Below are 576,716 nucleotides of genomic sequence, written 5' to 3' on the forward strand. Positions count from 1 at the left end.
GTTGTTTTCCTTGGTTTTCAAAAAAACAAGCTCTCAGGTAATCACTTCAGTGTGTTGGTGTGTTTTTATTTCATTTGCGTGACACGAAAAGCAGCTTTAATCAATACAGACATACAGGATGGAACTGATATCTTCCATTAATGTGCTAGAGCATCCAAAGACACAACAATACTGCAGTGTTTGTGATCTCGATGAGTGTGTGTGTGTGTTTGTGCGTGTTTGGGCACATGTGCGTGCATGCATGCATGCCACCCTGTTTTCCTCTCATCGGCCCTCTAGCTGGTAATCCGAGCATCGAGATTAGAAAGAAAAACAGCAGAGAAGAATGTCTTTGGTTGAGCCAGCGAGGAATTTACAATGGCCTTCAGGCTGCTTTGACCTCTCCCTCCCACTCTCTCTCCCACTCTCTCTCTCTGTCACACACAAACACACACGTATACCTAAAGAAAAAAATAATTTCTTTATAATTTGGGTCCTATTAGTTCTGATCATCACTTTTATCAGTTACGATAACATTTGACTCACCAACTTGAGTTAAGATCTGAGGATACATTGAAATCACCAGGAAGGAGTCCAACTGGCCGAGCAGCACCATATGATCACACTGCTTGTAAACAAACCTCCAGTTTACATTTTGAACATATAATTTACTTTGTTTGTTTGGACATTTACCAAAAGTTATCCCACCTGCCATGTTATAATTATCTTCCACCATCATCATAAGAATGTGAGCCATAACTTCATGAATAAGTTATATTATTACAGAGATAAAGTACTACACAGACTTCATGTGAATTTTCACAGCATAATTTCTATGTGTTTCTGACTTTTTGACCTTTTTAACTGGTAAGTACTTTGAAAAAACTGCTGTAATGAGATGTACTGAAATTTGTTTATAAGTGTGTTACAGACTCTTCTTTTTTCTACAAAATCTATAGCTATTATTAATGTCAGTACAACTGCTGATCACATTGTTACCGGGATATATTTTGTGAAATCTGAACATTTGTGTTGTTTGCCCTGATGTTATTGCATCAACATTGAAATTAATGAGTAAAATCCTCATCGTAACCCCTAAGAATGATATCCAAAACTTAAAGTATCAGAAAAAAAACTGTTGCTGTTGAGAGAAGATATGTTTTGATACGTTCCCATCTGTTGCCACAGGGACATAATGGTCTGAAGCGACTGTCCGACAGCTTGCAGCGATGTCACCGCGTGGGCAGAGATGATACCACATTGTCGAGCAGACAGGGAGTTTGAGCCGGACGCTTCGATGGAGTTCTAGTTTCAGAGGGACAGCTGTGTGGATACTCAAGACAAACTGGTCACCAGACCGCCTGATCCCCCCTTGCTCCGTCACAGCCCAGCAACCTGCCTTCCTCCCAGACAAACCACAGCCAGTGTGTGTGTATGTGAGAGAGAGAGAGAGGAGGGGTATACAGGTCTCTGCACAGACGAAGGGGACAGGTGTTAGGGACAGGAGGTGCCGTGTGGCCTGGGGGTGTGGTCAGGTGGTGACACACCTGTCCCTACTTGCACAAGAGGGTCTAGTTACACACACACACAGACACACACACACACACACACACAAACCAAGCATGCACATCAGCCTGACCATGTGTTCTGACATGCAACGTTAGACCAGCTAGCCTCTCATGCAATGTGAATCTGTTCGCATGACAAACTCGGGCCAATTCTTTTTATGCCAAGCAAAACATGGCAAGTTCAACTTTGTAGCAAAGTAGAAATGGAGTATTTAAACTTGTATCATTTGAGTTTGCTGCACTTTTTTTTGATAATTATTTATTTACTTTTTGGGGGGGTGGGCATGTGTTTGTACGTGTTTTTGTATGTTTATCACTTTTAAAAAAAAGCAACAATAAACAAAGTTTTTAAAAAAAAAACTTTATAGCAAAGTAATGTCATCATGATGTGAGAAGTGAGGGGGAACATGAATTGAGCAGATGCAATACAAGCGTGTAACTCAGAATGAGGCACTCTGTGGAGATTTTTTTTACCACAAAAAAGTGTGTGTGAAAGAGAAAAAGGAGCAGCGGGTAGAAAATGTCTCTGGATGTGATTAATTATTGTTTTCCATGCACAGTGGCTTAGGTTTCCTCATACTCTGTGTGGAACATGTGGCTTGCTATTCTGATAAAAAGAATGTAAAAGGTTCCACAAAAAGTCAACTTTTAGCTGATTTCGCAGATTAATTTAGAAGGACTGTCCAAGGACTGACTGAGACTTAATTAATCCCACCTGAACTCATTCTGCTGATTTTAAACTCAAATTTCTGAGATGTAGTGTACAATATAACTGAGGTGTTTTGTTGGAGAGAGTGTAAGTGGACACCGGTGTGTGTGCCACATGCAGTGTTTCTGTAAAACCTTGGAGATGGGGGAGATAGGCGTCTGGCTCTGGGGTGTGGATTTCAGGCAGGTGCATTCGCTTGCCCTGCGGCTCCTCAAGGGACAGGATAGGACGGGACAAGGCGGGAGGAGAAGAGGGGAGGCAATCTGTGCTCTCTGCAGTCACACCACGCACGCAACTTCTTGTTCTCTCAAATCAAAGGCTGATCTCCTCCCGTCTTGACCCCCCTTACCCAACACCCTTCCCTCGCTCCCTACCATATCCCTCATTGACTGGAATGCGTCGGGACAATAGAACTGTCCTGGTTCCTCGGCTGGTGCCCCCCTGGGCCCACACAGGCCCTGACAGGAGGACAAAAGTGCACCTTGCACCTCTCAGCACCACCAGCAGCACCCTGGGGGCAAATACCTGAATACCTGTGGTAAATAAGAGGGGAGAGAGGGAGAGAAAGAATGACAGAATGACACAACACAAAGTGAGAAAAAAGAGAGGGATGAATGAAAGAAAAGAAAGATTTTCTGCACTCAGCTGCCAAGTGTAACACAGACTCGTCCAGAGGTCCAAGCAAAACACAACAGCAGGCTCAGCCTTCCTATTTTGATACCCTCTCCTTTCTTTTTATTATAATCCACAACGTTGTGAATTCATATATCTATTCTGACACCTGCTTTCTTTGCAGCATCCCCCTCAGTTTGTACTCTCTGCATATTTTTTTCTCTGCTCTCTGATAGTACTCTCTTACTCTCTCATGTCATGACTCGTTGGCCTCTGCCTTGCTTACTGTGTGTGGTTTCGTGCACATTTGGCTCTGACACTCCTTTTATTGCACCACATCTAAGCCTGGTTTGCTCGCTGTTGAAATACATCACTGTATATGCTACTAACATTTCTGTTTTATCAACTGAATGTACATGACATCATCTGTTTAAAGACCTCCTCCACATTTGTATTAAGAAATATATTAAAAAAAAAAAAGATCTAATTTAAACAATGATGTGTGTCTAATATAATTTATTATTATATATAATTTAAAAGTTGAATCACCAGATGAAAAATCATAAAACAAGTTCTTCTAATTGAACGACCAAATAGGTCATTGGACCATGTGCACTCCAGAACGACGGGAGCGTTTTCTAATCTGATGCCTCTATCAGTAGTAATCAGCAGGACAACATCATTTATCTGTGATTTCCAAAACTGTTATAAATCACTGTTAAAAAATAATGATGTTTTGTTATGTGACAATGTAGTGGTTGGGGTCTGGTTAGGTTTAGGCACAAAAAACACTTGGTAAGGTTGTGGGAACAATTATGGTTTGAGTTAAAACGATCACTTTGTTAAGGTTAGAGAAACATGGTGTGGGTTAAAGTTACTTCTACCTTAAAGTTAGACAACCTTTGTCATCATGGCTACAATAATAACCACAGGGTTAAGGTTAGGGGATAAGCATAGTAATTTTTTTTTTTTTTTTTTTTAACTGTCCCAAACTCAAGGTTGAAAAATGAACATATGATCTACTGTGGCAAAGTCCACCGTCATGTCATCTGAAATTTGCCACTGCTCCAGGTCATAACGCCAGGTGGCATCTGTCACTCAAACGTAGCAATAGGTCGTGTTTGGCGACTGACATTACAACCTATTGTGTCGTTTTTGTCAGAAGACAGTCTCTTAAAATCAAACCTACTATTCACGCTCCATGAAGAATTCAGAATCTACAGAATATGCAAATATTTTTTCATTTCAGATGTTTGCCTGCTGGACACAAGATGTCTCTTACTTTAATGAAAAGTTAATTCTCTGTGTATGTGCACTGGAAGCTTCAAGTTTCCACATCACACTTATGTAAGCTACATATTGGACCATGATTGACTTAGTTGTGATGTTACAAAATCCCTCAGATTTAGGGTGAGCACTGAGAAACTTGTGCCCTTAAGCAGATGAATGTGAAAACAGCCTTTGAGTGTCAAACTCTGCACATACATCATTCTGCAGAGTGAAGCTCAAACATCCAAAGTGAAGTAACAATAACCAAAACACATTTTTAAGCAGAGGAGGACCTCTAAAATGTTTTTCTCAGCAAATCAAAGCCTAAAGTCATGCAGGATTTCCTTCCAAGCAATCCCTGTAATTCACTGTCTCGCCCCCCTTCTCTGGGTGAAGGTGTGCTAATCAGTGAAATGAAGTGTGTTAAGCCACGGTCACATTACCCCTGATGCAACTGCAATCACTTCGTTCCATGCAATAATGTGGGCGTAGTGTGGGCGTAGTGAGGCTGTGAGGTCATGCTACTGGAACAAGGGCTCTGGAAAGTAGAATAACTTTTAATAAAAGATACTTCAACCTTCAACATATTTTATCAGTACTTATATTTTTGAGTAAAGTTGTAAAAACCTAACGGCAGGGAAACTATCTTTACTGTCACTATAACTGCTGTACATTGTGCTGAATACTTCGGTTTTTATAGCTATATACACATTAGCTTTTATCTATGACAGCTAGCAACTTAGCTGTAAAGGTTCTCATATTGTGATACTGATAAAATAACAACTTCACATGTGTAAACCATCTTCTTAAAATAATGAATCACACTGTCTCCTTTTTCATTTGCATTACATAACATTGACCAGATAATGTGTAATGGTGCCAGATGGTAAGAGCAACAACAGATTCAGAGATGTGTGATATTCAACCCCGGGGGTCACTATGACATGGAGCACGCTGTGTATGGTTTAAGTGCAGTGGTGGAAGAAGTATTAAGGTCCTTTTTAAGTAGAAGTGATGACACCTCCATGTAAAAATAATCCAAAATCATGCATTCAAACTCATGTTTTAGTAATCAAAGTAACTATTGCTGTCAGATGCTTCATTTATTTATTTGACAGGGACTATGCTCATTAATAAACAGAAAGAAAGAACTGTAAATAAGCCAGAGTTAGTCCAAAACGTACATTTTCATCTGTTGTCCATGGCCAGATGTTAAAAAGGCAACTTAAAATTAGAATAATATAATGCAATAATATACCACAAGACAATATACATTTTTCAGTCATTTGAGATTCTTCTATAACGTTTATAACAAGATAACTACCTGGTCACTTTAGGCTACTGTGGCCCTTTTCCCTCAAACATCTTTGAACAAGGTATAAACTGCAGAATGTGACAAAAACCCCTTCCTTTTTCCTTACTTTTCCGAAATTATTGATCATTATCGTTGACATATACAAAAAATAAATGAAAGAAACAAAAATACCTCAAATCTCTCACCTCTTGTAAGATACAGTATACCATGACGTTCATATTGAAGCATGACCTGGTTCTTTATTCATGAGAAAACTCTAAACATCACCGTATCTTGAATAAAGATTAAATCATTTCAAGATTTCTTCATAAACCCTCTGCAAGTTTGCTTTATAGGAATTTTTGACTTCTTTGATGTTGATTTTTCAAAGTACTTCACTCGAATTAGCCAAAAACACTACTGTGTGCTTATCTGATGTATAAACTGTTTCTCAATTACATTTCCAGAAGATCACAATATATGTGATTTTTTTCCATAGTGCCCTCATCTATTTTCCCACTGCATGCCTTTGAACTGAAGTCAGCAGAAGATAACAGTATAGTGTGACTTTAGTTTTTGATTGCAATGGAAACTTGCTTGTTTGCAGCTCTGGATGGCACAGGATTGGAAAACTGGTTGTTACACACAATGTTTCTCATCTGTTTACCCTCCTGTCCCTTTATGGCTCATCCTCTACCCTCTGACCCTGTGGGACAGAGAGGGCCTGTGTTTAGGAGGAAACACAGCACCAGCCACACAACACACACACACACACACACACACAGCATTGACGGGGACAGCAGGAGTGCGGAGGTGGGCAGGAAATGGCGTGTACCCCCTCCTAGAGGCCATATCCTGTCCTTGGGTAAAACTGGTTTATTTGTCCAGAGATCTGAGTTCTTTGTGCGTGCATATGTGTGTGTGTGTGTGTCCAAGCATTACACAGTCCAAGCATGCTAAGACTTCACGAAGACCTGAAACCATCCAGACTTTTACAAAAGCATCCACAGTGAGTGCATCTCTCTGCCCTCACAGCACATGTCATTGATCAAGTCTACATTGCAACATGTGGCATTCCTCTGCAAATTCTACTCCCCACTGATTTGATAAACGGCCGACAAACAGAACTGCTCATTCTTCACCAGACACCCACCCACCTCCCTCCTCCCCCAATGTCCAATCTCTTCTCCCTCGTTGCTTCGTTTTCTCCTCCTCCCGTTATTATCTTCTTATCCCCAGTTCACCCTCTCCTTCAAACTTCAGGCCATTACTTTCCCCATCCCACGTGCCCCTTGGAGAAACATTTTCAGCCTGTGAAAGTTACAATGAGCAGAAGATTTTTTTAAAAATATATCTTTAAAAGGACAAAGGCGGATGAGAAAGTCCGCTGGGACAGAGCAGAGGAGGTTGGCACTGAAGCTTTGAGCAGTGACATTGTGTAAGGGCGCTGCAGCTTTGTAAGAGGGTTTGAAACTTTAACCCAGTGACTTAACCCTCCTGGCTTGAATCTGATCCTCCAGTGAATCAGTGCCGCAACCCCTGCCAGCTCTGGCTCCAGCAATATACTGTACACTCTCTCCTCCTCCATACAGACCACTATGAACCCCTGGCAGAAAAATCTTCACTTCAAACATACCCACAAACACACACACAAACAGCTGTAGCCGCACTCAGATGCTTTATATCAGCACTTTTTTTTGGAAGGGTTGTGTTTATACAAGACTGACAGACCACTTCCTGTGTCCCAAACATTACCACAAACACGTACATTGGGAGCAAAGCAGTCGATGGGGAAAACAGCAATTTCAGCTTTCAAAAATGTCAGTAGCCCTATGTGTTAGGAAAGGTTTGTTTCATTGTTGACATGCAGCGCTGCTTCCCATTACTCAAATCAAGAGAGTAGAGTTTATGCTGCTCTGTAATCTGTTCCATTGCACACATGCGAAGGATGATTGTTTAGAGAGAGGTATATATTTCCAAGATGACGGCACTCTATAACAAAGTAAAACTCATCCGGCTGCAAATTGTCAAGCATCAGCTTTTGTGTACACGAAACCAAAGTAGAATTCATTGCTCATGAAGCAATTTCCAGGCTTCTGCTTCACCAGGGCATCTGCAAAAAACCCCATCCATTTAATTTTTACTGTTTTCAGTTATTAGAGCGAGGCAATGATGCTTAGACAGTCTTTCCATGGGAATAACACATGTGAGGCATTAAAATGGCAATCCCCTTTTTTTCATAATTAGGTCAGCATAACATTATTTCCTGTTACAGGAAAACCTAATTATTACTTTGACTCAAGGACAGTAGACAGAGCAGCTCTCTCTCTCTCTCTCTCTCTTTCTGTTAGATGGCTGTATTATATGTCTGTCACTAATGGCTCAGGAATGTCACATTAGTCAGGGGCCGCATGCGTGACGCTGCAAACACTAAAACACTTTGAGGAGACCAATATGATATTACACACACACACACACACGCTCTGGAAAAGAAAGGTGACAGGTCCAGTGATCTCATTGCCTCAAAGCAACAGGGTGATATAGACTGCCTCCTACGCACTGCAAACCAGAAAAATGTCCCACAAGCAAGATGTCAGAGTTAAATTTCAAAACGGCCGAAACATATAGAAATGACACTCTGTTTATTGGCATGTTTTTGTGTCCAATTGTGGAGGAAAAGTTTAGATATCCCAAGGGGGAAAAATAGAATATCACCTAACTCTACGGCATTATTCAACACATTATGTCTTGTTCTTCTTGTTAAATCATCCACCCCTGCCTTGCCCCTTCTCTGTGGCCATCAAATGTGACACCGTATCGGCAGTTCAAGTGCAGTTCAGAACCCTGCGGCCTACCTCTGTGACTCACTGCCTGTGTAGGTGTGCAGCAGCTAAATGACTCTTGCCTCCCACTTCACAGCAGCCCAGAGAGGTAGGCAGGCAAATGAAAAATCCCCCTTGATCAAAGTAAAGCTCTTTTCTCAATAGAGGTGTATGCTTGCATGTGTGTGTGCGCGCCTATGCGTGTATGCATGTGTGTAATCTTTCAGGTGCTGTTTACATTGGGCAAGCCAAGTCATGCAATCGGATCCCAAGTTTTTTGAGAGCCTCCTCAAACCCCCCTGACACACACACACACACATGCATCCACCTCTCAACGCTGAGAGCTATTGGGGGAAACGCGTTGTTACCTCACTAAGACATGCTGGCGTCAGTGTGTGTGGGTCAGGAGGGCAGCAGGGATTGCAGACACATTGCTGCCATATGTGCACCCTGTGTGTTCACCTTCAGCTGGTCTCATAAGCACAGACTTCCTGCAAAAGTTCCTACAAGGTAACAGGAGTTTACTGAGCAGATGGCTGCACAGACTGAGTGGATCTGTGTCAGTCCTGAGGTTCTGCCAGCAGCCTCCAGCGCCTGCCTCTCTGGGGTTTATTTGTTGGTCTTGAGCCTGTTTCCTGCTTCCATCTGTGGCCGCTCCTACAGCAGGAAGTGGGTCAGTGGGATTCCCACACTCAGCTAATTTCACACTGACTTTCTTCTGCTGAACTCGCCCGCTCTTGCCTTCTTGCTCAGCATCTTCCTCCCGCTTATGCCACGATTTTTTTTTTTTTTGCTCACCTCCTCCCTTTCTCCCACCTGCAGCCACCCTCTCACCTCTTAAGCATGTGTTCTCCATTTGTGCTGACAGCCTGGCAGGTGTGTGCAGGTGTTCCCCTTATCACTCAACATCTCACAAACCTGACCCCGCTCCTCCTAACACACACACGCACAGCTCTATCTTCCCATTCAGAAACTGTCATGTCTGTCCTGATGAACTCATTTAGGGTTGTAACTTAATACAATGCCTGTTGAAATGTTAATTAATATTGGAGCATATTGAAACAAGGAGGTCCACAGAAGGATTTTTTTAAACAAAGCTTTTATTTACATGTGGCAGAAAAAAATGCACAACCTTAAAAAAGGCACATTCAACAAAATGGTTCATAAAAACTGTACGTCAAAACTTGTAAAAACATGTCAATGAAGACACCAATGATTCAGACAATATTGGTAAGGACAGGCTGTGTTTTTTTGGTCAAGCTTAAGTGGTTCTTTCATGTCCAGCGACACACTGTGTGTTTGTGGAGTTCGCCGCGAGGAGGAGAGCGGAGGGTCACCTGTCGTCGAGGTCACAGCTAACACATCTCTCAGCACCCTGCCTCCACAGTACACAATACACAGACAGCTGTCTCAACACACACACACACACACACACACACACACATATGCCACGTATGTATAGTATGGTGAGGAATGACATCCCCGCATACACACAGACACACAAACACACCCAAGCAGCTGCAACATGGCCAGAGTCCCGGACCGGCCGGCACCAATGGAGTTTCCTGGGAATTAACTGCATGTCCAGCTGCCCTCAAATCACACACGTACACACAGTTGACAGGACGCTGCAAAAATGTGCTGCGGTTACCAATATAACCTTAAAAATTTGAGCCCTGAAAAATTAAAAAGGCACTTAAGAAGCCATTTTATAAAAAGCAACAGAACTCCAGTTTCCTCTTTCAGTCCTGTCATGGCTTTGAGCTGGCAACCATCTCCCCAAATGTCCTCTGGGTGTTTTGGCACTAATCAGGTGGGGGGAACAGAACCAGCAAGCAGCTTCAGTCCAGGGAATGTGAGTCTATGAGGCAGGGCAGCATCCAGAGGCATTGTGTTTGTGCAGCAGGGACATGCGGCTGAAGGTCCGTGAGCAGGAACCACACTGGTACTTCTTCACTTCAGAGTGCGTCTGCAGGTGTGCGCGCAGGTTGGAGCGATCAGCAAAGGCCCGGTTACAGTGCTGACAAGCGAAGGGACGTTCACCTGGTTCAAAGAAAGAAAACTGTTAGCTTCGGGAAAACACTTCATTAGCAGGCTAAAAGCTCTGTCTTCTGGTCATTGTTTTTCAAATGAGCTACAGATAACCTACAAAAGAGCAGGAACACTACCATATCTCACTTAATGCAGATTGCCTGTTTTCATGCATAACCACTGCGAGGCTGAGATAACACACATTTGCTCACACATCAATGAATATCAATGAGCACAGGGTGCAACCAGCTGTTACATTTACAAGCCAATGGAGCTTGCTGATCAATATGAAAAGTTACTTTTGCTGCATACCTGTGTGTGTGCGTATGTGTCCTCGAAGCAGCCATGGTCTGGAGAAGGCCTTGCCGCAGGTGGGGCACACACAGGGGAGGGTGTGTGAGCGGATGTGCATCTTAAGGGCACCCAGGCTGGTGTACTCCTTGGGGCAGTGTTTGCAGTGGAAGGCCGGGCGTGCCGAGGCCTCTGTGGGCAGAGACGGTGTCTGCTGCAGTGGAGCGCCTTGGGAGAACTGGTGGTGGGACATCTGATGGTGAGACAGCGCTGAGAGACTGGTGTAGCTCTTACTGCAGTGCAGACAGTGGTAGATGTGCTGGATGACGTCTGGGCTGGGGGGATCTGAAGTACGCCCACCATCCTCCTCTTCTTCGCCACTGCTGCTGAAGGGAGAGCTACTGAGGTCCAGAGGGCCCAGTGGAGAAGGAGGTAGAGACATGGGGGTGATTGGGGAGAGAGGTGCAGGCAGGGGGTCCGTGCTGCAGAAGAGTGGGCTGGTGGGGTAACAGGTCAACGCAGAGCTGTTGTTCTGTGTTGGAAGTTCAGCTCGGGGAAAGCTTTCTGGGACAAAAGCTGACAAGACAGAAGAAAGGAAGTCAGGTGGATTTTCTTAAATGGACAGATAATCTAATAACACACTAAACTTATTTTCATTCTTGGTGTCTTGTTACAGCCTGAATTCAGCACAAATCTGCGTCCTCTAGCTTTTCCATTAGCAAATTTTCCAGTTGACCAACAACACTTGATTGTCTGTTTTGCACCCAAAAAGCTACATGCAAGATACAGTAAATGTCCACTCTTATCTGCCATATGGGTCTGTTCTACATCTGGAGGTAACTTGATGAGAAGCTCATGGCTGACTGTGATTCACTCACACCTGAGTTCAAACATGTCAGACTTAATCAAAAATCCATCTAATTCAGTAAATGACAAAAAAACTTACCGGTTTGACTCTCAAGTTGGCTCTCCCTGTAGTATGGCTTCTTGTTGGAGAAATACTTCTTGACAAGGAATGACCGAGGCATGTTGAAGTCTGGCTTTTCAGGAATTAATTTTTAAAAATTATTCCAGCGGAGGAGCGCGCTCAGATCCAAGCAGCTCCTCTTCAAAAAGCCGCAGCAATCAGTCGGACCGAAAGAAAACGCTTGGAGAGATGTACAAGACAGCTACCAAGGTTGAAAGTATCTTGATGAGGGGAAGGCAAAGTTGCCTCCTCATATAGTAACCAGAGGGGGAGAAGCAGCAGGGTGGGTGGGCAGATCTCCGCCCAAAGACACACCCCGTGTGTGTGTCAGGGCGCCACCAGCCCCATTCACCACAGGTGCCCAAATGTGCCAAACGCTGCAGCAAATCGCAAATCTAATTGTGCATTTCACGCCTCTAATGGCTCACTCTTTCCCTGCAGGCATGTACTTATTGTCATTAAATGTGAAAAGATGAATGTGCGATTCAAAGTGCAATAAAGCCAAAATGTGTTTTTTGTATTTGAGAAAATGTGCACATGAATGCTTTAAGAACAAGGACAAGATAGTTAGATGCAAAACAGATAGAGTTAAAACCAACAGAATTTTAATGAAAAGCTTTTTTACACCTTATATCTTCCTACATGTCCACTCATTTACAAAACGTAACATGACTAACTGAAGCTGGAGCGTCCTCTGTCGGCTCATAATTTATCAGTCTGTGTGGTGGTCGACTACATAGTACTTGTATACACACACATTTCTAGAATGATCATGAAGATGTGCAGATATTTGTGTTTAAAAGTAGGAAACCGATTCTTTCATCGTTCTCTTGAAAAAACCTGAAGTGAGATCATTTCCCCTGTCAACTTTACAGCTGCGTTGGTAATGTTCTTTACAACTATCAACGAGCATTATTTGAACAGCTTATTTTTTCTTTTATCACAAAGTATCTAGCATTCTGCATTTTGCAATCATTTAAGAGCGTTTAGACTCCTTCCCTGCCAAATAAGTGACATTTTATGAAGGCTCTTTTGTGTGTGTGTGCCTGTTGCTCGGGGCTTTTACGCACCCCGGTGAGAAGGAGACATTTTTGAGAAGGTACAAGAGACGAACGCTCTGTTCTCTGTTCTCCCTTCAGTACAAAACACCAGGCACTCAGTTCATCCTGACCGCATCTCTCTCTCTCTCTCTCTCTCTCTCTCTCTCTCTCTCTCTCTCTCTCTCTCTCTCTCTCTTTCTCTGCAGGGGGAAATGACCGTTTAAATCAAAGAGGCACTGTTCTCCAGCAGGCTCACAGCACGATCTGGAGTAAAATTAACCGAGCTGACAGGAACAATATGATGATGTAAACCCATGCAGGGCTCTAAATCTTGTGCCTTTAGGTGGCATGAAATGTGGCGACCCATGATAATGCCCCGAAGGGAAATGGGCTTCACAGAGTGGTGGTTTATATTTTTTTTCTTCGTGTGCGTAAACGTGCGTCAACGTGTGTGCGTAATCCTCGTTATGTTTATGATTGTGATGAACAAGGTTTACCAGATTTGAGAACAATTCAATAAAAGAAAAAAGAAACACGATGTGTGATTAGTTTGGACTTTCATTGCTGTATTTAGCCTGTCTACAGATATTCTGATCTGGCTCTCTAAGTGCACACAACCGATGTGAGTCCTAAAATCAGGTGCCAGCCATCACACTGGGATGTCGCGGTCTTCAGTGCTGCTGTTTAGCATTGCAAAGGGAGTCAAAAGCTCCTCGGTGGCAGGGGTGAGTGGTGGGTGATGGGGGTGTGCACCTGTCTAGAGGCGCCATTGTCACGGCATGCCCAAAAGTTCACACGTCGTTAGAGCGCTTGTTGACGCCGACGCCACGTAGACTGGGGGTCACGAGGGCAGGACAGCAGTAAAAACAAAAAGCAAATAGCAAAGACACACGTGAAAGTAATCTAAGTTGCAAGTCTGCTGTTTGGGATAAGTCTGACGGTGCAAATGGTATTTGAGACCTTTCAACTCATTGTTAAAAAAGCAGATTAGTAGTGCTACATTAGATACGTGTCTATATGTGTGTATATCTGTGAGTGTCTTTCTTTTGCCTTTTTCTCACACACACAAACACAGAAATAATGACAGAATGAAACATCCACCTGACACACAGAAGGCTGTAAGTGAAAACAGCTGATTACACACTGTTGAATTTGCTCCTTGGATGGGGAACAGTTTGAGTGCAGGGCTGACTGCAGACAATTTGTGTTACAACAGAGTTTAGAGTGACCTCATGACACACAGAGGACGTGAAGACATGAAAAGTTTGCTGCTGAGAACAGATGTTTTCCTTTCTGGCCTCGGGGATAAATCAGTCGGTGTTCTCAAACTGTCCTGCTGAAACCCCTTAAAACTAAAAATAATGTGGAGGACAAATCATTCATTCTAATCTAAGGGAGGTTTTATTTGCTAATGCCAAAAAATGTTGTTGCCAAAAGGAATGTAGTTCTCTTAAATTAATAATGGATGTTTTTTAAAGGTTGTATTAGCTGGTTACTGTCTGAGAAACATGATTAAAGTTTTTGTAAGAACAAAAAAATATTGGCAACAGTTTATTGATTGCATGGAAAACCTTTGCTCGCACCTGTAACACTTGTTCAGCCTTTTTTTTTTATTTTTCATGCGGAAACACAAACGTGTGACCCTGTAGCTCATGAGATAAAATACATCTTCTCTACCATGACCTTGCTGTGCTTTTTGTCATGTAAAGTAAAAAAAAAAAACTTTAAAAAGACAAAAAATTAGGTTAGTCAGGGTGTCACACAGAAAAACACAAAACATGTAATACAATCAAAGGTCATCGTATAGAGCAGGTTACAGAAACTATTCAACTGAGCAGAATAATTTAGCATGATTTATCAGAGAATCCCTGAATAAGATTATTTAAAAAGAAAAACTGAAGAGATTTCTAATAGATCACAGACAGATTTAAGGTTATTCTAACAGATAAATGATTTATACAGTTTACCATGACAAGAACAGCACAGAAGCATCACAATGTGGATGCTGCAGTACTGCTAATTATGTTATAGACTAGTTCTGTACCTTATGTAAGTAGTCATGTGCAAATGTATATACTGTACATATGTATGGGATATTATTTCCACTTTTGTTTGATTATCATAAAAACATGAAATTGCTTCAGTCTTAATAGCTGTTGCGTCGATGACTGCCATTAAATGAACAAATAATAAGTTGATATGACAGAGGAGAAACTGGAGCTTAAACACAATCAGGAGAAACATTGTGAGCTGCTGAGTCTGTGACATCACTGATACATCATGTCATTATAGAATATTACAAAAATCAAATATTTAATCGACTGTTTAAAATACTGCAGCTCCAATAAGACAGATGTAGGTCAAACAGGATGAAATTATCAAAAACTAGTTTCAGAGAAATCTTTTTTACTTTAATTATGTTTTGTTTGTTACTTTAATCTTCTTCTTTGCTGTCATACTCTTTACCTTCTTGGATTTCTTCCAAACTGACGAGCCTGGCACCTGAAGAAAAACATGTTCTTCAAAAGATAAGATAAGATAAGATAAGATAAGATAAGATAAGATAAGATAAGATAAGATAAGATAAGATAAGATAAGATAAGATAAGGTTGTCTGTCACAAAGTAACAGACATTTTCCTTTGTCAAAGCTCAACAATACACCTTTAAACACATTTAAAAACACAGACATAGAGTTAAAACTACAACTGACAAGGACAATATTGAACAGTACAGAGCCTATTTTAGTTTGTTCAGGGTGATGATTGCAGAAGGAACAAAAGATTTTTTGTAGATGTTTTTCCAGGCCAGTGGGACTTTGTAGTGTCAACCTGACGGCAGTAACTGGGAGGATTGGTGCGGGGCCTGATTACATATACAGGAGAATTTCATTTTATGTTTGGTAGGGAGGGAGTTGTAAAACTGAACATCATATTGAAATTCATAATTTCTCTGACAGGATGATTGTGGATGAAGAAATGAGACACAGTTAGGAGAAACACTTTAAGGCGCTGTAGTCATGGCAACACTGATGGGTCATGTCATAAAATCTTGCAAAACAAATTTCAGTTTTTTCAGGAATTGACTGTGAAGTTGACATTTGATATTCAACATGTCTTGATTTAAAAAAAATGTTTTCTGTATTTTCATCATCTGAATACATTTTATATCATGTCTGAGCCGATGGGTGGTGGCCATTTTGCATCCCATTGTCCTTAAAAGTGTTTTGAAAAGAAGCCAACTCCCGTGATCTGTTGTGATTGTACAAATGTGTTTTGATCAAGTGACAAAGCACACAAAGTGAGTTCAACAGAGCAGCTTAAAGTCGTGTTTTTTAAAACAAGTGCTGATGGCTCTTGAACCATCAGGTGCTTTGTTACCTTTCAGCGCATTCAGACAACAGGTAATGGCCACTCAAGCGCATTTACATTTGATGTTTATGCAGGTTGTTTGTCAGGTTCACCCTGCATAGTCTTCTTTGTACATGTGACGATTCAAGGGATGCATTAGATCTCCCGAGACGTCAGCCAATGGGTGGATGTAACGAGACAGTGATTCTCTGGTTGAATCTGAAAGAAAAGGATGAGTCTGTGATTAGCGCTATCAATGCGCTCTGATGTGTCTTCACAAACAGCCAGTTCACTTCTTGCTTGGTTTAGGAGTGTTTTTGGCCTCAAAGATTTCCACTAGCTGGTCTGAAGACTTTCTGTCTGAGGAGTGTTCAGACTCATAGATCAAAAATGTCTTCATAAGCAATTATTCATGAAATTAAAGGTTGTTGCAATTGCATGTGTTATGTCTGATTATGACTTTATCTTCAACCCCCCCACATAACACACTTGTACAGATATTAGCATGTCAGCTGATTCATTAAGAGTATTAATAATGTGCATGAATTATGTCTACTACTACTACTACTTTTTCACCACTGTGTGTTTGTTTGTTTACACATGTAGTCTGGAGTGTGTGTGAGTGTTGCCCTACAGTTCAGAGGTCCATAAGACCAGCAGGAGGGAGATAAGATTATCCAAGAGGAATGCAGAGCTGGCTGTACGGACACACACTCCCACACACATGCTCTGCACAGCCTCTCTGTTCAAATCTATCCGTTAGATACTCACATGTTTCAGTGACAATCCAGCTTGCTACTCTGCAACACAACATTCAGCTTGCTGGTTTACACAACACACTGCAGATGGGAGGTTGTGTATAAGGTGACCAGAGCAAAGTTTGTCCTAAAATGCAAAAAAAAAAAAAAAAACTCTCATCCCATCCCACGCAACATATATTGCATGTCTGTCCCTCTTCTGCTGCTCTACCTGAGCTTTTTTCCCTTTTTTTCCCTGTTTAATTGTTTTTTTCTTTATTCACATTGAGGGTGTAAGGACAGAGGGTGTTGTATTTTGTATACATTGTAAAGCCCATCGAGGCAAATGTGTGTTTTTTGTGATATTGGGCTATACAAATAAAATTTGACTTGATTTGACTTATGAAAATATATTGTTTATAACGTGCTCACACCTCCCAACATTCACTGGTTCCAAGACAGTTCAAATAATCTGTGCTTAAAGAATGAAACATACATTTATGATAAAACAAATGTTCCTGTATTAACTCAAAACAAGTAAAAAAACATCATGTTTAATCATAATGAGTATATGAAACCTTTATTTTACCCAGTTGTACACAGCAGCCAAGTACAATTACTCAAGTAGTGTACTTAAGTACAAAGTTGAGGTACCTGTACTTAAGTATTTCCATTTTCTGCTGCTTTATACCTCTACTCCACTACATTTCAGAGATAAATATTGTACTTTTTACTATTGTCACTAGTTTTTACATACTAAGGCTTCATTTTTATGTATTAAACTAGTCTTAGAAGTTGCTATTAGCTTGACCACAAGGAGCTACAACATTAAAATGCTCAGTGATAATCTTAGAAATATCTAATATTAGAAATCAAAACACTGATAGGGGTCATTCTCCTGCGTAATACTTTTACTTTTTCTTGTAATGAGGTACTTTTACATTGTCGTATTACTGCTTTTTTATACTTTATTGAAACATTATTTGAGTGCATTGACAGTGTTCATAATGTGTTCACAACCCTAAATTAATCATGTTTCAAGTGTTTTAGGTGCTCTTATCATCAAAAATATTACATATTTGTGATTCAAGAGGGGAACTCTGAGTCCACTACCACCACACAGAGACTGCAACCCTCTTCAGCCTTTCAGCTGCCAAAATTATCCTAGTGCTCGCTCTCCTGCTGTCTGCCTCAGCGACAGCTCTGTTTATAAAGTACTTTGTGTTACATGGTGTCACTTCTTCTTCTTTGCCCTCTAAATAGTTAAGAGGTGCATCAGGTTAAGAAGTTCTCCCAACAATTCAAGGCATGGTTAGCAGTTTCCTGAATTTTTGAGGCTCATCTTCTTTCTCTTACTGACACCTGATAGACGAGAACTACAATATAAATCTGAAGAAAAGTCACATACCCATGTATTAAGTTGAATTTGTATTTATCCATGACGTCTGAGGGGCCAAATCATGGGTGCCCACAGTGCAGGTGTGTCAGCTTAATGAACAGTAAAATTATATAATATTTTCAAGAGTAACTTTCTCATAAATCATGATAATATAATGCAAAGTGTCAACACAGCTACAAGAAACTGAAGCTAACCAACACAGTCCATCTTTTCTAATTTTGTTCCCTCAAAGTTAGTGCACATCGTAAATGCATATATACATATGTACATAAATACATACATGTATAATTAAACAGGTAGCTAGATAGACAGAAAGAAGTACAACTACAAGGCCAAATTAAATATAATAAGTAAAATAGACTAAATGAAGTAATAAATATAAAATAGAGTAAAATAAAGAGAATATGTGAATAGAGACTAAAGATATGACTATAACATTAATTATAGTTATTTTATTATAAACTGTACAGTTATAGTGATATATTGTAATGTAATGTGCAGTAGTACAAGTCAATATTGCTAAAATCTGAACAGTGAGGTGCAGAATTGTCATTTTGTTTACATTATTTTATATAGTGTCAGTAATAATTACAATATTTGAGGATGAAAATTGACTCATAATATTTATATAAAGTTTTAAATTGTTGAAATAAAACAAATAATTCAACATAATATGATTATTTATTCTTCTGTTTGGACGTAAGCACTGACTCTCTTTTTTTAGATAGTCACTGAGGCTGTGACATTTCACGTTCTGACAGACTGTAATGGGAGGAAGATGAAGTTCATATTTTCATTTCTTCTTGCTGTCTCTTTCACTCATTGCTGTTTCCCAGTTTGAAAACAGAGGAGCGACTACTTTATGCACTCTACTGTTTACTGTAAGTGTAACGAATTGTTGATCAAGTGCACCTGCAGTTTTATACATCTATCACCACCAGATAATAACACAATAACAATAATGTTAGTTATACTGTTGCATGATGCCCTAAACAAACGTTTGACAGCACAACTGATAGAGTTAAATATTAGCAAACACTGTTTAATATCTATCTCAGATGGAAACTTTTCCTATTTTTATATGATGTGATGACAGTTGATTTTTGCTCTGACTACGTTGTGGAAACTTGAGATGTAAAACATACAAAAATATATATAAAGAGCTTTTCTGTATTCCTTATCTTTCAAACTTTCTGGTACAATTTTCTAACATCTTAAGTAGTTGTGTATACATGTGTGTCGATGTGTCCACTGACAGACACACACAAACAGCCTTCTGTACTGATACTAACAGAGATGAAATTGGGCCAGATGTGTGTGTTTGTGTGTCTCTGCTCTAAGCTTATCTGGACAGCAGGCAGACACAGTGCAGTCCAACCACAGGCCCCCTTTGATGTAATATATGGCACCATTAAAGGTCATCTAATGGTCAGCTGTTTATGCTCTGAGGAAAATGAACGCTCTGAGAGAAACCACACGAAGAGTCAGAAAACTTCCCACAGTTAAACATTCTAAAAATCACATATCAGAAATATTAATAATATTTCTATCTTCTATTTTCCAGTTTTGTTTGTGTCTTTTTTATATCACTTTGTGTCTCCTAAATGTCTTTTTATGTTATATGAGCGACATATGACTTAAAAATTACTTTTGTTTAATACATCTTGGTTTGCAGAATATTCTGCAGTGTAGTTGTTTTTAATATTAAAAACTTATTTTCAACAACCACCTTTTATTGATATACCAGCTATTGATTTTATCAAAATTAAATTAAAAACCTTCTATTTTGAACTTTTTTAACCTTAATTTTCTAAATTAAGAAGTTATGGTATAAAAAAATATAAAAAATATTAGAATAGAAATATTACCAGATCACAAAACAGAAATACAGATATTAATAAAATACCAGAAAATAAAATCTTACAGTAATAGAACAACATATTATTATTGTAAAAAATCACATAATTCAAGCAAAACTGAAATAGGTTGAAGAGAATTGTAGAAAGCCAAAAAATTACATATATTTTGGGATGAAACCCATCACTTTATCATTGCTGTAATAATGTTTAACTTCAGTGATTTTTTTTTCCAACTGGCCTGACAAGAATCTAATTTGTCCATTTTTTAAATAATGAACCTGTCATCACTGATCTGCTGGTACCTGCAGAGTTCAACACTCCTGAATCATTTGATGTTTTCTGTTCTCTGTCAGGATCAATTTGGGTGAGGAAAGGATCAAACAAGTGGTGCCACCCACTGTTCACACGGTGAACTGATGCGCAGAGGCACTATTCTGAGTTGGACCACAAGAGGGCAGCCAAAGACCAATAATGATCAAATGATTGGGGTTTCCAGGTCAGTGGTTAAATAAGAATCAGATATTGTATCATCTTGATTGTATACTGTATATAAACAGCAGGTTAGTTAGTAAAGGGTGCAAAGATCACAATCATGTATAAGACATTAATATCACTTTGCAGTTGTCACATAGAAAATAGCCACAGTGACTGAGCAGTATAAAACCCTTCAACCTGATAATACCAATCACACAGACAAATGTTGAGACTAGACACTGAGGAATGTGTGTGTTGTGCCAAACCCTGATGCTGGAGACGGTCAACAATGTTTGTTGTGGTTCAGGCTGAAGCAACAGATACACATCTACCTGTTGTGTCTGATGACTCAGCAGCAGAGCTTTCAGATTGGACAATACGATGTACTAATGACTTGATGATGCACTTGGTGATGAAGAATTTTATCTGACAAGGGAGCCTTATTTAGAAAAGCTTAAATTTAACAGAACACTGTAATACATCTACAGCTTTGACATCTCTTAAAAAGGTACATACTGTATATAACAAAACTGACTACACCCCTGGTCAGTATAACTGACATGTTAATTACATTCCATTTAATACAATTTTATTTGGTTTTAGACTAAACCCAAGATGAATGAAGTCAATTCATTTGAAAAACAGAATGTTTGACAGAATAAAGTATAAGGAAAGGTCCATATTTAAGGACGAGCTGCACCAAAAGTCAGCACACTTTGCATTTTGTGTATGTCTGTCTTCAGTTTTGACAGATTGGATCCTCCTTGGCAGGGATGATAAAAGTCTTGCATCAATCTGTGAAGAGATGTTCTGTCATTCTTCACAGATGATTCTTTTCAGCTGCTCTTTGCTCTTTGCTCTTTGCTCTACCTTCCTGTTTAAAATACTCTAGAGATGTTCGATTGGATTCAAGTCAGGGGACATACTTGGCCAGGTCATAGTTTTCACTTTTTCTTCTTTAAAAACTCTTATGTGATATTTACAGTGTGTTTGGGATCATTGTCATGTTGGAAAATTCCTCTCCTGCCAACCGTAAGACTGAGAGTCATTTTTTCATCCAGTATTTGTGTATACAAACTTGCATTCATAGTGCCATCTGTAAATGTCATCTCCACTACACCTCTTGCACTCATGCAGGCCCATATCAGCACACTCCCACCTCCATGTTTCACAGTCACTGTGGTAGTCCTGGCCAGGTCTACACCAAAACAAGCTGGACCCCATCTGATCCAAACTAATATATTTTGGTTTCATCTGACCAAAGAATGTGCAGCCAGTATTCATCAGGCTTCTTTCCATGTTGTTTGGCAAAGCTTAATCTTGCAGTTTTGTGCTGTTTTGTGAGCGATGGTTTTCTTCTTGGACATCGTTTGTAGAGGTTGTAGACTTCATGCAGTGTCTGAGTAGTCAATAAAACATCAATTTCCACAGATAATCCTTGTGCCAAGTCAGAAGCACTTATCCGTCTGTTTTTCAGTGCAAGGTTGCGTAAAAAGTTAATTGTGCATACTGTCATATTCCATGGACAGCCACTACACCTTCTGTTATTGGTAGTATGGTTTCTCCTGTAACTCCTAGCAACTGTGTTCTGGCTTATTAGCCCACTGATGATCTTGTACTCGATCCCATCTTCACAATCCGGTTCAGGGAATTCCTTACGATGTAGAGCCATGTAGCATTAGACACAACGCAGGCCAAAACTGAGAAAGTTGTGGTGTTCACAGGTTCTTTTGTAACCTTGTTCAGGCGATTAGTCTTTTTTTTGGAAATCAGAAGTGTAATCATATTTGTTTCACTGGTCACAACTCACTTTTGTTGCATTGAGGTTTTATTTTGAGGCCTGTATTTTCAATGTAGTCTATCTAATGTGTTTTGTTTTAATTATAAATAAGACCAAATACCCTACACTTCACCCTAAAAATACAACAATTATTGTAAGATGATGCAATTTTGAATCTTTTATAACATTTTATTGATATTACACAGGGGTTGTACTCAGTTTTGTTATATGTTGCGTACATTCTGCCTGTGACCTGCAGTTGAAGTACAGTAGTCTGTGGGAGCTTCAGACAGGAATGATGGATCTGTCTCCTCCTTTTGCATCTTCAGGAATGCTTGCTTGACACCTGGGGAATGAATCTGTGACAATTATGTAAAGGTGGTTCTTAAAAGGCATTTTTAGGTCATAATGTACGGACACATAGTATGTGGGTTAAGTAGTTATGTGCACCTGAATAGTACATGTGAGGGCTTGACCTTCAGAGTGGTCCTGTTTCATGGCAGATAGTGTGTCCTGCTGGAGAACCAGCCTCGACCAACTTGCTAAAAGCAGATGACATGAATCTGTGTCAGCTTTATTTTTTCTGGGTTAGGGGTCTATCCGAGTGTGTGTGTGTGTGTGTGTGTGTGTGTGTGTGTGTGTGTGTGTGTGTGTGTGTGTGTGTGTGTGTGTGTGTGTGTGTGTGTGTGTGCATGTTTGTGTGTGTGTGCGTGTGTGCGTGCGTGCGTGCGTGTGTGTGTGTTGCTCTTTATAACTTTTTGACCAAATCCAAAACGAGCGTTGCCCCCAGGGTTTCTGTCAGTCTTCTCATTCCTTCCTCTGGCTGCAGGCTGAGTGAGCAAACTGCTGATTTAAACTCCTTCACTGAAGACTGAGTTTCTCTGGCAGCCAGCGGTTAACAAAAACTGGAAGTATAATATATTTATGTTTAAGAAAACTTAATTTGAAAGAAAAGCAGTTACATTTTAAACTATAGGTTCATAGTATTGACGTTTTTTCATGATCAGCCATTGTGCACAGTATCATTCAACACATCATATACGTACATTCAATTCACGATAAAACAATGAATTAAAAAATTGGAGAAAACTTTATTAGTAAACTGTTTGTCTGTCCATCAGGTATAATAACATGCTCATTAATGGTGAGACTCATGGACAGATCTTGAGACAACAGGCCCCTAAACAGGGATATCCAAACGTATTGAACTGTGCTTCATCAAACTTGTAAGCACATGTGAAATCCATGTTTTCACATGTGAAATATAAGGGAAGTCACATTAATCACGCATGAAATGTACATGATTCACATGTTTGTTTGTTTTTTGTTGTTGTTTTTTGTAAGGGATTACATTAGCTCACACGTTTGCAAGGGTTGGGTCTAAATCAGAATAGTTATATGCTGTGAAAAGAATTTCATTTGTTCCAATTAATGCTTGAGCACTAAAATATAAATGAGCAGGTGACACACCACACCACAAAGCAGTTTATCCAGTTTGGATAATATTTCAGTGTATAAACACAAACAGTAGCTTTCTTCCTTGCGTACATTGCTCCATGAAAATCAACCGGTTGACCACACAGATGTAGATATTTCTTTAAAAGAGAGAAATGTTCAGTAAGGAGCAATAAATATCCCACTGAAAACCTGAAGGGATAAAAAGTTAAATGTGTTGGCTATCCCTTCTGTTTTTCACCTTTATGAAGGTCTGTTATTGACATGACTGACTGAGTCCTTTCACTCTACAACCAGAAATATTATTAACAGTCAAATAGAGATTGTGTTTAGGTCTACCATAACCCGTTAGGCCCCTCGACCTGTAACATGTACATCCACTCTCTATGGTGACTGATTAATGACACCATCAAAACAAAAAGCAATAGGAAAAAAGAGATAACTAAATTTTAACAAAAACAAATGTACCCAAAACATATAGTGTATAGCCATACATACCTGTACAAACATCTTAGCACACTCTATCTAAACACTGAGCTTGGACGTTCATCTTTGACCAGTATAATAAACCTATTAAGTGGAGATTATTTTGTTACATGTTACATATATCCACACAAATTCATTGAACTGTACAGTATACAGTTCTCGTATAATATACTTACATAAATATTCACATTACATTACATTTTACACTCTACCTTTTATATTTTATCCTTTACAGCATCAATATTCACACTCTGTCCCATGAGGCTCAATTTTTTTCATACCCCATGTTCCATTTTCACTTTTTAATTAAATACATGTATTCTATTTCTTACTAGCTTTATGTTTTGCTTTGTGGAAGTGTCCTCTCCCACAATCCTGTTTTCTAAAAGTGTTTAAATTAAAATCATATAATCACAGTCTATTTAGAGCTCAAGCTAAGTATTTCACTAAGTTTTTATCTATAACTACTAAATGCTATCTTACCAAATCTAACTGAATATGGCAAATAATAAATAAATGCAATAAGATTTTTTAAAATATGTTTTTATATCAATCAATTATATTCATTTTAAAAAAAGATGATAGGACTTTCTGGATTCAGAGCAGTTCAAATCAATTCAATTCAATTCAATTCAATTCAGACTTGACCAAGGACACAACTCACGGGGCTCATTAGAATAACAAAATACAATATATACAAAAAAAACAACACAATATCTTAGAGGAAACAGTTCACTGAGCTGAAAGTTATACAATGAGAATAATCGTCAAAGTTAACTTTAAAGTTTACGCCGTAACAGCGTCATGAATTCCTTGTTATGTAACGAAACCGAGATACTAGGTTGAGTATATTTCCTTTACGATCGCACTTCACCACTCATCACACGATAAACAAAATAACCGCACGACTGCATGTTGAAAAAAGAGTGGAGATGCCGGGGATTGAACCCGGGGCCTCATACATGCAAAGCATGCGCTCTACCACTGAGCTACATCCCCTACTAGAAACGTCAAGCGTGATGACGTGTATATAAATGTTAGCATCCGGGTATGTCTCTGGACCTGTAACAGGAGATGATAGATGAACGGAATATTTTTGTTCTGACCGCGGCCAAGTTATGTAATCCGAGGTCATAACTTTAGCTTGGTTTCAACCTTTTGAACCAGCAACCTGTAGTCAGACTATTTTTTGTTTGTTTATGTTAGCTCAAGCTAAGTAGGGACGTTTTGTTGAATGGGTAAAAAAAAAAATTAAACTAAGTGCTAGAATTGAAGAGGATCCAAACTGTTTTAGTGGTGGTTTTTAAACATGATTTGAACTGACGTCAGAATGAATGAGTGGAAAAAAAACAAACTTTTGAATTTGAAGCTTTCTTTTATTTAATCCTTGCTCTGTGCTATTTTTAGCCTACAGGTCTTGTTTTGGTTTCAGCGTTAGGGGACGCGTCCTGGCAGGGGGGGCCCTCTTCTTCCCACACTATCTGAAAGAAAAACTGGTGGAGATGAAGACAAATGTCCTGACAGACAGCCAGAACACTTACAGCACAATGTTTCTCAGATAAACTGACCCTATAGAGGCTGAAGTACAGTGCTTTTTCATCATTCAAGGTACCCTAATCCTTTGGGGAATTTAAAATAGCTCCCTCGTTAAGTTTCATAATACCCTCCAGAGGAGCAGGAATAGGGGGGCTGACATCCCCCTCTGGAGAGCACAGCCTGTCCTCACTCGTGCTGTGTTTATCAGCACATCCTTGCCAAGGACACCACTTCCAGGCCCTGTTTGCTCTAGCCTTGTAGGGACAGACCCATGGGATGCACGCATGGCATGAGGGCTTTAGGAGAGCTCAAGAAGGGACTAATGGAAAGACAGAGAGAAAGGGTGAGAGACTGATACCTCCCCAGCCTTCTCTCCCTCTCCGTCTGCAGTATGAAATGCACTGGCCTGCTGAGGGGTCTCCCAGCAAGAGGGGGGGGGGGGGGAGAGGCACGCTGGCTTATATCAGCTCTGTTGTTGTTGTGGTGGTGTGATTTTGGATGGGTGACAGGAACCTGCCATGTTGAGTCTGTGCTGAGTAAGGAATAGTAGAAGTGTTATGTGTGTTCAGGGGGTTATCTTGGGACTGTGGGGTGCTGTTGAGGGCAGCATGTACAGACACACTGTATGCAATATGAGACACAGAGAGAATTCTTTATCTAAGACCACAGACCTCCAGACGTTACAGTGGACAGTGCAAGAAGTAAATTACACTTTTTTTAACTTAATGTAGGCTATACTGTCATCCTTGTTTCATATTTCAGATTAGCTTTGGTTTGGAGTTTAAATACTGCCTGTGACAGGTTTGTACTTGCATTGCTTTTGTATTTGTCTCCACACCTGTGCTCCTGTGATCCTGTGATATACACAAACACAGTGCAGTGGGCCTGGAAACAGATTTACCTCACGAGTGGTGGAAAAAATATTCAGATCATTTACCTAGTATTCTTATACTTCCACTTCCAAGTAAAAGTCCTTTGTTCATCCTAAAGCACAGAAGCACAAAATGGCCTGCATGAGTTATTATTATAAATTACATTAGTTGATAGTTATGCATGAACATGTAAGTAGCATTTTACTGTTGTAGCTCATTGAGATGGTGCTAGTTTTAACAACTTTATACCTCTAGGGAGTTTAAGTTATTGTATTTTATACATGTTTTATGTAACAACCATCTCATAAATAAAATGATGTAAGAAGTATAATATTTCCTTCTGAAATGCAGTGGAATAGAAAGTAACATCAAACAAATATTCAAGTTAAGTACAAGTACCTCAAAACTGTACTCAAGTAGTTTACTTGAGTAAATGTACTTTGGACCAAACATCAAGGGATGCATTAAAGGCTCAGATTTGGCCACGAATCAGCTATTGGACACACATGTTTTTTTTGTGTATTTCCCCATGAGATTTATAAATCTTGATATTTTGAATCTCCCTGTTCATGGTTTGTCAGTGTCTTTTACACAACACCTATCAAAGTGTGGATTTTGGAGATGTTGATGCGGATGCAAATGGAGATGTTTTAACTAGTGTTTTAAAGGAATAGTGTGACACTATTGAAAAATACTCATATTCACTTTGTTTAGATGATACCACTGTCATCATGTGCATGAGCATGACCTACAGACCTTGAGCAGTAAATCAATGAGATCAAGTTAGCATTAAAACTGGAAACAGCTAGTGAACAGCTAGTCTAGCTCTCTCCAAAGTTCAAAAACCTGCCTACCAGCACCTCTAAAAGCTCACTAAATTACATGTTATATCTTGTTTGTTTCTTCTGTACATCTAACAGAAACATAAAAACAACTAGTGGTTGCTTTACAGGAAGTTGCATGCTAATCTTGGTGACCACCTGCAGTGTCCACTGGTTGCCTGCCAACCTGAGGCTGACACAGGATTCCAGGAGGTCCCTCCCCATAAAACTACAACTTGTCGCCACTTTAGTCAAGACTGAAATATCCCAGCAACTATTTGATGGATTGCCATGAAATTTTGTAGAAGCATTCATGGTCCTCAGAGGATGAATCCTACTGACTTTGGTGATCCCCTGATTTTTCCTCTAAAACCACCACAAGGTAGATATATTTTGTTTTTAGTGAAATTTGATATAAACATAAATGTCCCCCTGAGGATAAATTGTAATACTTTTCTGATCCTTTAACTTCATCTAGCGCCATTATCAGGTAAAAATTCTAACTTCAAATACACAATATATAATACAATGCAAACAGCTTTATTAATCCTACGAGGAGCAATTTGTTTGGAGCTGCTGGTTGTACATAAAACACAATAACATACAAGCAAACAAATAAATAATACAATACACAGCACAGAAAATGAGTGAAAAACACCAGGGAGCTGTATGTGGAATAAAAATCCAAAAATAAGATCATTAAATAAGCTTGATAAACACTAAAAAGATCAGATAAAGCATTCACCAACAATGGTAAGACCTATGGAGCATTTAGTAGTCGAATTACAAACTACTAAATGTTCTGTACATCTGACTATCTAAAACAACACTCACATTCCCATCTGCCTAAGCTGTACTTTAGTGCTAATTAGCAAATGTTAGCTAAATAATGATGGTGAATATTACTCCTGTCAAACATCAGCATTTGAGCATTGTTATTGTGAGCATGATAGCTTGCTGACTTCAACATTTAACTGAAACACCAATGTGTAGCCTCACAGGTCCACAAGTGCAGCTGTAGACTTTACGTCTTGTTACATTTTGCTTTGTGAATTAATTAAATAAACAAGATACAGCGTGTTCATTGGTGAGTTGTGAAACCAACACATTTTGGCTTGTGGCCTTCACCAGGATAAGCCAAACAGCTGAGCTGGTTTGCTCCAAGTTCTTGTTGCTGCAAGAAACCCTTACTGGCTCCATTCTCAATGCATCAACATGAGAGTGGTTTAGATCCAGTCTAACTCTTAAAGGACCACTGTGTAGAATTAAGTGGCATCTAGTGGAACAGACTTCAACAGAAATTGAATATAATATTCATAAGTATGTTTTAATTAGTGTAAAATCACCTGAAAATAAGAATCTTATGTTTTTCGTTACCTTAGAATGAGCCTTTTATATCTACACAGGGAGCGGATCCTCTTCTACGGAGCCCGCCATGTTGCACCACCACGTTTCTACAGTAGCCCAGAACTAACAAACCAAACACTGGCTCTAGAGAGGACCTTTTGCGTTTTTTGCAAGTTTCATGGCCACTGTATGTTCTCCTACACGCTTGAAAGGGGAGGGGGTTGGTTGCAATCTGCAAGCTAACCACTAGATGCCACTAAATCCTACACACTGCACCTTTAACAAAAAAGAACAAAAAATCCCTAAATGTCATAGTATTCATTTCAATTACCTTAAATATGGCAGCCTTACTCTTTGTAATGTACACAGATCTGCAACCTGAACAGCCCCACTGTGTCATATGTAGGTCATTATAGTGCTGCTGGCACAGTAAGGTACACAGGGAGCAGGTCCGACCTATCTCCTGGGGCTGCTGGTCTTATCATCCGCCTGCAGCCACTTATGCTGGGGCAGAGAGGCCTGAGAGAAGAGGTGAGAGAGAGGCACCGAAAATAAAATCTGCAGAGGAAGCTGGAGTCAAAACACATGAAAAGAAGTTCAGTAAGGTCATACAGCAAGTCAACTAAAACATTTTGTCATTACATTTCACTTCATCAACTAAATAATCTCTGTTCACTGACATGACATGATTTCCAAAGAAGGGATATGACTGGATACACCTTTTACCATTTAACATATTTTTTCCCATTTCTCTTTTGAATAAACACAGCTACAAACAGTTATTTTTTCCTGACAGTCAATTAAGTCAACAGAATATTGTAAAAAATAAAAAAATAAATAAAATAGAAGATGCTTCTGTGAACTTTGAGTGTTAGTACTGTCTCCTACACACACCACGACGCATCAAGATCTTTTTTGTTCCTGCTCAGGGAAGGGATGAGTTGTCAAACAGCCTCTCACAAACAAGTTACCTTACTGTCTGTTTCAAGCGTCATCACGCAGGAAGTTTTCTGAGTCAACCTGTCCATTGCCACACCTTGGTCTTTAACTGCAAACAAAATAGCAGTGTTTACAACGTAGGGTTTGGCTGGTAAGAAGCCCTCTGAAGTTACGCACATGCCTCAGTCAGCTGTGTCAGCCGGGGCAAGGACTCGCATGCTGTTAAACAAGAGCCTCATGTCACATTCATGAATATGAACACACGCAGGGAGAGAACAGAGGGAGAGAGATACAGCGAGACTGCACTGCTGTGACCTTTCACCCATTTCTCCAACCAGCTTGGGAAACTGTGGGAATCCTGTGAAGTCAGGCAGCTTCAGTTAAAGCTCTGGCTCAACAATGTAGGGGAGGTAAAAAAAAGAAGCAGACAATCTAAAACCATAACTTCTTCTCTGACTGTGTCCTTGAGAAACCTATTCAAACCTCAGTTATTTATAATTAATCATCAAAAGTATCTTGAATAATATCTATCATGAATCATCAGTTACTGGCATTGCAAGACGTGCCACAAGAACATGGTGTAACATGTTCCACCAGGCCTGTGACTTGATTAGTTTTAGAACACAAACACAAGCACAGATGCACAAACTGTTCTCGCTAAATGTTTGTGTTCACTGTGTTGCTGGGTTTTGGATATCATCATCACTGCTAGGTGAATGTGGGTGCTTTTGTACATGTGTGTCTGCGAGAGTTGCCTAGCACCTGGTAACCGTATAGGCCGAAACCTTATCATCCTGCATTTCGAGAGCTCACACTGTGCTGGACTCCTGCTATCGGCTCTCGCCAGTGAGGTAATAACATGACAAAGTCTAGCAGAAAAAAAGTATAACTTGCTAAGAAGTCTGTGTGAGACACAGGCTTCTGGGGACACAACCCTGTAAGGTGCGGTTTGTTTGTTTTCATTTGCTTTCATTTGCATTCAGGACGTCCACCCACACAGGTCTGATCAAACATAACATGACATAACCTGAGTGCAATGCCGAAACAAAAAATTGTAATTACATGTTCTAATGCTAAAGTATGCTGTACACCCAGAATCCCCCTCTGTTAATCCCTATTAGCTACACTTTAATGAAAGTGTACAGTAGACTTTCCTCAATATAATATAGTCAGATCACAGGTAGATCTACAACTACAGTATCTCCTTGACCACTGGCTGAGTAAGTTAACTGTTCCTGGGCCACAAACAATTGGCATGTCACACAAGAATATCACTAAAGCTTTTTTTTGGTATATAAGGCAAATATACAAAAACTTAATTTTTGAACATGTACATATAAAAGAATCAGGAAAAAAATGTCCAAGAGGAGACGCACCAGGACTTTTACCCAACATTAATAAACACACTACATGCACATTTCTGTCATTACCCAGGTCAAACTATAAGATTGGCCTCAAGTTTGACCTGGTTCCAGTTGGATCATCATGATGTCTCCCACTGGGCTGAGTTGTAGTTGGAAAGGACATAGGAATCCAAAACCCTCACACACTACAGAGTAATGTGCAAAGACTGTCCGATTCTGTGCATATCATAAACATCTTGGAAACCAACCTGTAATTCTAGTTTTGTGTTAGTTGTTACTTTTTACTCAGTAAGACTTAAGGACTTCACCTTTCTGACCAGTAGTAGTCTTTCTTTTATATGTTTGTTTGTTCTCTTGTTCATGGATTAATAATTTTTTTTTTTTTTAAAAAGATCTTTTAAACCAGTGGTCATGGTCAGACTTTGGCGATATTAAAGCTATAAATAGTGTGCTGTCTTTACTGAAGCTATTATCCACTCTACAATAAGGCCTGTCAGCATCCAGGTGCATACATGTAACACATGCATATGTGGACATAAACACTCACTCATACATGTATGCATGAACACAAACAAGCTGTGAGGTTTGGCTACTAAATCAATAACGTACACTTGCGGATTATGCATAAATACTCTGTAGACTTCATACGAACACAACAAAAGATGATTTTTCACCTAGAGCGCATGCATAAACACACGCACACACAGTTATGTCAATATGTCACCAGTTTACACAATCTGCAATCATAAAAGGCATTGAGTATCCTCAAAGCTTCACAGACTGCAGAGTGTAAAAGTGACCACAAGGGGCTTCCACAAAAACCTCTGCACAGTTCATTGGTTACTCAAATACTGCATTCAGAAAAAGCGCATCTGATTGGCTGGTAAGTGTTGAGTGGCACATGGAGGTCCTCCCCACCAAGGCAAGTGAAAAGAAGGATGTTGAGGGGGAGGGGAAAGAGGTCTATTTACAAATGAAATTTAAAGTAACATCACCAGCATCACTGGATAGGGAAAGTTAACCTTGTTTATGGACTGGGACTGTTTAATAATTTGCATATTCAAGGTTTGCATGAGCATTTGCTCCTGTAAATGATCAATTTTATAACTGTATAACACAAGAGGTTGCTCTGTGTCTTTCGTGCTGGACACCATCCAGGGCCTGACTGAGATTAAAAAGTATAGTGAAAATGATGCAAACATTTAAAAATAAATATCCACAGAGTAATAAATGCGGGGAGGTGATACAACAGGTTAGCTGCAACAGCTTCAGCTTTGTGCTCTTTTTTCTGCAGGTGAATTTACCAAGTTGACAATTTAATCACTTTGCTTTCAACAGATCCTCATCTTTCCTTGTTTAGAAAGGCCTTGAATTTGGAGCTGTGTGAGCACGGACTCAGGATCAGTTTACCATCCCCCAGCCGTGACTTAAGCCAGCTGTGACGAGTGTAAGCAGTCGCTGATCACGGATCAGTCTCTGAGTTGAAGTCACCATTTCCATCTGGGTGCAGGTTGACAGCTCCTCTCTCCCAGCCCCCCTACCCTGTTACCTAGAGGCCCGGCTTGTGGCTTGTGTAATATTCTGATTGGCTGGTTTGACTGGTGTAGGCGGGGAAAGGGGCGTGTCCGAGAGTATTGTGATCTCACAATCAGCTGTTTTGTACGCTCTACATTCTGATCCGAGGATCAGCTGGAGGCAGCAATAAACAGAAGGAAAATCTGCAGCGGAAAAAAAATAGAGGAGAGGAAGGGAAAAAAAGCTGCAGATGTTATGATCTGAAACATTAGTGTAACATTTTTACACGAAGCCCTTCTTCTAAGAAGAAAGCCTTTTATTTTTATATCATGGTGTTTTAACTACCTCACTTTAAAGGCTATCTAAAGCTATGCTTTAAGAATTGTTGTCGTTTCTACTGTGTGTGATCTCGTTTACAACTTCAATAATATTGCAAAGGCAGGTAAGCTATTCTTTACTTTGCTTTCAAAATTTTGATTCTTGGTGTGTTTTTTGTGTCTCAACTATGTGCTCTCAAGAGATATCAAACTGCATCTGTCTCTGCCAGAGAAGCTGCTGCATTCCTCACAGGCTTATCTACAGAAAATATCCATCAGATAGCAGCCATCATAAAAATCATAGTACATGTATTGTTACGGAATTACATCGCTTTGTGTGTCACCGGCTTAATACATGGGTTATCTTTGTTTGTTATAATTGGTAATGACCTATTATTAGGTCATGAATAGATGGTGAAAGCAGAAATAGCAGGCCGATCCAAAGAGCTTAATTAGGTCGATTCGACGTCCTATATTCCGAAAAATGACACCAGCCTGCATACGTATACATATATTTATCCTACAGGCGGCCAGCAGCCGTTGTTGTGCAAATTGCACCAAATGCTGATGTGGAGTCAAGTCGATGGCGGATGTTGATGTTTTTCTGGGAGGCGGACCTTAATAGCCTAGTCGTTTTCTGCAAATATAGCCATGTATGTTGTTCTGTTAAATAACAGTTTTATTGTATTGTCAGTAGCCAATCCAGTCGATGTGTTTCGTGCCGAGTCGCTTCAGCCACAACTGTCATTGCTTTGACCCTTCAGCTGTAGGGCTTATACGGATAATTCATGTTTAACCTGGATATCCTGCAGAAAGTCTTGTGCTATCTCCGCTGTCGACACTCTGAGGTCGACTTTGATGCTTTATTTCCCTACACAATCTCAGGATGTCTTTGCGTATCTGAAATGTAAACATTGTTGCTGTGAGCTTTTTTTTTCATGTTAGGGGATTCAACGACGATAACCGTCGACCATAGCAACCAGTCACATAGACCTTTTTTTCGGCAAAGTGTCTTAAAATGCAGAATAGACATAACAACCTATATAGACCTCATATACATAATAATATCCTACATTTTCGCTGTTTTTTTTTTGCTATTCAAACCCTTTTTTTTCCTCCGGTCGCCAATTAGACTGGAGCCTCTCCGCCAGCGTCAATGACGAAGGCGTGACGTCACAGGCGTCTTGTTTTTATTTCGCGAGTCTCCTCCTCCCCCATCCCTCCCTGCTCCTCCTACTTTTTTTTTTCTTTTTTTTTTGGCCCAGTGTCAAAAGAAAGATCCATATTTCAAGGTCCTTTTTAAAAACATATATTTTAGGACGTGCATTTATGCGTACAAAATATTATTTATCATGTGACATTTGAATTAAAACACGAAATAAGGACTGTCATGCTCATGACCTTGTAAGGATACAGCAATCTCTCCCTGCTGTAGTGTGTAGCCTATACTATGTATTGTGTTGTAGTTTAGGTTTAGTATTGCTAAGATATTGGGAACTCTGCTTATTTATTACATCTCAGTATATTAGTTTGTTTACACTTGTTTACAGGGGCAATGCTCAATAATCAACAGAAAAAAACTGTTAAATCAATCAAAGTTAGAGCTGCTAATTTACACCTGTTGTCCTGGGCTAGATGTTAAAAAGGCACCCTAAAATAGAATAAAACTATATGTCTTATAAAATCAATGTATACAACATAATTAATATGCACAAGATAGTTTAATACATATCCACAAATAATTAATGCCACTGCATAACAGGTGGTAGTTAGTAACAATCCATTAAGTAAGGACAAATAGGGGGAAAAAACATGCAACAAAATGAGTAGCAGAGATTGAGAAAGCCAAAACAAGACAGGCCAGACTTATATTATTATAACAACATTGTCTTGGCTACAGTTTTTCAGGTAAATTCCGTATATTTATCCATCTCTTGTGTAATAGATTGAACTTACATCCATAAAAATGTTTCAGTGATAATGGCTGATGAGTTCACAGGTAATACTTCTATACAACTTGGAGCTGCTCTCCTCCTGATATAAGCCATATCAGCTACAGTTATTTGCACTCTATTGGCAGTAACAATAGCTATATTTACACCACTCAGATAGCCCTGAATTAGTTTGCACAGCTACCAAACTGATACAATGATTATATCAGGGAAATGTTACTTGCATTACATGTTCAGTGTGTGTATTTTGCGGACGTCTGCTGCACCTTATGCAAAGCACCACCTTGGCCTTCTTGCTAAAATTTTGTTTATCTGCATTTATATGTCACATAGTCTCATGACTAGAGTTTCTATTAGCCCAGGAATGCACTAAAAACAATCCCAGTGTTGAGGATAAATACTGCAGCACCTCAGTTCAGACCTAGTTCATAGTTTTTTCTTGGATTTCCTCTGCAAAATCCCCGCAATATAACAACCATGGACCTTTTTATTTAATTGACTGGATAGAAATTTTAACACATGACCTAGAAACTGTCAAAATTAATCTATACAGCCTCAAGTCTTTAAAAAAAATACAGATGAGATTCTGCTGTCCAGTTCTCATAATGATTTTTAGGAAATGGCTCATATTTGTTTAAAATGATCATTATTCCATCTTACATAAGGACAATGCACTGTATGGTTTTGGTTATGCTCCTGGTCACAATGGTGATTCTCCAAATAAGGGAAGAAAGTGTCAGCTTCCTAACAAGCATCCATGCATATCTCCTTTCAAGCCACATAGTCAGAGACAGATATTGCCCCCAGGAGCTTGTGTGGAGACCAAAACAGAGCTTAAAGGAGAGTAAATATTGACTTACACACATCAAGTGGCCAGAAACATGATTGAAAAATTAATGCTATGTTGTTTTGTGCTGGGTGTGTAAATATGCAAGTGAGTGCTAACACATTCGCCATATCGTTATAAGACAACATGTCAATGTTGTCTTTGCAGGATTTTGCACCGCCCCCAGGTGGTCAAAAAAATCTATTAATACAGGTTTTTTAAAAATGACATTTTTGTTTTTCCAGCCAAGATTTAAATTTTGAGATACAAAGTGTTTGTTCATCTATAATATGTAAATTGGTAAAACATGTACCCACTTAGCACATCATCAGTGCTATTGAATCATTTAAATTATAACTGGGAAATGTGTTGCTTCATCTAAATTGACCTTAAGATTCCCAGCTAGTCTAATCAGCAAGCTGTCCAGCAATGTTAGTGTAGAAACTCATGAAATAAACAGAAAACAGAAAAAAGCAGTTTCTGTTTTAGTGACACATTGTTTGTATTAACCTGTCATTACAACACAGGCCAAGATGCTTTGAGGGTTTTCGTTCAGTCCAAAGAATAGTTCCAGCTTCTTGTAATGTGTCTCAGAATAACCCAGAGAAAGCTCTTACCACACACATTGCTTACTCACCGTGCTTATCTAATGCTCCCTGACTAAGCAATAGGAAATTACCCACTCCATTCTCTTTTTTTAGATGTCTTTAAGAAAAAATGTGTTGACAGTGAATCCCATTATCTTATAAATTTCCTCTCTCTCCCTATCTCTGCAGGCCTTTGCTCCAAACCAAGTGAAACCTTACATTTGCACTACAGAAGCCCGCCCACTCCTGTTTGTCAAAACCGAGATCCAGCAAAGGGCTTCAAGTGAAAAAAAAGAGACTTCCGAAAAATCAGACAAAGAATTGCATAAAACAGCAACAAGCGAAACATAAATAAAAATTTCAAAGGCAGCTAAAGCTTTTTTTTTTTTTGTGAACGACAAAAAACACCCCAGTTTTCAACACCTGACAATACAAGCAGTCATGTTTCAACGTCTGAGCAACTTGTTGTTTGGGGAGGTAGAAGAGGTGGCAGCTGAGCTGAAGGGACCCAACCCCTGTGTGACGGAGGCCGATGAGGAGGGATGGATGCTCGTCAACTTGCCTGGTGAGTCACATCCGAGGGAGTGCAGGGTTGGATTGGAGGGGTTGATGTGGCGTTTAGGAACCACACCAAATGGGAAAACTATCAAGTTGTGTTTAATGTTGAAAGATTTAGGTAGCTGAGAAATATCTCTGTCCTCTCTTGCATGATACTGTGATGACTAATGTTTGAAGTGTAGAGGTAATGATGGGGGATGATGGGGTGGGGTGAAGAATCAGTCAGGGCGTGGCGCAACTACACTGGTGCTTACCCATATGGCTGCCATACCATAGGTGTTGTCTGTCAGAGGATGGAAACACATAATTCTCTGTCAACATACATCTCCTTCCTCTTTGTTTATGATCTCAATCATGACAAAGGTGATTACTGAGTATGAAAATTTGCTTTGGTGCGTGTTCATAAGCCAACCAAACAACAAGAGCAACATGAAAATACCTCTCAGAAGAGTCAAGAGAAACATTATGTCACTGACATAATCATAACCTTAGAGGGTCAACACAACTAATGATGTGACTCTTTTATGTTTTGTGTTTCCTTACCCCCTCTTCTTCCCCTCCTCTAATTATTTTAAACACCCCCTACATTCCCCACGCTGGTATGTGTGCGCGTGCGTATGTGATCCCTTCAAAAATCCCCCCCTCAACCCGCATGGCTTTTTGAAAATCTACCACATTTGCATCATTTTTGCAACATCCCCCTCCCACCTTAAACATATGTCTTTATTGGCTATCCCATCCCTGATCTCATTGCTGCCATGTGCTCAGAAGAATCTGAGTGCATGATGCAAGCTGAGGATGAGACGGGAGCCCCACTTATTGCACATTCATTCCCAGACAGTAACCAATCAAACCATCAAGACACACTAACACGGACTGAATGCCCGGCTCCAGTTCCCCACCCGCCTCACAAGCGCCGTAGGACACATAAAGGTCGGGCACGAGGTGCGGTTGTATCATCAGACCCCATGTCTTGTCCCAGCGCTAGCCCATCAGACTTGGGTGCCACTACACCCGTGACCCTGCCGAGACGGGCCAGACTGTCCACGCCCTCCTCCATGCTGTCAATGTCCCCTGGCTCTGGGAGTGAGTGTGGGGGCAGTGGGGGTAGCAGTAGGGCAGGCTCAGAGAGAGGCTGCATGGATGAGAGCTGGTTTGTCACCCCTCCCCCCTGTTTCACTGCAGAGGGAGCCACAGCAGAGGCCAGCCCGATGGAGGACCTGCTCATCGAGCACCCCAGCATGTCCGTGTACGTCTCCCCGAACAACCTGTCCATGGTCTCCAACAGCAACCTTTCTGTGGTGGGAGAGGAAAGTATCGTGAGCCTGGCAAGCAGTGTGAGGTAAGAATCAGCAATATTTATTCAAGCCACACTTCACCTTCACTTCCTGTTTTCAGCATCAGCATAACCGTCGTTTTTCTTTTCTCTCTTGCTGCAGCAGAGTGGCTGAACCAGCTGCTGCTCCCGCTACCCGCAGCACTATGCCCACCAGGGTGAGCCGTGGAGCAGCTGCCCAGGCCGGAGCTCTGGCCAAGGTCACCCAAGTGGCCAGGGTCCAGCGTGGCAAAGCCCGCATCGAGAGGCGCCATCTGGGCCGCAACCGCATCCAACGCCAAAACCGCACCAGGGAGCAGGTTCCTCGCCACGCAGCCCATGCCAGAAACACCTTCCTCCACCAGCCCAGCAAGCGTAACTTCTGCCACTAAACTCCCAAGCAACCAGGGGCCATCGTTTACTCTGAGGGCATTAGTAGTGCATAGTCAACTCCAAGACACACACGATTACATGTATTCACCTGCAGCATATTTGCTTTCATTTCTGCACAGTATATCATATTACACTCAGATACCAGTAGCCTGAGCTTTTCTGTTTTGGTTTATACACAAACTGATTCCACCTGGTAGTTTTATGCCCCATTCTGCTGTTATGAACCAAGCCTCCACCTCCAAGTAGATCTGAGTAGAACCTTACATACTTATTGTCCATTGCAGTATCCAAACAACTAAAAAAAAAAAGTCTTCAGAATATTTATACAGGTTATACTTAGTAACAATAATATCTGAAAAACAACAAAAATGTTTAGCTCTATTAATTTTTCTCCTATAGTAGTAAAATATTCTCCTTTCTTTCACTCTTCCTTGAGGCATGTTTTGTATTAATTCAACCATTAAATCCATTGAAATATTTTAATATTTAAAATACTCAAAATTGGAGATAATAATTTGAAATTTAAATAACAAAGTGGACTTTAGTCTAATTGGAGAAACAGACTTTTGTTTGGTGGAAACCATGCTAGGCAGAGACATGTTAGCATCTTTACAGAGAAAACAACTCATCTCTCCTATGATTTATATTAAAGAGGATTGTATCCAAATGTAACTTTATTTTTGTTCGGAAAAGGTGGAAGGATATACCGTGTGTGATAACATTGAGAAAAAAATCACTAGACATTGTTTTCTCCAGTTTTGTTCACCTGAGTCAAAAAGAGGAAGGTAACGAAATGTGGGGCAGCCCATTTCATCACAGGAAACACATGTTGTCACTTTGTGAAGGATAAGAGCAAGTAGACGATGGTGAGAGGATGAGCAAAACAGACTAAAGAGTAAAATAACTGAATTAGAACTAGATAGTATTAAAAGAAATGTGATTAACACGAAATGCTGGTAGGAAAGTGTAATGTAACCCTCTGAGCAGCCTGTGAGTGAGCTTTAAACATTTATTAACTTTATTAAAGAGCATTTAGACTGTGCCCTTTTGCATATCTCAAATGTTTTTCTCTGGACAGTGAAATAAGGTAGCCTCTTTTTGTTAACATGAATATAGTTGTTATTGATATTAACAAGGATTATGAATGTAGTTAAAGGATAAAGGTGCCTTTGGGTTACAGGGTATGGCAGGATATAGTAAGTGTAGAGCGGTATTGATGGTAACTCTTTATTTTGTTTTGTTACATTGTTTTCTGCTATATATTGTAACATTATTTTACAGTCTTTCACTCTGCATGGTTCCACCAGAAAGCCTGTTTCTGATTGACGAAAAGAAAGTACACGTTTGGCTTTTAAAGCCAATAAAGTAGAAGATAAAAAATCACTCCCCGTGGATCAAACACAGCATGATGATCATTAAATGTGTGGTCTGAAAACTGAAGTGATGTGCCCAGCACACATCAGCCATCCACATGGTGTGTGCTGTGATCTTATCCATGTGAACACCAAAAAAGAACGATCAATATACACGTCAGTCCCTTTCATTAAAAAAGTCACTGACTGAGGAGGCAACTGTCAGGAGAAAAGGGGAAGAAACGTCTCCTTAAAGTTCCAGCAACAAACATCTTCCCCCTACAACACATTCAAAAACTATCATCTTGCTTATGGATGTGCAACCAGTTGCTTTTTTTTAACTTCCTCATAACATGTACTCCATCACCGTCTCTTTCTCATTAGCACATCTAACAGTGTCCACTTAAAGATCTAGCTAACTGATATGTATTCAAAAACAATAGTAAACAATGGTGCTGAAGTGTATACTAATGTTTGTAAATTATTTGAGACATGGATGTAAGTTTGCACTGTCATACATTTTGTGAGTCCAAGTTTTAGCGGTGTGCTGTGTGCTTGTTTTTCTTTTTCTTTTGTGATTTTTTTTTTCTTTTTGTTTTGAATCAAACTGTGTGTGAGAAAGTGTACTGACACGTTAATGCTAGAAACTCTTAAAAAAAAAAAACATGAATAATAGTCATTTATTTCTCTTGTAAATAATTACAAAACAATTTATAACGCTCCATTAGATGTCAAAGCCTCTCAGGACTTGAGTCCACAATGTTGTGTCCAATGGGACTGATGAGAATCCTCTCTCTGCCTCACCTCTGTGCTCATTATTAAACCAAGAGGGCATTTCAGTGGCCAAAAGTGGTGTCTTTGCCCCAACTTCAGTCTCGTGTCATTGAGATGCACCATAAAGTCAGCACTAGACTCAGAGTTGATGTGCCATAGGCAAACACTGCCCTCCAGAGGGTCCACTTAGCACAGCACTTGCTGTATGGATACTGGTGAGGATACAGTACATTGACATAGTTTTAATACAGTCTGTACTGGTGTATTCAAAGGACAGATTGAGAGTCTCGGAGTTCATTTTTTTGGAAAATGGAAAATGTGTTGTCTTGCTCAGATCATCCAGATACGTAAGATGAATTATCTTCCCTTGAATCACATACCACAATTGTCTAATTTCTGCCAATAATCCTATAAATGACTTTGTTTTCTTCAAACTTTCTGTTAATTTATGAAATAATTATAAATATTATCTTTTTTTCTGTTTTAAAGATGACTATTATGTATTCCGTTGATTCCTCCAAACAGTGCAGGGGTTAGCTCCAAGGTGATGAGTTTAATAGACACACACTGTCACACACACACATAAACACGTTGTGATCTCACTTCCCAGGGGCGTCCAAACTGATATTGCCTCTGAGGTTAAATTTACTTTGCCTGTTGTATTAACATACTTAAGTAGTGAAAACAGGATAATACTGAGATCACAGGTGTGCACATGTGTGTGTGTACATAAGTGGGTGTGTATGCAAAATGTAAAAATCACCACAGATAGCTCCTGCCGCTGCAAACCTGTCCTGTTTTCCTTCATTTTATTATCTTTCCTTTCTCACCAGTGTCATGTAAAAAAGGAAATGTGTTCTCAGTATGTTGTGTGTCATTAATGAAAGGTGTGGTTTCAGAGTGGAAATCATCAAACGACAAGGAGAGAGAGTGGTCACCCAATGTGTCACACCTGAATGACGTGAGGGATGTGGACAGGGAAATGGATGAGGCAGGAGACAGATAGTTTATATTTAAAAAAAAAATAAATTAATAAATGAAATGTAATGTATCATAAAATACAATAGAATATGCTTGTATTTTCCCATTTAGTTATTAGAACAGTCATTCACCAATAGGATGTTTAAATGAAAGGCATTGAATGTCTGGGGAGTTTCATATATTTATGTTGTGCCCTGAAATGATGGCAGCTTAAAAACACATGGGGTTTCGTCCATGTTACGTCTCAATTAGTACACCTCTCCCCCAATAAAAATGAAATATATAAAATTTGGTGTATCTGATATCTATGGTGATTGTGCCTTTCACTATTTCTGCATGGTTTTTGTGATGTACTGATTTTTCCATCCCCAAAGTGGATGGTTGTCCACTGACAGGCAAGACCTATGCAAAAATCAACTGATGGGTTTTCCAGCATTCATTCAGAAAAAAGAGGTACCCGCCAAAAACAACAACAACAATAAATACTCAGGTTAACACCTGAATCTTGTGTCATTATTTTCATGTGGGAGGGAATTGGATCAGAGCAATGAGTGTGATTAAAATACAGGGTGATGTACTTTACCTTTCAGAGCAATGGTATGAATTGAGTGTAGGTGGAAGTTTAAAGCATGCAAAAAAGAGGTGAGAAGAAGGGTGTGGTAATGCAGTGTAATGAGGACTGAATTTGGGTGGGGTGCTGTAATGAACAATGTAGACTATTATTAGCTTAGACTGGAGGCTTAAAAGGGGAGAAATTAAAAGTAGGCAAACAATGGGAAGATAAAGTACTGTGCAAAGGTTTCAGGCACTTAAAGTTAAATGAGAATGCTATCAAAAAAATGCCATGAATAGTTTTTTTATTTATCATTTAACTTCATACAGAATAAACCTAAACGAAATCAATACTTGGTGTGACCACAGTTTGCCTTTAAAATAGGGCTTGATACACTTGTGCACAGTTTTTCAAGGTACTTGTTCCAAGTATCTATTTGGCACAGTTCCTCTGTGGATTCAGGCTGTCCCAGTGTCTTCTGTCTCTTCATGTAATCCCAGACTGACTCGATGATGTTGAGATCAGGGCCCTGTGGGGGGGGCCATACCATCTGTTGCAGGACTCCTTGCTCTTCTTGTCACTGAAGATAGTTCTTTATGACTCTGGCTGTATGTTTAGGGTCATTGTCGTGCTGCAGAATGAATCTAGGACGGATCAGACGCCTCCCAGATGGTATTGCATTATGGATAAGAATCTTAACATCTAAAGTGCCTTAATGTGATGTTTGTACAGAAGGGTGATATGCAGGTGTGAAAGAGCCAAAACAGAGATAAGAAAACCATCCACTTTGGTGGCAGAGTGGTTACACATTTGTGGTGAGACAGATGCTGAGTTGCCTGTACCTGACCTCTGACGTTTCTGTGGATTGAAACAATTTTTAAAAAATCCCTTAGAGGGATCACATGAACAATGTACTCTGGCATGTAGGATTCTTCTGTCACCTGTTAAGCAAGTTCAGAAACAGAAAGAAAAAGGGGTGTCATGGGAGGGACAGAAGAGGTAACTGGAGCAGGTATTCTACAGATCTGCTATAACCTGTTTATCTACTTCACCAGTCTCCAGTTACAATACTGGACTTGGGCGGCCTGTGTACTATGGGAGTTTTCCCATTGGCCATTAACATAACACAAGATGGGAAATGGCCTGAAGCACCTGTGCTGAACCCTTAAACTGACAAAAATTAGACCACAGACCCCCATTTGATAAAATTTTGTCCCAGGGTCCCCCATCTGATTTGCTTTTAGATGTTTTATTACAGAAAGTGTATGAAACCCATGACTAAAATAGTCATACATTCTGTTATTGTTAGTTATGGATGGAATTATAATGAAAATAAATGATTACTCTTCTGGGGTAATACTTCTATGGGGACCATAAGGAGCTTTGGGGGTCCTTGAGGGTGTCCCCACTCTGAGAACCACTGATTTAGTGGATGGCTGCCAAGTATAAAGTTAGTCTGACATTGGTACATACACGACAACACAATCAATACCCATAATTTTCTTGATGGATATGTGTAGCCGACCGATATTTAATCATACATTTCACATGAAAAATAATTTAAATTACTCTTAGGCTTCAGGTCAAAGTAAAATACGTATTCCGATAAAAAAAAGTCTAAATTTCAGCTATTTCCACGACAAGTTACACCGGTTGGGTTAAGGCTGTAATATGAAACTGACTTCCCTGCGCTGTGCTCTCGCCGCTCAGTCCTGTAGTCTTGGTGACGGAGAGCTCCGCTCAGATCACTGCACCTGCTCTCATTAAAATACAAAATATCACCGTAACAGAAGGATTTTTATTTGACTACACGTATTTTCCCCGATAATGGTAAGTAACACCAACCTAGCTTGAGCTATTGGTAGCTGCTCATTTAGCACAGAATGAACAGAAAGATGTGTTTGCTAGCTTGTGTCAGCGCGGTTAACATACAAACAGACACGGGACAGGCAGGATAGCAGCCTTTCTTTGTTTTAAATGGCTATAATGGTGGTAAAGCTGTCTTTTTGAAATATATATATCAGCTTAACGCTAGTTTGCCGCTTCTCTGCGCCACAGAGGCGGACATTATCGTCTTTATTTGCTGCAAGTTAAGCGGTTCGCCTGGTGTAATGGCCATGCATGCAGCCTCAAAGGTTACACAAACACCTCTCGAAGGAAATGCATTGTCAAAAACTAGTTAGCTGACATGGTTTGTTGTCTTTTGCAGGTGGCTTCCTACATGACAAATGGAAAAATGCATCATCATCGGAGCAACACACCCGTGTCCTGGCCTAACGAAAATATTTGCTAAGAAGCAGCTGCAGTGATAGCAAAGGTGTCCAATATAACGCAAGAAAACTACAAATCCCCCCTGCAGAATTGTGATATATACTGGGATCCCATAAGATAACTAGATGAAGCAATTCTTCAGCAGCACAGCAACACTAGTGGTCCATAAGGATATATTACAGTGATTTCTTATCTGGATGACAGGTGTGTGGCTGATCATCCCAGACAAAATACAGATGTGACAGGAAGCATGGATATCCTGCTCTAACTCCCTTATACCCCGAAGATAAATATAGGATAAGTTACGTGTGTGACTGCACGATCGAGAGTAGTCATGCACAGCCCTGCCCCTGAAATTGTGGCAGGGTACTCTAGTGGATGTGTGGTGGATAAAGATGCTAATCCGGAGACAACCTTGGGGAGTGCCTACTCTCCGGTGGACTACATGAGCATCACCAGCTTCCCCAGGCTGCCAGAGGACGATGTGATGTCCGGAGAAAACACCCTAAAATCTCGTAAGGATGATGACAACGTCTTGAGTGAGCAAGATACAGGTCAGTCAGCCAGATCAGACACAATACGCTAAAATATACTGGAGTGTGTGTTTTTAGGTTGCTGTTCAGAAGAGGTCATTTGGCCTGGAATCATCAAGCTGCATTGTTTCTCTGTGAGATCATTTTTGAAGGTTGAATTTGAAGTCAAATAGGTGCTATTTTGTGCATAGCATGCATGCAGAATTCAGAAATCTGTTTTTGCCTCTTAGTAAGAATGGCAACATTAAACTGACAGTTTTGTGAATGGGATTTGGTGGAGAAAACAGCACATATTGGGTGTCTACTCATTCCTGTTCAATCTAAGCCTTTTGGTTTGTGTTGCACGTCTCAGACCCGGATCTGTTTTTGAAATCGGCTCGACTCCAGCGCCTCCCCTCCTCAGCCTCTGACCTGGCCAGCCATGACATCGCATCCCTGCAGGAGACCACCAGAGACCCCTTTACAGAAGAGTGTGCCTGCCAGCGAGATGGGCTGACGGTCATCATCACAGCCTGTCTCACCTTCGCCACTGGAGTCACTGTAGCACTCATCATGCAGATCTACTTTGGCGACCCACAGGTAGCGTTATATGCATGTAATTTGCCGTTGTACTTTTGCAGCCATGACAATTGATTATAGGATTACATGCAATTTCACATGCTTGATCCCTCCCACAAAACACCAAGTCAGTTCAAAGACATCAGCAGCTTCTCCCTTCCTTCATGCTTGTCCTGTCTCTTGCAAGGTCTTCAACCAAGGAGCGGTGGTGACGGATGTGGCTCAGTGTACATCTCTTGGGTTTGATGTTTTGGGGAAGCAGGGGTCCAGTGTTGATGCTGCTATCACTGCTGCCCTCTGTTTGGGGATTGTCCACCCTCACACCTCTGGTTTAGGAGGGTGAGTTGTAAGAACATATTCATCTCTTCTAAACACTGATTTTCTTAGGCTTGGTTGAATATGATTAACAAGCTGGCTTTGTGTTCTGTTGATGTTTAGTGGTGGAGTTATGTTGGTGCATGACATCCGAAAGAATGAGACGAGAGTCATTGACTTCAGAGAGACCGCACCGTCTGGCATCCTTGAGGAGATGCTGCAGACAAATCTTGATCTCAGTGTAAGGCATCTCCTTCTACCTGTTAGATGTTCACTAAGAGAACAGAAGACCATTTTATTGTTATTGTTTGGTGCTGCAATTAATCTGTGCAACCTGCTCTTCTTGCTGCATTTCAGCCTGGTCGTCTGGTGGGAGTACCAGGCATGCTCAGTGGGATGCATCAAGCACACCAGCTGTATGGCAGGTATGGTATCTATCATGTAATGCTACTTTTATTAATTAAATCTTTCCTCATGCAATCATGAATAGTTTCAAATGCCCTTCATAAATGAAATTTAATTGATATACAATATTATTTCCCCCCATTTTATCCAATTCTTTTTAGACAAGAATAGTAAAAGCTGATAATTACGTAAGCTATGATAAAGCCCGTGCTTTTCTCAGAGTGAAGGGAGTAAGATCTCATAGTGAAAGTATCACCAGCTGTGTTCAAAGAAAAGACAATGTTGTTGCTTTTTTTAGCCAGTGTCGGGCTGCAATTACACCGATGCTGTGTAATTATCACTGATGCTTCATCTGGTAAGAGGATGATGTTAAAGCCTGAAGATCAAGTGTAATGCTAGGCTGTTGTGCCAGAGCGATGGACAGTTATTTGCAAAATATTCTCTTTGAAAATCAGTTCAGAGTGTATGTATAAGTTTTAAGCATTTGTAAACCAAAAACCAATCTTTCATGACTTTTGAATTCCCCAGAATACCGTGGAAGGATGTTGTTACCATGGCAGCAGATGTGGCCAGAAATGGATTTAATGTTACGCATGACTTGGGTAAGTATAATGTAATGTAGTGCAAATCACTGGGTGAAGCCTCTGTCACTAATGTCACTTCTACTGTGATTAAAAACGCTGCATGGTCACCCAGCCCCATTTAAAGATTAGGTGTGATGTCATCTGCCTTTCTTGTCTCCTCTAGCTGAAGCCCTGGCTAAAGTTAAGGACCAAAACATTTCGGATGGATTTCGGGATTTGTTCCTCCCCAACGGCCATGCTCCCCTCCCTGGGCTCTTCAGCAGACGTCTTGATTTGGCGGCCATCTTGGATGCTGTCGCAGTTAAGGGGATATCCGAGTTCTACAGTGGAAACCTGACGCAGGAAATGGCTGCTGCAGTAAGGAAGAATTTTTTTCTTTTCCCCATCTCCAAGAATGATTATATAAGTCATTAATTCTGCATCAGCTCCATTGGAAGTCACTTTCACCCCTCAAACACTAAGTCCCAGTTGTGCTTTCTTCTTGGCTATTTACATTTTGGCTAGAGTGGGGTAATGATTCAGTACTGTACTCTTATCATGTTTCATGATCATATCATGATGAAATAATGATGTCAGGTTCATTAGTCTGTGGTCTAAATGAATGATTTAAAAAGACCATATTTTTTAGTCTCACAGAAAAATCCCACAAAATGAGATGTGAAACCAAATTAGGAATATTATCATTAGAAAATGAGTTGTAGTTAACATGCAGTTTGACACAAACAAATTTATCTTATTTAATAATTTGTTCTTTGCATATTCAAGCAGAAATTGTCATATACAAATAACTTATATTATTAATTATTTCAGATGTTACTGCAGCATGGTGACAAAACATAAATACACTATAAATAATAGTGTTCTTCCTCACTATGTGTGTAGGTGCACAGCAGGTTTTTTACTGAAAGCAATCGTGAAACCGAAAACTTTACTGTGCAACACATTCAAAGGTGGTGATTGTAAATTAGAAAATGATCAGATTCCGTAAACAAGAGTTTGACTAATGTCACTGTAATAATGAATTCACACAGGAATTGGGCTGCAACTAATGATTATTGTCTTTACCAGTGAATCTGTCAGTTCACTGATTCTTTCTTGATGAATCACTTTGTTGTTTGGTCCATAAAATGTCAGTAAAAGGTGAAAAATGTTGAACACTGTTTCCAAAAGCCCAAGGTGATGTCCTCAAATGTCCAAAACCCAAAACAGTCCAAAACCCAAAAATATTCAGTTTACTGTCATAGTGGACTAAAGAAACTAGAAAATATTCACTTTTGCAAAGCTGGAATCAGAGAATTTGATTAGCATGGCACACCACACTGTGACCTTTGCACTCTTTCTGCACTTTCCATTGTGTGCAATGCAAATGATTCAGTCTCTCAAATTGCAGTCACTTCCCTTTACTCTTAGGGACCTGGGCTTTGTCCTTTAATTTCAAAAGAGAGTGACTCAAACTTAAGTACATGTATCTAGCTACAAACCAGAGGTCAAAACAACTTACAATGTCATGTCAGGCTTTCTTTGACTATCAATACATTTGTGAGTATAGTAAATTAGAAGACTTTGCTGTGTTTTTAAAGGTGCAAGCAAGAGGTGGGGTGCTCACAGAGGATGACTTCGGAAACTACAGCACAGTTCTACAGAAACCAGTAGAGATCACCTACCAGGGTAAATACTATCAGTTACTATTTATAGTACATCAGAGCTGTTAGAGGAGGATCCCATACTATTTACTATTGAATCTGTATACATCAAGTGTACAATTTCTTCTAGTGCTTACCACAAATACATTATGTCCTTGAAATCTGTACTTGATAATGACAGACTTGCACTTTGACAAGGGAAAGTGTGTTAACAATGTACACCTGCACACCTAAGTATTTGTTTGCATAAGCATGGGTTGTTGTTGACGCAGCAGTGCAAATACAATGGTCATGACACCCATCTTGATATGCTGTTATTTTTAAATTTTCTGTTTCCTCGTGTGTTTCCTCTGTTATATATTGCACATATTGTATTTTTTTAAATAATTATTCATGTAGATTGTTCATATCAATTTTGTGTCATAGACATTTGTTTTATTTGTGTATTGTATGACTGTAGAGCAGCAAGCTGTAGTTTTATTGTTACAGTTATAAGTTTAAATTTTCCATTCATAATTTGTTGTTTCTGAAGGACACCACGTGATGGCGGCCCCAGCCCCACATGCAGGTGTCGCCCTGATCACTGCCCTCAGTATCCTGGAGGGCTATAACATTACCAGCCAGATGCCTAGGAACAGCACCTACCACTGGATTGCAGAGGTAGTATATTAACTGTTTTACCCCTACACAGCATAAACAGTGAGCAAAGTGCAGCAATTCATGTAATATGTACCGTTGTGTTAATTTTGTATTACTCTCCCAGTCTGTGAAGATAGCTCTGGGCCTGGCGAGTGGGCTCGGAGACCCCATGTTTGACACTTCTGTCTCAGAGACTGTCGCCAAGATGCTGAGGTAGAGATCCTCCCCGATGTCTTTTAAATATATAATGTACTATATAAACCCATCCTAATTCAGTGAGGCATTCTCACTGAACCCTGCCCTTTGTTGTTCCCATCTCCAAGTAAATCGCAGGCTTCCCTACTCCGCCAGATGATCAGTGACTCTCAAGCCTTCCCTGTCAGCCATTACACTCCATCATATACCTTGGAGGAGGGTGCAGCAGCTGCACAGGTCATGGTCATGGGCCCAGACGACCACATCGTGTCAGTCGTGAGGTATGCCATGCTTTAACTGAATTACTATTACACATTGTCTATTCAAGTAAAATTCCAGTGACAGTTAAGAGAGGATTGAAATTACTGGAAAACTTAAACTGAGACTTTTTTATTACTATTTTTGGCTCTTGTAGCTCTCTAAACAAACCATTTGGCAGCGGGATACTGACTCCTTCAGGAATCCTTTTGAATAGCCAGATCCTGGACTTCTCCTGGCCTAATAAAACACAGAACTCATCACCTAACCCAGTAAGTGTGCCGTTTTTTGTTTAATTGATTACAGTATTGATTGTTTTCTTATTGAAAGAATCGTTGTAGTTTCTCTTGGTCCATGTTTTTTGTTCTCATTGGCTATAGCATAACAACCTCCAGCCTGGGAAGAGGCCCATGTCCTTCCTGATGCCCACAGCAGTGAGGCCAGCGGTGGGGTTATGTGGCACATATGTAGCAGTTGGATCCTCCAATGGAGAGAAAGCTCTTAGTGGCATCACACAGGTTATTTACTCACTAGAATAATACATTAATTTCATGATTGATTGTTGAGTTTATATTCATGTGGAAATACATTTTTCTAGAGGTGCATTTTGACCCATGTTATTCATAACAATTAATTTACTAATGCGCAAATATTCAGTATATCTTATTCTGTTTTCTGATTCTTCACAGGTGTTGATGAATGTTCTGTCTTCACGTAAAAACATGAGTGACAGTTTAGCATATGGTAGACTGCACCCTCAGCTGCAGCCCAACACTCTACTGGTGGACTGTGAGTTTTTCCTATTGACTATTCTATTGTGTAGTTTGGTCCAAATATAAGAGTCCCTTCAAAAACTCAGTGCTTTAAGTAGATTAGCTTTTTAATTTCCAATTACAGTTGTAATTTCCTGCTATTAACATGCAATATGCATCTGGATATACAAACTAGACAAAGAACAATCCAATTGTGCCCTTGTAGCAGTATTTACATTGTCATCAGATTACATGTTTGTGTACACTATGGAAAACAGATGAATAGGTGGGACGGCAGCAAGTCATTTTATTGTCAATGAAAATTAAGTTGACAGGTGTAGGGTTACCATGGTTCAGTATAGACTTCCTGTGCTGTGAAAAGACAAATCCTCTGCAATGCTAAGTGGGAGGCAGTGGAATTCATGATGACAGGTGTTAATACTGTGAACCCCAAATTTCAAAATTAACTTCTTGCTGGTTTGAGGAATGAGAAATGAGTTTTTGGTATATTACATTATAATGCAGTACAGAGCAAAGATCTGGATGTTTCTGCATCTGAAGTTTTGGATCTGGCTGAGATCTATAAATGTAATCTGATTGTGGTTCCCTTTCAGTCATTTCACTTGGTACAGCACATTTAGAATGGGATATCATGCCACCGCATGGCCTGACTGAAGACACCTCTATTCATGCTATTTAATGCAGATGATCTATGGTGATGTATGTGGGGCCCTGCCTGCACATATATACATCCATCACCATGGTCATCCTCGGTTCTTACAGTCTTCTGTCTGCCCCTGTCCTCAGGAGTGCGGCTTCTCTTTGCATGACAAGGACCATCATGAGACATGTCTCATTTGCGGCGAGGAGCTTTTGGTTTAAGTCCCCGCTGGTAACTGGGCTGACCACATGGAGTGCTAGCCAGCTGCAGCTTGGGCTGGTCGCTTGGACATCGGCTTGGACATATATGGTTTATTGGAGGGTATACAGGGGGCTTTATCGTCAGGCCAGTATACTGCCATTACTTTGTTGTTTGGCCAGTACAATACATCCTTCTTATCAACTTACCACCGTGCAGCCGAGAGACTGTAGGTGGAGTGGCCCTCTCCTCCACTGGCTCAGAAACCATTGCGGTTTGCAGGATTTTTCCTTCCTCCCAAACTGACAATGGTCAAAAACTGCCTGCCCAAGTTCCTGGACTTTGTCTCGGAGTTAACTTTGACATGGAACAAACTGCTGTCTACCCATGTCACATGGTGGCTGGACAGTATTTGGATCTGGATGGAGCCAAAAAAGTTTGGTCAATCCTCTGCCTATGGAGTTGTCCCTGGCATCTTATCTGGCTGTGTCCCACAATCATGGTGTGGGCAACTGGAGAAGATTTACTGAGCGCAGACAGGCACCGTTCGTGGGCTGAACTCCATCACCATGCTTCAGACATATCAAGCCATGTGTCTGGCGGAGCACTGATGCACTGATGCCCCCCGACGGTCCGCTGGACCTCAACGAGGTCAGAATTGTCATGGATTGCATTCTCCGTATATCCTGCTGTGCAGCGCTCTCCCTGGGCAGAGTGATGGCATCTACAGTGGTGGCACAATACACCTGTGGCTGACTATCTCTGACATTCTGGATAGGGACAGGGCCGTTTACTTGGATGAACCAGTACCTGCTCAGGGTTTGTTTGGCCAGTCACTTGATGCCATCCAGGCAAAGTTTGAGCTTAGAGAGAAGCAAACAGAAGCTCTGCACAGCATCATTCCTAGTCATGACGTGATACCCAAGCCGCCCGTGACCTTTTGTGAGAGAGTAGATGTTGCACCCATTGGTGTTGGCTCAAATATGGAAACGTTTCAGCAGGGCAGAAGTGGACCTCTTTGCCCCCGGAGCAAATACCCACTGCCCTCTGTTCTTTTCCATAACGGACCACGACACACCTCTTGGAATGGATGTGCTAGCGCCCCCATGGTCCAACATGTGCCTGTATGCATTTCCCCCAGTAGAAATGATACTGCCTGTTCTGGAGAGGGTGTGCCAACAGGATCTGACCCCGATCCCGATGGCCCCTCGGGGGCCAGAAAGTCATGGTACGCTGAGATAATCAGTCTGCTGGCAGCGAGGCCCTGGCAGCTTCCTTTCCGCAGAGACCTCCTCTCTCAAGCGGGAGGAGAGGTGATTCATTCAGTTCACCCAGAACTGTGGCGGCTGCATGCCTACCTGTTGAGAAGTCCATTTTAATAGCTAAGGGTCTACCCCCAAGTGTGGTGGCAAAGATCTAATGTGCAAGGGTATCATCCACTAGATGGTAAATGGTAAATGGACTGCACTTATATAGCACCTTTCTAGTCTTCCAACCTCTCAAAGCACTTTTACACTACAAGCCACGTTCACCCATTCACACACACACTCGGCAAGCTAACATGCAGGATGCTGGCACAGCCATTGGGAGCAATTTGGGGTTCGGTATCTTGGCCAAGCACACTTCGACATGCGGACTGGAGGAATCAGGAACTGAACTGCCAATCTTCTGATTAGTGGATAACTCACTCTACTTCCTGTGCCACAGCTGCCTAGTAGGTCTCTAGGCAGGCCCTAGAGGCCTATATGCCTATAAATGGTGGGTGTTTGAGCAGTGGTGTCAGGACCGAAATTTAATCCCATTCAAGTGCTCTATTGTTTGATGTTTCTTCAGGAGCTCACCTTCTTGCCATGCATTTCTTAAAGGGAGTCCACCAGCTGGGGCCTATGGTTAAATCCAGTGTCCCCTCATGGGATTTGGCTTTGGTGCTTGAGGCTCTTTATGGTCCCCCATTTGAACCCATTGAGTCTGCAGATATGAATTTTCTTTCATACAAGACAGCACTGCTTCTTGCTTTGACCTCCGCAAAGTGGGTGGGCTTTATCTGTGTATCCCTCTTGTTACCCCAGTTCACTTTGGATGGCTCCAAGGTTACATTGTGCCCAAATATGGTGTACTTGCCCAAAATAATCCCTGCAGCCTATAGCTTTATGGCTTTTGAGCTCTTGAGCTTTTGTTCCTGTCCTTTTGCATCCAAGGAGCAGAGGAGGTTTCATTCCCTGTGTTCTGTCTATGTAAGTGCGTGTGCATTTATGTGACTTGTCTGTCTGTTTTGCTAATCCAGCCAGGGGCAAAGCCCTGTCTAAACAGCAGCTTTCTCACTGGATTGTAGAGGCTATTTCTCATGGGCTTTGTTTAAAGGGGTATCTATGAGTGAAATCTGTGCTGCAGCCAGTTGGTCATCACCGCACACTTTTGTTCGGTTTTACCATTTGGATGTGACAGCCCCTTCAGTGGCTCATTCTTTCCTTTCTGCTGGGTCTATGATGCACTAGAGCGCAGGAGGTTTGACTCCAGCTTGGTGGCTGCTCTGCGGGGTTTGAGTACATGTCCTATACTATGTGTTGTACCGGGTGAATCGACTGAAAGGGAATGAAATGTTATGAATATAACTTCTGTTCCCCAAAGGAGAGGAATGAGGTACAACACTAGGTTGCCCCACTGCACAGTTGGGCTCGGTGGGATGACCGTGGTGATGGATGTATATATGTGCAGGCGGGGCCTCACATACATCACCACAGATCTGTCTCAAATGCGTAAATAGAAGTGTCTTCAGTCAGGCCACATGGGGGCGTGATATCCCATACTATATGTGTTGTACCTCGTTCCTCTCCTTCAGGGAACAGAAATTATAGGTATAATGTTTCATTTCAAGTACTAAGTCAAAGGCCACTGGATCTGTGTTTGGTTTTAAACATAATACTATGTCCTTCATGACTGAAAATCCTCAGACATGCATTCTGAGCATACTGTGATTGCTACACTTTCAGTATGTAACTCCTTTACCGGAAAAAAATATTTGAATACCAGGTGTAAATGCAGTTTTATTCAGTTTGACATTTATTATTCATCATTCATTCTTCCCACTAACCTCAGATCATTGTCCCTCTCTCCCACTGTCTCATCCTCTCCTACAGCTGAGTTTCTAGATGAAGACGTGGAGCTGCTGCAGGCCAAAGGTCACAAGGTTGAAAGGATAGATGTTCTGTCATTGGTGGAGGGCACCCGGAGAACTAATGACCTCATCATTGGGGTGAAAGACCCCCGTAGTGCTGATGCCTCAGCCCTCACCATGTCCAACATGCCCTAGTGCACCCCCCCCCCCCCCCCCCCCTATATTCAAACAATGAAACTTTGAGTAGCAGCTAGTTTTTGGCCTGTGGGGTACTGAAGAGTGTTACACTCTGAACATATATATCAGGTGTCCTGGTGTAAATAAATGGATTCTTTGCACGAATGAGCAGATATAAAATAAGCAATGATGCCACACCGTGAAGCCACCATTTAAAACACGTGCATGGTCCTCTGCGCATTCACTCCACCTTTCTGCTTTACAATTCTTCCACTACATTTAACCATTCCTCCTAATAACATGTAAGATCACATAGAAAAGGGAAGAAGGTAATAATATTTAAACCAGTGATAAAGCCAGGCATTGTCACACGTGGAACAGACTATCCTAAACTGAACAGAGGCTCAACCATTTACCCTCCTGCTTTTTATATGGTGTTTAGCAGTGGTTAGATGTTGTTTGGTACAGTGACTGGAGTTTTAACTGTTGCGAACAATCAATAGCTCCTTGGGACCATTTGGTGCGTGTTAAGACTAACACATTAAAAATATGCCACAGAAATATGATAAGAGCTTCACATCTAAATTGATTCCTTTAAACATGAGGATTTGCTTCAGTTCAACAGGTGTTAAATATTAGTAATGGTAAAATATGTGTATTTAGATATTTAATTTAAGATATTTTAGTTGTTGCACGATTTTGTTCCTATTTAAAGCTTGTCGCTTAAAGCATTTTTTTAGAGTGGGGATACTTGTTTTTAGAATGGGAACAATCAGGATCTTTAAAGATAAACTGAATGTAATCTGTCTATTTTTATATGAACGTTTGATTTCTACTGTTGTATCACAATGCATACAAACAGACATTTTAGAAAAGGCTGTTATGTTTATTTTTTGTGTATTTGTGAAATTATTTTAGGTAGTGTATTTGAAGTAAGAACAAATAGCTTTTGTAAAGCATTGCATTCTAAAAATGGTTTCGATTTGAGTCCAGAATGGCCAATGCTGACTGATCAAACTTTACTGTCTGTGTTGTTGGGTACTAGTGCAATATGGCTATTGATGCTTGTTTTCTGTACTGTAGAGTACCAGCACACATTTGCACAACACCTGATGTTTTATTCCATGTGCATTTGTTTTTAATAAAAATAAGCACCGTCCAAACCCAAGAAATAAAATGTTTGCACACATCCTAAGAATGAAAAATGTTTTCCCCTTTGTTCCTCCTTACACGGGCATTTTGAGCATCTGACCTACTGTAGAATGATTAAGTAGCTTGCTGCATTCAGACACTAGCAGTTGAGGGTGGGTGACTGATAGGAGTTTTGAAAGTGATGTATTTTATAAATCCCACAGTCTATTGCTTATTGTTATTAATTATAAATGCCAGGTATCGATGAAAGGACACACTGATCAAGAGTCTGCTGTATACATTTATATGTAAGCTTTGAACAGTAAGTGTGTATTTAAGTGGGATCAGAGTCATCTTTATTAGCCAAGTATGTTACCATACAGGGAATATGACTCCAGTTTAGTGACTAAATGTACAAGATAACACTTTATAGTTTAAACACAAATGTGTGGGATGATATAATGCTAGGAGCCCGTATTTTATATTTACATTGACAAATACCTGGTTTAAAGGGTGAAGTACTCAAAAAAAAAATTTAAATTAAAAAAAATAAAAAGTTTCAAACTCTTCCTCATGTAAGGCTTTATTTTGAAAAGCAAAACCGGAAGTATTCTTCATTCTGGTTAGCTCAACGCCGTTTTGACTTGTGATTCATGTTTTGTTAGCTAATCTGGCTAGCAGATGTCGTCTGGTTGAATTTATTTTCTGATGAATATATGTGGTAAGGCTTTTGCCCATTTCATGCGTAATATACTGTTGATTATATATAGTAAGTTCAAGCTAGCAAAAGTGAAAGTTAATAAGTTATTTTCCAATGCATTCATGATGAATTACCTGCAGTGCTAACCAGCTAACTTTGCTAACGTTTGCTAATTGGAGCTTGCGAAGAAGCCAGCAGGACCCGCCTTGACATGGCTTTTATCCTCTTTCATAGCAGCATGTGCTTAAAACGCATTAATTTGAGTTGTAAATAATGTTCATATCGGCATATAAATGCACGGTGACATGGGTAACGGACTATTTGTGCTCTCCCTGCCGATCGCTTCACATTAGCTTACGTTTGCGCTAAGGCCCGAGCTAAGTTACTGCTGGGCCGATCATGTTAACCAAGCTGCCCACTGTTTATGGTAGTGAATTTATTCAGTGTATTTGACATTAATGCACATCACACAACAGCTAAGAGACCCTTGACCACCCATAGTCCCTTTAATAATTGTTTGACATGTCTCTACTGTACGTGCTGCACCACCGGTCATCGAGATGTCACTAACAAACAGGGTACTATGTTTTTAACGTTAGCTATCCGGTGATAACGTCATCTATTCACTGGAATTGAAGAACTAATTAACACATTTTATGTTAGACTTTGTCTCACCTGAGGCTTGAATGGGACAACCTGTAACAAAAATGTTGTAGCTGTCTATTTATTCAGTATACGAGCAACTATACAAGTTAGTTTTTATTGCTCAAATCCTGCTTGTATCCACTTTACTTAAACATCTCTGTCATTTCTTTACCGTGACAATGGTGGCTTATATGATTGAGTTGTGATCTATGTCTCTCTTATGTGGAATTTCAGCATAAAACGGTTAAAACGCCACTCCTAGTAAGAGAGGAGGATGGCGCATCGACGCACCCCACCTCAGCTGTCCCAGAGGACGGAGTACCTGGAAGCTGATAATGACTCCGACAGGGACTCTGGTGTTGGCGATGATGCAGGAGAGGATGTTGACAGTTGCCATGGAAGCGCAGTAACAGAGGAAGAGAGAGTCAACAAGCAAGATGGCACAGAAGAAAACAGCAAGGAGGGAGACGATTTTACAGTGTTTGTTGCCTTTCAAGGGAATATGGAAGATGAGGACTTCACACAAAAACTTGACACTGTCCTCAGTGGTATACCTAACATGCTTGATATGGGTTAGTTTAATTTTGTTTAATTTTCTCTTAGTGTTGGAATAAGTCAGTACAGTTGGTGTTTGAAGACACCCTGCGTCCATACAAACAAACAAAGTGCAGTTGTCTACCAATGGCGATTGTATAGCTCTCACTGTCAATCTGGGAGACTTAATTTGCTGTTGAGAAAGCATTCATCCCCTTGGACATTTCAATGTTTTATTGTTTGCAACATTTAATCACAGTAGATGCAATTAGTTCTTTGACACTGGTTAATAAAAGATGATTTACCTTACTGCACACCAAGAGATATTCAGATCCTAAGAAACATTCTTATTTCCTTACACTGTAAGGTTCTTTTGACTAAATTAGTCAGAAAGTTGTTTCTTAATTCCATGGTCGTCATTATGTTGATTTCCCAGGAAAGTGACTCATCGTTGGGCTTTCCAGATACAGCAATGTCCCACTCTAAAAACAACAGCCTGCACAAGTGGTTATGTAGGCATGTCATAATTAACATGATGAATACCTCTATCACTTATTTTGTATTTACATTTGTATCTAATCAAGATCAATTTATGGAGATTTGTTTTCACTTTGACATCGAAGAATCTCTTTTTCTCTTAGAGCCATTGTGATTCAGTATTGTGAAACAATAACAAGGGGGTGCACGAGTTCTACAGGAACTGTAAATGTACATTTGAAACATGACCCATTTCCATTGGATATTCCAGCAACAGTCTTCTATTTCTATCCATTTCTAATTAATAATGTCTAGAATTTTTCACACTATAATTCCAACTTGTATCCATTCATATTCTCTCTCTTAGGCTCAGAGAGGCTGCAGCCACATCATGTAGAGCCATGGAACAGTGTGCGGGTTACCTTCAACATTCCTCGGGACGCTGCAGAGCGACTCAGACTGTTGGCCCAGAACAACCAGCAGCAGCTCCGAGAACTGGGGATTCTCTCCGTGCAGATAGAAGGTAACAGCACAGCCTTCAAAATGGGATGCAAGAGAAAATTGGCCACATGCAAGAATGTTTTCCTATTCTTATCCTTAATCTACCTTACTTTTTTCCATGAGGCTTGCTTGTATGAGTGTTTCAAGTCAGATTCACGAAACTCTCAACTGTTGAGTGCTGATATTCCCTCTGTTGATGTTCAGGGGAAGGGGCCATTAACGTGGCTGTGGGACCAAATAGAGGACAAGAAGTTAGAGTGAATGGACCAATTGGAGCACCTGGCCAGATGAGAATGGATGTTGGTTTTCCAGGTCAACCTGGTCCAGGTATAAGTTAACTGAATTGATTTCACAAGTTCACTATAAAAAAAACTAAACTGAAACTGTGCTTTAATTTTGGTTAGTTGTTCCTTTAATAGTAGTTGTTACGATCACAATTTTTGTGCTAATTATGTGATATAGATAGTGGTAGTTAATATGCAAACATTCATTGTTTTTCTCTGCTTAATTTATGACAAATGTGCATCCATAAAAACATGAAATGAAAATTTGTAAAGGCAAACATTAGTTGAATGTATGCTTGTTTGTTTTTATTTCTTCTTTTCATTAGTTTGTCATAGCCATTCAGTAGTTATTTTTTTATCCAGTCTTATGCCATTTTATCACCTGACAATAATCACTCACTTGGTAAATATTAGTTATTGTTTACACAAAATGCTTTAATATGCACATATTTCCATAAGGAGGGGTGAGGATGGCTAATCCATCAATGGTTCCCCCTGGACCTGGCATGGCAGGTCAGGCTATGGTACCAGGCAGCAGTGGACAGATGCATCCTCGTGTTTCAAGACCGTCTTCACAGACAGGTTCAGGTCTTAATTTTTTTTTTAAAAATGATGCATGTTGTAATTTTGAATATGGTGTGTCTTGGTCAGTGCAATAATGGAAACACTCTCTCACAGATGTGATGGATCCAATGATGCCAGGTATGTCAGTTCAGCAGCAACAGCAACTCCAGCACCAACAGACTGGTCCCCATGGCTCAGGCCCTATGCCTCCTCAGGCCACCCATCACATGCAGGCTATGCAGGCTGGAAGACCACTCAACCCTGCTGCACTGCAGCAGCTACAACAACAGCATCACCAACAGCAACAAGCCCAACAGCAAGCACAGCTCTCTCAGCTTGGACCTAGACCTCCATTCAACCCATCAGGCCAGATGGCTGTGCCTCCTGGCTGGAACCAGTTGCCCTCTGGAGTCCTCCAGACACCAGCCGCCCAAGGAGGCCCTGCCTGGAGGAAGCCCCCACCCCAGGCCCAGATGGTTCAGCGCCCTCCTTCCCTTGCTACAGTTCAGACTCCCAGCCACCCTCCGCCCCCTTATCCATTTGGCAGCCAGCAGGCAGGACAGGTATTCAATGCAATGGGACAGGGACAATTACAGCAGCAACAGCAGGCAGGAATGGGTCAGTTTGCTGCTCCCCAGCCTAAAGGCCCACAGGCTGGCCCTGGAGGTGTTGCAGGACAGCCCAGACCCCCTCCACCACTTCCACCAACTTCTGGACCGCAGGGCAACCTCACTGCCAAGTCTCCAGGTTCCTCCTCGTCTCCTTTTCAGCAGGGTTCACCTGGGACTCCACCCATGATGGCTCAGAGACCTACAACTCCACAGGGTTTTCCCCAGGGTGTTGGTTCACCAGGAAGAGCAGCCCTCGGCCAACAGGGTAACATGCAACAAGGATTCATGGGAATGCCCCAGCATGGACAGCCTGGGGCCCAAGTTCATCCAGGTCAGTAACTGCTGGTAACAGTTTCTTGTTAGACTGATTGCACACAGAAGAAAAGTACATTTTTTGCCAACATGAGTATTTTATCTTGAAGTAACTATAAAATTAACACTCTGATGTTGAGATAACAAAATCAATGAACACTGATTACAGGCATGCCTAAGCGTCCCATGGGCTTTCCAAATCCAAACTTTGTCCAAGGTCAGGTGAGTGCCAGTGCTCCAGGAACCCCTGGTGGAGGATCCGGTCAGCAGCTACAGAGCAGCCAAGCGATGACTCATACAGGTAAAATGTCCTCAGCACAGAAGTGATGTAGATCTGAGGGGAAACTAAAGTTTTGGCTGAGTCATGGAAATTGAAACAGTGTGAAATGAGAAGAGGCCAGTGCTAGATCAAGAGGCTTAATCAATATTTAACATTTTAACAGATTTGCTGTTTACACAAATGCAAACATTTTGGCAAAGATCCATTAAAGTTGGTTATTACATGGTTGTCTTAATTTAAGATTTCACTATAATATTTTAAAACTGGAATTGAACAAGTTTTGTGTTAATGGGACACTTTGTTGTTGCTCAGTTAAACAAAGAAAACTTTTTTTGGCCATTTAGGGAGCCAACATGTTGCTTTAAAACTAGAGGCCCTAATATTTTAACACTCAACTCATCTAGTCCCAGTTATACAGACTGTTGGTAGTTCACGTTTAGACTTACTGTGTTGCATTAATGTTTTGACAGCCACATTTGACACCCTGTCGCTTAACAGTAAGCAGAAGGCATAACAGCTTATTACCTGTTGTGATCCCCATATAAGTAAATTCCATATTTTTTCCCTCTCCGTTTTGCATCAGGAGCTCAGCCATCAGCTTCCACGCCAAACTCAATGCAGGGCCCACTCCATGCCCAACCCAATGCTATGGGTGTACAAAGTAGCATGGCAGGTCTGCCCCCTGGTACAACTGCTGGGCCTAGTATGGGCCAGCAACAGCCTGGCCTCCAGACCCAGATGATGGGCCTCCAGCATCAGGCCCAACCCGTGTCTTCCTCCCCCAGCCAGATGGTTCAAGGCCAGGGTGGAGGTCAGACTGTCCTCTCAAGGCCCCTCAGTCAAGGGCAGAGAGGTGGGATGACCCCACCCAAGCAGATGATGCCTCAGCAAGGCCAGGGGGTGATGCATGGGCAGGGTCAGATGGTTGGAGGCCAAGGGCACCAGGCCATGCTCCTACAGCAGCAACAGCAACAAAACTCCATGATGGAACAAATGGTTGCCAACCAGATGCAAGGCAACAAGCAGGCATTTGGAGGCAAGATTCCGGCTGGGGTCATGCCTGGCCCGATGATGCGTGGCCCTTCTCCGAATGTTCCAGGTAACATGGCTCAGTTCCAGGGCCAGGTTGGCCCACAGCAGATGACTCCACAACAGCAGCAGCAAATGGCTCAGCTCCAACAACAGCAGTTACAACAGCAGCAACAGCACCAGTTACAACAGCAACAGCTACAGCAGCAGCAACAACACCAACAGATGAGCCAGCAACAGCCACAACAGGTTCCCATTGCTGGCAATCCTAATCAAGTGATGGGCATGCACGGGCAACAGATGAGGCTACCTGCTGGTCATCCTCTTATCCAACAACAGTTGCAACAGCAGCAGCAGTTACAGCAACAGCAGAAACAACAGCAACAGGCCATGTTGCAACAGCAACAACAACAGGCAGCTCAACAACACCAACATCCTTTGGGAGATCCTAATAGTGGGACAGGGGAATTGGGGGTTCAACAGATGGTCCCTGATATGCAGGCACAGCAGCAGCAAGGCATGATGCCTGGCCCTCAGCACATGCAGATGGGAAATGGTCACTTTGCAGGTCATGGCATGAACTTCAACTCACAATTCCCAGGTCAGATGCCAATTGGGGGACCTTGTGGACAGGCAGGTGGTTTTCCTGTCAGCAAGGACGTAACACTGACAAGTCCACTGCTGGTCAATCTGCTGCAGAGTGATATCTCAGCCAGCCAGTTCGGGCCAGGAGGAAAACAAGGAGCAGGTGGGGGCAATCAAGCCAAACCCAAAAAGAAGAAACCAGCACGCAAGAAGAAGCCCAAAGATGGAGAGGGACAACAACAAGTAGAGGGACTTGGGTAACAATTTGTATTTAATACAGTTTTGTTTTTTCCATTTTGGCAGCAAGAGTTGAAATAAGTTGTATCACTGTTACATTCATATTTTGATTTAACTTTATCTTTTTATTCTCTCTTTCCTAGTGGTCTTGATGTGGCTGGTGGTATGGAAGATTCTGAACTGCCAAATCTGAGTGGTGAACAGAGTTTGGGACTAGACAACACGGGCCCGAAACTCCCTGATTTTCCCAACCGGCCTGCAGGTAAATGACATTGAAATAATCAGTTTTGGGGGGGGGCAGCAATGGAGACGGCTGTGTCTTTGATCATTTCTGCTGAAATTTGGTTTAAAATTTTATTTAGGCGCTCTACACAGGATGCAAAATTAAGTTTTTTGTCCACCGACCAAATGGCTAGTGAATGTTCAAATTTTACCAGCCACTCAATAGATTACCATTGTTTTTTGGCTGATGAGTGAAGCAAATCTACCAGCCACTTGCATATTTTACCAGTATTTGGCTGGCAGCTGGTGCTAATTTTGTGCCCCGGCTCTGCACCCCAAAAAAGGCTACAAAATACTGCTCTAAGTTTGTTATTTCCACATTTCCTTAGTTTAGTTTTGGTATTGTCATGCCAATGACCAACAATTTGAGAAAGTATAAATTCACTGGAAGAACCTCCACTGCAAAGTCTAAAGCCATAAGTTCGAGTGTTTCATCTACCGGGAGCAGCAGCGATTCCCACCCACCAGATAACCAAATGGGAGCAGCAGATCTGAAAGTCGAAATCCTCATCTCGTTGAAAAAAGACATCACTATACTGTTAAGGTTGGAGCTAAAGACTGCTGGCTAAGGAATTTGAGGCTGTCAAATCCAAACTATACGCAGTAAAAACAGAAGTAGCAAATAATGCTGCAACAATTCGCTTCAATGTGGAGACGATGAAAATAACCATATCAGCAAGGGAGTGTGGGTTAGTATCATTCTCAGACAACGTGACTTCACTACAAACCAAGACAGGTAAGCTCGAGACAGAGATAACCAGTCCATGGGGAAAATGCCTTGACATGGAGGGAAGGATGAGGTGTTCCAACATTCGAATACTGAATGTCCCAGAGACACTCCAATCGCAGCCTCCAAACTACTAAAAGAAATTTTGAACATGGACAAAGACGTTCTGATCGACAAATCACACAGGGATCTCAAGGCAAGGAAACCAGCCCCATGTCACTGTGGCGAAAGTACATTATTACCAAGGCTGTGTCGAGGTCCTTCGCTGTGCCAGGGAGTCCGCTCCTCTCCTCCCCAGGAACTGCCATCTCCATATTCCGGTATCCCCCCCCCACCACCACCACCACCACCACCACACCCAAGTGTTGCACAAGCTAGATCTGCATTCAGTGAAGTCAAGCGACAGCTCCGTGGATGAGAAGACATTTGGTATGGCCTTTCCTATCCAGCACAACTCCGCATCACACATGGTGGAACAGACAGTTTCAAAGCCCAGAGGACGCCATTGTTTATGTGAAAACCAAAATCCTACAAGAAACACCAAAGGACTGACCATGATTCAAGTAAGAGTGATTCAGTGTCACATCAGAGTTCTGTTGATGCTGACCTCTCTGGTGAGTAAACAATGTACACTGTGACTACAAAAGTTATAATTTTCACCCATTTGATTTGTTGATTGTGTTGAATGTGGACAACACATATAATCTATCTATCTATATAATTTTTTTTTTCCTCCCTTTTTCATATGTTTACAGTTGTTAAGACATATCACTATAGCTGGTCATGGATAACATATGGTGTAATTAGGCATCTTATTTTTTTAACCATTACTTTTTGTTTGACTTTCATATTGAGATATCACAGACGTTACGAACATTGCCAATTCAGCAGTAAATTATGTCAAAGGAAGGAAAATGAATGTCAGCAACACTTATTACTGGCCACCCTTTGTTTTTCATCATTGTTCTCTTATGACACTTACATTTACTTAGCCATGCAACTCTGGCTGGTGGATATGTAATACTTTTCATTCCTGTAAGTTGTACAGCAACGTCACTAGGCCAATTTTTTCTTTTCTTTGATTAGACCTTAATATTAAGGAGATGGTAAACTGCTGATTTATGTTTGACATGCTTATCCATTACCAAGTGTTCAGTAAATTGATACTGGTATGGGGGTGTTATCACTGGACCGAGTCCAATATATCTAAAGACATCTGGAGACCAGTAAACCAAACTGAGCCTAAATACAAATGTATTATTATTATCACTGCTATTATTGCTGTTCAATGTGCCTTACATTAAACAACATTCTGTATATAGTAGGGTACTCTGTATTAGGGCTAGTGCATCCCTTCACAAGCATTTAAAAGTGTGGATACTTTTGCAAGGGGTTTGGGAGTCACCTTGTTCTGGTAGGTGATGGGGGTTGGACATATTGAGGGGTCCTTTCAGCCTTCTAGAAAACTCAAGTTTGTTAAATCTCAATAAGCCTTTAATTTTTTCTTCTATTAAATAAGATCATGGTTAATTTACATTTTCCAAGCAGATCAGCCAGTTGCGATGTGACCTTTGTCAGCTGGAATGTCAAATCTTTAAATCACCCTGTTAAACGTAAAATGGTACTATCTTATCTGGAAAAAACTTAATGTAGGGATAGTCTACCTTCAGGAAATGCATCTGCATTGGAAATGGAAATGCACCGCTTCACTACAAGAGGGTGTGCTCAGAAATTTTATGCTATATGGCATTTTTAACTTTATATGCAAAAAAATGAATGCCACTGATATTGCAGTTTTGTAATACTTTTTTGTGTTTCTTACCACTCATTATTATTACTTATTTTTGTTTTTTATCGTTTATTGTATCTTTTAATTTTATTTATTTATTATTATTTGTGTCTCACCTATGATTTTTGTCACATTGACTTTATTTATATGTACATGTAATTGTGAAATCTATTCTGTTTGATTACTAAATGATACAATAATGGCACAATAATACTGTAGTAGGGATGCAGCTCTGTTGAAGCAGAAAGATGGTGTTTATCCAACTGTATCTGTAATTTATTGTATTTTGTGTGACTTTAAATACCAAGAAAAAGACCTTGAGCAAAAAGAAATAATCAGTTTTGGGCAATTATTTTGTACCTCCATTCAAGTGCCAATTCTTAAGTTGTATAAACCTTCCAGTATTCTTTACTTTATCTGTCTTGTATTTATGTACCCCTGCACTATCCCTAGGCTTTCCTGGCCAACCTGGAGACCAGAGAGTATTGCAGCAGGTACCCATGCAGTTTATGCAGCAGCAGCAACAACAGCAGCAACAACAGCAGCAACAGCAACAACAACAGCAGCAGCAGCAGCAGCAGCAGCAGCAGCAGCAGCAACAACAGCAACAGCAGCAGCAGCAACAACAGCAGCAGCAGCAGCAGCAACAACAACAACAACAACAACAACAAATTCAGCACATGCAACAGCAACAAATACAGCAACAACAAATTCAACAACAACAAATGCAGCAACAAATGCAACAGCAGCAAATACAACAACAACAGCAGCAACAATTACAACAAATGCAGCAACAAATGCAACAGCAGCAAATACAACAACAACAGCAGCAACAATTACAACAACAGCAGCAGGGAATGACGGGGCCGCAGACTTCAGGTCAAGGCCAGCCACAGATACACCCTCATCAGCTGCAACAACAGCAACAGCAGCAACCTCAACAACCACACCTGCAGCAACAGGTAATATTGATGAATGGCAGTATTTAAAATCAATACATTGGTTATTCATTTATCTATTCATACTCAACATTGATCCCCATTTCATATTTTAGCAACAACAGCAAATGATGATGATGCTGAAGATGCAGCAGGAGCAGGCTAAGAATCGCATGTCCATCCCTCCAGGAGGGCAGCTCCCTCCTCGGGGCATGGGCAATCCACCTGAGGTGCAAAGGCTGCCTGTCTCACAGCAAGGCAATATGCCTGTAATGATCAGCCTTCAAGGACATGGAGGAGTACCACCATCACCTGACAAACCCCGAGGGATGCCCCTGATGGTGAACCCTCAGGTGAGGTCCAAGTACTGAGGCATAAATACATTTCTTTAACACTCGGAGGAATAGGAGCCCCCTTTACATCATAAAAACAAACAATAAAGAAATAAACAAGTAGCAAACATTACGGTAATAGGTAAAAAGCTAAGATAACCAGTAATAAAAGAAAATAGCCATGCACATAATTGTAATAAGAGTAGAAACATAAATTGTAAATATTAGTCAAAAACATTAATGTGATGACAATATATAACACTATATTTACATTCACATCTCATGATCCGAACTGTGCACTGTTTATTTTCTTGTGACTAAATTGTTGTATCTGTCCTCCTTTGTAGCTTGCAGGCGCTGCACGAAGAATGTCTCTTCCTGATGCAGGGCAGGGTCCCCAAGGCACTGGATCTGAAGAGGCCCCTGCAGGGGCCCACCCAAAGCAGGACAGGCCTGGAGGTCCAGAAATGGGGGTACAGCCTGGAAATGGGACCCAACAGATGATGGCCAACCAGGGCTCCAACACTCACATGATGAAGCAAGGCCCTGGTCCCTCACCAGTGCCCCAGCACACTGGAGCCAGTCCCCAGCAACAGTTACCTGCTCAGCCTCAACAAGGAGGCCCTGTGCCTGGCCTTCATTTCCCCAATGTCCCCACAACCTCACAGAGCTCTAGGCCCAAAACCCCCAACAGAGCCAGCCCCAGACCGTACCACCATCCCCTTACCCCAACTAATCGCCCACCCAGCACTGAGCCCTCCGAAATCAACCTTTCACCTGAAAGGCTAAATGCGTCTATTGCAGGGCTGTTTCCTCCCAAAATCAACATTCCTCTGCCTCCCAGGCAGCCTAACCTAAACAGGGGATTTGACCAGCAAGGTCTCAACCCAACAACTCTGAAAGCCATTGGGCAGGCCCCTCCTAGCTTATCTCTACCAGGCAACAACAACAATGGTAGTGTGGGTGGAAATAACACTAACAACAGTCAACAACCTTTCTCCACTGGCACTGGAGCAGGAGGTGCAGGTGCTAAACAGGACAAGCAGTCTGGAGGACAGGGTAAGAGGGCAAGTCCTAGCAATAGTCGGAGGTCAAGTCCAGCCTCTAGTCGCAAGTCAGCCACCCCAAGCCCCGGAAGACAAAAGGGGACAAAGATGGCCATCACCTGCCCTCCCCATCAGCAGCAGTTGGTCAACCCTCAGGGGCAAACCATGATGCTCAGCCCTACCTCAGTACCTCCAAGTCCAATGTCTATGCCCGCACAACTGGGTGGGAGCATGGAGGCACAACAGACCCAGAGTCCCTTCCATGGGATGCAAGGTAACCCTGCTGAGGGAGTAAGGGAAAGTCAGGCAATGATGACAGCAGAGCAGCGACAGATGCCTCAGCCTCAGCCTCAACCCCAGCCGCAGCCTCTGAGGGAGTTATCAGCTCCTAGAATGGCAAGTCCTCGTTTCCCCACGCAGCCTAAACCTGACTTGGAACTGCAGGCAGGGACAGTTGATAGGCAGCCAACACACACAGCACCTTTGCAGGACTCTGAGGTTTCACCTGCTCTCAGGGCAGCTCCAACCTCCCTCAACCAGTTACTGGATAACACGGGTATCCCAAACATGCCTCTTCGGCCTATACAGAGTAATACTGTTAGGGATGTTATGGGAAAGGACAGCCCCAAGTCTGCTTTGGATCCAGAGAAACCACCCCACAGTAATTCCCAGAGCACAGACATGTCAGCTCCTGTTGCTACTACTGCCACTATAAATGAATCAGAAGCTAAACCCAAACCTGCTGTCCCTGTCCCTACCAGCAGTCCTAACTTGCAGCCTGCTGCGATGCCCAGCTTGCACCCTAGCACTAACGTAAACTCCAATACTACTCCCAGTCTTAACCAAACCCCCATCTCGAGTCTTGGTGTCAATCCCAGTCTGAATGTAAACACGACCTCTACCCTTTGCCCCACTCTCAGTACTAACACTAATGCTGCCCCGAGTGTAAGTCCCAACCCTGTCACTTCCAGTCAGAGCAGTACCGCCCCAGCTGTTAGTACCAGTTCTAACTCCAGCACTGCCCTAAACCCAGCTAGTTCGGCTCCAAAACCAAGCCCTAATCCTAAACCTGTGACAAGTGTTCACTCAGTCATACAGATCCCTGCCTCTTCTAGCACCATTTCCCCAAACCAAATCACTGTGTTTGTAACGTCTAACCCCATTACCTCTGCCCCCGCTCCTCAAGTACCCACATCTATGGTCTCCACCATGGTGGCTGTCCCTAACAAGAACATTCGACCTCAAGATATTCGGCAGCAGACCCCTGTGTCCCGACCTCAGTTCATCACCACCACCCCTGTATTTATCAATCCAATTTTCCAGGTCCCGAATGCATCTGTGGCTCCCAATACCACAGTGGTATCACAGTCAGTCACCATGATGGGTCCTATCCAAGTGTCCACTACAAACATCCAACTTCCTCCTGCCCCAAGCTCCACCCAATCAACAGGGGCTACCATGGCCAGCACTCAGCTTGCCAGAAGTGCTGTTGGACAGGTTCAGACTGCCACTAGTGTGTCCTCATCATCCTCAGTTGGTACTCTCCCAGCTCCTCAGCAAATTAACCCTGGGGCTCTCAAAACAGAAAATCTAGGTGAGGCAGGTTCTGGTCAGAAATCTAGTCCCCCAGTCCAGCAGCCATCTCCCCATCCAAGCCCTTCAGCATCATCTCCCTTTCAGCCACCCCTGGCTTCTCCTCCTCCCTGCTCTAGTCCTGGAGCTGTGAACACTCTCCGAAAGGGCCCCATGTCTCCATCTTCCACTGCCCAGGTGAAAAGTAAGTCTGCACAGGCCGCTGCACCTGTTTCTGGTACAGCTGAATCCCAGCAGAATCCTGTAGAAAGACCTGCACAGGGGCCCACTGGGGCTGTTCCACCCCAGGTCTTTCATCCTCCTGCTAGTCCTGCCATTCAGATTGAAGCACTAGTGCCCCATACTACTACTGCTGGTTCAAACATCATTACTTCGCCTACAGTCTCCTCTCCTATCCCAGTTCCTAGCCAAGTTGCTGTTCCTACTCAGATTGTTACCCAGGCTCCGTTGCCTGTACCAGCTTCAGTCTCAAGCCCAGCCCAGGCTGTAACTTCTCAAACTCCTACTGTCACTGTAGTTGGTACTGCTACTGTTGTCTCCTCTGCTACCGTGCTCTCCACGGTCACACCTGCACAAAGTCCAGTACCGTCCATTGTTCCCATTGTTACTGTGCCTGGACCTGTTCAGGAGGTTCCTCCCACCATACCCTCTCCAGTTGGTAACCCCAGCGTAGTTCCACCAGCCCAGTCTGATGCCCCAGCTGTGGAGCCTCCCATGCCATCAGCTGCAGGACCTGCCGAAACAACTCAGACCACCCCAGGTAAACACACAATTGAGAGCTAAAAGAATCATTAGGAATGTATACATGCATCAAGTAAACAAAATGATGGCCACATTCTGGCCATGATCCTTGGTCAGGTCAAGCTGATGACTAAGAGTATCTTTTATATACCTTGTGTTACTGCTGCAGTACATGCCATAGTAACATATAACAATACATGTAATGCAACCTCAAGTATCATGCAACTTTAAGTATAAAGCTTTCTTGGGTTTTAACATTTACAAAGAGTATTTGGTATTCCTGTGTTTCTTTGTTTAAAGAGAACAACGGTTGCTATGTGCAAAACCATTGGTGATTGGTGGCCATGGTGGAGGAGAGACTTATGCTCAGCACCCTGAATACATGGACATAGCCATTCTGTTCAGTCACTAATTTGTTTAATGTAGTCAAATGTGTCAGTTGAACTACTTCATCCTTTTTCCCCAGCACCTATTCAACAAGAAGTTTCACAGTCACAGGAGCCTGTTGCTAGTGAGAAGACAGGTAAGCATGGTCATCCTTGTTACAGACATTTTGAACAATGCTTGTCTTTGAAAGAGAAAGGAGCAATTCCATAATAATCTCATATGAGTCATTTGGAACTAGGTGGAAAATAAATATCTCCTTTTTTGTCCTATTTAGGTGAAGAGGTCTCAACAGGTCCTGAGCAGGGGTAAGATTCCCGATAACATTTATATTCTTTTATTTGCTGTATTGCTAATTGACTATGTATTGCTTCATGTGCTGGGGTTTATTAAGGTATCCCTTACTATTGATCTCGGAAAAGTTGGCCTAGTCTTAAGACTCATGCTCTTGAAGGAGAAATGCTTAGACATTTCTAACTCTACTGAAACTCAGGGAGGTCATGTGGTTGGCCAAGGGGGTACATGGTGAAATCAATGAGCCACGTGGCCTCAGCACTTGGTATGTATGATTAGCATGCATCAATATAAATATACCAATGCATGTCCGAAGTTTAATCAAAACAAAGCCTATCACAACGCAAATTGTACCACCCCACTGACCTTTATGGCCATATCTCTTTTCCTGGGGATTGTCATAATATCGTGGGGAAGTGAAGCCATGTTTGTTCAGCACAGTTTATAGTTTACCGCTGTTTTTCCACTTCTATCACAGATGGGCAAAGAAAAGAAAGACGCCCATCAACTTAGTCCCAAGGTATGTATTTTAACATGTTTGCGCTGCAAAGACACAAGCAGTGATCATGTCGACGTAGTGGATGCTGTCGGGATGAAGACGCACAGTATCTGTGGTAGACGAGGAAAAACAGCAGAGTCCTGAGTGGTATTATATCTTTCTCTGAGTAGAGCAGAGTTAACTCATGCCTTTGCATCTTTACTAACACATCGCTGTGTTATCTTCCCTTCCTTGTCGTTTGTTGTTTTTCTATCTGGTCCTCCCAGAGTTGCTGTGGAGAAGCCCAAGGGACCGAGCAGACGCAGCTCCCGGGCAGACAAGGAGGTGGAGGAGGAGCCGGTAGCGGACAGTGGCATTAGGAAAAGATCAGCCAGGCCTGGAACCAGTGCTGCTGTAAAAGGTAACATAAACACACAAGCAGCTCCAAAATAAACTTCAGGCATAATGTCCACAACTACACCCAAGCTATACACAGGGCATTGCTAACTTGTATTATCTTTTTAACAGAAACTGGAGCAAGCCCCACCCAGGCCAAACGAAGGAAGTCTAAATAGGTGCAACTGCAGTTGCGACAACCTGTGAACTGTACTGTAAATGTTTTTGTTTCCCGCTGTGAATCAGTTGATGTCGGTTTCCCTGTCCCAGATTATGAATTTTCATCAGAGGAAGAAACCGTGTACAGATTGTTTTAAAAAAAAAAAAAAAAGAATTATGGTATTGTTTTGTCCATGCTTTTTTTGTGAGATTGTAGTTAGAATGTGTGCATACAGTATGTGTTTGTGTGAATGTGCTTTTTATATTAAATGCTGGATTAATCATGTGAAGACTGATAATGGAGCTTGTCATGATTGTATAATTATGTTGTAAACTGAATTAAATTTTCTACTGCTTTTGTTCTGTGAAACTGTGTAATATGATTAATCTATTTTTCTTAGATTGATGATCATTTTTTGTTCATATGAATCTCAGTTTGCTAATTTACCAGAGCTGCATTAAACTCCTAGATTATTGATAAACACTAAGCAGAATATGATGTAAACACAGGACTCAATTTAGGTGAGGGAAAATTTGAGGCAAACACATTATATGCTCTAGGAGATGGGTATATTTGAACTCTAGCATAACTGGATCAGAAACACGTATCCTCTATGAATTAGCTTAAATATTGATTAGTATAGTTTGAACAGATAAAGACATATCTGACTCAATCGATGATATTTTGATGCTCAGTCAGGCAGAGACCACGCAGCAGAGTATATTCTCTGCGTTCAGGTCGGTGCGAGCATGCGCAGTCAGTAAACGTTGGGACTCCATTCCAGTGAAGGCTCCCTGAGCCTCGCATCCGCACCACTCGCATCCTGAACAGCTGTCTCCTGTGACAACTTCACCTGCTTTACAAACAAAAACAACTTGACCATGAGCGGGGATCATGGGCACGGAGACTCTCAGGTACCTCTTGATCAATAATTAATGTTTTGTCCTTTTTTTGCGGTAGGGGATCTATTTGTATCAATTCATTGGCCATAACTGACGAGTATTTATTGTTATGATATGAAATAATGGTTAAGAAACGTTAGCTGATGTTATAAGTTAGCCACGACGTTTTCTTTGTTATTTCAGTGAGAACTTTGAAATTATGTGCGTTATTTGAATTTTTACTGTAACAATATATGTGTAGGGTACATTTGTATGCCAATTGAAACTTGAATAACCGAGCTACCGGCATTTTCAAAATTGAAATATTAAAACTCTCTTTTTTCACAATTTTCAGGTCAATTGTGGATCTAAAGGAAGCGGTAGGTCCTCTGATGTTTGATTTTATTTATAATGACTTTGGTTTCCATTCGGAATCGTGACCTGTCTACTGTTAGTTTTTAAAGGACAGAAATGGCGTCCCAGAGACTAAGTCCCTTCTCCTCCACTCTGTTGCGGCTATTGTTCAAAAAGAGGGTCTGAATTGTGCATTTGCGCCCCTCGGTTTTTTAATCTGAAGGGAGATTCCGAAAGCCCCTGGCATCGTGTTTATTATGCATGCTTTAGTTGGATAGTATTTACGTGCAATTATAACGAATTTTGGAGCCGAAAGTGGCAGAATTGGGGCTGAGGACTTAGTCTCTGCGCCATTTTCTTTTTCTGTATGTAGCAGCCAGGGCGCCGATCAGTGAGCCAACTGTCTGCCGTGATATGGAGGCGAGAGCGGGGAGCTTATCGCCTCTCCCTGCCCGTATCTCACCACCAGCTGCACTGTGCCTGCTGCATCTCTGTGCTAGAGACTTTTATCTGCACTGTCAATAGGGAATCCTCACACACACACACAAAAACTTTAAGTCACAGAAAAGAAAGTTGCACTGCATTATTTTAAAAAGCATGTGCCCTGAGGAATCTTTTTTTTTTTTTTTTTTTTTTTTTTTTGCACAATTTATAGCCTCTACACAGGAGTATCAATCACTCCTGCGAAGTTCAGAGCACTTTTCTTCTTGGAGGCTTAATTTGCTGCCGGTTGTGATGGAAAGAAAACCAGTGTGTGGGAATAGTTTTGGTTTAAAAATAACTGGGATGTGTGTTACTGTTTCATAAGACAATAGCAGGTAATAGCCGATATTAAACTGCCATAACAACAGGGCGCCAGGAGGTGATGATCAGGTCTACTTCCAGGAGGGATAACTCAGCAGGAAACATTTTAATATGAAGACTCTTGTAAAATCATATTCATATCCTAATCATTTGAGACTATGAAAACTAATCATATTTTTCCATTAAAGAAAATCAGGTCACTACATCAAAAGTTGAATCATAACCTGCGACAAAAAGCTATTGTTATGTTAAATATTGGAGACAATACACAAACATTGTTGGATACAATTTGAATATTGCAGTAGAAATTCTGGCAAAGTATGACAAGGTCACTGTCAAGTCTGCATAGATATATTTAGTTTTCTTAGTTTCTTGCCATCTCCAACATCACCATATACTATAGATGTGACCTAGAAGATAAAGTTACCTCAGGGGGATTGTGGGTCAGCTGCAGCAAATGTATGTCGGGCACTGAGTGCATCTATTATTATTATTATATTATGCTCGATGCTAGATAATATAGACCTAATTTAGCCTAAATCCACTGCCTGCCCTTTTGGTCTCACTAAACACCTAGTTTGTTTAGTCCCACTTTCTGATAACAAACCTTGTGTAATATATTATAGTAGGGCTGAATATAGAATAAATATAGATTATGCTTTTTTTCTCTCTGTCAGCTCGTGTTTATATATATTTCCTAGCACAGATAAACTCAACAGACATTTAAATATACATGTGTAGACAACCAGATGTAAAAGATTGATCTCAGATTCCACAAAGTTATTTTTTGTTCTGATTTTTAAAATGCTGATGATCAAATTGATCTCTCCTTTGTATCGTAGACACTCACAAACATAAGGACAAGCACAAAGACAAGGAACACAGACACAAAGACCACAAAAAAGACAAAGAGCGAGAGAAATTCAAGTACAGCAACAGGTAGGATACCATGTCTGCACCTTCCTCTCACTTTTTTGATTAAGATAATACTCTATACTCGACTTAAGCCTTTTGCATGTGAACTTACAAATAAACTTTTAAGCCCTACACTAATATTTACAGTATTTGTAACATGTACATATCCTCATAATACTTTATTTTACCAGTATGAAGTCTGTTATGAATCTGTTATAACAGAATCTGTAATGAGGAGAATAATGGCAAAGTCAATTAACTTGGATACAGATTCTGCCAGTATGAGCACAAAAAATAACAAGTTTTTCAGTAAGAACATGAAAGAATCACACAGAGTGCTGCTGATTTAATTGAAGCTAATAAAGCACCCTGCTGCGTTGAATCAGCAAACATACATCACAAGGACTTCCTGAAATCCACTTTTATGAATGGCATCTGCAGTGCATTTGTAATTTGAACCGTTTTGGAACATTTGTTAGATTTTCTTGTTGTCTGGTTGAAATACTTGTGGGCTGCTGTGTGGTACTAGAGTCACAACTTTGGCCATTTTTTTTAATCAGCAGTCATCCATGATGCTGTCAATGTTTGTCAAAAATTTACAAGTTCACATTACTGGTGGTTGGTGCTTTGTTGATGACATCTTTTGTGTCTGTGCATCTGGACCATGTCTGACCTCTCGAACTTGATCTCTGACCTCTGTGGCTTCTGTGTCCCAGTGAACATAAGGACCACTCTGAAAAGAAACACAGAGACAAAGACAAAGAGAAGCTGAAGCACAGCGACGGCAGCTCAGACAAGCACAGGGAAAAACACAAAGAGAAGAGGAGAGAAGAAAAGGTTTGTGCACAGATAGATAAGAGACCAAGTCTGCCTTTTTATGAGAAGCCATACAGACCTTTGGCATAAATATTATATGTAGTTTTCTCACCATGACAGAATAATTATTGTGTGGTATTAACTTAAAAACTTTGTTTTGTCATGATCACCAAATAATTATTGTGTGGTTTTGACATAACGCAAACTGTCTTCTCATGTTTATTCATGTCTTCCAATGTCAACGTTTAAAGGTGTGAAAGAGTTTGAAATACATTTTAATTATTTGCTAATATATTCCGTGTTTCTCACAGATCAAATCATCCCACATAGACAAGCCTAAAAAGGAGAAAGAAAATGGATATGTAAGGTAGACAGTATCACTTTGTTGAGTTTACTTTGAGCTTAGTTATTTCTTGGTTATGATTAATGGGATATTGCTTTACTAATATGCAGTTCAATGCTTTCAATGTGTGAATTAGAGACATGAGCCCTGCTGCCATTAAGAGCGAGCCTGAAGAAGGCAATGGCTTCTACTCCTCTCCACAACACAACAAGACCAAACAAGAATATGATGATGAAGAGTGGGTATCTTGCAAATTCACATTTAAGCTTCACATGTCACTGTAGTTACATTTAAGATATGGTTGTCTACATTTCTGTATTCTGAGATAAAGTTTGATTAACAATGTTATGTTGTTGTTTTTTTTCCTTAGATTCGATTACAAGCCCAAAAAAGTCAAGACAGAACATGACAAAAAGGCCAAAAAGAGGAAACATGAGTACGAAGAAGACGAGGAGGATGAGGTTCATTAATTTTTTCAACATTATTTTGATGAATACATTCTCCAGGCTGGAGTGGCCACTCTTTGTATTCTCCAGATTTATTCTGTTCACTCTTGTATAGGACATAAAGCCCAAAAAGAAGACAAAAGACAAAAAGGTGACAGAGGGAAAGAAAGCCAAAAAAGAAGAAGAGGAGAAATGGAAATGGTAAGATAATTTTGGGGGACAAATAGATCTTTTCCTCAGGAAATTACAAACCAAGGACAGTTTGCTACTGAGAAGCAGATACCATGTTTTTTCTTCTCTATCATGGGTTGTACTTTGTTGTTGTTTGTGGTAATTAGGTGGGAGGAGGAAAGATATACTGATGGCTCCAAATGGCGCTTCCTTGAACATAAAGGTCCGGTGTTTGCGCCTCCGTATGAACCCTTGCCTGATAAAGTCAAATTTTACTATGATGGTAAGTTTGTCTGTGTAAAAAGTAACTTGTAATATATTTGTGTCGGATTTTTGTAAAGACTATAATGTAGTTTGTCTGTGTTTGTAGGTAAACCAATGAAACTTAGTGCCCCTGCTGAAGAAGTAGCCACATTCTTTGCCAAGATGTTGGATCACGAGTACACTACTAAGGACATCTTCAGGAAAAACTTCTTTAAGGACTGGAGGAAGGTGAGGACACGAAAAATAGAGTCTCAAGTTGCACACACGAGTTGGAGTCTACGGAGGGTATGAAGTTCAAGTATTTACGTCGGGCATACTTCAGATGTCGTGTCTTTTATTTTAGGAAATGACTTCAGAGGAGAAGTCAAAGATCACTGACCTGAATAAGTGCAACTTCAGTGAAATGAGTGAGTACTTCAAGGCCCAATCAGAAGCTCGGAAACAGATGTCAAAGGAGGAGAAACAGGTATGCCTGCGTTCACGCAGACTTTCCCCTGTCCGAAAACATCATGGATTCTCTCATTGTATTTACATATTTTAATACTCTTTGTAGAAAATCAAAGAGGAGAATGAGAGGACCCTCCAGGAGTACGGTTTCTGCATCATGGACAACCACAAGGAGAGGATCGGAAACTTCCGCATTGAGCCGCCAGGCCTCTTCCGAGGCCGAGGTGACCACCCAAAGATGGGCATGCTGAAACGCCGCATCAGACCTGAAGACATCATTATCAACTGCAGCAAGTGAGTAATCTCACCACCACCAGCATGAGCACCCTCACTGCCTCACTTTTTCTATTTTAGTTTAGTTTTTGGATGCTTAAAAAAAAAAACATAAAACCCGTCAAGAAGCTGATATTAATATTATGTCTAGTTCTGAGTAGTACTGTAAGGGTAATGTATAAACGTGTGTGCTTGTGTAAACAGAATATATTATGTGGATGCATGTGGAAGCTATTAGTCTGCCAAAAGGTCAAATAAAGGCATATACTGTAGGTCGACTTCATTGTTGTGTTTGTCACTCCCTATCTTCTGATCCAGCCTGATTTTTCCTCTTTTTTTCACTTTAACTGCCACCTTGTGATTGCTGAATTTATATAAAGACAGTTGGAATAGTTTTCTTGTTATCGCTGTTTTTCCATATCTCAGGGGCAATGAGTGTGACAGGGTTTATGGGAAAGCTTATTTCTAGCATTCTGTTGCCATCAAAGCGACACCAGCAAAACAATGTACGTGCTTCATGTGGCATGTACAGTATGTCGGATTTACTGTTGCACACATGCCGGCACTGTGTCAAAGGTGGTCTTCCTGTCAGAATACACTGTGTGTTCCAAGAATAACATGACTCCAGGAGGACAGGTTGACCTCGGCACACTGGTCATCAAGAGGGTTTATTTTTCAATGACATTTCTCTGTACACTATTGTCTCATAGTTGTAGTAGTGTTTACCATATAAAGTCTCTCTTGGACTGGTCCCTTAAGTTAAAAAAAACAAACAAAAAACGCCCAATTAATCTTTTGTCGTAGATTGATTTCAGGTCTGTGATGGATTCAGTTGGTATTTAAACTGTATATCTATTATTAACATAAATAAACATAGCTGTCAAAGGTTGTCAATATGTTTCGCTCCTATTTAAACCCATTTCTTTTTCTTTAGGGACTCCAAGCACCCTAAACCTCCCCCAGGGACAAAGTGGAAGGAAGTTCGCCATGACAACAAAGTGACCTGGCTGGTGTCTTGGACAGAGAACATCCAGGGATCCATCAAGTACATCATGCTTAACCCTAGCTCCAGGATCAAGGTTCTCTCATAACTTAAGCCCCCAACGTCACATTCAATCATATCTTGATCCTAAAGCATATCTGAGTTTCGATATTTCACCTTTAATCCCTTGACAAAAACAATCTATCTCTCTACTGAATAAATTGTGTGTGTGTGTGCATGTGTGTGTATGCAGGGGGAGAAGGACTGGCAGAAATATGAAACTGCCCGACGGTTGAAGAAGTGTGTGGATCGCATCCGTAGCCAGTATAGAGACGACTGGAAGTCAAAAGAGATGAGGATCAGGCAGAGAGCTGTGGCACTTTATTTCATAGATAAGGTGAGGAGAAATATAGGAAAATTATAATTAATTTTTACTACGGACGCCATTTTATCATTTCACAAACCACAAGGGCACCTTTCATCCCGCTTGGAGAAATACTGACGATACTGATGATGACGACGTGTTGTGTTTTCCCCCCTGTAGCTTGCACTGAGGGCGGGTAATGAAAAGGAGGAAGGTGAGACTGCAGACACAGTCGGCTGCTGCTCGCTGCGGGTGGAGCACATCAAACTGTACCCCAAGATGGACGACCAGGAGTACGTGGTGGAGTTTGACTTCTTGGGAAAGGACTCTATCCGCTACTATAACAAGATCCCTGTGGAGAAGAGGGTAAGAGAGGGAAGGGGAGGAGAGAGGAGAGAAATATGTGACTGGAGGCAGAGAAGATGGTGAAACTAAATACTCTGGCTGACACATTGAGGCACAAAACTGTGATATCTTTTATGAGGGCAGAGTTGTTTGTATATCTGTCTGATATGTGAATTCAGTGTAAACAAGATAAGAAGTTGTTGCGCTGAGAAGGATGTTTGCACAGACAGGTGATCAGGCACTAAAAGCTTTCCGTCAGCTCTGCCTCAGAGGGTGGTCTGTTTCCTGCTATTACCGGAGTGAACTCGCACGCATAACACACAAAAACATATACACAGACATGAACATGCTTGACATGTTCAGCTTTCCTTCACAAATTCTTAAACACGTCTGGGCACTGTCTTTTCAGCTACACTTCCTCTCTGCATCCCCAATGACACATCACAACGTATGTACACAAGTACATACAAATAATACACTAAGGTGTAATAAACCAGCTGCACTTGTCATTATGAACAGAAGCAAGATAACGCCCCCATCTGACAGAAATGTGATGGTGCATTCATGAATGCTGTTACTCCGAAGTGTTAAATGTGAGTGATTTCACACTAAATAAATGATATCTTTGCTGATTTCTCATCAGGTATTTAAAAACCTGCAGTTGTTCCTGGAGAACAAGCAGCCTGAAGACGACCTCTTTGACAGACTGAACGTAAGAAACAGACATGAATATTTGTATCTAGAGCTTTTTGTTTAAATTCAAGAAAAATAGGTTGATGTTAATCTAATTGAAATACTTTGTATCACTCTTTTTCTATGCTCTGCCCGACTGTACCCTCTTTCCCTCCTCCTCACTCTCTCTTTCTCTCTGTCTCCCCCAGACTTCTATTCTGAACAAGCACTTACAAGAGTTGATGGACGGCCTGACAGCCAAGGTCTTCCGTACCTACAACGCCTCAATCACGCTTCAACAGCAGCTCAAGGAACTTACCAGCCGTGAGTGACAGCAGCTTCAGCCAGTCACACGCACCTCACTTTAATCACAGCCACGTAGTTTCTGAGCACAGATGAAACTCATAATCACTCTACCCAGTTTCTGACAATTTCCCTGCTCCCTCCCTGTGTTACCCTAATAATGAAGCAGAACCTCCTTGTTAATAAAACTGCCCGCTCCAGCTCCTCTCCCACAAGAGAATAGTACAAAGTGTACAAAGTGCCTCGTAATAAAATATCCAACATGGAACATAAATTATTGTACAAAAAAATACCTGGCAGGGGCAAATAATAAAGTAGAATGTATGTAAGGGCACACACTTACACTAACTTCAGAGGCCTTCCCAGTCAGGTAATAACTATATTTTCACAGATTTTGTGTAATTATATTAACAGTGGGTTACTGTACAGACGGCCTGGTTACCAATATGATTTACTGTATGTGACTAATACTTATTGTACCTTTAAATACATAAACACTGCAAAATGTGGTTCAGTGATTTTAAACTTCTCCTCCTTCATTGCTGCGTTGTATTTGGATCTCCAGCTGATGACAGCATCCCAGCTAAGATTCTGTCATACAACCGGGCCAACCGCGCAGTGGCCATCCTCTGTAACCACCAGAGAGCTCCACCCAAAACATTCGAGAAGTCCATGCAAAACCTTCAGACCAAGGTAAACCCCTGTGCTCTTTTTTGTTTTTCATTTTGTTCAGTCATTATCAACTGTTTTGTTGTCCCACCACAAGCAATGGTGTCTTGCGGTCATCTTGTTTGTTTGTGAAGAATATTTGTATTTTATTTATCATTATCATTGTGAATGGTAAAGTTATTCCCTCTCAATGTGATGTACTGTAGATGGCTCACTCGGTTTGTTTTGATTGCAGATCGACGAGAAACAGAATCAACTATCCGCCGCCAGGAAGCAGCTGAAGGCTGCCAAGAGTGATCACAAGGCTTCCCATGATGACAAGAGCAAAAAGTAAGGACGTTTGTAAGGACTGCTGTTGACTGATGCAAGACATTCTCACAGTTAGTCACCATATGTCTTTGTCTTTGTATGGATCTCTTCCTGTATCTATCTTTCTTTCTTCCTCCCTCTGTGTGTCCGTGTCTCCTGTCTCTGTCAGGGCTGTGGAGGTGAAGCGTAAAGCTGTACAGAGGATAGAGGAGCAGCTGATGAAGCTCCAGGTGCAGGCCACAGACAGAGAGGAGAATAAGCAGATCGCTCTGGGCACCTCCAAGCTCAACTACCTGGATCCACGCATCTCTGTTGCATGGTATTGCAGTTGATTATCTCTGTTAATTAACTATATTGTTTGATCGCAGGTGTCACCACAGTAAAAAAAAACAAACAAAAAAAACAGTGACATTAAATAGTAGACCACCTACTGTTTAATATGCCAACTTTCTCTGGGTGGGTGCGCGGGGTGCATAATATCTACCTCTGTGACAGAAAGGCAGGAAATTCTCTTGCATTGTAGGAAAAGGAGCAGCACAAGCAAAAAAGCTAACGGCTGCAGAAGGAAAATAAGAGGAAGAAAAGCGTGTGAGCGCGAGGAACAATGGGGTTTGTTTCTGAAAGCCAGGGAGCGTCCCCAAACAGCACTCCTTCCTCCATGTGGGAAGTCAATGAGGAGCTGTCTGTAGCTGAATGGAGAGCCATGCCACAGAGAAGGGGAACAGTGGGCCGCCCTCCCTAACCCATGCCCCACAGCTATTTATGGAGAGCCTCCTTCTCAAGCACAATGGATACAGGAATGCTCCGTGTTTTGCCTGGTTGTAAGGCATAAGGGATGGGGGTCCCCCCTTTCAGGGTGGTGCATGGGAACCTGTTGTACAATGTAGTTGTATGTGTGTGATAAGTGTAACAGAGATGAAGACACATTGGCTGGATTACTAGACGGGCTGCTGCGTTATTTTGTCATACAGTAGTAGTGGGTTCAAACTGTAAAGAGATTCACTAAAACCATTTGTAATCCTTGCTAGCACAGTTAAGAAACCAAAGTAAGTAGCGTTAAGAACCCCTTTCAAATTAGGTAAAGATTTCTGAACAACAGCTACAACCTTTACCTCAATTCATTATGGAGGTTATGTGGTTTTTAGTGAGCTATTAACTAGCTACTTAGATTTGATTCATATAGGCCAAATATGTTGAGTGATTTTAAAGTCCATAATATTATATCTACTAATACTTAAAAGTATATGCCAGAGAGCTATGTGCGATAATTTTACAAAGTTAACAGTAAGTCCGTTTAATAAGAAACAGTAAAATGTAGCTAGATGCAAAAAATAATATTATGTTTTGTTTTTGTTTTTTCAGAAAACATGACTTTGGTTTACATGTTGTATCGCCTCTTATATCAGTAGCTCCTTATTGCTAGACATTATGTTGTGGAACAGTGCTCTCTTATTAATGCTGCACTCAACAGTCAAGTGATTACGTCTAGTGTGTTTTGTTAGCATTTTAAGGCATTCTTCTTTCTAGTGTGATTTCATTACATAATCAAAAAACAGTTAATATTTGTGTTTAGTCTGAAATTAGAACCTTAAAATGTGACCATTATCACACTGGATTCATGTGATCCCTTGTTTTCTAATGCATTTCTCTACTTAAGATTTATTAAATTAAATGTTAATATTTATATGATGTGCTTAACATTAGAGTGATATACAGCAGCTACGATGTACCTGTACTTGTAGTGTTCCCCTAGAATGGGTTGATCTGCGGGACAGTGTAGAGAGAATGATGAATGGTTCTGGTCTGTCCAGTCAGACCCTGTGTGGGGTCAATGTTGGTCCTGCAGACTGATGCGCTAACTGATACATGCTAAAGCTAAGGGCTTCACATTCAGAGTGTGGCAAAAGTTCACAATGACCACCTTTGGCTTGACTGAACCCAAGCTCTCCGGAGACATTTTGATCGGTCATAGTGGACTGTTTTTCCCCAGTTCAACCTAAAAAGCAGTAAACAAGCGATGGTCACTAATCAAGTCCCAACAACATTAACGCAATGGGCATGAGCCAAATAGTTTTAGATTTTGTGCTGACAACTGACTCACTGTCTAGTCTTCTACTTGGAATTTTCTATCAAGTGAATAGTGAGCAGTAATGCAGTCGGTGAACGTTGCTGTTTTTCACCATTAAATAATCAATCTTCCCTTCTCTCCAGGTGCAAGAAATGGGGTGTTCCCATTGAGAAGATCTACAACAAAACCCAGAGAGAGAAGTTTGCCTGGGCAATCGACATGGCTGAAAAGGACTATGAGTTTTAAACACACTTAGTGTTTTTACCTTTTCTACCCATGCCTTTGATAATACAGATGGTTTTTAGCTGATGTCAAATGATTCCACTGTGTGGTTACTGCAGGGCTGTGAAGGAGAAAGCAAATACTTTGTTTGAGCCATGACCCAGGTTAATTATTGTGTTGTATATAACGATTGGTTGTGAATATAGTAAAATAAACCAAGCTGTCAAACGGCATCTCTCTCTTTTAAAAAAAATTACAGTAGTGTGTATGTAGCTGCAGCTATCTGCCCATGATCAAACACCTGTGAACATGTTAGTATTATCTTTTGTCAGATACAACTGTGCTGAAATTTTTAAGCCATCAGATTTATTGAGAAATTCTATATTCTCATAGAATAATGAATTGCTAAATGTTTGTATGGGAGACTGTGAGAAACAACACGAGAGAGGTAATAAAAGGATGAATTTCAATTTGTGAAATTTTTATGTGAAAGATAGATACAATAAAATGAGCCTGACAGACTGATGACAGTGTGAAGAGTAGAAACACTAACACTATGCTCATATAATTATTAGCACACAGAATGTCATCTTTTTTTTCCCATTTAGTTTGATTTTGCTGTTTATTTCAGGGATGTACATATTTTTGTCATTTTTCAGTCATCATGATTCAGTGTTTTTATAAAATATTTGCTGTATGCATTGTCGACAAAAAGCTCTTCATTGCTCATATGCAACCAGTGTGTGTCTGTGTCCACAGTTTTTTCCTCTTGGTTACTTGAAACAGCTGAAGTACAGAGTGCGCCATGTGTGTTCAGCGCTAAGAGAGACTGTTCTTTCAGACTTTCTAAGAGGGATGTGGATTTTGCCAAAAAAAAAAAAAGATCACATAAGTCTATCATTGTAGTGTGCTGTTTTTTGTATTGCTGTGATTAAGCTGAAAGTGTCTTCTTTGAATAAATTTCCAAATGTGAATGGATATTCTAACTTTTGTCATTGATATTTCTTGCTATTTGATCATTTATCACACAAGTCCTGATTGGTTGGATGCTTATTGTTTTAAGCTTTGTAGTTTTCGGAATAAAACATCAATCTTGTCTTTTTTGTGGATATTTTCTTTGTGTGCATGCGTGAAATAGGGATTGAAATGTGAGTTGATTCCTTGAGTATTCAAAGAGAAACATTAATCATGTCAGAAGGAGCCTAATCAACAGCGATCAGTGACATCACGGGTCATAGTCCAATTCCTAGTGATGTGTCTCAAAAACAAACACTTAATTTATCACTATTTTCTATTTTTACTCATATTGCATCTTCATTTAGATCAATTGTTTTCATATAGAGAAGAAAAGCAAATTAGCTTAGTAAGGATTAGAACAAAAGTATCAGCTTAGGTTTTGATTGTTAATTTGGAAATATATACGTAATGAAGTACAGACAATATTAGTTACAGATGCAAAATTACCAAGTTATTTATTGCTTGATAACTCTGACACAGGTTGCTTTGAGAGACTGCTAATTGAGATGTACTCTGGTACAGTATGAGCAGGGTTTCTGTGTCTTTAAGAAGCCAATAACCAGCTCCAACAGGGGAGGGATGAGCTGTGTCAAGCAACCGGGACACACACAGATTCTACAGGAGGTGGGGTATTAATCTCCAAAATAACTGTATAAAAGTGTTTGCTACTACATGTCTTCTTCGAGAGGGCAGTAGATGTAGGATATCAAACACACACCACATGAAAAATGCTTTAACTTTGAAGTAGCTCACAGTCACAGGGGCAAATTATGTAGAGACCAATTGATAAATGCCAAAAACATGCAGCTATTTGACATGATAGTATGCTGAACAAATGAATCAAGGTTCCTGTGCTGTGGTTTTGATAATGCTCGTATTAGTGGAGTAAATTACTTGTACACAAGCCTGACGCAGAAACAGCTTCCCACACAGCTTCATGTACAAAGCAGGAAACGTGAGTGGTGGAAAAAAGTGATGTGGTCTGACAAATCATCTTTCACTTTTTTATTATCTACTGAAGTTACATCTGAATTGGTTTATTTGGCTGAAGCTTGAGGACACCAACATCTGGGGCTAAGATGAACACCAAATGGCCAAAAGGTAAAAAAAAAAAAAAAAAAAAAAAAAAAAAAAACAAAGAAAAGAAGAAGAAGAAGAAATCTGAAAAGCCCTGTTGTCTCATTAAGTCTGATTATAGTTCCTGCATAGGAATATGAATCCATTTTACAGCACTGAGTGCATCTGTGGTGGCAAAACAGTTCCTTCATGATGTTACCACAGTTCAGTTGAAAAAAATGTAATAATGTAACCAATAATCACCTTTATTTGCATGCATATTTTTAAAATAATAATGTAAATGACTGCTGTCTATAGTACAGTTTGTGTTAGATTAAGATGCACCTTTTGAAACAGGTTGGCATTCTGGCATTGTACATTGGAGGGACATTTTGTAGCAGTACCTGATGACTGTGGACAAGAATTCAAAAACACAATAATTGATGTCAAGTGATGCTCCAGGATTTTCAAAGTTTGTCTGCTATTTATTTTTGAGGAAAACAGCAGAATTATTTTTGTGTGACTCATATATAATCCTCAGTGTATAATATATCTGCAAGATAAAAACTAATCCTTGTTAAAACCCTTTAGCCCCAAAAACCTGCCTTTTACAAATCAGTGCAACAAGTTCCTCGATGCGTGTTTTTATTATGAAAAGCTGCAGCGGAAGCCTAGTTTTTGACTCCAGCCCGGCTGCGATTTTTTTTTTTTACTAGGATGGCGACGTCATGACCCGCCCTAATCTACCTGTGATTGGCTTATCGTGATATTCTTAGCCTAAATCTAACCAACCCAATCAACGAAGGTAGCGGGGATTAGCCAATCAAAGACAGAGTAGGGCGGGTCATGACTTCGCCATCCTAGGAAATGGCACCCCGCGAGACGCCGCTGGTGCTCGGCTGCGGGGGGAAGGGCCTGTGCTGGCCGGATCCTAGAGCAGACAAACTTGCGTAGTCTTACCACGGTTCTAGCTTGTCTTGCCTGTGCCTCTCTATGGACGGCCGGAGGGGAGAAGAGGAAACGGGGATCGTTGTTGTCGGGACCGTAGCGCCTTTTTCCCAGGGCCTAGCGATGATTTAATCACGGAAAACCGGGGAGCGGGGGGAAGACACGGAGAAGGAGAAAAACGACGGGAGAGGAGAGAGGAGCAGCCTCGCAGCCGTTGGAGATGTGCGGTCGGGGCCGAGATTGCGGCGGTAGGTACAACACAGCAGCCCCTGCGACGTGTTGTTTTGCAGTTGATTTTCCCAAAAACAGAGCGGGCAGGAAAGGGTAGAATAACTGCTGCTACCTGGGCTTTTTTTCCCCAAGGGGCTGAAACTAATCACGGTTCTTCCTTTGGCCCAGCGGAATGCTAGCACACACCGGCCCCGTTTCCACGCTGTGAAAATAACCAGACGTTTCTTGTTACAGTGTTATCCCACTCTGCTGCCATTCGCCACCAGTTGTATACCCCCCTCCCCACCTCCAAAAAAAAATTGTGATGCCTTCTTGCTTCTTGTATCCAAAGGAAACTTTGTTTTCCACCGGGACGGACAGCAGCAGGTTACAGGCCTGTTGGTAGTTTGAGAAATCAGTCCAAATTAGATTAAACCTCCCCGTTGATGGATTAAAGCTAAAAATCATTCTCGGAGTGAAAGTTATCCGGTGTGATTAACTTAATCAACACGTTTGCCAGACTGCAGCTGTCATTTATTTACATCACTGTTAATGGTAAATCACAGTACTGCTTCTGTTACTCAATACTGAGAGTAACCTTATCCATATAGAAAAATCAATACATCCACATATGTCATGAAATGTTCAAATTGAATGCTTTTCTCACCAACATATACTGTGTCTTTTTACATGAATATGGCCACTTTTCTTTTCTTTTACAGATTTAATACAGTATATACATATTGTATGTGTGTGCTGTTTTAGTATCATATGATATGTTTATTCTGTAGGTTTGGGACATGTATTTTCAGTACATGTACAAAACGTAAAATTAGGCCATAATTATGTAAGATAAAATAAACATTGTATGTTAATAAACAAAGCTTTCAAATTCTACATTATGCAATATATAGTTTATATATGTTTTTGTTTGTTTTGAGTGTCTTTAATGTCTGTATTTTATCTCTGAAAGTTTCCATGAATTTGTTTAAAATCTCACGACTATTTACTATTTGTGCATGTTATGTAATTTTATAAAAGGCCATATTTCATACTTTTTAAAAACACACTCATAATACTCATGTTTATATTTCACATATATGTAAAAAATAGAGGTTGGAGAACCTTTAAATTAAATATTGTATTTATACATAAACATGAGAGTAGTTTAAACATATTTTCGATACCGGAAAATCCATTTTTCTCTCTTACAGTGTTGACAGTATATCTGCAGGTGTATAAATATGTAGAGTTCTCAGTATTTTTAAAACATGTCTCCTGCTGACAGCATCAGCTTCTTACTGCAGTATAATGTGTGTACAGGACAGACACACTAGAAGTCCTCTGAGAATTGTTTCATGGGTTTCCCCGCCGCCCCCCCTCCCCTCTTCTCCTGCTGTAGGTATCCCTGTCTAGGCCTGGACTGAGCAGATTGTTCTGAGAGGAAACGGATAACAAACAGGGGAAGTGAACATGGCTGGGACTTCGGGCTTCTTTTCCAACGGACCTGGCCCGTGGATGGACAACGACACGGAGATGAACAACCTGTACCGAGACCTGGAGCTGGGGACAGTACTGACACTGTTTTATGCTAAGAAGTCCCAACGGCCAGAGAGAAGGACATTTCAAGTCAAGCTCGAGACCAGGACAATTATCTGGACTCGTGGCACGGATAAAATAGAGGGAGAGAGTGAGTAGCATTGCAAACACAAACACACACACACGCACACACACACACACACACACACAAACAGATAGTTCTGCTCCTGAGTGCTGACTTGAAAGACGACGATGTCCTTGCTGGAACTGGTTTGTTTACATACATTCAGAAATATGAAAAGTACAAAGAATGTCTCACAAAAGACTTGATGTGTGAACATGATGTGACATGATGGCAGCAGCTGGTGGATGATGTAAGTTCGGACTGAACAAGTCAATTCCAAAATGTTTTAGATCCCAAAAAATGTAAGTTGAGGGCCTGAGTGAAATTAAATATATTAAATATAAGTTTTAAGGTGAGTAGGGGTGCTTTCACAACATATTTACATGCAAGAAATTTTGGAGAAACAAGGATTAGTGATGTTAAGATGAAAGTGAAACAGGTAGAGGGATTCATTGTTCATTTTACTCAGATAGAACAATCTAATGACCCAATTTTTAACTGCGATGCAGCCTTCAAGACCAAGAAAAGACAGCACTCAAGCTAAATAACAATATTACTAGATAAAATACGATTTGCATCTGTCGATATCAATAATACAAATTTATATTTCAGCTCTGATTAGTCCGTGAAGTTTATTTAGTTTTGCTCAAATGAGTTGGATTCGGTTTGTTACTCGAGTTGCCTAAAGTCCCTCAGTTGTGCCCGCGTTGAAAAAGGTGATTGGACCACTCGTTCATTCTTGAAAGCCTCTTATTTTAATGCAGCATTAAAATAATTTCTTTTGGAACAATTGGTTGTTTTCTATAAGTAGTTGAATCGTATCTCAGGTACAAAGCCCGGGTTGATTGAGGAAACCATAAAAGAAGGAAGAGTCATTACGTCACTGTTTAGTGCGTGATTGCAAATTGGTGCCACACTTTGAAAGCTCTCGGTGCAGTTAGTGTAGCGGCGAATGGGCAGACCTTCATCTCTCCCCTCTCAGTTTCACAGGTTATCAGTCTGGCTGATGGAGGCACTGGTATTTTGGTGTGTTGTTATTTAGCTAATGTGTCATGTTTTCAAGGTACATTTTGTTTGATTTTTGTATGATAATTCAATCATTTACTTGCATGCAAGTTACATTAAAGTTTTGCTAGATTTATAACGGACTGGAGCTTCTTATGCAGATGTGATTGAGGTTAATAACAGACTACATTAGTAAGTTAGCTAAACTGTGATAATACCCTAACTAAACTAACCGTGAGCCCATTAGCTAGCGTTGTGTAACGTAATCTACAGTTTTTGGTATGGTGACCAGGCTTTAGGTAGATTAGCCACAGCAGGTCACCAGACGACAGGGATTACGGCCCAGATGTTGATTTTATCACAGCAGAGATTGCTTCATTCATAATTATGATGCATTATTTTCTGATGATCAAGTTCATTGTTAAACGTTTCTGATAGCCATGAAATGTATGCCTTTGTTGTTTTATAGCTAAGGGTTAGTTTATATCCTGATGTATAGAGGAGGTTTTAAATATTTCATTTGAATACATGATATTCCCATAACATTAGCTATTATTAGCCCTGTCAATCATCGTAAAGCAGCCTCTGGATCGAAATAAAAGGAAGAGAGAAGGAATGAAGGATACAGATGTTGTTAACAATATTTATTTATCCTAAGCTCAATATTTTCAAGGGACACTTCACTTGCAACTTTTTTTTTTTTAATTGCCAGGGTAAGCATTTTAATTTGACTCACCATGAGCCCTGTAAAATATGCCTAATAATCATCTTTGGATACTATTTGTAGACAACAAATGAATGACGCACATTTTGGAAAAATCAGTCAGTATTCTCTGAAGTGTGTTCCTTCTTTTGGTTTAGGCATTTCTTCATCAAAGGTCATACGCCATAGATATGTTGGGTTTTAGTTCATCTCCCAAAGGTTTCAGTAGAACTGGCACCAAGCAGAGCATTACAACGTTAGTATCATGACGTAATGACCCTTTCCTTCTTTTATACGTTCTTTGGGGTTGACAACAAGAAGAGGGAACCATACCTGGAACTGTTTATTAATAGGAATATACTGTAATTTACCAGGAAGGCTGGTATTTTAGCTTCATGTTCAACAAAACACTGTATCTAACTGAGGCCACGCAGGCCTTCAGTGAATCGTTTAGTCGTCTGTCTCTCGGGTAGCAGGATGCCTTGTGCACAGCTGCACTCTGCTCCGGATGCAGCAAAAAGAGCACACACACACACACACACACACACAAAAGATGATAGGCTTAGGGGTTTTTTTTTTTTTCTTTTTCTTTTTTTTACACAATAGTATCATCTTCTCTGCAATGAAGGGCTTCATACACACATGAGCTCATAGCTGCAATTTGATACACTTGGAGAAGTGAAACCGGCCTAGACGTCTCATTAATGCACAGAAATAGAATATGAGGGTTTTTACTGGAAGTGTGTGATCATTTGGGAACAATTTGGCTGGCTGTATTCACCCCCTTATCAATGGCATTAAGAGAATTATGTCCATTAACTGTGGAAACGACACTTGAGCTTGTTGCTAAATATAAAGTGCCGAGAAGCGTACCTGTTTGGCTCGTTCCCTCTCTCTCCGATCGATTTCGTCTTTTAGTGATCTTGTTTGACTGAATAATTTCTATAAAGATGCTTGTTGTATGCATATGTTGCCTGTCCAGTGTCCTGCCAACCTCATAACACAAGTCACTCACTATACGATGCAGTAAAATGTAGACATGGCCTGACAAAGCAGGATGTGGTAGCAGACTGGTGAGACCTATAGGGAGAGAATGACGTGAATATTGTATTATGTTTACTGGTGTGGTGTTTTTCACGTGCAAACTCTTATTTAGATTTTTACATTAGCGTGTAGTTTGTTTCGGACACCGGAGTCTGTTGCGAAACATCATTTATAGTGCGCTCAGTAAATCGCACGAATCATCTTTGCAGCTTCTGGTTTCTGAGAATGTGACTGATAACAAAGCAAGTTAGACGTGAATCAGAATCATGTTTGAATGTGACACATCATTTTGCTACTTTTATCATCCTCGTGTCAGTTTTTAGATATTTATGAATGAGCTTCCACGTGTGTTTTTTACACTTTCGAGCGATGATTTAATGTCTCGTTTTGAAAGCAGTGAAGCAGGGGTCCTGAGGATGAAGGTTTTCGTTTCAAACTAAGGCTATATTTCAGTCACTAGCGTTATTAGGTTTGACGATATGACAGCGGATACTGTGAGATGATAGAAATGTGATAACCAGCAGCGCTTTTTCTATTGTATGCTGCTGTATGTCCACAGAGGTATCTATCCCTTTATACAGTACAATATTTCTCAGAAAATGAAGCGTATCACAATGTATTTTGATATCACAATAATAAATTACCAATACCGTGCTGGAAGATTTTATTTGTTTTGCCATAGAACATGTAGCACTGCTCAAAATAAGCAAGACAGAGCGTCACCACTTCTTAAGTATTTTCTTCAGTTCCTTATTAAGATACATGACAAGCATATGAACTCCTTAACAGGTTTAAATGTAACAGATACACATGATGACCCGTGGTGAGTAATGATTTACACACCATGAGTTTGTGTTGTTATGTATGTTGTTCTATCTTTACCACAAAGGCTTTCATGCTGAACAGTAAATCAGTTCCCAGTCACACTTACTGCGTTGTCAGCCGTCTCACAGAGCTCTCCCTGCAAGACTAACTGAACCAGTTAGTTAACACACAACTGTGACGCCCGACACCAAATTAACTTGGACAGACAAGACGCCAGATTGTTCACACGGCAGAATAGATCTGCTGATGTCACAGGACGACGATGCACATATATGTACTAACTTGTAGTTAGTAGATAGTTGTGGTTATCTGTGGCATCCGTTATTGTTCGAATTAGAGCTGAAACAATTAGGCAGATACATTTTTCAAACCAAAACATCCAAACAATCCTTAGTTATAGCTTCTCAATTGTGAATATTTGCTGCTTTTTTTCTGTTTTATATCATTGTAAACTGAATATCTTTTGGGATTCAGATTGTTGGTTGGACAAAACTAGACATTTGAAGAAGAAGAAACCTTGTTTTTAATCTGCAAAACTGGGTTGACATTTTATGCTGCGGCCTGACATTTTCTAGACTAAACGATGAATGAAGACGATACTCAGCAGATGAGTCTGTAATGAAAATAATCGTTAGTTGCAGCTGTAATTTGAATGTTGCACTCAGCCCAGAAAGAGTCGGGTGATTCAAGTGTAGAGAGGAGTTTGGTAAACTTTGTGGTGTTGCATGTACTTCAGTGTGAATGAGCAAGTCTCACACATTTTTGTGTCTTCGTGTAAATCAAAGTCATGATACTGGATGAGCCCACGATGACCTGCGTTCCACGGCAGTTGACATGAATGTCGTCGGTTGCGTCTGGGGAATTTCTTTTGGGAATGAACCTTGTAAATAATAGTTGTTGTTTTGTTTTGTTTCAGTAATGTGACTGGAATCACCTGCACACGTCTGTGGAAACTGTCATCACTCTGACCTGCTTTTTCCATACCTCCCGCAAAGGACACGCACATGCTTTCTTTGCCCCAGACGTGTGATGTCATTTCTAGTTGACACTGCTACGTTTTTGTTTTTTTTCAGTTACACACTTGGCTGTCAGCCCGGTTTATTTATGAGAGAAATATCAACAAATTAGTTGGACCTTAAACTACGGGCAGCAACAGGGTTACACAATCAGTATCTGCTTTTAGATCGTTTATGTCCGTATGAAAACACCGCTGTAGAAAATCAGGTTGTTGTCGGAAAACAGCCTCCACAGTTGACTCGCTCCTTTTTACAATGTGTTGAAAAGAGGAAAGAGAATTCATGGAGCTGCATGACAGTTATTTGTCAGGGGGAAAGTCCTCTGCTTAACTTTATCCGATGTGATATTAAAGGAACTGTTGTGGGTCAGCTGAGGTGGGAGTGCGCACTGAAACAGGCTGCACAGTCAGTCTGAAAATCTGAAAATAGGAATCTGGAAATGGACCGCTTTAGTTTTTATATTGATTGTTTGTTATTTATTCTGTGCTCAAATATGTTAAATATTGATCTAATTTGTAATTTACTGTATATCACAATTGCAAAATTCTATAAAAAAAATTGGAAGATAATTATTTTTTCAGCATTTTGCTTCCACTGCAACAGACAACTAATGGCTTCTGTTGTAATGCATCTAACTAATGGAATATGTGATGAGGGTTATTAAATTGAATTGAACGAAGCTAAGGGCTGAGTATCGATCGAACCACTTTCTGGCTGCACTGCAACAGCGGGGCCAGCCCAATAAGCACGAATGTCTCTGACTGACTGACTGACTGACTGACTGACGGAGTGATTAAGTTACACCATTGGTCAGCCGAATGCCGGTCAACCAATGTTGGGTGGTTTATGGTTTAAATCTGTCATTTTAATAGTTTAAGTCAAATCCTTCGTATTTGATTGGACCGCTAAATGTGGGCAGGGCTTAGCCAGTTTAGCGTCATACGCAGCTAAAGAGAGAAACAGAGCTACAGAGGACTGTTGGCTCCACACAAACTCAAACCTGTTGTTAGATCAGGAGGACGAGGGAGAGATGAATGACTTAGACCTCAGCCACGTTGTTCTGGAAAGTTTTTGCTCACTGATATCCAAACACCCATCTCTTCCCATCTCTCTCCATATTGCTCTGTTAGCTGCTACAACCCACAAGCAGTCAAATGTGGTTTTATATGATGGATGCGGTTAGCTAGTCGCCCCAAAGTCACATGGGATTGGATGAATTTTTGTAAACGCCGCTGAGTTCAAGATGAATCATCAAACATTTGAAACCATTTTACAGGAACTGGAAAGACAAGGATTTTGAAAAATGATTTTCTTAAATATATAATTGCATATAACAAGAGATAACTGAACAGTTAACACAGGGACACAGGATCAGAAGTGGGGAAATGTTTTTTCATTTCACTGGGTCTTTAGAAGCCCTCCAGCGTTTCATACACGGTCCATCCATATACTAGGTTTGACCTAGTCTTGTTTTGTTGCTGACTGAAACGTGTCTGTAGCCAGGGATGGGAATTGTTTAGATTTTATTGATACCAATGCCATTATCAATTCTGCTTATTCGTCTGATTCTTTATCGATTCCTGATCAGTTTTCTGTGTGGGAAAAAAAAGTAGGCCTATGCAGGGTTTCAGTGTCAACATAAATGTTTTATTATCTCCTCTGTTTATCTATGACCTTGCGTGCTGATGAATATATGAAACATAACTGGTAGATAAGATAAACGGTCTGAAACAAAAAGTTAACTGCATTAATTGATTTGAAATCATCTTATAATCTCCTGTCTGTATGAGAATAACAAAATGAAGGGGAAGCAGACTGCTCTGCTGTGTTATTAATATCATGCCTCCAGCAGTGGAGAGCAGCCTCTCTGCTGCTTCGTTAGCTCCGGGTTAAGTTGTCTAAGACACTGAGCGGGCGCAGGGTTTTTGAGGTGAGACAGATTGAGCACAGAGTTATTTTCTTCCTTTTTTCTGTTCTCTTTTCTTTTTCTCACGTCAGAGTTGATTTTGGTTGTTTAAATGCCGCAGTGTGTGTGAGTCTCGTTTGTTACTGCTGATGGCTGCTCCGCTCTGCTAACGTTAGTCTCTGAGTGAAGGCGTAGAAAATTCACAGTATAATTCACGTTTGTCTTACAAAGGTAATTATTTACTAATTAAATCAAAAAATACTTGCAACTGCTGCCTTTTTTAAGGATGAATTACAGGATAGCTGAAGATAAATCTAGTGTGTGTGCAGTGTAGACAGTCCAGAGGCCTCACTGCCCTCACAGTTGATAAGACGAATTGATAAACTCGGAGGCATACGATTCTGATGGATTGGACAATTTGGAACCAGTTCCAAACTGGTTCTTGATTCCCATCCCTCTCTGTAGCACTGAGTATCAAAAGCTGGCAATGAATGTCTGCTCAGATTTGTAATGTTGTTTAGTTACTGATTTAAATCAACATTTTCACAATTTTCGTCTGTATAAGGGTTTAAGCTGACAATTACTTTCATTATCAATGAATCATTTCACAATTAATCATCTCTAAAAAATTTTGTTCAGTTTCACAAAACCCAAAGGTGACATTTAGTTCTCTCTGATCAAAGGTCCAAAACCCAAAGATACTCAATTTAATGTTTTGTATAATGATATACAACAGAGAAAAGCAGCAAATTCTCACATTTCAGAAACTGAAACCAGCAAATGTTTGACTTTGGTTCTTGAGAAGCAACTTAGATGAGTAATTGATTACAAGAAAAATTGTTTCACTGTACTGTGACTGTACTCCTCAGGGTAAAGTTCATGTATGGCTGCTTGTGTTTAGACATTTAACATAAAACTTAATGTTCTCTTGTTAAATGAACAAGAGAATCAAAGTATGACATTGAGAACATATTTAGTACTGAAACTCTGTTAGTATCGAAAAAATGTAAAGTGCAGCTGAGCCCTGGTGAGGAGTGTTGGAAATAGTGTGGAAGGCAGAGCGGAGTGCTGGAGGAAGTGTGGGAGTGTGTTGCAGGATACCTCCTCTCATCTCCTTTGGTAAGGTTACACCTCTGGCTATCTCTTTATTTCCTGCATCTGTCTGAGGCAGGCTCCAAATATTTTGACTAAAATAAAAGTGTTGTCTAACAAATCAGCCCGTCGAAGCCGCCTTGCTTTCAGCGGAAGTCTGCTGGCCTGCGTAGCGGATAAAGTAAACTGAGATATGATGTGCGATCAGAGAGCTCAGCTTGGTGAAATTCTACGTGAGAAGAGAAGAAGACATACTTTTTTTTTTTTTTTTTTTTTTTTTTTTTTTTTAATGCTTGAGAAAAGAACATGCACATGCTCACCTATACGCAAGCACAGATGTGGTGTGTAGGCGACAAAAGCACAGGATGTGTGGTTCAGGGGCAGGAAGAGGAGCAGGAGCTGAAAGAAGTGTGTGTGTCTGAGTGTGTGTGTGTTTAGCAGGAGAGTCCCTAGCTCTTAAACTGCTGCTAATACAATGCTGATAGGAACCTGTTGAGCTATTTCACAGCCTACACACTCGTAAAGTTTCAGTCTGCTTGTTAATGCAGTCAAGACAAAATTGTACCAGGCCTTTTTTTTTTTTTTTTTTCAGATGTTCATTCCTAAAGATGAAACAATCATATAGCAGGGCTTTTTTGATCAGTCCGGTGTTAGGATATTAGGAGATATATATTATATAGACTATATTTGAGCTTTGAATAGTCTATATTGAGTTTTTAAGTGGTGAATCAGTTTTATAGTCCCCATCTTATGGGGACAAGTTCTGCACTTGCCAGCACAGCAAAATACAATTTCTGCAATGTATGAAATCACTGTTTTACTGTTACTCACAGACCGACTTGTCCCTTCACAAGCAGTCTTGTGAAGGGACAAGCCGACTGTGCGACTGGCTCAAAATTCCTGTTTTGAAGATTAGTAATTGGTGGTTTTGGTGGAGTTCAGTGGTGAAAGACAAACCAAGGTTAATTTTGGGTTGTAAGCTTCATCACAACTCTAATCTATATCTAAGAATACCTTTCTACTGTATTTTTTCACTGCATGTATATGTGGTTTAGCTCGCAGCCTCAGCTTCGCTCGTTTTATGTGGTCGCGGGGCTTGAAATTCTCATATATATAGTGTGTAGTCTAGGTCTAGCCTGTGTTTTGGTCGAGCTGGAGATCATTTAATATGATTATTCATGGAATTTGTGATGATATGATCATATTGTGTTATTATTTGACAGACTTCTTTTGTCTAAATTAATATTTCCAAGCAAATCGTGACTAAAAATTAGGCATTGGAGCATTTTTTTTTTACACATATCAAAGTTTTGCCTAATGTGAAGTTTAACAGTTAGAGCCACAACGAGTAGTCAATTAATCGATCAACAGAAAATTAATTTGCAACTATTTGGATAATTGATTTATCATTTTAGTGTTGTTGTTTTTTTTTATGCTAAATGTTTGCTGCCTCCAACGTCTTGTGTTTGAGAATCGAATGGTTTTCTTCATCTTCCGTGACTGAATATCTTTGAGTTTTGAACTGTTGGTCGGACAAAACGAGACATTTGAAGCCATGAACATTGGTTGTGGGGAAATTATAACATTTTTCACTATTTATACATTTTATAGACAAAACAACTAATGGATTAATTGAGGAAACATTTAAATAGATAAATCACAAATTAAAAAAAACATGAGTTGCAGCTCATTATTTTACATGGGATTTGCTGTATATTGGATATCTGTATTATTGTATATCTATACTGCTGTCATGATTTCAATTCCATCTGCATTGTCTGGCTCAACTAAGCACAACTTTATATGTGTGTGGACACGATGGTTCTGTGTTAATCTAACTGTTGTTTGTATGTCTGTTTCGCCAGTCGACATTCGAGAAATCAAGGAGATCCGTACTGGACAGAAGTCACGGGACTTTGAGCGCTATGTGGAGGACTCGTCGGTGCGGCTGGACCAGACTTACTGCTTTGTCATTCTGTATGGCACCGAGTTTCGCCTTAAATCCCTCAGCCTGTCAGGTACGCACACACAGAGAATGTCTTACGTACATTCAAACACCGCCAGCAATTTTTAATTTGTGTTTTGTGTCTTGTTTTTATCAGTAAATGTATCACGGTACCAAAAGAAGCTGATGGAGTTTGACATTATCTGACAATATGTGTATTTAGTCATGTGTTGCTTTGTCCTCAGCAACGTCCGATGAGGAGATGACCATGTGGGTGAAGGGGTTAAACTGGCTGGTGGCTGACACACTGAAGTCCCCGACACCGCTCCAGATAGAGAGGTAAACAACACACATGTAGATACACACCATATCTAAAGCTGGAGCTACTGAAGGGTGTACTGAAGCATTCTTCTGCTTTGTAACGCATTCAATGTCTTAATTTTCTTTTTTTAGGTGGTTACGCAAGCAGTTCTACGCCGTTGATCGCAACAGAGAAGACAGGTAAGTCATCTCAGTTTCAAAATGTATCCTCACAGGAAAAAGGCGTCATTAAATCTAAAGAAATACCACCAGTTGTGTGCCCTTTCACCAGTGTAACACCTAGGGCAGGCAGACTAGCTATCAGGCTGTTAGGTGTCTTTGAGAGAGCTACGGTGAGGTGTAGTGAAGGAACTAACCTCTCAGCCACACACCAGCACCTCTTCCTGCAGCAGGAAACAGACTGCAGAGGATGGAGGAGATGCACAGAGATGTTTGTCTGTTACATCCTAGACGAAAGAGCAAGCCTTTGTAGCTCTAGTAGGGGTATTGTCTTCCCTGGCCAAAATTCCAGGCTGTGTAGTAAAAGTGAAGCCAAAATGTCTAACCAGATGACGGAGGACGTGCGTTTGCAAGTTATCAGGGTGCCTTTAAATTATTTTTAAAAAAAAAGTGACACAAAAACAGTGTCTACGTGTGCAAGTTGGTAGAAGTCTTGCGTTAGTCTACGTGCGTATCCATGTTTGTGTTTCATTTTTCAACAAAACCTGTGTATGTGTTTAGGATATCCTGTAAGGATCTGAAGAGCATGCTGAGCCAGGTCAACTACAGGGTGCCCAACATGAGGTTCCTCCGAGAGAAACTTCCGGTAACCTCCTTCTACTTATCACAGTCCCGCTTCCACTCCAGCTCCCTGCCCACTTCCCTTTCAGTACGATGTTGTTAGAGGCTTAAAGATTTATGATTTGTCGTTTTTACAGTTTTGCTTTTCCATCTCTACTCGTTTTTACAGGACTCAGAGATGAGGAACGGAGACGTGTCCTTCAGCCAGTTTGCCCAGCTCTATCGCAGTCTCATGTTTGATGCTCAGAAAAACGTAAGCTTACATTATGCAATCATGTTTTGCTCTGTCCCAGCACTTTCATCTCTCAGCACCTCATCTGATGCCAAAGCACCCTTCCTCCCCCCCTTCTGTCTGTTCTCAAATGGCTTCAAGATCAATATGGACCAGTTAAAAACCCACCAAACCCCTCTGGTGGAGGCCATTAGGACACACACACACACACACTTACACTCACACTCACACAGATGAGGAGGCAGGCTGGGGTCAGATTAAATGGATGAATGACCTCAGTGCCCCCCCATGACAAACCACTCAGCCCCCTACAGGATGTCTGTGTCCATCTTCATGGTTAGTACTATAAACACTGAAAGGACAGCACTTTGATTAATTAACTGAAATGTTTCTTTTTCTTTCAGATGGAGATCCCGTTTCTACAGAGGTAAGCCAAAATTAAACACTGTGCACATGCTCAGTGAGTGTCTCTGCAGCGTCACAGTAAAGTGAACCATTACTTTCTCTGCCAGGTTCATTGACAGACCAGAACAGAGAATCTCCCTAGAGGACTTCAAGAGCTTCCTTCTGGAGTCTCAAAAGGTAATCTCTCTGGGCTATGCGGGCATCTAGCTTATTGCAGATTAGTTTCATTTGCACGCTCTAATGCATCTGTGTTTCTACGTGCTGTATGTGAATCCAGGAAATGTGGGCCACAGACAAGAACAAGGTTCAGGAGTTTATGTTCGGCTACCTGAAAGACCCTCTGAGAGAAGTGGAGCAGCCTTATTTCCACCAGGACGAGGTACACGCACACTCACCATCTCATCTCATCAGTTTTTTGCTCACTAATCAAAAAATGTAAACGTGTTTTTGTTAGTTATGTTTTCCGATGCACCCCCTGTGTTGTCGGTGTGGGTGGGAGACACACAGAAATTGACATGGATGGCCACGATCTCGGCCTAAAACACCTCCTCCCACACAGACAGAAAAGGTCATTGACTGTGGTGCTGCGTGACAGTTCTGCAAAAAGCGAGGGATGCTTTTTGTGGTCACCATAAAGCTATGGTTGACTAAAGAGAAGAGGAAACTGGTGCAAACCAGCCTGCAGGAGCTGGTATTGTCTCTCTGTGTGTCTCAGGTCATGTTATGTTACATAGCAGGGGTACATGCTAAGAATAACACCTTAAGGAGAAAAATAGTTGTTTTTGACCCACACTGGGAAGTCTATTGAAGGTCAGAGTGCAGGGCGAGTCCAGTGCTGCTGGCGCTGCTGGGGATTCAGAATTTTTGCATCCTGACAGGACAGAAAATGCCATCGCTACTGTTCTGACACAGGCTGAATCTAAATACTCTCTCTCTGGACTTGCCAACTTCGGTCATACAGACTGTAACATGCCTAAAATGCTCATTGTCATCACATTACATCTGCAAGAACAGATAAAACTGCTCTATGAGACTTGACTTCACTTGTTTCCATGATATGAATGAAAGTTGTTAACCCATCTTAAGCTTGTTTGTTTCTGAATGGTTCCTACTGATATTGATATTATATGTATTTATGTACGGTCTGCTGCTTCTTTACATAGAAAAACGGATATAAATAATAGTGGAAATGCATGAGCATTAACACAACAATTCTAATGTTGTTTTAACTTTTTGATTTGATTTGTTTATACATGCAAAAGATACAAGTCAGTATACACAGAAACAACAAATAATGTGATGGAGAGGTGCAAATAACCCTTAAAGGGGCTTGATCAGGACACTCTCCAGTGCATGCCTTACTCAGTAAAAAAAAAAAAGAAGGAAAAAACATTTAAAGGATGAGAAAGTTGCACAGCACAACAGACATCCATATATATATATATATATATATATATATATATATATATATATATATATATATATATATATATATATATATATATATATATATATATATATATATATATATATATATATATATATATATATATATATATATATATATATATATATATAAATATACAAAGTAGTTAAAATGACTAGTTACTAGTGGGCAGTAATGAGTCATTTTAGTTTTACGTCTTTGCATCCATATTGCTACGAATTAGTGGTTAACTCTGCAGAAAGTGTGTCTGCAAGTGCGGGAAAGTCTGTACTTTTGGATTCAGCCTCATGCTTTCTTCTCCTCTTTGTAGCTCCTGACATACTTGTTCTCCAAAGAGAACACCATCTGGGATTGCACCCTGGACCAAGTGTGTCCTGAAAACATGAAAAACCCCCTGTCCCACTACTGGATCTCCTCTTCGCACAACACGTAAGGATGGAGTCCGAAGCTTTTCATGCATACATTTCAAAATGTCAAGCTTCAACCACTTGTTGTTAGGCCTTTGGGAACACTGAAGTCTGGCATCTCCTCTTGAAAATACCCCTTACAGCCAGAGGGCCTTTTGAACTGACCTCATACATCAGATAAAAGTGTATTATTTGACAAACAGGCTGGTATTTTGCAGGAAAATGTAGTTTTACGCCTATTGAAAAGTGTGTGAAAGGCAGCTGAAATGATAACCTTCTGTACTAGATGTGAAACAATACTCATTGGAGCAGCAGAATGAAAACTTCCCATGTCGCTTTGATAAAGTTTGAATTGACCGACTGAATGAGTAAGAAGTGTTTACCCCAGTCAACAAAAGAGAAAGCCCTTTTGATACATATCAACGTTTTTGTGCTGCCACCAAAGAAAGTGTGTGTGTGTGTGGTGCAGTCCCTTGTGTGTGAATCCTATTTGAAAGACTATTTGAGATATGAGTGTGGGTTTTTTTTGTTGTTGTTGTTTTTTGTGTGTGTGTGTGTGTGTGTGTGTATGTGCGTACTTTGACGTTGCATGCTTATTTTTAGTTACCTGACGGGAGACCAGTTTTCCAGCGAGTCGTCCCTGGAGGCATACGCTCGATGTCTGAGGATGGGCTGCCGCTGTATTGAATGTGGGTAAAAACACACACACACATACACACACACATAATGTTTTATCCACATACAGTTAATCACCACCACACTTGACTTTCGACCTCGTAATACACTATTTTACCCCCTCCTCTTATCCTTTTCTGTTCTACTTTTAATGCAGCCACCACACCCTCACACACACACACACACACACACACACACACACACTCTGTTACACAACACTGCTGTATATTGCCTTTAAACCACCGCCTCGTCAAGCAGGTTTCTATGAATAGAACAGGTCGAGAATGGGTTAAAGTGTCACTTTACGTCATAAAAAAGTAAACAGACATGACTTAATCTTGGGTGTCTTCAAGGTTTAAAGGTCAAATTCTTCTGTAATTGTAATACATCTGCATTCATGCATTCTTTTCTAGGCAGTACAGTACATGACATGACGTCGTGTGTTTTGTTTATTTTCAGTGGACTGTTGGGACGGTCCAGATGGAATGCCAGTCATCTACCACGGACACACCCTCACAACAAAGATCAAGTTCTGCGATGTCTTGAACACCATCAAAGAACACGCTTTCGTCACATCCGAGTGAGTCTCTCCACGAGTGCTGCCTACTCAATTTCTTTTTAAAGCCATCAGTGGTAGCGAGATGATAAAGGGATAAGAAATGACATAGATAAAGAGACATCACACACACAGAAATATCAGACGAAACAATGTCGACTGGCTGCAGTGGCATTACTCATCAATCTAGCATGAGAAAATAAGATAAGAAAATCACATCTAAGCGGAGACATAGACGGAATTTCTGTGAGGTTGCATCTCTTACGTTCTAATCCTTCCGCAGGTATCCCATCATCCTGTCCATTGAGGATCACTGTAGTATTGTCCAGCAGAGGAATATGGCCACTCACTTTAAGAAGGTGTTTGGAGATATGCTGCTGACCAAGGCGGTGGATATTGCAGCAGATGGCCTGCCCTCACCCACCCAGCTCAAGAGGAAGATCCTCATCAAGGTCAGGAGCCACCTGGATGTTTTTTTTTTGGGGGGGGGGGGGGTTTTCAGACAAAAATGTGACTAGATATTTTATATGCAGCGTTCTGATAGTGTAATGTTTCTGACCGCGTTCCCCCTCTTCTCCCTTCATGTGCTGCAGCATAAGAAGCTCGCAGAAGGCAGTGCCTATGAGGAAGTGTCCACCTCCACTCCCTACTCAGAGAACGATATCAGCAACTCCCTTAAAAACGGCATCCTGTACCTGGAGGACCCCATCAACCATGTAAGCACGCTAACTGGATTCTGGATGCTGCCTGAGGAAGAACACTCAGCTTGAAATATGATGCAATGAAGTAGCTTTTGTGTCTGTTCTCCAGTGCCTGGTTTTTTTTTTCTGTTCTCTTCTGTTAAACATTCAACAACTTAAAACTGGGTCCTGCTTCTTTTTAGAACCAGGCCTTTATTCATGAAGTGCTTTTCTTAGTGTTTTAGGTGATGGAATATTTTGAAAGAGGACACATTCTTGCTATCTTGGGCCACTTTTCAGTGTGACACATGGATCCTCTAAATATTTCAACAAACTCTCTCTCTCTCTCTCTCTCTCTCTCTCTCTCTCTCTCTCTCTCTTTCTTCCCCCTCAGGAGTGGTACCCTCATTTCTTTGTCCTGACCAGCAGTAAGATCTATTACTCAGAAGAGACCTCCAATAACCAGTTGAATGATGATGAGGAGGAGCACAGAGAGGTTAGTAGGCCTGATGACACTCCTGGTGCTCAAAACAAGACAGACATTAATAACAGACATTATTAACCCTTAATTCACATATATCATGAAAAATAAATGATTTCCTGTAGGGATCCGGGAGTGTTTTTTCCAGGATTTTTTAAACTGTGAAATCAGTGGTTTGTGCATATGAGGTAATGTGATAATTGTGATTGCTGAGTTGAATAGCATCTCCCTCTTCCTGCTTATCTTCCAGGTGTCCAATGGCATGGACCAGCACGTGACAGAGAAATGGTTCCATGGGAAGCTGGGCGCAGGGCGGGACGGGCGGCAGATAGCCGAAAGGCTCCTGTCTGAGTACTGCCTGGAGACTGGAGCTCCTGATGGCTCCTTCCTAGTCCGAGAGAGCGAGACCTTTGTGGGAGACTACACACTGTCTTTCTGGTAAATCTTTAAACATTTTACACAGACTTCAATTGAATTTGTTGATAATTTTATTAAATACAACACCAAAAGCACAATTATATTAAATTACACCCACGTAATAAACACTAGATTTATGGTAATGAAGGAGGTGGACGTTGAATGCAGTTTAACTGTATGGTAATTCACAGTAAACACTGAAATTGATTGGGAATGTTATTCATATATTTACAGTTAGTGTTTAATTAGTATTTTCTTTTTGTAACTAACAGTGTGGTATATCATATTAACTAGAGCTGAAACAATTCGACAGAAAATGATACAGCAGCTATTTTGATAATTGAATAATCGTTTCAGTCATTTTTCCAGCTGAAGTTTCACTGTGAAATGTGATTAATTGATGCTTTTTTTTCTTGTATATGAAAATAAACTCAATATTTTGGGGTTTTGGACTTCTGGTTGAGTGAAACAACACTTTTGAATGTGTTAACTTGCATGTGGTAGTGGCGGACTCTGTTGCCTGTCAGTGGACTTTACTCACGCTGGGTGTTGTGTGAGGTTACATGCAAATCACAGAGTGACACACTTGCAGATCAATCAATGTCAATATCTCTATCATTGATTGAATGTAGTTGTTGTCACGGTCTGAAGTGTGATCATTCACCTTCTCTCCGTTAACCCCTGAGCTCTGCATGACTGATGTCACTTAAAGGCTTATCAATTTGTGTGTATGTGATTTACACACAGGAAACAATGTATAAATGCTCTCAAGTGCAGTAAGAAGGGTCTCAATGTTTTCAGAAAGACAAAGCTTACACTTGGTAGTCATAATGACCCCTAAACAATATAATAAAAATGTTCTTAAATTGTTGATCTCTCACCTTCCCTTTTTCTGCATCTTCTCCATCTCTGCGCCAGGCGTTCAGGGCGCGTGCAGCACTGTCGTATTCACTCCCGTCAAGAGGCAGGCAGCCCAAAGTTCTACCTGACTGACAACCTGGTGTTCGACACCCTCTTTGCCCTAATCAACCACTACCAGCAGGTGGCGCTGCGCTGCAACGAGTTTGAGATGAAGCTCACTGAGCCCGTGCCTCAGACCAATGCCCACGAGAGCAAAGAGTGAGTCTCAAGCAGCATTCACACAGATTAGAAAGCATTTAAGATTGTAAAGCCATGATGACCCTCAGTGATGTGCTTTTTTTTTTAGGTAATTGGCAGCTTTACAACCTCATTCATTAAGTATGGAGATTGACTGCTTGCATTTTTGCTTCATTTCTAAATAACCTTTTATAACTGCAGTTTACATTACAGACCTGCAGCTCACATCCTCATTTAGAGTGAATTAAATTTTCAATTCAGAGTGAAATGCGAGGTGAAAAAGTCAAGAATGTGTCCCTGCAATTATCCGCTATTATTCTATGTTTTGTTTGTTTGTTTCAGGTGGTACCATGCCAACCTCTCTCGGAGCCATGCAGAGAACATGCTGATGAGGGTTCCTCGTGACGGGGCTTTCCTTGTCAGGAAGAGGGCAGAACCCAACTCGTTCGCCATTTCCTTCAGGTAATTCGGTCCTATTACCTGACTAAATTAAAGTTGTTTATCTTCTCAGCCAGCTGCAACAATTAGTCAATCAGTAGATTGGTTGATCGACAGAAAATTTACCACCAACTAGTTTGATAATCGATTAATCCTTTTGCGTCATTTTTTTAAGAAAAAATACTAAAATTCTCTGCTTCAGCTTCTTAAATGTGAATATTTTCTGGTTTCTTTAGTCTTTTATAATACTAAATATATTTGGGTTGTGGACTGTTGGACAGGATAAAACAAGACATTTCAGTTGCATCTTGCACTTTGGTACAGAATAATAATTGGCAATGAAAATCATTAGTTGGAGCCTTGGTGTAGAGAAAGACAAATTATCATTTTAATCGTAGAAAAATACTTCTAGTGATTTATATCATGTCTGTGGTCTCTTCACAGGGCCGAGGGTAAAATTAAGCACTGTCGTGTGCAGCAGGAGGGTCAGAACGTGGTGCTGGGCACCTCAGAGTTTGAAAGTCTTGTAGATCTCATCAGCTACTATGAGAAGCACCCTCTGTACCGCAAAATGAAGCTGCGCTATCCCATCAATGAGGACACACTGGAGAAAATAGGCACTGCTGTGAGTACCAGTCTGAAAAAAAATTTGACACAATGTTTCGTGCAAAGACTTATTAACACACAATCTGTCGTCCAACAGGAGCCAGACTACGGGTCACTGTATGAGGGCAGGAATCCAGGCTTTTACGTGGAGGCCAATCAAATGCCTACATTTAAGGTGAGTGTCCAGTGTGGAGACGTGTAGTTTAGGACAGTTTGGGCCTGCATATAGTGGAGATGGTGAACATGCATGTCTGTAACCTTTCTGTCTTTTTAGTGCACGGTGAAAGCCATGTACGAGTATAAAGCCCAAAGGGACGATGAGCTCTCCTTCACAAAGAACGCCATCATCTCTAATGTGGACAAACAGGAAGGAGGATGGTGAGTGACCTGCAAAACATTAATTCATTCAGGAGCTGATAAGTATCCTTTTAGACAATCATATTTGTGAAGTGAGAGAATTAAGGCTCATATAAAAAAAACAACATTGTTATACTATCGACTTAATGTCGGCTCATTTTAAGGCCACGCTCCTTCTGAACACGTTTTCACATCTCTCTCTCAGGTGGAAGGGTGACTGTGGCGGGAAGAAGCAATTTTGGTTTCCTGCTAACTACGTGGAAGAGATCAGTCCATCAACAGCGGAGCCCGACAGAACTGTGAGCATCACACCCACAAAACTGAGAGAGCTACAACCACACATTTGTATATTTAAAGCGAAATGAGTGCACCTGCCTCCTCCGCAGGGAGGTCGGACCTCAGCATCAGCCTCATCACTCATCTGTCTATTATTCACTGTCACACAGATGCATTTGCAGTGTGGATTATAGCTTATCTTATTTCCTGATCGCCCTCTTCTCTGTAAAGCAGGAGATGACAGAGAACAGCCCTCTGGGAGATCTGCTGAGAGGAAGTGTGGATGTCTCTTCCTGTCAGATTGGTGAGTGGCCCCTCCGCTTCCTGTTCTACTCTGCGCTGCAGGGCTGCAGAGCTGGCAGTCACCTTGCCAGAGGGCAACCTCTTTCTCTGGCTCTGTTGTACATATGCACATCTTCTCTGCACTCTTTGTTTTTTAATTTCAAAAGGACACAGGCAACACTTGCTTTGCTGTCTTTATTTGTCCATTATCAGTCTTATATTAATAATTCTTCCTCGTTTATTATAATTCGCTTTTCTCGCAGCTCTGTATCTGGTATTTCATTGACATCCTACAGTGCAGTCAATACACACCCATTAGTGTTGGCACATGCTGTCATGCATTGTTGTTGCCTCTGCTAACCACAGTTAATACCTGAGCCCGTTTCTGTGCCTTTGGCTGGTTCTTTGGCTCCATCTAGTGGTAGCTTGGGAAAGGTCTAATTATATCTTCTTGTACACTTTGTTCCAAAGGTGACCTGCACATGATCACTGGCAGGATTGCAAAGGTTTAAGTGCTTGTTTCCCTGTGGAGAAAGTGATGGCAGTAATGCTGTGTACTTGGATTTTACACCTCATTGCTGTGCTCGGAGTTTAGATTATTTTAACTTTAACGCTGTTTGCTTCTGACCTTTTTTGTAAAGCGCGTCCAATCAGATTATAGTGGATCAAGAGGCTGAAACACGGAGAAAGCGATTATGAGGTTTTAGTGATAAATTCTTAGTTTGATTCAAAAAAATACGGGCATATTGGCTTTTATTCAGCATAAATTTAACAGTTGTTGCACTGACGGCCAAACCCAGCTGTGATTGAAACTCATCTGCCACTTTTCCTATTTGTTTTTTTTTTTGTGATTATGTTTTCTTACTATTTTATTGCAGCCTCAAGTCATCTACATAGATGCAAGCAAATTCAAATCATATCACTTTTCAAAATTTTGAGCGCTGTTACACTTGAAAAGTTCAGTTCAAGTTGAAATAAGAAAGGATACCTATGTTTGTCCTCCACATCCCTGTTTTTCCAACCCTTTTTCTCTGTGTTTTCTCTGCAGTCCAGCGCCCCGACGGGAAAGGCACCAGGCCTCACGTCTTCTCTCTGGTGCCGACTACCTCTCTACGGACGGGCATGGTGCTGGACGTCGCTGCCAGCAGTGCAGAAGAACTTAAGGAGTGGGTGCTCAAGATCCGTGAGGTCACTGTGACCTCAGAGGCCAAGGTATGTATATCACTCGGCTGACAGGAAACGCAGGCAAAGACTCATACCGTGCTCATGCCACATTGCAGGCTCAACGGGCCAGTCATGACTTGTGTTTGCTCTGTCATACCTATAACCTGTGTTTAGGAAACAGTGGCTTTCTCGTGTTGCTTAGCACAACCACCTGTAGCAGTAGCTGTCGTGGGAAGGAAAAAGCTTCAGCATCGTACTTAATTTTGTGAAAATACAAACTGAGACGTGCTTCACTGTCGGTGCGTTTATATTAAAGTTGTGTGTCTCTGTGGGCAGCTGGAGGAGGGGAAGATGATGGAGAGGAGGAAGAAGATTGCACTGGAGTTATCCGAACTGGTCATCTACTGTAGGCCTGTGCCGTTTGATGAAGACAGTAAGGATTATGCACATTCACTACACTGTGAACATGTAGCTTAATACACAGCAGAGAGGTGACTGATTTCATACCTATGATGTAATATAAGTAGCCAAAACAAATACAGGTAGGTCAGGTCTGTCCTCTCTCCCTGCCTTCTGCAGAAATTGGCACAGAACGAGCCTGTTTCCGGGACATGTCATCCTTTCCCGAGACCAAGGCAGAGAAGTACGTCAATAAGATCAAGGGAAAAAAGTTCCTGCAGTACAATCGACTACAGCTGTCCAGGATCTACCCCAGAGGCCAGAGACTAGACTCCTCTAATTACGACCCTCTGCCCATGTGGCTCTGTGGGTCCCAGCTGGTAGCACTCAACTTCCAGACAGCAGGTATCTACCTTCGATGAAAGCAGATAAACGGTGTAGACAGTAGAACTTTTTTTTTTTTTTTTAACCTTCTTCTCCCGTCACTCACGTGCAGACAAGCCCATGCAGATGAACCAGGCCCTGTTCATGCTGAACGGAAAGAGCGGCTACGTCCTTCAGCCGCCCATCATGAGGGACGATAACTTTGATCCCTTTGACCGTCACACGCTCCGAGGCCTCGAACAAGTCACTCTAGAGATAGAGGTACAGTGAGAGTGAGAATCATTCGTATTTGTGTGCAGAAACAAACGAGTGAGACGACTTAAAGGAGTTTCCTTATATTCTTCCTCTTCTCTTCTGAAGGTTTTGGGCGCCCGGCACCTGCCCAAGCACGGACGAGGCATCGTTTGTCCTCTGATCGAGATTGAGGTGTGTGGGGCGGACTATGACAGTGCCAAGCAAAAAACTGACTCAGAAGGTGAGAGCCGCTCTGTTTTTGTTTTTTTGTTTTTTTTTTTTCAAACGCATAGGGAGAAATATGCCAAAACTGAAGGAATGAGTCGTCGTTGTTTACTGGATACATCACCCTCGTGTAATTTTCCGTCTGGTCCTAGAAAAACAGGAAGTTGTACAAACAACTTAGCAATGTGTGGGAATACAATGGGGAAACATTCCATAGTATGAAGATAGTTCTGGCACAGCTCTCATCAGGTTTTATGGTCTAGTTTTAGCCAAAAAATAAACATTAAGTAATTGTTTTGTAGCTTTATTTGACAGATTTTGGACGATGTTTACACGGAAAAAATAACCCATAATTTACTCTCTTAAAATTGTAAAATCAGGGATCAGTGAGGAAAGCACTCACTTTACTAATTACTGGTATTTTAGCTTTATATCTTTTTCAATTTGTCTGCATTTCCTCCACTATGTTGTTTCTATTGTGTTATTTGCAAACCTCAGAGCACCCCCAAAGTAATAAAGTGAATCCTGTTAAGCAGAGGTTGCTGCGTTCTCACCATTAAACACAGTGGAACAAGGTTCTTTTACCACCAGTTTGACGTGGCCGTGTTTTCATAACTGGGTCAGCAGATTGCTTTGGGAATTTCCTGCTCCAAACAGCTGATTCTGACCTGAACACATCTCATATTTTACAGTGATGTGCATAACTTTTTATGTGACATAAATTAAAAATAGTGTGTTTACAGTTTCCTTTTCTATTTTGTACTTTTATTTATGTTTCTCCCTCCTGCACTCTGGTTCTTCCAGCAGAAAGAGGAATGAGCCGTGCCAAAACAATTGTCTTTGATATATTTTGACACAGGTTTGGATTCAGTTTGTTGTAGTGTAATCATGCTGAAATTCATGGGGTAACACTGTGATCGTGAAGTTCGTGACTGTAATGTAAATACTGAACATTTTAACTTTTTTCACATATCGAACATTTCTCATCTTTCTCTCTACATCTCGTTTTTTTTCCCCGCTGCAGCTGATAACGGTTTGAACCCCACATGGCCCCGAAAGCCGTTCCAGTTCACAGTGTGCAACTCTGCCTTTGCCTTCCTGCGTTTTGTGGTTTATGAGATAGACATGTTCAACGACCAAAACTTCCTGGCTCAGGCCACATTCCCCATCCACAGCCTGAAGACAGGTACGCACAGCAGCTATGTGGTTTCTGAATGAGTTTCAAGCATCGCTACACAAGCACGTTGTAATGAATTAGGACCACGAAATTACCTAAAATCCCGTTGAGGATCTGCACTGCATTAACAGTTCCTACGTGTTCTGCCTCTTTCTGTTGTATGACACCAGGTTACCGGTCAGTACCTCTGAAGAACAGCTACAATGAGGATCTGGAGTTGGCTTCGTTGTTAGTCCACATGGACATAAGCAGAGGAAGGGTAAACTGCTGCACTTTACTGAGCCTTTTTGAAACTGCTGCACTTGACCATTAGATCCCTTCATAATGCACTTCCAGTGTAAGTGATGGGGTTTAAAGGAAAAATGTATTTAAAAGTTTATCTGAAGATAATATGAGGCTTCAGCCGTCTGAATTAGCCAAAAAAAGTTAATCTCATCCACAGTTAGTCTTTTTAGTATTAAATTCTCTCTGTGTGTTTCTTTGTTCAGCTGCAGTTGAAGGATTGTAACAAAAAGAGGGAATTTGGCACTAAAAAGACTTTAACTTTGAAAGATACTGACTTGATTTGACTAATTCAGATGGCTGAAGCTGCTTCATATTAGCTTCAAATAAATGTTTGCAGGGAAGGAGGACTGTAGTCCCCCATCACTTGCATTGTAAGTGTGTTATGAAGGAATCTTCCAGTATGAACAGGAGGAATGATTACAGCAAGAAAAACAATGTTATTTTGGGCACCAGACTATTATTTTAGGACAGACTTGGAAAAATAGTGAACCTGTCCTTTAAATACTCACTATAATGCTCACGTTATGAAACAGTTATTGTTGGTTGCTGTAATTGTTCCTCCAGTTCTTACTGGCCATGAAGAGATCCTTCTCCAATGTGATTCCAGTGTGTTGGTGAACAAAAAGAGGGAATTTTGTACTATAAAGACTAACTTTGGTAGATACCCACTTGATTTTTGACTAAGTGACAGCTGAAGCCTCATATTAGCTTCAGCTGAACTTGAGTGCATTTTTGCACCGAACAAGGACTGTGGATTTTGTCTGTTTACATTTCATGACCAGTATGGGCAGCACAAGTAATAATACTGACTGATCTCTCTCTCTCTCCTCCTTGTTTTTATCCTCTCCTCTCTCTCACTCTCAGGATGAAAATGGAGAGGTTCTGAGCCCGTTCCTCGCAGTCGGGGCCACATCAGTGGCGGCATCGGCCCAAGCTGGGCGGGAACGTTTGGGGGATATGAGCTCAGTGTCGTCGACTTCCTCCAACATGTCTCCTCTGCCCCAGTCGCCAGCCCAGGCCATGGCCTACAGAGGGAGAGAGGGCTCCTTTGAATCCCGCTACCAGTCGCCTCTAGAGGACTTCAGGGTGTCCCAGGAAGCCCTGTTGGACCACATGGACCCACAGAACAGAAGGTATGTGTGTGTGCGTGGCATGTTGGTTTGGGGTTTTTGCATGCCTATGCAGCAAGTTTGGTAGCCGTAGAAGATTCCAGACATCGTGCTGTCTTTGTCTTTACCTCAGGATGTTGCGGAGGACCAGAGTGGGCGGAGAGAACCGTGTCTAAGTCCAAGCCAATCAGGACGCATTTCTGTTGCACCCCTAGCCGCCCCCACCCTCTCTCCCCCCACCCACCCCCACCCCTCTCCCTCCTCACCCAGTCGCCTCTCCCCGTACTGATGATGTCACTGACTGCTGTGAACACTGTTTCCATGGAAACGCCCACCACCGCTTTGGCCTACATTTCAGGCAGCTCTCCCTCCCTCCGTTCTCCAACCGCCCCCACCCCGTCTCTCTCTCCCTGCACCCCTCCCTGTCGCCCAGCCTCCTCACCGCTGATGAGAAGGAGGCACTCGGACATAAGAGGAGGGGGAGTGGTGGGGGGGGGGGGAGCTGAGAGGAAGCTGACCGCTGCGGACAGGAAGAAGAAACAGACATTCACAGGAGAACAAACACAAGGCTGAAAAAGTTCCAGCTCTGGACTGGTCATTTGCGGGGCGGTTTGTCCTCTCTTGTGTTTTTAGGTGTGAACAACAGCTGCTTAGAGGAGGGAAAGAGAGAGCTATAAAAGGTATCAGTTTGAAACTGTTTCCCGGTTAAGTTTCTTTGCTCTTCTCTATTTGGCGTATATGAATATATATATTTATTCCTGCTGTGCTGTTGGCCAGAGAACAGCAGCAGCTGACCTGCTCTCAAAGAGCTCCTGTCTCCATGTTTTTAATTATTATAATTATTTAAACCTTTAAATATTCATAATGTGACCTTTCAATTTTTTTATGTATATGTGTAAAACACGAGGGCTCTCTACGGCTATTTTTAATGTCTCTCTCTTCTCTGCTTTGTGGAGGAAATTATACGCCTCCAGTCTAACTCACACCCTAATCCTGGAGCGATATTTAATGTTTTTTTTTTTTTTTTTTGTGAAGGCATCAGGAAGAAGTCATAGCCTGTTTGTGTTGGAAGCAGTGAGAGGGCAGGCGGCATCATACGTTATGTCTGCACACACGCACGCACACACACACACACTCACACAGCCAGGATTTTTTTTTTTTATTTCTAACTTACATTCCTAAAAACTGCACATCATTCCATTTTCCTGCATCGCAGGCGCCTTTATAAGCCAGTCCGACACATCCAAAACTCTTTGTCTCCCTCGCTGATAGTCTCACCCCTCAGTGATCATGTCTGTAGGGTATCTGACACCACACTGTGTGATAAAGCAGGACCAGGGATAAATGTGAGAGATGATAATTGTGTTTAAAAGTTGTTGATTTTTGCTCGTACCATCTCATGTGTTTAAGGGTGTTTCAGTGACAACAAAGAGTTGTATTGATGTTCATAGGGCTGCAAGGTTGTGGCTACAATTTGACATTTTATAGATAACATTATACATATATTAAATGTGTCAGAATACCATAATTGATTATAGAAATTGGTATTGCAATACGATTAAACCATTAACTGTGCAGCCCTGTGTTACCAGGATTTCTGTTGGAAATGATTTCGATATTTTTACAAGACATTTCAAGTCTTAATAGAATTTATGGGCCCTTTTTTTTTAATTCTGTGTTTTTAATTCGATCACCATAACTATTCCCTTAACTGACACAGCTCTCTGATAATGGTGATTATAAAGAAAGACCTCCACTATTTTAATTCAGTGACTTTTAGTGTGTTTTAGTTCCAACAGATGTCTCTTAAAAGTGGTTTTGAGTTCCTCAACAAATGTGTCAGACTTCTTATTTGTCTGTACGATAGGAGTCTTCAGTGTTTTGAAATAGAAATGAAATTTCAGTGTGGTTGACCAAACAGAAAGTTTGCATTACCGGTGTAAGGCGTAAAGAAAACATGCCATATTTTTACATCTTTCTGGTGTGTCTTGCTGCACCACAAAGACATAAGGGACCTTTTGTGTTTTGTGCTGCCATGATGCCCTGGGGCGTTTTGTTACAGCACCAAGCTGCTTTCCAGAAACCTGCAAGCATTTTAAGTTACACTGCCATGATATATAGTTAAATTGCCACTGCCCATGATTTTATTTGTCTTGAAACATGCAAAAAAAAAGGAGAACCGGCTGACGGCTCAAAGTGAATGTCAAACGCTACACATCACGATTCATCATTCCCAACTTTAGACTCTTATTCTGGCTTCTACTCATAAATGTTTGTCTGACTTGGTAATTAAGACCTTACTTGAGGTAAATGTTGGTGCCCTTAAATGTGCAGGGAGTTCTCATTTCCTGTGTTTGTGGTGTGAGAGCGTGTTTGGGGAGGAGCGAGCTGAATCTGAGCTGGTGCCTCAGGCTTTGTTGTAGCTGTGTTTCTGTGGCTGATGGATGACAAAGGTGCCTGGGGGTGGGGTGGGGGGGGGTGGGGGTAAGAGGTCTGTGGTCTGGGCCTTCAGTGAGCCCAGACAGAGCTCGTGTATAACCAATGGTGTTTTCTTTCCAGGTTTGTATCAGAAACAGTGTTTTCTCTACTCGTATGTGACGACTATATGATGTAAACTCAGTATTCTCACTCAGTGTTTGACCACTGAGACACACCTAAGCCATATGGTATGATTAAGTTGAGGTAAAAGCAGGGACGGGAGTGAATACTTGAGGTCTCACCGAAAATTGTTAGCATCTCGTTGTGTTTGCAGCCCCAGTATTAATCCCAAAGCTCCCCCATATTACATTTTTTCCTCCCGTTGTCTCATAAATGGTCTTTGTGGAGAGCCTCTCCTTTCCGATGCTGCATTATTCTTATTGCTGACCTGTCTGCTAAATGTCTCCGTGCCTCCGTCTGCGTACACATCACATTAAAGCCACATCATTCACCTGCCCTGCTGGGCTTAAAGCCCCCGCACAGCCACAGTACACCCACACAGGTGTTCTCAGTTATTTTGACTGATCGGATCTCTCAGCACTGTGCAAACATGTATGGACCATACTTGATTGACAGATCCCTGACTCTCCTGTCTGGTTTGTTGTAGCTGGATAACTCACCTTTGATTGTTTGGTGTACATGTAGTTTGGGGACTTTAGGAAACTCCCACCAACCTGTACAGAGGTCGAATCAACCAGAATGACAAAGAACACCTGTGTGGGTGTGCAGGGCCCCTAAATGTCATATATCTTTTCTTCTTCTTTTTTTTTTTTTCTCCAATCTTGTCTGTTTTGTTACTGATGGTCTCATTTACAAACGCCTTTCTGTAATGTGCCTAAAACTATGGAGAGGAAAAGTATTCATTTTATTTTTGCCTTTCATATGAAACATATTCAAGCCTGAAAAGTAAATAAAATACTTACTACTTTATACTACTGTCTTATTTCCTCTGCATCAAAATGTGGTTCGATAAGGTGCATTTATTCTCAAGTTAAATGTTGACTGCAGATTGTGACAAGATATCTGGTTTCATTAACTTGTGATAGTGTACCACAGGAAGAGTACTTTAGTTTCAGTCTGAGATGTGTAAGAAGCAGCTGCACAGTAGGTTGACTAAACTTAAACCATCCCAGCTCCTCAGTTGATGTTTTTCTGTCTTATAATAAGTGAAATTAATTTCTTTGGGACAAAACAAGTTATTTTAACCCTTACATATTGTTCATATTCTGACCCTTCTCAGCATCTCCTCATAAAAAGTCTACGTTTCATTCATAAACAGCATTTTTGATGAGTGATTTTTTTTAAATTGGAATAAATATGGATCAAATTATATGTATAAAATGTGCATTACCTACAGAAAAACAACAAAAAACAGTTGAAATATTTCCATTTTGTATATTTTGGTTCACTTTAGGAAAAGTCATAAAATTTCAGGTTTAAAAAAGAAAGTGTTTGGGTCAAATTTGACCTGAACAATATGTATGACATCACCTTTGGCTTTAGGAAAGTGTAATAACCATTATTCACTTTTTAATAAGTATTTTTGGGGCATCTTATGCATCATTAGAGACTTGACAGGAGAGAGAAACGGGAAGTGACATGCAACAAAGATCCAAATGTGCTGCTAATCATTGTCATCACCCCGTTTCTGACATTTCACTGAACACTTAAGAATCAGCAGATCGACGATAAATAATCATTAGTTGCAGCCTTTAATTGCAGGTTATGAGGCTTTTGTGTTGGCTCCCACATGAGCATTATTTTAGTTTATAGTCAAGGTCAAGCAGAAGTGATAATGTTTTTAGTACCTTCCTACAGTATATTTTACACCATGTGGAAGACTTTACTAAGAGGACTCAGGCCAATGACACTCGAAGCCACAAGTTTATTACATTCTGTTTATTCTGCAAATACCATCTGTAAAAATTATACATCAAGCCTAAGTATGGAACTCTGGTAAAAGTTCACAGTTCTTTTACAGTCAAATTTATTTCATAAGAAAGTTCCATAAAAACAAATGTACGTACACGTCAGTGACGTAAAGAAGCACTTGATGCTACAACACACACAAGATTCCGTAATCTAATATATTGTGTCACTTTTTTTTTTTTTTGTTTAGACACAACAGGGTGCTTGCCTTCTTTGGATGACTGAATTCCAGACGCTTTCCCGCACTGAGCGAATTCATGTCCTATTTTAACCAAAAGTTATGTACAGATAAGAAATTGAAAGCAAGTACAAAGAGATGTCAGGAAATAACATCAAGACAAGATTCAAATGAACATCAGTGCTGTGGTTCACATAAGACGCTATGAACAGCCTAGCTAGCACATTTTAAAAGGTAAGCTGCAAGCATGAATTCAAAGTGTATGAGTGCATGTTGGTGGAAAAAAGGAGTATGAAGATGACACAAATGAGAAAGAAGGATTATTTGTTTTACATTAAGGCCTAGGCAAACACCCTGTAGCAAAGAGCTGTGCAGTTTTTCATACCCCAAAAAAACAAACAAGTCTTTCAACACTCCGCCGATCCTCGTCTGAAGGGTTGGCTTTGTCGATAAGTGTTCAAACCCAACCCCCACCCCTGATCAACATCTGCTGAGTGTTCAATCTCAACCACGTTCTCCCTTTTTTTTTTTTTTTTCCTCCCCTCCTCTTCTTCCTCCTCTTTTTTTCTTCTTTTCTCCCATCCCAGCAGGCAGAACCCTCCCTCCACCTCCACTCCTGCACTTATGTCTTTACTGGAACTTCCTTCTAAAAAAAAAAAGGGAAAATGGCGGACGGGAGGATATTGGAGAGGGCGTGAGTGTGTAGCGGAGGAGTAGACTAAACAGAAGGAGGAAGGTAGGGGGTGGGTGGATGGATGGATTGGAGGGGTGGGGTGGGGGAGCTAGTGGCTTTATCGTCCATCTCACGTAGCGGGGGAGGTCATGCCTACCTCTAGGGATGTGAGCGAGAAGGAGAGAGAGGGATGGGTGGGGATGGTTTCAAGGCCCATTTCCATCCAGTGATCCTGTTACAACCGCATCTGCCGTCTTCCAGCACAAAGACCACCTGCGTTGTGAACTCCATCCTCAGACAAAAGGCCTCTTCAATCTGTTCCTGTAGTAATTAAACAAAAAAAAAAAAAGAAATTAAAAATCCATCACCCAGACAACGCGCTCCTGCTTATGAGCAGCATATACTTCCTTCATGATTATAAACAGTGTGCTGGTGTCAGACACTCATTTGTTTAAGACAAATACCTGTCACAGCATGCCTCATTACTTATAATTATGAGCATTATGTGTGCCTGTATGTTCCAAATTAACATTTCTAGGCTACCCTGAGAGACAATTACACATTATGGTTATTATTCACTCCCATTTATCATCATTTAATGACCAGTTTTCCACCTGAGAAGAAAACTGAAAAACTCATTCTAAAGCTAAATATAGTCATTCATATTTTATTTTACTTTATTTACAACAGGTTTATTTACCCTCCTTGTGCAATATTAGGGAGACTTTATCATTTCTCACGCTATAGACGACTCCAGACATGAAGACTACCTTTAGTAGGATTCACAGTTTTTTCAGCATTGGCCTCCTCTTCTTCTTCTGCGACACCAAACTCTGACTCCTCCATTTTCTCCTCCTTTCCTCCCTCTGTCTGTGGCTCCAAAGGGGAGGATCCTGTTGTGCATGGCTCGGTCGCTGCGCCCGGTGCAACTGGTCTTGGTCCTGTCGTATGAGCAGCACCTGTTTGTTCCATCTGAGGCAAAGACGCCTTGGTGGAGAACCAATGTCGCACCAAGTCTGCTGTCAAACCGCTAGCCTGAGCCAGTTCCTGCAACTGTACAGAAAGAAAAACCTGCGTTAGCTCAAGAGAAGAACACTAATTATAATATTGTTAATTAGAACAATGGAAATAATTGGACTAAAATGCACAATAGCACCTACAACAACCAGAACACTCCACTGCTGGTATCTCAAGTCTCAAGTCTCAAGTATCATATCTCCCACATACTGAACCCTGTTATGGATGTAAATATTTACACACACATATTTAAACCTTTCCATATTTATACCTTTTAAAACTCCCAATTTATATTTCAGACCAGTGTAATATTTATTTTCTACCACTGACATCTGTAATAGTACAAATAGTAAAGAGAAAACATTTAACATGTCGCAAAAAAAGATTAAATTTCTATCTTCAAGACTCATCCAACTCACTTGTGTGTTAGTGAATTCTTGCCTGATAGACTGATATCCTTTTTATTTGCTGTTAACAGTCATTTAACACAGTTTAACAGGTGTAATCCAGGACAGTTACATCATTGTTGGGTGTGGTACAACCAGGAACGTTCAACCAGAGAAGACAGCAAAGCAATCTCTATATTTTAAGTTTGTTTTTGTTTAATATGAACTAACCACCTAGATGAATTTCAAGTATGTGCAAATTTACTTAGCAATAACTACATTTAGTAATAATCTAATCATCTAAACCCAAAGAGAGACACTTGGATGCATTAGGCAAAGTCAATAATGATCATACTAATAAGATAAATAGTGTGAATCCATCAAACATAAGGAGATTATATCCCTGCATCCAAAACTATCACTCATTTCTTTGTTGTCACTCTGCAACTTTTCTTTTTCACAGCTTGTTGAACATCATGACCTCCAGTTGCACATAGACATTTACCTACTTTAATGAGCATGTGTTCATTTCTCAACAGTGTATTTAGTGTCTCTTTCTACTTTGATACTTCACATTATCTATAATAAAGGCTCACACTGTATGACTATAGTATTCTAATTTTAGTTGACTTCTCTTATCTATACCATCTATCTATACCTCCTTTGCTGCTTTGACACTTTAATTTCCCCTTGAACTAAGTTTAACTTCTCTTACCGAGATCCCCATGTCAAATACAGTGTTCTCACTGGGCCACACTGGAAGTCTATTTCCCCCCACCCAAACAAATACAACTGGAAAGCTCCTTAGTTGCAAAAAAATAAAAGTAAAAATATATTTCCATTCTTCTGATGCACACACATCAGTAGGATGGCCAAATGAACATAAGAGTAGATATAATAGAACAGGCATGTTTGGGCTCAGTGCTTCTCCTCAGGCAGCATATCAGAAGCTAGAATAAATATTGTCACTCAAAAAAAAAAAAAAAAAAAAAAAAGCTTAAGTGCATCTTTACTTTATTCACAGAAAGTAAATGTGTTTTTTAATGAACAAAGCGCTCTTGGACACCAGTGCGTTTCAGCTGAAAGCCTGACCAACACTCTCTCTTTTCATTCTTTGCAAACAAGGAGCTTCCAGGTGTCTTTAAGACCCGGCACACAGTCTTCTAAGTGGAAAAGTGTAAAGGAGCCTTAGTCCAGCTCAAAGTGGATGAAGTTTTGTTTAAAACTGTGTGTCTTGAAAATTATGCAATTTAAGGATGAATTTTCATGTGATACTCAGGTGACTTGAGCTGGTTAAAACTGAAGGAACTGTTTTATTTACTTTAAGTGAAACACAAACATCCACAAATCATAGCCACCAAAACTGGTAAATAATAGGTCTCAAACTGTACAAAATATACATAATTTATCAAAATCAAATCAAATAAAAAAGCTGTGAGTTTATTTACTGTGCTGAACATGCTGCTGCCCCTGATAATGCACTTTCAATTAGGAAGTGAAATTCAATGTTTTGTTTTTTTTTCTCTCATTTATGTAGTTACAAAGTAATTTGCATGTCAGCTTCAAAATATCTTCTACATTACACACAGAAAAACAGCTGAAGTGGTTTTGAAGCAGTTAAGAAAGTGCATTTCTCAAAGCCTAAAAAAGGTACAGTGTCAGTGTGTCAACAAGAGGCGCTTTCCGGAGCGACTCGTTTCCTTGGATACGAGTACATTTTCTCCTTCAGAGCAGTTAGCTAGAATCAACATAACTGAGTGTTGAGACTAAAAAACATCCCCGTATATCTTTAATCTCACAGCCGCACAGATTAATCCTGTGTTTCTCGGGTTTCAGTTTGTTTGGAGGAATTGATTTTTTCAATGTGTAGACAATGTGTAAACTCTATTCAGAGTAGATTTTTATGGTGCTATTATAATAAACAGTACTTGTTGTCAATACCTGTGACTCCTCCTGGCTGCCACGGACATCGAGGTGAGCCTGGAGGATCTGCGTGTTCCCCTTCTGAAGGTCCTCCTCCAGAGCCATGTTCTGGTAAGCCTCCAGCCACTTCAGCTGGCCGTTCTTCTGCACATATCGACAGTCCCCAAACCAGCGCACTACTTCAGGTCTGGGCAGTCCAGTAGCTGAGATCAGTTCATCATACTGAGAGGCGCTGGGCCACTGGGTCCGGGCGTAGACTTGTTTGAGCAGGTGCAGCTGCTCCGCTGTCTTCTTACCTCGGACGGATGTGGGTTTGGGGGAGTGCGATGGTTTGGGTGTTAGGGCGGAGGACTGGGATGGTTTGGGGGTGGAGGACGGGGTGGGGCCTGGTGAGGAGGCCGGTGTGCTGCTAGATTGAAGGGGTATAGAAGGACTATCCAACCCTTCGCCCTCTGGTTTGCCATTAGCCTCAGTCACCTTCAGCATCTTCAGATTTATTTTTATAGGGTTGACTTTCAGTTCTCCTGAACCGTCCTCTTTCTGTCGCTCCTCTCCATCAACGTCCATCTCCTCCTCCTCCTCCTCTCTCAATGCCCGCTTCGCCTCCTCTTTCTTTTTCTCAGCGGCCATTCTCTTCCTCCTCTCAGCGAACCAGCCATGGATCTCCCTTCTGGTCATCTTGGTCTCAGATCGCAGCCTGTCCACTTCCTCTCCTGAGGGGTCAGAGTCCTGGGCAAAGCTGGCCTCTAGCGCCTTTACCTAAACATAAGACAGTAATAGCAGTCAATAAATAAACTGGAGGAATGAGTGATCACATCAAAAACATTTTGTCGAGTAATGTCCATGTCTCACCTGGTGAGGTTCTCTCTCCTTGTAGCGGATAGCTGTGAAATCAGGAGAAGGTTGTCTGGGGAGTCGGCGGGAAGGTGTGGTGGGAGAGGTGGGAGTCAATGTTGCAGTCGGGCTCAGAGGTGCGGAGCTGTGCTGGGGTGTTTTTGCACCAGAGTTGCTGCTACTTTCTGACAGATCAACAGGGTTGGCACTGCCAGCGGCGCCGCTCCCTGGTGTAACTGAACCGCTTCCTGCTCCCGCTGCAGACTTTTGTCCGCCTGTGCTGGAGCGCGTACCTTTAAGGTTACGAAAGTGGTAGCGTCTGTCGCTGAACCACTTGCGGACTTCTCGTACTGTGAGCCCAGTCAGAGCAATGAGGCGGTCCACCTCCTCCTGGTCGGGAAACTGGCTGACCTGAAAACTGTCCTTCAGAGCGTTGAGCTGCTCCTGAGACTTCTTCCCCTTATAAAAACTAGGGTCCAGGAATGCGTTAACAGGTGTCCGGGAGCCAGGTGTGCAGCTTGAAGCAGGTGCAGGAGAGGGAGAAGAAGATTTGGAGGCAGGGGAGGAAGCATCCTCCATTTTGATGTTTGGGGAGTCACTTGTGGCCGAGTAGACATCGTCTGTGCTTGTGCTAGTTATGTTATTTTTGTTGCTGCTACCATTACTGTCTTTGCTCTTCAGTCCATCACTGCCCGCTTTGCTGCTGCTGTTAGGTTTGTTGTCTGTGGTCTTTTTGCTATCTGTGGTTACTTTGTTGTCACCATGCACGATGCTGGTGTTGCTGGCTTTGATGATATCAGAGTTCTTACTGTCACTGCTGCCTTTAGCAGCATTCAAATGGCTGGTAACATAACTATTGCTCTTGTCACTGGAATCTGCATAAGCACTGCTGTGTTTACCACTGACACTGCTCACCTTAGCATTACTATGATTACTGCTTCCTAGACTGAGGTTGATGACACTGGCTTGACTGCTACTAATAATACTGCTAGTGCCCCCTCCCCCACTCCTACTACTGTTACTGCTGCTAATGATGTTGCTCCCTGTACTGCTACTGCCCACTGTCCCCACCACCATGCTGATTCCTTTGTCTGCCACCAGGGCTGCCGCAGGTCGGGCCTGCATCATGGGGCGAGCTGCTGCCTGGGGCTTAGGTGTGACGGCCAGTGCCACCGGAGCACTGCTGACCTGAATACCGTTGGCCATTACAGGCTGTGTGACGATTACACCTCCCTGACCGACAAGAGAGCCCTGCAGGATGTGAGGGATCCCAGCGGCCCCCAGCGAGGCAGGCAGAACTGTGATTGTGTGTTGCGCTGGGTTGTGGTGACTCTGGGTCTGGCTCTGCGAGCTGGAGGGTGCAGTCTGGATGATGGTGTTGAACATCTTCCTCCTGGCCTCCTCGATCTCCTCAGGAGACCAGCTGATGCCTTGTTTAAGTCTCTGGGCGGTGAACCAGATCTTGATCTGCTCTTCAGGGTACTTTGTGACCACAGTCAGGTAGCAGAGTTCAGCCTTGGTGGGATACGGGAACTTACTGAAGGAGGTCTTCAAGAAGGAAGAGGAGTCCATGGAGGCACTGTAGGTGGGGATGCTGCTCAAAGGAATCATCACCTGGGAGGGAAAATTGAGGGAATACAAAAAGGAACAATTAATGTATTAATTGTTATCCAATTATGTTGAACCTTTCAAAACACTGAGATAATGTATAAACATTATAAAACAAATTACCTTGGGGAGATTCTTGGAAGAAGAGTGAGATGAAGACATATTTGAGGAGGCTGTGATGGGAGCAGACTGATGAAGGCCTCTGTTCTGAACAACGGAGACCACCTAAATTTGAAAAAGTAGATTTAAAATAATCTGCATGAAAGATATGAATTAAACAATTCAAGTAAAATCATAAAACTATTCCAACATTTCCAAACTAAGAGACAGAAAGAAGAGCAATCTACCTGTGTGATGGGGGTCTTGAGCATCGGTAACGCTCCAGAGCCGTTGACTATCTGGATCGCTGAGGGCACAGTGACCTTGGTCGTTCCATTGTGGACAATTGTGGGGACATGGGTGACTGTCACTGCAGCAGTCTCTTTTCTCTCAGTCTCTCTGGAGGCAGAGCTAGAGTGTGGGTCTGATGAGGGCTCGTCAGAGACTGGGTGAGACACCACTATCCTTTTGGGCTCCGATTTACCCTTCAGCATCCTCATGATTGGAGTTTTGGTGATGGAAATCTCGTTATCTTTCCCCGTCTCTGTCCCTGTCACCAGATTCTGCTCCACCACCACCCTCCTGTCCCTCTTCCTCAGCTGCAGAGTGGTGTTTAACGTGCTGGGGTGAACTCTGGCATTATGCAGGGCCAGCCCCTCAAATTTAGGTGCCGAAACCCCACAGTTCACACAAAAGAAGCTGGGGTCTGCACGAAAGTCCGGGTGCCCAGTGTACACATGATCCAAGAACAAGTTAAGGTCATGGGTTTCAAAGTTACAAGGCTTACAGGTGTAAGTGCCAGCACCTTCTTTAACAGCGTCCCCCGCCTGTGGTTTGGAAGACTCTCCTGGCTCTAGGGGGCTATGTCTGCCCCCTCCAGAAATCCTGGACTGACGGAGAACAGGCGAGTCCTGTTCGACTTCCTCCGAGGAGCGTATGATCTTGCTGGGGATCATACAAGGAGTTGTAGACTTCCTCTTGCTGGCCATGGTGTGACCGCAGGGTGGGGAGGGTTGGTCAAATGGCTAAGAGAGGGGTGTGACTGAGAATATGGGTTGTTTCTGGTGGACTATAGACCAGGCATGGGGTAAGGAAGATGGCAGGACATGTCCATAGGTCCACTTGTAGTTCTCGCTGAGGGAAAAACCTGAAAAAGAGAAAGGAGAACATGTTTAAATTCAAGTCATCAGTCACCATACAAGACGATACATCTGCAATTTGTTTGGTTGGTTGGATAAAATTTTTAGTTTCATGTACAAATGAGGAAAGAAATGGGGAGGAGAGAACAGACTGTGCCAAGAAGAAATGAGACAGGATATCTTACTCAACGTAGTACAAGCCAGTTTCTCCTCAGCTGGATGAAAATGGTGCAGAGCTGGATGTCTCCAGGTAAAATATCAACAGTGCAGGTAATGATAAAGTCTGGTGAAAAGATCTAGCTGAAGCTCTTAAAATGCAGAGTTGCCCGCATATCTTCAATCTAAAAAAAAAGCAAGCCTGCTCTTCAACTCTCCTACCCCATGAAACTCAAGGCTATCTCTTTTATGAGGGTATTCAAACATGCTCAGTCTGCTTCTTCACTGAAGGCTTTTGGGGAGAGCTCCTGTCCTACCCCCTTCTTTCCCCTCCCCCACACAACTCTGTCTCACTTCCCCTCGTTCAGACACACCCCCACAGAGAGAGCACATTCTGTATTTTTTTTTTTTTTTTTTTTTAAATCCAGAGCCTCTATAGCTTCACTGAACACCTTTTTCCAAAGATTGCTATAGAAATACTCACTTGTGAATGGTTTGCTTAAGACAGGGTCTACCTGACAATTGTACAAGTGGGTGGTTCAACAGATGCTCTTCGGGGAGATGGAGTTCTCGCCCGACAAGGGTCCAGATAGTACAGATAGAAACACACAGACTTGCATAAGAATGTGAATCTTTGTGAATGTGAACGTTCACACCACCTCTAGATCCCTTGTCTCCATATAAAATGGCGAAGCTTCCTGTGGAGGAGTTCTCCCCTCCCTCCCTCCTTCCTCTGCTCCCTCCCTCTAACAAGAGAGGTAGTGATGCAGTATTGAGAGGACAGCTCTAGGGCAATTACTCTCCCAATCACTCTGCACCGACATGACACCTCACGCACAGAGTAGCTAAAGCTCACAAAAGTTCAACGGCTCACGTAAATTCAACAGGAAAACCCTAAAGCCTCTCTAAGTTCAGCCCCTTCCTATTCAAAGACAGTTCTGCAAACCAAATGCAGCTTTCTGGTAGGCAGCCCGAATCTAAAATAATCGGACCCTTCTTAAGCACAAACAGAGCAGATTCATGCAAATTTCTGAGATTCTGAGACTAGTTTCAGACTAAATCATAACCTCTTTGTGCACAATGCTGCTACAGAACCACTATTTCTGTCAGGTGAGCGGTATACGGAGAGTCAGTGTCATCATACAATAAACCCGCTCTTCTCCAATCAAGTATAACTTACTCAACCGCAAATGCTCTTTCTCTTGTACCCATAGACACACACACACACACACACACACAGAGGTCATGGTACATTAGCTAAAAGCCCAGTTAACCCCTCACAGGACTTGGGTGTGACAGATACCCTTTCACACACTAACTGAGCAAAGATATACAGAGGTCACTTTTCTGCATTCTGCAAAGCTTGCAAACTCTAGTTCTAGTTTGAGTCAAGACTTTCAGTAATTTCATGTGCAGTTCCTCTGAAAGTTCAGCATCAAACAATAGTGAGATACTCCACTAAGCCTGTGATGAAAACTTAATTGGCTTCATTGCAAAGTGGCGTTGTTATATTTGCCTGTTTCTTTAGAAGTACAAGTAGGCTGGAGTGGAGTGTGAGGGGTTAACAGGCAAATGAAGTTTGCTACTGTGGAGGGAACGTGATGCCCCTTGTTCCCTCATGCACCCCCCAGAGAGAGTAACTGCCCTTGGCTTGGGCTGTTGTGCACCCCTCCTACTCCCCTGCCATTCAGTTCTGCATCAGGGGGCACCGCTCTGCCAAGGCAGGCTGGTCACATGACCAACACAAAGGCTTATGGGTGGGCAGTCTCAGCCATCCATCACGTGGTTCTGTTGGGTGTGGGTGGGCAGGCGAGAGTAGAGAAGAGGAGAGGAGAGGGAGAGCGAACGGGAGAGGATGGTGGGGGATGGGCAGCTGGTTTGGGGTGAGGAGGCAAGGGAAGGAGGGGTGTTAACTGTCGTGGAGGAAGCACTGAGGTGTTTCAGTGAGGAATTTTTCCTCCCTGATACCCCCTCCAATCACCCCACCCCACCCTGCCAACCCCCGCTCTTCAACGCCCCCCTCTTGCTCCAAACTACAATCACACAGTCCTTTCCCTCCCTCCCTCCTTCCCTCCTCGCTGCACTGCAAAGACTGGAATGTTCCAACCCGAGCTCTTCAGCCAGTGGACATAACCTGAAGTTCAGCTTCAGTGTCCGTGTGTGTGTGTGTGTGTGTGTGTGTGTGTGTGTGTGTGTGTGTGTGCGCGTGTGTGTGTGTGTGTGTGCACGCATACGTGCGTTTTACTGCTTCATGCAGAATAAGTACTCAGACTAAAATACATGGTGAACACATTGCATGTCACAAAGTGTAAAATCCCCTCATTTGCAAGTGTAGACAGTCAATGCTACAAAGGCGACTCACTTCACACCACACACTATACAAAAAAAAAAAAAAAAAGACATCAAAAAACCACAACTGTGAGAGCACATCTGCAGACAAAAGTTGTGCCTCAGTAAGGAAAGTAACCAGCTGAGTCCCACAGGCCTCATACAGGTGACGACCGAAACAATACACAATGCAAGCTGAGCTATTAACGGTGAGTCGAACTGAGCTGCTCATGTCTTGGCAATGCCAGGCTCAGACAAGCTGTTGACTCATCGCTATGAGCGCATCGGCCAATAACTTTAATTTGAATGTTGCACATAGGTTGACTGACCATGTGGTGATGGTGGGTTTGTGTCTGTTATATGTTTCAGCATTTGCATGTGTGGGTTTCCTGTGAGATTTAGAGTGGAGAGAGGGAGGTGGGGTGGGGTGGGCGGGGGCGCATGTGTGCTCGCGTTTGTGTGTGTGTGTGTGTGTGTGTGTGTGTGTGTGTATGTGGCGTGCGGGGGTGGATGCCTGCATGCCTGTGTGTGAGGCTTGTTTACTGAGGTATTGAGGCTGCCATTTTTCTGTGTGTGAGAGTCAGAGATCTCCCTGTGACACACAAAGACAATGTTTTTGTCCTCACGGTTCATAACTTATATTATCCACGCCACGTCAATGGCTCAGCACAGCATGACCTCCTTTCATCCCCTGGCTTGACTCTTGTCTAGGCCTCGGCTATATCCTCTGAGTACAGGCCAATAATAGCGCTCACACACATTACAATCCCTACTGCTCAGCTGCATAGCGTAGCTACATGCTAACTAAACTACTCCTCTCATCACTTAGCTGAGAGTACAGGTGTAAACTGATATCACAGTGTGTAACAAATGTTCTCTTTAGTAGGACAGAGAGTAGGTGTACAGCGCAGGCAGCCCTTTCCTTGTTTGCTCAGTTTCTTGCTTCCCCACTCGTCTTTTTTCCTCCCTCTTCCCCCTTGTCTCTTCACCCTCACTCCCCCTCCCTCTCCAACCCTTCACTGCACCTTCTGCTTCCCCTCCCTCTGTTCCTTCTTCTCCTCCCTCTCTGAGCAAGTTTGGCCCAGGGAGACAGGTCGGCAGCGCCACTGGTGTGTTACTGTCCCCATGGCAACCACCTCCTACCCCCTCTCTCTCCCTCTCCCACCAGCTCATTTCTCTAGAGCACATGCGTGTGGGTAAACACGCACACACATGGTTACTCAGACCTACACACACACACACACACACACACACACACGTCCTATGCCATCCAGTTCCTGGCTCTAGTGGGGCTTGTTTGTTCCACACACCCCTGTGAGTGGTATTTGGAGAGTCCCTGCCCTGCTCCTATTTCAGTGCCTCCCTCAAGCGGTGTTGATGTCTCCCAGCTAGGTGTGGTCGCCATCGCCAAGGCATGCTATTGGCCAGAGCTGATGAAGTCTCTTCCTGTTAACTCAGTGCCCGAGTCCCTGTCCAGACATCTGCCTGGGCTACTGCCCTGTTCCCTGCTTCTCTGTGGCTCTTGTGTTTGGCCTGCAGCGGCCTGAGGTATGCAGGGCTCCTAAATTCACTGCAGGCAACGCAGGCATGGGTTCATAAACAGGGCCGGACCCCTGGCAGATGTTATCTCTTTCAAAAACACCTTTATCTCCAACTGTATTCAAGATAATTATCATGTCTGCATCAAGACTCAAACCCCTTCGCCATCTACTAGTCTCTTCATCAGAACACAAACCAATTTGCTTCTTCTCTGTGCCAAAACAGAAATCCATCGCCATGTTTTCTTCTGTCCCAAAACACGAATCTTTCGCCAGTTATTTAATTCACTCCCACCTTACACAAACATCACTCCAGCTAACCTCCTCCTGTCAGTCAACTCCAGGGATTCGCTCACTCATACCACCACTGACAACCACAGCTCGCCAAACTAAACGCTTTAGATGTTTTGTGCGTCTGAACTTCCACTTGTTCTCTCATTGCCATTTCGATTTCTCACACAATAGCGGCAACAATAAGAAAACCTCCATGACCATGTTCCTACAGTGTCATTCCATCTGCTCCTGAGTCCCATTTGGGTTTCTCTCAGGTCAGGGAGCGGATGGCTGCGTGGGTTGCGAGTGGCTGCATTGCTGTGGCCACTGCCAGGGCATGCGTTAAAACTGGGTTGCTGAGTAGGGGAGGGAGAGAAAAATGGCGGAGCACCATGCTCTGTGCTGTCCAACCTAAAATGGCTGACATCACAAGCTGTTAACCAGCCAAGCAGAGCAGAGGCTGCTACTGCTGCTGACCCAAACCTGCTAGCTCCGGATGTGTGTGTGGATCGCTCTGCTCTCCCCCCAAGATTGTGAAAAGGCTCTTGACAAGCAGCTGACTCTGAGGTGGTTTTTGTGGTCATACTTGGTAGAGATCTGCAAGTGAAATGTCATTACATGGGTCAACACAGGGAGAGGAGACCAAACTCACTGCTTAGATGACATTATTTTTTTGCATTAAGGACTGACACACACACACACACACACACACAGCTCAGTTTCTTCAAGTCATCAACTGATCATTACATGCTTAAAAACAAAAAGGAAACTAGCAAAGCAAAACAAAACAGATTCTCAAGGTGTGAAATGAACAAAAGTACAAATGTGATTACAAAAGCAATAGAAGAACTTGTGTCAGGTGAAAATCTAAAACTGAGGGAAAGACGAGGAGAGAAGGAGAAAGAGGGGTGGGTGGTGACTGTGATGGGGGGGCGGGGGCTATTCAGTGAGATGTACAGCCATTGAGCTCACACATCAGCACTGCATACAGCAAGATGAGGCATAATAACAACAATAACAATAATAATGTGTACAGCTGTCAGAGACATCCAAAACTGACAGTTCCTCATCATACTCAAGAATAACTCCCACATGGCCAAACTGAGTGTTTTTGATCATCAACATGTAAACAGGCTTGTTTTAAGAGTAAACAGAGTACCACAGGTGATAAATAGATGGCTGGATTAAGCTGCATGTCTATGCCTGGGACTCACGTGGACATCAGACACAAATTAGCTGTCTGGGAAAGCTTTGCTCTAATCCCTGGATAGATAACCAAGGCAACAACAGCGTGCAAACTCACAACTGGCTGTTGGGCAACATGGAATAATAAAACCTCAACTCTGCTTTCAGTTTATGAAAATCCTGATTTCATTTACGACCAAAAGAAAAACATGACACAAACATGTCCTAACAAAATTAAAAAATGTTACATAACCCGTAGTAGGCTATTACTTGTACAACTTTCAATATAATAAGGTCAAAGTGATTTTTAACTTCTTCATTCATAGCACAGACTGGAAAAATTGGGGGGAAATCTGCCGGTTGCGTACAAGAAAATCTTACAGGTTTTACTTTAATATGTACAACATCTAATTAGCACCAATATATAAACAATGTTTCTATAAATATGAGCAAATAGCGGTGATTTGTGACACAAAGCCAGAGCGGCTGGACTGTAACGTCCCTGAGCGCAGCAGCGTCAAACATTTCCGAAAATGATGCGTGTTCACCTTCCGCTCAAGTTAGGCGGAGTGAGCCTCAACTTAATGGGCTTGTCTACATTATAGCTATGTTTGAAACGCCGTAAGCAGCTGAGAGTCAAGGAAAAGACAAGCCCCCTGCCCAAAAAACTACTCTCTCTCTCTCCCCCCCTCCCCGGTTGGCTGTCGCCATTTTAAGCAGGCGACATGCAGCTGGCCAGCGCCGCTGAGCCAGCGCGCAGCCCGCAGAGGTAAACCTCCACAACGGTTCACACAAGTTTGGGAAAGGTGAAACACATAACCCCCCCTCCCCAGACTCACCTCGCTATTGTCGGAGCTCAGTGTATGCAGCGCAGGATTTAAAAAGTTTACAGTGATATGTGCTCAGTGGAGCCAGTGAGTGACGGGAGGTCTGGGTTTCACTGATGGTAACTTCTAGGTGTGAGCCCCCTCTGTCCATCCGCCGGTGATAAACGTGACACCGGAGCCAGACCGGTCCCTACAACGGCCCCCCTTGTTTTGCGCTTGTTTATTTCGAGTGGCTCCAGTGTTGAAAAAGCAGGCAGCGGAGGGGAGGAAAATACGACGGACGTACCGAGGGAAGAGACGGACACGTGACGCAGACGTCACTGACGGTGGAGTTGGCGTGAGAGCTCGAGCTCCGCCGCGCAGAGAGCAGAGAAGTGAGTCAGACATCCCGTCCTGACTTTGAGCCAGCAACACAACAAGGGGGTGGGGAGGGGGTGAAGGGAGGTCGTGGTCAAGTTTTGTGGAGGTACAACACCGATCACTGTCCCGGTTCAACGTGATGGTGGTACAAGCGACTCACACCTGTCCCCCCCTCCTCCCAGGTGACCTCTCTTAAAGAGATAGTACACACAGGCACTCAAAAGTTACTCTGCATGAAAACCATCAAACTTCACAAAACAACCACCGTGCACATAGGCTGCTAATACACACACACACACACACACTCACACACACAGAGAAAAAATACAACTGGCTGGATGAACTTGTTTGGGGGACCGAGGCAAAAAAATGTATATATTGCTGTTTGGTCCCAGTTTTTACCAACTTCCCATCAAATACAAGTGATGGGAGATTCAGTATATTTTGCATAGAGACACAGAAACAAACCAGTGCTCCTATACTGGAATACCACACTACACACTACCAGAACCAGAATTTGACACAGCATTCCACTAAAATATGTGTAATAATACAGGGACCATTTTATATTTTTCTTAGAGCTGCATAATCCCACACAAATTTGCAAGTAAACACAGTGAACCTGGAGCCCTTTTGGGGCCCCTGGAAGTCTAGGACCCCAGGGCAGTTGCCTGCTTCACTCCGCTGGTAATCCAGCCTCACACAGACACACTTAAATTCATCATACATAGGAGTAGAAAATATTTATGAATTACTGTAACTTAGTAGTGTACAAATAATATTACTTTTGTGACAGCTGCTAAACTAAATTTAAAAAAAGCTATTTAAGCTATTTCAATCTAAAACTTGACAGTTCAACAGCACCACAAAATAAAGCCTCCAAAATGACTATAAAATTGAATCAATGCCTTTCTTAAAGTGTTCATATTATAACCTTCATGAAGGTAGGATTTATTGCATTTGTTCCAGCTGTGTGTAGCTAACAAACTGAAAATATTCCCAAGTCAGCGATGCTCTTGTGACAGTAGTGTACTTAGGATTCTAGCTTTTTCCAAAAATAGAGCACAATATTTTACAAAAATCTACAAAAATGCAAGTAATACTACACATCTTTGAATAAACTGTGGGCCCCCGTTTAAGCTGAAAACCTGCTCAGTACAGCAGCAAAATCACATGTGGTTACTTTTCACCACTTCTCATGAGAATACTGTATCACAAAAGATGTATCACGTAGTAAAACAGGGTCACTGTAACTGTAAACATACAACTGATTACTGCAGCCACATCATGTTTAAGATATATAGATGTAGATGTAGACTCAAATTACGGACGATGACACATCGCCCACATCTTCCTGAATGAGTCAGTGCTTGGTGGGTCAAGTTTAGGACTCAAAAGAGAAACTGAAATGGATTTACTTTTATTTCATATATACTGTAGAAGAAAATGTGAAGCTACGTTGTTTATAACTACACAGATTTGACAGCATATTACATGTGATATCACAACAAAATACATACAATAATGTCCTTGTACAGAAAAATGTATTGAAATATAATTTATGGTCTTAACATTAACACACAAAAAATGACAAATCAGTTGTTATTTTCATTCCCAAATGAAATCTTTAATTTCAGGTTCATTTTGCACATGTGTGATCAGATTAAGTATCCACTATCATGTATCAAAGCTATTTTTGACGGTTTTGAACACTAATTACATCTGCTCTCTTTCCCGCCATCAAAGCTGATTACTCAAAAATCAATAATTCTGTCAATCATTAATTTTTATCCAGCTTTTAGGACCGAGGCTATATGTGAAAGTGATCCACATAAATATTCCAGTCGATTACTGGCCAAATCATCCAATTTCCACTACTTAAGTTGTACATCAATTAAGTTTAGGTTAAATAATGATGATTGGCTCAAATGACAGTGTTGATTAGAAGAAGCTCATAAGACTTTAAGTGGAGTGAAGCTCATCATCGATAAGGACGCCCTCTGCTGGACAGCGGAGATCAGGACAGAAGGAAAGATCTCAATTACTGTCAAAACACTAGATGTTAGAGTAAAAAAGGACAGTAATAAAATTCATATTGTTTAACGTGATTATTTCATATATTTGTTCATTCATCATTTGTTTGAATAAAACATCAAATCTGCAGCTTGATCTGATTATTCTATAAAAAAAAACAAAATACAAAGACAAACCCAATTATTGTGTCTGCTACTATATCAGGAAAACTGCATGTCAGAATATCAAATACAGCTGCAATGATTAGTCGATCGAAAGCTATTTTGATAATCGATTAATCATTTTGAGTAATTTTTTAAGAAAAAAAAAGTCCCAATTCTCTGATTCCAGCTTCACAAATGTGAATATTTTATGGTTTATTTAGTCTTCAGTGACAGTAAATTAAATATCTTTGGGTTGTGGACTGTTGTTCAGGACAAAAGAAAACATCTGAGGATGTCACTTTGGGAAACAGCGATCAATATTTTTCACCATTTTCAGACCTTTTTAGAAACAAAATGATTAATTGTAATGGAGGAAATAGTTGACAGATTAATTGATAATGGAAAAAATTGTTAGTTGCAGCCCTAATATAAACATTCTCTAATTGCAGTAAGATTTTGTGCATATTTGTAGGCTCTAAGACAGTGATTCCCATCCTTTTTGTCTGGTGACCGATTTGTGTGACCCCTCCTCACAGGTTGGGTTCTCTACCTGTGAGACATACAGTACATGAGCTGTGAGCAGTTTGACGAAAGAGTGATTTTCTCCTCTAAACTCTCAGTTTGTTTCATTTGAATAACTGTTAGAGGCCTGAAGATGTGAACCCCCCCCCCCCCCCCCCCCCCATGTACAAATATTAAAGAAAAGTCAGAAAAATGGATCTAAATATATGCAGCAGGACAAGAGTGAAGGGTCTTGACTCCCAGGTTGGGAACAACTTCTCTTTTTACTCCACGAAACATGAAGGACATGTTCAGATTTATGATGTCTGATGAAATACTTGAACATGTGAAGCAAACACTGTAGCAATGATCAAAAACCTGACATGGGTGCAGTAAACTGTGTCAGAGTATGTCAGGCTGAGAAAAAACCAGTTCAACAACATATTATGTCATTTTTTTTTCATGCTCAGGATTTGTTTATTATTTATTTTCCTTTCTCACTTTTTTCTTCGTTTCGTTTTTCTTTTTTTAAAATCATATTGGGGTTTTAACTGACTTTCTAATGTTGTTACCTGTAGCTGACGATCATAGTCCCATTAAAATCAAAACTCACTATAATTGTTTTGGGTTGTAGCTAGACACCTGTTGCTTGTTGTCATCCTTTTGAGATATCTGTGATAAAAATAATAATAATGTAGAGCTGAAATGATTTATTAGTCAATTGACAGAAAATTGATCTGCAACAATATTGCCAACCAATTGTTTTTAGTTATTTTCCAGAAAACATGACAAAAATCTGTTTTCTTAGTTACTCAAATTAAGTATATTGTGCTCCAATATAATGTGGTGTTTGTGGAAATAAATATTTTGTGGAGATGTATGACTATTCAAATATTGCACCAATACAATAAAAAATAAATTAAAAAATATTGTGGGGGATAAAAATAAATAAATAAAATGTGAATACTCTTTTTTTGGTGATTATTTCTTTATTTAGTTTTTACATGATTATATCAACAGGTGGATGTATAACAAATCACTTCAGTACATCATATACAGTAAGACTGTAGTTCATCGTGCTGTAACCACAACTGCAGACTGTTTCTCTCACCCCCCCCCCCCCCCCCCCCCATCCTTTGCACCACCAATAACCCTCCCACCATCCACACTGATGGGCCAAAATAATACTTAATATACAAAATTACATTAAAAAACGGAAACAAAAACAATACCTGTAGAATAAAGTCTATACATACATAATATACATGACAAAAGATAGACAGATAAAATTGAATAAATGCATAAACAAAACACACAGCAAAACCAAAACAAAACAGCAAAGACAAAGTGTGTGTGTGTGTGTGTGTGTGTGTGTGTGTGTGTGTGTGTGTGTGTGTGTACACTTCGACTATTTCTTGCTATTACAATCAGAATCAGATTCATCTCTATTGGCCAAGTATGTTCAAACATACAAGGAGTTTGACTCTGGTTTAGTGGCTCTCAATGTACTCACAGACAACACAACAATCTTCTGAAACACACACAAGGAATGACTGTATACATGTGAAACCGTTTCTGTGAACAGGATACAAATTGTACAAAGAAGTGAAGATCGCACAGAATGCTGAGATAAATATTAAATGGGAAAAAAAAAAATACAAGTGTTACTTTATATACATATAGTAGGTGGTAATGTACATTATATACAACCTGTTCAGATATACAGTAGTAACTGAAATGTATCACACATTTTGTATTTTAGACTAAAATAAATATATATAAGATGATGGAATTTTCTTTTATGTGGCTCACAATAAAAACATTTTCATGATAAAGTATTCAAGATTCAAGATGTTCACCCTGGTTATAAAAATACAACTGTGTGAAATACTTTGTCTGGGAGACTCTTTTACATCCATTATCCATTAAACAGTAAATAACTATATATAAAAAGGCATATAAAGTATAATAACAAAATATAAAATATATATTTTGAAAAACGTATACATACATACAAACGCGCACACACACGCACACACACACACACACTCACACACACACACACACATACACACACACACACACACACACATACACACACACACACACACATTTAAAGACAGAATCAAAGCACAAAAAATACAATAATCATTAATACATATTATATCGTAATGTGAAAAACATTTGATGTTATTTTTCGTCACATTCTGAATTATGAAGCCTCTTGTAAACTCAGTACAACCTGTTTTGTCAACACTGTTGTTGATTGTGGTTGAATTGAAGGCGTTTACAGACTTCGACCACTGGGTGTCGCTGTACATTTCATAGAGTTTCTGGCAGTTGCGGCGCAGAAACGTCGCACTCTCTGATTGGCTGCTAGGGGCCGGGGTCAAACAGTGTTGCGCATGCTCAGATGCCCTTTTAACGTTAGCGACTGAAATCTGTCAGATCAGCGGAGCGTACATTTCACCTACCTTCAAATATCTCACAGTATTTTCTTCCCCTAGTCAGCGCTAGATACTTTAATCTAACTCGAGCTGTCAACAGATTTGGATTTTTACTTTTTCGACGTCTGTAGCAGAAAGAAACAGCAAAGAATGACGAGCAGTTCAAAGCGGAAAGAAGAAAGTCATCTGCTGAATGGGGGTGTAAAACAATCCACATGGAGCAAAGCGTTCAACAGTAATGCTGTTTGGGAGGAGAAGGTCAGTCAGTTGCCCTTTGAAATTTTAGCCTGATACATTATTGCAGCCACTATAATTGCCCTGAAGTTCTCCGTGCAGCTAATTTGTGGGCAGGTGTTAATAAAGACGGTTATGAGAAGCGAGCTGCCTTGCTAAGGATTAATCTGGCTCTGTTGGACTAACTAGCTGTCAAATCTAGAAATGAAGAAAGGAATAGCGTTAATTTTCTCGGTTGTTTGAAATACTGACGACAGTTAAATAGTGCTAGAGTTTTTGACTGTCTGCCACACGAAAGTAAAGGAAATAAGTCAAGAAATGACTTTTAAAACCCACACAATAGTGTTTAATCTTCAATTTCTTTTGCATTTAAAACGTCCAAGGCTGCAACTTAAGTTATACACAAAGATAATCATAGTATATTAAACTGTATATTATATTAAACTCGTTTAGTTGGTAACATATTTTTTTAAAAAGTGGAAAATGCCCATTAGTGTCCTAGAGACAAAAGTGACATCTTTTAAATCGCTTGTTTTGTACAACCAACAGTTCAAAGATATTGATAGTAGTTATACAAAAGAGAAAAGCAGCAAATCATCACATTTATATGTCTGGAGCCAGAGAATCAAGTAAAGTCTAGTCCAGTTCTTTATTGTTACATCTCAGTACACAAATATAAGAGAGTAAAAATCTTAAGTTTCAGCTCCTTGACAATGCAATAAGGAAAATAAAAATTAAAATAGTAAAAGCAATAGTAATAAATATAAACAACCAGAAGGATATAAAACATATGAGTGCATGTATGAAAAGTGTGGTGTGCATGTTTCCTACCTAGAATATATTATAGATTTGACTGTTTGACATTTCTGCTTGAAAAATAACTTCCAACAATTGTTTCAATTGACATTTTTTGACAATTAATTATGTGTTGATTGGCCAATTGATTAATTGTGTGAAATAGTCACATTCAACATTAATCCAAACCCCAGCCAGTCATCTCTGCAACACTTAACCTAAATGAAGTCCTCACCTTGAAGCAGAGGGCTGAGCTGCAGGAAACACTATTGGAAAGAGAAACAGAACTTGAAACAAAACTGGCAACACATCTCACTCTTTAGTCAAAACATTAGATCATGTGTTCTTCCTGTTATGAACAGCTTATCTGTTTTTTTTGTTGTTTTTTTTTTCTGTTGAAGGAACTAGAGCTGAACAAGCCCTGATGTGTTTGTGTTTTTCCATCACACACATTCCTAAAATTATTTTCCTTTGTAAGAAACTTTAGAATAACATGAAATGAAATGAAATGAAACATGTAATGCTTTCAAGTGTGGTGTTGTTCTCATTTCAGTATTATCATCACACCATTTCCAATTTATACAGTTCATTTTCTTTGGATCAATCAATCTGTATTATCTTTACAGGACGAGTTCTTAGATGTGATTTACTGGCTCCGGCAAATTATTGCAGTAATCCTTGGTGTGATATGGGGTGTTGCACCGTTGAAAGGATTTCTGGGAATAGCCATGTAAGTATTCTTTACATCTTTCATTAAACCTCTGCAGCTCCTCATATCTGATTGTATTAAAGAATTCACTTAAAATCTAACATCTTCCTGTGTTTGCCTCGTTAGATTCTGCATCATCAACGCTGGCGTCCTGTATGTATACTTCAGCAGCTTTCAGCAGATCGATGAGGAAGAGTATGGTGGCACGTGGGAACTCACCAAAGAAGGCTTCATGACATCTTTTGCTCTGTTTCTGGTGGGAATATACTCAGTATATTTATGGAAGCATTGACTTTCTGAAAAAACGCGATAAATTCAGTGAGACTTTCTTTAGAAATAGTTTGCAAATGGCCTGTTTATTTCTGTTGAGTGGAGACAGAAAAGAATACGGTTCATGTTGCATATCAGATTCAGTTGAGAAGCCATTTGAGCACCACTGGTTTGGGTGGGAGATTATTTACACTGGCACTGGCAACTAACTACTAAGTAAATAGGAGTATATTGTCATTTTAAGATGAGATTCTTGTGTTTGAGGTTTCTTAGTTTGGTGCCAGTAAGTGTTTTTATTTTAGTTTATCATTAGTCAGTTTGTAATGAGTTTACTGTGTTTATTGCTATGAAATTACTAATTCAGCCATTTTTAAATTTTAAAAAAAAGTGATTTAAACCATTAGGCCCCATTTACTCCTGGTATCAACATGTGATCTTTATCTGGATACATTTATGTGGATAATGACATCCAGTCAACAGGTCTTTGCATTTACACCTGTTATTACAATGCTTCTTTTTTTCTCAGCTTTGCTTGCATTGTGATTTGATCTCAATATGCAAATTAGCTAGACAGAGCTGGCAGACTCATATAGACTTAAGGCATGTCCCAGGTCAAAGAAACTGCTGCCATGAACAGATGTCATCCACTTTTTTTGTAAGGGAAGACTTCTAGCTTCTCCTACTTGTAGTTTTTTTTGCTGGGCTCGCCTTAGCTGGCAGGAAGAGGCAGAGCTTAGTGACTTAGTGACTTACTAAGATTTTTTTCTAATGAATGTGGTCACAATGAGAGCTTAACTATCTCCAAATGTGTTGTGGCTGATCCGATCGCATCTCTGATTACAATGTGTTCTGTGTGCATTTACTCCTTAATGTCTAATCAGTCGTTCTCTGTCTTTTCCAGGTGGTGTGGATAATCTTTTACACAGCTCTACATTTTGACTGAGAGGAATCCGTAGGACAGTAAATACGAACATTTCTGTTTGAAGTAAATTGTCAAGACACAGGAACTCCACGGCTCGAGGGAGTGTTGATGCTCCTACATACAGTATGACTCTTCAGTGTGCAGTGCGTCATGGAAATCCTAGATTGAATAACAAGTTCCTGCAAGACCACCGTGATGAACATGTTCAAATACATCCCCCTTATGTCAGGGTTCCTTTTTAAGGTGCCCTCCATTACATTTCCCATATGTTATATTTCCTTCCTTATGTCATTTATCATCATCGCTGACAAAACACTAAAGAATACAGAGAGCAAACAGTTAAGATGAGATCGGTTGAAGTTCTATAAATGCTGGAACAGTCCCTTGATATAAAACAGAATAAGGATGATTTCTATTGGTCGGCTTACTACAAGGCCTTTCTTCTGTTTTAGAGGAGTGACATGAACACAGATTTTAGACTAAAAAGATTAACAACCTGTGTGTGTATTCACTGATCATGAGCTGGTCACTTGAGTTACAGGAACTGGGCAATAAAAACAACATCTTGTCATATAGTCATTAGAGTTCAGTCCATGAGTGTGATATGTTAGCTTTAATTTCAGGACAAAACACTCCAATCAGATGCATAAAACTTTAATATAATTGTGTGGCTTCACTGTTAAATCTGCAGTTTCACTCCAAAATATATTTTTTTCCATTAAAAAAAACTTAATCTGAGCCTGGCAAAATAATTGGTTAAAAAATGACAGCAGTAAAGCAAGTTATCAGTTACTGTTAAATGGTTACGTGTTAAAGGTTAGCAGCTACATTATGTGTCTGTGGTTTTAGCAGTGGAGTCATCAGGTGCTTTTCTTTTTGCCTACTGGATATAAACAGCATTTTTCAATTAAATCTGTCAATTGTTATTTCTTTTAAATCCTCCGGTGTTCAACAAATGTGGAAAACTAACAAGCTAACTACGGCTGAAATCTCACATCTGCTAATTTTAACATCAAAACAAATGCTGGTGGTAAGAAACACATATCAGCCGATATCCAATCCCAATGCCAGTATCTGCCACTAGTATCGATGCGCTGTTACTTCAGTCAGGAACTAAAAACCATCAAAGTTATCTGTCCATCCAAATGAATTTTCTCAAAAGCAAAGAGCGAGGAAACATGCATGCCGTTTTCAGATGCAAATGTTCACAGATTTAAGCTAAACCTGGTCTGTGCACTGCCATGACTTGCTGTCTGTATATCTAGATGTCATTTATGAATGACATTAGTTATTAGTGTAGAAATAATTTAATTTTTTTTTCTCACATGTAGCTTCCAGATCAAAGTCTTACCTGTTGTTCTGAAATTAATTTAAACTTGTCTGTAAATTCTGTACAATGTCCCTTTTGTCAAATCCACCTTGTATTACACAGATTTATTTGTACTTATGTTATATCTTGTTTGATGTAACATATTTCTCAGTATTTTATAGTGAAGAACTTTTAAAAACAGTTCTTGCAAAGTTATTGTAATGATACTGTTATATTAGATACGCAGCTGGTGTTTGAAAGGATTGTATTTTCTGATCAAATCTTTTAGGAATCATTAAACATGGGCTTTATTTGGCCTCCATTTTCAAAGAGATGGTACATGGTTTTTTTTTCCTTTTTTAATTGAACTGCTTTAGTGCTCCCGTTTAACAAGTGCACTCACGTTGGACTGTATGCTAGTGTTTTAAAGACACAGAGTTTCCTTCTACTGAAATTCAAGATTCATTTATTATCATTTTACAACACAGGATTGTACAGCGAAATGTAGTTTGTAGTCCCTTAATGCCACTCACAAAAACAGAAATTATATAAATGTATTAATAAATAATAAGTCATAAAAATAAAACTACTTTTATATTGGGGTGCACAGGATGAATTGAGGAGTCTCAGCCTGAGGAAAGAAGCTGCTCTGTAGTCTGGTGGTACAACAGCGGATACTTCTGTATCTCCTGCCAGATGGCAGCAGGGTGAACACGCTGTGGTCGGGGTGGGTATTGTCTTTTAGTATCCTTTGGGCTCTGTGCAGGCTCCTCACCTCACCAACCTATACCCTAGTTTGATTTTTGCTAATCTCTGTCATGTAAAACCATTTCCACCAGGAAAAAACAAAAATAGATCAACTGATAGAAATGACAAAATACTGATGGTAAATCAAAATCATGAGGTGTAGAATCAATGTTATGACAAGTGGTGGAAAACTAATGAGATCTTTTACTTTTAAGTAGCAATACCACACTATGAAAGTATCCCATTGCAGGTTTAAGAGCAGAATATGAAAATTTACTGAAGAAATACAAAAGAATTAGCAGCAAAATGTACTTTAAGTATAAAAATTAAAAGTACTCATTGGATTGCAGAATCCCTCTATCAAGAGTACATTACTGTATAAGCAGCTTTTGAATTTTGTAGCTAGTTGAACTAATTTGAAAGTCCTCCTCCACTCAATAATGTGTTTTTCTTATTCAGTTGGATGTTTCGAGCTTCACTGTGCAGAGTCTGACACTAGAAGGCTGTTTTCACATTAATCTGCTGCAAGAGGAAAGTTTCTCTGTGCTCATTGAAAATCTGAGTTTAAGGGTCGGGTCTACATGGTCCAATATGCAATTTAAACAAGGGATTAGCCGGAGGGATGAATTCTTGTGAGTGCAGTTAGGCTTATGGTTGAGGTTAAGGTTACTGTTAGTGTCACATGCACAGTGAAGAAACACAACACCTACAAATCTTGTGAGAGTTTCGTAAATCGCCTGTCTTGGCTGATCCAATCTCGGGCAAACCCCTTACACAAGTTAGATGTGGAAACTTGAAGCCTCCAGTGCTCAAACACTGAGAGTGGACTTTACAGTGAAGTAGGAGACATCTTGTGACCAGCAGTTCAACTTTAGAAATGAAAATATTTACATAGATTCTGGATTTTTCAATGAGGGACAATGAGTTGTAATTTTAAGGATTTTAATGAGGTAATCTGACTTTTTTTGTGGAAAAAAACACACAAGACAAATTTTATTCCAAGCAGACTTTTTTTTTCATACATCTTACAACATGTCTGAAGGGGATCTTTAACAATTTAATGTACTGTTAGTAGATTCATATTTTTTAAGATGATCTTAAAGTGGAAAGTTTCTCTGAGCTCACTGAAAAACCAATTTTAAGGGGTGGGCGTACGAGCATAATCTGTGACATCACAACTAGTTTGAAGGCCAATCCTGGTCCAATACTCAATTTACATAAGTGTGATGAGGAAGCTTGAAACATCCAGCGCACAAATACTGAGTATGAACTTTACAGTGAAGTAGGAGACATCTTGTGTCCAGTAGTGAAACTTCTGAAATGAACATTGTTTACATATTTATAGATCCTGGAATTTTTAATGAGGGAGAAAAAGAAGATATCATTTTAAGGAGATAATTTAACTTTCTTTGTGGAAAAACCATATTAGACAAATTATTATTCAAAGCAGAGTGTTTTTATACATCTTAAAACATGTCTGGAGGGGATCTTTGATTTTTTTTGTCATGTTTTGCTTCTACATGTATATTTCCTCATAGTAGTCAGTTGATTTGCACATATTCCTTTTATTTATTTGCACTTTGTGTGAACCTGCTGTAGAAGAATGAAATTCACCCAGCCTGAACTTGCTGTTGCAGCTGTTTTCTAAAAACGCGTTGACATCATTCATAAAAAAAACCCCAACGAGAGGCAGGATTATGACGTCATCCTCACAGAAGCGAGAGAGAGAAAAAAAATCACATGTGACGTAGAAGCCAAGATGGCGGCTCCCCTCTCCACGATGAAATTTTGGAAGCCGGGTAAGTAATAGCGTGAATAAGGTGTTTGATGCAAACATTTCCAGGTTTATACAGATTAATTAGCAGCTGTTGATGTAAGTGAGACAGTTTGGATGCGGCCGTGAACGCAGCAGCTACGTGATTATCTGCAGCCTGTTCAGCTCAGCTCGGCTCTGCTCTGCGGAACCAAAGTATAACCTGCCAGCATTAAACATTCAGGCTGTAAGGCACAAAGTACAATGAATAGCAATTAATTAATAAATCGCACTACGGTGAACGGCTTTCTTCACCTATAAGTCCTTCGTTTTATGTCATGGCTTTGCACTAATCCTCTTACATCCTCAACCTGCTTACATTTCAATAACATCATCCGTTCCCCTCCAGGGTCTGAGGCACCGGGGATCTCAGAGGAGCGGGAGCTCAACACAGAGACCACCGGCTCCCCCATCATCTTCAACCCGCACACCGCCCTCTCCATCGAGAAGCAGCGACAGAAACTCCCCGTTTTCAAGGTTTTACCCCCCAATCCTCCTCCCAAACATCCCACACTTGGGTGATTTTAGTAAAGTAGTTTATGACTGATGTTTGATGTGTGTTTGAACTGTTTTGTATTTTTCCTCCCTATCCAGCACAGAAACAACATCTTGTACTTGTTGGAAAGCTACCAGACTGTCGTCATAGTTGGTGAAACCGGGTGCGGGAAGACAACACAGATACCTCAGGTTAGTGGCATCATTAAAAACAGTTTAAAATGAATGATTAGATTCAGCCTTCTCTGTAAAGGACAAAAAAAAACACACCCTCAAAGTCACACATGCACCAAATCTAACAGCTAAAAAGGCACACAGCATTGCGGCAGTGGACTGATACCCTTCATGAGGCTTAACTCCCATAGTGGTCTTTACACGACCTTGTCTTGATGCTTATTATTAGCCTCTTTCAGCAAGGTTTGGACCACATCAGCCAGGGCTTAATTTATGCAGACTCTGCTGTTCTGCAACATCAATGTCTCTACCTCCTTTGTGCTCTTCTCTTATTTATGTCCACCTTCTCTTTTCATCTCTCTGCTCTCAGTACCTGCTGGAGGCTGGCTGGGCAGCAGAGGGGAAGGTGATTGGAGTGACACAGCCTCGCCGCGTGGCCGCTATCTCTGTAAGAGCTCTGCTGATGTCCCGCTATTTCACCGCGCCAATGTCATCTTGCTTCAAGATAAAGCTGTTAATTTTGAAGGACATGCCCGGCCTCAAATGCTGTAATTTTCCCCCTCTTTACCCCTGATGCTAGGTAGCCAACCGTGTCGCAGAGGAGCGGGGGGCCCTGCTAGGACATGAGGTGGGCTACACCATCAGATTTGATGACTGCTCTGATCCCCACGCTACGAGGATCAAGGTATTCTCCCGCCACATGCGTGCAGTATTCATGACGAGCTTTCCTGTGTTTGACTCCTTTCTGTGCTCATCTGTGCCTGTGTGCTTCAGTTTCTTACAGATGGCATGTTGGTGCGAGAGATGATGGCGGATCCTCTTTTGAAAAAATACAGGTACTTAAACTGCAAAAATTGGCCTCTATTGCTGAAACGTGTTGGGTGTCTCTCTTTGTAACTCTAATGTTCTGTATTGTCATCCTCAGTGTGTTGATGCTAGATGAAGCACATGAGAGAACCTTGTATACAGACATAGCCATCGGTCTACTAAAGAAGGTAATGCCAGCGCAATCTTTCACTGGGACAAATTATAGGATAGATTCACAACTTTTCAAGTTTGTCCTAAAACAATTGTCAAGTGCTCAAGTGAACATTGAAACAGGTTTTTCTCGTTGTAATCATTCCTCCTGTTCATAATGACCATTAGAAGATCTCCTCCAAAGGCGTTTATGATGGAAGTGATGAGGGAAAATATATTTAAAAGTTTATGGCCAGTATGAACAGGAGGAATGATTGCAGCAAGAAAAACATGTGTCTGTGTTCGTTAGGGCACCTGACTATCATTTTAGGACAGACTTCAGATTTAACTTCAATTCTATAATCATCCTAGAAAGTTGTGACTTGTTTTCCATTCCTATGCTGACTCTCCCTCTCTGTTCCCACTGTTACGTGTTCCCCGTCTCCTTTCTGTAGATTCAGAAGAAACGGCGAGACCTGCGGCTGATCGTGGCCTCTGCCACTCTGGATGCCAAGGTGACTGCATCATTAAGATGAACAGATATGCTTGAGTAGTGAGAAACAAGGGGAAACAAAGACGGGTAGAGGGAAAAGTTGATGTCAGGTCAGATCACATTGTACCGACATCTGCAATACAGCGATGAAAGAAAGAAGGAAAGACACAATCAGGCCACGGCTCCGCTCAGCGTTAAGCAAGTCAGCTGAAATGCCATATCGGGCATCTACTTTCTGTTTAAAAAGTCTTTTATCGACACATGCAAATTATTTAGGCGTACCACAGTAATACACTGCACACTTTTTAAATGTCAGGTTGAGGGCAACAAGAGTATTTCATTACTTTACTGGAAAATACCAGCTGATAAAAAGATATTAACTTCCACTGCAAATGTTCACTTTATTTACCAGTAAATGTTACTTTTCACGATGACTTTGCAAGAAGCTGTGTGATCTGTTTTTATATAGTAAATGTATGCTCATTACTAATTATAATATCACTATCATCTGAAGAAATTCCATGAGTTCTTCAACCTGAACGAGTCCGGGGATCCAAACAAGGACACGTGTGGGATTCTGACAGTGGAGGGACGCACGTTTCCAGTGGACGTCTTCTACACTGTCAGGTAGTCAAACGACATGATCCAGTCTGAGGAAATGGTGCGTAATTTGCTTTTTAACTCAGAAGTATCTCTGGTTTGTTCTCAGTCCTGTCCCAGACTACGTGAAGGCCACAGTGGAGACAGTGTTGAAGATACATGAGACGGAAGATGACGGAGATGTCCTGGCTTTTCTGACAGGGCAGGTTGGTGGACATATTTTTAAAATTACTCAACCTTTATTTGTTGGCTTGGCCTGTATATAAATGCAACAGCATCGCATGTGTTCGTTTTATGACTATATTGTAGCAAAGTCGAGCTTTTTTGTCTTAATCGTCTTCTAATTGTTGTAACCTGTAAATGTCCCCCTGTTAGGAAGAGGTGGAGAAGGTGGTGTCCCTTCTGCAGGAACAGGCCAGGTCTCTGTCACGATACGGCATGAAGAAACACCTGCGAATTTTGCCGATGTATTCTGGACTACCGTACGCTGAGCAGATGAAGGTTTTTGAGCGGACGCCCTCCTCTGTTCGCAAGGTCAATATTCTGCCTTTGTGTTTGTGTATTCATAGAGGAGAAATTTTATCTTATTTACATTTCTATGATTTGGTATATATTCCAAAATCCCTGTGGGGAATATGAGTGGAATTTGAAAGCAATATCAAAAATGAAGGGAGGGGATACTGATAGTCTTGTTTTGAGTATCGTTCCTCACTAGGATCAATATCAAAAAACAAATGGATCCGTCTCATGTTAGATGTGTTTTAACATGCATGTAATTAATTGAGAATAGTGAAAACAAGAAAAATAAATTGGTAATTCATTCAGCTGTAATTAAAACGTAGCTAGAAGTAGCCTAACAATGAGGAAGTCACTTTGTAAATCATGACACACGTATTGATAGAGGTGATTCTGGCCCTTGTATCACTTTGTATAAAATCAGAAGCCAATTTTGTTGTAGCGTTGCTGCTAGTGGATCTATTTTAATGGCTGGAACAAACCATGACACAGTATTTATTTTTGTCTTTTTTTTTTTTTTTGAAAAGCCCACTTATATTTCATATGGTAATTTTTGGACTATATAACCAAATGCTTAAGATGCTAATTTATAGCTTGCAAAATAAAGCAAAATCATGGCTTCCATTTATCCATTTATTACCTCTGTTGCAGGCCAGTCAAAGATTTAGTGAAAAACAGGGAAGTGAAGGCACCGTTCTTACAGAGATTTTCCAGAGTGAACACACAACACAAACAGTGCAGGTGTTGACAGTAGCTGGGAAAACAGTTTAAAAGGCCTTTTTCATAGCAGACATTTTGTCAGAGTAGGAAAAGCACAGCTCTAAATATCAAAATGAATGATGACTGAATTCCATTTAGCTGCTCCGGTGTCAGGGTCCTGGCATTGTGCACGTTGGCTCTCTGTCACTATGATAAGTCAAACTGTCTGCTGTGAAAAAAGGCCTATTTACCAAGAACTTGACTTATTCCTGTCTAATGTTTCTTCCAGGTGGTGGTGGCCACTAACATAGCTGAGACATCCATCACCATAAATGGAGTTGTATTTGTCATCGACTGTGCATTTGTGAAGCTGCGAGCCTATAATCCTCGCACTGCTATTGAATCACTGGTGGTGACTCCCATCTCCAAGGCTTCAGCCAGCCAGAGGGCCGGGAGAGCCGGACGAAACCGGCCTGGGAAATGCTTTAGACTGTACACAGGTATGTGTGGGTTTACAAGAAATAGAAGTATGATAAGTGTCGTAGAGTGTTGTCAGTGAGAGGAATTGTTCATTGTAAACCTTTATGGCAAAGTGCTGTACTTGGTTATCCTCCTCCCTCTGCACTCTTTGCCTGTTTTTTTTCTGTCACTCTTTGTCTTTCTCTCGCTGCGTTTCTTATTACCTCTGTTCCTTTCTTCAGAGGAGGACTTTGAGAAACTGCCTGCCTCCACTGTGCCAGAGATGCAGCGCACCAATTTGGCCCCTGTCATCCTGCAGCTCAAAGCATTAGGCATTGACAACGTGCTGCGCTTCTCCTTCCTTTCAGTAAGTAGCTCACTTTGCATCCACAGGGTGGCTGTGCTGTGTTCATCCACTGTGAAAGAAAGTGTACTTTTACATTTTAATTAGAAAGAATAGCCTCTGGCCTCTGGGATAAAAATGCATAGAAACCATAAAATGAATGCAGTCATTTTCTGCTTGTGCTTTTAAAGATGTAATGACAAGACTTAGTACACCAGATTGTCACTTTATTCTGTCTTTTAGAGTAAATATTGTTGTTATTATTAGACTTAAAATGAGTTTTCATGTTTTATAATTTCACAGCCTCCTCCAGCTCAGACCATGGTTCAAGCTCTGGAACTGCTTTATGCTCTGGGAGGTAAGAAACAAGGGGGTCAGCAGGGTGGCAAAGTAAGCAAGGAAACTGTCCTTCAACTGCCAGACTAGCATTCAAAATTATGTATCCGCAAGCATCTACAAGCTAAGGTGACACAGAAATCTCAATCAGCTGCGTGTCTGTTGGCAGGTCTGGACCATTACGGCCGTCTGACTGATCCCATGGGTGTGCGGATGGCAGAGTTTCCTCTCAGCCCCATGTTTGCCAAGATGCTCCTAGAGTCTGGAAACTTTGGCTGCTCCAAAGAGATTGTTACCATAGCAGCAATGATGCAGATTCAGAATATATTTGTCGTGCCACCCAATCAGAAGAAAGCTGCCGTAAGTGAAAAGAGGCTTTCAAAAGGAACGTGTTGTATATTTGCTAGAAATGCTTTGTCAGCGTAACAATTATCCCGTTTTTGCTATCTCACCCTGCAGGTCCGTGAGCACAGGAAATTTGCAGTTGCTGAGGGAGACCACCTCACAATGCTGAATGTGTATGAAGCATTCATTAAGGTATACTGTGCGTGTACATATGTATATAGCTCAGTCTGCGACAGTGAACACATCACCGGGGAGGGCTTGTGAACGCAGCAAAAGTCGGGGAGGTCAGGGAAATCTGCTGCTTATCAAGACTGTGAAACATTTTTTTCTTTCTAATCTGCAGCACCAGAAGAGCTCCCAGTGGTGTCAGGAACATTTTCTCAATTACAAGGGTCTGCTGCGCACTGTGACCGTACGAGAGCAGCTCCGACGTCTCATGAACAAGTTTAAGGTGCCGCGTACTTCCAGCGAAGGTATGTGTAACTGAATGATTCTGTGCTTATGTAATATGTCGGGTCATCTTTTTGTTTTGTGCTACTTTAAAGAAATTTAGTTAAACAGATGGAAAAGCCATCTGCCACTAACATGCATCGCTGTCTTAAATATAACTAAAGTACATATTCATTGTAACTTTCTTTTGCACAGGTGACCCTGATGTGATCTTGAAGTGCATTGTTTCTGGGTTTTTTGCTAATGCAGCCCGTATTCACCATTCTGGCTCCTACAGGTGAGAGAGAGCTCTTTGCTGTTTATCACTCCTCTATTATATGTCTAATATTCCCAGCAAATGACTTCTGTCTTCATACACTTTCAAATCACATGTAACACTGTCTAATGTTTTTCATCCTGCCAGGACTTTAAGAGACGACCGCGAGCTTCACATCCACCCCAACTCGGTGCTGTTTGGAGAGAAGCCTCCAAAATGGTCAGTACAAACATGCAGATAATTCACAAACATTTTAGTTTTCTCCTGTTTGAGAATTGTTTCCGAGAATTATATTTATCTTACAGGGTTGTCTTCAATGAAGTGGTGCAGACATCGAAATACTACATGCGTGATGTGACTGCTGTGGAGTCGTCCTGGCTGGTTGAGTTGGCCCCTCACTTTTACAAGCAGGCGAAGGTAGGCCAAAGAAAGAAATCCCCACACTCCAGCTTGTTATTCTTTGGCTCTAACTGTTGTGAATGTTCTGAAAAGCTCCAGTCATATTGTTAAAGATCCCCTCCAGACATGTTTAAAGACATATAATTCACTTTGGATTATAATTTTTATCTGATATGTTTTTCCCATTAAAAAGTTCAATTACCATATTAAAACGTCTTAAAATTACACCAACTTCTTTTTCCCTCTTTGAAAAATCCATAATATCTACATTAAAGATTAACTGCTACACAAAAGATGCCTCCTACTTCACTGAAAAGTCCATTCTCAGTGTTTGTGCACTGGAGGCTTCAAGTATAAACATCACAATTCTGTAAGTTTCATACTGGACTCAGATTTAAGCACAGAGGAACTTTGAAAACAGCATTCTAGCGTCAAACTGGATTGAAGGAACAAGAAGAAAAACACATTTTTGAGGTGGAGAGGGAGTTTTTGTGTCTCTGTGTTTTGTTCATAATGTTCTCTGAGCTCCTGACATCACCATTTATTTGGTTGCTTTAATAGCCTGCAAACAGGATCACTTTGACTTTAACTATGTCTTTTCTCTTTTCTCTCTCAGCACGGTTCACTTGCCAGCAAGAGATCCCGAGTCCTCTAAATCTTACCAGCTTTTCACCACTGTAAGACAAGAAGACTCATTGAATTAACAGGAGGAAACCCCTCTCAATTAGCCACTGTGCCCCTCTCCATTTCATTGTATATAAAGATGTAATATATATTTATTCTCCATGTCCACCTGTACAACCCCTCCGCACTATGTGGCCATGCTAGAATGGGATTTAGAGGTATATTTTTAGTGTTGATGTTAACATGTTAACAGAGATCTAGTTTATATTTGACCTGTGAGAGTGAATGGTGATGAATGTGAGACGAGCGCAGGCTGTGCCTGACTTGTGCCCATTCAAACGTGGTCATGTAGTTCATCTGTACTTGTACATAGTGAGAGCAGGCTCAGGTCCAGGGAGCGGCTCCTGTGCTACAGGCCCGTTCTTACCTGGTTCAAGGCTTCATTATTTTTTTAATTGCTGTATTTTTTTTTTTTTTTCCTTTTGCATGATGAATAATGGAAGACAATGGTATTGTATACGAGGATGTTTCCCTTTGAGAGATTTATGGTTTGGGTTTTTTGATTATTCCCCCATAACCTGGGTGCCTTTATGTTTATAATTAGTTTAACTTTACTTCCAATTTATTTTTGATTTCTTTCCGTACCTTCACACAGAATGCTGTAGTACATATTTTCAGGACTTTGCTGCCCATGGAAATACATCACTTTATTTTTTCAGTCAACTTGCATCGAAATAACGATACTGTGAAAAGACTGCTTTACTTTTAGATCCTTGTTTTCCACTCTGTATCGCCACTTAACGACAGTCTAGATCAGACATAGTGGCCTTTTCACCACTCTGTGCCAATTCACTTCATCAGCCTATATATCACATTTCACTTTCAAATGGAATGTGCAAATACACCCAAGCATTGTAAATGAAAAGCTGTGAAATCCAAAAAAAAGTGCCATGTGTTCCTGTGACAACATAAAGTGCATTCAGACATGCATCCGAAGCCTCAAACAGTAGCATTTATCTATTTCCTACCATCTGTTTCATCATAATATGCTTTTCCTCCGAAGGTTTGTCTCAGTATTGAAGCCTTATTGTACTTTTTGTTCCCTGTTTACCATCAACATCATCTACCAGGTGTTCAGTAAAATGGCCAGTTACAGTATTTGTGATTTCCATTCCATATTGCGTTCCACATTTCTTATTTTTTTGTCTTAAAATTTGTACTTTACTGTTTTATTTCTTTCAGAGGTGTTTGGCCCTGAAAGTGTCAGTGAGCAGTATATTAAAGGTTTGTCATTTTACTCTGGGACTTACTTTCAAACCAGTATGATCACCAAATTTTACTTATGCCTGCATGTTTTTTTTCATACAGTGTGTTCTTGAGGTTACTACTGTAGATTCAGTGAAACTAATTAAACCACAAAACAGCACACCATCCAGTAGCTAGATAAACCAACACAAAATTAGATATATAAAAGTGAAGTACCCTTGCATGTTAGATGGTACTCTGACATAGACCTATACACTTAAGATTACCTCCTAGACTTATTGCAAACAAAAACTTTTTGCGAAATGACTTGTTTATTATCAATTGTGATGACACTCTGAATATGTATGCAGCCAAAGCAGTAATCTGTAGACCTGTGTAGTTGCTCACCTCTGAGATAAAAAACTGTCACCTGCCATTTCCTCCTCACATCCTCAAATAAAGCCTTATTGTCATGCAGTGCCTTTTAGCCTTTATTCACTGTACCACTACTTTTTATGCAGCGTATAGTTTTGCCAGAGGGTGTCACTGTTGCACCACAAACAACGCTTAGCCCCAACTATTCAGAAAATCACAAAGTACAAAGCCATTTATGAGAGTTTGTATGTATTAGTTCTCCCTTTGGTAAGTGTGTAACCTTAAAATATTTTTTTCTATTCATACATGGGCAGGAGGAGTGACTTATTTTTAGCAATCTACCCATTTAAAGAGCTGGTATGATACACATATGGGCTGAACTGCAGTGAATATACCAACTTGACACTGCATGAGTATTGCAGTCAAAATTTAAGAATATTTTGCATTCATGTGAGAATAAGTACCACACAGTGCAAACCAATCAAGAAAATGTAATGCAAAAAAATCTGAATGGTGGATAAATGGAAGATTCACTTGTTGACCCCTAGTCGTGTGTATCCATGTATCATGGTCTGCTATGGCCATGAGAGTGTAGCACCCCATTACAGGCATAGTTTTTGATAATAAAACTACTTATCTGACTACTATAAAACAAACAAACAAAGAAAAGGACCACTGGCAATGCTGGATTACCTGTCAAGTTAAGTGAGCAACCTACCTTCTTATGAGCTCCAGGCTTGCAGTGTGTAAACCGTGTTTGATTTATTTGTTGTGTAAATATGTAACACTAAAGCACAATATCAGCTAACATGATAAGGATCTGAAAAGTGGGTCCTGCTTTATATTAGCTAATCTTGAGGCCCCGAATGTTTCTGTGTCACAACATAGTTTTAAGACCTAACTTATTTCAGTTTGGTACGGGCCCCCAGTACAGACCATGTGGGCCTTAATGACCTTTGTATTCAGGAAGGCTTTTTCATCTTAACTCTTATTTTCTTTATGCTGTGTGTTGTATGTTTTAATTCTGTAGCACTTTGAGATTCATGAAAAGTGTGGTACAAATGAAATGTATTATTATGTTATTGTTATTTATATATAACTATATGCGTGTAGTATACTTGCTAGGATTAAATGACAGTACTGAGGGGTCAATAATAGGGGCCAAGCAGCTCCAAATTCTCAAGTTATTCCGGCCATGTCCACTGGATGGCAGGTGAAGCTCTCAGAGAAGGTTCTTTAAGTACAGACTATGGATGTATTATAAGAAGTTGAAGTAGTTCTTATTAAACATCCATGTTGCAGACTGCTGCAGTACAGCCTTCAGCCATCCCTGGAAGCACTGAACACATGGTTGCTAAGCAACACTGGATTACGCGCCAATTTTCCAGAGTGTGACATCTGTAGTGATGTGATTTCATATTTCCAATGTTTACTGTTTGTTAAGTGACCTTGTAGCTACCAAACGCTGAATATGTTAGTCTGAACACAGTGTTACATGAGTTCTTTATGGTAAGTTATGCAAGTTTGTAAATGTTTTTAACTGACAGCAAAGTTAGCCAGCTAGCTAGCTCCCTTCTACCTGGTAAACACTAATTAAGTTGATACCGAGCCATAATTTTATGCTTAATGTTAGCCAAACTGGTAATGCTGCTGCTTGTTTTATTTATTTATCTCTAGGTTACATATAACAAGACTGTTCGGTGTGATAAAGTTAAACCCTGAAGCATAAATCTTTAGGTTAAAGTTACTTGCCTTAACACTTGACTGTACAGCACTGTGTCAGATTTCATGGGAAATACAGTGTGTCCAAACTTTTGACTGGTGCTGTACATATAAATGGAAAGTACTATATTTGCTCTATGGCTCAAAACAGGAAGAGGGCTGCTGTTCTTCACACATAAAATGAAGTGAAACCTTCCCCAGAAACTAGGAGGTGTAATGAAAATGATTAATGGAAAATCACTCTTATTGTGTTTAGCCTCTTTTGAGCCCAAAAAAGTTGATTTAATAGTTGATGGCTCTCTGTGAGCAAACTTTGAGGCCTAAAATGGTCTCCTCCAGGTATCTGTTGATTCCACTGTGTCAACCAATTATTTTTTGGTTTGTGAACAGATAATCTTTCAAGAAGCACTTGAGATCATGCCATCAGTTACAACACAACAGAGTATTCCCAGCTGTTTCATCTGACTGCACGAAGGGCTTTTTTTTTCCCCAGCTGGCTTTGGGACTTCCAATTTCTGCCAAGTGTGTACTTGACATTTTAAGATTGGCAAATAACCTTTATCCATCATCTGTCCTTGACATTGTTTTGTTGTAGAATTTCACTTCATTTGTTGGTCAGTGCAGCACCTTCTTTTCAGATAACAAAATGGATTAGTGAGCTTACTGAGAAAGAGTTTGAATAGTATAATTGGTGGAAGAAATAAATGCACGGGTACATTCTGCATGGCTTGCAGTAGCAGTCCTGACTGGCCACAGCTGTTGTCATTCTCAGAGGCAAGATTTTACAGACACACATTTTAATATGCGTCATGAAATTCACATGGATAACTCACTGACAAGACAGCACTACCATTTAAACATGAGACCATTAGCGGTAGAGTATTGGTTACTTCTGCCAGGTGAAAGATTTTCACAGCAGGTTTAAAAAAAACAAAACAACTTTTTTGCCTTTACTCGGTAGTCAAAAATGCAGAGAGAGGGGTAGAAATTGCAACACAGGTCTGCGGCTGAACTATTAGGGCTGGGCGATATAGCTCAGCCCTATAGTCATAGTCGATGGTGCAACCGAACAACACACCTGTTAAATGATTGGCTGTTTGCATGTCACTCGTAACACTCTCCATTATTAAGGAATATTATAGGCTGTTTATGAGCCAGGGAAGGAGCACGGTTTGTTCATGCAACCAAACTTTACGTATTTGTTACGTGCTTTCATGGTGGTTTGCATTTAATGTATGCAATGAAACTATCAAACATTCTATCGAACAACTGTCATATTGCTATTTATAGAATGTCTATCGCCAGTATATATGGCCCAGGCCTACGAAATATACCTTTCTCACAACAGTCATTTTAACATGCCAAAGCAGGGAAACCACAAGTGTAATCAATGATATTAATAACAACTGTATTCCATTTAGATTAGCCCTGCTGTTGGGCATGCTGGTTCACCAGTATGGCTTACTTGGACACTTAATGGAAAAGAGTCATCATTCATGTTAATAGTTTCACTTGTGCTTTTTCTGCTATGACAAGTCAAAATGTCTGCTGTGAAAATGATCCATGCAGCTATATGGTATGTGTCCTAAACAGCAAGTGCACCAACAGCAGAAATTTTTACTTGTCATAGCAAGAAAAGCACAGGTGGAATTGATAACATTAATGACGACCATACTGGTGAACCACTATACCAGCATCATGAATTTGGAAGAACTAAATGGGAATCAGCCATCACTGATGTTATTAATTGCACCTGTGCTTTTATGCGTATCAAAATGTCTGCTCTGAAAAATGTTTACAGACGGTCTGTCTCTCCCTGGTCTTCTGCCAAAGGGTAACATTAAAGGACAGGTTCACAGTTTTTCCAGTCTGTCTTAAAACAGCAGTTAGGTGCCCATATGAACACTGAAAGAGGTTTTCCTCACTGTAATAATTCCTCATACTGGCTATTAAAAGATCCATTTCAAATGTGCTTTCAATGTAAAAGATGGGGGCTAAAGCTTATATGAGGCTTCCGCAGTCTGAGTTAGTCATATTAAGTGAATATCTGCCACATTTACAGTCTTTTTTGCATCACATTCCCTCTTTGCATTTCTTTGGACAGTGTTTCCCTGTTGAGCTGCAGTGGAGGTACAGTAACAACTTTGGCACCAAAAAGACTGTGATGTTGAAAGATATCTACTTGATTTGACTGATTTGGATGGCTGAAGCTTCACATTAGCTTCAGATAAACGTTTAAATAATTTTTTGCACAGAGAAAGGCTTGTGAATTTTGGCTCCCATCAAGTGCATTATGAAAGGATCTTCTAATGGTCAGTATGAACAGGAGGAATGATTACAGCAAGCCTGACTGTTGTTTAAGAAAGACTTGAAAAATTGTGAACCTGTCCTTTAATGGGTTGACATAAGTGGGCATCTCAGGAGATATGTAGCCTTGCTCCCCCAGTTTAAGGTTACTCATCTCAAGGGCAGAGTTACCTACTTTGGTGTTGTGGGCATGCCCATTTCTACCCCTCTAACCAACACACTGAACAGACATTGATATGAAGCTGTTGTGGCTTTGCTCCCCTGAAGGTGGTGATAAGCATTCAGAGAAAGAAGAGAGAAGAAAAAAAACACTTACCTAAATTTTACAGAAAGTAAAAAGAAAGAAAAGTATTATTATATGTGATTATCATCACAGTGCAGCAATTTTTTTTTTCACTAGGCAACATGACGCAAGTGTGCAATGGTGTGTAGAGGGTCTAGGAAGGTAATAGAGGACAGCATCACAAGACTTAGTCTTGACTAAAAAAAAAGAAGGGTGATTTATTTACATTGTGCAACTAAAAGTGGACATAGCTAAAAAACAAACAAACAAACAATAAACAATTAAACCAAACTAAGCTTAATTTAAGAATACTCTGCAAATTTAAAACATGCTCATGTGCACACAGCTACACAAACATCTTTCTCTACTCCTGTCATGACAAGGCAACAAACAAAAACTCAACCCTTATATGGGTCCTCTAATCTACTGCACAACTAGTTCAGGCAGAACTGTATTTCTCTCAGGGTGTCAGTCTCACAAACCTACATGTGCAAAGTGTAAATGTGCAGTTGTATCTAGTAACTTGAGTCACCTGTTAATCAATAAAGCTGTGGTTATTTAAGTTAAAATCTGCCTAAATTTAAGCATGACCACGACATGGCATCTTTAATCCTCTACTGTCAACTAAGCCTGTAGTTCTGGGTCTGAAAAGTGAAGCCAATGCGGAAGTGCCTTAAACCTGCATTCACTCTAATGGCCATCAGGGGGCGACTCCACTGGCTCCAAAAAGAAGTCAGTTTGTATGGAAGTCTATGAGAAAATGACCCTACTTCTCACTTGATTTATTACCTCAGTAAATAGTTTCCTAATGAGTTTATGGTCTCAATCGTTAGTTTCAAGTCTTCTACAATACAGCATGATGTTCATTTTGTAAATTATGGTCCCATTTAATTTAAATTTGACGATAAAGTCACTACTATGGCGACTACGTTGGTTAGGTTACGTAAACATGGCGGAACCCCATATTGACCGATTACAGGCATAAGCATAGCTGCTGCTTCGGTGTGTTTTCAGTCCATGAAAGTTAATTGTAACATTTTGGTCGCCTAAAAAGTCTTGTTCGGCGTTTGGTTTTACTCAAAGACCTAAGGAGTCGGATGTTACGTTTTTCCGGTTAGTTCATTTTGTTTTGATGGTTTTAAGCCTGTTTTTCGCTAGCCAAAATTAGCAATAGCATTAGCATTATCACAGTTAACCATAGACTGTAAATGCACCGCGCTAACCAAGCTAGCAGCTAGCGTAAGGGTTAGCTCCATCTTCTCGTTCAAATATGATCACTTCTCATCACTTCTGGCTCCAAAAATCCAAGATGGCGACGGTCAAAATGCCAAACTCGAGGCTTCATAACACAAGTTCATAAACCAGTGGGTGACGTTACGGTGGGTACGTCCATTATTTTATCAGCTAAAGTTACGTCAATGCTGTCCCACATACCTACATATGATGACTGTAGTTGTCTGAGATATACACATTAGAGCCACTGTCTACACTTCATTGTTGTCAGAAAAACAAGCTTCTGCTTATGTGAATGACCGTGCCCCTGTCACACTGATTCATTCTGTCTGAAATAAATTCATTTTGTGTGGACCAAAAAATGTAGCTAAAACCCATCAACCTTACAGAATGACCTACAAGACTGCAGTATCCTTCGTGAGTTTTCTGGTTTAAAGAGGCACATTGTTTAGAGCCACAGAACTGGATAAATATGAGCCACCGACTAAAAATGACTCTTACTTCATACCATACCTTTTTAGTACATTTACTCTGTCTTTGATTTTTTTTTTTTACATTATTTATGAAGCTGAACCACATTCTTTGTGACATTCATTTTATGCGTACTGGTTTTTCTCTGACAATAAGACAATCACCAAAGATATTTGTGTTTTGACAATTTGGTGAACCATTCTTGATATAACATTTTTATTTATATATGGGGTCAAATTGCACATGATCCTTGTCACTACAAATTTAAACAGGTAAAATATAACAACCATGCTGTAAGCAACCAAAAGCTGTAAATCCTGTTGACACTGTCTGTTAATTAGTTAAGCAATTAATTTTTATTATATGATCCAAATTGGGTCTCTTATCAGACACTGATTCACTGTTTATTAAACAAAGCACCTTGATTATAGCTGCAACTATTAATCAGTTAATAATTAGTTGAATTAAAATGAATTGCCAGTTATTTTTAAAAATCATTTTGAGTCTTTCCTCTTAGTCTTCTGTGATAGACATCTTTGGTTGGTCAGGACAAAAGATGTTTGAGGAAGTCACCTTGGGCTTTTGGAAACAGTGAATTATATTTTTTTCACCATTTTTGCAACGATTTGCTTCATTGCTATGTCTCACAGTGGAGTTTATGTTGTGTGTTTTGCCTTTTAGGGATCCTTTGAAGTACAGTGACTGAAGCCACGGTGCATTTGTGTCATGTCATCTGACGGGAAGGAGGCTTTTCTCTGCCCAACTTGTTAAAGGAAGACACAAACAAGTAAGAGAAGAAAGGTTAAATTTCTCCATGTGTTTTTCAGTTCCACTCAGTTGCCCATTAGTGTTGTGTAACCACATAAATGTGAGGTGACAGCCGGAGGTATCAGTGATTAATCGTGTGCATGTGACTCAGACAAGGCAGCAGTTTGAACAGGTTGCGTGTATGTGGTTGAGTGTTCCTCGCCATATTTCAGTTTGTCAAAAAAATCATTGACATGTTCCATCCAATTCAAAGAATGTTTAACTGTTTTAAAGGGTTTGATGGGAAAGCAAGTCATGTGTGAATTGTAATTACCCCCTGTTCAAAGTTTGTACATGTTTTGAAAGAAAACAATATGGTTAATATTTCTCCCCTCAATGAACAACCAGTGGTAAGTGCTTGCTCCCAGTTTTTGGATGGTCCTGTTTGTTGAAAGGCTCACGTTTTATCTTAGATTTCTATTTCTAGTAGCACACGGATGGTAAAAATTTCAGATGTTAGTGTCGGATTGCGTGATATTATTCTGTGAGACGATATAAATTTGTCAGCCAATTTGTATTCTTTATATATTTAGTTGTATTGAGCCATTGTGAGCAATGTTGCAAACCAATGAGCAACAGCAATATAGAATTTGTTTTTTACGTAGATTATTCTCAATTGATTTTCTAGAAAATTAACCATATCACAATACTTACCCATATCAACCACTTCTATGTTAGTGTGATAATGACATGAGATTTGATGTTAATGTTAACACATTAACATTAGGAGTCACTGCTTGAACTCACTGACAGTTAAGCACATCTTTCTTGGCTTGTAAACTGGAAAAGTGACCTTGTGATAGGCAAGTTTTATGCATGAGAGTCATTATATTTAATAACATATCAACTTATACTTAGGAATTCCTTATTAGTAAGTGAAAAAATAAGCAAAAAATTGTAGTTATTTAGTGTCCTTGATACATATGTGTTTAGCAAGAGGGAGAGAGATTTTTATTTTAGCATTCACCTGCAATTAATGTAATGAGAAATCTTTTTTTTCTTTACACATCCACATATTGCCTGACTACATTCATCAATAGAACACATTATGATGTGGAAAAAGTGAATGAATGTGAGTGGTTATTGTGTCTTAGAACATGTGTTATAGCTTGAATTAGAGGCTTTTTTTTCCAAGTAGCTGTATGCATTGAAAAAAAAAAAAAAGATTTCAAGCATGGAAGTGGAATTTTTACATGTGGGAGGGAGGATGCAATCAGTAGCATGGGACTCGCAGAGGCCTCCTCGGGTGACAAATTGAAAGTGTCTCGGTCTAGTTTATAGCCCTGATCAGGTCAAACGAAAAATATTGGAGGTCTGGGTGAGGAGACAGGCCCGCCTGGTGCAGATAAATGGACTGATCATTTCTTATTGAGAAACAATTCCTAAAAGGTAGTTTACTGTGTGACTGGGGAAGCGGCGAGCGGAGAGCAGAACACGCACCCACTGCTCCCTCCCTGACCCTTCCTCCACTGCCGGAATTAAATGGATAGAGAGAACGCGCGTTTCTGATGGCACTCCTCCGCCAGAGAGACACTCCATTTGTTATGAAGTAGGGGTTCTGATGAAGTGTAGGGAGCTCCTCTTTCTTTTTTCCCCCCTTTTTTCATCCTTCCTTTCTCAGGCACTACAAGGCCGGCCTTCAGTCTGCTTCACATGAAATGGATGGAAGGAGCCGATTGAATTTTACACTCCCCTGGTCATGATTAATGTGTTTGGTGTGGGGCGTCTTGGCAGTGAAACCCCACTACCACTAGCTGGTGCTCAAACTCCTCCGTGGCTGTAGCTTGATAACTTTGCAGAGGGGTGTTGTGGTGGTGGTGGAGGGGGGTGCCTCTTAAAACGGGGCAGTTTTGTTCAAGAAACCAGTACTCTCATAGCCCACAACCCCTTTAACTCCTCTCCCCTCGTGTTAATAGAAAATCTCTGCTCTTGCCCACTCGCTCGTTATTACTTCTCGGTCAGTTTCTCAGTATGCGCTGTACATAGTGTTACTTGGCAGGCTGTGCTGTAAATGTCAATTTATCACTTAACCCATTGTTAAAGGTTGAGAGGCCTAATAAAAGATGCCAGGTCATGTTAGTGGATTCTTTAACAGATGCTCATAGCGGCGGCTTACTTATTCAGACTTGACGTGTGATAACACCAGATTTACAAGAGTGGATTATTTGTTTTTTATTCATCTGTTTACAACAGGTAAAAAATGTTAACGGCAAAGTTGTGAGAAATGTGTGCAATTTAAGTACGAAACAACACAGAGAATTTCAATAGCTAATGTTTTTACAGGACGTAAACTTCAAATAGACGCAGGAGTTTCACAGTGATAAGATAATTGTGTTGTCCTGTGGATTAGAAAATTAAGACTGTATCATGACCTCAGCCACAGCTGATCCAGACATCTTCAAAGTATCTGGTGATAAGGGACCCACATTTTAATGGCATTAATGGCAGTAAGGCTGGGAGGAACAGACTGGATTTACAGAAGTGCCTTAGATGAGAGATCAATAAAGGGGTAACTGAGTGGATGAGCCAGACTAAGCAGGAATAGGAGCAGGTTTAATTTTGTATAAATAACATGCCGTCTGAGAAGAGAAAGGGAGATAGAGGTAGTGCAGAAACAGTTCGATCCTCCTTTTTAATAATTTGTTTTCTCTGATATCCATTTGCAGTTCATTTAATTTTATCTCAAATGTCCACAACATAATTTTCCCCCATTTTGTTTCAGCCGTAGTCTTGTATCTTAATCACTGCTGTTCATCTATTTCCACATTCATTTCACAATCTACTGTGCTCATATCAAACGTGTTTACGCAGTTATAGTTCAATAGAGGCCCCTTAAGTGGATTGTGTGTTGCCCTGTTGGAACTCCCAGTGCATCCTCCTCCGTAGTCCAAACGCAGCTTCGATCATCAGGACTACAACGGATGATGGATGGAGCTGTCTCCCTCCAGGTTGTCATAGCATCTGTTGCATGGTGCTCACTGTATCCTGCTCTGTCGATGCTTGCGTGCACACAGATAGGTCTCCACCACTGTTTGTGTCCGGGCCGTTTGGTGGGTAATGATGGAAAATGAGAAACACAAACCTACCTTTCAGCACAAACCTCCCATGGTTTGAAATTAGGTATGTGTTACATATTACAGGTAACAAGGTGAACTGATAGGGTTTTTTTGGATAATATTTCCTTAAAAGATGATGATCCAGCAGAATGGCCCCCTTTTAGTCTGACTTAAGCTTACTCTTAACAGAATGGGTGTCTGTGGTTGAACGAGTTAAAGGTGGCAGGTCCATCCTCTACTTAAGTTGGGGGGGGGGGGGGGGGGGGGGGGGGGGGGGGGGGTGAACGTGTTGAGGGAGGTGAGAGGAGATAACTGGAGATAAAAACAATGGGAGAGTGACGAAGGGAGGGATGGCTGAATGAGGGAGAAATCAATAGGAAATCAGTGTTTGGGCAGGGCCTGTCGTTTATCAGGTGACACGGTTAAACAGCGTTAAGGCACTAAAAGTGAGAAAAATACGGGCCATCCCCATGCTGGTATTGATCACAGCGGAATGGGGCGGCAGAAGGCCGAAGCCACTAATAAAATAAGACGTATCTGAGTGGGAATCAGCCAGGGATCGATGTGCACGGTGATCAAGGCCAAAAACATCTTCACTGGGATTTAAGCTTGTTCTGCTGTCCTGTGCCCCCCGAACACACCTCAGTGTGAGCAAAGGTTGGCGTGATGGAAGTGGCGGGGTCACTTAAAGGCCCTTTAGGCTGGACTTGTGGAAGAGAGAGTGTAGGAGATGTATGAATTGGATGAGAGAACTGGAGGAACGAGACCAGGGGGAGAAAACGTGGTCTTTAATTCACACATGCTTTAATTAATTTAAAATGTAACTACTTTTTTCCTGATCTATATTGTAATTTTTATCTGTCTGGTGCAGTGGCGAAATATAATTTAAACTGGTATTCAGATCTTTTATTCATCATGTATTTATTGGGTGTGCCTGTACCACCTTTTTGCACACCTGGATTTATATTATTTGTCAGATTTTTCCCTTTGGTTGCTCTTAATGTGTCAGATTGGATGGGTAGAGTGTGTTCTTCAGGGATTATTATATTTTCAGTTGGTTTCAGATCTGGCTTTGGTTTAATGGACATTCAGAGACTTCTCCCCAAGCATCTCATGGATGTGTCCGCTGTGTGTTTTGGGTCACTGACATTTGAGCAATAGCACCAGTTTGCATGTGCACTCAAGCAGCATTTCGTCAATGACCTCTTTGTGAGTCTTTCCCTCAGTCCTGACCCAGTCCCTGCTCCTGAAACCATGTCCAAACCGAGGTGGCTAAGTTTGCAGACATCTTTTATTTGGACTACCAAATCACACTAAGCTGACTTAAACCTAAAAACCTAAAACTGTGCTTTTCAAATCTGCTCTCAGAGTAGATAAATCTGAAAACACTGGTGTCATGTTTGTAGATAAGGAAAAAATGATGACGTGTAAAAATGCAGTGTTAAGATGGCAACTTTGTCTCTCCTCTTTGACTGGCAGTCAAAATAAATTATTAGTGATGAGGCCTGTCACTAATAATTTAGACTGCCAGTCACACAATACAGGTGTTGTTGTTAACTGTATTTATGTTAGTGATTTGATAGACGGTCTCAGTACAGTAGCAGTTGTTAATGAGAACAACTAAATTGTTTGTTTGGCTATAATGAATGATATCAACCAGCTGATGGTACTTGGTTTTAACCAGAAACTGTACTTTACATTCAGGCCAATGAATCCAAATTTAGGCTCAGACAAGAGAATCGTTTACTCTGAGCCATTTAATTGCGGTTTGTCTAAGTGGGCTGGACTCCTACTTAAGAGGTCTCCTGGAAGTGTAATGCAGGCTGTAATCTGAAGTGTAACTGTTGTTCCAACATTGATTCATTTCCAGTGACAGGGCCCACTATGCTCCTTTACGTGTTAGCAGTCTTTATGACCGCCTTCTGTTCTGACATGCACTGTAAACTCTAACTTTATATAGATAGATGTGGGACTTTCTAAATTATTACCCTAGTTTAACTTGCAACAAGTGTGTTACAATCAATACCTCATGCGTCATCAAACAGGATGCACCTCGGCTCAGTCTGGAGTGACTAGTGTATGAATTCAACTGCAAAACAAAGCATTTCTTTCAGTTTTTATATATTTGAAGTCCCCCTCCAGTCAAAAATGTTTTGTTTATTGTTACCTCAGTTGGATGTTTGAGCGTTTCTGTGCAGAATGATGCATACGCAGTTTGACACTAGAAGGCTGTTTGCACAATCATCTTCTATGAGGGGAAAGTTTCTTTGTGCTCACCTTTTTAAATCTTAGTTTAAGGTGTGTACCTTTGAGCACAATTTGTGACATCACAACTTGTTTGGAGCCAGTCATGGTCCGATATGTAAATTACAAAAGTGTGATGTGGAAACTCGGAGCCTCCAGTGCACAAACACTGAGAATGGACTTTACAGCGAAGTAGTGACAGTAAGACATTTTGCATCTAGTAGTTAAACTTTTGAAATGAAAAATATTTGCATAATAATAGATTCTGGACTTTTTATTGAGGGAGTAGATGTCATTTTAATGATTTTTAACAAGATAATTGAACTTTTTTTGTGGAAAAACTATTAGACACATCATTATTTAAAGTACAGTGTTTTATATACATCTCAAAACATGTCTGGAGGGGATATTTAATTTATATACATTTATAAAATAACCCACATTAATACATGTGTTTAAAATAATATGAACATTAAAACATATTTTCAGTTTTTCATTATGGGATTTTGTGTTAATAGCAGAATTGTTTTGAATTTGAAACAACAAAGATGTGAAAAGTGAAGGGGTCTGTATAGCTACTTCACAACAATTGCTTTTTGAAGTTTTTAGGTATGCCTCATCAACTGTTACTGGTGCTCTGCTGTCAGTGATTGTCAATAACATTGAGGATCCTGCGACATCTCTCACTTTCCATTCCTCTTTATATTCATCTGCCCTCATTTAAAAGCTGCTGTGTTGGTGTCGTCGTGCCAGAGGTTTTGTCTCAAAATGGGCCATAACAGAGTGAAAAAAACTGGAAAATCAGTTGTTGCAGCTGTTAAACATCTGGCAGTAGGCCTTTAATGAGTGTAGCAAGGCATAGGAAAGGAGGGTTTTTAGTGCTATTCCTGTTTCTTACTTCTGTTTTAGCATTAGAGCAGTGGTGTAAATAGGCAGGATATCTCTGTATAGACCAGTTTTCTAACTCCTTCCTAGCTTCTCTCCTGTTTTCTCCTCATTTACTGCACACCAGATGGTGCAAGAAGGAATCTCTGGAACAGATATGATAGCAGAGGTGCTAACAGAGTAGTTGAGGCCCACAGTCCTGAGGGACAGTCATTCCAGTAATTTGAAAATCTCCTCCATTGTTTTGGTATGCTATTAGTACTTTATAAACAGATGTCAGCGGGCTAACTGTCCCCAAGTGTGAATGAGGGCATTGGATGTTCTTTGTCTTTGAACCCCCTCTAGACCGTGTTTGCTGTCTGTACTCAGTATATCTCTCAACATCACACACATAACACTACAAAAACATTCTAGCGGGTAATAGCCACTGGCCAGCTGCTGTAGTTCTTGGAAAGTTCTGGTCGCTGCTGGATGTTCAATCTTTCAGCATGTTGATGTGGGCGCAGCAATGCAATTCACAGGATTTAGAAAGAAGTTTCCTGGCTAGTGTAGTTCAGAAGCGGTGTCAAATGGACAGTGAAGGGCATAAAGAAAAAAAACCTGAATAGTTGAAGAGTTTTTGTTCAGCACACGGAGGTTACATGGGCCATGGGAGACTTACGAGAAACGAAAGGAAACACTGACCACCCAATGACCGCAATTAGCATCAGCTGAGGACAGTGTTTTCTCTTTTATCTTCACATTTCTCTGCGCCCTCCTCATCCTGCAGTATGTTTAACAAGTGCTACAAGTGAGAGGCAACTGAGGAGAGAGCAGAAGTGTGACAAATAGCAGCAGATCATGCAGAAAATGTGCAATGCTAAACATCAGTTAGTGCACATGGGGGAAATGGTGTGTTTGTGCAGTGTTTGCTGTCCAAGGAGTTCTGGTGGGGAAGTTTAAAAAAAACAAAAAACAAAACAGGGTCGCTCTCACAGCTGGGGACTTGCAATTGAATACATGGCTTCATTTTCACAGTTTAAAAAAATTATGTTGAGGAGGGCAGAAAATCTTGCTGGGGTTTTGAGTTTCTTTTGATGTGTCCTGATGACGATTATGAAATCCAATAAAAACTAATTAGGAAATTAGGAGGCAGATCAATAAGGTTTGCTCTGGTGGAGCATGCCGTTTGTGTGTGTGTGTGTGTGTGTGTGTGTGTGTGTGTGTGTGTGTGTGTGTGTGTGTGTGGCGGTCAGTTTCTTGTCGACCCCCTTCTGCTCAGGGAGTGTGTTGCAGCACTGACCTGGCCAAAGCAATTGTTACTGATACTCCTCTGTGGATTCAGTCTGCTCTACCCTCATATGGCTGTAATTTATATTTTGTTGACTGCCGGTTTCTTCGTCCGTGTGTAATCTGATTCTATGGGTTCTCATTTTTGCTAATTCCATCTTTCTAATGTTACACCTAATGTACCCTGAAACCTCTTTATTGCTCTTTATTGCTCCAGCTTTGCTTTACTGACTTAATTTATTTATTTAGAGTTGGTTTGATCACCACAAAAACAAGTGACGTAGTGGTGTTGCATTGACAGGAATGTGATGGAGAGTTGTATGAGGTTTCTGTCTCGCCCTTGCCTTGAAAAATGAATGACTGTGTTCAGATTCTGTATAGAAAACTAGACTAGTTATCATTTTACACTTTCAGCACTTTGACAGTGTGTAAAAAGTTAAATATTCATGAAATTAATATCTGTTTATGACAGCCTTCCAATCTCAGCTACACCAAGTGTATCATAGACCTTTTCATTTCAAACCATAGTGCGAGAAAGATGAGTAACTACAGTAAGACTAGTCTGGACATGAATACAACCATGTTCCAACTGGGAATGGGGTTGAGGGGTATGCTGGTGTTGGAGTAGGGGTTTAGTTTGGGGGTTTATGGGTGAGAGGGTTCAAGCTATGGGCCTGTAGGATAATAAATGAGTTGCCAGGCCAGGCCAGGCCAGGCCAGGCCAGGCCAAGAGGATCGCAGGGTGTATTGGACAGTACCAACCCCTCCCCACTTCTCTCTCCCACACCCCAGTCCTCTCCTTGGCCCTACTCACCGCCCACCGGTCGGTATGGAAACGGGGCCTTATTTAGCGGCCGGACTCGTCCGTGTCCATGGCTGGCGATTTGTCCTTGTCTAATTACGGCTGCTGGCTGCTGCCCGCGCGCACATGACTAATGGAAGGGCCGGGGACGGGGAGGGGCGAGGTTGGGTGCAGGGGGGAGGCAGCGGGGGAGGAGGAAGCAGTGGACGTGTAGACCGGCCGCTGGTGATTTGTGGACCAGGCACTCTGTCATTGCCCTGGACCCATTTGTCTTAAAGAGGAGTCGGGAAGAAGAGGGGTGGAGATGGAGGGGATGGTGGTGGCGGCGGTGGGGGCTCCAGGGCAGAAAATGGTTTACAATGACTCCCATTTTCCAGCACTTTCATCCTTGGCCACAACGGCGTGCATGGTTTGCCAGCGATGGGATGGAATGGGCGGCTGACGTGATGTAGGATATGACAGAAACCTTGACAGCTCGCTGCTGCTATTTCTTTTTAGGGGGTTGGCTTGATGGCCACCCTCCCGTTCCCCTGAGAGCAAGCCTTATCTGTTTTCTCCCTGTCATGTGGTGAGAGCAGAGGCTCTGTAGATTCAATGCTCCACTGTCTGGACTCTAACTTGGAGACCAATTTTATCTCACATGTCTCCGACTATGCACATACATCACCCACAGCTTAGACGTTGGCTGTTGTGTTTTCATTTTTATGTCACCATTCAACGCTCAGCATGTGTAACTTATTCAGAGATGGTTGTGATTATAGATGGTCAATATAATTAAGTAGTAGTAAAGTCCTGTTTGGTAGTAATTGATTAGATGTGTATCAAAGTACATGTTAGGTGCATTTTGTACCAACTCTTCATTCTCTGCTGGCCTTTTTTCCGCATTTCCCTCCAGTTATGTGCAGCTTGCTGAAGCCACCTGCGTCCCTTTTCCACCTGGGGTCCTTATTAGACCCAAGCTTAGGTTTCTTCAGCCGCACAGACAGGAAAGAGCAGTAGTGGGGCAAGAACTACTAACTCTGTATTGATTTTACACAGTTTTTTATCTGCCCCCCTTTGCTCTTTCTCCAGGTCTTTTTAAGTAAATAAACACCAGATTTGTCATGTTTGTCCAGGGAGAGGAGGGGGTCGATGAAGGGGTGGTGGAGACAGGCCAGGCCCAGGCCTTGCGCTGGGTCAGCCATGATTCATTCTGCCATCTCATGGATGGAGGGATTCGGGTAGGATTGTTGAAGGGTGCCTGTGGAGCCTCTCTCTGACCTCCCTCACTCCTGTCCCTCCCCTAACGCTCCTGGGCAGCCCCGGTCCTAAATCACCGGCTGTCATCGTGTTGGCAGAACAATGGTGCAGGGTCTTCTGCTCCATCTCAGTCTCCAGCCGACTGGACACGGTTTCCTCCATCGTTAGTGTGAGCTCGTACCCTCGCTGGTCCTTCCTGGCCCCTGAGCCCCACAGGGCCCAAAGGAGGCTTGAGGTTAGGCTTAGCCTGACGGTCTGATGAGTTGTTGGGCTTTGGGAAGTATTGGTGTGGGGGCAGGGATGAAGACTGGCTCAGTGGTTTTGCCTCATGGATTTTAGTTTGCCTTTTTTCTTGTTCCATATGCAAATAATTTTATTTTGGCATGAGATGAGACTGAGGTTGTGACAGAAGTCTGTTTTGTACAAAGAGAAAATCATATGCATAACTTGAGGGGTCAAGGAAAAGAAAAATCCTAGGAGAGGGCCACATTTACTAAATGAAACTAAGGCTGGAAGGACTTCTTGATTAGTTGATTGACAGAAAATGTATCGTCAACAATTATAATGATTGTTTAATTTATCTAGGAAAAATTAACAGTTGCTGTTTTCTGTTTCTCAAAATGTGAGGATGTGGTGCTTTTCACTCTTTGTAAAGTGAATATCTTTGTGTTGTTGGACTGTTGGTTAGAAAAAACAAATTATTTGAAGATGTCACCTTGGGCTCTTGGAAAATGTGATGGTCATTTTTTGCTATTTTCAATTTTCCTCTTAATGGGCAGATTAATTAACAAGGGAAGCCTTAAATGAAACATAGGTCACTGGGCTACTCTCTGTTATTAGTACCTCTACCCTTTCCCCTTTTGCCTCAATTGTTTTCCCTGACTTCCCGATTTTCCCTCCTCCTTTTCCTGTTTAAAATCAAGACTCCGAGGTCAATCTATCAAATCTCCTAACTGAGGGTCGATCAATATGTCAGCAGTCCAACCCTCCCTCAGCAGTTATGATGATGTTCGTGGTCCTGCGCCTGCCTCTGCTGCTGTTACTGCTGCTACAGCGCGCTGAACAGGGGATCGAACCCAGCCTGTCAGGGGGCCTGACGGAAAGCATGAATCACTATTACTGGAGCTGCTGTTTGTTCCTCAGTACTTGGCAGACATGCGCAAACTCTGATTCACCGTAAACAATGTACTGGTCTAGACCACACACAACATAGTGTGTAAAACAAGTCTTGCTCATATACAGGAATGTAAAGATAAGTCACACACATAAACACACCCGCCCGCCATCACACAAACAAATACACACACACAGACACACCTAAATGTGCACACTTTATCATTCAATTAAGTGTCAGTTGGTATTTGACCCATTAGCTCCTGGAACCTGATCCAGCCTGCCCACCACCTTTGGACTTGTTAGCCCAGTGTGAGCTCAGTTCATTGGGCCTGGAGGGGCTCCGGTTACCCCTCTAATCTCATTGGAACGCTTTAGCCGCGGCTAGCGGATGCCTGCATGTCCGACAAACAGCCCACACACTAATAGCTCCATGCTTTGTGTTTATGGTTTATGTGTGTGTGTGTGTTTATGCACATGCACAAAACAATACATGTACGGGTCCGTTACTGAATAGTGAGCACAGGGCAAGGGAATATGATGTTGAAAAATGGTTTGTGTGTGTGTGCGCAAGCAGTGTGTTTCTGTGTGGAAATAATATTCTAGTTTACAGGATGCAATTTCCCCTTAATATGCCCATCCTAATGTAATTTGGCGTCTATGGAGTGTCTGTGCGCTGGGCCGGGCTGGTGTGTGTTTCTGCTGACTGCTCCTGTTTTGTGTTTATATGGATGAGTGGCTCTCTGGGAGAGCATTATGCATCCTTTTCAGCATTTAAAGATTATGTGCACGGTGGCGGCAGAAGCATTAGACAAACAAGGAAATATGTCTTTGATTAAAATATCTTTTATCTCTTTATTGATTAAAAGGCTTAGTTTGGTAATAGAATGTCTCTGCCCCTCCCCTTTGGGCCTTTCTTTGCTTTCTGTTTTTTCAGTTCCCTCTCTATAGCTGAGATATTTCAACTGTACAGCTAAACTAAAAACTGAAGATAGTCAGTGTATGCAAGGAGCTGTAGTTATGTGGAGTTACAAATAATTACAGACAATCACACAATTTAGTTTTTGCATTTGAATCGTGAAGTTGACTGACAGCACCCTGCGTCACTTCCAAACTGTTTGTTTGGTTTTTCACTGTTGGCTGTGGAGCAGTAATGCTTTACTGTAAGTGCTTTGGAATAAACAAATCAGATGTGGTTATTGAAGGAAGGTAGAGGCAATAAGTTATACTTTTCAACATTAATTCATCATTTTAGCTCTTTATCAAGTAGAGATGCTTTTTTGAGAGATGATTTTCTGTTTCACATCACTATATATATGTAAAAAAAAAACAAAAACTGTTTGTCACATCAAGTAAACAATTTTAAGACAGGATTTTGGGCTCTGGTAAATTATAATGGCTTTTATTTTTGACAATGTATACCTTTTTATAGATTTAAAAATGGTCAATAGTGAAAATAACTTAGTTGCTGATATTCTAGACATTAGACTTCTGTCAGCTACAAAACATTTTCTACTACTTGCACTGGTACGAACAGTAATACATGAATTATTTACTAATGAATTGAGCTGCTGGAATTCCCTCCTTTTTCCACTGTCGTGTGTGCTGTGTGAGTGGAAAAAGTTGGGCATAACTACTTTTTGAACCTTGACTTCCCTGAAGGGTCACATGTGACAGCAAGCTGACAGACGCCTTTACACAAACACAGTGAGCGTCTTGCATGGCAATGACTTGATATTCTCTGGTGGCTTCTAGACATCAGGGTCAAGACCCGCCTGTACCTCATTAGTCAGGTCATGAGACAAACTGGGTGAGAGGCCAGATCATGTCCTCAAGTCAGAGCATGTTTATCTTTGTGAACACTACACTGTCAAGGTTTTTGTCCCACCGCTGATGACAAAGAGCGACAGAGGAGGAAGAGTAAGTGTGAATCTGTGTGTGTGTGTGTGTCTTGTGTGCTTGATGGGGAGAGACTGAGCTGAGGCTGAATGAGAACAGATGGAGATGTGCTCTTTAATTAACCCTGCAGAATCACAGTGCTGAAAACAGGCCTCGGTCCGTGAATAACATCCAGCACATCCAGGGTGTGTGTAAGGTACAATGTTAGTGTATATGACTTATGTGCGCGTGTGTGTGTATGGAGTCTACTGTGGACTAGCCGGAGCATCGACCCGTTCCCCCATCCCCCTTCCCTAGAGCGGGGCGTTTTATTTCTCATTAGCGGGCAGCAAACTGCTGGGGGATGAAATTTGCTAACAGGAATTAAAAGTGCATTAACACATCTGAGAGATTCATTTCTGCTAATAGTTTTATTAGTGCTCTGACCTTTCAGTTCATTAGAGGACTGCGGGAGAAGGGAGGGGCGGAGAGAGGGAGAAAAGGGTGAATAAGAGGGTCTTAGGGCTCACTTATACTTGCAGAGACCTTTTTGGAAGAAGATGCAATCATAAAAAGGACATAATGGCGGGAAATGATTACACTTGTAAAGCTTTTTTGATTTGTTGGCTGTGATTGTCTATTCAAAGACTCAGATACAGTCCTTCAAAGGAGTCCGCTCTCATATTCCATGAGATGATGATGCAAAAGTATCAACCACCTGATCTTCCACCAACTGCTGAAACGCTGCTTTAAGATGGTGCCTACTCAGTCTTAGTGGCCTGATGTTCACCTCCCTTGACTCAATTACCAGAATTTATAACACAATGTTTTTCAGGTCTGTTAGCGCTTGAGTGTATCACTTATCCAGCCGGTTAATTGTTTATGAACTGTGCCCTCCCCCTCTCTCAAATGAAGTGAGGGAACCAAGGAAAGAGCATCGAGTGTGACAAGAATGGCATTTGGTGTGGGGGAATGGGTCAGAATAGTCAATAGTGTTTTAAATGTAAAGTCCACCAATCAAACACAAGCAGTCGTTAATGGGAGCTGTGTTTCCATCAACATATTTTTATGCGCATTTTGAAGTATTGCATTAGAGAGTGGAAATGGCAAAACCTTCCTCAATTTTGCAAAAATGTTTTTATGCTCACTTGAGGGTTTTTTTTTTTGCCTTTTTCAAAAAAGAGTTAAGCGCTAAAAGGGAAATGGAAACACCTTTGCTGAATAAGTTCTGACAGTGAACATTTAACTCACATGACTGATCAGCTGTTTCTGCTGTTGGCGTCTTCCCTGATATTCCCATAATGTGCAAAAACATGGCTGGTAATAGCAACTAGGCAACCAATACTAGTTGACATGAAAGAACAATTACAACTTGCCCAATTGAAACTAATCCCTGAAGACCTCTCTTCATTTTTCTCTAGTAGGTGACCATGACGACTGATTTTGTTTCCGGTTCACAGTCTCTGCTTCTTCTACTCTGTTTATTACAGCCATGCGAAAGTAGCCTATACCGCCAACTTCTGATGAAACTACCCTTTGCATAGCCTAGTTTATTCGCTCCAAACCAGTTGATGGAAACGTGCCTAATTTGCATTTTCTTTTTTGCTACATTTCAAAAGTTTGCTTAAAATTCGCCTGACATTTAGATGGAAACCTGGCTAATGTCCCTTGTAGATGCCATAGATGGACAGTGAGATAGTGCGAATTTACCTTACCAGGGAGGGCAGCTAAAGGGGAATTAATGTTGTTTTCTTTCTGTTTTATTGGAAAGCAAGTGGGGCAAGTTACAGTGCAATTTGCTTTCCCCTGTTCCCTATAATTAGCACCTTACAGAAATGAAATAACATTGACGAGAAGGTCAATAATCCTGATCTATAGTGAAATTAATCCTGCTATCGACACAACAAGCAAACAATACAATTAAGAGCAGAGGGAGGAGAGAGTGGGAAAAAAAGAAAACAGAAGGAAAGGAGCAGGTCTGAGGAATAGGATGTGTTTTATCTCCTGGGTTCACTGTGCAGAAATCCTATGAAGGCTTCTAATTAATTCATCCATTGTTAATGAAGGCAAAGCGAGGAACCAGGGATTATACATAAGGAGAGGAAGGAACACAATTAGAGATACCAGGCTAATGATTGCTTTTTTAACTTGCTGTTGTTTCTCCCTTGTACTTAGTTGACTTGCTCTGGTACATTTATTGGACATTTTAAAATGAGATTAACCTCTTCAGTGTGCCGTCACACAGCCATCTGTCTATAAAGGTGGTTAAGTTAAAGTTAATTTTAAGTAACTTTTTACAAGATTTGACCTTGGACCAGCATTCATTGCAATGCTGTTGCACTGAACTTCCCCATTGTTGGAAAAGTGTAAATATAATCTTTATTCATTCATTAGCTTATATTTATCATGATCTCCATTCAAAAAATAAATTTGAAGTTGCAAATCATACAGTAAAACATTTCTTATCTGGTTCAGATATAATGACCTTCTAGGAATCCTGCCAGCTCCTCTTGAAGACATTACTGGGCAGTCTGGCATATTTAGTCCTTCCAGTCTGTCATGGATTTACCTCATAGTCTCTCTCAAGTTAGTTGTGCTTACTGTATCTCCAGTGGGAGTTATCTGGGTGGTACTTACACCTTATCTTACAAGATATCGAAACCACTTCAGTTGGCTTTTTTGAAGCCCAGTTGCAAAGAAAGCGATGCTTAACTCCTCCAGGATTTCTAATGTGTATGCCTTATGAACGGCCAGCCAATCTGCAGACCTAATTTTTGCCCAAATGTTTCCATGCTGTCATGTTGTTTACCATCTATCCTGAATTCCTCAGGTCAAGGTTTGAATGAAGACCAACTAGTAAAATGAGACCTTAACTTGTCTCATCTTTTTTATGACCTGTCTCCATACTTGGACATCAGACTTTTAACACCGGAGACAGCTGTTCGTTCCTGTTTCCAACCACATGAAAATGTTTTTTTATTTAAAAACCATGACCGTGATTTTCCCTTAACCTTAAAGGGGACGTATCACATGCACATTTCCAGATTTAGATTTATATTCTGGGGCTCAACTGGAATATATTTGATGGTTATTTGCATGATTAAAAACTCCTTACTTATCTTATACTGGCTCTTTATGCAGCCCCTCAGTTCAGTCTCTGTCTGAAACAAACTGTTTTAGCCCCTGTCTCTTTAAGCCCCCCCTCATGATGAGCCCACTCTATTCTGATTGGTTAGCTCCCGGAAGCTGCGTCTCGACCGACTTCCGGTGGCTAGTAGGATTTCAATTCTTTTTTTCGTTCTTTACTTGAAATTGAAACAAATCTGTACATGTTCACGCCTGATAAGAGTCTGAAATATGCGTGTGGACAACGCGAACAGCCTCAGCAGCAAAGGCTATGGAACAGACGGCTGTTTGTCGGCATGTGCGAACAATCTCATGTCATCACAAGGAGGAAGTAAAGGTAACATTTCAAACGAAGCATTCTGAGCAGGCTGAAACCTGGGCTCTTGACTTTGAGGGAACATTTTTACATATGTTCTCAAGTTTTGGACCTTTAACCATGTTTAACATTGTACCTAAACCTAACCATAGCGTTGTCACCTCATAAAACTTTTAATTTATTTTTCAGCAGTGTTTTGTAACAGGCTTGGACAGCAAATGACAAATGATGTCATACTGCCGATTTGGGCATCTGATCAGAAAATGCTCATATGTGTCATTCTGGAGTGCATGGAACAACAATTTTGTTGTTTAATTTGGGGGACTTGTTGGGCCAAAGATATGTGGATTGATATCTTTCTCATCAATATTACAAATAAAAGAAGATACAAGTATCCTTAGAACATGCTGTACATCTCCAAATAATATCTTCCTGTTGGCACTGATCCTGGAACTCTCCTAAAAGCAAACCTGGGTCTTATTACCACTACTTACAAACGTACAAAAATCTTTCAATATGTTTAAAATCTGTCCTGTCAGCCCACTGCAGAGAGCCCAGTGCCAGTGACAAAAGGGACGTGGTGCTGTTTCCAACTGAGTAGTTTTAACTGGCGTTTGGACTGGCCTGGGGATCCAGAGGGGAGCAGAGGCCGAGCGTGGTGGGCTGCCGGAAGGATGGTGCATCTGAGCGTCGCAGGGTGAAGAAGGATTGCCTTTCAAGAATTACGAGCCATTAAATCAGAGCCTGGAAATCTCAAGGTTCCCCAAGACTGCTGCACAAGGAATCTGGGCTGGAGAAATATTGTTTATGGTTTAAAAGGCCTGGCGATGGATTTATAAAAGAAACATTCATCATTGCAGGAAAACGGAACAAAACATTCCGGAAATAAATACTCACTCTATAGGTATACTTGTCACCCAGACAGCACAATAACAAGTGAATTGGGAGGGAGATCCTTCATTTGCTGGCAGCTGGCCCCCAAACATGCTTTGTGTGAGCCTGCGTGTGTGTGGGCACACAGTGGTTTGAGTGAGAACTTCTTATTTTAGTGTTTGTAAAAAATATCTTATTGCATTATGAATCTGATCTGTATTTTGATCTATATATTTATGCCCCCGTGTTTATTTTAATGTGCATATTAAAAACTACTTTTGTAAATTGATGTTTCTCATAACAAAGTTTATCTCGAATGGTTTGGCAAGCTGTTTTACTTAACATGTTAACATTTATTTTTACATCACTTCCCTCTTGAAGTGCCAATATAAGTGAGTCCTCCGGTAAACACAATTAACAGTATTGATTATCTCTGGCTGCCCCGTCCCTGGAAAAGAAAAATATGGCTTTAGTGAAGTAGCATTTTACAGGAAGGTGATGGGGTTTTGGTCAGTGATGTGACCTTGAGACAGTGTGAAAAATCTATGCTGTGGTCTGAGTGTTGTCTGGTACAAGAGGTGCACTGAACAGGTAAACCCACCATTGTCATGGCCAGTGGTCCGTCAGATTATTTGGTGTTAGCGTTGTTGCTGGTGTCGGTTTTTGTAATAGTCCGTATGATCTTGTTGCATGACGCATCATACGGTGTAGTACAGATTATTCGCTCTGCCCAGTCCTCATTCTGGTTAAACCTTCCACACTGAAATGCTTGAAAATACAGCAACTAAACCCTGATGTACTGTATGTGCTGGATATTCTCTGCTTATTTGCAGATAAACATTTCCCCAAAACTGCTTTCAATTTTAGATTGAAAATTATGGATTTTAAAGCTTCCACACTGAGTGAATGTAGGATTTACATATTTGAAAATTAATCTTTAATTTACAGCTTAAACTCTTCACATGTGATGTCTGTGTCCTTTAAAACAATTGACTTTGCCAGAACAATGACTACACCTATGCATTGTATCATTACAATGTGGGTAGTACATGCAAATAAACCATTTTTAACCTCCCTCCATGTTGCCTGCACCCAGAGCTCCCTGCTCGTTTTCTGTCTGTTTTCAAATGTCTGCCGGGTGACGCAAAATGTCAATCGATAATGAAAATCATTGTTAGTTGCAGCCCTAATGGATTTTAAAACTTATTTTGCTGTTGAAGCTGTTCGTCACAGTGACACATTTTCTCATCAGTTTAATCATTTAACGTTATTAGAGAGCAAATTCTGCTGCTTATTTTATAAAGTCAGCCTTTCACATTCATTGAATGACAGGACGTTAAGTTGCCGCTCTCTTACTGATCTGATATGAGAAGATCAGCAACAGTGTTTCCAAGTTTATTAAACAGATTTTGTGCATAAGAATTGAGATATTAAATTTATTAGTGATGGTAGAAAGGGAAACAAGTTGCGCATTTCTCTCTCCATGTTTTTTATTGTGCTGCTGCAGCCTTTATGTTAATCTGACGGTATTCAGTTATGTGGTGCTGTGTTGAAAGTGTTACGGAAATGTTACCAAGTCTGACCCACCTACAGTAGTAACATAGCAATTGTGACTTTAATGTAAAAGTGACCGGGGTGCTTATTCGGACACGAGACTGACCTGTTAAATTGGCATCAGATTAACGTAAAGGGGTTAATGTGAAATAAAGGTGTTTCTTCTGTGATAAGTTTTTCTATATTTACACACTCTTCTCTTTTGCTCTGTAGCGTGTGTTCACAACCTCCCTGAGGAATAGCACGGGCTGTGGCCAGTCATTTGTTAAAGTATCGATTGATGAATCTATCAGATTATGCATATTGACTGATATTGATGAAAGAGGATTTGATCAATGCCACCCTCTTATACACACGTGTCCTCTTGGGGATTTGTGAGTGGGCGAAGTGTCTACAGAATGAAAATAAGAGTACAGGAAGAAATGGAGCCAAAGAACAGACGACAATGATGGAGTGGTCTGACAGGAAAAAAGAAGTGTGGGAGAATTCACCATTTGAACTACATGTGTTAGTGTGTGTTGTTAGGGCAGCATATGTGGGTGTAGAGATAAGTGTGTGAAGGTTTACGCAAACGTGAAAGCAGTATGTAAGTATGTGTGTCTCAATGTCCAGGAAGGCAAGGTGCTGACAGTCAGCGGGCAGACGTGTGTGTGTGTGTGTGTGTGTGTGTGTGTGTGTGTGTATATGTGAGCCTGAGTGTGTCTGTGTGTGTTTGATGGATGGGCTGGCAGGGCAAGGCCGTGGATAAGAGTGCAAACAAACTGGGTAATAAATGAGAGCGACAGTGGAGCAGTGATGGAGCCCACTCCCGAGCTCCTGATGCATGCCGACCAGCACCGACAGCCATTTGTATTAGAGAAATGAGGAAGCTGTCACTGAGATGAAGAGACAATGTTCATCCTAAAGAGGAGTGAGGTATCTCTCTCTCTTTTTCCACCGCCTCTGTCTCTCTTTCTCGCTCTCCCTGTCTCAAACGCACACACACACACACACACACACACACACATAAACACACTTGCACTGTGGATTCGAGCTCAGTGGGGGACTAATCAGGGCGAGGTAGGGTGCTAATGTAGGCCATAATGAGTGGAGCTCTCAGTGACACATCACACACCACCAGCTCTAGGGGGAAGCGCAGTGGTGGAGCTGCTGCTTGTACCACACACACGCAGATACAAACACAAGTGTAACTCCCAGCCTGGTGTCACCTGGGGACACAGGTAACGTCACAGCAAAAACAAAAAGGAAAGGAGGAAAGGAAGCGGGGAGGAGAAGGTGAAAGATGAATTTGGCGCATTCAGTTTAATTTGGGAGCAGAAGTGGGGAGTCAAAATGTAAATTTAATTGTGTACTGCACTTTATAATTTTACTCTAGTACATTTCAGAGAGGAATACCCCAGTTTTTATTCCAGTCTAACTATCAGACAGCTACAGTTGCTGCTTACATTTAAGATAAGATGAAGATTTTACACTCATGAGATAAAAAGAAGGGTCCTTAAATACTTTTGGTCCTTAAAACCCAGTTTAATGCTCTAGAACATGTTAACTTCTACTTAATTAAATATTTAAATAGAGTAAAGGACAATAGAATATTCCTCCATTGTGGTATGGCAGGACAAACTGTATGTGTGTATTTGTGTTTGCTATCGGTTTGTTGTTTGCGTTTGTGCTAAATCGGGGTGCGCAATCCTTCACCGCCGTGACAGCCGGTGTTCTCTGTGCCACCCAGACACTGTAAGTACAGCCTGGCAAGGCAACGGGGGCAGGCTGCATGTGCGTTCTTTATTTATTTATTTGTGTGTACGCATGTGTGTATTTGTGTGTATCACAGCACATGGCTACAGCTGGGGGAAGAGGAATTTGGGCCTGCACCTGCATGGGGATAATTAATGTGGACAGAGTGGTACCTAAATAAATCAGTGCCTCTCACAGTCTCAACAGGACTTTTCTGTTTAGGGTCAAAATCTTCCCACTCCGCTCAGGATTAATCATGCCTGCAAGCGGCAGGGACACAAACTGTATTTGTGTGTGTATGTGTGTGTGTGTGTGTGTGTGTGTGTGCCCGCACCTTCATGTGCCCCCTCACAGAGAAGCTGCGAGGCTATTTTTTTCCCCTCTTCACCTCCATCCTCAGCGTTGTAATCTCTTGGAGGACAAACAAAACAACAGAAAGTCATAATTTTCACAGTTGTATAATTAGCCCCACCTTCTTCGCTACAGTGATGAATAGGTGAACCTTTTGTTTGCATTTGTCATGCTGCGGTGGCATTGTCACAGATGTGAGTACGTGTGAAGCAGAGGTGCAGGGGGTCAATGCATGCAGGGATGTGTGTGGATGCAAGCCTATGATGAGATGGTTCTTCATGTGTTTGTGGGCTTCTAGTAGGTTCCAATAATTTTCAATCTTCTTTGTACATAAACTGTATTTTCACTATGACCTCTCTAGTCCAGCTGTCCCTGGTCTATAGAGCAATGCTTATCTCCATCTCTCGCTGCTATCTCTGACAGCAGGTCTGCTGTTCTAGTCCAGTGCAGATCTACGTCCTACTCTGTCCACTCCTATCTCCCAGACTGATAGCCTCTGATTGATCTCATCACCTCCCTCATCTATTATTCATGCTACCTTTCATGTCCTGATGGCGGAAGGGCAAAGTGTAAGTGTAAAGGAGACACTACCTGTTTGCTGGGACCTCTGTTTAGCCTGTAGAGAGAATCCCACTCACAATTAGGAAGTTGTTGGGTTTTTTTTTTTTTGCCTTCTGATTCATCCAGCCCCAAACATGTGTTCATAGATCTCCCCAACCTGATTGATCTGTATAATGGAATGGAATAGCTTTGGAATTGCCGCCCCATGGGGGTACACAGAGATGGGCACAGGGACAGAGAGACATGTACTTCGGCTGTTTGGGGAGGAAATTAATGGTGCATTTTTTGTTTTTATAATGTGATTTAATGATGCAATTCGTCTAATAAAAAGAACATTTTTTAACATTTACACGTTCATTTACACATTCCCTCCTTCACAGAGGGAAACCCAGTGGGCCAATACAAACATCTCACTCCTCTCACCCACTCAGAGCGCTGCAGGCCCTTTTATTGCATTGTGATGGATGATTTCAGTTTGGCATTTTTCACCACCGTGCAACATCCAAATACAACCCCCCTCCCCATTTGAGTGCATAAGGAGGCCATCCTATATTCACAAAGCCGACATCTAATGCATATTGAGTGTGTTTTGTAAAGGATCATTTGATTGTCTTGTAAATGAAGCTTTGCCTCTCAGCTGCTAATTTAGCCACATTCCATCTCATTAGAGAGGAGAACGAGAGAACGAACGACAAAGGCATTCTCTGAGAAATGAACCCTTCTCTTGATTTCAAACCGCCATCACTGCTGCTGTAGCTCCAACAGTTTGAATAATCTCAGATTATAGGGAGGTATAGGAGCGCTATGGTAATACAACAAAGTCAGACTCCTAAAAAAACCCAGTAAGTGTGTCTGGCTCTTCCTCTACCTTACTCTTGCTCTTTTACTTCCACCCCTCATGTTTCCCCCACCTTCCCGCCCTATTGCTCTATCTCTTTAGAGGATGTGCAAGTGTATCTGGTTTCCTGAAGCGTTTAGCACCTTAGCCACAAAACCCGGACAGGAAGCCCACTCTATTTGCAATGTATCAATTGCTCCGAACAACAATCCCCTTACCTCCACCTCCCTCAAACTGCCGCTGGCTCAGCACACACTTCTCACATACCTTCACATGCGAGCACTCACGGTCAAATTTGCAAATGCACAGAGGGATTTTTCCTGTAATGTTCAGTAGCGTGAATATACTGTAACCAAGCATGCAGACTTCATCAGCACTAACACCTTGAACTAAATGGACAAATGCATCCCTGTGTGTCTACACACACACACACACACATACACACACTTACAGGGAATCTGACCTTGGCTCCAGTTAGTCCCGGGGTTCATCCTCCGGCCAAGCTGGCAAGTCAAATGGGTCCGGCAGCCAAGACAGCGGCCCCAGCCACTGCAAGGCTGCTGTCATCTGTTAAGAAGAAAGACACACAGAGGGACACAAGCAGACACGGTGTAGAGAACAAGAGAAATAAAGCTTTAAATATATAAGAACACACAGAGGTAATGGAGTTAGGCTTCGTACGTGTCTGTGCAGGTTTGTGGGCACTGGCATTTTTTTGCATGTTTGCATCTGTGTGCATGCCAGTGTGTGTACGACTTAACGCACATGTGTACATGCAGATGTGTATGTGAGAGCAGGAGTAAGCGCCTGAGGTGATGCCTTTTGAAAGGCACTTTAGAAATTAAAGCATTGCCACTGTTCTGTAATGGGGCTTAAATGATCCAGAAAACACAAGATATATTGAGCATTTAATGAAACATACAGCACACTCCTCAATTCTGCTCTCAGCTTCACCAAAGTGTCTGCCAAACCTGCTTTATGCCCGGTGAACACATGCACAGACAAATGCTTACTTTTCACACATTTGTTTTTTTAAATTTAATTCCAAAAATCACTTTATCTTTTGATAAATAGTGGAATTATTTGTCCATCAAAATATGTACATCTTTTGATGAATAGATTAGTAGTGTTATTAATAATATATTATTAGTACCTCCTTAACTACTTTGTCACATTTTGTACACATTTTCTACAATGGTATGATTATAATAATAACAGGGCTGAATATCATTTGAAAATTTACAGTAGCAGTGCCAATACCATCATGATACTTTTTCCCATTACATTGACAAATAGAGACATATTTTCCTGTGAACCCTTTTTTTATGTTACAATTAAGCCAAACTTCTCAAATATTGTCTAAACACAAGTAGTCAAACAAGAACTTTGCCAAAATAAAATTGGCTAAAATTGGCTAAATTGTTATTTAAATCCGAAAGATAACAAATCTGACCAAACAATCAATGCCAGCTTTTGGTATTTGGAAATCTTTATGGGCACATTTTGGTCCAAAAAAAGGGATTGCAGTTATTATTTTATGAGGTTAAGATGAACTGAGTATTCACTGAAACATTTAGCCCTGAATGCTCTGTCCAGCGGTGGTCTTATGTGGTCAGTTGTTGTCTTATGTGCACACCACATAGTTTCACTATAGAGAGCAGAGAAGCAGTCACTTTTTCCTCATTGCCTGTGAATGTCCTTTGTGGTTTGGCCGTACATTAATAATGTAAAGGTAATGATCTCTAGACTAAAGGCCCTGTCCTGTCTTGTGTCCCCCCCCCCCACCCCACCCTTCCCTCCCCTCTCTCTGTTCCCCGTCTGTCTGTAGACCAGCCAAAGGAAGAATAGACAAGAGGGTCAGGCAGAAAAGAGGATGAATGTTGGTTGAAGAGGGTGAGTCAAAGAAACGGAGGAATTCCTGGCCACGCTGTAGAAACAACGCAGGCACCGTCTTGCTTCATTGATTACTTGAGGAAAAGGGGAAGGAAGCAAAGAATCATTCTGAGAAAACATCTCTTCCCTGCCTTTCCCTCTCTCCCTTTCCTTTGCCTCTGAAGTTTGGTCTCAGAGAATGATGGATGAGGAACTTGCACTGTGGCCTCCAATGTCCTCTCTTCTTCCTCTTCCATCCTTATCCTCCTCCTCTTCCTCCTCCATACACACATGAAGACACACACACACTCTCAGATGCACAGTGTTAGCGAGTGATGGATGGGGAGCTGGCAGTGTGGCAGTAATAGCAGACACCCAGAACTACACTGCCACTTATTAATTTGTCTCCTTATGCGCATCTACATTTATGTCTGTCGCCACACTAACATCTAAATATAGATGTTTATAATGAAAAATATACCTTTTCTTACAAAAAGTGTGAAACTTAAACGTTTTAAAATGGGTTTATGGGTCTTATTGTGCATGATATACACAAATACAAAATTATTTACATTGTTAATGTCTTCAGAGATGTGTATATGTCAGAAGTTAATATTTTACTGTGTGGTTATGTGATTTATATATATCCTGATTACATTTATATCAAGTGTGTGTCCTGAGTCCGACATGTTACCTGAAACTGAGCACTCGGAGTGCACATCTCTGTCCTCCGAGTTCACGTTTTGAAGAATGTCTGACGAGGCAGGAATGATGGACAGCAGGCCGCTTACACAACATTACACATTATTAATCATATTCACATTGTCTGAGAGGGGGAGAAGGGGAGCAACAGCACAAAGATGAGAGGGAGGAGTGGAGGAGGAAGACGAAGAAAGAGGAGGAAGAGGGGGGAGTGGAGGCAAAGGAGGAGGGTTAGAAAGCCACAAATAACTACCATCAATCATCAAGCAGTCAACATTTTCACATGTTAGGATTGCCTGTTATTGGCAGCAGCCAGGGAACCTTAGTCTGTGTGTGTGTGCGTGTGTGTGTGTGTGTGTGTGTTTGCTTTGTCTTGCCCAGCCCGGACTTCTCTCCCTTTACTGTCTTCGCCTCTCCTTAAACTGACGGCGCAAACAACAACAGTTGAGAAATCACCCTCGTCAGCAGGAAGCTGGCAGGTGTGTTAACTCCCCCAGTACCAAATTAGGATGTGCAAGATTGCAGAAACGCTTCGGCTCTCATATCTCCCCTTTTTAATCACAAACATTTACATGAGCCTGGATGGAAAGAGACATTAGGCTTCAGCCAAGGGTTTGCTTTGGACAGGCAAGGCCTCGGATCGCTCTCAACACTCCAAAACCTAACTGGGAACTTTGCCCGGTAGCCTGAGAGAAAGACCTCAGGTCAGCCTTTGTTTGGGGTGCTGTAACTCACTGATTTATAGAAATATTACTTCCCAAAAAATAATTAAACATGTTGAAATGCATCTTAAATCATCCCAATCTGATCTCCCAGGATTGGACCACGGACATATTTTGAATGATGGCCTGTGGGAAGCTGCATAAAAAGCATAAACTTCTCCTGCAGTTTCTGATAATTTAAAAACGTTCTCGTTGCTTAGTTGGAACAAAAATCCAAAATATTAAAGTTGTTTGGGAAATCTGTTCCTCTGTGCTGCATAGAGGAGACATGTAGTTATCCAGTTTTATTTTTATTTTTATAGTTTTTATTTATGATAGCAATAATATGTTCCTTCTGTTGCAGCACTTTGACCTGCAGCATTTTGATGCGCGTGTGTGTGTTATTGTCAAAAACACATTTTTCTATGTTGATCATTGTGGTGCTGTAGATTATGGAAAAACAACACTAGGGGGTGCTCTAGGTTTGTCTAGCCAACTGTTGAGATTGAACTGCTCACAGCTCCAGGTGTGTGTGCGTGTGTGCGTGTGCATGTGTGTGTGTGTGTGTGTGTGTGTGTGTGTGTGTGTTTAAGTGTGTTTGTGTGCATGCACATGTGAAGCATTGTGCATCCTGTGCACTTGCTGTCCAGAGGGCGATCCAATTTGAAGCCAAGAGTCATTCTTCCTTTTCTCCCATTACAATCACACCACATCCTGCCACAAGACCTCTTTATCATTAACTCTCTGTCTCTGTTTATGACACTGAACGGTCAGAGGTTAAGTTTCTTAGTTACAAAGTATTGCATGATAATAGAGTTAATAGATGAGGGTTTTTCAGGAGTTGGGTCCATCACTTTATAGTCAGTTACTTAATGCTGCTGAATATGAACAAACCTGCTGTGTGGACGTAAGTGAATGCACTAATTGGATATTTGAGAGACATCATTTTAGTCTTGTTGAGGCTATTTCAGAATTAGCAAGTTGCACTAATTCAGTCTTTATTGATGCACCTTTTGCCCTTTTTGTCCCTTGTGCACACACACACGACACACTAATTCAGAAGGTTTGAGATGCGTCTTCTCAGTTTCAACACACTAAAAGCAGAGTGGAAAAAAATTAAAAAAAAATCCTGGTTTCAGACCTATTAACTCTCTGTGCCGGCCGTGTTGGTTTCAATATCAAGATTAGATTACAGACAGTCATTCAATCATGCAGCCTTTAGCAGAAATGCAGTGCGATGTAGCTGCTCACAGTTCTCATTGAAGCACAACATTCGTGTGGAAGTTCACGGGCACACTGTTTAGTCACGTCGTTTCTTTTTGTGGAATTTTCCATCTTCGTGGCATCTGATGCATTTACTTGCATTTATATTGACACAGCACAAACCCTCTCATTGACCTTCAGCTCTATTGTTGTGGGACTCTCTTTTGCCTACGGCTGAAACAATATCATATCAGTATGATCGTAAATTATTTTTGAAAAGAGCTACAAAATGGCAACATATTGAAATCAGCCTGCGTTGTGAAGTCTTGGTGAACTGCAGTTTCATGTTTGTCTGTGTGTTTGTGGCCAGACAGTGTGGCTAGAAGAAACAGCGCCCAGGGCACTATGGGGGGAAAGGACACTGGCATGTTATGGTGAAGCAGTTCCACCCCTCTACCACTCAAAATATTTGTGTCACACTCTCAATTGTGGTTCTTTGAAGAAGAAGAAGAAAAAAATCCACAATATATTTAGCTTGTTTTTTTTTTGCCATGGAATATTTCCCCTATATTATTAAAGACAAATTCTTCCATAAATGATATTCCACTATAAATCATTTGCCTTGTTTTCCACATTTTTGGTTTTGTGAGGAAACACTGGAAATACTCCCAGAACCAGAATTCTAAACTATGGAAAATAAGATGTCTTTATGTGTGTTTCTTATTTAGATTTTTCCTGTTAATACATCCATTTTTTATTTCCTACAACTCCTCAAGAATAGAAAATTAGAGAAAGGGGGGAAATAATACCTATAAAAGACCTCCTTTACGATATATACAAATATTTAATCAATACCCTGCATGTTCCACATTTTCCCTGAACTTGATAATTTCCTACCTCTCAGTATCTATTAAGAAATTGTTTAATCATTGAAGAAGTCGTCCCCGGCCCCCCCCAGATGTTTGGTTGTGAGAGCGCTGGGGAAAGACAGCACCGATGTTCCAGCTCCAGATGAGAGAGACGAGTAATCCTAAACAGGGATGTGAAGTAGAAGTGCATGCATCTGTCCATTGTCAACCTGTAGGGATGTTGACTGATGATGCACCTGACTCCTCTCCTCCTCCTCCTGCTCCACAGTCACTTTCAGCTCTCCGACAGACCCCCCCACCCCCACCCCCACCCCCTACCCCACCACAGAACATAGGGGGAAATCACGGAAACACACAGCCAGATTATTCACCGCGCTCTGTTATTGAATATGTGACTAACACACTGAGAATCGCTCTGGGAAATCAGATTAAAAAATGAATTATTTATAAGGACATGGAATACTGGTCCGATAGGGTGGAGAGAGTGGAAGAATACACCTACAATATACCCCAAACAACATTACAAGTTTGATCATGACACTTCCCACCCACTAGTTATTCATTTTTATAATGCTCACAAATGTTTCCCCTTTATATTCTGATATTGAAATATGACTCATGGTAAAATTACATGGTAAAAGTGTTTTATTATTTTTGTTTAAATGATATTACCTTTATTTTCTCTGCTTTCCCCCCACACACAGCCTAAAAGACAGTTTGATATATTTTCATGGAAGCTATAAAGCCTGATATCAAATCACTTAAACCACTTTTATTGCTATTTCTGTGTAAACTCTCTACGGTGCGTGAGTCACACTTGAATGAAATTGAAATACAGTGCATAAAAAGTAAATGGGAAAAAAAAAAGATACTCGGATTAAAAAAGACAATTCAAATCCTTTATTAATATGCTGTATGAAGTTGGAGTTGGAATTACATGTATATATCAATTATTCTAATTTAATTTACTCCTATTATATTTCACAAGATAAATGTATATATGAGTCAGGACTTGTGATTTTCTTTGGAAATGTTTTAATGAACACATTGTATTTAAAAAGATACAAGTGATGTTGCGCACTTACGAGAAGGATGACAGTCTTGCTTTTTTGCTCTGTTATAGTGATAGAAAAGCAGTTAAAAGAAGCAAATATGTTCTATCTCTCAACATTAACGCTGCACTGGCATTTACTGGGTATGAGTTCTCAGATACCTAGGCCAGGATGTGCATCGTCAATCTTGTGCACACACACAGCTCGCCTCTCTCTCTTTGTCTTTAATATTTCACCAGGATTCTTCTCATTTTTAATTGATGTAAATGCCAGACTTTTTTGCTTTTTTCCCCTCTAAAACTTAAAATTTTCCTTTGTCTGCCGGTCGTGTCACTCACCTGTGTCACCGTCTTCCGCTCGAGACGTAGCGGGTGGATGAGCAGTTATGCCGTCAACTTCGGTCAGCGTTGCGACCGAACTCCCTCTCTTCTTTTCCTGACAGTTTTTTTGTTTCTCCGCAGATGTAAATCCTTCTTTATTGGTTGGTCTTTCAGTCTCAGTCTCTCTCCGCCGCTCTCTCTTTCTGTTCTTTGACAAGCAGCCAATGTGCTGACACGGGGAAGTGTTTAGGCGTGCAGAGATGTGCCAGAGTAGTCCCTGCCTAAGTGATCACTTTTATCTGATCCTTTACTCTAATGCTACAGTCAAACATTTTTCCATTCATTTGCCTCTCTCTTTCCCTTTTCTCTTGTTGTTTTTTTTTTCTCTCTCCCTCCTCCTTTTCATTCTGTTCCACGAATTTTTTTGTCCACCTCAAATTCATACATATCCAGTCATACACAGTCCTGGCCTCCAGTGACAGGTGTGGTACCTGAGTCATGCAGGCCATCGCAGGTAAATGTGGTAAAAGGAGGTTATGTCAACACCTCTTGCCCCTTTGACACCCTTCTCCCACTGTGTCATGGGCCAAACCACACATTTGGCAGCCCCCAGGGGAATGCCGGGGAGTTTCCACTATGAACACATAGAGGTGAGGTATAGAAATAATTCACATCTGGAAAGAACCCTCTACTCTTTTTATTTTTTATTTTTACTCTCACCAGTGAATGCTTTTTCTAATTCTCAAATTGCTATTTTTAGGTGTCATCATGTTAGCAGTTTCACATTTACAAATCCCTGAAACTGAGATGTGGTCAGCAGGACATAAGTGTCTGCAAAGTGTGGGAACTATTCTATTTTCAAAATGATGATTTTTCCCCAGTTCCTCAATGTTTTAGTCTAGTTATTCATCAATGCAAATATACTTGTTGTACAGTAAATTGTATCCTTTACAGAAACTTTCTTGATTCTTTTTCATGCAGCCGTACTCTTGTGCATCATGCGTTATTACTTTGAACCGATGGACAATCCGGATGCCGTTGGTTTTAAATTATACACTTATGGGAGCATGTTTGCCTTGTGGACTTTTTTTTTCCCGCAGGGGGCATCAGGAGCACACTTGAGCCCACTCAGATATAATGTCTGTATCAGAGCTCAGGGCTCATATTCAGCCGTGCTCTCCGTAACCATAGGTGTATGATGGGAGTGGGAGGAAGAGGGGAAAGATGGGAAGGATGAAGGAGTAGTCGCATCAGCAGAAAGTTGTTTTTCTGTGGCCTGGAGATTCTATTTAAAGTGGGGTGGGGGGGTGAGGAGGGGAAATGGGGAGGTAGACTTGGAGTGGTCCACAGCCTGGAGAAACGGAGGCAGGATGAAGGAGGGTGTATGGGTGGTGGGAGGGTAGGATGCGCCAATTCCCTCTGTTTTTGGGTTTGATAGAGGTTGGAGTATGTGTGTATGTGTGTGCGTGAGAGGATCCAAGAGGGTATCTTCTTGCGTGGGTGCAAACATATGAGAGTATGCCCATGCTTGTGTGTGTGTGTGTGTGTGTGTGTGTGTGGCTGAGGTATTAATCTTCTTTGTCAGTGGAGCCCAGATGCAGGGCCCTTCCAGCAGCACAAGCCCGGACTCAGCAGTCTGCATTGGGCTCTGGGAAGTAGGCATGTGGTGTAAGAGGGGGTTTTTAGGGGGGGGTGGATGCCGCTGGTTGTGCTACTAAAGCGGGGCGCTCTGATGGAGAGGGCAAGGGGGACAACACACAGCAGATTAGCTAATGATATTAGCCAGAGAAGACCCTCAGGTAAAACCCAGTGGTCGCAATTAGTGGAGTTTCTCCAAGGTTGCCCTGTGGCCCCTACACACACACAGACACACAGACTCACACACACACACACACACACACTCATATACCCAATTCTGCTTTTATATGACACACATAAATACCCGCAGCCACCTGCATCAAGCACTGATGCAAGTCTTGCTCCACATTAAAGTCTAACCCTCAACCCCTCTCTCACCTCCTGTGTTGCCTCCACGATCTTGGGGCGGCCGTGGCTCAGGAGGTAGAGTGGGTGGGTCGTTCACTAATCAGAGGGTCGGTGGTTCAATCCCCTCCAGTCTAAGTGTCTTTGGGCAAGATACTAAATCCCCAATTGGGGTATGTGTGTATGGGTGAGTGACCATTAGGAACATTTGTAAATGTATATCGCTCCTGATGAGCAGGTTGGCACCTTGCATGGCAGCCTTTGCCATCAGTGTGTGAACGGGTGAACGTTGGCATGCGTTGTAAAGCGCCTTGAGTGGTTGGTAGACTAGAAAAGCGCTATATAAATGCAGTCCATTTACCCTTTTACTCTGCTCCTTCTTCTACCCATTAACACCGCTCACGAGCCCCCCTTCGCTGTTTGCCCACTGTGAGAACAGACGAACTAACATGTTTGCTCTGCGGGAAACGCACACACAATCACTCAATGGGAGCGAAACTGGAGAGAGACTGCGAGAGAGCCGACAGACTCTATTCAAGAGTATGCTGATACGCACAAGTGCTCAGACAAACACACACACACACACACACACACACACACACACACACACACACACACACACAGAGGCTAAAAACTTCAAAGCAGGGGGTAGCAGAGATTGACATAACAAGCTGATAAACCTCTTTCTCCAGTTAAGTTGCCAGGACAGCACTGAGAGGAAAGGTGTTGTTATCTGTTGGTGATGAAAGATATTAATGTATTAACAAAACAGAGTTGATTTCAAGCATATTTAGTAATGATGATGCTGAGCAGAGCACATACTGATATGAAGGCTTGTAATCGATCACAAAGCCGTCTGTAAAACAACTGACTTGACTGATTTGTCGTAATCCGATTGGAAGTTATTTTTAAGCCAGTAATGCATAATGATTGTATGAAATTATACTTTTTTGTCATAGTGTATAAAAAACTATTGATTCAAATAGACATAGTCAAACATTCGCTGGATCCAGCTTCTGCAAAAAAGCAAACAAACAAAGAAAAAACAACAAAAAATGTCAACTTTAAGACATCACAGCGAGTTCAGAAAAATGATGGGAAATTTTCACTTTTTTCTGCCACTTAATAATTAGAATTAATCAAGAAAATACCCAATAATGGAAGTTAGTTAATGTAACACTTAATGTGCTGTGTTTTACACATCGTAAAACTGTTTTGTTTTGTTTTCTGTCGACACCACAGAGAGTAATACCTGCACCGAACGTTCGCTGTAGTTGATTGTTGTCTTGTCCCCTGCGCAGCTCTTCTCTGGCAGTTTATGGTATCTAAAGTAAATCTTCCACAAAGTTGACAAACACACTGTTCCTCAGCAGTGTGAAGTGTTACTTTATCTCCCTGTACACCTCCCTCGTGAAGTTGTGATCACCACTTAGAATTACGTACACAACCTGGCTTTTGCTGTGACAACGTGATGAATTACAAGAGCTTTCAAAAACATCTCTTTTGATCTGTCTCCGGCTTCAGGAAGTCTGTCTTTGTTGTCTTCTGCCTGTAATTCTTTCACAGCGTCTGCGTCCCTTCACACGCATTAACTGTCCTACGATGAGGAAAAATGACTTCACTTGAATAATAAAGAAGGTTAAATGACCAATCTTTACAGTGTATGTGTGTATGAAAGAGAGAGAGAGACTATTTGAATAGCCTCCGTTGGCTTGTCAGCTCCGTCTGGTCTTTTATATGGCCTTCCTTATTATAATGCTACTTATCTTATCCAAAAGGCCATCAGGCCGGACGATTAATTTAGGTACTGTATCCCTGGAAACGATGGCTTCCCTTCTCTCGCTGCTGTCCCTCCCTCACTCCCTCCATCTGCAGGAGATTAAACCGAGACCAGCTCTACTTTTCTCTCTCCTTCTGTCCATCATAGTGAAAAATTACCTTTTAGTCTTCTTCCTTAATCGCGCTGGCCGCAGAGCAATCAGACAGGAAATAATGGCTTGGCGTCTGGCTGTGCAGGCTCTCCACTACAATGCCTCAAGAGCGGATTGAGGTGAGAATGGGGAAACCTCACATTAATGATTCCTTGTAAGTGTCATCTTTCTAGAAATACAGATAGCGTAAAACTATCACGGTGTCAAATCTTTACGGAAATACATTTATAAATGTTCAGCCGCTTCACAGGACGCTCTCACAAGTCATTTTTCCCTCGCTTTTGCGCTCCAGGTCCCCGTCCTGCCTTCCCTCATTCGTCATTTATTCTCTTCTCTGTGAGCTTTTGTAGAAAGTTTATCCCAGTTAAAAACAAGATTGAATTCTAAGAGTGACTCTTAAAGCCGGAGCATTTATTTTTCACTACGTTTTGATCCCAGTGAAAAAGCACGAAACTACGGACAAACTTCTCCCTCCTTCTTCACAAACCTCCACAAACTCTTCTTTCTTCTCCGCCGCTCAATCCTCCTCTTCTTCTTCTCTCCACTCGTCACTCTGTTCTTTTGCAGTTTGATTCGGTGTGAATTAATTGCTCCTCATATGGGAGACGGCACACGATTAGTCTCAATCCTGATAATGGTGTGTGGCTTGGCCGCGGGGAATACACTGCCAATTTGCTCACAGCGCATCTGCCAAATGATTGGTGTTTACACGCCACATCCCCCGAGGAGCGTTTGTCACAACGCCACTTCTTACATCTCAATAACACACCGGATCCCAAGCCAGACGTCACCAAAGACACACACGTACGGGCTTTGATACAAACTCCTGCTGTATTATTGTATGTATTGCAGTCTAGATGGCACCGATTGTGTATTCAGAGTACAAACTGAAGCAACTGGTTTCATACGTACATTTTTTTTAATCTTAATTTTTACACGATCACATATTTCTCCCCCTCTCCCAAACAGTTTACCTCCTCCCTCCACACCCCCACCTGCCTTCTCCCCTCAACCCCTCCCACCTCCCTTCATCTCTCCTCCCTAACACAGTACTCCTTCTCTGCTGTCCCATTAATCACCCCTCTCTAATTAACAGGCCCACTGTTCCCAGTCTTCCCACTGCTCCCACTCCACACCTGGCCCAGCCCTGCTGCCCAGCAGGCACGCAGCGCACGCCAACACACACGCATATATGCACACAGCGCAAACTGGAGGGCAGCTGGCAACTGACCACTGCAAAATCGCGCTCGGAGGAGCAAAATTGTAAGAATGAAAGAAAATGAGTTTGTTATTAACAAAAGTTTTGTTTTTAATATTTTATTGGAGTGTGTGGGAGGATGAGTTGGGCAACAGTGTGGAGAGTTGATGTTGCTTGGCATGACTACTTCCTCCCTGTCCTCTAGTTGTCATCCTTATACATTCATCCATCAACTCATCAACCCTATTTTCCTTGTAATAACTCATGTGTTCAACCCTTTCCTCACCCACTGCTTACTCCCCATTCTAATTTCATTTTTTACTACCATCCTCACTCATCCCTCTCTTTGACTCACATCCTCCTCCTTTCCCACCTTCTCCCTGTCCTCCCCCCTGTTAGCCAGGGTGGCCCGGCAATGCAGTAATGCCATCTGCCAGCGCAGCATGCCCACAGTCATGTCCACACACACTCGCCCACAGACTCACTCAAACACACACACAGCTTGGCAAGGACACCTTCCAGCGCAGGATATACCGATATCCACGCTTCCGCCACCAGATCACCATAGTCCCACGCATTGTGTTAACATGCACACACATACACACAGCCCTGTTGAGTCACACGCTTCATCTGTCTCCCAACAGGGGGAGCCGGGGAGCATCTGCCGGAGCCGAGACCAGAGTCAGACGAGAGGCTGCGCTTACAGTAAGAGATCATTACAGCAGTCACATAGTGCCTAATCATAGACAAACAGAGGAAAGATGACCACATGGGTGTGTGTTCCACACTGACTACAAATGAAGTAAAATAAGGGAAAGCAACCCAGCAATTACATGCAAATGCACATTCTTGAGGGAACAATCTCAGCAATCTCGGCCTCTTGAAACATTACAGTACCATACTCTGTAAAATTGTTTCAGATGTTTGCACTGCAATAACTTTAGTGGCTTGAAATAAGATATATTGATACAGAAGTATGAGAGCAAAAACAACGCAACGGGACGCGTGATGCAGAAAGTACGGATAGATGCAGACGTGTTTCTAAGCAAAAAGTGGAGCAGCTGGGACACTGTGCATTAAACAACAGTCCATTAAGCGTTTGTAGAAAAAAAAAGTAGTTTTTGTGCGTGCGTTTGTTTTTCTTTTGTATTCACACTTGTGCTCACAATTAAAATCGGGGAAGATATATCATGTCATAGCATGTCAGTAAAAATTAGAGGGCAGGAAGATATGTAGGGAAGTAATGTAACATGTCCCCCCCCCCCCCCCCCCCCCCCCCCATTGGTTATTTATATAATTCTTTAATTTATTTGAATCCTCTCGCTCCTGTTGACATTGAACAAGACAGAAACAGAATTGATGGGAAATGCAGCAATTAGCAAATGAGCTCTAGGATGTGTTGCTGTTCGAGCCGTGTTTGGTGCTGCATCGGGGTGCTGGGGGTGGCAGTATGAATGTGTGCGTATGACGGTGAGGGGAGGATATGGTGTGTGTGTGTGTGTGTGTGTGTGTGTGTGTGTGTGTGTGAATGTGGTGCGCTGCCAGGTGCGAGTGGGGGTCTGTGGCAGTATATTTATTAGCAGCTGTCAGGGAGGTGACACTTTGATGAATGGTGCAGAGTAATCAGGGCTGGGCTGTGACAGGCTGCACTCACAGCCTTCTACCTGCCAAGCAGCCCAATCACACACACACACACACACACATGCATGCACACACGCATATACATACACACATAAACGAGTGCGTTTATATATATACACACAAATGCGACTGTATATGCACATGTACAAATACAGCCTCCTGTAAATACCCCCCCCCCCCCCGCTACCAGATGAACTACGTCATCAAACTTCACCTCATCCTCTCCTCCTTTAACCTCTCTCCCTCTCCTCCAAGTCCTTTTTATACGCATCTCTCACCTCCCACACTCCATCACCATGCCTTTGTGATTTTCATAACCCTTAATGACATAAAAATGATGGAACACATTTTTTTCTGGAGATGAATGAAAAGGATAAATTGGGTTGAGATAGAGGAAAAGACAAAGAGACCGAGACATTTGGGGTGAAAATTTGCAGAGCGTTGTTGTTTTTTAATTGCTGGTGAGAGACAAGGTAGCCTTAATTAGTCCTCATCTCTCTCCTGTTGTTCTGCACGGTCATATTTCTGTGACTTTTGACTAATTAGTCAACTGCAGCCGACTAACTCATAGTTTCCCCATAGGATCAGAATTACGCTGGGTTTGGTGAGCGGGAGGATGTAGGCAGTTTGGTAAATAATTACAAAAGTTTTCCATTTTGTGTAACAGTGCCTTGACTGGATCTTTTTTTTTTTTTTCTTTCACTCATTCAGTTCTATCTGTATTTCCATGCAGATAATGTCAATTTAGAAATGTCCAAACAACCCGAAAAATCAAGCAACTGTTATATGCTGTCCTTGGAAAGAAACCGCAGCAAATATTGTATTACAACTCAAACACAAAATGGAAATCATTACTTCTTAGCGAGCTTCTAATGCCTCCAAACCAGCAAGTAATGAGGTTGTAATCAAATAATTTCACTGAGGTTTGGGTTTCCAAACAGTTTTCCACTGATTCTATCGACAGACCACAGTCAGGCTCTTAAGAGAGGAGACAGGAGGGGGGACAGAAGAGAAGAGAAGAGAGGGAAACTGAGAGGGAAAGAAAAAGACTAGAAGAGAAAGTTGGAGAGCAGAGATATGACAGAGGAATGGAGGAGAGGAGTGGCGGCGAGTGTGTGGTAGTATTTTATTTTTTAGCAGCCTTGGCTGAGGTGGTGTATGTGGGACCTGCTCACACTCACTCTCTTTATGATAGCCTGTCTGAGTACCTTCTGTAAAACCTCATAGAAAGCGTCAGCCAGGCTTGATAGCACCATCTCTCCCCTCCATCTTCCAAGTATTCCTCTTTTCCTCTCACTGCAGAAAAAAAAAAAAAAACCCAGCTTCATCCAGCCAAGTCCTTAAACTCGCATTTTGCCAGTGCCAATAGGGTGAGATCATTTTACCCGTTTCCAATACAAGTCCACTTTTCTAGAATCAAATGTAATTTTCTTAGTCATACAATGATCTGCTTTATTCTGTCTGGTTTCAAGATATTTACACTAATTTCACAAAAAGAAATTCTGAAACACAGGAAATTGCACAGGGTAAAAGTGTAATTATCTCAACCCATTAACAGATTTAAGAAAATTCTTAAATGAGACTAAATGACATGTTAGGACGGACAGTTTTTGCAGTGGTTTTAGGATTCCTGCACAGTTTGCACAGCTGAGAAAATGCCCAACTGAAGCGAATAGTGCATCCAAATTGCTAAAAGAATAGATATGTCGGAAGATATTTTAGTCTTATTATTATTTGAACCGTTACAGATCATCAAGCGATTGAATGAATGAATAAACATTTGAAAGAAATTAAATTAACATCCTAATTAATGACCGATTGAATGGACTATTAGAAGCCTTCTCTCTTTCTCCCTCCTTCTCTCTCTCTCAGAGGAGGATTCCCTGCCAGGATGAGTGAACATTGACGGAGTAACACTTATTCTCTCCGTCGCACCAATGGAAATCAATTGGGTGGTAATTGCAGTATTTGACCCCTTCTCGTGTCTCCACCACATCCCATCTCCTCTCTGTCCATACATCCTCCACACTCTGACCATAAAGATGAGCCAGAGACAGTCAATTCATTTTAGACACCAGAAATTTTCCCCTGTTTTGGCATTTCTGCTTTTATTTGACAGTCAGTGGAGGGGGGAGGCGGGAGCACACAGAGAGAGAGGAGGATGGGGCACGCAGCGAGGGTCCCGCGGCGATTATGTGGTATGCGCCTTAACCATTAGGCCACCAGGGCGCCCCAATTTTCCTCTAAACTTAACGAGACTATAGTAATACATTTCATCAGGCCTGATAAAATCCGAAAGGCAGACGAAAGACAAACAGGAAAAGGAAGAGAGGAGAGTGCGGACAAAGTTAACAAAAGCAGGAAAAGGGGATGGCGAATTAAGACGGAGAACAGTTTACAGAAGCTTCTTATTGCAACAGCCATCTGCGTGTGTATTTGTGTGTGCGTTTTCTTTCATGTGTTTGGGTTGGAGATGGCTGGTCAGATGGGTAATGAGTGACCCTTCCTCCCTGGCATGGTTATACCGTCACACCAATATTAATCTTCCAACATCAGCCCGTCTCTGAACCGACAGTAGGCCTCTTGAGGGGGGGAGGACACAAAAACACACTTAAATACACACACACTCGCACACACACAGAGGCATTGATGCATGAGCGAGGTGGCAATGATGAATGGAGATGTTCTTAAGATCTGTTTAATAAGTGTTAGGCGAGGCCCCTGTGAGAGCAATGAGGAAGAAGGAAGCATATACATATCTGCAAATGGAGCCTAACTCACTGGGGCCTGAATTACAGCCCATTTGACCACATTTACACTGCTCACTGAGAGACCAGAGCATAGAGGAAGCAGAGAGAGGAGTGCTGAAGTGAGATGTGGTAGAGAGTGAGGGAAATTCCTTTAAATAAAAAAATAAAAAAAATTGCAATCATACATTTCTAACCTCAGTGTGTATGCACGTACCATGTGAGAGGCTTTAGTGCCGCCCCACCTGTTGAATCTGTGTGTGTGTGTGTGTGTGTGTGTGTGTGTGTGTGTGTGTGTGTGTGTGTGTGCATGATTTAGCCGGGAGGGGTTGAAGGTGTCAGAGGTGTGAACATTAGGAGTCAACTTAACAGTCTGTCAAGATTACAGAGACAGAGGTGACGTCTCAAACAACCTGCTAATATCTACGTACTGTACATATGGCATTAACACATTCATGCCACTGCATTTATATACACACTAATAATTCGATTGTAACCAGATTAATGCAGACGTCATGTCTTTATCTCATGCTTATTGATATTATAATTGGAGTAAGCACAACTCAATTGATTACTCTTCAGTTTTTGAACTACTGTGTTTTGCTCTTGTGCTTGAGAAACAAAGGTGATAAATTCAAATGGATGCAAAGTGATGTTTGAGTGATGGGAGAAAAAACTGGGTAGTAACAACAGATTTTATGTTACATGGCATTTAGAATCAGATGTGTTGCAGTGCTGTTATTTTTTGTGCTTTTTTGTCACCTTATACACAACCGTCTAGACATTGACCAGATCAAACAGAAGTTAGGAAGTATTGATTAACTGCTGGTTAATATTAATCTATTTTATAACTACAGTAATCAGGCAGCCACACAGCACACTGGTTGTAGAGAAATGTTGCCCCCCCCCCACACCCCCCTCCTCCCCCTCTGTCATGAACTCTCTGTAATCTAATCTCTTCATCTGCAGTTTGTATTTGCATATATTTATCTTCCATTTGAGTCCTGTCTTACTTGCATACCTGTCAGCTTAGGCCTCACCTCTCAAAAGCCCCTTTCCTCTTTCCCTCCTTGTTCCTCTCTCTCTGTTAAGAGCCTGGTCATGGAAGCTTGGGTTCTGTGTTGTCTGACAGCTGCTGCTGCTGCTGCTGCTGCGTACCTTTTTTCTCTCTCCCTCCCTCTCTTCCCCCTCTCCTCTCCTCTCTTTTAAACACGCGTCCTCATTTCTAAACTATCTATCATGCTGGCAGGGCCAGTGGGGCCTTTAAACTGTGGGATTGGCACTTTCTCAGCTGCTGAGCTGGAAAAGGGGGCTGCTTGCAGACGGAGACACAAGCGGTGGGCCAGCCTGCTGCAGGCAGGAGGAACAGGAGGTAGCCTGTCTGAACGCAGGTGGACTGACGATACTTCTGCACCCTGCTAGTGTGTGTATGTGTGTGTGTGTGTGTGTGTTTCTTTTGCAAAGCTTTTGTGCTTATAGTGCTCCTGCGGTGCAAGGCGCTCCTCTTTTTAAGGTTGTTGAGATTGTGCCACCGCTGAATGCAAACCCTCACTCTCAAACAAGAAAAGTTTAAGAAGGCGACGAGTCGTTTTAAGAAATTAATTGGAAAGAAAGTCGATGGTTTTGCGATTGGACTGTGAAACAGAGTGTGTGGATTCCAGGGGGGTTGTCTGCTACGAGTTGACAAACTCTGTCTCGCTTGGGAGTGAGAGGTGTCTGAAAAGATGGGAACTGCTGACAACATCTGTCTATGTGTGTGTGTGTGTGTGTGTGTGTGTGTATGTGTGCGTGTGCATCGAGACGCCACATTTGACAAACATGAAGAAATAACAATGCGGGGCTGTCAGCAGGTCTTGTCCCTGGCAGGGGGTTGGAAGCGAGCACGAAGTGTGATTTTCTCAGACGAGCAGAGAACCTGCGATGACGCCTCATATCGATGTGCACACACAAACACGCTTAAACATTACACATGCATGCCTGCGCATACACACACACACACACACACACCCACCAGGGCCCTGGTATCGAATCTGTGCATTTACCAAGTGTAAACAAAACAAAAAAAGTGCAGCCAGAAGTTCTCTTACACACACTAACATACTAATGCTAAAGGCCTATGTGTCAGTATTAACTTATCAGATGAGCTCTGTTTCTCACCCTCACATCATCCTCCCTTGCCTCGCTCAACATGGCCTCCCTCTCCAGACCCCACCCCACTCTAAAGCAACCCGTTCCACCATCACACAAAACACTCCCAATGCTCTCTGCATCTTCTGGCACCCGAGCGGTCACACCATCGCCTCATCATCACAAGCAGAGGTGTGAAGGGATGCAGCAATATGTCCAGGAAGAACACATACATCCATCCTGCCAGTCTCACTCTCACAGTCAACAGTTGGCAGTCTGTGTCACTTGGCCGTCCCCGCCGTGTCCCACAATGAGGTTATTTGACATTATAAATAAGAGACACAGGTACTCTGTGCATGGTAAATAGGAACTGACCAACAAGAGAGTTATTAGAGACCGTGTAATGTGCCCACTGTGGAAAAAATGATACGATAAATCAATCAACTGGTTCGCCTGATCATTTAATTATTTGATACTCAAATGATTTCACCGTCTCACAAGACTTACTACAATGTTTAGAAGAAATATTTAGATCAAAAGTAAAATAAAGCAACATTTCTGCCTCAACCAGAATCCAGAGTGAAATGACTAAAAATCACTTTCAGGTCAAGAGTTTCTATTCATCCCCTGCCCAGATTTTGTATTTGCAAAAGTCTAAGAAAAATCATTTTTGTTACTAAGACAGTTACCTTTTCTTTATTATCTTATCCATTTGTTGCAAGCTTCATATGTATTTTTGGCCTAGAAAAGAGTTGAAGGTTGAGCAGACGTGCTGCTGACCTTTTCTGGTCCGTCAGTAGAGGGCGGTCTATCCTCAGTGGTCCAACTACTGTGTGTGTGTGTGTGGGTGTGTGAGTGTGTTTGTGTCTGTGTGTTTAGTTAATTTCCCAGCACAGTGGTTGTTTTCTTGTGCTCTAATTACACCAATGCACACAGACTACCTCTTTCTCTCTCTGTTATTCTCTCTGTTCCTTCTGTTCTCTTTATTTTCATTTCACTCTCTCGCAATTACATACCTAAGAGACTGAAATGATCAGTTGGGATAAACCATTATTTGGGCATGATTGTGGCCTATCTGCGTGTAACCCTTCCTTTACCTTCACTTAGTAATTACAGCTTTAATTAAATAACTGAAACGAAAACGAAGGATATAAATAATTGACAAGAAAACAACAATCCTTTGTTTTGTGACAGAATTCCAATGTTTTCTGTGATGTGACCAAGTTTTTCCTCTATAGATGGTTACTGCCAACGTGTTATTAGATGAGCTGACTAAAGCGTTCATTTTATCTGCAATATCCTCAGTAGCTCGCTCGTAAAGAGAAAGGGATTCAGCATGTCTAGCATCTACTGTAGTTTTCAGCTTGAGCTGAACATCTGACTAAGGCTATGTATCCAGGACATATGCATGGATGCAAGACCTTATGTGGGAGTCATTTTTTTTGTCAGAAAACTTAAGATGCATGATCCTTACAACTGTTATTCACATATTTTGCTCCCGGTTGTTGTAGTAGTACAATTACATTTCCATATTAAGTGCATTAAACCTAGAAACCTAGAAACATTTAAATATATACAGGTACTGTAAGTTTCACCAAGGTGTACTACTTATTCTGTTTGGTGTGATAAATAAATAATTACTAATTACTCAGTACGATTCAATAAATTGAATTGTACTGAGTAATTAGCTCCACTGCAGAACCTGTGTACACATTACATGCTGTGAACTGAATCTAAAATGAATTAGCCCATTTAAAAGGGATGTGATATCTCTTTTCATATTAGAATAGTTTGACCTTGACCCCCAAAACTGATAGGCCACACCATAATTACACAGGCATGTCATCCATAACATGAATCTCAAAGATAATTTCATCGAATTAATAGAAAAAAAACAGTTAATTGTCTTAGAAACTATAACTTTATCTTGAGAATTAGTGTTTAATCCCATGTTTCCATAAAGCTGTAGCAACTACAGAACACTTGAAGTGAAAGTTATATTCATTGTCTTTTCATCTTTTTATTAATGCCTTGTTTCCAAGTATTCACCCACAGAGTTACGCCTCTAATTAATTTTCTATTGTTGCCATGTATTTAGCTGTGAGACACTTTGTACTCAGTTTGATGATAAAAGGAAAGGTTTTGTTTGCTGGTGTGTGTGCCACACAGCGTGTATGTTTGTTGATATTGAGTTGCCAGAGTACCAGGTTTTACATTGTTATGCATTGTGTTATTGTCAGACTTTGATAATATTACCCTTATTGTGATCACACCACACCTCTGTTATGCCTTGATGAGAGTGTATTAACTAACCCTCATTGGACCCCAGACACTGGTGTTTATATTAAATATAGTAAACTGATATATCTCCATAAGAAGCGGGTCTTCAACTATAGAATTTAGTATCTCTTATATCTACATATAGCCTTATATTGTACATATGGGGACAGGTATTTTAAGTCTTATGTTTTCAGGTGTATTTTTATGACGACAAAGCTGTGAAATTGTCATCTCCTACAGAACAAGGACACTTTCCCAGTATCTCTGTCACTGACAGTGTTTTTTTTTTTAATTGGTGGTCAACATTTTATTTCTGTGAGCATAATGGTTGCATATATTATACACTCTACAGTGTTGGAGCAGACTGCAGCTGTGTGTGTGTGTGTTTGCACAGGTGCTCTGGTGTGTCTGTGTGGATACATGCTCAGGATGAGGGAGAGGTGAGATAAGAGTCTGTTAGAAGCATGTTGGGATTGCCTTCAATTAGCGTGGTCCAGGAGAGACGAGGGGGAACAATGGGATGGAGATTGGCACTCCACCGGCCAAGAGAGACTGCACAAGATGGAGAGTGTGTGAGGGGAGGGAAAGTGAGGTTAATGACAGTCTACTCACAGGCAGGTAATCTCTCTCTCACCCTCTCTCTTTGGGTATAATCAGTTTCCTCTCTCTCCCAGTAGTCATGGTAATTATTTTAACAATTAGCGTTCTCTCTGCCACAGTGAACTGTCCCACTGCTGCTTGGACTACACTGGTCATCCATCCTCTCCTCTCCTCAGCCAGGTGTTTTTATCTATTATCTCAACCTATCAGAGTCACCACTTTAATGGGCGTTCAATCTGAAAATAGTTTTGCATAAAAAAGGTGCCAGGAGCTGCATTGTTGGAGGCTTGTTGTTTTAGTGACCAGTGAGACAATGAAATCAATGATAGAGGAAGGCCAGTTTGAGTAATAGGCTAGATATAAAAGCTTCAATCATAAAAGGCTTATCAAAACCAAACATGGTAATCATTAGTAAACTTTAGCAATAAACCAATCATGTTGCCCTGTTATCTACCAGGAAAGTGTTTGCACATATCTGATTGGCGAATGCAGTGCCTTGGCGCATGGTGTTGCATTGTGTTACAGCAAAAGTTGAGCCAGCTTCAACTTTTTTGGAACCCTCTGCGTCAGCAACCCACTGCATCGACGCAGTGGCCCTTTTGAAATGAATGACTGTGATTTTTCATGCAGTGCCAGTGCTAATGTCAGTTTGAAAATGGCCTGAGTACAGTTACTAGCTGTGTTAGGGTTAGAGGGTTAGTAGTTGTTCTTGTTCTGAAGCATCTCAGATAAAGGCTTACACTAAATGCCCTCTTTTTGTCCTGAATGTCTGTATTAGTTTGTGGAGGGACATTATTTTTCTTTTCTTTCATTTTACTGTCTATTCACCGGTAGAGAAGCATCCGATTCAAACCTCAATCTGTCAGGTTTATTTTTTGCAGTTTTTTTTTATAGCTATGTCGAAATATACACAGCAACGTTGGATAACAGCATAGCAGGCTATACACCTTTACAAACTTTTGTCAAAATGACATAACTATAGACTAATGGAAAGGATCATGGAAACGGAAGGAGTTCTGCTGAGCATCGCAATGCAGTGCAGAATGACTCAGTCCTGTTCTTTCAATGCACTCAGCAACAGTGGCGTGAGTAATATATTTCTCATAATCGTAGGTAAGGTGTATTGAAGAAGAAAACATGGGTAATGTTGAGTGTGTAAAAAAAAAAAAAAAATTACAAATATTAATTACGCTTATTTTGGCTGCAGTTTAACTCCACCTCAGAAAAACGGATACTGTTAATTAAAGTATAACTCATAAAATTAAAATATTATAATCTTCAGCATTTACAAAAGTATTACCAAATTGAGAGAGAGAGAGAGAGCAGCAGCTCAGAGCGGAGCAGTTGTAGGTGGAGATGATGTTGATATTGATGTTAATAATGAGATAAAAACATCCAAACGCACACTTAAATGTCTTAACAAAAGAAAGACACATAGTTGATTTTAAAGTTCATTGATAAGTGGTAAAATTCAAGTTTGAGGAACAGAAAGCACAACTGTGTCCACTGTTCATTAGTGTTATGGTAATCAGATATTGTGTTCATTAATTGTAGCTTAATTGACTGAGTACAAACTTCCTTGTGGCGCTCTTGTAAATCCCATCTGCGATATCTTTACACCTGGTCTTCAGAGGCAGAACATTTTCCTTGCAATACTGACAGTCACAGATTGTGTGACCTTAGTAAAAAAACGTAATACATAATCAACATCTGTTAACATGTCTCCTATTATTTGCACAGGCCCCTGTTAAATGCATATCCAATGTGGAGAGAGGCACACTTTGCAAATACTCGCACAAATGACACGCATCTGGTGCATCTGTATGATAAATCCACTTCATGTGTTTGAGGCAGAATGCGTCATCTGTGCTTGAAAAACATGTGCAAATTCCAGTAAATCTGTCCCTAAGAGTCTACAGTCATGCAGCTCTGTGAGGCTGTAATAACATGTTGATTTTGCTGTGAACATGTAGTTCAACTTAGTTAGCATGTTAGCATGCTAACTCAAAGTACAGCTGAGGCTGATGGGAATATCATTAATTTTGCAGGTGTTTGATCATAAACCAGATTTTTTTTGGAAAAGCGTACATTTTGACCGGATGATTGACCCAGATGAAAGGTTAGAGGATCAAAGTTCATTCATCCTCTAGGTACTACATTTTTAATCTATCCATTATGTGTTTAGATATTTCACTGAATAAGTCAAAACTTTGACCTGCTGGTGCCTCTAGAGGGAAAGTCAGAGGTTCACTAAGTTGTGAGAATTTATCCTCTAGGGACCTTGATTATCTGTAGCAAATTTCATGGCAATCCATTCAATAGTTATCAAGATATTTCACTGAACCATGGATGTTTATCTCATGGTCGCGCTAAAGTAAAGGTCAAGGGATCACCCAAAGTCAGTAGGATTCATCCTATGGGGAATTTGCACAAAATTTAATTCCAATCCACTCAGTGTTTGTTGAAATATTTCAGTCTGGACAAAAGCGGTAGACCGATTGACTAACAGAGTGACATTACCGTCACTAGAACTGTGCTGTTAGTATGGCTAAATCGAGGCTGAGTGGAGTGCTTGGTTATGCGTTTCAGCAAATACAATTGCCATATTAAAAAAATTCTACAATACAAAATGCTGCTTCCTTTTGTATGTGTATGTATGTTGAAGGGTTAACAGCACAGCTAGATGACAGCCACGGTTGTGGGAGCGTAGTGTTTTTCTCACAGAATGAATGTGTCTGAATTTTACAAATGCTCAGTTGTGGAAATGACTTATTATGATTACAGAAACTGGGTTCCTGAAATACATGATGTTTGAGAAATCAGATTACTGTAAAAAGCCAACTGTAACCCAGTTTCTTAAGCGCTTGGACTGCTGTGCAGAGCGCATGGGGAGAAAATTTGGAGGAAAGGAGGAAAGAAAGTTTTTTTGGTGTAATTGCAAAATAGCAATCCTTGGCCATGCTAGCAACGTTTGCCCAATAATTCATATTTCTACTGTTTACCTCGCAATTGTTGTGACGAAGATAAAGTAGTTGCCACCATGATAACTTTCCAAATGTGTAAAATCTTGTCTCTGAATATTATAAGTGGCTGCGCAGTATCTTAGCGCCTTTAAATTCATAAATCTGTTACTCATATTGGACTTCCTGGATTTCAGGTCTCGCCAGTACCTGAAGCAACACGCCTGCACCAATGCAGCACTCTGTGTTGTTTAGATGCAGGGCTGATTTTGGTTTGAATACTCAGTCATGGCAATTGATAGAGCTTGTTCGTCATCACTTCTGGACATTATCTCAAATATCAACAACTAAAAATTTGCAAAAATGTGTTATTGGGACAGTCAGCCCTCTGTGTAATTCAATGGTTAGAATTGATAATGATCTTATTCTGGATATTCAGTCAATACAGTTAACTGAATGCATACAGGCCTAAACGTTTTATCTTTACCTCTCTCGCTGTGTTTTTTTCTGCCATCAAATACTGTTCACCATCCAAAACGTAAAAATAAATTTTAAAAAATCTAATAGTGACAATCTGAGGTAATGATGTTCCTTGACTGTGAAAATTTAAAAACATGAATAAGTAGACACATTTTACTTTGTCATCCAGTTGAAGTCAATCAGAGGTGAAGGGAGTTTTACTATTGCAAACTGAGTGTTTGACTCAGTGGTGCCTGGAAGGAAGAGGAAGAATGACTAGCTCAGTAAACTGAATCACAGAATATTGGCAGTAAGTAGAAATCTCAGGTTCTGTGTGTGCGTGTTTGTGTTCATGCGTGTGTGCTCGAGTGTCCGGCGCTGAGGTGTGTAACCAGGCCTGTTAGGTTGAAGCCCAGTGCCGTCAATCACACAGGGTGGTGGGGGAGGGGGTGAGGCGGTGGTATGCAGATACTACTAGCTGTCAACAGACCACAGGAAAATGGATGCCTGAGAAAGCCATAACTATGATAAATTTACTCCTTCAATTCTCCGAGTAGCCCCCTCCTCTCTCTGTCTCTCTCTCTTGCTAACACATTGTGATAGACATGCATGCAGTTCACACACAATGCCCCCTCCTCTCTCCAAACCCCCATACACTATCTCTCCTAGGCCCCCTCTCTTCCACCAGCAGTCTGCGAGCGTGTGACTAATGTATGCGGTAAAGCTGCTCGCTACCACGCCGCTCACCAGCCCACCACCACCCCGATCGGCCCATCCATCTCTGCGTCCGCGCCGGAGACCGCATTCAAATAAATTTGTCACTGTACGTTTATGAAATATTGATGGTGGGAGAGAGGGAGATGGGGAGCGAAAGGGTTGGTTAGGGACAGATCAAAAGGTTTGGACGGTGAAGGAAGGAAGGGCCAAGTGTGAATAGGGGGGGTGTGATTTTTTGAGCGGAGGCCAGGTAAGGCTTAAATAAAGACATGAAGTCTCAGGGCTGCCGGGAGACAGAGGGAGTTCAGATATTAGCGAGGTTCACATACATCAAAACTTCAGACAGCCACAAAGATGCAAGCCAAACCACAGGTCACTGGAAAAGTGAAGCGTAAGAGGGGGACGCAAAAATTCCTGCAATTGTTAAAACTGTCATTATAAATCTTTCAGTAGTACCTTTCTAATCCTCTTTAGAGTACTTTCCTTGAGATGCGATACGCTTGTCCCAGCGCTTCTCCCATTCCTGGAAACATTTTCTGTATTATTTTTTGTCACTTTGTCCAGAGCCTCCAGCCATTCTTTCTGGATTTCGTCCACCGTAGTGAATCTTCTCCCTTTCAGTCCCAATGTCAGTTTCACCAAGCTGTGGCATATGCTACCTACACTCTACTCCTGTGCTATTGATGGCTTCCCAGGATTTTTTGGGTCCTCCCTGATAAATACTCAGAACTGTCTCCTCTAAACACGTACTAATGAGCGTATACTGTGCCACAGTAGTAATGTCTCCCTGAAGTGTAATTTTCATTATTCAGTTTGCTTTTGCTTTATTATTTAGCTTTGTTATAGCTAAATAGGTATATTAACCTTTATATTATAGCCTACCTTTTTCTAGGCGCAATTCCAATATGTGCATAAAAATACATAAATAGTTGGCATATTAAAAAAGAGCAGATGTGATAAAGCCTGATGGATAATAATAATAATAACTTAATTTGTATAGCACCTATTACAAACAAATGCAGCTCATAGTGCTCGCACACACACAGAAAACTTTTTTTTTTAAAAATACACCTTGATGTTGCGGTACTCCATGCCTTCACTCCAACACAAAACCTCCAAGAAATAAAGAATAAAAAGAGCAGAAGTGTTGGCGATGTTGTCCACGACCCACAGATCCAGAGGATGACCCACTTTCTATCACTCTACTGGCAGATAAAAACACATCAGGGTACAAGATGATCAGGAGGGACAAATTCATTCATAAAAAAGCACAAATGTCATCTCATCTGGAAAGAAGTAATTAAATGTTGTGATGTATCAGCTACTTTTGAACATATTTCCATAAACTAAGAAAAGCACTGATTCACATTTTATTTTGCCAAAATGTCAGAAATCTGCTTAAAATTTCAAACCACAGTTTCATGGAAACATAACTGATATGTATGACAGAGAGAGGGAGGGAGAAAGACACAAACCTCCTTTATCAACGAGAATGGACTGTACTTTCTGAGCAACACAAACCTTGACATTGTACCAATTAAAAGTACAATTATTGGACCGGTCAGGCTCAAGACATTTCATTCCACAGAGGGAGCAGACACGAGGACAAGCTGAATGTGACTCATACTAGCACAAAACAACCGGAGTCATGTCTACTGTGTGTACGGTTTTGTGCGTTGGCAGGTTTGTGGGTGTTTTTGTGGTACATACCAGAACACAAAGGTCACAAACATCTCATATGGGCAGAGGAATGATAGGAATTCTTGGACAGTGAACTAATGCACTTTCGTAACGGTAATCTTTGCGCAACCTCTCCTTCAGATACAACTTACCAAAACAGTACAGCAGAGTACAACCTGTATTATGCCAAAACCCCAAATATTGACTCCAATAATCTGTTTGCCAAGGTAAGAGACAGTTTACTGCTCGCAGACTTATTGACTATTCTGATTATGTGTGATTACCGTGTAGTGCCAATATGAGAAACTGTTCATTGTCTGTTGTTCAGTCATGATGGAAAGAAGAGAATGAGGAGGCTGTCAACAATATTGACTCATCTCGAGAGATGCATTCCTTCTTTCTCTGGCCTCTCTGGTAAACACATGATCCTTGTTTTCTCTTCCTCCCTCCCTCCAAAACCTACAGTATCTATCGCACCCCCCCTCCCCCTCCTCCCGCCTTGCTGTTTTCCATCCATCTGTCTTTCCCTCTGTCCCTGGGCCTATCAACAAGATGAGTCACAGGCCTGCCCGTGTCAGGGGCTAAATGTTTAGTGCTCTGCTTTTAACCCTCCGAGCACAAATACACAACAAAAAGCACTCCAAACTGGCCAAACATGATGATGCTGGAACTTTCCACCCGCACCGTGAGCAGTCCCATGCTGTATTTGGTCAGAGATAAACACGGTGTCAACAACACACTGGAGACATTTTGTGCTTATTGTGGATGTGATCATCCTCAAGGCCACATGTAGCGATAAGAGCAACGAAGTGACGTTCAGCAGGAAATAGGGATGGAGTTATCTTGTCGACCATGTGGTTGACGATTTCAAAGATTAGTTTGGCTAAAAAACAGCACGTTTTGATGATTAGACTCCCACTAGCATTGCTTTATTGTTCCAATCAAATAAGCTTTTATCTTGGGAGACATAAATATATTTGTTTTTTTAAATATTGTCACACTTATGATGAATAACAAGGCACGTTTGGGCCAAAAATTCCAAAATCTGTAATATTATTTAGAAATCAGCATACTTTCCCCATTACTACTAATTTTGAGACGCTGTCCAGGCCAGCTCGAACAGCGCTGAGCGGACGTGAGTTCTGGCAGCGAACTAGGTCACGTTTGTCAACAAGACATGTTGTCATCCTGTGAAGAAATTCTGACTTATGAGTGAAGCCTCAACGAAAAGACTCACTGGAGAATTGGTTCAATTTTAGTTCTTGTACTCATTCATCATTAACTGGTTTCTTCAGATGGTTGACTGTTGAGTGCTTGTGCCTCTGATCTGTCTCCAGCCCACACACACACACACACACACACACACTGAGGCCATCTGAGAATCAAATAGATCATAGACGTTAACACTGCATTTCAAAAGACCAAAGTATTAGACCAGAGATATCTACTCATAGAATATTTTTGTGTAGTATTTATAAAGTCTTTCCTTATTTTTTTAAAATTCCTTGTATTTACATATTTGGCTGTCTGGATTGGCTGTTTATGCTTTGCTCTTTCAAGTGATGTCATTCTGGGCGTGCTCACTGTCGAATTGATCGGTGTCAAAGGGTGACAGATCGAGGTGTCTGGCTGGCTAATGTATTCTCTGTACATATTTCATATGTGTGTGAGCTTGTGTGTGCTTTCTGAATATGCAATGCATTTTATCCCGTGTTTTGTTGAAAACTATGCGTATTACAGAGAGGTTTGACCCTGAGTTGCAGGTATGAGTGTCTGTGTGTGTGTGAGTGAGTTTCTGGTCCGCTTGAGAGACAGATGTAGCGATAGCGTGGACACTCGCGGGTCACACGACTCTCTATTATCTAGACAAGGACTCTGTCACAACCTCGGTCTCACTCTTTCTTCCCACTTCTTTATTTATCCATTCTTCCCTTCTTATTTATCCATCTCTCCCTCCTCCCCCAGCTGACGCACACGCAGACGTCCCCGAGTCCTCCCTAAATCACTCTTTGACAGAAAGAGGGAAAGAAAGGCAGATAGAGAGAGAGATAAAGGGGGTTGAGAGATAGAGAGGGGAAAAAGAGAGGGATGAGGGTTTGAGCGTACATGGAATGAACCTATCAATCCACGGTGCCTATTATCCCGTGTGAAATGCCTCTCGCTAGCAGACGCCTAGTTAGTGTGCCTGTTCAAAATTAATAAAACGCCAGCCGAGTCTGGGCTGAGACTGCGACAGGCCTGGTTATTGATTAAGTCATGTCACAGGAATGGAAGGCTCTGCCATTAAAAGTACAAATTATGCAGCACGTTTAGCCATGCCTCTTATTCATGTAGGAGACAGGCAAGAGTCACTGGAAGAATGGAAGCCTGCTCCATTTTCTTACACTGTCCAATGTGTCTCTCTCTATTGTATGGGCCTTTTGTTGTATTTAGGATCCTAATAATGTGAGCCTGTGTGAAAGGAGAAGGTTAGACTGCCAGTGTCTGAAAATGGCCTTAGACAAGACAAGTCGGAACAATACAAAGAAGAGCGAGACAAAGAGCGATCATTTTGTCGTGTACGGCAGGACAAAGAAAACTCCTGGTATGGTGTGGAAAACACAGCGAGAGAGAGAGAGAGAGAGAGAGACATAGTTAAACAGAGCCTGGAAGTACATTTTTGGGAGTCAGATCTTCCCAGTGAAAAGAAGCCATTTAATCACGTAACAAATTAAATGATATTATTTTGACACGCAGCCAGATGGCACGGCTACTCTCGTCTTCAAGCGTGAAGAGTGATGGAGAGTGGGGGTGAAAGAGGGAGAGGGTTGATGGAGACGACGGAGGCTTGCAAGAGAGGTAAAATTAATTTGTTGGGAGTACGTATGTTGCAAGCTTCCGACGTTAGGTGCTTGGAGTCAGCGCTGTGATGTGCGGGAAGAGTAACAAGACAGGAGTAAAGTGTAAGGCTTCAATCAGCAGGCCTCTCGCCTCCTGTTTCTCTGCTATCACACATGGCTCTGTGGAAGGGAACATAGGTTGATTTCCCCTTTTAAGTGTTTGTGTGTCGGCGTGTGGAGAGCGGGGGGCAGAGAGAGATAGATAGGAGGGAAATGAGAAGATAGGTGGGGAGTGTCAATAATTTATAGCGAGTGCCTTGTGTCAGAAAGGGCAAAAACAACCCTGGGATCCTCAGGCCACTGCGACGCTTGGAGCACAGGCTCTCGTTAACACAAAAATGCACACTCCATACACACACACACACACACACACAAACAGATGCAGACATAGACAACCAAAGGCATATGTAAATGAGCGTTTGCGCATGCACGTGTACACATTCACAGATACTCACCCGTGTGCACAGCTATCCAGACACACAGTCACAAACATGCACACCACCACCAAAAAAAAAAACAGCCTCACTTCAGTCAACTGGCAGGTCATTAATTTCATGATGCAAAACCAGAACTCTGGAGATGAAGATGGAAAGAAAAAAAAAATAGCGGTGTGTGTAACCGTGTGTATCCTGATCCATCCAAGAGGCATCCAGCAAGCCCCTTAAGAACCCGCGTTTATGCATTCTAAAGTCTTTTTGTTGTCGTGGTTGTTATTGTTGTTTCCGAAGCGCTGAAACCGTTGCGACGACCTCTCAGATCTCAGATGGAAGAGAGATTTCTGAGTGGCAGCTTCTTTGTTGTATGATTTATTACCGATCAAAAGTCAGAAGTGAGGCCTCGGTCTTCTCTGGCTCTCAGATGGACAAATGCCGTCATTTTTCTGTCAGAGAGGTTGCCATCTGAATGTGACAGGTCTGTATGTCTAGGCGCCTTAAACAGCTGTCACAAGGATCCAAATCACTGCTGGGCCAGAAGAATCAATTGCAACATGATACACCCTAATTTTTTTTTTAGCTCTTCGTAAACATTTGTACAATGAGGGAGGGAGAAGGCAGGGGGAAGGGATAACAGAGGAATGTGAGTCCAATTAATCTGTTAATTGGGGCTATTATAGAACAGATGCTAGGGAATAAAAGACAATCTCCTTCGCCTGTCTGTCTCTTTGTTTATTTCTGCTTTCCCCTCTCCCTTTTCTAAAGTACCTTTTGGCAATCAGTGCCTGTTTTCCCTTTTCCTCTTGGCTAAAGAGCCAGCCGTGGCTAATGGCACAGTGTACGGCAGGCAGACTGCCCCCTTGGCACTGCCCTGCTGGAGGAGCAGAGGGCTTTAAGATGGCACAGAGCTGTAAAAATTGTTAGCTGAATAAAGAGGCACTGCAGGGTGGGATATACTGGCTTTATGGCCCTCTGTGCATACCCAGGCGTTTAACGTATTGTGGCTTGAGTGGCAAACTATGCAGTGTCTTGTTAAAATCCTAGTTGTCCGTTATTTTTTGCATGATGTTTTTATCACGTGTGCAAGTTTATGTGTGCACGCATGTACATCATGTTTCTCTGGGTGTATGTGTGTGTGAGTCCTTGTGACTTTAGGCTGAATGGTCTTACAGCCCCCCAGACGTGAGATGGTGGTGGTGGAAGAGGAGGAGGAGTGTTGGAACGAGGTAGTGACAGAGCGACAGAGGGGTAGAGAAGAGGGGGGGGAGGGAGGGGGGGGGTGAGAGCTGAATCAGCGGGAAGCTTCGCTAATCGCCGCGGCTCATCTGTTAATGGAGTTAATGAAGAATGGGAGCAAACCAAATGCGCTGAGATGAGAGAAGTTCCACCACACTGCATAGGCCGTTGCTCTCTGTGTGTGTGTGTGTGTCTCCTCCATACAGTCACATAGACACAAACAGTCACGCACACACACCAGCTTTCCTTTCTTTCACATGTACACTTGCTATTCCACTCTGTTAGCCACATTTTTCAGCACCTATTGACACAAAACACTTTATTTTGGCACCCCCTCGCACCTATATGCACATTCTGCTACTTTAGCGCTCACCCTTCCACACTCCCACCCTCACATCCGTACACATACACACACACTTTCCTCGCCTGTCCTCTTTCCATATGTTTCTTTCTTTCGCCTCATAAAGTGTGCAGCCCCCTCTTTAGCCCCTCCGCGTTCCCCTGGGGAGGAGATATGCTGTGACACCACTGTGTTTGCGCAGGAGGTGAAGAGATATTCAGCGACGCTATGCAGACCTCTCACCCAGCTGATAAGGCTGATGGGTTGACAGGTCCCTGCGGAGACACACACACACAGCCACTGCTCACTTGTTACAGGCTCAGTAGCACTTATTAGCAATCTATCAAACACTTGTTATTGACACAGCAGTTATCGCTCAATCATGATGGAATTTTGGAGCCCACTCCCATCAATCAAACATTCAATGCATTATTCAGATATTGCCAGAGAGCCATTAGGCCTGATTGTTTACACTGTGCTCTGAAGAAAGTTATTAATGGCTAAGTGGACGGAGAAAAAGTCTAATATATCTATTAAAAACATTAGTTTTGGAGAATTTTCTCTGAGGTGTGTTAAATGTCACATTTATAAAGATTTCTGTGCTTAAGGCCATATTTGGTTTAGAGACATTATTCCTTCTTGTAAGGCTGTGGACAAGTACCCTGTGCAATAAACACATACTGTTGTAGGTGCAACAGCTAAAAAGGTTATCAGAAATAATCAATGCGTATATTAAATAATAGGATTTAACTTGCATTAAATTCACATCGGGGCACCACCCTTCAAAAAGGGAAAATTGATAGTCAATTGATTAATTTAGTGTCTACTATGACAAAACATCATAACAGTAAAACTCAGTCAATAATGGTAAACCAAATCAATACATGTACATTGACAAAAGTTAAGCAGTCCTGTGCTTAGGCGTGCACATCTTTACGCCATGCTATGCCCAGTTAACATTATGAGGCCATGAAGGGAGAGGGTTTGTGCTTTGTTAGCCATGCTGTTTTGTTAGCTGTGCTGTTTTGCTAGCTGGCGATTCCATTGGTTGTGGATGGGCCTGTTTGCGAAGAATTCTGGTTCCGATGTCAAATGTAGTCTTAGCTGTGCAGTGTCCTGATGGTGCAGGTCAGAAGAAACCGGTCACTTTGTTCTTCTTGCAGAGTTAGCAGCTTGACGCTGACTTGCTTTAGCTGGCAGACTTTGTGTTGTAGCTGCTGGATAAATAAACTTGTTTACTATCAGTTACTGATGCGTACTTAGCTAACCAGGAATCTGTCTTAGGCAGGCTCTCGTGTCGTTCCCGTAAAGAAAGAGTTTGGTGCATCCGCTCCGAGCAGGCTACACGGTGGAGGTCAGAGAGCTTTCAGAAGAGAAGAGCGTAATAGAGAAGAGAGACAACAAAAAGGGAGCTGGGGTTTTGGTGGCCTGGTCGGGGCGTACTCCAGGGGACATCAGATTAGTTACATCAAGTTTCCTGGTAAAAGTTCAGTTTAAGTCAAACAATGAACAAATTCATCTGTGAATTTCCAGTTGCATCTACACTGTACATGCAGAGAAATGGAACAACTTCGCCAACATGCACACAGTGAAATCTCATTTTCAGGCAGAGATATCAAATGCTTTTCTGTGGATTAATGTTAAGCTGCTTTTCAGTGGGATTCTACAAGTGGCATTGTAAAATTTTATTCGGCATGCAAGGGTCCAGCAGTTTTTTTGGGCAGATTCAACAACAGTTCCAATATTGATTTCTGTGAGTTTAAAAATCAGATAACACTATATTATGTCAACCAATAATTTTGGCTCCTATTTGTCTTGTAAAATAAATTGTACTAACAGGTTTTTGAAAAGTATCCCTTAAACTGAGTTATTTAATAATTGTGATCGAGATACATGCTGAGTGGGACATATAACAGTTTAAGATTAAACTTGTAAGTGCTCTCTGGTGGGCAAACTATGTAATGGCCACTCTGTTTTAAGATTATTACAATCATATCTTTAGCATCTCTGCCAAGTAATTTTTTTGTTACTTATCAGCTGACATCAGGCTCTAGAATCATCCGTGCAGAAGCACAGCGACAAACCGTTTCACAGTGATAGTGCTACATTACCAATGTACATTTGGCACTAACGCATGCTGACAATATGCACAGCCCAATGTGTTTATGAGCACAAGAATTAGCTTAATGAGCTTGTAGTAAAAGATTCTTACAATCTTGCATACACACACACACACACACACACACATACATACACACACACACACACGTGCACACACACACGTGCACACACACAAGTTTGCACAGCTATCCTTGTTAGGACATTGCATTGACTTCCATTCATTGTGGATAGCCTAACCCAAACACTAACTAACCTCAATTCACACCTTACCCCTAACCATAACCAGGACCTCAGAAATGACATTTTGCCTCATTAGGACTGGGCTTTGATGCGCGCATGCACACACACACACACACACACACACACACACACACACACACACACACACACACACACAGAATCTTCTGGTTAATCAGCTGTGTAAAGTACCATATCTATCTTTCAATTTCCCCCTATTAGGGCAGACGCTGGCTTGATTAGGCCCTTAATCTCCTGAGATTGAGACATTAAAGCACGGGAGTGATGAATTCACACATGCTCACACACTATCACACCTAGCCAGAGAAAAGTCATCTGCTGCAGCGGTGCTATGTTTGTTGCGAAACAGCCAAAACGTATTCACTATGTATGAAGGTGGTTGTTTTTTATTGCTCATATCCTCTTTCTTATTCTGTAGCACATTTCAACTGTAAACCAGGTCTTATAGTGCAGATGTGTTTACCACAATTCCTGCTCACATATGGTAAGGGTCATTAAGTAGAAGCTGGTTGGAGCGCTGGAACTGGGCAGCAGAGGAAGCCAGGGATGGGCCTTCCTGTAATTTCTATGCACACTCACGCACACACAGATGGGTGACAGTGGTCTGTGTTGGGGGTGAAATCCATCCTAGCTATCCATTCAGCCAGTGTAGACCCTCTTCCTCTCCTGTCTGTTTTCATTTATTATCGGCCGAACTTGGCAAACGTGTCAGCTTCTAAAAGTAGTTTCTCTTCTCTAGTTTCTGTATCCCATTAAGTTTCCCCACAGAAGTCTCAGAAAGATCTCAGAAAGTGTCAAAAATATGTTCCCTTTTTGTGGTTTTAAAAAAAGAGCGCCATCTTTGTGTCACAGCAAAGTTTGGACAGGAGGAAGTGTGGTTCAGGAGGAGAAGGTGTATCGAACAGAAGTGGAAAAATGTCTTGAGTTCTGGGCCATTTCCTCCAAGGACAATAACCCCCATCTTGTTTAACAACTCACCCGGCAGGGACTATTACACTCATTTTAATTGGCTCCCACTTTAATTGCCCAGGTGGAAGGAGGGGGTCTTTTCCTTCTCCTTATGCTCTTAAAGTTACTCCTGCCAAAATGAGTTTAAGATGGGATGCTTGGTAGGATGGGTGTTTAAAAAGACTGCAGTATTAAAATAAAATCTTGGTTATTACATAAATATCTCCCTTCGCACAAATAAAACTTAAATTGGTTTACATTTATTTTTTCTGTATTTCTTACCTCTTAGTATATGTGCAAACCTTGACTGCTGTCTCAGGTGGAGTCAGGAAGCAGCAGGGGAAACCGAGCTGTCCTGTTGGATTTTAAAGCGACGGACATTACGGCCTGAGACAATTACCCTCCTGCTATTAGTGCATTGCTTACCAATGGCCTACACACTGTCCTGAACAGCTGGTGGAGACAAAGAAATTGAGATGGAGATGGGACAGTGAGTTGGTTAATGACTGAAACAGGAGGAGGAGAGGAAAAAACAGCACACTGACAAGTGTCCTCAGTAGTGACAGAAGAGAAAATGAGGAATATAGTGGAGAAAAGGGTAAAAAGAGATGTGAAAGAGGAGTAAAGTGCAGCAATGTGTTCAGTTAAATGTGATCACGATGCTCAGCTTCACTCTCATGTACCTCTGCTAGTGATTTTGCTAAATGAACAGCGATTGTACCAATTAATGGTATTGAGTGTTATTCATTACAGCTGTCAAGGAGCAACCTCCTGCCTTCATTAAGCCTCTACATCTCTCTCTCTCTCTCTCTCTCTCTCTCTCTCTCTCTCTCTCTCTCTTTCTCTCTTTCTCTCTGTCTCTCTCTCTCTCTGTCTCTCTCTCTTTACACCTCTGTCTTTCTTTAGCTTTTTTATGCCTCCGTGTGGCAACAGTGGTGGTCGGAGGCATTATGTTTTCGTGTCGTCCGACTGTCCCCGTTCTTGTGAACGTGATATCTCAGGAACGCCTTGAGAGAATTTCTTTAATTTTGGCACAAACGTCCACTTGGACTAAAGGATGAACTGATTAGATTTTGGTGGTCAAAGATCAAAGGTCAAGGGCACCGTGACCTCACGTCCGCCCCAATCTCGTGAACACGATATCTCAGGAACCCCTGGAGGGAATGTCATTACATCTGGCACAAACATCCACTTGGACTCAAGGATGAACTGATTAGAATTTGGTGGTCAAAGGTCAAGGTCACTAACCTCACAAAACATGTTTTTGGCCATAACTCAAGAATTGATGCGCTAATTTTGACAAAGTTTCACACAAATATCTAATAGGACAGAAATGATGAAGTAATGACATTTTATATCCAAAAGGTCAGAGGTCAGCTTCACAGTGACATCATTATGTTCTGCAAAAAATACTTTTCTGGCCGTTATTCAACACCATAACTCAGGAACAGAGGGGGAGATTGTGACCGTATTTCACATTTGGTCGGATACTGAATTGCTGACACCGATCTTGGGTTGCCCACCTTGAAACTGTGGTGATTGTATAGATCTTCTGTGCTGTCAGGTTGAAGATGTATGTGAAGCGTCCACATTTTAGAATTTGTTGCCTCTTTGCAGCAACATCCATATCTGAAGCTTTGTCTTCTGTAATGTAGACAACTTTGTGCTCTGCTCTGATCAGAATCAGCTTTATTGGCCAAGCATGTGAACATATACAAAGAAAATACACTTAATACCTTTAATTAAATTCCTTCAAAGTTTTCACTACAAATATAATGAGTCTGGACAGACATGGAAGTAAACTGCAACTTAACTGGTTGGCGGACTCATACAGCCGTGAAGCGGTATTTCTAGTTTCTCTCTGAAACTCTTGAATTCCTTTGGGATTGAAGCAGAAAAGGATTTTTTTGTGTGGCCCTGATACTATTTTGTTTGTACTTCTCCCCCCTTCCTTGCTCTTAACTTTTATTTCTCTGAGTCTCCTATTTTCTCTGTCGTCTTCCACCTATACTCACAGATTAACATCCATTAAGCGTCTGTGTGTGATCATGCATATGTGTGTGTGCATGCGCCATTAAATTTAGTGTCTAACAGGGGCAGGAAAGCGTGTCCTGTCCTTCACCTGCAGGCTCCTTAGCTGTATGAATGTCGGACAGGGTGAGGACATCAGAGATCACCGGGATTCAGAGGGCCTCATATCCGAGTGCAGGGATTCCCCCAGCTTTCTCTGACAATAGGACAGGAAGGAAGGAGTGTGCAGGCTGCAGGATTGGGCCAGGCGGTAACGGGAGACAGGACAGAGTTACATGGGAGATATACGTGGGCTTGGGAGGGGGGGGGGGGTTCGTAGGGAGAGAAAAGGAAGAGCAGCACCTCATGTAATAAAGCTTCCAAAATGCAGGGTGTGTGTACTGCTGATGTTGGAACAAACACTGCACACATCCTTTGTAAACATACATACAAAATAATTGTATTTTTTACATTTTAAACAAGTAAATACAAAAACACAAACAACATGGGGCACAACCCACTAACCCCTCAACACCCACATACATTGTTAACACCAGGCATAATATGAAATAACACCTACACACACAAAAAAGGAGCTACAGCATGCAAAGAGCAAAATGTCCATTCATGCCAGAAAGCACTGCATCTCACAAACCACTTTTACAAAACGTCCATATGGGCTGAAGCGGTCTGGAGATGTCCAGCAAGTTTACATTAGTAAAGGTCAGAGCTGCAATGATTAGTCGATCAACAGAAAATTAGTTAACTATTTTGATAATCAATTAATCGTTAAGATGATTTTTTTTAAGCAAAAATACCAACGGTTCCAGGTTCTTGAATGTGCTGCTTTTCTTGGTCTTGCATTAAAGTAAATTAAATATGTTTGGGGTTTTGGACTGTTTGCTGGACGAAACAAGATATTTAATGACAGCACCTAGGATAAGGTGACGGACATTTTTCACAGTTTTCTGATGTTTTATAGACCAAACGATTAATCAATTAAAGGAAAAATTAATTTTCAGATTAGTTGATTATGAAAATAATCGTTACTGGCAGCCCAAGTTAAGATCACAGTCTCTGGATTGTAGACTAACATCAAATTAAAATGTGTAAGATGGACAAATATGAGCTTAACACTAAAAGAGAAAGAAAAAGATTTTCCCACCATGTGGTGACACATGACTAGAAACGGAGACCAACAGTAGTTTCACATTGAAATAGTGCAGTGGAAAATCAGTTGGCCCCTACTAGTCCATATATGTGGGACAGATGTGTCATGATGCCGCCTATTCAGTGGCCTGATAACAGTCAAATCGGGTGGGAGGTGGATGACGCATTTGACTTCAACTCTTGTGACCTTGGATTAGCTCCCGATTTATGCAAGAATTTTATTTATTTATTTTTCTCTGTTCAACTATTGCTAAAACTCAAACAAGTTGTTTCAATCCCTCTAACTCTAACCAAATCTTTAACTGTGGTCGTTTGCCTAAACTCAAGATTTTTACTTGACAAACAAACCTGTCTGTTTCTGCTATTGAAAAGTGAGTTTTAATTTAGAAGTGTAGTCTGACATTTTGAATAACCAGGATGGGTGACGTGTTTTAGTGTTCGTGAGCAGTTACCAAAAGTTTTTTTGACTGTTTTGTTTGATAATATGTGTCGTCCTGCATGTCTTGGACTAAAACTATAGAAGAGAGACAAACTGTAATTTCCCAGAACTGGTGTTTTTCCCAGAAATTGAATCTTATTAGTCAGTTTCTGGTTTGACCTTGAACTTTTCTCCAAGATCATTGGTGGAACTCTTAGCTTTATTTCATTATGCACCACAAAGCTTTTACTTTCTCTTTGGAGACAGATGGATGCTAACTCATGTTTCTATCCATCACGTCTTACCATAACATGACTCATTGTGCAGAATAAGACTGTCAACAACAGTCCGACCTTGAGGAGGACGAGCTGCTCGAGCTTCCAGAGGAATCAACCAATTCTACTTTTGTCTGTTCATAAACTAAAACCTGATGGAGGTTAAGTGTTATATATATCATTATATATATTAACATAAAGAAAACTACAATTTAACATAACATTTAAAATCATTCTTAGTTAAAAACACAATTCTTGACATGCCTTGCCCAAAAGCAGCGGTTGAGAACAGGAAGTTTCTTTAATGGCTTTTACTTTCTAACCTTTGACTCCACCTTCCGTGCTTGAAAAGAGACAGAAAGGAGGAAAGAAAGGAAGGAAAGGGACACAGATAAAGAGGTCTTATCTAAATTGTCTTGGCCCTCACCCTTACATTTCATGACTGTAGATACTAAATCACTACTGTATCCTGACCTCTGACCCCTGCTATCTGACCTTCAAACCTGCCAGCGATCAGCCTCCGCTGGTAAATGCACATGGATGGACGTTCTACAGAATGTGTAACATCATATTAGACTGCAGAGATTTAGACAGTGTTTTGACATGTTAAAAGTAACCACAGCTATCATCAGCCTCTTAATGGCGGCTGGGTATTGAATTGGTGCAAAGGATGACGAAACAATGCATGCAGAGTGTGTGTTTATTTCAGAGTGAAAGACCTTTTAGAGGATGAGGGGGATCAAGAACTTCCTTGCAGCTGGATCCTGTCTACAGTGCTTTGCAGAAGTATTCTCCCCTCTTGACCTTTGGCACATTTTGTTGTGCTATCAAGTTATTTCATAACACATTTATTCAGGATTCTCAGAGTTCAGTGCAAAACAAGTTGTTCTATCAAAGATAATAATGAAAAAAAGAAGTATTAAATGACAGAATAAGATATTGAACACATTTGCTTAATTACCACACAAGATTTATGATGATCAGATGTTGAAAGTCTCACATTAAAATATGTTGCTCAATAGGATAAATGTAGGATGCTGTATGTTGTTAGATTGGGAAGCAAAGGGGTTGCACACTTGTACAGGGATGCACTGATGCAACATTTTTCTCTCCTGATACCAATATCCTAACCGCAAATACCGAGTACATATCTGATACCAGTGCTTCTGTTTTCAAATTCAAAATAGAACTGATAAAGATTATTATTTTATGTGTAAAGCAACATTAGTCTTTTTAGGCTTGTGCATATTTTTCTAATGTTTTTTTTGGGGGGGGGGTTTATAAACTTGTGTCACTCACCACTTCTGGTTTCACAGTTAAAGTCCACCACTGTGTCCATATTGTGAAACACATGCGGAATAGTACTCAAGCACAGAAAATGAACTGTATACTGTATATTGTGGATCTGTGACGTCTGGCTTATAATCGATTAGTTGTATAGTGTCAGTATTGGCACTGCGTCCCTACTTATACCAACATAACATGCTGAATAATAAGAATACCGTACATTTTTCCACATTGATAAACTTGTGTGCTGCGCCTAAATTTCTTTTGAAATAACACAAAGGGTATTAAAGCACCCTGAAAACATTTTCTAGGCCCCTCTGTGTGTACTATAGGTGTTGGTGTGTGTGTGTATACAGACGTCTGCTTGTTTTAAGACATAAAAAAACTTAATCCAGCCTTATTTGTATTGCAAATATGCCCATTAATAATTTGTGGTAATACAGGGAAAAGGACAGGGTCCTATCACAGTGCTGCCAGCCTGGGCCCAGCCAGTAGATGGACACTTCACTTGTGCGCTGGTGGCATACAGACAGCTGGCTTCAGCCTCCAGGACAGCACATAAACTACTGACCAACCTGGACTTGTCTGCAGTGTGAGACAGAGATTTACACCACGTTAGTATAACCCTGCCATACCTCACACTCTGAGGCCTTGACGAGAAAGTAGGAGAGAGAGAGAGAGAGAGAGAGAGAGAGAGAGAGAGAGAGAGCAAGAGGGAGACAAAGATGTGCGCCGACACACAAACACACACAGACATGGAGGCAGACACCATGACTTACAGCCCCGTTCCTTACCTTCTCTCCACTGTAGGAAGGCTTTTATTATGAAGACCTTCAATCCTTTTCTTCTTTGTCCCCTCTCTCACGGACTTACTGCAGCCCTGTAACTCATACTGATGTCAAAACAAACACACAGATAAACAGGCAAAAGCAAACACACACAAGCACACTCACACACATGATAAACAGAGACATGAGCACCCCCCCCCCTCTCTGTCCTCCTCCCCCAAAGTCTGGCGTCCCCCACATTGCCACCAATATTTCTCATGAGCTCTCGGCCACCAGCCCTTCATGAATTTTTATTAAACAAAACTCTAAGCAGATTGATTTCACACCGGCTGCTTTATTGCATTTTTATTTAATTCTTTCTCTCTCTCAGAAGCTCACTTGCTCCTCTTTGCCTGTACCTCAGTTTCACCACTCCATCCTTTCACCTCTTCTTTCCTTCCTGATGCTTATCCTACTTCCTCTCTGTATTTCCTGCCTGTCCCCCACCCCATCTCTCTCTTTTTAAAGTGTCCTCCCCTCCTTCCCATTCTCTCTTCTCTGTCTTTCATTCTCTCCATTTCCTCAAGCCTCATTTTCCTGCCAGTGCTGATTTATGTTCCTGGATTTGTGGCCCTGAGTAGAGCTGTTGTTGGTGGGCTGATGAGCTTTGTTTTGGCTTTGTGTGTGTGCGCCTCTGTGTGTCTGCATGCGCACACTTACGTGTGGCCATGTGCGAGTTTGTTAAAATGCATTTGTTTCATTTATCACCTGAGCTATTAGTCAGTAGCTCTCAATTCATTAAGTTATCTCTCCCAATCTCTCGCTCTTTAGCAAGCTCTTCCTTCCTGTGTGGGGATGTGTTGAACAGCATCAGTTTCATTAGAGCATCATCAGTTTAAGCAAATGTCATTGGCTAATTTATATTAGAGTGTTGCTTTACAGTAGCTTACACAACTTACTACAGCTTGTTCTATTACAAAAATATCTTCCACTACCTGAGCAGATATAGATGGATGACAAATTAAAGAAGAAGAAAAAAAAACACCATTAAGTGTCTTTAAACTGGATGTATATGCTGTACATGTGTGGCCTCTGAGGTTACGCTGTAGCATACTGTATGTGTGCATCCTCAAAAATGTAACCACACATTGACAAAGACACCATGTAGGGACTGCAAGAACTGTGAGTGGACAGCTTGTGTTTTCGTCTACAAGTTTCGGTGGAGATTGTGGTTGGGGTTGAAGAAACTGTAGTTTTCTCCTTTTCAGTAACACACATCTAGCAAAGCTACGCTGCAGATCTTCTGTTCATTATGATGTCCACTCTGTATAAATGAATGAATGAATGTAAGCACTGCGATTGCACGGTGGTAGTTATTATTAGTTATTATTCAGTAACGAGACAAGGCCAAATAACGATATGTTACCTAGATGTGACTCCAGTTCAGTAATTGTGTGTATCCCTGTCTCTGTATCGCAAATGAAAGAACGTTAACACCAGTGTTTCCCCTAGGTTGACTGCTTTGGGGTAATGGCAGCAGGGGCCAGAATAAATAAGAGTAGGTGGTCCTCAAGTGAGCATGGTCAGGTTAGGCTAACCTATTGTCGCTAACTTCGGGGCTAACCCCCTTCACTTTTCCAGCAGTTGAGGCAACAACAGACAAGGCTTTTCTTGGTCTTGAGAAGCTGCAGCATTTATTAACTGACACACTGTAACCTCTACTGTACATTTACTGCCAGATTGACAACTTACTGCTAACCTTTTCCTCTACTCCGCTCACATTCACCGTCACTTTTCTGCCGCTCACTTTCTCACACTCACTCAACCACACACTCGCTACACACACACACACACAATACGCACTGCTCTATTCCTTAAAGGAGCTACGCTAAGAGTTTCCCATGCAATGACACAGAGGTTGACTCATGTTTTGGAATAGTGCCGCACAGAGGCTCCTAAAAGCTATTGATTTCCAAATGAATGCATATTTGGTATTATTTTTGGCATTAAAAAAAGATTTTTTTGGCCTGGCGGGGGTTCTTGTTGGCCTGGTGGCGCGCCAGGCCTGTACAATTATAGGGGAAACACTGAACACAGTTATTGTGGTGAATATAATGAAAGCATGCTACAACCTGGTCATGTACAATACACGCGTCTAGCATTGCGCTCACCTATAAATCAAAACCATAGGTATCTGCGAAAGGACTCACATTAACTCCTTGTATCAACTATAAATCCAGTTTTAAGGAGTTGTCCAAACTAGAGATGCACTGATATGGAATAACAATAGCGAATTGTTAAGAACAAACTAAAAACAGCAAAGAAATAGTCTGGCACACAACCTCCAGCATTAAACAGCAGTTTGGAGTGGTTAGGGAACTGCAACTTCCCTAGTTTGTGTCCAGCTGGGGACCTTTGCTTTGCAATAGTCATAAAAATGCTCTGCAATAGTAATAACAATAATAAAAAAGCTTCTTATTGTTTATAATATTTGCTTTTGTACAGATTAAGCAAACAAGATATAATGTGTTAATTACTGAGCTTCAGAGGTGCTGGTGGGTGGATTTCTTTATCTTAGGACAGAGCCGTGCTAGCTGTTTTCCCCTGTTTCTAATCTTAATGCTAAGCTAAGCTAACAGGCTGCTGACTGTGGTTTAATATTTCACAAAGAGAGAGTGCTGTCAATATTTGCTCACTCTCTGCAAGAAAGTGTAGTTTTCAAAAACTTTTCCTTTAAATGACCCCTCATGCCCTGTATGGAGGCATCTGCATTTGTTATGTTTCCAGAACAAATCATTCATGTTTTTTATCTAATTTGCCACCAATCTGTAGCTCAGTATGGTACAAAAAAAAGTCTTGGAATATGTTTTCCTTCACATTTCATATTTTTAAGGATATGAATGATGATTATTCATCCAGAATGTGAGTTTTAAGTGTCTTTGTCTGTCACATAAGCAGTTTGGGTAACAAATGCTCAACTGCGACATGGTCATCTTCCTTGTGCTCATTGTGTCTGGTGCTGTGGTGTGTGTGTGTGTGTGTGTATAGTAGTAAGCAGTGGCTGTTCCCCCAATACAGCCTGAAGTGATGAGGCAGAGTGCAGCTCCTGCTGGGTGTAATGAGGCTCCCTGCAGCTCTACACTGCCTCACCAAGTCTCCCTCTGTCTCTCTGCCCAGCAGGCTTGTGTTTGCAAAGCACCATGCCTCGCCACTAAACCACACATACACACACACACACACACACACACAAGTAGAATCTACCCTTACCTTCCTTTAAAATGTTTATTGTATTTCTCTTTCTTTTTTCTTGACATCGTCTCATACACTGTCTTAGCATCCGCCTTCTTTTTTTGTTCTCCATTCGCCTTCTCTTTGCTCCTCATTGCTCCTACCCTCCGTCCTCAGCCCCTCCTTCCCCTCCTCTCTCCTCTCTCAGCTGGAGTCCTGTGTAATTGGGCTGTTGTCAACAGCACATTAGCCTGGATTAGCAGCGTAGCGACTTCTGGCTGGCACCGCTGACCCTACCAAACACAGGCCAAATAAGGTCATAAACAGTAAAAAAGACAAACAGTGACGGCTCAGCCAAACCCTGAAGTTGTATGTGTGTGTGTGTGTGTGTGTGTGTGTGTGTGTGTGTGTGTGTGTGGGTGTGGGTGTGGGTATGAATGGCAATGTTCTCACATAGGAATAGATAGGCAGATAGAAAAACATTTTTTTGAGGAATGAATATTTTGTCATTACTTGTCAATAGTCTGAAAATTACATGTGTGTGTTTGTGGTGTCATGTGAGTGACACAGGGTGCGATAGTTAAGATATCAGACATTCACACATCACACACATCAGGCTGGCTACGGTGCAAAGGTTGATGTATGTACATGTGTCGACCATGTGTTACGTGTAAAGACCCTGTGGAGTGACAGGTTATCTCTCCGCACCCCCACACCCCGTCTACGCCTCCACCATGTGTGTTTGGTCTGTCCCGTCACAGCATTCAGGTGGGGGAGGTGAGGGGGAGCGGCGCTGTTGGCGTTGGGCGTACCGTAACTGAAGTGTTGAATGTCTAATAGATCAGACAAGACAGCCCCGTGGTGACTGTCAGTCAGTCGTTCTCTCATTGTGAGGCCTTATCTCTGTTGTGTCTCTGTTGTTGTATCTGTCTGTTTCTTGTACTCAGAAGAGCTGTTTCTCCTTAAACTCATAGCCTTGAACTATACGACTGTTATGGACTAACTGTCCATGACATACATACTGGCAACTCCGTGTTTTGGTAACGGACGCCGAGTTGAGGTCTGTTCACTGTGTGAATGGAAAAATAACATTTTTTTTTTCTGTTTGGTGTAAGGAAATATCTGTGGTCAAGGGCATTGCTTCTAATTTTGTCTGTCTCCGCTTCTCTCGCCGTCTTCCTTTCTCTCTCTCGTCTCGCTCTCTGTGTCTCTGTAGGCCTCGCAAAGCTCCAGATGCACCATCCCGTCCTTGTCCACCCACCTTTGTTTCTAAAACAGAGCCACTTTTATTGCTGCCCCGAGGCAGATAGAGCTAAGCTAAGGAAACAGAGAATCCTAGTGTAAGGCTAGGTATGGAAATGAGCCCTCTGTCACAATACTCAACAATATCTCATGCACTCCCTCTTATTCTCCTGGAAATAGAGAGAGGGGAGAGGAGAGGAGACGCTGGACGGCATTGTTCTTCCTGCCCAGTTTTGTGAGAAATTAATTAATTATGAATGAGTGAGTAAGTTAAGAAAAGGGGTTTTGGATTCTATTGGTGTTAACATAATTACAATTCTCCTTTTTTAAATGAAGGGACTGGGGCCATTTCTCCTGCCTCTCAAATGGGTTTTTATCGTCTTCAATTTGGAAAAGAAAAGCTGATAAAAGCCTTTATAATGCTTTAATTTGGCATCGATTTGCATGAATCTCCCTCAGTAATTATCAACTTACCCCTCCCCTCACGGATGACAGAAACAGTAGATTCTGATAAGAGAGTGAGTGTGTGTGTGTGTGTGTGTGTGTGTGTGTGTGTGTGTGTGTATAAGGGTGGGGGGTATCTCCTAGTCTCCATCTCCCATTTTTCTATTTCCATATCTCATCCCTCTGTCTTTCATTGGGAGAGGCGTGGAGCGAGTGATGGCAGTGGCAGGGGAGAGGGAACAGAAAAATCCTAAATCAAAGCACTCAATTATAGGGCTGCAGTAATTATGGGAGCCCTTGAATTGAAGTGCTCTCGGAGGAGAGATGGATAGATATATGGATGATGCATGAGGGGCGGGACAGATAGGTAAATAAATGAATATGCCACACAGAAATACAATGTAGCCTCTGGGCCTGAGACGACATAAATACACGTATTAATCGATAGGTCGCAAACCATCCCAATGCAATTAAAAGGGTATTGAGTGGAGTGGGCTGCACTTGGGCTTGGGGAGTGGGCTCTGGCAGGCTGTAGTGGGTCAGGGCCCTGACCTGTAGGAGGGTTAATGCCCCCCTGGCCCTCACTAGCCTCTGGCCTGTGCATGGTGAAATGCTGAGGGTCAGTCCATAAAGGGACTCCAGTCTCTGTGGGGCCCTTTACTGGTCAATAAGACTGAATGAGTTCCATCAACTACCACTGTGAAACCGCTCCAAACACTGATAATACTCCTAACACTGCCTAGAGAGCAATGTACTAAATACACTTTGCTTTTTCTCTGTAGGTGTTTATCTGTGTCAGTGTGTGAATAGTTTTATTAAAGAAAAATGTTGCTTTCATATTCCTCTTCTCTCTATCCATTTACAAATTAAATTCACGTTTATTTAACATATTCTTTTGAGACTTGCCTAGCATAAGAGTTATATTTGTCAAACATAAGTGCATGCAGTTGGGTGTTTTTCCTTGCATGTGTGTTTAGGCGTATAGATGCTTATGTGTGAGTGCCAGCTTGCGATTGACTGGCTCCAAATCCATCCTCATATTAGCACATGCAGGAAGTTTGTCATGGGCCCTCTGCTGTGCCAGAGCTCATTTGGTTCAATGTGAAATTTATCACAGATGTTCCTCTTCCCTAACCAGGCCTGGCTGCCAGAGACTACAAACAAAAGACTCTGCACACAGATAAAAACCAAAAAGCAGAAACTAACAGATTGCAGTGCTCTGTTTGCTGAGATAATACACCATTAGCGAGACATTTAGATTAAAATCAGAGTACTGTACATGTTGTAAAAGTGAAAAATAGAATAAAAAACAAAAAGAAAACAGATGAAAGTACCTAAAAACATTTTTTGTTAATGAAGTATGGTTTATGAGACATTTGTTTCTCCTTCATGTGTGAGATTGTGTATGTGATTTTTGGACATCCATGAACACTTTTCTGCGCATGTACATCTCATCATTTGTATATACCTTGTCTGTGTTAAAGTCAGTGCTAAATGGATGAATGGATGGGACACTGCTGAACCTACCGCACAGTGTTGGGGCCTATGTTTGTGATTAATGTGATCCTGTCCCAGCTGACAGTGTCAGAGGGAGTGATGCGTTGGGATGAGCGCCACAGCAGCCTGCTGATTTACTGGCTTCCATTTCCAGTGGTGTAAAGTCAATCTCTGTGGAAGGTCAGCGGCCCCCGCATGCACATTAGCGTCTTTTAATCCCCATCCGTCAGGGCAGGCCAGCACCAAACAGGAAGGTGGAGGAATACACGGAGGAGGAGACTTTGTGGAGAGTGGAGGGATATGAATACACACAGCTCCTGTGATTCCTGTACGCTCATCACGTCCTCTGTTGCAACTGTGCTCATAACTGTCTGCGGTCAGAACATACACACAGAACTCATACAGTTTACACACCACAGCAGCACCCGAGGACTGAAACAATCAGCACACTCACATCGTTACTCCGTTTTCACAGTTTGTCTTTCTTCACAAATTGAACATTAAAGCTAACATCTGTAACTTTATGCGCATTGTCACCCTCTGCAGATGTGATGCCAAATACGTAATGTTTCAACTTCAGTAAGAATGATGTAATTGTTATGGAAGCCTGATTTTTAAAGAGCCTCCACAGAACTTATAAACCATAGAGTGTAATACTGCTGGGAAGTGGTGGCTGAAAAAAATCGATTCACATAAGAATCGCAATTTTCTTCTATGATTCTAAATTGATTCAGAAATGCCAAAAATCAAATTTCTAAATTAACGTGATGTTGACAGAATGAAAAAGGCGCGAGGGCAGTGCAGCACCTGGACAGTCTACATCGCACACACGCTAGAGTTATCTAGTTGTTCATCTTCAAAAAGGCAAGCGTTTTGCCACATTTTTTTAATTAATCAGTAAATAATTACCTTTCCGAGACAAATATGAAGTAGGTAAGTATATTGTGAATACGCCATCTCCCAGAGACTAATGTTGGCAGAAAGTTAATGTTTTTAAAGCAACATTCATTTATTTTTTTGGCCACTTGGCAGCAGTAAACACAACATTGACATATTATCATCTTTGTAAAGTCATTGTGGCAAAAGTGTGAGCAAACAGTTGCTTATTCAAGCATCCAGCAGACATGGAGCAAAATTAGCTTTGTTTTTGTGTTTCTGGCGACCTGGCATATGTACTGTAAATCCAATATTCAATTTTGTTTCAGCTTTATTTTGGTCTCCATTAACTCCTGAGGGAAATATCTGGCTCTCAAGCTGCTAAATGCTCCACAGAAGGTGCTTTTCCATCAGCCTGTTTTTATTCACAATTATAATTTGTGCATTAAAAAACCTGAGTGGATCCATTGAAAATTCCTGAAATAAAGTTTTTATTCTTCACTGAGTGTATCGATAAAAGCACAAAGTGCAGTGGAAACAGAGGCAAATAAATCATTATGTACTTCATGTACATAATAATGAGACAAAACATACCAGATCTGAGCATCAGATCTGTGTGTGGTGATGATGAGGCTGTAACACTGCTCAAATTAACACAACAAACATAAATAACACATTTCCATCATGTTTTCTCCATTGTTTTTCACTGTTTGAGGTTTGACTGGTGCTCTTGTAATTACATCATCTTCTTCTGTCCTCTTCTTCTGCAATGGTTTAATGGCCCCTGACTGGAAATTAGCACCACCACCTGTTTATCTCAACGACCCATCTACAAATATTTACATCAGTGGATGGAAACGCATTCATTTGAATTTTCTTTTGCCGATTTTCAGGATATTCAGTTAACGTTTGTGCTACATTTTGATGGAAACCTAGCTAATCTTCTCTAGCCAGTCGCTAATTTTGTCTGTCTGGGTGGCGTACAGTCGATTTATCAAAACCTGAAAACAGCGGTCTGTTGTAGCTGGAAATGAGGTTGATGAGAGCAGTCATTAGTCAAGTTGCAGACAGTAAAACCAAAACAATGAGCTGAAAGATGCTAAAGTGGTCCATTGAGCTAAAGGGAGCTCCAGAGATGGTTGATAATTCTCTGTGGATTCGTCACTACTAGTGATCCCTTTCACATTACAGTAATTACAGTTAATTTAAGAGATATCGCTCGTTGCCGCTTTAAAAAGACTTCCAGTGTGTCTGCTTTTTTTCTTAACTCTTGAGTTTACTATCATTGGCTGCTGCCTCTGATTGTTGTCAATGTCATGGTGAGTCCTCACAGACTGATTGATTGTCTGACCAGTTGATTGATTTGCATCTAAAAAGCCTCTTTTTCATTGCGAACTTTAATGATTAGCTTCTCATTCTCATTCCATCTCTATGACCACCTACCTTTTACAGAATCATCTATATTTCTCTCCTTGTGTCTTTTTCTGTCTATTTCTCATCTACACAAACACCCACTTTCTCCCTCCTCTTGGTCTGTTACTGATTGTCTTCTCCTGGCAGGGGGCTCTCAGTCTCCCACACAGTCACTTGGCTCCTGAAGGATGTGAACAGTAGACAGGTAATATTTTAATCTCCCCTCCATCTCCCTGCCTTTTTACTCTATTCTCTGCTAAAACATTTCATATTCTAATCGGCTCCTATGTGCGTCACATTCCCCTGCAGCAGCCCTTACTGCCTTTAAATAGATCCATCAAACTCACCAACAATCTTGCTAAGTTTATTTAATTTTTTCCCCCTTCTCTTTAGCTTTTTTGACTTTTCTTGGAATTCAAATGCAGCTTTTTACATTCTCTTCTTCATACCTCAATCTCCCCCCTTCTTACCTTCTTTCCCCACAACCCATTTTTTTTCTCCCTCCCTCCCCCCACATCACCTCTTTTCTTTCCTTCATTCTTTGCCTGGAGGTTAGCGCTAAACGTGCATCATTCAGCGAAAAACAAAAGGAGTGAATTGATTGGGTTATCAGCTGCTGCTCTGGTGGACCCTTTGATCAGAACTGAAAAGCAGCGCTACATGTCAGAATTCTGCTTCAGCAGCTCTTTCTGAGTTTTACAATTACTACACGCCACGGTCACATCCAAAGTTTCCCCTCCCTCTCTCCCCACAGTCTTAGGGTTAGGGCCTGCGGCGATGAGCATTATTACGGCTCATTCTGCTGTCTCCCCGCTGAGCGCAGAGCGGGCAGATTGTGTTTGGGAGATACGCTGCTGTGGTAAGCTGGCTGCTGTAGCGCTCGTCCTTCTTCATTCAGTGCTGGACTGTGCTCCTTTGACCAGAGTGTCACACCGTCGCCCACACACGACTCCCATAGTGTCCTGTCAGCGTCTTATTGTTGAGATTCCTGCTCTGCTAGATATGGACAACAGAACAAACAAGTTGATCTGTGGATGAGTTAACCTTGAACCAAGATAAAGGAAGTGGTGAAACCTGCCAGTTCATTAATAACTAAACAGTGCAACAAGAGGTCAACAGGTCAACGCGGAGCAGCACTGTTTGCTCCGCTCTACTTTTCTCATGGTCTGACATAACCTGTAAGGTCAACGACAACAATAGAGAGGGAGAATGGCTCTATTTTGACCTGATGAGAGGCAGGAGTTCACACATCAGATTAATGTGCGCTGTATTACTGTAAGTGTACATTTGAGGAAACCACTTTGGTAGAACAATGAAACAGAGCCTCACAAAAAATAGAGGAAGTTCACTGAAAAAATAAACTCTCAGGGTTTCAGATGAAACACACACACACGAGCACATACACATGAGCACATACAGAGAGGCACACGCACACTAAAACAATAGAGTACTTCATTTCTTTTCTCTACAGAGAGCCTAAGGGGGTCTAGGCTCCTAAACAGTCACCTCGCTTCCTTAGTAATTGGCTGGCTGGTACTTAAGACCAACAGCTTTTAATAAGCAATAGAGGCAGGAGCCAAACTGACAATAACTGCTGCCCTACATCAATTATTGGATACATATCCATCACTTGCTGACTTATATGTGACCCCAGGCACCTGCCAGCTGAGGTATTGACTGGCCAGCTCTCCCCAGTGCAAGTGACAAGTTCCATTTGCAATCACATTTATTAAACGGCTGTTAGAATGAAGGTCTGGGCCAGCCCATGTTGCGCCACCGGCTTCGGCTCTTATTAATCTGAAAGCCGCCAAAGAATGGATAAATGTCTGAAGGAGATAGATAAGAAGAAGTATGTGATGGAGTGATTGAATGTGGTTTCTCACTTTCTGTCCCACTTAGATCTTCACTGTTGCATTTTAACCGATAGTTTATCCACTGGTTCCTCTAAATTGAGGAACCAGTTCCTCTAACTACTTTTGTTGTTGTTATTCTCTCACTGTTCTCAATTGTCTTTCTGCAGTAACTTCAAGTTGACATATGATGCATTGCACGTTTATATAAGTGCACTTATCCACTCATAACTGTATTGCTGACTATACACCAGCAGTGTTAGTATAAATAGTGTTACATAATAACTTTTTGGCTGTAACAGAGGTTCATTTTATTAGGATATAGGCTCGTGTGTAAGCGTGTGAGTTAGCGTGATGTATAACTGATGGCTCGTTAACATGAGCAATGCCATTATTTTTACAGGCGTTTGTAAAGCTTTGTTGTTTGTGCAAGTCCAGCAGGTCTTCTCCTGTAAGCGCCTTGACAGGAAAAACAAGGGCTAGGTTCACTGGCTAAGTATTCATCCCAACATTAAAAGAGAGGAAGACCAGAGTGGTAGACTAATCCATGTAAATGAAAAACCAGGGTACGAATACAGTATTAGAAACTGAGATTAAAGCAGTTAGAATATCCAGGCTATAGCTTATAGATTTTGCAGTTCACTGAACATCAAGTTTGATTTCAGTTTCCATAAGCACAAAACCAAGACTCCTTATCCCCTTCTCCCACTATAATCTGTATTTAGTCATGTATTATTATTGTATCAGTTACATAAGTTAGTTAAGTAAAATCGGTGTATCTCCCTAGATAGATTTCTTAGATGTCTATTTGGTGGCATATTTGGTGGGCTCCTTCTTGCTCTACTGTCATGAGTTTTCACTGAGTTTACAAACTAAAAGACAATTTAAGTTTCTCTCCTTCACCATTACAGTCCTCTCCAAAAAAACTAACCCTATAACCAACCCAAATACCTTTAGGATTTACTAAGGATCATGCAATTTACATTAGTCTTAGTAGATTTAGTAGAATGCGCAGTCACACTTATCTCTCTTTGCACAATTATCCATCAAATCCATGAAGGAGAGAGGCACATCTCACTGTTAACACCAGAGTCCACTTCAGATGGCAGACAAACTGCACTTTAGACTGTTACACCTATTTGATAAATAAGACACATGACTCTAGCCACAGAGTCCATCAAGGTGCTAAAGGTCTAGTAAATCTGGCTATCTGAGTGAAAGAGCAAAAGAGGACAGAGAAGGAAAAATGATGAAGGGCCTGCTGAAAAGCTCTCTCCTTTCCGCTACCCTCCTCCTTCCCCAAGCCCTCCTACACTCTTCATTCCCTGCCCCATTGAATTATGCCTCCCCTAATTGTCTTCAGTGGCGCTTAAAGCAAACAGTTTAAATAAGTAAAAGGCACTTGGATGAGGAAGCAGGGCCTTGCAATTATTGGAACTACATCAGTCAGGGTGCTGCTCTGCACTGGGGTTGTTCTCTCTTTCTTGCCGTCTCTCTCCCTCTCTTCTCACTCTTACTTATTTTCTCTTGCATGTGTATTTTTTTTTTGGTAGGGAGATGCCAGGATAAGAGAAGACACAGTGAAGTCATATGTGTGTGTGTGTGTTTCCGTCTGAGCCAAGGTAGCGCTGAGCCGCCCTGACGTTGAAGTGATAGGCAGCCCAGAGGGACAGGATCCATTATCTAATGACCATGCCGTTTAATCACGCGTCTCGCTGACATGTTTATAAGGCTGAACTTTGCGGCGCTATAAGAGATGGAGACGAGAGAGGGCCGCAGCTCCAGCCTCGGGGCCCGCAGGGCAGGCCTGGCCCTTTACCTTCTCTCCCACACCTATTATATGCTAATTACAGCCATTCCTAAACCACGCTTACAAGGAGTTAATTTAGTGGGCCATTACGCCAGTCTATATTTCAGGGTGCTGTGTGTAGAGCCCTCGTGGGGCTTTGGGAGAAGTGAGAATGTGAAGATGAGAGGCTGGAGGAAATGGGTGATGGGTGCTTTATGTCCCGCAAGGGAGAAGGGAACAGTGGAGGGAAAGGGTGGCAAGTCTACTGGCGGTACTATTTGTCTGACTGGAATGAAATAGCTGGCACAGGCACTTTGGGGGGATTGTGGACTTGACGCTTTAGCTGACACAGTTCTGGTTTATCTGTACTCAGAGTGGGCAGTTTCCTTTAAAAGGTTTTGCATTACCGTTGCTAGATATTAAAATAAAATTGTAGTCATAAGCAGGGTTGGTCAATAATTCAATATTATTGTATACCAACTTTTAATTATGACAAAATGATCATAGCATGTCATCATTTTAGAAAAAGATGGATTCTAAGCAAATTGTCATTAAAAAGTAGCAGATTAGTAGCAGACTAGTTTTTGTTTGTTTTCTGTGAAGAGTTATGTCTGATATAGTACAATCATTCCAATTATTATATATATATATATTTTTTTGCATACATTATAAATGTATTGGGCAAAATATATTGGAAGAATATTCATATTGATATTGTGATATTTATCTCTGCCATATCGGCTAGCTCTAGTCAGTAGCATATTAACATTTTTTTACGTATGTATTCTGAGTACTTAAAGTTACTTTTAGATTACTTTGTCACATCTAAGACAAAATGTTTTGAGGATTTGCCGCTAGCTGATTCTGTGAGAGGAGGAGAGGTAAAAACAGGTACGGGGGGATATGCAGTATATGAGAACTGGGAAGATATGAAGCAATGGGGACATGAAATCAAAAGGGGAAAGTGGTAGTTAAGAAATCTAAGGGGACAGGGGGCCCTGTGGAGCGGCAGAGAGGAGCAATGGGAGTGCAGGGGAAAAAAGATGGAAAGATGTGGAGACAGGGGAAGAGGGAGTCAGATAAATGCGATAGCTGAGACGGAGTGGTGATAGAAAAGCAGGTCCCTGCTCTGGGGGGTAATTAAAAGTGTTTCTTCTTATCTCCGTTAGTGACACTCTGGCACAGCATCCCCATGTACAAAGGACACACGTACATGTGTACATCCTACACACTGAAAGCTTGTGTCGGTATCTGTCCATATGTCTGTGGGCATGAGAAGATAGCTGTGTGTGTGTGTGTATGTGTTGTCTTTCTATTTGAGGCTATGGCTCTACTGTGCCTCTACCTCCAGGAGGCAGGAGGCTATAACTCCATCACCTCCCCGCCTATCGACTCCCTCTAAGGGGGATCGATACTGGAATGATGGCCCTCCTATGTCTTCCCCATCCATCCGCTGGGCCATTGAGTGTATGTTAATGTTATGAATTATCGAGAGAACAGTTACTATTGATTGGCTGAGGATTATTGGTGGGCTGCATAGCGGGATGGGGAGGGTGAGGCAAGGCTGGGGAATGGCGGGCCGGGAGGGAAGGACAGGTCAAAATCCTGCAGAAAGGTTTAAGTATCTACTAAGACTCCTGACCCCTAAAGGGCCCAGGTCAGAGGTGGCCTGGAGGGCAAGGCTGACTGTTTGATGTTTCCAACCCCCACCCTCCCACACCCAACCAACATACAACACTGACCCTGTTCACAGCACTCTGTCGTCCCAATTTTTTGCTCAGACACACATTTTTTCAGTCTCCTTCGCTCCCCCTGTTCAACACTTGCAGTTTCCAGAGCCTTTCGTGGCCCACTGTGTGATTGTTTACAATAGCATGCATTAGTCAGATAACAGACACAGATACCTGAGACAGATTATTTATGTTAAGGGCAGGGTCCTTGAGCCTTGGAAACGGACAGGTCGTCCTGTATTATTCAGAAATGTTTTTCTCTCTCTTTTTCTGTCTCTGTGTTTCTGCTCCTTTTTCATATGAACGATGCATGACTTGGAGAGAGAGTTGAAGAGGGGGGAGATTAAAGCCTGTACACCTGATACTGTCAAAACACAGACCTCCGCCCCTCTGGGAGGCATATAAACACTCAGACATACATTGGTACGCACACACACACACACACATACACACACACAATCACACAATCATGCTTGCATACACTCACAATCTCCAGTATGGTTTGGAATGGCTCTGAGTTCTCACTGAGCCCAGGGGAGAAGAAAAAAAGACTTTCCCAGGCAAATGCAAAGCTTATTCAGCTCAAGGAAGTTCTGCAGACTGAGAGGGGTAGTGCCACTGAGGTCTGGGAAGAGAGAAACATTGTTATTCTACAGGTGACCATCATACAAGCTCTAAGAGTGTTGCAAAAAATGACAAACACACTACGATAGAAGGTCCCTAGAGTTTGGTTGATTCACTGATTCATTTACCACAGCTCTACAATGATATGTGTTTCTTTTTTATGTGTGCAGCCAACACTACAACTGCCCCTTTGTGATATATTATATTCAACAGAGCTGGAAGAAACATCATGCTTGCCAAGAGTTTTTTATTGTTCCACAAAATTCTTAATGTCTTCAAATGAGCTGCTAAGCAGTCAAATCTCACAAGCAAGGGTCAACCAGCTGAACCTCACTGATGATGTAAATAACAGTATTTTAAATATTACTTTAGAATATGACATATTTGTGTTCACTTAACAGTACAAGTATCTCCTGCAATTAGATGTGCATTTATCACATGTTCCTCTGTTGAGTAGCAGATTGTAATAGTTTTAGCCTTTATTTGACAGATTGAAAGTACATAGAGACAGGACATAGCAGTAGACAGAGAGGAATAACATGTAACAAAGGTCCATGGCTGAAATCATGTCAATGTGCAATGCATCTGAGCTGGGGCACCCCAAATTGTAATAGCTTCAGTTGTCTACAGGGGGTGGACAAACTAATGTGAATACCACAGAGGAGGGTCAAGGAACTTCAAAGTAGGGTCATATTTGGTCGAGCGCCAGTGAGCACCATTTGTCAGCTACATAAAGTACGAGTCCTTTGTTGTGTAAGTTTTCAACACAGCATGAGACAACTTAACAGTGCTTGAAATAATCTGTGTCCAAACAGGTGTGTTAGTCAAAAAGATTGAGTCAGTTATTTCAAGGGGGGCAGTTTTGAGAACAGCAGGGATGTGACGGTATGTAATGGTGTGAGGAGTAAAGCTATAATAGGAATACAACATAATACATCCTTCTTTGGCATCACAGTGGTTATTTAGTAAAATCCTTGATCCAGTTATCTATCTATCTCCTTTAGGAGATCAGTGCAACAATGACACTATTCCCACTTGTATTTAAATTATGGGACAAAATACTGTTGCAATGATTATTACTAAACAATAAGATGTTATTTTACCATATCTTCTACTGTAACTACTGTTATTGCGATTGCTATCTGAACCTACTTCAGGTGCTCCAGTTGTACATGTAAGTGTATGTAAGTGTCCCAAGCATGGTTTGAATTGATGATGAAGATAATGAAGGCTGATAGAAAGTCTTGATGAGGCACTTATTGCCTGCTCCTTTGCTGGATAATGTTTCAAACCCAGATTCCCAAAGGTTTCAGTGAGAGTCAACAATCTGCACACTGAAGTGTGTTTCATCACAGCAAGGAGATCAAGACTGTGCATTCACAGTGACGGATAACCAAGCAAAAGCCTGAGGTTATAAAACTGGCATTTACCTTTGTAAATGTTTTAAGATCAGCAATAGGAAGGCCATGAGGCAGGTGGGATAGTAAACAAACGTAAAGTAAAACATTTTTTGTACATTTTTATAACACTAATTTAATTTTTTCATTCTTTTAAAAACTGTAAAATTAAGATACAGTAATATAAAAGGGAAATGAAAACCAAAATGAACAATAAAAATGCATTGTGCATGATGGCAGAGATAGGACACGGAGATAGTCAAAGTGTCTCTATGGCGTTTATGTCTAAAGCATTCCCTACTTTAAAGTGTTCTCCACTCTGAGCCTATGGACATTTACTGGCAATTGATCCTGTGTCTAAGTGTTAGTCATAAATTAACACCCCTCTGCTCTCCACCTACGCCTGACTGTATTCTCATCTGGCTCATCCAATCACTAGACTGCACACACACACACACACACACACACATACACACACACACACATACACACACACACACACACACACTACACTAGTGCTTGACCTGAGCTATGACTCATTCGGCTTCAGTTATACTATGCTCTTTTTGACTCAGTAAGGAAAGTGTATGTAATAAAGTAGTTCAAAGAGAAACCTATGAGTGTATGCAGTTGGAACCAGGCTTGATGTTGGCAATGGAGATGATGCTGATGATGATTTTGGCAACTACTACATCTATGAGCAGTTGAAAAAGAATAGAAAAAGTAGAGGCTAGAATATGATGAAAGGATTGAAGTAGGCCTATAACAACTGCAGGGAAATAGTTCTGACCCCAGCTGTCCACTGAGCCATCGGAGTTGATCAGAGAATCTACAGTCATTAAAACAATAGGTTCAGAGTGGACCAGAGCCTGGGGGGCTGCATTGAAGGCTGCTGAAATGAATAAATAAAACAGCATTGATCTCTGCTAATAGGAAAGTCCCAGTCTTGGCCATGTGTTGGGGCCGGGGGCAGTGTGTAAAGGCCCTGCCCAGGCACGGTTAACTGTCTCCAGGGTCAGAGGATGGGAGGAGTGTGGCCCTCCTACCCCACCTGTTCCTGGAAAGAGATCACTGCACAGCACCACCAGTATTTACAATGAATATTTAAAGAGGCCTCCTGATTACTGTCGGCGTAATAAGACAGGCAATAGTAAATCGGTGCCTGTTAGGAGCCCATATTTGATAGGTATGATGGTTTTTACTTACATGTAAGACTTTGTGATATGCTTGAAATCATTATTATAATATTAAATTAGTATTTCCTCAATATCAATATATTCCACAATGAAGAAAATGCATGCAAAATCATATTTTTATTTATTTATTTTTATTGTAATGCAAAGCAGTTATGCATTACATTATGGGAGACAAATCTGTTCACACATATGTAAAACAAGGATTTAAGTAACATTTTCCTAGTTTATAATTACAATTTGCTCACAACCATGAATTTGGACAACAGAATTTTGACGATAACCTGATATATTTATATCATCACCATGCGATTGCGCTGAAAGTTGATCAGTTACACTATTGAAACCCTGCTTACATGTCCGCGTGTGTGATTTTCATGAGAACAAATATTGTACCTGTTAGGTTAAACAAAACAAAACAGTCATACAGAGAATAGGGTTCAAAAGAGATTCATGTCTTCTTTAGTGTTTCATCTTAAAATCAACTACCAGTGAAAACAAAATAAGAACATCAGGGCTTAGAGTCTAAGAAAAAGGGCTAGAAAACAAGAGAAATGTAGGAACAGGTCAAATTTAGTTAGTTCATTACATTTCCAATAAAATGTAACTAACCAGTGAATAACACCAAACCGGTCCTTTAATAAGTTCATAAATAGTGAGCCAGAAGAGACGGGGGTTCAACACGGGGCTCCTAAATAAAAGGTGCTGCGTGCAAGGGCATATATCAGGATGTGGCTATAAAGCCTGCCCTTTAGGGTGGGGAGTAGTGGGAGTAGTTGACTCCTGTCTGCTGATAGGGAGCCTTATATCACTCAGTCCCCGGCCCTGCCAGTCTCGCACACACGCTCCCATACTCACACCCTCGTAAATGTCACCTGTTAATCTGGCCTCAAGTGCTGCTCAGTGCACTCTCCCATCAACAACCTGAGCTTTCCAGAGTGATGCTCTGAGGCATCAAGAGCTTCAGCTAAATGAGAGAAAATGTGTGAAAAAAACACTAACTGTACATACCCACACATATGCTATATAACACTGAAAGTACTATATTAGCATAAAGCTTCTCTCAGTTAAGGTCATAGGTCAGACAACGAGGCTAGAAGTGACGGCCGAGATAGAATAGAGTCTTAGAGGCATCTGTGCACTTAATAGATACACAGTCCACAATAAGATACAAAAAGGATACATTACTAACGACTTAATAATATAGGTTTGGCTAAAATAAATAATTCCCTCATATTTTATTTCAAGTACTGAATCGGAAATATTACAAAAAATTACGTCCTCTCAGCCAGTCCCTAGGAAGTATTCACTAAATTGCTTCTGACAGGGTATTGTTTACCTCACTTCCCAGATCAGCGTCATCCTTAATTTGGTATTTTTATTGTCCGTGTAAATAAAACAGCACATGGCTTCAGTAAAAGTTTTGCCTTCAACCGGGAGCAGCTAGGGGCTAGTTCGGTAATAGCAGCTGCTAAAGCTAGAGTTACTTGGCCGGTGTTAAATGCTGCTCCTCTCAGTAACTTAACTGTCAGCACACATGTTGCCTTCCTTAACACTGCTAGTTGAGTGTAAATGTCAGATAGCATACACAATATTCCAACATTTCTTTCAGTGTTTGGTTTCGGAAAGCTACAGAAATGGCCAAACACAGGCCCCATAATCTGTTGTTGAAAAGTTGAGGGTGAAGGGGGTTTCCAAAGTTATTCGACCATCTGCCTCTTTACATAGAAAGACAGTTTTTTGACAGATGTTTTTTTCCAAATTTCGTGCAGAATTTGGGTCGTTTCTGTACAGAGCACTAACCCAGTTGGTGAGTGATATTGGCCAGCTCAAGTCACCATGAAAACCCAAATATTTGCTTTGCCTCTCACCTCCTTCACTTGGACTTCCTTCATTGGGGAAAAAAACAGTTTCAAACCAATTTTAGCCTTTTACTATAAAGTTCACATGTGAAACGAGTTACTAACCAAGAGTTACACTGGACTGCCATCTTTGTCTTGTTATTACTTGAACAGTTCATTATTATTGAGAGTGAATATAGTGATAACTTTGATGCCATTTTTTTGTGGATTGATGTCAGACAGGCAATGTACTCAGTGAACTACAATAAATACAGTAATCGTGTAATGTAATCCTTGAACAAATATTATAGTTGATCTACAGATCCCCAAATTCCAGAAATTCCTTATTGTCTTTTTGAGAATGGAAAAATATATGTATTTCCCTCTTAACATTACAGATATCTGAACTTATTATTATATGTATGTCTATAACTGACAGTCTTTGGCCACAATGACAAAGTTTAAACGTTTAGCTTTAATTGGCAGGTGTCAGCATTCATTTCTCTATTGCTCTTGAAACTGGTGATCTTATATATACTTTACAACACACATAGATCCTTGCTTCACCTACAAGTCCACCACCAAATACTATTATTCCATCATTAATTACAAAGTAGCACACAGTTTGAGTCGAATAATACATACACATGCTTGTTTGCGTGTGGGTAAATAGATGGCTGGTTGGTTGAGTGTCTTCGTGTGGGGCACCTGTGCAAATCTGCCTGCCGATATCCAAGTCATTGTATATACACGTGTGTGTACATGTGTAGTGATGTGGCTCCAGGACTGCTGTGAAGCAGCCCTTGTCTCATTAGCATGTCAATTGACTCCATCTGCTTTGCACATGAAAGGGCCAGGATGTGTAGGAGGACAGGAGAAAGAAAGAACGAGGGATGTGGATGGGGCCGGGGACGGCTGTGTATTTATCTCCACCTTGTAGGAATTTGTATCGTACACTGAGTGCACTTATTAAGGATCACAGCATGGTGTGCTCTCTCTCTCTCTCGCTCTGTCTCTCACTCTCTCTCTCTGACACACATACACACACACACAAATAAACTCAGGTGCACACACACAAGTGGACGCTGTCATACATGTGAATACATAAGCAGGACACTTACATGAACCATATTATTATTAGCATGCAGTCGTCCACACCATATACATTTGGGAGATATCCAGATGTGCGCCACTGTTGGTGGTAAAGTAAATAACAGTATCATGTAAAAGATAAATATCAACATATGTGAGTTCATGCTCAACCTTATGTTCTATGTCACAGAAGTGCAAAACATAGCAGTGTCAACACCTCTCTCTTCCCCTCTCTCTCTCTCTCTCTCTTCCTCTCTGTCTCCCTCTCTCTCTATCTGTATATGTGTCTTCACAGCCATGATGAGAGGAGTCCCACAGCCCGGTTTAAGAGTACAAACCATATCCAGCTGTTGTGAAGTAAACACAGACAAACAAACAAACACATACAGAAATGTACAGAGACACCACATACGCTGTTGCTGCCACTGAGATGAGGAGGGAGGGTGAGGAAATGAAAGAGAGAGAGAGGGTGAGAGACACAGAAAGAGGCCTGAGGGGAGGGCAAACAGCAGGTCTGCTTTTGCCTGACGAGCAGATCACACGCAGCATAACTGCTCTCACTCTATCTGCACCTGTTACAGATACAGCATGGATGCTCTCAGCATCTTTTACTTAACCAGTCTTTATTCACAGCTAGTGTGTTTACAAGCAATGAAGTCGCCGGATTATTGTGTGTTTTCCGCATTAACCTGATTTCTTAGGGCACTTTCGCACCAACACTGACAGTTGGCTGTGCAGAAGGTCTGTGACTGACTACCGCTGATAGTTTCTGGGACCATTTGTGCAAGTCAGTCCTCATTGGTCTCTGTTTGCCAATTTGGCATTTGAATCTATTTATAAATTGAAGGGACTTGGTTGTAAGGAAGCACAGTTTGCTTTCTAAATACAGAGCCTGTTGTCTCACTGTGTTGTCCAAAAGCTCTGACAACAAGGTGGCAAAAGCTGCAGCCTAATATACACCATTACATAAGTCATCCTTGGATTAAATACAAGGTCGGAGAAAAACGTGATTATGACAAACTGCATGTAGACACAGGGCTTTCGATAACCAGGTTATCGCAGAGCATGTAAACACATTCTTCGATTAAATTTCTGCCTTAACCTGGTTTCTACCTCGACTCTGGTTCCTGCGTGCATGTGAACAGTGAAAGTCACTATTACGACCCAAATCCCAAACGGGCTACTCGAACTGATTAGCATAAAATTTATAGTAATATAAAGGACACCCATCATAATGATCACAAATACAACTCTATGCAAAATAAAATTCCTAAGTGAATATCTCGATTCAGCTTCCCAGTTCCTCCAGGATTAATCTATTCAATCCAGTCCACCAGGAAGTGTCTCATGTCCCTGGGAGATTGTGTCATCTAGGAACCACGGCACACTGGCCTCAATGCATTGGGGACCCTTAGCAGATAAGGGATGAGCTTTCTTATCCTGTCCACGTGGACTCCTAGCAGTCTACAGAGAGCTTCTGTATCCAGCGTTCTGTGGGACTGGGTCAGGCTAGAGGGTAAAAGAGGCAATTAGAGAGAGTTAGAGGCAGACAGGGGGGGAGGAAGGCAGGTGATGAAGGCTGGGACAACAGGGATGTGAGATTTACTGCCTAACCAAGAAAAAGGGAGCGCATGTGAAAGGTTGCACGGGAGGAAGACATGGACAAAGATTCACTAACATCAAAGACTTTTTTTTTTTTTTTTTTTGCATCTTTCTCCCTCCCGTACCCCTTCCCTCTATGCGGTATCTAGTCTTATGTTTGTGTGTCTCGTTCTCCATGTGGGCCGTGTGGCAGCAAGTGTACGAAAGAAAATGCCTCATTTACACAAAAAGCTCTTTTCACTCTGTGTGTCATCTCTGTGATGCCTCTCCCCCACTTTCTCTCTTGCTCCTTCTCTGTGTCTCTTTTTGTCTCTCACTTCATCACCTTGGCTGATATTTTTCATACAAATAGTTTCATTATTCTTACCGGACAATATTGTATTTCTATTACCTTTAAATAAAAAATGGAGCTCCTGTCACTATTTTTACCCTTCTCTCTCCCTTGTCTGAATATAAAGTAAGTTCTAAGAAGGGCGGTAACTAATTATTATTTTCACTTCTGATTAATCTGTTTAGTTTTTTTGATTATAAGTAGTCAGCTGTTTAGTTGATAACATGTCAGAAAATTGTGAAAAATGCCCATTACAAGTTTTCAGAATCCCAAATCACATGTTCAAATTGCTTCATTTGTCTGACCAAAAGTCCAAAAGTGAAAGAAATTAAATTTACAATGATATAACACTAAGATTGTTACATTTGAAAAAGAGAAAATAACAAACTACGAGGAGTGCTTTGAGTTAAGGTACTGTTTCCAGTACAAAATGGTTTGGTGCCAAGTGTTCCTATGTATGTCAGCACTTTATAAAAGTCTGGGAATGTTTTCTGATAGTGTAGAACTGTCTATAAGGAAGCAGATCCCAGTCCTCTTCTTTCTATTTTGCATATCCCTTCAAAAAATATGTTTGTCTACCTATGCATATATATATAGAAATATGCAGACACACACACACACACACACACACACACACACATACACAGATACTCACTGAGAAAGGAACATAAACTGGTGTGCGGTTCCCTCCATTCCTTTGCCCTCTGTTGTGTTTGGTTGCTGTGGTGCTCTTGTGGTTGCCGGGGGAAACTGGCAGGTGGAGGAGTAAATTTTATGTTATGTTGGGGCTTTTTGACCAGGGGCAAAATTTTGCCAACTCAAAAGAGGCTGCAGCTGTCTGCAGACACTTGAGGTGTGGGAGTATGTGCTGATATATGCATAAGCCAGACAAACAGCTGATTCCTAAAGCTGATAAAAACACACAAATGTAAACATAATGTATAGTATATTAGATCAAGCAGATAATATTTTAGCCCTTGTGTGTATGTCTGAGCGGTACCTCTGTGTGTCAGTGCAGGGGTTAATTATTTGGACAAGATGAGCATGTGTGGGTGTAGTTTAAAGAGACCAGCGGGGTGAAACTCATCGAGTCTAAATTAGAAACATGTGATTGCTTTTTTGCTTCTGAGCGCTATCTGAAAATAAATGTTGGATCATCAGTTTGATGAAAGGATGTAGCACTAGAGGGTGATTCACTGGGAATAGTCATATGTGCTATTGGAGACCACTCATCATTTACTCATGGTGTGTTTACATTGTCAGCCTTGGACTCATCTATTGTTATGCGAATTCCAATTCGAAACAAAATTTGATTTAACATAAAGGAGTGTGTAAATTCAGTTCAGTCTGCCTATAGACTCACTGACTGTTTGTCTCTGTCTGGTTGTAGTCTTAAGTGTAACCATACATGCATGTTAACCCCAGTGTCTTAATCCAGGTGCAGAAAGCTGCTTCCTGGACTGGGCTGCGGCTCTGCCTGGAAAGCTGCTGTCTTCCCCTAAGTGGAAGCTTTGATTGGACCGGCGGACTCATACATGCTGGTCTGAGTTGGCGGGAGGCAGCTGGCGAGCTGTGTGTTGTTTTTCATGGTCTGGTTTGGTATGGTTGGGCTCGGTTTGGTCTGTACCAGCCTGTTATGACCACATCAGTGGTGCTACTGAGGAAATGAACAGATATGACTGACTCAGCAGCACTTAGTTCTGGTTATGATCTTCACAAAAAACACACGCATACACAGTATTCTGTCTCGATTACATAGTGTACTGTACAGGCTTACTCATACGCAGATGCGCAGCTCAACTCAGGCAGGCTCAGTGTACGTGTGTGTGTGTGTGTGTGTGTGTGTGTGTGTGTGTGTGTGTGTGTGTGTGTATGCTACAGAATACACACCACAGACTAACACACTCAGCAATACCCTCCTGCTCCCCTCTCTCCCTCTCTCTCTCTCTCTTTCTCTTGTCTTTGATGTTGTTCTTGCTCCAAAAAGGACCCAGTTCTCCATGCTCAGTGAACTTAATTCTCAGGCACCATGATGGAGTCATCAGTCCTCCTACTCAGCAGTAGATCTCACTCATGCAGGTGTGGGATCTGCTGACCCGGCTGTCCGCCCAGTCCCACAGGACCTGCAGGCTATGACCTAATGGTCATCTGATCCTCTACCCGCCGCCACCACTGCCATCGTTCTCTCCCTCCCTCACTCACTTCTCCCTGTGTTTCTCCATCCCTCAGCCTCCCACCCTCTCTCTTTCTCGCTCTATAAGCCCTGGTGACTGGTTTGATGTGACCAAGAATGGTCATGATGATGTCATTAGCGTGACTCAACAGGTAGGTGCTGCAGGACCCAGCTGAGTCAGCGTTCTCCGCTCATGACAGGCTGGGAAGTTCCATGTGACCAAGGCTGAAGCCATCACATATGCGTTTCACTGAGCAGTGGCCCGACCTGTGCCAACACATCTTGATTTTACGTTCACAAAGTTAAACTGACATTTCTGTTTATTAAAATGTTTTTATTAGATTTGGTTTTGTTGATGTGTTGAACTTAGAGGTTAGTGATGGAGGTTCAGATGGAGTTGAAGGTTGCAGGCTGTTTGTTATTCTCTCTTTGGTGTCTTTCCAAGTCTACATTCCTGTAAATGGGTGTAAGAGCTGTGGTAGTTATGTTATAATTCACAGTGTCATAAACACTACTGATAGTGTGTTTGTGTGTGTGTGTGTGTGTGTGTGTAAGAGAGAGACAGAGAAACAGTTGAGGAAGGTAGCGAGACAGGGAGGAGTGTGCGTGCGTGTGTGTATGTGTGTATTGATGGGGGTCCTTTGACATACCACTGAATGTGGACAAAAACATGTTACACCACTCGAAATTTCCCCTCTGCTGTGGCACTTTCCATAAACAAACTTTATTTTTCAGTGCCCAGACAAAACATCCACCACAGTTCAGAGAAAATTCCACCATAGCCCCTGGCTATGTCCAAGACACGGGTTCAATAATTCAATATAATTGTCGTTTTTTTGGTGTATTTAATAACATTATGATATTTTGATGCCTTAATAGGCTATTCTGTTTTTTTATTAATGAGAAAACTTGTTTGATCATAATTTTAGATGAGCAAACAGATTTTTATTTTAAAAATTGGGTATGGACTACGTAAGAAGTACTGTAGGACCATTGATAAAAGAGTGATTGTACATGCTTACTTTGTAATCTGAAAAAAAATTATCATTGGCCTCAGATCAGAGTGACAGAAAAAGATGATTCAGAGGAAAGATGATTCAAGTGTAACATCTGGTTCAATTCATCCTGGTGTAAATTTACAACATGATTATTTCTCACTTCAGGGATTTCTGTCCTCATTTGTACATATTTGCCCTGATTTTCTTTTTTTCCCATTTCAGTGACAATAACTTCTATTCTATAACATGATGAACTTGATTCTGACATCTTTGTGACATCAAGCTATTGAGATGGAGCTCAGGTTGACAATAAGTGCAGGGTTATTTTCTTCACATGTGGAGTTGAGCCAGAGGAATAAGTGTGAGAAATCTGATCTTCTCTTGGGTCGCAGTTTATTTGTTCAGTTTGCACTCATTTTCTATCTGAGTAAGAATGTCTTTCACTCTTCCAGTTTTTCTCTCTCCCCCTCACTCTTGCACATCTTTGCTTTTCAGTCTAACTTAGCAATTTGTTTTTTCTTCTTCTCTCCTTCTGTCTTGTAGCATCCTTCCTCCCACTCCTCCTCCTCCTCCTCCCCCTCCCCCCCCCCCTCTCTCCACCGCACTATTAGTACCTCCAGAAGTGTTTCTCATTATGCTCATGATCTGACCATATGGCTGCGCACTGTTTGTGCGTGTCTGTGCGTTTGTGCACGCTGTGTGAAAAGATCCACAAGAGTGCATTAAGGGCATACTGACATACACATACACACTCTTATACACACTTCAATCACTGAATCACACACTCGCCGTGTTTGAGCCATTTCATTCTGGGAGATCACAGACCTTGTGCTTGTTTTGTTGTGGTCTTTTTATTCGCCTGCTGGTGCATGTCCATAATACACACAAACACACATACGATATGTGTGTGTGTGTTTGTGTCCTTACAGCTGTGCTATGTGGGCTGCACCTCACAGTGCCAGGTTTTTCAGCTGCTGCCCATTCCCTCTTGTCAGAAACCTGAACACGTGCATGCAAACACATAAACACACACAGGAGCTGTAGTTTGACCTGCTGTCCCCAGATGAATACACTTGAGACCTTTTTAGTTTGTGTCAAAGCCATTTTAGAACATTGTGGAGAAAGAAGGCCGTCCAAAAAGCTGTAATAGGTCTTGGGGCTCTATTACAAACTGGGATGGGCTGCTGGTTCTGAAAGTATTTTTTAACCACTTTAAATTCCCATTTGAAAGTTTTCTTTTAATGATATTCTCATTTTCTTCCTTAACATAGAAACACTGGAGTCTCTTGGATACTTAAACAGTGGGATAGGTTTGTATTGTGGCCATCGGTTTTAAACATTAAAAAAACATTTTCCATCGTACCATGGCAAATGGCTCTAAATACGCCAATAACTGGAGTCTCAGTGGATGTCGCTATTGCTGTTTAACAAAACACTACACCACAGTTGTTCGGTTCATCTTACATTGGCCCAGAATCTAAAAGATTTAAATTGATAATTGTATTGTTGGGTTTTCTTCCTACACCAATCAATGCTGGATTTTTGGATATGTTACTTTAAATAATACGATAAAGATATATGAGCTGAACTTAATCTTTTAAACACATTACATAAATGTTTTTTGGATGAACAGAGTTAAGATTGAATTTGTTTGTGAAAGAACTGACACCAAAATATGTTCTGACTGGGACATTTGAGTTATACACTTGTAAGTGCTCTGTGGGTGAAAAGCTATGTAATGCTGTCACTGTTTCTAAATTTCTTCAGACATATCTTCGACAGACATTTGTAACTTTTAAAAAAAAAACTTTTCTTACTTAATTTTTACTGATCGATATATTTGCAGTAAGCGAATATCTCCCGATGTATCATCCTAGTTGATTTGTATAGTTTCTACAAAGCATTTTTAGTGTCCGTCTGCCGTTAGCTGTGCATGAAGCAGCACTTTAAGTTTGATGATTGGATGTTAATAGTTAATGTTTCTCCTTGTTTTTATGTATGTAGACTTGTGAAGCGCCTTTTTATTAAAGAATCATAATTTGTTCTGATGATTCAAATGGAAGAATTTCATGCAAAAACCTTGGATGTGTTCCAATCGCCATTCATTTAACATATATTCTATGTATATATACTGCATATGTATATGCAGAAAATAAGTGGGTGAGATTTTACTCCCTGATGCCCAAAATGACTCCACCCAGTTTGAAACTTTATTCTATTCAACATGTAATAATGTTTGTCAGTACAGGTGGCGCTTAGTTATTTACAGAAAGACTACAAAGTAGATATAAAAACGTGTGTTTCTGCATTGTCTCATTGCACATCAACGCCTCACAATCTCTCTCTCACAATATCGCTTTGCCATTACGTGGGAATGTATACTTTCTGCACAGACGACTTACAGGCACATACACACATAAAGCACATATAAGCACATACACACAGCACAGCAACACAATAACCTCAGGCCTCTGGTTATTAGAAAATCACCCAAACCTGTCGTCCCCTCAGTCATGGAAGAAAGGGGAAGATTTTCCAGCTATATTAAAGGAGAGGTAGTAGCCTCTGTCCCAGCTTCCCTTCATCTCTCCCCCGTTTATTCTAATCACACTGCAGCTGTCTCCTCTCCTGCCTTTATTTTGCTCTATTTTTCCATCTCTTTGTTTTGTTTTTCGCCTGACAGTGACTGGGTCTCTTCTGCCCCAGGGGAACAGAGTTATGAGCCCGATGTCCTTTCATAGTCAATTGTATAATGTGCTGTGTGTGTGTCTGTGTGTGTGTGTGTGAGACAGCGTGAAAGGAGTGAGGGAGGAAAGAAACCCCGATTTGCTTGAGAGGAAAGTGTGCACATGTGTGTACGCGTGCACGTCACTGACAGTCGGTAGCCCACTGAAAGCTTATATGCCAGCGTGGGTGAGTACTGTTTACAGATCGTGTCCTTCATTGTGGTATTTTGGTTTGGTTCTTCCAGGATGCTGCTATCATGCTGACCTCCTCTCTGTCCTGTCACACACTACTGGAAGTGCTGTAATGATATGTGCGGCACAGTCCTCCGCTACATCTCCTCCCTCTGGGCCCTTCTAACACTATGTACAATGCTGTGTACTAAATGTCATATCAACGTGGTCAAATCGCTCTCTTCCGTAACGGTTACTCAGTATTCCTGTTGTGTCCTAATATGTTTTTGGTGTGTTTGTCAGGTGTTTGTCAGTCAGTGTTGTGAACTGTCTGAGATAAGAGTGATGTGTCAGTGCTGCCCGGGGGCTGAATGTTCTCGTCTGTTTCTCCAAACAAAGCCTCCCCATGTCCCTGTTGGGTCAGGGCAGTGCAAGGGAGGCTGACTCCATATCTTCCCCCAGATTCAGGCCCCTCTCCCGGGGCTGGGAAACGCAAGCCACCCCCTTCACCTGCTCCTGAGCGGGAAGCCCATGGTCTGTGGGTTTTGTTTGGGCTCTGCACGCTATATTCAGACAAACTAATCTCGCTTATTTTCTGGGAGTAGTGAGCACAAGAGCTAGCACTACCAGGATGAGTGGACAGAGAGTTATAATGGGAAATGGTCAGTCATCGTTCTGACATGTGTTTACATTGTGGCCAACTTCATTTTAGTCACAGCTCCTTTAAGAAATAGGTACTTTCCCATGTAGCTGTTTTTGGCATCAGGTAATATATCACAGGGTGGCGTGTGTGTGGTAGGTCCTTACACATTTTATATTTTGAATAATCAAAGTCAATAGTGGTCTTAAATGTGGTAAAACCTTGCTTACATCATTGTTAGCATTGTAAAACTGTTGTTTTTTTTTAGTGTGCAAATGTTTGTTTAGTGCTCATGCAGTCATGAAGCTGATTCTCAAATCAGATTCATATTTGAATGAAAGACATCTGAGGTTTTGTAAATCTTAAAATTAACCAGCCGAAATCGATCATATGGTTATGTTTTTATTCAAAAGTCCACTTTTAAACACACTGGTTCACACTGAATAGGCTACTGATTGAAGCAAGTTTTAAAATTGACAGTCTGTAGAACTACTGCCACTTTCAATACTTTACCACTCACAGCGGTGATTTGATTTTCAGCTGTGTGAGTGGATGTGAGATCACCCAAGTGCTGTAATGGCTGGAAGCTGGGAGGTCAGATGTGTGAGGATTTTACAGTATTTATGATGGGGGTTTATCACGAAGGGTCCATGTGTTTTGATATACTGTAGATCTGTGATCGCACCTGTATTGCTGAATCACACCACCCACTTAAGGTTTTATTAGGGGACCAGTTCAGAAGGTAACTCAATACTTTTGATCCAGGAAATGGTTTCTGGGTGGTGGATCATGTGATTATTAACTTCTTGACTCATATGTTATTACCTACTTTCTACTACTTCTATTCTCCCCATGCTTTTAGTTGAACTTTCTTTGATAGTCTTGATTAAAGACTTGTTGCTTGATTCCACGGCCGTATGACTTCACATACCCCGCTCTTTCACACTATGGTGCCGTGAGTCCCACACAGGGTGCAGTAGCCTGATCGTGGCTGAGTAGCACTCTCCTTAACTGGGCAGGGCAGTTCTGGAAAGTCCCTGGCTGAGGATGGGGCTGGCAGGCTGGGGGGGCTGGAGTCCTGGAATCGTGTATGTTTTCCTGGATCAGGAAGGAGGATGTGGTAGACAGAAGACACTCCTCAACTCACCCTTTTAAAAAGCTCCATCACCCCCTACCACCCAAACCCACACAGTACCTCACCCCCACAGCCAATTTTTAGAGGTAAAGAGCGCGAAAATTACCCTTCCAGTAAAAGGTACTCAGTCAGGACAACAGATGAGGGGAAATGGGATGAAAATGACGAGAGAGAAGTGGTGAAGGAGTGGGGGAGGAGGGGCATAAAAAATGCCCAAAAGCCAAAAATTATAGGAGTAGTTGCTGTAATAACAGAGGGCTAATATCCACAGATTAATTTGTTTACTAAAACATGTCTTGATCTCTATTGGCTGTGCAGAATGAGTGAAAGAGGGACTGAGTGTTGTGGTGTATGTGTTGCTTGTGTCTGTGTGTCTTATGTGTTATGTTGGCAAAAAATGGGCACAAACAGTAGTCCATCTGGGCTGCCCTGCCTCTTAACCCAATGTCTGGCTGCCATTTATCATACAGGCACGAAAACCTACACACACACATGCGCACACACAAACACACACGCATGCACAGGCACGCGTACGCATGCACAGGCATGCACGCGCACGCACACACACACACACACACCAGAGGATACAGCTGCTGTATAACCACATCACACACACGCACACACAAATATGGTCCACATTAGCCCATTCTGTGAAAACAGACTGAAGGATATTTATAACCTAATAGATTTTTTTTCTCACGAGATGGTGAGTTACTGTAAAAGTGTGTGTGAATCTGCCACACTGTTGTTGCTGTTGTTGTTGTTCCGGCTATACTGTAATTGATAGTGACTCACATTCTTTGTGCGTGCCAAAATGTGTCGTGCATTGTTTGTTTCTCATTCATATTTTCTCATTTTTTCCACTGTGCTGTGTGTGCACATACACTCATTCAGTCATACTTTCTGTGTGTGTGTGTGTGTGTGTGTGTGCTGAGCTGAAGAGCTCAGCTGTATGGCCCACTCAGGTTTCACCTTGGCACCAATGCTCTCACCCTGGCAGCAGATTCCACACACTCCTCCCTGCCAACTCTCTACTGCTTTCCACACCACCTGTAACATATGCTCACATCTAACGAGGGTAACTACAGTTTCCAAGACTGCATGGATGGACCACAAAATATCATATATCCCTCTGTTACAGAGCAGAAAATTCCATATCCATATTGTTTCTAGTATTTCTATGAGAGTCAGAGAAAAGGCACATTTTACTGCATGCGTTGCAGTAAAGTTTGGCTCCACTCTGTTCACTTTTGTTGTGCCTCCAACAGTAATTGTTTATAATTCAAATAGGACTGCAGCTGAACCTTTATTTCATTATGGATCAATCTCATGATTATTTTTTCAATTCATCTTTTAGTCTATAAAATCTTACAAAATACAGAGAATGCCCATCACAATTTCCTAGAGCCCAAAGCGACCTCTTCAAATTGTTTGTATTGCCCAACCAACAGTCCAAAGGCCAAAAGATAATCAGTTTACAATAATATGACTGAAAAATGTAGCAAATGCTCCTATTTATACTTTTTTGGGCATTTTTTTCTTGATAAATGACTTGAACAGTTAATTGTCTATCATAATAGTTGTCTATTAATTTTCTCTTGATCAAATAATTATTTTGTTTCAACGCTGAATTCATGTTTTACTGTCTTTCGAGCCATCAGATGGGACATACGGCTGGGTAGAGGCATATTTAGCTGCTTCTTTGATGCTTTATGGCAACAGTTTGTGTCATAGCAGATGTGAACCTATATGTACTATAATTTACTGTACAGTATGTATCTGTTTGTAAGGATAAATGAGGAAAGTTAGTGATTCCCAGAATGTAAGAAAGGTTAAGGAGGATGATCAGACAGATGGAGGCCCAGTGGTGAAAGCGACACAGCCTCCTTGAGAGGCTCCTCATGTGGGCACAACCTTGGCCCCCTCTCCTACCAATCTCCTACCCGCTTCACCACACCCAGAGGGGCACCGTGGCATCCTACAGGCTGGCAGCTGTTTTTAGGAGCCGTCCCCTCTGTGACCCTGCTTTCTCATCACCTCCCACCTGAGGGAGGGACACAGGGATCAGACTCCCTTCTTGAACTGCTCTTCAGTGCCATCTATAAAGTGCTCACTTTACTCACCCGCAGGCTACATTAAACAGCGGAGCAGTGAAGGACAAGCCAGTCTCAGTCGAAACACAACAATACCTAAAGTGAAGGACACGGAGGACAAAGATTGAGTTTGTGTGTACGTTGCATGTGTGTCTGCATTAATATACAGTATCAGTAAATCCATTATGCACCTGAAGTGGAGAGTGGACGTAACTACAGTGTCGGCCAGTTTCTGCCTCGTCAATATCGTAGTTCTGCAGAGTGATCATGCACTTAGCCACTCCGACCTCCCACCATGCACCTCACACCACACAGCACTCGCAGAATAAATAACATTCACAACCAAGTGTAAGAAACTCTGGGTTTCACCCAAACTGTGGCCTCGCTCAACCAGCTGTGGGAGGCCAGGGCATCAGGGTGTGGGGTGGTGTGTGTTTGCCTATGTGGTTGCTAGTGTGTATAAGGGGTGGCTGCTTGTACTGTATGTGTGGGTGTGTGAAAGCAATGGAAATTATTGTTTTTGTGTGTGTGCGGCTGGATTTGGGACTGGGAACTGAAGAGGCTGTATGACCCCGGTGGCACCAGGAAATGGTAAGGCCAATCAGAGGCCACTCAACAGTCTGCACTACATGACGCAGCCTGGAGCACGTCCCAGGACACCACCATTGATGTCACCGATGGCATCAATGGAGACATATTTCCACTGAGGTGGACAATAAAGTCAATCAGTCAGTCAATCAATGGATTCACTGAGTCTGTGGTGGATTTAATTTGTGAAACAACAGGAGCAACTGTACCCAAAACTAACCTTCTACCCTCATTCTTAACACTGGAGCACCCCAGGGCTGCATTTTGAGCCCCCCACTGTACTCCCTTTACACACACGACTGTGTAGCCACTTCTGACTCCAAAAACATCATCAAGTTTATTGACAACACAGCTGTGGTGGGCCTGATCATAGATAACAATGAAAATGCCTACGTGAAGGAAGTAGAGGACCTGACCCACCAGTGTCAGGACAACAACCTACTCATGAATGTCAGCAAGACTAAGGAGCTGATGGTGGACTTTGGGAAGAAGCAGGGAAGGATCTACGCCCCCCTTAATATCAACGGGTCCTTGGTGGAGAGGGTGGACAGCTTAAAGTACCTTGGTATCCACATCATTGAAGGCCTGACCTGAGTGCCGCATACTGACTCAGTGGTGAGAAAGGCGAGGCAGAGATTGTTTCACCTCGGATGCTTGAGCAAATTCCAAGTACCCTCTCAAATACTGAGGAATTTCTACTCCTGCAGCGTTGAAAATGTTCTGATGGGGAACATCACTGCCTGGTATGGAAACAGCACCGAACAGGACCACAAGGCCCTGCAGAGAGTGGTTCGTTTGGCTGAGCCTACAATAGGCAGTGCTCTACCCTGCCTAAAGGATATTTCCACCAGACACCGCAAGAATAAAGCATGGAGAATCATTAAGGATGTCAACCACGCGGATAACAGCCTTTTCTTCCTGCTGTGGTCGGGAAGAAGGTTCTGGATACACCAGGCCAGCACTAAGAGCCCCCCACAATTATACACATATATTTATTACTATTCCTATTCTATTTAAACTCTTTTTAATGCACAAATTGAAGGAACTGGTGGGATTACGTTTTACTGTGATTGTACCTTATATGATCACATGTGACAAATAAACTTGATTGATTGATATTCACTGTATGTGTTTTATTGTAAGTTGGTGGTGTGAAATCCTCTGACCCTGAGTGTTGTTGTTAGAGTAGTTTACCTCCTTACATACAACATCCCCCAGTCACACATAGGTATATTATGAACTTTCCTTGACCACCTCATATTGCTGTTTATTCTTCATGTTAGCAGATGGCTAACTCTGCCCTTTCTGCCTCTGTATGTATTGCTTCTCCTGGGCAAACTGCCCGCTCCATCCTCAGTTTGAACACAGGCTCCCTGGGGATGGACACAATGCCATCAGCCCTACTTATACCTCTGATTATGCGTCGCTAGGTCTGCCGTTCGATTGTGTTAATATGACCAACATTGTATATGACTATTAAATGATGTTTTCCCTGAATTACAAAACTGCTTATTCTGTGCATGGGCGTAAGACAAAGTTTATTATGTCTCCTAGAGATCAATAGAAACTTAGATTTATAAATAGAGATTAGCATAGTGAATAACAATTAAGAGGAAGAGTAGATCGATATCACTCACCAAAATAAGTTGGATTCAGACAAAGCCTCTGGGGATTTCCAGCCAGCTTAGCCTCTGACTCACTGCTGGGAGCAACAACAGCTACCCAGGAGGATAGCAGGCTGAGAGGTGTAAGGAATGGGATTGAGAGGGGGAGGAATTAAGAGTTTGAGATTTCTGACACAGTAGTGCATGGAAGAGTTGGAAAAAGGGAAGACTATGAAGGCATTTGGAATGAGGCTGATGGTATGAATAAGGGAATGGATGATGGAGAAAAGCAAGGATGTAAAGGATTAGCAAGGATGATTAAAAAAAATACAGGAGAAGTGAGGAGATAGAATTAGAAAGGATAAGAAAGACAAGATTTGAAAGAAAGGAAAATGGGAGCCTGAGATGATGGAAAGGATTGGACAAGAGAAAGAGGAGCAAGCATGGAGAGAGGGTGCTCGGTGGGGAAGTGGGGTGCTAATTCAGAGAATGGATGTGAATAGCAGCCAAGGCATTTTTGTATTAACATAATTAACAGATGGTGTTAGTGATTAGGTTACATGCGATTCAGGAAGCCAGGGTTGTTAGCTGAGTGTTAAGGCTGCACGTTCTGTCAGCTGGAAAAAAAAAAAAAAGATCGGAAAAGAACAATGTCAGTGGAGGGAATTAAATCAACAACACCTACACACATCTAAACACACAACTGTGGGGGGAAGTGGATACACCCGCACACTCACGTATGCAAAGATGTGGACCGTAGACACTCACTCCTTACGCACACATAATAAGCTTGGTAACATACGCACTAGTCCAATTGCAGACTTAAAATGCATTGTTCCTGGGTTTTTTTAGTGTACCGGCGAGGGACATAAAGGCATTTTATGAGCCATGGCCCACTTTCAAAGCTTTGTCTGCTATAAACGTAGCTTTGATATGAGAATAGTGACATGCTGCTGGGAGAAGACTCTTTGTGACTCAGTAAAATATAAAAATAGTCCTGTTGGCTCATTAATGTGAACATGGTGATGCCTTTTGTTCTGAATGCTATTGTCTGTAGCTATAGGCAGAGAAGTGTGTGTGTGTGTGTGAGAGAGAGAGAGAGATTACACCTGGTTTAGTCTCAAAGGTACCGCTGTGTTTATGCATTTGTATGTGTGTATGCTTTGTATTATTGCTTTCGTCTGGCCTGTTGAGTTGCTTATACAGCATTGTTCCCACCAGTTGAGATTTGGTCTTTCACCTGTTTGATATTATATTGTATTACTCACTTCATGTCTGCTGCCATGTGAACGTGTCTGTCTGTGTTTGTGTCTGTCTGCATCTCCGTCTGTCTATCACAGCTGCCAATTGGTTTGTTTTTCCTGTATACTAACAGCAGCGAGTTGACTTCTCTGATAAGTCTGTGTACCATGTGAACAGACAGTCAGACTATACAGTGGAAACAAACAGTTTGCCTCCAAGCAATAGGTATGTGTGCACATGTGTCTGCGTGTGTGTGTGTGCGCTTGTGAGAAAGATCATGTGTGTGTTTGCGTGGTGTCTGTGTCTTCAAAGCAATCTGGTTTTAATGACTGTGGGATATTGTCCAGCATGTAATCCAGACAGGCAGGAATGCATTTGGACCGTTTGGTGCATGTGTGTCAGCGTGTGTGCTTATGTGTGTAGATGCGTTTGTCAGTTGGTCTGCATCCAACCAGTCTTCAGAGTGTCCTTAGTCCAGTGGGGACTGGCGTGATTGTAACTAGCCCTCTGGTGGTTTGCAAATCAATCACAGGTCCTCAGACTCAGACCAAAACTCTGACAGTGACTACCAGTTTCCTGGAACAATCTGCTCCCCTTAAATAACCTCACATGGTTTCAATGACTGCTGTGTCATCAGGCAAGTTGGCGTGTGACGATATTGGGTGAATCCGTCCGCCCAAGGCTGTTTGGGCAATATAATATGGGTCATTCAGTTTCCTCATCTTTCCTTTTGGCTCCATGTTGTTGTATTCCGTATAAGCTGGCAGTTTAGGAGGCTTATTAGTGGTTGATGGACAGATCCTCGCTGAAGATTTTGTTCAAACCAACATCGGGCACCAGCACCAACCTCTAGTCTCAACCTCAGTCTTACCATGTTACTGCTGTATCTTGTCCTTTAGCTCAGGTTCATAATAATCACTTTCTGGCTTGTTTTCTAAGAAATAAAATACATATATTATTCACTTATTTCAAAGCCAGTATTATTACATAACACTCTATTCAACAGCGTCACTATGTTTTATATTTTCCTCTGTTGACTCACCACAATTTTCTTACCTTTTAAAAATTGAGATAATTTTTCTGCACTACAGCAGTTTGGACTTAAGAATGAATGATTTGCAAAATGTGTTAAGGGAATGGTTGTAGATTTTATGAGTTAGATGAGACAATCAATATCACTCTTATATCTGCCCATTAAATATGATGCTGGAGCCAGGAGACAGTTAGCTTAGCTTAGCATAAAGACTGGAAACATTGGGAAACAGTTTGCCTGGCTCTGTCCAAAGGTAAAAAAAAAAAATCTGGCTCCCAGCACCTCTAAAGCTCACTAATTAATATGTAATAGTCGTTTGTTTAAACCGTTCAGTGTGTGTGTAAAAAGTTCTGGTTTTACGGGGTAGTATGTGCCTAACTATTTCTTGGCCGGGTATATTGACCTGACTTATGATGACTGCTGGAGTCTCCACTGGTTGATTGGCAACCTCACAATCATGACAAGATGCCAATTGAAATTGTATTTAAAGTTTAAATATAAAATGTTAAGAAATGCAAATACAACTTTTATCCACCTACAGAAAAGATGTAGTCCTTCTCATTTTCCTTTTTTGCCATTCAGGCTATCCTTTAATAGTTGAACCTGATTAGTACATGTAATTAGGTCTGTATGGATCCCATATTTAGAAAATTGTGGAGAATTTAATTGAACTGATAAATAGGTCAAAACTCCATCAACATTTGTAATATATAGAGAAACTTAATTGTTAGACCAACACGTTTCGGTTTGTCGCCTTCATCAGGGTCATGACAACGTGTTGTAAAGTTGATCTATATACTACAAGTGTTGCTGGAGTTTTGACCTCTTTAGACTTTTTTCCCTTTTCTGTGCACCTTCAAAGTAGGTGAGGTTGTGCCAGAAACCCCTAATCCGCTTCTATTGAATTCATACATAAAATGAAATGGCATTGAACTAATGTAGAATAGCAAACTTTTTTTTTTCTTTTTTTTAAAATTTGAATTAGAATGGGAATTTGGGAAAAAAGAAAGACAACTGTAAAGTTATTGCATATAAAGAAAACAAATCAGATAATAGGTTTGAGATTAGATTATTGGCTACTTTTAACTTCAGTCTTATATTCAGAGATGGCGATAATAAAAATAGTGTATTATTTGTAGATTACCGAATTTATAATAATTAACTAATCATTACTGCAGTTGAAAAAGTAATTTGTCACATTGCTCATAACTAGGAAAAACACATTTGCCACTGAATAACTTTTCAGTGCTGTTAATGTTTAATATTGTTAACAATAGTAATAATAATAATAATAATAATAATAATAGTAATAATTAGTTCATCTTTGTAGAGAAATTTTCTTGAGGTTTGAACCTAGATATTCTTATTTCAGACAGTCTTCTACTTTTTACACTATAGCTGTAGCATCACAATATATCACCAACTCTAGCCTCATTTGACAGTCATGTATCAGTCGCTCCAGTCTCATGCCCACTTCCAGCCAGACCCTCTCCTGTGGCCCAACTTAAATCCCCAGCAGTCCAGAGTGGAATCAATGCAGCATTAGAGTGATGGTGTGCTGTGGCTGTGCTTGGGTCATTTTATGGTGTGGACATGGAAATAGAGGATCAATCAGAGCCATGATATCTTATTACTAACGTTAATTCACCCAGAGCAGTATGGATCCATGCATTAGCCCGGCTGAGCCTTGATTTAGAGCAGAGCGGAATTGAGTGTGGAGGATAGGGCTGTGAGTGTGTTTCTGTGATTGCCTGTATTTTGTGTTTGTGCCATTGATATTTTTTCAGGTTTGAATAGGTTTGAACTCATGTGTATAAGTTTTTGCAGGTTTATTCATGAGCATTATTGTTCAGACAAAACAAATATGTAAATGTTTACTTCATTTGATAGATCAGAAATTAGATTAGGGAGATTCCTCACCAGAGGAGAGTGAAAGAAAATATCATGTCCTGTACGTCTCTCTTCCCTGAACAGTCAAGATAAACCTCTGCCAGACAGCTTCACTTGTGCAACAAATCTCAAGTCTACCGGAGCTGGTCATTATTCACGTAGGCCCTGTTGCTGGGTCCTTGTGGGAAAATTTCCTGGTGTACAATATTTCTGAGGAGTGGGGCTCGCCAGAGAGGGGTCGCCCTGAAAGCATGTTTTATTCATCCAACCTGTCACTCGGGGTGGCTTGTTTTGGTTTTTGTTTAATGTTTCTTCTGAAGACCGGCGTGTGCATGTGTTTAGTTGCTATTTTGGTGTGTCTGTCTGCATTTCCTCCTCTCTCATGCTTCGCTCTCTCTCTTCTCTTTCTCTCTGCATTGATACTCGTGTATGTGTGTGTGAATGAGTCTGTGCATGTGTTTGTGTGGGTGTTTCATCCCTGGAGAGATGAAAAGCCTAGGACCATATGTTATGCAGCAGTAGGCCACAACAGACAGCACTGTTGCTGGAGTTCAACAATAAGGATTGCCCAATGGCCGGGGGCCAGTTGGAGGTTCACTTGGACCCTTTTCCTGGTTAGTTAGTCGCCAAATTGGGCCATTGAAAAAAAAGTTTTTGCCTTAGTGCTTCTTACTGGCTTTAAGCCTGTATCTTTCCTTTTCTATTGTGCTCTGCTGTGCTATTGACCCACACAGTCCTCTCTTATGCTTTAACCAATCTAGAGCTTTCCTTAAAGAACTGAACAATTTCACTGCACCATCACACTCTACTGTAGCACTGTGATTGGTTTTTCAAAACATGGTGTTAAATGTATACTTTAACATACACTGGACAAAATATTTTAGTGATATGCTGAAAGAATTATAGCACAGTTCTGTAAAGGTATTTTTGGTGCGACCACTGTAATGCCAGCTTGCTCTGCACTTGCATTGGCAACAACTTTGTTGTTTTGTGTTGCCAAGTTATCGAGTAGCTGTCTTTTGTAGCCACTGTACGTTCTGTTTTTTTGTGCCATGAACCTCTGTGTGTTATTCTCTTCTGATGATGTTCCTGTTTGTTGAAAAGAAGCAGCCGGTGTGTATCAGAGGGCACACGCTATCTACTTCCTCCTCAGACCAGCGGTGAAAGCAGTGGCAAGCACCATCATGCACAGGGAATTGGCCATTCTGCAGGTAGCTGACAACCCTTCAGCATGGCCAATTACTGCTTTGGTGAGACAGATGAACTGGGAGAAATTCACCAGCATGATGAATTTCATGTCTGTTTTTCTTGTACTGTACCGCCTCACATAGTAAATTCAGCAATCTTCGTTTTCATTAATTCCATCAGTATAACAATACAACAAACAACAATTTTCACCAATATGTTGCTGAGTTATTTGTTTTAACACATACTGTTCTCAGTCACTTATTAATTTAGATAATGTTTCTATTCTTTTCCCTTTTAAGCTGCTGGAATGGAACTCAATTTCTGCAGATATTACACAAAAAAGCCTGGAGGAGACGGAAAACTGAAGTGCTAAAGCCTAAACTAATATGAAACAGTTAGAAGAAGTGTTTGTGTTTGCATTAAGAGTAAAGAGTAGAGACAGTAAATTAACAGGAACAGATAATAAAACAGGGGTGTTTCTTAAAATGCTATCAAATACTTATAAAAAGGGGAAATGAGGAATGAAATCTCATCTTTAGTACAAAAGCATGGTTCTCTCTCCTAAGAAGGCTCATATACAAATACTAAGCATCAAGGACCAATTTATACCTCTGAATTAATATGGTAAAATTAATTTTATTTCATTTATGAATTTATGGCAAAGTGGTAATTGTAATGTTTGCTCACCAGCCTGCTGCCCCAACAGAGCAAACAGAAACCAATCTTTAACCTTGAACAATGAACCCTCCTGTTGTTCAGGAGCCCTTCTGCCTTCCAAACCACACAGACCAGTATCATGAAATGGGGTTTGGATATCAAACTAACAATTTAAAACCCTTATCTGGGATTTATTTTGAATGTATCAATTACAGCATGTGTTCATAGATTCTTGAAGGAGAGGACCGATGATAGGGTAGCAAACCACTAATCCTGAAACTTTCCACTCAAACTGAAGCTCATATTACAACTCAGTTTCCCCACTGTGGTTACGAACAATAAAAACATAAACTTACCATTTAATTTTCACAAATACTTCTAAAACTCAGATTTAAAATTCATGTACTATCATGCACTGCCATGTACCAAAAACTGACTGAAACAATTTAGGAGAGAAATACTGATTTCAGTCCAACAGAATTTACATAATCAAAACCAGCGCTGAGGCATTTGGACTCTAACGTGGGACCAAAAAAATACACACAGAGGAGACAAAAAGCAAACGCCAACAGTGAACAAACATTTTCTTGCTAATTTGCGTGTGGCTGAATGCAGCATGCTCAAACACGGAGACAAATACAATAAAACAAACTTGACGCCACAGTGGTATTAGTGGGTCTCAGTAAATATTCTGTGGTGAAAGACTAATCTCTCATGATCATAGCTGGAAAAGAGGGTTTCAAGAGAGCATCAAAAATAATAATCTCCTGTAAAATCAGATGCCCTGCAGTGATTAACAGAAAGTTGAACCAAAATCTATTAAAAAACTATATTTTTAAAGAATTTTGTGAACTATATGTACATATTTGATGCTTGTATGACTGTAATTGGTGATCACAGATGTCTGTTGGCTTATACACAGTTTTAGGGAAGTGGATCTGCTGACACTTGCAGACTGGCGAAATCCACTCTGTTTATAACCACAATGTTGTGGCTGGCTGCTGTGAATGTGCCTATCTACAACAACACACCCACATACATACATGCAAATGTAAAGAACTGCTTGTTTATCTACGTCTTTGTGCTCCAACAGACAAATGCACTGTTATTGGTCAAACTTAACAGTATACTGACATTTTAAATTGATATCTTTGCTTCAAACGCCAGCCCAGACTGAATGTTTTGAATGCCAGCATGCAGGAATATGACTGAAATTTACACAAGCACCTGTATACCACCCACTCACACAGACATCTCTGTATCCTCTTGTGTAATAAGAGAGGGCAATCGATACTGTCACACAGAAAAATCAGAACAAAGAAAGGGACCAAAGTGAAATTGACAGACAGGTGGGGGAGTAACAGGTTTAAAGTTAATTTGTGCTCCCTCTCTCCTTCTTTCTCATATTGTCTCGATAGAAGACTCCCTCCCCTTCATCTCGCCTCCCTCTTTCTATTTTTTTTTCTTTCTCCGTCTCTCTATCTACACACACACACCTTCCCTGTAGAGGTCATTTTAAAGACAACGTTTGGGCCAATCAAACTGAAGTTGTATAGCCCTAGTTGTGGCTGCCTGATTGAGAGTGACATTGACACGATTACGACAGACAAACTAGATTAAGAACGACGTGGCACTCCCTCCCTTTCTCCGTCTACCCTCTGTTCCTCTCCGTCTACCCTGTTCTCCCTCCTTCATTCCTCTTTGCTCTTGTTGTCTTTGAGTACACTGTTGTATTTCACACAGACTTTGTCCACTAGCAAAACTCTACAGCTCATCTTTACTCATATTTGTGTGTCTTCCAAACAAAAACTTGCATGTACGTTCAACCATGGGTGCTCGTCATTCATGATGAGCCTACTCCATGTATGGGGGCTGCAGGACCATCACTACATCTCATTGAGCTTTGTTCAGCTACAGCAGGCTTACATATCCCCTAGCCATAGATTGCTTTGCTAGAAGACAATGCAGGTTTTTGCCCCACAAGCAATGGGCCTTAAACCAACCAGCAATCTCATCACATCTTCTCACTTCAGTGTGATAGTTAGGTGGAGTACCATGCTTATCCCTCTACAGGAAGACAACAATGGGTCTACCTGCTGTATTGTCCATCCTAGTAAAGGTAGACAATCCAAGATCTTGCTTGCTAAAACTCTGTGATATCAGGCTTCCTTCCTCACCAGCCAGCGTTGGACATCTCAGTCTCCTGTAAGGGTAACTGAAAGCATAGAAGGCTGTTGAATATGGGTCCAGCCAGGGATCAGGCTAAAGAACTTAAGAGTGCTTCTTCCTTCAATTTCCTTCAGACCTGCTCTATAAGGACATGTAGACATGTTGGAGACAATTTGTTGAAAGGCAAGGTAGTGCTGCCATTGGCTAATTAATATTTATTGGCCACTGTATGATTGACCCATGATGAGTTTGGTCACCTATGTTCATGACCACTTGGAAAGTTTGATGCCAGCAATGTGCCCGAGGTTCCTCCCCTCCCTTAACTTGAGGTGGAGCGTGGACAGCACAGTGGCCACTGGCTTATTCAAGTACCAAGTCCCTGCTTCTTTCCTGACTGCCAGCCTGGCAGAGGTGACTTCTTCTGGGAAAATCTGACACAGGATGTGACGACCTATTAGCAGCCCTAGCTGTGCCATACTGGCAGCAATACTGCTCCTTCACATCCTCTCTCTGAAAATGTTATGAGTGTGAAAATATTTCAGAATCAAACATTTTTACTTCTCACACTCTTGTTGTCCCCTTCCTCACAGCCCTAGTAGTCTGATGGAGGAAGACTGGAATTACCACCTGTTGGTGCCTCACCGATGGGTGAGGTCCAAGAGTAAGACAAGCTGAAACTCTTGCTGTGTCATTCTCTCACCCTCCACTGACCTTAAGCACCGGTGTGTGGGATATATTGTGGATGAGGGTGAGCAGGAGGACTTGTAGATTAGTGGACATAGAATCTGTGTTTGTCCCCAGATTGTCTGCCTGTGGGAGAGCAGCCCTGACGCTCTGGCTTAGAAAAACCGGGGCTGCCCCAAACAAGTGGCTGCTATCCCTGTTACATGTTACAATCCCATTAATACTGCTGTTTGGCAAGCAACTTTGACTGGTTTCTATGAGGTTGTTAACACTTAGTTTTAAAATGTGTTTTGGCGATCCGAACACAAGTGGACAGCCGAGACACATCGCGTTCACACCTGTGTCTATCATGTGTCTCCAAGGTGTCCTGTTGACCATTTGTGTTCAGATTTCGTTACTGCCTATGTCACTTCCGCTAGAAGATCCAAGTCACAGTTATTACGTCAGTCTATCACCAGAGAAGCGCCAGATTTGTTTTGCAGGACAAAGTTATTTGGTGTAGGTGCGCTGTCACCAAAACAACCACCCCATCCTGATTTGATTATGTATTTTCCTGTCACATCTTTGTCGCGGACGCATCAGGATGCATTAGCATTTACACTACAAAAGATATGTGGTCAAATGCGACCCAGACCAGTGGTTTGAGTGATCAGATCACAGTGCGTCTTTGTGGTTGTTTACACTTGTATTTAGCACCGTCAACTTGTGATCTGATCGCCCAAGACGCGTTTTAAAACCAGGTGTAAACAGGGTCTATGTTCCAGCTTCACTGTGTACTGCCAACGCTCAGCGATGTCAGGGAGTCACTTTTGGCACACACACATATCTTTTACACACATTTGTTCTTATTTGTTTACATTGTATGTTTAGATGTATGTATGTGATCATGTATATTGAGCATATGATTGTGTTTGTCAAACCCATGCTGTGTGGCTGTCTTTGTCCAGGTTTGTTTAACTGTGTGTGTGTGTGTGTGTGTGTGTGTTTGAGTGTGAATTCTGCTATGAGCCGTGAAAGACAATTGCTGGGTCTGATCTAATAAGTGTTCATCTCATTTCTGAGCTTTCTCCTCACCTCCTCTCCTAAACTCTGTTAGTATTGGTGGCCAGATTAGCTTAATGAAGTCCCAGGGAAGTCACTTTCCCTCTCCACACCTCCACTCTGCTCATTCTGCTTCCCAGGATGGTGCTCTGTAGCTGGGAAAGGAAAGACTCTCTTTTGGGCCTCTCAAAACATCAGCCTATGCAAGTTTTCATATACATTAGATCAACTCAATGTAAGCCATATAGTGTGTCTTTGAATGTAACACAGCCCATTTGAGTGACATTGATCCCATGGTAATTGACCTCTGATCTCTGACTCTTCTAGCTGGCCCTCAGGGACCAAACCAATATGCGCCATCAGCCTCTCCCAATCTAATCACTGTTGCACATAATACCACTGAGTGCTATTAACTTACCATCAGGTTATGGACTAGCTTATGACAACACACACACAGTATTGTACTGACATATCACACTAAGATAAATATAAACACGCTATTAAGGCTGCAGTTCGATAGATATTTCTCCTGTTTTGGAGGAGAAACAAATGCAGGGGGCGAGAGAGATAAATGATGACACCTTACCAATTATACAGGTACACCTTCCTTGGGGTTAAACCCCTTTATCATGCATCACAATCGCTCAGCAGAACATAACTCCAAAAGAGCTTTCATTGATTTGTCATAAGATAAGAGCAATGCAACGCAAGTGTTGGCATTGCCGATGTAATTTTCTTCATTTCTGTGTTCATCCTAAACACCTAATGTGTGTTTTTATAGCCTAATTCTGAGTCGGTAATCTCTCTCAATGTTCTGAAGTGTCTCCATTAGTGATTGCATCAATGGAGTGGTTTTAGTTCCCCTTGAGGGACAGAGTGGAAGGACCCCATTCTGTATCTCTTCAGTGATCCATCTGCGACTGGTCAATACAGAATGATTGACCGGCTATGTATGCTGTATATACACGTGGCTGTGTTGTGCAGGGTTGTTTCGATATGTATTAAGGTACAATAACACTCACGCCTGCAAGATCCTGCATAGGGTGCGTCTTCATATTTTCGTTGTAGGGAATAATGCATGTTTGTGTGTGTGTGTGTACTGGTGAGGTCTCTTTCATCCCGGCCTATCCCTGGGGACAGGAGTCATAGTGGGCATGCACCCTAGTCCAGACCTTCTTTGATAATCTTCCCTAATTGGTCTGAGTCGCAGTCTCATGAGGAAGCTAATTAAAACAAGGTGTTGAAGGGTAAAATAACAAAATAATTGTGGATGTGTGTGTGTGTGTGTGCACTCATACCAATATCTGTAGATGTGTGGCCATGTTTCAGTGAAGCCATGTTTTTGACAAAAACATGACTTGCGGATGGTTTGTGAGTGAGTGATGTATTTTATAAAGAAGAGTGTGACAGCATCTCTTTGAGCAATACTGAACAATACTTAACATGTATTGTTCATTTATATCATTGCTGTACTGTGCAGTGTTTTTCCATATATGTTATACACGCATGTGAGTGTATGCGTGTTTGTGGGTGAGTGGGGGTGAGTGAATGAGTTGGAGAGAAGCAGATTTACTGCAGCTGTATGACACACTGATTGAAATCTGCCTTTTATGGAGTTGCATTTTCTGCCTCAGATAAGAGTGTATCCAGACACACGTGAGGTAAATCTTCAGTGTTTCAGTTCCCTGTCCCTGCCCTTCCATTTTCCCTTTCACCTAATTTCTGCCTGTTTCTAGTTTCCTTTCTACACTCACAGCCTTTTATTTCTTTTTGATGTGGTTGTTGTGATTTAAAGTTAGACTAGCTTTATTTCTGTTTAAAATTTCTGTGTCCTACTTTTTTTTTTTTTTTTTTTTTTTAAATCTAACATTTGTTCCTTGATTTGTACAGATGCTTTGTTGATTCAGTTTTACATTAACACATTCAGATCACAGAAAAAGAGAGAAAACGTGTGGACGGGGACGGGGACTGTTGGAGCGAGTTAAAGGTTCATAGAAAGAAAGAAAGAAAGGGGGAGAGTCAGAACATCCTAGTGAGGCACGTTGGCGCTGCACCTTTTTGTCATGACCGCCTGTTCAATTTGTTCTCTTCTTCTTCTACTTCTTCCCCTCCTTCATTTCCTTTTTCCATCACTGGCCATCTCCATTTACTTATTGAGCTGTTCTATCATTGATCTGTCCATCGACTGGCCCTCTGATCCATCCTCCATCTGTCTACCACTGACAGACTTTTAATTGATGAGAGAACAGGTCAAATTAAGCAATTAGGCCAAGTGGCGGAAAAAGAGACAGAGCGGCATGTCTTTTTCAGGTAGACAGGGGGTGAGGAGAAGGAGGAGGAGGAGGGGGAGGTGGTAGTGGGGGGGGGGGTGGGAGAGTGGGAAAAAGAGGGTGAGAGAGGGGGGAGTGAGGATGTTGTGAAGGATAATGAATGCGGGAGGCATAGGCAGATGCGGAATGTTTACGCTTTTTCATTTTGGAATTTGAATGAATTTTTCATAGCTATTCATAAAAAATCCATCAATATTTCACCTGGGGAGAGTGAAGGAGAAAGAGAGGGAGAGGGAGAGAAAAAAGGACCCTTACGGAATGAGTTGTCATGAAAGTCCATTGAAGCAAACAGAGTCGCTGGAGAAGAAGAGAAAAGAGGGAAGGAGGAGGGATGTTTATGCCGAGGACACAAACACCTAGATACGGGTAGCGGTGCAGTAGGAGGGGGAGTGAGAGGAAGGGATGAGGAGGCGTTGGAGGAGGGGGGGGGGCGTACAACGTAAATGTCTGGGTGAGAATGAGAACGACGGCTGGTGTGGTATCTGTCGGGAAGGTGTGTGTGTGTCTATGTGTTTGTGTTTGTGTAGCATAGTCTGAGACAAAGCCATATCAACCACCCCCTCTAACAGTAACAGCAGGAGTGGGGTTGTGTTAATTTTCACTTTGTCAAACCCCATTATGTGAGAAGAGCGTCTGATCCTTCCCATTAGCATACAGTGGGCCCAGACACCTGCGATGGGATTTCTGGTGCCTTATTGCTTTCTTCCAGGGGAGCAGAGCTGAGAGTCATGAGATTTGAGGCGCAGAATCAACCAGTGGCTTTTCTTTTCTTCATTGCTTGCTGCTCTCATTCTATAAAATCAAGACTAATACACATAAATAAAGGCTAATTTTGAAAAAGCAGTAAACAAGCTAAATAACCAAGCCTTTTTGGGCATTAACTTATTATTCATATTCCTGTTTCAAGATAAGTAGAGAAGCGTAGTATTCAGAGCTGATCCACTGGTCAGGTCACATACCAGTGATCAGTGACTAGGCTTGACCTCCGCAGCCTCTTGTTGAACTCTGTCCTCGCCAGACTGTCACTTTAAATCTAACTCGGGGGAGGTTATGTGGGATGTCATTTGCATGAATTTATGCCAGCAGGCGGGTCAGTCATCTGTCTACAGGTAGTCAATTAAATATCTAATTAAGTGGGGAGGAGTTTGAATAATGTAGAGGTATTGACTGGCCAGGCTGGGTGGGAGGGAGGCATGATGGCTGCATCTAAATCAGCGCTACGGAAGATGGGAGGGAGATATTAAGTAGTGAATATTTGTCCTACTGTAGAAGCACATAGTGCACTAGATCATATTAAACTCAGATTATGCTGTATTTCCAAGATCTTAGAACAAATAGATCAAAGACAGCTGAAAATAATCAAGATTTGTTTAGGAGAAAACCGGGATGCTGGGAAATTTAGTCAGGGTGAGTAGACAGTGATTACACCTGTAATTTGGTTCCCGTAGTCCAGACTAAGAGAGACAATGATTCATTATTAATCTTTACGTATACTCTTCTTAGTCACACTGACTAATTATGGAATGACGTGTGGTCAACAGGAAGCTACACTCAAAGATTTAATATGCACTTACCTAACCATGTTACATTGAGAAACATTATTTTGGGAACATGGATTGGTTGTTGTGTTAACAGTTGTTAACAGTTATAGGTTTTATTGTATTATGTTGACAGGAGACGCTGCTTCTTGACTTTTTTTTTTCAGTGGTGGAAACCGACTTATTCAGACTTCTGAAGGCTACTTTGTGTCACTTTCCATTTTAGTCAGACTCAGACTGGGATTATTTTAAATATGAGGATGCATCACTCCGTGTAATTACCTCTTGTTTCATACAGCCACTCCATCGCTACTTTCCCTGTGTGCCTTTGCCATAAACATGCATACTTGTAAAAAGCCGTCTAGAAACCCGGTTACCCGTCTACATGGCCAAGAAATCTACATTCTCCAGGAGAAATCTACCCGGGGAAAACAGGTTTCTCTGTTCCCGATTATGGTAATCCATTAATTAAGTGCATGTAAGCGCACTGACAGACAAAGAGACATTTGGACTTGGCTCTGTTCTATTCAAGTGTTACAGTAAGCCATTGTGACAGCACGCCAGCTCGCACAACACCAAGACCCTGAAACTGAAGCAGCTAAGTGGAATTCAGCCATTATTCATTTTATTATTTACACCTGTGCTTTCGTACTGTGACATGTCAAAATATCTTCTTTGAAAAAGGCCTATTAAAATGTCAACACGTCTCAATCTACAAGACTCTCAACATTGTAAGCAAATTTATGAACAACCCACATTACATTAAGGCAATTCCATCGCTGTCAAGAAAGCAGTGTTTTTTTGTTTTATTCCTATGATTGCCATCTATGTCCCAACACAATGGTTTTTTCCTAAATGCAGCTCATTATGTCTAGTTACATAACAAAGAGAGGAGTAATGTAATGGAACGTATGACTTACGTGTTTACTGAGACATGTCCTATGTCTCATTTGGCCCACAACCATCTCTTTACTCCTTTCAGTGACACGTTTCTAGTACTCTCAAGTTCCCGTATTACAAAATGTACACCTTGATCAGAAATTTCTCTTTCATTCTTACTTGTACTTGTATGAAAATGTGCGTCTATGCCCATGAAAAAGAATTATTATCAGACTAAGCCTGCACACACATAGTATATTTATACAAAACCTGCACAAATACAAGTGAATCACAGCTGTTGAAGAGTCCCAATTAAATCAACATAATGTTTCATAAAAACTCTACTTTTCTGTCTCTCTTGGTTAAGGAGAAACAGTCCGTAGCTGGTGGGGTTTTTTTTTTTTTTTTTGCACACAGTGACAGCTGTTTGTGCAAACCTTTTCACCTAACCCTGCCGTCTGTAACTTCAATTAGTTATGTGTAAAACAACAACAGTAGCAGCCACAACAATGCAAACATGCTGCCCTGAACAGGTGCTATAAAACCTATTGTGCATGTGTTTATATGTAAGTTGACAGCGCTAAATTTGTATGTGGGCGCTTGGCTTAGCGCCAGTGTGATTGCTTAATTTTGTTCCAAAGTGATTGCGACCGCAGATATGTTTATGTTTATGCTGTGTCACAGTGGTTTAAACACAACTATGCTGTCTGGATGGTAGGGAAACCACAGATGGACACAGATAGGAGGAAAGATAAAAGATGATATGAGATGATTGCCCTCTTGCAGTCACACGGAAAGGCAACAGAACTCCACGCAGGTCTGCCGGAGCATTGAGGCTTTCTCCTTGTAAAGGCAGTGTTTTCAAAGAAATTGTGGCTATGGAAAATGAATAGATAGGAATCAGCTTGGAGCAGCACATAACCGTCTGACCCAGCCCCGAGGAGGGTGACAACGCCCTCAACTACAACACAACTCTGTCTCACAGCATACATAGAGTGAGGTCAAGGGCAAGGATTGAGTCATGTACCTTTTGTTTTCAAAGCATAATAGAACATGAGAGGATCCAATTAATTCACTTTAGGCTGATCGACTGATCTTACATAATTGGTTGTGTGCTATAGCTGTACGTTTAAAAAAAATCATCAGTTTTGGGAAAATCATCCAAACCTGAATTCCATCAGTCTGTATTTCTCAAATATACAGATAATACAATACAGCAGGTATCTCTCTGGTACCAATGGTCTTAATTTGCCTACAATCTGTCAAAAACACAATGGTTTTTAAATTTGTAGTATTAGTCATACGGGAGTCTGTGTCCAAAAGTCAATATCTCATTTTAAAACAAAACCTATTAAAAATGACATCATTAATTTTAGTCACTTACCAAGTTGGTTACAAACTTGGTTCAATTCTGGCCCGTGTCAGATGGAGAATGCTCAAAATCCATCAAACCCAGTTAATTCACTGCTGCACACTATGTGGAAATAACTGTTTTGTTCATGTTTGCTTTGTGTTTTGGGGCAGACAGTCTGACTGATAGGCATATGGTGAGCATGGTGTCGTGGCACAACTGACTGCCTCAGACATGACACATAGGACTGGGCATGGGGACAATGAGTGGAGACCCCCTCATTCCTTCCAGTGTGTTTGGAGTCTACATGTCTGTTGCTTTGTTTTCTTATTTGGTCTTTCTTCTGTAATAGAGTTGATCAGGCTATATGAATCAGTTACTCCTACTTCCCGTCCTCCTCTGCTCTCTCTCCCATTCCAAATGTTCATCTTCCTCCCTCTTTCACCCTCCAACCCTCCCTTACTCCTCGCCCCCCCACCAGCTCCCTCCAGATGTGTTAATCAGTACTCCCTGTTAACACATGATTCACCCCATATGTCTCCTACAGCACAAGGCCTCCACTTGGGAGCTGAGATTATGCGTGTGTGTGTGTGTGTGTGTGTATGTGTTCACATGAGTGAGTGCAACTTTGATGTGTCTTCCCTCTTATTCTCTATCTCTATTTTCATGCATGTGCACACGTATGTGTACGTGTGTGTGTGCTTGAAAATCCACCAGGCTTGCCCAGGCTTTCTCCAAAGGCCTGCTGCTGTCAGCTCAAATCAACCTCCTCTCCCCATGAGTGAACACACTAATCCATTTGTGTATCTGAGTACATGTTGTGTGTGTGTGTGTGCGTGTGTGCGTAAGCATGCTAATCCAGGGGAGGGCCCTGCCTAACACCCCATGAAAACACTCCATTCACCAGCAATTAGAGGCAGGGGCCCTGGGCCCTGCACTACACTTCCACTGGGAGAGAGGGAGACAAAGGAGGGGAGGAGAGAAGGAAGATATGAGGCTACCAAAGGGACGAAAGGAGGGGCACAGCTCTGAATGTTTGTGTCTTTGCCATGAGGGACTGGAGGAATGGGTGGAATATATTTATATATATATATATAAAAGTGGGAAGGGACAAATTTCCTCCTCGGATTGTCCTCAAGCCAACTGTTGGCAAATGGCTCATACAGTAGGTCTGTCAGCAAGACATAGAAACAGAGAAGCTGACCAAGAAATAACTTCTGTCTCCTTTTTTCTTGAGAACCATCATTAATGGATAATTGATATCTATCATGAATCCAGACTGATCGTTATCCACGGGGAGAGATTACATAGAAAAACAGAGTTGGATAGAGTCACAGTTATGAGTTAACAGTCTGGAGATGATCTCCATGGAACACAACATCTTTCTTCCATTAGAGTCCGCTGAGAGACAGGATTCATCTCTGCCTCACTGTCTCTGTTTTTTTTTCTTCTCTTTTTTACAAGTATCTATCTGCGTGTGTGTGTGTGTGTGTGTGTGTCTGTCTTGCTTCAGTTGTTGTTGCCCATGTAACCCACAGTGAACATTCATGTAAAACACTGAATGTACCACAAGGAAACACCAGTACTCGGCACCCAACAACCACAAAAACAATTCCACACTCGTTTACTCCTTTATGCTTGTTTTCTAAAGTAAACTGGTCAAAGCAAAACTCCCAGTCCAATCAGAAAATAGGCATAACAAAGCATTGTGGAGGATTCATGTTACGCTTGCCCTTGTCATTGATGCATTCCTGAAAATCATACTGGGGGAGAAACCATCCACACTGAGAGGCACCAGCTGGCTGACATGTTAAAACCCAAGACCTTGCTTTGGCTGGTAAGAGTAGAATAAGTCACAGTCAATAAATTTATCACACTTAGTCAACAAAAAATGGAAATTATCTTTCATATCTTAATTTATATTCAGTGTATTTGATTGACACTTCTGTCTCTGGATTATGCCCTCACCTAATGCCCTGCCTCAACAGGTATTACATCAAATTAAAGGAGCAAGATGATCTCAAAATGTAATTTCATTATGACTTTAAATACCTGGAGCAAATGTCTCTGTGTGCAAATATGACAGATTTTGTTTCTTTGAAATATTCAAGCATTTTGGAGAAATGTTAAGTAAAAAACTTTCCTAGTATTTTTTATATCATTTCATTTATGATACACCACACATTATGATTATTATGCAACTGTAAATTTATGAGCAATGAGTTGTTGGGGAGCATTTATATATCTACAAAAACTAGAGGCCTCACACCAAGTTTTAGGTATTGATTAAAAGAAACAAGCAACAAGGGAGACGATAAGTACAATGGGATGATTTTTAGTTGTACTTTGTACAACTACACTTAGCAGGAATTCAGACCAAAAACAGTCCTGCCTTGAGGGTGTAGCTGGTAATTGGTTTTAGAGATAGCCTGTCATGAACTGACATGCTGGACAAGTGAACATTTTAACCTGCTGTCTGCAAGAAAAGTCATCAGGATTCATCCTCTGGGGACCATGCCATGCCAAATTTGCCAAATTTGCTAGATTTCAATTCACCCAGTAGCTGTCAATGTTTCTCTCGGACTAAAGTGATGGAGAGACAGACAAATGGACAGATTGATCAACTTCGCCCAAGAGCCATGCATATCATAGCGTGGCTAAAAATACAGCACTATGAGGAAAATATAAAATCAGATATGCATACAGAGAGCACATAAAATGCAAGGAACCTCTTTTCCTTCAGAATGAGATTCCTCCAGTTCTTTGAGGGATGAAAGAGGCGGAAATTTCTCTCACACTCTGTGCTTCGCAACTGTCCATAGTGTAGTTCACTTGTAGATTTTTGTGTTTGGCAAGGGTATGAATGACTTTTGGCATTATCCTCAAGTTCATTAAACCACTCCTGAATTTGTTTTGCCATGTGTACAGGGGCATCATCACCTTGGAATACGGGCAAATCATGTGGAAGCAGTGTTTACACCATATGGTAAAACTCATCCTTTAAACTGGCCTCCGCTGTATCCTCATATGACCATACAGAGCAATCATCAGACATAATGAGTCCAACAACATGTCTATCCCTACTACTACAGATCCACCACTTATGTTTAATAGCTGACCACAGACATTGTGGGCTGAAAGCATTTTTTTTGGCTTCACTCAACCATTTTACTTTCTTCCACTGGGGTTTGGGTTTATCTGCGCCATTATTCAACGTCGAGTGTTGTAAAATGACGAGATGTTTGATTGAGCTATGGATAATGAAGATAAAGGAGACAGAATTTAATAACTTGTTATTACAGTGACATACACGTGAATTATGAATATGTAAAGAGCAGGAGTTGAATGCACTGAAAGAGTAAATGGAGGTTAAAGGCCAGAGTGTGTGTGTGTGTAAAGTGCTGTTAAAGAGGGTAAATATAAATGATATGAAGCAGAAAAGTGCAGAATAGATTTAACAGATACAGCGTGTGCTCTGTATTGGTCTGAGCGTGCCTGCACAATTCACCTTAAGTGCTAATGCATGAAACAAAGCTTTCTGCAAAACCTACAGTACTGCCGCACGAATACGCACACTTAACTGTTTTCATTAACGTGTTGTGGACAGACACGCAGCTGTCCATGCATAACCAGCAGTGCTGCAGCTCAAGTGGTGCCTTCAAATCATCGCCATGGGCCATAACCTTGAAAACTCCCAGTTGAAAACATTTCCCCCACTTCTTTATTGCTATTTATGTTGACAGCACCTTGGCTGCTCAGAACGCTCAATCTATCAAAGCATTTCTGCCCGTTTCAAAACTGCTTCAGTGGCTCTTAGAGAAACAAAAAAGTGCCTTTAAACATGAATGAAACAGTATTGCTTTTGAACTCTCAGGTCCCTCGCAGTACCCTCCTCCCTCTACCCCCCCCACCCCTACCCGTCGTTTCTCCTCCCTCCCGTCTTTTCTGGCAGCTTTAATTTTTAATGCTTGTTCCTGAATAGGTTTGTAATAAAGAATAGGTACAGTAAGTAGCATAAAATATTGATTTTGTACATTTCCTTATGAATTTTTATTCTGTGGAATGATTAAATTTTTCATATTTTCTGCACTTGGGAGATTTCTGATGAATTCATCTCTGTTTATTGTGTGTGAGCACACAACTGGTGTTCCCAATTTGGGGGAATGAATTATGCAGCCAGTGTCCTGTGCATGTGACTGTGCGTGCATGTGTGTGTGTGTGTGTATGTTCTCACAGTGCTGGTGTCAGGTGTACCCAGCTTGCTCAGATAGGTAAGACATAAGTGTGTGTTTGAGTTTAGCAAAAGGATCCTTTCTCCCCCAGACAAAATAAATCTGAGGTCTGTTGACAGCCAAGGAGGATACAGTCAGCGCGTATAAATGTGTGCATCTATGAGAGAGAGAAAGAGTGTGAGTGTGTCTGTGTGTGTATTTGATGCTGTGTATGACTATGCTTGGGGCTAGCTGTGAAGCGATAATTAACACAATGGTATGATTAGCCATGCAGACGAGTAGCCACAGGCTCCCTGAAGAGACAGTGGGAGTATGAAGAGATCGGTGGTGGAGGAAGTATTCAGATCCTTTACTTAAGTAAAAGTACTAATAAAGCAATGTAAAAATACTCCATTACAAGTAAAAGTCCTGCATGAAAAATCCTACTTAAGTAAAGCTACATAAGTATTAGCAGTAAAATGCAGTTAAAGTAGTGGTTTGGTTCTTCTGACTGATATATTATTATATATGACATCATTAGATTATTAATACTGAAGCATCAGTGTTAGAGCAGCATGTTACTGTTGTAGCTGCTGGAGGTGGAGCTAATTTGAATTACTTTATATACATTTAATTAGTTTAGTCCAGTGGTTTCCAACCTAGGGGTCGGGCCCCTCCAAAGGGTCACCAGATTAATCTGAGGGGTCGTGAGATGATTAATGGGAGAGAAAAGAAGATAAAACAACAAAAAAAACAAATTTGTTTTCAGTTTTTGGACTTTTTCTCTAATCTTTGATTTTTGGTGAAATATTGGATCATTCGAACATTTATTTAAATGAAACTGTGAGAAGTTTAAAGGGAAAAATCACTATTTGGTGGAGCTGTTAACAACTCATAGACATCTGAAATGTGACCCCGACTACACACTGCTTTTTGTAAGATGTCAAAAGCCAAAAAGGTTGGGAACCACTGGTTTCATCTTTAACAATGTGTTGTATTTTAAAAGCTTGTTATATTATCCATTGTGTTAAATCTTCATCTGAAAAGTAACTAAAGCTGTCAAATAAATGTAGTAGAGTAGAAAGTACAATATTTCCCTCTGAAATGTAGTGAAGTGGAAGTATAAAGTAGCATAAAATGGTACTTAAATACAGTACTTGAATAAATGTACTTAGTTACTTTCCACCACTGGAAGAGATGAGCATAAAAAAAGAAAAAACAGATTTCTCTCTACTTTTACCATCTGCTACTGTGCTTAAACTGGCTCTCTACAGACTTCAGTTCATTTTGAAGCACTGCTTTAAATCAGTTTACCCCCTGCAGGAGACAGCTCAGTGTCATAACTTCCAGTACAAACACAATGTTTTCACACTTATGCACATAAACATGCATAACTCCACAATCCACAACCCAAACATGGAGTAATAGAGCTAAATAAGGCGGATCAGCAGAATGCATGCTGTTAAGTCTTACAGAAAGCATAGCTCTGAAATGTGGTTTGAGTATGAGAGAGGACGACTGAAAGTATGAAAGAAAACAAACCAAAGATCTTTCTCCTGACCATCGAAACAACGTCATCTCTAACTTCTGATTGTAAAACTAATATCATGAAGTGACACATCTTATATAACGCCTGGACTCTGTAGAAGACATCAACTATTATTGGTTTCAGGGAGAACAGTAATTGCACAATGGTAAAAAGATCAAAAATAATCTCTTCAATGAAACGCCAGAGGGGAAAGTACTTCGTTTGTGTGAATTGTGAAGCCAAGTGTGTTTTGAGGGGACCTTGAGCGTGAGTTTGAACGGGATCGATGCGCGTTTGGGAAAGCCAATGGTGATCAATGAGAATGGATTTAGCAGGAGGGCGGGAGCGACGCAGCACTACAGCGACTGAAGCTGCAGAAATAGACTTTATGAATATTAAACAGCAGGGGGTCGATATCAGGACAGGGTTGCTACAGTCAACACAGGGACACGCTATGGTGGGTTATGAGTGGGTGCATAGAAAAAGATGTAATTTTTTTTCTGCTGGATATCCAGATATCTGAAACTCAAACTGATATTCAAACAAAGTAATTGACTCTCATTATAAATATTTTTCTTTGAGAAATGAAGTCAGTCATGAGTTATCCATCACCTAAAGTGTTTCCAAAGTGCAGACACACAAACATTGTCCGCACCCAGACCACCCCTCCTCCAACCCCCTACTGCTGACAAGCTGAGTGGTGTGATGGGAGAGCGTAGTAAATAAATGAATAAGCAGACAAAGCGTGTTTACAGTACAATGTGACCTCTCTCCTAATATCAACCAGGCTCTCTCTGCACCCCCAGCGGATGAACTTGAGGCCCGCTCAAGGGTATACTTGTATAATGATAAGCCGAATGTGTGTGTGTGTGTGCGGGTGAATGAGTGACTGAGTGAATAATATACCAGCTATTAGGGAAACAAATTGGGCTGGTGTTACCTTGCTTGAGCTGAGTGTGGGGTGCTGTCACTAATATGTTCTGACATGGTCCCCCAAGACCTGAGAGAGGAGCGTGTGTGTGCGTTTGTGTGTGTCTATGTGTGTGCATGCAGAGAACACCTTACATTGGCTATACGTTTCTTGTTTGGAATTTTTCGACACCAGTGTTGACAACAATATATGGTCAGATACCTTTCTTCACAGGTCTGAAAATTTGGACCTAATCTGAAACAAACCCATGGAAAACGTACCCAGATCTGATGAGCAAAAATTAATTTTCACACACACACACACACACACACACACACACACACACACACACAAAAAACCCTGATCTGAAAGGGACACAAGGACAGTCATACCCGACCCAAATAGACTCAAAGCTGATCAAATCCGATCCAAAATGTGGGCAACCAAAACAGACCTTAACAGTGGGAGAACACCAACACTGAAAGCAGCATAATGCACCTTCAATTAACAACAATGAACAAGCTTCTGCAATCAATGGGATTAGCAATACATGCATTTTTCCTGCATTTTTCCCATTCACATTTGCTTTAAAAACATAATTTTTATCCTGCAAATAGTATAAAGTACCCTGTGAAGACCACTGATAGCGGTTGCACTGAATATAACTTGGATCTGAGTCAACTTCTGGGGTTGAGTCTCAGATAATAGGAACCAAATGAACCCACAAAGACCTCAGCCTCATACTACTGGTACTTTTTGCAATACCTTATAACACTACAAGGCAATAATATCAACATGTTTTTCTACAAAATATTTTTTTTTAATAAGCCCAATAAGTTCTTAAATCTTGTCTAAACACAAGCAGTGTATAGTCTGAAATACACTGCTTGCTTTTTTTTTTTTAAAAATCAAAATATAAGTAAACAAGATTAGACAAGATTAACATTCAATGTCAACTTCTGGTATTTGACAATTTTTGATAATCTGTGCTGTGTACACCTACCTACCTCTCGCTACATTTCCAGTACGTGCTAAATTTTTCCCAGCAAACTTGCATTACAACACACATGCACACTCGTTCTTCTCTCTCCTGTGCCACTCAGTGATGAGTTAATGATGACTGTGTTGGCCCTGGCCTCTGCACCATTGGGCTTTAGTCCCAGAGCTGAGAGTCCAGGGAGCTGAGACTCCAGCGTCCTCCCTATAATACTTCCTGAAGCTGTAGCTGAACTGGCCACAGGGCATCCAGCCAATTCATAATCTAAGGCACTGCAATCCATTAGTTTGAAAAAGCACAGTGACGACCGATTCTGTGAGTGTATGGACCCCATTCCCCTTATCCTCACTGCTTCAACTCTCCGTCTGTCTCTCTATCAGAATCAGCAGTCAAAGTTCATGTTTTTGGCTCATCACACCAAGGACTCTGAACCACTACAGTAAACACACCTCTCCTGCAGCCGTCCACAGCTGCTTTACTTTAACTGTCACTCTGTGTGTATCTGTGCATGCGTGTCAGTATGTGTGCGTAGTCTGCTCCCATGTACCCGTTGTGTATGTTTTCCCTGTTGTCAGTCATTGCACATGCAAGCTTCCTTATTGACCTGTCAACAGAGCTGCAAACACTTTTAAGCACAACAGATGTCAATACACACACACACACACACACAAGTGCACACATTACATTGATTACTTGTAGCATCTCTCCAAATGGGTCTACCCAGCAGAGGTGCCTGAAGACTCCCCAGGGAGCAGAAGGGAGGATTGAAGGAGTTAAGGAAAAAAAACAGCAGAGTGAGAGAAAATGAAACCCTCAGTTCAAATGGGGGAAAGTAATAGTCTGAAATTTGATCAAGTAATTTGGCTGCTTTACCAAGATACACAAACCTCATTTATTAGTTGATACCTGGAATGCTTCACTTTACTCATTTCATAGTTCCCCTGTACTTAAGAGTCCTGGCTGTGTGGATCTGTGAGGCTGTCAGGCGGTCTGAACCTACTTGGTTTGTGTAGTCTGTGTGTGTGTGTGTGTGTGTGTGTGTGTGTGTGTGTGTGTGTGTGTGTGTGTGTGTGTGTGTGTGTGTGTGTGTGTGTGTGTGTGTGTGTGTGATGATCTGAGAAGTCCAAGGCCGCCTGTGCGTGGAGTGGAGATCAATGTAACCGGTCTGGCTTTGAGATGGAGGGAGCTGTCAGACCTGAATTAGATGTTAAATCTTTTGGACGAAATGTATTGTGTTCAGAATTTATCATGTGCTGTTTCCAGCCCACTGATGTATGTAGTGGTCTGTGTGTGTGTGTGTGTGTGTGTGTGTGTGTGTGTGTGTGTGTGTGTGTGTGTGTGTGTGTGTGTGTGGACAAGTGCAAGTGTGTGATGCTGCAAAGGTTCAGTCAGAATGTACTGTCGCAGGGCTAAAGTGGCTGTCTGGGAAAACATGATGGATTCTTGTCATGGTTCTTTCACTGCGGTAACTTTCTTAGTTTCTTTTTTCTTTACTGCTTCCTTTCGCTGCTTTTTATTCCCTCATGTCTTGATGTCTTTCTGTCCTTCTTGAATCAACCACATACTGGAGCCAGTTCCATCCGTCCTTACTGTTTCCATGTTTCCTTCTATGCATGTCTCCCTCCCAGGCAGTCCTCCAAGCCAGTCATGTTTCATATATCTGTCTTCCTTCAAACTGTATATCTTAGACCAAAGGTATAACCCATTCATCTCTGCTCTAGTGGCCAAGGCTCCCCATCATTTCTCCCTCTTGATCCATCACTTTTCACCCCATCACTCCCACTCCTGCTCTGTGTGCTCACGCGCCAGTATGTCTGTCTACTGATTATGGAGCTGAGTGTCTGGCTAACTGCAATTTATCTGCTAACTACAATACCAGCTATGTGTTTTTTTCCACTGAACGTTAAGTCTTTTCCCATCGCTTCTGGTTATTTTATTCAGATATGGAAGATATTCAAAATGAATTCAGAAGTAATCCTCTGAAAATATACACTGTAAGGTAAACAAATGTAATTCAAGTCAATGGAAAAGCCATTGGAACGGTCAAAAGACTGTCAGTCCATAACCAAACCCCCTGCTTGGGGGCCATGGAGCAAATATGAGCTGTGGGCCCCTGTTGGCTCTGTGCATTATGTATCCTATCATTGTCAAGTCAACAAATTAAACACAAATTTATTTACCGATTTGCACCATGAAAAACTCAGTTTTGACAAAAAGATCCTCTTTATTTCAGTTGATAGTAGTGCATATTCTCTAGAAATGCTGATATTGTCACAACCGAACTGACATTAAAATGATCTAGGGTTTGTGGTGCCCCTGGAGGTCCAGGGCCTCAGGGCAGCTGTCCGCTTTGCATAGTCAGTAATCCAGTCCTGTCATAACGCCCTCATCCCTACTTCCTGGTGATTTGAGGCTCTTGCGCGACTCTCTTGAGGAGAAACAGACAAAAGTATTAGTGAACAAATAACAAGGGCTGTTGCTGAAATGACCATTTGCAGTGGTTACTTTCCACCATTTTATTTAAGTGTCGACCATCCTAAGTGTAAATTTACGCCCTTGAAAACTCTCACAAAGAAATTAAAATTGTTGTGTCTATATAACATACACACTACTTGGCTGAAAATCCCACAGTGCAATACCTCACATTTGATAGATGTGTAAATAGGACATGTTTCGAAATGATGACAATTTGACATCTGTTTAAAATCTCAGTGTGCTGCTCAATATAGAGTACACTGGGAAGAATGAGTCATTTTGAACAAAACCTTTCAGGTCTTGTCCCAGATTATAACTGTAAGCAGGTAACCAGTGATGTTGGATTTAACCATTCTGTCCCTACACCTCCTGCCCCTACACACACACACACACACACACACACACACACACACACACACACACACACACACACACACACACACACACACACATAACTGCTCCACATGCATCCTCTGGTGGTACAATACAGTGCAAGCGGAGGTTTTCATTGGGCACATTGGTCCCAGTGAGAAGTCGACCGCAGCAATTAACAGAGAGATGAAAGACACCAGGCTGCCTGCTGAATAATTAAGACTGGTTTGATGAGCAGGGAGGGGCTCGGGGGGAGGTTGGGTGTTACTCCTTGCTAGATGAGTTTGTCCAGTGATAGAAAAATGTTCTACTTGGACATGAAAAAATGAATTTGTGCTTGTTTGCTGATTGATCAGCTTTTAAAACAGGATGGAAAAGTGTAGATGGATTTAGTCAAAAAGGATGTTTCACAGACCACATGGAGGTATGACGAAGAGTCCAGAGATTTTTATTACGTTATCCCCAGGGAAGTTAAGTTATCCTGTGGTAGAAGGCTGAGAGCAGGCCCAGACGTGGTGGCCGATGTCCAGCCATAGTGGTCTACCAATATGCAAACTACACAGCAGGGTCAATGGGCCCATTGATCGACCAGTTTCTGGTGAGGTAGAGCATAAAAGAGAGAACAAAACACCAGTGTATGAAGGAAGAGTTTGATGGGTAAATTTGAAAGACAAGGAGTACTGCAGGCAGTGTGAGAATACAAGCAGAGAGAATAAAGGGAGCAAGAGATTGAGGCAGACACAGCAAACAGGAACTCTCCCAGGAGTGTTTCAGCCAAATGTATTTAAATGTATTCTGCTAATTACAAAACTCTAAACACATACACGCTGATGCAAACACTGTCTGGCATTTTGTAGCACCGTTGTACTGAGGTAATTACATGTGCCTGCTTTTACACACTGTGTGTCTGTGTGTGTGTGTATATCTGCGTATGTACGTGTGTGTGTGTGTGTGTGTGTGTGTGTGTGAGGGTTTTCATAAGTGCACTTGTATGTGTGTGCGTGGATGTCTGAGGGAGAGAGAAGATAAAAACACACTTACATGCGGGAAACACGATAAGCGGAGCCTTTTCTACAAAGATTAAGTAGTATGGATTAAAGCCGAACATGCGGGTGGTTGGCTGTGCTTTCTCCCAAGTGAAGATGAATCAAGACACTATTATATCTCAAACAAAAACATTTACTGTAGTGATTTACTTCAAAACAACTCAAGTGTCTTGGGGAATCCTATCTCCATTCACACCCAACTACTGTAAAACACATCTAAAACCTCTGTCGAGTATTTTCGAGCGTTCATTCCACAATAGTTCAATATTCCCTCGATCTCACCAAAGGCTTTGTGTAGAGGACATACTGTCGCCGGTTTAGTGGTTAGGTGGCAGGTAGTGGAATAGAAAGGTAGCTCGGAGTGTATGTTCTTTCATTCTGGTGCTAATCTAGCTGATCGGATGAAGAGTAGCTCTCATTAGCTACACACTAACCACCTGCTTGTGTGACCTCTTCATTGATTTATTGACCGGCGTCTGTCTGGACATTGGCTGGACACACACCTCTACTGTCCCTTTCCTCCCCCCAGCATCCTTTATCCATCCTCCCTTATGTCCATCACTCTCACTCTATGTCCATTGTGGCTTTCTGGCTCTCAATCATTTGTCCATCCAGTAAGTTAAAGATGTAGGAAAAGGCTGTTGATGAGTTCATATTTGATGACCGACGTCTTTTTTGCCGCCATATCTGGACAACGTGTGTGGTCACCAATTCAGACTTTGTGGGCCAGTATTTGTAGAGCAGCTGCCACTTATAGGTCCACCTTACTGTGCTGAACAAGTAATGAACCAGTGGGGGGATTTTTCTCTCCCCTTGCGGGTTTATTCTGTTGCCATTTTTTCATTTTAGTTGATAATCAATAGCAGTTTTTCCATATTGATTTACCATGATCGACCGCAATTCTTTCAGTACACACATGCTCGATATTGTTCAGCCACTCCTGCTTTCATTCACAAAATCACTATCCGCTAGGTATTGGATGTTATAAAGGGCCGGGCAATATTGCTAATATTCACAATATTATCATAAAAAATGTTGTCATCAAAAAGACATTTTTTTTTAATCAATGTCATAATGATTTCAATGGATTGTATGCACATGTATTTGGTTATTTATTTTTAGAAATATCACCAATATCACCCTGATTTACAACACAAATTTGGCTAGGAATGAACCATGTGCTCCTCTCCTGCCAAACTATTTGTCAACGAGTCGGTGAAAAAAGTGCCAGCTGTATGACTAAAACAGTTAACTTTCACTGTTTAAATAACCACAGATTCTGGTACATGTTACTATGATTTGGACCAGCATCTGGCCAGAACAAGGACGTGTAATTTGAACTCAATTGCAAAGAGAAGCCTCTTTCTTACAGTGGGGGAAATGAGGGGAAGAGAGCAAGGAGAAGAGAAAGAAAGACATGTCTCCGGGGATGCATTTTAATTCACTCAATTGCCCTATATTCCCCTGCAGTTTTTGTTTTGATGATAGTGACGCTTTGCATATCTTCACCCTCCAAGCATAGAGGATGTGCACAAGAGGGGGACCTGTGTGTGGTGTGGTGTGTGTGTGTGTGTGTGTTTTCTACCTTCCAGCATCAGGGTATTGTATTCTGCCACACTGCATGGGCATTGGGAGCTTGAGATTGTGACGACATTAATTAGAGGACACAGAGAGAGAGGAGGAGGGGAGAGAGATTGCATGCCAATGTTTTATCAGGTAGAAAAGGGTTTAAGTGATTGTAGTGGCTCAGCACCGCACTTGTTCTGGGGGAAAAAAACATCTGTGTATTTAAATGATCAATATGTAATCAATCAAAGGAATAAACACTGTAATATGAAAATTTTACTTTTTCATGTAGTTCAAGAGCTGCATTATGGAGTAAATCAAGTGCATTTTTACCTTGGTGGGCATAGTTGTGTTTTTATTTATTTGTTTTTTACCCATGCATGGTAACCCTGAGTTTAAATGGGTGGGACTCGCTCACAAGGGGAGAATCAGTACAAATTGTGTCTTTGCCCTCTTAGAACTCTAAAGAAAATGTATTTGGTATCGGATTTGTGTCTAATGTACTTTGTCACACTCACCAACACTCTTGTATAAAATACTGAGAACCAACCTGGGTCTTGGTTTTAATCAAGCATGACAATAATACAGTAAATATACAATAATAAAGGCTTTTTAACTTTTGGACAAAGCAGTATGCCATGTTTTTTTTTTTTTTTTTTTTTGAGGAATCCATCTAGCTGTGCATCAGCATCACGTGCTTTGTTTCATTTCAGATCAAAGTGCATCCTCCATGTTTTTTTCATATACAGTAACAAACCAGTTTGATGTACACAAGCTATTTTGTGCTAGTTGCATAAGATTTAATCAAAGTAACCAGTTCTGGCATGCATAATCATGGCTTGACAATGTGCATCACGCAGCTGAGGGTGCAGATGGAAGACATACTGTACCTGCCACCTTCAGATGGCTGTACACTGTGTTAATTAATTTTGAGAGGAGCTTTTAATGCATGCAAGCTGTTATGAATGAAGGATTCTGACATTAAACGTTGCTCTGCCATGTTCGAATTATTGCCATAATCAAAATAAGACAGTCATTTTTTCTGTAATTTTAGATGTCCACTTGTTTTTTAGTGAGTACTGAAATTGTAACAGGCAAGACTTGTTTGACATGATGCACTTTTGACCCATGAGGAGCAGGCGGACTCAGCGCTCTGCTGAACTGCCTTCTGCACCGCTCCTCCCCTATGATGCATGGCGAATCACTAAAATACCAGACGTAGGCGAGGGAAAAGCCTCATTGTGCCTCCAGAATATGCCACTTTGCCAGTGCCCACACAAAGATAGAGCCCCGCTGTTGTAACTTCAGCTGTCATACAGAATCTGCATCCAAAAATCCTTATTTAGTTTGGAGTTCTCTGCTCTGTTTGGGCAACAATAAGAGCAGAGCAACAAAAGCCTCTCACTATCTGTCTGTTATAGGAGCTGAGAAACATTTTAACTTGGATTAAATTGCCTGAGATGTGCGTGACTTGGTGTGTGCGCGCGTGTGTAGTGTTGTGCCGTGCTGGGAAGAGCAGTTGAACAAAGATTTATTTTTGTTAGTTTTATGGCCACAGTGAAACTCAAGGCCTGCCCTGGCACCCTGCCCACCCACCTTTATTCCAGATGTTACCATGGTGAAACTTATGGGTGGTATCCCAGCAACCAGACAGCGGTTTAGGAGCTGGAGACGACTGTTGTATGAGAGTGACAGATAGATTACTAGAGAGAGAGAGAGAGAAAATTGAATAGTCTCGACTCTTTCTGTGTTGTTCTTCTCCCTCCAGAGGCCAAGGTCTGGTGTTGATTTAAGCCCTGTCTGTGATAATGTGATTATCACCCCAACGTTAAGGGCTCTGCTCATTCCCTCTGCTACATTGATTTCCATTTAAAACTGTAATTGAGAGGAACAAACATTGGTATTAGCTATTCTCCCTCTCCATTGCTCTCTTGTTCCCTTTCTTACAGCATAGACTGCTTAGTTTTTCAGGAGTTCACGGAAGGAGGATTTAGTTGGCTGAAGTCCAGGGACAAGGCTGCTTCCTGGGAGCAGAGAGGAGGAAACTGGGATTGTGCCAGAGGCTGTTAACTGCTGGGCATATGATGGACCATGGCAACACACTGTCCCACATTGTCTCACAGTGACACAGCTATGGCGATGCTGACATGTATACAATGGCTGTAGGTTTGTCCTCAGGCTCATGGTTTGCAATGAGAACCCCACATGGCGAGCTGTGGTTTGGCCGTTATCCAGAGTAACGTTAACTCTTTGAGGCTGATATGGAGGCAAAGGAAGAGAATAACCTTTAGAGCAGAGACAGAGAGGGTGATGAGGGTGATTCCATCCAGGAACACTGGAGATGGACTTTTAATCAGTTCATTTTTAAAGTTGGAAGGAAACTTCAGAGCTTGTTGGACTTGAACTTATTGGAAATTTCAACAGGAATTTTTACAGTGGTAATTTAACAGTGTGGATGCAGACAATAGTACGCTGTTAGAAACTTTTTGTGATTTTTACAGTAACTAATTGGCAGCAATTGACATGTAACTTACTGTAAAAATAAATTACTTTAAGTTTATTGTGTTTATGTTTACAGTAGCAATATTGTAACTGTAAAATGAAACACTGTAATACAATCATACTGTATCTACAGTTACAGTAGCTGTAAGCAACTGTAAAATAAAATACTGTAATTGTATGTTACTATGTATTTGATTACAGCTCCAGACATTTTGGAGTAAATTAGATTATGGTTATTCATGTAACAGAACCAACTCTTTAAATTATCTGTTAACTGTTGAACAGGAACAAACTTACAGTATATACTTATTTTTATTGTGCGCAGGGATTGTGCATGTTTACAGAAATCTAGTGGCCTTCCATATGGCGCCATCCATATGGCAGAAATACCCACGCTGAACAGTGAACAGCTGCAGTTATATCTGTGATGTACAGTGCAAATGGTTTTCCCTCCGACAGGACAGCAGAACAAAATAAGTTGTCTTATCTTTAATGACATATTAGATGTGCACTGGTTCACACGAACTGTAGTAAAAGAGCCCGTTGCCTGCTGCTCTTCATCTACCAGCTCACTATGGCTGTTTAATCTTTTACTCATCCTCCTTTGCAATATATAAAACTGATCAACAGCACAAAACTTTTTTCTGTATACCCATATTTATGACCAATAGTGCAGTCTGTTTTGCATTTCCTGTACATGCTTCATAATAAAAGCCACATAGTGGTACACCAGTGAGAAGCTTTTAATGTGAAGTAGCAACAGCAGTAAATCTTTGGACTCATGGGCATCAACTTAACAGAGTAAATAAGAACGTTTTCAGTGTTTCCAGTTCTTATAATTTCTGGAAACATTTTGCCATGTTCCCCCTAGCCATAAAAGCAGGGCCATGTGCAATATTCTGTCCTCTAAAAATCATTCTGTAACTCTCAAGGTCAACAAAATTTTCAAATGTATATATTACAAACGTTAGCAAATGTTACAAAGACAACGTTAAAAATCCAATATGTAAAAAGCTTGTTTAAATCTGTAGCTACAGTTAAAAAAATCCTCACAAAAAAACAAAATACTTAAACCAATATTTCTTAAACCAATATACAGGTAAATAAAAATTCACTGAACCCGACAATATTCTAGACACTAATTTCCTTGAAACAAAAGACTCTTTGGTAATCTAAACATGGATATTCAACTGTGGGAGATGTCAAGAAGGCTTTGGATCCTTGCAGGTCATGTGCCGCTGAGTGATTTCACTTTGATCCTCCACTGTTGCTTTGTGTTCTTTAGCAAATTGATTGACAGGTACTGTAGATGACAGAAAAACAAAAATGTTTTACCATTACTGTGAGTGTAATAGCCAATCTATGATCAAAACACACATTTTAAGACAGTCAAACACAGAAGTAAGCTTTTGTAGAATAGGTTACACCTAACAAGATTTTAATTGCCAATGCGAAGAAACTTTTAAATACATCTTAATAGTAATCGTAGCAATCATAGGGAAAATGGAAGTAAAAAGAATGTAAAGGAAATAGGGTGTGATGAAAAAATGTTGATGAGTAATACCTTTTGAACAGACTCCAGCAATGTCATTGTTTCCTCCTGATATTCAATGGTGAACATATTGTAAATGTGAAAAGGACATTCAAGGTGGTAGTGAAGTCAGGTCGCCATCAACAGCATAGTATAATGAGCACAACTTCCACAAGAGATGACTTAATTCTCTTTGTCTGTGGATTTTCAAAGAACTAGTTATAAATAAATAAAAATCTTACCTTGCACAGTGAAACCTGGGATGGTGGGGAGAGACTGGACTCATCAGCAGGAGTAGTTGTCAAATGTGAGGAGTAGAAATAAGGTGAAAAAAAGGCATCAGGATGAAGGTGCATGCACTACTTTGGAGAACATTATTTTTTACCAATAGTGATTACTTTTTAATTAACTGTCCTTTCATCACAAAATGATCTGTCAGTATTGTGCATATACTGTATTAATATATATATATATATATATAGTGGGGTCCAAAAGTCTGAGACCACATTGAAAAATCAGGTTTACGTGAAAATAATATTTTCACGTAAGCCTGGAAATACTCAGAAAGTTTGAGGATTCAGCAACATTTAAAAACACAAGAAGTTATGACATGTAAAACGAAGATGAAATATTTAAGATTCTACACTTTTTTTAATGTCCGCGATCAAATTTAAGCAAATGTGTGGCATTGATCAAGTTAACTCCTTTGTACAAAAGGTCAGATTTCCTTGAGTTGTGTCCCTTCCATTGAAGCGTTCAGATGACACTCAGGTGGATTTGATCTACTCATCAGAGGTTCATTCAAGTAACTCAAATTACAGCCAGTGTTCACATTACAAATATGGCTGTGCCTCAAGTTTCTAGCAAATCATTGCTTAAGTAGCATTGTGATAGTGGGAAACATGGCATCTGAACTAAGTGAAAGTGTGAGAAGTTAAATTGTTATTCTAAGCTAAGAGGGGCTTTTTCAGCATCAAATCATGGCTAGACTAAAAGTCTCCAAGGGGGCAGTGCATAGAACTCTAAAACGCTTTGCAGAAACTGGATCAGTTGTATCTCCAAAGCACGATCAGGCAGACTAAAAGTGGCCACACCAATAGAAGATCAATACATCAAGCTTAGTTCCCTGAGAGATAGAAAAGTAACATTATCACAGATATAGAATTTGCTAAATAAAAAAGTGCAAGCCTCCAATCAGCAAAAGTACTGTCAAAAGAAGGCTGTCTTGTAGTGGTCTTAGGAGGACGAGGAGCAGTTTCTAATCCACTTCTCAGGAGGGGAAATAAGGCCAAACACTTGCGGTGGCCTAAGAAATACCAGCATTTCACAGTGGATGACTGGAAAAAAGTCCTATTTACTGATGAATCCAAGTTTGAGATGTATGGCAGTAACAGAAAGGTGTATGTAGACCAAGAGGTGAGAGAATGATATTGCAGTGTATCAACCAAGAGTAAAACATGGTGATGGGAACATCAAGTCTGGGGGTGTTTTTCCTACTCAGGACACCAAGGAGAAGTACCACTCCATTCTTCAGACATGCTGTACCCATCCTGCAGCAGAATAATGACCCTGAACACACCTCAAAGCTTCAAAGACTAAAGAAGACCAAGGAGTCCTGACTGTCATGGACAGTCACATAACCTTTTTCAACAGGGCCAGAAGCAGAGTGAGCTCGCCTTCAAAGTAAAAGTTGCATGTTTTGCAGCGGTCAATTTTAGGACTGAACTAAATCAATAAAGAAATAGCCTAAATAATGAACATAATTCATAACTTCTTTTACACTTTTTGGAGATGCACTGAGCCGCTGCAGCCATTTAAGTAAGTCAGACTTTTATGTGTGTTTGTGGTCTTGTTGTGTGCATGACTTTATTGAGTTAACCTCTCCAACCAAACACTGTTTAAATTGTTTACCTGCCCACCACTGTAGCTAACTGTTATCTTCAGAAGATTACCAATGCTAGAAATGCTAATTGTTTTGTATGTAAACTAGCTAGCTGTTTTAGCTAACAAATTGCTGTTGTATGCTAACGTTACTCATTTATTATTATCAGCTGTTTTGTACCTCATTTGGATATTTGCTCATCTACGTCTATGTCTACATTTATGATTTAAGTGAGTTAACTGGACCCCTTTAGGTCTTATATGTAAGGATTAGGAGTGTTTTGACATGCATTTTTGATTTATTAAGCTCTAGTGTGGTCTTTGTGTTCACAAATGTGTATATTACCAGCAATGTGTTTGTGCATGCAGACTACAAAGTGAAGGAATGTTCTAATCTAAATAATATACTAAATGTCATGTGTCCCTGTTTGACAGGTGTGGGTCCACTATGAGTAGGCGTATGTATAAACTCACTCTATGACTGCACCGGGATAACCTGGAAATAGCCAGGGGGAAACTAGCAGCTGGTAAGTGGAGAGTAGAGTCCATCATTTAGACAGTGACACATTTAGGTTGTTTTGGTTCCGGCACATTTGATTTGAAATGAAACAATGAGTAAAATGAAAGTGCTGACTTGTTTTAAGTAGTTTTATTGTGTTCACATCCAAACTGGGTGAACAGTGAAGCAATTGTAGCCCCCCTTTTTTAGGTAGTCTGCCAATTTTAGGACAATGCAGGAGGAGGACGATCCTAAATATACAGCAAATGCAGCCAGGGTGTTTTTTATGACTCAGCAGTGGGATGTTCTCGACTGGCATTGTCATTCACCTGACCTCAGTCCAGCTGAGCAGGTGTGTCACTCGGCGAAAATCAGACCGAAGGCAAAAGTCCAGTTTGCAGTTCAGTTCTGGCAGAGAATCATCAGGGGACATTTAAGTGTCCTCTGGCATCACAGACTCCAAACAGTCAATGACTGAAAACAGTTTGACACTAAATATTAAATATCACGACTAAAGTTTGTTTTAATTGGTCAAATGATCTTTGGTCCACTAAAATTGGAAAACTGGTTACAAGTAAAAACTAAAGCTACAATTCCTTCACTGTTCATCTGTGGATGTAAACACCATCAAGGTAAAGAGGAAAGATTAACCTCATTGTCATGGTGTCATTTCAAGGCCAATGTGCTGAAAGTACAGATACATTTCAACAGAACTAACAAATATGTGTGACTGTCAAAATAGTCTTTCTTGAACAGTTTTAGCAGTTGTATTACAGTTCCCTCATTAAACCTTTGGTGGTGCACAGCTTGGCATCATATATGTGGCTCTACCGGAATAGATAATATGTTGGGACTTTTTCAGGGAATTTTGCCTTAATGTTTTCCAGGTCTACTTGCTCGCACCACCACACAGGCTTTTTTCACCTTGTTTAACTATTGCAGGCTGGCAGGATGTACCAGCACTCAGTCTGTAAGGGGGTAAGGAGGTATGTGTAGTAAAAGTTAAGTAAACAGATTCACACTGAATTTACTTAATTTATTTAAGACATCTGTTTAAACCTTAACAAAACATTTTCTTTTATTACAGTTTCCAGAAGACCAGAGTAGGAAGCTTGTGAAACAACAGGGAGGACAGCTGTGGATGGAGTGTCGCTCACCTTGGATGCTTTTGCTGGGGCTTTCTGAATAACCTTACTGTACCTACCAAGACTGGCTTTCACAGCAAAACATAGTTTTCTTTTCAGTGCAAAGGACTAAGACACATATGGTACTGGGCCTTTATAATTATTGAACAAATAATAATAAATGAATTTAGGATTTGTATTAATCAGTGATTACATGATGAGAAGACAAGATATGCGATATCAGTACAAACAGTTGTAATCAAGAAGTAATAAATCCAAGATACCTTAATTCCTGAGTGTATTAATTACATTTTTTGAATGCTGTAATGTGTAAGAGTACGTTGATTTAGTTTTAGATTTAAGCATTGTCTTAAATCTAAAACTTAATTTACTAGATGATTAGAAGAGATGGTTAATCTTTGTACAGTGCACACATAAAACATGTTCAGCAGCTCATACTGGTCCTATAAAATTAATTCTTCATCATAAATCATTGTGGTATTGTTTTGTTGGATTTGTATACATCAGTGTTGGCATATACAACATGGTATAAATCCGTCAGTAAAAAATGCAGCAATTCATGATATATAACTATAATAAAGTTAGTTTTACTTGTGTATTGTGGCCCCTCCTGCCATTGTTAAAAGCTTTATTAAATTAAAATGCCAAATGTCTTAAATAAGTGGAGTGAATTATAAATACCTGCTAATTTAAAGAAATAATGTGTTGAATTATGTTTTTTCCCCCAAGGATGTATATTGTTATGAATCATGGGTAGTAATTAAATGCAATGCATTTGCAGTAAGTACACAAATAATTAATTGTAATGTGAATCAACTCAGCAACACATTAGGGCATTTTGAAACTGTCTCGTAAAGGAACTGTGGGTTATCAATTTACATTCCAATGTTTCAGTTTGAGGCGAGTCCTCTGAACACAGCACATAAAACATGGCTACATTCACAATATGAAAACCATATCAAGGTCTTCAGTTTTCAGTACAGTCATAGTGAGGGTGTTGGCCTGCTTTTAGAATTCCTTGTATCACATGTCACACTGTTAGGGTGTTGTACATAAATACAACTCAAAGTAAATTGTCAGGAGAAAGATTTAAAGTATTTTAAATGTATTATAATAAGTGATGACATGCTAAGAAATGTGAATTTGAACAATGAGTTGGTTACACAGCCTGTCCAGTGTGACTTGGAGAGTCTGTTATGTTGAGTAAGGAGAGAGACAGTTACCCTGATCACATTTCACTGCAAAGATGCAACCAGCTTAGTGTCTCAGTGCAGGTCAGCAAGGTTAGGACTGACAGGGACTTTTAACCTTGTTTCACTTTAAGGAAAAAAACAACATCCAAATTGTATGATAGTATCTCTTACTGTATGCATGATATATACAAATACACTGAATTGTTTCAGCACTTCACTAAGTATTAAATGACACAAAAATCCAACATGCTATACAGTAGTATGTATCATTAGTATTAGATTGTGATCTTCCACTATTGTGAGTTTGAACAATGTTTGGTCACACAACAGAGTTTGTAAAAAAAAAAAAAAAGAAAGAAGATGAATCGATTTATATGACAAACTGGTTTGTCATAGTTTTACGTGTATGTAGGAAACATGAGGCCAGTTGTATTATACTTAGCCCCTTCTTGTTGATCCTCTGTGGGGCAGTGGAGATGAGAAATAATTCATTAGAAAATGATTGATGTTTGCATCACCTGAGGCCTGCTTTATGATCTATGATACATTTAATAATGTGTGATCTGTCTGTTAAATTTGTTTTCTAAAATGCTTCTCATGCTCCATTAGGAAGGCTTTGAACTTGTAATAATTCTCTTGACAGTATATATGGGTCTGGTGAAGCCCAGATAGGATTAAGCAAGTCTGCATTTGGGCTCTTTTGCCACATTTCACTTCCAGTAAATTAAATATTGCCAGCCTTAGCCTTCTACTGGAACATCTCACTGTAATGAATCTTGAAGATTCAGGATAAGATTGCCAGTATTAGTTGGTCACTTCATAACATACCTGACATTATCAATAAAAACATCTTTCACCTGAATGAGTAATCCTGTAAGTATGCAGTAAGTACTCACACTTAGTGACGTTGCATTCAGGATTATGCAAAACAAAGCAGAGTTTTGGAAACAACATTAAACTTTACATCCAATCGAAAGGCTGCAGATTATATTCACTGTTTAAAATTCCTCAAAGTTCATAAAATTATATCAGAACATTCCCTTTGTCACTCTCTATAGGATTGTGAAGTCACACTGAAGTGCTTAGCCTGTTAGCAGGAAAAAGTGGATGAAAATTTCAACAACGGAGTATTTATTTTGAAGAAGACAGAGGTCATAGGACCACTTAAACCACTTAAAAACAAGTCAACACTTTCATTTCAGTCATTTCAAATCAAATGTGCTGCAGCCAAAACAACCTAAATGTGTCACTGTCTAAATGATGGACTCTACTCTCTACTTACCAGCTACCAGTTTTCCTCTGGCTGTTTCCAGGTTATCCTGGTGCAGTCATAGGGTGAATTTATACATCCGCCTACCCATGGCGGACCCACACCTGTCAAGTAGGGACACATGACATTTATTGTATTATTTAGACCATTTCTTTACTTTTTAGTCTCCATGCACAAACACATTGCTGGTAATATACACATTTGTGAACACAAAGACCACACTAGAGCTTAATAAATTAAAAATGCATGTCAAAACACTCCTAATCCTTACATGGAAGAGGGTCCAGTTAACTCACTTAAACCATAAATATAGACATTTCACACGAACTTAGATGAGCAAATATCCAAATGAGGTGCAGGTAACGTTAGCACACAACCGATAGCATTGCTAGTGTTAGTAATCTTCTGAAGCTAACAGTTAGCTACGCTGGTGGGCAGGTAAACAATTTAAACAGTGTTTGGTTGGAGTTGTTAACTCGATAAAGACATGCACACAACAAGACCACAAACGCACATAAAAGTCTGACTTACTTAAATGGCTGCAGTGGCTCAGTGCGTCTCAGTAAAACATGGTGCATTTACTTTGAAAATCCCCAGGGCTGGTTCCTTGACCTCTGCCTCCTTTTACATAGTTTCATCTCCAAAGTGTGTAAAATAAGTTATGAATTATGTTCATTATTTAGGCTATTTCTTTATTTATTTAGTTTAGCTCACTTTAAATTGACTGCTGCAAAACATGCAACTTTTACTTTGAAGGCTCTCTGTTTCCAGCCCTGTTGAAAAAAAAATATTTGTGAATTGAGTCATGTCAGGGGCGTCTCAAAACAAATCCCTCACACGAATGTAGTGAAGTTCACAAATGTCGAGCAGTTTGTAAATGCAGGTTGATGAAAAGTGCAAATGCTTTTAAATACATATAGTATAGTATAGTATAGTATATTTGTGGATTTCTATTACTTGTATTTAAAACAAGAAATATTTGTGTGCATCAGAAATACATTTGTGAACCTATTTTTTTATATGTGGAATTTGTTTTACATTTATATACGATAAATATTTTGTGTGCATTGAAATTTTTTTTGTAGAGTCATTTATCTATAAATCCCGAAATGTATTTGTGAATCCTTGTGTGCATTCATTAATTATGAGACTGATCTGACTCCATAATCTTGACGTATTTGAATTCATATGAAAATATAAATTATTTCAAACTAATGTTTAAATTATTATATCATTATTTAATTTGCACCATGAATTTGAGGGTTTTATTAGTATTAGTATTACAAAATAATCTTCTAATTAATGATTTTCTCTACAAAAGGGAAAGCTGCTACCTTAACTACAGTACACATGTCCCCACTAATATCAAAGTGTTGCTGGATTGTCCCTACCAATATTTTTACTGATCTCAAACAATCTAGCCGCTTTAACTCCAGGTAATGTTAACGGTAAGATCTCTGCAGAGTTATGCTATTATGATAAAGAGTGAAAGACCAGGATATGGAGAATGCTTGACCTGATGATCTGGCAACCGCCAACGTCACGCTGTACGCATTGTTGACTAGCAGCAGCAGTCAGTGGAGTCAGTGAGGTGGAGAATCTGAAGTGGTTAGTATTTATAGTTTCAACATTCCAAATGTCTCAGAACTGAAAATGACTTCTATGGACAAAACATTTGATATTATATTTAATTTCAGGCGTTAGGTGTTGTTAGCTAATTTGTGATTGTTGCTCAGACATGCTGTTTAATTAAACAACTTTATTGCTCTTGGTGAAAATTCCTCCCAAAAGCAAATTAAGACATCTGGTCTTTCTTAAAGAAGAACCAAAGTGCCAGTAACAGTTGAGCTTAGTTAATAAGAATGTTCTGTAATCAATCCAAACATTAATCTTTCTGGAAATTACTGGGAGAAATATTTACTATTTAATGCCATCTCTCCCCTTTTCTATGAGTGGATCAAGACCAGAGTTATTATTGCATATGTGTCATTAAGACATGAACATTATTTATAAGCTAAAGTAGTCACAGCTTGTCCAACTGGTTTGTTTGTGACTGTCAGGCATCATTTTATGAAAATCCTGTCAGCAGCAGCCTGAGCAGCACAGAGACACACAGACAGGTGAGCTGCAGCCTCTCAGGTAAGCTATGACGTCATAGTGAAAGATCTAGCCATTAGTTCAGATTTTGAATGTAAAATAATACAAGTTTTTGAGATGATTTAAAGACAGGTTTGAGCATCACTGTGGCTCTGTCATGAAACTCTTGAGTTGTGTCGCCTAAATCCACAAACTGAAAGAAGGGCAGAGCCTTTGGTGACGTTTGAAAACCTTACAGCAGCGAGTTACAGAGCAGCACATTACTAACAGGTTTCTATACATTGATTTTACTGTAACATTTATTGTGACAGTCTATGCTATGCTATTTTTAAATGTTTATTTTGGCCTCAGATTTGTAGTTAAGTAGTCTACCAATAAAATAACATGTAAAAATCAGATAAGAAATCATGATCCAAGTCCGGTTTAAGGCAAGTCAGCAAATTCAGTAAAGTAAACACTTTGCAGAGTCAGGCTCTTTAAATGTGTGTATATGTGTGCTCATGTGCCTATAAAAGAGAGGAGCAATAGAGACCAAATACACATACACAATTATTTTGGTCATTCGACAAACCAATGTCCCTACCAATGTTAAAACCAAACGTACGCCTGAATATTACTGACATTTTCTACATGGTTACTGTGACTTTCTACGGTAGAATAATGGTCAATGTAATTTTCTACAGTAACATAATGGTTTCTATAGTAGTATATGACTGTGATTTTCTACAGTAGTATAGTGGTTACTGTGACTTTCTACAGTATTATAATGGTTAATGTAATCTTCTACAGTATCATAATGGTTTCTATAGTAGTATAAACATTACTGTGATTTTCCACAGTAGTATCATGGTTAATATGATTACTACAGTAGTATCATGGTTAATGTGATTTTCTACAGTAACATAATGTTTTCTGTTGTAGTATATGACTGAGATTTTCTACGGTAGTATAAATATGAGTTATTTTTTACAGTAGTGTAATGGTTACTGTAATTTTCTACAGTAACATAATCATTTCTACAGTAGTGGGGTTATTACTGTGATTTTCTACAGTCATATTATGGTTACTGTGATTTTCTACAGTAGTGTGTTGATTACTGAGATTTCTACAGTATCATGTTGATTATTGTGTTTTTTAGGCCTAATACATACTATACATACTATATAGTATATACTGTACTGTAAAAATATCCACAGTAATTAACTGTGCATAAACACAGTAAATTACTGTGGATTTCACAGCCATTTTTTAACAGTCCCTTGGCCCTGGTTAGGTGTAGAGCAGAGATTCAGTCATTCTCCTCTTAAGTTTCTCCTTTGTGGATCAATATCTCTCTGTACCTGCATTTATATGCAGTGATGCTGTAGAGGAGAGGAGAGGGAGGGAGTAAAGATGAGCAGGTGAGGAGTATATGAAGAATATGTTGACGAAAAGACTAAGACACAAAGAAATAAACATTGGAGAAAGAAGAAGGATGTGTGACAGGTACAGATATATTTCAAGACAGGATAGAAATGGAGAGGGAAGAGAAATAATGGAAGTGGATGATGGGTTGCCTCTATGTTGAAGGAAAAAAAACAGATGAATTGGCTAATTAGTTGAGGCCAAATCATGGAGGGGTTTCTTATTGGCTAGACAGATTGATGTACTTTTCTCTCATTTGCATAATCATCCTCATCATCGAAATAAATACTCACACTGGGAGAGAAACTCAGAGTTCAGAGAAAGATGGAACACCGGAGCAGTTGACAATTATGCAAAGCAAATAATAAAGGGACAAGTTAGCGGCGGAAAGTATTGAGTGTGTAGTGGCATTAGTGTATCTTCATTACCACCCACTAACTGTAACACAAAAACATGCAACATTGATGCCATGAAACTTGCTGCCGTTACCTTGAGACAACAATGAGCTCCAGTCGGTCTGCGTCATTACTGCGGCGACATCCCACCCACTTTCTTTCTTCAAGTCTTTTCAGAGTGCGACTTAGTGTGTGCACTTACGGAGGAGGATTCAAGGGCAGAGCTAAGTGATATTCTATGAAGGAGTGTGAATGTATGTGTGTGTGTGTGTGTGTGTAAGGGGGGGAGCACAAAGGAAGAGAGAGAGAGGAAGATGAGGGTGAAGAGAAGGAGACAGCAGCAGTAGATGCTGCGAAGATAGCAGCATTGTCGGGGACCTTTTTTGTTGTGGTGTTTTTGTTCCCCTCATCATTCTCCACCTGCTCCAAGTACAAAAGAATACGAGAGTTGACATTCAGCACTGGTGTGGGGAAAGCCAGGCAAATGACAAAACGCAACGCACCCTACCACTGCTGTCACCTGTGTGTGGGGGGTTTTTATGCCTGTATGTGTGCACACACCCTTGGGTACCTGTGACACATGCAGACAAACAGTCCAGTACAAGACAAACAGTACTACTCAAGGACAAACTCACTGAAGGCCCTTAAGGTTTTCTTATCTGTCCCATTCCTGCTTGTAGCCCATGTTTCTCTTGTCTTAATGCCAACATGTATACAATATTCTTTACTGGGTTCTCATTCATATGTTCAAAAAACACTTTTTTCCCATTATGAATGGACTGTATCGATTCACATGATTTATTCCATCCTTCATCTTGTTGGGAAGCAGTGATGCGACCAGCTCTGCAGGACGTTAGGTGTCGGGGTGTCGCTGGCATGTTGTCTCCAGCGCTGGAGGCCCCATTGAAATGCCAGCTGAGTGTGAAGAGAGACAACCTCACTGATCAATCAGGAACCTCCTCATTCATTATTCACAGTGAGCCCATCCAATCGCTCGGAGCCCAGGGCCACCACACAGTGTCATCAATGCCGCCATTGATTATCAGGCCTCATCAGCGTTTGTTTGGCTTGTCAAATCAATGCCTTTTTAACGGCATGCCGTCCCTGCAGGAGACCACAGATGAATATTTCATACCCATTCTGATCCAATCATAATTCAATGCATATCACACAGCTATCTCTCCTGTTGTTATGAGAAATACTTTTGTGTTTATTATTATTTTTCAATAGTGTTTCTAGTGCTAGACACTCAGTATGAATAGAAGTGCAAGTCAGAGGAGAGAATTGGGCAAAATTGCAATAGGTTTTTACTATCAACAGTGCAGGCTCACCATTGATGGCTGTGAATTAGGAAGTAGTGTCAAAAGTGGACCACTACTATGCTGCTCATAAAGTAGCTATGTAGTTGTGGGTTTGTTTAACAGTAACGCAGTACCAGTAACTGTTATCTGTCATATGCTTGCATATTTGCTAGCTTTACAGTAAGGAATGTCACATTATGTACTCAGCTGTCACGGTATGCAGCCCTCACCACAGCAGCAGTGTAAGAATGAACTCATTTTAGTGTAGATTTATTGTTCAGGGAATGATAACTTCTACAAATTATGTGAGGACCTGTGATTAATCTAAATGCTGGCAGAAGTTTGAGGGGATTTCTTTAATGACTAAAAGATGTGAAGTCTACTTGAGGCTTGACGCTAAATTAAACCGTAAGCATGTTTAGTCTTTATTTTCCTAAAAGCAAATGTGACTGCATATCTTTGAAATGGGCCCTTGTGGCTTCATAAAACGCTAGTGGCAGTTTTGAAGTTAAATATTTCTACTTATTTCTTTTGACTTCCACTTCACCCCTGATCCACCTGTTTGTGTAGTGGTTATGACAGGTCAGTGTAGAAAAACTAGTGCTGACAGGCATAGCTTTGCTGGGAAATGGAGAGCACTCCCTCCCTGTACCGCGTATGTGTGTGTGTGTGTCTGTGTGTGTGTTTGTGTGAATAAATCCCCATGACAGGAAGTCAGCAGGAAATGGAGGGACTTCCACAGCAGTGTTTACTTTTACATTTCAGCGAAAAATATCTGGCTTCATTCTAAACAGATAGATGGCATATGAACAAAGGAGGAATCTCATATGCCCCTGAAAAGGAAATAAGGAATGTAAATATTATGTACCAGACTAATATTTTTGTTTGTGGTTTGCTATTCAAGGGCATGAGGATATATGCAGATATCACAGTTTTTTAGTACTACTGTAGGATGTTTGGACACTGACTGTGTGCATGTGTGTCTGATTGGTCAAAAGTCCTGCAACATGTAGAATCACTACACCAGAGAATCAACCCTCTTGTGTTTTGAACAGGAAAGAGCTGCAACAACGTATACACACTCCAGAATAGCTCTTTGTCAGCTACCTGGATCATCTTGGATTAACATTGTAGACAGATGAGGTGCTTCCTAAACAAAGAGGTTTTGATGCTATAAAACCACAAACATAAACATGCACATATGTCCCGCAAATCCTTCAGACCCATGTCAGTGACTCGCGACCAGTTGCTGTAATCATGAAAGCTGGAACACAGTCTAAACACAATTCATCACTTCTGTATCTTTAACTGCTCCCTCTATCGTTCACCTCTGTTTTTTGTCCTTTCATCTCTTTATCTCAAGCTCACTCTCTCTCTTCTCCTCTGTTTGTTTGACAGGAGCTGAGAGGATTAGTTAGATAGGGGAGCTCTGTGGACTCTGTTTACTGTAAAGCACTTTCGTGACACATCTTCCCCTTTTTCTGGTGTGTGTGTTTATGAGAGAGAGAAGTGGAGAGACAAACCCCTCCTTGTTTTAAAGATGCCTCGCACTGCTGTATGTCCCCTTGTTACATCTCCTTGGTTACTCCCTCATCCTGCCGTTTCTTTCTCACACTCCTTCATCCCGCCTTACCCCCATGGAGATTTTCCTCTGATTCTCAAAGGCATTTCATTATTGGCTCCAGGCAAATCTTTTGTTCTTTTGCTCTGTATCCCTCCTGTTAACACCCTACCACAGTGACTGTGCCCTTAGCCAGGAAACACAGGCTGGCCTGAAGCTCTGTTTGGGGCAATAGCACCGGGTGCAGACAGACAGGCTAACACACACAGACACATGGATGTAGACACACACGCATGCTTTCTGTCTGACTTTCCGTCTGTATCTCTGTCTCTAAGCTCACACACACACACACACACACATACACTTGGACACCGTGTGTGCTCTCTACTGTACCTGGGGCTATGAATCAATGAAAGCAAGCTCTGAAGTGTTTGACCTCTGAGTCTGGCTGTTGTGCGTCAGCAGGTATTTTCACTCATAATATCGCCACCAGGGAAGACGCACATACCGACACACTGACATACACAGATGAACATGACCTAACACTTAAGGAAATAGCTGAAAGAAATGAGCAACTTGACTTGATTGTAGATTAGCTCAGATTCTACTTTTAGGTTAAGCTTCTTATTTGTTTTGTCATGTTTGCAAAATCATGAAAGAGTCAAATGGGTTGTGTGTGATTTAGAGTTGCAACCATTAGTCCTTTAATTGATTTGTCGATTGACAAAGTTAATTGCCAGCTATTTTAATAATCAATTAATCATTTTGAGTCATTTTTTAAAGAAACTAATTCCAAATACTCAGCTTCTCAAACGGGAATATTTTCTGGTCTATTCAGTCTTCTATGATAGTGGATGAAATATCTTTTGGTTATGGACCATTGGTTGAGACTAAAGAAGACATTTGAGGACGTCATCTTGGGCTCTGGCAAACATTTTTCACCACATTCTGCCACTTTATAGCCCAAATGATAAATTGATTAATCAAGAAAATAATCGTTAGTTGCAGCCCTAGTGTGATTTGAAATTTTGACTTGTTATTAGCATTTGGTAAATTGATGGGCTTATTGATAAAAGCCTAATTTTAGAATTCTTCTGCTGTTTTAAAATATTTTAATGAAAGAATTGTTTTGTGACTCCCGCCTGTTGTAACAGATTCAGACACATGAAAAGCAACAGCGGTTTGGGATAAAGGCGGGATAAAACAAGCATTTTCTGGTCTTAATCAAAACCTTGTTGCAAACATGAACATTTGAAATTGTTTTACACCAAATGACAATTGAAGTCAAGAAAAGAAAGACTAAACATTTCAGCGTAGGTCTGTTGTGAATATTGTCTCGTGTGCATTCTGTGTTTGTATATGAACATGCATGCGTGTGTGTGTTTTTGTGTAGGCCTTTTTGAGTGTGTGTGAGAAAGAGATTCTCTGAGAGGGAGAGTGTGTTTAGTTCTCCCTGAGTGGGTTAGATCTGATAAGGCTGACAGCCACAGGTTGATATTCCTGAGAGCAGCCAGCCTCTGCCCTTCACACCGCATGGCTGACACACAGACCTACAGAGAGAAAATAAGATTTATGTCTCTCTTTGTAGAATGTTTTGAAATATAAAAAAACAAGGTGAAATCTTTTTGATACTTTTTTTTTCCACGGCTATGCATTAAAAAGTGTCAAACCATCGCAGGTGTAAGGCAGGGATCTGTTAATGCATTACCAGTTTTCTAATTCTCACGGCTATTTCAGAATTAAGCAGACCTGGGAATCAGCCAGCGGACACTTTGCCATGCAAATGCGCCAATGGGAAAACTCTGTGTGTGTCAGTGTGACAGTTACTCACGAATACACCACACCTCAAAAGCAACGTGTTCTCTCCAAGGCCTACTTCAAATATAACCCCAGGCTGTTTGAGCGTGTTGTGGTCATGTCTGCCTATCTACTTGTATTTTTCACTCTTTGTCTGATTTGTATCCCACAGGACCTGAAGATAATGACAGTACTCACCAAACAGCACATCTACATCTTAATGTGCATAGATTTATCCATCCAATTTCCCATATGGCTCAGGAATACAAATACATGCTGGTGATTTCACATAGAGTACAATATGCCATAATGTACACATAACCGCTTCATACACAGAAACAAAAATGTGGAAAAGAAAAACCTGTAAATGCACATACTGTAGACATATGCGGAGCACCCTCCATTGCTTTCTTTTGCTTGTGATGAGGGCCCTTGAAGAGGGCAAAGCAGTGGCATAATGACATTGAAGAGAAGCGCAGAGCACTGTGTATATATACAATGAAAGAAGAGAGAAGGAGAGAGGAGAGAAAAGGCTGCACCCTTATTCAATTAGCGGCACTGGCCCGGAGTAATTACTTCTACTCTCCCTAATTCGCATGTAAATTTGCGACGAGCACTGCACTATTTTAATACAATTTAGCGCCACTTTGACTGGATGCCAGTGTTGTGCACATGGAAGAGGAGCTTTGTGTGTGTGTGTGTGTGTGTTTGTGTTTGTGTGTGTGTGCATGTATAACCGTGCATTTCTGTCAGGGACATAACCGTAGAAGTAAGATGAATCCTTTGTGTGATTCTGCCACAGAGAAAGGCAGCGAGAGTCAGAGAGTAAACAGAGAGAAGAGGAGGGCAGTGGAAGGAGAGAAGGTCTATAGTGTTGACACGGTGAGCAGATAAGATCTGCAGTGGGACCCGGCTCGCTCTGTCTGTCCTGTGGGAACAGCAGCTCTGACTCTTTCCTACAACACTGCTGTCACCTCTCTCCTGTCTGCCGCACACAGGACTAAACACTCAAATTCCAAATCAACATCGCAACAAAATAAGGAAGGACTTGTTGGAAAGGGAAATGTGCCAAATTAAGAGTTAAAGGTTAAGGTTTCATTTTAGGCTCATACGCTAAATAATACAGTTGGATTTGAAGCTATGAGTGTTTAACCCGCAGAGCATCTCTCAGCTTTGTGTGCAGTGCAGGCGAACAGGTGAGGTAATAAAAAGTAAATCCCAATCTCTGCTGCTATCTCTTCCCGGTATCGATTTTCTCCAGCCAATAGATTGTCTGCTTAGATAATTGTCCAATTAGCCCGCTAATTGGACCGTATAATTAGCCATTTTAGGATATTGTCCAGGATGAATATTGGTCTGTGTCAAACACTCCCTGATAGCCATTCACACGCTGTAGATCTCTCTGCCCACCACAGACACAGGAATCGATGCCCAGCCTTTGTGTCTCTGCTGGCCAACAGGTGGACAGATGGACTAAAAGAAAAACAGGAGCAGGAGTGGATGGATGGACATGAGAATAGTTGTGCCAGTAGGTACCCAGACAGATGGACAAGTGCATAGGCATGTAGGTATAAAGTATATAGTTACAAGCAAGCAGGATAAATACAGTGTACTTAACATTTATCATGTATTTTGAACACACAATGATTTTAATTTAACGTTTTGAGATGACTCCGTCACTTCCCCTCACCATAAACTCAGCTTGATGCCGCCTGTCATCTCCAAACATGGTTGATGTCACTGGTGCAGCTTTAGTTCAGGGTGGTTAATTTGCAAACTCCTTACGCGAAACAGTAATCAAATCTTACCATCAGACCTGACCAAGCCTAAGATGGGGGATTTCCCATCCAAGTCATCTGTGGGGCTCATCAGAATGGCCAAATATGGTGTTACTTGGCCCGAAAATCATCCAGTCCATCTCAGTCCTAATTCACTAGAGAACAAGACTGGGAGGCAGATAAGACAGAAGCACAGTTAAAGCTCTGCATGTTACTTGAAAGGAAGGAGGAAGCATGGCGTGTTTGAAACCCAAGCAGTGATACAGCAGGAAGAGGGGCCAAGCTATGTTTGGTGCTAAGCTAGGAAGTTGTTTATTGATTTGTGTACGGTCTCTGTGAACTTTATTTAAGGTGAAAACAGGCCATGCGTGGCCATCCCAACTGTGTATATGGGTAAGCACAACGATGAATCTTCGGGGGTGGGGATTGTTGCACTGTTTGTGTGTGTGTGTGTGTGCTAACCACATTAGCAGGTGTGTCTCAGCTGTTGAGGTGATTTAGTTTGTGGCAAGTGCCCTTTGACTACTTTCGTGACCTCTGACTGCTTTCACCCCATTTTTTCTGTCTTCCTCTCTCACACCTATCATAAGCGCTTCTTTTTACCTGTCCTATATATTGCAGCTTTTACTGCACACAGAGCAGCTGTACTGTACATAGATTTGTATGGGAGCTGGGCAGATGTCACCTGTTTTTCTCCGGGTGGAAATCCCCAGCTCCCCAGTCCCTACTGGGCAACAGAGTGACTCACTCATAATTTCAAGTGTGTGTTTCTTTGTGTGTGGTGCGCGTGTCTGTGTGAGTGTGCTTGTATTTCTATGAGTGTGTGTGTGTGTGTGTGTGTGTGTGTGTGTGTGTGTGTGTGTGTGTGTGTGTGTGCAGGTTTTGAGTGTGGATACGCTTCTATGGGGGTATGTGTGTGTGTGTGTCTTTGCGTGTGTGTATTCTAATTTTTGAGAATGCTTTGTTTTAGGCAATTAGGACACACAAACACGCAGCAACTTTTAAACAAGTCTCATTTTTCATGAATGCTTTGTTAGGCCTGGAAACAGTTGAAATAAATGATCACAGTCCTATAATAGGGCTTTTGTGTGCTCGAGTATATCCATATCTATGTATGTATGGTGATGCTATGCGGGTCTGTGCTGGTCTGTACGTGTCGGGTGATGGCCTTTGACATTTACAGTTTCCCCTTTGACCTTTTTAACGTTGTCTTGCACTCACCAGACCTAAAAATCTTTTTTCTCCTGTTTGTATTCAGCACAGTGGCTCTGCTTCTCCCCTGACAGATCTGCATTTGCTATGAGTTATCACAGTATTCAAAGCAATTTCAGCTTTGGCATAAAATAACATTTTCTTTCTTGCTTTCATAACATTCAAATTGACATCTTGTCCCTCGCTCCCCCTCTTCAAGATCATTCCCCTCTTTCTTGCCCCACTTTTGCGTGGCTTTGTGCTCTCCACTTTTCTAACACAAACTCCAGCTCATTTGCTCTCCCTCTTACATTGCTCTTCTATTATAAGCAGCACTTTGCCTGTCTATAAGTGGGAGGCGTATTCCTACATGGGTTTGAGCCATTTTCACATATTCAGTTGAATTGCCTCGATTCAGACACCTAATGACAAATGGAATCAAATTAAATATTTACAATAGGCAGACAATCCAGCAGGTAGTCTGTACATGCACAAAGAAAAAAAAAGGTGACTATCGTTCAACAGCCAAGGACACACTCTCTCCATTTCCTCTCAGTATCTCTTTCACTATGGTTTTGACATAGTTGCAGTGATATACACACATGATCAAGCACACACACATGAACAGACACACTGGTTTTTTTTTTTAGGCTACAGTATAAATACTACAAACACACATACTCAGATATCCGGGTATAGACGAGGACACATATGCTCAGGCCATTGCCACAGACACGCACAACCTCACTCTTTCTCTCTGTCACACATACACACACACGCCAGATAATATACACAAGTTGCTGGCACTCTGATATGTGCTGCTGGATTGATCCAACTCTTTTATCTGCTAAATAACTTACCATCGATTGAGCGGGGGAAGGAGGAGGCGGAGGAATAGGAGGAGGAGGGAGACATGAATGTGCAGAGAGAATTAAAGCTTACCAATATCCAGGAGCTGTCCGCACTGCATGAACAAGTCACCATGTCACCCACAGCAGAAGGAGGAGAGCATGATAAAAACAGATGCGAGTCAAAAAGAGCCACAGACCTGTGTGGAAAAAGGTTTCGTTTCGCACCAGTATTCCTACAACTAGATTTAATCCTTCGACATGCCTCCCGAAGCCGTTATGAGCCTGGACTCTAACAGGTATTATCTATTTCTTATCATTCGAGGGAGCCTGAGGAAAAGTGTAATAGTGGCCCTCTCCTCAGCCTCAGGGGAGCCTGCTATACACCCATAGAGGGTTCAGAGGCTAATTGGATATATCACTGCGAAAAACATTTAAAATCCCAAATCAATACCTGCCTCTTTAATGCTTTTCCTGAAGAAGTGCTCCTCTCTATTGCTGCTGACCCCCCTTCCCCCCCTCTCTCTCTTTCTCTCCCCACTCAGACCCTGTCTCCTGTACAATCCCTCACTGCCTATGGGGGCCAAGGGATACGTGTAGGGGTCAATGAGCTAAGGGCTACCAGGGGCTAAAACTGAGTGAGCCCCACGGGGGTCTTACAATTGAGTGGTGGCTGGTGATGTTCATGTGAGGGCTTATGGGAAACATCACTTGAAATAACATCTAACTCAACATTTCTGCCAGACAAGTACAGCATGTAAAGGATAGAAAAATAGCAACAGGCAGAATATGTTGTAATTAGCTACATGTTGAGTTCTGCGTGTGCAGTTTTGACTCATGTAAGCATGCATGTAAGCGTTTATGTGTTTGTGTATGTTGGTAGTAGTTATTGTGGGTGGGTCATTGGGTGTACAAGTTGGAATGCAAAAGTGGTGACTGTGTGTGTGTGTGTGTGTGTGTGTGTGTGTGTGTGTGTGTAAAAACAAACAGATGTCCATAGCAACACATCTTCTGCTTGTGCACATCTGCCTGCACCTGAGTCATGAGTAAGGTTTAAGGTTAGAGGTCAGTAACAGACATAAGACCCGACTCCCCCTCACACACACACAAACACACCTAACAACACACACACAGCATCTTTATAACCTCCAGCCATGCGAAAAGGCTTTGCCAGCTTGATTTTTAAGTGTGTTGGAAAGATGCATAAGACCCATTAATCAGGGTGAATGAAGCAATATTTCATCTATATATTTCAACTATATATGCATGCTTGATTTCTTTGCAGAATTAACTCTGTATTCTTCCATATAACTTATTTTTCTTTGACATCTTTTTTTTTCTCTCAAGTTCTCTCTCAAGCTCCCTTCTTTCCATATTTCACTGCCACGTTCTTTCTGTCACTCCTCATTGTTTCTCTCCAGAGTGCAAAACCTAACTCCAGCTACATTGTTCAAGTTCGGGACTCTGGAGTGCTGTGTTCTCAAACAAGGTCCGTCGAGTCCATTTTAAACTCTCTCAGTTACAGCCCCGCTGCTGCCTGTGCTGGAGGCTACTGTGAATGATGCCAAGCTGTTGCTAAATTTTCCAGTAGCGATCAGTAGCAGTTTTAGAGAGGGAAAGTTTCATAGATAAAATCGTTATTTGCATGTCCTGTTTGTATTCACTGCCAGTCATCAAATGTCTGATCGTATCCAGGATGCTGAAGCTCGGTTAGGAGAACCCCCGATGTGTCCTGCCCCTATTTTCAATGTGGTGTGTGAGTTTGCACCGTATGTGTGTCTTTATGTGTGTGCACGGATTTGGATTTGTATGAGCTTTAGGGATCAGTTTCTAACTGCCAGTATTTCATACTGCCAGCATTATTGCCTTTGACATAGTTTCATTTCCAGAAAAACAGGAAGCAGAGATGGTTGTCTTGCACTTCTGTCCCAGCGGCTGCAGTTAACATGACCCTGGATGTGCATTGATGTACTTGTGGGCAGTGTATGTGGGTTGTGTGTGTGAGTCTGTGCAGACATATGTGACAGTAGGTCAGCTTTCTTGTTGTATCAGTAAGCGTCCCTCGTTGCTGATATGTTGCTTTGACAAGACAAGGTTAGTAATATTTCAGTGACAGTTGATCCTTTTTGATTATTGTTCTGTGATCTCTTTCTGCCTTTGTACGACTCTGCTTGGGGTCGTGAACCAGAGTGTCCAGTCGCTCGTGGTCAAGAAGTGGAAGTGGATCATTATAAGCAGTCCCCGCTCTGCACAAACGTGTTACATTTGACACTCTGTTTTTATTGGAGTTTTCGTCGGCGCTCTGCTTACCGCTTCACCTCCTCATCCCCTCTCCCATTCCCCGTCCCTCCCCCGCCAACTTCCCTCCTCCACTTTCTCCCTCCCCCCTTCCCACTCCTTCCTTCCTCTGTTTGCTTTTGCTCCCTTGATTCACTTTCAGTGCCAACTTCTACCCTTTCTTTGTCAAATTACTCTCCCTCACTCTCTTTACCGTGTCTGTGTCTGCAAAGGGAAAGCTTGGGAGAGGAAAGCGAGGGAGGGAAAAAAAGGGGGGCTCATCATGTTGACTAGCAACTAAGTGGCAAATATAGTTTCCACTGACTGCAAGGTTGTGCACCTCTCTGCGACTAAACACAGCAATTAATGTTGGTCAGTTGGGGTTTAGAAGAGTGCTCAATGGATTTACCCATACACTCCTATAACTTCAATGGACTTGCAGTGGAAAGTTTAAAAAAAGGATCAAAATTGATGCATCAGAATTAGAGATATCATCCTTTTAATTGTCTCCCATTAAAAAAAAAAACTGCTGCCTACATAACCCATAATGCAACTCAACTGGACTCATTCAACTGTACAGATTCAGGTGTGCTATGCTTGTAGCAGCTAATGTAGCCTTGAGCCGTTAGCCTCAAGCAGAGACGAGGAGTGGGCTGCAGAGTTTTGGTAACCTCACTTCTTTCAAAATCTACCCCCACAGATTTTTTTCATTTTTAAACTTATAGTCTTCAGCACCAACCAATTTTCCTCAAGTGACATCACCTATAATAAGGCAGTTTATCAGACTTCGCACAGCTCCCTCTGGAGCCACAAAAGTCTTTATACAACTTTTTTTCACATATGCAGTGTTACTCCTCAACCCCTGTAAACAGAGTTTGATTCGTAAAATCAGTGGAATTCCCCTTTAACATTAAGACTGGAGTGCCTGCTGCTCTCCTGCTGAACATTGTGCCTCAGAGGAATAAACAATGAATAAAAGTTTACATTTTTTTACCCAAATGATGTTTATGTTTGCCGGAAAGGGTTGGAAATCGTGCTACTGAGCCTGAGTTCACTTTCCAATTATGTACTGTATATGTTCCAGCGTAATTTTATCAAGGAGCACCTTGGTAACTTGATGTTTTTATGAGCTGGGCTTCAGCTCAACCGTCTTACTCAACAAATAAACTAAATTAATAAACTATTAAGGGTTTCATTTAAATTCAGATGGATATGGTATCAGATGAGATGGAAACATGCATGAATTTATTTTATACTTCATACAAGTGGCTAGTACTTAATCACTAAAAAATATAAACTTCATAGTTGGGCCACATTAAGAATTATTATTAATTACCCTTTCCTTGTTTGATTACACCCCAGCCAATAGGAGGAATTTTTCATAATCTGCACAACTCTGAAGTTTCCATGCCCTGCAATGCTAACTTTTTTGCTATTACAATGCTATCTCTTTGACTATTACTGTTTCTCACTTCACCCACAACTGTCAAACCCACAGCTGAAGTGCAGCAAAGTTCAGGCACATTCTCTAGAGTTTTGTCGAGGGTTATTCTAGGAAATTTAGGAAATCACTAGCGAAAGTTGGAGAAGACAAGACAGTTTGAGGGCAAGTTTCACAAGAAAAGGAAAAAAAAGCCAAACTTCAATGGGAAAAATACAAAACTTAATCAAAACCTAAATCCTGAGGATATTTCTGATTGTCTTACAGTATCTTGAAGGAGGGGTCATAGTTTCACTTCACACTTTAACTGTACAGAAGCAGTCACACAGTCAGTAACCTCTTTTTAATTTGCTAGACTGTCATTATCAATTTTAGATGTTTGCAATGAAATAGTTTTGAAATCTTAACACACACACAAACAAGCACAGACAATCTTCCAATCGTCATCATGCCTTTTGGGTTCTGTTGAGTTTATCTGCAGGGAGCTGAACTGGTCAGTCCTCTTGAGTGTGGAGACACACTCCATACAGTTGGAACACGCCAGAGATTGACATAATAACCCTTCACCGCTAACCCAGAGAGGAGCAGTTGTGTAATCTGTCGTGTTTGTTTGAGCTTGTCTTCTTCATGATGACACATTTCTAAATACCAACAAATACAAATATCAGCTATGTAGCCATTGGAGTAAACAAGAGACAGAAGGTTAGGGCAGAGGACTTCACTGTGCACCATATGGCTTTAGTTTGTCCAGCTTAGTGTCTTCATATAGGCAACATGTGTGGAAAAAAAATAAAGCTAAAGGGCTGAATGTAGACAAAAAAAAAATAAGCATAGATTCAGAAGAAAGAGGGAAGACTTTCTCCAAAGAGGAACCATCAAAATAGATTCTCAACTTCCTCAAATCAGCTTCATACACAGTAACATGTACTTTTTTTCTTTGTATTTCGTGTTGTCTCCTGGAATTGGCCAACAGCTGAGAGTCAAATGAAAAGAGTTCTAGCAGTGACTATAGAAACAGGACTGAGGCGTCAACCTAGATGTACATGTTTGCATCTGCCTGTCATTATTTATGACAGCTTAAAGACATATAGGCTCCTCCTTCCAGAAACAGGTGGCAAGTTGCTTTGCATTTATTATGCAAATAATGAACAGTTGTCTTTATATTAAACATCTTGAGGTATCTTAAAATACTGCTCGAGTCATGCAAAGTATTCATTTCCTCATCAGGAACAGCAAATTGTTTTTTTAGATGAAGTCACAAGTTTTTGCCACAGATTAATATTACAGCAAATGATGATGCACACACATGGTGAAATTCCATGCAGCTCCATCCATTGTGTGTTTGCCAAACACGTAGTCTGTGTTATGGCACAAAGGACAGCTGGCTACACAATAACAAGTGGATAAAAAAACCCTCCCCATTAAGATCGCATGACGTTAGGCCCTCAGCATTCTTATACTATCCATCTCTCTGACAGACAGGCACACACTCACATACACAAAATTGCATGCGATACACACACACTTATTTCTCAATCGTTCCAGCCCTCCTCCATTTCATATCATCTACCAGATGCCCCCCACTCCAACTGCTGTTAATCATATTATCTGGAATCCCTAGCACTTAAATCCATAACTGCTGTGTGTATTAATCGCAGGGAATCTTGTTGTCATGTCTATATTAATTAAAGCCATCTGCCGGGGACGGGGGTGAGGGCAGGGGTGAGGGGGAGATGGAGTTCTAGGGTAGGGCACGTCAAGCTTTTTGTGTTGGAAAGCATTTAAGTTCATATTTGGGGAAAATGGCAGCTCGCTATTTTAGGTAATTTTGTGCACAGTTGAAACTTTACACTTTCCTGTATCCTGATTGTGGCTGACGATCGAGGCGACGCTGAAATAGATCTACAGTGAGTTCATCACCGGGAGTTGTAACATGACTTGACAAGCACTTCCTGGTTCAGTGTCACAGAAATCCTCTTTAGCTGGTGATCATATATCCATCTGCCTCTGCTGTCAGAATACATTATTCATTCATTGCATGAACACATGCACATGTAGGCTTTAACTTTGTGTCTGTAGTCCTGTGGAGGCGAATGGAATCAGACATTCAGAGACGAGCCGTATCAACGAACGGAAAAAGGGGGAACTGAAGTCTACAGCTTGCTATGTTTCAATCAGGAGTTCCCACCACACAGGAGGCTGTTTGACTGCCCGTAAGTGATGGCGCTAAAGAATCTCGTCTCTCCTCATGAAGGGGTTGCCCTGGAGGAGAGAAGAAGCAAGCGCAGAAGTGAAGTTCAAAACAAAATAATATTGAACTCAGCATTATTCAGAAAAGGGAAACGCCGTTAAGTTTTGATATGTTGCCTTTTCTGCAGTAAGGTATGGCTCCGAGGCAGACGTATAGTCAAAGAGAGAGGTGGAGTTACGCCGGGTAGATGGAAGATGGGAAAAGGCATGCGAGGTGGAAGAAGAAAGAAACAGAGCAGTGTACTGTATATAGCCTCACACATCCATCCATCTATCGCTTTTGCCAGCCCCTCCCTCCCTCTGTTCACACCCTTCCTTCATCTCTCAAACTTCAAGGCACCGTAGAGGGAAAACATGTCAGTAACTGGGGGCGTAATCCTGGGCGGCCAGTGCTTCTCGCTCAAACACGCACAACAAATACACGCTATCGCACACACACAAGGCCTTGTCTGAATGACAGCTGATCAGGAGTGCCTGCCAGCGCCCTCTTCTTCTCCTCTGCACTCCCTCCTCTCATCTCAGCACTCATCTGATTTGATCCATTAGCATTCTTTTCTCTGTGTTGTTCGTGCTACTGTCAGGCTCGGTGGCACAGCCTCAGTCTGAAGCAGTTGAACTGTCGCCTGGGGGGCCTCACCTGAGAAGGCTGACAGCTGCCTGCATAATCAGCCCTCTGCCTGGATCCTGATAGGCCCAGACCACTGTGCAGGTGGGGGGTGGAGGCAAGTGGCGGGTGGCTTCACAATTGCAGAATGGGTTTGTTTCAAAGATGCACATGAGATATGAAAGTGGGGGTGAAATGGAAGTGGTGTAGGTGGGATGATTACGGGGGATGTATGGGAAAGAGCAGCAACTAGGATGGAAGAATAAGAAGGACAAGAAGTAGGAAGGGAGCCCGATGTTAGGTTTACAGATTTAGATGTGAAAGCAACTTTTTGCAAACCGCAGAATCAAAATCACATCTGATAACTTACGAGAAACATTTTGAAATTAACTACCAGCAGTTAACATGCACTTACACTGGTATTAACTTCCCAAACATTTAGATCATTTCAAGAGTAACAGATGAGTCGGAGAGGAAGTAAATGTGGTTTTTCTGTAGAAAAGCAACTGAAAACAGTTAAAAACGGGAATAATGAGAAACGAGGAAAGAGTGACAATCGTGGTGTTGTGGTGAGTGACAAACTGATGTTGTGGTGTGTTTAAGGAGGATATGGAGGAAATGTTCTTTGAAAATACAACCTAAGAGCAAAAGAAAACAGATGAAGAGAAACCAAATGTAGGTTTGTATTATCCAGTATGTTTTCTTTTAGTCTTTTGATGGAAGCAACACAGTTTGAGTCCACATCTCCACATTTATGGTAGATAGATAGTAGACCATTACCATTAAGGCTGTGAGTAATAATTTACAGGACATCACAAAGCTCCTTTTCTTCGCTTGAATTGTTCCCTGGCATTGGACAAGGAAGGCACATAGCACATAAAAATTAAATTACAGACCTTCCTCCAGTGAAACTAATCCACTTCAAATGGTGCTTTAGATTCTGCTGTCCTACCCTTGACCCCTGACCCTGACACCTGGTCTTGAGCTGGGGAAGGGCTCCTGTGCTGGAACCCTAAAATAGATCTGTCACATTTCACATCCCAGTGTTGCTGTCCCCTCCCCTGGCCCACTCTGACCCAGACAAACAGCCCCTCTGTTAGCCTCTGTTTGCTCTGGAGAGAGCCCTGCACCTCACAACCCTCAGCCCGGGCCCACCCGAAACCTCTTTCTCTATTTCTTCCGAAGCTCTGCTTCTGTCCGCTTCTCTCCAACATCACTGCTTGTCCCTTTTTCTCTGCCTCTGCCTGTATGACTCCTTACTTTTCCTTTTCTTCCTGGACTAATTTCTCCCCGTCTTCACGCTTTGTTCAGTTTTTCTGTTCCTTCCTCAGTGTTTCCAATCCATACCTTCCTTTTTAGCTTTTACTCCACTATTACTCACTGTCCCGTGAGATCAATTTACCTGTGTGTGGCCAAACCTTTTCCTCGCGCAGGACTTCTCTGTATGCTGCTGTTATGGAGTCTTCTCTTCTTCTGTCTTCTCTCCTGTCATTCACTGGCTCTTCATCTCCAGCGCTAAGCCTTCCACAGCTTCTGCTAACTTTCTGCCTCCCGACTCATTTCAAATTCAATTAAACCTCCGGAGATTCAACTAACTTTTAAAAGGATAGGGGCATATCTCTCTGTCTCTTTCATTCACTCTAACTTTATGGGTTCCTCCTTCTCGTTTTCTCTCTTCCCATCAATCCCTGATTCCTCTTTCTCCCCTTTTCTTTCTCTCATTGCGTGCCACATTATTACCTTCAATCGTCCATCTCTCTTTTTTTGTACCTCAGCCTTTACTCCCATCCCCCCCACCCCCCCACCCCTCCTCCTCACCCTCCCTGCAGCTGTCTAAATGGTCAGTGTTGTCCAGGTACATGTTATTCTTGGTGGAGGACAGAAGTAGGGCATGGAGCTGTACTCTGTGGGAACAGGACTTAACAAACCTTTCTGAAGGAGGGGAGTGGATTTCTCCAAAACAAACTTCATCAGTCTTCCACCAATCTTTTCTTAACCCGACCAGAGGTGATATTACCCAACTCATGTCGCAATCCACACCGCTGTATATTCTAGCGTACAAATCACACCACTGTGCTGTAGACGTTCAGCAGATCCAAGGTAAATACAGGTGACTTAGGTTGAGGCCTGTGTATGAAGGGGGCCCGAGTTTACAGAGCCAACCCAGGGCAGGTGTCTGGCTCTGGGCAAAGCAAAAGTATACAAGAGCTTGCTTTGAAACATAACCCACCCTCTCATTGTGTTGCAGTGGTTAGAGCTCTTTGTTTTACTTTCAGTTCATGAAAAGACATTTTGAAGACCGCAAGTTGTCCAATGTGACAGCGTGATGATCCACTGTGCAGCCGTCACCGGCCGCAAACTTGTGATCGTCAAGCAGATTCCTTCTTCCTTTTCTCAACTGTAATTGGTGAATTAAAAATGACTTGTTTGTATGGCCGTAATGAGATTGCGGTGGGTAAATGAGGACGTATGTTTTTGCTTTCAGTCAGAGCCAAGCTGAATAAACACAAACATTGTTACAGTTTAATGGCTGCTAAGTGACTTGGCCCATGATTGATGTGTGACTATAATGCCAGTCAATGGCCTGTATAAAGAGAATTTGAATATATTTTATAGTGTTTAATTCAAATACAATAACATAGAACTGGCCATAAAACTGCACTGAACATGCAAATGCAAAGACTGACAATGAAGATTTAATTATTTATCTAGTTTATAAAATATAGCTTTGTAATTTAGACTAACATGAAAACATGTTTCATCTTAGCGTCAACTTCCCTCTTTCATTGTTAAATTTCTTCCTTAGTGTTTTGGTGTGTGTGTGTGTGTGTGTGTGTGCATGTGTGACTATATGCATGTCTGTGCCACAGTGTGAATCTCTGGGTCGTGTCCCAGCTTGCATCGCTGCACACTAAATCACAGCCAGAGTTTTTAACGTCTTCTCCAGTGTGCCTGGGAGAGTCATTAACACACACTAGAATTACAGAACACTCCTCAGCAGCCATACTTACTCACTATGTGTGTACACATGCCCTCTTCTGTGTATGTGTACTGTATGTTTCTTTGACTCTACCGCTGTATGTTCAGGTGTTGCCAACTGTTAAGAGTTCAAACGTTGCCCAAAACTCACTTCCACTCCCCCCCTATACTAATCACAGCAAACATAAGCATCAAGAGTTTAACATACATTTGACTGCCGTTTAATTTTGTGTTTGACTATCATTTATATAGGATCATATCCATATACTATTATTAGCCTGGACCCTCCAGGGATTACTCCAGAGGTTACCCTCTGGTAAAGGTGGGAGGGCAATAGCCTTGCCTCGGAGCTGACATGGTTATTGAAGCAGCTATCGCACCGTGGGGATCTATCTCACAGGGAGCAGAGAGGAGAAGGAGGTGCAACGTCTTTCACAGTCTGATCCCACAACTGCTGCATATAAGGTCAAACCATCTGTCACTGCACCCATCATACTTAACACACTTTACACCAGCTCTCAATGGCCTTACATTCCTTCTATGGCTGTGCTGTCTGTGTCATATTGCAGGCTACTCTATGGTCATTACTTGCTGATGACCAATGTGTGTTTCTTTGTGTACTCAAACGGCAGGATTCTTCTATTTGTTCACCAGCTAGGAGTGTGCAAGTGGTGCATACGCTGACATCATACCTCAAATATTGACTGTCCTGCACGCTCACAAAACAGAGATATGCGCAGAGACAAGTGTGTGGGTGGAAGAGAGACCAAAAGAGAGGGGATGGTAAAGATAAAGAAGTATTAATATGTCAGCACAATGCTGAAGACCTGAATACAGTCGGACAAGTTCAAGGTTCAGAGGTTGCTGGTGTCACTGGGCATCAAGAACGAGCCATTGAGGAAACCGGTTCAGCACGTCCACCTTATGAAGCGTCTTCAGGGTCATGTGAAGCAACAACAGGTTAAAGAGCAGAATTGTGATTGTGGTCACATAAATCTCATCACCAGTCATAGAAAACCTATTTCTCTATTGTTGAGTTTAGCAGTAGCACTGTTACTGCTCGGGGAGACCTCCTAAAGAGTTAAACAGCCAACTGTACTGAATGTTAAAGGAACAGCTCTTTTGAAAAGTAGTTTGTCAGCTGTGGCCTTTGTGGGATTGATTGCATGTGGCATTTACTTGCAGACATTTGGATAATAGACTGTGAGAGGCTTGACCTGAACAGTCAAGTTTTGACATACTGAGCTGATGCTCCTGTTTGGGGTTAAATTGGAACAGTATGAGCTCCTGAAGGGTTAAGTGATACAGTGCTGGAGCTGTGCAGCCCTAAGGCTGGGCATAGGGCCAGCTCCACTCATAAACATGGAGAGCTTCAAGTGTGTGGTGTGTGTGTGTGTGTGTGCGTGCATTAATGTGCATGTGTCTGTCTGTGCCAGGGACAGCCCAGTGACTCACGGAGTACAACCCTGCCCCCTTGGCAAAAGAAGAGCAAAGTTTTAAAGAGACACGAGCAATCGAAGCGAGAGAGAGAGTGTGTGTGTGTGTGTGTGTGTGTGTGTGTTTGTGTGTGTGTGTGTGTGTGTGTTAGAGAGAGAGTAATGCAGATTGAGGCCCGAAAGGAGGCGCTGTAGAGTGTATGTTTTTCCCTTAGCTCCAAGCTCAGATGGATGATCACACAGTTCTCATATCCTGTGGAAAGATGTCAGTCCTCTGCCACAAGCCCTGCTGGGAAACTAAGGGGCCACTGTGTGTCACACTTAAACACACACACACACACTTGAATATCCATTCACTTCTAGTGGATCTAACCCGAACAACCATGAAGAAATGTATATTAAAAAGCAGGTAGGAACATGTGTATGTAATCTCAGTGTGTCGTCTTACTGTATTAGTAGCAAATTGATTAAAGAGGCGTATCCTGTAAGGTCACTAACAGATGTGCTGTAACACCGACCCCTCGACATGGACACACACACAAACAAAAACACACTCTCTTTACCTCTTCAAACATTCTTTCTCTCTATTTTACAGACTCTGACCACTCTCTTTTTCTTCTACATACACTCACTCAGCCTTTTACTCTCTCTCTCTCTCTCTCTCTGTCTTTCTCTCTCTCTCCTTCTAACACACACCTACACATACTCACACACACACACACACACACATATATACACACTCCTGCAAACAGGCGTGGGGCCAGCTGAGTCACGTCTAAATTGCGTGGAGTGTGATTGCAGCTCACACTTACATAACCCCTGTCTCCACACCACTGTCATTAGAGCAGGTCAGCAGAACAGGCGAAAACAATTCTTTTAAGTACTCTGCAGCCAGGAAAGCCTCGGGACTCACCTTCTCAATGGACTGTGTGTGCGTGTGTGCTTGTGTACACGCAAGCACATACGTGTGTGATTTCTGCTCTGATCTGTGTGTGCTAATGTGTGTGTCTTGTAACTTTTTATCTAAGCATCATAGCACTAGTTATCTGAGCGAGTAATGAGGGAGTTAAGTTTCTCTGCTCCTCTTTGGACAGAGGGAGTCGACATTCTGGCAGCCTTTGGTTTGTGTGTCTTTGTGTGTGTATGTGTGCGTGTGTGTGTGTGTGTGTGTGTGTGTGTGTGTGTGTGTGTGTGTGTGTGGAGAGAGCCTACATTTTGGCAGGATCCAGTTTATACAGATGGAGCAGCTCTCGTTGGATAAACCACAGAAAATTCCTCCCACTGTCCAAGTTAGCACTTCTTAGGGAGAGAATCGTGCACACACCCCCTCCGTCCCCCACTGCAACCTTCCACACCTAGCCTCTCCTCCCTCCCACTGCCCCTTGTGAACCCCTCCAACTCCTCTCCCCCATCTCCCTACACCACATCACCCCATTGGCAGTCCCTGGAGGAAAGTAGAGCAGGCTCAGCTAGTCAAATTTGGATTGGCCAGATCTTTTCTCCCAGCTCTTCCAGACAAGCCAGACCAGAGCAATCAAACGGGAAGCAATTGGTGGACCGCATGGCACAAGGAGTAATACCTCTCCTCTCCTCTCCTCTCCTCTCCTCTCCTCTCCTCTCCTCTCCTCTTCTCTCCTCTCCTCTCCTTTCCTCTCCTCTTCTTTTCTCTCCTCTCCTCTCCTCTCCTCTCGACTCGACTTATGTACCATCCATCAAACACTCCTCTACTTCTAGTAATGATGAGTCTCTCTGAAATCTGGAGAAGTAATTATGTTAACACTTGATCTTCACTACAGAGTGACCAGAATCATGACAAATGTTTTTTCAGTGTAATGACACATCCACTGCTTTTCCATTTAACCTCAGCTACCTCTGAACCAGGCCAACTCCTTACCTCATGCGGCTGATGTCAAGGCTCATTCACTGTGCACAAATGCTGCTGTGAAATGTAATATCATTATTTCCTTTACACTGGATTCAAGGTCCAAATCTGCAGCATGAGTAACTGGTTGCCTTAGTGTTAGTAGGAAATTTGTTTTTTTTTTTTACTCTTCTATTGAATGTAATTCAATAGATTGCCATAAATTACTCCTGAAACTGAAGTGATTTCAGTTTCCCTGCAATAAACATAAAAAGGATTTGATTTAGATACGTCTAAGCTAACAGGCTGTTGAGGTAAACTAATGTCAAGCTAAACAAATGTTTAGTGGAGGAGAGTTTCCACATAACGCATACACACACATGCAGCCAAAAATGATTTCAAGGCAATGCTGCTTTCATGCTTATCACAAATGACCTAATTCCTTGCCAGCAGTGTTTTCACTGAGCTCCAGCATGTGTTTACCAGTGGCAGACTGCCTCCCCATTAAAGCTGCCTTTCCCCCGAGGCCGCGGCACGCATTATTAAGACACAGGATATGGACTCTGACCATGGCGTCCTACCTCTGCCTGTAGCCACATGGTTCCTACCTGTAAACTCTCTTATATACACCCATTTTTCTGTCTGCCTGGCTGCATGCCTGCTTTCTTCTTACTACTGCCTGCTTCTTTCTTTTTCATTTCTTTCTTCTTTTCCTTCTTATTACACGTCTGTCTCTCTTTCTCTCTCTCTCTCTCTCTGTGTGTCTAGGCCAAACGCTATTTTAGTCACTGGAAGTGTGGATCAGTATTTTAGACTGCACATTTGACAAGTTGAGAGAAATGAATGATCGTTACATGACTATGTAGAAAGCGGGGGAGAAAATCTGGGAGTGGGGAGGTGTCTGAATTCACCCAAAAGCGTTCCCTCCATCATACACTAATGAATAGCTGTCATCATTACAGTTATAGTAGGAGGACCTGAGGTTAACCCCCTCACACATCTCGGAGTGACACCAAGTTGATTTTGAGAAAGGTGGGCTGGTGAACTAAGCAATTCAAGAGTTATTAGAAACAATTAATGTAACAAGAAACAAATAGAAGGTGAATAATCAAAGTGGAAAATGGAAACCGTTCCAAAGTAATAGGTGGTGCACAGCTTTAGCATTTGCTGAAACAAGACCAGAGGGACAAAGCATTCAACACCCTGCTGCAATATGCTATCTAGAAAGAGTACTACTTGCCTGATAAGACACTAAAGAAGTGTAATGCACTCATAATGAATGCAGTTAAAGAAATCCCCCACCCCGCCTGGATGCTTTTTCTGGCTCCCCCACCCACCACCCACCTACCCCGAGGCCAAAGCTCCCCAACTCCCCAGAATGGAGTCATTAGCCGGGTGCTAATGGTTTCAGACTTTCTAATTGAATGGGAACCCATTGATCTGTAGGTAGAGAGAAATGGTTCTTTTCATTGCCTCAATATGGGCCTGCGCAGCATTTGTCTCCATTCAAAATTAAAGGCCTTACACATTGGCAATGTAAGGTAGAAGTTGGCGTGCACACACATGGAGGTGCAACATCTGCATGCAAACACATGTGTGTACAGACACAAAAATCACAGAAATCACACACACACACACACACACACACACACACACATATATACATACATATGCATGCATGCGCATTTGCTCTCCTCCGTGTAGCCTTAAGGGCTCCCATTCTGAGACTAGCAGACTTTAATCTGTGTTCACTCTCAGAGTTATCCTGGTGGGAGACTCTGCTCTTCACATCTTTTTAAACACTGCAACAACAAGGGGTTGCCTGGGGCAACTGGGGTCAGGGAGGCAGTTTAGTAGAGATGTCAACTGCCGAGCAGTCTCTGTGCATGTTGGAGGTTGAAGTGCATAGGGCTGAAACCTATTGTGATATTGATAAAGCAAAGTGGGAGATACACCAGTAGTTTATCCTCCATTTACACTAAGTGTACACACGAGTCACTCTCATGTGTTTTTTATCTAATGTTACCGATAACCGCTGTTGTTTGTGTGTGTTGTCCAGTGACTTTGCTCATCTGAGATGACTAGGATGATTCAGATAAACACACAAGAGGAAATGGTAAAATGTCTGAAGTGGCCAATAATCAGCAAAAAGTGTGACTGGTGGTTTGTCATATTTTGCAGTTTAACATTCTCCACAAAGCAGATTGCTGTACTGTATGAATATTAAGTATTTTATTCATGTTTCAATTAACAAAGTAAACTGGACAGTGTGTGAATAGGAATTGAATCAGTACTGTTCCACCAAAAGTAAAAATTAGACTCTTTTAGAGTTACAAAATGCTTAATAAGTGTGTTATTATTATGCAATAGCCATTATTGCAAATAATTGTGCAATAGTGAATGTTATTAATTGTGTTTGTGTGCATTTATATATTTGTGGACATATATTTATTTATACAGTATACAGAGTTCTTGAGCAAAAGTAGACAACGATGATGTTGGTATCGTTTGCACCCATTGAACGTGTATGTGTGTTTGTGTGTTTGTGTTTGTGTGTGTGTGTGTGTGTTTAAGAGACAAAAGCCAGCTGGTTCTGGTTATCAAGCTGGAATTCACTGTAAAAATTACATTTTTTTTTCCTTTTTTTCCCCAGTCCTCTACCCCAAACCGCACATACACACACTCACACAACCCATAATTATCCAGCTCCATTGCCTCTCCATGAGGAGACTCTTACTGTAGCTACTTCTGGAGAATATGTATTTCGCAGTTAGACACAAAAACAAATACAGTAGGCTCACACTCACCCTGATGTCTAACATCAACAGACGTGAGTGGACATTGAACCTTATTCAAAACAGTCTTTCATTTAGATGAAGAGATGACAGCTCTATCTAGATAAAGAAAAAGTTCTACGTCACGAGCCTCAGCGTCAGTCAGATTTAAAAACGGCTCTTATGAGCTGAGTGACATCACGTCTGGGAGGGATCTATAATAACATCTGTCTCACTGCAGATGATCTCTAGATAAGTAGTGTGTGTGTTAGCACGTGTGTGTATAATATCCTGCCGTTCACTGCGTCTGTGTCTGCGTGCATATGTCTCTGTATGTCTTAGTGATTTTGTGCTATATGTTTGTGAGCGTTGAAGGATAACTGAGGTGTCGTGATGTGGCCACTGAGGTGAGTACAGACTCCAGGAAGGAGTCGGTAGCAGAAACACTGGAGGTCTCGTCTAGACTCATAATGAAACTGTGGTTTGGGCTGCAAGGATGAATACAGTGAGTGTGTGTCTTCCAAAAAAATTTGCGTCTGTTCTGATCACAGTCGATCGGTTCTTTCTGCGTCTCTACCATGACATAAAAAAAACAAAAAACGACACGAGGAGTCTGTACTGATGTTGATTATTAGCAACGATTAAACATCATGTGGCTTCTTAAGAGCTTTCAAGGAACCTTCCACATAAGAGGTTCCTCTGTGGCCAACTTTCACCTTTGCCAGCATCTTGCATCTGGTTGCCATTTTGTGCCAGCTGCAACGCTGAAGTTTCCAGAGAGGTAAACCACAGTGGCATAAGGTGGAGAAACAGCAATAGCCCACCCAGGGGTCGATAACCCACAACAGCCCTGTTTGACACGAAGTACTGATAAATACATCTAACCACTGACAACACATGTGTACATTAAACCCCTCTTAGATGGCTATACTGTAAAAGTGGAATTTCATTCAAACAAGACCCGAGTTAAATGTAGTGAGAGCATACATCTGATTAGAGTAGCAGCTGTAAGACGCACATGGTTATATCCCTGTCATTTCCTCCTGCATTTTCCCTGGATCACTTTATTACCCCGCAATAGCCAGAGGCAATACCAGCCTGTGATCCAAGTGTGGGTTTGGGTTTGTGTGTGTGTGTGTGTGTGTGTGTGTGTATGTGTGTTGGCGCAGCATGCCTTCATCTCTCCCCACTCTCCAAAGTCCACTGTCAATAGCCTCCCTGGACTTTGCCACGCCACTTGCACAGGGAGGCAAACATGAGTCTGCGCGTTCCGGATCACCGGGAGAAACACCTTCACTTTGTGTAATAACCACACTGTATGGCACTGAACGAAGGTGAGCAAAGGTGAGTCACATGTGCTGTCAGCCTGGCTGCAGGGGGGATAACATGGGTGACATAAATTGACAAAGGGAGAGGACATACTAAGAGCTTATCACCTTTTACAGTCTGAAGCCAGTCGCATTAAACCAACATGTTGACTGAATGTGAGCCAAGTTGTTCTTCCAATGGAGTGTGCTTTTACAGGCTGCTTCATATAAGAGAGTAACATATGAAGGAGGCTATTAAAAAGCATTTAAAGGACTCTTACAGGGACGTTTCACTGAAGCAAAACTGATTTGATGCATAATGAAATCAAAAAATATAAGCACAAGTTTAACCTCCAGGATTGTCATTGGTTTAACCTTGATTTGATGTTATAGAGTGGCATGAAATAGACTCTTTCAAAGAATAACCACAATATTGACTTGGCCCGTGCAGGACATTCTTGCAGAGGCAGCAACCCTCAGGTCAAAGTAGAGAAGTCTGGAAAAATAAGGAGGACACAGAGAGAGCACAAGAAAGAAACATGGGATATTTGAAAGGTGATGAGAGATACAGAGTGGAATAAGAAAGCAAGAGCTAGAGATGAAGAAGAAGAAGAAAAAGACAGATGACATTAACAGACGGAGCAAAACAGAGATAGAGAGCGGTTGAAGGTGAACTGCAGCACTGGTCTGGCTCCGGGCCTTGCCTCTGTTCTGGAGTCTCTCTCACATCCACAGTGACATGTGGTTTCACGGCCATTACCACACCACATTATAGTGCTATGTGCCATAATGTGAGGCATCCATATGTACTCCACTCTCTGTTGGCTCCATAAAACACACAGGCCCAACTGTTTTAGCTGGTTTCAGTGTGTGCTATTGAATCTAATTTAACTCCTTTTCACCCTCATTTCATTGAGTATAAACCTGAGTCAAATAAAGTCCAAAGTTAGAAAAACAAATACTGTACAGTATGTGTGTTTTTCTATGTTTTTGAATCAAGCAATGAGATTTCATGTTATTCTGAATTGGCATTCTCCTTTTACAGAGGTCACCATCTGCACATTATTTAGTCAGTTATTCAGCGCATAATAAATGTCAAACTTTGAGCACACCATGAAATGACAAATAAAAATCTTTGTTGTGTAAGTGAGCTCTGACCAGCCAAAGAGAACACCAGTCACAATAGAAAAACATTGTTAGATTCTCTATTGTTTTTTTTTTCTCTGTGACTCTCTCTCTCTCTTTCTCTCCCTCTCTCTCTCTCTCTATCTCTCTCTCTCTCTCTCTCTCTCTCTCTGTATGTGTGAGTGTGTGTTTTGTGTGTGTGTGCGTATGTGTGTGTGTCCTGGGTTGAGGAACAGAAGGTCTCTGCAGGGCTTGCCTGTGTGGGTGGACTTTGGGATTCACCGTGAAAACAACCAAAAAGCCAAGGACATTTCCTAAATAGGCGCTCACACCATACAGTACAGGGTCTGGTCACTTGGTCAGAGCTGTATTTGTGTATTTATTCAAGGATATTTGTATGCATGTGTGTGTGACTTTACTAAAACTATGATAGTGTTTTGCATGTGTGCAAACAGTGTCATATGCATGGTCTTGTGGGTGTGTTCTATGTGTTTCGTATACAGCAAACATGTTTGCATGTCTGGCTGTGTCTATCTTTTTTTAATGCATGCAAAGAAAGAAAAGCACCTAACCTCAGCCAGCTTCAGCTTCCTATAAAGGCCTCTGTGTGGGCGTGTAAAAAATCTACTTATCTGTCAGGGCTCAGATGATTATTTTGTCCGTGCAGAGTGGTTGACAATAAGCCTTCACACAGCGCTAGATTGTGTCCTTAGGTCTGATAGTTAGACAGTAGCTGTTGAAACACTCTGCTCCGCAGCCTGAGCTGCAGCCAGATAAGTGGAAGACAAAGACACTATTATATTGTAACACGTGGCCCAGAGACATTACAACTCAACACAATGCCATTCTGCTGCGGGCTGCTGTGGCAGAGGGTCTGGATAAGGTCTAGTTGCAGATCCATGCATGGGCAGTAACTTTGTTTAACTCCAGATTATCTGTCACTGACATCATTGTGTGATTTATGGGGATGTTTTTGAGTTGTGGATTTGTGTTTCTGGTTGCGAGCCCAAGTTTTGGGTGCCGTAACACTGGATACAGACAATCTGATGATAAGGCCATGAGTAATATTATCCTTGGTCCCTTCAGCATGCAATTTTAAGTAGGGTGCATGCCATCCCTCTTTTTTTTGTCCATCCCCTCAACTATTTGTCTTTGGAGAGAGACATGTATTTATTTGGTGTGTTGGACCAGGCAGGCCTCATTCTGGACCTTTTGCTAAACGGTAGCTAGTTTGTTTGGATAGGGCTGATGTCCACCAGATGGCTGGACTCCCTGGACCAGGGTCTTGTGTCGTTTCCATGACAACCCCTCTGGAGCAATGGACAGTAATGGACCTCTTGTACGGCTGTCTCAAGTCAGGCACAGGTCAAAACAATGTCTACACTGTAAATGGTACTGTTGGTTCACTTGGCTGTTCTCTTTTAATGTTTGATTCTCAACTGTTTTAAGTATATCTGTTAAGAAAAAGACAAAGTTGACTTAAGGTGGAAACAGACACCTTTTCACCTTCACCCTCTAGCGTTTCCAAGTGGTACTATTGTTTGTGCTGCTGTCACAAAGCCAACCGGATTGCTTTCCATTGTCCTCAGACCGTAGCTCCATGAAGAAATGATTAACACCACTTTGGAAGTAAGAGAGAAGAAAGAAGCACGTTCACTGAAGAGGTAACTTGAAATTCTCACAATTTTATATTGAATTTGGGAACAGGCAAAAGCTATTGTATTGATGTGCATTTAATAGTAATAACTTAGCCTGAGTAATGTTATTGCTTCACACAAACAAGTAACTACAGCAGGGGTTGGTGTCAGGGTGTTCATTCATTTAGTCTATAATGGAGACATGAAAGCAGACAGAAATTCTTAAGTTATGTGTTGGGAAAAGCGAACTGGGTTGGTAGCACGTTTATGTTTTTACAAAATGAAAGAAACCGTGCAATGGAGATGGTGATAACATATTTTCTGTCCATTCAGCCTGAGAGCCAGCCTGACTGGATATTGATCCAGTATTCTGTGACTGTAGAGCTGATAGCTTAGCTAACTGATTTCTAGAGGGCTTTCTTCCCGTTAGCTACCATAGCTAACGGGAAGAAAGCATTACACTCAATGCAACTAAAATGTAGCATACGCATATATACGTAGTGTGTCATCAGATTTGCCTGTGTAATATTGCACATTTATCATATAGCTATGAGACGGTAGAAAGAGATTGGCAACAAATTATTATGAGATATAACTACCGATAGCTACCGGGGAAAACAAAAGCGCTATCCTCTTCCTCTTTTGATTGCGCATTGGTTGACACACTTCCTTTGTGCGGTAAATCCAGCCTTCATTTTCCCAGGAGATCGTATCTGTTGGCAAACAGAATTGAACAGTGAAAGCATTTATTATTTAACATTTACTTCATAATGATAAGTTAAAGCAAAGAAGTTGTCTATTCCCACTTTAAAGATGTCTATAATTGTCTGGATTATTATCAGAAAATAGCAGTAAATACATTTTATAGAAAGTGTGACATCTTAAAGAAAGAAAAGCATTATGATAGAAGTATCATCTGTCGGGTTTTTGACACAAATGGTGGAAAATGTGAAATGTCACTGGCTAAACCAGTGTGTCTCTGTGACATCAGAGCTCACCTGAGAGGCTGCAGCTCACCTGTCTGTGTGTCTCTGTGCTGCTCAGGCTGCTGCTGATGCAGGATTCTCAGGATAAAATGATGGCTGATAGTCACAAACAAATCAGTTGGATAAGCTGGCTAATTTAGATTATAAATAATGTTCATGTCTTAATGACATATGCAATAATAACTCTGCTCTCGATCCACTCTTTGAAAAGGGAGGGATGGCATTAAATAGTTAATATTCCTCCCACTAATTTAAAAGAAGATTAATGTTTGGATTAAATACAGAACAATTTTATTAGCTAAGCTCAGCCATCATTGACACTTTGGTCCTTCTTTAAAAAAGGACCTGAATTTGCTTTGAGAGGCATTTTCACCCACAGTAATGCCTGAAATTGTTTTGTCCAGTGAAGTTGTTTTCAATTCTATGAGTTTTGAAACGTTGAAACTGTAAATACTAACCGCTTCAGATTCTCCACCGTTCACCGACTCCACTACTGCTGCTGCTGTCAGGCTGCTGCTAGTCAACAATGCGTAACACACAGTTTGAAGTTGAGGGTTGCCAGATAATCAAGTCGAGTATCCCCCACCCATCTTTTCACTCTTTAACATAATAACCTACTTTTTGCAGAAAACACACAAACCTGGCAACTCTGCAGAGGTCCGTTAACATTATGTGGAGTAAAAATAGCAAGATGGTTCTATATTGGTAAAATGTTGGTAGGGACAATTCAGCATCACCTTGACATTGGTAGAGACATGTCCCTACCGTCCATACCCAAGTCTACGCCCATGCCAAGAATAGACCGAAATGACATGATTCAGAGGTAAATGTCTGGCTCTTCCTGGATATGAGCTGAATATGAGCAGAGGGGAAATAGAGGGATAATACTGGTGGTGATCAGGGCTTGGTAGAATGGCCCATGATGGAGAGCTATAAATAGCTTCACTTGGACACTCATCTTGGCTCAAGCCCCATCCTCCTGCACCACCCTCTGCTCTGCTGTCCCACACCTCCATCCTCTCTCCATCCTCTCCCTGTCCTTCCCCAATTCCACCCCCTCCCCGCATGTCTCCATCCCTCCCTCGTTCCCATATAGCACCTGCTCCGACACCTCCTCTGCCAACTGGCTGATGTCATGCTTTGGTACCGGACAGACATCCTCACACTTAATTCTGTCCTACTAAATGGCAGCCAGTGCAGAGACAATCACGCTTACCTACACACACACACACACAGACATACACACCACCTCCTCTGGCATGTGCTAATCTCACGACACTCTGGCCCGGTGTGACCGTTCAAATTCAATCTGAATGTTTAAGAAATGTCCCGGGGTGTTTAGGACCTTGGAAAAGCATTCAGAAATAATCAAACCACCTGCACTTGTCACTAAGGCTGCAAGTATTGATTCAGTTGGTTATTTTTTCTGTTAATGAGTTAATCATTTAGTCTATGAAATGTCAGAAAACGTGACATCTTTAAATGTCTTGTCTTACCTGATCAATAGTCCAAAGATATTCAGTTTCAAAATCTTCACATTTGAGAAGCTGCAACCAACTAATTTTTGGCATTTTTCCTTAAAAAATAAAAAAAATAAATAATTGCCAATTAATTTTTTGTCAATCAACTAATTGTCACAGCTCTACCAAACATTAATTTCACTTTAACTTAACTGCTAAACAGGCTTTTAAGATTTAAGTCAATGTGCATCAGCCACTCAAGAGCTTTTGGATTTCAGGTCTTTGCCTCTTGATCGCAGACATCCTGTGTGACCTCTCATTAGTTGTGTTACTGACCCATGACTTTGTTATTGCCACACAGGGGTCTGTCTCCTCTAAACACACTTTGCATACCCACTGTCTGTCTGCATTTCCTGTCTGCATCATCTCTGCTTCCTGCGTGCTCTTAAACTCTGAAGCCCTCCATCGGGGAACTCGTCACAAGAACCTCTCCACTCCACGTCCACTTCACTCTCTCAGGGATTAAAGCGGAGACTGCCAGACTCGACGTAGACTTTCTCCCTGTGTACACGCTCGTACAAATGCACACACACACACACACACACACACACACATACACACATACAAAGCTGCAGAGCTACAGAGTACCTTCATAAAAGTGCCCACTCTACCCTACTCCATCACGTTCTGCCATTATATTTCTCTGCTCTCCATTGTCACTTTTTTTTTATGTGCTTTTTTTTTTTTTATTTGCTCTCAGGAAAGGCAGCACTGTCGATTTACAGCAAGAAAGGTCCTGGTTGAAATGAGAGGAAAGGAGCTATAGCTCACTTGTAATCTTTTCTCTTTCTAACAATATCTCTCCTGTTTGTCAACCATCATTCCTCTCTCTTTCTCAGTATTCCTCACCTTCTCCCATCACCCATCTCCCTGTCCGCTCTTGTTTCTTACACTCTCACAGTAACTGCACTGACATTTCATACATCTGTGTGTCTCTAGTCTTGTTCTGTTAATATTTACTTACGCTCAGCTGCACAAGAACTAGGCCCCAGTCTTGCAAAGATACACAGACACCCTTCACAGATTTTAGTTTGGTGGAGAACTGGTTGTATTATAACCCCACGCTGATGAAGTGCAAATCCAATAAAAGTTAAGGGTTAAAATGGATATACTATATACTATTATATACTAGATAACTATATTTCAAAGCGTTTTCTCTCTTTTCCAGAAGCACTACATCTCTGTTTGTCTACCAGCTGTGAGGTCATGCGGGCCAGATCATCATGTGTCCTGATGTAATTAACGTATTTATAAGCCAACGGGGAAGGAGCCGAGTGAATGACAGTAAGTGAGGAGCAGAATAAGCCGAAGCCCTCGAGGTTGTGGAACCGCTGAGGCGTTCGTTCCTGGAGCCTGCTAGTAAAACATTTTGACCCCCTCATTATGGCCCATTTAGAGGATCAAGAGTCCCTAAAACAACTTGTCTACATTTCTTTACATGACTTTTGCATGCAGTCATGAGGTCGCAGCTTAGAACCAGGTCTGTCTGGTTGAATCTGGAGCTGGTTGCCACTTCCATCATCTGTCATCCTCACACGGCTGTGACGAGGGCTTGCAACATCAGCTGCGGCTGGGGCTTCGGTTTAGGAGGAGGAACCGTGAATCACAGCACATCTCCCTCCTCTGTCTCGTTCTTTTACTGTCTCTCTCTCTCTCTCTGTGTGTGTGTGTCTCTCTGCCTTTGTCTGTGTCTCTCCAACTCAGAGACATCCACATGCACACATACATATTAACTTGCAGCCAGGCACGCTCTGAAATTCCTTTGAAAACCACAGTCATCACCATTTACCCACCCCACCCTAATAGCCCCTCACAGACTGACTTGTGCATGCACAAACGCACACACACACTTTGTGAAGACCCTGTTTATTTGAAGGAACTGAAAGAAGGCCTTCCTCATCTACTCTCCTGCTCGTTCTTGCAGTGGAAGAAACCTTGTATGCGCGTGAGCGTGTATGTGGGGTACATCTATCGTGAAACTTTTTTTTTTTTTTTTGAGGCACACACTCACCTAAATTCTCCAGCTTCCATACCAAAAGCCCATCCAAGCGCACCAGTTTTGAGCAGTTTGACAAATACAGATGACTTCTCTGGCATATGTGCAATTTTTTGAGCTCCCTTTTCTTGCTACTGATTATATAGCGCATATTAGAATCTGGATGTGTTTATTTATTGCTTGGTAGGTTAACATTGGTGTCATTTATTTATTATTTGATGGGTTTGGCTAGGTTGTCTCTAAGATGTTTTTTAGTTTTCTTCTAGGACTTTATCTTTTATACTTTAATATTTTTACTGGCAATTTTTAGATTTTTATTGGCAATTTTTAGATTTTTATTGGCAATTTTATTCATGATTTTACAACTGCCATATGTTTAATTCTGATGTTGTGACATGTTTTGTGTTTTGTGTTTTCTGTTGTTAGGTTGTAACTCATTGCTTCCTATCTTGGCCAGAACACCCTCAAGCTACAAAAGTTAAGCTCAAGTTATTACAATACCCATGAGCCTCATCTGCCGTTGCTATGGAGGAGAAGACCCGTCAGTGGCGTGAATCAAAGCAGTAGCGAAATCTAAAAGCTTCTTCGTTGCAGTTGGGAACACAACACAGCGCCATAGTTACTGACTTAACCTACAACTGAACCAAAATTTGAAAGTGAATTGATTTAAGCTGCAGATTTGAGCAGATCTGCTGCAGATCTTTAGCTACCGCACGCTGTTAGAGGCAAACATCCCAGAATTTTAAGCTTGGTGATTGGATGTTTCTTGCCTTAAATGCACCTTGGGAGTCGTAGTTAGCTGCTACCTTAAAGTTTTTGTGTACACAGGCTTGTACTTTTGACTTTTTATCAAAGAACCAGATATTTCCTAATGCAGTTGTTATGTTTCGTACTGATGATTTAAGCAGGAGAGTTTCATGCAGGTCGAGCTCCAACTATGAGTCACCTAACATTCGCTATGGGAAAAATGAATTAGATTTTTACTTTTGAAACCAAGGGTGCCTGAAATATCTCCTCCCACTTTGCAACTTTATGGGGCTTTCCTGATTTAATAAATATTTCTTAAATTTGTACTCTTATCAGTTTCATAAACATGTATTTAACCTTATCTATATTTCCTACACTCACACAAATGCAAAACTCTTACATCTCATTCTCTCTCTCTCTCTCTCTCTCTCTCTCTCTCTCTCTCTCTCAGAAACACACACACACACACACTGGTCTAATTCTTCACCTCTTCTAGAGTGATGGGGAATAAATTAACTGTGACTCCTGCACTGTTTAGAGACACAGGACAGACAACATTAGGCTGTGAAGAATAACACAGCAGTTGTATCTGCAGGTATTATTAGTCAGCTCATTTGTTGGTGCTATTTTAGATTTTCTAAAGTGGCTGATGTGCATGCATCCCCGTTTGTTTATTTTTGCACAGTTAAGTTTGCATCAGCAAAGTTCCTTGTAATGATTTACGTAGGCTATACACTGCATACGTCAACAAACAACAGATGAGCTTTTAAGGTACAGCGGGTACATTAATGCAAAAAATAAAAGTACATCATGTCACTGCTGTTGTCCTAAGGTCCTTTAGAACTGGTTAAGGCCAGATTGTTCCAAGCCATCCTCTTCCTGCTGTTTATTTATAATCTAGTCACTCTACTGACCTCTCCTCCAGCTCTCTTTTCCTCTTCTCTCCTTCACTCATCATACTATATTAATGCTTGGTCATTCTTTCCATTAGTTCACACGCTTCTTTCCTGTTCTGGTTCTGACAACGTGACTGCTCGCTCTGTCCTGTCCTGTGAGAGCCGGTTGGAACAAAAGTGCTGAGTGAATCTCTAAATTTTCCACTGAAACTATGATGTGAGGGCCACCAGCACTGAGTTTCGATGTCGTAATATTCGTTAACTGTCCCTTGGTCTCCAAGTGAGTCAGGGTCAGAATGAGGAAGAGGTTAGCAGGAGAGATGAAAAGAAAGACAAATAGAGGCAGCAGACAGGGTCCTCCCTCCTTTCAGTTCCGATAAATGGCAACTTGTGTGTGTCACGCTGCGGGTTGCAGGTTAACCGTTCCTTTGATTCATGACTAAATACATGAACAAAAAGCTTGATACAAGACTATTATAGAGAAATGAGAATTTAACATTTGTTGGGAAGCAAAATATTAAAAGACATAAAAATGGAGGCAAGCTGTAATACCATCTCATCAAGGCAAAGTACATTTTTGTAAAGCCAAGGATAAGATTTGGATTATACCCAAAAATTATACCCCAAAAACTATGAATTTATTTTAAATACTGCTTTGTACCAAATTTTGTCAAAAAAAGTAGATAAAAGTAATTTTTCACACTATCACTTATGTGCAGTTACTATTATGAGTAGTTACTACTACTACTACTACTACTACTACTACTACTACTACTACTACTACTGCTACTACTACTACTACTACTACTACTACTACTACTACTACTACTACCTTGTAGGGATGAAAAGTTCAGTTTCTCACCTGGCAATTCTGTAAGTGTGTACAGGATGTATTTGCATCTGTGTTTGAGTGTGCGTGCAATCGCGTGTGTTTACGTCTGCATGGCAGCATGTTTCGCGCAGTTTAATCTTATCAGATGAAGGATTAGTCTCCTTGACACTCATACATAGCGCAGCACAACTACTTGGAAAAGAGTGTTGGTGTGCATACTGCACTAATATCTGTCATGACATCACCTGTCAGCACCAGAGGGACAGGAAATCTTAGTGCAGTAAATCATTACCTTACATGGTTTCTTATCTTCCATAGCAACTACTGCTAAAATTACACACGGCACATTCAGACTGTAGCAGGGCCTGACTACAGTGTCTACATATCAGATATTAGTTTTTAAAATGATATGCTTTGTTTTAATTATTAAATAAGGATACAGTAGGAGCCTTCAGGAATTAAGATGGTTGAAATATTTGACATCATTTTCATTACAAAATCATTGCATTAAAGTTAGACCTAACATTTTCATGGAATCAAACCCCGTTTTTGATACTGTTTATGGTTGTCATGTTTTCAGCAGTAGCCATTTAATGTGTTAATATTCAGTATTTATCTCTTTATTTTGTAGGTTTAATGGCTGGTGGTGGATGCCTTCACACGCACAGCAGATTCACAAGAAACTATTCATGTATAGTTTCTAAAATTACATACAGTCCAGCCTCATTGTATTGTATCCAGCATTATGTGATTGATAAAAGCCTCCTCCTGCCATGTGCAGCATGAAATCAGATTGTGGTTGTTCATGATGGGAAACGGCCAATTATTGACTTTCTTCTTTATTAAAACAATGTGGGTTTGTTTGACTGCGCTCTAAACAGACGCACCAGTTGCTCCTCTGTTATATTTCTGACAAAGTAGCTGCTCAAGGAGTGTTTACTGCCCCAACAATTCTAGGTCAGGTGTCTCCAAATTAACCAGGACTGACAGGCTGACAAACATAGAAGATAAATGAGATGTTGTGATACCCCTCTTGAAATAACATTTCCTTTCATATATGGAGGTCAGCAAACAACCAGCACCTCTGGATGAACTGGAGCACTAGCATCCTAGACTCTAGCTTAGTCATGATCCAAGGCAGTGCACGTGTACAGTAGCTTTTCCACTGTGTAATGCTTTCGATGTGCTGAATCAAACAGATAATACTAGTCGCGTTTCCAGCTTTCCCCTTTTTTTATGTTATTTTAGAGCTTAACTGAGCCCGAATCATAGTCACGTTGTTTTGGAAAGTTCATCAACAGGATGCAGCCGATGCAGAAGTGAAGAAGGGAGTAGTGTTTCACAACCCTTCAGATTGTTGGAGCTGCTGGGCAACTTCCCATTTGAGCGCAAGACAAATGGGGAGGAGTGTGTTTGGAAAGGCTGCAGAAGAGTCAACTACAGTCTCACAAATACACTGCTGTGTATTTAGATAAAGATCTCTTTCGTAGTCCACTCTTCTTTTCACTAAATCTGTCTTCCCGTTTCTCTTTCTCTCTGTCTCTCTCTCTCTCTCTGTCTTTCTGAGTGTACAGTACAGCAGAGGGTGGGTAGTTACTTTGCGCTCCAACCCTAAAATAACACGACTGGCCCAATTACAGTCTGGGCCTCATTACACAGCCTCACAGAACAGAGGGAGAAATACTAGACCAATCAAAACAAAGAGGGAAAGCGGAGATGTAAGGAAGGACAACATTTTGGATGGCAGGTGTTGATTTAACTTGTCTGTGATGGGAGTGTCCTGGTGGCACAGTGGAGCAAGGTACATGCCATGTCCTGCCCTGGCCTGGCAATGTTATGGGTTCAAACTCTGGTATGTCTTTCTTCTCTGTTCGTTTTTTTTTTTTTTTTTTTTCCCCCATTCCGCCACCGACTTTTATCCAGTAGACAGCAGGAATGCCGCTGTCTGATGTTCATCTCATTACACATTTGAATATTTAGCTCCATGCATGACCCCCAAAAACACTACTCACACACACATAGAAATACAGTACACTCTCCCTTTCGACCCATGGCCTCTAGTGTGGTCAGGGTTGGGTAAGGTTGGGTCCATGCCAGAGAAGCCTGTTTACGTAAGACTCTTCAAAGAGAGCCAGTGAAAGAGCACACTGTACAAGAGAAGGGAAGTGTAAATACCAGACTGGTGTTGGCATAACATATGCTCACAACGTACATCAATTACATTTAGGTTGCACAAAATCTTACAAATCTTTACATACAGACAAACAAAATGAAAAACTCTACCGTCCGTTGCTCATAGGTGCAGCTAAGCTTTCATGGGTAACGACATATTCACATTCAGCGTCTGTCTCTCAAACGCAGTCATGAACCCTAAATTCCTAGAAACCCAGAGTGTTCTGGTGTAGATGTGATGTTGTTTGACTCGCTGTTATGGTTAGGCACTGTATCCCAAATTAGACTTACCCTCCTTTTTTCTCCCTACTGACCACGGCTTGACAGGAAAAGCCTGCCAGTGCTTTCTGTGTGTACATATATATATATGTTTGCATATCTGCATGTTGGGTTATATGTGAACATGCATGAGTGTATTTATACACACACACATACAAGTGTAAACTTTATTGCTGGATATAAGATGAATGTTTTGTGAGTCTTTATCTAATTTTACTTGCAACCATTTTTATAGCTGCAAACGGTGTCATGTGGCGGTGAAAGAGGAGGTTTGACAGCACTGCTGATCAGACAAGACAGGACATGGTTCTCACACTTACTCACACACACACCTGTGTGTCGACCTGCTGACCCCACTTTCAGATAAAGTTGCGATAGAAAAAAGGCGAAAACAGTCAAAGGACTTGCAGAAGAAATAAGATATGAAAAGTGAGCAGGGGGGTGTTGGGTGAAGGGAGAGGGGGCGCTGTGTGTCTGTTTCAGTGCCTGGCACAGCTTGGTCTGGTTATGCTCCAGGCCTCTCTGGGGGAGCCAAGTCTTCTCCCCAGGCGCTGCCAACTCCCTTTGGTGGTGTAGCTACATGTTCAATTATGCTCTGGAGCCTGCCTGTCTTTACCTATGCCTCATAGAAGAAACACTCCTAGCCTGTATGTGTGTCAGTGTTTGTGTGCTGAGAAGGAAAGTAATGAAGAGATCATGATACGGTTTTTAAGAGCAAGAGAATTCATGTGAGATTGGAGCTCATCTCACATCAAAACAATCCTTGATTGCATGGTCCCTGCTGTTTTGTTTCTGTACAAACAATTTTTGCTCCCACAGGACTGTATACATAGATATACTTCAGCCTACAGGCCTCAACTAGGATTTTGATATGCGTGTTACGCTGTAATCCAAGATGTTTCTTTTCTTCATTTCTAGTGTAGAATTTAGGGTCTATGGTTCATGGTGGCCTTCGCCTGATACCCCTCCGTAGCTCTTTGTGCTGTTTTTGTTTGAGATGCTTGTTTTCTTATATTCTTATAGATCTGGGGATCTCTGATTTATGATGGCTTAAGCCCGATCCCTCTAAAAGCCCCATTTACTATGTGATGAAGTATTATATATGTGTAGTACTACTATAAGGTGCTTCCTGATTGTACAAGTTTTTCTTTATTGTCCATATTCACCCTTTTCCACCCTTTCTTTGTATTCTATAACAAGTACAGCTTCCATTTGTATGCCTCACAGTATTCCAGTACTAAAACTACAATTACCAAGATGTGGAGCTTCTGCCACCAGGGTGTGCACAGGTGTATTGCATACTGCTAATGATTAGAATGGAATTGATTATTTTTACCTGCCTGTCCATTATTGAATCATGTATTCTCTGATGAAGGTCTGATAGACTGAAAGCTCAAGATAAAGTGAGACACTGCATAGATCTAAGTGCACAGAAATCTCTTCTATCAGTGTGGACTCATCGATGCTTCCAGCACCGTAGCAAAGATTTAGCCGGGCGGAGCGGTGGTCATCCTGCATCATGCTCCCAATGGACTGTATGAGATTTTAGAGGGTTTATGTTGATTTAGTCATTGGATACAGTATGGCATAATAAGAAAAAAAACAGGACAATAAAATGGACATTTTGGAGATTTTATATAATGTGGCAGTGCAGTAGATACAGTATGTTGGTGTGTGAGTACATAGATATCAACCAGAATCAAGATAGTAGCATCAGTCCTGATCCTCCATCTTTCATAATGTGATAAATCAATTCTATGTCCTCCTCTCACATGTCTGTCACAGTCTGTTTTGAAAAGCATCACAAATCACTAGGAGCGCATATGTGGAAACTTTAATTAAACTGAGATGCATGTGTCTTTGTTAGAGTGTGTGTGCATGCATGCCTGCAGGAGTGTGGACGCATTCCTGTGGGTATGTAAGTGTGTGCATGTGTGCGTCGGCATGCTTGCATGCGTATCTGGAGGCATCCTTACGAGGAAGGGGAGCAATTATCACTGCCAATAAAACAACAACAAACAAACAATCATTGTTCTGGGCCTCACCTTGTTGTACCACACCCCTCCATAAACCGTCTTTCACCAGGACGACTGACACAGAGAATGTGCTGCGCTGTGCTGCCTAAGCACTCTCCCTAAATAGTATTTATGTAGTTGGCACGCTGCACCCACGTGTACCTGTGGGTGTGCTTATGTCAATTACATACATGCACACATTTGCGGAGGCACCCATGTAAAAGTACACGCATGTACACACACATACGCATATCCCGCTTGGTTGTGTTTTTGAATAAACACCACAGGGGTAACTTTGCCATTTATACATCTTGTCTTCTGGCCTCAGCACAAAAAGACATCGGGTGCATTAAGTATTGATTTGGGACGAGTATACGTGCCTGTTTGTGTGTGTATAGTATGTTGTTCAACTAGCACAGCCGTTGTCACCCAATAGAGGAGAGGAGAAATTCACACATTTGTGTTTTTTGTGGTCTGAGTCCATACTTTGGTCCAATTCTCATGAATTGTTAATCCATGTAACCTGGTGTTTGTTACACGATGTGCTTAGTGTTCCATTTGCCTGTTAAAGTTGTCTCTTAGGGATGATTTTCTCAGCCAATGATTCAACCCTCATTCATAACCAAGAGTTGCATTAAGAGTTGAAACTTTGTGTAATACAAATCACACAAACTCCAGACTCTCGGACTGATAATCCTCCCTTGCAACATTCCAGTGATCACATTATTAAAGAAAAAATACTGGTAAAAATAATAATGACTAATTCATTGGCTTAAATCCAGGTTACTGTATCCTTTTTCATCTTCCCATTTTCTATCTTCTCTATCTGTCTTTTAATTCCTCATAGTCTTTGCCCATTTCCCAATTTAGATAATTTGTGAAAAGTGTGATTCCCAAGAGACTACAGTTGTGCACCCTGCTGTTTTGTTTAAACTGCATAATGGCAAAATGTCCCTTTGGAGTGGAATGTGGCTCTATGTGTGTGTGTGTGTGTGTGTGTGTGTGTGTGTGTGTGTGTGTGTGTGTGTGTGTGTGTGTGTGTGTGTGTGTGTGTTGCATGTGTGCTTTACATACATGCATGCATTTCAGTATGTATCTGTATGCATGTGTGTTACATCTGTGGAATACCCCTGTAGACTACTGTTTTGTTTATGTCTTATAACCCCAGCAAGCCCAGTCACTAGGGAGAAACATTTGTAAACATCATGCCTGGAGAGGCCTGCATCGTGTGTGTGTGTGTGTGTGTGTGTATGTGTGTGTGTGTTAGAACAAGAAATCTCGAGAGATAATTTCACTCAGTTTGTTTTTCACTTTAACAACATACTGCACAAGTAATGCATGTGCATGTTTGAGAGAGAAATTGTGTATTTTGACTCCCTTCAAGCTAAATGTTTAGAGAATAAACAAATATATTGAAAATATGATATCAGATCTCATTTGTATGCAGCAGAAAAAGGGCCTTCTGAGACCTGTTATATGAATGGTTCAATGAAACGTGCTAAAAGGTTCACTGATACCCTCTAATTATAAACACTTTCGCTTCTGATATGATGATAGAGATCAACTTAAATATTTTCAGGGCACAGTTACTGTAAATCACGTCAGATCAGTGAGATCGCTTCAGCTATTATGAAATGCACCAACTTGTGCCTGTGAGGTTTTCTCTGTCTTTGCGTGCTCAAAGTGTTGAATTGGGCTCCTGCCGGTTTGTTTGGAGCTGTCCAATCAGGCGTGTGGGATATGGACACAAACTGACATCAAAGACATGACACTGCCACCATTCAGAGTCATGGCCTACTTATCTCTCTCTCTCTCAGTCTTTCTCTCTGTCTGTCTGTCTCTGTCACAAAAAAACAAACACATCATTCACACATATCCAAGAACACAGCGGAGGTTAAATCCACTGAACTTACTTTACAAAGTAGCATAAACCTGATGTACAGTATATTAAGACACATTACGACACAGTTGATTTTTGTTCAGTTTGGTGATGGTTTACCTTGTGAAGAGTTTACTCCTATACATTTTTATTTTATCATAACCCGCAGTCGTGCGCTTATTCCGTTTCCTTTTCCCTGCTGAATCACAGTACTTTTGCCACTGCAACCACCTCATTATCCTACAGTAATGAAAAGTTTCATCTTGTCTTTGACTGGTTGCTGGTTTCTCGTGATTGGCTCTCAGTTAGCTGCACCAGAAAATCTTGGGTTGGCAGAGAGTGAGATGATAACCACTTTTGTGTGACTGATTATCAGAGCTGCATACATTTGGTTTTGTGAAGCTGATATAACATCTTGTATTGGCCTGGCTTCATAAAACCAGGTCAACCAACAAGATTCTTTTTCTTTGTGACTAAGAAAAAGAGCAAAAACATCCCAATCTTCTCTTCATCACTGATGATAAAGTTTACCTACAGCATGCATATTTCTTGGATGATAAAATGGATTCATAGACACTGCCAAGATTGCCATATTCCATCTCCATGATTATTTATTTTTCATCATGTCTTACAAGACATGTCTGGCTACAGTATCCGTACAGACACTCGTCAGCTTTAAGTGTTGGCAGTTAGCGGGACTATTATAGCTCTCTTCCACTGGCCCAGTATAGCATGCTTTAGCCGGGCCGCGCTGTAATCATATGCATTTTCACTGCGCCCTCACAGCAGGGGATAACCCCGCTGACCTGCAATATTATTGTCCTGCTTGGGACAAAGGCCAAACGCCGACAGTCTCCACCCTGAGCTGGGCTGTGTCGCTGCCCTAAACTGATGTGGTCAGGAGACTAGAGAGAAACTATGTTCAACTTTCAGAACTTTTATAGGTCCTATGAAACATAATTTCTGTGATTTTAAGTTCCTGCTCTTACTTTAACAGATAGCCTCACTGTTTTCTGATCTGCCCCCCTCCCCTCCCCTTTGCCATAATCACTGTCAATTGCTCTGTAAATTGCTCTGCTAAAAACTTTCTGTTGCTGCTTTGGATTAAAAGTTTTCCAATGCTTGAACCGCTGGAGGAGTTTTACTGTCAAACCTATTATTTTGATTTTTTTTATGTCAGCGGATTAGTTTTTAAATGTTGCAGTGGTGAAAGAATAAGTCACCACAGCAAATTGGTTGGATGAAGAGATGCAGGTGACAGGTGCTTATTGCAGTTTGGTCAAACTCGAATCTCAAGGGCATTATCAAGATAAGCAACACCTTTTTTCCATGCTGACTTATGGAAAACATATTGTGCCATTCCCACATCAGAAGCTGATAATGGTTGCTCACAGTACAGCACCATCAGGGTGTGCCAGTCACATGTAACTTTGGTATTACTTTAGAAAGGTGAGAGGAATGAGGGAGGATAAAATTAAAAAAAAGTGGAGGAGGAAGCAGAGATGAGAGATTCAGTTGCTTGGACCATCATTCCCTCGCATCATTCTGCCACACTGTGAAGAAGAGAAACTGGGCGAGAAACAGTTAATGACTTTCACAATGTTGAGCAAATGATCTGTCTCACCCTCTCTTCTCCCTTACTGTCTGTCTCTCTGCGTCTGTCTGTGTCTATCAGCCCACAAAGGAGTCATGCAGCTTGCAGGCCATGACACTCTGACCGGCATTAGTGCAGAGGTGTGCAGAGCAACACACACAATCCCAGATCCCTCTGACTGTTCCCACAGCAGGGCAGACACCAGGCTGTTTATTTAACCATTAGCCTGGGGGAGGGGAGACCAGAGCTGGGTGAGCCGAGGGGGACGCATGGCTTTTAGTAAGACACACACACACACACACACACACACACATACACACACACACACAAGTTTGCGCAGCTATCCTTGTTAGGACATTGCATTGACTTCCATTCATTGTGGACAGCCTAACCCTAACACACACACACACATATACACACTGCTGAAAATGTTTGCCTTAAAAAGTTTAGCCTCATATTCCAGCTCCAAGATTTCCTGAAACTAGTAATACATCTGCCAATAGAGTGAAATAATTCCAATTTCTTCCCGTGTAGTTCTGCTTTTTTGGGAATTTCACAAAAATGAACTTCAGTAAATCCAGACCACTGCACCAGGGAAGGAAACATTATAATAATGAGAACTATATGTGAATGATATCACAGTACTAGCTCATTTGCTTTGGTAACAGTTTAAATAGTTAAGTTCCACTTACAATGTTTTACTTTACTTGGAAAATTATATAAGACTTAAAGACAACAAATCTCTCAGCGTCTCTCAATACTTTCAAACTGATGTATTAGATCTTATCTACACAGACAATACCTGTTAGTAGGGTCAGTTCATTTTTAGTTTCAGTCTTTTCATACGATTCGTTGACAGTAATAACAATATAGAAATCAATAGCCTCGCCCTTATGTAATGGACGCAATGATTGACTAAATGCTTTAGATTAGAATGAGATTCATTCTATTAACAGTGAATGCAGTTTCTCATATACATGCACGCAACGATGTCGCATTTTCTGCATTTACAGCATCTGTTGCTTTGTTAAAGGAGTGACTCACAATAAATGCAGGTAATTTATCAGCTTAACTACCAGCCCACATCACAGCTGCTCCATGGAGATGTTTGTCTGTCTGTCTGTATGTCTGTGTATGTTTTGAACACTTACCAGATTGATAAGAACACATCTGAAGAGTCAAAGTGGCATTACTCCACCAGCTGATGTATGGTACATCGCTATGAATGTTATAAAAAGATTATGTAGGGCTAGCGGCACCCGCAAATAAATGGGAGCTAAGAGAGAAGTTACTGTAGGAGTAGTTTGAGAGGACGGGAGTGAGGTGCGATGTGATTCAGGTGGGAGAGAGACGGGTTTTTCCGTTTAAGATACTATGAGGTGATGAGCGACTCATGAGGTGGGAACGTCATTTTGTTCCATTATTCCAGCCCAACACACACACGCACGCACGTACACACACACACTCTAACAGAATAGGATTAGGCATGTATTCAGTGTATTGCTGTCTCTCTCATTCTCTCTCTGACACACACACACACACACACTCCCTCTCCACCACACACACACACACACACACAGAGCCAGACACAAAGAGAAAACTGTACTTACTGGAGCTCCTCCACCCTGTAATCCTTTCAAACCAAACCAAGCCTGAACACCTGCAGTGAGAGCAATGACAAGTGTTCTGGATGAACAGCCATCCAACACGGTGCGGACGTCACAGACACTCCTGCTGCTTATGTGTTTTCTCAGGTCAGGTCCTGATCTCCCTTTCAAGAATCACAAATCTCAGCTTCAGTTCTGGCCAGCGTATGTGTTATGGATGCCTCTGAGGCCAACATTTAAAAATAAAACAAAACAATGCTGCTCTCATGGAGGGATTTATAGCTGCGCTCGGTTGTATTGTTTGAAGGTGCGTGCACCTTTTTTGTGTTTGTGAAAAAGAGAGAAAGTGGAACCCAGTTCTGCTCGTCCAGACATGAGGTAAGACGATGCAGGGTGTCCGTGGGCTTGTAATAAAAAGTAGGATGAGAGGAGCAGAACATGGGAGGAGAGGAGCGAATGGTGTATAATCACACAGGCTGTATGACATTGAAAAGCCTCGGGCCAACACTGACAAACACAGCTGCTTACTGACACAGTAAATCTACTGGATGACTCTCTGCCCTTCTCAGCCTGCCTCACATACAAGCACATACACACACTTGAAACTGAGCATGTTCGAGGGTTTCAGCAGTGCCACTGGGCTGTCTCAGGTTGGATAATAACTCTTGGCCTGTCAGAGCAGAGTACAAGCTGTCCAAAAAGCTGTCAACATCCCACTTACCCTAAAACCAGCGCAACTATGGCCTGTGCTTACGGGATCTTTGCAGGCAGTCTTCCCGATACACTTAAGCTGACATACGCTGTTAATGCTCACTGAGTCTCATTTTACTGTAACTGAAACATACGTTTGCACAATTGTTTTTGTGAGGAGTTCATGCAGATCAGTGGAGTCAGTGCTGCTCAGGTGATGCAGAATATCTTGATGTAGAATTTGCCAAATATTCTTGGAAGAGGGGATTGTTTGGAAATTGTTATCACTCAGACTGGAGACAACAAGGAGATACAAACTGTATTAGCCCTTTTAGATCAAATAGTTCCAGGAGCCACAGGAACTAAGTGTCTTTTGCTCATTCCTGATCGCGTTTCTACTGCATCTGAAGATTGTGAAGATTAAACGAATTAGACCAATGACTTTAAAAAAACGATGGTGGTGTTTGAAATGCAATTTTCTCACACAGAGAAGTTCTTTGTTACATGACTAATGTTTGAATGGATATAATGGAGACATGCAGAGGTGTAAAAGGAGACTGAAAACTCCATTCGCCAAAAAAGATAATCTGCTGAGCGGTTTGCAATTATTTATTTCTGCTTTAGAATGTAACCGTGAGAAACACTCAGCAAATTAAGTTTTATTTTTCTTGTTCTCTTGCTAGCACTCTCCCTCACCCTGTCTCTCGTTCTCTCGTGCCCTTAGCTTGTTTATGCACTCTCTCTCTATTTTGCTCTTTTTGGCTGGACCGCAATAGCGGGGCCAGCCCTATAACAGCAAATGTCCATGACTGACTGACTGAGTGATGGCCCTTTAAGACTAATGCAATTTTAAGCTGCGCTCGTTCACCACACATCTGGCTAGGTGTTCGGGGAAGTTGCGGAGGACGGAGTAAAATAGGCAGAGTTTTCAAAACATCTACATCATTTTGTTGTTGCCAGCAACGAAGATGTACAATTCAGGGAATTCAGATGCACATAATATCAGCTTTCCCTCCATTTTGTCTTCTGTGCTTGGCTGGCTGCCTCGTTTCTATTGGCCCTGTGAGTATTTGTCACAGCGTGCAGTGCAAGTGGCTCACCGATCAGTGTGCTGCTACTGTGCTTTGCTTGACGCAGCGAAAAGCCATCGTGGCGCGGCACAAGCCATTGGAAATAATGGGTTTCAGAGCGCAGTGGTGCTGTTTTCGCATTGTGTCTGAAAGGGCCTTGAGTCACTGAGTGATGATCAGTCAAATGCTGCGTTTCTGACTGACAAAGTTATACAATTGGTCGGCTGGATGCCGCCACGCTCCTGTAGAGTGATGTATTTCCCTGTGAAACAGAATATTTGAGCGTTGTACAGTTACAAGAGGGGTTTAAATCAAATTCTCCGCATTTGATTGTACTGCTAAACGTGGGTGGGGCTTACTAAGTTTAGCGTAATACGCAGATGCAGAGAAACGGAGCTACAGAGGACTGTTGGCTCCACACACACCCAAACCTGTTGTTAAATCAGGAGGAGGAAGGAGAGATGAATGAATTAGACCTCAGCCACATTGTTTTGGAAAGTTTTTGCCCACTGATATCCAAACACACATCTCTTCCCATCTCTCTCCATATTGCTCTGTTAGCTACTACAACCCACAAGCAGTCAAATGTGGTTTTATATGATGGATGCGGTTAGCTAGTCGCCCCAAAGTCACATGTGATTGGATGAATTTTTGTAAACGCCCCTGAGTCCAAGATGAATCATCAAACATTTGAAACTGTTTAACAGGAAGAGGAAAGACAAGGATTTTGATGTAAAAATACTCAAAAAAGATTTTTTTGACGTACAATTGGCATATAATAAGAGATAACTGAACAGTTAACACAGGGACACAGGATCAGAAGTGGGAAAATGTGTTTTTATTTCACTGGGTCTTTAAAAGTCCGCCAGCGTTTCATACACGGTCCAGCCATATACTAGGTTTGACCTAGTCTTGTTTAAACTAGTCAGGAAACCAACAATATTGCCATTGCATCAACAAATATCCATCTCTCTTCCCAATGTTGACACTAGTGGTGCCCAGTACGTCCTTGTTTTTTGAATGAAGTGGTGCAGAAGTTATAGTTGCTTAGGCTTCTCAGTTTGACCAATCAGCGATGTTCAGCCATGCAAACTCTGCTATAAATAGTCCCTGAACCATCCCCAGAGTGGGGACTTTTTAAAAACCTGGATCTATCATACAGGAATATACATTAATTGAGCACTTTATTAGGAACGCCTGTGCAATCTAATGTAATCCAATTCAACAACTCCGCCATAAGTTCTACTTTTAGTTTTTGTTGACATTGTCAGAAAGGTGATCATTCTACTTCATGTTTATTATTGAGGTTTTAGTGAGTAGTGGTGGTGTACTGGGGTGCGTTACATTGAAAAGCGTTCCTAATATTTCCTCCACCCCATACGTGGAGTGTTCCTAATAAAGTGCTCACTTAGAGTGTATTTAGTTCCTTGTTCCAGCGGTTGAAACACAGCTTTAGTTTGTGAATTCCTCAAAAGCTTTTTGGTCCCATGGGAAAGTTTCTGTGGTGGAAACGCCCTATAAGGTATTTAACTTTCAGACTTAAGGTTTGCTCCAGATTAGGTGTTACCACTCCAGTGATGTGGCAATGAAAGGATTCCACAGTCTTCTTCCCTCATCCATCTGTTCATCTCTGCTTCATCACTGAGGACGGAGGTGTGAATTTGGAACCGTTTGATAACATCTTTCACTTTTCATATGAAGTTACTTAAACTCTTCTCGCCTTGTATGTGTACTCACTCGTGTGCCCATGAGTTAAATTCATTAAATGATGTAACAACATTATGTCTTTTCCAAACCCCCCCCCCCCCGCCCACCCCCACCCTCGACTCCCTCTCTCTCTGTTTTTTCTTTCTCCACCACCCTCCCTCTGGCCACAGTCAGGCCCAGATGAAAATATGAACTCAGAGAGAGAAGTTAATCTCCCACACGAATGCAGAGCGGAGGCTGTAACTCAATACAGCCGGCTTTGTGGGAGGCCAACTTGTCCTCATCTCAGAGAATTAATACAAGTTGTCCACTTATGAGGAATGAGATTAAAATGTAGTTGGCTCTTATTATACCCCAGAATGAACACAGAGTCATAAAGGATCTCTGTGTGCAAGTGTGCGAGAAGGTTAGAAGGTGCGACTGCGTTTATGTGTGTGTTTTTTGTTTGTGTGTTTGTGGTTTACATTAAGTGTGTGTGCAGGGCGGGGGCTTGAGATTCCCAAGCAGGCCTTATTGGAGATGATTACTCTCATAAAACCTCTGCTCTCTAAATTGCCCCCCCCCCCCCCCTTTCTCCTCCTCCTCCTCCTTCCATCTGCAGTCTAAACACACTTAATCAAGTGCAGGTGTGTCTTGATGCATTTACAGATGCCTCGCTGACAGACAATCTTCCACAGCCGAACGAGAGGAGAGGAGGCAGGAGACGTTTGAATATCTTTTCATCTTCTTTAGTTAGTGGACAAGGCGAGAGGATGACAGTTATGAATGAGAACAAATGTATCACATATTGGTTTTCTTTTACTTTGTTTCTTAATTTCTCCTCTCCTCTCCTCTCCTCTTAGCCCTCTCCTCTCCTCTCCTCTTAGCCCTCTCCTCCTCCTCCCAGTCCTGTGTCTTAATTCACTGCTGGATCAGCCACTGTTGGGGATCTGTGGGTTAATACGGTTACCGGGATAACAATCTCCCCCTGCATCGCTCCATGATAGATGGGCACTGTGTGTGTATGTGTTGAGTGATTGAGCAAGTGGGTGAGTGAGTGAGAGATAAAGTAAGCGGCGGCTGTGTAAAAAATGTGTGTGTGTGTGTGTGTGTGTGTGTGTGTGTGTGTGTGTGTGCGGTCCACAAGCGAGAGCGCGTGGAAGCGGAGGGGGCCGTGGTATCCGTCAGAGGAGAACAATGGCTTTTAAATGAATCTGGGAGCTCGTAAATCACACAAAGAGAGAGCCCAAATGCAGAGCTGATTGCCTGGATGTCAGAGTCAGCGGACGACAGGAAGGAACGAATGAACGAGAGAATGAACGAGAGCCCCAGCGAGACACCTTGTTAACGCCTGAACAAAACGCCTCCATTAGGAACCAATGGCCTACTTATGCAAATGAGTCCACATACGCACACTTTCTCTTGTACAAGTTCTGTCCTTGGGAGGCACATGCAGTCAGTCAGTCAGGACAAATGTAAATAAATCAAAGGACAAACACCTTTTCGTTAGATATTTGTGCGTTTGAGGTAAAGAGAACTTACAGAAGGCCTTTATGGTTATACCTGTACTGGTGTAACACTGTTGCCAAATACTATTCATCTTTGCAAATATTGAAAAATGTTGAGCTCCATAAACATTCTAGTGAAAGACAAAGGTCTTGCCTCACTTGCTGTTCTTTGTGTGTTTTTTCTTAATCTTATATAATTTGAACTGGCTTGATAAAGATATAATTTCACTGTCACTGGTAATGTCTGTAGCCGTGTTACTGTATGTGTTAATGCTAAGCAGTTGTAAATCATTAGAGCCAGGGTTCATTATGGTTAGCACTAGTGTTGCCTCAGAGAGAGAGATGATGGTAGGCAGAGTGTAATTACAGGTATGTGGGGAGAAAACATGCAATTAGAGATGTAGAGGAGGCCTTTTGCACACTTTTTCAGCTTGCATGTTATGGAAGCTTGTTTAGTTCTCTCCATTTCCCGAGCTCGTTGTAACGCTGTGGCAACTGGCAGTGACCCGGGGTCACTGTTAGGGTTGTGGTCAGGTCAACTCATTTGGCCACCCGGAGCAGTCCAGCTGATGATCCAAGGTTAAGAGATGAGAGGTCAAGGGTCATGGCTTCTTCTCTCACCTGTCTGTTCACAGGGAAAGGGAACAACAGAAATAGAGGACAGAAAAAGAGGTGTGAGAAAGTGAAGACACAAGAGTAAACAGGTGTCTTAAATTACGTTTTCCCCCCTCTCTCTGTAAGTAAAAAAGAAACAACTGAAACCAGTGAAATAATCAAAACTCAAATATCTTTCTCTTTTTGTCTCGATCTCTACATTCCTCCCACCCTCCTCCTCTCCCTGCCTTCCTGTAACCATAATAGTGTGTAATGTGCTGCCTGATTAGGACTTTGATGGCGAGGTTCAGACCAGCCACCCAGACACTGAGGTTAGTTAGTCTGGCTTTTGTGGCCAGACTGTTTGGCTGGGAATACCCCTCTGTTAGTTAAACCTAGCTTGGCCGCAAGTCACATTCCCACACATAGACGCTGTATGGACACACACCTGCTTCAAATAAACAACAAGGTTTCAAAACAAACTGAAACATGCATTTCTGTCATTTTTACCTCTTCTGAGTAATCAAGCATGTGAACTGCTTTTTTTTTTTTTTTGGGAAATATTTTAAGGTGGGAGGTCCCATGGGAGCCGGACGCACGGAAGGTCAGAAAGGAGACAACAAAAAGGGATAATTCTGAGACAAATGTGTCCCCTGAAACAGAGGTATGTGACAGCTGCTCTTTTCTTACCAGGACTGAGGAGAAAGGAAACTGGAAGGTTATAAAAGAGACAGTGCTCCAAGTGAATGTGACCACCACTGAGTATACAAAAAACAGGTGGGCATCGGCAATTAGGTTTGTCATTGTACAGTGGGGAATGATAACGGTCGGGAGAACACTCGGAGCAGTTGGTTCCCGCTAAGTCGACATTCTCTGTATTTTTCTCTCTGACGCACACGGCGCACATAAACACACAGACCCGTGGAGACACACACAAACACACACACAATATTTACAATACTTAGAGTATTTGGTGATGGGTTAGAGGAGGCGTGACTGACCTCCTCAGTCATAATTAAGAGCCTAGGAGAGCAGAGCCTTTAGGCCAGTTGGGGGGCCCTGCCCAGACGCACTCCCTCAGACTACACTGTTTATGTTTCATTAGAGCACAATTATATGTCGCATCCCTCTCACTCGCTGTCTCTCACTCTGACTTTCCCTGATTCTTTAATGTGTGTCTTGCATATGTGTGCGTTCGCTCTTTCTGCATACAGCGGGATCAGAACAGAACAGTGTGTGCCTGACTCCACTGAGCAGCAATATTTGTCTCCCCCCAAATCCTTATCACACGTCAAACAAGCTGCTGAGAGGCCCTTCACTCTGCTATACATACAGAGAACAGGAGGGGGGGGGGGGAAGAGTGTAGTATTCGGGAGAAAAAGAGGAAAATTATGGAAGAGTTACAGATGAAAGAATGTGGTGGGGGGCTGGTGGAGGAGGGAGGATGTACTGTATGACAGGGGAAGTAAGGAAAGGAGGAGGAGGAGGAGTGCCTTCCAGTAAGAGGTGGACAGCTCTTCTCCTCTGGCTCCTTTACTACAACACCACAAAGGAAATGACTTCGCATAGCAGGGAGTAGAGGAAGAGAGAACTAGCCAGAGAGAGGAAGAGGGGAGGAGAACAGGTGGAAAGGTAGAAGAGTCCTAATTGGGTGCTATTTTGTAAACCTGTAACTGACCTGAACCTATAAAGCTTGGTACTAAAACCAACCACTTACCTATAGTATCTAAAACGTTGTTGTCTGATGTGTCATTCAACACTCAAAGGTTGGTGAAAATCCTGATGTCAAGAGAAGGGCGACATGCAGTACTTTCTGCGCACACTTTCAGCGAGTCTCTCATCAAAGGCAGTGTTGCACTCTTGTACATACAAAACGTGCCAGAAGTAGTTCTGTGAAATATGAAAATCAGTAGTTTGAGAGAGATTAATTTCCTTTTTTCTTTCTCACATCCACAAACCTAGCCAATCACTGTGTGAATTGGATGTGCTTGTCTGTTTCGGAAAGTTACAGAAATTGTCAGACCCAAGGGCTTGCAGATGCTGTACAAAGCACTTTGTTTGAAGCACACTGATTCCCCAAAGGCTACACATTTACTGAGTTTAAAGTGCTTTATTTGTGACTAAAGCTCAGCCAACAACCAATGAACTCTCAACCAGGCTGAACAGATTTGTAATAGCATACACAATAACACAATTTAGATTATCATTAGTGATTATAAACCATTGCAATTGACAAAATTATTTTTGTAAAAAGTAAAAAACACCCCTGCATTATCAGTTTATCTGTTTTTGGCCTTCTTTGCTTGTTTATTTCCCCCGAAGTGCACCTGCATCTAACTTATCATCTAACTTAGTACTGTCCTGAAAAAAACTCTGGACAGGTGTAAGAGTGGAAAGAGTGCATCGTTGCTACTTCAATGGTGTGCTAGATGTTTAAGTAACTAAATAATTGGAGCGCCCTGGTAGCCCTGTTGCATGTCATACCCATCTCTCTCCCCTTCTTTCCTGTGTGCCACTTCAATATCCTCTGTCCAATAAAGGATATCCAAAAAATAATCTTAAAAAAAAGTAATTAAATAACTAAATGTGGAAAATAAGTGGGCAACACTAACTGACTTACAGTCTGGTCTTCATTCACCAAAGATGTCGCCACAGGTGTTATACAGAGTCAATAAAAGCACAATATAAAGATTGTTGAATCTTTGTCAATTATGCAGTGAGAAGTAGACACATAAAGACCCCTTTACCATGTGTGATTTTGGGCTGTCTGAGTTGAAAATTAACAGTTGTGAAAGAAATGTGGTAAAATCTTTGGTCGTCAATCAAAAAAGATCGCACTATGAGACACGTCCACTCAAGACCGATTTGGAGCTTTGGTACAAACCAACCAATAGGAATACCACACGGAATGACATAGGATACAATGGCCTGCATGACATTTCATAAGTGCTGTTTTTTGAATAAAGTTTATGGGGGAAAACACACTCATTCTCCTTAATATGTCCATGGCGCACAGAAAACTAAACAACGGAGATGAAACGAAAAAGAAGTTTGTGTGACTTTGCTGCATTTTCAAAACATGAGCATCGCAGATGGATGACACGAGCTGATGATGTCCCTCTGCTTTCATATACTTTTCGCTATTCACATCATAGCGGAACAAGTGGGGTCACACAGTCTAAAAGCACCTTAAGAGGCCAGCCTTGAAAGGATGCTGCTCTCTGGTAAAGGTGGAAGAGAGTGAAACAGACAGTGAAATCAAAGGATGAGGGAGAACAAGAGGACATGAAAACATCAGAAAAACTATTTTTTCTCACTCTTACTGTCTTTATTTGAGGATACTGAGGAGTAATTAGCAGCTTTAGATCAATATTTAGTGATTCATGGTTGTTTATCCCTCCACCACCGTCATCAAACACATACATGAACACACACATATCGGAGTCATCGGTTCTAGAAAGCTCACCAGGCAGATACAGTGTTAACCCCGTCCATGACCAGAGGGAACGAACCGGACACCACAGACCCACCCGACATTACTACACTGGCAACATATGTTACTGTAGCAGGAAAACACACACACTATAGGTACATCCTTAACATCCATTCAAAGCCGTGTGTTGAGTTAATTTCCAATTAAATGGTGGGGAAAGGTTGAGACGTTTGCCACCGATAGACCACAATCCACACTGAGCTTCGGTCTGTGAGTCAACAACCACAGGTGGCGAAGTCAGGATGCTGCATCGCTGTTATAATACCCTGCAGGTTTGCATAACACTCTAATCTGCTATCTAACCTGCAGCGGGGAGTGTGTGAAAGATTCCCAGTCTTGCGCTGTCTTGTGGCTTATCTGAACAGCAGGACAGATGTTTCCATAAGCATCCAAGACCTTTTCCTTGCTCAAGCCATCTCTGCTGTCTGTCTGTCTGTCCTTCTCCTCACGCCTGGCTCGCTTTCTTCTGGTCTCCTTCGCTTATGATTGAGCTTTTTTTTTTTTTTTTTTTGGTTTTCCCCCTTTTTTTTTTTTTTTTTTTTACCATTTCCTGTGAGAGTAGGAAAGCCCCATCAGAAAACTGCCCAATACACAGTCTCTCTCTCTCTCTCTCTCTTTCTCTCCCTCTCTCTGTCTCTTCATCTTGGTTCAGCAGGCTATGTAAACACACTGGGTGGACTACAGCTGGCGTAGAAGGAGAGCAGTGGGACATAGTGTGTGTCTGCGTGTGCGTAGGTGTGTACATATTTATGTGAGAGCATGAAGGCATATGCGTGGTAGAATGAGGAGTGACGAGACGTTGAACAAATGAAGGAATGGTGTGATTGTGTGTATGTGGAGTGGGGGTGTTAGGCATGAGATACCGAGGGACTTAGACACTGGTGAGGAGGCTCACAAAGTCTGGAGCTTGTGGGGGTATTGAATGGCTCATTAAGTTAGTCTGTGTGTGTGTGTGTATGTATTTTCGCACAGCTGTGGACGGCAGACATTGCTGCACAGGAAAAGGGGAGTTGGCCTGAGACCTACCCAATCAAAGAATGCGTTAAATCAAAGTTGTTGTACTTGTACTGTTGACCGCTGCTGTGTATTTTTAGCGTAATACGTTGGATTTTGTGTATGTGTGAGTGTCGGCACGCCTCTCTGTACAGTCCCACAAATTTGTGTTTGCAGAAGGAAATACCTTGACAGGTTTTTGGAACACCCGCCTGGGTACTGCCTCTCCATCTCCCACTTTCCTCCCACTCTTTTTCTCCATCTCTTCTCTTCCTTTGGTGTAGTTTTTGGTGTTATTTTACACTCACACGCCCTTCCTCAAGCTTAGAGCAACACCCTCCGTCTCCATCACCAGTGTTGTGTAACTGACATTTGGTGATCAGAAAATTTAACATTTAGAAGATGAAGTGAGAAATGATTGTAAATCTCATTCTGTGATTCTACTGATAGTCTTATGTCACTGCTTATGTCACTATCACATCCTGAAAAAGAGTTTTCCTGAAATAAATAAATACCTACAGGAACTTTGGCATTATTAGTGCTATTCAAGACAATGAAATACATTTGATTTTTGCTCTGCATGAAAATATTTATAAAAGGTGTCCTTACTAGTTGCATACTCATTCCTTTACTCACACTCTTTTTTCTCACTTTTCACACTTTTCCCTCCTACTTCTATTTTTCACTTTTATTCACACAATCAGCATTGTCAATTTAACAGGAGAGAAAATGCTGTCACATTATTCAGCAACAGATGTGTCAATGTCCAATAATGATGCAAGATAACATTCCACAGAACTCACAGAGATGGGAAGTGCTACTCAAAGGCCAAAGGAAACAGGAAGAAAGATGAACTGTACAAGTCACTTACGGTTACTCATGACGAGAGAAAGTCCTCAGAAGACTAGGTGGGGTGGGGGGTTTTGGGGGGGGGGGGGTATTCAGATTCAAATTGTAGGCAAGATGAAGGCATGGAGCATGTGTTGACAAGCAGCATAACGGGTGGGCAGAGAGAGAGGAGCTGAGTCTGTAACTAGTTTTGTGTTGAAAGGTCAAAGTCAGGCCTCGGATTTGAAATTGAAATGAAGTGTTGGTTTGGCACAGTTCCCACCTCAGTACTCTATGGAAAGAGTGTTTGTGTGTGTGTGTGTGTGTGTGTGTGTGTGTGTGTGTGTGTGTGTGTGTGTGTGTACAGCACACCACCACCTGTGTACACATTTTGTCCCCATTTCCCACTTATTTATATATTGTGCGTTTGGTTTTGTTATGCAAGTATATTGTGTAAAAACATTTCGTTTTATATACTGTACATTGTACTTTATTTATTCGGATGTTGTTTCTGTTCCTCTCATTGGATTCAGTGCTACTACTTTCATGTTGCGCCATCGCCACTTTGCAGCTGACTTATATTGTAACACAGAGCCAAAGAATCATTTTGGAGTGAAGCTCAGAAAAATGTATTCATTGTTTTTAGAGCTGTTAGTTTTGTACTGATTTTATATGGGGAAAAAAGTCTTTTTAAGGCAAAGTGCAATTCTAACTATGGCCACTCTACCAAAATCACTGCATTAAAGAAACCTCAAAATTCTGCCAGAAGTAGCAGGTTGTCGTGTCCACATGTCGAGGTGTCCTTGAGCAACAAATGCTCCCTCATGACTCATTGTTGTGTGTGAATGGGTGAATTAGAGGCAACTTGTAAAACAGTCTGGATAAAAACGCTGTATAAATGCAGTCCAGTCCTAGAATGCCAAGGTCAGGACGTAAATCCACTCATCTTTCAGTGTTTTCAAAGCAACAATATGTGAGTTATGCTCATATATGCTCATTTTTCCTCTTGTGGCTCTGCAGAGGGAACTACAAAAATACATATAATGTAAACAGATCTCCTGGCAAGGTAGTGCTGACATAATAATGACATCATGTATAAGCACAAGCTGTTTGTCCCTGAAAAAAAAACTTTTGAGGCTATAATACACATTTGATGAATGAAAGCAGTCACAAATTAGCTTTTTTTAGTGCAGTATTTTGTAAATATAAACGAAGGATCAGTGAATGTAAAATGTCAGACGTGGGAGGGCGATTTTCACATGCAGCAGAGGTAATACAGTTCTTTTATTGTGAATGTGCAAGAAGTGTCATATTTGCCTCTGACTTAAGTAGCGGTGGTCTTTATTTAAGGCACGGTGGCCCGTCCCTGCTAAAATGCCCTGCAGGAAACCCTGCTTCAACACATATTAGGAAACTTACACAACCATACAGACTAAATGGTTCAAATGCATATTAACTCACTTCACATTCTCACAGTGTAGGACTGATAAATTGAAATGTTACCAGGTAGTTACAGAGTACAAGAAGTTGCAGTCTTTTTGCACTAGTTCTCCTTCATGATGATGTGTTATTTGTACAGACAGAGATAAACAGCATATGTTGGATCAAAGTGAGGATAATTTCCACAAAATTCCATTCACACAAACACATTGGATTTTCACACCAGAAGTTGTAAATTATTCACAAATACCATTTCCACAGATTTATCATTACACTCCTAAAACACTGTCAAAGTCACAATGAACAGTTTAAAAAAGGATCGAAATAGATGCAGCAGGACCACAGATATTGTCTTTTTTATACATCTTTCTTCCTTGTCAAAACATGGCACATACATTACCCACAAAGCAACTCAACTCGATTCACTCAACTGTACAGATTCAGGTGTGTTATGCTAGTAGCTAGTAGCCTAAAAACCTTAAGGAAAATTCCGGTTTATTTGAAGCTGATGTATTTTCCATAAATGTGGCAGATGTGACTCTGTGTGTCCTGCTAACTTTGCTCTCTGCAGCTCCGTTATTGAGCTTCTGGAGATTCAGATTGAGATTCAGGCGAAGGCCTCGTGTATACTAATGGTTATCGGGGCAACCTCCGTCAGCATCCTACTGCTTTAAAAATAAACATGATTCTTACATAAATCACTTCAAAAGTTTATATGAATCGCTTCAAAACCATAAACATTATGGTTTTAAACATTATGAACCTTCATTCACATTATGGTTCAGACAAACATTATGGTTTAAACCATAATGTTTAGCCATAATACTGTAGCAGCATTATGGCTAACTGTATAGGGAACTACATCTGGGGTAGTTTGCATGTCAGGTTGTTTACATGTGAGGCTGTGAATAGGTCAGTGTCTGTTCATGCTAGAGAAGAAGTAACTTAATAGATGAAATAAAATGGTTCATGTCTGCAGGTTTCCAAATTGCAAGGATTAAATGACAAGATCCACACTGCGGTTTTCATGGACTACTGCTGGATGATAGAGATTTATACTGTAATTCCTCACACAGTTGTGTGTTGAAATCACATTTTTCTTACCGTGTGGAGCTGAACGTTTGGTTCAGCTGGCCTCTTTTCATCCAGTTGATTCTGTGGAGGTGAAACAGTCTCCAGGACAACAGTGTTGATAAACGCTGTAAATCCATTTGTAGTAGTTACACAGCTGGGATTATACTCTCATCCGTAGACACTTCTAGATTTTCTGATTCTGGCATCAACAGGTCCCACTCTGCAGAAAAAGTTTTCCTCTTCACTCTTCAGGAGAGCAGTGACTGCAGGAACATCAGCAGTTTCTCTGAGGTTTCCGTTACTGTACGTTGACTTTCCTGATGGTCCTGTTGCCTTTCTGCCTCCATTCTTTGTTTTTCTTCTTTCATTTGTTTTATCTCCTCTCTGTGAACTCCAGCTCAAATAAATACGCTTGGCCATTCAGAGTGAAATGACTCATGATCGTCCTCATAATAGTCCACAGGATAATCCGTCATTGCACTTAGTTTTTATAGTTTCATTACAGTCTAACCGCAGTGAAAGTCAGCCCCATTCATGTAAACAAACCGGCGTGCGCGGATCAATATGTGGGTGGTTTGGTTAGTCGGCACACTGCCCCGCATGTAGTTTCCTATGCAGTTAGCCATAATGTGGCTACAGACGGCTACTTCTTGTGTTTTCTTTGATTCAGACTCAAACAAACTTTTGAAGTGATTAATTTAAAAATCATGTTTATTTCAAAATCAGTGGGAGGCTGACAGAGGTTGCCCCGATAATTGTCATTATAACTGAGACCTCATTCACCCGAATCTCAATCAGAATCTGCAGAATCTCAATGACGGAGCTGCAGAGAGCAAAGTTAGCAGGACACACAGAGTCACAACTGCCACATTCATGGGAAATACATTAGGTTCAAATAAGGTTAGCAGCTGGAGTCTACATTAGCTACTAGCATAAGACACCTAAATCTGTGCAGTTGAGTGAATTGTGTTGAGTTGCATTGTGGGTAATGTATGCGTTATGTTTTGACAAGGAAGAAGAATGCATAAAAAAAAGACAATATCTCTGGTTCTGCTGCATCTATTTTGATCCTTTTTTAAACTGTCCATTGTGAGTTTGACAGTTTATGGGAGTGCAATGATAAATCTGTCAAGTACTCTTTTAAGAAATGGTATTTGTGAGTAATTTACAACTTCTGGTGTGAAAAACCAATGTGTTTGTGTGAATGGCATTTTATGGAAATTATCCTCACTTTGCTCCAATCTGATGAATCTCCACACCCTGAGATTTTTTTCACTGTCAAACTTTTCAGCCCCAACTAGTAATTTTCCTCATGAGACATCACTTAAGATTAGATTTCACACAGCTCACTTTTGAGCACAAATGGCTTTATACAACTTTTTTCACATATGCAGTAGTGCTCCACAAAACTTGAAAACAGACTTTGATCTGAAAAATTGGTGAAGTTGTCCTGTGGTGGGCCTTCTCAACTCAACTGTGTATTCCAGTCTGTGAATGATAGTACTACTGACAACTCTGAGACTGACAGACGGGGCCGACTGTGGGAAGCTGAGGTGCTGTTGAGTGGTGGATGGATAGCACAGGTTGAAACGCGGAGGCGGGGGAATGGCTGCCTGCCAGAGCCCAGGTCCAGGTGCAGAAAAGGGTAGGGGAGATGTCCTTCCCCAGCTCCCCCATGGAGGGCACCAGCCCATTCTGAACATCTACTGTCCCAGTACCCTCTTCTGCTGCTGGGCCATTGCTCACACTTTTCTACCTCATTCACCTCAGCTGTTTTCCCGAGTCTCGCCCTCAATTGCTTCTGGTTTCTCTCCCAGTAGAAAACAACTCTGCGCCAAACAGAAGAAGGAGATTATGTCAATTAAATGGTATGTGCTGCGTGCCACAAATCACGCACACATGTTCTCCACTCTCCACTCTCTCTCTCTCTGTCTCTCTCTCTGTCCCTCTCTCTTTCTCTCTATACGTTGGATGTTGCCAGAGTTTTATGGCTCATGTGTGTTGTGACAGTGTGAAAGGCACAGGAAGGAAAGGCCACGCTTCCTCTGATGCTCCTGCTGCTGTGGACCAGAGGAGATAAGAACACACACACACACAAACACACACACACACACACACACACACGGATGCACACACAGCCACGGACAAACAATCACAACACAGATCCATGCTGCCTGCACTAACACCCCCTCCCTCCCCACCTTCCCTGCAGATCAGCTTCCACGTGGTTTGGACTTAATCACCCCCCCCCCCCCCCACACACACACACACACACACCTCACACATTTTGGTTTGTTCTTATCTCAACAATTTGCACTCCCCGGTCCAACTCAAAGTGTTTGAATTGGCAGTTCATTTCACTGGAGGCTGTTCATTTCAAATAGGCAAATAATCACTGCTCAAATTAACACTGAACTGTTCTGGTTGGTGATACAAAGTAATCATCCTGCCTGCTCTGCCATAACATATCAGTTGTAATAGAGTGTTTTCCTCTATCTTTTCATTGGTTCATTAATGCACGTGTGGTAGAAAGGCTACTTCCCTTAATAATAAGTCAAGAACTTCCTGAAAAGTGTGTATTCTGTGCTTTCCGGGGTGAGACTGCTGCTGAGAGTGTGTGTCTCTGTTATTTTCTGTGTGTGCCCGCTGACGTAAGCCCCTCTATCTGATGATGCCCTTCTAATCCCCACAGTGATGTGTCATGAATATGGAGTTTAAGACTCAAATCCGCAGGGATACACAGGCTATAGATAGCAATGCTCCTTCCACACACACACACACACACACACAAAAGGCACACACCTTCAGCAGCAGTCCCACTCTGGCAGCACAGTGTACACACCGCTGCTGACCCTTGTGACGTTGCAGGGGCAGAACAGGGAGAAACCAGAAAGCAGTGATTAAGATGAAAGTAACACAGTCAGAAGAATTTCGATGGATGATGGAAATAACTGAGGAATGCAGAAAAATAAAGATATGCTTATAGAGCTGCTGATTGGTGATGAAATTTAAAGGATAACTTTGCTAATACAACTTGAACCATCATTCCTATTGGGAAAAATAACAATGTATCCACCAAGCTAATTGCTGAGATCAGGGAACAAGTCGCCATCTTTTTAAAGGGTACTGTTATGATGTTATATGTCTATGTTAAACATGGTTGAAGTTCCAAAAACCTGAGGTTCCAAAACCTGAGGTGAACAGCCATTGTTGCTAAGGTCGTTGCTACATGGGCGATGGGCTGTTTGTGTTGTCCACCTGCATAGTTCAGATCAGATTCAGGCTCGAACATGTATGGATGTATTTGAGAAGTTTCCATTTCAAGTAAAGAATAAGAAAAAGAACTGAAATCCTACTATTCTGTTTATTTATGTTGCCTCTGTAAGTCTGAGGGGCAACTTCCAGAGGCTAGCCAATCGGAACAGAGTGGGCTCCTTGGGAGAGGGCCTTAAAGTGAGAGGAGCTAAAACGGCCTGTTTTAGACATAAGCTGAAGGGAGGGGCTGCAATAAAATGTCAGCATTAGGTAAATAAGGAGTTTTTTGAACTGTAAATCACTCAGAGACATTCCAGTAGAGCCCCAGAATATAAATATAGACCTGGAAATGTGCACGCTATACCCCCCCTTGAAAGTTCAATGGGGCAACAAACACAGGCAAAATCCCCAGGTTTGCCAAACCTGCTTGGAAGAGAAAATAAAGGTGAACAGTAAAATTATTACTCAAACGTTGTAAACATCCATCAGTTTTCAGACCAACCTTCACTTCAACCTACCAGTCAGACTCAATATCAACTTTATTGGCCAAGTATATTGACATATACGAGGAATTTGACTCCAGTTCTCAGCTCCCAACTCTTAATAGTCTTTGACACACTGCAGAAAACCAATTTATAGAACGATACAGACATAAAACTAAACAAATTAACAAGCTAAATAGATATAAGCAAATTTAAACATATATGTATACAGGCAAGAAGTCTGAACTCTGTATACAGGTGATATGACTTTTAAAGTGCACTCGCTTAGGGTGTTATTTAATCTGGCAAAAAAAACAGTTTGCCTGTTCACAACCAGTCTTGTTGTCTGACCTGTTTTCTGCCCTGTTTGATTTCGTTGTAGCGATGTTTGTGTGTTCCCAGAACTTAACAATTACTGTGGCAAATACAATTTTATTATAACCAATATAAATGATGGCCACAGCTACGAAATTACTCACGTTGCCATAAACCTGAATTAGCCTTGAATATCAAATGGAGCACTGCATGGCACTGTGCATCATGTGATTACAATTAAGTAGCAATTAAACCATTTATGTCACAAATAGTCGAAATTACCAACTTGTGTTAATTTGCTTGTGTGTGCGTGTGTATAATGCATCGGTATGTAGGCTAAGCGGTACGGGAAGCTCTTTATGTTTAATTGGAAGCAGTAATCTGGAAGTCTGTGTTTCTCAGGTTATTGTGGCCTGGAACACACACAGATATATACTGTAGGTGATAAAAGACATAATGTAAGTATAATCACACTCTCTGCCTTATCCTGACACACACACACATGCACACACACACACACACATCCCACCACGCCCCAAAAGCTTGCCAACCCATATGGCTCGGGGATAATAAACCGAACAGCCAGCAACACGTCTCCTGTGCTCCCGAGCCAGGCAAGCCAAAGGAATGCACATCCCTCCAGTTCACTCCTTCTCTTTATCTGCCTCTTTCTCTTTTTTTTCCTCTTCCTCTGTCTGTTTGTCATTCTCTGTCTTTTCCTGCACGACTCTGAGGCATTGAGTGAAGGACCCTCTGTTAAAGTGAAGAGGTATGTGTCTGAGTGTATGTTGGCATCTGAGTGTGTGTTTGTGTGTTCGAGGTGTGCCAAAGAAACCAGTCTGACGAGTCTGTGAAGAGCTTGCCCTTGGGATGGAGGGAAGAGGGGAAGGGAAGAGAGGGGAAGTGGGATGGAAAAAGGGAGGGAGTGTGAGGATGAAATGAAAGGGAAAATAAACAGTTATGTGAAGGAGAGAGGGAAAGGGGGAGAGATGATCTGAAAAGGAGGGAGAGCTGGATTTAGAGAAACTTTTGCTTGGTGGAGTTTGCAGCATCTCTCTCCTAATCTCTCTGTGTCTGAAATGCCAAATGTGAATGTGACCAAACACACCTCACACTCCCCCATCTCCCTTGTTTCTTCCTCTGTCATCCCCCCACCTTGCTCTTCTCCTCCCAGGCCTCCCACCTCTCTGTCTCTCTGTGGTGCAGTGGGACAGCCAGTGAGACCTGCGGCAGGAGCGCTAAGCCCGGGCCTGGATTTGGAGCACGGCTGCTCTCGGTTGAGCGGGATCCAGGCCCCCTGAGGGCTGAGGGGTGGGAGCGGAGGGTGGAGGGTAGAGGTGGGGGGGTGTTGGAGGAGGTAGGGAGGAGAGGGAGGAGAGCAGCGGCAGCATAGGCAGTGAGCAGTACAGTTCTGGATCACCTTCAAAGAGCTCCAATCCCAACGGAGAGACAGGATTCCTCTGCGGAGAGAGGGAGAGAAAAGGGGGAGGGTAGAAGGGAGAGAGAGAGAGAGAGAAAGAGGGAAAGACGTGGGAGACAAGGGGAAAGTGTGAAAAGAGAAATGAAAAAAAAAAGTGGTTTGGGTTATAACTTCTTTCCCACTCCTTTTCTCCCTCCCTCTTTTTCTTTCTCCATGGCGTGCATGCACTTGCCCTTCATACAGCAGGCTACACTGAGATGATCTATCTGTGTGCTGGAGCAGGGAGACATGGGAAATCTGGCCCGCACAAAGGCGTCGTTGTGCCTCCCTGGAGCTTCCTTTAGGGGCCGGCATGTGTGTATGTACGCCGGTGTTTGTGTGTGTGACAAGGAGGAGTAGGAGTTTTACCTTCTCAGGCCTCCCACCTCCCAGAAGGTTCTCCTAAGGCTGGCATACGCACACACTCCTAAATGTACCTCCAAAATTCCAAGGACATTGCAGAACCAGATCCAGGAGTCTCATTCTTGTGCATGTAGTGTATAACTTTCAAGTTCTGCACCTATAAGCCTCTTATACTCTCCTGGATCTGACTAACTAACTATACAATGCAAAAAAACTTGACAATTTTGGAAACCTCGTATTTGTTCCACCGGAGTTGTGCACATTCACTTTTTGTGAATTTGAGGGCAGATAGTGCACTTTATAGTTTGTGTACTTGTATGTGTGTTTCTGTGTGTGCATCAGTGACAGACCTTCATCCTGAGTCTGGGTCAGCAGTTTGTTTAGCATCAATTAGAGGCTCTGTGTTCCTCAACGCAAGCGTGAAGGGAGAATTAACGTGCAGTGGCACATTCCCACCAGCGTATTATTACACGCAGCACCTCAGCTGGAGCAGTCCTAGCGCGTGTTTGTTCATGTGTATATCTTCATGCGTGTGTACACGCACATACAAGCGCATGCGTTCATAGGTAGATTATTCAAATTCAGAAAGTGCTTTACTTTTCCATTTTTTCTCTTCTCTCCTTCTGTCTTCTAGCGTTCCTCTCCTCCTCTCTTTCAAGGACTATGGTCTGACCACAGCAATTTCCCTTAGTCTCTGCTTTGCCTAGCAACACACTGCACATAGTTTCCATAGAACATGCATTTAATGGGAGAGAAGATATATAGATACTGGAGAAAGTCTGTTGTAAAGACAACAGGGTCTAAAGATTTCCTGCTCTGCTCATAGACAAAGTCTGAAAAACACATGTTCAGTGGCTTTTCTCTTAGAGGCACGTAGTAGAAGACTATAAAGGGAATGGAGGGACTTGAAACAGGGCTAATATCATCTCTACAACAACATTAAGTACAGGGTTGGTTATAATAAATGAAACGCCACTGTAATTGCTTTTCCCTGTGGTGGTGTGTTGTGCTTTTATTGTCATGGTTTTGGTGCAGCCTTTACACAAAGAGTAATTATCGTTAACAGAATGATTCCAAGGATTGTTGAACCCTCCGTCCTTCTGGAAGTTAGTAAAACAGTTCATCTCAAACACTGTTTAAAATAGTAGTACTGCATTGGCTTGAGGATTCAGCCGGCCATAGTCTGACCCGTCCTAATTCAGGCCAGAACCCTGCCTGGCTCGGCAGCCCAAAAAAGTTTTTCCAACGGAAGCCTGAAGCCAATGTTTGAACTTCAAAAATCTTTGGCTTTCTACTAAAGCCAATTGAAAAGTCAAATTTCCTTGATGTGAGAAGAACATGATGACAAAATGTAAAATGTTTTTCTCAGATCCAGATTTTCCTGTCAGGTGGGGACCTTTGAAAAGTTCTGTATTACCAGTTTGATTTTTTATAGTCTCCACAACTATCTGTCCAATACAGTCAAACTTAGCAAGCTAGCAAGTTGCAACCTGTTGACTTGCCATCACTCATGGTGTGTGTGCGTGTGTGTGTGTGTGTGTGTGTGTGTCTGTGTGTGTGTGTGATAGAGAGAGAGAGAGAGAGACAACACAAGGGCAAAATTATAAGTGTGTGCTGTATTCAGTCTATCGTTGTAGTTTTGATATTGAAACCTACATTTACTAACATTGCATGTTCTGTAGCAGGAGCTTGAAAATGGGCCTGAACTTGGCCCAAATACCTTCAGGTTGTTTTGGCCCTGCGCCAGGCTGCAGATCATAAATACCTTCATGTACTGTATGATTAGATATGATCATATGGTGATTTTCTATTATTATGTTATGTTAGTATCTTGCCCCTCAAATCATTTTGAAGCATCAACACATTCAGACACATTAATAGAGCCATTGTTTTCTTTGAAAAACAGTTCCAAGAAAGATATGCATCATTCATGATCATTCAACATTATTATGTTAGAAGTGATTACAACATGCCAAACCCTCTTAGGGATTATTGGATTGAATATATGCCAGAAAATGTGCCACACATGGGCACAGCATCGCCAAAATCCTTCAGTTTGGCACTGTTTGTGTTCCTTTTTTCTTTACTTTGATTACACCGTCTACATGAATACGGAATATAGTTTCATTTCTTTTGTGTCCTTTTTGTGCTCTTTGATGGGGGATGGGATGTCAGTGAGCCTCTGCCAGGAGAAAGGTTTCCTGGCTTTGCCAAGGTATGCCCTCCTCCCTTTCTCTCATGTGGAGCAAGGGTCTATACTTGCTTGTAAATAGTGAGATAAGTGTGGTTTACCCGTAGCTGGGGTGTAAGGTGCACTCAGCACCGCCCTGACATGTCTGTGCCAAAGCCCAACAGGGGTGTAATTACCTGAGACTGGGTCAGCACTTTATCCTGGGTAAAAATACCTGCCTACTTATAGAAGGGGAATAGAGAGGGCAGCTCCATGCAAAGGGAAGCCTGTCTTCACACATCCAGCCAACTGCTCCTCTATGGTAGGGTAATGCTCTGGTAGTTTCTCCAATTCTCCTTCAGAAGAAGCATATAGCATTACTTAACAGTCTGTCATGGGGACTCCCAGATAAAACCTTTCCATCTTCTTCTTCCTCTGCTTTACATGGCTGCAAAGGACTGACCTACAAAACACTTTTACACACGTCCAATATTCCACTCTCTACCTCTAACCGCAGCCGACTTTCAGTCCAGTACCTTTCCACACTCTCTGTATTCCCCTACTCCGCCCCTTTCACACCACATCTGTCTCTCTGCCCTCCGAGTCAAGGACAGAGAGGGCCAAGCAGACATGCAGAGGACAGCTCTGCACCAATCAGGAGACGGAGAGAGCTTGTGTCAATTAAATGGTATGTGCTTATGCCGCAAATCACAGACACATGTTCTCTTCTCCCCTCCCACCCTGTGGCTGTTGCCTCTCTTCTCCACCACCTAATGCAGCGTAATCATCCTCATTACCTAATGAGACCCTACTGTACACACAAACTCTCCTCCTCGCCCCTTCCCCATTTCACTCTTCCACGAACACACACGTGTATAAAGAGCAGCCATATGCTCACGAACAAATGGCTGCAATGCACAACCTTTTGAAACTCTACATACACCACACTATCAACAGTGTAGCTCTCACTGCCACAACACTGTAAAGCCTCTAATGCCACAGTAATACTATTGTAGTGTGTATTATCAACAGGACAGTGAGCACTGAATTAGGCTGGCAGCTGGGGAGGGGAGAACCCCCTCATTAGCTCCCTTCAATGTATCTACTTCCCCTAATCTCTTACAATAACATAATCTCTTTAAAAGTGCTGCAGCTTATGTCCAATCTGCTTAAAACCTGACACGTGATTGAGGTCAATCCCCAGTAAACCCCAAACTGTGGGGTCCCGAGAACTCCACACACCACCCCCAACAATATAAGTACATTCTGTGCAGGTATTACATTTATGTTTTGCACTGTACAGAATATTACACAGCCATGAGGGATATACTGGACGATGTGTATGTGTTTTCCTGATTCAAACATTTATCTCCTTCTACATAACAAGCGCCACTGCCAACCTTATATTTTCAGTCAGACAGAGCCTGGCCCATCGCCTTCATGCGCCTCTGATCCCAGAGCAGTTTGTATCCTTTTCACAGCCTCTGTTCTAATCTAACCCTGGTAGTCGAGCGCAGTTCTGCTCTTTTTATTTTTTGATGTTTTTCCATAGTGTCTCTTGCCTCCAAACCACTTACAGATGTTGGCAGCGGGGAGCGTTGTGGCAACTCCAAACGAGGAAATCTAAATAGAGATCAGGCTGTAAAATCAAAAAGAAGGCCCGCAGAAAGAGAAAACAAGGGGAAAGAAAGAGAGCAAACGCGAGAATGGGGTGAATGGGTGAGGGAGAAAGCAGAAAGCAGTGAGTGAGCATTAGTGTTGAATTAGTAGAAAAAGAAAAAAAAAATACTTACTGGGCGTGTTAGAGCAGTGATGTGATTTGAGGGCAGCTTTTTTTGTTTTGTCGGTTGAACTTGGATTCAAGCTGTTTATTTGGTGTTTTGTCACAGAATCGCATCTTATGATACGTTTCCCAAACACCAGTCTTTACTTAAAAGAAGTAATGACAGTGTCCTGGTGCGGTATATGATTATCATCAGCCAAAAAAGGTACCTGAGTAACATTTTAACATGAAACATACACTACCAGTCATAAGTTTGGGCACTTCCTCATTCAGGGAATAGGAAGGTGTGGCCAAACTTTTCACTGGTACAGTACATTTTTTAGAAAACTACTGCAGCTTTTCAATAGCTGATAATGGATCCTCTTAAAATTCTATATGGTTCGAAACCACAACTTCATATTCTCCTTTCCAGTTACTGTTCCCCTGGCATGTTTTTCTGTTAAATAGCAGGCTATAGCATAGTGCCAATTGGAATTTACCAAGGCCTCCTGGAAAACTATTTGGCCGTGTCGAAGGTGGACTTGGTCTGGCACAGTAGTGGTAGCTCTATGTTACCTCCCTCCACCTGTTTTACAGGAAGTAGCCTTGTCCCGGTGGATGAGAGAGGAAATGTGTTGAAATGCCACATCCTGCTCCAAGCTCAGAGTCAGAGTTCACTACAGCTAATGCTTATTATGTCCAGACACCTCCTGGGGAGAAAAAGAGCGCAGAGAGAGAAGTGGCAGTGTGTTTGCAGTCATGCCACTCCCTGCACAGTGATTGTAAAGATGAGTGACCTGTCTCTCCCATCTCTCCTCTCTCCTTCCCTCCTCTTCCTTTCTCCCCCTGCACTTTATTTATTAATGGATCCATTCAATTATTTACCTCACATCTTAGGGCGACAACAGGCCAGAGTGCGGTACATAGGGTGGAGATGATACAGTACACATGCACATAGCACACAGACAGTGCTCATGCAAGGCAATCCAGGTACTCAGTAGAGTTAATTCAATGGTAGGGTATAGATTAGGCGTGTGCTGTACTTATGGTGACTAGGAAATCACCCTTGAAGACATTTTAACCAAAGATAATTGGCTTTGATTTTTTTTTTCTAGGGCTGCCGCTCACATCTTTCATTTTCTTCATCTAATCAAACGTTTAGTTTATTTAATGTCAGAAACTGTGTCAGAAAATAGTAAAAAGGGCTCATCACATTTTCCAAGAATCCAAGGTAACGTCTTCAAATTGCTTGTTTAGTCTACCAGCGGTCCATATATCAAATATATTCAATTATGTTTGTTATTAAAGCAGAGAAATGTAGAAAATCCTCATATTTGTAAATCTGTTACCGGTAAAAATGTTGGTTCATAAATCACTTCAATGATTCATAAATGTTCAATCTTAATTTCTTTAAACAGACTATTTGTTTTGGCACTCCGTAGATCAGATTGCAGATGCAGGCTCCCTCAATGATCCTGCATTTTTTTCACTTCCTGTTTCCTTCGAGTCCATTTGTAATATTTTCAGTGAAAGTCAGCAGTGCTTCGACAGCAGCGAGCGCCTTTCATACTGTATATCCTGATGAAATATGGTCTCTACACCTTTAAATGTCTGGGGAGGTGGGTGGGGGACACTATAGCGTCCTGTTTGCAGTAGAGGTTGATGGTTCAAACGTATCATTGACCGCTTGGTGTCTGCTCTTATCTTCTCCCTCTGGCCTTATCCCTGCAGCGGCCAGACATGGATCAATCCCACCCGGAATTGGGTTTCACATCCCGGAAGCAGAGATGTACACATGGGTCACTTTCATCGACTCGCTGCGGCCATGGCCATAGGTATCCATCATACAGACCATTGACTGGTTGTGACCATGAAGGTACAAATTCATCACGAAGAAAGGCTGCGGTGGACGAGGTCAGCGGAAAGCGGTGGCTACTTCTCGTCTGCTACCATGTGGAAACGGAGCCTTTTGAGATGTTGATGTAGTTACAGTATAAAATGAACTTGCAGTTATAAAATGTTTTTATTATAGAGTTAAACTATTAATAGTATGGGCAAGCTTTTCTCATATGTAAAATTATTTTTTCTGCCCACATCTAAAAACAAAATAATTAACCACAAAATTTAATGTAAATACAGATCTGAGTACATGTACACAGCTCCACATACTTTAAGAAAATATATCTATGTCCACCTGTTTGTTTGTTCCAGTCTGTGTGTTGTTAGTCAAAGGAGTGATGTCATTATTTGAGATGCATCTCGTGTGTGTGTGTTTTTGTAGCGTGTGTGTGTGTGTGTGTGTGTGTGTGTGTGGGATGTTACAGGCTGGAGATGAATAACAGATGCAGTGACGCTGACTTGATCTGAACTCCAGACAAGGCCGGGCTCGGCTGAGGATTGAAGGAGAGAAGATGAAGGGAAGGAAGGAGCAAGATGAGGGAGAGACGAGGGGAAGATGGTGAAGATTGATTGCCATTGACTCGGGTCCAGTGCGCTGAAAACTGTGAGATTCCAGCAGCCAGTCTGAAACACACGCACACACACCTATGAGATGTGGCGAATACTTGGAAAACGCAAGCGACTGCTTTCAGCTCCATGGACACTGACGACACTCAACAGTATGAAAGTAAAACACAAAGGCTAATTAGAGCAACATATTTCTTTCATCCCCTGCACACATTGTGCTTGCATTGGTTTTTGAACACACACTCTCAGTAACTGGTTAATTCTTTCTAGTGTGTATGTGTGTGTGTGTGTGTGTGTGTGTGTGTCCCTGGGGTAAAGCCTGCTTTAATTCCCCAGGAAATCATTGTGATTTAGAGTAGCAGGGAAGTCACTTCCAATGAGAGTCAATGGACTGCTGGTGTTGCAGTGAGATCGACTGCTTGCATGTGTGTGCATGTGTGTGTGTATATACCTAAATGGAATTTTTAACTAAATGTGATTAAATCAACATGGTAGCACCATATAGAAGCTGGTGCTAATTAAAATAACCATATATGGCTCTGTGAATGGAATAAATACAGTAAAATTAGCACAGAAATCACCTCATGCTCTTTTGCAAATTATGCAAGATGCAAATGAGTTCCTGGTGTTTCAAGTCTGGATGTATAGAGCAGGGAGAAACGTGCAAACACAGTTCAGAGACTCTGAAATACCTGCAGCAGAGCTGAGACTTACGCTCAGAGAGTTTCTTAAAGCTGCTGGCCTGCTGTAGCTCACCGGGTATTGAGCTTAAAAACATTGCAGGGTCCAGGCGACGAACAGAAGCCGGCCAGGTTCGGGGCTGCCATCCATGGGCACCTCGGTGCTGCTGCTGCTGCTGCTGCTGCTGCTGATACAAGGAGCTGGAGGTGGAGGCTGGCAGAGCTGGCTGAATGCAGATAGGATCTCTGTGGGGGGGCGTGAATGTGTGATCGGAGACTAAAATCATTACAGTACGCCTGGTCACTGTGTCCTTGGCTCTTCCGCTGAGCTGAGGCTGATGCTTTCCTCTATTTTTCCCCCCTCTGCCTTTTTCTCCCTATACTTTCTCTTTACACTATACATTTCTCTATAACGTATTAGACATCATTGGCTCTAAACAAAAACACACTGTTCACAAAATTTTGCATGTAAGATAATGACAAAAAGTAGTCTTCAGGCTTTCATCTCTGCAAGAATGTAATCATACACACACTGCATAATGCAGATAAGTCAACGAAGACACAATCAGTGATAATCCAACAAAATATTACACAGATGCACCTCAGTGGATCAATTTGGGTGTATTGATTATGATTACCATTCCTATTTTTTATTGGTGCAATATTAATTTATTACTTTTAGAGATTTATCATAAAGGAGGTGTAAACAGAATTTGAGCCTCTCTCGTGAAATCGTTGCCAGTCAGACAGCTTCTTTATGTGCAATGGAAATGATTGCACGGTTATTTTGTTTGACTTCTATAGCCTGCAGGCGCTTTTCTCTTTCAGTTGTGTGCATCCAGCTGAGCGTCAGAGCAAGTGTGTTTGGTTCTGACGTCATAATAGAGCATATGATACTGTACATAATACACAGAGCCTGGTTTCCTCTTCTGTGTGTATGTGTGTGTGTGTCTGACTCCCCCACTTCTCACACAGTAGCTTTTATATAAAATCTAAAGAATAAGGTGAGAATGATCCCCAATAGACAATAAAAAACAGATGTTTTTTGTTATTTTGTCTTATTATCATAACTGTAAATATAGGCCTCTTTCTCCCGGTTCACCCCAGCTGCACTCATGCCCCCAGGCTGCAGTGGCTGTCCAGAGAGAGAGAGAGAGAGAGAGAGAGTGAGAGTGAGAGTGAGAGAGAGAGAGAGACAGAGAGAGAGAGAGAGAAAATGTAAACTAGACTTGCCTTCCTTGGGTCTCATTGGTTGATTCTCTTCCTAGCGGTTTTGTCCTTGAGAATGTGCAGACACGGGGCAGATAATGTTCTGACACCAGAAACTCTAGACCCGGACCAGATCAACACTTACTCCCTTCTTCTTCTTCTTCTACTTCTCTGCTCCTATTGTCACACTATCCGGACATGCAGATTAAAAGAATGACAGTGTTTGTTGATAATTGTGCGTCGAAATGTTTTTTTAATTCTTAACGCTGCACGGCCAGTTGTGAAGCAAATGTGAAAAAAAAATAAAAAAAATCCCTGAACTTGATATGTTGTGCGCATGTTTGCTTTCAGTTCTGAGATGTTGCAAGCGTGTTGACACATGGCAAACATAAACTCCATTAATGTTAACCATAAAAATATCACACCCGCAGGCGCGCACACGGGATTATTTTGGAAGCTGGGGTCTGGCTCAGCGCATTAAGGGACAGGGACGAGGGGTTTTTTTTAAGACTCAAATTGGGTAACAACACACCAGATTGAGACTTTAAGTGTATTCAAAGCTATGCACGCCGAAACTCAAAAATTATTTTACCACTTAATGTAAATCTGGGGTTTTCATCTCTTCTCCGGTGTGTTGCAAGGTCAAAGATCTCCTTTTACCGTGCGCTTCTGTAACGGCGGGGTTTCTGCAGAAGTCAGCATGCCAGCAGAGGCCAGCAGCATGTATAGGAATCTCCCTGCAGCGCCACATAAACGGCTAGACCCGGTGAAAGTCCTGATCTAATCACAGTAGGCTTTGATCCAAAGTTTCCACATGATTCTTAAGTTAGAAAATAATATAAAAGCCACGGACAAATGACATGCAGTTTAGAGGTTGGTGCAAATTGGTTCTTAAAAGAGAAAATAATTTTCCTAAAGCTCTGCACAAAATTCTGGCTCTTTAACTATCAGTGCGGTGGCTACAATCGACAACCTGTTCTTTTTTCTTTTTGGCAGAAAAGTGAGTGTGCTCTGGCACGACTGTCGCTGCAGTGTGTGTGTTTGGGATTATTAATTAGTGCTAATGTGTTGTTAATATGACTCAGTCTGCGCATGATTTTATCATCACATCACACATCTTTCCTACTGGGTGCAGAAAAAAAGTCTTGAGAGGGAATTATTGCCATTTCAATGACTTTAATAAGCAAAATAGGAAACAATTTCTTCCAAAAACAACCAAAAAATAAGACAAAACAGAAACCAGCCTGAATGGAACAGTTCAAATTTAAGTGTTTAACTATTATTTATATAAACAGGATTGAAAATTGATCCCCATCATCGCAAAGTACATGGAATTGGTGAAAACAAAACAACAACCCGCTGCTGCAGTTTCAGTTCGATTTCAACACAGTTGAATCAGTAACAAACCAAAGATTGTTAAATGCATGACTTTTCAACAATAGTTTCAAATGCAAGCACCATGCTTATTCCATATGATCTGACAGTTTGTTAATTTAAATCATTAAAATAAAAACTTTAACTATGCATCTGGCCAGCAGAACCAGAATCATCAAATAATAATAAAAACAAGACCAAAAAAAAAAACAACAAAAAACAAAAAAACGTATTACATAACATACACATTGTTTTCATTTTGAGAATTTGCACCACCTGAATCCCCTTTTTTACTGACCGGCAGAAAAAAAATCAGGAAAACATAGAGCATTAATAGTCAAACTTTGTATTAAAACGCTTGCGTTATCTAAATATTACCTCTACATAAATCCCCTGACAAGTAAGTTGCTGCACTTCTTCTAAATATTGTTAAAAAATATAACTCATTAATATGAGGCCCAGTGATGATATGCCACAGGTGGCCGCCAATCGGAATGAGATGTTTGCAGTGGATTCTTGAAGAGTTAATACAGCACTTTTCTGAATTAGAGGCACAAAAGCCACGTGTAATTGAAAATGACAGAGAGCATGTGCCCACATTATACTGCTGTTTAACAGTACGTAGAAAACTTGTAACCTCGCCTTGGTGCGCAATAGCCTCTTCTGTGCAATCTGGGTCCAATAATATTGTGGCCACATGTTTTCAGCCTCACATGTGTCCAAATATTACTCTAAAACTTTTGCACGTAGGTCTACCTTGAATAATATTACAATATAGTATCATAGTATGTCTTCCTGGAGGGAGGTTTGCACAAAATTCAAAATGAAAACTGAACAATTCATTATCCAAAAGTGCACTTGACACACAAAGTTTGTTGTATTTAAATGCAACTGAAAAAAAATGCACTCCTCTCTCAATCAATACCCCAAAATGATAAAAAAAAAAAAAATCATAAAAAATAAATGAGATAAAAACACAACACAAAGAAAGAAAGAAGTTCAAACCAGCCTCCTCAATCTTGTTGTGCAGTTTTGCGGTTGCATAATATTTACAAGCCCAAAGAAACCCACACCATATGATACTGCACCGGCAGTCCTGCTGTTCTGTCCCCGCTGCATTTCTCTAACCCCCCAAAAACTATGGAGAAGCGCAGATCAACAACATGCTCTTAATATACACGAGAAGATGAAAGTACAAAATAGAAATTATTACCGTACATGTCCAGCATGCAGGATTAATATTTAATGCAGATTTTTTGTTTCAATATATATTCGAATATAACCAAGCAGGCAATAAATCAATGAGATGTTGCATAAAATGTCCCCCACCCACCCCCCCACCCCCCGGGTTAGTAGACAGAAGTTAAATTTGCATAAAGTGGAGTCTTGCTTTTGGAGATTTTTCTCAGATTATACGGGCCCACTTGTCGAATGTGAGTCTCAAGTGTTTGCAGGCTGCGAGGCCAGGCCTACTTGTTGTTTCATAACAGTGTCATCATTTTGGAGAACAAAATTACAAGACAACTGCCTCGACGCCATCCCACACTACTTACAGATTATTTAAAAAGCTGTAGCCTCAAAGGAGAGAAAAAAAAGTTCATCAGCCGATCCTCTTCTTTGAAGAAGAAAAAAAAAGTCTCTTCACTACAAGCAACTAATCTACAAAGATGCTGCGACTGATCAGACACTCTACATTGCTCTTTGTATCTCAGTTGACACGTGGATGGAGAGATGATTATATATGAGAATACTAGTTGATGGATTATTCTTCTAATATGAATATAGGCTAATTGTTACCGTTATTAGTATAATCATAAACAGTATGGGAGGTGTGGATTATTATCGTTTGTTTGTTCATCAGCCAGTCAGTCATTTGTGGAGAAAAGGAAAGGTGGAGGGGTGGAGGGGAAAGTTTGTTGTGAGGGGTTCACAAGAAAAGGCTATGACAACTCACATGAAAAACTCTGGTGATGAAGGGTTGTCACTGGTTGAGCCAGCCTCGCGAAACCCGTTATTGGCCCCTGACCCCGTCAGTTTCTCACACTTGAGTTTGTAGGCGTCCCTCTCCCTCGCCAGCCGGCTGATCTCCGCCTTCAGCTGCTCCACCTGGTTCATCAGCTGCGTCTTCTCGTTCTCCAGCACGTGCTTCTGCTGCACCCGCTTGAACCGGCAGGACTGCGCGTAGCCCCGGTTCTTCAGGGTCCTCCTCTTCTGCTTGAGACGGATGACCTCGTCCTTGGTGAATCCCCGTAGGTGTCTGTTGAGCTCCCTCACCGACATGGACACCAGCTGGTCGTCGGAGAAGCGGTCCTCCACGTTGAGTCCGCCCCCGGAGCCGTGATGCCCCGCCGACTGGCCTAGGTGCCCGTGTGGATGGTGGTGGTGATGGTGGCGGTGGTGATGGAGCGGCTGGTGGGACTCTGGAGAGACCGGGGACGGGCTGTCGGGGTCCTGACTGTGGTGATGGTGGTGCTGGCTGTGTGGGTGGTTGTGTCCGCCCGGGTGACCGGACAGTTCATCGGCGTGGTGCGGGATGCCCCCCGCGTATGGGTGATGGTGCTGCTGGCCGTGGCCGTGGTGGCTGTGGTGGTGATGCGGGCCCCTGTAGCCCTCGAAAGCGCCTTGCTGCTGCAGCTGCTGTTGGACGTGCGGAGGCGGAGGGTGGCCGTGAGCTGTGGCTCCAATAAGGGCCTCCACTGCGTCCTCTGGGGTCAGGCTTAGTGTCTGCGGGTCTATCTGCTGGTGGTACCCGTTGTTTGGCATCCAGTACAGCTCCTCTAGGTGGTTTTTCTGCTCTGTGGGGCTGAAGCTGGGTGAAGAGGGCACCGAGCTGCAGGGTGTACTGATGGGGGTGGAAGACACAGAGCCTTGGGGTTGGAGACGGTTACACTGGCGCACCCCGTTGCGCTCCAGCCCTGCCAGGCCTTCCTTCTTCACGTCAAACTTCATCAGGTCAAAATCGTTGACATATTCCAGAGCCAGAGGGCTGCTGGGTAGCTCCGGGCCCATGCTCAGCTCTGCACTCATGTTGCTGTCGCGACTCTTTTGCAGATATGCAAAGGTACTTGCAAGCGTCGCAAAAACTGACTTATTAATCAGCGTCTCTTCCCCCCTTTCTTGTTTCATGCAATAAGTCTTTTGGCTCCTCCACCGCTGTGCACAGACTTGCTGTAGCATGAAACACCGTATGATTGGTGGAAAAAAAAAAGGAAAACGAAAAAAAAGTAGTGGAGGAAAACTTTCAGGCTAATGCTCTGCTCACGGTTTGCGTCATATAGCCTACTTCTACTGGGATAATCTGGCAGAGAGACCAGGCAGGAGGTAGAAAGCAATGCGCCTCAGTGCAAAGGAAAAAACCTCAGTCCCTTCAGTAGAAGTGTATTCACAAAAAAAGTCTACATAAATAGGGTATAATAATAAAAAGAAATACCACGTTTGTTCGTTGAGACGGGCACCAGTCCTCGTTGCAACTTCTTGGTTGTAAGTCCCTTTTTTTCTCCAGGAAAATAATAGGAGCAAATAAGCAGAGTAAATAGGGCGTCTGATTTTCGCTGAGAAGCCGCTTTTCCAGCTCTGCACCGCAGAGATTCAAAGGCTCGCCTCTCTCACTCTCTCCCACTCTCTGGTATCCAGCAGACTGCGCTTGGAGCCAGCCAGCGCTTTATCCTTATAGCGCACCGTGACGTCGAGCTGAAAGGCAGGATCCGTAGCGCTCAACTCTCCAATGGGAGCGGGACTCTGAGCTGAAATAGAGGAAGAGAAGGAGGAGGAGAGCAGAGGAGAGGAGGGCGCACAGCACAGTCTTGACAGCTACAGACAGTCAGCTGACCGACTTCCCTAAAAGCAGAAGGTGGGAGGAAAAGTGGAGGAGAGAGAAATGCCTCCACTTCATGGACACTATGCTCGGCTCCGGTGTAACGCGCTGCTCTCTGTCCCTGTCTTTCCTAATAACAGATCTCAATGAGAGTCATGTGAGGGATTTATTGGCCACAGTGCTGCAAACTAAAAAAAAACAAAAACCCTCTAATAAAACTCGTATGGCACAACACTCCCTTAGAAAACTTAAGAATTTAACCCAATGTTCAAACCTCAGTTTATATAAAAGGTGAAAGATGACAAAATCTAGCATTCTGGTGAAAACAGCTGTTCCAGTTGTTCCCAAAAGCACATCTGTGTAACTGTCAAGAAGAAACAAAGATAAGGCACATCATTCCCTTCATTTCGTGACAATATTTGCCACCAAAGTGCTTGAAACAACTTGATTTGATCTGAAGACAAATCATTTTCTTTTCTTTTTGAAGATTCAAGATTCAATTGACATATTTGTCTCATTAAATGATTTTTTTAAATAACATTTTTCCACATAGTAACCAATTACAAGAAAGACTGTATTTGCCAGCAGCAAATAAATATGCAGTTCATCATTATTTTTACAGTGTTGGAAAGTTGAATCTTGACCTTTCTCACAAACAAGGACACATGACTTTATTGTATTATCCCGCAAACATGCTTACAGTCACTTTTTTGATGTTTGGACAGTAGTTTAGCCCATAATTAAGAATCACAATAAAATCCAAATAGAACTTATGTTTGTGTGTCCTCAGTAGTGACAATAGAGTGACCTTCCTGCACTGAACTTCATGGATGAAATAATATTTTTGCTATGATACCACTAAAACAGACCAATATGTATTTGTATCATCTTCCACTACTATTACTGTGGGTTAAGTGTATTTTTTTTCTCGGTTAAAGTAAAGTTGACTTTGTCCAGAGCATGTTATTACTCCCAGGTTCCCACATCAAGCTGCTCTTGGCTCGGACAGTTTGTTTTACACCGGCCAGCATCACAACACTAGAAAACAGGCTCAAGGCTGCCCCTGCGTGGGCAACACACGAACCGATGAAGCTGCTTAGATGCTGCTCACAGATTTTTCCTTTTTATTTTGCGCTTGGATTTTTTTTTTTTTTTTATCACCGCGCTAATTGCTTGTTTTAAAGGTCACATCCTGCAATTATGACTGACAACAATTAATCTCTGTCGCTTGAGTCTCATAAACACTCAGTGTCACACGTTTAATCACCTCACTGACACTGTCTAACAGGTAGGCAGATCGCCCAGCATGTATACGTGCATCATTGATCTGATCTTTATTTTTAATTGTCCGTCGAGGAAAAAAAAAAAGAAAAAAAAGCAGGTAGTGTGAGCAAATGTCTCGCTTCTCTGCAAAAAAAGAAACTGCTTGTAAATGAGTCCATTTGAAGGATCGATTGGATTATCATTTCGTTTCCACCTCATATCCACGGTTGAGTACAGCCGCGACCAGAGCGTATTGATCAGGCTTGGATGTAAGAGGAGGCTGCCAAAGATGAGATCCGATAATGAAAGGCTTATTTGTTTGCTTTAAATTCTTAATCAGTTTGAGTTGTGCTGCAGTGTATCAATAAGATGAACTCTTAATCCAACTCATGTCATAAATCATAACCCATACTCACCAAAGTCCTAATATCCTAATATTGTTTGCAGCATATTTTAACCCAATTCAAGTTATAGTTCAGATAATTTAATTGTAAAAAAACATAAAGATACAAATATAAAATATAAAATCATAAAATTATACACCGTCGCTACACGTTTTAAAGAGAATATCAAGAGTTTCATAAAGCATCCTTGCAGTTTTTAACCAAACACTAGAAACTTTACAGAAACAACAGAATGATTTATGGCTGTTACTTACCTATTTGTCTTATTTTATTATTATTGTTATCAGTGGTATTATTTTTTATTATTATACATTCATTTTAGGCTATTATTACTAGTTTTTAACAGCACAATTTAGACCAAACTGTTTATCATAACAGGTTATTTTGATTCGAGGCTAATTAAAGTGTACTTTAAAGCCACTCTGGATTGTATTTCTTCCTTGTATGATTTTTTATCATTTATAGAGTGAATGGTCAACATCTAACATCCTCAGATTAACAATCTCCTTCAGCCTCAGAGCGCGCAGTATCCTGGATATCACCCCATACTGATGCACAAAATTCAAAACCTATATTTCTAGTCAGTATCAAAACGTACAGGTAGTTAAAATCGTTCTCTTTTTATTCCCTGGACCTGCAGGCGAGCTTCTCAGTTCTCAGCTCCAACTTCAAAAGCGCCCTGAGCGAGTCGTGACGTGCCGAGCTGCTCTAAAACCTCTTCCAAGCGAGGCCGACCCGGCGGCAGCCCCATTAGGTCGTAATGCTCTCTAATATAGCCCGAGTCCACCGTCTAATAGATCCAGGCAGGCCTGCCGGCGGCTCTCCCCCTTCGGTAATAACGGGCTGTAATGGAGAGACGAGATGTAAAAAAGCGTCCATGTCAGCAGCATATCGGTGGTTAATGATCTATTAAGTGATCCGTGTGCTTATGGACAGCGAAAAAAAGTGTTGATGCTTGCTTATTCGCTCCTAATGAGAGTCCCATCCTACGGATTTTAGGAATGAATAACAGAAATAAAATCACCTTTAAAATGTAACATTTAACAGTTGACGCACGGAGGCTGCAGTGGCTGCCGAGCTTCCCACAGCTCACATCTCACACCTGCAACAGGCCCGCTGGTTTCACACAGGAGGCCCGTGGAGTGTCTGTAGGAACAGACATGATTCCCTGCACAAATATGGATTTCTACACTGCTCCGTACTGACCCGGGGACCTATCCATGCATGCACACCTGCTGTCCGGAGGCCGATGTGCGTTGCCAAGACCCTTTTGGATGTGGGTGAACTCAAACTTCGTCTGAATGGGAGGATGTAGTGAATATAAGGAATACTTTTTTTCTTTCTTTTAGAGCCAGAATCAGACTGTCTGTCTCTCTCTCTCTCTCTCTTTGAGGTTTTATTTGGTCGTCTTTGGTCGTTTGGCGTGCGTAATGATTAACTCTAATGGTCCCCTCCGACCCTGACTGGAAATGCTGTAGAACAAAACGGAAGGTAGCCGAGCTGGAAGGCCCGTGACAGGGAGAGTGAGGGATGGAGATGGAGAGACGGTGCTTTCGGAAGTGCCGCTTTGATGAGCTTTGACGCAGGAGGGAGAAAAGAGACGACGAGCTTGTGCAGCTCCGGCTCCAAAAGTTTTACCCGCTGCTGCTTTTATTTGACTACTAATTTTTTTATTTTTTTTTATTTTTAAAAAAACGTATATTGCAAGCGAGTTTTCACTTGGATAACTTCTAAATGACAATTGTGAATTTAAACTTTTCAGTCTTTTCTCACTACAGTAGCCTACACAGCTGCCATAAGCTTTATGTTGTATTCATGTGATGTTACAGAATGAAACTATCGGGAATCTGTTGACGTAAATTTGCCATAATTCAAATTTGTTTACAACATATTCAAAATGCATTTATTACCTCAACTGCATGATGCACTTTCCAACAATGAATCCCAGTGTGTAAACAGGTGTTTCCATTAATTCACTTTGGGTTTTTTTTGTTTGTTTGTTTTTGGCATAAAATCCTAACGCTAGTAAGAAAAAAAAAGACTGAGCAGACACGTTTAAAGCAGCCTACATTTGTTTCTAAAACTTCAGTTTGATTATACATAGAGTGGCCCTTTTGCCTCAATAATCTCAACATGGTGCGTTTACAACCGCGCAGTTACTCAGGCATTCTTGTTTACTCCAGACTGATCGATTATCTCTGTGAAAACATGTATTATTAAGACGTGTCGTCTGTGTAAACCAGGCCAGCCTCCGAAGAAAGCTAACGTCCCCATCAGGGATAATTGACTGAGGAGTCTTTCAGGAAAACAACAAGAGGTGAGATAAGTGCAAAGTCTGGCAATCTCATTAATATGAAAAAGTATCGATTTAACAGTGAACATCAATTGTTTATCTTTAAAAAATCCACTCTGCCTGGCCTCCTCGTGCATAGGCCCGCTGTTGACAGTCATAATTATTCAGCAGGGTTATCATAGCTGTTACAGTCTCACCGTTTACTCGGTGAGTTGTGTTTGCAGAGAAAATTAGGGTTTATTTCTTGTGACAGGGCGCCTCTGGTGGCGCATTTATTCATTGCTAATAGTTTGATGTGTATCGTCAGTGATATGCAGTTTTTTTTTTTAGATGGGGGGGAGGGGGGGTATGAAAATATGACGGTGAGGCCAAGGCATAATTGTAGGCCTTTTCTGAGATTAGATGTCTCTGATTGACATGTTGTAAATATAACAACAAATAAATGTCAGTACGCACTGTACTGGCTTAATCCCAGAAGAAAAAGAACAATAAATCTGCCTTTTGCTCTGGTCATTTCATTAATGTAAATTGCAATGCTATGTACAATAGTTTGGCTTCCTTCCAGTTGGCTCTTTGCTGAGGTTTATGCATAACATTGGGTTTTATCATAAACTAGGGCTGTGTAACCACAGAATGGAGGCGACACCACAAGAACCAAATATCAGAGTGCAGGCATAACATAATTAAAGCCCATATTCTCTGGTCATAACCACAATTTACATCTGTATTTTCAAAGCCAATAATTAGCTATTGTAATGCTAAAGAAACATACAAGGAACTAAATTCTTATGATGTATTGAATACATAATTATGGTAATTTCTGCTCATAAGTAGCATCTGTTTCTCTTTTTAAAGAGTTGACTCAATTTTGCCTATAAAACTGACATAATGATGCTTTTCTTTACTAGTTCATTTTGCTTTGCACAGAATCTCTCTGCTCTCTTAACATGTCAGCGTTGAGGAGCATCCTTTGTTCATGGCCTTCTCTAATCGTCTGCATATGGAGCTGTCAGACCATATCTCTGGTTTATATTAAATTTCCACTTCATATAATAATCTGGGGGAAAAAATGCGTCATCTACTGTATGTACAGCACCAGTATGTTATTAAGCTAAGAGTAAAGACGGGGTTTTAATAGGTCTCAAGTGGCTCTGTGTAAAATCCGAGAACACTTTATTTTCCTGTCAAATGTGTAATGTATAACTGTTTATGACCAGAGTTGGTTCATTTTCACTGTTCACCTGCAAACACCAGAAAAAGCTGTCCATATGAGCGGGCAGATTATAGGTCAGTTTTGTGCCAGTGTGTGAGTGTGTGGGCATGATTGATCTAAAGGTGGGTGGGTGCTGCATCGGGCGTTTTTAGATATAAGAGCCGAGCAGGCGTTTCTTTTTCTTCAGACATTGTTTCTCTGGTGCTTCTCTCCTTTTCCTCTATTGTTTTTTTGATTTTCCTTACTCCTAACTCCCCCCCCCCTTCACCCTTTCTCATTTTTTCTCTCCTGTTTCTTTCTCCTCAGGATCATCAGCGCATCCTGAGGAGGTTCCTACCCTCCACTGTCCCTGCGAGTCATAATCTCCAGACCTGTTGTCGTTCACTGTGGATCCAAAGACGATGCTTTTATCAAACATCTCTACTCTTCAATCCTCCGTATCCCTTTCTTCTTCCTCTCTCCTCCTCTGTCCACCCTCCCTCACCGGGTGACCTCCTTGCCTCTCGGCTCTCTCACCCCTCTCCTCTGGCCCTGGCCCTGGCCCTGCCCACCCTAGGTCATTTATCATGGGCCAGGAGGGGAGCCCCCGGGCCTGCAGGCCCCTGTCAGCTCCTGCAATCGCCTCTTTGTGGCTCCCAGCAAACAAGTGTCGGATCAGCAAAAGTCTATTAAAGCCTGGTGGGCCTTTCTCAGCCAATTGGGTTCGGGTCACTGAGCTGCTCTCCTTGCTGCTCCGAGAGCTCTTTGTGTCGCCGCTGTTCTCTGACACAGATCCCCACAAGATTAATGATTTTTAGCAGCCATTTGGGTCTCATTCGCAGGGTCCTTCTCTCTTTCTCTCTTTGCCTCTCTCCTCTTTTCTCCACTTTTTGTCCTCTTTTTTTTCCTTTTAACCTATTTTTTCTACTACTCTACCTCCTAATTTCTCGCTTTTCGCTTTCTGGTTTAATCCTCTCCTCCTCCCTTTCACTGCCAACCCAATCAATGTTGACCGTTTGTGTCTTCACTTTGTAAGGTCATTATCCATACAAGTGTTATTGCTGCTAAAGGCAGTCCCCGATTTATCTAACAGTTGTCTCTGTATTAAAGACTTTATGATGCAAAGGGTGTAAATTGCAATTACAAATATGTTCATTTAGTTGTTGTTTGTTTCAGAGCAATGGGATCCTGTCCGATAAATCCAAAGGATGTTAAGAAACCAACTTGAGCATCCACATTACAATCCTGGCAGGCTTCCCCACAGTATGCCTCAAGAGGCTCAGAGTAATTTGAAATCTTCCAGCCACTTCCACGAGTTCCATGTTGCCATGTTCTCAGTGTTGTTTCCAGTAATTACTGCAGGTTAAGTGCACGTCCCGGAGCCCAGTGGAGGCAGCTCTATCCCTCACCTGGGACATGACTCAGCAGAGTTCAGGTCATCCGGCCATTTCCCTGACCACTGGACCACACCCCAACCTACTCTAAACCCACAGGACAAGCTCTATTTACGAAAGACTCGTGTTCACTTACATCACGTAATGTAATGGTAGTTTTATTTACTGGCTAATTGTTTCCTCAGACAGAAATGTTTATCCATTTAACTCTATAAATGCATCTACTTTTTTGTTTATTCTAAAATGTACCCGTAAGAGGAGTTACTGTATATTGTCTCATAAGTTAAATGATGTGTTCCCAGACAGGCTAATCACAAGTTAAGATTTATTCTGGGAAGTCAAAGATTTTGACATTTAAGAGGATTCATATTTAAAAACACATCCTCTGTCCATTCTCAAACGTTTAACATGTGATCATTTAAGGAGTTACTGGTTGCTCTAATTGTTCCTCCTGTCCATACTGGCCATGAAGAAATCCCTTTATAATGCAATTCAGGGGACAAAATCTACAGTCCTCATTCTGTTCAAAAATGCAGTCCAAAGTTCAGCTGAAGCTAATATGATGCTTCAGCTGAGTTAGACGAAACAAGTGTGAATCTTCCAAGGTTACTGTCTCTTTAGTGCACAATTCCCTCTTTGTTTTACCACCTCTCTCTCTCTCTGTTGCAGCCCAGCAAAGAGAAACAAAAAGGGTGAATTTTGTACTAAAAGGACAGTGACTTTGGGAGAAACCCACTTGATTTGACTAATGAATACTGGATTTTGTCCATCTCTTATATTGGAGACAAGTTGGGAATGGGTCTCTTAATGGCCAGTATGGACAGGATAAATGATTACAGAAACTCTTTCACTGTATATACGGCCATAGGCTTAAAAAATATGATGAGGTATTTGCTGATGCCATATGAGCTCTTTCAACATAATGAATATCTAGATGAAAAATTGGTCTGGACCTTAAAAACGCCTCATCCTTTGATCTGTACTAAAACTCAAATATGTACAGTCAGTATTTCATCGTCTGCTCTGTCTTTAAGGTTACTGTTAGATGCTTTCAGGATCTGTTTCATCTCTGGAATATTATTCTATGGTGAAGCATTGTGTAATGTGTGTGTGAGATTTTAACATTCTTCCTCCGTGTTAGTAAAGCTGTCAGTGAGGCTGCTGGTAGTTCAGCGCCTGAAACTCTGCCTGCGTGTTTACAGCGTGTCTGTTTTAGGACTGAATGGATGAACCCAGCCTGCCGCTGTGTCCATCCACCTGCCCTGTTTCCTGTCTGATTAATCCTCTCTCTCTCTCGTGTGTGTGTATGTGTGTGTGTGTGTGTGTGTGTGTGTGTGTATGTGTGTGTGTGTGTGTGTGTGTGTGTGTGTTTGTTTGTATGTGTGCCTGTGTGTAAATGGTTATAGATGGGGCGACTCCACCACACTGGCAGTCTGAATCATTACTCACACAGATAGGGAGAGACCCAGGGCCGAGGAACTCCTAACATCCTCCTCCTTCCTACACAGGCACACACACACACACACACGTATGAACACCCACACCCACACACACATATCCCCAGGTTATTCATTTCTAAGCAGAGTGCCTGGCATTTCACCACATCCACCCCCCTTTATTAAGAGACTGAAGCTCTGGGTTCCCTCCTGCAAAGGGGGTGTGAGGGATGGTTTTCGATTGGGCCTTATACTCTTTGTTTGCACCCTTCTTCTTTACCTGTTCTCTCGTCATTTCTCTTAATCTTTCATTTCCATCTCTTTCTCTCTCTCTCTCTCTCTGTCTCGTTCTCTCTTTTTCTTACACTTTCGTTCCAGGGAAACTGTCCACCCCCCCCACCCCACCCCCACCCCAGCTACTTGTTTCAATAGACCAAAGGTAAGGAGGAAGAAAAAGCCTCCATATTTCCTTATTTTGACTCAAAGTGTTTTTATATGCACTTTAACGTTCTTAATATTGATTTCCATCAGCTTCTAGCCTATAGAGTTGTGGTAAAGGATCACAATACTAATGTACATGACAGAATTCACACTGATTATGGACATTTAGTGAGTTCCTGGAAAAAACAACGACCCCTTAATAGACTCTGATACTTAAGTCTGGCTGTATAGGTGGAGGTGCCTTCTAATAAGCCTAATTAATAACAATAAGCAATAATATGCATACAACAGGTGCACCATGCTGCCGCATTAGAATCAATGCACACATTGTTTAGTGTTAGAGGGACAAACCTTCAGAGAAACTCTTGTTAAGAGCTAAATCTATGAATGTAGAATTTAGCAATAAAATTCAAGTGTCTGGCACAGTTTCCTTGGCATATTTATAATAATCATTTGGTGTTTATAGCCCAGTAGCTTCCTTAGTTGGTTCCTTATTTTGTCTCTTTTCAGGCTGAACAGGAGGCTCTGCTTTGTGGAATATATGAGAGCAATTATACCCCCATCATGAAGAGGCTGTGGATCTAAACAGAATGGTAAAATGGCAATACTGTTGAATATCCTCATTGGACACTCAATGGAAAAAAATGTGGGACTTTGTGTGTATATATTTGCGTGTAAGTGTGTCGTGTGTGTGTATGTGTGCATACATTTGATTTCAGATGAGTTGTTTTTGTCGTCCTCAGTGCTTGAACACGTCTGCTGTTTATAGTGTATATGCATGAGTATGTGTCTGTAGCAGTATGCATGCATGTGTTGGAAGGGGGTGTATATGTACAGGAAGAGAGCCTGTAAATAAATCTGTTTGGGGATTGGGGGTGTGGGGATGAAATATGGTCCCAGGGATGTGGAGCAATGTGAAAAACTCGGCAACGCCAGGGAATAACAAATCTCCTGATGTCGCCTCGCCGCAAAATAAATACACTCCCCCGTACAAGTCATCCATCTGGACTATGAGTCGCAACAAAGACGCCCCCAATACATCCCCAACACACACCAACAAACACACACGTCCGCACATTCACCCAAAGCCCATCCCACACAGTGGCCATATTTATTTACACATTTATTTATTTGTTTGTTTGTTGAATTAAATGGAAACTGCTGGTGGGGGATTGGAAAGTGTATTTATTGTTTGTTTTATGTTTTTTCTTTTTTTTGTGAATGAAACATGACCCCCCCCGCCCCCCCTTTCCTTAAAATGCTGTCTGTCTTATGGGGTGGTTTGGAGGGGGTGGAAGTGAAGGGTGGGGGTGTGTAGGATTTGTGGATCGGGCGTTTTAACTAATGATCGATCACGGGGGATTAAATAATTAAATTTCAGCCTTGACAATTTAAAAGTCTCCCCACACGTAGTCGACTGAATGAGGAAAGAGGGAAAGATGAAAGATTCAGCCTGCAGCTATGTATCAGAAGGATTCAACATCTAATACATTACAGGGAGAAAGCAGAGAGTGTGCGCGTGTGTGTGTGTGTGTGTGTGTGTGTGTGTGTGTGTGTGTGTGTGTGTCTGCACAACAGCTAGGGTGTACTGTTTTTAGTTTAAATGCATGCACACACATACACACTCCACTATCTTTTTTTGACATATAGGCAATAGTAAGTACATTCAACTAACCATGTAGGCACTAGATTCTTCTTCACTTTCCTTATCTGTGCCTCTTCTTCATGACACTCCATTACTACAAACACTGCAGCACTAAAAACTCACAGGTGGGTCAAAATGTATCTGTATTTAAAAAAAAAACACACACACACACACACACAACAACAGCATAAAGGCATTCAGTTTTACAATAAAGGGATGAGATGTTTGCCATTTTGTTGCTTTCTTTACAATTCAGCTTTTCTTTTTCCAATTAAGTTCTATTCTCTTGGCTTAATTAGGTCATGGTGAGTTGTGAGCCGTGTGTGTGTGTGAGGGTCACTCTGTCCCTTCCAGGGATAAATATTAGCCCTCGTTGTTTGCAAATAGGTGATGTATGGTGGCCATATCTCTTGGTGATGAATGTTTTTTAGAAATTTCCTCTCCTTTATCAATTGACTAACAAACCCATGTATCACTGCCACTCTCTCCCACTACCCACATAAATTAAATAACCAGCTCTCTCTCTCCCTCTCCCTCTCTTATACTTCTCACTTTCTCTCATCTGTGCACGCTCCCCAATTCCCTTTTCATTATTCCTTTTAGCTTTATTCATTTTATTACCTTTTATACATTTTAAATCCTCATTTCACAAACACACACACACACCCACACATCAAACCTACAGCAGTCAGCGACAGTGTTGCGGGAGTAATAACAATGCAGTTGTTACATACATCTCAATCGCAAATTGCCCCCGTAATGCGATGGAGACAAGAAAGATGCTTTTCTCTGATTACCGCTTTGCCTCCAGCATATTATTTTGATGTACTCATCATCAGGCGACGTTTGACGTACTTAAGCACGGATCATCATAACAGAAAATACGTTTGCTCGTTCCTGTTTATCACCGTGATGCTCTCTAAATCTGCTGTCTTTCAGATGGACGCCGTGCAAAGAGCTACAGGCTGGAGCTGGGCGGGTTCCTCTCTGTCACAAGATGATGACAGGAGGCCGATTATGCCAGAGTGCCATATTGTAAACTACTCATCATTAGCGGGCTCATCCTGGCTAACGACCGCACTGGAGATAAACAGGGGCAATGTGGAGAGCCATCTTAATCAGGAGGGCCGTTTAAGAGTGGAGCTCTGTCATTAAGCACAGCTGTATCACACCAGGATATGGGAGATGTTGAGCTGTAAAGCTGCACTGTGAAGCCAGCTCAGGCCCCAGCCTCGAGCTCCACAGGGGTCCAATGTTGTTCTGATCGCCCTTTAAATCCAAAATGATAGAATAGAAAGATAAGTGCCGAAAACATTCAGCCAAATTAAATTATTACCCCCCATTCAAGGTCTCTAGTCATAGCCTCCCAGCGACACTCTCAAACTAAAGTCAATAGGAATAGGGAGGGGAGATGAGTTGAATTGGTGGTTCATTTGAATCAAACTCCCTCGCACCTTCTGTCTCCTCTGTTCTGTTTACACACAACACTCCCTTTTCTCCTCGTCTCGCTTTCCAAAATCATCAGTTGCTTCAGAGGGAAAACAAATAGATCTCTAATCATGAGACTGATACTCCTCACTAACACATTCATACAGACACTCACACAAAACAATAACAACTCACAGGAGGATTTGCTTGTCTTTCCAGGTCAATGAACTTGCTGTTTAAACAAATGTACATAGAAATTAATATGTTCATGCTGCTGAAAGACAGATTTTGAGATGTGTTCACTTTTATCTCCTTTCCCGAATTTCTAAATAAAACTTATTTGGTTTAAAGATGCATTCAAAGCATTTTTTCAACCATTTGATTACCCCTCTCCTCAACATTTTCAGATTCTCTCTACTCGTCTTTCCCTCATCTGAATCCTCTTTTTCCTGCTATTGGCATCCAGTCCATCCAAGTCCACCGTGACGTCTTTGTATTGCTGTTTTTGTCCAATCAACAGTCCAAGATATTAAATTTATAATGACATAAAACAGAGAGAGGAAAAGCAGCAAATTATTTTAATTGAGACGCACAAAATATGCACAAATATTAGGCATATTTGCTTGATTAAATGATAATTATGAAAATTGATGATTATGAAAATTGCTTTAGATCTTTCCCCCCCCTATCCTAATCCTTCTTCTCCTATGTTATTGTCATGCAGTGCATCCGGCGTCTCTCTCATCATGTCTCCCAATAACCCACTCTCTCGTCCCTCAGATGGACAGGCCTGAGTTGTTTGGACAGGCCGTAGCTCTCCCCACAAATGCTTGAACAATTGGAGGTAAATACGTTGGAGACAGCCCATTTGTTTTGGGCCAGCGGTGATGCATGCTTTTGCAGTGAGCAGCACATTTTTACCACGCAGCCCAAAGCAGCTGTGAGTAATGGACTGCTCCGGCCTGTCCACTCACACTGCTATTTTTATTATTGTCTCCCTTATAGTTTTCATTTTTCATATCAGGGAGAGAGAGAGAAAGAGAGAGAGAGAGAAAGCGAGGCATTCCCTTCAAGTATGTTCTTTCCCTAAAAGAGGCGGGAAGCGAGGGCCCCACATCCCCTCCTTCCACTCACTTCATCATCTTCAATCAGCCGTCCCTCGCTTTTTTTAGTCAGACTGACAGATTTTGTTGGATGCCAGGAAGAGACAAATAAGGGATTATCAACCGACAGAACAATAATTCAGGTTGGACAGCTTCATAATAATTTTTCATCGATCCATCACTGTGCTTTTGTGGCACGTTGTCTGGTTCAGCCTCTGGGGATTCTGGGGATCTGAGGGTATTCTGAGATGGGAAAAATAGGAATCTGTGACGAAAGAAGGAATGAAAAAGAGGAAGCTAACTTGAACTGAAAAAGCACATATGAAGTTGCTGAACCTAATATAAGAATGTGTATAAACTGTGAAAGCTGTAACCACAGAAATGAAAAAGCTTGGCTCCGACTTTGAAGATGATTCACTAAGTAGCTAAAATTATCTGGCGCTGCTGGCCCCAGGGAGAAGACTGGTATTTTGCATTGAGGCACTCATATGGGCACCTATAATGGGTGCCTCTTAATTCCACTGACAGCTTTACAGGACCTGAGTTATGGAGCCACAGCCATGCTGCTCGTTAGGCCCTCGCCAGGCTTCACACTGGGTTACACTAATACACCTCCTTCCCCCTCCCCTGCCCTTTCCCCCTGCACACACACAGGCGTAAAATCAGCCATACACACACATTTATGAGGGCTAGCACATCCTCACAGACCCAGAGAGATACTGGCCCACACAATTCCTCTACACACCTTTCTTGTGTAATGGGGGTTATTTGTTCAGGTTGTTCAGCTGATATGTGTGTCAGATTTATTTCTTCGCTTCCGCCCTTCATTTTGTGCTCCTCTCTTCCAGCTACATTTTCTTCTCCCCTTATCTGCTCTCATCGTGCCCACCGGCCCGACACCTTCTTCCTCTCCTCCCCTAATCCCCCCGCCTCCACCCCCCTTGCTCCAGTACCGACAGTAGCAGGGTCCTGCCGGGTGATCCATCTCTGTCAGCCTGCTAAAATGATAATGCCAATTAAAGCAGAGGAGTAATTGCCCTCCGCTGCCTCTGATCCCCTGCAGACCCTCAACAGGAGCCATGGCCCCAAATACGAATGAGACCAGGGCCCCTAGAGGCCTTCGCCTGGGTGAGTGTAAGGACAGGTGGGGAGGAGAGGGGAAGGAGGGGGGGAGAGAGGTGGGTTGGAGGGCAAAGTGGGGGAGGAGGGGTGATTTGTAACTTTTAACCTCCACTGATCACCGATGGCCTTGACAAGGAAGGAGCGGAGTGGAGGGGAGAGGAAGAGATATCACACACACAAACACACACACAGGCGTAGATGCTGGTAGTTGTTGCACATGGATGAACACAGACACACATATGTTCAAGGTCGCTGTCAAAGGACTTATGGCCCTTGCCATTGCACGCAGACTCTCAGTGTGGGGAGCCTAATAGGAAGTGAAAGGACTATCCGGCAGTGGACTGTAACACCACTGATCAGAGGTGACATAGCTGCACTCTCAGGTCAGCGAGGTGGCCATTATTACTACAGTCCCCATCACAAATTCACTTTTAGGGTTACTGTCTTCCCTCTGATAATGTGCACAACACATGGTTTGGTTCTCAACATCTAACCAGTGATCTTCATGGCTTTATGTCTCCACTGTCTTTTCTAGAAGAAGAGAAGGTGACTGCACATAACTCCACCGAATGATTTCAACCACACTTGGGTTTCTTCAAGGTATGTTTGTCAATCCTTTTTGGTGTACATTCACTGTACATGTTTCTTTTCTACAATTCTCCACTGCATATTGTTTAATAATGATTAGGTGCCATACAAGGCTGTAACTAACTACCATTTCATTATTTATACATTTTGATAATTTTTTTATTAATTGTTGAATCTATGAAATGTAAAAACCGAATAAAGTCCCCATCACCATTTCCCAGAACTCATGATGATGCCTTCAAGTTGCTTGTTTTTTTTCCAAGCAACTGTCCAAAACCAAAAGATCTTCAATTTAAAACAGAGAAAAACAACAAATCTTCACATTTGAGAGGCAAGGTCAAGCAAATCAAATTTGCAGCCACAATCTTTGGAAACTTTTCTTCAATTGATCATAGAAATTGCGGTTGTCTGTCAATTATCAACAACAAATGTCTGTCAAGCTGACACCCAGGCATCATGACTTAACAAGCGCAGGCCTTCTGCCTCAACTTACCACCAACCAGGCAGCCATGACAGCCCATGCATCACAGCATACTTACGGCAGGTTTGCGTTGTATGAGCATGTGTGAGAGTATATTATCGCTGCTCAGTTCCAGGAGTGTGTGGGTGGAAGGCTGGATGCTGGACGACGTGTGTAGGTGGATGTTAACAGAGGCTCCGTCACCCATCATGACTGGGTTGTGACCTGTGGCACAGACCAGTGGGAAAGTGCAATAGCGTGGAACATGACACAAGGCCCGGGGATGAAAAACATGCTGTTGAACTTCTTTCAGGTCAGTGTTTCACATAGTTTCAAGAGGTTAGAAGTGAATAGGGCTATTGCTGTATTTTAGTTCTGTTTAATCTGTTCAATCTGTAGTGCTTCTCTGTGGTCTATAAGCACATTTAGGACACATGAGAGACACTTGTGTGTTGCATGATGAGTTGTGGCGCTGACAGGAGGGAGAAGCTGCAGTCTGAACATCAGGAGAGCAGCTGACAAGCTCCACTACAGAGACTCAATGAGCTCCATCACAAGAGTAATGATCACCAGAGCCTCAATGTGACAATAATCTCCTCTAACTTCATCAACACAATTTATGCCAGCAGCCCACCAAATGCTTTCAATATGTTCTGCGTTGTGATTGTCCTCTCAGCTAAAATCATAGTTACAGTAACAATAATAAAACATGGAAGCCTGCATCGATTCTGCTGGGCTGCTCTGCGCTGTGTGTCGTGACGCCTTAGCACCGTGTCGTGGGCTCGATGCTAACATTGACTTATTACAAGGGAGCATGCCGCCAAATCCATAATTAGACTCCTTTTGTTGCCCCCGTTGTTGTTGAAAATGTAATTATGAAAGATGAAACACAGCCTTCAATGAGATGGCTGTAAAATAGCATAATTAATATGGGCTTTTGCGAGAACAATCCCCGCTTTACGGGAGCCCCGCGTTGGCCGTGAAATTAATTAAGTGTGCCAGGATTTATGGCCTGTGCTCGGAAATGAAGAGAATTAATCGCAGGCCGAAGATGGATGGTTGCTGGAAAATGATGATGCCCAGGACCATGTGGGGGGAGGCGTCTAACTGCTTTAGGGAGGCGCTGTTGGAGGGGAATAGAAGGTTTTGACACAATTACACACCCCCAGACAACAGCTGGGCCAGAGGTGGGATGGGGGTACTTTTTGGGCCAGCTTGGAGTTATGAGATTTTTTACACCTTCAACCCACCTGCACCATTTCCCTGCACGCTACATATGGCCCCAAGATGGAACTGCTTCTGGCAAAGTGTAGATTTCTTGAAGAGCAGCGGATTTGTGTTCATGTTTTTGTTGGCTGTTTTATCGGAGATGACTAATGTCTCATTCTTCACATCCTCTATCTACTTTCCATTCAGACAAATAAACAATAACCATGCAATTGGACACAATTATGACAATTATAGCATTAACACAATTATTGCTGCAACCAATCCAGCGCTAAAAGTACGTGACAAGCACAAAATTATTGAGTATGTGCACTGCTGATCTAATGATATTGTGAGTTATCTGTTTTGCAATGACTTTTCTGCTGAACGTATAACAAATACATTTCAGTTCGCAGGTTAAAAGTATCTTCAGTATCTTAAATCTAACCTGACAACAATGTAATGAAATGAATGTTGGTTTCTCTCATGTATTTTCAATGTAGTAGTCATGGCTCCTGCTTTCAAGAGAAAGTATCAGAAAGTGTTAAAAGCAATTTGATGCTGGTCCCAAAAGTACTCCATCTTACCGCTGGCCCAGATGTTGTCTGTTGAACGAGGGTGATGACTAAATCAACTGTTCTGTTAAATAGCAACCACTATTAAACGCAGATTGTTAACTATGACCTCCTACAGCGTCCTTAGACCCAAACAAGTCCTGAAACACAACCTCCTAACCCTCCTACTGCCCCTTTGGAGTGTATGTGTGTTATATATATGTGTATGTGTGTGTTTGTGTGTGTGTGTGTGTGTGTGTGTTGTAATAATGGAAGGCTAATTACCCACCTCCCATGTCCCTGGACAGCGCCACAATGTCTGGGTTAGGTCTGTGTGTGGGATGGTTCACGGTGGTAATTAGCTTGATACACACACACACATATACTCACAGACAAGACAAATGAAGGCTGGGTGGGTGTCTGTTGTTGGACAGTTGATTGGGCAGGTACTAGGGGAGTGTCTGGGGTCTCCAGAGCATGTCCGCTCTGATAATTATGTGTCCATATGTGTGTGTGTGTTTGTGTGCGCTCTGCCACTGAGAAGGAGCTCTCAGCCCAAATTGCTGTCTCTTGTCTCATTGTCAGAGTGATTATGAAATATTGTTTAATTTACTGGGTGGTGGAGTCTTGTGTGATTTTGATGAATCGGAGCTTTTATTTTTTCATTCGCTTTATTGTCTGGTGGTTAGGTGTCGTGTTGTTTGTGCGCTCAAGTGTGCTGAGTGCTCTGTTGTACCCATGTGTATAGAAGTACAACATGCAGCGTTACAAACCACACGGATAGAAGTGTGTGTGTGTAATGTGTGGAAATATTAGATACATGAAAGCTCAGAAAAAGAGAAGCAAAAAGTAATCAAATCTTTTTTGTGCCCTGTGTCTGTGTGTGTAGATAGTGAGGAAGCTATAGGAGATTGTAGTGTCAGTGCTACCTACTGAGTGAGAGGATGGACAGGGTTAGAAAAAAAACATGTATTGTACACAGGGTATGTTCTGAGCCGCTAGTAAAGTGAGTGAAATAAAGTAAAGGACATTTTCTCCATGTTAGACAAGATAGGAGAAGAGGGAGACTATGAAATAGCATTAGCATCACACCACAGAAAAATATTAGTTATATTATTTATTTTAGATTTAAGATTTTTTATTTAAGCGTAACAAGCACAGGGGGAATCTGTGGACGGTTTTGTGAGCAAATTAAAGAAATTGGCTGCTACCTGTGAATTTGGAGAAAACCAAAATGATTTCATACGGAACCAAGTGATTGACAGGTGCCATTTCAACGTGCTGCGGAGAGGACTGCTGCGGGAGAAGAGAGTGAACCTCGTTGGACTTCAGGAAATTGCGAGGGCAATGGAAGCCACAGATCAACAAGCAGCCAGGATGGAAAAGTTGACCATCAATGCAGTGGATAGCAGACCAAACAAGGGCACAAGGAATGGATAAAGGAAGAAAAAGGTTTTCTACATTGAAAGACAAGTCAGAACATGAGGACCAGACAGTAAAATGCTACAGGTGTGGCTGAAAGGGACACACAGCCTGTTCATGCACCATCACACAAGGTACACAGTGTAACAAATGTGGAAAAGAAGAGCATTTTGCTAAAGTATGCAAAAAAAAAATGCTAAAAGGGCTGATAACTAAGCTCACAGCAATGACTGACAGGCAAGATAGGCAAAATGAAGATGATGACTGTTTTTTTACAGTCGCTGCCATACAGGCTAAGCAACAGAAATAATCACGAGTATGCGGTTACTAACAGCTCTGATGATGGAGAATCGCCTGTGCTAACCAATGGCCAACCACTGAGGATGCTAATAGACTCTGGGGCCACATGCATCATTGTGGTCACAGAAACTTTCAGTTGCATACAAAATCAGTCATACATGCAGATCTGAAACAGACTAAGAGAGTGTTCCCATATGGTTCTAAGACACCACTTGAAGTTGAAGGCCTTTTTACAGTCAACATCAAAGCAGTTGATGGATTGGAGTCAGCTCTAAGAATGTGCTACTGGTGAAGAACACACAGACGTGTGTGCTAGGGAGGAAGACAGCAACGACATTGGGGCTCCTCCACATAGGACCCAAAGCACACATAAACAGAATCCAGACAGAGGACACAGGTGCATTGATGTCTGCATGGAAAGAGCAATACAAAGAATGTTTTAAGGGTTTGGGAAAACACAAAGATTTTCATTAGAGCTCCATGTATATACCAGTATCAAACCTGTGGCACAACCAGTACGCAGAATACCATTCAGTGTAAGGATACACGTTGAAGAGAAACTGAAACAGTATGACAAGATGGATGTTATTGAGAGAGTGGATGGACCCACCCCATGGGGTCGCAGTGCATAACACAATGAAAGAGGCAATGCTTTGTGTTGACATGTGCAGAGCAAATGAGGCAATAGTGCGAGAGTGACACCCCATTCCAACCATAGATGAGATACTGGAAGGCATGAATGGTGCTACAGTTTTCTCAAAGTTGGATCTCAAGTGGGGATATCATCAGAATGAACTGAAACCTGAGTCTCGCTTTCTGACGACATTCGTGACACACACAGGTTTAAGGCACTACAGGTGGTGATGTTTGGTGTATCATCTGCTCCTGAGACGTACCAACATATCATTGGACAAGTCCTCCAAGGCGTCCCAGTGGTCCACAACATGCAGGATGACATCATTGTGACTGGAGAAACCAGAAAAGTGCATGATGAGAGACTGCACCAAGTCTTGAGAAGACTTCAGGAGAAGCAGTTGACTCGACAGCGAAAAATGTGAATTCTGCAGAGAGAGACAGAGCAGGAGTGCATGGGTCACATTCTGTCCATGAATGGCATCACAGCAGCAAAGTCAAAAGTGGAGGCAGTAGAGAATACACGCCGACCAACAAACGCAGCTGAAGTACAAAGCTTCTTGCAGCTAGTCAGTTACTGGTAGATTTATCCCCAATCTGGCCACTAACGCTGCACCTCTAAGAAGACTCACAAAGATGTCAAGCAAGTGGATATGGGGAAAAGTTCAAGAAACAGCATTTGTGGAGCTAAAGAGACAGTTAGCTAGCTCACATGCAACCAAGATGCGGAGACACATGTGATCGTAGATGCTAGTCCAGTGGAGCTTGGAGCCATTATGAGCCAGAAGCAAGCAGATGGTGCACACAAACCTGTGTACTACGCCAGCCGAGCTCTGACTGATGTAGAGCGGCACTCGCCATAGTGTAGGTGTGAAAAAAATTCCTTGTGTTTCTCTATGGCAAGGACTTTTTGATGTCCTTACAGTTAGAACACAACCAGAAGCGAAGCCTTGGCAAACTCTCACCATGAACTTATTTGGACCATTTCCATCAGGAGAACACCTCCTTGTGGTGACTGATTATTACTCCAGATGGGTGGAGGTTACTGTGCTTACAAGTATCATCTCAGCAAACATAATCAAAGCTCTGAGACAAATCTTTTCAGTTCATGGGCTCCCAGAATGCATTGTGACTGACAATGGTGCTCCTCTCCTTGCAAGTGAGTTTAAAGCCTACATGAGAAAAAATGATATTGAACACTGATGCATTACTCCATACTCCATACTGGCCTCAAGTGAATGGGGAGATCAAAAGACAAAACAAAACACTTTGCAAGGCCATTCACACTGCTCACGCAGAGGGAAAAGACTGGCGCACTGAGCTACAGATGTTTCTTATGGCCTACAGGAGTAGCCCTCATTGTACTACAGGATGTAGTAGCGGAGATGTTATTCAAACACCAGATCAGAACCAAGCTGCCTGAGCTTCTACTGATCAGCCAGCAGGTGAACTTTATGACTCTGCCTTACGCTTCACTGATGCTGCGAGGAAGGAGAAAGGCAGAGTGGATGCTAACAGAACCAGAAGAGCAACTGATAGCAAAATCCAGCAAGGTGACATCGTCCTGCTACAGTAACCTAAACAAAACAAACTATCTACAATGTATGAGCGGGATCCATACACTGTTGTGAAAAGGGAACTCTGTTGTCCTTCACAGGGAACGCAGGCAGATCATGCAACATGTGTTGTTTGTGAAACTGTGGATACAGCCACAGTCTGGATGTGGGACTGCCCAAACTGGTGCTGAGTGGAATGGGTCACACAACCAACCACTTACAGCTGCAGTACCTGACAGAGCTACACAGCATCAGCATCATCCCAGCAAACCAGACAGCAGCCTGCTAGTCTGAGAGAAGGCATTACCATAAAGGAGCAGAATACCCTCCAGCATTGTCTAAATCGCAGGGCAGTCTACCTCTAGCCATTCCAGGACATTTAACACTCATGTTTTGTGAAAAAGTATTCCAGATAAAACTGTGTGCATAAAAAACCTTTTTGGTGAGAGTTCATGATACGGACATCCAGTGTTGTCAACATATTATTTGTTGTGAAAAATTGAGCTCTTAAAGAGTATAGTTATTTTAGCAATGAGAGACTTTTATGTTAGACTGGTGTTACAACATAGTATTTGTGACATTGAGTGTTGATATTATTTTGCATCCAAGAAGGGGAGGGATGTAGTGTCAGTGCCACGTACTGAGCAAGAGGATGGGCGGGGTTAGAAAAAAAGAGATATATTGTAGACAGGATATGTTCTGAGCCACTAGTAAAGGGAGTGAAATGCAGTCCTCACTCCGAGTGGATTTATCTATGAATATGTTGGTGTAAGAATACTACAGACTCACAGAACAGAATTAGACAGCATACAAGAGTTTTTAGAAACTGAGCCAGTGTAAGAGTGAGTGTGTGTGTGTGTGAGAGAGAGGGAGGTCTAGGCCCACTCTAATTGATTATACCACTATCGACAGGGACCCAGAAAAACAGGCACTCACTTTACTCTTGATTGAATTAAACACCTTTTATGGGGCAAATCGATGGGACGGAGATGATAGGGGGGCGGATGACGGGGATGAAGGGAGAGGAGAGCCGAGTGTTATGATATGTGGAGGGTTAGATCTGTCTTTACTCCCTCTCTCACACACATTCGCCAACTCTCACACATGCACACACACAGAGCCGCCCACAGACAGGTGAGAGGTCCGATGCTGTGTTGTAATTCAGGCAAATCAATGCTTTTAAAGCATTTAGCCATGACTGGTGATGAAGTAGAGTCAGAATAGGCCCGCCAAGCAATATATGTCCCAGACCCAAATCAATCATAATTACAGGGCCGGGCTGGGATAGTGCAGCGAGTGAACAGAGGGATGACTGGACTGCACCCCTCCATTCACGCTTTTTATAGTTCGATCAAAGATGAATAGTAAAAAGAGGATTGCATGTCAGACAGCCACTGAAAAGCAATACAGAAGAACATCCCTGTATGTATATATACACATGATGGTCATAGGTGTTTTTCATAGCAGGCATCTTCTCTCATTCTTATGTGCAGTTGCACTTTTCTAATTCAGTTTCACAACTTTATACTATTTACTCGGAAAATATCTCATATTTAGTGGATTTACTCCCAGGTCAAGTTGTTGGCTGACCAAACTGTCTGCTACAGAAGATTTCCTTTGCTATGCAATTCTACAACAGCAACAGGGATTTAGGGAATTTTTTCTGTGTTTACTTTCAGTCAGACTCAAAGACAAAAGATGATTTTGATTAATTTCTTTGGAAATCTATGCCCTGATTGGCACTGTTTTTTAATTTCATGTTTTCCCAAATCTCTAAGGGAGAGATAATTCATGACTGAGACAAAAATACCCGGTATTTGTCAATGGTTGACAAATACCAGATTTTTCTTTTAAATTTGGTCAACAAGCCACAAGGGAAACAGATTTGCCTGATGTCAGAAAACAGCAATGCCACACCTCTCCGATCAGCAATAATCAGCCAAGACAACAGATCCAGAAGTGACATCATACCCACAAAACTGGTATACAGGAGGCGCAACATTTTAAAACTCAGCTGTCCTCTAATTAGTACACAGAAGGGCCTGCCCTTCCTGGCCTTGATTTTCATAGATTTCACTAGTTAGGAACAGGACAGTATGACCTCATGTTGCCATAGGGAGACCCCCTGCCCGCCACCCGTCCTAATCATCTCCCCAGCCCGGACATGGGGTCCACTATGACCACATTAGTCACCAACAGCACCCTACTGCTGACCCCCACAAACCACCACGCTAACTCTGTAGTCTGGCTCGGCCAATCAACACTGCTGTCAACACTGGCCAAACCAATTAAAGTGTCTAATGAGCGTCTTGTATAACACTAACACGGCCATTAAAGAGCGTTTAAAGAGAGTACAGGGGTATCGGGTGGAGGGCTGTGGGTTATGGTGTCATGGCTTATTAGTATTCAAGCTGCGTTTGGTTTCCATTAAGGCAGCGTTCACGAGCGCCTCAGGTGTCTCAATGGATCCAACGCTGGCTATGTGATGATTCACGTACCCAGGACTTTATAAACAGCTTTCACAGCGATGAGAACAATCTCCCCTCATAAAGAGCACTTTCGATTTCATTTGCGAAAACGGAGATATGCAAGGAGACAAATAAATAAATAAAGCGTATGTGGAATGTGTTTGAGAAAACAGTGACTTGACAGTATTACACAGGCACTCAGTTTAATACCCAGCCATAATATTGCTGAGGGAACAGGCCCAAGGCGCTACTTTCTTTTATTAGTCATTCACTGGGATTATGGACACATTGCTTCCATTACCTAAGAGAGAGGAGCAGAAGCCCTGTCCCCCAGGGGATGGCCAAATAACTCTCTCTCTCTTCCTCTCTCTCACACACACAGACATTAACATACACTCTGGCTTAAATAGATTTGAGCATCGGTGCGCAGATGTACACACACACACACACACCCAAACAAGCATACACACTCCATCATTAAGATGAACACAGGCTTCTATGAACCCTTTTTACCAGCAGGATAATAGAATCAATACTGCATGTAAATAAATGGCAACTAAATAGATCCATAATAAAGTTGCTGAAAGACATTAGATCACTTAGACTTGCTGAATAACCTTTGGTAACACTATGACGTCCATGTCTGTAATGCAGTATAAACATGCTTATAATGCGTTATAATCTGCTTATAGCTCTTTATAATTATAGTTATAAGCACTCATACATATTCATAATGCTTTATAACAATAATCAGAACACATTATGAAGCATTTTATAATGATTTAAAAGGTCAAGTATCATAATCCTTCATAATTGCTGGTCACAAGGATCATAATGTATTATAATTCGAATAATTGTAATACATTATAAACATTTTATAATGCATTATAATCACTTATCACTTACCAAGTTTTTTTGGAGTCACTTTTCTTGATCAAATGTTTACATAAAAGTAAAAAATACAGCTACAGGTAAAGTAGACATTGTTTCAGTCATTATCTATAATTTGGGTCAATTGAGTCTTTAGAGTGAGTTTTTTTTGGGAAACATTACATTAGTGAAATGAAGATATTATCATATCCATCATTCAGTTGTTCATCATCAAAAAGTCAAGTTGGAATACTCTGTTCATTGTTTGTTATGACTTGTTTAACAAATAAATTAATTTTCCAATGTTTTGTGTTGCATAGATTGCATAGATTTAATGATATTTTTCACTTAAAGCAAACAATGACTACTTATAGTGACTTATAACCAGCTCATAATGCATTATATCTGCCTATACCTCAGGAATTTCATTACTTCACTTAAAGCACCCAATGACATCGTAGACTAACTTATAATCACATAACGCATTATAACAGTGATTATAATGCGTTATGTGATTATAATGTATTACAACTATGAAAATGTCAGCGAGTGACCAGCAATTATGAAGTGTTATGATACTTGACCTTATAAGTCATTATAAAATGCTTTATAATGTGTTACGATTATTGTTATAAAGCATTACGAATATTTATAAGTGCTTACAACTATAATTATACAGTGCTATAAGCAGATTATAACACATTATAAGTATGTTTATAATGCATTATAGACATGGGCGTCATAGAAAGTGTCACCTAACCGGGTAACACTGTGCATTTGCTTTGTTTGTTACTGTCTCTCTGCATCATTTTCATGTTTAAGTTGATCTGCTGTTAAATCTGTGCCCTTTTCATAGGTGGAGGGTAGGTCAAATCTGTGCACACTAAATCAACACATGCACTTGCTCAAACATACAGCCAGCAACACACACACACACACACGTTGGTTTTGTCAGCAGTGATGCAATGAGACTGATGGATGGCAGCAGAGAGAGAAAGGATGGACAGATGAATTTGATTTGTCTTAATGCAGGCGAACTGCGAGGTGTCGGGGCCCTACATCAGTGCATTACTACTACAGCTGTGAATGCATGTATCAAAGTAAATCAATTACCAATCGATAAGATTCTTCAATTTGCATAAGTGAGACTGTTTTGAGCAGTAAGGCTCTCTCCCTCTGTCTTGTTTCTTCTGCTTTGGACAGAGCGACCATACTCTTCACCTTCATCTGTCAGTCTGTCATCCCTCCATCTCTCTGCACACGCTCCCTGACTTTGATGTGACATTGCTTACAAAAGAATGTAGTGTGCTCTGGGGAGAGAGATCAATCTATTATGTTATTCAACATACAGGACTGAATGTTTCACAAGTTCAGATGAACAGGCCTCTGCTGGCCTGCCAAGACCAAAGCCATTTATATTTTAGGCATTTAGCAAACTGCTCGAAGCAAATAATGAATAACTTAGATTACTAGATTATCAAAATTATAATAAATGCACAACTATAGAGCAGTGGTTTCCTGACCTCTCAAGGGGTTGTGAGATAAATATGAGGGGATGTGAGATGGTTTATTGGAAAAAAGAACATAATATGACATAACAAAATTACGATTTTCTCTCTTCTGTGCGTTGTTATTGTAAAATACTGGATAGCTTCTTAAAACTACTGAAATGAAATGAAATAACCCAAGAAGAGAACATCACTCTTTGGTCCAACTGCTTGCAACCTATAGATATTTGCAACCTGTTGTTTGCCACGAGTCAACTTTCATTTAAAAGGATCACAAGCTGAAAAGGTTAAGAGACACTCCTGTACAGTGATCATGTGAGAGGGAAGTGTTGAAAAGAAGGAGCACAGTTAGGGAGAGAGCAGAGTGAAAATAAGAAATAGTGTAGACAGAAAAGGGAGTTAAGATAGAGTGAGATGAGAGAAGGGGTTAATATGACTCATACCTGTATGGTTTGAACTCACTCGTTCTGTTATTACCTGTAACTGTAAGCGGTTGTAGAGCTGGATCATGTTATCAATCAGCAGTTCATAGATTTCCTCATCCCCTCACGTTTGCATTACAGTATATACTGAAAATTAAGTAAAATCCCTGAAGGCAATAAGGAAGTGCTCTGTTTACTTTCGATGGCCCAATGAAATCATGAGCTGAAATTCATGTTCAAACATTTGTCATTTAATAGAGTCAAGATGCATGGGCAAGAAAACACGAGCGGGGGAAAGTAGCTGCCTGTTGACATCAATTCAGAGAATTAATGTGCCCCAACAAATCTTGTTGTTTTATTTCCGCCAGTGCCTCCATTATGCACTTTTAGTCATTAGGGCTGATACTTAATGATTGACACCCAGTTAAAGTGCACCTTCAGTGCATCGCTTATCATGACCTGCCCTCGTGCGCCGCACACACATACACACATGCCTATATGCACACACACATATTAATATTTACTCTCTTAAACACACAAACACACACACAGCCATGCACCCACTCTCCTGAACCCCAATGTGGGCATAAATTTCTCCAGCTGTGACTTAAAAGACAAATAGCCAATAAAAGTGCCAGGGGTGTTCACACATGCGTTTCTGGCACAATCAAATCAATTTCCTCTAAGTAGCCATAAACATGTTCTCTTTTAAAAGGTGTGAGAGGGGTCCCATTATCCCCGGGCCCCCTGGCCTGCTCCTCCACCCGAGAGGTCTCTCCATAGGGGTCAGCATCAAGGCCTAATCTGTCTCAGTCCACTAGATCCATCTGTAGCTCTCAGACACTACACACAGCTACGTCCGAGCCTTCTGATCACAAGACTACGTTCATTAATCAGTAGCAGGCAGCAACAGTGACAAAGAGATTGCCTGGCAGGGGGTTAGAGTCCAGGGACTTACCCCGGTCCTGCTGCAGGGCCCCGGCTACGCTCCAGGCAGGAAGAGGTCTGCATGAAGGAGTGGACAAGGGGCTCTGTTGTGTTGTTGCTGTGATTTATCAGCAACTGTTCTGACTGAGTTTTGATTTTATAGATTCAACAGAATTTAAAAATCTGAGATAAATCTGTGATCCCTTAGTGTTCAAGAAGGGGTCCCATTGTAATACAGTTACTGTAGTGGCTTCAAGGGGGGTACTGAGACTACAATTATCCTGGTTGTCCTTCCCATGGTGAATGATTGTAATTGTAATTGACTATAACCACTTTTTGCATATAAACTCCATGTAAAACACTCCACCCCCACTTTGCAGACCCTCCCTGTCCCCCCTTCCTTGCTCCATCTTCACTGTCTGCTAAACCTTGAGCCTCCAGCTTACATTCATAGGAGTTGACACTCAGCTCTTACAAATCCAGTTAATATTCAATGGCTCATTAAAGATTGATTGTGAGCTGTAAAGGGGGAAATCACACACATATAAGAACACAAAATCCTGCCTTTAGCTTGTAATTGTGCTTTATGGAGGAGCTTTGGTCTTGCTGCTCCCCTGGTCCTTGTTAGTGAAGGTTAGGGATGTATAGACCTAGATGTTGGAGACCATGGCCTGGCCCAGGTCAACCTGGATGTACCCTGGCTATAAACGCCAGGCCAGGGCAATCAGGCACAGGATTGCCCCCCTGAGAGAGCAGTTCATTTCTACTGCTGAAATATTTAGGAGTCTATGCATGCCCTAAGAGACTAGAGGTAGCAAATCTCAGACACAGCCCCGTATATATGCTGGTAGGAGTAATCCCTGCACATCCCAGTCCAGATGAGCTTCGTAAATTAAGTTAATTAGAACCAACATTGTGGCAAATGTGTATATAGGCATAATTCAAATATTGTCACATATTATGTTCATCAAAATAATCACCATTATTCTTATTTTTTTGTTTTTCAGGCTCATATTCTTAGTCATTTTTATGAGACTTTACAGCCAATTTTAAATCAGATCTAGTTTAGTCTGTCTTGGTTTCTCCCTCTCACTCTTTCCCTCTCTTCCGCTCTTTCTCTCTCTTTACCTGACCCCTGTGACCCTGCCAGTTTCCCAGGAGTCCCTGGCCTAGGCAACGCCACAAACACAATTTCCGTAATGTTATTAGCAGCATGGATGAAGGAGGGAAAGTCCTGGCTGTCAAAACCACCTTAACGCCGCCGCGAAGAAAACACGACCCGACACATGACAGATTCTTAGGTTTGTACAAATGGACAGCTCCCCAGTTCCCCTCCTCACAAACCTCTCACCCCTTCCCTCCACCGCCCAGCAGCACCTTATTCCTCTCTCCCTCTCACGCTTTTTTTTTTCAAACCATTTACTTGCCTTCTCCCGACTCACCACTCTCCAAGTGTCTTGCCCCTCAGAGTGTCACTCCTTCACTCTCCCCATGTCAAATGGGCAGAAATTACTGCATTATTAAGTGTGTGTGGAGGGCCAAGTCATCTCATCAAATCTTATTAAATCATGCTGTCACATGACTCCCACTTATAGACATGATGCACAGATATGGAGTCCTAAATGAGAGTTAGGCTAAACTATTTCTGCCTGGTTTTATATATCTCTGCAACTTAAGCAGACTGTTATTACGTATTCTAACATATTATGTAAAGTTATATGTGTACAAATGCACACAAACAAAGCAGATTATTACAGATTTTTTTTTCTGTATTTGCCATTTTCCTTTATGGTTTATCCCCTTAGTTCAGCCTTCACCTCCTCCCGCTGGCATCGTAAAGAAAGGTAGCACCCTCTCAATCATTGGCTCAATCAATGGAGATGATTGGACCAGTGAACAGGAACACATTGGGTTAACACCTCCAACCTGCTCTGCACCTGATGTGACCCACAGCCACCCAGTGTGCTCACATCCCATTTGTCACTGCAGTTTTTCCTGGAACAGGGGGATAAGATTGAATGGGCCGCCATGGAAATATGATTTTCAGTAGGCATTGTTAACTCACCAGGGAGAGGCTTTTGCCAAATTCTATCAAAGTGTGCAACTGTGTATTAATCATCAATCATAAGGCCAGCGATAATTTTTCATGCGGTAACCATGACGTGCCCCAGGACTAACCCCTCTACAATCACAAAGAAGGCTATTGCTATTGATCCACTGTGAAAATGTGTCGACAACGGATATGACAGTGCCACGGACAGTTTTGAATATGAAGTCATGGTTAGTATATTAGAGGGCTGTATGGCGCGTGCAGAGGGCTGGGTTAATATAGCCACTTGCTCTGTGTACAGACGGAGAGGAGACCCCAGAGTCACTTTCTTCCCACGCTACGGCCAAAAGCTTAGCGCTCAGCCGCAGTGATCCATATGGAAGCAGGTGGGCGCGGAGCTGTGAGTGGGCGAGAGGGGGTCCCAGTGGGCGGCGGGTCATGGATCTTGGTTTGACGAAACATCAGAATCTCCCACAGCAGAGAATGGTAGCTGAATGTGGTCTTCAGTGTGTAGGAAGAGAGCTGGTTAAAGTTTAACCAGCCCCATCCTGTTCTCCACAGCCCTCCGTCAGCCAGCCAGAGCCAGGCCCAGCCCCATGGCCTCCACCCCCACTGACCCCCACCCTGTTAGGGACAGAAGTGATGGATCGCCCCTGTCATTGTGCCCTGTGAGGGGACCACTGCAAAGAGGGACCCGGACTCCTTGTTAATCTGACCCTCTGAGCCAGAGTGGACAACTCAACACATTATGACAACCCCCCCCCCCCCCCCCCGCCCCCCTCCCAAAAAGCAAAAAGAGAACACATGGCGTTTAACTAAAGTCACCCGCCTACATACGAGCCGTGGCACTCTCTTCCACCTCTTTTCCTTTTTATTCTGCCTATTTTCACCCCCAGCCCCCATAAACCATGACAGGAATGCCTTAGAAGCCGGCCGCATTTGGTGAGGAATATAAAAAGAACAGAGAAAGTTGGGCAGAAAGAGAAAAATGAGAGGTGGAGGAGAGAGACGGCGAGCAGCTGTGTGGAGTGACAGGACGCAGTGCAGATGACTAATGGTGCTGGATGAACTCGTGATATTGACGAGTGATCAGTCATGTACTGATGCCATCTCTGCCCCAAACCATGTGTTCACTTGCACAGAGTGTCGTAATGTTGCTGCTGTTTTTTCTGTCTTGATTGTAAGAAAAAGATACATCAGCTTGTAAAAAAGGATCCCAAATGATTTCATGTAAAAAAAAAAACCCAAACATTTGCTATATTACAGAGGGGCTTGAAAAGCAAATAAACATGCTGTACAAACAGCTTAGTTTTTATCTAAGAATTTTTGTTCTTATGATAATGAAACAACTTTTTCCTTTTCACAGGGTCTGATGAAGCTCTCAATGAAGATGAGATTTTTATTGGTAAGTATTTTTTTTATTATCATTCACAAAGGAGTAAAACATTAACAAAAGCAGCAAAAATCTTGCATCTTAACACAAAATGTATCTCAAAGGGGCATAAAGATGTTCTTTCCTCTTAAGCAAAATTACAATATTAAAGACAAGCAAATGAAAATCTGATAATGGCTTTAACATTTAGAGTGAGTGAGAGTGAAATGTCTATTAAAGACTGCTCAGATAATGACAAAAGCAAGAAAATCATGCTAATTTGTAATGATCCTCCCCTTGATTATTACATGTTTCCCTTGGGGTGAGCTGGCAAAGTTAATTTTACTGGTTTGTTAAAGGAACAGGGTGTCAAGCCCTCACAAGGAAATGTAATGATGCGAAGGACATGGGTCAAGTTTACCATTTGCAGGGGAAAAAAAAAATCTTGGATCTCTTCTCCTTCGTTTTGTGACGGTGGGGTCACAGCTCCACCCATCTGGGTCTAAACTGGAGACATCGGGTGTCAGTAGGTGACAGACAGGGTCCACAGACTTGATCACGGATGAACATGTGTGTATGTGCGTGGGTGGAGGGGTTGACACACACGCGCTGCACCTCTCTCAGCTGACTCTGAGAATATGTTTGCGTGGGACAAGTCCACCAAGACCCATCCATCAACCGGGTCCAAATACGCCCTGCGCCACTGTTGACATGGGGTTAACAACTTGACACTGACAGAGGTGGGCGAGGCCCGCGGCAGAATGGAGACCGAGACAGAGAGAGAGATGGATTGGACTGTGATCGACATTCAATTTGAATTATTGCAAATGTTTCCATTTAGCAGAAAATTGAGTACATTATCAAGTGTACATGCTGCTGGACAAGTGAGAGTGATTTTCCTGAGTGTTGCACAGGGAAACTATTTGATCAAAACATGCACCAACTGCATCCATTCCTAGTGTCTGTTCAAGCAGCAGAAGTGAAAACAAGCACTAATCATGAGCTTGTCCTTACTTCAGAGTATTGCTTTTGGACTGAATAGACAAGCTCATGAAGTTGGCCGCCAGAGATGAGTAATGTTGGAATTGTTCATGAAGACATTAAACTTCCTTCCTCTCAGTAATCAACGTGCATTATTACACATTAAACATGCACTAATGTACAAGTGATCAATTCTGTGGTAAGACAATAACCAGAAAGTGATTAAAAACTTTTAGGGTGCATTGATTTAAAAACTACTTTGCGGGCTACATGGAAAAAAACACAAGCTGCACATAAAGTTGTAAATCAGGGCCGACGAGCAGATCAGGATGCCGGGAAAGTTCCTGTCCAATAGACGCTGAGATTGTAAAGTAAATCTGAGTGGCTGTGGCAGGGATGCAGGTGGAGGAAAGCGCAAGGGAAATGTAGCGTAATCTCAGCCTCAGCCACGTTATCGGCTGGGCTTTTTAACACAGGGGCCAATTTAATTGCACTTAAAGCAGAATGGCAGAACATCAATCTTGATGAGTGGATCTGCATCACAGTTCTCCCAGGCCAATCTATCACTATCTATGCCTCTGGGTAGCCTCCCCCCAACACTAACACACTCATACATGCCCATACTCCCTCCCTGTCCCATCTGCACGTTCCCATCATGGACAAAAAAAAAGAAATCTTTTTAGAAAACCATACACTCTCTTATCTATTGTTTGAATGTTATCTTGGATCATGTTTGGAGAAACAAATAATAAGCCTGAACATTATTTCCATGTTAGAGCAAGTTTATTTATCTTTAAAGGATACAGCTGATCATATTCTCTATTTTGTTAAAACCAACAATCCTTCAGTACCTTCAGACTTCCCCAGCCCCCAAGCCCATTGGTTCCCACTGAAGTCATAAACGGGTCACAAATATACACTTTAATCCAAATAAAGAAATCCTAAAGCAGCAGGGCACTGTAGTTTTTAGCAAACGTTACTCAAACAGGAGTAAAATCGTGTATTTGTTGGGGACTATTCTCAGTGGCAGATTTGGTGCAGTATTGAGTATTTACAGCTGCAGGACAATGTGTGTGGCATTGACTCAAAATGAATTACAGTGTCCATGTTCATTGCATTGTCAGCCAGTGCAACGGTATGGCTTTCTGATGTGTTTTTATTCGTTTCTGGACAACAGTGGAGGTTTATGGCACAGAGGAATACACTATATCAGGTTTTGGTTACACAAACAGTTCTTGTTAGTTGGATCAAGTCAGTGTTGGTTCTGGTATTTTCATGGGATTTGTTGACAATAAGAAGAAATATGGAGTATCACCCTTTAATACTCCATGCCCTGTGGGAAATAGAGCCGTTTTCAGATGTACATTTGTAATGTTGCAGCATGATATTAAGGCCTGTATGGACATGTCTACGCCTCTAAACAGAAATCTTTCCTCCTCTTTAGGAATCAACACACAATGCTTCTGTCCCCTGGGTAGAATCAGTGATTAAACACTCATGTTCTAAATGTGTGTTGCACTATTTTTTGTAATTATTCTCATTCAGATTATAAATTAGTTCAATCTTTTGGCCCGCATAGCAAACGGCACTAAACAATGTCACATTTACTGGTGAAGTAAATGTAGGGTAAATAGATACAAGCATTAGGGCTTAAGCCAATAGTTCTGTGGTTAGAGAACAGTAACTACCTCCTGTGCCATAAGCATCTTGAACTCTTAGTGGCCATAGAACACTTAAATACAGAGAGCTCTGGCTTCATCAAGGCCATAAAGCATGAAGAGGACTTATCTAGCGTTGAAAGTGAGGGACAGAGCATATAGAGGAGTAATGATCCCTTAATGCGGTGGCCTCTCTCTCTCTCAACCTCTCGCACTCTTTCTGTCTCCCCCCCCCCTCTCCTCCCACTCCCAACTGCTACATTAGCAGGGATAATAAATGAGACTCCGGCATCACAAGCATAAACTTTTTATGACCCACCTAACCAGCCTTATCAAATGTGGATGTGATTACTCCGCCAGGTGACAGATGGAGAGATGGATGGACAGGAGTGAGGGAAGAAGATGGAGTGCAAGGGGAGAAAATGCAGATGCATTTCTGGTGGAAATAAATAATTATTTAATATTATGTATACATGGGCATAGACTTGGGTATGGACGGAGGGGACATCCCTTTTCAATATGAAAGTGTTGCTGAATTTGATCTGTGTTTCCAGGTTTGTCTGTTTTCTGCAAACAAGTGCGCTATTATGATAAAGCGTGAAAGAATATGGAGGGGAAACCCGACCTGATAATCTATAGTTAAGTAGTTAAGTAAAATAAAATGTAAAAATCAGAGAAAAATTCATGATGCAAGTCCAGTTTCAGGCAAGTAAGCAAATACATATTGAGTAAAGTAAACATTTTGCAGTTAGGCTCTTTATGTGTGTGCGTACATGCATATGAAAGAGAAAGTGATAGAGAGCAAGTGCACATACACAATTATCTTGGCTGTCTGACAAAAAAAATGTCCTAACCCAAGTTAAAAGCAATCCTACGCCCTTGTATGTACATGAAGGAATGAGGAGTGCGGCAAAGTAGGAAGAGGAAGTGTGAAAATAAAGAAAGAGGTATAAAAAATGAGAGTAGAATGAGGGAGGTGAGGAGTGGGAGGATGGGAGTGTCTCGAGTGCTGCTCTGGGTAGCTGCTCTGAATGGGCTGGTAAGATGGAGTGGACAGCCTGTATGGGCCGAGTGAAAGGCGCCTTTCTCCTCTACATGATAACTTTGATCCCTCCTGTTTCCACACACCAGTCAGCAATATTGTTAAGCAGCAGTGGGTTAATACTTTAACCGAGTCCTGGGATGGAGACGAAGAGGAGGAGACAGCCCCCCCCTCCCCCCTCTCCCTACCCCTACAGTAGTTTGCTCTGATATCTCTAGAGTCTCTCTTTTTCTAGTTACTGTATGCCATTAAAATCATTCAGGTATCGCCACTGTCTGAAACTGCAGTTACAGCTTCAATCAGGTGCCAAATTATCAAGAGATGATAATAAAAATATCAAATGTAAAATGAAATTCAATTATTCAAGGAATAAGCCAATAGGTAAAAGAAAGAAGTGATTCAAAAAATATAGTAGTGAAATGTGAAATATAGTTACTTTTATTACATGCAGTATTATATAATATAATCCGAAATCAGAGATAAACATTTAGCACACTATTTGGCTGCTTTTTTGTTTGAGAAATTAAGACAGAAATTGATCTGAAACTGTTTAGCAAACTTATTATATTTCTATGCATCACAATAACACTAAACTTTAATATGAAATTTAATTGCTTTGCTGTGATTTTTGCCTCCCAAAGGCTCACAACACTGTAGAACGCTCCCTTTTAAAATGTATATTTTGTCACACAAGGGAAAGTATAACACTGTTCCTCATCAAGTGAGATGCGTAACAAGTTTGATGGGTTTCCTCACTGTAACTACTGTGCCATGTTAGCTGTATGACTGATAGCGTGGATGCATGCTAAACATGTGTGACATGTAGTTTTTGTTCTGCCTCATTAACGAATTGCCCGAGTATGAAGAGATCAGATTAAAGGTAATTAAAATGACAAAAACACACCATCATTCCTAATGCTGCTGTAATGACGGCCTAAATGTAGCTGAATGCCAGCCTCTCCACCTCTTTTTCCTCCCCGTTCCTCCCTCTGCTCATCCCTCTCTCCTGCTCAGCTGTGGCTACAGAATCATTAACCTGGCCCTGTGAGTAGGATGTGCTGACAGAACACTCTGCTATTGTGCTTCCTGTCATCTTCAGGAAATCAGGGCTTCCCCCTGCTGTCGAGGTAAAGCACCACTGGGTGATGAGTGATGCCAATCTTTCTCTCCGTTCCTCCTTTTATTTTGTTCCCTATGTTTATCTCATTCTCTCTATGTCCATCTACAATAACTGCTTAGTTTTGACATAATTTCTGTTCTTTCCTTTGCTCTGAATGCAATATCAGACTAAATATAGGCTATACATGCACTTATAGAGAGGTGGACACAATTACAGAAACGCCTGAATATATAATGCAATCCAGTACAATAACCATTCTGAAAGTCTCAACAAAAAAAACACAATTATAAACTTCACAGCAGTAATATCTATTACAGAACTATTGTCAGGTGTTCCTGTTATTGTGGTTACTCCTGTGTTTGCACATGTGTGTATGTATGTGTGTGTGTGTGTGTGTGTGTGTGTCCTTGTGTAAGTGATGGAGTGGGTATGCTCTGTCATGAGCAGCACAGAGTTGACGCTTCCTTTACATGGCAGCTGCAAGGCTCCAGTGATGTATCAGAGTCAGCAGAAGCATTGATCAGAACCAGGGTTAATCATTGCTCCGGGAACCCAGAGAAGATAGAGGCTGCCTGGGGAGAAGTAAGCTAGGCGAGTGGGCGGCTTCACCACAGGAGGCCTGCAGCTCTACAGTAAAGGAATGCTGGCAGGAAGACATAACCACTTGGCGGTTTATCTCGCTGCCCAACCATCAGCTGTTCATAATGACAAAAGGCTCTGTACAGGGTTACACGTACGCAGTTGCATGTGTGTGTGTTAATGTGTATGGGGTGGTGGGGGCTGATGGGAGCAGCAATGTAATCCCCTCAAATGGACGGACTTCCGAAATGTGGGCAATGTGAAGCCGGAACTGTGCTGTGTCTAGTCAGCAGTACCCATTCACTCCCTTGAGCTGGGGAGTTAATAATTCAAAAGAGCGCAGGGGAAAGAGGCTATAGGCCTGAGTGACAACACAGAGAGCGAGAGGGCGACAGAGAACAGTGAAAGTGTGGAAAAAAAGTGACCGCAGTAGGAAGGAGCAATGGAGCAGAACTATGGAAGTATAAAAGAAGAAGTGAATATTCCAGAGGGCAACATTATCGCTTTGGAGAAAACTTGATGTGACATGAAGTTGTGTATTATTCCTAACATCTAAACTGACCAAGAGACTACACAGACTCTTCCACCAGCAGGGACATCCCCCCTCCTCTCCTCACTCCATCCTCTTCTCCTCTCACTACCCATCCCTCTGGGATGACTCTTCCCTATGACCTGCCGTCACCACCATTACTGTTGCCAACATCAAAGTCCAGGATGCCAAGAAATGCACATGAGGATACGTAGGAAACACACATGCACCTACAAATAAGTAGCGAAGCACAGATAAACACACATGCCTGCACATGCACACACACACACACAGATACTTGAAGGAATGTCAGAAATGCCAGCAGGAAGGATGAGGGGCAATGGGAATACAAAGAGGTCCAGCTCCTCAGAGGGAAGGAAAAACAGGGCAATAAAACCGTCATGTCGAGCCAAGAATCTGCTGATGGCACACATACATATACGCAAGTTCAGAGAGACAAAAGAGAATCTGTCAAGCAGATAAAGCCATCACTTCTCCTTTTCATCCCGGGTTTTGTCCAGAGGCGTCCCCCTTTCACCTCTCCTCTGTCCCGCCAACACTTGTCAGGCAAGAGAGTCATTAATGTTTAGCTGGGCCATGATGGCAGCGCTGACAGCACTCATCTGTCTAAGAAGACAAGATGAGAGAGAGGGACAGCCCATCAAAGGATGCCACTTAGAGAGGGAGAGGGAGAAATGAGGTGGGGGGGAGAGAAAATGTAAGGCTGGATGGACAGGAAAGAGACCCATCTTTCTTTGCAAAGTTAAAGGTTACGTCACCAAGGTGGGCTATAAAATGATGCTATTGTCATCTCCATCCTCCCCTCCCTTTCCATCTTTTTATCCATCCACCTACACAGCCCCCATCTCCCCACCCCTCCACTCCCCTCTTCTCCTCTCCTCTCCTCTCTCCACTTGCTTGTCAGCAGTTTGATTCAATACCTGCAGGTTAGTTACTCATTGAGCTGAGGAGGGACCGGAGCCAGTGGAGGTGTATGAACGGCTGTCTATGGGCAGCCACTGGTGGTTGGGGGGGCTGCCGTCTGATTGACAGATCTGCCTGCATCGTCCATTCCCTCCTGTAAAGACACAAGACACAAAGCACAGGAAGTGGAGGGAGGTAAATAGCTTTGAATATGAATGCTACACTGCAGGGGCGGTTAATAATTGGGAAGTGTTGGACTATTAATCTGAGAGACAAGGCGATGTCGGGTTTCGTTGCGTGTGTTGCTGTAGATCTGACACCAAAATGTGCGGCCTTCACTTCTGGATATAAAGTGAAAGGATGTCATGATGTTTCCCATCAGCCATTCACAGTAATATCCTACCACAACAATAATGCACAGTGCTTTAATAATGACATTATAAACTGTTATTCTCTTTCAAGCTCTAATGGAGCTCTATTGAGGCAATAAATCAGAACTTCATACCAAGATTTCCCAGGTTACTAATCAGTTCCATCTCTACATTTTGCGCTGCACTTTTCTTTCATTTTAATCAACAATTCATCAAGTTTATGTTCTTTATCTGAGGGGTTTTCCAGCTAATGACATACAGATAAGGTTATAATTTAAAAAATATTAAACAAATAAATCTTATGGAGTGTTTTTAAGTATTTGCGCCTATGTGATCACTTCCAAAAATCTCTGAGTGTAATGCTTTGAATGAGTGTTTCCCTCCATCTTTCCAGATACATCAGAAGTTAATGGAAAAGATGCTTTGACTGCCGTGACAAGTTAAGTAGAGGGAGCGGGGACCATTGTCTTCCAAATCAGCTGTCAGTGTGTTCCTGCTGTCAGCAGTTTGACTCACTACCTGCCTGGTTAATCATCGAGCCGAGCTCCGAGCTGTGAGTTTGCTGGAGGTGTACGGCCCACCGTCATGGACCCCCATCATTGCCACAACAGGACAACATCTGATTGACAGATTAGCAAGCACTGGCAGTTTTTCAAAGAAAGACAGGGTGGAGAGTAGTGATTGGAATTGAAGGAGACTCGAGGAGGAAGGTGTGAGGTAGAGGAGGTGTGCATTTGTGTGGGTAGGTAAAGTAGAGGAATGGTTAACAGGTCTTTTCTTTTGTATGTGTGCTGAGGAATATAAAGATGTGAGACGTCATGTATGTACTGAAAGTTTTTTTTTTTCAATGGAAAGTGGAATGGACAGGTAAAATGAGAACATTTACAGTGTTGTAAAGGTATGAGTGCTGTTTATGTATCTGTGTGTCAGTGAGAGCTTGATAAAAACATCAGGGTGACATTTTTTCCTCTAACCTCTTAAAGCAGAAAAAAGCAAAGAAAAAAAAAATCAAACAATTAAAAAAAATCAAACAATGTCTTAATGAAGAGAAGCAGGGAGACTTTCTGACAGATAATGAGGATTCCTTTTGGAAGTGAAATTGCCTCCCCTATTGGACATTAACGCTGCTACAACCAACATTTGTCCCCCCCATCCTGTTAAGGTTATCCCCACTCTAGTCCTCTCCCCCTCCTCTGATTCCCCCATGCATGCCCACTGAGGTTTGATTTCAAATGGAAAAATTAATGGGAGAATAATAGCCTTGGGCCTCGCTGTCTTCACACACACACACACACACACACACACACACACACACACACACACACACACACACACACACACACACACATCTTAGTTGGTCTACAGGGGTACAGAGAGAGGGACTAAAATTTAGATCCATATGCCTCACTTGGCTCGCTATTCCATTGTGACACAGGCAAATATACCAGTGCACGAGCACACACACACACACACAAGGGACCTCGGCCCCCCCTTCGTTTACACCTCAGAGGGCTTAACTTTCAAATATTAGTACAGTGGCTGTGCGGATTTCAAATAAATAAATAAGTGAGGAAGCAATGATTAGCAATTCTCCTGATAATTATATGAATGTGTTTCATATTCATTTTCACTTCTAGGAGAATATTTCTGCAGTAACAGTGATTTTGAGAACTTTCCAAGCTTTTAGAAGGGCTTCTAAAACTGTTGTGTGTTTTTTTCCCTGCACTGTTTCTTGCAGCGAGTCACGTACAGCAGCAGTTTTGAGACAAATTCAAAGTCCCTTGCTTTGATTTACACAAAACAGATCAAATAACAATTCCCCTCTTTCAGTATATTGTATTTGATTTACAGTAACAAAACACACAGGATGCTTTTAATGATAAGAGTGAAGATAAATGGTGTTATCCTTGCAGCTCTGAGTACCTCTGGCATAATATTGGCAGGAGGGCAGGTTTTACAGGGCACAAAAATAGATGCACACACACACACACACACACACACACACACACACACACACACACACACACACACACACACACACTCACACACAAGATGTGCAAGTTTCACTTCAGCTGATACAGGGCCAAGTTGGTTGCAGGCATTATTAAATCAAAGTTAAGACTCATTGCTCTTAGGCTAGCAACACAAGCAGTGTGTGTGTGTCTGGTTGGGGTAGGGGGTCGGTTGTTAAGAGTTTAAAAGCGGAAGAGGAGTTAGTGTAGAACCAGCATTGATGTCGGGGAAGCCCACTGGCACTTTCTGTTCAAACATTTGAGAGGACCGACCTGCCGAGCTTCAGCGCCCGGGTGGCAGGATTCCCGCTCTTCCTGTTTCTCCTGACTTTGAGGAATTTTACGGTGAACAAACTCCCAGTGCTCCTCTCACACGCCCCACACCTCATCACAGATACCTGTCTCAGCAAAACTAGAAAGAGATAGATGAGGAGAGAGAACTTTCCAGGCATTTGGGGAGATTCTCTTGTCACCATTTCTGTGTATCACAGAGAATATTACAAAACTATTTTTTAATATCAGACACATTCTTACTCTTTTTATGTGCAAAAGCTTCCTGAGTGGATATGAGTCAGTTCTCCTGATATGAACACTGAAAGAGGTTAAGCTTGCTGTAATTATTCCTCCTGAATACTGACCATTAGATGATCCTTTCCTAAAAACCTTTAAACGTAAGTGATGGAGGACAAAATCCACAGCCCTCGATCTATGAAAAAAATGTATCCAGATGTTTAATTGAAGTTAATATGAAGAGTCGAGCCTGTCCTCCCAAGAAACCCCTGACGCTATAGGTCATGAAGTCAGTCACCAATAGTTAGGTTTGAATGACAGATGTCATCTAGCGGCTGTAGTAATTATGACGCAGGGAAGTGACGCAGTTCAGATGACGTTAATATAAAGTGAGTTTTCCTTGCAAACTTTAAGGAAATAGTAATCATATTTCAAGTGAACCCTAACTAAGTGGTTTTTGTGCCTAAACTTAATCAGACTTTAACCACAGCGTTGTCACATCATAAAACATAATTATTTTTTAACAGTGATTTGTAACTCTGTAAAGCGGCATATTACGCTCCAATGGGTTGTTCTGGAGTGCAGGTACAATCTATGTGGTCATTTAATTTGGAGGACTTGTTGGAAGTGTCAGCAGTCTGAATTAGTCAAATTAAGTGGATTTCTTCCACGATTACAGCCTTTTTGTACTAATTTCCTTGTTTTGTTACTATTGTCCACTGTAGTTCAACAGAGAAACACAAAAAGGTTTTGTACTAAATAGGCAGCAGCTTTGGAGGATATCCACCTGCTTTGACTAACTGCTGAGCCCTCAAATTATCTTTTGATAAGCTTTTCAAAATACATTTTTGCCCAAAACAAGGACTGTGGATTTTGTCCCCCATAACTTAAATTGAAAATGCATTATGAAGGGCTCTTCTAATGATCAATATGAGTGAATCCTCTTTCAGTGCTCATTTGGGCACCTGACTGTTGTTTTAGGACAGATTTGGAAAATTGTGAACTTATCCTTTAAATTGGCACCATTTCTTTCTCTCTACACTTGTGTGAAAGGTGTGAAATAGTTTAAACCAGGAAGAAGCCATCTTTTTGAACCTGGTCCAAGAGAAAATATTTCCAGACTGTTGCCAAAAATGAAGCAGAAAAACAGAGTATTCCCTTTTGTGAGGGTGTGGGATCTGCAGAGTCCTGACTCATGAATCAAAAGTGTGCAATTTAAACAATATTTCAAAAAAAAAAAAAGTTGACTGAACTTATGCTGATTTCATACTGCACACCTCTGGCTCTTATTTAAACAGTCACTGAGGGGCATGAACCCACAAGTTCAAGGATGCTGAATTTCAATCAGTGTCCTCATCACAGGAGGCTTAGGTGGAAGAGGTTTACAATGCATTGAAAGAAAACAAAAGGCTGGTGGAGGGGTGTCTAGAGTAGAGTGATGGTGCGACACACTTCTAAAACAAGCCACCGTCCCCACGCCTCTTGCAGTACGCCCGTGGGCACATGTAGCATTAATTGCTGCCTCCACAGAGCCTGCAGACTCCACGCACTATCTATTGCTCGCATCAAAGAAACCACACACTGAACTTTATGAAATTTTTATTCAATGTGTTCACTTCTCTTCCCTTTTTCCTCTCTTTCTTCCTATTCCTATTCCCCACCTTGGCCCCCCTCTCCCTTTTTAGCTCCGCCACCAAACAGACAAGAAAGACTTCTCTCTGCCATGTTTTCGGCTCGACTTCCTTCCTGCCCAGAAGCACTCGAGTATCTCGTTAGTTCTCTCACAGCTAACATCTCTCCTCTATCTGCCAGGAGCAAAAACCTGATTGGGGGGGGGTGGGGGGTGGGTGGGTGGGTGGGGGGGATATAGAGAAGAAAAGAGAAAGGGGGGACTACATCAAGAAGTTTGGTGGGTGAGATTCTCCGTAGAGCTAGGTGAGAAGCTGTAATATCATTTAGCTACAGTAATTACAGATACAAGAGGCGCACAAAGGAAAGAATAGAGATGAGAGGGTTTTCTCTCCCTGTGGACAATGTACACCGAAGGGCCTGAGTTTCATCATAAACTTACAGCACATACAACTACATGCAAAAACACATTGCAAGATCATTGTTGGTGTGACATAGCACTGCCCTGATTTCTAATACGTGAAAAAAGGTTTGTTGAACGCTTGCCTTATTTAATACATTCCACAGTTAGTTCTTTTCACTTGCAGACACCTTTTGCCTCTTTTTCCCTGATTATGACAGTTGAGCAAATCCAGAGTTTCCATTGATTCATCCTGCACATTACCCTTCATTTTAACTGCTCTCTCTTTCTCTCACACACACACATACACACACACACACACACTGTGGTCATCCATCAAAGCAGCGAGTGTTGTTTCTTCCCCCACACGTCTCATACACACAGGTATAAATCACTGCGCCTGATTTCTGGGGCCAGGGTTTAAATAATTAAAGAGCTTTAATTTATCAGGATTTAGCACCCCCTGACAGTAGGGCTGACATAAGAGAATGAGAGATATATTGAGGAAAAAAAAAAGGTCATTATACATGAGAAACACATACAAAATTATTACACATTTTACTGGAGAGAAAAACGAACATCTAGGCCTAAGTGGCACAAAAGACTATGTGAAAAGGCATTTAGGTTTTGCTCTAGGGCTACTTAATCTGGGTGTATGGAGTTTTATTCACCTGTTAGTAGACGACAAATGCAGTGCGACTGTGTATGTGAAGAATTGTACTATATGGTTGATTTGTGACAATTACGCGTCATTGGAGAACAACACTGACATAAAATAACAGATACACACAATTCACATTTAAAGTTAAAACATTTAAAATTAAATCATCCAGTAAAAATCAAGCAATGTCAAACTTAAATTTTCTTCACATGCTGTCAGTTTTTGGAAGCATACAAATAATAACAATGTTTTTTTGTTTTCAGAATTGTTGGCAGTGGTGTTGAGAAATAAGAAAGCCAGCAAAAACAAACGGGAGTGTTTTTTGGGGGGGGGGGGGGGAGTTGTGAAGAAGTATCCAAGACACTCGACATGGAAAAACACACTACAGTGAGTTACATTTAAAATCTTGTGTCACATCATCACGTGTCTAAAAAGTGAAGTTGTGGTTATTCTGTTAAACTATGACAAATAACCCCACTAAAACCTCAGTTTTTCGAGATCAGTGACATTTTTGTATGCTGCATTTGAACAAAACCCAGTTAAAAACTAGGCTGGAAAACAACACATCGAGTAAAGCACATTTATAGAATGAAATCTGTGTTGAATTATGTCTTGCAACAGAGCCAGGAGGCTGGTGAGGGCCAGTGGCTGTCATGGATGGCCAGATAATGGTGGAACTCTACTGCCCTCCTATGGCCATAAACATGCAAATGAATCTTCACCACATGAAAATTACTGAACTGACTGATTATGACATACTGATGGTTTCCTACTTGCATCTTTTGGTTTTTTCTGGATGAACTATTAGCCCTATGAGTTTGGAAGTCAGAAACAAGATCTACCAGCAGGCACAAAGACATAAGGGAGAAACATTACAATAAAGCAAACAGCCATCTCTGGCTTTGTTTGACCCCCACATTATTTATTCTTTCCAGTAGATCTCTGAAAACAGAATGAACATACACTCTCTCACACACACTACACCCAGAAACAGCATAAAAAAAGACAGAAAAAAAGACATCTGCTAATAAACTCAGAAACAAAAAGAATAACGAAAAACCCCTCTCTTAACATGCAGAGTCACTCTTGAGTAGATTATTATATATTATTGTGAACATTACTTGACGACTTCACTGAGTGAAGTTTATCATTTGCTGGCAATAGTTAGCCACCTAGTGGTAGAACCCTCTTATTACATCAAGTATTGACAACAGGGGATTTTAATTACAGCTTTGGAGGTTTTTGGCTATATGACACCATGTCATCAATGAACGAACAGCTTGACAAACATAGTTTAGTAGATTTTCAACAAACTATAAAGTCTACGGGCTCAACTGGGGGGAAGATAAGATATTATCACACCAGAAACATCAGACAGTACAGAATGCTTTTTTTTTTTTTTAACCATATTGCAATTGTGATTTATTTGTTTTTAATATTAAACCTATAGATTCATAATTACGATACCAATTCCCTGTGAAACTGATTACCCACAATAATACAGTACCACCATCCTCATTACAGATGAATGATGGTACTGTCTTCTCAAGATGCGGCATCACCATTTTCCCTTCACTGGTAGATTGTTCTTCACACTTCAGTTGTCCAAAAGGGAGCGCTGTAATGCCTCCTGGATCATTGTGTGCTCATCTGTGGAGTAATCCTGCAAAGACATGGGTGTGAGGAGGAAAAAAAACATAGACACAAAATAAGTTAACTCGTCATTAACATCACAAAAAACACCCCTCCAGATAGAGTTCAGCGCCTTGACTTACAACAAAGGTATCATAGGAAAAGGTGTGTCTAATCTTCAGGTGCTGGAAAAAGTCAGCACTCCTGTAGTTCGGGTCCCCCCAAGGCATTGAGGCACAGATGGGGCACACCTAGAGAGAGAATAATAAAACATCCACAACTAATTATCAACCATGGTTGAATCCAAACAATGCCTGGTACCTTATTTTTAAAAGGGCAGCTCATGGAATCACAGTGTAAAGTTGATTTCTTACCACTTGGCGTGCATCTCGAGCATGCTGGGAAGTGCAATGTTCAACCAGGCCGTCTTGATCGAGGTTCTGGCAGTTGCAGTAAGGACAGGTGAAGGTGTAACGATTTGGCACTGGACTGTGGGAAAGAAACAGAAACAATGAAATACACTCTGCTGATTCTGTATTTGAACATTTTTTTCTATGGAAAGATTCACACAAGATTTGTTTGTCAGATGTGGAAAATTATATGCCCATGTTTAATACTGTAATTGCATAACAGTTTTTTTTTTTGCATGACAGTAAAGCAACACCATTTTCTGAACTAATCCGACTGCTCTAACTAGGTGAAACTGACTTTAAAGGCCACTTCCTGATTGGTCTTCTCATCCACATTACAAATGACTGTCTCTTAAACTGTCTTATTTGTAATGTTCTCTAGAAAGCACAGTCATCAGAGCGATCTAACGTTATTGTCAAGATATAAAAAGCACATCGGTTTCTTACAACCTGGATCTCACTGTTGTAGTTTTGGCCAATTTAACTACAGTAAATCATAACAATGTCAATGTAATCGTAACCTGTCACTCTACAAATAAGTGTGTGTACTCCACAAGAAACAGCAGAATGATTGTTTTGTTTACAAAGGAATGTGGCATGTGGTGAGACGACTGTGAAGTCAACCTGATGGTTATGCAGATGGTTTAAAATAGAGCATATAAAGTTGTCGTTCAACTGGTTTAAGGCTTGTGTTTCCTTGGCTACATCAGACTGGATTGTAAAGTTATATCTGCTGGAGCGCTAGTGTCCACAATCTTTACAGTGATGGAGATGAGAACAACATTATGCTGTCCTACAAATATTCTGGGTAAAACTAGGACAGTAAGACCCATGTTGTAATATACCAGGAATTTCCTTATGTGTATTAAGACATAGTTTGTAATACTTGATTTTTAAAATCTGCCCCATCCCTAAATGAAATGTGGAATTGTGCCAGCAGTGAAGTTCTGAGCTGTGTCAGAAATCACTCCCCCTTGTGCACTATATTTATTTTCTGTCTATTTGAGTGCAAAATGTTTGCACTACAGACAAAGTATGTAGTGGCCTCAAAAGTTCACCTTTACTTTTTGCCAAAAAATCCAACAATACAATGCTTCATGCCTTCATCTTTGATAAATGTGTTAGTGGTTGAAAACAGCCCTGTGTTGAAAATAAATGCAAGGGGCTGCATTGCTGTGGGCATTTTTGAGGTACCAGTCAGATTATGAAATATAATCCAGGAAGTCCAGTTTGAGTGATAGATCCATGAGTGTGAAGCTTTTCAGATGCCCCAACAGTGCACAGCTGTCTATATTACTATAACAAGAGGATATTACAGCTCTGGAAGGTTATTATGGTGGCAAATTGTCTCATCTTTTGTCTCAGTGATTGCAAGGTTAACAGGTTCATGTTACACAGTAATCTACCAGGAATATGCGCTTGCATGCATTTAACTGGCCAGATGACACTGCATTCTGCTGTGGCAAAACTTATATTTTACTTCATGCACCTCCAAGTCTTGTGGTACTTGTGTCAGGAAGAACTGAGAGATGAGGCATTTATTCTCAAAGACTTCTCCTTGATCTATTTTAGCTTGGATTTACCTCATGTGTACGTCGCTTTCGACAAAAGAGTCTACCGAATAAATAAATGTAAGAGTTTATCCAACTTTTTTGCCAGAGCCCTCAGTGTCTGCATCCCCCTGTCACAACATAGTATTCTCATTCAAATGACTGAAGTGAGCTTCATTTTTCCACACAGGGCTTAAGTTGGTCTGAATGCAGCCTTACAGTTACGCAACGCTACACCTGTCAGTGATGGCAACAACTTACTGCTCACTATACAGTAGGCTACTGAGTGTCAATTATGTAGGTACAAGTGACTGAGTGAACGAGGGAGTGATTTCCGACGCAGTACTTGTTTTGTCTTATTGCTCTCTATTTCACCTGATGATGGCAGGCTGGCTCTGGGCAGTGGTCCTCACTCCCTCCTCAATGTACTCCTGGTATTTTGAACAGGCAGCTGTGTGGCCTCTCATCTGAGAAAGGCCAACCTGAATAGTGAGAAAACACATATCAGCAACTACCACTGCATGATATAATTATTAAATAATTGTTCTCTCGTGTTTGAACTCTGCTACTGTCTGAATATAAAGACTTAAGTTTAAACTGAGAATCATTAGAAGTGCATATGTAGTTATATCTTCAGCCCCTCTTGCCTTGTACATGATAGTGATCTGTCTAAACCCTCACGTTTCCAAATCACAATAGTTCACAATAAACCAACACAAGTCATTCAGATGCTTTATGTCAGCTTTTGCACTTTCATAACACATACCTGAGCTCCACATCCCTTGCAAGCCGCCACAGATGATTGGATGAGGGCCTCTAGATCAACCGCTTTAGTCCAGTGGCCAAGTGTGGCCCGACATACAGCACAAACAGGCTTCTGTGGACGCAAACACTCCTGCAAACAACTCTGGCAGAACCTGAGAAGAGACGAGTGAAGGAACATGATGATGAACAAGGAAGGAAAACAAGTCATGAAAGTCATGCTCATCATGGCTGACCCCTCCCATCCTGGGGATAAACTTTTTCAAACACTCCCCTCTGGCAAGAGGCCGCAGTTTAGAAGAATAGTTTCTTCCTGACTGCAGCTGGCCCTTATCAACAAGGCCTGAGAACCCACTGACGCAGACTCTACCCTACTCGCAGACACTACACTCTCTATTAATGTGTAATCACTTGCACACTTACATATACCGTTAATACTGTGAACATTTGCACATTCCCAGTCAATATCCTGCACACTATTTTTTAAACTCAACAGCTCTCTTCACATAAAATATATCTATACTTCTGTATTGTATCATTTTAATTATATATTTATACCACCTGTCTTTTGTGGTAGTTGTATTTTCTCACTTTGTATAGATACTTATGCACCACAACAACAAAACAAATTCCTTATATGTCCAACTTTACCTGGCTGAAGTCACTGTAACTGTGATCACTTTTGATTTGGCTTTAAATAACCAGAAGGATATGCTTTTTTACAATTATTTCTACTTGTTATAAGCTGACATTAAAATAAACTGTCACAGTGGACCAGTTCAAGAGCTCTTCCTGTAAATCTAATGGGAAGTCCCCACCTCAAGAGGGCGCAGGGACTTGTAGTCCATCTAAATGGTTTAACGAGCCTGTGCAATAGAAATCCAAACTACAACTCCCAGGCGAGGCCTCCTCTTTGATGTAAACAAAACTGAAACTGATTTAGCAGCCTGGCATTGGTTTTTCCAAATATTCAAGTAAAAGGAACATAATTACAGGGTCGCAACAAAAGCAGACACACATATGGTCGATGTTTTGCGACTGTGGTGGCAAGACATGTTTAAAAACAAGCATTTCCAGCCATTATTTTTACCTCGTACCATTGCATCGCTAATGGTAGACGTGGGTTAAAAGGAGGACGATCGGGGGGAAAAGGGGTAAAATACTCACGTATGTCCGCATTGTGTTGTGACGGGACTGTCGAAAATTTCGAGACAAACTGGACAGACAAATTCTGACACGTCGCCGCTCCCGTCAGAGACGTTTTTCTTGTGCTGTGTAGAGCTAAACCCTCCGAGCATCGCCATTTCTTTTCTTTACTGTGTCGGTCAGTCCGCCACCAACCGTCCCCGTTATGACGTCATACGGTTTTGGTTTCTTTTTTTATGCGCGAGGGCGGAGTCATCACACTCAACGTCCGACACACAGCACCAAAACACCTTGTTTTTATTGTGTTTAAACCGTGGACAACCAGTTAATTCTGCCAGTACAGCCATCGTTATAAATAGACTTAGGGCTGGGAAAAAAAAATTGTTGGCTGTTTTTTCGATTTACTGATAAACTGTTCTATCAATAAACTCAAAACTAAATGAAAACAATAGTATTTTCCCAGAAGGTGACACCTTCAAATACCTTGTTTTAACTTGACAGTCCAAACCCCAAAGATATTCACAATCACAATAATAGTAATGATGATAATAATAATAATAATAATAATAATAATAATAATAATAATAATAACAACAACAACAACAACAACAACAACAACAACAACAACAATAATAATAAACCTTATCTCTATAGCACCTTTCAAAACCAGAGTTACAAGGTGCTTCACAAAATACAGTTCCATAAAACATATACGACAAGAAAAACAGCAAATCTTAACAATGGAAAAGCTGGAGCTGCATGACATTTTTGCTTGACATTACTTAGACTTTATCGATTTAGAATCATTTTTTGTGTGTGTTGAACAAATAATTACTGTAAATTATTGAAAATATTGTACAAACTTTGAAAATCGATACAACGTTGAAGGGAATGAAAGCAACATTTCAGAATTAAAAAAAGTTGATGAACTGAAGCCTTCATATAGTGCAACAACTGTTTCCTAAAGCTACACTTGCTTGACTTAATTGTTGTTGGGTGGCTTAACATTGTTTAATTCCGGGTAAATACATATTAATGTATATGCAAACGTATATGTATGTATATTAAATATTTTCTATGTGTACACATAACGTTAAATAGAATAAAATAAAATAGAATAGAATGCCTTTATTGTCATTCACGGCAGTACAACGAGATTGAAGGTGCAAGATAAGAACAGTATATACTGTTAATAGAACTTCAAGAACAGATATGTCAAAAACAGTCTTGAATTATTTATACATATACACACATATATGTATATGTATATAAATGTATATACATAATTCAAGACTGTGTATATATATATATATATATATATACACACACACACACACATATATGACAAACGCATGAGCTGATATTGTTCTGTATATACATGTTACTTACGCTGGTGAACGCTAGTGATGATGATTTTTTTGGTGATGATGATGATGTTGATGATGATGATTTTGGGCTCTGCATCCACTCTAAAACAGCACGTGGGCCCCCAGTGCTGCTGAACTGTCAGAACCGTGCGCATGCGCGTTCAAATGATGGGAATTTCCTACAGCTGAGGAGGCGTAGCTAGCCGCGGCTAGCACTTGTTAAAGGTAAGATGTACGTGTGGTGGTGTTTTTGGTTACAAAACAATGTGATCTCTCACCTGAAGCAGAATTAGATTCGGCAGTACAAGAGTCACAACACAGTTTACGCTTGATGTTCAGAAGATTGACTCTAACATCGCCAAAGATTTCTATTTGGAGATGGACCGCCCTGCTAGCTAAAGCAATTGTTAGCTAGCTAGCTGCGCTGAAATGGGCGTTCACTGCTTATGCTCATTTGGGGGCCAGTGCGAGTCACAGCATCGTGTTTTGTCGGGTATGAGATCCATGAAGAAATAACAATCACGATGTTTTAGTAGTATTTATCTTATTATCAGAATCGGTGGGCTGGTTATGTTGTAGTTGATGCGCAACAGCGAGGCATGATGATGTTGTTAGCAGGGGCATGCTGCTAACTCGCTAAACGGATGCTCGCTAGGTTTGGTGTGTGAGGTAACTGGAATAACCAGCCAGCTAGCCTGGGAACGAGGAGCAGGACCCTTTCTTTCCCTGCTATGTGGTTCAAGCGTCAGAGCAGATTTTGGGGTCATTCTATAACAGAAACAGTGTTCTCAATTTGAGCTGCAGGCTACCTGGTTTATACGCATGTAACGTTGGCACCGATATCTCATTTTCTCTCTGGCGCAAACAAGGGCGGACGACAAAAGGGATATTCATGTCAACATTGAGTTCCGATCCTGATTGCACACGCTGTAATTCCTCTGGTCTCTTTCTTGGTTGCACAGAGTATAATGGTGATAATAATAGTGAAGCCAACTAGCTATTGGACCGACGTTAAATAGCCCACACGATTCATCCTCACATCATCCCACCCAGAGCACAAACGATGTCTCTCAACATAGTGATTAGATAAAACAAAAAAAACACTTGGTGATGATTGATACAAATGCATTTTCTTTGGGACTAAATGAACACTGACTTAATCAGCAGATGTGGGCACATTTCTTTCTGTCTTTGTGTGTGTTAGAATGACAGATTTCCATTTTTATAATACTCTCCTGTGTCATTACAGCTTGCAGACGGCCCAGAAGAATCACAGCACCATATCTCTGTCTTCATGATGAGTGACCTTGAACTCTGCACATGCTGAAACCAAGGAATGGATTAGATACAACTCTACATTAACAGAGCGTGAAGTGAAAGCTGCTCCGGACCTCATCTTGCATGACATCGGCCTGTTTGTCTGAAAACAAGTCAGGCTTTGAGCCAAAACCAGAGATGCCCATAAGAAGGCATCCCTACAGGCTGCAGCCTAGCTACGCCAACTGAAAGCACCAAACAACTGCATCTCTTGTTAAGATGATGTGCTGCTGATTGGACGCAAAACTCATTCCTCTTCCACCTCTCCAAAACGTTATTAACGTTGAGTGTGTGCCAGTGCGTACAGTGAATTATGGTGACCAAAAATGGTGCTTGAATGTGGCATCCTCGTGCAGAGTATGCGAAAAGGGGTGAGGCTCTCTCAGAAAAGTATAACAGCTGACTGTTAGTCTGCTGCAGATAATGGATGCCAAGTTAAAAGAGGACCTGTTTCGGAGGTATGTGGTGGCACTGGAGAGGCGTCTGGAGAATGGAGGGGAATACACAGGGATTGGAGCTGCACAAGAGGGGGACAAAGGCAGACACAAGGACAGTGAGGCCCTACTCTCCACAGCCACAGCTCTGCTAGGGGCCTATCAGCCAGATCCGGGACAACGTTTTCGCATGGTGCGTTTTTATGAGGTGGTGGAGAGCTCGCTCCGCTGCCAGAGAGGAGGTAACCTCAAGAGCCTGGAGAGAGCCTTCCACACCCTGGAAACCATCTGCACCAACCTCTTGCTCTTCCCCTGGAAGAAGGAGTTCAGATGTATAAAAGTAAGTTTAGGTTATTCTTAGGGTTGTTATATTACTCTGACTTAAAGCTGACTTGATGGAATATTTAGGGTACAATATTAGCCATCCGCTCGCAACATCACCCTACCCGAGAGCGTGTCTCCAGTGCTGACATTTCCCAGTTTCTGTATGAACTGTTGTAATTTGACTGAATAAACACATGAATAATATAGTGACTTACATAGGAGAAAAAAATATTTTTGTTGCCCTTAATTTAAGCACTTCATAGCGCAAGTTTAAGATACTTTGAATAAAACAAGTAACATGTGCACCTTTCTAGGACAGCCAGTGATGACAGCTCAAGGTGCAGACATGGAAAGATATACAGGTTATATCGCTGTCAAGAATTATAATGTTTCCCATACAAATTTGTACAGACAGTATACATCGATATCTTTCACGACCTTGAGGCGGAGAAGAGCTCTTTTTCACATCTTCACTTATTTCAGATCTTCCACTGTAGTAACTGTGCCACTGGTCACAAAGACTGCACTGATCTTTGAACACTAGTAAAGATTCATGGTGATGATCTGTAGGCTGCAAGTTACTTTTTTTGTTGAAATATAATGTTAGTCTCCCTAGTTGAAGAATACAGTAAGAATAAGTAATGAAGGTGCTCAACATTAGGAAATTAGTCATTAATATATACATTGTACAATAAAATAAAATGTTTGTTTACATCTGCAATGTTAGTAGATACTATAGGGAAACAGACCTATAATCTGAATAATGATCAGTTAAGAAACACAAAATTCTTATTTTCCATTTGTATTGCAAACTCTTAAGTTATGTATGTGAATATTACCTCAAATATTTGTATTATTAATATACAGATGGTCATTCAACTTTATGGTCATTTTGGAGGGAGGCTGTAGTTTGTGGTGCTGATGGATTGTATCATGTTATACAAGTATTTCTACTACTTTGTCTGTCCTATTTGAATCAAGGATGGTAAACCAAATATCACTTTGCTATCACAAGAATAGCACATGATGTCATATTTTTAGGGTAGCTTTTAGCTTTATGGTGTCAAGCTATTTTAATTGATTTACACTAATTCTGATTAACCCATTTCTCTTTTAGACCTTCACTGGCCCATATGTGTACCATCTGCAGTCCGCCATTTCTGATGCTGAACTCCGAACCATAATGCGCACCATTGGCTACTCCTGTGACCATGATTCGCAGTTCCACTTGCAGGAGCACCCAGGAGGCTCAAGTCATCTCCGCCAGTTGGCTTTTGAGCTCTTCCTGGCCCAGGCAGAGTGTCGTCTTCTGGGAGAGGTAGTGGCTCTGGCCCGTGGTTCAGCCTCAGAACTGGAGGCCCTGGAACTCCGCAGAGGTTGCAGAGATGATGCAGCTGGCTGTGCGGAGGCGCTCCGCAGACGTGACAGCCTCGGCGCAGATATGGCTCGGCTGTCTGTGCGGCCACTGGATATCGAGAGGCCTCATGCTCACCACCTGAGGCGAGGTAGCCGACCGTCAAAGTCTGTGGATGTTACAGATGGGGCTGGTCACTGGCACGCGGCAGTTAGCAAGCCTGTCTTGAAGGCCTCATTGAGTCTGAGGAAGGAGCCTCTGTTTGTGGACGCAGAGGAGGATATGAAGGATGAAATCATCAGGCCCAGCACCTCAGCATCTCTTTTCTCTGTGGCAGCTCCACCTTCCTATAGCCCTGTTGCAGATTTCTTCCCCATTCAGTCACCTCCCCCAGCTGATGCTTACACATCCTACCACCTGTCATCTTTGGATGAGATTGACTTGTACACGGAGAGGGGTGGCGCGGGGACAGGAGGAAGGCAGACCCCCTCTCGACCTCCATCCAGAGAGCCTCGAGATGCAAGGGATGGGTGGCTGCTCAAAGCACACGGTAGTGTGAAGTGTCAGGGTTGTGGACTGGGCTGCTCCACAATGGCCTCCTGCCAGAGATGTGACATGATCCTCTGTTCTGCCTGTCATGATGTGGACCCCTCCCCTTGCTGTGGCCTCCAGGACTACCACTCCAAATCCCCACGACCCCTTGACGGATACATCCCTGTCAAGGAAAAGCTCTCTGTCTACTCTAATACTCACACCCACTCCCATCTCCACCCGCACCCCCTCACACTGACCCACTCACACTCTCACCCCCACCCTCACCCCCAGATGGTGGAGAAACCCCTTTTGTCCACTAAGCTGTTTCCAAGCAAGTCTGTTGCCTTGACAACGCCAAAGGGAAGCAGCAGTGAGCGAATAAGCATGGGGGGATCACGCTGCGGGTTCTGCAACAAGCCAGGTGCATCACACACCTGTGTGAACTGCTCTAAGGTGTCATGTGACTCATGCATGGGCTTGTATGCAAAGGATATGTGCACGCGAAAGAATCCCCAGCACAGTTTTGTGCCCAACCATCAGCTCAACTTCAAATCTGGCACCATATCTCACCTGGTGTACCGATGAATCAGGCAGACAGAATTTTTTTTTTTTTCCTCCCTTCTAGTCCCCTCCTTTAATCTGCAGCGTAGTCTTGCACTATTGCTTTAGCTCTGTTCCTGCTTAAACAATTCATTCACTATCTTCCCCTTTATCTGATGGTCTTTTTCGCTCTCTCTAACCCTCTCTTGAACTTTGTATATTTTCTCTTGCTGTCAGTAGGGCCCTGGAATGCACATGCCACAGAGAGCCATATCGTCTGCCCATCTCTCTGCCTTGTACAATTCAGGCCTTTTATCTATTTCTTCTTCCTTTTACCTTGCTACCTGCTCTTGAGTAGTCATGTGATGTTGTAGCGCTTCCCAAATTCCTCAAAGTTTGTCCTCCTCAAAAGGGAAACTGGAGAAAAGAGAGTTTAATTCCTTCTCCTTTTGAATGAATTCCGTCCAAATGAACATATATACTTTGCCTAACTTCTCAGCTAAAAATTCCTCTAATATATAAATATATAAATATATACAGTATATATATGAGTGTGTGAGTGTATGTGTGTGCGTGTGTGTGTGTGTGCGTGTGTGTGTGTGTAGAAAAGACCTCTGAGCTTGCATTGTGACAAAGGAGATCTTTTTAAACTTGAAAAATAGTAGGGAAAAACAGAGAAAACATACACTGGAAGTCAATAAGTCAATAGTTTATATTTTTAATCTCTATTCTCTAGAACAATGTGAGACTGTTAAATGGGCATGAGGTCTGGCATTGGGATTTTGAAGGTATAAACTTGGGGTGGGAAATTTCTCAAAGGGACACACTGAGACAATGGTCAGATGCCATATATTCTATTTAAAAGATTATGCCTTGTAAATTAACCCTCAATTGTTTCTGATTATATGACTGAGGTTTAAATGCTGCTGTTGACTTGAGACGTTGAAGATGTGTGGTGTTTGACTTCTTTCTGGTAAATAGCCTGTTGAGTTGTGTCGGTTCCAAGCCCGCCCATCCCCTTTCATCACACTCCGTAAGCCTCCATGGTCCATGACGTTGTAGTGGCCCCTTGCCAGATCAGTGGTTCCCCGTCAGTCTCAGGTGGAGTCACAGGACGTCTCACACTGGGCCACAAACCAAATGTTTGCGGTTCCTTGACAGTGTGTGAGCCTATTGATTGGTTTTAGACAGTATGAAAGTGTATAGTCTGACACGGTTTCTGTCTACCTCAAATTGCTTCAGCTTATACACCCAGTTCAACATTGTGGTTTTAAACTAGCCCTAGAAACCTAAGAAATATTGTATTTATTATATTATTCTTCTCTAATTTGCAACTCATGTTTCGGCGGAATAGAAACTAATACCCCAACTTACAATCAACTAACTCAGTCACTTTTAAGGGTTAGCAGAGGTTATTTATTTTGTGAGATAATCCTGGGCTTCGTCAGTTTTCTGATATAGCACAAGGTTTACAGTCTTCAAAAATACTCATGAGTTGTCAGTTTGTCTCTTGTGCCATTCAAACTACTACTAATAGTATACTGGTCGTACTAGTATATTCAGGGGATGGACACAAAACATGAGCACCTGTAAATTATAATGCAATTCAATACAGTAGTCCTGCAGCAAATACTACCTTTGTGAAGCCTGAAATGTTAGATTTGATCGAGACTGATAGAGAGGTGCTGATGGAGCTCTTATCATAATTTCCGAGCATGCATTTAGTGTTGTTGGTGTACTGGATTGCATTGCACTAACTGTTTGCTCATCCTGCAGACAAATTACAGAAATGGCTTACAATATATTTCAGTTCAGTGCAACACCACCGCAGACTACAGGCTCAAAAATGACTATAGAGTTGAATGGATGCCTCTCTGACACTTTGTTAATCACATGTAGCATTTAAGTAGGGCTGAACGATTTCGAAAAAATATCTAATTGCGAATATTTTGACAGTTATATTGCGGTATGATTTGTGATATTAGAGAGAATGATACTTTCTACATCATTATTTTCATTTATATTGAAAACATCTCAAAATGATTATGGTATGATTTTTTTTTTTTTTTTTTTTTCGGGGATCTGTACCAAACAAAGATGTTTTGTTAAGTCTGTAGAACATGATTTGTAGGCCAGGACATCTCCGCACCATGACAATATTCAATTTAAAATTGTATTTTGATACACATTTCGACATAAACAAATATTGTGCCTCCTGCGATTTGAAAATTGCAGTAGGCCAGATTGCACTTTTGATAAAATTTCTGTTGTTCAGCCCTACATTTTAGCTTCACAAAGGTATTATTTATCACATATCCATTGCATGATTTTGCACTATAGGGATTCATGTTGTGGTGTCCACCTGCCTGTACTGTGCAGTGATTGCATGTGTGGAGTAATTTAAATGATATGGCTGGCGATTTTCTATATTTTTCTTATGGTCAGCAAATCTCATGTGCAGAGCCAAACTAACAATGAAGTGATTTACTTGCAAGTATTGTGTGTGTACATACCAAGTCTGATATATATTGTATTCCTATGTGCAGTAGACCTCAGTTGTTGTCCAAAATCGATTAAAAACACACTGCTGCACTAGGTGACATGTTCCTTCACCCTGAAGATTGTGGTCACAATAATTTGTTTGGAATTGGCTCCAAAGATAACAGCGATCACATTTTCAGTCTCAGGAGAGACGTTCACCAGTGTGCATGCGCAGGAATGTGTTTTTCATAAAAAGAGCATCGCTAGCTTGTTGTGCTAGATATCACAACCTCTTGACTTTGTGCTACACTGTAAATTCCTCAAAGAACTTCAGTACAAAGTTAAGAGGTTGTGATATATAACACAACAAGCTACCGAAGCACTGCACATAGTGGCGTCTGCCTTACACGGAACTACTCTTCTGAGAATGAAAATATTTGGAGCCGTTTCTAAACAAACCATCATGACCAAACTTTTTGGGGGGAAGGACCATGTCACCCAGTGCAGCGGTGTGGCTCAGTGATGTGTTTTTAATAGTTTTTGGACAATAACGGAGGTCTATGATATGAGGCTTTGGATACACAAACAATACTTGTAAGTAAGATCACGTCATTGTTGGTTTAGCACATGAAATGAATCTCCCGTTTGCTGTGGAACTTTCTTTAAACTCATCTATTGGTATACTTCAAAGGGTCATGGTGATCACAGGTAAATAAACTCTGCTAACACTTAAAACTGGGTGTCATGAAATTAGAGGGTACTTTTAGTGATTAAACTTTGATTGTCTGTGAAAGAGGAGAATTCATGCAATATGTTGCAGTTAATAGTCACCAAGGGCTAATTTTAAATCACATTACATTAAAAAAAAAAAGGTCTGAGTCTGGTTTTTTTGACAGACCGCTTAGGCGACCCTAGCCTTTAAGCTCTGTCGGGAATAACCTCTAAATGCCTTAAGCTCATTCAGCTGTCTTACTCTGGAGTATTTTAGGCTTTTGGTATTGTCATTTTCATTGTTTTGTATTTTAACAGTCTATAGGTTAAAGTTTGACTTTTGCCAGGCTATATAAACTAAACACATAGCCTGTTCTATGACAGCTAAGGAAAGAATTCAGAAACACACAAGTATGGATTAAGCACTACAGTTTCTAAGATGGAGCATATTGAACCGTGCATCTGTCAGAATTATGCAGAAAGTTACACGTTGTAGACCAACACATTTACTATATGCTTAGAAGGGTTAATGTCTGTAATAATAACCATGTTTTGCTTGGAAGTCAAATTTGATATTTATTTTGCTTTGCTTACAGACATACCTAAACACACACGTTTGGTTATAGGGAGTGATGTCTGATCTCATACTTCTGTTCATTCCTTCCCTTTAAAACTTTAACTTTAAAAGTTCAGTTTTGTGTCTTTTTCATGTTAAAAAAAACGTAAAGAAGGGATGTTTTGATACTGTTCGGATGTAGCTTAAGGTTTCTTTGAAAAATGTCTGGGTCAGCATTAGTTAAGGCTAACTTGGGTATCACAAACGTCTTGAGTGACCTTAGGGAGGTGTGCAATTGTTTTGTTTAATCCGATAAAGCCTTTTTAAATAGTTTAAATAGTTTGAGTATTTATCATAGATATATTTGAGTTGCTCGACTCTGGTCATGACAAATCATACCAGCAGCAAAGACGACTTTTAGAAGTATTGAGCCATGTCGCAAGAGTGATCGTATTGCCAAATGAAGAACAAATATCTTATTGGAGTAGAAAACAAAATCCTGTGGCTTGCCCGGATGTACAGTCGATGTAACGTAAATCTGTGGTTTTGCTAAAGTTTGGCTTTGTGTCTGTGGATGTTGACCTTTTTAAGAAGCCTAGAAAGAGAACCATCAGCATAGATACCTACCCCGCACACCATGGGATGTGGATCTGACTTCAGAACAGTGGACTGATTATTTGTGTAGGTCACTACAAAGGGCTAAACAGTCTTCAGGGCTGCTGCAAAGTTTGTGGGCACTGTTTTAATCTTTTGGTGAACAACTGACTTGTCATAGGTAATAATGGTAAATATCTACTGTGGAGCTTACTGTACATTCATCAGTGGATATGAATTACTGATGTTGGAAAAACAAAAGAGCTATTTTTATTTTGTGTCATGGAATACATTGAGCCATTCGAACATAATTGGTTTAACCCACACCGGACACACTCAAGTCATTGTGGAAGTCAATACTCCCTTTACCTCTTTGTGTGGTTATCTTGCTGATATTAACAGTGATGGTGTAGTTAGGCAGCCCCTTTCCCATTCCCCGTTCCCCTAACCCTTTCTTGGCATGCTCTGTACAAGGCCCAAACCCCATACCTCTTCTCCCCTCAACCTCCACATGTGCCCTCACCCACTGTCTCCCCCTCTCTCCTCCCCCTCCCCCCTCTACCTTGGCACTGAGGATCATTGCACAATGTCTATGTGAAGGGGTAATGGACCTTACGATCAATATGTGGGCATACATGGGGGTGGAAAGGGAAAATAGCCAAAATTGTTAATCGGTGAAAATATATATAAATATATATTGAAACGTAAATGAGATTTTATAAAATAATTTAAAGAATAAAATTCTGAAAAAAAAAGTTGTTTTCTGCCTTGAGTTTGTGGGTGTATGCAATGTCTGTTTTTGAACCACTATGGGTGTGTTGTTTTTTTCTCTTTTGTTAGCATTCACTAAATTGAATTGTAATTTTACTCAGAGAAGTGGCCTGTTAGAAAAACATTGATTAGAGGTTTACACACACACACACACACACACACACACTATGTTTTCGAGCACCATCACACCTCAGTACTGTTTCCATCTAACGTCTTCACTGAAGCCTCACAGGCTTTGTGCCTCTGACAGTAACGGCTGTTCGAGATGGTGAAGAGCTTTGTCTGTTCACGTCCTCTCAGGTGACTTCAAGGCTACAAACTTAATTTGTTGAATGTGTCTGTGTTTCAGCTAATGAAGTCTGAATCGTCGTTATAGCTCACTCAGTCAGGACTTCTATATATTTTGAGGCTGCAGTCTGCCCAGTACTGCATGGGTTGACTTTTTCCTATATGACCAGCAGGTGGCGATGAATACCCATACAAAGGGAGACTGAGGCTACATAAAATACACCAATCCTTTAGACAAATACTTACTTTTTAACTGAGTGTATATGACTGAAGTGCAACTCTTACAGATTCAATTGCTCAGCTGGATCTACATTAGTTATTATATCAGTATTAATAACTTTTATGAGCAGCTGTATGGGTGTGCTGCAAAACACATACACATCCAGTTGTATGCAAAAGTTTGGGTGCCCCTTGATAAATAGCGTATTTTGATGATTTTTAATTGAAAGATATAAACAGCCTTTCTAGGATATTAATAAAAAAACACTATTTTCAGCAAACATTAATGCATAGTTATTTTTTATGTCATAGATTAAACAAAAATTTAAAAAAAATAAAAACATTGTGGCATGTGCAAAAGTTTGGGCACCCTAAGAGTTCTGAAGTGAAGATTCTTTTTACAAGGTCTCGGACCTTAATCAGCGTATTAGGCCTGAAGCATGTCAAAATTGTTATTAGGAAATGTCAGCTGGTGCCAATTTCAAAGCTTTACAAATACTCTGACTCTTCAAACTTTGTGCGAGCACTCAGCAACCATGGTTTCCTCTAAACAGTTGTTTAAGACTCTGAAAATGAAAGTGTATTGATGCCCACAATGCAGGGGAAGGCTACAAGAAGATAGCAAAGCGTTGTCAGCTTCCAGTTTCCACAGTGTGAAATGTAATTAAGAGTTGGCAGTTTAGGGGAACTGTGGGAGTCGAGATGAGTTCTGGAAGACCAAGAAAACTCGGAGAGAACTGCTCATATGCTGGTAAGAAACGCAAATCAAAACCTCCCTTTTTTACTGCAAAAAACCTGCAGGGAGATATAGCAGACTCAGGAGTGGTGGTGCACTGTTCCACTGTGCAGCGGTGCTTGCATAAACAAGATTCTCTTCATGGGAGAGTCAGTAGAAGAAAACCTTACCTGCGTCTTCATCATAAAATCCAAAGTCAGAAGTATGCAACGGAACATCTACAGAAGCCTGATACGTCTTGGAAACAAGTGCTGTGAACTGATAAAGTTAAAATAGAACTCTGGCCACAATCAGCAAACGTATGATTGGAGAAAAAAAGGAGCAGCATTTCATAAAAAGAACACCTTGCCAACTGTTAAGCATGATGGTGGATCTATCATGCTTTAGGGTTGTAAATACCAGCAAATTCTGGAAGCAAACATCCCACTTTCTGTGAAAAAGCTGAAGCTGAAAAGAGGATGGCTTCTACAACAGGATAATTATCCTAAACTACCTCAAGAGACTCAAACTGAAGGTTTTGGGATGGCCATTACAGTCCCCTGACTTAAACATAATAGAAAATCTGTGGGTAGGTCTAGTAGGTAAAGAGCAGTGCATGCAAGACGGCCCAAGAATAACGCAGAAAAAGCAGCCTTTTGCAAGGAAGAAAGGGAGAAAATCCCAAATACAAGAACAGAAAGACTTTTAACTGGCTACAAAAAGCGTTTGCAAACTCTGATATCTGCCAGAGGGGGTGTTGCTAAGCACTGACTCTGTAGGGTGCCCAAATTTTTGCACATGCAACAATGATGTTTTTATTTTATTATTTTTGGTCAATTAATGAGATAAAAAGTATGTGTGCATTAATGTTTGCTGAAAATATTGATTTTTTTTGTTCCATACTCTAGAGAGGCTGTATTTACATCTTTTCAATTAGAAAAATCACCAAAATATGTTATTTGTCAAGGGGCCCAGACTTTTGCATAAAACTGTATCAAACATAGTTTAATATTTCATTTGTTTTTTGTACCATTTTCCTCATCTGAGACTAACATGGACAACTACACAAAGGCAACCATTGACTAAACAGCCCCTTTCTTTTTTATCATAAAAAAGACCTTTATTGAATTTCACATAATTAAAATTTACAAAAAAACAAAACAGTAATTTACATTAACAATAAAGTGCAACAAGTGCCAAAGTGCAAAACATCAATAAAGTCCCCTTTTCCTCTGCATGTCATGTTCCTTTGCTTTTGAGAGCAGCTGTTGCAAGTGTTTTAAAATAGTCGAGGGTCAAAGCATAACAAGGTGAGAAGAGTCAGCATCGAGGAGAAATAAGTGCAAACGAAATACTTTTTGTAATAACAGTTATATATAGGAGGATACAAATTGGGATTATCCAAGTCAGTCGCTATGCCTGTTGTGCTTCACTGATATGAAGAGAAGACAAGATGTCTAGACATCAGAATTTACTGCAATAAACAGGGTGATGTGTGTAATTAGAGAGAGATAAGTGACTGGTCATGTGCTATGTCATTTGTTTATTGGTATCTGTGGTTCAAATGGATTGGACAATGGTCATGTAGACAGAGAAAAACCAAATGAGAAAAGAGTAATCTGATATGCAGAGCTTGAGCTTCAGCGAACAATATCATAGAGAAATACTGAAGGGGTAAATACAAGACAATGAACAGGATTTAAAATTTCCACCTGACAGACACTAAATACTGATAACATGAGAGTTTAGACTATGTACTTTGGTTGCTGCCTGTTCTTAAATTTGTGACTTGTTATGTCTATGACTGACAGGCAGCAGAGTTCCCAGACTTATCCTATTCTTAGTTTGGGATTTGTTCTAATTGAAGCTCAGGTGAAATTCCTTTTTATATTAACAGCCCCACATTACAAAGCTCATTTACCTCTTACTTTAGATCCGCATGGTATGCCTGATCAACCACTAGGAGGATCATTTTGGAATGCACACCTGCTAAGGATAAACTTGCAGATGCTTGTTTTGGCTCATGGTGCTTTAACAAAGGAGACTGGAGACTAGAGCCCATCATTAGTCTAAATAAGCTTCCATATCATATTGGATATAATAATTGGATCAGTTTTTGGACCAGTGCCTCTAACAAACTAATGTTAGATATGGGATAGCTATAGCTGAGATTATCCACAAAAAGGGAAAATAGCAGAAATGGACATCAGCAGGACTGAAATGCTGAGTGAGTGCCAGTCCCGGCACCCTGCATCATCCTGTCCTCAGGGACATGTCAGAACTGTGCTGACTAACAGCCTTTACCAGCCTTCGGGGGAGTCTAAGACATACTGAGTAAAGAACATCACTGTTCAGCAGGAGAGACAGATAATGACTGATGGCACACTGCTTAGCCTTTTAATAAATCTACCAACAGCAGTAACATTAACACTGTCTTGATTAACGGTCTAACTGAAGAGAGACTGCCTATGGAACAATTAAAGCACAGCACATGCATTTATATAAGTATTATGAGTCAAAGCATAGAGTGTTTTCACAGAAAAAACATGCATTAATTTTACATATGCAGCATTCTCTAATGCATAGGGTCAAACTGAAGTTTTACATATTGTGGCTTTTCCTGTATCTACCATTTTCTGTCTATTTATTCAACCACCTCTACTGACATTTAACGACAACTGCTGAAGAAAATGGACTGATATCAAGAAATGTGCATCCTGAGATTCCAGTGGCAGAAATTTCCACAGTTTGCAGCCCCACAGCGCCTGATCATTAGCCGAGGTAGGTAAGCACAGTTTTTAATAACATATACACTACACTGTATTTATATATACTTACTTGAGTTCCACCCACATACAGTGACAGACTTACCTAACACTGCACCTACACTATATATTTCACACATACAGAAACAACTGCACACATCTTGTGTGAATGAGCTACCTGGAGAATCTATTGCTGCTATAGAAAGAGGCCAAAGACTAGTGCGTGTTAGAGATGAGATTTAGACCTGTGTAAGGCTTTCACTGGTTAATTGCATGTCAGGAGGGGGATCGTGACGGTCACTGTCCTTTTGTGTCACTTGAAGGGCTTCTCTCTCTCTCTCTTCCTTTCCTCTGCTCTTGCTGTGCACATGATTTGTTACCCTGGCATTTGATTAACACATACGTTCATTGAATGCTTCTTCATCACACTGTCTTAGTAATTAATTACGTTAAATGACACCACTCTTTAATAAAAAAAAAAGCATTTGAGACTCAACACACACATGAGCACTTCACCACTAACTATTATCTGTGCTTATTCCAGCTCTTGTCTCATCAAGGCAAATACTAAGAGTTCTTTGCCAAGAATCATAAATATTCTACTACGCACTACATAATTGCTTGGAGCTAATGTGAGGTTTTTAAATTTATAATTAAAGGTGTCATTATGTTCTGCTGACACCTTTAACTTTGAAACTCCATCCTGCTGACGTCCTTGCCGATGCAATGCAATGCCTTAACTCATCATTGGTAAGCTTGGAGCTTGTTTATGTTTTTTTAAGGACAGCCTGAAGGGAGAAAAGTCAGAGAAGGCAGCACAGCGTGGTGCCAAAGGCATATGATAAAAGAATAATCACTACAACCATAATACACCACTCACCCAACCTACCACCACACACCACTCCACTGCAAATCCAGGTGCCACATCACATGAGACTGTCCCCAGTGCACCCACTGGCTGCCAACAGGAAACCCTACGGAAGGACAGAGGGACCAGCCCTATCTTTAAAATATTAAAAATCAGGCAATTCATGTAACCATCTTTATCTCAGTGTCATATAGTTAATGTGTTCATTGTCTGTAAAGTTATCCTGTCACAGCATGCGGTCAGTTAGGATGAGTCTGTTGCTGGTTACTAAAATATAATTAAACATGCAGGCTGTAGTTTGTCTTTCGCATCTCTGTCACTAACATACAGACATGTACAGCCTGTTTGTTTCCAGCTGGCTCTAATGTTATGGTAACTCACTTACACATTTGTTTGCAGAGACAGGCTAGATGCTAATGCTCGCTAACTCCTAACAGTGAAATACAAATGAGACTCACGCACATCCATTGTAATAATATTAGCAACAAACTGAATATTTCATTTAACATGTAACTGCAAACTTTTGTGCAAATCTTTATGCACTCACAAATTGGACAATTATTTGTGCAAATCTTTTTCATTTGTTCACAAAATGTCATGCACAGCTACAGATCTTACAGATTTAAAAATTAAATTTAATTTGTTCAGATATTTTTTACACATTCACACATTTGAATGTATTCATACAAAATGTTTTCATACATTCAGATATGTTGATACACAGCTACAATACTTTTGACTATATTTTTTTTCCATATAGGATGAGCTTGCTGGTCTGAATCCATGTCAAAAGTCTGAAAGCAGTGATGAATGAGCAGGCACTAACCCTGTGGGTGGTCTGCTCTACAGGTTATAAAAGTATCTTCAGGTGTGGTTTTGACAAAATGTGACATTTTTGCAATATTGTAAGTGATAAAAAACTGATCTTGCAACAGCGTTCATGTTTATAAAAGCTGAGGTCAACATCAAGAATGACACAGTCCATCCAGTCCAACTTCATCTGTAGTTTTAAGAGTAATGGATCAAAACGAAGCTTCATCTTGACATAGGAGACTGAACTGTGCTTTGAAATCAAATGGCATGTACAGTTATAACAAACAGTATTTTGTGAAATGTGGTTTTAAGTGTTTTAGCAAACATTTTCTCAAATGATCCCCTCTAGATTCTTTCTCATTCATTTTTCATATTTTCCTTTCAATTGCCCTGGAGCACTTTGAAAGCAAAGAGGTGTACCTTTAAACATTTTTTGCCTCACCTGTAGTTGTAGTGTTACAACATTTGCATTGTTTGTTCTTCAAACTGTGCATGTTATAAGGGTTGTCAGATACAGTGATGTGAGGACAAGCTCTGAGAAAGGTGATCTGTGACGTTAGTTCCTTAATTGAATGAATTGTGTTAACGGTTCTTAGGGAAATCTTGTTACTTTGAACCATGGAAACATTGTAACCCAAAACATACCTTTTTTAAATTTACTCCTGGCAAACAGAGTTTCAGTGTGCATTTAAATGTTCTCAGTATTTTCTCCCCTTTCTCCCCAGTACACCACCCTTCTCTGAGGTCTTAAGAAATTGAAGTGAGCTCTGCCTGTGTCAGCCAGTCAGCCTTGGCTTTCTTCTTTTCGTCATTTCCCACCATTCCAACTTCTCATTTCTTTCATACCCTAACAATTATAAAACAGCCTTGGGCCATTGTTACTGCAACAAAGCTTTAGCACGTCACACGTTCCATATTTCAGAGGCAATTTTCAAACAAATGCATTCTTGTTGCAATGTGGTCAATGACAATGAGTGGAAAGGGAAGCAATGCATGGCAAACAGAATGAATATGTTTTTTAATTATGTCATTTCACTAAACAACCTTTACTCACTTATATCCAATATAGAACATTAATATAAAACACTCAAACATATAAAAACAGTTTATTATTCAAGCAATATTATTCAAATGTCTCTCTCCAAACACAAAATGAATCAAATGAATACTAAAAAATGAGTTTACATGAACAACTATTCTTTCTTTTAAGGTTGTTTGTGGCTTTGAAAGGTAAGAGGCAAATGAAACTGCATAACATGTTATATAATTGTTGTCAGTGTCACCACAAACTTATGAAAATGAGTACATAAGTGCAATTTCCAAAACACCAACAAAACAACATATTATACACATACATGTGTGTATGTGCACAGGGGAGGAACAGAAAAGGAAAAACTTAATTTCTTTTTAGGAACCTTAACTATAGAGGTGGCACACAAACAGAAAGACCCACACATATCAAACAAATGTTTAAAACACATCTCAAAATGTTGGCGCGTTAATGAAGTTACGGCTGCTGTGCCACATTTGTAAATGTGCACATGCGCTTCTTCTCAGACAGCTGAGCCACGTTTTCTCTGAGGGAGATGGTAGTTGAAACCCTCAGTATGGCTTGAAGATGGACATTACTAACTCTGGACCTTTATCTTGATTTATTGAAGTTCATGGTGGAGAATAGTTTTTAACAAAAATATGTGCTTCCAAAAAGGCACATGGTCCACTTGAACATTCTGAAAAGCTCCTGGAAGGATGGAGGGTAATTGTCTCAGAAATTGTCCAAGCGTGTCTGCTTTTCCATTTGCCTCTCTCAACTTGGCTTTGAGCTCAGAATTGCACTGCAGGTCAATGAGCTCCATATATAGCACACTGGAGGCATTTTGCACATTGAAGGAGAAGGGGTCTGCAAACATTTGGAAAGTGGCACTGTGTGTCTTGAAGTCTGCAAACCGCTGGTAAAATTCCTGCTGTAACTTCTCAATGGCATCAACATATTTCTCACTGCTGGACTTAACATGACTTCAGTCTTGTGGAGAATGCTTTGACATTTTCAAAGCTATGGTGACAAGCCGGCCTGGGCCTTGCAACTTCAGACTGAGTCTGTTCAGCTCCTGTGTGATGTCAACTATAAAAGCTAGGTCCATCAGCCATTTGTGATCATCAAGGTTAGAATGAGCCACCCTGCCCTCCTGCATGAAGGTCTTTATTTCTATTCTCAACTCAAAAAAACCTCTTCAGGACATTTCCCCTGCTGAGCCAATATATCTCTGTGAAGTACAGAACATTGGCATATGCTGAGTCAATTTCCTCCAAAAAGGCATGGAACTGGTGTTGCTGTAAGCCCCTGGATCTTATGTAATGGATGCACGCACAACAGACATCACATTGTCAAACTTCAAGCACTTGCTGCAAAGTGCCTGCTGATGAATAATGCAATGCAGAGCAATCGCCGAATCTGCACCTTCCTCCTCCAATTTTCTTTGAACAAGCGCTATCAGTCTGTTTCTCCTCCCTGTCATTGATGGTGTGCCGTCTGTGGTTATTCTTACGAGTGACTTCCATGACAGACCGGTGTGCTCAATTGTGTTACACAGCTGCTGAAATATATCCTTGGCTGTGGTATGGGTTCACACTAAGTAACTCTGTCACTTCGACATGGTCATTAATACCACGGACAAAAATGGCAAGCTGAGCATTATCATTTATGTCAGTGCTGTAGTCGACAGCCACGGAGTATGCACTGAAATTTTTGGCTTTGTCACGTAACTGATCATAAATGTCACTTAATAGTTCAGTAATCCGCTCTGCCACTGTGTTGGCTGACAGACTGATGTTGCTGAATTGACTCCTCATTTCTGGACAGATAATATTTGCAACCTGCAGCATTCAGTCTTCTAGAAATTAGCCTTCAGTAAATGGCTGTCCTGCTTTGGCTGTTACCTCCCTCGCCACATAGCTTACTTCAACTGCTGCATCAGCTTCCTTGCTTGCTTTCTGGAAGAGATTTTGTCGCATTGATAGCCCTTTCTTTAGCTGTGTAGCTCTTTTCTTCTTCTCATCTCCCTGATACTTTGCATACTGCTCTGCATGTTTAGTTGAATAATGGCACTTGAAAGTATATTCCTTTAGCATGACAATTTTCGCTTTGCAGATGAGGCAGGTGGCATTTCCATTAAACTTGACAAAAAAATAATTCATCTCCCACTTCTCCTGAAATTGTCTGTGCTCTTCATCAATTTTTCTTTTGGCTTTTGAAAGAGACATCTTGACTGAACAATGAAAGATAATGCTATGTAGGGGAATAAATCAACTTTTATTAATATAAAATTTTTGTTTGGGCATCACCTCCTTGAAGGGAAAGCTTTAATGTCTGGAGGAAACATTAAACCCTGAATTTAATTCTCAATTTGATCAATTAATCAGTCTCATAACCATAATTTCTTTTCAAAACAGTGACCTCTGTCAGCTGTGCTCAAAGAAACCAAAACAGTGACTTCTTAAGATAAATGAAGACATTTATTTATAGCTAAATGTCTTGGATACATGATAAAGCATATGATAAGAAAGAAAAAGAATAATAAGGACTTTAAATGATAATAGAATAAAAAAAATCATTTAGAAATAGTGGCTCGAAGTGTGTGACTTGAGGCTAAAGTATAGCAGTGGGGAATGCTAAAGAAAACTAGTACTTCTTTAAAGAAATGTTCTTATTTTTTATGTTATTCGACATCAACCCTTGATCACAACAGCCATTTTATGCCAATTGTGTTGAAGACGTTGTCTCAGCAGGTCCGGCGTTGTTTTGGATTGAGCTGGAATTAGCTGTTTAGGCTTGGATAGCTAATGTAACTCGGCTTGGGCCGTGCTGTGCATGAGTCTTTGCAGTGGCGGTGAATCACGGGTGAAGTGGAGTCCAGCCTGGTTTCAGACTGAGCCGTGAAAAGCCTTTGCTGTCGGCTGAGCTCCCGATCTAGTGAGCCTGACAGAGGGTTATTTCAGCCTGTGTGTCCGTCTGGTTTTGGCAGACAACCAGAGATCCGGCTGGTTGTCACTGTCTTCTCCAGAGCGACGTGAGCCAGTTTTGGATTCATTTCACTGGCTTCTTGTAATCTTAGTTTAATGCTGAATAAAGTTCAATCTGATTACACTCGATGTTTATTCTTGCTTGGGCGAGACTTCATGTGGGCTGGCGTGACAGAGTTTTAGTTGTGTTTTAAACAATGAAACTCTGATGAACATTTATTTTCTTGGTTCTCCAGGGACCTTTAGGGGTGGCTGATACTTTTGGCTCTAGAAAGGCTTTGTCAGTGTTTAATCTTGGTCGGTGTCATGCTACCAGACCCACACTTGGGTTCACAGGTGAGTTCATTTGGGTCCTGGTTGAGACACTCAACCCTTCTTTAATTAAAGAGGGATTGTTTTATCCCATGTAATTAAAGAAAAGAGCACGCTGTCCTACAGTTAACATGCCAAATGTTTTGTCTTTCCACTTGGTTTCACTCAGTGATTAATAAAAACACTGGAAAACTGGCAGTAGATGAGTGTTTATTGGCGGTTGGCAAACTAGCCTATTACCAAATACGGTGCAACACCGCCACCAACTGGACTGTAGTATGAGTGGTTGTTCGCAATTATTCATTTACATGACAGAACTTATTGATTTAATGGGGCAGTACACCTTGTGCTCAATGTCTTCAATTTTTCCCATGTCACCCATTTCCCCTTCTCCCATGGCACTTTCCCATTGGCTGCCTGTGGCTATTTGGACTGAATTCAGAACTCTGCTATTGTAAATAGCTGCATTTTCTCACCTGTCTCCGGCTTACCAAGGGCAACTGAACCATCACTTCACACAACCTTGATTCTAATCTTTCTCTTTGCTCCCAAAGGTCAAATGACCTTCTCTCTCTCTCCCTCAGTGGCGAGGATGGTTTCACTGCACTATTCAGCCAAAGTTAAATTAGCATTGTGATTCAACTAATTTAATTATTTTTCTCCACCTTTGGTATCGTTAATTGCTGGAGCTGTAAACCATTTTGCCCCATAAAAGAAAACAATGAGTTTTTAAGCCCCTATGAATTGGATTTTGAAAATTTACAACCCTAGTGACTCCTAGTGTGGTACAGTAATCTCAAATTCTGGCAGACATGCAAGCCCCCTCTAAAATCCTCTAACTCTTGATCTTAAAGAGAACACTGTACTTGGCTTTGTTTTAATAGCAATTAGAAACAGATTGTTAGACATACTGTATGTGCACAACATCTTATGGGAGTTATAGATGTTGAATGCTAACAAAATATTTTTTTGTTTTTCTTTGGGGAACTCTGTGTTTCTCAAAGACTCACAACACTATAACATGGTCCACTCAAAAATAATCCTCTTTATTACATATCAAACAGAGTACAAGGTTTTAGCACAGATTGGCTCTTCGTCAGGTACAGAAGCATCAAACTGACTTAGGTTTGTGTCATTGAATAAATAGTTTTTGGGGTGTGGCTACAACCCCAGAATTAGAGCATATCTCCGAGCCAGATAAAATAAAAAATATATAGTAACCCAACATTGTGCAAACAATTTAACACTAAAGCAACATACTGAAAATATGATCAAGAAATAAAGGAAAACAATTATAGTGATACACAAAATCACTGTAAAAATAATCAAGATATAAAGTCATACACAAATGCATAAATGTAATTTAGATGACTGTTAAGTAACTACATTTTTTTTTGGACTCAGTACCTGGAAAACAAAGATGTGCATGTCTCCTACACTGACTGCTTCTACACACTGGTTTTCTTTGGAGAAAGAATTAATTGCTTACATTTTACAAATACCACAGTATGAGTGGTCTATTTCATTAGCAAAATAGTAACAAGATGGCATATATAGTTCACACAACAAAATCTCTATTATACTGTATTTACCAAAAACAAACAAAATCACCACCAATAGCATATGTGTTAAGGTCGTATAACCACCTGTGAGAAATGCTATATTGTAGTTTTTGAAAAATGGGACTCGTGTTGGTCCGTTGCCTTCAGTGTCTTCTCGAGTAGCTAATCTCACAGTTGTTAAAAATAACACACATACTATCTTCTTCTTCTTGATCTTTTTATTGTAAAGTTGTCAAAAAAGAAATTGTGTCACCATCAGTGTTGTGAGTGAAATCATATATCTGACAGAGTGTCTGATATGGGTAAATGTGGTTGGAATATCATGTCATTGTCACTAAATTTACTGTGTCTGCAGTATCTACGGTAGGTGTACTGCAATAGTGAATCTATGGCCTGTTTTAATAACCAGCAGTAAACATTTTTTCAGTTTTATTCAATATGGTGGACAGCAGATTTTGTGTTGCAGTCATGAAGGAAAGTGCAGCTTCAGGCTCTCAGAAAACAAAGAAAGTGACAGTATTTAACAATTTATCTGAACGGTTCAGCCCAGACTTCATACACATGGAGAGGCCATCTTGTCTTTTATCCATGCTGATATCCTTCTGTTGTTATTTTTCTGGTGACTGATGACATCATATTGAAAGTATGTTGCTGCTTCCTATCTTTTTTCACACATGCTCAGACAAGAACATTGACCAAAACATGTCATAAAAATGGTAATGCACCTCCAAACATTTATTTGATTCCATCTGTCCCTTTGACCCAAAGGGCACATTGTGACTTCCTCTGGATGGTTTTGTATCAAAGACAAGTGAATTCCCTGACAGTGGTCATACATATTATCCATCAGAAGAACTATTGATCCAGAGCGGGAACTAGTGGTGCTTGAAAGGTTTTGAGAGTGTGTTTTGTGTCTGCCGTTGGTTGTCTCTTTTTATTAGGGCTGCAGCAGTTTCCTCATACTTTTATAGGTGAAGAATGGAATTTGAAGGAAAGATCTGTACTTGCTGACAGATGGGCAAACAATAAACTGTATCCTCTAATCCACTAATCCTTGACACCAGAATTGAACTGCTCTGTAACTATTACTGACAAAACCTTTCCACTGCCTCTCCTCCCACTTGGCTCCAGTCAGGTCCAAGGCAAGTCACCAAAGTACTTGTGTGCAGGTTAAAGACAAATCTTTGTGTGCAATAAAAATGCCCCACAATGCACCATCATGAAATTACAGAGTGTCAGTGTCACACTGCTATTTGCCACTTGGATTCATTCTTAAACTTTCTCTAATACACTGTCAGACTCATATTTTGGCACGTTTTCAAAATGCAAACTAACCCGAGAACTTTGACAGAATGAGACAATAATCATCCTCAAGCCTGGTTGCCCTAATTTCTAATTTACTGTAGCTGCTTTCACTACTGCTCCTTAGACTGGAAGAAAAATGGATGTAATGATGTTGCCATCAGGAAAAAAAAAAAAAAAAAAATCATTTTAAGAGGTTACCTACTGGATGGGTAGTTTATCTACCAACATGTCTGTCCACCACAAAAACAACCAGAACCACATCAAAGGCTAATTATTGAATGATAAAACTCATAGCAGACCATATGCTGTTGTGTTGGGGTCTTAAACAGCTGCTGTTAGTTAAGCGTGTTAAGTTAGGGAAACAAACTTTTAACAAAGGAATGACTGTTGAAATTGATTAAAAACTATTTTCAAATCTATCCTCAAAATGTGTCCTTGGCCCTTTAGAGAGTGTTAATTGGTCACATCCGAAAGGTTTGGATATTTTCTTTTACCTCTATATGTAATGAGTGTTTTTCACTTCACTCTAAAGTCCTTGTGTTTCAAAAGGATCACTTAGAGGCACATTAAAGCAAAATGTATGCATCATTGACATTCAAATATGAGAGCAGTGTTTCCCCTAGACGCAGGCTTTGACTGTGTTGTTGAAACATAAGTATAAATGAGTATTTGAATGTGTAAATTCGTATATAAATTAAACATTTTAATAAATTATGTTTGCCAAAGTTGATTGAAAAAGATGTGTAATTATTATAACAAATGTGCAAATCATATGTGTACGAATACGTTTATGACCAGAAACAGCCTTGTATCAATAGTTTCTTTTATCTTTATATTAACATACAGTATATTTCTATATTGATAGATACCAACTATTGAAACTGACTCCATCACACTTTCATGTCTCTCTTAACAGTCAGGGCTTTACATGTTAGAGCTGCCAGATCACTATGCATCTGCCTCCCAGATATTTGTGCTGTGGGCCATCCCTTGCCTTAACATCACTTATCACAAATAAGTATGGCATATTATTTTCAGCAACATTTAAAAAAATAAATAATCAATCATTATTTTTAACATGAAAGAACAAGTGAAATTGCATTAAAGATAAATACTAAAGTTATCAGAAGAAAACTTGACCTTAATAATACCATTTACATTGCAAAAATGAATTTAAACATTTCTTTAAAGAAACTTACTTAGGGGGACTCTGGTGCATAATCAGCAGCTCATTTGCATTTTCTCTCCACTTTTGTCTTCATTTTCTATTACCAGAATATTTTCATTGTTTACTGTAAACTGCAATGTCCTCTTACAGCAGGAAACACAACCACTTGGGGCATGATGGACATAAAACCTGGGGGAAAATCACTTTAAACTGTTCAAACTTTTTGGTAAAAATCTGTAAAAAACAAAAATGATGACCCTTACAAAACAAGAAAAGCAGACACACATGCACACACAATTATGTAAAGCTGATGCATTTGTGGAGCACAAAACATGCTTCCACTGATTGGGATAAGCATACTTGTATAGGAGCATCATTGGCAGGATGCTTGTCGTCTTGTTGTATGATATGCCCGTTCAGTTGTGCAAAAAAATGTGTTGGAGCTCATCTGCTGTCCTTGGGTTCAGCCTTTTATGGATGGTCTACATGTGAGGAAGATAAACAGAAACAAGCTCACAGCCCTCTTTCCTTCATCATTCCTGCTGCCATCTGTCCTCACAATCAATCAATCAATCAATCAATCTTTATTTATATAGCGCCATATCACAACAGAAGTCATCTCAAGGCACTTTTCACATAGAGCAGGTCAAGACCGTACTCTTTAATTTACAGAGACCCAACAGTTCCCCCATGAGCAAGCACTTGGCGACAGCGGTAAGGAAAAACTCCCCTTTAACGGGTAGAAACCTCAAGCAGACCCCGGCTCTTGGTGGGCGGCCATCTGCTTTGACCGGTTGGGTTGAGAGAGAGAAAGAGAGAGGGGAAGGGGGAGGGGGGACAGCAGAAAAACAATGACAACAACAAACAACAACAAGCACAAGCATCAACAGACAGGGAAGGGTGCCATCAGGACTGTGAAGAACCGCGAAGGTTCGGCCCGGGAGTCAGGTTTTCCTGTGAGATGAGAAAGCACAAAAAACTCCGGGGAAGAAGCAAAGTTAGTGACATGCATTGCTGTTACATGAATGCATACAGATGGAGAGGAGGAGGAGGAGAGAGGAGCTCAGTGCATCATGGGAAGTCCCCCAGTAGTCTAGGCCTATAGCAGCATAACTAAGGGCTGATCCAAGGCGAGCCTGGTCGGCCCTAACTATAAGCTTTATCAAAAAGGAAAGTTTTAAGCCTACTCTTAAACATAGAGAGGGTGTCTGCACCCCGGACTGAATCCGGTAGATGGTTCCAAAGAAGAGGAGCCTGATAGCTGAAGGCTCTGCCTCCCATTCTACTTTTAAAGACTGTAGGGACCACCAGTAAGCCTGCATACTGGGAGCGCAGTGTTCTAGTGGGGTAATACGGTATTATGAGCTCTTCAAGATATGATGGTGCCTGACCATTAAGGGCTTTGTAGGTTAGGAGAAGGATATTAAATTCTATTCTAGATTTTACAGGAAGCCAATGTAGTGAAGCTAAAATGGGAGAAATATGATCTCTTTTTCTAGTTTTAGTCAATACACGTGCAGCTGCGTTCTGGACCAGCTGGAGAGTCTTTAGAGACTTGTTAGGGCAGCCTGATAATAAGGAATTGCAATAATCCAGCCTAGAGGTAACAAATGCGTGAACTAGTTTTTCTGCATCTTTTAGGGACAGGATGTGCCTGATTTTTGAGATATTACGTAAGTGAAAAAAGGCAGTCCTTGAAATTTGATTTATGTGGGAGTTAAAGGACATATCCTGATCAAAGATAACTCCCAGATTCCTTACGGTGGTGCTGGAGGCCAGGGTAATGCCATCCAGAGCAGCTTTGTCATTAGATAATGTGTTCCTAAGGTGTTTAGGGCCAAGCACAATAACTTCAGTTTTATCTGAATTTAGTAGTAGAAAATTGCAGGTCATCCAGGTCTTTATGTCGTTAAGGCATGTTTGGAGTTTAGTTAACTGATTGGGTTCATCTGGCTTCATTGATAAATATAATTGGGTATCATCTGCGTAACAATGAAAATTTATGGAGTGTTTCCTAATAATGTTACCTAAAGGAAGCATATATAAGGTGAATAGAATTGGTCCAAGTACAGAACCTTGTGGAACTCCGTGTCTAACTTTTGCCTTCACGGAGGATTCATCATTAACATGTACAAACTGAAATCGGTCTGATAAATAAGACTTAAACCAGCTTAATGCAGTTCCTTTAATGCCAATTAAATGTTCCAGTCTCTGCAAAAGGATTTGATGGTCAATTGTGTCAAATGCAGCACTAAGATCTAACAGGACAAGTATAGAGACAAATCCTTTGTCTGATGCAGTTAGGAGGTCATTTGTGACTTTCACCAGTGCTGTCTCTGTGCTATGATGCGCTCTAAATCCTGACTGAAAATCCTCAAATAAACTATTGTTATGTAGAAAGTCACATAACTGATTGGAGACTGCTTTCTCAAGGATCTTGGATAGAAATGGAAGGTTAGATATAGGTCTATAATTGGCTAAAACACCTGAATCCAGAGTAGGCTTTTTAAGAAGAGGTTTAATTACAGCTACTTTAAAGGACTGTGGTACATAGCCTGTTACTAAAGACAGATTGATCATATCTAGTAGAGAAGTGCTCACTAAGGGTAAGGCTTCCTTAAGCAGCCTAGTTGGGATGGGATCTAAGAGACAGGTTGATGGTTTAGCTGAACAAATCATTGAAGTTAGTTCAGACAAGTCTACTGGAGAAAAACAGTCCAAATATATGTCTGGATTTACTGCCGTTACCAAGGTTCCTGTGTTTGGGGAGAGAACGGTGCCTGTTGAGGGCAGGAGATGGTTAATTTTGTCTCTAATAGTTATAATTTTATCATTAAAGAAGCTCATAAAGTCGTTACTACTGAGAGCTATAGGAATACATGGATCAGTAGAGTTATGACTCTTTGTCAGCCTGGCCAAAGTGCTGAAAAGGAACCTAGGGCAGTTTTTATTCTCTTCTATTAATGCTGAGTAATAGGCGGCTCTGGCATTACAGAGGGCCTTCCTATATGTTTTAAGACTATCTTGCCAGACTAAGCGAGAATCTTCTACTTTGGTGGAACGCCAAATCCTTTCCAATTTTCGCGATGTTTGCTTTAATTTGCGGGTTTGGGAGTTATACCATGGAGCTAACCTCTTACGTTTTATTATCTTCTTTTTTAAGGGGGCGATGGAGTCGAGTGTTTGTCTTAGTGAGCCTGCAGCACTATCAATAAGATTATCAATTTGGGAGGGACTAAAGTTAACATAAGAGTCCTCTGTAGTATTCAGACATGGCAGTGAATTCAGTATTGACGGAATTGCTTCCTTAAATTTATCTACAACACTATCAGATAGACATCTAGTGAGGACATTTTTATCTAATGGTGTGTAATCCAGTAATAGGAATTCAAAAGTTATTAAAAAATGATCTGATAAAATAGGATTTTGTGGAAAAATTATTAAATGTTCAATTTCAATCCCATAAGTTAGAACAAGGTCTAGGGTGTGGTTAAGACGGTGAGTGGGATTATTTACACACTGAGAGAAGCCAATTGAGTCTAATAATGAGAGAAATGCAGTGCTGAGACTGTCACTATCAACGTCCACATGAATATTAAAATCACCTACTATAATTACTTTATCTGTACTAAGGACTAAATACGACAAAAACTCTGAGAATTCAGATAGGAATTCAGAGTACGGGCCAGGAGGACGGTACACTATAACAAATAGAACTGGCTGTAAAGTTTTCCAGGTTGGCTGAGAGAGACTAAGAACAAGGCTTTCGAATGAGTTATAATTAAATTTAGGTCTAGGGTTGATGATTAGGCTTGAGTTGAAAATGGCTGCAACTCCTCCTCCTCGGCCAGTGTCTCGAGGAATATGAGTATTAATATGACTGGGGGGAGTGGATTCATTAAGGCTGACATATTCTTCATGACACAGCCAAATGACAAGAAAAATGATAGTATAGGTCTAAAATTCAGGCCGGCAAAAATGACCTATAGTTATGCTTACACCATGTAGTGGCCATGGTTATAATGACCCATGGAAGAGATGCAGTTCAGATGACATCAATATAAGGTGACTTTATAAGACGATTTTGCCTTATTAGGAGGAAGCAGGTTGCGTGGATGACTAGATGCAGTAGTTAGATGGCAAAATGTGGACCTTGTGGATTCAGGAGACCACTGTTCACTTCCCGTTTCCAACCACAAGTGTCATGCTTCCAACTGTGAGTTGGGACATTCTTTTAAAAGCCAAAGTTGTGGTGTTTACTATTGACATGGCGACAAAGGTAACTTTGTCGCCATGGCATGTGTAACTTTAAGGAAGCATAAACCACATTTCAAGTGATAATTTTAACCCAAACCATGATCTTTCCCTAAACCTAACCAAGTGATTTTTGTGCCTAAACCTAACCAGTCACAACATAAAACATTGTTACTTTTTAACAGTGATTTCTAACAGCTGCTAGATGGCATAAATGTAACCATAGGTTGTTTTTTGCTGTCTGAATTTTAGGCCTATACTGTTGTTTTGTGTAATTATGAGGATGTGTTGTCCTGCTGACACATTGATCTTTCTGTCTGTGATAGGCTGTGTGATCAGCTCATCACTGTCCATTTACTTCAGCACCTCACAGCTCTCTGCCAGGCTCTAGGCACTGAACTGCACAGGGAGAAAAGGCAACATACTGTATTTCCTGCATTAAAGACATACTATGCAGGATTTGTCAGTTGGTGTTTGTTAACACAGCATTAAAAATGGTCCCCTCCTCCCTGGCTCCACAACACCAGAGTGAGCTGAGAGCAGAGCGAGAGAGAGAGAGAGAGCAATGGCGGTCGAGCGAGCTAGAGAGTGAATGAAGAGAGCGAGCGGAAGTAGTGAGAACAAAGCCGTGAATTTGATAAATAAAACATTATTTTCTGATTGTTTCATGCAGGTTATGTTGTAAAGCACAAATAAACACACCAACACCTCCGCACAAACCTGCAGGAAGATGCCGCAGCCAGATTTTGTGTCAATGCATCCGAGGCAGACGCTTATCCTGTCTGCTGTGGCCTCTCTGTTCTGCGTGTGTGTGTGTGTGTGTGTGTGTGTGGAGCTCAGCCCCACCCTCGGTAAAACAGACACACAGATGGCAGAAGAGCAGCACACAGCAGAGGAGAGAGACAGGGAAGCAGGGGAAACACTGAAGCACTTAAAAAAAAAACACCAATATAACCTGGTCACTACACTATGAGTCCCGACCTCACACCCTGTGCGCTGTTATTGGCTGAGGGCTATACACCCATTGCCCAGAGGTTGAGGCATAGAAATGTCCGAACACAGCAAAATAATAAGAAAATAAGAAAATACAGGCAGAGGGCAGGGTCTCTGTAGATATAGTACACACACCACCACACACTTTTAGTGGGTCATAAGTGATGATTGAGAGGGATTATTTTTGTATGACTCTATACGTCGTTTTTAGGAAAATCCTTCATAGTATGCCTTTAAATTAGAGTGGATAGTTTGGTTTCAGGAGTTGAAACTAGTTTGATCTTTTTTTTGTCAGACATTACTGTGAGTAGATAACATTAGAGAAGAGTAAATCATACTGGTATGATTAAACCTCCCTCAGCTTTTGTGTCTTCTGATGTGTGAGAATATATAGTGTTGATGAAGAGAGATTTATATCTCAATAAATCTTTTCCTCTTCACTCTTGTCTTTTGCATGCATATTCATAATGTCATAGCGCATACAAAGCATGCTGTGCCATGTGGGCTGCCATGAAAATGACAATGCATATACAATCATTGTGACATCACACACATAAATCCATCCAACTGCTTCCTCTTAATTTCACACAGTGGCACAAGCAAGAACAGCTGTCTCATTGATATGAACACTGCACTGATTATGATAACGGATAAAAAGAGAGAAAAAAGAGTAATGTTTAGTAGTTGGTTAAAGATGTGCATTATGTAAGTGCTAAGGGAGAGTATACATGCTATAGGTTAGTGCTCCCCTCTGAGGAATGGAATGCTTTTAAGTGTTAAAGGATCAGTATGTGTGAACACAAGAACGAGTGTGTGTTTGTGTGTCTGTGTGTATATGTTTGTGAGCCAGAGAGAGAGAGAGAGAGAGAGCTGGGTTTTGAGTTGCGTGATGGGTGAGGAGCCAGTGGGAGACACTTGCTGATAAAATGGAGTGATGAGAAAAGATGAGACGGATGAAGTGCAGTGATGCAGCAGAGGGGAATTGGAATTTGAGGAATATGATGGAAAATGAGAAGGAACTGAGAGACGGGGGAACAGGGAGGAGATGAAGATCAATGGGAGCAGTCAGCAGAAGAGCTAAAAGGGGCTGAGTGATTCACAGAGAGGGAGTGAGCAAAAGAAGAATGTGTCGATAGAGAGTGAGACGAGGATTGACAGCGGAAGAGACAGAGACAGAGAGGAAGGAGATAGGGAGAGTGACTGAAAGAATGAGGGTAGGGAGGAAATGTAGTGGTTGAGTGAGAAGAACAGACGGGGGGGGGGGGGGGGGGGGGGATAGACCTTGTGGCTGTGACTCCAGTTGGACTTGTAGCTGAATCATAGTGCATGAAAATAGATCAACAATAGCCTGGATCTCTCTATACCTCCATCAATGTCACCTCATGGTCACTGGGGGTATGATCTTTGGAAGTGCAGAACTGTTGCCATTTGCGGTTGTGTTATCTACCGTGTGAGCTGTGAACAACCAATCTCAGCTCATAGCTCCTGCCATAACTCCCCCCCCCCCCCAGTCTTTTACACCTCATCTACACTTTGATAAAACCATTTCATCAATCCAGATGGGACTAAGCGAACAGCTTTGTACTTTTAAATTTGTTTGGACTAGATTACAGCTGTCTTGGTGATTTTTTCTAAATTGCAAGATAACAGATGGTCTGTTCAATACTCACATCCTGCTTTTATTTTTTTTAACTCTTTATGTTACTGTTCCCTTGTTGGTTGTGACAGTTTTATATCACTACCAGCTTTGCATTTCATTAAACAACTTACTTTGTGCCAAGTGTTTGAAATCTTGTGCAAACATGAAACTGCATTCAGGAGCATGCACCCAGACACATACAGTGTATACTGTTGCTTTTGAGATACTTACAGGAGAATAACATCATCAATAAATCAGACGTGGCTGTTCTGGCTGTGGTACAGGCAGGAAAAGCAATCATAAAAAGTCCAGACACAAGAACACAATCATTCAAGAGTAGCAATACAGCCACGCTCTCTGACTTAGACTCTGACGGCCATGCTGGAGGGACACAGTGGAATTTATGTCCTAATCAATAATTTTTTGTTATTATTACACTTTTTATTGTTGTTATTACTACAAATAAAAATATAGTATATAGATCTCAAATAAATCTATAGTATACAGATCTCAATATATCTATTTATTACAAGATGATTTTCTTCTAATCTTCTCTTTAGTCCCAGCTGTTCTCTCCTTTCTCTGTGGAGGATGTAAAGGAGTAAAATGATGAGGTTAAGTGGAACAGGCTCAATGGAGATGTTTTAATTGATTACATTGGCAGTCATGACAGCCTTGTGGCTGTTAATGAGCAGCTCTGGTGCTTAGGTGCTTGGTGGAACAGACCTGTGTTGGAAAGTTAGAGAGGCTCGCCTCTGCATTGTTATTGGCTCGTCAGTATAGAAGCAGTGTTTTGTGACTGCTGGTCAGTACTGATGAAAGTGGTTTAATGAGGTCCGGGGCTCATCCTGGACAAATAGCTTGAAAGTGATTAGGAGGTGGGAGGCAGCTGGTGAAACAGAAGGCCTTTCACAATACAGAGTATATATAGAGAGACTATAATAGGCCTTTTTGACAGCAGACATTTGCACTTGTCATTAAGAGAAGCACAGGTGTTAGTAATAACATTAACAGTGTCTCTGTTCTATTCAAATGTCCCATTGCCATGACAGTGTGACAGTGAACCAGCATGTTCAGTGCCAGGAACCTGAAACTGAAGCAGCTAAATGGAATTCAGGCATTATTAATCTTATTATTTACACCTGAACTTTATCTACTGTGATGTGTCAAAAATGGCCTCAGTGGAAAAGGTCTACTACACTTCAACACATGTGTACACCTGTTATACTCACGCTCACGTATATCTACAATAGAATCAAATCCAGTATTACACATCACAATCCCTCTGTTTTTTTTTTTTTTTTTTTAATTTACATTATACATTTTTACTGTAGTGTGGCAAGATTGTGGCATCAGTGTAAATTTCCAAAGGACTTATTGGGATAAGACCATTCTTATCTTAAAAAAAACCTCCAGACACTTGACTTTCTTTGTTAAATGTGGACTTTGAACTCGGACATTTCTTGGCCATGACTGATGATGACATATCCAGAAGGGCTGAGTCAAGGGCAAATGGACTTGCTTTTTGAAGATGCTTCGCCTCCAATTCCAAAAGGCAGCTTCTTCAGTTCAATGAAGAAACCTTTTGGGTGAGAGGATTTTAAAGCAAGTCCAGCTGCCCTCGACTTAGCCCTTCTGGATATATCATGACCTGGATGAGTGAGAATCTTCACACATATATGACTGATGACATTTTGCAAGTCCCAGAGAACACAAGTAGAGAACAAGAACACAGACTGAGAGAGGCCCACCTTCACTTTGCACATGTTTATCAACAATACAGCTGTTCTGTGTTAACTATAGAAGCATTATGACAAGAAAATGAAACTTGTCTAATGGCACAAAAGATTAATTGTTCATTATCCATCGAAAATTATGAAACATATATATCATGCCTATTTAGCACATTACTCACTATACTGATTCCAATAAATTGACTCTTGCTCCATAGCCCTGTCTTATCCATGCCCTTTCTTCTCCTTCACGTGTAATCTACCCATGTTTTATGCCTCCTGTGTGGGAGAGAAGATGAACGTGAGGATGGACGTGCCCAGTGAAAAGTAGGGAAATATCAAGATAAGCTTTGGGAAGATGAGTGAATTGAAAGATTAGGACCAGCAACCGCTCCACCATGAAGTTGAAAACTAAATCTCCATAAGCTGTAGTCCACATGACAGCTGTGAGCCTTATCAACTCACTGTCACATAATAATGAGGGGATAGTTTCTCCAGACTGTGATAAGGCAGGCAGGTGGCATTCATTGTGTTTTTGAGAAACATCTGCTGCTGTTATCATGAACAACTGTGTCTTTGCGTCATACCACTTTACCTAATTTGGTGATGGGAGAAGTGTTTGATGTATTGTATCAGTACCTCAGGACATTGGAATGAGGATGAATGAGGGATGTGGTGATGAATGGAGATGAGGATATCAAGACTGAGACTGAGAACATAAAGACTGAATAGCCAATGGGGCATATACATGTGAGCTGCTTTCTGCTGGATTACTAACTGTTTTATTTGAACCATCTTCTACATATGATGAAGAAAAAAAAAGCGTCTTTTGATCTAAAGTTCTCATTTTGTGTAATATCAGTGAATCTCAGATTTCACCACTTAAGGACATGTCCAGTATATCAGTGCAGCTATACCTTTTGCTACCATGCAGCAAAAGTATACTAGCAGCTTAAATAATTTTACAGCACAATCAACAACTGTTAAATTTTAGGAAGGTGTTGGTAGAGAGGCAAGGAGAAAGGCTTTAGGTAGAAAACAGCTATTTCTGGTTAGAAACCCGTTGATTGTTTTAGGTAGGCTTGCCATTGGCACTTCAATGTGAGGGCTGGTCTGGGACTCTTGTGCTAGAGTGTTTGGTAATATACTGCACTCAACTATTCTGTTTATGATCATGTTTTCAGAAAATCTTGATCCTGGTTTCAGAACCTTGAATAAATCCTTATCTCAGTCTTGAGAAACCCAAACATAGCTATGTCATTCTGAGACAAACAAGGATTCTGTAGCATGTTAACACCTTATCCAGGTTTAAAATGTAATATGTCTGCACAGATAATGTAATGTGATGCTTTCCCCCCCTCCTTTTTATCCTCAATTCCCATTTACTGCAGCGCTTGTAGCTGTACTAGTGATTCCTGCTAGTTTTGCTCTGGGGAGATAATGTGATCCTTTGTAGCTGATACCATGTACACTGGAGGAAACACATGGCTGTATCTTCAGGCCAACAGTGGAGTCAGCAGATATGATCCCTCACCAGCTTCTGACCGGCAGACAATGAAAAGGTGCCCATGGTGCTTTTCAATTCTACTGGGTCTGTTTTTTGCATCTGTGCAGTACACCTGTACTCACGGCAGAAAAGTTGTACCTTACTAAACCACAACATTTCCCTAACTAACAAAGTACTTACTTTAACCCAAACCATGATCTTTCCCTAAACCTAGCCAAGTCATTTTTGTGCTTAAACCTAACCACACCTAAAACACAGTGTTTTGAATTTTGAGGACTTGTTTGCTTAGCAACAGCTGCCTGGAGAAGCTAAATCCAGCAAAAAATGCAGCAGTGTTCAGGCAGTCATCAACTGTGAGATAATGGATATGTCAAGGAGTCAAAGACACTGCTCAAAATCCTGAATAATGTTTTGATCACATACACAGGAACATGATAAATAACCCCTTGCTTTCATGTTCCGTGTCCTGTAAACGTCATTTCCCAAATATGATCAAAAACAGGATATGACTCATAATAATGATGCTGGGATGCATGTAGACATCCTCAGTGAAAGTAGGTTATTTAGGAATTCAAATACATACTGGGAGAATGAGTCAACGTGGATGTTGGGAATGTGGGGTGAAATTAGATGGGGAGTAGAAGAGAGATACAGAGAAATAGACATATGGTGCTGTCACAATAAGAAACGGATGTGAAGAAAGATGCAGGGTCAGCAGTGGCCTACACACACACACACACACACACACACACACACATACACACATAATTATGTAAAGCTGATACATTCATGGAGCACAAAAAATGCTTCCACTGATTGGGATTAGCACACTTGTATAGGAGCATCAGTTGGCAGGATGCTTGTTGTCTTCTTGTATGATATGCCCGTTCAATTATGCAAAAAATATGTTGCATCACATCTGCTGTCCTTGGGTTCAGCCTTTTATGGATGGTGTACATGTGAGGAAGATAAATGTGGACTGGGAGGTCAAATTTATAATATGCAGCTGATGTAGCATTGAGAATTGATTGAAAACAGACAAACAAACAAAAAATTCATACCAGAACAACAGAAAGACTTAACAAATGTGCTTATCAGTGTGTACAAGGAAACTGTGTTGTTCTTTTATACTGCATAGACTTTTGGTCTACACTTTCTGAAGCATACTTGACCCAAACTGACCCTACAATAGCCTCATGACTTGTCAGATTAGATAATGTACAAATCTTGTTCTTACAAAAGGACTGAGGCTGAAAACAGGTCAGAGATGTAGAGACAACATTTAATTGTCTTAGGGTCTTTATGGAACAGTTTGAACTGTGAGTCCAAAGTGCCCCAAGGACGTCAAAATCTCTACTCCTATTTGCTGCAGACTTTTTTGTGTCTGACAAAATTTGGAGGTTTTTTAATTCACTTTCTCTACAGTTACTCCAGGTGCAGCAGTATGAGTTTGCCTTTCTCTCGCAAGGTTAAAAATGCAGTGGCTTGGATTGATCTGGAACTCTGTGTGAATACAGAGAAACCATTGTCCAACACATTTGGTGGAAAAAAGTCTCAATCATCAGAAGTTAATGATCAACAACCAGATGTAAAGTCAACTCAGTCACTACTCCCTGTCTCACCTTGCTTTCCACACACAGAAAAAGTAAAGGAGTGCTTGGATAAGCTGACAATGCCAGTGGGAATCCTAATGTGCAAGTGTGTCAATGTCACGCTACTACAGGAGGCATCGCAGCCAGCACTACAACTCCACTTCAAGCATGATGCAGCTGCCAGACATGTATGTCATTTTATAATACATTTGCTGCCCTTGCCCACACTTTGCCTGACACTCTGGAGGAAGTTACCAGGAGGCAGAATGCATTTTACCTGTAGCATTATTCCAGAAAGATTAGAATCACTGTCAGAGTTTCCCCTGAGTCCTTCCTATGTAAGCACCTCTATCACAGAGTGAATGGGAATCTACTCGCTACACCTCATGGGAAAGAGTCTTAGCCCATCGCCCTCCTGTGACTGGGGAGCTAGGGATATTCTCTCATCTGAAAAGTCACTATTACAGTATCTGATTTGGGGAGTCCTGGCTGTCTACAAGCCCAGAGGGCAATTTGAGCACTGAACTGAGCTATTGGACATCAGATTCCCTGTTTTGAGAAGTTTCCACACGTCTGTGGAAGAAGCTTCCTGCACCAGGGATTTTGATGTGAAGATATCCCACCTGCAACGTAATGACACTAGTGACTTTTATGTGTAAACACAGGAATGCATGTCCATAGGGCTGAGATAATGCAAACTAAAACTTCACTGTGCCTCAGTAAAATGACACTTCACTAACATAAAACTGTGCCTTGTGTTATAAGCCTGCATGTAAATAGGGCCTATTATATTAATTTAGCTAAATGGCATTAACCTTTACACAAGAAGCAGCAGCTCAGAGACTGATTTGTTTTATGAATACCTTGCAACATGAAGTGAGTGGTGGTGTTGGCTGGTTTGCTTCAGGATAAAATGTGCAGAATTACTGCTCAGTCTTAAAAATGCCTCCTGTGTGATTATGGCCTAAAATAGCACATCGGTCCACTTCCAGTGCACTGGAGAAGAGAACAGAGGGATGCAGCCAATGCATCAATGCAATATGTGCAATATGTAGTATGTAATATGTATGTGTAGTGTTAGTTTATTGACTTAAATGATGATGCAAAAAAATATAAAATATAACTTCATGTAGTACTATGGAGCCTCACTAAGAGTTTTTTTCTGCACCTTTATATAGTAACTTAAGATAATTTGAGATCATGCTGAAACCTTACAAATATCTTGTGAGTTAAAGATAATAGTACATGACTGAAGTTCTTTGAGAATTAGCAATGTAGTATAAAGTCAAGAGGTTGTAATTTGTAGCATAACAAGCAAGTAAAGCTCTGTAAATGTAACCACGCATGCTCAGTGGCGTCTGCCTTACATGGAACTACTTTCCGGAGACTGAAAACATGATGGCTGTTGGCATCAGGCTTTGGATACACACACAATACTATTTACTTTTTGTCAATTTGTTGTTGGTTTCAGTTTGCATATGAAATTTGTTGAAAATAAGAGAAATATAGAAAATGGCCTTATCCTTTAAGTAGGCGACTGCCACACAACCACAGACACTGTTCAGGTGGCATACAACTCCATCTTCCTAGTTCAATGTGCGACCTCTGTGATGATAGATGGAACAATGTAAATGTCATTCTCAAATTATCTTCAGTGTATAGTCTGCTGTGTTTTTTTTACTGACTGTTCATTCAGGGTTTAGTTAAAAATATATCTTGATCTCTTTCTTTTTTTCTACCATTTTTTATCATCTCATCTCGGTCAGTACTGATGTAATCTGTCACCTCCATCACATGAACCAGCTGTGAGATCATATGATTCTCATATGTAGTCAAAACCCAGTGGACCGTCATGCATATCAAGTTGATGCTTCATCTTACATAGGAACATAGGCCTGTCGGATTAAAGCATGCACTGATGGAAGCCCTGCCTGAACTCTTTTTCTCTCTAAAAGGGGCATCATAATTAGCAGCTAAAAAGATTATAGAGGAAAGAAAATATTATTGTAGTCCATTTACTGTAAGTAATTTTGTTTTCTCTAAGTGTAATGTAAATACGACCAAGGCTCATGCATCAGAAGGTGTACTCCATCAAAATGCCTGGCTGTAAATGAAACGTCAGTTTGATGCCAGTCACTGTCAGAAATTCAAATTGCAATTTCTCATTCTTTAATGTGTTTTCCAGCCCTGAATAATCACTCCCGCTGAAAATCCTCACATGTGGCAAAGGGGAAAAAAATTATAATTACACATTATAATAATTTGGGATGGTGTAAAAAATAAACCCACATCAATTATACAGATTTGTATCTTTCATCTCATAATTTGGCTGAAATAAATCCCTTTTGCCAGTTTTAATACCAAATTGAATAGTTTTTTATGAGTTCTCAAAACAAAATAGTTCAAAATAGTTTGATGAACCTCCATCATTTTAAGTTTACACCTACTGAGAATACAATATTTTAATTCAGTTGGTATCTCATATAGATCCTTGATTGACTGTGAGTGGGTTTGTTGTTTGTAGGGGAAGGAGCCAGAAAGGAACTACTGCCTGGGCAACTGAGAAGTATTGATTTCCAATCAAAGAAATTTGACCTCTGAGGCTAATATAATCACATTACATGGCATTTTTGGCACTGTTTTGTTGTTATACTTTCTAGAAACAGGTATTAAGATGGAGGGTTATTTTAGAATTATCATTCTAATTTGTATTCATTCTATCTGTATATTGTGATGTAATGTAACAACTGTATACCCGCCAACTCACCTGATTTGTTTTAGCATTGATTTTCTTTGGATATGTGTATGCACTAATATTGCTTTCTATGTTTTCCACTGTTTTCATTAGTCAGGCTAACAAGGATGAGCATATGAGACATGACTAGTCTGCTTCTATTTACTTTGATCAATAACATAGATATATATGTGAGAGGTATATTTATCACAATGTTTAATAGTCAGATAACCAAAATACAAGTTTCGTATAAAGGCATTATATGTTCATTATTTCATGTACATCTTAAGATTATTTTGGAATAAATATGTCCATGGTGAAATGAAACTACTTTTCAAGGGGGTGAAAAATAGCATTGGCCTCACCACATACATAAGTTTTGTCTGGCTCACCACAAGTTGAAATCTTACAAATTAAAGAAATGCTCTGGCCGAGTGATTGGTAAGCCATTTTAGACTAAAATGCTAATGCTAAACTGGTTTGAATCTTTTTTGAAGGACAGGGACTACTTTGTGCTTATTGGTAATACATCTGAGTGTACAAAAACAACATGGAGTTCCCCAAAGCTACATTCTGGGGTCTCATCTGTTCAACATTCTCCTGCTTGCTCAGATTATGGAAAACAGCAAAAGGTCCATATTTATTCAGACGACACGCAGATTTATGTAACTATTTCACCAAATGTCTATGGTCATTTACAAGTACTGAGTAATTGAACAATCAGTAATTGGATGTGACAAATTTTCCTCCAGTTAAACAAAGATAAAACAGGGATAATTGTTTTCAAAACCAAGAAAGAACAATTAAAAATCAGTGTTCAGCTTCAACCGCTAACATTAAAAACCACAAAAAAAGCTGGAAATCTTGGTGTAGTAATGGACTCTGACCTAAATTTTAACATCCAGAAAATCAGCCTAGAATTGCCTTAAGAATATATAAAGACTTAAAGGACTTTTGTCTAAGCAGGTCTTTTAGAAAAACTTGTCCATGCCTTTATCTTCACTAGACTCAACTACTGTAATGGTGTCTTCCCAAGTCTCTCTAAAAAGTCAATCAGACAGCATGCTGCTGCATGAGCCCTCACTAAGATCCAGAGAGTGGATCACATCATTCCAGTTCTGAGGTCTTTGCTCTGGCTTCTTGTCTGTCAACATTCAGTTTTTATGCACCACATATCTGGAACAAACTCCCTGAAAACTTGAGGTCTGCTCCAAATCTGCTCAGTTCTTTTAAATCAAGACTTAAAGGTCCAGTGTGTAGAATTTAGTGGCATCTAGTGGTGAGATTGCAGATTGCAACCAACTGAAGTGTGTAGGAGAACCTAATGTGGCAGTGAAACTCATGAAAAATAAAAAGGCCCTCTCTAGAGCCAGTGTTTGGTTTGTCCCTTCTGGGCTACCGTAGAAACATAGTGGTGCAACATGGCGGGTTCCCTGGAAGGGGACCGGCTCTCTTTGTAGATATAAAGGGCTCATTCTAAGGTAACGGAAATGCAATGATTCTTATTTTCATGGGATTAAACACTAATTAAAACATAGTTATGAATATTATATTCCATTTCTGCTAAGTCAGTTCCGCTGGATGCTACTAAATTCTACACATTGGACCTTTAAGACACCTATGCCTTTCAAACTCTATGCCCTGATTTAACAAAGATACATTTTTAGTCTCAGATCCCAAGCTGACGTAACCTTGTTGACATCATCAGGGTTACCTGACATAAGACATTATACAACAGTTTTCACAGGCTGAATAGTACTTTCCATGACTAATAAAATCTGGGGCATTCTCCTTTAGTTAAGTTAAGTTAAGTTAAGTTAAGTTATTGTCCACCAATGACAACATGGCAGTGTTATGGCTCTAACACAGCAAAACAACTGTTGTGGCTGTTGTAATGTAAAGAACTGGTGTTTATAGCTTGAGCAGCCGACTTTTTGTTCTGTTAAAATGAATTTTTCACCTACAGATAACTGAGTCATGAATTAACTGAAATTTTTATACCATAATGACATACCATTGTTCCATTTGCTTGATGTTGCAGATATGCAGCTTAAAAAAAATAGCAGCCATTGTCTATTTTAAAAAAGAAAGAAATTACATTGAAGGAAATGTTTCATTACTGTAAAATAATATGCTCTACATTTTTCTTATTAGTGTCTGTAAACAAGAACAATTCCTTCCTCCTTTCATACAATGGTATGTATTTAGCATTCACAAGACAAAATGTATATTCCACGCTTCAGTCATGTGTACAAATCCAAGAAAATTACATTAGATGTATGAAGCTAACGCAGCAACAATAATCTCTGCACGTGGCATGTCTGTCTCCGGTGTGCTCCAATAACACACACCTCACTGAATACATCTGAGTTGGTTATATACTGTAAAACACTTTCTGGGCCAAATGTGAGTTTGTGCAGACTTGTTATTCTTGAGCCTCAGAGCCTCGAGCACCAGAGGCAGTTCCCATTACGGGGTAGAGGCATGCATCATCAGGCGTTGTCTCCTGACCCCCTGCAAGAAACGCTTCACAAGAGGGTAGCTAAAGACGGGTCTGTCGTCAAAACCCTTGTGACAGGAAGAGACAGCTGCTGCATACACTTTAATAGTGGTATGAGACAGCTCTCTGCCCAGCAAAAACTGCAAAAAGGAGAGAATAGAACCGACTCCACACATCAGGGAATCTCACCTCCTTTCCTCCAACCAGCATTGGAAACCCTATAACATAGGCCAGAAGGGTCTGAGCCATCAGGGTAGTCCATGAATGCACCACTGCTAGCCGCTCTGTGTTTTTGTGTCCAATCCTCCCCGTCTCCCATGTGGAGACTGATGAGGAAGAACAGGCCATGCATGTACGCCCCTCACTCTGGGGTAAGTGCGTTTCAGGTGTACTTCTCTGACGAAGAGACGCCGTACCCTCAACCAAAGAGATGCATTGTACACACCACTCCGTGACAAAGTGGTAACGGCGGCCACAGCAAGAGACAAATGCGATATTTAGTGCTGTTATGTCAGGTGAGGTGTGCTTTCTGACAGCATCACGCCAACTGTTACGTGCATGAAGCAGCACAGCACCACAATGTCTCTGAACATCACTGTCTAGACTGGCATGAGTGCCCTGGCCCTCTGCCTCCTTCAATGAACCGAATTAACCATGGTGTCGTGGAGAGGTGGGGAGGGTGGAGGAACTTCCTTTGTTAGAAATGTAACTTGTTTTAATCAAAACACTTTCAAGGCACAGCATCTCAACATCAACATTACAGCTGTGAACAGCATAAACAGCATGAACAGCATGGTGGGGGGGTATGGAAACCTTGCTTTCACGTCGCGGGCTTGCTGGAGAACACTGCCCTCACCATCGGGACCCCCCCCCCCCCACCCCATAGACAGTCATTTCTGTGCTGTTGGTTTGCTTGAAGCAGGAGCTCTCTGCTGTCGTGGATTTCTGTCTGCGCTCTGTGTCTCCGTCAGGGCAGCCTGAGAAGTGGAGGTGGCAGGAGCTGTGGATGCTCTGTACTGCTGTCGTTCTCTCCTTCTTGCTGTCACGCTGTTACACCGCATCGCATCCCCTCTCTGAGGGTGGGCAAGCAGCAGATGATGGCAAAGCTAAGCTTCTCCTCCTCCAGTCATTTACGGCGCTGAGTAGCCGATGAAATGGATCCTAAGAGTCACTCAGAAGTGATGGGGGCTCCCAGGCATGTCCTGATTGGTCGGCTACATTTATGCAAAGTTCAGTGGGAGAATATGTGTGTATGATTGGAGGAGAGTAGTACCCATAGAGTCCAGTGGAGGGCGGAGCCTGTGTGAGATAGAACAGTATATTGCAGTGCAACCTTTACATGTAGTATTTTGAGTTAGAGGCTGTGACTAAAGTTTTTTGTATTTTTTGGGCGAGGGGGCTAGAAATATGTACTCCCTTGCTGTGACTCTCTTGATGATTGTTTCTATTAGTCTCTTTTTCTTATACATGTACAGGATGTGGCAAGACACATTCTCGAGGGAATGTAAGGAGGCATTTTAGGAAACATGGAAAATCACTACTGCCAAAGTAGACAAGATACTGGGTAATACTGAGATATCCCAGAGGGAAACATCAGAGAAGATCAGAATAAATTTACACAGCTTTCAGCACAGATACAAGGATACAAGAAATTGAGAAGGTGAATACACTAAGAGACCTAGACAACATATTGATGAACCACAGAGTAAAAACATATCCCAAAAAATGGATATCATGTAAAATGTGGCAGATAAGATTGATAAGACACACAGAAGGAATGCATTTAAGTCACAGTTGATGTAAATACAATGAAGACATTTGACAGAGACAGAGGACATGGGCTTATAAAACAAAATACTGAATATTATTATGGGGAAACATCCAGCAGGTTTGGCTGAATGCTGACAGAAATGGTAAAGCATCTTTGAAGCAAGTGTTGGAAGAATAGTTCAAATAGAGAAGTTATGTAAATGTTATGTGAGTGCTGGACAGTGGAGTGCAGCAATTTACTTATTTCATTTGACTTCTTCGAGGATGTAGATGCAAGCAAGATGTTGAACATGTGGTACAGCACAGAGAGAAATCTAAAATAAAAGGCAGACTATGTGTAGCGAACAAAAAATTGAAAATAGATTAATATAGAGGAAGAAAAACAGTGTACGTGTTCAGGAAGGGCACAGAACCACAAATAGTTCATCTTGACATTAACCATTTTAATGTTTACAAAATATTTATAACTCAGTCTTAAATCACAGAGACTCTTATTTCTTAAGACCCTTCACATGCACACTTCTGTGTGTGTTCAGGAGTCTCTATTTTGAGATGTTCCTGAGGCTTAAATGTTTAATCTAGTTAAATTTTTAAAATTTTTAATGTCTACAAAATATTTATAACTCAGTTCTATATCACAGAGACTCTTATTTCTTAAGACCCTTTACACACAAATTTCTGTGTTCAAGAGTCTCTATTTAGAGATGTTCCTGAGGCTTAAATGTTTAATCCAGTTAAATTTGTACTTTTCAGATTATTAAATCCACTGTGAGGAATGTCAGATGAGAGTACAAGGTCAGCAAAATGCAAAAAGTGATTATTCAGTGGCAGAGTCATAGGCTTTCTTTCTTACTTCTGCCTCAAGGAAAACAAGCAAAGAACTACTTTCTGTATCCAATTTCTTTTATTGTCCCTGTGTGTACCTCATATTAACAAAAGTAAAACTTATGGGGCTTTTTTCCTATCCCTATTCAAGAGCGTGGTCTTTCAATTTGAGAGCTTGATTTATTGATTTCATGTTCATATTTTGCAATTCTTTCTGTCAAACCCTGCCCTTGCACTCAAACAGCCCCTGCTTGTGTGCAGATTTGCTCTACTTCAGCTCAAACTGTATGCTTGCACTCAGATATAATGTTGCTTGGACAGATTTCCAGCTCCAGCTTCAGCCCTTTTCCACGCAGTCAGGCTGCTTCTCTGCGCCTGTGAGACTTAAAACTTGAAATTGAAATTTACTCACAGATTTCTGCTCTGCTCTCGGATTTTTTTGTGCAACAACCTTGTCAAAATCCCCCAACTAATAGAAGGCCAGGTGTAGTGTTAACCAGTGAAATTATCCCTGCCTCTTTGCGGGCCTGTTCGCTTTACTTAGAGTGTCCTGTACAGGCGGTTATTCTTTAACTGTGTTCATCCACTCCTGTATGGAGGACCACAAGGGTCATGGAAATAATACAACCCAATCACCAGCACAAAACATTAGCATTGAACATTTCTGCAAACCACAGAAACGTTGAATATATATTGTTTCAACACGTGCAATATGTATCATATCAACATTTCTACAAATGTAGCATATTAACATTTCCGTCCACTGAATAATGATGTTTTATGGTGTGACAACGTTGTGGTTGAGGTCTGGTTAGGTTTAGGCACAAAGACCACTTGGTTAGGATTAGGGTTAGGGTTGGGGTCTTGGTAACTTGCAGAACAAACACTAATGTGATGTCAAATACTGGCATCATAAGTCTCTGGAAGGCCACGGATTTTGCAAAGTGCTGGGAGCAACAAGTGGAAATCTACAAACTGCTGCCAAGACAACACACACCGTTACCTCAGTTAAGGTGAGTTAGCCCAGCTATTAGCATTGCCCCTGTGTAACTTGACGTTACTCAGCTTACTTTAATATCTGGCTGAAGTAACGCTATCATGAGATGTTGTAAGTAGTTTAATAAGCATGAACTCATTTCAAGACCATACACTGAGGAATTAAGAGACTGAAGCAGGTAATGTTTAATTTTTGTTGTTGTTACTGTGTGTATTCAAGTCACCACAGTGGTAGGCTATGGAGTGGGACTGCTGCACATACAATGCCTACAAAGGTGGTTTGCCAGCCTTCGCTTGGATGCCAAGTAACACAAGCGCCACTTGGTGACCCCCTCAGTGCAGGATGACCTGCGATACTGCTGGTCTCCACAGCACCTGTCATAGGGCACACCACTGGGATGAGTGACTTCCTACGTCACAGTGTTCACAGATGCGTCCCTGAGGGGGTGGACAGGGACTTCCCTTGGGATAGTGATAGGTGGAGTGTGGCCTCCGACGGAGAGCCGACACATCAACCTCCTTGAACTCTAGGCCGTGATCTTGGTCCTCCAACACTCCAGGCCCCTGGTAGAGGGGAGACCAAGGTATTGAAGCAGATCTGGGCCGAGTTCGGGAAGGCGAAGTGGATCTGTTCACCAACACCCACTGTCCCCTATGGTTCTCCCTGATGCTGCAAGATGAACCAGCCCTGGAGGTGGATGCATTTGCACACACGCCATGGCCAGAAAAGCTGCTTTACACTTTTTCACCTCTCTGGCTCATTGCTCTCCTGTTGGAGAGAGTGAGACAGGAACAGTTGGCAGTCATCTTGATAGCTCCAGGCCACCGCTTAGCACCATGGTACGCAGAGATGACTCAAATACTGGTGGCCCAGCCCTGGACAATCCCCCAGTTTTGGGGGGCTCTGTCCCAGGAGGTGGAGGCGATAGATGCGCTGCCCATTTTGGGCCAGGCCCTCCAGGCTTGGCTCCTGAAAGGGAGAGGCTGATGCAGGCTGGACTGTCCGTATGGGTTGTACAGACCATGCAGGCAGTGAGGGTGGGATCCACCCATCCCTGCTATAGGGCACACTATTAAAGTGTATGCAGCACCTGTCTCTTCCTGTCAACAGGGTTTTGATGACATCTTTAGCAACCCTCTTGTGAATTGTGTCTTGCATGGGGTCAAGAGACAATGCCTGATGATGCATGCCTCTACCCCCTAATGGGAACTGTCTCTGATGCTCGAGGCTCTGGTCAAGGAGCCGCACGAGCCTCTGGAGCACTCCTCTCTGAAAGCGTTGTCACTCAAGACAGCTTTGCTGCTTGCTCTGACCTCAGCTAAAAGAGCGTGTGAGCTAAGCGCCCTGTTGGTTCACCCCAGCTGAATGCTGCTTTGCGGTGACCACAGTGGAGCTACTTTCAGACCAAATCTCGCCTTTGTTCCCGAGAACATACAGAGTTCTTTCAGGTCAAGGGTTATTCAGCTGGATGCATTTTGCCGTCCACCTCATGCAGGGGACAGGGAGACAAAATTGTCTTTGCCCAGTTCACACGTTAGCATATTTTGTTGAACGCACAGCCCCCATCAGATGCACAGAGCAGTTTGTGTGCTACAGGGCTGGTGTGGCTCAAAAAGCCCTATCCAAGAAACGCCTTGCTAGGTGGCCTTGTGAGTACATCTCCCAAGCCTATAGGTAGGCGGGAAGAGACCCTCCCACTGTGATCCGTGCACACTCTAGTTGCAGCATGGTGGTGTCGACAGCCTTGTTTAGTGGGATGAGTGTCGAGGACATATGCATGGCAGCATTGTGGTCTATGTTCTGTCTGTTCATATGGTTCTATATCTTGGACATGTTGGGCTCCTTTTCACAGTCTGTGCTCGCTGGATCGACCGAAGACTGGTGAAAGGGGTGGATGTGTGCGTCAGCTGTGTTTCACATGACCCCCCTTTGGGCATGATACATTTGCATTTTTCCTGTGCTCCTTGATGACCCAGGAAATCAGGTGTTAGGGTCTGTTGTGGGTGACAGTAAACCCCTGCGAGTACCAATTCAGTGGTATACTATTGGGGTTGGCTGGGGCCCCCTACTTCTCCACTGTGGTGGCCTAGGCTATAGAAGTAGGTGGGCTGTGGTGACTAACCTTTGGCCAGTCAGGATCAGTGGGGCTGGGTCAGATGTTATGTCATGGCAGGGCGTTAATCATCAGGCTCCACCAACTACCCATAGAGTTCAGTGGAGGGTGGAGCCTGTGTGAGATAGAACAAAGGTTATGATATTGTAACCCTAGTTCTATTAGTACGGGCAGAGCCCTCTACCTACGGGCCCTGCTGCCTCTACACCGTTCACTTAAGAGGTTGTTGGATGTTAAACAGTGGGTACATTGCCTTATATACTGTTGGACGTATTCTGGTATGCAGGTCCTGATTGGCTGGCTACATTTGTCCAAAGTTCAGTGGGCGAATACGAGCGTGTGATTGGAGAAGAGTAGTACATATAGAGTGAGAGTGGATGAATCCAGTTAAAGAATAACTGCCTGTACGGGACGCTCTAAGAAGAAAAGTGAACACGCCCTCAAGGAGGAAAGGGTAATTTTATTGGTGAACACCTGACCTTTAATTGGTTGGGGGACAGGGTTGTTGCACAGAAAATTGAGAGCAGAGCAGAAATCTGAGAGCAGATGTTTCACAAGTGCACAGAAGTTGCCTGGGTGTGAGGAAAAGGGCTAAAGCTGGAGTAGGAAATCCGTGCAAGCAACAATTCACCTGAGTATAAGCACACAGTTTGAGCAGTAGCAAAGCAAATCTGCACGCAAGCAGGAGCTATTTGAGTGCAAGGGCAGGGTTTGATGGAAAGCATTACAAAATCTGAATTTGAAATCAATAAATCATGCACTCAAATTGAAAGACCACGCTCTTGAATAAAGATAGGAAAAAAGGCCCATAAACACTGTAGAACCTTGGCTCACTATCCTTGGATCAAACTAGCAGGATAAGAAAAATTGAACTTTATGGCCTGAGGAAGGCTAGGTCATCTCATCAGGGTCAGATCTACATACTCAGAGTTTACTTAACTTTAATCTACCTCATTATTTCCATGTACTAACATACTGACATTAGCATGTTAACATGCTACAGCTCACGTTTAACATGTTAAGTTCACCTGAGGCTGATATGAATTTGTCTTGTGTTTGACAAGTGGAATTTTTTGACCCGATGATGGTGAAACTTCAAATCATCCAGTAGAATTTAAGTGTAGGACTCAGAATGATGGATCAACACACAGTCATCCCTGGAGTCACACAACTAGCATGACTAAAAATGCCTTTATCTGAATTTGCTATCTGGATAATCACATCTGACACTGATATGCTATTATGATGTCATTCCATTACAAACATTGTATTGTTTCCAAATTGTATGAATAACACATGTTGATTGTTGTGAAAATCTATCTGCAGGCATTGGGAATGTTTATGGAAATATAACAGGCAATCATCAGGAGTCACACGCACGTCCATAAATCCTTTGCAGGTGCATGATGATAATAATTTGCACAAAAAGATGATGAAGAAAGGTGAAAAGAATACTGATATATTGCATTCTTACTCTTTCATTCTCCATGGACAATGTTTCGACGACAAACAGGAGACCATTTGCCTCTATAAAGGGAAGTTTTTCCTTGCTGCTGTTGCCAAGTGCTTACTCATGGGGGAATGTTGGGACTCTGTAAATTAAAGAGTACGCTCTAGACCTGCTCTATGTGAAAAGTGCCTTGAGATAATATCTGTTGTGATTTGGCGCTATATAAACAAAATTCATTTGAATGGACTTGACTTGATTCTGTTAAAGGTGAGGATGTGAACACACCTGTATTGAGTTGTAATGACTCATCACATTATTGATAATACATATGATCATGCAGGTACACAATACCCATGTAAATATCAAATCAACATTATGTTAAAAGTACAGCATGAGTATAGCAGAAAATTAAAGAAGTTTTCTTATACATAAAAGAGATTACATTCTTCTACCAGCACATCTCAAAAATATGAATCCCCCAAAGTGGAGTCATGTATCCTCAGCACCAAAAAAAATTAAATTACTAGTATGCTGAGGTCTAAGGCATTAAATCCACAGCTATGAATATCTACTAATTGTCTTTTTTCATGATGCTTTCCCCCAATACATTTAAATAAGTGTGAGTCAGTATGCTATAACTCAGGGGACAGGAAACATCAGACTCAAAACACCCTCAGAAAGAATTGACTTTGATTTGTAAGTTCTCACTGTAAACTGAGAACATTTTGTGCTTGTATTACCTTGGGAAAAACATTCTGAAAATATAAAATATCTTTTACAACCAATACTACTAATAATACCACAGTGTCAAACATTTTTTTGGTAATGCTCTGTGTTTCAGACTCAGACTGCAATCTACCAGCTGGATGATCATGAGTGAATGTTTTTCATACAATCCTACATTTACACAACAGAATATTTCAAATATAGATGCATGCCCTATTTTAAAGGCTTTGTAAAAATCAAGGAACAAAAATTGCATTACCATAAATCAAACTCGAGCTGTCATTTAAGGCAAATATTGTTTTAAGGCCAGTAATACCTGCCTGTGTGGATACAGTACCAGTCAAAAGTTTGGACACACTTTCCCATTGACCTGAATGAGAAAGAGTGTCCAAACTTTTGACCGGTACTTTATTGAAAATTATTTATTTATTCTACAGTAATCATATCAACTAACAATTGTAATCCGAATCAAAGAAAATTATTGGACACTGACTATCTGGAACAATATCCCATTCATCTTTGGTAATAAAGAAATAAACCAATGTTCCTTAAACTCAGATAACCCTTTGTTCTGTGCACATTCATCAAACTGATCTAAAATGATTTGCTAATATCCCATTCCACCCTTTCTAACGTAATTCACTGCATTTCCTGATGGACAACATTGTATTTGCCCTGAGATTGTGAAAAATACACAAAGCCAGTCTTTTGTCATGACCTAAAGATGCTAAATTTGATATAATGATGCATAAAGAATAGAACAAAGGAGAGTCTTTTCCTCACATAATGTCCTGGTCATGTGGTCAGACTTACCACAGTTTGCTTTCTTTTACCCCTTGATTCATGTAAGTCACATGGTATATAGTGTTGTGTTCATTATGAATGGTAGCTTGGTTGTGCAGAGTTGAGGGTGGAAAAAAGAGTTCAAGTAATTTCAGATAAACAGTGGAGAATAACATTAAATACGGTACAAAAAAGTCAATTTTTGACCAAATTGGACATATTGTCAATCATGTTAACCACCTGTAAGATAAGAAAAAATAGGATATAATAACAGTAAAGAAAAGAAAGAGAACATATGCTTTATGTATCATAAGAAGAGAGAGACAAAGATTTGAAGAATGCCTCACCTATTAAATGATTAAGTATTAAATAATTGCAAGACAGCAGGGTTAGGCAAGATGGTAAAGCACAACACACTCAAAAATGTCACAAAATGAACTGCTTCACAGTTATGTTGAGAATGTTTAAGGGCATGAACTACTTTTGCTGTGAAAATGGGCACTTTGTTGTATGTCTGTCAAGGTGAAACTGTAGGCACGCCAGAGCAGGGATGTGACAACAACTAATACTGACTGCAGGCTGTAAGAAAAAGAGCTGCTCTGAGGCAAAATCTGTGGCAGTTACCACCCATGATGGAACATAAAGACATGTTTTTTTAAACTGATTGCTTAAATTTTACATCATTGGTGCTGAATTTACTACAACAGTATGTAGTTGTTTTTATTTATGTAGTTCTAACTTACAAATGAAAATCCAAATCTTACGTTTTACCTTTGATTAATATTTCTTGGGCATCTATTCTTTATATATTTGAAAGCTCCTCTGCAAAAATATCAGGAATGTCTCTGAAAAAATATTTGATATTCCAACTCCCATTTTTGATTGGTTCATTAGCTCATAAAAGTAAGCAGTTTGAAGTTGTTTTGAATGTATTATGCTACAATTCTTGATAATGATATACCAAATTGTTAAAACATGAGTACCTCAGGTGTCCTCCAATTTCATCCATAAGCAGCTCTGTAACCTTTGTAAATTGTCCCTCTAGTTATTATCATTCTTTGGTCCAATCACATCATAAAAACCTGACTTGGAAGCCACAGTGATAATAAGCAATTATAAGGGTTATGATTAATTGCTGATCTTAAATTTAGCAATGATTTTCTTTCAAGAGTAAATGTAGGGCAATGCACTTCTCTCAGACAATAACTCAGCCACTGACACAGGCTGTACAATTTCACAATTTCACTGCCTTAAGCACTGGGTTGTTATCACAGCTGTAGCTCTAGATTGGTTCACTTATCTGAAATACACAAGCACACTCTCAAATTTAAAGGTGCAGAGTGTAGAATTTAGTGGCATCTAGTGGAACGGACTTGGTAGAAATGGAATATAATATTCATAAGTATGTTTCAATGAGTGTATAATCTTTGTTAACTTAGAATGAGCCCTTTATATCTATATAGTGAGCGGGTCCTCTTCCACGGAGCCCACCATGTTGTACCGCCACGTTTCTACAGTAGCCCAGTACAGACAAACCAAACACTGTAGAGAGGGACTATTGCGTTTTTTTGAGTTTCAGAGCCAACGTAGGCTCTCCTGCATGCTTGGAAGGGGAGGGGAAGGGGTAATCAGCTGGTTTACGATCTGCAACTTAGATGCCACTAAATCCTACACACAGGTCCTTTAAACTATCATGCTGGTGGTTTTGCATGTTTTATCCAATTTACTATAAACCCCAAATATTTTATTTCACTACTAGCCATTTTTCAAACCATTTAATAATTTTCTACATGTTTTAACTGTGATACCTCATGATATTCAACCCATCACAGTAATTGTTTATCTTTAGTAGTCATTATATCTTGTTTTATCTTTGTTAAAGCAGGTGAAGGTGTGGATTGATTTAAAACACTACTTTACTGTATCTTATTGTGTCTCAGGCACAAGAGAAATCCATTAAGAAACACCTCCGAGGCTAAGATTTAGCACACATAATGAGCTCAGTGCATTTTGAATGACAGTTAAGACCTACACCTATTCCCAGCTATTAGAAACTCAGCAAATAGGCTAAAATCCAATTTCCTGAAATTTGCCAATATATAAAAATGAAAGGACAGAAAGTATGGAAACTTCAATATGGCTTAAGTGTAAATTTGATGTACTGTAAGTAAAATTTTCCTGATGTGACAAAGCTCTTGGTTTTGGTTTGATATTGGGGACAGCATGCCTTGCAGTCTTATAAGGAGCAAATTATTCTGGGTCTCCATGTGACAAGTGTGATAAGAAGAGATCTCCTGCTCTTGGATGATGTTTAGGGGACTGAATAAAGAACATATAATGATGAAATAATATTCTCTTTGGGTTCAGGAGTGAAAAGCCAATAGGATTTCACAGTATTACACTTCAGGTCCTCTTTTCAATATTAAAAGCCAACGTGTTATTTATCTATTTTTAATTTTATCATGTTTTTCTGGTACCTAACCAAAAAGAAAATGTATTTTCATTAAAATGTTAGCAGTGGTGGACTTTTACTTTTGCATGTGTTACCGGCCTCAAGCCTACGGGTACCTGGGCCAGTAGCTATGTTGCTACACAGTCCTGGGTGGCTGCGGAGCAGTAAGGAACAGACACAAGTTTATTGGTAAGTGACCAACTTAAGTGCCATTTTATTCTGTCTTATCAAAACCACAATCTTTGAAGGATGTTCAACTTCAATATCATCCTCATGAACCAACAATGTATTTCTGTATCCAAATTAAACATATATCCCCCCTTAACTGATACAGCCATCTGTATCTTCAGTTATTACTATCATTTCAATCATATTTCAGTCACGTCATGTACATATCACCTCACATTCAACTGGTTTCCACTCCTAACAGTATGGTTTACTGTTAGGAGTGGAAACCAGTTGAATGTGAAGTGATATGATAATTTTATATAAATGGAATACTATTGCATAAATGCACGATCAAATACATGAAAATGATATAACGCGACAGTGAAATGGCATACTGTAGCTGCAATGTCAAATGCACAAAGATGATGAAACAACTCCGTTAAATAACAATAAAACATCCCTATGTATATTTCTCCTCTCCTTAACACCAAGTCAGTCTGTAAACATGAACTACATCACCTGGGGGCTGCCATTATCCAAAATTACGGTGCCATAAACTACTACAAATTCACTGTAATTTCACTTTTAACTCATAGAATCAAAACTTAATACTTTCCCCTCACAAAAGGAACTGAAAATCTACTGTACCTTGTTATTTTTAGAATGTGAGTGAAATCAAGAACTATTCTTTCCACACTTACATCTTAGTCACTTTGAGCTAGGCAGCGTAAACAGTAGATGCTAGCTTGACAAATACACTCGACACAAAACTACGTCCAAACTCGGTCTTTGAGCACACAAATGTAGTCGAATGCTTATCTAACATCTAGGGAGTATGTCAGCCTGCTCTAAGTTGTTTTACACCACATTGTACATACCTGCGGAGCAGTAATTAACAGACACAAGTTTATGGGTGTGTGACCAACTCAAGCGCCATTTTATTCTGTCCCTGACTTGACCAACACAACATTTAAACCAAATGTATTATCTGAGATATGAATGTATAAAGTAGCTTGCTATTTACATGTTTATTTTTTAAAAAAAATAAGGGGGGTTATCAGTTTTTTAATTACTTTTAATAGAGGCTATTTTTCCAGCCTCTACACATTCACGCTGTGCATCTGGAAACAGCCATTGTGTTATGTTGTCTTGTGGCAGTATATTGGAATTCTATCTAATCTAATTCAATACACTGTCAGGCAAAAAATCTAATTAGACTAATATCCTGTGTTTATGGATGGCATATTCATGTATGGGAGATTGGATCTTAACGTTCAAAGATAAAATTATTTATACTGGCAATCTAGTTCAATATACCGTACAGACTGTGGGAGCAAAGACAAGGACAGTCATTCTAAATGAACTGTTTTTTTTTCAGGGAGTCTGCCCATGGGCTACGAATGCCTGGCTTTGGTCCCAGCAGTCACATTTTCACATTATGAGAAGATGAAGTAAGACGAGGGAGAAAAAAGAACATCATAAAAAAGTACGATAAAATATTGACCAAGTGTAACATGAAAATGATCCATGAAACTGTGAAAAATATTACAAGCAGTGACTTGTTAAAGAGTTTTACAGACTGTGTATTATAATGGTTACAAACTGCCATCACTGCTATAAAAAATCATATTACCACATCCTTTGTAATTGCTCACTTGAATACATTTTATTAGGATGTTAGCTGCCAGTTTACACAAGGACATTAGTATATATAAAATTAACATATGCACAGCTGTGTTAATGCAGCAAGGACAGCCATTATCGGCCTTATCTGAGTATAAGTTCACTGGGAACATCAAATGCCACTCAAAAATGCTGACAGTGCAGATACTGAAAAATAGGATTGATGTCCTTCAGCTATTACAATGTAGACACTGCTCTGTACTTATAAATACCATCTGCTTACTTAACAACAAATTCTACTGTTGAATTTGCATTTCAAGTTATTCCAAATGTTAATTTGAGATGGAGACTGTCCTCTCAAGAAAGTTGTTTTAGCAAATGCCTAATAATGTTTACATTTAAGAGAAAGATCAGTGGACATAGGACTTATGTGGAGCAGAGTAGAGTGACACTGTTATAGAACAATAAAGTCCGCAGAGGGAGGTTGGGTTAAAGGGGACATATCGTCCTTTTTGTGATTTCCTGTTATTTTTATACTGTTATGATGTTGGATGTTTATGTTAAACATGATCAAAGTTCTAAAACTTGAGGTAAACATATGCGAAATTGTCCCTGCTAGTCAAAAGTCCAGGTTTCAACCTGTTTTGTTTGCAAACTTACCTCTACATCCTCCTTGTGACGATGTATTATTTTTCGCACATACCTTCACAGTCTCCATTCCATAGCCTTTGTTGCTAAGGTTGATCCAGGGGTTGTAGACATTGTCCACATTCATATTTCAGGTTGGATTACAGCTCAAACATGTATGGATGTATTTGAGAAGTATCCATTGTGAGTAAAGAATGAGAAAAAAAAGTGAAATCCTACTACTACTGTTTGTTTACGTATAGCCTCCCTAACCAATCAGAACAGAGTGGGGGCCTAAAAGAGACAAGAGCTAAAACAGCCTGTTTCATACAGACGCTGAACGGAGGGGCTGCATAAAGAGCAAGTATAAGATAAATAAGGAGTTTTTTGAACTGTAAACCATGCAAAGATTGAGAATATTAAGACCTGGATATGTGCATGATATGTCCCCTTTAACAAAATGTTGGACTTGTTGTTGGCCTCAGGAGACTGCTGTTTGCTTTCTGTTTCTTGCCAAAAGTTAACAATGGTTTCTTTTAACCATGACCCCAATCATCCCCCTAACCTTAACAAAGAGTTATTCAGACTCGAACCATGATGTTTCCCAAACCTTGCCAAGTTGTTTTTTGACTAAACCTAACCATAATAGAGTCAGATCAGAAAGCATTTTTACATAAATTTAAATGTGTAGAAATATTAAATAACGACAAAAGCACACAAACAGTGTCTGCATGAATTGACATATTATGTCATCCTGCTGATAGGTGCTTCAGATCAGAAAACACGGGTAATTACAAACAACGTATTTTGCCGTTTAATTTGAAGGACTTATTTTGCTCACAATATAAATTGTAGAATTGTGGTAAGTTGGTGTACATTTATTCACATTCACACAGTCACATTATGCTTCGAAAAGTGAGCATACCCAGTTCAGTCAGAGACACTTACATCAAGGAATTGAACATTTATAGCAAATGATTATAAGGAAAAGGCTCTGGGGCCTTTATAACTGTTCCGTACGCATAAAATAGGGCTTGAAAGAGGTGTATGCCACTTCTCATGAAAAAGTTGGGATTTATAAAAACATATTTGATGGGAAAATGTGCACACCTGTATGAAAACTCTGACCCATGCATATGAACATTTTGGAGACAGGGGATATTGGCGACACAGATGGAGAGGTGGTGAATCGAAGCCAGATTTTGTGATGATTCCTCTCAAAAAGTTAATTTCACTTAATATCAAATGTTAATTATAGATCCTCTTTATGGGTAGATTAGCATACACTATAAATATATAAAATAAACATAGCATAACATAATATATACATTAGACAAGTGTGCAAAGTTGTTGAAGTTTTTATTATAAAAATGAAATGTCATAGGGAAGAGTATAAAGATGTACAAATTTGCCATGAGCAAAGTTATTGGAGGAGTAAAACAGAGTGTAGTTTGGTTGACAGAGACTATAAAACTGGCAGTTCTGAGAGTTCTCTGTTAGACAAAGGTGAGGTTTGTGGAGAGTTATAGCTTTGGGCAGGAAAGATTTCCTTTATCAGTCCTTGTGACAGCGAAGCTGAACCAGTCTGTTTGAGAAAGTGCTCCGCTGTCCATCCAATAGGTGGTGGAGAGGGTGGTCAGGATTATCCATAATGGATAACAGTGTGTTCAGTGTCCTCCTCTCCACCACAACTTCAGAGGTGTCTGGTTTGCAGCCAATTATGGAACCGGCCTTCTTAATTTGTTTATTTAGTCTGTTGGTGTCACCAGCTACAATGCTGCTCCTCCAGCAGACTACAGCGAAGTACAGTGCACTGGCCACAACAGACTGGTGGAAGATTTTCAATATCTTGCTGCTGGATCTAGCTTCCTCAGGAAATAGGGTCTGCTCATCCCCTTCGATGTTGGTCTTCCTGTTCAGTCTGTTGTTGATGTGAACGCCCAGGTACTTGTTGTCCTCAACCACGCCAACATCCTCTCCCAGAATACACAGGGGCTGTGTAGTCATCCTCTTCCTTCTGAAGTCGAACACCATCTCCCTGGTCTTGGCCATGTTCAGAAGCAGATGATTTCTCTCAGACCACTCCACAAAATCGTCCACCATTGCTCTGCACTCCTCCTCTCGCCCATCACTTAACTTCTGCAAGCATTTGTATTGAAAGTCTGAGGTGTACAAGGTGAAAAGGAAGGGAGACCGCACAGTCCCCTTTGGAGCTCCTGTACTACTCTCCACCATTTCAGACAGAGTACTGTCTCGTCAGACAAACTGCGGTCTGTCTGTCAGGTAGTCGATAATCCAGGAGAGGGAGAGATGGACGTGTCTACCATTATCAATTGCAGCTTCTCCCTCAGTAGCAGTGGCTGGATAGTGCTGAATGCACTGGAGAAATCAAAGAATGTGATTCTCACAGTGCAACTGGTTCTATCCAGATGCGAGTGAGCTTGCTGCAGCAGGTAGATGATGGCATCGACCATTCCCATATGAGGATGGTAGGCAAACTGCAGAGGGTCCAGCAATGATTTCACCTGTGGTCTAAGGTGGGCAAAGACCAGCCTCTCCAGCATCTTCTTTGCATGAGATGGGAGGGCAACTGGTTGATAGTTGTTGAGGCCAGATGGAGTCATCCTCTTGGGAACAGGAACCAAGCAGGGTGTCTTCCACAGCACCAGTATCTTCTCCTGGTTCAGGCTCTGGTTGAGGAGGTGTCGCAGAATAGCAGATAGCACATAGCTGATAGCTGATAGCTGGCTGGCACAGGCCCTCAGAACACTGGAGTTAATATTGTCAGGGCCAGCAGATTTGCCTTGGTGGAGTCTCTCCATCTGTCTCCTAATCTGGCCAGTAGTCACATCCATCTACATATTTATCATAAACATTCAAACCAGCAGTGTTATTTGTGCTTGTGCTCATGAGCACCTATCAGTTTGAAAAGATAAGCCAACTCAAATCTTAATCAATTACATCTGTGATTTATTATTGAACTATTTATGAAATATTGAGTGCAATGCGCTGTCTCACCATCACATTCCCAACCCCCAGAGTGCAGAGGAGAAGGCTGGACTGTATGGTACTCACATTGGTGGTCAGTTGCAGAGCAGCACAGTGCTACTGAAATGCCAGGTTGGGGCAGGTGGCAGGATTCTGGAAAGTCTGGCTTGTCTTTCCCCAGTATGAAGCGTGAATATACTGATTCCTTCTCACTTCAACCACATTAACTAACTGATGAAATTATCATCATCAGTTGTAGAAATCCAAGATGACATCAAATAACTTTAAAGCATTGCAGAACAGAGCACTAATGATTTTTTAATAATATCTTCTAATGCTGTGCATATATCACCAAGTATGATTTTAGCTTTCATATAGTTTTTGTGTGTAAAATCACTGCAGTGAACATGACTGTGCTGTCAGGCACAGAGCGCACTGGAGACACCGCAGTGGCTGCAACACACATTACCTTCTGCAGTCACCTCACCTGGCACATCTTCACCACCTACATTCATTGTGTAAATTAGAGAAACACCTGTATGCTGGATTTTGGAGTAAATATAAATGTGTTTTTTGAACCACATGCACATCAATATTCATAAGGGCTTTTGCACTGACCATTTATGGATAATTGTGGGAGTGTAGGGGGTGGGATATGAAGTTTGCCCACATGTGCACATTTTCAAGTTGATTGTGATTTATAAGGGGAAACATGCTTGCTTTCTTGTGTGTGCACAGTTTTATAAATCTGATTATTTTTTGGTGCATGCCATTTTCAGCTTTGTGCCCATGCACACTTTTGATATGGATCCAATGTGCTGCTTTATGAATGACGCCCATGGTGTGTCAAGGAATTCTCAAAGAATCAGAGCAGTGACAAGGACTCTGTTGAGAGAGATTATTCCCCTGAATAAACATACATGATTATAACTCATAGTTAAATCAGAAATATAAGATATCTGTGTCTATGACACTGTGTATGTGTGTGTTTGTAGCGTGGGGGTGGGTGTGGGGGGCTGATGATTGAAATATATATGTATGTTTGGATTTAGTATTTATTTACATTTTGTATTATTAATTGCGTTAGTTGCATTAGTGTTTTGTGTCTACCTGCCCAATGACAGCAGAAGGAAATGAGCAACTAGCTAAATCTGGTACAAAACATTTCTTCTCCTTATGTGAGATTAACTTTTTTTTTTAAGCTAAACTAAACTTAAGGAGGAGGGTGGGTTGGTGGAGGAGCATGAGCATGATCAGCAGAGTAATAATGATAAGCGTTAGGTTATAATGTCTGTGCTGTACACCTGCATGAATATGATGATGTTACTAGTCACAGAGCTGTGAAATGAGCCAATGTTTTATATTTATATGACATATTTGAAACAGCTGATGCCAATCAGCCACGACTTCAGTGCTTTGCCTGAACTAATGCTATACTACTTCAGTTTTTGTCATTATGCACAATTGATAAATGAGGTTCCTGGTGTAACACTTTCAAATTTTGTCATGTTTTTATATTAATTAAAACACCAGTAAAGCTTTTACATTGACAACAGTAATTTATGATTGAATTAAATAATAAACCTATGCTTAGCTGCTCCAGTCCAACATGTAATGACACATACCTCCCCTTCTTTTTCTACTGCAGACCTGGCAGAGTGAAGGTATTCTGGCAGATTGTGTTCAGCAGGGACATCTTGTTAAGGTGAGGCAGCCAGATCACGTCCATCTGTTTTTTTGTCCATATGCATACAGTGTAAGTGCTCTCGACTTACACATAAATCTGCAGAGTTGATGCAATATGTCAGGTGTGAAAAGACAAAGTGAGATGAAGAGGTGTTGATAGTAACAGAAGCAGCAGCAGATACAGTACTTTTTCAAAATGTGTCCAATGGGATGAAGTAGGAAAACAAGCTTTCTCCTCTTTGTTGCTTCAAGGTCAGAGATGTTGCTGAAACTGTGATAAAAGATTAAGATTAAAACTGAGTATATCACTGAGAGCTCATATTGCACTAAAGCCTATTATGTAATACTAATGGTTTAACTTCTCATAAGAGATTATTGATTCAGTCACATAATGAAAAATGAAGAGAACCTTCATTTTTCATTTATATCCCCACTTTTGTTACCAGTTTCCACACAGTATGCACCTACATGAACATCAAGGGAGAAAAGCAGCTGTGTTGAGTAAACCATTATTAGTAAGACCCAGCTGTCTTCAGAGACAGGAAACACACATGAATCTCAATCAATAGTCTTGTTTTGGAGATGCAGAGCACTGTGACAAAACCAATTAGAGCTAAAAAGCCTTGCCAGCCTGCTAAGAGGTCCCAGCAAGACACCGTGTATATGTGAGTGTGTGTATGTTTGTGTGTACACATCCTGTAGAAAAACATGGGCACAGGGGAAAAGGGCCTAAAAATCTCCTTAATGGAAAAACAATTCTCAAAATTACCACCAAGATATGCATCAGCAGAAGTGGAATTAACAATTGAGCCCTTGACCTGCTATCGACTTTGTATTCCCAGAACAATGTTTAAGGTTTTTCCACTGATTTCAACAGAGGTTGAAGTTTCTTGGAGTCAGTAGAGCAGCCATTAAATGATAATACAATAAGCTTTGGGTGAACTTGAACTAGAATGCAAATATACACTGAACAAAGCCATTTCAGAATTTACTGTATGATGGCCTTTTTTTGGCCAGACCAGCCCTATAACAGCAGTTGTCTGTGAGTGAGTGAGTGATGAAGTTTCACGATTGGTTGGCCAGCTGAGTGTTAGAGTTTCCTTATTGGCTGTTGCTCTTTCAAAATGAATTGGTGCGAGATAATAGAAGCGAAGGGCAGCAGCATGAAGCAGAGCGACTGTGTTCCCTGCTTCGAGCTCTGACACTCTCAGCTCCAGTGTTAAATGCAGAGAAGTCGACTAAACTTCACATCACAAACAAACGATGAACAACAGCATTAAAACACGAGTCTTGCAGGTAAAACACGCGACTCATGTAGCTGTTCTATCAGTTTAGTGTGGGGCGGCTGCTCTGCAGGTGTGCTGGGTTTAACTGTAACTGCAGTAACCAGGCAGAGTTAACCTTCCTGAATTTGCACCCAAAATGCTGTCAAAACTGTCATTTATAATTTCCACCACAGTCTGCAGGATCATCGACCGGGAAAGAGGCAGAAAAAAGGTGCACAGAGGCAGGAGGGAGAGCGCACAGTTAAAGCACCCCAAATAACCATCATTGACAAAACACTCAATGCATAGTGAAAAACAAGAGACATCCACAGAGTAAAACAGATGAAAGAGCAGGGGGAGTTAACAGATACGTAATTAGAATAATTAAATTAGAATTCAAATAAGTTTTCTTTCAAATCAAACATCCCAAGATATGACTGGAAAGTATTGTTCTTGCAACTGCATTTATACCCTTTTTTAAAATCAAATGTAGCTTAACCATGTCATGTGATTTGTTACTTCAGTACACTTTAACAACAAATATTACTGGGACCACTATAGAAATTTGCAGATGAACATTTAATATCAAAGAGCTCACATTATAGACACTACCACTGACTGTCCCTGTAACAAATTGGCCATAATTTCACGCATTGACCATACATGGTCCAGCCATATACAAGGTTTTGATGTAGTCTTGTTAGCATCTATGGGGCAATATTTGTCGGTCCACCACTTAGGTCCAGGCCGAAATATCTAAACAACTGGGATGGGTTGCCATTAAATTTTGTACAGACATTCATGGTCCTCAGAGGATAAAGCCTGCTGACTTTGTTGACTTTTCATCTAGAGCCACATTTTGTTTTTTAGGAAAATGTCTTGACAATTTTTGGATGGATCACCATGACATTTTGTGTATATATCTATAGTGCCCAGTGGATGAATTTGAATGAAACTTAATTTATAGTTGTACATTATGGTTCTGAAGCTATATCGTAGGCCACGCTGCAGCTGGCGTCCGCTATGAAGATAACATTAAATGACGTTGCTGTCAAGAAGTTGTGATATGTAGCACAATAAGCTAACAAATCACTATAAATGGAATCATGTTCCTGCACATGTGAATAGGTGTCTGCCTTATATAGAACTCTCTGGAGAGTTATCAGTCTTTGGAGCTGTTTCTAAACAAAACAACCTGCCCAAACTCTCAGTAGCAAAGGAACATGTCACCCAGTGCAATGGTGTGGGTCATTGACGTGCTTGTAATAGTTTTTGGACAACAACGGAGGTCTACGGCAGAGAGTGAATAAGAAATATCAGGCTTTGGATACACGCACAATACTTGAAAGTAGGATGAGTTCATTGTCAGTTTGGCTCTATACAATAAGAAAAATATAGAAAAGCCAAATCCTTTAAGGAAGGTGATGAAAATCTTAATAATGTCCTTTTCAGTAACACACATCTAACAAAGCCATCTATCATCAATGGTCACCTATAAATCAAAAGGGTGCCCATTAGCCACTTGTGTTGATTATAAATCCATGTTCACTTTGCTCACCTAGTGCCATCATCAGGTCAAAATTTAATTGTCCAATACTTTGGTTTATCCATCTAACAATTTATATTTAATTACAATGAGCATTACAGTCTCACAAAGCTGCTAGCATGGGTGTAGACTCTTACTCTTGTTTTGTGTGCCTCATGTCTCTTCTAGGTTGTAGCTGAACGAGTATGATTCTTCATGCGCTACTGTAACTTGTAAAAACAATTAAAAGAGGAGAACATAAAAGTAGTGAAATACTTATTCATGGAATCCTGAATTATATTTATTTATCATTCCACTTTACCCCAGAACAAATGATATGCTCTTGGATAGATGTATTTAACACTTTTCATACAATCCTCAATATTTTTTTAACAAAAAAACTAAAGATGTAAACATTTTTCACAGTGCATATGAAACTTCACTGACAACAATGATAATAATTTCAATAATTATAATGCAATAATAATATTACCTATAATAAAACCTATTTAGATAGATAGACAGACATTTTTTCCACATACAAACATATAGATATATGTACAACACATCACATTCAGCCTTGTTTGTGTCTTAGAAACCGGGGGAGAGGGGCTGCAAAACTCCTGATGTGTGTGTGTGTATTTGTATCTGCATATGCCAGCATAATACACTGCAGTCTAAAATTGCAAATCTCCTGAGTGTTTGCTTTTCAGAAGACAAAAGGAAAATAGGGATTCAATACAAAAACTTTGCTCTTAAGCTGCAGTCACATAATTCAGATTCTAGTTGCATCCTCTTGATCGCATTTAACTTTATTTGCAGTGGCTTAGCACAGACATATAGAGAGCCGTGCGTATAGGATTTATCACACTATTCAGAACCAGTGTAGGCTTAAGAGTTCAGTAAGTGCATTATAAACTGATATAAATACTGCATAAGAAATCTCTTCTGATTCAGAGTCTCACTTCTCAAATGGGATTAACGAAGTCTTTGTCATGTTTCCAGGCTGCTTCTTGACAGGTAAGAATCAGAAAGTTAAGGGAGATAAGATGAGCATGTTTAACAAAAGCTCCACCTTACACTGTTCATGTGACAACAGAGGATTTCTTGACACAAAGGCAAACGATAATTGCATCTAGCAAGCTGTTTCATGCACACTTCCGACATATTAACACTTTAATTTCTCCGTAATTAAGCTCGCTTGCAGTAAACTGTTCATCCAAGTGGCTGTAATCACATTAAACACTTCTGCACTACTTGGATTCCTTAATATTAAATGTAATATATCTCCAATTCAAATTCATCCGCAGTATATTCAATCATAAACTGAGAGCCATGAATACATTCCATGATTAACTGGGAGGTAAAAACAATCACCTTCATAGAAGCTGTATACACAGTAACATCATAATGGACTCAATCTCCCACTTGGATGAGTGTGTCTCTTAGGAAACCAACAACACAATGGTGGGAAAGTGAGCTTAATAATAGCCAGACCGTATTATGGCTGTGTAATTTTAGTGATTTGCAAGTAGAATATTTAAGTTCAGTTAAGTCTATCCTTCTCTCAAAAAGCTATTAAGAGGGCTAAAGGAAAATGGATTCCAGCTGCACTGAGAGAAGCCACAAACCTGGAAGCTGTTTTGCACTAAAACCATATAATACAAAACATTTATGGAAACACCTTCAAAGTAAAGCCACCAGTAGCAGCTGAAATAACATAAAATCCTTCACCCCCATTTCAAGACACTGCAAGGGGTTTCACCATCCTGTATTTACACATTTAGGCTGATATTCATGATAATATATTAATTAACATTGGCATCTGTACATACACATATTATCTACATACATGCAAACCAATGTCTACATGAAATCCCTGACATCTGTTATATACAGTATATGCACATAGTTTTAATGGGTAAAGCAAGTGAAGATGACTGAGGTGGGAATGGCTAGTGATACAGTATATACACCTAGATACTTGCAGTATTTGTTCCTTGAGTAGAACAGAATAGAAAAGAGTCAGAATCAAATTTTCACAGTTATGTTTCCTGGTTTGTATGTCCATTTTTGCCCAAGAGTGTGGGCTCAGCAAAGCCCATCCAGCGCTGGACTGGAAGCCAAGTCTTTGATATGTATGGTCCTTTAATGGTAACCTGCATATTGGTAGAAAAATAACAGTGTCCAAAACAACAATTTGGCTTCAACAGTGAGTGTAAGGTGACTGTAACCTTTGGTTCCAGCACGACATGCAGAAAATTCCTCTTGCATTTCACTGATCCTTCAGCTTTGACATTGCTTTTCTCCTAAATGTTATAGCCAACATGAAACCAGCAACATCCTTCACACATCAGAGGAGTAATCAGAGTACAATCATGTCGTTTTTTCAGGAAAACAATTGCACCATGCACAGTTACTGGGCTACTTATCACCTAAGTGTTCACTCTGTAAGTTACAGAGCAAGAAACAGTAATGAGCTGCTACCCTGTACATCCACATGAATAGTTGTAAGTTACATAACAGAAAAAATATGAACATGACATTATGTTCTCCCCCCCCCCCAATAAGAATCAACAGTATAGTATAGTGAAAAGGCCTGTTTGTCTTTGCAAACATTGAGTGTTTTTACAGCAGTAAGGCTTTCACATGTTCATATGTCAGCCCTGGGCTGAAATTAACATAACAAAAAGCCTGAGGCTTCCTTAAACTCACCTCACAGTAAGCCCAAGGTTGAAGATTCACACTTGAACATCACAGTTCTGGGTTAATGTTATCAGAACGCTTGCAGCATATGACGTGTGTGATTTGATTTGACATCAGATGTCCCACTGCTTTTATGCTAACCTTGAATCACTCTAATGATCATATCTGTTTTTTGGAATAACCATGAAAAGTTGGGAATGAGTATGCTCCAGATTGGGGTCTGTGCCAAATGTTTGCAGTAGATATCCCACAATCGAATTGTGAAACAACTGTGACTGGACGTTCAAAGGAAAAACAGCACTGCATTATAAAAGTGCAAGGGGCTGTGTTGGTGGTGGTGTGTTGTTTATGGTACCAATGAGACAATAAAATACAATCAAGGTAGACCAGTTTGACTACATAATAGACCGAAAAGGTTGAAGGCCTATTAGACACCAAAGCACTGCACAGTGTTTTATAATACTATGAGATTTTGGAAAGTTATCAGGGAGGCAATCATTTTATCTTTTGTTGTGTTGTTCGAGAGGTAAACAGTACAAATAACCCAACCAGGTTACAAAGCAATCTACCAGGAATTTGCACTTACACGCATTTGATTTGACAAATATAGGGTGCCGTGGGAAGCACGATGGAAAAATCGAGCCAGGTTCAAATATTTTTGCCAGATGATACTGTGTTTTTTTTTTTTGCTAGAGCCCTCTGCGTCAATGCAGTGGTCCTACTGAAATGGGTATTGTGGTGCTGCATTTTTTCATGCAGTGCTAATGTCTGTCTGAACATGGTCTAAGCCCACAGCTAAAAGAGCTGTAAGACCAGAGCTAAGCGCAATGTGAAAAGTCCAAAAGGGGTATTAGTTCAAATGGCAGTGGAGGTTTAGTGTAAATTTATTCAAGAAGCAATCACTACTAATGTCAGAGCAGTAGTTCAGGGAGTGCAGCCAGCAGCAAAATACATCATGTGCTGAACTGTTTGTTTTGCATGACTTAAAGCAAATTATTAATGACAAACTGAGTGGGAGAATATAAATGGAAGTGGTTCTATACTCATGTATTCTGTGGAAACTACACAGAACTGCAATCTGTCCTGTCATCATGATAAAGAAAGGATTCATGTCATGGCATGAAAGTCATGCCAATCAACCACAACATGTGCTCAAGCAGATCTAATTAATCTTGTCCACGGCAGGTCTTTTTGTACCACCATTTGATGACCTATGCTGCCAGAGGAACAGTACAAAACCGCTTGTTGGACAAACACTGCGGTTGAGCTCAACTATGCTTGCTGGGCATTTTTTTATGTTGGCCTTGTGTCTCTCATGTTACAAGTCCTTTTACTGAACAACAGGCCCTCTCTTTTCCAAGAGGCAAGAGGGGTGCTAAAGGCAAGTGGCCTATATCCATGCATAGACATAAGGTTAATTTATCTTCCTTTGTTGTAATGGCTTAAGGAACATGTTTAATATGCCCATTTCAGCATTTGTTTTTTGTTTGTGCGACAGATCCCAGAACATTTGGTGATACACAAGCACACTTCATACTTCTGCCCATGAAAGCACATGCTCACAGAGGCACATTAGAAAAAAACACATACATACAGTATAAATAAACCACAAGATATTTCTTTGTCTTACACACACAACCACACACACACACACACACACACACACACACACACACACACACACACACACACACACACACACACACATACACATACACACACAGGCTTCAGGTAATAGGAGCACTCTAAAGGATATTTCTGCTTTGCAATTTGGGTCTTATTTTTGTAGGAATGGTAATAATAACATTGTACTCATCAAGTTAATTGCTGAGATCTGAGAACACGGCAACATTGTTAAAAAGTAAACCAATAAAAGATGCAGGTTTGACTTTTTACTGGTTTTAAATAAATTCCCAGGTGAGCAAAACTAATTTGGAAGAGAAGATGAAGGCAAATTCTTTCTCAAACTGCTGTAGGGCTGCAACTAACGATTACTTTTATTATTGATTAACCTGCAGATTTTTTTCACGATAATCAATTTATCATTTGGTGAATAAGACACCAGAAAATTGTGAAAAATGACCATCACACATCCTGGAGTTTTAGGTGACTTATTTTGTCCAAAACACCAAAATGTTAAATTTACAGTAATGTAAGCAACCTTATGAAAAAGCAACAAATTCTAAATTTGACAGCCTTGTACCAGCCAATGTTTCGCATTTTTGCTTGAATAATTCCTTCAACGATTATTCGATTATCAAAATAGTTACCGAATAATTTTCTGTCAATCGACTAATTGAATAATTGACTAATTGTTGCAGCTCTAAATTGTTGTAAACATCCATCCCAGTTTACAGACCAACTTCCTGGCAACTTTGACCTTTTTCTGTGCAGTTAAGGAGTTATTATCAACATTATTGATGCACTTTTGGTTTAAAATAAAGCGGTTTAAAACAATCTGGCTAAGATATTGACTTGTTTACAATCTGCTTGATTGTTGTCTCTTGCTCTGTGTGACTTTGTTGTAGTAATCTGTCACAGTGCTTCCAGATTTCAGCAATTACTTTGGTGAGTTATCATAACCAACAGAAACTATTACCAGAACTATCAAAATAACCCATGTTATAAAAAAGACCTCCCACTGCTGCAGGGCTCAGTTTGATGATGAAATAGCTACCTGATTGCACCTGATCAGCCTTCTGGAAATGAAAGATGGCAACATGTGAACACAACTCCCTCTTTAGATTATCAACCTTGTCCACCATGCTTAGAAGAGCCAGCTCTCTGTTTTATGAACACTTACAGATTTTAAATCATAGCCAAAAACAACAATTTAACCACAGTCTTCCTATTCTGAATAAACATTTGATTGCTATTGGAATAAAAATTAGAATAACCGTTTATTATGATCCGTTAATCACTCTGATTATTGTATTCATTGTGTATTTTTGTCTGTATTTCATGCCAGAAAAGCAAAGCACTCGTTTCTCAAAAATGTTGATATTTAGATATTATCTGTCACATTGCAATATATGTTTGGTATAATTTGAAATTTGTAGCGTATTTCATATGATGCCCTTTAGAAATGGTACATTTTGTACCGACGGATCCTATCTTGTACATTAGTATCTTGAGGTCTCTATATAGAGTACTATGAGAGAGAATAGAGCTTACTAAGTGTTATAGATTTAGATTGATTACCCAAAATCTTCTCCTTTTACAGTATAATTCAGCCATGCCTCCTGTCCTGGACTCAGCTGATTAGACAAAATTGACATTGGCAACTCCTCTCTGCAGAGAGATCAATACAACACCCCATGGGTAAAATGTGGGACCTCCATGTTCATTTTGACATTTGTAACAATGTTACAACAATTGTAATCCCTCTAAGTCCAGCTTGATTTACATCATGACTTCATGGATTCTCAGTCTTATTTGCTTAATGTTGATCAATCAAAGTGATCAGATAGTTATTGATGCATGTTAATTTGACCTGATGAAATATCAGTGCGCACATCTGTGGTTGCATGTTGGTTGGTGACTCACTTATCCTCCTGTATCGGCTTTTAACTTTGTGGTCATGTATATTTTGGCAGTATCACATATTTGAGGCATGAGGCAAGTTCTTAGTCTTTAAACTTTGACCTTCACAATTCCAACATTATTTTCCTTCATTAATCTTTTAGTTTTTTATTACGTTTTCCCTTTTCCCTGACTTGCAGTTAATGTCTTTCAACCTTCTATCTTGCCATCTTCTTCTCTTTTCCACTTCGTTTGCTCACTTTGACACTGTCTGGCTGAGTTTGAATTTAGAGGAAGTCGCTCTGCAACTCGTTGGAGAGCTGACTGACAGCCACCTCACTATGGTGTGATCCTTTAAGTATCCTGGCAGTCTGCTGGGGGCTATAGTCTGTAAAGTTTTCTCTGGTGCCAGCAACTGCTTCAGGGCATGGACAGTGTCTGCAGGTACCGTGATTCTCCGGTAGCCCATTTGACAATCTTGTAGAGTTGCAGTCTTCTTTGTGGTGAGGTTGCCTGCAAGTTCCCTTCTGTGTGGAGCTGCGTTGACACATACATCCACAGAGTGTCCTTTTGCACTGGGCCACATCCCGACAGAGGAACTTGCGGAAGTTGGGCTTGAAGACCAGATAGACAATAGGGTTGTAAAGGGTGGAGGACTTGGCAAACATAGCTGCCAGAGCAAAAGCCATGGGGGGAACAGTTGCTGGGTTACCAAACGCTGCCCACATGGACACAATAGCATATGGACTCCATGCTGTCAGGAAACCGATGCAAACTGCCACAGAAAGCTGAAAAGAAGCACAACATCCAAAAAACATTCATCATGTAAACACAGTAAATAATATGTGGTCAAAGTAACCTTGTAAACTGAGCCAGCGCATTTACCTTAATAATAAGTGCATGTGCATTGGTGATCTTGTTCTGTGGGGACATGTGCTGCTGCACAGCCTGGCGGGAGCCCCGGACAGTCAGCAGGATGAATGTGTAGGACAGGAAGATGACAGTGCAGGGCACAATGTAGCAGCAGAAGAAGAGGCAGATGATGTAGCTCATAGCTGCGGAGTTTTGGCTGGGTGCATGCCAGTTGATGCAGCATGCTGTGCCGTAAGGCTCAGCCCCGTATTCTCCCCAACCTGACAGGGGACCTACAGCAAACACTCCAGCGTAGCACCAGACCCCGGCAACCAGCAGACAGGCATGGCAGTAAGAAAACTTGTTACCTGAGGAGAAGCGTAATAGGGCAGAGACAGAGGAAGGAGAATTGGGGGAGTGATTACTGACAGATGAGGACATAGAGGAAGGATATAGAAACAACAGCATAGCAACAATATGCTACTGAAGCATATTGAGTCTGGTTACCGGATGCTGAAAACAGGCAATGAGTGAGGAGGAGAGAGAGGAAGACAGAAGGAGGAGGAAGTAAAGAAATATCATCCAATAAGAGATGAACAACTTAAAATGAGTTTCCGTTAAGACGGACTAGTAGATTTGACAAGGAAAATTATATATATTCTGCAAATAATATCATGTGATATTATTTATGGTATTAAAGCATTTAGTGTGTGTATTTTGACCTCAGGTATATTAGGATAAGCGAGCACATGGCCCACATGAATGCACATGTGAAGGTAGCAATGTTCATAAAGCCAGAGACCCAAATATAAATATTATTCTGTGTGTAAGGAGAGTAGCTGCGCAGCATGTTTGCTTAGAGGCCAAAGTATATGAGAAAAACCATTTGAAAAGCTACACAGCTGTAGCTGTAACAATTGACTCCACTAAACCTTTTACTCCATGACATTGTGACATAAACAAATCTAAAGTTGATTTTTGTGATAGTTTTGGTATTTTATTTGTATCAGAAGCTAAGTAGCTGTATTAATGATGCATTAGTGTTTACGATTAGCATGATTAGTGGTGGATCACTCGCCTCTCATTACTCATGTGCCACAGTGTGAATAAGGAGATCTACAGGAAACACTGAATTAGCCCTCTAACTGTTGACTGTAATTGATTTAGACGATTGCTTCTTCACTGTGGAATCAGTGTGGAGGAGAACACAGGGAACCTTATCTGCGGCACCACACAGCCTCTTCAGCTGGATGTCAGCCCCTCTTACAGTTCAAACTGAGGGTGGGGGTTGGTGATTAAGCCCTGTGGCAGACACTGAACTGTGTGGTGCTAAGGAAGGAGGCTGGTTAGCCATTACAGATGGCTTTTATCTGATGTGCAGCATCCTTTCACCGATCAAACTCTCCAGCTATCTGAGTGGCACATGAAGGATTCAACCTGAGCACTTTTGACATGCAGAGCTGAGCTCAATTTCTAACAAAAGCTGTCAAACATGTTCTCTCACATTTTAAATGGGATGCAGCAATCCGGTGTTTTCTCCCCTGATACCGATTTAAGGATGGGTTCACAATTTTTCATGTCCGTCCTAAAACAATATTCTGGTGTCCAAATTAACATTGAACATTATTCAAATAATTCCTCCTGTTCATACTGGCCATCAAGAGATCCTTTCCAAATGCACATCCAAGTATTGGGGGACAAAATCCACAGTCCTCCTTCAGTGCCATACCGATACCGACAACCGCTCTCTTTTTCCCAAACTTTAAATCTGGATGAACCAGGCCTGATACCAACCGGTCCATCCCTAATTTTAAATCTTTGAAGATGTGTCAGATTGTGTAGGTGAATGGAGAAACATTTGATAGCTTATTTTTTTACAGTGCACTTGATCTTAGCTATATTAAGGTTTTAGTGATATATTTGGTTCCTATCGAACAAAAAGAAACCAGTCAGTCCATGAATCAGTATTAAATGGAAATGCTGTCATATCATATACTGCCATATATCGTGAGAGATTGTGATTGAGATCTATTTAAGGTCAGTGTTGCCTGAAAGGCCTAAATTCTCACAGCCAGTACCACTTAACATCAATACAGATATCCCACATTGATTCTGTTGTCAGTTATCTTTAACTGTAAAGATATTCCCCAGCTCTCCTCCTCATTCTCTGCTATTCACACCCCATCTTTTTCTTTTCATTAGACCCTCTTATTAAGAGAACCGTGGGGGGATGAGTAGGAAGAGGTGAGAGAACGTGTTTGACTCATCCACCTCGAGTCTTTAGTTTGATTGACTTCGATCCAATGTTCACAAGTTCATCAGCAGTCATCAGTGGCTGTAGATTAAACCAAATGGGAAGCACTAAATCCATGCTCTTCTTTGAGATCAACAAGTAGGGGTTATTTTGTGTGTCAGCAGGGATCCAATCAGACCAACAAAACCCACATGAGGAAGGTACTGCAGCTATGGCAAACCACTAATAAAAGAGAGAAAGAAAGAAGCCTTCCAAATGCTCCATCTCTTCTGCCACCACTGTATGTGTTCAGTGTATCAGTTGCACCTGGCATGTTCTATAATGCCTTGCCCAAGGACATTTCAGCAGGAATATGGCAGATATCCAGTGACGTGAGCTGTAACAATGAGGCCAGCCTGACATAATCTATGAAAAAGTGTTGTAAGAATGATTTTAAACAAGCAAGAGATCAGTATTAACATGAATAGCATTTCTACCTGTGCAGACACACCTGTCCTATACCCATTAAAATTAAATCTAAAATTTAAGACTGATTAGCGAGGAAGTGAGGTGGGTAGATGTAAAGATTTAAACTCTCTGCAGATCTTGTTTTTTTCTTCTCATTTTGTGGTTGTGATATTCAGACTGAATGTGATGAATGTGGAACAGAAATCTCTGTAGAAATAATTTTACATATCATCAGTTCTATGAAGAAATTTGACTCCATGCTCTAAATAATAATCCCAGCTGGATATATTTCTTTTTACATAGTCAGTGTTTTTTTTAACATGTTTTCAAAGCTGTGTCAAAACTACAGAATTTCATATTTGAAAAAAGTAAGCATTTCTAATTCTGATTTCAGTGAGTCACAAAATTTACACACACATCCAATCCAAATAAACCTCAGATTATTGTCCCTTGACAACTGATACAGAGTAGCCCATGTTGAATTTAATGGGTTAATCTCTCCATAATAACTCTACATGTGGAAACTGAACCTTGTGTTCGGCAGCCCATAAATGTTATCATAGTTTTTGATCTCTGTCCCTCAGAAACCCAATCCTCTGACATTTTTGCTGTAATTATATAAACACAGTTCCTATGCTACACATTTCTTTTGTCATGCTTTTTGCAAAGCACGTCCATGGAACATGGCTTGAAACTTCTCCACAAACCCACTCTGCAGAGGGAAACATATTTGGTCATTGTCAGACCTCTTATTCACAAGACAATAAGCTCCACTTATAGACGTAAAGAAAGTAGTAGCAGTGGCAATTTAGGCCTTTACACATGGTTGTAGACATTTTGATGTCCTGTTCTACAGGAAAAGAAAGTAATAGCAGCTGCAATTTTAACACTTATAGTACCTGCAGGCAGTGGCAGCTGCTGCTGTGACTATTATTTTCCTTGCCTGTTGATGACCTATCAGCATGTCTGTATCAGGTCTAACTTCCTGCTGATGGTGTTAGTTTTCTTGCTAATAGGTGGCACAAGTTGGTCTGAAACTACTGTTGCTGCAGCTCTACAAATATTGTCTACAGTAGGTGTGGTTTCGGGTGTGGTTGATAGCGGAGCTGTCTACTAGAGTGCATAAGCTAGTTTAGAAACAGAGGGGCAGCATGGCTAAACAGTGTGTCGGTAAGCAGCGTACATTTGTTCAAGGTTCCTTCTGGTCTCATAAAGGCATAATTATTTGTGCATATTTGCATTTCAAACAGTTTTATTTGTGAGGCTTGTCGTCTCTGGGGTTTTACAATCTGTGTTATAGACTGTGTTCCTCTGGAAAACAGACAAGGGGAGCTCTTTAAAAACACAGTCTTGACTTCAATTATACTGTGTCTATTAGCAGCAATCGTTAAATCTACTGAAGTCTGGAATAGACCTCTAATTCGATTCGGAAGCTGCTAATCAGTGCACCAATTTTTGAAAGCCCATGTGAAGTTGAATGTTGACAAATTAATTAGTTCAGTTGTGAGACCTATGGGATACTCACTGTCCATCAGATCTACACAATCTCCAGCTGTGTTTATAACTCATTTAGGCTGCCAACACCACATTTCTTATGCTCTCTGCTACATGTTACTAGTTCTTGCTTGACAAAATCTACCTTCCTTTCTTCTGTTTCCCTATTATAGCAATCATACTTTGTTAGGGCATCTTTTATCTTGTGTATTAGGCATCCCATTGACACAGTATTGATACAATATGTGTCAGATTGGCTCTGTTCTATGTACCCCTGTGGTGTGTATGGGCGAGTGCGAGTGTGTCAAGCATATAAATGGGAACATCCCTGGATTGTGCACAACAGGATCCAGATTCCTGGAGTGCAGAATCTGTACTGCGAAGTACAACTGTGCATCCATTTATAGATTACGGACAAGTGAATCTGTATGAAATTAAATTATATACGGTTTCTGTCAATTACTTCCAATTCATAAGAATTGCATGTGAGATGTATCTAAATTAATTATGATTCAATATTATGAATTGTGGCTCAGTGGTGCTGTGACAAGTTATCACATTTTCACAGAAAGACAAAAAAATATGTAATGATAGTTTAATGAGCAAATTAGGAGTGACTGATGAGTCTTGGGATAAAAATCATTCTGAATTGAATTAACCTCCTGCAAAATTGATGTAGAAACTTATAGTTACTGGGATGAAAGCATGAAATGAAAGGTTTAATAATTTGCATTGTAACAATATATTTAAAAAAAGATATAGACCCCAACTCAACCGTCTGTGCTGCTCAGGAGATTTGGCTTAAACACGGGCAATCATATAAATAAATCCTCATTGGGCTCAGTGGCTAAAAGATGAATTATCCTCATTAGAAATTTGCTGCTTGAAGAGTTGGCAGTCATACCAATGCACACTGAAAGAACTGCACAAGGACTGAAAGATGGATGACTCAATGTTTAGTGAAACTATCTGATAAATGAAATGTCACAGTTTTTTACTACAGTTGCAACGTGGCCATAATAATATGTGTAATCTGCTGCCTGTTTAATCAATATAGAGAAAGTTACAGTATAATAATAATAATAAATAAAAGGTTACAGTATGTATTGCACAAATGAAATCACCTTACTTTTTCCACTCCTGAAATCTTAAGACTTATTTTACTTTAGAGTCATGCAGTATTTCACTTCTGTGCAGAGATTTTTTGTCAGCTCCTTATAGTTCCGTTTGCTGTCAGATAATGAACTTGGTAACTATGGCTCCCAGAGGCCATCGGATTAAAAATGAGTGGGACTAAGACTTGCAGAATGAGAGAGTGCTAAATCTCAGTATTAGAGAGGGCATTACATTAATCTAATAGTAATTAGTCAATAATTAGCTGACCCCTTAATGCACTTGACTAACATCAGAATTTATTTGCATGATAACTCTAAAATCTTCACTGGATGTCGCAGATAATCAACATGAAGTCTAAAAACATTCTTATCTACAGTACAGGGTAGGTATGAATGTTTGTAGGTAACTTGATATCAAGAGTGTAGGTTTGGTTTTAAAATTGGAGGGACATTTTTTTCAGATGGCTAAAATAATAGTGTATGTGTATTTGATCTGTATCACTCTTCTCTTTCATAGGCACATGTGCTCACTAAGTGTGTGCCTGAATACGAATATGTTATCTGGAAAAGCGCAAATAGTGGGTTTAGATTCTCGACCTCTCTGACTCCACTACTACTGCTGCTGTCGGGCTGCTGCTAGTCAACAATGTGTAACACACAGCTTGAAGTTGAGGGTTGCCAATTCATCAGGTTGAATATCCCCCATCCCCCACCTTGATATTGGAAGGGACATGTGCCTACCGTCCATACTCAAATCTATGCCCGTACTTGATATGTTATCTACAACATGATGTGAACACTTAATGAAAGAGAAACAACATTCAACTTCCTTTATATTGTATGGTAGATACGACAGTAGTTGTCATGATTTTTGGGATGATTTTACAGTCTTTTGAACCACAGCATTTGCATTTTGGGCACATTTGCTATGGCCTCTTTGGAGTTCTGCTAGTTGTCTCGTGTTTCCTTGATACTATCACTGTGCTGGTTGCCAGGCCACTTTATTTCAGCTTATACCATGGTCTGAGTGAATACTCTTTTCGGATTGGCCAGCAGGTTTGCGTTAAAACTATTTATTGCACACGCAGTTTAATCACAGTTCTAAATTCATCCGCTACCCAACCTGTAACCATAGCAACATTAAAGAGCACAGCTGTCAAAGCTTACTCGTTATGAAGTTCTGAAGAATGGGATGCAGCCAAGAAAAAGAAATGGAGAAGAAAGAAACCAAGCAAAAAATGGACTGACGTCTGAAGAGCTTAAAATGATACAAAAAAGGCAACAAAAGGGGCAGTTAATATACTGAGAGACTTTCTCTACCAAAAAGAAAAAAAAAAAAAGAACACTGATTTGGAGACATAATCTGCGGTTATGCTTAATGACACCTTATGTGAAGCGAACATAGTGTGGCACGTTGTCATGACAACTGTAAGCTCTTGCTTCATGACCTTTCGATTTTGAGTGCATAGCTTTTCTTTCTTTTCAGAAAAAAATTTGCGAATGCTTTTATTTTATATTGTTGGCAAATGACCGTGGTATAAGCAAGATAATCAACTTGTAGGTGTGCGTTACACGGTTTTAAGGCACTTTGCCTCTGCGAAGTGTCTTAAAACCGCTTAACGCACACTTACTCGTTGATTATCCGTTACTTATTTGCAAATGCAACTAATTAACATTCCACCTAGAATAACCAGGCTTTGCTTTAAATTGTGACTTAAGAGAATTCTATAATTTTTCTAGTCCCTTTTATTGGCATTTTATCAGAGTCTTCTAACTTGTGGATCTTTGCAATGTGGGAGAAATCGTGAGCAAACCCACACAACCAGGAGGAGACCATGGAAACCCCACACAGAGTGAGGTTCAAACACAGGTCCTTCCTGCTGCCAGGCAACAACTCTGACTCACGACTGAGGCTATGTCTGAAATCACTCCCTTGTTCACTCATTCACTACTCCCTATAAAATAGACACTCAGTAGTTTACTCAATAATGAGCAGCAAATTGAGATTTTGGAGACTCACTAATCATAACACACACAACAGTAATTTTTACATCTTCTGTTGGCAGAAAGTAGTGTACATGCGACACTACTTTTTTTGATTAATTGTGGAATTATTTACGGTACAGACTCAAATAAAAGATAGAAGGTAAATATAGTGCTGTCGTGAATAGGGAATGATTTCAGACACTGCCCGAGTAACCATGCTGCATTTTAAGCATTTAAGCAAGTTCATTATTGAACTTGGAAATAGCTTCACAAAATAATTACAACTCAAGGTCCACTTAGCCTTTCCAGGGATTTTAACCATATCACAAGGTCTTCATCAGCAGATGGAGTTTGCTCAGTTGTCATGGAGTTGGAAATATTGATATGCAAGCTCAGTAGCTGCTTTGATTTTGTCTATACGGTAGCACTTATTGGACTTCTTGGCTGTGTTTACTTATAAATTAAACATGATGAAACTGACTGTGCATGACAACAGACTCATCTCCATGAAAATTTTGTGAACTCATTTTCAGGGTGTCTACATGTCGCAGCAAGTTAAGACTTTTTAATGCCATTGTTTAATTAAATTTTAGGCCAATTTTGCAATAAAAACAAACATCAAATGTGAAAACATAGGCATACTCTTCTGAGTAAATACATATATCGTCAGTTCGAAATTATAAGTTAGGGAAATGACAATAACCGGTTGAGTTAAAGGCCTAATATGTAACTTTTCCATATTAAAATGTCTAAAAACGATTAGACCTATCTTATATATTTTGTTGAGTTGTGTACTTGCATTATTCCAAATGTTTCCAACAATGTTCAAACCCAGAAAAATCAGTAATTTTAATCAAGGTAACGGTCCGTTTCATTTGGTTACCTATCAACGGCCTCATCTCCCCCTTCTGTGTGCACCAGCATTGTGGTCCTCCGCCAGAAGCTGTCATAAATTTACTGATTTTTAACGTCAAACTGTTTCATTCAGTGTTTTTACTGGTTTAATCACTGGGTCCGTTTGTTTTGGAGAAAAGGAGACCTCTGCGCATAATTTGACTCCCAGTAAAAATCTCCTGAATGATGAAAACCGAAGGAATCCTAACCCGGAGAAATATTTAACATCTTCCCAATCAGAACTTAAGCCTCCTGTTGTCCTCAGGTCAAATTTGACCCGTGTTGAAATATTTTCATCAGAGATATGGATTTTTTTCATCTAATTGCTTGAAAATCACATGGATGGTTCCATACCACATACTTTGCAAGTAAAAGTAATTCATTGAATTTTGGGTGTTTTATTAAAATTTATAGCATGTGTGGACTTTTCTCCTCCCAAGTCAAAATTGACCCGGTAGGACAAAAGTTGCATGGTCGATGGGAAGACAACAGGAGGGTTAAGACTACTTTTTAAGGACCTGTAGCCACCTTGCATTTGATGAACACCCTGTAATGTCTTAGTGGACACTTAATATGTCTTGGGCAGATCAGTTAGCTATCCGATCTCCAAAAGGCTAAGTGTAAATGCATCCAAGAAGCATTTGAGATATTTAAGGTATTTGATTTGAGTTATCCTTGACATAGGCTGTATTTATCTCTGTTTTTCTTTTCTATGATGATTGATCTGTAAACTGCTAAACAGCTTCCCTTAAACTCCACTGGATTATAATAAAAACTCTTTCTCCTTGACATCACTTTAACCTGTGTGCATGGTTGCTATTTAATGCTTTGAAAAAGAATTTTGATTGTATGGCTAACTCAAGTGTACTTGGCACCTGAATGTCAACTGTAGACTTTGACACCATTATCTCTGCTGGGTGAGAGTGAATATTTCATGAATGAGTCAACATGTGCTGTAAATCAAAGCAGAAAAGTGTTTCATGCTTGGGTTTTGAATGTCGTTCTAATACATGTCTTTGCCTTCTGTAAAGCACTTTGAATTGCTTATGTGTTTGAGAGGTGCTGTATAAATAAAGCTGCTTAGTGATTGTGTTTTATTCAGCTGAATACATGTGCATTTTCTTGTTATAATGGCAATAAATACTCATTATAACAAGAAAGGTGTTAGAATTATTTGACTGTATGTGTATCTCAAAAGAACTGCAATGTTGCTGCTGCTGAAATGGATGCATGTGAATGTTTGAATGAATTGATTTAGTCTTATTTTCTTTTAGGGCTAACACATAATGAAATTAAGCTCTCACTAAGCATCCTAGATGGGATGGACAAGAAAATTGTCAACTCTGTGTCTGATATTGGATTCTCATTCTAGATGGGTTTCTGAAAGCCCATGGGATGTGCTTGTCACAATACAAGCACCTACTATTATGAAAAAAACGTTATCATTGTGACGAGAAAGTTTTCTTGTTAGAGAAAAATGTAGTGTATATTTATTACTAAGGGTGGTAGTTCTGAATTCACATTTGGAACCTTTTAGTTGTGCAAGTACCAAAAAAAAAAAAACCCAACCTACAACCTGTATACAGTCCGTCAAGTATTTTTAATAGGATGTCTTTGTCTGCTAAAGATGGATGGCGTGTCTCAAAATATTTATTGAGCTTATTTGGCACCATTACTGAAACTGTCTGCTATTGCCTGCAGACAAGATGTGGTACAACTAGAATTTCCTATCCACAAAAAGCAGTAAGGCAAGAAACTGTTGACGACTAAGATTTTTTTTTGAAATTTTGTGTAAGATGAGTGATTAACAAAGACAACAACAAAATAAAACCCATATATGACACGGGACAGTACAAATGGTGGAAGCAACAGAATCAGTAGTAACCCAATAACCCAAACAAAACAACAGCATGAACAATAAATAAATAAATAAAAAAAATAAATAAAATTCTGGCTTAATGCTAGATGCATGAGTGTGTGTGTTCCTGTGTGTGTGTGTGTGTGTGTGTATGTAAGGTAGGGTGACCAGATGACGGGGAGTTGATGGTGGGTGTGGTCACGTGGCCACAGTGGGTGTGGCCTCCAGTACATTACATTCAGTGTCAACAAACAGTAAAACACGTTGGAGTCAAAACTCAACACTAAAATGTATTATTTTTGTTCATGAAGTCAACTGTCCATCATTAGGAAAAAAGAACGCAGTGACTGTGTTGTATGTAACTGTGTGTAAATCATTATCCGTTACATAAAATTCATTTTATTCTATTCATTTTATCAGGATGGTTTAATTTCCCAATGTCATAGCTATGCATTGCCTCTACGCGTAGCTGGTTATCGATTTGCTGCACTACTGAACACGGCTAAAAAAAACTACAACAGCCATAATTAATGTAGGTTATGGACGTAATAGTGCCCATCCCATAATGTTTTATTAGAGGTGTTTGAGCAGTCAACCGTAGGGTTTATAACAGTATTAAAGTCTCCAGCAATTATAATGTGTGTTGATTCATTCCACTGGGAAAAAACGTGGGTCATCATTATTTGGTCCATAGATATTAGCAAATGTGAATTTTGTGTTATTTATAGATTCATTGATGATGATATATCTTCCCTCTGGATCGATAACAGATGTGTTATGAATGAAGGGTTTTTTTTTTTTGTTAAGATTGAGACGCCTCTCTGTTAACTATTGTATGTTGAAGAAAATATCTGAAATTGTTTAGGTTGGAAATATTGTAAATATTGTAGAAAATGCCTGAGTGAGTGAGAGAGAGATCTGCAGTTGTCAACATGAACCCTTCATGATCATACATAGAACATATACAAATGAAAGTTAACACACATAAAGCTACGATGAGGTGAGAAGAAAAATGAGAAAGAAAAAATGGAAAGAGCTAGCGGGGTCATTAGCGAATGCATTAGCAGTATGCTGCTCAGGGAGGCAGGGATATCAGTAGGAATTATTTAGCTGTCACAGTAATGTACTATGTTCAAGTCTGTTCAGAAGAGCCATGATATTGCTTTGGAGTTGTGAAATAACTGTCCATGATTATACAGTTTGTCAACCACAAGGATCACGTGTTTGTTGTTTTTTCTGTTCTCCTTTAGGGTGGGCTACAGTACTTTTTGTCTCATTTATTTCTCATGGGTATTAATCATTTAGTCGAAAATTGTGCCCATCAGTTCTTTTACTTTGTTTTTGTCTTTTGTTGAAAGTGTTCAAATTTGGCAACTATGGGTCGGGTTCTCTGTTTGTGTGCCAAGACAGTGAACTCTGTGAAAAGCTTTCATCTTTGACAATGTCTGGCAGTATTTTGAGATGAGTTGTCATAAAGTCTTTGATAAGAGATTCTGGTTTGTCCTGTGTTTTTTCAGGGATGCCTGAGAAGATGAGATTGTCTCACATGATGAAGGTTTGTATGTTCAAAATTGTCTCTTTCAGTTATTTGTTTTCTTCAGTGACCGTTTGCATTTGTTTGTTGAGTGATTTGACAGAGGACTGCAATTCCTGGTTTGATTTCAGTAGTGTTGTGATATTTCTTTGGGCAAATTCTAGACTGGAGTGTGAATCTTTTATTTCTTTGTGTAGTGGAATGAGGAACTCTAATTTTCTGTTAATGCTGAGAGGATACTGACCTCAATTTCTGTAGTTCCCAGATCATCTGTATCAGTGGATGAGTCCATTTTCTTCCGTTTGTTTGGGTTGTTGGAGCTGTGTTGTGTGGAAATATTGATCGAGGAAGGCTTCTAGGTCTGTTATTTCTTCCTCTATGATATTGATCTGATCTGTGTTTATGGCAGTAGTTGGTATGTATGTGTTTCCTGATCGGATGTTATGTAGTAGTTACTTAGAAAGAAGTTTTGTGGAGTTTACAATAGTTTGTTGCTAGTGACAGGGTGTCGCCATGTTGGATCTCGCTTCTGTGAGCAAATCTTGCGATACATCAGAGTACCATCCCCCCGACAGAGTGAGAATGACCACCATGACGACTAAGATTTCTTTTCTTTCAGCTCTTTTTACAGTTACAAATCTTTATATCAGTCACTATTTCTGACTGCTATGTATCTGGAAAACTAATGTGCAGGAAAATATAACAATTGACAAGCATCAGCCACCACGTCGTTACATCTTAGCTGCGGCATAACTACACATTTACCATATTTACCACATATGTGGTTAATGTAAATGTTGTCTTGTGTTTTCATATTGTGAAATGCTATTACAACCGTACAGTGGAACCCTTCTTCTTCCTTCGTATAGGCACCCCATACTGTGGCACCTACTTTGGGAACCAATGACTGAAGTCTGCAGTCTTTAGTCTGTACACGTTTACAGGGTTACAGTATATTTATGGCTGAAGGAAATGACTCAGTGCTCATTTACTCAGCTATTCTGTAAAATGAACGACACAAATTGAAATTCATTAGTAAACACTGACAGTAGCGATGCAGTCAAAACATACAGCTGGGGAATCATGCTATTCCAATAATTGAATGATTTGTTATGTTTTCAAACATAAAAAAACACAGCAGGGGAGTACATAAATAAGGGAAGGGAGTGCATTAAAGGGCCTTATAAACATATCCTTATTTACATATCCTGCAGTTTAAAGAGGTTAGAACATGGCCTTGAACATTACCATTATTGCAACATGGCCACTTTTACTTTGTAACAAGCCCTTGAGGTACTGGCCTTACTACATTAATATTTCTCTTATCAGATTCAAGGTATTTGGCTTCAGGGGAGGGCAAGAATCTAAATTTCAACAAGATGATCAATACGGGTAAAGCGCACCTTCTGCTTAGTCAATATAAAAAAATTAATATTACTAACACTTTTAGCCCTGTTTTAAAATAGTCTTGTTTTTCTGTGATGATGGTAGTTTTAAATGGAATTACAAAGTAAAACATACAAACTGGTGGTCTTACCATGGTTTGGGCAGCAAACTTTGAGCCAGCAGACACAGGAGAGCACTGTGAGGTTGGTCAGACTGCACAGGCCGAACAAAACGCCACAGAAGGCGTAGACAGTACAGGTCGTTTTGTTAAATAGCCACCTGAACAGAGACAGAAAAAGACAAGGGAATATTGATTATTGACTGACATCCCGGTATCAGGCCAGGAGTTGTCTGCAAAATCCTACACAACTACACACCCAGTAGATGAAACAGGTAATACATTTTCTGGCCTTCCCCTGGGTTTTATACAACTGCAGTGAACAATGATGCATTTTGACCCAATCATGGCACATGTGACAGCTATCAGCTGTACATGCTCAGGGGATTAGAGCTGCAAGTAGGGAAGGCCACGGGATGAAGCAGAGGATGTACTGTATGAGACTGTTATGTGTTGCAACATTTCACTGACTGTTTTGAAAGCTTTTTTTTTATCTGTATTTTATCTGTGATAGAGACAATATCCTCTTCTATAGGATTTTAGAAATACTGATGTCATGGGCCCACAATCCAAATGCTGAATCCCTTTAAAATGTCATTATTTATTTTTTACCTAAAACAGTTAAATTTAGAATCTATTAAGTCTGAAGGTTATCAGCCTTAAAGAATCCACTATTGCCGGCTCAAGTTGTTAAGGCCTCCAAACTCCCAGTAACAATGAGGGCATAACTTCAGTATGCTCAGAAGCTACAGTCCTGCTTCTCTGACTCTTTTTCATTCTCTTTGCCTTCTCTCCTCGTCCCTCAGGGACATACTGAATGTGACGTAATAGATGAAAGGAGAGAGAGAAGTGGGGATTTGAATGGTCACTCACATGTGAGCGTAGGCTGAAGGGATAGCAAGTGGGAACAGGGTGATGGTCATGCTCAGGTCACTGATGGCGAGGTTAACCACAAAGAACTCTGCTGGCTTCAAGGAGGACTTCTTTCTATAGGCCACGAACAGCAAGATCCCGTTCCCCAGCACCGACAGCACACCTGGAAACAGAGTTGCAGGGTATATCAGGGCTGTTGGAATATAATACACATTTATACAGTTAAATGGTGTAAACGTAGGAAAAAAAACCCCCCAAACATACCAAAAATGGTATAGAGAGTTCCCATGAGGAAGTCATTGTCTTTCGATATTCTGGACACGAGCAGAAACGTTTCGGAGGCATTTCCCATCTAGAACAAAAATGGAAGAACAGACACATAGGGAAAAAGACAGGGGAAGATAAATCTTTCAGCTTTGTTTTTGCCCTCTGGCAATTTACAAAAACAAGGGAAAACAACTTTATTACGAATTTAAATCTTGATACCTGAGATAGGACAAAACATGAAGCGACTTGTGGATTAGACCACAACCACTGTTACAATGCCCTAAAACCAAGTTGCAATTTTAAACACAGTTTAGCTTCACTTCACTTCTCCCACTCTCAACAATTAGTAATGTTTTGAACAAGAGGCCAAACCAGATTCATACAGTCTCAGAAAGCCTCTTGTGGTACACATCTGTGCTAATGTAAGCCATTACACCTATATATTTCTCACTACTACATACAACTAGAGAAAATTCATAATAACCTGTATCACAACACATCACGGAAACATGTATTTGCTTCAAAATGGTTTTGAAAGTGTGTTTAACACTCCTTCTGTCCCTCGTTAGCTCTGCCACACATTTTCTGCGTAAGTGGTGACATAATGAACCATGAAGGGCATTTACTACTCTACTCCCTCTGCTTTTTATAATTTGCGACCTACACAGTCTCATCAAAGAGCAGAGAGAGAAGAGCCTGTTTCCATGTACAAATTCAATTCAATCGTTCACCTCAAAATCAGTCTCATCTTGGAAACCAGGCAGTTATTTGCATACATAGAATGACCTGACAATACAGTGTTCATTGTGCCCAAGGCAAATTGCTGAGGCAATCTTTTTAAAGGAATTTATGGGTGGAGATAACATAAAAATGTATTCATAGCCTTCCTATTTTCTCAATGACTTCACCCCTACTTACACATTAAAGGGATCTAACAAAAAGAAGAGACATGTTAAATCACCTGGGGTTAAGAGTGAAGCTGCTTTTGGACAATTCCCTATTAACATACACTCAAGAGATTATCTTCAAAGAGAACTAGAGGTGAGGAAATTGTTTTAATGTTATCCTGTGATTACTTTTTATTAGAATTTTATGTGGTCTCTGTGCATGTAGCACAGCTTGTTAGCAAATACAATCCTGCACAGGTTTGTGCACAAATGCAAGTGATTGCCTGTATTAGCATATGGGTGTATAAGTATGTGCATCTATTACAGTGGAGTTGTGTACAATGAACAATTTTGTTGTGAACAGCTTTTTACTCAAATGACATTGCATAGCATCGCACTTTTAATTAATATTTGCTATTTAATTACTTTCCCATAAACCACTCCTATGCATTATGTCCACAGTTTGTCTTAATCACAGTTTGTTCTTGCGGCATCAATCTACATGTATCTTTTCTTTTTTTTGTCAGAATGAGAGGATCTACATTATCTCAGCCTTCTTTGATAGTGTCCTCGAGACTGTCTCATCTTGTGATTTTACAATATGTTTCGCTTTTTCCCTTTTCAAAGGTTTCCACAGATGTTTAGTGGTTGAGGTCTGGGGACTGCAGAGAGAACGAATGGGATAGGATGATACTTTATTAAGCCCTGAGGGTAGCTTTAGATGTCACACCAGCAGATGACACATAAATTACACAAATGGACAAAAGATACATTTACAAGACTCCACTGTGTAAACAAGTACAAGTGGTAATGGGTTTGTAATGTAATGGGTGTCAAGTGTCACTATTGTGGGGAACAATTAGAAGGAAGAATGACATGAATACACCAGTGCACCAAATGAAAAGCACATAGTGTGCAGGGTTCATGAATATACAGCTGTACCAAGAGGTTGTATATGTACATAAGAATAAGAATTAGGAATGTATATGCATACTGTGTTCTAAAATAATATCATAGTTGTAAATGTACATGTAAACTAAGATATATAAATGTGTTGTATAAAATTAATACAGGCAAACTTTCTTCTCTCCAGCCCTGCATTTACTAAACTAAGGAAAGTTCATTAGAGGGAGAGAAAGACACATTAGTGAAGTCTCCCGTGATTATCATGAGGGTGCTGGGAGTTAATGATGTAAAACTACAGTATGTTCAGACAGAAATTTGCAAATTTGCATGTATTTTGCCGCTGGACAGTTTGTGTTTATTCGGCCCAAACAGCCAAAATGCCAACTGTACATTAGCTGTAAGCTAGCTAGCAACAGATGCACTGTCTGTGTCTGTTAGGGTGTATCTGTGTGTTTGTGTTCAGCTCAACTTCTGACTGAGCTCAGAGGCCACCAGAGACTCCAGTTCTCTCTGTTATTTCCCTCCCTCTCTCCTTCTTCCTCTTCTCTCTGTATGTTTATGAAGCAGATTCATGAAGACCTGGGGAATGTGTGACTTTTTTGCTCAAGTTGAAACATCTTCAACTTGCTTGGTGTTCTGTCTGAACACAAAGTAACAACCACTACAATATAGTATAAAAATTCACAAGGTATAGTCTTTTTTAAAGGATCTACAATAGCTGAAAACTCAGTCATCCGCATCTTGACATCTTACAATAGCATTGTTTGTCTTATACTCAAAGCCAGCTGCTACCTATCTATGGTACTGATTTAAGATGTCAGTATCCTCGAAATGAACTAGTTTGTATGATGAATCGTCTGACCATCGTCTGTCTGAAGGCAAAAGTGTTTATAGCTTTTTTTACGAATGACCGCACTCAAAGGCAAAGCAAAAAGCCTCTTTTTATATAGAGAGGAGGGATGCTATTATCACACTTTTGGGAATTCATAGTGTTGCACTCATTTGTACACATGAAAAGTGACAGATTATCAGTTTCAGAAAGTTACAGTTCTGAAGTCAGAAAGGTGTTGGGGAAGGAAGTTCAGACTCTGTTTGACTCTGATAAGAACTTAGGCTGAAGCATGCTCACCTCTTCAGCCCTCACACTTAGGTGTCCAATTTGCAGCAGCCCAGTTGCCTCCTGTCTTTGCTTTCTAACTGTTTTTGTGACTATTCAGAGAAGCCCTCTATTTCTAGTCTGGTAACCTATATTCCTGTGTAGCAATGCCTCCATAAAGCAAACTATGCTTCACTTCCAATTCTCCTGCTGTCTTGTGTAGGCTTCAAGCTCATCCAACTTGGTGACAAGCAATTTTCACATTCCACATGAAACTCGGATTCTTGAGTCTCTATGGTTCGTTTTCATCTTACCTTCACACCGTGCCTCTAACCCAGTTTCTAAGCAGCTTACAAAGGGATATCTCTTGTATTTTAAAATGAGAATCATATAATATTTTTCCCTTTTTTTTACTCTCTGTTCCTGAAAATAAAATTCAAAGCCCCAAAGATACAAATACTAGAAATGTAGATTTTTTTTGAAACAATGGAAGAGTTTAGTTCTTTGTAGTGCACTCCGACTTTTAGACTTCACTTTATATGCAATTAGGCGCATCCTGAGCAAGTGGAGCGCAGTTGGAAACCAAGGTGAATTTGCTTCAGGGCTTTATACACCTTAATGACTCTAAACATTTTTATTCAGACTTCACATCACAGTTTGACTATCAGCAAGCTTTGACTGCAGCAGCTAGTACCAATCTATTTTGTCTTTGGACACAAATATGCGTAAATATATTGATCTCCATGCAGATATTGTTGTACGTTTAAATTGTAGTTTTATAATTATTGATAGTAATTTTTTTCCAATCTGAGACTCAATCTGATCTGAGCATCATGTTTCATTTTATTTCATTTGTTTGTCCCTTTTATTCATAGCTTGAAAAAAAGAGTCCAGAATATTTGATTCACTAAATAGTTGATCTGTTGGGCTTATGACATTATTTCACTCATCATTTGCAGTGTCTTGCATGGTGGTAAATTTTGAAAACAAGATTGCTCTTTCATAATTCCTGAAAAACTGACAATTGGGATACGCAGGGTTTTCAACCGACAGCAACATCATGGTGTCAGTAGTGATCTTACAGAATCTTAGAGAAGTATTCAGTGATATGATGCTGCATCTGCCTGCCTGTCTGATTATTTATGTGATTCTCATCCCCTTCTACTGTCTGCTCTCAGCAGTGTCAGGGGTATAAATGGACTGGTAAATGGATTGTATTTATATAGCACCTTTCTAGTCTTATAGACCACTCAAAGTCAAAGTCCTTTACAATACACTCCAACATTCATTAATACGCTGAAGGCAGAAGCTACCATGAAAGGTGCCAACCTGTTCATCAGGAGCAATACTGTACTTCCTATCCAAAGTGCCCCACAATGTTTCTATGCTCACCCATTCACACACACTCACACAATTTGGGGTTCAGTATCTTGCCCAGGGACACTTCAACATGTGGACTGGAGGAGCAGTCAACCAGAGGACCTTGCTCACCTTGCCACCTCACTCACCCTCATGTATCAGAGAGGGAAAAAGGTGCAATAAAGAGTGAAGGAAAGTCATAAAATGACTGTCAGCATGTAGCTGAATGGTAGAATTGGTGCTAATCATTGTAGAGGACATCTGTGACAACTTAAGCCTTGCTGTCATACAAATTTACAGTCTGCACACACAGAGACAGACATACAGTGCAAACAGAAAGAGAGAGGGCAAAACTGTCAAGGAGACTGAGGGCAGTAAAGACTGTTGTAAAAGAATGGGAGGCTGGAATGAATGAGCACAGTAAAGGATGAGAGAAATCCTATAAGTGAAACTGTCAGACACGGGATTGAGCGCAGAATGATGGAGATTACTCATAAGAAGAATAGGAGACACTGACAATGTCAAAATTCAGTGATAGTGAAAAACATCCACCCTGCACACACACACACACACACACACACACATGTAATTGAACACCCCTGCAAAATGCAAAGTAGGTAAGGGAACCTAGAGTGAGATCTCCAATTTAGAAAACAAATGTTTGTAATTATATTCACACATACATTAATTCCTTGAGTCTCTGAGCTACGGTACTTGTATTGTTTCACTGAAAGATTCTAGCTAGAGACCACCTTCACTTTCAGACCTCAGTGTTTTTGAAGTATAATAAAACTGACAATCACCCATATTTTAAATTTACAGGACCCCAGTTTGAGGGTGGTAGCTTTTAGCGTTATCCGCAGTCGTTAATTCTCAGATATATTGGTTGCAGGTTGTTCTTGTACCAGCCATAAGTTACTGATACCTGACAACAGTAACTTATCATATCCTATGTGAAATATGCTTTAGGAGCAACCAGGAGTGCCACACCAGAAGCTCTAAGGCTACACTTAGGCTAATTAAGACCCGACTAATCCAAAATGTCACCTAACCCCAAAAGCTTTGAATGATATCAGTTAAAATCTTCAAAATCAATTCTCAGCGTGACAGGCAAGGATGGGTGCAATATAATCAGGACTGTTGGATTTTGATAAAGCCAAGCAGCTGCATATTGTATCAGCTGGAGGTGGGAAATTAATTTCTGACTGAGTCCTTAGTGCAGGTGTTGCATTATCCCTGCTGTGATGAAATGGTGGCATGGATTCACTTTTCAGGGTTGACAAAAGATAGAAGAGACTGAATTCTGGATTGACGATCCTCAACTGGACAAAACATGATTGCAAGACCCTTGTGAGTTGATAAATGCAAAATGTGGACTGTAGACACACACACACACACCAATGTAGCTGTGTGAGAATTATGACTTATGCTATTTGCTCAGATTTGGGCACTTACTGAGCTATTACAAGTCTGGTTTGACTCATGAATAATGAGTCAAAATTTGGCAACAGAGACCTAAACTGTGCGTGAAATAAGATCCAGCCCCCTGGAGAGGTAAAGACACATTACCCTCCATATCACCCAGTCTACAGCTTATTTTAAGGTGCAACTGAGTCTGATTTTCTCTCTGTTTTACAAGCCTGCTGTGCACTGTGACAGAAATTAAGAAAATTATTTTTTATCACTGTGCTAAAAAGGCAAATGAGCAAAAAAAGAGAACAGAAGCAATCAGTTAGGGATGCATCTCCAAGAGTAGAGCAAGTCTGGACTCAAAGACATGATACGCTGGGAGCCAGTTACAATAAATAAGCATGATTATGTAAACAGGACATGAGTGATTATCTTGTTTCCCCCAGATATTACTGATGAGAAAGAGACAGAGGACCAAAAATCCTTTTCCCCTCACTAACCATCTCCCTCTCACCCTTTTCTATTTTCCTCTTCCTCAGTCTTGCCGTCTGCAAACAAAACTCATCACTCATCCCTTACTCTGAAACCCAGAAATAAATGCTGAAGCATGTTTTGCTTTCACAGTAGCAGAGACAAGAGAAGCCACTCCTGAGGACTCACAGGTGTATCCTTCGCGGGGGTTGTTTCATCTTTGAAAGGCAACCTCACTGTGGCTAGCGCATCACTGGCAGAACTTGAAAACACAGTAGGGGAGTTAGGAATTAACAATGTGAGTATAAAGCCTCTTTCACACATAGATTTTCACTGTTCACACATGCAGCTACATTCAGGAACATATTCAAGAACATTCGTGTGTGTGTGTATGTGTGTGTGTGGGGGGGTGTAGTCGAGCATAGTGAGTGTGATCGAGAGAGAGAGAGCAGGTGTGTGACAGTGGCTGCCAGACCCATGGATGTATTATAAGAGCTGGATGGGGTTCCACCGCTCAGCCTTGCAGACAATTTTTCCCAGTGGTCACTTGTGGTATTGGCAGTGACAAATACCACCAAAAAGGCCCAAAAAGCATTTTCCCCATAGACCACCGTTGTGAAAGAGATGTCTGTAAAACTGTTGACAGGACACCTCAAACTGCAAACAAGGTCAATGATGACTTTTTCTATTATGAATTGTTGATCTATGGAGGTTTTATATTTTTAAAACTTTCCTCGAGCCGAGAAAAGCAATTTAAAAATCTGTGATGTCATCGCAATGTAAAGTCTATGGGCAGACCAGGAACTCACTGGCAGAGCCAGTGGGGGAAACACCACTGCATGTATTCAGTGGGCCACACAAAGAAGCAAACCTGGAAGCTAGAAACTTTTTTTGGCATATGTGCCAGCTGAGCGATTCTTATTGGACTGAATGGGCTCCATTTTTGGTTCAGTATCCAGCTCTTATGGCCAAACCAGAGTGTAGAGTATGAAATTAGCAGTGTAATGTTAACTGTGAATGTCAGTGCAATGTGTGTACAGTTTAGGCTATTTGTCAGTGAGTAAATGCTCCTGTAGCTACATTTAGAGATGTTTCTCTTGGAGTGGCATGTCTGCTTGCTGAGCCCTGATCTGACACCTGCATCTCCGTTCTCCATATGCCTGCTTACTAAAACTTCAAAAGAGGAGGGTACAAAAGAGTGTGAACATTTTATTTGAAATATTTAAACATTCAAAAAATAGCAAAGTTTCCTCTATTCAGCGGAGTCTTATGATTGTTTCGCTCAAAGTGTCTTTCATCAGACAGACATAACCCTTTATCTGCCATTCCCTGCAATGTTAATGCTTTCATTCACAACACAGCCGTACCGGCATTTTCCCTGAAATGTTAGTAGGTCTTGAGGTGGGAAATTGGCGGTACAGATTTCAAAAAGATTTCGAAAGATTGAATATTGATCCCTGCTCCCATTCACACATAACCCCATGCAGGAAATGTTCTTGAACATTTCAGGGATAGACTGCATGTGTAAAAGTAGCTTAACAAAATATCATTACTCACAGTGTACAACACAGTCAGTGCAAGTTTCTAACTTGTAACATTGCCAGTTCAGCCTTTGTATTTTCTGTGTTGGCTGTGATTCAAATGTCAAGCTTGGACTGAATCACTTCTGACAGAGCGACTTTATCAATAACATGTCCTTTTTTGATGATGAAGTAGAATATAAACTGCTCCAAATGGCCTCCATTATGGCCCACTCCCTCCTTTTCTCAACTCTGTACCTCCTGTCACTTCCTGCATGTTGCTTCTTTGTGAGCGAGGGAATGAGAGGAGGAATCGTGCAAATGCTTTTAGATCCACACTATCTCTTTTCTCAGCCTCATGTTTTCCTCTTTCATCCTCTTATTCTCCTTAAGGGTATCCATTAATCTAACCCCTATTTTAATCTTCTTCCTTTTACAAACTTTGCTTTTCTCTCTTTTCATCTCCCTGGTATCATTACTTCTACTGTGAAAGCAGTACACAGTTTATCCTGTTACAGAGAGTTGCATGCATCTCACTACTTACTATGGTGAAAAAAAAGGCAAGTCCTTAGCTTAGAAATGAACAAGTGTAGGCATTCAACAATTCTGAACAAAACAACATTTCATGAGGTTAGTTGTATATGAATATGACATATATCCAGGATTTAATACATGCATTAGCATGTTTTTTTTCAAATGGAAACCTATCAACATTTCTCTGGAATCACTTAAAAGCTCAGATGAATCCTGGAAGATGACCTGACAATCACCTGGTCCCTTGGACAATTAACAATTTATTTGATATACAGACCTTCTATAATTCACCTGAAGAAAAGAGGAGGAATTACTGTGCCTGTCAGTCTCATGAATACCACTGTAGCAGAATCAAGTCTTGCCTTGGAGGCTGAATAGGTAGAGAATGACAAGACAAAATGGGCCTTAAATTATTGAAGACATAAGCTTGCCAGCGGGGTGTCAATGTGGTTCTTTCTCTGTCCACATAAAGCAAGATGGAGATGATAGTGATTATATAACATGCTGTAAACTGTGCATGTGACTGTGGGGCTATGAAATGAAACGCAAAGTTTCTTGACAGGCATTTCATTATAAGTCTTAAATTGATATACGACCACATAATGTCGTAATTTAATTGATATTTTTAAAATTAAATTCTCCATAGAAAAACTCCATACACTTACTGATCCGGGGTGCATTTTGTGCCTTGCATGCCATCAAACATACATTTTACAGCACACAGTTCAGCTGTGCATGAACATCAGGCTCCATATCTGTCTAGCTGTATTTGACTTCCAGATGGACGGCTGTGTTCTCTCTTCCTCTTCACCTCTATCATTTATTCCTCTCCACAACACTCTTGTATCTTCCAGTCATCCATCCATTTAGCAAACATCTCCCCCTTTATTCCAAACATTTACCCAAGTTCATGCAAATTATATGTGTTGCAGTCATCTCTTGCACTCCCCACATGTCCTGCCCCTGCATCATTCATACATCCATCTGTTCACCTCTTTGTCTCTCACAAACACCTCTCAAACAGCACAATGCTCACACATTGACATTCTCTCTTGGTGCTCTTCATCTGTCTTTAATATCACGAGTGACTCCAATCACTCTTCACCCCTATTCCCTCACTCTCCCATCTGTTCACCTCAAGTTGTGCTGCTGCCCACTGCAAACACAAGCCTCAGACATTTCGATATATCAGTGGGGATTTGTCTTTGTGACAAACAGATGGATGTAGATATGCGTTTTTCAAAACAAACAGGTTGCACTGGGGCTTCATCCCTCAAAGGAATCAGCAAAAGTTTTTGATTGTTAACTTTGAAAAGTTTTCAAAGGACCAGGGTTCAAGTTACATCATTCAGGACTTGCAAGTTCTAACATCTGTGCTAAAGAGTTTGGGGCTAAAGGGCAGCAAACATTCAACCTCCACTATTTATCATCTTCATTTCTCTGCCTCCCTCCTTAATTTTGCCATCCTTTCATTCTTGTTCTTGTTTTCCAGCGTCTCTTTATAAGACTTTTGAGAAGTGGGATGTATATATGAATCATTTCCTGTGTTTTACATTTAAATATTGTAATTTAAATACAATTTCCACAGCATACAGAGGAGGGAAAACATCTTACTTTGATGGGCAATTTTCCAACCAGCCAGCACAGCAGCCATGTGTCACGGCAGCAAGCAGGTGTTTGATAAAGAGCAGACTTCAAACTTGAATCTTATTACATGCTGAGAGGCACGCATACAGAGAATACAGAGGAAAAACAAATAAATCTGTCATGGATGGGGAAGAAATTTCCTTTTGTGTTTGTGTCTCAGAAATATGTTGACATTTCCACAAATCACAAATCTTGTTAGTCTTCTCACAAACATCATAGCAAATACTTAATATGATGGATTAAGACGATACTGAGGTTCTACATAAAAATCTAAAACATTCATCGTCACCGGTAAGAGCTTAATTTTCTATACTTACTAAACTGTGGCTAGGGAATTGGAGTTATTGTAGCGCATATTATTTAAGCTAGGGGTAATTGCTCTCTCTTCAAAGCAAGGCTTCAGTTTTGTTTTTTTCTTGTGTCTTTTTCTATCCTTCTCTCCTAATTAAAGTGCATAAATTGTCATGTTTGTTGCTAATCCTCAAATCTTGCCAGTAATCTTCACTCTTCAGCCTTTGTGAATGTTGCTCTCAGTTCTGCAAAGCTGTCATTGCAAACTATAATCAGAGTCTTTGCTTTACATAATTGAGTTAGATAAGCATTAAAATCTACGTCAGACTAATTTTTCAATTCAGTAAACACACTCTAAACAGACTCTTATAACCCTCATATACTTAATAGTTGTATTCACTCTGTGCTCATATATCTACAGTCAAAACATTATTGTTTTTGAATTGATTAAACAACTCTGTTGAGGTTTTTGGGTCATTATTTCAGTGCTAACAAAGCTAACCATTATACTACATGCCTGTCTTGGAATCTATGAATTTAACTAGATTAATTAACATGTTGTTCCTCCAATGGGGACTTTGTTGATCATTTGTCCATTTGTCATCTTCCTATGACTACACTATGTCTTATAGAAGTTACATTACACAACTAAGAAACGTCAGTGATGCTTAAGTTGCTAAGAGCAGATATTGTAGGAAAAACAAATGGAATACACTATTGACTAACATTTTGCAGATATGTTCTGTTTGAACATTTTGCGTTGATAAAAAAGTTGATAAGTTGATAAAAGACATGATTCAGGCGGCATTATGTCTCTCTCCAAATGTATTTGCTATTTCAAATTAGTAGTTTATAAACAGAATTTCTAGAAGATGCTTCCTGGCATGAGGGACAATGTCTTGTTACAGTACTGATTGATTTTTACAAAACCTTTGGTCTAACTCCTTTTATGGTATCTTGTCTTTTTCTGGTTTTCACAGTTTTATTATCGCTCTCACTAAAAACTTCAAAGGAAAACTCCTGTCCTGTCTTAATACACTCTAATGAAGTGCATATGCATTGCAGAAGTGCACATGGCATAAATGTGCATGTGTGAGTCCCAAAGTGTTCCCGCCAGCCTGTATGTTTGGGCACTCACATTCATCAGTCTCTTACAACATCACAGAAAGAAGAAGAAGAGCAATGGGATGAAATATGAAGAAAGGGTTCCCAGCTCTTTTGTGCTGACAAATTTGCCCCAGAGGACATCACAATCTGAACATATGAGACATACTTTATCCCTTAATTGGGATAAAGGAAAAACTCAATGAAAAAGCCCTGTAACATAAAAAAAGAGCAAGGAAGGACAGACATGAAATGGGATTATAATATGGATAAACAGAATTACAATTCTAAGTAAATAATGTAATATTTGATATAGTAAGTTAAAGAGTCGTTCACTGCTCTGTCTCTTTCTCCCCCACTGCCTTCAGCTTCAAATCCTTCTTGCCTCCCATTCTCATCTCATGGCCACCTCTATCCTTGCCAGAAGGGCTATCATTTATTAGAATGTACTTGAAAGCTTTTCGCATCACACAAAATTCTTACATCACACTACTCATCCTCTTGCAAAATATCAAGTTTCAAGGAGAGAAAATGCAGTTGATGGTGAAAAAAGAAGAAGAGAGTTCAGCCAGCTGGTCCAGAAATAAAGAAGCCTGCACTGTCTTACTCTAGATGGCTGTCAAGTCAAGTCAAGTCAAGTCAAGTTTATTTACAAAGCACATTTCATATGACATGCATGGACTCAATGTGCTTCAAGATGAAAAGCAAAAAACATAGGCAAATGGGATCATACATAACAAAAACATGTAAGATAAGAACATATAAGATAAGAAGATATTACATACATGAAAACATATAAGATAAGGTATTACAATAAAAAGGGAATAAGATAAGAAGGTATAATCATTATTATTAAAAAAGGGAATAATAATAATAATACTGATTCAAAAATAAAAGTTTAAGTTTTTAACCACATACTTTAAACCTAACTAAAAGCTTGCGAAAAAGGATGTTTTTAGTCTGCTTTTAAAAGAAGACACTGATATAGCGGAGCTTAGTTCATGTGGTAGAGAATTCAAGACAGTAAGACTATAATGACTGAAGGTACCATGAGCTGATTTAGAGTTTATTCTACGTTTGGTGTGGAGACCTTTGCTTGATGATCTAAGGGATCTGTCTGGTGTGTACTGAGTGAGCATGTCAACAATGTAGGAAGGAGCTAAGCCATTCATAGATTTAAAAACAATAAGAAGTATTTTAACATCAATTCTTTGTTTAACTGGGAGCCAGTGATGAAATGATAAAATAGGAATGATATGTTCTAATCTTTTGGTTTTAGTTAATACTGCTGCAGCATTCTGAATGAGCTGGAGTTGATTTAATACCTAAGTGTACTACAGTAATCTAGTCTTTTAGAAATAAATGCATGAACCAGCTTTTCAGAGTCTGACTGTGATAGGAAACATCTTGCTTTAGATATATTTCTGACATGATAAAAGGCAGTCTCAGCGTTGTTAGATATGTGCCTCTGGAAGTTAAGATCAGTATCCAAAATCACACCCAAGTTTTTGGCGTGCTCACAAGGTTTTACCAAAGGGGAGTTAACAAAGAGTGCATCTGGTGCCTCAAAGCCTTGGGACCTACTAAAAGAATATCTGTTTTGTCCTCATTTAGCTGTGAAAAAAATTGGCCATCTAATATTTGATATCTGCAATAGATTGGATGACGTCATTCACTGGGCTAAGGCTGTTGGCAGAAACAGAATAATGTATAGGGGTGTGCCTGAATACAAAGCACAAATAGTGGGTTTTTTATGAATATTTGTTTCATACAAATATTTATTTGTTTTTGTTTTTTGTTTTCAGGAAGAAAAAAAAAACATGTTAAATACAGGTGCACACGTCGCTTACATTACTATCTCAGTCTCTCTCCTCTGCTCCACTGTTATGTCTATCAGCAGGTCTCAACAAGGAGATTCACATCCACCTGCTACATGATGCACATTTCCTAATTTGGACATCACTCCCACAGTTGAGGGTGTTCCCCAGAGATAAAGCTGAGCTACTGACACAAGTGAAGTGCTCCCAAGAGAACACTTCATGAACACTTATTGTAACACTAATTTTCTAAAATTAAAAGCGTAATGAAAACAAAAAAAGGATTTTTAAACCTCTTTCCACTTTTATTCGAATACAAATACAAATACAAATAATTTTGCTGCCTCAACAAATACAGATACAAATACAAATATTGGACCCTCTGCACATCCCTAATATATAACTGTGTGTCATCAGCATAGGAGTGATATGAAGTATTGTATTACTGAATGATGGACCCAAGTGGGAGCATATACAAATAAAACAGCAGCAGACTGAGAATTGACCCTTGAGAGACTCCATATGGAATACCGACTTCAACTGATTCACAGTTACCAATAGAAACAGAAAAAGATCTTCCAGTGAGATAGGAAGAAAGCTAATTAACAACTGTGCCTCTAAGGCTTAAACAGTATTCTAGCCACTAAAGAAGAATTATGAGGTCAACAGTGTCTAAGGCTGCACTGAGGTCAGGAAGTACAAGAATAAAGATTTTATGGTTGTCTGAGCTAAGATCGTTAACAACTCTGACCGGGACAGTTTCTGTACTGTGGTTAACTCTAAAACCAGACTGGTAAATGTCAAACAAACTGTTCGATGACAGATATATATGTAATTGTTGGTACGCAACCTTTTCAATAATTTTTCTCAGGAATGCAAGGTTTGAGATTGGTCTGTAGTTCTCAAGAACACATGGATCAAGATTACTCCTTTTCAACAATGGTGTTATAATAGCATGTTTGAGATTCCAGAGAGTAGGGATGCATTAACAATCTCATGGACATCATCTATAAAACAGCTGAAACGATTTTTGAACAACTTAGTAGGCATTGGGTCAAGAACACATGTTGCAGAACTTAAAAGCTGCACCATTTCTTGTAGTTCACTTGAATAAGAGCAAAGTTGGACAGAGTGTGGGCAACATGGCACTGAGTTAAGACGGTGGAAGAGGAGAGGTCAAACCCACCAGCAGAGGAAGCCACAATATTATTCCTAATATTGGAAATGTTGTATTTAAATTATGAGGCAAATTCATTACATTTCTCTGAAAAGCTCAGCAGGTAATTACCTTGGAGGATTAACCATTTTATCAATTTTACAAAAGAGAAACTTAGAATTATTCAAACCTTCAGTAATAATTTGAGAAAATTAGTGTTGTCTAGATTTTTTCATTTCTTCTTTCTTCTTTCATTTGTTATATTTCCTGAGCAGGTCCTCATAGATATTATAATCAATCTGCAATTTGGTCTTACACCACTTGCGCACAGATTTGCGGCGGGTTCTTTTTAGTGCTTTTGTTTTACCATAAATAAACTCAGTTCTTATAGGTGCAATATAATCCATAATTTGTGTCACTGAAGGGTCAAAATTATTGACCATATTGTCACACGAAGACGAGGAAGGCAAATTAAAATCAGAATGTGACCAGGTACACCTAACAGAATTAGTATATCTAGCAATAAACTTTTCTGATGTGTCTGCACAAATGGAGTGTCTTTTGACAAATTTTATACCAGGTACATGTTTGGGCATCTGAGCCTGAAATACAAGAAATACAACAGTGATCTGAATCCCAACATCTAGAGTGCACTTTGGAGTTATAGCAAGTCCTTTAGAAATAACCAGGTCAAGAGTGTGACCCTGATTATGAGTAAGCCTGGCAGTATGCTGTATGAACTCAAAAGTTGATAACATGTCAGTAAACTGGTTAGCAAAATGGTTTGTGGTGTTATTAATATGAATGTTAAAATCACCAGAAATAAGAATTGAGTCATACTGAACAGTAATTTTAGATAAAAGTTCACTAAATTCAGATACAAATCCTTTTTTCAAGCTTTGAAGGGCGGTAAACTGTGAGCACTAGACTAGGATATACAGACTTGATGCCCAGAGCTAAATACTCAAAAGTAGATTAAGAACCAAATAAGATGCTTTTACATGATAAAATATGTGAAAAAAATTCAGCTCCTGCATTTTGTTTCTGATGTAGTTTTTGGCCTCAGATCAATTCTGTCATTTCCGCAGCAGAAACATGGTCACAGAATCTCTGATGGACTTCACTTCTGCATTATGGGCGCTGTCCTTGTGCCAGACGCCTGCCTGTGGTGGCATAAAGCCAAACCTGAGTGTTTGTTTGGGTTTTCACTGTTTTATCTTCACTAATCCCTGGCTTGTTAGAATCAAATTACATAAGCAAATGGTCACAACATTCAAACACACGTACATGTATCCACAAAGCCAGAAAAGAGCAGCTGTTTGAGCTGCGATAATCGCCAATCAGTGTAGGCGTGGAGAATTAAAAGGAGACTGCAGCTCATGTGAAGCCTATGGCTATGTTCACATTACAGGCCTTAATGCTCATATTTAGACGGAGCTGATCTTTTTGTGTTGATAGTTCACATTCAGTTTATAGGGCTCTGGTGTGAACACCGTTGAGGTCTAAACTACCACGCATGCGTACAAGAATAATAACAATAACGTCATTTATGCGAAACTCAGATCATAAACATGGATGACATGGCTGTGCTAGCATTTGGTTATGATAAGTTCCTTCCAGTTTATCTTGAATAGCAGCTTTTCCATAAAGGTCCAACATATTTATTTTTACCGGGCTGTGATATGCTGACAATGAATGATAATGACAGGCAATATGCGCATGTTGTTAAAGATGTTAAAAAAACGACAGAGTTCGCTACAGTGTAGCCAGAGATCAGATATGAATCAGATCTAGCAACACATATGCAAGTGGCCCAGATCTAATATCAAACAATCTGATTTGGTTTGTTCACACTTCCATGAAAAAAAATCAAATGTGAGTCATTTGGAGGCAAATTGGATTTGGGCCACTTCAGCATGTAATGTGAATGTAGCCTAAGACTGAGTTTGGGGTTTTCTTAGCAGCCCAACACATAGAGAGGAAAACAATAAAAGAAGAGACAGTAAGAGAGGCCAGAAAGAAGCTAAAGACAGCTTGTCTGCGCTCCTGCTTCTGGCATGTGGTTGACAGTAGTCCAGCAAGTGCCCTTATTCTCTTAGCTGGCACGCTGAGATCTCAGGGAAAACAAAGCTTTCTGGAACTGGGTCTGACTACTGACAGCATATAAACAAAACTGACCTAGCAGCCTGCCAGGGCAAGATTAGCTTGGCAAGTTCAACTGTTAGATGAGAATAAGCCAAGTCAAGAGACAGGTGCAGAACATTGTATAGGGAGACACACACACTGTTAGACAGGGGAGGTGCATTTGCAATACTGTAAAAGACTGAGTCACCAGACCTCCACTACTTGAGCCGTGTGTAATCAATGTATCCATCATCTTCCATACAGAATAGAGAATTCATGAAAAGAACAACTTGTTGCTATTTAAAATCATTTATCATTACTAATCAGATATGTGAACTGGGTTTTGAGGATTTTTTCCACTAATCCTCATGTTCTTTTTACAGCTGAATGTTGATTTGTTTGTGTGTTTTGTTTAATGCCATGCACATAAACATAGATGGAACACTTACATAATAGATATTGAAAGCATATAAAATGTCTAAAATGTAAGTCATAAATCTTCTAAAGTTGATTTTGCTGATCTTCACGGGACCGGGAGAGAGCAACATCCTTGTCAGAGTGGAATTAATAGCTTATTTCAAATAACATAGCTCCATCACTCACATAAGATAAAGACAATAAAAATCCACAGGTCACCACAGCTGAGACCTTTACACTGACAACTCCAGGGCGTACTATTTCCCACAAGGCAATTGTGAATTGTGTGCAATAGGAAGAAATGAATTGCAGTAGGGGGTCTCTTGCTCTTCATCAAATACTAATACAGAGAGCAGAGAGGGATATTGATCAATTTAACACAGAGTAAGAGTAAAAATGTCACTGATAATGCTGCAGTCCAACATTGTGCTTTCCTCCAAACACAAACAAATACACATATAGTGTGTACAGGGCTTGTGATCATCTGATGTGTTTTTGGTTGTGGCATCTTTAGTTTTTGTTCATGACTGCAGCGCCCTCACATACTGTGAATGATGCAAAATATGTCTCCTTCATGTTTGCCTTATTCCTTCAGTGTGTTTCAGTCGAGAGAACGATGTGGTGATAATTCATCATTTCATACTGCAGTCTACGGCTACAACTAACCATTATTTTCATTATTGATTAATCTGCTGATCAATTTATCAACCATTGTTTGGTGTATAAATTGTCCGAAAATAGTGAAAAATGCCCATCACAATTTCCTAGAGCTGATGGTTCCATAATCCACCTGCTTGTTTTGTCCAACCAACAGTCCAAAACCCGAGGGAAAAAAGGAAGTAGCAAATTCTCACATTTGAGAAGCTGGCACCAATGAATGTTTGGGATTTGCTTTACAGCCTAATCGATTACAGTAATCTTTTATGTAGTCTCAGCTCTACTGCAGTATGTTGCCTTAGTTTGTTTCAGTTTGCTTTATGATGCCAGTGCCATTTGGCCATACAGTATCTGTATTTTACCCTTCTCATCTAAGCACACATTTGTATCATAAAGCAGCTGGATTGTTGTCATGATTGTTTTCACAGTGTTTCCACTTACTTATATTTACAAAGTAGCTCTAGTTACTTGATTTTGTTTTTTGTTTTTGATGTATTTATACATACAGGTGACAATGAGTGTGTTGGTCTGATGTAGATGTTCTGAAACTGAATTTCTGCCAGTTCATTACTGAAATGTTGACTTTTGCTTTTTTGGAAGTGAACATAATATTTTTAGTGTATAAACACAAACTCACACTGACGCACAAACACACTGTGATTGATTAAACGAGCACTGAACTGTATTGAACTTGATTAGAGGAAAGATAAAATAGCAATGATATTTTAGAGGTGGAACAAGAGACTTAAATGTCATGTCTTTTGTAGAGGAACTGTTTGTCCAGACAATTTCTCTAACGACTTGGCTGACCTTCACAACCGTGATAAAACAATAACCAATCTGCTGACAATGTAACACAGGAGTGGTTTATCACTTTCACTCTCTCAATTTCTTTAAATGCTGTATGCCTGTACTTATATGCTGACATATGTCTCATATACAGACCACACACTGTTTTTAAAGGTTCATATCGTATCATACTGTATGCCTTTAACTCATTCTGTTACCTATCAAAACCAAAATAAAGATAAATGTGGTGGGAACTACCAAAAAGTCTACAAAATTTGAACAAGTGGAAAAACAAAACCAACGGTAGTCAGGAACTTGTGCTAAAATGATAAGGAAGGTGCTAATTGAATGTTGCAACTAAAAATCAGTACTGAAAAAGTTTGGCTTGCACCCGATTTCATCTCAGTGAACAAAAACAGATATTTAGTTTTTATCATTTAAAACTTGGAATAAAAGGTGAAGCAGATGTGATAGCAGATAACACTTGTTTCAAACTCATAATTTAACTTGACTGTGTAACACGCAGCATACAGCATAACAGTGTTAATTTACTTTTTATATTGCCTGCAGCTATTGTTTCTAATTACGCCCACTGTAAACACTACATTCACTTCACATTCATTCCAAGATTATTTTCCTCACCCTTTGTATGCATTATTTTACAGCCTATTAACCACAGTCACACAAAGCAAAACATGTTTTACTTAAGCAAATCAATGAATTAATTAGATCTTGTAATTAATCTTGATAATAATTGAATCAACTCATCAATGAAAAACATGAGTATGCTTCAGTACGCTTTTAACCAGTTTGTTTTAAATGCAAGTTCAGTCTAGCAATTATTAGCCCATGATGGTCAGAAAAAGGAAAAGGGAAGAAAAAAACTGTAGGCTTGTGAATCTTACAACTGCAATAAGTGTTTTTTGACTACAAGGGTTTTTAAAGTTTCATCTTACAAATAACAATAATATATTATATCCATTATTTGATAATTAAATTAATTAAATTTATATTTAAGTTTTCCAAATGCTTTATAGACATATACAAAGAATACATTGTATTTAAGAACAAGGATGTGTACATATACTGTATGAATTTAAGTTCACTGTCTACCTGCCTTTTTGCGCCTCATGAACGCCTGAGAAAAACGTTTCTCACTAGATACTCAAGTTTCTTTACCAGCCACTAACTTACTTCAGCAGTTTGTAGTTGCTTTACTCGGCAGATGGCATATACTCGGAATGTCAGAGCTTCTTTGCTCGGCTGCCTCTGGGTTCACGTGGTGGAGTTGATGAGACTCAGCCATATAGTATATGTGTGGCCTGGGAAACCAAAAGCTAAAAGCTGAGCTAACACAACGAGTGATCCTTTTCACTTTTCATGGAATTATTTGAATGTGTTAATATAAAAAATATTGCCTAATGCAGTTTAAAGCAATACTATTTAAGTCCAGCAGAGCAGGCCGTGCCCTCTGACACCCTCCCATTCGCACTAGCATGGGTCTCAGTTTGTTGGGTCATGGAGACGATGCTGTGCCACAGCTTCAGCACTGCACCAACACCCATCAGCTTGTGATTCTCCATCAACATCTCCTCCTTTTCTTTTTCTATTTCTTCTTCTTCTATCCGATAACTATTTTCCTCCCTCTTGACATTCTTTCTAGTCTTGTTCCAGTGAATCTATGTTGCACACAAAGATGCTAGATTGTGTGTACCGCATGTGCTTGTTATTTTCTGTTGTACGGTATGTGGTAGTGAAGGGAGGGGTGTCAGTTATTGTCTAAAAGTTCTGTACTCATTAGAGACCTGTCTTTTGTTTTATATTCCATAGTATCATTTATTTCCCCAAGCCTTCTTTCATGTTCTGTATTCCTCTTGCATTGTTTGCATGAACTGAGCAAATGATATTGCACACCTATTGCACTGAGTGGCTTCCCTTCTTTTTCTTCATGTTTCATCGTATCATGAGACTGTCCTCTCAAGAAAAACAACAGGATCAGTCATTTAAGAAAGTAACCCAAACAACAATATGACATATACTGATGTTCAAGTGACAAAGCCCTCTTGTGGCCGTAGTAACTATGACTGAAGCAAAAGATGAAATCAGGTGACATTAATATAGTGCAACAAAGTCTGTTTATGTTTATATTCTGTGGCTCTTTGCAGATTTACAGTTCAAAAACTCCTCATTTATCTTATACTGGCTCTTAATGCAGCCCCTCAGCCTGTCTGAAACAGTCCGTTTTAGCTCCTGTCTCTGTAAGGCCCCCCACCCACTCTGTGATCGTTCAGCTTCCAGAAGCTGTCCCCCTCTTTATACCAAATATAAACTTCTCAAATACATCTACACATGTTTGAGCCAAAGTCTAATCCGAAATATGTGAGTGGATGACACACAAACAACCCATGGAACAACCTTAGCAACAAAGGCTACATAATGGACGACTGTTTGTGGGCATGCGCAAACATTTAGATGTCATCTCGAGGAGGATGTAGAGGTAATTTTGCAAATGAAGCATTCAGAGCAGGCTGAAACTGGACTTCTGACTACGTTAAACATAGACATCCAACATCATAACAGTTTAAAAATAATAGAAAATCACAAAGCATGATATGTCACATTTTACATCGTACTTATATTTACCCAAACCATGACCTTTCCCTAAACCTCAAGTGGTTTTTGCCTAAACTTAACCAGACCTCAACCATGGCATTATCACATCATAAAATGTATTTATGTTTCAACAGTCATTTGTAATTTTGAATGCATTCAGAAAATACCTCTATGTGTCATTCTGGAGTGTGTGGACCAATAACGTATTTTGACGTTTACAGTTACATATTTGAATATAATCACACAAAACCTAAAAACCTCAAACTCCGGTGCAAGTGTTCAAAAATTAAAGATGGACTCCTAGAGAGGTTCAGTGATGATGTAATGTCATGTTACTTATGCCTTTGAGCATAGAGAGGACAGTCATTATTAGTTCAACCGCAGGAGGTTGCTTTTCTGGAAAACATTTTTTAAAAAAGGCCTTTATAATCAAACAAATAACCAATGCTGTTTTTTTTCTAGTGAGGAAGGACTTGTGCAACGTCTAAAATAAATGTGGCCTTAGGTCTAATGTGTCCTCTAAAGGCTCTTAAAAACATGAACATGGTTAACACTGTGAACTATTACTTACAGTCTATGGTTTCAGGACTATAATCAGTCATGATAGCATCTATAGCTTGGAGCTGTTTCTAATGAAATAAAGATTGTCTTTGATGCACAGTGTGTAAGCTATTGTACCTAAAGGAAGTGAATTTCATCCTGATGTTTTTACTTCCGAACCAAAAAATGTGCTATGAAATGCTGTAATTTTTTTCATCATTCTGAACTCTGACTGCATATTTACATGAACATAACAAGTATACAATATGTAATATATAATGAATCTAATGGGATCACTAATTTTTTGAGAGCAAAATCCTGAGTATGTTTAGTTGAAATCTGGTTTTACTGTATCTCACTGTTTGGGAGATTCAGAGCTGATGAGAACAGATGTAACTTACTATTTTAACAGACTCCAACAGGACACTAACAGGCGGATACAGACGTATCAGACGGCAGATAGTTCATATGTTTTAAGATCAGTTTTACACCTGTAGATACTGTGGATCAATGAAAAATCTAGAGTGAGAGCTGGTTGACAGATTGACACTTCAATTCAAAATCCAAAGCATTTGGCTCTGCTCTCACTTGAAGCTTGAGTTCATGGGCTAAAAACTGACAAAACTGACACCTTGCAAGTCTCAAGCTGGTTGCTTGAATTAGTGACAGGATCCTTGCCAGCTCAAAGCAGCTTTTGTCCTTTATCAAAACTTGTTTTGCAATCACAAATCTGTCCCTGCACAATCTCAAAGTTTGATCTTCGCTCTATAGTGCTGTGGTTATATAATGTATGTCTGCTATGTTTGTACTCAGTGAGAAGTCTTGTACAAGTCAGCTGAGTTGAGTTAAATTCAGTCGTACTGCTATAAATGTACTTTTTTGCAACAAATAGCACAGCAAAACAGAAGACAGCAGCAAAGGGAGAAGTAGAGTTGGGTGTGTGTGTTGTGTGTGTGTTGTGTGTGTGTGTGTGTGTGTGTGTGTGTGTGTGTGTGTGTGTGTGTTGGTGGGGGGCCTTGCGAAGATGGATCAAGGTAGACAAGGCAGCATGAACAAAAATGCTGTATTTTGCATTTGCACTTTAAGTCATTCGAATACTTTTAAGGTCATCTGTTCAGTGCAACAGCCAGCACTTGTGAGAGAATATTCACTGTTCATCCTGTTGAAAAAAAATGTTGGTTCAAATATCTCAACCGGGTTTTTTCCCTTTGCTACTTTCTTTCGTGTACAGGCCTGGAAAAGCCTGCAGTCCGTGTTGCAATATTATATTTTTGAGAGATTTATAAAAATGAACAGTCAAAAGAATTAAGAAAATTGTAATTAAAGTATTTTAATTAGTTTTAAGTAATGTAATGAGTAACCAGCAGGTAGAAATGTAATGTAATGAGTCATTTTTAAAGAACAAAAGTCCAAATTCTCTGATTCTAGCTTCTTGAATGTGAATATTTTCTGGTTTCTTTAGTCTTCTATGATAGTAAACTGAATATCTTTGGGTTGTGGACTGTTGGTTGGGACAAAAGAAGACATTTGAGGACTTCATCTTGGACTTTGGGGAATAGTGATTGACATGTTTCACCATTTTTCATTTTATTGACAAAACAACTCATTGATAATGAAAATAATTGTTAGCTGGAGCCTTAGTTTTAATTAAATCCATCTATCTATCTATCTATCTATCTATCTATCTATCTATCTATCTATCTATCTATGCCTGTGTGTGTTGCGTATGTTTGTGTTTCGCTGCTTTGTTTTCTTGTAGCTGTTTTGGGATTTAGGGTTTCAGATTTCTGCCATGAAGCTGTTGCAGGAGGAAAACAAGCCGTGGCATTTGGAGCCAAGATACGAGCGAGTCTCAGGTGATGTTTTATTCAGAGCAGTGGAATGGAGTATAAGTGAAGGGGGGAACGGCAACACACAAAAATGGGGATGACAGCGGGGTTCAAGGTGTGATTCTAACAATGAGTGATGGTCAGGTTTTCTGGTCTGCGTATGTGTCTGTGTCTGTCACCTGCTGCCAGCACACAAGGCAGACTGAGACTATGTCAGATTCTCCGCTGGTCACCATCACTTCAAAGTTTTATGACAAGATTTACTGTTGAATAAATTGGTGATGAATGATTCCTTTCTTGGCACAAAAATAGTAGAAAAGGAAACAGTGGAAAAAATACATGTTGAGGCCAACCCTTGCTACAACTTGCACAAGACTGTCATGCTATTAAGGTCACTGCCTAGGTAGCCATTTATGAGACTACCAGAGGAAAGTCCATTTGAACATATCTGTATAAGAGGAACACACCATGGTATGCTGAAATGCTTATGAGTTTTGTCAACAAGCACACTAAGTGCAGCATTTCCTGACTTTCAGTTACACATTATCACACAATCAACATTATTCTGCTAAAAAACACTTTGTAGCACCAATCATTACACTTCAGATACAGAAAGCTTTCAAGATACCTTTGTTCACCTATAAACCACCTATAAAGACGCAACATACAAAGCATTTTGAACACACATGCATTACAGTCAAAGCATGTGAACTGGGTCCATAAAATGACAAATTCTCATCTAACCTTCATATTAGAATGAGCTGTCCGTCACTCAGTAACTGTACTTGACGTAACAGAGGATACAAGTCCCAGGAGGCACACTGAGATGACTATTACTCACTCTCTACTGATGCCACTCTTACCCATTCAATCACATGTAGCTCTCAAGGTTGTTGTCTCTGGAGCCACATAGTATGCTACCACTAGTCAAGAACTAAACCTTCTTCTTTCAGAGCTTTTGCTCCTGGTTGTTGTTCTGCTTCTCTTTCTGCTTTCCAGTGTCAAAGTAAGTAAAGCACTGTAATATAATATAATAATAATAATAAAAAATTCAGAGGGTACCATGATGAGAAAAATACAGAGAGACTTGGGGATGAAAGTGTAGAGTTTCAAGTATGTAAACAGACTATATGTCTCTTCATGCATCTCCTTTGCCTTGAGATCTCTTTGTACTTAAACACAATTCAAGACATTCAACACAGAGACTCCCTGAACCTAAAGCTTCTTTCATGAGGAAATCACCTCAACCTCACAACTCCAGAGAGGAGGCCCTGAGGGTTCGAGTTAACTCTATACCTTCACTTTTCTATTTGACTTTGTGTGAAACTACAGAGATGAAAACAGGATCACAGTCATGCATGACACACTCAAAGCCTTTCCAGCTGTTTGTGGGCAAGCCGCACTCAAGAAGAAACATCTGCACTTTTGCACTTTTCAAACAACCATATAAACAAAATTTACTCACAACTTGTGGTAAACCATTTCTTTATTCTTCTTGAACATAAAAATCTTACTCTTTGTTTTCCTGTTCAGTGAAGAATAATAGACAGTACTGTTTATTTATATTACATGAAATGGTGCTCAGCTTTGGACTTAATTTTTTCAGTGTGGCTGACTGAAACTGAGTTCGACATTTATGATTTCAAAGGAATATGCATCTGCTGAAATGATCCGAATACAAAAGGGGAAAAAACCAACACACATGATTTATCTTAGAAAGAACACAAAGATTATCATTACTACCTCTGGTGGGGTCAGGGGTTTTGTCATCTGGTTAGATGATAGCGATTACACAATTAAGGTCAGCAATCGTCTAAACGCATTGAGTGCACAGCAAATTAAGTATTTGGCATGTGCTCTGCACGAGGATGTCATTGAGAATGAATGAAAACAATACATACAGTGGAGTTTTTGTTCCCCTTTTAACTGTGAACTGCTGAACCCCCTGCTGCTCCAGGAAAAACAAACTGATCACACAAATGCTTTTATGCAAGATACAGAGTCTTGTATAAGACTCTTGTCAAACTGATTTACTCATGCCATTAATAGAGCTTAAAATTTTCAGAAGCGCTATAAAATTCTGGCACTGAATCTTAAATGCCATTAGTAGCGCTTTAAACAGTGACAGTAGACCTAACTGAGGCAGCAAGTGGCTGCATATTTCACTGATAAAAGTAATTAGTGCAGGAACAAACCCTCAAAAAGGGTCTTCTACCCGGAGTAGAACAAAAACATGACCTTGTTTTTTTGTACTTTGACATGTCCCTTTCATGAAATGGATGATTATAATTTTTCTTTTTACTGCAAAAGCCATTCAATTCATCAGTGAAGTGATTCACCACATAGGCAAAAAAGTGGAAAACACCTGCCCTGAAAGAGGGAGTACCAAATTAATCCCATGTCATTTTCTACCTGCAGGTTATACTTTCATCATATTTTCACTGATGGTCTACAGGTAGTGTCCCTACACTCCAATACTAATACTTTAAATAAATTTCTTCACAGTAATGTATTTAAATCAAAATCCATATAAAATACTATAAAGGTTTAAAGATATTTTTAAAATATTTTCAGCATTTGTATTAATTTAGAAACTTGTGACACTTGAAGTGTTCACATTTCTTATCACTGGTGAGAAAAGAGTAGGTGCAGTCATATTAAGGCAAGGTCAAATAAACCATCTGTGAATTTATATATTTTACATTAGAGATGCACCGATCTGATATTGATATCGGTACTGATGCCGATACTGATGTAATTCACTCATCGGATATCAGACTGATGAAAATTTGTGTCATGAGATACAATTACCACCTGCCTGATCTGCGGTGAACGAGACTATTAAAATATATGCACTTACCTTTTAAGAACAGACTACTTATCCTGTAAGGATCATCTGCATTTCAATCCCAACATCCCAACATCCCAACATCCCAACAGCACTTACAGCTTTATAAGACCAAACAGGGGCAAGCATATAACTGAAAATATCAATGCTGTGCTGGTATTTAAAAGAAGTCCATAATCCTGTCAGAAATTATGTTCATGAGGAAAACAAAAAAATATTAAATGAGATTGAACATTAAAAAGGTCAGATTGTTTGATGATTTCTCAATAGATATGACACACAAAAGCCAGTGTGTTCTACTGCGTACTTGCAGCAGGCAGACCGACATGCCACATGGAAGAGTGATGGTGGTTTGCTGATGTCTAATCAGCTATTTGTATTTGACATATTATCAGATACAGCTCACTGGATCATCAATCACAGCACTTAGTGGCAAACTAATACTTATTTTTGGTCAAACAATGTCAGTGATTAATTAAATTGAATTATTCACATAGATGCACAGTAACTACAATATTGTTATGAATTAGAAGTGAATATTTCCCAGAAATATTAACTGTTTGATATTTCCACCTATAATAAGGCCTCATATGAAAGGCTGCTGATTCACAATAGAACTATATTTTGACATTCTGGCTGCTTTGGAGTGTAGGGACACTAGCTGTAGACCATCAGTGCAAATATGATGTAAATATAACCAGTAGGTAGAAAATAACATGGGATACTTCCTTTTTTAGGGCAGGTATTTTTTTTTTGCACTTTTTTACCTATTTGGTGAATCACTTCATTGATGAATTTAATGACTTTTGCAGAAAAGAAAAATTACAACCATCCATTTCATGAGGGGAACATGTCAAAGTACAAAAAAACAAGGTCATGTTTTGTACCCCTACCTGGAGTAGCACAAGATTGTGTTGGTTTGGTTCCTGCTCTAAATAGTTAGATACTTCGGACAGAAGTCGAAGTGTGAAAATGATAAGTTATGGTTCAGCACAGCACATAACCCCCCATAAGACCTCACCAATAAAAAAAACCTGAAATATAGTATGTTAATTAGTGCACTTCGGAGGTGGCAAGGTGGATTTTGATACCTTTGGTTAGTGCCGGGCTAGCTGCTTCCCCTTGTTTCCAGTATTTATGCTAAGCTAAGCTAACGAGCTACTGTCTATAGCGTCAGTAAGAATAATAGAGGAAAAAACATGAAGAGAAGCTTTAGAATACTAGATAAAATACAATACTTTGTTGTACATGTACTATTTGAGTTATGTTGCATTATTAGAGTTTTTCTCAGCTGCTTTGGCTCAATTCTCGAATGACAGTTGTCAAAACAATATGTGAAATTCTTCTGCTAGATTGATAAATTTGTTGTCAGGTGAAATTTGAACTTTACTTATGAATGGGGAGTTTCTCACATCTTAGATGAACTAATGGCACATGCTGTCCAGTTTGCTTATAGATATAAGTCATGAGTATGGGTATTGTAAAACACATTTATAGAGCTTGAGGGCAACAGAGTTACTACAATTTGTAAACATGGAAGAGCCTGCTCAGAGGAACATTGGACGGGGGCAACGGAGGCGTAAAGTGGAGGTGTAAAGTATACAATCATCGACTACAAAATCAAATTACTTTGCTTGCTGCAGTGGATGCTGCTTGTGATGGCATAACAGCAGAAGTGTGCAGAGGATGGTTGTGGCATACAACATTATTCTTCCCCTGTTGCATTTCCAGGGAGAGCATTAGGTGTGAGGTCAGTGAGAATCTGTGGCCAAACAGGAGCGACAGGATGTCCCATGACTCCCAGCACTGCAACTTTATTTTGTTACTATACTACTGCATATAGTAGGCCTATGTTGTGTTTCAATTTTCAGTTTTTTTCTGTTTACTGTTTAGTACTGTGTCGTGTTTTCATTACATGCAAAAGTAAGTGCTCTTTTGCTTTACAAAGTGAAATGTGAAACCTTGTACTCTTGAAATCAGCGTCTGAAAAGTGTTCACTTTGATGCATAATAGCAGCATTTAGCTTCAGAAAAATAACAGTTTGGTACAGTAGGCATTCAGTGTCAGAGAAAACATGTAGAACAAGACAATGGAAATTAGGAGATGAGGAACACACTTCCACAGTCCACTGTCATTCTGACAAAACATCTTAACATTTTAACCACCTTGGTTTTACACAATGTCAAAGGAACGTGCCATTTTGGTGGCAGTGACTTATTCATTGACACAATAACTTGATTGATTGAACATGAATTAAAGGTTCTGGGTGAGTTACAGCCTTTTGCAGGTTAACTATAGCATTTTGCTGCACGTATGAGCTGTTTTGGGAAATGCATCTTCAGAACATTAAAAATGTTTTGAGAAATGTGCTAAAGCAGTTGAGAAAAAATGTCAATGAATTTATCAATTTAGCAGACTTTAAGACTGTTCCATATCAATGCAATGTATGAATCATGGGCTTGACAGATTTTGACAATTAGATGGACTATTCTGCATGTCTTACACAATGAAATAATTCTAACATGTTTTTGAGAGTAAAACTATTCAACTGAGAAGAAACATAATCTATTTTGATGACAGAGACATATACAACTAATAATTGTTCAAACTGTGGACAATTGTACATAATTATTTGCCTAAATGTGCTAAAACATTTGCAAACGGTAACAAAGACTGAGAAATGCCCTTTCTGTTGTGCACAAGTAACAATATACATCACATATTGATTTGACAACCTCAACTATCATTCAAGAATTGAGACAAAACAACTGAGAAAAACTGTAACTACCACTAAACAATAGTCTACATTGTGTCACATGAGCACAGCCAAAGGAAAATATGTGAAACATGAAACATGTGTGTGATATTTCAGTCAGCTGATGACACAATGAGGACATTAGTGGCATCTTTCTATTGTTTATTATTATTATTATTATTATTATTATTATTATTATTATTATTATTATTATTATTATTATCATTATTATCATTATTATTATTATTTGAACAATGAATCAGATCTCCTCTGTAATGTTAAAGTTTTACAGGCTGTACAGTAGCTCTGTGTATGCCACTGAAATGGTTGCACATAGAAAAGCAATAGATTAACTTAAAATCCTTCTGTGATATCATTATTTCCTTGTTTATATGTAAATTTTGTAATTCTGCATATTTTTTTTACTTACTATGAATGTGGTGCAAATAATTATAAATACTCTTTATTTTGCATGCACAAGACACTTTTTGTCACATAATTTGATTTATTGGAATCCTATTAAAGGAATTCAGTCCAAAACTGATTAAGCTTAATGGATATTTGGTTTCCAGAAATGCAAAAAATAAAAAAAACTGAAAAGCACACTGTGTCGTATCATGTTACATAGGGAAGTGGTACTGGTTTTCAATTTAAAGTACACATTTTTAGATTAAGACATATATTTTAATTAAAAGGTGGTCTTGATATGGAATGTTTTTTAACAATGTGTAAACAGATTTGACTTCCAAGTTTTATAAAGGTCATCCACAAGTGGTAAATCCATCTCTGGTGAACATCTTAGGTGGCATGTGTTGGTCTGATCATGTTAAATCCTCTGCCTCCTGCTCTTTTAGTTTGGATAGGAGAGCAGACCATCTTGGGTCTGGTGTTTGATAATTTAGGAATTAAGCATTTAAATTTGAGCTGGAGACGGGCTTGTCTGGCAAATGATTGAGCCAAGATAGAGCGGCTTCATTTACAGCAGATTTATCACATTAGATTTATTACATATACAAACCAACACAGACCCTCTCTTGGGCTTGACAGGGTTGTGCAAAAAAGATTGAGATGGAAAATAACAGTTTGGGAATAATTGCCATAGATGGACAGCAGAGAAGCAGGTTATGTTGCAGGGATGGTACGAGAAGTTGGAATAAGTGAGATGAATTCTAGTTGACCATGAAGGATGAAAGGATGAAGCCGATCAACAGAAGATTAATTGGCAACTATTTTGATAATCAACTAATCATTTCTAGTCATTTTTTTAAAATCCAAAATTATTTAGTTAAACATTCTTAAATGTTAATATTTTCTGGTATCTTTAGTCTTCTATGAGAGTAAACTGAATATCTTTGGGTTTTGGGCTGTTGGCCAAAACAAAACTTGACATTTGAGGTTACACCTTGGGCTTTGAGAAATATTAATTCTATTTTTTTTTACCTTTTACTGACATTTTGTAGACCAAATGAGTAATCAATCAATCAAGAATCAAAATAATCGTTAGTTACTGCACTAATGAAACCACAAACTTTTAACAGCAACTTTTAAAGTCTACATGGGGAGTTGAAAATGTTTAGATGGAATATGTTTGAGTGAATAAAATCAACTGGGGACTATAATGGTAAATAGTTTTGCAGTTAATCAAAGCTTTTATTACCTGATTTTGGTATAGAGGCTGTAAAATGAAATCAGTATTCTCTTTGCATCTCTTACTAGTGATTCAAAAGCAGAGAGTTATACCTGTTTTTGTAAGAGTGTACCCTTCACTTTTTGTCCTTGGTGCTTGATTGTCATATCTATAAAAGCACCAAACTCTATGACAGAGAGGAATTCATGAGTAAATGAACTGCGTGATCAATGAGCATGCCTTTTTTCCTCTTTACTTGAGACCTAAGGTTTGTCTCGAGTGAACTAATCAGCTTAAGTGCTTAATCTTCAGAATCCAAAAACAAGCTAATTCTTATTCATTTCACTAAAAAAACAGACAGAATGGCATTACTTTTGTGTCAGCTGACTGTTTCAGTGAACATCACAGCAGCAGTAGTGGGAATGTAGTGAAGGACTGCATTGGTGCTAAACTGCAAATTACTCAGAGCTGACCCCTGTGACTTTTCAGAACACAGCTAATTGTATGTCTGTAGAGATGAGCCTCTTTAACTGAATTGCGTCATATGGTGTGAAAGCATGAACTCTGAACTTTCCACAGAAAGCCTCAGTTATTTTAATCAACATTAATTCCCCATCTCTCTATTGTACAGCAAGAAGATGTGGCAGTGATGCTTAAGTGTCTTACATGTGCAGCATGAGAAGATGTGATATTTCTGCATGCCTCTAACTGAAGGCATGGTGGAAGAGGCCAAGAGCTCAACATAATGAGAAAGAACAATGAAGCATCTGATAAAATCATACAGAGAAAATGGATGTTAGCTTGGGCGCAGGCTAATCAATTTTATGGTATCAGTCAAGACCATATGGCCCAATTTTTAACACACATATGGTTCAGCTCTTTTTCAATATTTCCCAAAGCAGAAGAAGTTGGGAAAGAAGAGGTGCAGTTTCACTGATTGTGATGCTTCAGTGAGGTTCTCCAACAGCACCAGAACAGCTGTCATCACGCGCTATTCATAGCGTCCATATCATTAATACATCACATGGACCTGTAAACCATCATTGTGATAGTGTGCAGTGATATCTCATCAACATTTTCAAAAGTCAGAAATGTAATCAAATTTGTAGTGCTCCTATTGAAACAGACGTTACAGGGTGTGTCACATTTAAAGTTAAAAAAAAGAACAAAATAAAATGATTCCTCTCATGTAAATTAAAAGAATGATGAAGTAATGTATCAATATTTTGTTTCCAAATGCGCTTTTGATTGGCATTCTACAGATAGCTGTGTAGACGCATAAATATCACATCAGTTTTATGTTTTATGTTTTATTATATCTCACCTTATTTTTCCATCTTCACCTTATCATGTAACCCATGGCTGGCTCTGGAAAAACATGTACGCCTGCTCTAATGTATGTGTGAGATGCGCACATTCTGTTTTTATAAATACCAGATTATGTGTGGGAAATGGCGTATGCATGGTTTTTGTGTGTATGCATTGTTTATACATCTGGCCCAAGGTGTCATTCCTAACTAAGGATGCACCAGTCTGATACGCCGGATCAGTATTGGGGTCGAAGCAGATCAGGAGACAGCCAGATGTGACCGTACCTCAGTTAAATGCTGTTTCTTCTTTAAATTCAGCTATCAGTTACATTTATTCAGTCACAGCAGGGTGTCGACTCAGTTTTTAGTGCCACAACAAAGCTTGACCTGATGTTACGTAAAATAAAACAACAATCACAATGAATCCCACAGATTTTAAATTTGGGAAAAAGAGAGCTTGGTATTAGATCAGGGATCCTTATTGGCAAATACCTTGAGGTATCAAAATTGGTATCAGGATAGAAAAAATCTATTTGGTGCATCCATATACTCAACCATACAATCTTTCCTTTCTTGAAATCAGGTAGTTTTTGTTGGCTTAACGTAACTATATCTAATCCATATTGTAGCTGATACGGTACATGTTGATATTACAGGAATAATCAAATGAAAAACAGTGGCTGTGAACATTCAAAAATGTAGTGACTGAACATAATCCCAGGCTTTGCAGGAACATCCAATAGCAACACTGTGTTTGACGAGTGGATTGCATTTTCACAGTGGAGAAAATCAGTTGTATGGCCGATGCAATTCCAGCGTGGGTGAGTCTGAAGTGAAATGAAATGGGACAGCCACATCATCCTTGTGTTGCAAAGTAAAACAATTGTTTGTGATTTTATTCAGTAACCCCATGTTCTCTGGGGAAAGCTTCCTCTGAAGAATCTAAATCTAATGTTCGTTAATCAGATGTGTACAGTGAATGAGATGAAAGAAAAAGGATTACATTGTGTTCCTGATTGTTTTTTTTCCATTTCCACAAGGGGCTACACCTCATTTATTTGCGATGTCTGTTGGATGGGCTACAGTGATGGATTGTGAGCAGAAGAACATGTGCATGCTAAAAGCCTCCAGGAGAGATTCCACAAATTGCTGGAAAGATGCCAGTGCTCACTCACTCATAAAGCTTGCCCACTAATTTAATTTACATTCAACTGGAGTGAAGGTCAGACAACTCCAACAAAACGTTTCATAGATGTTTCGCGCCTTATTTCCATCCATTTCTGGTGTTTGGTTTTCTGGCAGGCAGTAGCTGTCTGTAGCTGCAGGCTGGTCCAGATAAGCAGAAAAGGCTTTTTCTCAATAAGGTGTTAATTACTCTGAAAGCCAGGCTAAGTTCAAGATATCAGCTTGAGAGTTCCACATCAAAGGAAATTGGCTTTTTCTGTGCTGGCACTGGTTGAGTGTAAGTGCTGATAGACAGATGGATCCTGGATCAATTCTTGAAAAAGAAACTGACAACATGAATTTAAGTAATTGTTAGAGGTGGAAGGAAGAGATTAGATGAGAGTGTATGGTTTAATTATTTGTTGGATGGATTCAGACTAACAGGTGCAGTAAACAGAATGTTAAGGCTCATTCAGATGGTGACACTGCAGCAAAAAAAAAAAAAGAGCATTCATTGCAGTGAGACCATGGCGTTGCAATTACATGTAGCAGACATTGTAGCATGTGCCATGTATCATTTACCGCACTAGTATCCAGGCAGAGGAGAAAAAATGATTACTGCCATGGAAACATTACAATCCTACAGTACTTCACTATCAGTAATTAAAGTCATACAGTAACCTAACAGTACTGGGTTTCAGGTCAGGCTAGGGTTATTGTTCTGGGTTTGAATATGTCATATTTTGACAAATGAAGCCAAATGAAGCATCACATCTTCATGTTTATGACCTATGATTAAGAAATCACACTTCCAGCATCCTCCTACACATCTAGCTTGACACACTTTAACACACCAGACTGTGCAGTGTTGGTCCAGTCTTTGAAGAATAATCACATTACAACACAGTCTTTCCATTCAGCCCAGAATTGTTTAATGTATCCCACATACCAGCCTGTGACTGCAGGCTGGTATGTGGATCACAGCAGACAGATTAGATACACCAGCAACGTCAGTGTTGGACAAAAACAACACTCAGTAGATTATTTCACCTCGTTTTGAATTCCTGTGAATGCGGTCAGAGTGTTGTGTTAAATTAAGTGTTTTTTTTCTTTTTTGAGAAAGAGTTTTAAAGCATTTCCGCTTTAGCGGAGTGTGGGAAAGGGTTTTTGGAACTACCATCATGAAGTCAACGCCTCCAAACAAGTGCTTCCCTCACCCTCCAGTAACTACGGTTAAAATGTAACATGATTGGAAAGCATTCAAAATGCATAATAACAGAGAGCACAATAAAAGATAGTCAAGGGTCATTAAAAAAGAACGTGAAGTGTAAAAGCCTCTGTAATAAATGACTTGACTTTTATTGTGCATGGTAGAAGATTTAGTCTGTTGGAAGAGAAAGAGACAACAGGTAATAATTACGGAAAGTACAATTTGTAACATCACATAGAGACAGAAAAATAATTGTACACATCACTTTTGGCTTGGCCCAAGGTATGGATGGAATACCAAACATGCCTGAAGGCACAGGCCCAATGTGAAGTGAAGTGTGAGAGTTATTGTGAGTGTCTGAGCGAGGTGTATGAAAAACAGAAGGAAACAAAAAATCACTTTGAGGTTGTCACAAGAAAGAAGCCATAATGACTTCTTCGAAGGGAATGGGTGTCACCTCAGGTTTTAAGAAGGATGACATTATGACAGAAACCAGAAAACTCTTGGACTGTCCACCAAAGATGGTGCTAACGGAGGGACTGAGGGACTTTAAGGCATAGGGACCCATCATCTAATAATTCAGTCATGGCCAAAGGGTGGTAAGTTTTTTCTTTCTTTTTTTTTTATACCATAGACAACCATATCATCCTCCAGCTTCAGTGGAAACCTGAAACTCATTAAAACCGGAGTTATAAGCTTATCACATGGTAAATGATATGCCAGTGTGACTGATTCATTCACAAATCTTTTAGTCTCTCTCCTTCCCCTCCCTTATTTTTTATGAAACAGTTTTACCTCCTCCTCAAAATGTAAATGAGTCCTATCTATATCCATTCAGAGAAAGACAGCCAGTTATTCCATCCACTACATAAACACTCACTGCCTACTCCACATAATAACGATATTCCCTATAAAGTAAGATTTTGTATGTCAATCTGTTGCTTATGCAATTATATTTTGCAACTTAAACTGTCTGCAATTTTATCTTTGCTGTCTCAGTCCCTTTTTTGTCACCCAATGGTGTGGTGGCACCTTATTCATCATGCAATTTGCTGAAGGGCACTCTGTCCCTTGTCTATTTTGCTTATTGTGCTGTCAAGCCCCTCTGTGCCTCTTCCGTGCTTCATTCATCATCTGCATCCACTCAACAGACGCCTCCTACATCTGCCCTTGCAACTTTGACCTCCGCCTTTTGGTGTATTTTTTAAATCAGTAATAGTTACATTTTTGTTCTGCAACATTTTAGATTTAATAATAACCTTTACATATAGAGCTTTAGTGAAAGTTCAGTCAAGAAGACTATCTTTTGCATGCTCAAGTCTGTAGTTTTATTACTCAAACCATGTGTCATTCCTGTCCCTCACACATTGCTGGGGCCCATCAATTGAGATGTCAGCTGGTCACGAGCACAGTGCACGGTGACACACCTTCATTGTCAGCCTATCATCTTGTGGTTGTCTTTTTAAATATGTTTTCTCCCTCTCTGCCTTAGTGCTTTCATGGTGCCATTTTGCGTGCCCCACCATCTTCGCAGATTCATCAGTGCATCACTTTATCATCCTCATCAGTCTTATCAGTCTCAGCGGAAGTCATCAGTCACCGCCACCACCACCAATGTCTGGACTCCATGGAGAGATTTATCTTGCTGCTGCTCAGGACTCATGTCCCTCGATTACAAAGTCTCCCTGTAGAGTCTAAGCGCCGAAAGACTTTTGACAAGACTTAATCATCAATGTCATCTGTATAATAAACAATTCTTTTTGCTTCATTTACTTTTCTCTCCTGATTGAACTACCTTTATGTGTCCTATAAAATTACCTGTATGTCGCTTTACTGCAGCAACAACACAAAAACAATATCATAAGAACAAAATATAGTCGGAAAATGTCATCCAAACACAACATAAAAACATCAGTATCCCATTACTTTGTCAACTTCTCCTATATTCTACCCCTGTAGACTTTACTGTTCCTCCCTTGGTATATTTTCTACATGATTGTGATGTTTAAGAACGGAAATGAAAACCCAGGCAATCTGATATTTTGAGATTATACAAACAAACAGTTTTCCAAGCAGCAGCAGCAGCAGCAGCACAGAGATCTTCCCAAATAATCACAAGTTGGGTTAAAGGTAAGAAGCTGCATAAACACACTATGCCTGTATAATATTGTGTTTATTTTAGCACAGCCATGCAACACATCTGCATTCTATTTATTTCCTCTTTTAAAACTGGGAGCTGTGGAGAATAACAACAGATTTTGCTGACTGGAGGATGCCACTTCCTCTATGGTTCTATGGTTTCAGTGCTGGTTTCTATGAACTTGCAATTTATAGGTTCCTGTAAGCTCTTACAGTAATGATATTTATTGCATTTTCCTGAGGATTATAATTCATTTCTGCTGCCCTCAGAAGTGACCTGTCAAGAATTCACCATAAAACTTGGCTGATGAATGACTTCACCATACTGTAGAAATATCTTGCCCACATGCCATTTAACCTTCTCCATCCTCCTAACTACTATTCCTCCACTATACATGAGCTTTTTAATCTTTTGAAAAACTGGAACACCTCTTCCCCTGCACTTATACCTCCATCTTGGTACTGCTTTTCATCTCCTCTTCCTCTCCCTTCTACAGTTTCCTTTCCCAGTTCAAATTCAGTTGATGAGCTGCTTTCCCTGGAACTGCTGAGCATCCTTTTTTTCTGCATCTCTTTAATGACTTGTCATCCTCAGACCTGACACAATGGCATAATCGTAGGTGTTGAGAGTAGGAGGGGGGCATACTGTAGATTAGGATCTGTGTCAGACAGACATGAGAGGCAGAGGGCCAGAGGGACAGTAGCACATGGGATGCTGTGATGTAATCTTCTCAACAGACAAAGAAAGTCATGTTAGAGATGAGGAGAAGAGACAGCAAGAGATGTGGCCCTGACTTCAAACCAAACTCCATAGAGATGCTTTAATGAGTCATTTTGAAGTTAATGAGATCTGAGGGCTTGTGTGCATAATACATGTTGTGGGAGTGTGCAGCACGCAGTGTTTATTTAAATGTGTATGAATGTGTGTAGGTATTCTTGACTGCGTATATTTGATCTTGCAAATGTCTTTGCAGTAGAGGTGGTCCTCAGTGATGTTTTGATTGATTGGGGAGGTGGCGGGGGGATTATGAAGGAGAATGGAGGGCGACTGTAATACTTGTAATAATATTAATAACTTTAGCACTTTTCAAAACACTTGTTTCAAAGTGCTTCACAAACAAGGACAAATAAAAAAAGCAGGAAAACAATCAAATACAAAATCAATGTTAACAAATAAAATGACACATAAAACAGTTAAAAGTAATGATAAAATAATGGATAAAAGAAACACATCAAAGTGAAATAAAATAAGTAACAGATAAAATAATTAAATCATCTCTTTTCAATCTAACGTATGGCAAGAGCCATACAGTAGATTTAAAAGAGATGATTTAAAAGAAGGAAGTGAATTTAAGTTCCTCTGGTAAGCTATTCAAATGAGTTGGAGCCCTAACATCAAAAGCCCTGTCACCCTTGGTCTTCAGTCTTGACTGGGGAATAGCTTAGAGGGCCTTATCAGAAGCTCTCAAGCTACAGGATGATGAGTAATGATTTAGAAGCTCAGCCAGGTAGCTCAGTGCCATACCATTCAGGGCCTTAAAAGTCAAGGGTAAAATTTTAGAATCAATACTAAAACGGACAGGCAGCCAGTGAAAGGAAGCCAAAATAGGGGAGATATGGTGGTGCTTTCATGATTCGGTTAAAGTCTGGTGGCTGCATTTTGCACACCCTGAAGCTGTGCAATCATGTTTTGGCCAAGGCATGTGAACACAGTATTAAAATAAGATAGAGGAGAAGTGATAAAAGCATGAATAACTCTTTGAAGATCATTAAAAGAAATAAAATATCTAATTCTAGAAATATTTTTCAAGTGGAAAAAGCATGACTGAGCTAGCCTTTTAACATGGGACTCGAGAGTGAAGTTCTATTCTAAAATAACTCCAAGGTTTTTAACAGTGGGAACCACATGCTAAGCCAGAGAGCCAAGAGCAGACAGAACTTGGCCATGAGTGTGCTCAAGGCCTACAATAAGTTTCCATTTTGAAGGAGTTAAACTGAGGAAAATTCACTGCCTTTCAGTCCTTAACTGCATCTAGGAAATTATGCAGGGAAGATAATTTAGCTGATTCAGATTGTTTGCAGGGCAAGTACAGCTGAGTATCATCTGTGTAGCAATGATTTGAAATGTCATGCTGTTTGATAATGTGTCCCAAAGGGAGCAAATAAAGAGAAAATTAAACTGGTCCTAGAATGGAGCCATGCGGCACCTTGTACATGGACAATGCTTGAGAGGAGGTAAAGCCATCAAGAGACACAACAAATTTTCTGTTAGAAAAGAGAACCACTGGAGGGCAGTCCAGAGAGATACCAACTCATGTTTTCAACCTTTCAATAATAATGTTATGATCCACCATGTCAAACACAGCGCTACAATCAAGTAGAACCAGTGCTGAGCACCTGCATTAGGCTTCATCAAGATATCATTGACTTTCACAAGGGCAAAAACACATAAAGCACAAGCTAAGGCAGACAAAAGTGTGTGTGAGTGCGTTGGGGGGTGGGGGGCATGACTCTTCAATCGAATGTCCTCAATCGTGTTTATGAAAAAGGTTAAAAACCTTCCACAATCTGCATTTTAAGTAACAGGGACACCAGGAGAACCAGGGTTGACCAATCAATCAATGGTCTTAAATAAGAAAGTAGGCTTGTGCTGGTTGGAGGTGATGAGCTCTGAAAAATATTTTCCTCTTGCATCTTTAATTTTACTATTATAAGATTGTGATAAAAATTTCATATGCTCACAGTGTACTGAGAGCTTGGATTTCTTCCACTGTCTCCTCCTACACTCCCTTTTCATGCAACAGATTCTTTCAGTAATCCAAGGTGATATAGTAGATGAATTGGATTTAAATAAATGTTTTAGCGGAGCAACATTATCTGAAGCAGTTGTGCACATATCATTGAAGCAGTTGACTAAGTCATTTGTGTTTGAAAGCAAATCTAAGGATTTACCATACTCCATAAATAAAGAGGAAAATCTTAGAGCACTTGTGTCATTAAAGATGCATGAGCAAGGAAAGAAGTGAAGTTATCCACAAATGGGATATCTCTATTTCTACAATAGCCCTTTAATCAAATATGAAGCTGATGTAGACGGCTGAACTTCACATCACCAAAACATGTGGGCGTGTGAGGGGGGGGGCCGGAAATGACGCACTGCTTTCTGGTGTCCAGCAGATTGTCCACAAGGCGCACAAGCTCCCCTTTGAGAATCTCTGACTGTTGATTTTTGATGTTGTTGGTGCTGATGTGAACAACTGCAGAGGCAGAGATGTGTTGTTCAATCTGTTGCAGAGCAGTGGATGTGACGTCTTTTACGCAGGCACCTGGATAACAGAAAGTCCAGCCTCCACATACTGCAACATGCCAGACCATAGAAGTGTCGACAACAAGCCGCACTCGAGAGTGCATGCCTGACCACCTGGGGGGCTGGACCTGGGTGGCAACAGGAGAGGCGCAGTCCGTGGCAGCGGAGGAGCCACCAACTGGTTCGGGAGGCGCCTGAGCATGCACGCCTGACCACCTGGGGGACTGGACCCAGGTGGCAGCAGGAGAGGTGCAGTCTGCAGTAGCAGAGGAGCCACCAATGGGATCCGAAGTGGAGGCCCGGGCAGAAGATAGATGGCTGCCCAGCTGGAGCCTCACTGGACAGTGCAGTCCATCTCCACCGTCCAGGGCTTAGAATTTATTGCACAGCTTAGGAGTGTCAGATGAGAGTGGCTGGAGGGAACGTTTAGGACGACCTTTGCTACTCTTGACTAGGACCCACGGCTCTGAGTTGTAGGGAGTGGAGCAGACTTGGGACTTGGGTCTAGCCCCGAGGATTGGCCACATGTCATCATTCAGAGCCAGGACATCAGTTGAAAGAATCGGCCCCCCTCCGGTGGTGACAGAGCCGGAAAGGGAAGAGTGGCATCACCATGTGCGACAGAGGCTGAGCACTCAGTGGACGGACTGGTGCATTCACCGCCACAGCAGGAGGAGCCCACTGTGGGGAGATGTTGGGCCTGGGTAGTGGCAATGGACGAAAACCCCAGGATTAGCTCATCCTTGTTCTTAAGATCCCGTTTCAGCTGTCTGATGTCAACTGTAAGACAGTGTTGCCATGGATGCAGCTTGGAAACAAATGTGTCATCTTTCATGATTGCAAATTGATTTGAATTTGAGTGAGTGAACTTTGATAATGGCAAAGCATCTGGTATAAGGCTGATTGGGAAGCAGTTATATAATCATCACAACTACACAGAACAAATGAGAAAAATGAAAAAAAAAAACACCAAGTGCAAAAAAATCACTTCATGTTTGTTCAAAATATATGAAAATGGATTTAAAGTGCATATTTATGTATTATAAAAAATGCATTCATTAATTAAATTTTTAGCTGTTATATGGCAGTGGAACAAGCTGTGAACACAAAACTGACATATTATCTCCTTATAAAGTTGGGTTTCTGAGTTATGTTTCTGGCCAACCCGCAAATGCAAAATTCACTCTCCTGATCTCCTGTCTTGGGCTCTGCCAACTCTGGAGGGAAATATCCAGCTTTTTAGCAGCTAAATGCTCCACTACTCCACTACTATACTGTATGCCATCTGGTACTGTGCAGGTAGTGTACACTGGGTTTGTCAGAGCTTTTTCACTGAAAACAACTGCCAGCTGTAGCTGGAAAGGAAATTGATAAGAGCAAAGAGACTAAACCAAAACAATAAAGTTGGGGAGTGTAAGACAAAAACAAACAATGAGCTGAAAGATACTAAAAAGCTCCATAAAGCATAGAAAAACTGAGACCGGTACTGGGCCAGAGAACATTTGCTTTTGGGCTAAGAGTAAATTGTGAGTTGTCAGAAAAAGCATAAAAATAATTATATTCTTTTCGGCTAGACCACAACAGTGGATCCAGCCCTATAAACGAGTGACTGACTGAGTAGCGTTTCATACATGGTCCAGCCATATACTAGTTTTTGAGCTAGTCTTGTTTGCAGTAATTACCTTTGACACGGTCTGCCTGTGCTACATCATTATTTACTATCACAACCCCCAACAACAGGAGCTGAAATAGGTCATCAGATCATGAAGTAATCAGTCCTTCATCACCTGCTTAGCTGCTTGATATGCATGTGCTGTAGGCCTATTATTGTTATGACTAAGATGAAAAAAAAACTTTGAGCATTTTACAGAGATTGAGGAAAAAAGTAGGGGATATAAAAGGTGGAAATATCCAAAAGCTGGTACTGTAATTTTGTTTTTTATGATAAACTGCCTCTTGTCCCTGCTCAGTTGGTCTGCAACAATGTCGTTAATAAAAAGAGACCCCAGAATTACAACATTATAAGTGACTATCATCCCTAACACTGAGAGGAACTGACACAAGGATAACACAGGCTGTGAAGCAAAAGTAGCACATTAGCAGCAGCAATAGCTTCATTCCTCCGTCAGCGTTTACACAGGATGTGTTCAGGCACATTATTGAGTGTAGGTCACCCGTGTTATGGCAGCGCTCAGAGCCCAGCGCACAATCTCTGTCTTCAACAACACAAGTTCAAGAAAACTACAGACTACATGCTCTGACTGTTAAAGATGTGATAATTGGTGATAATCAGTGCCAAGTCCAACAGTATTTTGTCACATTCTAATTAAATTATACTTATTTCTTGCTGTGTGGTTTGATATTTGCATTCAGCCTGCCCGTAAGGGATTGTGTGACTAACTGACATGTTACACCAGTGGAAAGTATGGGCACATTTTAACATTCATATATTATATTATATTCATATAACAGTCATACAGTATCACATTTACAGCTACAACTGTTATGATAATATTGTCATTCCATGGTGGTTTATTAAGCTTTAGAGTAACATTGCATGTTCTATGCCATTATATAAAGAGGATGGGAGGTAAACATTTGGTAACAGTGAACACAACCTATTATTTGGTGGCTGCACCCCTGTCAGTGGACTTCAGTGTTTAAATATGCCTGTGTGTGTTTTGATGCATTTATTAGTGTGATGGTGTCTGTGTATGTAAGAGCATCTTCATGTTGTTCTTACAGTCTAAGCTGGGAGTGACAGCCTCATACATAATGCATGTTGTACATGAGGATAAGGATAGCTGACATTTGGTTGCTTGTCATTCAGGATATATCTACCCTGGGGGACTGACCATGCTCGCAGATAATCACACAAGGGTATTTACACACACAAACACACACACACACACACACACACACACACACACACACACACACACACACACACATGCACACACACAGAGTACAAAAGCCAAAGCGTATTTCTCTTCAGGGTACTGTAAATGGCAGATGTCCCTGTCAGAGTCAAAGGCTCTGTTCAGCTTCAAGGCAAATCACCGAAACACTGTGTAACATCATTAAATAATTGTTAATCTCCCCATTCTCTAACGTATTACACAATTCACTGTACTCTGTATATAGAATACGAGTTCAGAGATGTTTCACAGTTTTAAATTCACAGTTTAATGCAGGCATTTTTAACATGATATCTCAATGAGGCAGGCATGGATATTGGAGCATTAATGGTTTGAGTACATTTGTGTTTTGACTAAAATTAGGCAGAACATTGGGTAGCATGACAACACTTCATTACTCACACTAATCTGCACACAAACAGCCCATAACACAAAGTCATGTGTCCTTCTGAAACACACACAGCATAGTATAGACTCACACAGAGTTACGGAGAAAGCAGCTGCTCAGACATGGCTTACTGTTGGAATCACACTTTATTTTTAAACCGGCTGTTTGTCACCTCAGTGAGGACACCAAATGAGGGGAATAATATGAACCTGTCATAACACAGTGTTTGAAGGCTTGTGGAAACATTATTTATGTTTTTGAATTTCTCATAGATTCTCTTATATGCTATTCTTCATCTAAATATTTGTCTTAATTACATAACAGCACTCTCATGTACGTTTTGTGTTGTGAGGTTGGTGGGTTTGGGTAGAGTTTTGTTTGGATACAAACTGTGATAAAAACTGATTTAATGACGCAGGATATAATGAACCTCAGACTAATTAAAGCATAAATTCTTATCATGTCATACTAGTGTACTGTACATACTAGATTTTCACACTGCAACATTTAGCAGAACACATGAATACCTTGCTATTGCAGACAATGTCAATATTGCTCCATACCTCAGACTGCATCACTTGATTTGCATCAGTTTTCCTGTTTTAATATGTGTAATCATGACAGTGTGACAAGCTGCTAAATGTGAATATAGGGTAAGGCCAGAGGCTCAGATGTGCAATGTTACTGTAACACATTTTCATATTCTCTGATTTAGAGAAACTTTTAAATGAAACTTTACCCTGCGAGGCCTGAAGAATTAGGAGAAATTTTGACCCTGAGCTTCAGGCTGAGAGTCAAAAGCTCTAATTGGGTTATGAGAGGCAGTGAGTGATTATGGTAATGTACGATTGCCATAATCAGAAATAAGCTAGCACTGCTTGTCCCCAGTGAAACCTATGCCTGTGGCATCCTCACAATCCACATTTGACATGTGGGAAATTGAAGAAACATGCAAATTACTGCTATGTAGCTTAACCCTGAAATGAATGGAAACTCTGAAACAGGACCTGTGCCATAAGTAGTTAATTCCAAATGAGCTAAATCCTAAAGTTGCAGATGAGATACAAGCAGATTGTGTAATTAATGTAATGTTCTTTATTGTCCTTTTCCATAGACCATTTAGTGTTGATGACAGCTGTAATCACAGCTGTTGACATGATCTTAGCTCTGTCAGCTGGCTGGAAATTAACCCCACACTGCCACAACAGAGTGAGATTGAGCGCAAGAAAAATCAGAACCTGCAAACATTTAGACAAACAGTAAAAATATTATTAATGCAGTTCTTTTATTGACCTGGACATAAGCTAATAATGTAGTCTAGACAGCTGTAAAATTTACTGGGATAATGCTTCTTTTAGTCATGGTAATAATCTGATCTTTTCTTTGGCCAACTTTGAGAGCATCTTGTAGCCTGTAATTTTACATGAACATACATTTATGAAATTGAGCATAAACTACAATATACTGTATATCACAATGAGTAACATTTAATGATATTTCAAACCTATCTCTCCAGTTTGTTACACTTACTGATTACAGCAATAATGATTCACAGTGCTACACATTAACTGGCTAGTTGATGCAATATATGAAGCATTTTATTATGGTCTTACCTTTATCCATAGCCGCTTCGGTTGATTCAGCAAAAAATATCCACAAGCTCTGATTTTGGGTAAAATGACCCAGTCTTGGGGATGTGCAAAACCAGATGACACTCTGTTGCACCAACGGCAAACTGGAATCATCACCTCTTTATCACACACAAATGCTGTCTCCAGAAACATTTAAATCTATTTTTAAAAATAGGTTTAAAAGTAACCCCTACGACAACTCAGACCATTTCATAGTCAAACAAAATACACAAAGCTTGCATCTTTTCCATATACCATACCAAAATATTAGAAGAATACTTGCGCAAAACATCAACATTTTCTTCGAAAATACCAATAAAGATATAGCTAAACGTAAATGCAAAGAAACTCTTGTTTCAGTGGTGAGAGATGAAGAAATTGCTTTTGTTAGTGATGTATTTTCTACCCATCTCTCTCACATTGCCATCATGTGCCATTATATAACCTGTGTGAAAGAAAAACCATCATAGAGCACTGGCATATGGCCCATTTTGACCACTGATTATTAAGAACCTTCTTTTTTTTCAGTATGCAAAGCAATAGAAAGGACACAGAGGATGGTTTTCAATTCATGACATTGCATTATACAGTTACAAGGACTACAGAAATTTCTCTCTATCTCATTTAGCTCTTTACAGGTGTACAGTATGATCCCAATCTATTAAAAATGTGCTTGCAGTATATACAGGATGGTGGACATTACTTAACGAAAGAAGACAGAAGTGCACAGGAGAGGACACAGAGCACAAACATCTTATACAAGGCCTAGCTAAATTACAAAGGACACAGTACTGTGTGGGAAAAAAAAGAAAACATCTGACCCCTTTTCAAAACAGCAGATTAACAATTGAGCATTAAAATGAATCTTTGATGGTTGCTTTTCATCCTAATGTCCTTAAACTACAATAGCAAAATACAAAGAATAGGGTATGGATAGTGATACGTGCAGGGCATACCTGAGGATTAGGAATGACAAGAACTGTAAACGGTATGTTTTTCTTTTCCACATGGAGGACAAATTGGTTTTCAAATGTAAAGACTCCTTTGTCAAACACAGATCATGCGCTGTCTCTCAGTTAGGGTGCTTAGAGGTTCTTTGTTGCAGGCTTTTTTATATATATATAAAACCCTTGACTAGCTTTAAATCTTCAAATAAACAAGCAAAGATGGAAGTGTACATATTATTCTTCAGTGGTAAACAATGTGTTGTGCTCTTCAAGTTTGGTGTTGCATCATCCCTGAAGCCTGCCCTGTGACCAATTAATAAGATTTGTAATAGGACGGTGATTTTAGGTACCCACCTACCCTGGAACATTATCTCACAAAGGTATGAGTTTCTGATAAATATCATATTGAATGCTCTGTTTAGAGGTGAATGCACTTACTGTCTCCCATTCATTGACAATGTTCTTGTGTATTTTACAAGATCCCAGATGAAAATCCAACTACAAACCCTCTTTGTGGGAAAAGTATTCGGTTTACACTTGCTCTGACTCTCATAACCCCTAAAGCTGAAATCTGTAACTTTATAAAAAAAAAAAAAGTTGTCTAGATGGTAGCATGTTGTTCAGGCTCATTTACTGTGGTTGAACTTGATGTCTTGTACTGTAAAGGACCCAGGATTTTGTTTGCTACTGCTGTGCTAACCCTCAGTCCCATAAAAAACCCATATTATCTTGACACCTACACAATAAACTCCCTTTTCTCTCAGACATCGCCAAGTTCCACTGGGATACAAACTATCCTTTGATCAACAAAACTTAATCACCACCACACAATTCAGCTCCCTTTGGCAAATCTGGACTGTGACCTTGAGACCTTTTGGAGTGCATAAATCACTAACTGAAGTTTAGAACAACAACAGAGAGCATAAGAATACATTTATAAGGAACAAACAGTGGAAAAACAGAATACAATACTGTAGGTATTTAGGGTTATGCAAGCACTCAGTTTGTTAGTGTGTCACCCAAAAGATGCAGCTGAATCCTGACTTTGCAATAACAGACTCAAATCTCTCTACAAAGCAAGAGAGAGAGCCTCAAGAGAATCCCATTGATAGCACTTCAAGGACAGCAACAACACTTTCATGGACCTACTTGAGTAACCATAGTGTTGAGTGTGTATTAAAACACACACATGCACTCCTCATGATTCTTTGCCAGGGCAAAGAGTCAACTTCTATATGATCTATTATCTATATTACACTATAATCTATATTTTATTGTGTAATTACTGTATTTCAGTGATCTAAGATTGCCCTTCGACCTTTACAAAGTTTTCCTGTCTCTCCATCCACTGCCCTGCAACCATCTCCAAGAGACTGCAAGTCGCTGCTCTGCACTTACTCGACACTTAGGTTACCATCTCCACAAGCATACAAGAAATGCTTTGCTCACTGCCAACCTGATTTTCTGAATTTATCAACTAAATTCTTCTCAACAATTAAATAACAACAACTAAAAAAATAAAAATACCACTCCTTTTAAGAGCTACTTTTAGTAGTAGTAATGGCCTTGGACTAAAATTGGTTTCTCTATCTCACTTTAACAGTATCCCTGAGATATCTAGAGCATTGTCACAACTATCTGCTCTGTCATCATAACACCATTCTGTGTATGTAGTCAGTATCTTTTTGTATTTTGTTAGCTGTGTTAGTTATTATCCATAGAATTGAATGTGGTCAATTATAAACTTATTGTATATAAAGTTCAGTTGGCCTGTGTTTAATTGCTCTCATTTGGATCACTAAACTGTATAGATTTTTGCTGCCCTGCTCTTAATTATATTTAATGGCACAAAGCAGTAAAGACTGGGACTTTCCTGTTTGGCAGACTTTGTTCCATTGTGCATCAATGGCAAAACTGCTGGAATGCAGTGGTTTTACTTGTTTTAAAAATCAAATTCCCCATTGTCAGAAAGAAATGAGGCACCCTGTAACAAACACACATGGACAAATACACAACCACACAGTCATGTTGCTTAATGAGCTGGTAATCATTTGCAGCACAAACCATCAAATCAAAGCAAACACACACATGTTTTCGTGTATTTAAAAAGTGAAGATAATATACATCCAGCTGCACTGCAGACATCAGCTCATCAATAGATCATAATCATATTGAAGAAAACAACCAAGAGACCAAACATTTCTGCAGTTATGGACTATCGATCATGGTCCATTTTGCATTTCATTATTCTTTCACAGCACGTTTTTTGTGATAAGCAAGCAGTATTTGGATCCAACTTGGCAGAAGAGAGAAAACATGCTCCAGTACCCTGGTTCTTAAATAAAGACTCTCTCTTGTTCGTTTCTCATTAATCTAATGTTCTCTCTCTTGAAAACAATGTTTGACTCTTAAAAAATGATCAGGTTTACCTTATCGTATTCTGAACTCCTAACAGTGTTTTAACCTGACAACACAGTGTGAAACTTTGCAGCCAAAGTTACATTATGTGTATCCGGGAACACACACGCTGTTATTTTATGGGGTAATAAACAATGTAAACACCTCAATAAAAAAAAAAAGACTTCCCAATCTACAATTGGTGCACAGTGCCGTTTCTGCCATGTCCATGAGGTAAAGTGAACATTGTCCGGGTGGAAATGTGGATCCTGTAGGCTTTAATTAAACTGTCAGGGTTTCTAACATTGTGCTGCAATTCTGTTTACATACAAGCAAAACATGTTTATTCTGCCATGAACTCAGAAAACATTCCCCAGGCTTGCAGGAATTTACACTTTTGCACTTGGATTGTTTTGTAATTTGACACAGCTGACATGGTGCTAAAGTTTCTGGATTACATGTCAGACTTTAGTCATGCACAGTAGTTGGCTGGATGCAAATGAGCTTACTCACTGGCATAATATCATGTTATCTAAAAGCTGTTTAAAAACAAAATTGGCATATTTCTATGAGGATAATGAGAGAAAGTAGATGTTGTGTTACTCCAAATACATAAAAGTGACAAATTTATTCATTTGTAAAACAAAGTAACTAACAGTGGATGTGTCAATATAACTCAGAAACATCAGCCTTTTGGTTTCTTCTTGACTTTTCAACTCAATATTTTCAATTTTCCCATGGACAGGGTGGTGAGTTGAAAAAGATGGAGCTGAGATGATGGACATCATGGCAGTTAAAGTGAATGAATCACAGTAAATTGAACCAGATTCACATTCTGGGGGATGGGTGGTTTCATAAGTCAACTGACAGACACTCTTGCGTGGTGTTACGAAAGACGTTGTGTATGATGTTAACAAGTACATGTGTGACTATCTGCCCACACTGAAAATATAATGAATGTTCATTCATTATGCACTCCTACACACTATGTCAGTGACCTCTTCCATTCATGTCTGGATATAAAGATTACGACAAGGAGGCGTTTTCTCAGTGTGTGTTCATATTTGTGTGTGTGCATGATTGTATGCACTCCTTTACCATGATTAATGACATACGGTTGACTGTTGTTACAATATGTTAGGATATTTCACAACTACATAAGGAGATAAGTTTAATCAGTTCCTAGAATACACTGTAATTTACTCTTTTACTCCCTTTTTCAAGTACATTAAACAACAAACACAGTGTGAAGGGTATGAGAAACATTAACCAGGAGCAAAGAAAAAAAAACACAGGTATTATCTTGAACAGGATGACATTAACAAGATGTAACCACCACAGAGTGAGAACACACACAGCTGATGGACAGTAGCCTTATAAAATATCACCTCACTAATTCAGAGCTATAAAGGAGCTCTCCTTCAGCTGCTCCATAAACCTGATTAATTGTGAACTCAGCCTTTCACCCCCAGTGACACGTCACTGCAAAACACCTTCCCTCCTACACTGATGTGGAAAACTGCTGCTTACAATAACACCTCCATACTGCCGCACAGTAGGACTAACTGGGTTACATCACCCCCACATAGGAAGTCAAATGACATATTGAGTAGATGTGCATTCATGCAAATGCACCAAACATACAAACATATGAATGCATACTTGCATTATATGATTTTTTTGTCATTATCGATGAATTGTTTGGTCTATAAAATGTATGAAAAAAAAGAAAATGGAAAAAAACACCTATCACAATTTACCAGAGCACATACTGTTGTCTTCATATTGCTTGTTTTATCTGACCAACAGCCCAAAACTTTTTAAACGGAGAAAACCAGCAAGAAACCTGCAAGCGTTTGGCATTTTACTTCATTACTTCAACTTAAAAACCATTCACGATAAATTTTCTGCCCATCGAGTAATTTCTTAATAGTTTCTTCACTCGGCGTATGTGATCGAGCATCCTGGACTAGAAATCTAAAATACAATGCATCTGTAATGTTGCCAGTTTGTTGCATGTCACCCTTTCTCTCTTCCCATGTATTTTTCTACTGCAAACAAAGTTTTGTTGTTGAAACAAGATTCTTCTCATTATAACGAGAAAACTTTCTTGTTGTATTGTGTTAAAACAAGAACGTTACGCAGACCTGTGTTACATACACAACTTTGTCTTTTGTGTTGATGTACCATTTTACTCAGTGCAGTCTCTGCTACTGCTGATATTTTATTACAGGATGCTTTAGTGGTCCCGAACATCATATGAATCAAAAAATATTTTGGCACAGAGCAGTAGGCATTACATATTTCCTCCAGTAATACTAGCAGCAGTGCTTGACAAAGCTTGGTCTCTCATGTTGGATATCGGATGTGAGCTGCTTAATTATTATGGCTGGTCAGGCCAGTGTAGAATATCAGCAGCATAGGATGTTTGTATATCTGGTCCTAGACCAATTAGGGGCATATATCCTCTCCAAATAATGAGACATATGAGCTTGTGTAACTGAGGTGTCATCCAACTCTAGTCCTGTCATTCATGCTGTAACAATCAAATTTACTATCATATAAGTGGTTCAGTCTTTTCAGTCTGAAATGTTTGCGCTTGAGCAATGAGTATATTGTATAACGATTTCTTCTTAATGAGATGAAATTAGACAACACAATGCCTGCAAGGCAATCAGTGATTTTTGCGCTTAGATTCATGCTTTTGTGTTATACAACAATTTATGTTGGTAGCATGAAAACTAAGCAGAATCAATTATATGAATCAAATTAACATCTATTCAGTTAACTAATCAACTAAAGCATATTTTCAGAATGAAATAATTATCCTTAGAATGACTTAAAGAGGCATTCAAATGCTCAAAAGCTGCTGATCTGTTATTTATTAGCTTGAAGAGGTTAAATGTCATTATATATAGCATATTAATGCCCATGAAGTAGCTCCATACTTATGTCAAGTGTCATGATAAAGTATGCAATTTAAGTTCATAATTAATGAGATGTAAAAGCAGAACCAAAAGACACACACAGTATAAAGTGTTTAAGTGTGAAGCAGAGATGGAACTTCAGAGAGTGCTTCAGATATTTATGGTTCACATTTCAAAAGGAAACATGTATATTTAGGAAAGCTACCGAGGGAGACATTTGATTATGCCAATTTGTGTTTTTATGAGCCTTGATTAGACGCACATTCACTGCAACCCCCCTTTTCTTAGTGGAGGAGCGACAGGCAAGCGCAAGTCACACATGGAGCAGGGAACCAATTTATTGCCTGTTGATTAGCATTTTAAAACAGTTTATATAGTTTGAAAACCGCTTCCTATGAAGACTACTAATTTACTGCTACATCTGTGTGAAGAAATAAACGCTTAATGTACAATGTATGCCAATCTAATTAAGTTTGTTTAGTGTACATGGACATGAGGGGAGCCTGTTATGTCATGACTAATGCAATCCGCATGACAAATTTCAAGTAACTGTCACTCAATAAACTGTACTGCACAAACAGAACCTAGCTTGGATTCAGTTAACCTCCTGAACAAGTGTACTTTTTGGAGGTTCAGACTTACAGATGAATAAAAACTTATCACAAAAATCTCTGAAAGCCATATGAAAATAATCAGCCCACTGCCTTTGACTGCTGCAGCACTGTGAGGCGAAGACAGATAATAACGTTATGCACAATAATTACATAGACACAAGAGCTGGGAAGAGATAGCACAGGGTTCAACACTTGATATGGGCAAGTCCATCAGTATGTTTGCACACACAAAGCCGGTCAGAACAGACACAATAAACGGTGAAACTAGGTCCTGGGACAAAGGCAACATCATATAATGTGGTTTACATTCAGTTTCACAGTTTCTTACTTTTCTAAATGTACCATATATTAACTAAACATGCTTATATAATAAAACTCTCATTGGGTTAGTTATTTTTTAATTAGCTTCTGAGAACAAAAGTATACAGAATAAGTCCCACTAAAACCCTGTTTGAAGTAAATAAAACACTTTTTCTGCTTACCTTAATGAGAGGGTATGCCAGAGCTGGCTGGAGATCATGGGTGTCGAGTCGAGTCCAGAGCGAAGCTGGTCAAACCTTCACCCTTGTGTGGCCGCACCATAGCCAGGACAGTTGAACACGGGACACGGTGCAACGCTGTAGACTTCTGCGTAGCCACTGGGAAAGTCTGGCGTGTACTACGCACTCGAGTGCTCGCTCACACTGCCACTGAGTGAGAGAATCCACTCACACTCAGCAGCAGCCTAACAGCTGTGCTCAGGGAGATCCAAGAGGCGACAGATAAAGAGAGACGTGCTGCTGCCTTGTGCTGCTGGTCTCTCCTCTCTGTCTGCAGCTCCCACTCTCTCTCTCTCTCTCTCTCTCTCTCTCTCTCTCTCTCTCTCTCTCTCTCTCTCTCTCCCCTCCACCCTACACCCCCCAGTCCCCTCTCTGCTGCTCTGCTCTCACTCACTCTTTCTCATGCACACATGCATTCTCCACACTGCATCTCCTCTCTCTCTCTCTTTCTCTCTCTCTCTCTCTCTCTCTCTCTCTCTCTCACACACACACACACACACATGCACACACATTTCTGTCAGTCTCAGCCTTTCACTGTATGCTCCAGATTATTTTCTTCACACAGCATGCTCTCATTGTAGTTCCCCCACGTAGAATGTCTTTCAAAGGGTTTTAAAATCTCAACCAGTCTTTTTTTTATTGGTACACTTAACTGTCAATTCCTTGTTTAAATGACTGGAGTGCTTTTATTCTAACATTTTCACCTCATGCACCCTCTTGAAAGTATCTCACCACAATGCACAATCCTCAGTGGACCCCTAATAATAATTTTAAATGTTGGACTACATACAGTTTACAGGAGAAAGATAGAGGCACTGAAAGGAGAAAGACCAAGAGATGAGAGACCAAGACAGAAAGATAACAGTGAGGAGGCAAAAAGGGATAATGACATGACACAAAATGGAGATCTGGATGTGGAGAGTTCTGCAGGGTGGGGTTGAGACTGGGGCACGGGTTTGGCTTTGAAGTGCAAGTGAAAGCAAAATGTCATGGTTAATCTTCGCTAGCGAGTGCAGCTTGTTGCCACCAGCAAAGGCACACTGGTGTGTGTACCCTTGCTCCCTAGTCCATTCGAATACAATTTCACAACACACTGGAAGATCTAGTGGGAGCATTATTCATAAGGAAAACAGAAATGAAAGACTTCACATTAGTCTTCATTCATTAGTTGCACCAAAGGAAATGGATGAATGTGTGACCTTAAAGAATGTAATTCATGTATGCAGTATAATGAAAATGGTAGCACTTTTGCATTCATTCATGTATGTATTTGAATGTAGAAATATGCCTTCATTCAGTGCAGAGCTGTGTAAGAGGAATAAATCAGAGGGAGATGAAGTGAGGGGTGGAGGCAAAGCAGCAGCCAATCAGAATTTACATAATCCTGTTTGATCTAGATCATATTTTGGTAGCTATAATACACTATCAATACCATGAGAGGCTATATTCATACAAATACCACAATGGTAGTTTTATATTTTCACACATTTTAGTAATATCACTTACCAATAAAGGCAACATCATCATGTGTCACATTTATGAATCTCTTAAACGCTAAAAAATACATCAACATATTGTCCAATGCAATGAACAAAGGATAATACATTTATGGAGGATTTTTGTAATGTTCATACCTTTGCAGCATGTAAAATAATCAACCCTCTGTCTGTCTGCACTGCCTTTGTGTCCCGTCTCTCTGTTCCACAGCACCATCTGCTTAGTCTTGGACAGGATACCCCGATGTTTGCCTGAATCAGCCATAAACATGGACAGCCGTAACAGAAACACACCTGGTGAAAAGACTGACATGCTGCTTCCAGCAACAGAAATATGCACAAGACAATACAAGGACAAACTGATCAAACAACATTCAAATATATAATTTTTTCCTCTCCTAAATTGATGCTTAACTTGATCTTGTTTAATGGTGTTGTTTTTGAAAATGTGTGATTGTGTTTTTATACTGTGCTCCTTCCTTGACAATTATACACAAATATAATTATTATTATCACAGAAATGGTGTCATGGTTGGTAAGTAAGCTGTACTGTATGTTAGATTCATGTTTAGAGAGTAATGATGACTTCTTGGCAACAGAATGTGATGGATGAAGTGATCAGAGACACTCTGGCTATACTTGCCATGTATCATTAGTGCAATATTTGGTCAGTTATTTTGTTTAATGTATTGATTATTTGGTCATTTCTGATTCTTAGTAATTCTCAGTGCACACACAGTGGCATCCCATGCAGTATGAGCAGAGGCAATGAAGGAAATGTAGCTGAAAACATATGCTTGGATTAATCATATTGGAGAGGAGTCAAATCAGTTCTCAGTTTACTGTATTGATTTAAAAAGCCAAAATCTAATTTTTCACTAAAAGTCTATGGGAAAGATTTACATTTCTGCCTTAACAGGAGTTGTGACGCTGTGTGTTTAGCACAGTGAAGAGGAATCCAACTGACGCAGACCATCCTCCTCCCATCGCCCTCTGGCCATCTCTGCTGTATCTTGTGACCCAGTGTGACCGCTTGAAAGAATCTCGTTTACAATTACACTCCGCATTTGAGCAGACAAGACCAAATGCTCAAATGCGCAGCACAATTACACACAAAATCATTGCAAAGAGGTGAATTGACGTGAATACGCGTCCGCACAAGTTGAAAATGTTTCAACTTGAGCCAAAAACTTGCGCGTATCACCAGACTTTATGAATGTACTTCATAAATGTACAGAGATGAAAGAGGCGAAAAGGGGGGAGACTGGAGGGAAATGACAGAGAAGGCAACTGTCCATCTCCGCTGTGTCTTGTGACCCAATGTGACCGCTTGAAAGAATCCTGTTTACAATTACACTCTGCATTTGCGCAGATAAAGACCAAATGCTCAAGTGATGACAGATGCAGATAGAATTTAAAAATAATTTTTTTAACGGCAACTTTTACATCGTGTTCAGATAAAATGCGAAGTGAATTTTTTGTGTGGTAAGATTACATAAATCAATGCAAAGATGTGAATTGATGTGAATACGCATCCAGGTGAGTTGAAAGATTTCAACTTGAGCAAAAAATTTGAATTATGAATGTACTTTATAAACATACAGAGATGAGAGAGGGGAAAAGGAGAGAGACTGGAGGGAAATAACAGAGAGAACCTTGTGAGTTCATTCAGATGCTGAATAGAACACAAACACGGTCAGTGTCTTCTGTTACTAGCTAGCTGACAGCTAATGTACAGTAATGTATTTTGGCTGTTTGGGGTGAATAAATACAAATACGATCTCACGTTCAAACTCGCACAAGTAAGTAAATTTGGTCTGAACACACCATTATAGGGATGCCCCCTGAAACCCAGTTCTAAACTGGAACTGGTTCTATAATTTTAAGAACTCAAGGTATTTTTAAGGTCGGTTCTTTTATCTCGTAAACTTTATTGCTGCTGCTCTAGAAAGATTTAGTTATATTTAAAGTATAAATAAATTCTAATCCTGTTCTGAATTTATTCTTTTTTAAAATAGCATATTTAAAAAAATATATATCTTTAGTAATGAAAAAGAACCGATAAGTGTATTGGTAAAGAACCAAACCGATAAGGAGTATTGATAAGAGTAGTAGTATCAATAAAATCCTAATGATACACCAGCATCCCAATTAGAAATTAATCAGCAACTATTAACAGTCATTTTTGCCTTTTTTTTTTTTTTAGCTAAAATACCATGGTTTCATTTTCTCAAATATGAGGATTTGAAGCTTTTCTGCGTCATACATGATAGTAAACTGAACAAAACAAGACATTTGAACATGTCACCTTTGTGCTATGGAAAATTATAACGCTAATTTTTCACTAATTTCTGACATTTCATAGACAAAACAATGAATCGATTAATAAACAAAAACTGAAAAAAAAGAAACAGTAATAATGAAAATAATCATCAGTTGCAGTCCTGATCCCAATGTACATATTTTTGTTAATTAATAAATAGACCAGCCTTTACTTTTGTTGCACCAGTAAGAGAGCAGTGTACACTATGTGTCTCTACTTCATGATTACTAATTCCAAGGCATCTTCCTCGTCATCATGCATCATCAAGGCCATCAACATGCATAATCATGACGATCCTCCCTTAAATGTACATATATCCATAAAGGAGAATGCACATATCACTGATCACATGTAGGCTGAGTCTCTGATGACAAACTGCACTCCCAGGCTACAGTGCCTTTTGATAAATAACACACATCTCCAGGTGCAGAATGCGTGTAAAAAGGAGGCACAAATGGCTTATTAAATCTAACTAGCAGTTTTTACACACTGTGCACATCTGGACTCAGTGGTCCACAAAAAAGTATAGCCTTATGAGGGCTTGCTTCTGTATTAACACCAGCGGCACAACAATCTTATCAGAACTGAGCTATTAAAAGATTCTCCATCTAAATTTTTTTAAAGCTGTAATTTTGGTAGCAGTATGATAATGTTATGGTTTAGGTTTGTGGACCAATTTTAATCAGTATTGTTGTTTCAATATACAAAATTATCATCTCTAATGCTAATACTGATACTACTACTAGTGCTTGCAGTCTGAATGAAGGCTGTAAATATCCCATACCATTCCTGGCTGTCAGGATAGTACTGGGACTTTCTGTGTGGACATGATAAGCGTAATGAATGCACTGCTGGGAGTTCACTTAACTTGTTAAATTAAGTTACTAAATAAACATGATCAGCATATCAGCAGACTTCCCAGCATGCATTGTTTAAGAGTTAAACCACTCCAGAGACTATGGCTGCAATGATTATTTTCACGATCGATTAATCTCCTGACTATTTTCTCAATTAATCAGCTAATTGTTTTGTCTATAAAATGCCAACAGCCCCAAACCCAAACATAATCAGTTTACTATCATGTAGGATCACATGAGAAGCTGAAACCAGCAAATCTGGGGGCACTTTTGCTCAAAAAATGACTTAAAATGTTTCGATTATTGAAATAGTTGCTGATTAACACCCTGTCAATTCCTGTTTAATCGACTGATCACTGCAGCTTTACCAGAGACCCTTCTTTTTTATACTTTGAAAAAAACATACATGATGGAAACTTGGTGTGTGTATTTTCGTACTTTTTTTTAGTACTTTTCTTTCTGTTCATGGTACTGAAAACATTGCAAACCACGATGGAAGTTAGTATTGAATTAATTCCCTACACTTATACTTTGCCAAAGCCCCTGAGAGCAGCCTCGCATGTTAACTTGTTTCTGGTACAAAATGGCTCAAACTGCTTTCTTTGTGTTCTTTGTGTTAAATGAAAAACTGACTCTTCAAACGGAGAAAAAGGAAAAGGAAAGCATATCTGATTGTGACCTTTTGTCAGAGTGACTGCTCAGCTGTTGAATCAATTTAGTACCTTTACCTTATTGAACTCTAAAGTTGAATTTAGAGCTGCAACGATTTGATTAATCCATTATTTGTCAACTGTTAAATCAATTGCCACCTATTTTGATAATCAATTAATTGTTTGGAGTCATTTTTTTAAGAAAAAAAAGTCCTTAATCTCTGATTCCAGCTTCTCAAGTTTGAATATTTCTGGTTTCAGTGAACTGAATAGCTCTTGGTTGTGGACTGTTTGTCAGGACAAAACAAGACATTTGAAGACATCACCATGGGCTTTGAGAAACAGTGATTGACATGTTTCACAATTTTTCTGACATTTTATAAACCTAAACTAAATAAAAATAATTGTTAGTTGCAGCCCTAGTTGAATTCACTTATCTCAGTTAATTTTACATTTTCACATCTCGAGACGACTTTGCACTAATTCTTTAACTTAAGTTCAGTTAACTCACATTTTTGAGGCAGCAAGGGAACTTACATTTCTACGTTGAACCAGCTTAAAATGTATTACACTGACCCTTGAAATCAATACTGTTGTGGACTCAAGAAAACATTTCTAATCACTTATTTATGTTGATTTAGTTTAGTTTAGTCATAGAGACCTATTTATATTACACTCAGCGTACCAATGATAACAATATGGCAGCACAGTGGCCTCCCATTGAAAGTTTCTGAATGGCATTGTCAGCTATTTAGGTCTGTATGATGTCATGAGCTATATACAGTAGCTCTATAATGTGCCGTATATCTATGCTAAGCCATGCATGGTTGTCTCAGGAGGGTTTCAATCATCAGGCATCACCCCTAAAGCTTATACTGCAACCTTCAGAGGGCTCTGTCTGCATAAATAGATCTATGGTTATACCACACAACAATCATCATCATCATCATCATCATCATCATCATCATCATCATCATCATCATCATCACATTCCTGGAAGTATGACCTTCCTCATTCTCTGTCTCTCGCTTTGTCTCTCTAGTTTTCCCTCACTCTCTCTCTGTCTTTGTCTCATTCTTGAGTTAGCGAAAGCAAACAATTTGATATGTGGGTCAGGGCTCTGTGTTTTATTTTATGAAAGCCAGGAATAAAGGAAGGACTCACAGGAATAGAGGGAGTAAGAATTGTTTTGTACAGAGAGGAGAAAGGAGGAGAGTCACATGTCAGTACACGTTGAACTGTAACTAATCAATCATCCTTGTTTCTCTCATAGCAGGAATTCAATAGGACACATGCAGGTGTGTTTCCTATGATGTTGTCATGAGGATGTTATCGAATAACCCATGTGACTTAAAATTGTTCTCACACTGACAGATGTGAAAACACGAGGATTTAATGTGTATCTGCACATTCTGGCAGGTCGAAGCTTGTTTAAATTATCATCAAACGTGGATCATTTTTAGAAAGGTCATGTGCTTACTGAATGTACTGAATGATTCAAATACCTAGTGCAGGTTTTTAATGTGGTATGAAAAGTGTTCAGGTAACACAATAAGGTCACATTAATTAACATTAGCTAATGCAGTATTACACATTAACTAACAGTTAATACAATAATAAGCATTACGTTACTGTTAACAAATGTCTCTTGTTAACATTTAGTAAGGGTTTATATGTTAATTAAGGCACTAAATATTAGTAAATGGTTGATAAAGATGTATGTCATGAAGTTCACAGCTAAGCCATTTCATTAAGAGAAAACTGATTGTTTTTATAAATGTTTATTTAAGGGTAATGATTGTCCACTTACTTGTCCATCCTCCAACTAATGACTTATTTTTGGTAAAGGTTGAGATCAGTGGACACACTCCATGGTCTTCATGTAGAGGTTTGCTCGTTGCTTTATCTTCATGTAGCCTTATAGCCTAACCTATGAATTGTTTTGCATGTTATACTGTATAAGCATGACTTAACCATAATTGGCTATTAATTAATGTTCTTTATGACCCTTATTGTAAAGTTGAATTCCTTTAGTAACACTTCATAAATGCATTAGAGTGCTGAATAAGCATTACTTAACCATAATCAACCATGCATTAATGCTCTTTGTGAACCTTGTAAATTTGAAATAGTCACACAGCTATTAAACTTTAGTGAAACATTTCAAACTGAAAATCAATTCGTTATGACAACCATCTGTTATCAACATGATTCATTTCAAATGTGTGAGGGGATCTCTGAAAACGGGGACCATATATTTTACTACATATGTTCTGCAACATAACTAAGTAAGACATTACAATTTACATAGTAAGTAAACTGAAACTGTACTGTAAAAGAAAGTCATGTTTAAACCCATGGTATTACAAAGTCCTTACCACATCCTTTCATCAAAATGGATGTTTTCCTTTTCCATGCAATATAGACAAACTTGTGCTATATGTTCCATAGCGTTACTAAGTAAAACATGATATTTTATTGAATAACATTGAAACGGGAAAGCTTGTGATGTAAGGATCATAAAATGAATGTGATAATAAAATGTAACAATATGTACCAACACAAAGCTTAAATTATTGTTATATGTAAATATATAATTATTATATATGGATTATATATTATTATTATTATTATTATTATTATTATTATTATTATTATTATTATTATTATTATTATTATTATTATTATATATGGATTCAAAGAGACAACTCCCTACTGTAGCACTTATATTCAATTTAGGCTATGATGCTACTGTGTTTACTTACTCTGAGGAGTAAATATGAAAAGATTGAGTGGTTAACGAAACAGTTGGCAGGTTTATGCATTCAGTGCATTCAACATTTCTCCAACAGTTTACAGAAATTGAAATAACCCCCCCCCCCCCCAATGAAAAGAGCTCTTGTAATCAAAAATGATTAAATTAAATCAAATGTACTTAGTGTCTCTCTTTTTTTTCCTTAAATGTCTCTCTCTCCAGGTAGGATTAAGGTGTGTGATTCCTTATCTGGCACTCTTCTGCAAATCTGTTGTGTCAGTCCTGCAGAATGGATCTGAAGCAGCTGCCACACTGCTTCCAGGTTTGTTACAGCAAAGGGTTAACTCCAAGCTACAAATCCAGGCTCATCAAAAAACCAATCTGCACGTACAATACAGAATAAATCAGATAAATCATCATACAGTCTATTTTCAACTGAGATCTCACCCACTTCCTCAAAACTCAATTTCACAACCCTGTTGTCTAGGGATTTTTCCAATAATTTCATAGTATTCCACCAAAAATCAACTTCATCTGGTATCAGTAAAGCAAGGCATTGCTCATATAAATGAAATACATTTCCCACATGTCTCATATAACATAGTATCATAATCCCTTTAAATAGGATCTGACAAAGCAGAATAACTTTTGCAGAAATTAGACAAGCATAACTACATTCAACATATTATCATGAATACAACTTATAAAAATACATTTGTAGACTCTATGTACATCCAAAATACTTTGTAGTACTGTTCAAAATACTGTTTAAAATACTCTGATTGGTTTTATCTTAATTTCATGCAAATTAATTGAATTGCTCATATTCTTCTAAGCTAGCAAGATGCTATGCTATGAACTATGCTACTAGTGCAGGCTAATTCAACTCACTTGAGCTTCCAGAGTAAGTATGCTTGTCACAATAATTGCGTTATCAACTTATCGTACGATATATGGACATGACCTTGATCATTTTTGCTGACCTCAGTATTGTCCATTGTGTGTTTGTTTACGATACTATAAATTATATTGTATGTGTGTTTGTTTGCATAAGAATGTCACCAACATTTTAGCCGACATAATGCCAGAATAAACTGCATGATTTATTGTGTGTGGTCTATCTATTTGAGGTAAATAAGCTGTCTGCCTGTTTCCACAGGCAGGCAGTTTACTTGTAACAATGGTCACAAAAATAGGAAAAGTTGGCAACGGGTAGGAAGACAAATAAGGCAAAAAATAGTTCAAAAGCAGTTAGGCCAGTTGTGCACAGGTTGGCAACAAGCAAACAAATTTTGGCAAGCAACAAGCTAATGGGAAGCTGCAGGAAAGCAGAGTAATCTAAAACACTAAGACAAAAAGGCAAAATGGGCAATTTGGTACAGAACAGTAGACTACAATATAGCAGACAAACCTGAGTGGGAAACCAGGAGACTGGACTCAAATGCAACAACAGGACTTGGCACGTAGGCTTTAACAGGCAATGGTAAAAAAAGAAATGAAGAATGGTTTACAATCTGCAGTGGACGGGGAGATTAACCAAGTCCAAAAGACTGAGGAAGACAGGAATTAGGCAGGCATAGGTGGGCAACAGGCACACAGGTATTAGACAGGTAACAGGCTCAAAGTAAGACATAAAGGCAACAAAGATGATGTGGCAAACTTAAAAGTGTCCTTTATTGCAATAACACTATTCATTGAACTGCACCATCCGACAAGCATTGATGGGTGCACATCCAGCAGATGCTCAGCAGTTATTTTGTGCACTGCAGAGTTGAGCTTTCAGATCAACTCAAAATCAAGACTGGATTCATTTCACAAACCACACTCTAGTCACGGCAATGACGAGTTTGAGTGTCAGTTTGAGTCAAATCTCACAGAAGCACCTTATCTGCTCAGCCGACTGAAACAAAGTGATTAATGACTAATTGAGTTTTACAACTTGACAAAGTGATAACAGTGACCTTGGGCTCCAGTAAACAAGCAGTGCAGTAAAGGAAAGGGCCTGTGTATCTGGTATGAACAAAATATTATAAAGTGGATTCACATTCTCTAAATTTATAGCTGTTTTTGTTTATATCACTTGTTTATCATTGTTCTTTACTTACAATGATATATATATATATATACACACATATACATATACATATACACACACACACACGTATATATATATATATATATATATATATATATATATATATATATTGTATATTGACTAAATGCACACAAGCATGTCTTGCTTGGCAGGGTACATACTGTATGTGCTCTGATAGACAATCCTATAAAGCCCGTGCTGTCTCTTTACACATAAATTCCATCATCCATGATAGCCTCTAGGCCATATTGACTTTGAACACATCAAGCATATTCTCTGTATCACTAATAGCTTTCTACACTGAAAACTGGTTAGACTGCATTCTATCTATAGCTTTGGTTTTGCTTTATTCATATTACATCTGCAAATTAGTTGGATGAAGGTTAAATACTTAAAATCAACTTCTGATGGCAATGTGTGACCTATTGTATAAAGTGGCTGAAGTTTAAGATATGAGGTGGCTAATGACTGGGAAGGGGTGAGCCTATAGTTTTGCTTTTGATCTCATTTAGGCTTTTAGTAATGATTTTCTATGAACTGTTTCTATGCAACAGCAGACCTTTTAAAAACAGGGTGAAAAGAGACGAGAACAAAGTTAGGTGAAATTAGGCCACACAGTAACGATGAGATTCACATGGTTTATTATTCTATTTGTGCAAGATTTCATATTCTGTGAAAGCGTATCTATCTTGAAGTGAGAACTGTGGGGGGAGGCAACCTGATTGGTGATAAATCACAGTTTTGCAGCTGACTGCCTTTAATCTTTTCTTATTGTCTTTATTTCATTTCATTTGACCCTCCCCCGTGTTGTATTGACTATGTTTGATTTGACTTTCCACGCCTCCTTCACATGTGAATTTTATTTTTCCATCTTGCCCCTCAGGCAGATAAAACTGCATTATGTCCTCCACTGCCTGCCCGCTCCACTTAGTACTCCTCCCTCCTCTCCCCCTCGTGGTAGCATTTCACATCTAATGTCACTCATTCATACAACCGACCTGGGTCCTCCTTTAGTTTGTTCACGCCATCATTCAATCCTAATAGACTCAAAATGAATTAAACTGTTCCCATTCATCTTCCTGTCTCTAAGTGCATCTTAAAAAGCCCCAGGCACCAAAAAATAATTCAAAGGTTTAGGGAATGCTTGACCATTTCCATCATATGTTGACTTAATCTACGGTATATGTTGAGCTATAGGCGCTGCCATTCTCCTTTTGGTATGCTGTAGTGTAAACATGAAAGAAAATCAAAATTTGCCCGATTGGCTTGACAACATGTCACATTGAAAATCTCACAATATCTGCTGGCTGGCTGAATTAAAAACTAGGGATGTTCATTGAAGAAAAGTGACAAAGGCATCGGTTGAATAAAGTCTCTTTCAGTTTTCCCAAATTATATTTCATTATATTTCAAATTATATTTCTTTCAGAGAAAGAAAGAGAGAGAGAGAGCGAGAGAGAACACAAGAGATGATGAGTTACAGAGAAAATTAAAAAGACTTAATTTTATTGGGGTTACTTACTTTCGTAGGGCACCCTGATGAAGGCAAGATAACCAGAAAGGTCTGGTGAAGTGAATAAAATATGGTGTTCTGGAGTTGTGCTTTGTGTTTTGATTTTGATGGTTATACTGAATTAAAAATAAGAAAAGATAAAACTCAAGAATCAGGTAAACATGCACTGCTGACAGACATCTGGAATTTCAATGCAATATCACACATTTGATATAGTCTTTTTAAATTTTCTATAAACTGCTACATTGCACAGTTCTTCGACAAGCAATGTCTTTCTACACTTCTATTCATCGATGAACTGCCAGAGCAAATCTCAGAGGGAAAATTTCAGATGACGTTATTGGATTCAACCTCACAGCTCACAGCACAGTTTGATGCATTCCATTAATAATGTTTTTTCACCTCAGCAGCTTAAAAGTTTTGTATGTTATCAGGTTCCAGTCAAAAGAAAACTTTGGCAGTATATGCAACTACAGATATTGCTTATAAAGCAGCATGTTGTTATGGAGGTCAATATGTTTACTGGTCAATGCATGGATTTGGCTGCAAATCCCAAAATAATGGACTGTAAGTATATTTTCAGATAGAAAATGAAATTGTGTGCCGCTGAAAAAGGATATTTGTAACAGGCTTTCTGGTGTGACTCAGAGGTTTTTCTCGAGATCACCTCAAGTTAAAGTCAAGTGGGGACTTGTACCCTCTGCTGCAGTCTTCTATACAGTTAGCAGCGTGTTGACAGGTTTTACAGCTACAAAATGATAAAAAATGATGTTGGGATTCACACTCTGCTGGCCTGCCACTGAAGCAAAAAGATGAGGATTTTGTTTTTGTTTGTTGTTTTCAGTATCTCAAACCAACCAAATATAAATGAATATAAAGAAATAAAAAGCTGTTAAATGGTAACTGTATGAACAGAGGATAGGATTGTGGTGCATGTATTGACCAGTGGCTATGAATGAAAAAAAAGCACAAAGTGACAGTACACAATGTGTCACAGCTCACTGGACCAGGGTCAGTATCTCTAGGCATAACCAGCATCATGTTACAGCAACACTGTCAGCTCCATCAAAGAACAATCGACAACATCGACCAAAGTTTACCTCACACCTAATAACTTGTATGCATGTATGAATTTTTGTCATTGTTGGCAGCTTCACAAGTCATCCACTCTGTCACACATTCAATCAACCAGCCTGTGGCCTTAGCAGTCAACAAGCCAATCGACTCCTGTTCCCCAGTTGGTTTGTCACCCTGTTTTCTCATTATCTAGCCATTCTGCTTCAAAGTCAGTCTCTCTCTGTTTCTCTGCCTCACAGCCTTTCTGTGGCTCCGCACAAGCTAGTCACTCTGTTTCTAATAGTCTAATAGTTGTCTGCTCTGATAACTCCTTCCAACACATTCTCCATCCCATGGCTCACCTTCAGCCTCTGTTCCCAACATAGCTCACTTCCAGTACTTTTGTACAGTACCAAACTGTACCTCTTGTCTCCCCATGAGATTACTGTGCTGTAAATGAGACAGATAGCTTCTTTATTCTCTAATTATTTCTCTCTCTCTGCCTCTTTGACTGACACAATCTTCCTTCTCTGTACATCAGCCTGACTTTCCAGAGCCTCTGTTCAAGTCCGGGCAGTTTGGGTACGGTCTGTATTTGTGTAAAATGTTTCACTTTTATAAAATGACTGTTGACATTTTATACAAGTCTTGTACACTGCCCCACTTTCACACTTACAAAGTCCTCAGCCCTGCCGAAATGTTTGTCACCATAATCATCCTCTCCAGGGGACTTAAATCTGTATCTGCTGGTGTCTTGACTGACACAGGCTGTGTCACAGGTGAAAATCATAGGCCATACCCAACAATCAGCAGCCAAGGCTGGTTTTACTAGATCTGTCCGTCGATCTCTCATTTTCCTCACTTTGACCACTGTTCTATTTCAGACCTTATTATTTGTGATGGGGATGGGGTTGTATGTATACGTTCCCTTGAAAATTTTCACCTGATTACTTCTCAGACTAGGATTATTGATAAGTCTAAAAACAACAACTGTTGTAGGAAACTTGATCATTGACATTATGAGGTAACGATTTGCTGACGAAAAGGAGAGTCTGAAGTTACTCTATATACCCAAGCATTACTGCTAAATAGGAGTGCTGTTTTTAGGGATTCAGTCACCACAGGTGACATCAAAAAGAGCAGTAAAGGGTAATAAATTCCCACTACAGACAAGTTCATATTCTGTCCACATGTTTGAAGTCCATGTAGGCTCAGTAGGCTCAGTATCTCTCTTTCCACTTTAATCTCTTCCATTACCTTCTTGTCTGTGGTGTCCGTTATATAGGGATTACCCTACCAGGGTCCAATTTATCATTTCCAAATAATAATGCATTCCTTCTCAGCAAGGCACTGTGCACTGTTGTTTTTACTGCTGTCACTTTTCCTTAACCACATGTTCTCCATTTCTCTCTAAATCTTTAATATTTAATCAGTCTTCCTACCCTTTGATACTTTGATATCATGTACTTACTTTCTATTTAGCATACATTTATCTCTTCTCTACATGTGTCAGAAACACTTACGGTCAGATGATATTGAATCCTTTTCTACATAAATGGTTTCAAAGATTGGCAGAATAGGCTCTGCTCCTGACTGTACTCCCCAATGAATCTAAGCAGCAGCATAAAATCCTGCTATATAGAGCAGAACCCGACAGGAACACCTCACTGAGAAACAGGATAAACAAAATGCACAAAGCAGGAGATTCCATTACCAAATAATTGTTAACAAATGAGTCAGTGTTGCCAAATATCATAATAACAGCATTGTGAAATTTGCAGATGACACCACAGTGATTGGACTGATAAATGACAACAATTAGGATGCCTACAGGGAGGAAGTGAGGGACCTTTCCATATGGTGAGATGAGATGAGATGAGATAATTTGAAATTAGGAAGTTAAACCACCAGTTTACGTCAATGATGTCCCTGTTGAAATTTGAATATCTTCAGATCATTAGGCAATCAGATCTCAGACTCTCTCTCCTGGTCTCTAAACACCAGTTGTGTCGTCAAGAAAGCACAACAAAGACTAAACTTTCTGCAATGGCTTAAAAAATATGGAATGTCCACAAAAACCCTGGACAATTTCTACTGGGCTACCATAGAGAGCGTCCTTACTGGAGGCTTTATTGTGTGGTTGGGCAGCCTGACTGAACAAGACCACAAACAACTGAGGAGGACAGTAAAAATGGCTTCAAAAATCATATGAACGTCACTGCCACAGATTATTATGAAGAACGCCAGCCACCCAGCACATGGTCTGTTCTCATTCCTTTCAGAGCTTGGAACAGCCACCTCAAAGACAGTTTTTATCCCCAGGCGGTTAGATTTCTAAACAGTGAGCACTTTATATGACTCATTATTATTTGTGGGATTTCCTACTGGCAGGTATGAGTAAGGCATAACAAAAAGCAGTGGCATATGAGTGACAGAAAGATTATTAGATTATAAAGACAGCCTCATTATCTAAATAAACATGATTAGTGATTGTCAGCTGACAATTGTTGCAAGGCTTCATCCCAAATCCTACCCATGTTAATAGCTTAAGATATCGGATATCATCACAATAGATTCTGTTGACAGCTCTCAGTCTCACTGAATTAATGTTAGCTAAAGTTATAATTTCACAGACCGACACACTGCTGCTCAGCCCTGAGTATCTGGAGATCCCGGTTAAGGGTGTTTTCAAACCCGCTGTGTTTTATTCGACTGAATCAGACTCTGGTTCGTTTTCCCCCTTGGTGCAATTTGTTTGGGCAGATCTGATCACAGCAATTGTACTGATTTGTGGACCAAAACAACTGCACCAAGACCCCTTGAGGAAGTGGTCTTGATCTAGTCCCAAGCTAATTCTGAAGCGTTTTTTTTAATGTAATGGGAACATGATATAACCTTGATCTGACCCAACTACTAGGTGTACTCTGCAGGTTTGAACTAAATGGTTCCTGTATTCAGGTGTGCTTTGCATACTGGGATGCAGATGAGTGAAATCAGCAATTGCTAGCAGCTAACCGGAGAGTGAATCGAGGTATGACGTGGACTAGCACATTAAAGTACATAACATTAGGACCTTCCCACTTGTGCTTACATTCTTGCTTCTGCCCCAGACACAACTCTTTATTCTCTCTAACAAACCATCTTTTGCTGAGCCCACTTGGCACACTTGCTTGCCCAAAATTACAAGCTGGGGATCCAAGAGCTCAACTGTTCCTATTGAGTAGGCACCTATACACATACAAAGCTGCAAATTTTTTTCAGTGTCTGTTATTTGCTTTGTGTCTATGCTGTCATAGAGGCAAAGCAAATATCAGACATTGAATATACTGTGAGGGGTACATAGGAGCTGAGGGTTCAGGTCATCGGTTATGGTTAGTTGCTCCTTTAACTGGCTTGCTTTTTGCTCTCTCAACCTCCCTCTTGTTACCCACTCTTCTAATCCCTTTGGTTGTGCATATGACCTTTCCCCCAAGCTCCCATCTCTCTCTATGTCTGCACCCTCACTCTGAAACTAAATAATTGGGAAAATTCACAAGGAAAGAGATAAATATTGTTTTGCCCTGCGGTTAATTAGGGATGAAAAATATCGGAAAAGTTCTTAACAGAGCAACTGAAGCATAGATAGAGGCCAGGAGGAAGACATCTAGAAGCAGTAATAATCCT

At 40.8% G+C, this 576,716-nt stretch overlaps 13 protein-coding genes, 2 long non-coding RNA genes and 1 other non-coding gene across 45 annotated transcripts; 10 read left to right on the forward strand and 6 right to left on the reverse strand.

The window, feature by feature from the left end:
* Positions 1-9,514: 9,514 nt before the first annotated feature.
* Positions 9,515-11,813, reverse strand: snai1b (snail family zinc finger 1b). Its single transcript, XM_044351836.1, has 3 exons — positions 11,522-11,813; positions 10,597-11,151; positions 9,515-10,296 (listed from the first exon to the last, which is right to left on the reverse strand). The coding sequence occupies exons 1-3, from the start codon at positions 11,601-11,603 to the stop codon at positions 10,115-10,117; spliced, it is 819 nt and encodes a 272-aa protein (XP_044207771.1). The 5' UTR covers positions 11,604-11,813; the 3' UTR covers positions 9,515-10,114.
* Positions 11,814-25,047: 13,234 nt separating this feature from the next.
* Positions 25,048-25,119, reverse strand: trnaa-ugc. The gene has a single exon. It is a non-coding gene; the product is annotated as a tRNA-Ala (tRNA).
* Positions 25,120-32,655: 7,536 nt separating this feature from the next.
* Positions 32,656-42,064, forward strand: LOC122982218 (tumor protein p53-inducible nuclear protein 2). 5 transcript variants are annotated; one of them, XM_044351371.1, is made up of 5 exons: positions 32,658-32,956; positions 36,386-36,761; positions 37,523-37,840; positions 37,940-38,096; positions 38,194-42,064. In XM_044351371.1, the coding sequence occupies exons 2-5, from the start codon at positions 36,638-36,640 to the stop codon at positions 38,459-38,461; spliced, it is 867 nt and encodes a 288-aa protein (XP_044207306.1). In that variant the 5' UTR covers positions 32,658-32,956; positions 36,386-36,637; the 3' UTR covers positions 38,462-42,064. The 5 variants fall into 5 exon arrangements, with proteins under 5 accessions (XP_044207305.1, XP_044207304.1, XP_044207306.1 ...); XM_044351370.1 differs by having other exon boundaries at positions 32,656-32,956; positions 37,523-38,096; positions 38,197-42,064; XM_044351369.1 differs by having other exon boundaries at positions 32,656-32,956; positions 37,526-38,096.
* Positions 42,065-43,739: 1,675 nt separating this feature from the next.
* On the forward strand, positions 43,740-55,621 carry LOC122982934 (glutathione hydrolase 7). The gene is made up of 16 exons (XM_044352580.1): positions 43,740-43,952; positions 44,332-44,947; positions 45,279-45,505; positions 45,672-45,823; positions 45,923-46,040; positions 46,157-46,224; positions 46,733-46,806; positions 46,952-47,145; positions 48,369-48,456; positions 48,964-49,091; positions 49,195-49,283; positions 49,394-49,546; positions 49,681-49,795; positions 49,904-50,041; positions 50,213-50,312; positions 54,272-55,621. The coding sequence occupies exons 2-16, from the start codon at positions 44,728-44,730 to the stop codon at positions 54,442-54,444; spliced, it is 2,037 nt and encodes a 678-aa protein (XP_044208515.1). The 5' UTR covers positions 43,740-43,952; positions 44,332-44,727; the 3' UTR covers positions 54,445-55,621.
* Positions 55,622-56,172: 551 nt separating this feature from the next.
* On the forward strand, positions 56,173-71,845 carry ncoa6 (nuclear receptor coactivator 6). Its single transcript, XM_044352942.1, has 18 exons — positions 56,173-56,278; positions 57,137-57,474; positions 58,281-58,436; positions 58,619-58,741; positions 59,158-59,280; positions 59,377-60,204; positions 60,355-60,486; positions 61,049-62,336; positions 62,460-62,578; positions 65,568-65,886; positions 65,971-66,076; positions 66,169-66,405; positions 66,732-69,783; positions 70,231-70,287; positions 70,426-70,456; positions 70,921-70,962; positions 71,208-71,341; positions 71,449-71,845. Exons 2-18 carry the CDS (start codon positions 57,177-57,179, stop codon positions 71,493-71,495), a joined length of 7,092 nt encoding a protein of 2,363 aa, XP_044208877.1. The 5' UTR covers positions 56,173-56,278; positions 57,137-57,176; the 3' UTR covers positions 71,496-71,845.
* A 386-nt stretch (positions 71,846-72,231) lies between these two features.
* On the forward strand, positions 72,232-84,222 carry top1b (DNA topoisomerase Ib). 2 transcript variants are annotated; one of them, XM_044352940.1, is made up of 21 exons: positions 72,232-72,390; positions 72,713-72,737; positions 74,358-74,454; positions 75,147-75,267; positions 75,558-75,613; positions 75,726-75,827; positions 75,960-76,050; positions 76,151-76,236; positions 76,374-76,489; positions 76,577-76,698; positions 76,814-76,936; positions 77,024-77,211; positions 78,125-78,269; positions 78,426-78,569; positions 78,717-78,902; positions 79,525-79,593; positions 79,763-79,877; positions 80,422-80,549; positions 80,761-80,855; positions 81,004-81,153; positions 83,046-84,222. In XM_044352940.1, exons 1-21 carry the CDS (start codon positions 72,358-72,360, stop codon positions 83,146-83,148), a joined length of 2,295 nt encoding a protein of 764 aa, XP_044208875.1. In that variant the 5' UTR covers positions 72,232-72,357; the 3' UTR covers positions 83,149-84,222. The 2 variants fall into 2 exon arrangements, with proteins under 2 accessions (XP_044208875.1, XP_044208876.1); XM_044352941.1 differs by lacking the exons at positions 72,232-72,390; positions 72,713-72,737; positions 74,358-74,454 and having other exon boundaries at positions 75,250-75,267; positions 75,558-75,608.
* Positions 84,223-86,080: 1,858 nt separating this feature from the next.
* Positions 86,081-112,233, forward strand: plcg1 (phospholipase C, gamma 1). 2 transcript variants are annotated; one of them, XM_044351316.1, is made up of 33 exons: positions 86,081-86,393; positions 87,758-88,045; positions 97,475-97,627; positions 97,800-97,893; positions 98,008-98,055; positions 98,596-98,680; positions 98,825-98,908; positions 99,292-99,314; positions 99,400-99,469; positions 99,570-99,671; positions 101,050-101,168; positions 101,750-101,835; positions 102,281-102,401; positions 102,661-102,829; positions 102,971-103,093; positions 103,452-103,553; positions 103,789-103,976; positions 104,874-105,074; positions 105,396-105,515; positions 105,936-106,116; positions 106,195-106,272; positions 106,372-106,475; positions 106,660-106,753; positions 106,962-107,034; positions 108,061-108,224; positions 108,513-108,609; positions 108,756-108,980; positions 109,072-109,220; positions 109,320-109,434; positions 110,443-110,604; positions 110,766-110,854; positions 111,745-112,013; positions 112,123-112,233. In XM_044351316.1, the coding sequence occupies exons 2-33, from the start codon at positions 87,829-87,831 to the stop codon at positions 112,163-112,165; spliced, it is 3,948 nt and encodes a 1,315-aa protein (XP_044207251.1). In that variant the 5' UTR covers positions 86,081-86,393; positions 87,758-87,828; the 3' UTR covers positions 112,166-112,233. The 2 variants fall into 2 exon arrangements, with proteins under 2 accessions (XP_044207251.1, XP_044207252.1); XM_044351317.1 differs by having other exon boundaries at positions 106,965-107,034.
* A 4,118-nt stretch (positions 112,234-116,351) lies between these two features.
* Positions 116,352-131,072, reverse strand: zhx3b (zinc fingers and homeoboxes 3b). Of its 5 annotated transcripts, none has more exons than XR_006403417.1 (8): positions 130,573-131,072; positions 123,363-124,261; positions 123,139-123,240; positions 121,426-123,021; positions 120,592-121,332; positions 118,018-118,300; positions 117,405-117,568; positions 116,352-117,220 (listed from the first exon to the last, which is right to left on the reverse strand). XR_006403417.1 is itself a non-coding variant. In XM_044351364.1 (8 exons), the coding sequence occupies exons 3-8, from the start codon at positions 124,101-124,103 to the stop codon at positions 117,558-117,560; spliced, it is 3,474 nt and encodes a 1,157-aa protein (XP_044207299.1). In that variant the 5' UTR covers positions 124,104-124,261; positions 129,032-129,145; positions 130,573-131,072; the 3' UTR covers positions 116,352-117,557. The 5 variants fall into 5 exon arrangements, 4 of the variants coding, with proteins under 4 accessions (XP_044207299.1, XP_044207301.1, XP_044207298.1 ...); XM_044351364.1 differs by adding an exon at positions 129,032-129,145 and having other exon boundaries at positions 116,352-117,568; XM_044351366.1 differs by having other exon boundaries at positions 116,352-117,568; positions 130,847-131,072.
* Positions 131,073-135,993: 4,921 nt separating this feature from the next.
* On the forward strand, positions 135,994-140,616 carry rab5if (RAB5 interacting factor). The gene is made up of 4 exons (XM_044352517.1): positions 135,994-136,303; positions 137,701-137,804; positions 137,910-138,039; positions 138,955-140,616. The coding sequence occupies exons 1-4, from the start codon at positions 136,196-136,198 to the stop codon at positions 138,994-138,996; spliced, it is 384 nt and encodes a 127-aa protein (XP_044208452.1). The 5' UTR covers positions 135,994-136,195; the 3' UTR covers positions 138,997-140,616.
* A 2,128-nt stretch (positions 140,617-142,744) lies between these two features.
* Positions 142,745-151,712, forward strand: dhx35 (DEAH-box helicase 35). The gene is made up of 21 exons (XM_044351867.1): positions 142,745-142,830; positions 143,194-143,321; positions 143,439-143,531; positions 143,884-143,961; positions 144,094-144,198; positions 144,288-144,349; positions 144,439-144,508; positions 144,926-144,985; positions 145,478-145,590; positions 145,673-145,769; positions 145,939-146,097; positions 147,068-147,278; positions 147,480-147,604; positions 147,884-147,938; positions 148,086-148,276; positions 148,376-148,453; positions 148,605-148,734; positions 148,907-148,988; positions 149,115-149,186; positions 149,273-149,384; positions 149,983-151,712. The coding sequence occupies exons 1-21, from the start codon at positions 142,791-142,793 to the stop codon at positions 150,019-150,021; spliced, it is 2,100 nt and encodes a 699-aa protein (XP_044207802.1). The 5' UTR covers positions 142,745-142,790; the 3' UTR covers positions 150,022-151,712.
* A 1,263-nt stretch (positions 151,713-152,975) lies between these two features.
* LOC122982521 lies at positions 152,976-415,063 on the forward strand. 19 transcript variants are annotated; one of them, XR_006403467.1, is made up of 17 exons: positions 156,783-157,035; positions 158,308-158,413; positions 182,101-182,165; positions 192,748-192,808; positions 326,878-326,952; positions 330,600-330,715; positions 368,362-368,465; positions 368,912-369,133; positions 381,653-384,594; positions 385,107-385,189; positions 387,181-389,900; positions 390,430-390,494; positions 391,073-391,255; positions 406,225-406,263; positions 410,926-411,038; positions 412,999-413,258; positions 413,829-415,062. It is a non-coding gene; the product is annotated as an uncharacterized LOC122982521 (long non-coding RNA). The 19 variants fall into 19 exon arrangements; XR_006403482.1 differs by lacking the exons at positions 326,878-326,952; positions 330,600-330,715 and adding an exon at positions 403,959-404,109 and having other exon boundaries at positions 411,011-411,038; positions 413,087-413,258; positions 413,829-415,063; XR_006403480.1 differs by lacking the exons at positions 326,878-326,952; positions 330,600-330,715 and having other exon boundaries at positions 381,653-382,865; positions 384,126-384,594; positions 413,829-415,063.
* Positions 290,385-296,026, forward strand: LOC122982522. The gene is made up of 3 exons (XR_006403484.1): positions 290,385-291,282; positions 292,197-292,240; positions 292,342-296,026. It is a non-coding gene; the product is annotated as an uncharacterized LOC122982522 (long non-coding RNA).
* On the reverse strand, positions 372,142-378,099 carry mafba (v-maf avian musculoaponeurotic fibrosarcoma oncogene homolog Ba). Its single transcript, XM_044351868.1, has one exon. It carries the CDS (start codon positions 375,534-375,536, stop codon positions 374,310-374,312), a length of 1,227 nt encoding a protein of 408 aa, XP_044207803.1. The 5' UTR covers positions 375,537-378,099; the 3' UTR covers positions 372,142-374,309.
* A 3,911-nt stretch (positions 415,064-418,974) lies between the features above and the next one.
* rnf114 (ring finger protein 114) lies at positions 418,975-424,359 on the reverse strand. Its single transcript, XM_044352415.1, has 6 exons — positions 424,168-424,359; positions 423,005-423,155; positions 422,614-422,720; positions 420,653-420,767; positions 420,422-420,529; positions 418,975-420,309 (listed from the first exon to the last, which is right to left on the reverse strand). The coding sequence occupies exons 1-6, from the start codon at positions 424,302-424,304 to the stop codon at positions 420,244-420,246; spliced, it is 684 nt and encodes a 227-aa protein (XP_044208350.1). The 5' UTR covers positions 424,305-424,359; the 3' UTR covers positions 418,975-420,243.
* Positions 424,360-425,539: 1,180 nt separating this feature from the next.
* Positions 425,540-434,603, forward strand: spata2 (spermatogenesis associated 2). Of its 2 annotated transcripts, XR_006403495.1 has the most exons (4): positions 425,540-425,738; positions 426,763-427,604; positions 428,706-432,767; positions 432,846-434,603. XR_006403495.1 is itself a non-coding variant. In XM_044351958.1 (3 exons), exons 2-3 carry the CDS (start codon positions 427,254-427,256, stop codon positions 430,059-430,061), a joined length of 1,707 nt encoding a protein of 568 aa, XP_044207893.1. In that variant the 5' UTR covers positions 425,540-425,738; positions 426,763-427,253; the 3' UTR covers positions 430,062-434,603. The 2 variants fall into 2 exon arrangements, 1 of the variants encoding a protein (XP_044207893.1); XM_044351958.1 differs by having other exon boundaries at positions 428,706-434,603.
* Positions 434,604-493,589: 58,986 nt separating this feature from the next.
* On the reverse strand, positions 493,590-560,511 carry opn7b (opsin 7, group member b). The gene is made up of 6 exons (XM_044350361.1): positions 560,252-560,511; positions 508,418-508,505; positions 508,154-508,316; positions 507,314-507,441; positions 494,228-494,562; positions 493,590-494,130 (listed from the first exon to the last, which is right to left on the reverse strand). Exons 2-6 carry the CDS (start codon positions 508,503-508,505, stop codon positions 493,630-493,632), a joined length of 1,215 nt encoding a protein of 404 aa, XP_044206296.1. The 5' UTR covers positions 560,252-560,511; the 3' UTR covers positions 493,590-493,629.
* Between the last annotated feature and the right edge of the window lie 16,205 nt (positions 560,512-576,716).

This window comes from Thunnus albacares, chromosome 5 (genome assembly GCF_914725855.1).
Source record: "Thunnus albacares chromosome 5, fThuAlb1.1, whole genome shotgun sequence".
In the NCBI taxonomy this organism is placed as follows: domain Eukaryota; kingdom Metazoa; phylum Chordata; class Actinopteri; order Scombriformes; family Scombridae; genus Thunnus; species Thunnus albacares.

Excerpts from the sequence above, each read along its gene's own strand:
- LOC122982218 (XM_044351367.1), top strand. The coding sequence starts at position 36,638 with ATGTTTCAACGTCTGAGCAACTTGTTGTTTGGGGAGGTAGAAGAGGTG. Across the intron at positions 36,762-37,522 it reads GATGCTCGTCAACTTGCCTG|AAGAATCTGAGTGCATGATG; the intron begins GTGAGTCACATC and ends CCATGTGCTCAG. Across the intron at positions 38,097-38,193 it reads AGCCTGGCAAGCAGTGTGAG|CAGAGTGGCTGAACCAGCTG; the intron begins GTAAGAATCAGC and ends CTCTTGCTGCAG.
- snai1b (XM_044351836.1), bottom strand. The coding sequence starts at position 11,603 with ATGCCTCGGTCATTCCTTGTCAAGAAGTATTTCTCCAACAAGAAGCCA. Across the intron at positions 11,152-11,521 it reads CCAACTTGAGAGTCAAACCG|CTTTTGTCCCAGAAAGCTTT; the intron begins GTAAGTTTTTTT and ends CTGTCTTGTCAG. Across the intron at positions 10,297-10,596 it reads ACACATACGCACACACACAG|GTGAACGTCCCTTCGCTTGT; the intron begins GTATGCAGCAAA and ends TCTTTGAACCAG.
- ncoa6 (XM_044352942.1), top strand. The coding sequence starts at position 57,177 with ATGGCGCATCGACGCACCCCACCTCAGCTGTCCCAGAGGACGGAGTAC. Across the intron at positions 70,288-70,425 it reads TGTTGCTAGTGAGAAGACAG|GTGAAGAGGTCTCAACAGGT; the intron begins GTAAGCATGGTC and ends TGTCCTATTTAG. Across the intron at positions 71,342-71,448 it reads AACCAGTGCTGCTGTAAAAG|AAACTGGAGCAAGCCCCACC; the intron begins GTAACATAAACA and ends TCTTTTTAACAG.
- rnf114 (XM_044352415.1), bottom strand. The coding sequence starts at position 424,304 with ATGGCGATGCTCGGAGGGTTTAGCTCTACACAGCACAAGAAAAACGTC. Across the intron at positions 420,768-422,613 it reads AGCCAGCCTGCCATCATCAG|TCCAGTGCCAAATCGTTACA; the intron begins GTGAAATAGAGA and ends TCTTTCCCACAG. Across the intron at positions 420,310-420,421 it reads TTTCCTATGATACCTTTGTT|GATTACTCCACAGATGAGCA; the intron begins GTAAGTCAAGGC and ends ATGTCTTTGCAG.
- top1b (XM_044352940.1), top strand. The coding sequence starts at position 72,358 with ATGAGCGGGGATCATGGGCACGGAGACTCTCAG. Across the intron at positions 76,237-76,373 it reads GAAGAGGAGAAATGGAAATG|GTGGGAGGAGGAAAGATATA; the intron begins GTAAGATAATTT and ends TGTGGTAATTAG. Across the intron at positions 78,570-78,716 it reads CACTTTATTTCATAGATAAG|CTTGCACTGAGGGCGGGTAA; the intron begins GTGAGGAGAAAT and ends TCCCCCCTGTAG.
- spata2 (XM_044351958.1), top strand. The coding sequence starts at position 427,254 with ATGGATGCCAAGTTAAAAGAGGACCTGTTTCGGAGGTATGTGGTGGCA. Across the intron at positions 427,605-428,705 it reads AGGAGTTCAGATGTATAAAA|ACCTTCACTGGCCCATATGT; the intron begins GTAAGTTTAGGT and ends TTTCTCTTTTAG.
- LOC122982934 (XM_044352580.1), top strand. The coding sequence starts at position 44,728 with ATGCACAGCCCTGCCCCTGAAATTGTGGCAGGGTACTCTAGTGGATGT. Across the intron at positions 46,807-46,951 it reads TAATGTTACGCATGACTTGG|CTGAAGCCCTGGCTAAAGTT; the intron begins GTAAGTATAATG and ends TGTCTCCTCTAG. Across the intron at positions 48,457-48,963 it reads AGTAGAGATCACCTACCAGG|GACACCACGTGATGGCGGCC; the intron begins GTAAATACTATC and ends TTGTTTCTGAAG.
- zhx3b (XM_044351366.1), bottom strand. The coding sequence starts at position 124,103 with ATGGCCAGCAAGAGGAAGTCTACAACTCCTTGTATGATCCCCAGCAAG. Across the intron at positions 123,022-123,138 it reads CTTCCAAGAATCTCCCCAAG|GTGATGATTCCTTTGAGCAG; the intron begins GTAATTTGTTTT and ends TTTCCCTCCCAG. Across the intron at positions 121,333-121,425 it reads AGGAGAGAGAACCTCACCAG|GTAAAGGCGCTAGAGGCCAG; the intron begins GTGAGACATGGA and ends TCTTATGTTTAG.
- dhx35 (XM_044351867.1), top strand. The coding sequence starts at position 142,791 with ATGGCGGCTCCCCTCTCCACGATGAAATTTTGGAAGCCGG. Across the intron at positions 147,605-147,883 it reads TGCGCTTCTCCTTCCTTTCA|CCTCCTCCAGCTCAGACCAT; the intron begins GTAAGTAGCTCA and ends ATAATTTCACAG. Across the intron at positions 147,939-148,085 it reads ACTGCTTTATGCTCTGGGAG|GTCTGGACCATTACGGCCGT; the intron begins GTAAGAAACAAG and ends GTCTGTTGGCAG.
- plcg1 (XM_044351316.1), top strand. The coding sequence starts at position 87,829 with ATGGCTGGGACTTCGGGCTTCTTTTCCAACGGACCTGGCCCGTGGATG. Across the intron at positions 98,056-98,595 it reads GATCGCAACAGAGAAGACAG|GATATCCTGTAAGGATCTGA; the intron begins GTAAGTCATCTC and ends GTATGTGTTTAG. Across the intron at positions 108,225-108,512 it reads CTGTGACCTCAGAGGCCAAG|CTGGAGGAGGGGAAGATGAT; the intron begins GTATGTATATCA and ends CTCTGTGGGCAG.
- rab5if (XM_044352517.1), top strand. The coding sequence starts at position 136,196 with ATGACGAGCAGTTCAAAGCGGAAAGAAGAAAGTCATCTGCTGAATGGG. Across the intron at positions 136,304-137,700 it reads ATGCTGTTTGGGAGGAGAAG|GACGAGTTCTTAGATGTGAT; the intron begins GTCAGTCAGTTG and ends TTATCTTTACAG. Across the intron at positions 138,040-138,954 it reads CATCTTTTGCTCTGTTTCTG|GTGGTGTGGATAATCTTTTA; the intron begins GTGGGAATATAC and ends TGTCTTTTCCAG.
- mafba (XM_044351868.1), bottom strand. The coding sequence starts at position 375,536 with ATGCTACAGCAAGTCTGTGCACAGCGGTGGAGGAGCCAAAAGACTTAT.
- opn7b (XM_044350361.1), bottom strand. The coding sequence starts at position 508,505 with ATGGGAAATGCCTCCGAAACGTTTCTGCTCGTGTCCAGAATATCGAAA. Across the intron at positions 508,317-508,417 it reads AACTCTCTATACCATTTTTG|GTGTGCTGTCGGTGCTGGGG; the intron begins GTATGTTTGGGG and ends CTCTGTTTCCAG. Across the intron at positions 494,563-507,313 it reads AGTTTGCTGCCCAAACCATG|GTAACAAGTTTTCTTACTGC; the intron begins GTAAGACCACCA and ends GCTTCTCCTCAG.